The 576,716-nt window shown below is 40.2% G+C and overlaps 1 protein-coding gene across 1 annotated transcript; it reads left to right on the top strand.

Annotated features, from left to right (window-relative positions):
* The first annotated feature begins 140,643 nt into the window (after positions 1–140,643).
* PARD3B (par-3 family cell polarity regulator beta) lies at positions 140,644–556,768 on the top strand. The gene is made up of 23 exons (XM_030485475.1): positions 140,644–141,240; positions 169,157–169,258; positions 272,520–272,691; positions 290,329–290,438; positions 318,506–318,597; positions 328,827–328,913; positions 332,433–332,558; positions 336,897–337,255; positions 338,874–339,013; positions 339,874–340,002; positions 352,275–352,460; positions 357,998–358,168; positions 361,138–361,267; positions 366,682–366,781; positions 368,502–368,617; positions 380,268–380,312; positions 411,244–411,450; positions 412,416–412,650; positions 455,872–455,982; positions 473,468–473,764; positions 504,326–504,461; positions 525,041–525,120; positions 552,108–556,768. The coding sequence occupies exons 1-23, from the start codon at positions 141,121–141,123 to the stop codon at positions 552,460–552,462; spliced, it is 3,606 nt and encodes a 1,201-aa protein (XP_030341335.1). The 5' UTR covers positions 140,644–141,120; the 3' UTR covers positions 552,463–556,768.
* The last annotated feature ends 19,948 nt before the right edge of the window (positions 556,769–576,716 follow it).

Below are 576,716 nucleotides of genomic sequence, written 5' to 3'. Positions count from 1 at the left end.
CTCAAATAACAGCAATAGCAAACTTGAAAGTTTGCAGATTTTGCCAGTTCAAGCTTATGCCCAGATATCTTCATAGACTGAATTTTTTAGAAAACCTTAAAACTACTACACTTCTAAATACCTGCAGATTTGGGCAAGAGCATTGTTATTAAAACAAACTATGCTTACTAGACAAAACAGTCTAGGAAAAAAAAAAATCAATCAATATACATCACTACTTACTAGAAAACTCTCACTGAACACATTTGTAATTTGAATGATCTGAACAATGAGGGAGTCAAAAGAATGAAAATCATGGTGGGGTGAAAACTTGAAGCATTTCTATTCATGTCACTTAATTTTTGAGTACTTTTATTTACATTAATGTAACTGGAACATTATTAATTTCCACTTAATGTTTAAAATCTATTCTACCATAAGCTTCTTAGAGCAGTCAGTTAAAATCCAGGGTGCTGTATGCATCCAGCAGTCTGCTTACTGCCTATGCTGTCTTTTTTAAATTCAAACAAGAGTTTCACCTCTTCACAGTTCATTGCATTTTCTCATTCTCTTGCACTAGCATAGTATGTTGCAAACTGAAATGCAGGATTTTTAGGATCATTTAAATGGAAAATATAACTAAAAACACACATTAAAAAATCTCCTGTGCATCTTTAGATTTGGATCACCTGGCACTGTCTTTTACATTCCTTTATTCCCTAACTCCAATCCATACCCCCAAATTACTTGACAGTGTACTCTGAAATATCTAGCAAGACTTTGTATAAAGTGGGTGTTTGTGGCATTTATTAGTTAACAGGAAATAATTTCTGCTAAATTCATTCTGGGGATATGCATTAGATTGCTGCTACGTGGTACCTGTTGTGGGTTCATACGCCATATAATCTGTGTGCTTTACAACCTATAAAAGATTAATCATAAAGGCAAGCTGTAACTTCATCGCAATCAAGGGAAAAAACCTGCTTTTATGGTTGCTTGTATTTTATTACCTACAGATTTTATAGTAACTATTAGATCTAAGTTATAAAACTTAATTTATGTATGTTCAAAAAGTTTAAATGCTGTCTGGAAAAACTTTGCAGCCACAAGAACACACACAATAAATGCAAGTAGGCATCAGTGTATAGGCAACATTACTCAACACAGAAGACAAGCTGAGAATGTGCTTTTTAGGACTGACTTTTTTGGACTGTGGGTGCTAGAAAATAAGTTTTGGGTTTGCATTTGGGGTTAATTTGCTTAGTTCATTATGCTGATCTTACCACCAGGGTAGACTGTTTCACAGCAAAAAACTCTACCTTGTCCAAAAGCTGTTTGGGTACATTTAACCTACTGCTCTGCCAACAGGATCTAATAATTAGTAGATTTCTCAGGAATGGAGGTGAAACCAGAAATGTTCTGAAAAATGAGCAGTAGAGGAAGGCCTCATATGCTTTTAATTATATGCAAAGATGTTTAAGTAGTTGTTTGTCTTAGGGTGTTTGCAATGTGAGCAGTATCAATCCTATTTTTGCTTGAGAGGAGATGGATAAGAAGTGAGCCTCTTGGAAACCCTGTGTAGAGAAGGAACTCTCAACCAATAAGCAAAAGAAGGGTACTAACAAACAATTGATTTATCAAGGAGCTTTTTTTGGTATGTTACTAGGCTATTGGGGTAGACAAAATGCACAGTGATGTAGCTTTGTGTTCTTTCTTATGATATAAAAGGGTCTGAAAAATGTTTGCTTTCTCTAAAGAGTAACCCTACTTCCAACCACAGTTTTTCCATATGTTAGAATTTCAGGTACCTTCATCCCAGGAAAATTATACAATTACTAAGGTTACCAAAATCATCACAGTATAAAAACCACAAGGCTTTTATACTGTGATGGGCAATCTGCAGGTGATGAGGTTTATCCTCAGCTTGTTTAAAACTATTTGCCATTTGTTTTTTCCTCATAAAAACACTGACTTTTAGTGCTAAAGATTCAGTACAGATGCAATGATCAACATCCTGAAGGGCTTTCTACAAAACTACAGAAGAGAGCTGCCAGTCCTGATACTTCTCATTTAAAAACCAAGTTGAAATAATTTAATTCTTAAAAATATATACAATGTTTCAGGCTTTCATTATAGAAAAGAAGCAAAGCAGAAACATAGCTTTTAAAAATCATGCCTGTGTTTCTTGTTAACTTGTACTAAATTTCCCTTTGCTGTTTTTTGGATGTTGGTCGTGCTTGTTGTAACGCCACCATACCACAAATGTTTTTTCTGCACAAACCTCTCAAGAAAAGCAAGGCAAGAGCAGAATCTTCCAAACAGATACCCCATTTCAGTAATTTTCAAGTGGCATTCATTATGAAAAGGAGAACTGTATAGAAAAAGAGGAGTGTTTCCAGTAATATCTTTGAAGGTGAATACAGAAGATCTTTTTAATAATTCCTCCAATACCCATCCTTTCTTTGCTAACCAAGTATTTCTGTATTCAGTTGATTCCACCTCTCCATGATCAGTTGGATGTTCCTATCCCTCCATGGTTATCACTAAGAGATTTGATTCTGGGCAAGCTGACAGAAATACACCATGGCAGCAGCATCTTCAAATTATGAACGGTACAGGATTTCTGTGTAAACATCAATTTTTCCAGATTGCTACTGCCTGAAAGCTTTAGAAACTATGCTCACAACTTGTATCTAGGCTAATAAATCTTGTGAATGTTTACCAGCAAAAATGTAGCTAGTGCTGATTGTAACAGCTCTGCTAGGGCAGGCTAGAACCCGAAGCTTGACAAACCTGAGTAATGCTGAAGTGTTGGCAACTATTCGCCTTAACGCTAATGAATTCTTACATCCTTAGGCCATCACAGAGTATACACTCATACTGCTGCAAAAATCTTCCTGAGCATTGGAGATAACTATGCCACTGTTGGAAAATAGGCACTAAATAGCCTGCATTAAGACTGTCAAACTGGCAATCCACCTCCATCTGGATCCTGAATGATTTTCCATCATCATATAACAGTATACAGTTCATTTGCCATCTGGCTCCTGAATCAACTGCTGTCATCCAAGCAGCACCCAGCTGGTCCAGGGTCATGATTAATTTGTTATTTGAGGTATCTCCATTTTTAGGTGCCGGGCTTGAGTAATTTTCCTTGCTGACTGGTTATCAAAGGTGGTTGCAAGCACTTGTTGTTACTGGGATACTAGGAAACTTTAGCAAACCCTCTGACAGTACTCACTGGGGTCAGTGTTGCAGCAAGAGTCAGAAGAGAGCTGGAGCAGGCATTGTTGCAGTAACTAGGCCTGGGATGTCTGCATACCTTTATAGTTCATGGGCTTATTTGGAGCTCAAGCGCTTCTGTCTTTCTTAGTGGTTTTGGCTGGTGGCATTAGGAGCAAGAAATACTAAACTGAAAAAAAGGACCATCTTTAAATGCATTACATTTGAGACCCAACTGTTAAAGTACTGAAATCTGATCATTGCTTTTGAAAACTTTTGCCTATTTGCTTTAACCTTTTGGTGGTCATCAATCCTTTCACATTCTCAGTTGTTTAACCTTTTCCCTGAACATATCTGGTTCAAAGGTATAATGAGGGCAACTCATTCAATGAAGGAGTCTCCTTGCCCCAAGGAAACTGTGAGGTGGAGCAGTACTTTGCCATAAGCACTCCATGAACAAGTGCTAAAAGAGCCATTGGTTGTGGAGATCTCTAGCTACTGGAACACTTCATTTCTCATTTTTCATTCTTATTTCTTTTAAAACCATTTGTAATAAAGCTACAGCCTGAAGTGGAAGAACTCACCTTAGCTGTGAAGCTTCATTGCAAGGCAGCAAATTGCACTGTATCATAATATCAACCTTATCTAAGATTCATGGAATGAATTATACATATTGCATTGCCTTAAAAATGAAACCTGGTGAAATATTACTGTAATTTAAAAATCTAAGTGGATTTGTACAGTGAGATTTAAAATTTAAACCTGTTTAAATATTGAGCTGATTAGGAAAAACACTTTTGAGAAATGGTATTCTATAGGAAAAGAACCTCCATTCAGAGAAAAGACAGCCCCAAACTAATTTTATCATAAGAACCAACCATAAAGAAACATATTCACTGGGCAACTTCCATCTCGGAAAGCACATAAAATCACAGTCACCTGAACGTGTTAATGTCCCTTAGTGCAAATTTATGCTGAATTAGGAATTTGAGGGAATGGAAGGTAATTTACCCTGCAGGATGACAACAGAGACATTTTGGGCAATATGGATTGTGCTAACTTTATTTTATTGATTTATTTTGATCAAATAACAGCAAACAATTACTACTGGTAGCTGATGCAACTTTTTGTATGTCTTTTTGAGAGCACAGTCCTTAGTGGCAACCACATCCCAGCCTCTTGATTGCTGATACCTGTTCTCAAGTGAAGTAGAGTTTTAGTCCACATCCTCCAGCAATCATTACCTCTTGTCATAGCAAAAGGGACACCTCTGCGAGAGCAAGGTGTCAGATTCTGTGACCAGATCAAGGAACAAACTAGCAAGATGATCTTTCATCTTATTAACACAGTGCTGCCCGAGTGTCATTTTACCTCTTCCTCTGTGAGGAAGTATTGAAGGATTTTATTGGTACCATTTTCCTGCTTAATAATGGTTGAGCATCCTGCTGCTTACATACCAGCATTGTTTTGCTCTAATAAGGGTGGCGGTAGAACGGTTTTAGCTAGCAGAACGGAGAAATTTGCCCAAACACTGTAGCACAAATGCACTTACATTAGTGAGGTCATCTTGAAACTGATCTGAAATCAGGCATGAGTTTTAACCTCAGCATTACTTGGTATGCTTCATACACCATGTGTCCTCTAAACAATTATGCAATAAAGCAGGCTGGTAAAGTTAACCAGACAGATGGCTGAACTCCTACATGTGAGATGGATTGGTAAACGGATAGGTAAGGACACGGATGGGTGTTTCAAAAGGCAGAGAAAAGGGTAGTTGATTACAAGGCTAGATAGAAAATGGAAGGTATTATAAAAAGAAATATGGGATAATATAAACAGAACCCTAATCCAGTTGACTGTAAATCCCTTTTTCTTAATTGGTTTAGAAACTGTGGGCTGTAATGTGAGACAGAGGGCTTTCAGCTGCTTTTCTTCTTTGCTGTCTGGAATCACATTAAGTGGGAAACAATAGCAGAGCTGACAGCTCCTTGTCTGTAGGGGCACTTGGAGCTAATCTGCTATTGAGACTAATACAATTATATGGGATTATAGGATTGCCTCTGATATACAGATTAGCGAACTCCCAGAGGGAGTTTCATATCAGGGTATTACAAAGGGGGAAAATATACAAGGGTCCTGATTATCGAGAAGTAAAGGGGGAAAGCTACAAAGACATATTTGGGTTTTACCCCCCCCGACCCTTACAAAATACCACTTGCACCCATACACAAGGATGTTGGCACACCAGTAGGAGAATAATGCAATAGACATTAATATACATTGTTTACTCCATACACAATGCTCCAGTGTTGTCAAAAGCAATCTGAGGTCAGAGACAAAAACGCTCATTTCAAATTGCTCTCTTGCAAGGGTCCCACTTCAGTGTAGTAATTTGAAATGAAGGCACAACCTAGATCCAGATTTCATATAGCAGCTAGCTGTCCTTGCGTTCTCCCTTCCTGTGCATGCACAGCACAAAGACACCGGCCCCTAAACAGAATGATGTAAAGTCACTTGGGTGAGTTTTGAATACCAATAAATACCACAGTTGTGACCCCGGTCCTTGCCTCCTCTTACAGCTTTACTCCATACTCCCAGAAGAATGAGCACAGAGCTGGGTTATCACAGCACACTATGAATGCTATAGGCATTGAGCTGACATTCCTGCTATCAGCTTCTGGGTTCCTCAAGCCTTCAGTGAATTACACTCTTAACAGCACCATAAGGTGCATAATTACAAATGTCTTAATTTTAAACCTTATTAACCAGCTCACTACAAGTCACATAAGAAGTCTGCATTAGTGTAGTTAATCAACTGTAGCTATCCCAAGTCTCAAGTTAGTAGGCCATGTTTCACACATATCCATTTAAATTCATATATTTCATACACATTCTTTTTCCCTGGTCAGTTGGCAGCAAAATGTAAATATGCTGTTCCAATTACTCTTATTCCCAACTCCAGGACAAACAGCTGTGATGCTGTTTAACAGCATTTGCTCATATGGCAATAGCAAGTAGAGATTTTCAACAAAGCTTCCCGCCTCCTATTCTAAGTTTCATGCAGGCATCTAATAAGAGATATTCCCAGCTCCTGTGTTCTAGAGCAGGAAGCAAAACAGAAACATAAAAATGAATCACGATTATCTCACAGCAATGACTCATGGTAAAGGTAGGAATAAAATTTGATTGACAACAAAGCCCGGTACTCACTGGACCACACTACTGTAATTCAGATCTGGCAGTTACTAACTGCAGTGAAGAAGAGGACTGGTTTTCTCATTCCAAACTTTAAAAGATCTTTCCATGCATACAGGATGAAATTGCAACAGAACTGATGCATTTTTTTAACCTAGTGTGGTTTTTATAATAGTAGACTCCCAAAATAGTAGTCTCTACTCCCTAATAATCTTCCCAAAACCCACATTCTTTAAAACCTGACCTGGAGGACCCTTGGCCTTCAAAGATCATAATCAAGAGTTACAAACAGGCCTAAGCATTCTTGGGAATTCATCCTTCATTTTCTTTTAGCCAAAGCATAAAATAAAGCAGCCTTCAGATCTTGAACCTGCATCAGACGCTACTCAAGTGCAAAGACAGTTTTAAGATTAAAGGAATTGGGTGGGTTTTCGGCCTCCAGCTTCATCCATCTCTTGGTTCTTGAGTAGAGCATGAGATCTGGTCTTCCTTGGTGGTGCCTGAGGGTAGGTTTCCAGAATTGGGCTCCTATTGTCTAGCATCATCCTTTAACAAACAAAAGCCTCTTCCTGAACCCGAACCAAACTGCACACACTGAGCATTGTGTTATACATGGATCTGGAGCCTGAAGCACTGCCTGGGGGGCTGACATGAATTACTTTCCTAGAGAGAACATACTGCTTCCAATTTTAGTTGTCTTCTGAGAAACATCCAGCTACTACAAGATGAAGAAGAGTAGTCAGGAGATGATTCTGAGAAGCAGTTCATTGATGAAGAAGGAAAGAGGACAAATTCCCTGAAGCAATTTGATTCTAGCCATGGTCCCTGCGTGAATAAATCAAGGGCTCTCTAATTCCTACAGACCTTCTCTTATATTGACAGGAAGTGTTCAACAAGATGAAAGTTGGCCTTTCTGTAGCAATTCTAGTATTTATTAGTTGAATTGGTCACCAGACTACTGACTTAGAAGGAAAACAGCTTCCCCTGGCCAGACTGCTGAGGTTGGGCCCAATAATTGCTCCATCCTCTATTGCTTTTCCCTCCGATCTGAATTTTTCTCTCTTTGCAACAACTTCCAGCAGCTAAAATGAACCAGTTCCTGCTGAGGCTAATAGACTATTGTGAAGCTGGAGAATTAGCACCTTGACATACTCAATGCAGACAGAATTTGAGCTCAAATATAGGTCAGGCTGTGTGCATATTTGGAAAAAGCTTTTGCATCCAAAGCCTTGCCTATTTTTTTTTCCTTGCTACATTACGTGACTCATTACAAAATAATACCTCTCCCTCTAGATCCAGGCTTGGAAACATGGTATATTCATAACTTTTCCTTTTTTTCTTTTGTTTTTTTTCCAGCAACCATGGAGCTATAATTTATTTTTATTTGTAAGAAAGCTCAGGTTCTGAAAGCACTCTCTCTAGGAGATGGATTGTCCAAGCTTATTCAGCAGGCTAAGAGTCTGTACCCAAAAATTAGATTAAACTGAGATTAGCTTCAATCAGTCTTTATTTTTGTCTAGAGTACCAAATTTGAAAAAGGGGACTGAGTGGGTGAAAACAGAGAGCATGGGTCTGCCAAACCCCTTGGATGTAATATCTAACCTCACTTACAGCCAAGAGCTTTGTGGTGGAACTATCTGATAATAAGACCAGACTCTGCATGCAGGTTCCTGTGTGTGTGATAGAGATGGATAGAGCTTCCCATCTGGCTGGGCACTGGGGGCAGACAGGAAGAGAGAGACGCAGGTGCAGCCGGGAATGGAAAAGGCAGTTAATGTGCAGTATGAAACAAGAGCACTACATAAAGCACTTTAAAGTGGGACAAGTGACAAAGTGTCTTGTTTTTTAGGTGAAAAGCATCTTGTTAGGGATTTGAAGAGGTTCAGAGAATAAACCTTACTGAGGAATTTATGTGAGGGAAAGTGCAGTTTGGAAGGAGAGAACTAGAGAGTGAGCAGCCCCAGGAAACTAAGTCAGAGAAAGCAGACTGCCATGCAGAGAGCTGCTGATGCAAACTCTCAAAAGAGGACTGTCTGGAAATGAGGCCACCAGTTACGCATGTATGTGAAGCCTGGATGGCTGCCGCAGACCTATTTACTTAAAATTCACAACCTGTATGGATGAAGTACTTAAAACAAACAACGATCAGAGAGCTTTGCTCCTGAAGCCCTGCAGAGTGTTAGATCCAGTGCCTCTCTTCCAGGGCTGCCACAAGGATCCGTGCTGTAACCTAGTTGGTTGTCAGCATAATAGACAACTATTAAGTTGGTTGTCAACATGATAGAGCCCACAGCAAACCTTGTGAGAGGGTCCATGGCTTTGATTCCACCCCTTCCCACAGGACCTGAAGTAGCAATGAGTGCTGCAGCCAGCAATAGCCTTGAAAACATGTGGGCAGATGAGATAAGTTTATCCTTAGTTAGCAATGCTGTGCTTTCAAGTGATGATCAGGGAGTTCGAACGCAGCAGCCGTTACAGCACATCCATGCATCACCTGCAGTAAGTAAATCCACATATTTGCCTGGGCAGACCTGTGGGATCCACCACAAAGCTGAACACAGCTGTGTGTGTAGGAGTATGTGTGGGATTCAGAAAACAAATGAGCTTGAAGTAGTACAGTGCAGATTAGATTATTATATACCTAAGCAAAAGATCACAGATACTATACAGTATACCATGGTGGGAAGTTGACTCAATGGCCTTTCTTTCCACATGGTCTATTGTACAACTTCTAATTGTAACACAAGTGAAAGAGAATTACTTTTAATAACATGGAAGCAATCAGCAGCTACGTTTGTTCACAGACATAACCTGGGTTTCTCAGGTATTCAAGTACAATAGCCAGCTGCCGGGAAAAAAAAAAAATAGTTGTTGCAGTTTTGGTTTACATATTTATGCGGGGGTTTTAAAAGTGAAAATTATGAATTATTGTTCAGTCATTACTGAAGAAATATATTTACAACTCTAAAGTGGGCAAAAATACCACTTCGCTGCCAGATTTATATACACAGCTTTAATCTTGGTTATATATGAGAAGGGCTGAATATTTATGGTTATCTAACCAAGGGACTATAAACTTTGAGAATAGATGGAGACAGAAAAATAATATAATTCAAATGAGTATAGAGGGTCAATCAGAATTAAGAGAAAAGAGAGGAGAGAAACTGATTTAATTTAAGCAGCATTAGGGGGCTAGATATTCAAAATGTTATTTCCCTGGTGCTTGACTGAAAACCGCCTTGTAGACATTCCAGGCTATTTCTCATAATCACAGAAGATGTTAACGTGCATGGAATGGCAATTAAAATTCACTAGGACCAAGATTTCTAAGAGTAAACTGTAATTTTGGGGTGTTTCTACCATGGGGTGTTCAGCTTAGGACCCACAAAGGGCTCAGCAGTCTCTCTTTGAATGACTCTTCAAATGTCTCTTTGGTGAAAAGTTGGATGTTAGAAATCAGAGACCCCCAACATCATTAGTCATGTATTGATAGCCTTGTACTGTAACAAGAGAGGAGAACCCAGCATTTTCTGTATAAAACTCTCACAGAGTGCTTTGGGATCTTAAACATCGAAGATATATTAAGGAATAATCCCAAAACATTTTACAAGACAGTATATCTGTCAAGAAGCATCACCACAGATGAGTGCATTCTGAAATTCAGCAACTGCACAGAAGTGTTCAACACCACAACACAGTAGTGCAGAACGGGAAGTAGAACTGTGGGGATAAAGTTTGGATCGCAGAAAGTAATATAGCACATTGCAGCCTGATTAGACCAGTGTTTTGGGACTCACCAAGAGCTCACTGGAATTTTTAATGACCAAAAACTTTTCATTAATACAGGCATCCACTGCCAGTTCACATGGCTCTGGCTATTCTATCTAGTTTCCAGCTACAGCTCCAGAAGACTAAGGTTAGAGACCCACACCTTTCACAGCAACAGTGAAGTCCAGGCAGGATGTTCAAGAGCATCTGAGATAGTACTAGATGCCTGTGTTCCGGCACCTGAATCCCAGCCCACATCTCACCTAAAAGAAAGTAAAAGCATATACACTGTGAAGAGACAAACAGGAATTATCACAAGGCAGGCTGTTATTTTAATGAAACAGAACAGACTAGGAAGCAGTAGACCACAGTTTTGCCACATCCATGAGTGCTGGAGTAGTCACAGAACGCTTCAAGCAATCAAAAGTAGAGGCATCTCAGTGTGATGAACCCCTGTTTACCCCAGACATGTCACTTCTTTGACATTACCCAAAAGAAGGAAGGAAAGATGCAGAAGAAAATTTTCAACCACCCACCCAAGAGCTGAAGCAAAGAGCATGTGGGGGAATACACAGTCAATGTTTGCCTGAAGATTATTTTTTGGTTTAGTGAGATATGGGAATCAATGTGTTAAAAACAAAGCATGTTCATGTTTTACACTTGCATGCTTCTAAACAATATTAACAAGATTAATTCAGACCCTTTACAGCATAGAATCAAAGAGTATTTAGAAACTTCTAAAGCTGCACACTGAGAACCTAACAGTCTGTAACTGCTTTGTTAAAATATAAAACTTTTCAAGCTCACATAATGGATTCATGGATAGTAAGGTCTGGAGGGATGGATCATTATGCTCATCAACTCTGACCTCCTGCATATGACACAGTCCAGAGCATTTCACCCAGCAATACCACCATCAAGCCCAATAATTTATAGCTAAACGTGCCATCTTTTTCAGAAGGAAGGACATCCAATCTTGATTTAAAGACTCTAGGCGATTAATTTACCACATCCCTTTACCATCTGTTCCAGTGGTTAATTATCTTCAGTTAAATGCGTATCCTATTTGCAGTCTGATCTTCAACGACTTTAGACTTTTATCTGCCTATCTGTGTGGACATGATGGCTCATAATACTTTGTTACTTCCCATGCATTAGGACTGAAATGTGATGCCTAGACTGGAAATTTCAGGTTTGGAGTTTTGTTTTGGTTTCTTTTGTTGAAACCTTAACATAAAGACTTTCAAGGCATTGGCACAACACACTGTAATATTTCATTTTGGAGCAATTTCAATGACTGAGTGTTAATGGCATATAGTATTCCAGATTTTGAGGAGTAAAAATATTATGTGCACTTCATCTGTTTGTTTAAAGTGTTTTTTCCTAATGAAGGCTGTACTGTGCTGAAGCTTGGAAGCAGGAGTTTGATCTAGTGGCAAGAATAAGAAGTATTGAGAGTTTTAATTCTTCTGCCCTTATCCCAGTTCTGCCAGTGCAATTTGATTTGTGGGCCAGGGGAATTCACCTTACTCAATTGTAAATGGTTATGGAGGCTGTGCTACAAAGTGCACAGAGATTTTTGGAGCTGGGCTGATTGAACCACATTAAAAAACAGTGTCTGCCTTACACTGTAATTTTGAAAGCTTTGTAACTTTAATTAAAAGTGATTTCAAAATCCAGTCCCTACCCCAAACTTTTGAGTTTTAGGTGTGTCATACCACTATGAAAAGTATTTTATCTACCAATATATAAATACATTTTCATGAGCAACCAGACACATACTCCTTTTGTACCTGCCATGTGCAGATGTAAAAGCTGATTTTGGTGCTAACATTGTTTTATTGTTTAACCTCAGTTACTGTTATTGCCATGTCTCCTTTATAACGTTATTCTATATCAAGTTTACTTGAATAACCCCACTGTCTTTTAAACCCAAAACTGCATTCATTCTCCGATATTGTACTTTGACTGTTTTTCCTTAAAATGCTTTCCTCTTGCTGAATAGTCTAAGTTCCTGGAGGATGACCATTTCAGATTACTCATTTCTCAGAAACATTATTACCTCTATGAAATGCAGCTGTAAGGCCTTAGTCTTGTTTCTGACAATACAGAATTCAACCTTTTTCCTCTCTCTACAAAAAATTAAATAAGGCTTTTTCAGGTTACTGATTTCTTAGCAGATTTGATCATCTGAATATAGAGAGTTCCTCAAATATGTGGTATTTTCACTACCCAAATCTCTCTCTTCCCCGTGCCACCAAAGTCTTCAAATTTTTCTGTTCATGAAGCAATTGGCAATGAATTCTGGCAGGGTACCATAGACAGCCAGAAAATCAGAACCTAGGGAGTTAATTCCTTTCTAATCCTCCTCTTTTTCAACAATCATGGAATGCTCCTAGATCTTCTTCAATCAGGAGCCCTAATTAAGAGAATCCTTTCTTGAGCCTAATTAAAACCTAAGAGCCAAAGCCCAATCAGGTAGCTTTAGAGAGATGCTCCCAAGATGACAGGAAGAATTTTTTGACAGAAAAGGACCTTCAAGCAACCGCAAAATTATTACTCTAGTGTAAATGCAAATGGACACTTCAAGGAAGTCCACAAAATTCCTCTCGATTTTAATCCTCCTCTCCTTTGAACTGGTATAATCTCAAGCTTTATTTCCCTGACCTTAGCTTTTCTCAAACCAGTTGGCATGTTCTGGATACTAGTCATGTTAGCTGAATCAAGATAAACAACTGGAGGCAACGGCCACACAGAGCTACACAGATTATCTGAAGGGGCAGCAGTTCTGCTAAGTCATGAAATAAGTGAGAGATGCAACTATTAAGAATTTTTCCTCTCTTTTACCTCTGTTTTACTCTTGATGGATAATGAATTCCCAAGATACACAAGGCATTGTGATCCTCAGCAGTATTTGTGCTTACATTGTTCAGACAATAACAAAAGGTGAAAAATGCATTGGTCTCTCTACATGAAACACAACATGAAAAAGCACTTCCCTGGAAAGATCTATTTACTCAACTGAGGTTGGCAACTACTAGCTCAGACACATTGAGAGGGCTAGAAACCTACGTCTAGGGAAGCACGCTGTGAACCTAACAAGGAGTGACACTGCAAAGTAGGATTATCTGCAGCAGAGTTAATGGAAAACGAAGTACTTCTGTAACAGAGTGGTCAGCAAGGGCTCAGTCCTGGGCAATATGAGCACACTGGCCACCCAAATGACCCTTTTAGTTTGTACTCTGATGTTTTGCGGCAGGAGACCTGGCTCAGGACACAGAGCAATGGTCTTCTTATCAGAAAGGAGCAGAAATAGCTTAGAAATAGCACTGTACTTCTGTGTTGCATTGAATTGTGTGAAGCTCACAGAAGTCAGGCCAAGATATCTGGCTGTTATGCTGTACTGAGAATAAAATTTCCTTTGATCCATATTAAATTTGTGCCTTTTTATTTCATCAAGAGCTGACTTGTGTTTAGGCCATGGGACAGAAGGAAATTCATTATCTCTTGTCTCTTATCTTCTCTATTACTTTGCACTTCTCAAATTAAGTCATCCTAGTCTTTTTTTAAACTTCATCTGGCATAGGCTCTCCCATTCCTCCATGCTGTGTCTTTAATAATTTTGTTGCGCTCTTGTCTGGCTTCATCTCTGCAGTGGCCATTTGGAAATGAAGCAACCAGAACTGAGTGCAGTAGTTTAGCTGGAGCTATAAAACCAATCGATGTAATCCTACTTTAATACATTCTACATTATTCATCTTCCCTCTTTCATACAATCTGTCATTTTTGCTGTTGTGTTGGTTTTTTTCCCCACCAGCTCTGCACATAGAGATGATGCCTTCATTGACATGTTTTTTTTCCCCCAAAGAGGTTGCAGCCAAGTAAAACATAATCCCCACATGTACATACAACATTGTTGTGTGTAGTTTAAGTAGTTCTTTCCAAAGTGCGTTGCTTTGCGGTGCTAAATCCTCAGACCTCATATCAGCAATTTACTCTGGAACTTGGGACTTAAAGGAGGTCTCTTGTCACTTTCTTCCACTTCTGCTTTCCTTCTCTCCCTTACCTTTTTGCAAAATTTGATACTAGGGATTTGTCTAACCTAGGATTCCCAGTCCCTCCCTCAATCCCAGCTCCCAGCCAGGCAGTATCAGCAAGAGGCCAAGAAAAATGTGGCCCAATTGTTCTGTTCCAAAGCAGAGTGGTGAGAATAAGCAGAGAGCTGGCATATATGGGCACAAGGGAAAAGCAAAGGGATTGCCATTATTAGGTAAGCATAAAAATAAGCTGAAGGTAGTCAAGATAATAAAATAGTTATAAAGGAACAAAAAAAAGTATGTAGATATGACATGCACTAATGGCTCAACTTGAAGTAAGGGCAAGTTAAAGTAGTATCGTTTTCTAACATTAGAAATGGTGGAGCAGTCAGATGGATTAAATGGATAGGTCTGGGAGTCCCTCTAATAGGGTATTCACTGTCCAAGGCGCAGATGGTTCTGACTCTTGCTCACCTGCTTGGTGACACTAATAGATGGATCTTCTCCTTCCTCTGTCCCCTGCCAACCGCTGTTTACACTGCAGAGTGAGGACTGTCTCTGCAGCACTAACTATAACAAGGTTTCTATCTTACTTCAGTCTGGTAAGTATTAGCATAGCACAACTAATAGGCAGGAATCAACACTGAGAGGCAGGTAGTAACATTGAGAATTACTTCTGACTGCATATTGATGTCGAAAGGAACAGCAGAATGTTACTTCTGCACCACAGTAACATCTTTAAGTATAGTAGTATCCGTAAGTATCTTTTACATGTGAAGTAACTCATGCTTTAGAATTTACACATATACATTTATATCTAAAATAGATATTAAATATATAAATATGAGTATAGAAGTATATCAGTATATGTGAAGTATAGGTCTTCTGAGAGAAAAAATAAACTCAGTCAAGTGACTGGTAATGGCTATCATCAGGATTAATGATTTAGGTGTGGATGCCAGAGACCTACACTGAAACCAAAGCCCTGGAAGCAGACAGATCTGGACACAACCTTCCTTTTAACCTTAATTCAAGGCTGGGTCTACCAGGAACAGATTAATACAAGGCAGATAGTCTTGTTATGTATACTAGCAAAGCTCTTCCAAGTCTGTAGCCAAGCCTATATAGAGACATATCAGCCACTTCTATTAAACACACAGTGTAGGATGTGATAAAACCTTGTTTCAGTGCTCATGAAAGAAATCTAAAAAATGCTTTAGAAGCAAATTTTTTGTTGCCCACTTTCAAGGCTTCTTTAGCTCCTTATCCTCAGCCAGCTACCCACTGTCTCCACCTCAGAGGCCTATGCCACATCCTCACCTGAAAAGTGCAGATCCCACTGCTGTTGTGCAAACTACTGAGCCTGAGTGCCCTGTATGTGCGCTACGTGTATCAGCTATTCAGGAGTAACAGCCTGTGTGCAAGATCTTAACATTCAGTAATTGTAGTGCCATTCAAGGTCACATACTCTACTCTGAAAGAAGAGTAAATTACCTCAGCTCAATCATAGGGGAACAAGGCACAGCCTGAGAACAGTCATGGTGGAGCTGCTGACCTGAGGTAATCTGATGCAAGGAAAGCTCTAAGCCCAAGGAACCTGTTATTAGGTTCTGCCGATACAAAGCAAACTAGGAAAAGGTAAATGAAGCAAGTGTTGTTAATTAAAAACATTCATGACTAAACACATGTTTGAGTTCCAAAGCTTCCTGGGATCTATTAGTTTTTTGAGCTGTTAGAGTCTTGTAAACCTTGATTACAATCCCTCATGAAGAAATTCACCTACAGCTCCTCACAGAAAGGTGGGAAAACAGCTTTGATGGAACAAAAGAGAATGTGCTATTCTGCATTTACTATGCAGATATTCTCTTCTAATAATTCCTGTTTCATTTCAGAATTCTAACTCAAATCCCACTGATTCTGAGATTTTCCAAGTAGTAGCTGTAATATTCCCTGATAAACACAGCAAAACCAGTTCACAGGAGCGTATTTCAGGAGTTAGGGGATTATGACATCTGCATGATCTTTCTCAAAGGAATATAAATTGGGGATAAAAATGGTAACACAACACACTTGGTTACTGCCTCCTCCACTTCTTCTAAAAAGCAGCCAAAAAAAAAAAAAAAAGAAATATCACACAGGCGATAACCCATTTAATGACATAGAAACAATTCCTTCAGTGATGGATTCAATCAACAATGAGCACACAGAGATGGTTCCTGCTGTGCAAAGCCTATCCAAAGGTATGGATGTTTCAGGGGTTTCTTGATAGACTATTGTTCTTAGGCCATACACTCTCTTTTGCCATGCTGTTTATTAGGAAGACTGCCCGATATTCACAGTGGTGTGCTGATACGCTTTTCAGTATATGACGATCTACTTGGGAGTACAACTAATCATTGGAATTGTTTGCTCGTGGAATTGTAGGGCATTCAAGTTTCTCAGTGCTTAAATCTACGCAGATTGCTCTGGAGATCCCAAAGAATTGGCTGCTGTTTACACATGTACAGTTAAAATCCCTTTAAAAGAAGTGAGCCTCTGAGTTGGGAACTGCCTTGCCAGGCATGAGATTCCCAAGAAGACAGATCGTCTCACATATTGATACAACATCACAATGCAAATATCATATTGCAGTGTCGGGACAACAAGCAACAAGTGTTTTGTGGCTCTCTCAAAATCCATTTGATGTGATCCATCCCTCCCCTCATTCCTTCTGTCTGTGCACAGAAAATGTGGTTTGTTTCTTCTCTCTGGCTGGATGCTTGGAAAAATAAGAGATGAAGGCTTGAAAAACATGCCGCATACCAGCTACATTAGCTGCCCTCAAGAGCCACAAATAGCCCTATTATTCTTCCAGAATATTTATATTACAGTAGTGCCTGGAGGCTCCAGATAACAGCAGGGCTGTACAAAACCAGGCTGTGTGCCAGCCACGGTATAAATGCATGTTAACACACAGCCCGTTCTCTCACTGCAACCTCTCATATATACCACAAAATTAAAGATGTTTTCCCCTCGAGTGCTCCTGTGAGACAGGGAGGCTCTAAATACCTGCAGGTCCCTCACTCATACTCTTTCTTGAAATAGATGTTTTCTATAGATGTGTATATTTTGCAGAAGCAGGCTGTTTTGATAATTAGCTCAGGTCATGTTGGAAGTGGACGTGTGTTTACAATATATACTAAAATTATTATGTATTTCAAGCTAAGGTGTTAGCAAGAAATCAGGGGGTTTTCTGCAGCTGTGAAGATTAGGTATACAAGTGGGGATGACTTGTACTAACAAACCCACCTCTCAACATCAGTAGTTTGAAGAATCTCTTCATGTGACAGACCAAGAATCAGGAATGCAAAGTGCAGCGTTGCTGAAATGTTGCAATAAAGGCTACTCACTTCAGCTGATACACCATCCTTTTATGAGATAAAAAACCCCATGTCAACTGAACAGCAGCTTGCATTGCATTCCTCACAAGGTACCCTGCCAGCAGTAACAACCTCTTCACATACTGCAGGGTCTAAAGGTCTCAGGATCAGATGAATAAGGTCAATGCTAATTAATGCTTTAACTAATCGCACAGTAAGTGCTTCCAGCCACAGGCAACATACTATAGTGGCTTAATCTGCCATATATATGGTTTAGAACTACTGTGATTGTAGTAATTTTTCAAAATTATATGTGTGTATATATTTGTGCATAGAATAGTGAACTCGATATTAAACTTCCAAGTCAGGTGTGTTTTTTAGGACTGATCTTCAGTGCTGGATATTGCCATTTAATCAGTTTATACAGACAAGCACCTAAATGCCCCCAGCATCCCAAGTTTACAGTTTGCTGCCTGCTCAGTGCCTAAACAAGTACAGCACTACAACAAGCTGGCACTCAAAAGGAGTGACCACTGGTTTGCTACTGGGTACACAGAAAGCTGCATCCATAACTCAAGGCCTTTCTCTTGCTGGACAGTGTGTGGGCCAGAGGTATAGCAACAGAGTTAGTAGAAGTGCTGGGATAAGACCAACAGAGCAAAACCAAAACCTCAAAAGAAACAGCAAAAAACGGGAGGATGCAAAGAACAAGAAAAGTGAAACCCTTTCACCTCCAAGTCATAAACATCTCTTTTGATCTCTATATCTCCTATTTCTGATCTGACAAGTATTACAAATGCCAAGCCCACACCCCGATTCCCTCCAGTGATTAATGCACTACGGTCTTTCTGAAAGCTTAAAGAGCTCTCCCTCCAGGCCACAACATTTGATAAAGAAATGAAGCTTGGCGATTAATAATTCCTTGGGCTGAGTTTTTGTTTAATAACTATTCTGTCAGTGATAGATCTAAAGGGCGAGGGTGTGGATGTGCATGCATGCAGAGGGAGTAATTTGATTGTGGCCAGGAGATTTGGCAGGCTGGCATTACAAAGCAGCTCTTTAGCAATGGCTGGAAAACCAGCATGACAAATCACTCCGTTCTCTGCTTCCCCAGCCTACCCCCTCTGCAGCAGAGCTATCTCATTAGGCTCAAGCCAGCCAATCCAAGCCTATGATTTGGGAAATATTTCCTTTTTGACATTCAAGAGAACAATTCCTTACCCAGGGAAAATTACATTTAAAAATAAATGGAAAAGCATCAATCAGCTAGGAAAATATATTCAGCTTTCTGGATCTCTGGAGAGAAAGTGATTTTTTTATTTTATTACATTTAAATAGGACTGAAGGCCATGGTTTGATTTTTTACGAAACTGAGATAACTAAAAAGATAGCACTGTAACATTTGCATATAAACTGTTACCTTTTCTTTATATAGAGACAGTCTTTTCATTCAAGCTAAATCTTGAATATTTACAGACCTGTAGAGATATGCTAGCACATACCTGTTAGTAGAGACATATGCTACATAGTATGAGAAACTGCAAGGCCTATTCTGGAGTGATTTGTATGTGTTTTTTTAAACCAGCAAGCCAACTGTGTTTCCAGGTGAGCTCTTTTAGAATTCTCAAGCCTCCTTTCAAGATTATAAAGATCAAATTAAAACAGGTTTCCTTTTAAAGCAGTTGTCTCTGCTGAACAGTATCTTGTTTGCTTTTGCTTCCTTAGTCCAGAAGAACATGAGAGTCAGCCAAGCCACTAAAGAGTAATTTTTTCATGTGTAGTAGCTCCAAAATTGGCCCATGCAGGCCATTCTTCTTTATAACATCTCAACTTACGCACTGAGCCAAAAGAATAGAACAATCACATTAGTGACAGCTTTCCTGGAGCATCCATAAATCCTTGCTGAGTTCAGGGATGGATCCTGCACATGTAACACTCTGTCTCAAGGAGCTGCTATTTACACCTCTGGACATCTGCCCTTTCCTAACCATAGCTACTACTACTGAGGCTTCTACACAGCCATGCATCACCAGTCCCACTGAAGATTACCTCCCTGTCAGACAGGCTAAATGGCTCCAACACATTTCACCCAGAAGGAGCTGGGTTGGCTTAGGCAGCTTAAGTGAGTCCTTACTACACCAACTGACCTGTGACAGATGGAATCGGAAGATTCACAGGAAAGAGTCTCAGCAGCCATGGGGGCTCACCAAGCATCGTACAGCAGCAGAATCAGGAATAAGTGCCAGGTATTCTGGCTCCTAGTCCAGCTTCCCTGTTGATGAAGCTCACTGCCTTTACAACTCCAACAAAAAATACATTCAGCAAAACCTTCTAATGAGATTCCCCACAAATGTATCTAAGGAGATATTTTCATATTATGAAAGAGATTATGAATTTTATCCAGGGGGTAAATAACCCAGCAAATTAAATGTCACTGCTAGGCCAGGAAAGAAGAATTCATTACATCCCCTTTTCCTAATGGGACATTATAACTGATCGTGTTTTATTTCTGCAGTCCTGCAAGCTCTACCATGTCCCATAATTCACTGCAGTGCTGGAATTCAGGCTTTGCCCATATCATTTCATGAAGATGAAGCGCTGGTGCTGCTCTGAATTACATTTCTATTCATTTTACTCATTTTTTTTTTTTTTTTAAGTATTTGCTGCCTATACATAAATTGTTACTGTTATATAAAGCTTCGCTAAGGCGCCTTGCTGACAATTTTTCCTGTCTTTTCCCCTGAATTAATAACAAAATGCAAATCAGTAGCAGTGGGTTTTTTTTCCTTCCACTTAATACAATGCTTGAATAACAGAGCATTTAAAGATTTACAATACATATTAATGGCATTTAAGCACCCTTCACAGTAAATGCACCTTTAGTTTTCATCTTCTTCTATATTCACCTTTTCCTGTATTATGCCTGCTCTCTGCACCTAAAACAAGGCCACCTTATCACATTTTTTCTTCTCTGCCCCTGCATTTTCAGTTGGCAGCAAAAACTCTCTCACTACTTAAAAATGACCACTCATCCCCTCCACCACCCCCCACACTGCAGAGTGAGAGCTCAATATATCTGGTCACCTCGATAAATCCAGGCAGCATTGTCAAGGCTGAATGTCAGGACGCAGTCACAAAGGCTGCTGCTCTATTAAATTCTTTAGCTGATAAAACACTGGTGTGGCAGATTTAGTCTGTGTCATTACAATCCAAACAACTGACTGTTGGTTATAGATGAACAGCAGCTTCTAAGACTGTGCCAGATTTTTACCTCCTTTACTCAATTAAAGCTCTCAGTTGTAGATACAGTTTCTGCTTTGTCAGTGTCACTACTTAGTTATTACTTTTTATGCAATAGTGAAATGATAGACATCTAAAAAAATCCCAAAGAAAACTAAACACTTTAAAAAAAAAAAAAAAAAATCAAAACAATTGCCAAAATTATCTACCTCAGATTTTATGTGAAAAGAATATAATAAAATATATTTTAACTGTCATGGTTTAAGCCATGACTGCTACAGCTGAACCCAGGACATTAACAAAACAGCATCTTTTCTCCCAGCAGCAGTTTAGCCTTGTAATAGAAGGATTGTTTTGTGGACATCATGAGTCATTTGAATGACAACTGTCATTTGCACCGCCATCTTCCACCATCTCCCCGGAACAGCCCAGCTTCACACCACTGTTAACCATTCTTGCTTTCCCAAGAAAATATTCCTTCCTCCCCTTCACCTTGGGGGTTCAAGCAGTTTTGTGGTACCTTTAGCAACTGTCACCTCTCCCTAGCTGTTAGCTGTTTGTTACAAAGATGATACACACTGATCCCAGTTAGAAAACTATTGCCAACTTTAGCATCATTTTGTGGATGTATTTGGTTTGGATCCACCACCATGCTGAGAGATTGTGCAGCTCTGATCATTCCTAAGCTGTTCTGAAAAAACAAAAGCAGAAATAATAGCCTTCCTTCTTGCTTAAGGCTCACTAAACCCAGAAGCTAGACCAGTCTGTCACCTGCTGAGTGTGCAACACCCAAGAGCCATTGCCTGTTCTCTGATCCCACAGTACTCAAGAAGGAATCTGAAGTTGTCACACGTTTCTCCAAAGGCAGCCCATTTTAAAACATTGCTTATTTCTAACAGGACCTGAATATCTGTTTCAGTAACTCAGAGGAAGGAATATTCCAACAGGGTCCAGGGAGAACCAGTCCAGGACATGCCGGGTACCAGCTGCATTGCTGGAGCACATTAGCCTCTCTGAGTGCCAGAAACCAGCACTGGGTGGCAGGCTAGGACAGCTCTTAGTAGTGACTCCCAGTCCTGGTGCATCACTCCTTAGCTTCCTTCATTGTCACCTGCAAAAATTCTACAAACCTTTAGTAGGGTGGTAGAGCAGGAGAAGCTCATGCACCCAGCACTGGCAACTGTCTTGCTCTATTAGGTGTACCTAAGAAACCAGGCAGAGCTCTCCCTCTCCCTGAAGCCACAGGAGGCTGCATATATTGGCTCCCTCTTTTCTCTGTTTAAACCTGAAATACAAACAACAACGCCTTTGAGAGGGAAAAGTGCGACTGGAATTTGTCCAGGCAACTAATCTTGTGGGTGTAATTTTAGAATGGAGCAGTCTGGTAGTCATACATTAACAAGCATATCTTTCACTGCATTCCTGTGTGATGTAAAAACAACTTGGGAGCCGGCAGCCTTTTTCCCCATGAAAGCTGCCACTAAAATGTTCCCCCATCACCACTAGTAAGGGCAGGATTAACTTGCAAGGTGATCCCTGGCCACAGATCAGCCCTCCTCCATCCCTAGGAAAAGAAATAAGTCTGTGGAGCATATGTGCAAATGCCTTGGAGACAAAGTCAGCTGATGGGAACAGAGACATTTCTGTTCCCCACAACAAGCTACTGATGCTTCTCGTGCACTATTGCAATCTCTGTTGCACTGTTGCAGCCTTATTAGTACACTACTGCAATCTCCTTTCTATGTGTTTGGGTGCTGTGTTACAGACCAGTCTCCTCCTAGACCTACTATGATTCATACCAAGCATCTGCAAAACATTCAAACACCCAGGCTCTGTCTGAATGCATAAAATGCTAATCTCATTAGATTTCTCATTTTCAGTGTAATATTGTCACACTGCTATGCACCACTGCCACAGATTAGCAGGCTTGCCAGAACTGAGCCCCACTAATGAGTTAATCCAACTAACACTCAAATCCCAAATCAGATTTAAAGCCATCTAGACAGAGGACCCAGCAATGGTGGCTGATGGGTAGGAAGGGAGAGGGTCAGCCTTGTTTTTAGAGAAGTAGTTGTTGATTAAGTGAGAGGTGGGTATAAGGGAGAAGCAAGTATGCATTTTTTTTAAGTAGGAGAGGCTCAGTCAAACTCCAAGTTGCCAGGCATGGCCAATAGCCCAAATGGACTTGAGAAATAATTTGCAGTAACACGTATCTGTATGGACTGTCAGCTTCTGACTGAGAGACACTTAGCTATAAAAATCAGGAGCTAACAAAGCTTCTATTGCCATTATTTAAGCTACAGTGCTTGGAAGGTCTAAGCAGCTTATAGATCTGAGCTGATTCCTTCCAGCCAGGAACCTGGAGATGAGAGGAAGGTTTTCATGTATTACTTTCTTATTCTGCCAGTAACCCAACATGCTGAAGAGATGCACAGAGGCTCAAAGGAAAGGCACTGAGGGGAACACACATCTCTTATTGTCCACATTCCAAATAGGTTCTTAAAACATAGCTGCAGTCTGAAGGGGAGAGCTGGCAGGGACCTCTTTTTTTCTTTTCCCCCTTATCCTTTTAGATGAAATTGCTCTTTTAGTGGGAAAGTACTGAATTACTGAAGCTGAACATTTTCACAGGTACATACTGGCTACATTAGGCCTCCAGTAAGATATAGTTCACCTTAGATCTCAGAGAATCTAGCCAGAGCACAAAGCACCACCTCAGAACAGCCTGGCCAGCAGAATACTGTCCCAGAACAGGGGAAACCAAGGACACAACAGGGTCACTCACACCCCCAACAAGGGTCTAAACACTAGCTCTTCAGAATAACACTTTCATTTCTCTTTAATATTTTCCATAAAATACCCCTTGAAAGGCCTCAGCTTTGCTTCATGGACCACAAAACTTTTCGTGCAATGTCAGTGTATTTCCCTGGTCAGAAATATCATTTCCTGTCCAACAATTTACCAAAGAGTGCCCAGAAAACAGCAAGCACTGGTTTGCCAGTGCACTTATTTCCTCCTTGTGGATCCAGTTCTGTGTGTTTTACTCAGGAAAGTAGTCCACTGCCCACAATATGATTTTGGGGTTTTTTTGCCAATGGTAGGGTATAACTCTTCTATCCTTTAATGACAATCCAACAGCTTAGCATCAGAACCACACAGCTGCAGAGGATTGAAGTGAACTGCATTTTATGTTGTTGTGCATCATCAACAAATTTGCCTGCAAAGTTTTAATTCCTCAATCTGTCATTTGACTATTGATGGATAGAGCTAGAAAGAAGGTTTGACTCTCAGATGTGGAATTCAGATAAGCAAAGGTGCTGAAGGTATCCTATTTTGACCAGTAAATGTAGTCAATTTGTTATGGATCTCTCTCCCCCTCTCTCTAGGAACTTTTATGGAACAAGTGCTGTGTTAAGAAAACCTTTCTTCCCAGAAGCCATGCTTCTCAGCACATTTCTTACTGTTGCACCTTTTAACTATTGTGTCAAGCCCATTGGTCTGAGCCAGAATCCAGAGAAGTCAATGTGAATCTGTCTGTTGATTTCACAACATCTCGATCGAGGCTTTAAACTGCATTGCATGCAAACAGGATAGCTTGACTATGACCCTTTCCACCTCTCACTAAGCAAACAGATAAGTAGTAAGCAGTGCATTCAAAGAAAGAGGGTCCATTTTTGTTTATTGTGTTGTAACTCCATTAAATTGTCCTGCTGATAAAGCACACCAATACGCTGCCAATTTTTAAGCATAAGATGAATTTTCCAAATCCTTCATATCCTTTTGACCAGCAACAAATAGATCCCAATGTAAAGGACGTGAAATAGCCAGTAGCCCCAAACTTTCCAAATGTAGCGAAGCTGCCATGAACGTGCTTTTTGTGAGCCCAGATCCCGCCCCTTCCAGAGACAACTGCCCACAACAATCTCCTGCTCCATGCTAACAAGGTACTAACAACAATAGTAATCACAGTTTGCCTGCTCAGCTCACCCCAGGAGCATGGCAGCAAATTGATGATCATTTCTCATTGTGAATTATGACACAGGCACATCACCTCACCCCTGGAATAAAGCAGCACCTGCCAATCCCGTTAAAACAGCAAGGGGAAAAATGAAAGCCCTGCCGTAGCCAATCTGATTCCCTGCTGACTCTAATTACCCAGACGGGAATTTACAATTGCTTCCTCCACCAACTCCTGCTCTGCAGTCTGCAGACTTTGGCTAGTTCTTTCTTTTGTATGCCTACTGCCACTGAGTAGATTGGGTTCCTAATGAGTCTTGACACTAATGGTACAAGGAGACAGCAGAATTACATATCACCCTCCCATTCAGAGCAAACCTGGCAGGAAATGACCTGAGACCTCACACCCTTCTACCCCAAAGAATCCAGTTATAATGCCTCAGGAGCAGGGCCAGCTGGTGCACACTCCCCCCTCCAGCAGCCCTCACTTCACTTCCCTTTTCCATTGTTCAGGTGGCTGGAAACAGTTCTTTATGGCCTAATCCATGACTAGTGGGTTGAGGCTAATACAGAAGCCGGAGAAGCTTAAGCACATTTCAAGCTGAAGCCCATCAAGAAAGGAAAGGAAAAAAACCCCAACATTGTTTCACACATGTGCTGGAGAGCTCTAACACACAGTTGTTGTGTATTAGGTGTTTAACAACATGTGTAACTCAGACTGCTTTAAAGTAGAGAAGGGAGACATGTGCTGCTATGATTTCCATGTTGATTATTGTCCAGGTGTAAAAGAGACTGGAGCTACCTATTGAACTGTGAGCTAATTACAAGAAGAAACAGATGCTGTGTGCTAATGAGGCTGCAGATCCATGAGGAGCATCTTTGCTGAGGAGGAATAAATGTCTTCCACTCCTCAAGTCAGCAGTAGTCTACAAAAGCTGTCTTCTGTCTATGACCCCTGTTGCCACATCATTTGAACAACTTACAAACAATAGTATGTTTGCCTCTGTCAAAAGCCCTGCAAAAGAAGAAAGCACTAGCTCCAGCATACAGGTGGGAAGATGAGGCAGAAGACCAAGGACACACACAGAGTCTGATCAAAGTAGAAAACAGGCCTAAATCAGCTTATTCCAACTCAAGTGTTTTATATACAGATCTATTGTTTGCCTCATGCTAATAACTCTGAACCCAGCATTTCATGTATCCACCTCTTTTACTGCTTTACTGTGATAGCATAATCTACTTCTATCAACCTCACTACTCCTTCTCTTTCCCCTTGGGCCTGCAAGTCTTTTGCTTCACAGCTGTTTATCATGATGTATGGGACATTTCTCTCAGCCCTCAAAGAGTTCATCTGGCCTTCGAGATTCTTTGTCTTCCTTTTCACACACAGGTAGCCAGGACCTGCTGTAGTTCTCAGCTGCTCACCAACTTTTGTCTTGTTACCCTCCCCACACATATCCTGCCAATTTCTCTGTACAGCACGTACTTTCTCTCCTGGACAGCATGATCTGTGGTACTCTAAGGTTGCCATCAATGAGCGAAACCTTTAACTGCAATGCTTATGGAGTATTAGAGTTTAACACCAGGGGAAAAGATTTGAAAAATTGCCTCCAGTCTAGCTCCACTGGCAGCAGTTACAGCATGGATCATTTCAAGGATCACTTCTACCCTTTGCATCCACTTCTACTCCAAAATTTGGCCTAAAATGTATGTAATTTTAAGAAATTAAACAACTAATTTTAATCCCACTCATTGCTCTTTTCCTTATTGACAGGGGTGCTCCGAACCACATCATAGCCTGAGAAGTTTTGGGGAACAAGCTGTGCAGAGAAAGCATCACAATTATGCAGGTGTTGCTATTCTATAACTGCACAAAGCATTCCATACTTTCAAAACATGAAAAAGGATCAGTAATTTCAAGTGGCTCATGGAACTCCTAATGGAGTTTCTTTTTATTTTCCTCTCCAGTTTTAAAGCATTATTTATTATAGTATTCTATTAAGAACAAGAGTTCACTATAGCAACCACAGCACTGAGAGGTACTATTCACACACAGTCTCTGAAATACAAGCTTTTAAGCACCTTCTTAGAAACACTTTTTAATAAACCTATGGCATAGGAGAGTGCTATGTGGTTTATAAGGAGTGACTTGCACACTAAATGAAGTCTGCAGGAACGGTATTGCTTAAGGTCTTCCCCTTCCTCTGTGACTTTAACGTCTTAAAATTAGCACACTTGTTACTAGAGAACATCACTAAAAAACACCAAGACATCACCTTTGGACAAGGACTACAAAGATCTGTCATATGGCAGCTTTTCTCTCTGCCACTATGTGGCAGCAAAAGTTGCTTGTGATTCACTGCATCAGTATCTTCGTAGGCATTCCAGCTGTGACCTTGCCATCACTCATTCTGGGGACCCTCTCTCATTCAGCATCTGCCAGCTGCCAGCATGGGACTCCAGGGAAAATTATAGAAGATTTCTGGAAAATTACAAGGGGCAGCATAAGGCAGGATTTGATTTGTTTCCATTTTCTCCCTATAAGGGAGTTTGGGTGCCTGCAGTTTGCCAGCTTCCTGACTTTCACCTGGGTGTCTCTCCATTTTTCTGTAGTCTTCCACTTCACCACTTTAGTTTTTCTTGTGTTGCTCCATTTCACACACTTCCTCTTCCCATGATGTCATTTGCCTGCTCAAATCCATTCCACAAGAATGGGAGAGCAACAAAGAATCCTCTCCCCTTCTAATGTGGAGACTGGATGTTATTTAGACATATCAATGAGTATTGATCATTATCTTCATTGACAAGTTTTCCTTCCTTAATTGGCAGTTCCTTTACAAAGGCACCTTCCAGGCCCAGCAAAGCTGCAAATGGATGTGCACTGGGAAAACCCACAATTAACAACTGTGGTTAACCACAAACAGATACAACCATTTCAAACATGCCTGTCTTTGTCTAGACTAGATGCTAAGTGGTGTTTGAAGTACACTCGCTTTAGACGCTATGAGTAATTCTGTTTTCACATTCCCACCTGCTTCCTCTACTGGTTTTGAACATCATAACAAATATATTCATGGTTCATGTGGATTTGGTATTCAGGATTCTCACTCTTTATCGATTGAGGTACCATCGAATTCGAGCTGGCAGTGTTCCAAACTGCAGGACAGAAGTGCTGATCAGTGATCACTGCATCCTCATTTCTTATCTCACTATGGGCTACATTTTTAGGTAATGTTCTCTGTTGCGTTTTCCACTTCCTTCAAAAAATCCAGCTGCTGGCATGGTCAGATAAACACTTCACTACAAGGTAGCTATACTGATGCAGTAGCTGAAGCAGCTATTTTGTATTATTAGTAAAATGTGTTGGAGTTAAGACTGATACATGCACATAAAGTATTACTGTTCTTTCCAGAAAGCTATCTGCAAACATGTTCAAAACTACATTCTACCATGAATTTAGCAAAGAATATTTGATTTATATAAAAGCCAACCACTCCTTTAGATGGCAGCTCCTGGTTGTATCATTATCTAGGCTATGGCTGTAGAAAGCATGTGAGCACATGCACTCAATGACCTGATTGTCTGGAACATGGGGCTGCTGATTACAGCTGTTATTTCAAGAAGACTTAAGGGAAACACAGATGCACACCCAAGACTTGGCAGAAACAAACAGCTCTGAGCAGTGTGGTAAGTTGATCTACCCCTCCTCCCATCACAATTAGAACAACAGAAATTCCCCATAATCATTCCACTCTCTAGCGATGTTCAGTCCATGGTTTGCCCATCACCTCTCCCAGTTACTATCCTTATCTCAAAATCCTCATGCCCCAAGTTGGGCAGAATGTCATGGTTTAACCCCAGGCAGCAGCTAAGCCCCACACAGTGCTTGCTCACTCCTCCCCACTGTGACAGGGGAGAGAAACAGAAGAATAAAAATGAGAAAACTCATGGGTTAAGATAAAGACAGTTTAACAGGTAAAGCAAAACAAGGAATTCATTCACCACTTCTCACCAACAGGTGGTTGTTCAGCCATCTCAAGGAAAGCACGAGTCCATCATACATACAATTGCTTGATAAGACAAATGCCATCACTCCAAACATCCCTCCCTTCCTTCTTCTTCCTACAGCTTTATATGCTGAGCATGACATCACATGGTATGGAATATCCCTTTGGTCAGTTGGGGTCAGCTATCCTGGCTGTGTCCCCTCCCAACTCCTTGTGCCTCCCAGTCTACTCACTGATGTGGTGGTGTGAGAGGCAGAAAAGGCCTTGATGCTGCATAAGCACTGCTCAGCAAAAGCTAAAACATCCCTGTGTTATCAACACTGTTTCCAGTACAAATAATAAACACAGCCCCATACTAGCTACTGTGAAGAAAATTAACACTATCCCAGCTAAAACCAGCACAAGCACTCACACAATTGCAGCTGGAGAAATAGAACCTCTATGAACTATCGAACTGCTCATTAACTTCTGCTGCCAAGGTTAACACCTATATTTTAGCCCTATCACAGATGCACTATAAAATTCCCTTTATCAGCTTTGTTCCTCCTGCTGTAGGACCCAAATCAGGCCCTCATTAGACTGTTTTCAATCTCCCTTAAAAAGCCGTGGACAATTTTAAGTGAAATGATGTTGCACAAATTGTTTTAATTAAAAGAACCCTATTTTCTCCTTGACTAGAATCATACCCCAGGTAGCAACGACACTGATAAGAAAATCAACAGGTGGCCTGTTTGCAAATTACCTGAGCATCACAGCTGCTTTATTCAGCACATTGTCAGTAGGAGATGGTTACATTCACCCAGACTTTTGTAGCCCGATTTATTAATGACTCTCTTAATCCAGAAGTTAGAAATTTCACTGAATCACTTCAAAAAGATGTAAAGACAAGTTATACTCTTTGGCAGGCCAATGCCAAACAAGAAATATAGCCAGGGTCTCATTCATTAAGAATCACGCTATTCAGCTCCAGCATGTCCATTGGTTTTCTATCCTGGAAGGCATATTTTTATGCTGATACTTTCCCAAGTCCCACATTGCTACATATTTTGAATATTTTGTCCCAGTATGGTCTGATTATTGCTAAGTGGGAAACCACTGCCAAGAAATTTCATGCAGGCTGGATTTAATCTCAGAAAAGAGTGGGGGATTAATATTACCAAAGGCCTTCTACTGTGCCACCCTTCAGCTCAAACTATTTAGCAAGCCACAGGCAGACTTCGTACCCATGCTAAGATCCTTGTTGCTCTTATCACCAAGAAAGCTCTCTTCAGCATAAATTCAAAGCTCTGCTTCCCTAGCTGGGAGCTGTTCATTCCCTGTGGACTATGAAAGAAAATCCCCCAGGCTTAGACTCCCAAACAGACTCCTTGCACTGACTGAGCACTTGAACTCCCTTTGTGTTAGTGTCCCTAAGCTCTTGGTACTCCATTTTCAGGCACCCCCTGTAGCACCTTAGGGTTCTCCAATGCATTACTACAGGACTAGCTCTACAGAAAATGCAGCTTTAAGGTGCCTTCCTTTTATAGGGGAGAAAAATAAATTGTTTCCTCAGTGTTCAAAGCACTGACACAGGTTGCGGGGGCTCTGGATTCAGCTCCCTTCCTTGTTTGAGAGGTGTCAGGCTCTTGGCTCTCTAGTGGAATAGACTTAACCATCAGGCTAATTCCAGGAAAAGACTTTCACTGAAACTACAGGACTGCTGTGAGAGATGAGGAATGTGATCAGAAGGATAGTGAAGTCCTTTGAGATAGCAGATATGGGTTCTAGTTCTTTCCCCAAAGACTTTGTATTAAGACTTCCTATTAAGACATTGGTGGAAAAAAACCCCCACAACTAACAGCCTCAAATAGAGCTGAATCCAGGTCTCCCACTTATTCTTCAGGTAAGCCTCTTGTCCCCCAGTGCTTTCTTTGGCAGCTCCCACAGAAGGAACAAAAACCTCTCAGTAACATACATCTTCACTGTTAGAACCCACTCTGCATTTGAGGTATAGGTTCAAATCTCCTCAGAAAGCTGGTTGTTGGTGGGGGAATATGATCAGTCTAGATAAGATGTGTTTCGGAAGTAGGGTATCCTGAAAAAGAAAAGCTTATGCCCCAACTTTCAGGAAAGAGCAGTTGTTTCCAAAGCCTAAGTGGGCAGATGTCTTATTTGACAGTTCTGAATGTGGTAGCTCAGTTCTAGAAAAGGGCACAACTTTAAACATACACCTATCTTCAGCTTGCTGGCTTTTGTGAATCACCACGATGCTTATTTCTCCCTGGATACTGCAGAGAGAATCTAGGAACCTCAATCAGGTTTGTGATACTACAAGCTGTAAACATATATGTCTTTGTGGCTTTGTGTCCTAGGTGTTACAGGAGTTCATAGATTTTATGCTATTACATTCCTCAGCCACACTCTGATGGCTCCTACTCCACATGCTCAGGTTTGGAAAGCAGCTCCTGAGGAAGAGATGATGCCAGCCAAACTACCAGTGCTAGACATAACTGTGCTTTCAGCAGGGCAAAAAAAATAGGAAATCCAGGTTCATAATAGTCTAAAACTGACTAAGCTGGGAGACTACGATGCGTGGTCTGTCATAAACCCTCTAGATTATCAGCAGAGATGAGTTAAGTCACCTCTACTCTGCCTCACTGATGACTAGGCCAGAACAGCTCTGCAGAGCTGCAAGCAGAGAAGAGAAGACACTTTTGCTGTGGCACGATCAGCTCTAAGACCACCAGTAGGAAGAGGAATTGGAGTAACCACTTGGCACAAATCTAGTGGGACAGCCAGTGGTTTTCAAGGGCTTGCAAATAGTGATTTTTCAGCTCAGCAGCTGAACCAGAAAGAAAAGCATAAATATTTTATTTGGATTGAACCAAAGCCTTTGTTTTTAAACCCATATTCCTTCCATTGTGTTAAACAACTGCTCCATCTGAGCCAAAATAGGATATCTTGTTTTCAAGGACTCGTAAGAAAAGCAAAAGAAATGAAGGATTAGATTCACAGAGGTGGTAGAAAAGGCTGTCTCCAGCGTAACAGTCCCTCAGCAACGGTTGGTGAACTCACCTCAGATTTGGGAGGTCATCCCTTAAAAACTAATAATAGTGGCAGGGATTAAAACCGAGCTCCCTGCTGAGTGTTCTGTATGTTAGATTAGGAAGTTGTCTCTCTGAACCCACAAACACACAATCCCTTGAAGAGGATCCAAAGGCATCACACCTCTAGCTACCCCATTGCCTATAGCCAAGGCACACTTCTCTGTGAGGGCTCACTGGGGGAAGAGAGCAAATCCTCAGGCTGAGAAGTAATTGATCTGGATTCTGTCATGTATGAGAAGTTTTCACCATCTACTCCTCTCACATCCTGTTCTGCTGAAGTTACACAGTAAATTAGACTGACATCTACCAGTAATGAGGTAGTTACAGCAAATCCTGCCCTAGGATGACAGATGGCCTTCCCAGCATCCCTTCCAGCTCTCTCTTTCTATGATCCTGTGATCCTGATTGATGAAGAGTTCTTGGATAAAACAACCTCCTATTTACTGTTTGCTTTTGTAGCAAAACAAGTTACCTAACGGTGAGCAAAACAGGATAATGGCTAGCTCAGTAAATTGCAGAAATGGGTTTTCCTTGGAAAATCTCTAGCCATGCTGAATGTCCTACCATTATCCAGCAAATTGTCTGGGGCCAAAACAGAAGCAGCAAACAAAGGAACTGGGACAGGGTTTATTAGAAACTCCCTGGCTTTGAGAATTATTTTTGTTTATTGAAATATTCAGCAGAGTCAGTGTCAATTTTCCCTCTTTACTCAGAGGTTTTTTCTGCTCATATCCAACGGCAGTCCTCTTCCAAGCATTCACTCTCAGGATGGAAGCTCATTCCAGTAATTCTGATCCTTTCTCCTGCCGCAGTGACAGTCTGTGGCATAGCTTTGCTTCCCAATAGACTTCCTGAGGAAAGCCAACACTAATGCCAGGTTTGGAGACAATACTGTCCCTCCATGGACTGTAATATGAGGCTGCAAAGCAAACTTTGCTTTCAAACAGCCACAACAAAATAACAAATCCGCCCCTTCATTTTCTACACTCTATTTTCCTAATTAGGTGGGTGGGAGAACAAATGTCCACATGCAGAAAGTAGGTGGGCATAGGCTGGATAAATCCCATGCTCCCAATTCTTGGCATGGAACAGCGCAGCCATTATCCCTTCTAAATGTCAGGGAACTAGCTCCAACTCTATGAGGTGCCAGACACCTGCTCCCACTACTCCCAGCTTTGCCTTCTGCTGTTGCATCTCTCACTCACAGGCCTTGGTGTAATTCCACTCTGCACAAATTGAGCCATAAGTGCCAGGAAAGTAGGATTCTGAAAGCATTTCATAGAAAGGCACAGACCAGGGCAGCAACAGACCCACAAGGAGGGACACAGCTGCCACTTCCATGAAGAGGAACCACTCAGTACTGAGACTGCACATTGATAAAAAGCCAACAGAGGGTTAAAGCAAGATGCTTTCCCACAGGCAGATGAAGTGAAATGGATTTAGGGATGTTTTCACAACAAAAAGAGGTGGAAGAGCTACAAAAGGCTATTGAGAGAAGATACTGAGCTCTCCTAAGTGACACATGTTGACACAGAAGCAGTGGCAAGAGAACAAGGCTGTCGTGTTGAAAAAGCAGCTCTTCCAGCCACAGGCTGGCCTGCAGGGTAAATCATTTGCAGTGAAGTCCTCAAATACAGGGAAACCTATCCAACTTAGTGCAAGCAGATAGCAAGATGGGCAATGCCTGCCTCAGGAGATCATCACTTCTTGCTTATGATCAGGGCTCCCTGCACACTCCTATCTAACAGTTAAAGATGGGCAGAGCCAGTGGATCCATCAGCAACCATGATGTGTAGTAGAAGATAGAGCTGCAAGGAGGTGGGGTGGAGGATAAGGAGGTGAGAGTGCTTCTTGGTTTCTTTCCCTAGCTTCATGGAGGGGCTCACACTGCTCGTCTGGGGCAAGTGATCCCTAAAGGGCCATTCAGCAGCAACCCTAACACCCTTCCCATCCGCACCATACAGTGAAGTAGACCAATGGCCAGAAGAGGTGTCTGCTGCAGATCATTGCAGCATTCCAACATGATACAGCAAACCTATCACCATGCTTTGCAAGATGGAAGCATTTAACGCCCCAGGCAGCTGTCAGCCTTGTTGGAGAGGCACTGACAGCCCTGCCACAAGGACTGTGTGGTTCCTCACTCCCTGATCTGCACAGAATGTGCCATGGTGTTCACACAACTCATCAGCTGACCTGAGCAAAACCAGCTGGCTTAGTCTGGAACCAGTTGGAGATCATGCATGCAAGTGTGCTGCTCTGCCAGCACATTTGGGGGAAGGCAATGCCAACAGGCAAAGGGAGTAGCTTTTCCACTGGAGGTTTGGAAGCAAAGAGACATACCTTACCACACCAGAAGTACAGGATACATGGGTGGGAAGGAGGAGGAACATGTGCCACAGCCCAGGATGTAAACAATTGCCAACATCCCCACCTGAGTTAGACCACTATATACAGCATACATTTTTCTGTGACTGAAGGTGGATCAGTTCTAGATTCTTTGGCAAATAAGAACGCGGGGTGCCACTCCTGATGTACTCCTGCATGTTACACAAATTACTGATATGGGCAGGGTTATTTATCTGCTGACTGCTCCACATCACTTCACCACTCTACTTAGCTTGAGCCTTTTTGAGCAAACCTGCAGACTGCAGCCATGGCACCGCAAATCAAGCTAGCCGTTCAGCAGCAAACAAATGAAATGGGTAAGAAAGCAAGCTGGTAACTTGCTTCCTAGTTCATCATATGGCTTCACCATTTTCATGGAAATAGCAGAGCTGTATGGTGTTTGTGGCAGTAGCAATACTGTCACCATGACTTTCAGGCACTTCGAATTACTTGTTTTGTGAAAACCCTATGCACTGTTAACACATACTTAATGCACAATCCCAGGAACAGTGGTGCCACCTGAAAACAAAACATGTCTTGCATTTGAGGAATGTCTATTATCAAAAAAAAGTGTGACACTTTCCAGTGACACAACTCTTTCTGCCACACCATGATGCTCTGGCTCTGGGGGCTGCCCACTAAAGACACCACATAACACACCAAGCAAAATATTACTCTTCCTGTGACTACTGGGTGGTTTCTCTGGCAAAGAGCAGCGCTGCTCTCCCAGTACAAATCATTTGTCAGCCTAATGCTTCCACAAATGACGGACCAGTTCTCCCCACGAATCACCCTCAGAAAAGGGTCCTAATGCAGAGGAGGAAATGTATCGATTGGCATAGAAACAGAAGAATCTTCCCAGACTACTTTCCACCTCATTTCCAAACTCATATGACTCCCCCATATGTCAGCTCGAGTAGCAGTGTTAACTACTCCATTTTCTGTGGAATTGGTGAGAATCAGCTTGAAAGCTCTTATGTGGGAATTTAGTCTTTCCCTCTGAGAATCATAAACATTAATCAAACAATATACTGCAAGATAATAATTTTAATTGATATTGCATAGCACCTAGCAATTCCCAACCAACATACAGAAGTTTGAACAATGTTCAGATAAGGCAAATATAACATCCTTCAGGAAACAAGAGGCAAACAGGTGGAGAGGGAGCACAAGAAACTGAGAAATGATGTAGCTAGAAGTCACATTCTGAGTCTCATTTACTAGGGAACAAGTTGCTTTACAGTAGAGCATTTCTGTAGGGTTTTTTTTAAAGGAAAATCATTTGAAACTGCAAGATATGTGCCAAACATTTTTCTTACTGAATTTCTTATTTTCTAACCTCATGTAGTACTTCAAAATATATTGCTATGGGCAAATATCCTTCTAAAGGAAAACCTCTGAAAATCACTATTGAGAAGATTAACATCTAGCATATAAAATAAAACAAAAAGCAGCTGTACATGGAAAGGAGGAGAAATACTTGCCTACCCAGATGTCAGTAGGTCAAATTTTGATCCCATATAACCAGTCTGAAATAAATTCATTTACATGAGCACTAACCTGATGTCAGTGAGTTAAATGAGCTCAAAATCTGCCAGCCAAACACACAGCACACTTGAAATCTTGTTGTTTGGCTGATACGAGTCTCATTGTTGGAAGCCATGTGGATTTCCACTTCTGGAGTATTAACTTCTTTTCAGCCAGCAAAATCCACAGGATCTGTTTGTCTTGGAATCAGAAAGTGCCAGCTGTCTACTTCACCCACGATGAATAAATGCAGATTTACTGTTTCAAAAGACTTATAAAGAATAGTGGTTGTCTGAAGCCAGGAACAACCTTTTTAATCTCCACAGGCAATCTTCAGACATATTTTCCTTTTAAGCTACCTGTAGCCTAAACCCTGAAAACTGCATATGAAGATCCCTAAAGACCAGCCTTCAGAGAGAGAGAGATAGAGTCAGATTCTAGCTGGGGCTATTGAAAAAGTTTCTAGGTTATGTTTGCACTACATGCTGTCTTGGAGAAATGCCCAGTTTCAGCTTATACAGGAAGCGTTAGCATGGCCAATTGTGCTATAAACATCAGAAATAACACATGGTCCTTCCTGAGTTTGTGGCACAGCATCTAGCTTGAGAGAAGGCAAGAAGAGGGAAATCAGGGCAATGGAGAAGGAAGAGGAAGAGTCAGTGAGTTGTAAGGGGAAGGAAAGCGGATTACTACCTTCATTTTCAGGGAGGAAGCAAGACGGAGATGAGAGCATCTAAGTTCCATTAATGTTGTCTATTTCTCTTCCCACCTGTGCAAACCAATTCATGGAATTCAGCAGGCTAGTAGGTCTGTCTCACTCATAGCGCAAGTGCAAAACCAGCAACTATGGTTGCTATTGCAAGAGAAAAGCAAATATCTGAGAGGAGGGAAGGGAGAAAGAAGTATAATCTAGCTGTTTTTCTCCTCTCTTAAGTGCAATCCAATGCTAAAAATCTCAGCTTGCACTTGTTGTCCCTGACACAGAGGGCCAACACAACAACCACAAATCCTGACCCTATTCACATCATGGCAGGTTAAAAAACAAAAGGACTTAATTACCCCTGTTTGAAAACAACCTCAGATTTGGATACAAAGCCAGAAAGGCTCTAAACTTTTTGCCCAAAATAATCTAAAAGCCTTCCAAAAAGCTTGTTTTAAAAGCAAGATTCCGGCTCAAAAGACCCACCCATTCAAGATGGCACAAATATCACAAAAGACTGTGACTGGGATAGAAATCTCAAGAACATCTTGGACCGCTGCAGACCTGAACCGCACAGATCCATCAGTTCTCACACATGAAATACAGCATCTATTCCTGAGTCATATCCCAGCACTCTTCTCGCTCTGGGACCCTTCAGGGCCTTTGATTTTCCAGACTGCTGTATCTGGCAGGTACAGGTGTGCTGGGTTGGTCTGAACCCCAAGAATAGCTGCAAACACAGGTCAACATTTAAATCAGCCTGAATACCTTGACCTAGCTATAAATGTGCACCATCCAGACATCATTGTAGGAACAGTACTCAGAGGGACTCAGACAAACCTTGTTGCTCCACAGATCTCTCCTCTACACCTTAAAAACCACACTGTCAGTGTTCGGAAATGTTATTTTTTCACCTGTTTAAACTAATTTCACTTCTGCAAAGGCATTTTCTCTGTTCATTAGCAGGACTTTAACAGAAATAGCTTTGCTTCAGCTTATGTATTTTTATAATTTACTCAACCAGCATGTACTTGCTCATATCCCTTTCAACTAGCAGCACAACCATGAGAGTGAAATTCAGTGGATGAAGCAACTATGAAAAATTGTTTAACTGTGACCTTATGCAGCCTAGTTACGGCAGAAACCCTCTCCCATTAATCAGTTGCACTTTGACTATAGTATTGACTTTGTTCTCTTTATGGAGCCTTTCATTGCAGAAAAGCTGATGGATAGCTCAAGAATGTCAAAATCACATTCAGATTTCAGAGCACCAAAAAAGTAAACAGGAGGAGGAAAAAAAAGAATCTTGACAAAATTCTTCTGCAGCTTCCAGATGCTGCAACACATACTTTTGGATATGTGGTGTGGCATTTTCCCCGAGTTATTTGAGAAAGTGTGTAATCACCCAGTTGTTGGGCTTATCATACAAGAATTTGCCAGCAAATAACTGTTATCTCTCAACTAGGAGATTTGTGTGCCTGGCTGACATTGCTGATTAAAGAGCTCCTGTGGCGAGCGAGTGTGGAAAGGCAGCCATTTTAGCTGGCGGTATATTCCCATTCATATTATTTAAAGAAAAGGATGGTGCTTACACAAAGGACAAACAGCATCATAGCTGGAAAGGCAGAAGCAACCATAAGTCTATAGAAAAACAAGTTATAATTCAGCACCAACGCAAGATTGTTGATGAGATGTTACAGTGAGGCTGGTGGGCCACATTTTGTTTGATAGGTATGATATTCTTACTTATGCAGCTGCCTGCCAGAAGCTGTAGGGATCATCCTGACTAGAAAAAGGCAGTTCCAGGAACTTTTCTGTCCTCAATAATGTTCCACTCGTGAATCCTGAAAATTCCTGCAAGTCCTGGTCAGAAGGATACATGCAGCAGAGTACATGTCTACATGTCTCTTATTTCTCAACAAGCACTCCGGGGGTAGCCAAGATCCACAGGAGCATGAGATACCTGGATTTCTGCAAAGACATATTGAACAGTTAGACAGCAATCCTCCTGGGGGCAAAGACTGGCTTTGGAATCAGTGCCTGCGCAGCACCCAGTGCTGTTGTCTTAGTGGTAAATGGTTTAATAGAAAGAGACAACTCTGAAGTCAACATCACACATAGTTAGGGCTCGTAATCTGAACAGCCGTATCTGACCTTTCTCTTAGCTGTCAGGGAAGAAGAGTATCTTCTTTTTATACAGGCAAACCCCAGAAATAACATATGGAAATTGAACAAGGGAGACTGTGCACATGAAATGGAAGGGTTAACACATTTTTGCCTGAAAAAGGGTGTTACTCCCTCCATAATTGATACCAAAGCAGCTCTGGGCACAGTGAATCCCAACGAGAGAGCATGTGGCCTAATTTGGCATTTCTTCGACCAGCAGGAGGCTCTTCTGCAGGCTATTCACCATCCAACTGAGGTTGGCATCCTTGCCTGGTTGAAGCAGACATGCTGTGCCACATTATGAGTGGGAACAGGACCATCCTAACAGATTAGCATGAGCACAGGCTTGCCAGAATACCAGTATGTGGATAATACTTAAGTGTTAAAGGGGGTTTCTCTGTCCAAAAATGATGAAATGACAGTCTGTCTTCAGCTTGCCCAGCTACAGTTAGGAAATCTGTCAGAGTACCACAGCTGAGCTCGGCACACCTCAAAGACATGTCTGCAGCCCATGTCAAAGAAGAAACTCCATTTCAAGAATCAGGTTCTCTACAGGATATAGGTATGGGCAAGTCTTCAGAAATAAAGTGTAAGAGCCTCAGTAGAGTGGTTATTTTTCTTGCTGGTGTGTCTTGTTTGGCAGGGAAGCCCAATTAAGAATTTCTTCTGTTTTTTCCAGGGTAATTTATATACCTCTGTGCTTCATGGTAAATTTTGTAGTGAGGGAGAAAAGCTAGATTCAGACTGTGATGAAGCCTATGCAGATAGACAAAGTGGGGTTAAAGCAGGAGAAGCCTCTCCCTATTTCTTACTGCCTTGTGGGGTTAAAGCAATGCTAAGTGCACTAGCTCCATTTGCTCCTTGGAGAAGTACTCTGGCCATGTCAGCTGGCATGCTGCTGTGTCTCAGCAAGGATTGAGGCTGGGGACCTTCAAAGATGGCAGAATATGAAGTGAATTTCTGCAAGAAATTCTACTTATTACACAAAACCAGGAGCTGTGGTGTATAAGGCAAAGAAGAGTCACATGTGGTAGATCAGCATCAGCACAGTCCACTTGGCATCCTCCTTTACCTCTCAAAATTAAGGTTTTTCCTATCTGTAGAAGAGGGACCTACCATTTATGCTGAAGAGGTGATTTATGCAAAAAGTATACTTCAACACCCTTCACAAGCAATTAATGTCGCCTCTGAATACTCTTTTCAGAAGGTCTTCACAATAGAAGAGGGAAAAACCAACTATATTTGTGCAAACTGTGGCTAAAGTGTTTGACACTTTTCAAAGGTGTGTGTTGAAACACAGAAATACTTTTAACCCCAGATAAGATCTTGAGGAAATATTTACTGGGCCTCAGAGAAAATGTAAATCAAAACTGCCAAAATTGTGTCAAATTGTAGGTTTCATTACAGTTTACTTATTTAAATGGAGAATGAAAACAAGCAGAGTTCTGGGCAAGTTTATACTCCTCTATCTATTTTAGATCTCTCTGTTTACATTTTACAGTGTTTTAGGAATGGCACAAAAGTGGCAAGCTGCTGAATTCTAAATGTCCTTCAGTAGCTGGAGCAGAAAGCAAGGAAGGGAGAAAGGCCCTCTAAACCTGTGCAGTCTCCAAATCCTTTTAATATCAAACACAAAAGCTTTAGAGAGCAAAATCATCACTTCCCAGTGCACTGTCTTCCTGCTCCTGAGCAGGAACCTTGGTTGAGGGATATTTGGCCTCTCTGATCTATGCTTTCTCCCTTAACCCAAGGGCAGAGGAGGAACAGCAGCCAGCATTTGAATAGGCTGCTTAGCAGAGATGTGAAGAGCCTATGGATGCTTTATCAGGGCCACTGGGGACCCATTTTAGAAGGAACGAGAAAGCTGAAAGCGTTGCCAGCATTATGCTGAGCTGTTGTTCTCTGGAGTCCAGTCTTCAGCCAGATTGCGAAATCAGAGGTCTTGGAATTGAGACAAGGATAAACTCAAATGCAAAATAAGGTTTCTGCTCTATCACCTTGTTTTGCTAGTCTCCCTAGTGCATGGACACCACAACAGGTCATTGCCAGGTTCGTTATTCTAAAACATCTTTTCCTCAGCATTTTTTGAAGAGAAAAGTAGCATTCTGCTATGATAGCCAAAAATTAGCCCTGGTTATCTCAAACAGTATATCCAAGCCTCTCCTGCCTGACAGCTAAGACACAAGTCTGTTGCCATTGTGATGGATTAGCACTGTGGCAGCCTCTTCCTTCTCAGGTTAGTCCTAGTGATTACCCCAGCCATTGAGAGCCAAATCCTGCCATGGTTTCAGGCACTTAAACACCACATGGCAGTATAAACTCACCCTATACAGCGGTAATCTAGCCAAGAACAAGTTGACTTACCAGGCAGCATAGAAAGTAAAGAAACCTAGATCTTTTTTCCAGTACCTAAATAGCCGTGAAGTCAGATGAAATTTGGAGCGAACAAACTCATTCAAGCTTTTCTCACCATTTTTGCTCTTGGGCTATGAAGGAAGCAGTAGCAGCATTGATACTTTTCTAGCTAGGACAGACCTCAGAAGCCCAGAAGACTTTTTCTTGAAATAGATGGCATGACTCCCACTGCCCAGCCAGGGGATCATTCCTTCCAAGAGATAGCTTTAGGCCACTCATCTGTCTGGTCTTCCGTAATCTCATCTAATCCTTATCCCTATCTCGGAGGGGGAAGCCTTTCCCACACCAAAGCATTAGGAAGGTCTTGAGCATTGCCTCTGTGCTGTGCCCCACTCACAGGCATGGCTAAGCAGTTGACTGCCCTGGGAATGGGGGTAGGTCCTCTGCCTTTTGGTAGAAGGAATGGTGCTTCCTCCCTCAGGAGCCAACTCCTGGCTGTGCAGGCTTGTTATATACAGTGTGGAGAGGTGCATCTTGTGGTAGCCAGGCTAGTGAAGGGGGTTGTTTTGTTTAAGTAAGGGAAATATCTTATTGAGATATGGTGCTTTCAAATCTGTCCTCTGAGAAACTGAGATCACTGCAGCCTGGAGACCAGCCAGGACTCAAGGGAATTACAGTCCTAGACTAATAAATTTAGTCTGACCTAGAGCAACCATAAATCCGAAATAACCCTTCTTACTTCACTTATGTTACTCTAAGCTCACCATGGTGTTTCAGACTCTGAACATTGCCCATGCCCTCTTTTCCTGAGAGGAAAGTTTGATAAAAAAAAATTTGTGTCTAATGAAGCATTCCTGCTAACCTAAATCCTTCCTATTAATTCAAAATACAATCCAAAAAAATAGTTAGTCTCTTGTACTCTGGAGAAGATGACCAATCTTAATACATTCTGTTGTCTCCCCAAGCCTTTCAGCTTGAAAGCAAAAGTCCTTCTCATCTTTTCTTTGCTGGCCTAATCTCAGCAGCTCTGTCAGAAAACTGATGAAATCAAAGTGTAACCTGGGATCTCCAGCAGAACTTGAGCATGTCCATTTAAAGGCCGCCTACCTCCTGATAAAAGAATGACTCAGTGTCACACAAAAGTGTTCTGTTGTCCCCCAGCTCCCACCAAGCTTGGTAGAAATCACTGCAGCAAGAATGAATCCATTTACAGCAGTTAACCCTCAGCACTCCAGGGAAGCCAGGATTTTGAGCCAGGTAGGAGAAACTGGATACAGCACCTGAAGTACTTTACAGCATAGGCTGATTTGTACAGAAACGCTGGCACATAGTACACAAGGATGTTTAACCGATTCTGAAAATCTGATCCCAAAACTTAAAATCAGGTTTGAACCACAGGTAAAACAAAGACTTGATGCATTTTGTCCCTAGTCCTGCAGAACAAGCAGAACTAACTTTCAGTTCTTAAGGCTTCCAAAGGCAATTCTCCACTCTAAACCCACATTGACCTCCTACATTCAAAGAGGCTGTTTGTCCATTGCTAACACGCACTCACTTGTGATTCACACAAACCACTCCATGGCTTGCATCATCATCAAGGCACACTTGAGCATCAAAATCAAAACTTCGACTCCTGCATTCCCACATATGCCATGATTGCTTGCCTACCAGGAGAGCCCTGATATTCTCATCTACCTTCATGAAGGATCACCTGTCACATCAAGCCCTCTAGCCACCTGGAACATGGAAATTCCATTTACTAAATTCGGGTTGTCTCTCAGAAGAGGAGGAAATGCATTCTTCAGTCTGATGCAGAACACCAGGTTAAACATGCAGAATAAACCTAAGGGATTCGGTACAATCAGAGAGGTTTTAGAGAGACAATAAGCTACTCTGAAAATAACTTGGCACGCAAATTGATAGCTAGTTTTTCCTCTCTTTGATACAGACTTTCACAAAAGTCCCCCCTACCCAAGAGTCAAGCTCTTTAAAACCACTGGCACCTTAGGGAACTTCCTAGCTGCCTTCTACCACGGAATGGATTACTTAAGGATTCCAGCCTCGGATTACACTCCTTGGGCATTTTCAAATATTGCATTTCCACACCAAACAGCATCCAAATCAGTTGTTGGCATAAACAACAGTCAAGCTGCCTTCTCTTTTTGCCAGAAGAGCTAGGTCCAATGGGACTTAGTAATCATAATTTTTTCTGCCATAGCTTCTTTTGTGGGTTCCAGCTCTAGAATGATCTCCAAGAGGCTCAGGCAGGCAAGGGTATGGGTCCAATTCCAGTCTGGAACATGGCAGACAATTCTCAGAAATCTGCAGGAATTCTGTTTGTTTAAACCAGAGCTGGATTTGACCCTTATCAAATTCTAATGCAACTGGCAGAACTTGCACATTACAGCCTTCTTCTCTTCATTTAGTTCATAGTTCAAAAACTAATATTCCCCATCTATCCACATTTCACGATGAGTTATTTGTTTAGTAGCAAAGAAAAGTGATTAAAATATACAACATGGTGAAAATCACATTCTCATCCTCTGCACTGCTGTATAATTCATGCTGAAGAACAAATGAGATTACAGCCCTGGGACTGTCTCCAGAATGAGTTACATTTGTCCTGTTTCCCATTCTTGTTATAATCTTTGTCAAGACAGTAGAATGATACGTCCCATTTGCGGTCCCCTTCACAATATTTGTCATAGTACTGCAATAATAGAGTTGTTGGTTGCCCATATACACATCATGAATTATTTGTTGATGTAAAGGAAGTTTTGTTGCATTCTATTCGAGTAATTCATCCTTCCCTTTAAATCCAGAAGCAGGTCCTGATTATTATTATTCCTTTTTTGGCTTTTAGGATGAGATCTGCTACTCTCCACCTTTTGTTTAGAAGGGGTGGAGGAGGAGGGGTGAGCAGCAGAATGACAGACACAGTGTATCACTTTGCTAATTGCAAAGAGAGATCCAGGTGTTGGCAGAGATCAAACCTACTAATATAATACCATCAGCCCTAAAGGGCAAATAATTGCAACAGATCAATCACCGTTCAATAAACACACCATTAGAGCAGCCATCTACCCTTAAGCAAACAGCTTCGAGAAAACTTATCTTCTTATGCAAGCATTTGTGCAGGATTGATAGTCATCAAGTAGCAACATTTATTTAAGCTAACTTCAAAAATGGGTACGATCTGGTTGCTGCTGAGTAAATGCAAATAGGAAAAGGAAAAAAAAATGATGAATACATGGTAAGTGAATGCAATACTTCAAAATTAATGGAAAAGGAGGAAACGAATATTACTCTGTTTTGCTCACGCTACTGTGAATGCCTCACACAGCAGAATACTGAAAGAGGGTCAAGTGATTATCCAAAGCCAGCAATTCCCTCTTGTTTTAGAGGTTCATTTTAAAGACTTACCTGCCCCTCCTTGGTTGGAAACTGTGAGTCCAGCCCAGAGGTCCATCAAAAGCAGTTCAGTCAGACCCAGCCTTGTCAGTACTAGCAGCAGACATGCAGATCATACTGGAGCTAGCAACGGGCATAGACCACATAGCAATGCAACCATGCAGAGCGAGCACAAGAACATGCTGCCCCCTTAACAGCAGGAAAAAGTGAAATGACCTGCCTTCACTGGAGAGGAGAGGTAAATGTTCCAGCTGCAAGCCCACTAGGAGAAGACAATCTCTCAATGAGCACCAATTAGATCCATGAGCATCAATTAGATACACCTGCTTGTGAAGAGGGTGAAGGAAGAGAATTTACCACTGATACGTCCTGAATAGCAAAAGCATTTGTTCTTCCCAAGTCAGAGCCAGGGGGCTCACTGTAGTGTATATTTCTGTAAACAAGCAATTAATATCACATGACAGATAGAAATTAACAACAGAAACTTTCCCCTCCTCAGAGGGAGACAGAGGCAGCTAACAGCATGGTGGCCAGGGCAGCCACAGAGGCAGAATGGGTTGTGGACCTGATGTGACCTACACACATAGCAACTCAAGTGCTTATGCTCTGACGTAAATGATCCAGACTCATTTAACTTTGTCCTAAACTGGATGTCATGAGCCAGCTGTGCAGTCGCTGCATCTTTCTTTAGGTTTGCAAGCTTAAGAATCCTAAATGACAAAGAAATCAAAATAGGGAGGCTGCCATTCACGCCACTTACACAAAAAACCGAACTTTTCTCAACATAGAAACAGAAGCAGCAATATGGCAGTCAGTTTTGTATTTAGAAATGAAATTAGCAAGAATGTTGTCAGGTTTTTTTAGAGATGATACATTCTTCGTGGATACTTTTCATTTGACTGTTTGAAATACGCATTTCCAAATGTGAAATAGAGGTGTGAACATTATGTACCAGTTAAAAAAAAAAAAAACCAAAAGCTAAAACAACAAAACCAACCAACAAAATACATAAAACTGTGGCAGTGAATAGATGCCTAGAGAGAATGGGAACAGAGAAAGCATAAGTACACTCCTTCATCCCACTAATACCACTCTCCCAGCATCCAGCTTTTTTCAGCTCAAGATATGTGCTCCCTATGCTAACATTTTCCTTCCCTTACTCATAAGATTTCAGTCAGCTTGTTCAGGTGAGAGCAAGATTATAGTCAGCTGTCAATGGTTTTCAGCAATGATCTAGAAGGATTTCTGGTTTTAGACTAAGATGGGATATTTCACACTGGTTAAACTTGCCATGAACTAAAACGAAAAACAACAAAACACACACACTCCAAAAAAAACCCCAAACATGTCAGTCTTATCAGAGGCAAAATGCTACCTCAGTTTTCACACACATCAGTCAACCAACAAAGTGGGAGAAGGAAACAGTGACCATAGATTCCCCAGTGAGAGCCAGTTTTGCATTTGCTGCTGTTTACAAAAGGTGTGTAGGCTCAAGTCCCTTTCATACACCCTGAAAGCAAGACATTTTATATATATATAATTGTCAGATCTTTATTTTTGGGTATATATTGCATTCGCCTCAATAATTTATTATCCCTTTTTAACTACAGCAGTTATGTTTATGCTGAACCAGAAGAAGGTATGAATACTCGGGAACCATCATGGGGTTTCACAATGTACTGTAGAAGGGAAGCAAGCAGTTGCGTAATTATTCCAGCATGACATGTTCATGCATAAAATTAGGCCTTCTCTCCAAGCACTGTCTGTCAATAAGCCCTGTAAATCTATAGGAGAGCTGTTCATAATGCATTCAATTTTGCCTATCAGTATGATGTCCAATTACTTGGGAAAGGGTGAAAGACTTTATGCCACATCTAAACATGACAGACATAACCTTTAAGAACTGGCAAATGCCAAGATGTTGCTGGCAGTAGCCATTCCGAACATGTTTGTGTTTTCCTTTGTACATGCTTTTCCCCTTTTTTTATATAAATGCAAATTGTTAAGTATTTTAAAACCCTGCATTATTGCACCCCCAAGGAGCAAGTTTGGAAAGTGGAAGGAAGTTTTACACTACCTAACCTTCCCTACTACATTTAACATAATGTAGCGTTTGTTACTGCCACAGGTACTAAAGTAGCAATTCCCTGACCGCTGGTTTCAGCATACAAGTATCAAGTTGTAAGTTCAGCATTAGGACCAATCACTGACCCCTGCACAAAAGCAAAAAAAAGTAAAATAATTTTGTTGTATTGTCCAAAGTAAAATACATCAAAAGCCTCTGCTCCATCTCCAAATGGTAAAGCTGATCTGTACCTCAAAGCCTTTTGAAAGGCCAGCATGTTTTTCTTCTTAATACCTCCCAGCAGGGAGCACAACAGCAGGTCTAGTTTATCTTAATTATCTCTCTTTATCTCCACAGGAGGAAGAGATTACTGCTAGTGTGTTGCTGGCTAGAACAGAAGTTGAAGAGCACAAGTTATCTCCATTTCTCCACAACTACTCCCATGGCTCAGGTAAGTGCAATAGGAAAACCTGAGGAACAGAGCGGAGACCAAGGGAATGGTATTTCCATTGTTCTGGGTTACATGTTATAACTGGAAGTGGACAGTCAGAGGCACAGTGAATGTAGAACAGAGAAAGAATGTTTCTTTGGGTAAAGGAGGATGTGTTTTATCCTTACTTGCTACGCAGGAAAACAACAAAGAGAAAGCTGCTTGCAATGACTGAGACAGCATGCTCTAGTACAGATAGAACTTTAGGAAACACAGTCTCTGAATTAACCAGAAAACAAAGATAGTGAATACTAGGCATACTTACAATGCTGAGTGCCCTTAAGTCAAAAAGAGACTGTCAGAGTTTCTGTTTTATAGGACAGCATGTGTATGGTTGCCCATTATGCGTAAGTGAAGTTACCTTCTTGTCAGTTCTTGGCTCCTTGTGCAGAACTATTGCTGCTTCTCTTTTGGCTAGCTTAAGGTGCAGGTATCTTGGGGTTTATATTCCTGACAAGATGTCATGGTCTTTCATTTGAAGCCTATGGCTTACTGGAAATCGTGTTTTCATTGCTTTGTGGCAATTTTGGCTGCATCTTTAATAGTGTCATGACTGATTTTAATGTGTCCTTGCTTTTGGCTCTTTGTTATCAGAGGAGTCCCATTGTGTTTTCAGCAGGGTATCATAAGGATGCTCTGCCTTAGGATTCTGATACACTGCCCAGAGAAGTTGATGGGGACTAGAACAAGATTCTCATGTCTGTCTTAGGGCCTCATTAATGAAGCAAAATTAAGATTTTAACATAAATCTGAGCTACCACTTTCTCATGTGCTTTGTTCATCTGTGGTGATCTTTCCAAGACTGCCTTTGTCTTAACTTTTTGGGACCCTGAGAAACAAACTTTTTGCATCATTTACATCCTAATTGGAACTAATAATTTAGCAGTAATTTCCAGAAATGTTAATGAAAATATTTAGCATATAAGTCTCAGCAGAACCACTTTGCAGAGGTAAAACAGAAAATTATAAGTCTGCCAGTTCATACCAAAAACTTTGACTGACCTTGTATCTGCTCTACATGTCGAATAACCATAAACACAAAATCACTGCCTTACTGACCTAAGCTAGGTTATTATTATGAACCTTCCTCTGTTGAATATTGTGTATGAGATACTAAAACTCAGTTCAATCACCTTTTGTTCCTATTCCACTGATAGCTACTGATGGTGAATAATTTTTCTTTGATGTTAAGAGCTGGATTATTTGCTGGTGAATGGCAAAGTCCGTCAGATCAGCTTCAGGGATTGTAGCAACCTGCAGGTCTCTGTTATATGGTAGGTTATGGATAGGGCTTTTTGCCCTCATTTTAACGCTTATGTAAAGGCACAGTCAGCAGGCTAGGTCATCACTAAAAAGGAAGCTCTGGGTGTAAGATTCCCCAGTTCAAAGGGAAATCTTAAGCAGACCATAAAGCTAAATAGATGTTGATGAGTAGCCTCTCCTTTATCTTCATGCAGCGAAGGGTGGATTTACAGGACTGAAGTCAGCAGGAAATCCTTTCAAGCAGCTTTGAAAATTTTAGCCAAGAAACCTTTTCTAGCAGACTTTTGGCAGCATATGTGCACCCTTCTGGTTTTCTTTTTGATGAGGATCATGCTATTCACATAGTGAAGGATTAAAAATCGAAATACAAGTAATAATACTATATTAATTTTAAAAGCTGGCAAGTTTTCTTCCTCCAGATCAGGAAGCGCCCTTGAGCCAGCTGGACAGACTGAATACTGGCTATCAATGCTATTTTCTGAGACACAAGTCATTTGATAACCTCTTTCAAGCATAAATCTTTATCTCTTTGAAACATGATCTGCATCTTCTGGCTGTCTATAAAAAATTAAGACCCTGATTCTGACAGGGGCCTTTAGGACAATACAGCTGATAAATCCAAGTGATGATGAAGATGGTGACTGCTTTAATAAGTTGTAAAACTCCTACTGTTGGTCTGTAGCCAGCAAGTGAATTGGTTGCCTGTTTTACTGTTCTGAGAATCTCACAACAGTCTGACAAATCTAAACCTTATTCCAAGGCCTGTATTTGAAGTTACAGCCATACAGGCCTCCAGGACTAGCAGCCCAGTGTCTGAGCATGGCTTTTATGTCAGAAAGCATAGGGAGGCTTCATAGCAGCAACAATAATGAAAGCTTCTGACTCGAAAAATATCCATATCCAAAATACTTACCCACCTGCAGTTTACCAGTGATTGGCCAAACAAATTACGGCTTGCTGAGCTTTTCTCCTACGAAAAATGCAAAACCATGGTAGAAAAGACTGGCTCAAGCATTGGCGGCACTTTTATTGTGGAGAAATGGGATGGGGATAGCATATGTACATATCTGTTCGGCAAACCTGGGCTGATGTGGGGATCTGTGCTTGGTGAATTGTAGAAAAGGAAAGACTCCATTTTGTACTATGCTTGTGCAGCCCCTTGTTCTGTAAAAAGACAAACCATGTCTCACTTGTGTACATGCTTCATGCTCAAGACTGTTAGATAACTGTTTATGTTTGTGCCATATTCACTTTTGTTGCTGACAGTCCTTTGTTATTATAGATACTGCAATGAGATTGTTTTAATTTTTACTAAGAGCTGGAGACATCCACCTAGACATAACCATCAAGAACCATTTCCTCAGCCTACTCTCCTACAAACGGGAACCATTTTACAATCCAGGAGAAAAAACTATCCATGCTTTACAGTTCTTCCTTTTCTCTCCCTGGAAGGCCTGTTTTCTTCCATAACTGGCTCGGTGGCATTACCAAACAGCCGAATGTTTTCACCCTTTCGAGATAGATTTTTCTAAGCAATCGGAACTCTGCTGCAGCATTACATTAAAAATAAATAAATAAATAGAACGAGCATTTCAACTACAAGCAGTCTTTGCTCTTTCACTGCAGCATGGCTCCCATCCAAAGCCAATTATGTAAAACAACAGCACCTCAGCACCATTACCACCAGCCATCTAAAGGGAAGAATTGCACCTACTCAAAGCTGAAAACATTTTCAAGAAATTTAATTATTTTCTTACTTTCTCACCTCAAGCGTGCTTTTTACCTTACTTCACTCTAAAACGCCTTGGGTGTTATTCATCTAGAACATATGGAGCACTATATAAATCCAAGTTGTTGCTAATTTTACTTAAAAGTCAGGTTTTATTTTCTGTTTTTGCTTCTGCCTGTTTACACCCCTTGAAACATCTTTTGCATTGCCCCAGATGTCGCTTCTCACAGTGCTTCATCTTTTGTACATGTTAATCTTACCTCCTTAGCACTTGTGATATTTTTGCTTCATACAGTGACGGAGAGAAATGTAATGCCAAAAACTAATTGTCAAAGAAAATGGCAAAATGATTTGAGTTCGTGCCTTTAAATTCAGTATCAATTAAGTTTAATGGTCAGAATCCTTTCATCGATTTATGGAGCTATGTAGATCATGATTTCTAAAGGAAGAAGTGACTCTGAGACAGGTCTATCTAATAGAGAGATTTCTCTTTATTTTACAGCTTACTGCCTTAACTTTAACATACTGTGGAAGTAATTTGTAGCCTTTGTTCTCATATTGGGCTTTTGATGATCTTGGTCAAGAATTCCAAGTATGCTGATAACAGCTGCTGGCAAAGCATGTTCCCTGTGCTGCAGTGAGCTATAAGATGGAATAATCGAAGCATGATTTACTTTCAAATATGGCACCAGTGGGCTCTCTACATCAGCTGTCAGTTATACCCTGGAGGTACAGCGAGTTGTTAAACATTGGCCAATGTTGTGATGGTCTTCTAGCACGTTTTTCATTTAACAACTGGAATGCCCAGCAGGCTGTACTCATTTCCAGAAAGAGTTCTTCAAAAGGAAGTCATCTTAATTAAGATGTATAATGTTTCACATATAAACAACACATATCTTAACATATTGATGCTGGTTCATGTATGCATTCATCATACTTCCTAAATGAAAAATTATTAGAATGTTTTGTCCATGACACTAATTGGCAAGTGATCTCTCCCTGTCCTTATCTCAACCCATGAGCCTTTTGTTACATTTTCTTCCCACTGTCCAGCTGAGGAGGGCAGTGACAGAGTGGCTTTGGTGGTACCTGGTGTCCAGCCAGGGTCAACCTCATCACAGGCATAAAAAGTTCCATGTGGCTCTGTTGTGGGGAACTTCAGAAAGCTCAGTAAGATCCTGTGTCAGTGTAGTATTATGCTCAGCAGTACCTGTTGTTGCAGGTAATATGCTGTTTGCTTGCTGTCCCTGTTTGAAGATCTGTGTGTGCAATGCTGTTAAGGCCCTGGAGAGCTCCACCAAGGAAAAGAGCAGTTCCTTAGCTTAAAAAACCCTGAGAAGCCTTAAGAAATCTTGTTGGTTCTGCACAAACACAGCAGCATTAAATTATAACCCAAGATTTTTACCAGGCTCACTCAAGTACAGCAAATACCAGCTGGAGGGTAAGGAGGGATTTGCTTTCCAAACAGCTAGGAGAGGCATTCATTTCACTAAATTAAACAAATATTAGCCAGTTGATGACAGTAAAAGTCAGCTGGACATCATGACCTGTAACTTGTACTGTGGGCTGTTCAGGACTTGGCTTCCAAGGAGGAGCTGAAGGGAGTATAGTAAAGCTACAGAAAATTGCAGGAGATTGGTGGGTTATGGGTCAGCAAGATCCAGGCACCATGCCGTGAAGATGGAGGGCAGGTTTCTTCCATGCACCAAAACCAACGTTGATAGTGCTGCTCTGTTCGTTCCTGGTCTCCTGGGAGACCATCTGCCTGCAGAAGAAATGCAACATACACTGAGATTCTGCCCAGGAGAAAACAATCTCTATTCCACCTTTACTTGAGGTTGTTGAAATGATTGGGGACACCAGAAGAGAACAGTCCCTGGGCCACAGAGAAATAGGAAAGGAAGAAAGAGGGAGGCTGCATTTAGAGGAGAAAGACTTTCTGCATCCTCTCTGCAACATGCTTTTTAAAGTCCCAGGAAGGGCTGCTTACAGTCTGGCCAGAAGTGGGCAGGTATCATTCCCAATACAGTTTGGACTCCCTTCAGCCCCAGTGGTATCAAAATTCCTAGAGAGGCAGCCTTTCTTCCCTGCAAATATACTGGCTTAGTCTCGGTTAAGAGTGCTGCCCAATGCCTGACCACAGGCACAGAAACTGCCCCACTAGAAAAGAGGAACCGGGACCAGTTCATCCCCTGTGTGTAGGGATGCAAAGAGCACTCATACCATCCTAAGAGAACTCATACCGTACTTTCCGTAAGCCTGCAGCACTGTGTATATCACTAACCCCTATCAGTCTTCTTACTCCTTATTGTCTAGATGACGGCTGCAGGTGATCTTGAATCTCTCTGTCATGCAACTTCACAGGGACACCAGTTATCCATAATACAAGAAAAGGGAACCCCAACACACTGAGTGATAACGAGGATTTCCAGCAATTATTTCCATCAACTAGTTATTCTTAATGAGGCCTGAGTTTGGGCATTTTGTTGCCAGCCACTCAAATACTGAATATTCAGTCAACCTGCAGAATGATACTGTGACCCTCTTCGCTGTGAGCAATCTAGGAGGCAATAGGGCATTCTATCCCAAAGATCAAGTGGGAAGGTCCCCCTTGATTTGTCATCTCCAACTGATTTCAGGGGGGCTGGATTCCCCCCCCCAACTCTTTTGCCCTGTATTCTTACATTCCCTGCTTTCCAGTACTAACACATGCTTTTTGTGGAATTTAAGGCCTTGTTAAATTTTTTTTTTTTTTTTTTTTTTTTTTTTTTTTTTTTTTTTAAGTTTAGCTGTCCTTTGTGAAAATGCAGACAGCCTTGAAAATACAAATCAGAACACACATACCACCAGGAACAAGATAAACTTTCTGATTAAAGAATTGTTGCTCCAGGCTTGTATTCTTCAGTGAATTCAGACCTTAAAGAAACCTTACCTGAGGTTTGCAGGAAGTCTCTGGTAAGGGCAGCATTTCAGTACTGCTCTTGAATCCCAGCCTGGTGGTTCTTTCTGAGGACTTTCATTTTGCCGGTGGCATTAATGCTTGTGTGGTTGTGAGAGAGAAATGGGAGTGAACTGGCCAATGCTAATATCAGTACACACACATGCAGACTTCCAAAAAAATAAAAGAAATTTGACTTACCTAACAGTACCTCAGAAAATCTGATTTCTTATTTGTTCCAATGATGAGAGGCATTTTCTTTGTCTCAATCTATTTCTCAGCAGGAGTCCTACACTGATGAAGTATCATCAAATTGTCAGCTCCCACTGAGAGAGACACCCACACCGCTCACTGATTGGAGAGATGAGAACAGTGACAGGTGTTTCTAAAAACTGTTGGGTTTTAAAATTAAAGGGGAAAAAAATTCCCTTTGTGGAAGACATTTCTAAAATAGAACTACTCCTGAAGTTAGGCCATGAAAATTACGTTGGGATAGACTGAAGAAGACAAATGAGACTAGTTAGTGTAGCGAGGAACTAGGTGACAAATGTTTAGGGAAGTCAACCTCGGTGCAAAGGACTTCATTCTAGGTTAGCTGAAGTCCTGAGTAAAGTGAGGCTGCTGTTTGGGTTCATCAGTTGATGGGATTCCGAAAATGGGTTAATTATTCTTATGAATAGTGAGGGTACCTGCACTTACATGAGCTAGGATGAAAATGCAGAATTTACGCAGTACCGGTAGCGCCACTTATTATTAAAACTGAACAGCTCTCTTCATGGCAAAAAACATTTCATTTGCTCAATTAACAATTTCAGAGAGAGCAATGGAAATTCTCATAGAAATTGTTCCTCGGCAATCTCCTCAGCTAAATGGGGGTAATGCCAAGCCCTCCTTTTACACAGATGAAAACAGTGGTTTAATTTATGTGAGGTCCACAGCTGCTGAAGTCAGGAATGTGACAAGAATGTCTGTGATAAGATGAGCAATCCTACCTTCAGCATGAAGTGGATAGTGTTCAGTAAATAAGCCTGGGACCACACAAACAGAGAGGAGAAAGGAAAATACAGAACAGCTTCTTGTGTAGTGGATCTTGTCTGTCCCCTGCATTGTGAAACTCAGGCCCTCTGGGGAGAAATAATATATGCTCATGCAATTAGTGCGTGCAGACAGGAGGGTTAATTAAGGTCACACGATTCTGACATCTCCTAACTGTGTGTTTGAGTTTGCAGTCTTGGCATTGTGGTGTTTTTCAAGTGATTGTTTTTAACTTTTGTGTTTGTCCAACAGAATATAAACAGTATTTGCGTTCTAACACCAACCATTCAGTGCCCCGTCTTGCCTAACCACATTGAAGCCCCCTCTTCCCATCAATGCAGCATCCCTCTTACAGATTAGATCATGATCAAATCTCTTTAGCATCAGTTTATAGGAGAATGAACAACAATAAATAAATATTTTCTATTTCTTTCTGCCACTCTCCTGAAAAACAACAGTAAAGCTGAGCAGCCATAGAAAAACTCAAAATCAAGTTTTACCTTTCAGGTAGGGATACACTCAAAACAGGACTGATGTGAGAAGGCAATTGAGTGAGAAGGAATTAATTTATGTGGGCATAGAAAGCGTTCATAGTAGGCTACTGTGCAGTTCTTTTGTGTAGAACACAACTGAAAGGTCCCATATACATTGGATAGATGCATGCCAACTGAGCAACGATGTCTGATCCCTTCTGTGCTCAAAATATTTCACCTTGTCTGTCATGTAAGGACCAGATGCTTCCTCTGAACCCCCTGGGTAAAAGGGCTTTTCACAGGCTATGAAGAGCACCAGTCTGGCAACTCCACCAACTGTCTGGTTGGTTGCTGCCACTGCTGCAGCTGAGGGGGCTACTGCTGTAACCAGGGACTTTGTACTCCACCCATCACTATTAGGCAGATAAAGGAGTTTAATTGCATATCTGCTGGGCACTGTTCTGTTGTTTCTCTGTTTTTATCCCCATTAGCCTTCTTTTGAACACACCTGACCCCTTTATCATGGAGCTGAATAGTTCCACTATGTTTAAGCCTCTCAAGACAGCTTTCAGTAGTAAATTTAGGCCAGGCATTTTCCTGTCTCTCTCCGGTAATTTTTCCTCCCACCATTCTTCTCATCTCATGTGCAAACCCCCCTGGGAAAGTCCTGCAGAAGTTAAGAGAGATAAAGCCCGTAAAAGTCTATAGAAGTGTAACAGTCCTCTATTCTGGAATTGAAATAGAATGCTGTCTTCTGCAACCTTTTTGAGCCATCCTACCGGATTATATTATTTGACAAAGATGTTAATTGTATTCTATTCTATGGGATCTTCAAAATGTAAGGAAAGGTTATCATTGTCTCTTAAATTCTACAGGGTTTTACCACAGAAAACGACATCACAGACTGTATAATGCAGTCGCCACATGAAGTATGCCCATGTCTCTTTTGTTAGGTGTCTTTTTTATTTTTCGTATGAATTATTTATTACTCATTAATACTGGGGGAAGTGAAATGTGCTCCTGTAGATGACCAAGAGAATGACAGAGGCAACGTGGAAACAATTACAGGAGTGTCTGAGTTCTCTAAATGTCTGTAAAAATGATTTAGTTGGTTGTAGAGGAAAAAGGGGGATGCTTAATGTCTGGTTTTGTAGGAAGCTCAAATACCTTGGTGATGAGTGCTGTATAAGTACCATGACACAGTATGTAAACCTCATTTTGTGTACTCATAATGAGTAATACACAAACAGCACTGTAGTCTGCCATAGTGACATCTAGTCTTAGATGTCTAAGAATTTGGTGGGATGAAATAATTGTGGCATCTGTATGTGAGGATCTGAGCACAGAGCAGCACAGCTGCCCACCTGCTCACCAGTAAATCCACTGTGAAATGAGGAAGGGATCTCAAGGCACCAGATTCTTGCTCCAGGCTGTGCTCCCCCTGCAGAATATTTGAGCACCATCCCATAGGCAGGACCTTAAAATTTACTTTGCTTTTGTGGTTCTCATAGTTTTTTGTAGTTTTAATCTGTCTTGGGCACTGCTACAATACTTAGACCTAGCTGATTTTCATGCATCAGGGATACAATGCACTCAGCACACCCCTCGTAATTATCTTGACCTTTTCTGGCAGGTGACCCCCACAGGCTAGCACCAATGAATTTAGTAGTGAACTCTCTCCTTTTAAGATAACCCAGTGTCTTCATTTCCCTTCTGTAAGCAGTTTTACATTTTTTGGCCCTATCTTTGAAGGGCTGTTAGTATAATTAGTTGCTAAAATAAGTCATTCTTATAAATGCAGGAGTAAAACAACAGAGCAGTAGAAAATAGGTGCATCTTGAGGAGCTGTCACTGAAGAGAGGATGTGGCTGATCATCTGAGTGACATGAACAGACAAAAGGGTTATGGGGGGTTATTTTCAATAGAAAAAGAGCAAATGTCTTTGCACTCTAAATAGCTCCTGGTTTGGATTAAAGGAAGCAGAGAAAGAGGGTGAAGGGGAGTTTGAACCAAGTAGGTGGAGCTACGAAGCAATCACGCTTGACTTCCTATGGGGCTTATAGAGGGCTCCTCCCACTTTGTTCATGTCATGGTTAGCTCTGCATTGTAAAGCACCAATAGATATCAGTAGAGAGCTACTGGTGCTACTGGCAGCAATGGGAAGTAGAAAAATGAAGAGAGCTGTGTGTGTAAGCGCACATGTGTGCACAGATGATTTGTGCTGTGACAATGACTGTGATGGACTTAGCTCAGAAGGAGCATTCCCTGAGGAATGGCTGCAGGATCGCTTTAAGCTTTAATGGCACAGTATGTAAAAAAGCCCCACAAACCGCAGACAGAGATTTACATATTTAGCCTGTACCATTAAAGGCACAAACAGCCAGTGTCAGCAGCAGAAATGGGGAGAGAGGAGATGGGAGACTGGAAGATTATGTCAGTAATGCTTAAACCTCCCAAGCGGCCACAGAAAAAAAAACCTCTGTGCTACTTCCCCTACAGCCCTGTGCTCATCTCTGCACAGGCACCATCTGATCTTGAAATAGTTCTAAAATGTCTGATGAGCAGATTCAGTGAAGAGATTGCTGGTGCGGCTTCAATGGGAGACCAGTTCCTATTGCATACAATACTGTATAGGTTTGTCACTGAGTGCAGAGAAAACTAATACCTCACTATTAACACGAGGTTCTGAATTCTTTTGCTAAAAACAAAAGCAAGGTGGACTCCTCACACTCTTCCCCTGCTCCAGTGTGGGGTCCCTCCCACAGGAGACAGTCCTCCATAAACATCTCCAACGTGAGAGTTTTCCAGAGGCTAGTGGTTTTCATGAACTGCTCCAGTGTGGGTCCATTCCCCAGCATGCAGCCCTTCAGGAACAGTCTGCTCCAGCGTGGGTCTTCCATGGGGTCACAAGTCCTGCCAGCAAACCTGCTCCAGCCTGGGCTCCTCTCAGCATGGGGCCACAGATCCTGCCAGAAGCCTGCTCCAGTGCGGGCTTCCCATGGGATCACAGTCTCTACTGAGTATCCACTTGCTCCAATGTGGGGTCATCCATATGGGCTGCAGGTGGATATCTGCTCCCCCATTGACCTCCATGGGCTGCAGGGACACAGCCTGCCTCACGATGGGCTGCACCATGGGCTGCAGGGGAATCTGCTCCAGTGTCTGGAGCACCTCCTCCCCTCCTTCTGCACTGATCTGGGTGCCTGCAAGGCTGTTGCTCTCACATACTCTCACTCCTCTCTCCAGCTGCAAAATGCACAGGTTTTTTCCCCCCTTCTCAAATATGTTATCCCAGAGGTGCTACCACCATCACTGATGGTGTCCCTTGGCCAGCCTTGCTGACTGGCATGGGCTCTGTCAGATATAGTGGAAGCTTCTAGCAGCTTCTTACAAAAGCCAGCCCTGTAGCTTCCCTTCCCCCCAAAACCTTGCCGTGCAAACCCAATACAGGCACTTAAAACAGCAGATGTGTAACAGGAACGCACACTTAAGTTTCTTTTTTTTGGGTTTGTAATTTTTCAGTTCTGTTGGATGACAGGTTTTCAGGCTTTCTACCCCACCAAAAGATGCAGACAGCATTTTTTTAAGAGAAAGCTAAGATTCCCACAGACCCAGAGTTTGGAGCTTCTAGAAAAAATCACCAAATATGGCAAGAAACCATGAGCTGGAGATGTTGAAACACTATTATTATTATCTGTTCTCATCTTGTCTTTCCCAACAGGCTTCACACCAAAAAGAGAACAGAGAAAATGCTCTCACCTGAGATGGGATGAATAAGCTGGTTACATTTTAAGAAGTGCCAGGCACCCGCAGCTCTGCTATCAGTGGGAAATGCAGGTGCTCTGAGAATAAGATCTGGTTGTCAGTTTTTTCCTGCTGTTGACTTGCCTTCTTGTTCTCTCTTCAGGCAGGACACAGTCCTGTTGCTTTTCTGTGTCATAATAATGGAGATATGAGGCTGTTCTCTTCCAGCTTTATCTACGGGCTTAGACAGGGTCATTCAGCCTCTTGGGCAAGACATAAACTGTGCATTCTATGCTTGTGGTCTGAAAGATAGCGGTCAGGTTTAAACACCTTTTTACTTACTTTTACCAGTTTATTTCCCCTCAACAACCAGGGTGTAGGAGGATGTGTATGCTTGCGTCTTGCCCCAGCACAGAGTTGGGATTTTCCTGGGTGAATGTACTGAGCAGTAAAGCATTACTTTCAGTTTTTTGTGATGATCTTACTGGAAACAGCAGTCTGTGTTATGAGGTTTGGGTTCAGTGGTGGGGTGCCAGACTGTGCAGTTGGTTGCCTAAGCAGTTCTCTGAATTGTACCCCACAAAAAGCTCTTTGGTCCCTCAGAGGAGTGTGCCATGGTCTGACTGAAGCTGGCTGTGGCAGAGCTAATGGCACTAGTTCTCTGACTGACCTGCCTGAAAGCTTTCCTTCACTGCCAAATGCTAAGCAAGGATTCCTGCTACTCTGTGATGGAACAAAAATGAGTCATCTGATAGAAGGCAATAGTACCACAAATGTACCCCTGGTGGATACAAAAAGAGGCTTGAGGAAAGAGCATAGAGTAAGCAATAGGATCACTGTGATCAACAGTGATCACTGACAGAGGCGCACGTATTTCCATGCTAGAAAGGGGGATGGAGAGACCATGCCTTCTCCTTTGCTAGACCTGCCCTGTTAATATATCCTCAGTAGTTTCACAACTTGCCAACACCTGTGAACTAGCAAAAGCTGAAAAGAAACATGGATTTCTCTCCCTGCTGGTCTTGCATTGATTGCAATTAAGGAGGAGGAACTGAAAGTAAGGCTTGTATGAATGCATATCCCCCCCAGTCCAGATGAGTTCTTGCTATCTGATATTTTTTTTCCTTCCTTGTCACTTCACTCTGCTTGTTAAAGGTGCCAATTGTATAATTTTGCGCTACGATGTGAGAATACTATTCACACCCATGGTAACGATGTTCCATTTTGCTGGGCTGCAGAGCTTTTAATTTCAAGTTAATACAGTATAGAGGTTTTGTGTCCAATGTTCTAAATGCCACAGCATGTTGATGAAAAGAAATTACATTGATGAAACAGTTAGGCAGTGACTAATATGATCCATAACTCAGAGTGATGTAACGGCCCAAGCTTTCTATCCTACACAAAATGATGTCCAGTTACTTGCTATTGATCAGATATTGCATTGCACCAAACGGGATGCCAGCATCAATTCATTTCATCATATTGAATTTTGGCCAATATCAATGGATATTTGGCACATGTTTTGCTGAAACATTTGTCTGCCATCACAGAGCTGATGAACAGGTTGGCAGGTTTTGTTTGCAAAAGGGGTGGGGAGGGGATAGGGAAGAAAAAGAAAAGAAATGTGCTAAATCCTGCTTGTGAATTTGTCCTCATACCTGGCACTGACAGGACAGGAACAGCTCCATGCATATGCACATTTGTTTCACGCAAGTGGCTGCATGCCTCTTTCAGATATGTTAACATTCTGTACCGCTCACTGCTTATTTTTTATTGATAATCAAGTGAATAATTAAAGCCCAACAGCTACATAAAAAACACATAAATCATCTTCAATATGTGAGTAATGCACCTCTGCTCAGGCATAGCTCCCATTATAAATGATGGCCTAGAAAACCATGATTCATAACAGTGTGTATCCCTTCCTCACTCTGCATTTGCCTGTAGGAGACATGGGTGCCAGCCAAAGCTCAGGGAAATGGGATGGAGGTAAATAGGGTGGCCTTAAGATGTCTCTTTCAGCCTACTTTCTCATGAAATTATCTTCTTGCTTTTATGCCTCTTCTTGGCTGTTGGTGTGCTGTTTTCCCAGCTGACATGCCATTAGCTCTGAGCTTCCCTTTGCCTTATTTTGATAATTCTTTGGTTGTTTCTGCTGTTATTGGTTCACTTATAACATTTGTTCCACTCTTATTTGAAAGGAAGCCCTCTCATTGGAGTGCCCATCCCTATTAGCCTCTCTGGCTAAGATCACCAGTCGTGTGACTGCCACATGGAGCACTGCTAGGCCAAATGTAACAACATCTGCTGTGCATTCAACAACTTCCTTTTGGATTCTTCACACTCTATTTTCACTTCCAGCTCAGAGCACGAGTGAGATATGTTCTGCTGTCTTTCGGATGCCAAAGTGCTGGGAATGTGCCATCCTTCCACTGCGAACTGGGCGAGTTTCGGAGACATCCAAATTAAGCCAAGCACTAGAATAAAAGTGGAGATGAGCTGTCCTCAGCTTATTTCTGTTGACCCTCCAGGCATCTTCTGCCACAGAACTTCTTTCCAGATCCTTGAAAAATACAGTAGCTGCAAAATTACCAATTATGGAGCTGTAGCTCTGCAAATGTTTACATATCTGCTCAATTTTATGCGCTTCCACGGTCCCTGGGGCTGCTTGAGGGTGTAAAATTAAGCATACATGAAAGTTTTTATAGACTCCAGCTTTCCACCTTACAGAGCAGATGGCATCTCTGTAAGCTTTGTGGAACATTATATTTAGAAACAATTCCATTTGTTATTCTAATTATTTGTTTATTGAGCACTGACAGCATAGTCGGTATGTTGCAGATGTTGAGAATTGGCCCTCTTTTCCAAGAAGCTTGTGACTTCAGTGGAGAGTGACTACAGGGACCTGAGCAGGACAGCCTACCTGAGCTTCTTTCTTGAGAATCTGGTTGGTGTTACCCAATGGCATAATTTTCTTTTCAAGATACTCCACTCGATTACATGGTAAACTACTGTAGTGCCTGTAGCAAGATCAGAATCTATTCTAGCACACAGGCATTCCTTGTGCTTTAGAAGTCTTAGGACAGACCAGCTTGATCATGTTACTCAAACTTGAGATCAAGTATAATGAGAAAAAAATAGATGAGATTACAAAAAAGAAAAAAAGAAAGAAAATTTGAATTTCTTTTCATCCCATGAGCACTTACATTTTTCTTAATCAGTTCTAGTGCATAGCAATAGTTGACTGCTAAGAGTAGAATAATAATCGCAGCTGTCCACCCAGCATTGAACTTCTAAAACCCAAAACATTTTTCATCCTTACCCTCTTTTAGACTATTTTTCCAAGTGCAATTTCAAGTTCATGAGCAATTATAACTCAGTGTGTGTCTGGAAAGAGAAATATTCTTCTGCAATAATTCAGCGGATAAAGGATTTAAGGGACAATTCCCCTGGCAATACTTGCTGTACTGTGGACGCTGGTCTCCACCTGATGCTTGCACTTGTGTTACATCACTCGGAGACAGTTTTTCAGAGGAGTAATCCTCATCATTTCCCCCAAATCAGACCCCTTTGTAGTGTTTCAGAATATGTACAGAGAAAACTGAACTATCCCAAATCAGGAGACACTTCTGATTTTGTAGGTTTATATACTTACTTAATGAAAAGTATCCCCTCTATTTTGACTCAAACGCCCAATACAGGGTTAAGTTCCACAGTTATTCATAACTTGATTATAATACTTGGATATTCATCTCTGTGCACTTCAACATGCTTTCTACCACTTACAAACTCATTAAAAGAGAATCTGTGATGTGAGATAGTCAGCTTTAGTCAAAAAGAATCATAGAGTCAACTAGGTTGGAAAAAACTTTTAAGATCATCAAGTCCAACCATTACCCCAGGACTGCCAAGACCACCACTAAACCATGTCTCAAAGAGCCTCATCTACATGGTTTTGGGCTCTTTAGGCTCTGCCATCCAGCCAGTTTCCAACCCAGTGAAGAATCCATCTATCCAGGCCATGAGCAGCCAGTGTCTCTAGGAGAATGCTGTGGGACACAGTGTCAAATGCTTTATTAAAGTTCAAATAGACAATGTCAACAGCCTTTCCCTCATCAGCCAGGCTGGTCACCTTGTTGTAGAAAGAGATCAGGTTGGTCAAGCAGGACCTGCCCTTCCTTGGCCCTCCTTTTGTTGGTGACATATTTGTAAAAGAATTTTTTAAGATGAAAGTCTGAGGGTTTTGGCAAGAATTCTGTTTGGCTTATTACTACTTTTGAATCTTTGTTTTATACTAGGAAGGTGGGCTTTTTTTAATCTCTGTTGACAGCAAACGGGTGAATGAATGAAGGGGAATAAATATAGCTACTGATTACTCTTAACCAGACTTTCAAAAATGAAATGTAAACCTGTAAAAGCCAATTCACATCTAAAACTCCTAACATCTTCACTCTTCTCCTCTCCTAGGGTCAGTTTCATGTGTGGTGGTTTAAATGAGCAAATATACAAGGCAAGCACTGGAAACTTACCCAGGCACTGTGTATTGCAATGTTGAAGCTTCAGCTTCATCTTTGGTTAAAGTGATGTTCACATCTCACGCATAAGAAGCTATTGTAGGTGATTGTCTAACATGCTGTGCAGTGTATGGCTAGGGCTGGTCCCAGAGCTTGCGTCTACTTAAGGGGGAGGATTTGAGCTCAAGGAATACATAACATAATATTGCCAACGAGGTCCTGAAAAATGATGAAATCAGCTCCCCTCCCAGAATTTTAAATGGCTTTAAAGCTGGAAATTGTCATTTTAAATTGTAATTCTGGTATCCTGCATTGCAGGAGGGCTGAGGTTGGAAGGCATCTCTGGAGATTGCCCAGTCCCACCCCCTGCTGAAGGCAGGGTCAGCTGGAGCAGGCAGCTCCAGGCCCTGTCTAGTCAGGTGTTTGAGCATCTCTAAGGATGCAGGCTCCAGAGCCTCTCTGGGCAGCCTGTGCCAGTGCTCAGCCACCCTCATGGGGAGGGGGGGGGGAGGGAGGAGAAGGGGGGAGGAAGATTAAAAAAACCCAGATATTTTTTATGTTCAAATGAAATTTCCTGTATTTCAGTTTGTGCCCACTGGCTCTTCTGCTGCTACTGGGCACCGCTGGGAAGAGTCAGGACCTATACTCCCTGCCCCCCTCAGGAGTTTATCCACAGTGACAAGGTCTCTCTGAGCCTTCTGTTCTCCAGGCTAAATAATCCCAGCTCTCTCAGGCATTTCTCATAGGGCAGATGTTCTGATTCCTCTGCCATCTTTCTGTCCTTTTGCTGGGCTCATTCCAGTATGTCTATGTCTCTTTGTACTGGGGAGCCTAGAACTGGGCACAGCTGTTCTTTCACTGGTGCTGTGGAGAGGGAGGTCACCTCTTTCTGTCTGCTGGGGAGATCTTCTTCCTAATATTAATGAGCCTTTTGTTTTCAAACTAGGTCCGTTTAGTTCTTGTTTTCAAGCTTTCTTCCATAACTATGAAGAATAAATGAGGGCAAAAGGCAAGCAAGCAGAGAATGTCAGACAAGCCCTTGGATCCCGAGGCCAGAGCTCTAAGAGTAAATGTCACACTGCCACAAGACTTGTAATAACTTAGAGAGCTGGCACTGCAGACATTGTCATTCAGCCACCCTGGCTTTGGTTGCGCCATTTCTCCTGTGGGGAAGCATCAGGCATTTGAGACACAGCTGGCACCAGCTATGCTGGTTCCTGGTTTCTCTCTGCACTCCAAACTTTCCCTTAGCCTACAAAAGTCCAGAGTCAGTTCTTTGGCTCCTAAGGTATTTGAGCCTGTAGCATTTGCTCTAGGTTGGCATAAGGTAATCTGAGAAAAAGAAGTTGGCCTTAAGCTGTAGGTGGAAAGCTGTATGTCTGTGTGTGTGTGTGTCGTGGAGAAATTGAAGGATAGATGTTGCAATGCCTTGATCGCTTCATACAGGGAACTAATCAAATAAGGAAGTGTTGTGGGGAAAAAATGCTTTAGCCAACGCATGATCGACTATGGCAAGAAAAACTTCACAATTTCAAGAGACTTTCCAGTATTTATAAAAATGCAATAATAGGCTTAAGTGAAGAAAGGCATGAGGGTAGGCATCATGTGATGTCTGTGATAAGAGAAATGTGTAATTGAGCTGGAGTGAAGGTGAAGGTTCTCCCTGCACGTACAGTGATATTACATTCTTTTCCACTTGGATACCCTCTCCAAGCACACTAATCCATGGATCTGGAGAAGGATAATCTACTGACATCCAATTTTCTGAGATTTTTTTTTTCCTGGATGAGCCAATTTGTTCACTGAGAGGTGTGGGTGTTAACTCTTCCCTGGCTAAATGGACCTCAAGGATTAAAGGTGGGTTTGTTCACAAGCAATAAGCAAGCTTTTGCTTCCATCTGTCCTTCTGATGACATGAATAGGTTCCCCAAGCTAGGGAGGACATTAAAGACATTAGAGTTTAGGTCACCACTGCTGTTAGCATATTGGTAAGGGAAGAAGTGTAGGCCCTCAAAATTGCCTGAAGCAAAGAGAGAGGAGTAAGCTAAAATATTTTGACTGTGATCCATGTTCAGCTCTGTTCCCTGGAGGTCAAACACAGAATGCTGGGCAAAGCCCAATTCTATCATAGATATTCCTTGCTCTTACGAGATGAATGCATTTCTTTTTCCAACCACAAATGCCTTGAAGCTAGGATGAAAAAGGCTATTGTGCTTTGCTAGTGCTCACTCCTCCTAGTGCTGACAAAGCCCCATTGTTCTCCCCAGGAGGAGGAGGAGGAAAGCTAGGGAGCAGGGTGTGGTAAGCACAGCCTCACAGGGAGCTCTGCGGGTTGTTGCATCCCATCACTTCTTTGCAAGCCACAAGGAAAATTCTGCAGCTGCTATTGTAGTGGAGAGAGTTTGGATGGTAGCTGGTGTATTAGTACATTCTGCATCCTTACAAAGGGTACTGGAAAACAACTTTGTCATTGAAAATGGCTTGATGTATTTAGTGGAGGGATCTGTGTGGTGGTGTTGCCCAGCAAGCAGGGGCTTGGATCAGTGACTTGGTTCTTTGAGGCCCTGCTCAGTTCTTGGCAGGTCTCCTTTCTCAAGTAAGCCCCCTGTGGACATCCTACTGCACTGCCTTCTAGAAGGGACATGTAAATGCAGCCTGAGGGAAAGGGTGGGTTCTCCCTCTTCTGCAAAGTCAGTTATGTGCAGATGGCATACCCTTGACACACAGAAAAAGCCCAAGAAGCCTTCCTGCCTCTGGTCAGGCCTGATGAAGGACTGCTCAAGGTCAGCGGGGAAGTCTGTCAGGTGATGTGCATGGCAATGTTTTGCCTATCTTCCTCAGAAACTTCACACCTCTGTGTCAAAGATTAGTATGTGTAGACAAGGTTTCTCCCCCAGTGAATCTCCACAGGAAGAAAGGCATTTTTAAGGGGAGGAGAAGCAAAAAGAGTGATGAGATAAAGGAAGGCAAGGGTATGGTGGAGGCTTTTTGTTACAAGTACAGAGGAACTTATTTTGGCACTGGCTGATCTGATGACCTCTGGGCTCTGGACATCCTTAGCCACACTGGTCTTCAGGCATTGCATGGACATGACCATCCCCACCAGGGAAGGGCAGTGCTTGTGGAGGAGACTTCTCTTTTGACCTCTATCTCTAGCAGTGCTGGGTTAATTTTGTATAGAGGGACAGTCTCCAAGAACCTAATTACTCATTAAAATCTCATGTAGCAAGTTTTTCCCCAAGGGAAAGTAGCATTTTTATAACTCTCTCTCTCTTCCCATGCAAACACATGCACATACCTCCTGTTTTGTTAATGTCTGGCTGGGTGTTCCCCTTGTAGGTTGACCCTGGTCACTAGATAAAAGGCAATGTCAGATGAGAATTAATGAGTCCCGCTTCCTTGCACTGAATCCAGGCACAGCAATTCCAGTAATGGTTTGCAAAATGGTTGTTATTTTAATTTGTAGACTAAGGACACTGACTTGCATTGCCAAAGGGCCTGTATCTCACCCCCTTGGGATGTACTTTTCCCTTCCATTTCGGAGCGGCCCAAATCCCAGTATAGACAACCATAACAGGACAAACTGCACCCCCACCTCCTGGCTTCCTGTGCAGAGATTGGGCTGGATTTTTCTGTTGCTAGTTGGTTTATAATCTCTTTCCTGTCTCTCAGAAGACCTGTCCTCCCTCTAGCCATAGCAGAGCCAAACCCATGGTTTTTCTCCAGCTCTTGGATCATGATTTTATGATGGATCACTCTTGGGCCCTGGAGATTCTCCCCATTTCAGTTCACACCACTTCCTGCTTGAGGTCCCTAGGCCAAAGACACAGTCATCTCATTCCTGAAGATCCGCTGCCTCAGAGGCTGATCAATTTGTGCCGAGAGCAGATAAAAGTCATAAAAGATACAAGCATTGGTGCTTCACCTAGCATTTGGAGTCATCAAGAGTCAAAAAAGGGGCAAATGGGGGAAAGGGGCAAGTCATGTTTGTGGAGTTTTTTTCTTTGCCACGAGGAGTGGACGCAGCCCTTTGTGGCGTGTCTGCTTTCTCTTGACCAGGGAGTGAAAGAGAAGGCTGAAATTTTAATGCCAAGTCCATCCCATGACTTAAGCTGTGCTAGCTCTTGCTGGGGGAGTGACTCATAATTCTTACCAGCCCAGAGTTCCTCGTTCTGCTCGTTTTAAATTAAATGCCTCATTTCCCAGCATGCTTACATGATGGCTTTGTGTCCCACAGAGCTTACTGCTCATTCCCTACCTCCAGCCCTGCACAGGAGACACATACACATTGGTTTGCTTAACATAAAATCCTAGCTAGAGAAATTGCTGTCAGATCAGGCAGATGGACACAAGAAAGCATTTGCTGCTCTTTGCTGCTTCCCCTGTCTGTCTGTGTGCTACCCTGCCTGGCTTGGGAGGGCAGAGGCAGCTGCTGGTGGAAAGAATGAGATGGATGTTCTTTATTATTCCATTAAGGCAGGAGACAGAGAAGCACTTGACACAAGAGAGCATCCCTTGAGGTGGCCGAGACCTGTCTGGGCTGTCACGGTCATGCTTTCCATGAGGGTGCCTATTGCCTTGCTGAGGGAGCATCCCCAGTGAGCAGGGAAGCACAGAGTGGAGCAGTAATAGGGTTGGTGGCTGTTGTAGCAGTTGATGAAGTAAAAGGCTTAGCCTGCTGTTTCCTTTCTCATCATTTCCATACTCATTTGTTAAGGTGGATGGCAACATGTCAATTTGCCTCCAGTCGCTACAGGGTTTCTTGTATTCCAAGAGCAGCCATGTCCAGCAGCATCTGGAAAGACACGGTGGCTGCAGTTGTGATTCTTTGTCTTTACGTGGCAGAGTTTTCAGGGAAAGGAGCTGGGGTCAGGAACCTGACATCAGATATGTCCGTTGCAAAAAATCGGTATTGAAATCAAAGGAGCTATGCCAGATTTGTGCTGCTTATCTGAGATCAAAATACGGACATTCATTCTGAATAGAAAAAAAAAAATCAGACTCTCTTTCTGGTAAGCCAGCCAGCTGGTCAAAATTGCATAAACACATTGCAATCAAAACATACCTCAATAGCTGTGATTTCCGTCCCTGTGGCCATGACTGGATGTCACCTCTAAGGGGCAGTGTGTGTGTGTGCATTACACGTCAGGGATCAGGCGGGCAGAGATAACATACTGCTGAGATCATGCTGCAGTGGCAAGTTGTTTTTCTGGCTGCGAAACAAGACATAATATATAAAGTTGCTTTAAGGACAAGAATAACAAACATGCTGCATAAGTAATGTAAAGTAAGAAGAAAATCCAGCGTTGTTTAGAATATTTTATGAGGAATTTATTGCTGTTAATTGAAGGCGAGAGATTGATCACTAAGGAATCTAGCTCATTACTTAACAAAACCTGGATAAATGGTGTGTCATTTCTCTGTTCTGCCTAGCATTATCCTTCTGAAGCCTTTCTGTTTATGGAAAAAAAACAGTATTTCAAACCAGATACAAAGTGATGGCCCAGGTTCCCCCCTCCCACTATTCTCACATAAACTCATTATAAAATAGACACAGGCAGGATATCATTCTCTCTCTTTCCTTTCCTTTCCTCCTCCCCGACATTTTGAAATGCCTGTTGAACCTCAGCATATACAAACAAGAGGGACCAGAAATGGAGGGAGAGAGGAATCCAGTGTGCTTCGCCCTATATTCCCCTCTCTGGGGGCTTCCCATGGCTGCATGTGGCAGAGAATTAGGATGCTGAGTGTTCCAAGTGGCAGGTTGCAATGCCACTGTCAGCTTCTTTGCCGAGGAGCCCTGCCAGCTATCGATCCGGCGGTGGGAGTCACCTCAATGCAACCGTGCTCAGGGCCTCATTCTTACGAGCAAGACAGTTTAGATAACAAGGGTGCCTATGTGAGGTGCTTTAAAAGGTCTTTGCTGTTAATTTGATAGGGAAAGAGGCAGGGGGAGGTGAAAAGCCAGCACATTATGCTCTTTTTTTTTTTCTGCGTTCATTTTGGATGTAGTCTGCAGCCTTTGAATAGACGCCCATAATGAGCTGGCTTTAAACAGAAATATTACCAGAATTAAAATAAGACAAGACTAACTTGGACATGCATGGGGATGCTGATTATATCAAACCCACTGCAGCCATCCTCTGCTGCCTGGGTAATATTCATTTTCCAATTATCAGCACCAGGCGAGTGAAATTAAAGGGCACCGGGTAGGTATTAGAGTCTAACCTGCATTTTTCATGCTGAAGTTGAGGGAGTTGCTCAGCTGAGAACTGCTGAATCCAGTCTCAGCAGTCACAGAAACATGCGGGAGGGTCCCATCACCCAGCAAACCATCTGCAAGCCATTCAAACAACACTGTGATTGCAGTGAGCAGGACCTGGGCAGGACCAAAATGGATGGATACATCAGCCCTGGACTGGACCACACATGTCCCTGGGTGACCATTACATGACCTGATCTCATAGAAGCAAGATAATTTTGAAATAAATCTTGGTTTTAACAGCTGTGTTAAAAAAAAAAAAAAAAAAAGTATCCCTAAAACACAAACTATCATCATTTGGTCATTTTTTCTAATGAAACATTTTGTTTTTCAATTGTCAGCATGACATTTCTATTTTTGAACTTGTTTACACAATGTACAGATCAGCAAAACTGCTTGAATCCAGATTTTCATTCAACCTAAAGCAAAATATCTTGCACTCCTCAGTTCACCAATGCTTTATATATGATGCCAGACTGAATATATTTTCACCCCATTTTTTCCCCTGTAACTGCTAATACATCAAAGTTTAGCTAAAGTTTCAGTGAACCCTTCCCTCTAGTCACTGAAGCAGAGCTAATGTTTTGCAGGGTTCAGGTTTTATAAGATCCTTAGGACAGACCCTCTCTGGACATCTAGCACCAGGGGCTCCCAGCACTAGGCAGGGCACCACACAAAAAGGAGAATTGTGATTTCTTTTTAAACAGCATTGAATCATCGTTCTTTAGATTTGTCAGTGCTCTGCAATGTAGTCCATTAACTGCTTGCTAAAACATTTGAGAGGCGACTGCCTATTTGTGTGGATAATAATGTGTGAAGTTTAGTTATGGGCAGATTTTTGAGGTTCTAGCTTTCTTGTCTATTCTTTCTTTCTTTTTTGAATTTCTATAGGGCTTTAATGAAAATCAGGCCTAATGAAGTGTGAGATTTTTTTGTCTGTGCCTTGGTCACTTCACAGTTGGCTCTTTGAATCCAGCCCCAGTTGACTCGTGATGGCACCATAGCACTGACATTTTATTCTGTTTTTTAGAAATAGGTTTAGTCAAATGGTCACAAATAATTGTGAAACTTTGGAAACTGTGAACTTTGGAAAGCAAAATCCCTTTTTTCTGTGGGCCCACTGCAAGAGAAAGCAAGTGATTCATGATATGACATTATACTCTTCATTTGCTGAGTGCTGCAAAGATTAGATTAAGCTGCTTGTGTACAGTATGTGTGGCTGAGCCAAAGTGCTGCCATGGAAAATCTGGTCCCTTCTGCTGCAGTAATGAGCACACAGCTCCTTACTTTGGCAACCCTAATGGTGCCGAGGGTCAAGCCAGTCACTGGTAGTCAGCTATGGGTCAGTGTTCATGACTCTCTATTTGCAGGTCTCTGTGTATCCCTTGGGTGCATTAATCTTACGTCTAATAGGATGGTCCTTCTGTGTCCTCGTATGTTTGCAGACAGTGACACAGAGCTGTGATATTCCCTTCCTCCACCTCCACTCAGTACTGAAATTGAGAGAATTGTAACAGAGTGGTTTCCAGCAGAGAACAGGAATCAAGAGCAAGGGACTGAACCCTCACATGTATTCATGACCACGCACACTTTTATGGACCCAATAGTACTGTCAAGCATTTCATGGGGTTTTCTATCAAGGCCACTATATAACAATAAGTTGTATTGTGCTGCACTTTCAGTGAATATATGAGGTAATTGGTGTGCAGTTCCCTGGACTAATACTCCAAGACAGGCACCTGTAGACAGGGAAAATGAAGTTTAAAAATCTCTTCGCTGACTGAGTTCCCCCAGCTGGGAGAGCAAAGCACAGCCAGTAGCAGTCTTAGGCCACTTGTTCTTAACCCCCTCCAAGCCTGGGTTACATCTCTCTGCTACCTCCCTGTCTTACTAGGATGGAGCTGGGGGTTGGTTTCATTCAGCAGTGGAGGGAGGTTTGTATGCTTGCACCCCCTGCCCCTTTCTAAGCCCAGGAAGAAGAGGCTTGCCCCCTTTCCACAGTGCTGAGCTGAGACCTAAGCCTCAGGGCACTAGGTGTTTAGCACGCAGAAGCTAACCACCTGCAGTCATGGTCCAGGCTGCTGTGAAACGCTGGCTGCTCCCAAGCAGGTTGTCCCCCCATAGCTCTCAAGGGCTGTGTAAGATGCACTGTCATGGCAGCCAAGAGCCTCAAGGACAGAAAAAGCCAAACCTGCAGCTCTCCTCCGAGCAGCTTCCACCATGGGTAACGCAGGAAATATGGCCTGCAGGCAGAGAGCCACCCCCTGCTTTCTCTGTAGCTGCATTCAAAGAAGATGGTCATCATAGAAGCCATAAATGATCTCTCTTCCCATTCAAGGCCTGATCTGTTGATGGCCACAGTCACCTGGACTGTCCAGGTTAGCTCTTCTGGGCACGGTGTAAGTTCTTCTTGAACCAGCCCTGGCGCACTGATTCTCAAACGTCAGGAATGTGATTAGGTTGAGTCATCCTTTCATATAGATTTCTTTATTATTATTCCTAACATTTACCCACTTAACCGTGAAAAATAATATGTATGGGGAGCATGTCCGGCCATACATAAATATTGCTGGTGATATGCTCAGAGACAACTACTTGCTAGGCAGCAGGACATTAAAAATATAGGCAGTGTTTTAAAGCCTGCACATGGTGATTTATCTCCTGGCTTAATCTCCAGAGGAGGAGGCCACGCTGGCAGTTCTGCCATGCTCACAGTGGCCAAAGACCAGCTTACAGTGTTAGTAGCGCTGTGTACTGTGGTAAAACTGCGCTCAAGGCAATCTGCCACCCATTGTTGCCAGGGCTAGTTATGGATTCAGATCACCTACCCATCCATGGGAATGTCAACTTGCACATCACTGGAGACACCAGGGCTTTATTTCCACCACATTTCCACCACTGTGTATGCAAGCCAGTCAGAGAATGTCATCCTCTGACCAAGAGGCAGAGCAAGTGCAAAGCACAAAGGAAAGTGACTTGGAAAAGGAGACCTGTGACTCTCAGAGATTTGTCCCTCATAATGCAACAATGAAAAACGCAGCAGCAGGATTTTCAAAGAAACATGCTGAGAAAAAATGAAAAAGTTCTGTGGACATCCCCCATCAGATGTAGCACTTCATGGCAGAGCAAGAAAAGACATCAGACTGTAAACTCTCTGAAGGCAAGGGCAGTCTTTGTAGTCTGTGTTTGTGTAGCACCTTGCAAAATAGAGAGCCAGTCCACGACCCAACTCCCTGGGTGCTACTCTAAAGCAAATGCTACTAATAGGTTAGGTAAATAGTAAGCAGAAGAAAATATGTTTGTCAGTCTGCCTCCCTATAACAAGGTTGTATAGTTGCCCACTAGCAATATAGCAACTGTGTCGTGATTTAAAAAAAAATATATACACAATATTTGGCATCAAAACTTTTTTTAACGTAGCTGCAGTATTACAGTCTGAATCTCTCTTTACACCGTATTGACTATCATGCTCTTCCATGGTACTGTTTAACCGTGTCTGAAGACAAATGTTTTATATTAATTCTAATTTCCCTTAAATTGTCTTATTTCATGGTATCAAGCAAATTAATCCACTGAATCAAGGTCAATTCTTTCTGTTGGGCAGCTCATCTTGCTCATTATTCATTTCTGAAGGAGTGAAACCCCTTTATGTTAACTTCATGCTTCTCTTGTTTGCAGTACTCTCTGTAAATACAAGGAGCTGTTTTCCTTCAGACATATGCAATTGGGTTGGGAGCTGGCTGGAAACTGCCAGTTTAACAAAGGAAGAGAGAGATGTGTTTAACCGAAATCCAGAAGGAATCTAAAGCCCGTTTTGCAGGGAAGTTTGCTCTAGGATTGCTTTGGGCCTGGGGAAGCCAGCGCATACGCTTCTTGTGTATGCCCAGGAGCTATGCTCTGTCTGCCTTGAACTTTGTGAACCTTTTCTCAACAGAGTATAACCTAATTCAAAATCTGCTGCTGGGCAGAATGTCCTGAGTAAAGCTGCAATGTTTGGTGAGGACTGGCTGGTTCCCTGGGAATCTGGAAGTCCAATTGCAGCAGGATTGAATCTTTTTCACCTTGATTTTTTTAGAAATAATAATCTTGAACACCAGGTTCCAAACTCTCAAGGATTATTATTAGGTATTACAATATCTAATATAGTATGCACTTTCTAGATAATTTTTGGGGTCCCAGTGTAAGTCATTCCCAATGTACCCACTGTTTTCTCCCAGTGCACGTGTTTAAGAGGCAGGCTTAGCACTGCTCAGGTGTTGGGGTTGCAAAGTGGATTCAGCCCTGCAGACGGAATGGATTACAGGCAGAGAGGCCAGAAGCTTGGCTAGCCCTTATCCCACACATCCACTAATGCACAGCAGATGATGGCACAAGGAAGAAAGGCTTTTGTGCCACCATCCAACTGATTTCAAAAGCACTCAGAGGCGGTGGATTGTCTGTGGATGCTGCAACCACACAGACATCTATGCATGGTTTTGTCTGATGTGGAGGCTTTTGGTGCGGTGGATGACAGAAGGTGCCCTCCTGAGTGGGGAGTGAGTGACAGGCAGAATGAAGCCTTATTGCTTCTCCTAGAGATAGAAAAACTTTCGAAGAGCCAACCTAATTTCTTATCTTTTTATTTGTTTTAACGAGACGTAGTTGCATTTTCATCCTTGTAGACTGATCTTGATCATTCAAAATTGTTCATTCAACAGGAAAGTAAACAGCTCTTTGAGCTATACTTCTCTCCCCCACTTCCTTGGCAAGAGAGATCTGTAAAAGAAGAAGACAAATAACGTGTCAAACATGGTCTGGAGAGGATTCAGCTGAGCAATTTCTGGCTTCCCCTGCCTGTCCTCCAGCTGTTGTGCCCCTAATAACTTCAATGGCTGTGCACAAGCTTGGCCTGGCTGCAGTTTCATTCAGTTGGAGCTATGCTTCTAAATATTTTTCCAATGTAACAATCTCAGTCTGGCCAGGGCCTCAATCCTCTCCCTATGTGGACTGGGAAAAATGTATAGTAACTAGTTATGCACTCTGCTATGAACAGACACTCAATACCTGTAAGGAAAAGATTTCAGTTAGGCACTGGGTCAGCAAACTGCTTCTGTGGGTACTGGAGTCCTGTGTATCGGGTTCATATGTACCTCATCCCATGGTATGGGTTCCCCAGGTAGGGAGATATTATGCTCTAACAGCATCAATCAAATCTTTATGTGGTGGCTGCCAGAGCTGCTCCACAAAGCTACGCTGAAAACGCCTTTATGAAAGAAAATGCCATTCAAACAAAGCTGAAATGTGTCTGCTTTCAACAGAAATTTCCTGTTATTTGTCAAAAAGAAGTATAAAAGCAAATCACAACTGTCTTGATTCTAAAATTCTGATGTGATGTCCCACACCAAACCTGATGTTCTCTAGCTCACCCTGGGCTGGGATCATGCTTGTAACAGCAGCAGCGCCATGTCCCCACAGCAGAACCAGCAGGAAAGATGGCAGCAGAACACCATGAGACCTGGGACATAGCCATGGTGCCATAGGGAAGAGAAGAACAGAGTGGGAGATATTTAAACCACAAATGCCAAAGAGGTATTTTAGAATGCAAATACTAAAGGGTTGATTTTTTTTGCCAAAAACTTGAAACTTCTCTGAAAAAGAAAAAGGGGAAGGTTCTTAAAATCTTCTATGGGAAAAAGATTAATTCCAGTCGTCTTTACTGGCTATATATATATAAATGATGAGTATGTTCTGTTCACCTAATTACAATTTAGAAAATGGATTGCACGTTCTGATCAGTTGCTTTGCTATGTACACCTCAAGCACAAAATACTAAAGATCACCTGCATTTTCCAAACTACTAGGGAGTAATAGGCACTCTGTGTGTGTGGTAGAAGATATGGGACCTTAGCTGGAGCTCTGAGTAAATCTGGTGATCTGTGATTTTCCAAAGCTGTTTACTCATTCATGTTAACCTGTATTTAGTGACTCTCCCTGTCTTTTGCACAAGAAATCTCCTCCCTATAAATCCAGTGACTAAAGATTTGAGGTCAGTTATAAGCGTGGCACAAGAGATGTGGCTTCTCCATAAACTCCACAATAACAATAAATAATGCTTGATGCGTGAAATCTGTAGGACGCCGGTTAACATCCTCCTCTCAGCTATTTAGTGAATGTCATCAGTTATAATATTCTACTCTCAGGATAAGCAGATAACACCATTCACATCAGCTGAAGATCGTACGTGCACAGAAAGCAAAATATCAGAACCAGCATTAGCTGGGAGCAGAGATGTTGCCAAAACTTAGAAATGTCCATTTCAACGAGGGAGCTAAGCAGGACAGTTACAGCAGATTGTGTCATGAATGACAATCAGACATTTAAAGGGAAGACAAGGTAGCTTTTTGGTTTTGTTTTTTTTTTTAGATGCAAAGTAGAATCTGTTTCTCTCTAGCTGGCACTCTTGAGGGAGAAAGACATTTTTTTTTTTTTTTAAACTCATGTTGATTAAATTAAAAGCTTAATTTTTGGAGAAGCATTTGATGTGAAACCACTTGCACTTGGAGAATTTTCCATTTCATAAGGACAAAACACAATCCTTTCCACAACTGTTTTATGGATTGATTACAGTACATCAAAAAAGGCAACTAGATTGATTTATAGCTGTTTGCATGCTTGTGCTTACAAGCCACATACTGCATTTGCTGTTAATATGATTTATAATAATATGTTGATAGTATTAACTGATGCAAGAAGCTTTGCAACACACGGACCTGACTCAAACAGTTTAGAGAATAGCCAGGCACTGATTGAAGAGTGGATGTGGTACACTGTGATGTGCTGTGGCTGACTAGGGCAGTTTTCCATGTGTTTCCCTTAAATGGTAATTTTTGGGATTTCTTTTTTAATGGGTGTTCTTCAATCTTGTGATTTGCTTGCACTGCTCTGGAGGCAGACTCGGTGCTTTTGGGAAATTGGTGCTTCAGAGTTGTGGTTTACAAAGCTAAAGATTTAAGAGCAGAGGAGGCAAGGTTGAAAGCTTGGAGGCAAATGCAAAAGAAGTTACAGCTGAGGTGGAAGAAGGTGGCACTGCTGGTAAACTTTGCAGATTAAATAAACATCTCTGGCATGATAAGTGATGCTAATAAGGACAGAGTATTCCTACGGCAAGATATGGATTGCTTGGTAAGCTGGATTCTTTTAGAAAGCTGTTGTATACATACAGCCGCTGGGAAGGTCACATATACACAAACCAAGAATGCAGGTTGTATTTTCAGTTTCAGACTGAGAACAAGAAAGTGGAAATTCTGAAAACGATGTAGGGTCTATTTTGGATGGACATATAAATGTGAATTTCCAGTGTGAAACTGGTGCTACAGGGGCTGATGCAATCCTTGGGCAAGTAAACAAAAGGATTTAGTGGGGTGAGGAGGGAGTAATGTCACTTTTTGATATGGGATTGCTGAGGGATCTGCTGAATTCTGTGTCCAGTGCTCATGCTCAGACATCCAGAAAGGATGCAGAAAACTGGAAAAGTAGTACATAAACAACCGAAAGCATGATTCCTGGCCCTGGAAATTCTTCCTTGCAATGAGAGACATAAAAAGCTCTTGCAAGTCTTTTCTAGCTTATCCAAAAGAAGGTTAAGAAGTAATTTGACTGAGATGTATAACCATCAATATCACAAGAAAATTTCTGATGCTAATCTTCCATCTGGGAAAGAAACTGCAGCAGAAAGGAAGACATATAGACAAGGTACCAGGAAAAATAGATTACCTTATACAGCTGCTCTGCAGTAGCAGTTTGTCCCCTCTCCACAAGTGCATGTTTACCCTTCTTACTCAGGGAGACAGGCTGCCCTAATAAATCATCTTACCATTATTGTAGTTTGCTGTAGGTAAGAACATGAATAGGGGCGATTATCACAGGGAAGCTGACCCACAGTAATTTTTTCCCTTGAGGTGAACTGTTCAAATGCTAAAGTCCATGAAAGGTCCAAGGGCTGTCAGCTGAGGCTAGCCACATTTGGATGAAAGATATGATGCATTTACTTTTAACAGGGAGGGTTAAATCTTTAGGTCAAGCTATCTAGGGATGTAGTGAGTTCTCCATTAGTTGCAGTCTTTTAATCAAGACTAGATGCCTTTGTAAAAGACATACAAATCGTTCAAACAGACGTTACAGGTTCAACACAGAAATTCCTGGATGAAATTCTGTGGCCTGTTAGGCTAAATGGTCATAATGAACCTTTCCTAGCCTTTCACTCTATTAATCTGGGAAAAAATGAGCAGGGAACTGAGCAGTAACCAGGAGCTATGCAGTTCAGATTGTGGATAGCAAGGACAAGGAGATTAAATCTGATGGAAAAAGTAAAAGGAAGTTAAAGAGAAACGTGCCAGTGAAATGAGCAGAGAGTTGGGTTTGGCTGCAGTAACTCAGGGTGCACTGGAAGCCCTTGTGGGACGATCTGGGATGTTCAAACAAACAGGAGCAAGCAAGGGAGGTATAGGTGATGCAAGTGGCAGAGACTGTGCAATGTAGAGACAGGCAGCTCTTGAAAGAGGAAAATAGACCCGCAGTGGAGGAAGTGTCACTGCCGATTTAGGAGGTTAGAGTGGGAAATGTTTTACCAGCTCTGACAGAGGAGGAAGGAAAGAGTGATTTGGGCAGAAAGGTGAGACAGCCTCGGGGAGAGAGGGTGCAGAGACAAAAAGTCTGGACACTGCAGAGAAGAAATGAGACAGACAGGACTGAAGATGCTTGCTTTGGAGAGATACAGAAGTCAGCAGAGCATGTGCCTTCATTCGTATAGCACACAAGTGACTCTCATAGCAGGATTACCTGATGGCATTACACCCATGCTACAGAGGGAAAAACTAGGCCCCTTATATGGTATAAAAGTAGTGCATTCAATTTTAACCACTCCATGGCCAAAAATAAATTGTACAGTCATTCTATTCCAGAATACCAGATTGATGGCTGAATAGTTAGAACTCAGCAAGTTAGGTAATTTTGCACTGAATATAAATGAGAGTTGCAAGATAAATGACATTTAGTGACATTAATTAACTGATTAAATTAAACCTGATATTTTAATCAGAATTTGTTTATGCAAAGCTCTGGATAAAAAGAAATTGAGTTTAACCTAGTTACTTTTAAAATTTCAGTTACCATAACAACTTCTTGTGAGATTAATTAAAGGTGGTCTTTTTTTACATTATTTTTAGAACTTGAGTTACCATAACAACAGAACGCTGATTCATTTGCAAAGAGTTAAAACACGTTGTTGTTCTTTGAGAAACAATCAAAATACAAGTGGCATGCCAGGAATTAATACTCCAGCATGGCTGCACAAACAGCATTTTTCAAACACCTCACTTGTGGCACAAGAGACTGATGGATCTTCTCCAGTGTGACAGGCTCAAGATGTTCCTTGGTTGCTCAAATCAGAAAGAGATTATTCATCAATTGGAGAAGAGTGGGGCTGTCAGGCACCAGAGGTATTATGGGCTGTCAGATCTGCAAGGAAAAATGATGCAATAGCAGATAAATTCACCTGGCCCTCAAGCGCTTCCGGAGGGCAGGCAGGAGAGTGTCTCTCAGAGGCAAGGCAGTAACCCCAAGTCTTCTCCCCAGAGATCTCTGGTGGTAAGAGAAAAATGCTGACAGATCATTTCAAGGACTTGCTCTCGACTGTGCTGGGCCCCCTTGGAGGTCAGTGTTAGCATCCTTCTGTTCTACCCGTGGCTGTTCGTCTCCTGCGAGGGGTTTTCCCATGCGCAGGGGCAACACCTGCTGAAAGAGAGCAGCTTTGATATGAACTGTCTACAGAGAGGACTGGATGAACTTAGTCTCTTGGCTCAGCTCCACAAGAACCTCCATGAGGCAAAAGCATGGGTAAGATTACAAGCCAGATATGTCACAGTGGCCAAGATGCATAAAGGGCACCACAAACATGCACACACACGTGTTTGTGTATATTCACCACAAAATTAGCTAAGGTCTAACACTTGTATCACTGTGGTCCAGGCCTGATTTTAACATAACTACTGCTCTAACTTACCTCCAAAGGGGAGGTAAATGACAGCTTTTGGGGTGTACCCTCTGCAGGTTCTCTACAGATGGAGCTTTCTTCTTTTTGTAGAGGTGGATATTATGGATCCCATTTACTTGTGTGTAGAGCAAGATGTGGTCTTTACATGTTTAGAGGCTCTTGAACCAACATGGAACATACCTTGAAGCAAACAGCAGCCCATGAAGTGCTCGAGTAAGATGCTTCTTGCAGCCATCTACAGTCCAGATCTAGTCTAGGAAAGATAAGTGAGGTGAACATCAACTTCTGGACTTGCTGCACTGCTAGGCATTGCTATTCATTAGAGGACACTGCAATACAAATGCAGTCCTTCTTACTTTAGCTGCGGCTTCTAGTGGATCTGTGGGATCAGAGATACTTTAGGCTGTTATCAAACTTGAGAAGAAAGTGGCATGTCTGAAAGCACAAACTACTTTCCCCCCTCCCTGTTTGCTCACTTTTCCCCACACACACTTGCACATTGACTGCAGAGGATAAGGAAACTCATATTGGATTTCTGTTGTTGCCTTTTGAGACAAAAGGCAGCCATAGCCATCTTGCATTGTTCTGCAGTGACCTTTTGTCCAGTCAAAGATGTGCAGATGACAGCATACAAGTAGGAGAGGTAACCCTGCATTCCTGGTTTGATTGTGGCCCTCTTACTTAATGAATTTTTAAAAGGGAGAGGAGGAGGAGGGTACACAGGGGAATTTGCAAGTGCTCTTGTGTCTGAGGCTTATTTAATGAAAAGGCAATAAAAATGTCAGCTGCTGCAGGTTGCAGCCAGGACCCCCCTTCCACCACCCTCATCTCCCTTCCTCTTTCTTCTTTCAAAGCAAATAGATAAGTGATGTGGAGGAGTGAGGTCGAAGGGGTAGAATGGCTGCAAAATTACAGCTTTTACTGAGTTATGCTGGGCTAGCTGTGAGAGGGCTCAAGGCAGAATCCTTCTCCTCTCAGCAGCAGCTCCAAAGTCACAGCATGTTTGTCTCTTGCAGCAGTCCACTAGATGTGATTTTGGGGCAGCTTCCTTCCCAGGAGGGACGGCTCAAAAACAGTCTCTTCTAGTGGCATCCACCCTGGAGTCAACTCCAGCTGCTTTTCATAACTGCTCTGACACAGTCTACCTCCTTGCATCTGCTGGTGGCTGTCTTCTGTGAATGCTCCTTGCCCATTTAGGCCAAAATGGGCTGTCTTGGTAAAGGCTTTAACATGTGTGACATTGGGAACAGCTCATTTTTCAATGTACACTAAGGTATGCTCACACAGAAAGCTCATCTGGCCAGACTTTGTGTGCTGGTCATCAGCAGAAGGGAGAGAGCCAGAAAGAACTGGGATTGAGATGGATCCAACGTGGTGCAGGGGGACAAGGCAGCATGAACTTGCCAGAGAGGTTGCCTTTAACCTTCTGAATTTATAGAAGAGTAGAGGAAAGCTTTATATCCACCTCCCATTGCTCAAGACCATCGTGTGTTAGCCCCCTTACCCAGCTGAGCCACACTGAACCTGTGATTCTACATGCAATTTTATTACTTGAAGAGAAACAGAAGCATTGTCTCAGGTTTCTTTTACCAGTCAGTTATCCTTCACTCAGCAAGCCTATGTTCTGTGTAGTTTGTGCTGGGGGGCAGACAGTGCTTTGAGAAAGGCTAAGTGCGGGTGTAAGTTCCAGAAGTGACTAGCTTGTATCCCTGCACTCATCCAACATGCTTGGAGTCCCAGAGAGCTGCCTATGATCCAGAGGCCCCCCCTTTTTGTCTGAATACACTGTTCCTATTTGAATGGCAGCCACCCTGCCTGGGGCAAGTCAGGGTTTGCACATGCTGAAGCTGGTGCACTCTTTTCCTTGTGGTGATGTGTCGTGGTTCAGAGCTGGCTGGCTGGGAATCCTAGCAGGGAGCAGGGGTACCCTCAGAGGGACTGAGCATGCAGCCTCTGCTGAGTCCTTTCCCAGCCTCCGTGCAGAGCTGGATGCTCAGAGATCCCAGCTCCCCGAAACTGACTTAGTTGTCATGGTGGTGTTAGCAATAGTGCTCGTAATATTAATTTGTATGACATCCATTCTGAATAGGATCTCGCAATGTGCTAATCTCCACAGCTCCTGAGTAACTTTCCTTTTGCATCCTCTCATCAGCTCCTCGGAAAGCTAGCTGTATGGAGAGTGCATTGTTTTACTACTGCAAAAAGGAAAAGTGTAAGAAAATGGAAATAAATGTATTGACAAGTGAGACAAATAAATGTTCCTCTTGCCTGCACTATATAGAGGTGTTTGACATACCAAATTATGACATAACTGTAGGAGTAATGGTTGCAGCTGTTGCCTTTGTAAAATGATCTGCAATACCACATGCTAATAAGTAAGACAACATGTCTAAGTCATTTTATACAGTGCCAGAAGACTAATCCCATGCCATGCATGCACAGTGCCAAAAGTGGTCATATCACAGCAGTAGGATCAGTCCTGGAATAATCACATCCTTATGAAAAAATCCTCTGTGTAATACAATGAAATCCCACTTAAACAAGTCAACCTTGTGAATCTATTAGAGCAGCATCCCCGGAGTACTGCTACTGTAGCATGCTTCTAGCACAAAGTGGAACACTCATGTGTAAAAATGAAGACAGGAGCAGAATATTTACTCAGGTAAAAATAGGCTTCTTTGGGGAATCCTAATGGGGAGAGAGGCAGAAGACCTGCAGTTGCCGTAAGGAGGATAGCAAAACTTAAACTCTTGTATGCAACCAACCTGTCAGCACGGTTCTGCGCCCCTAATCCACACAGAGCTCCCCTTGTCTTCTGCAGGAATCTTCTTTGAGCTAAGATGGGGGATCATCCCCCTAATCTAAAGAAGTTCAAGCCCTTGCTGCATTTTACAATTCATACATTCATCCTGAATAGGAACAAGATGTCAGAAAGGCCTGAGACCGCTTTGCAAATCTCATCCTTTAGACCTACAAAATCTGGATTATTTTTTCCCCTGCGTACTTTGTATTAGCTCTAAACACCACCTTTGAAAAAAATGCTTTTGACAACTTGGTTCTAAGTATCATCACAAGTATATATCTGAGAAATACCTAAAAGCTGCCTATTTATTGGATAATGAGACCACGCTAGCTAATTCAGCTGTGCAACACAGACAGATATGATATCCCTAATACCTGGGGCTTAATACTTGCAGTATGTTAAGGCACATCTAAGCTTCCAAATCACAGCAGGTTTTTGAATACCCATGCAGAGCATTATCCAAGTGTATCTATTCCTTGCTTTTCTTTCACAGAATGGTATTTGTTACATCTATTTTCTGTCACAAAGCATAGGAGGAAGTTTATAAATAAGCATGTTGGTCCGACATCCTCAGGGTCTCTTATTTAAAGAGCTGCTGTGCTTTCCACTTCTAAGGAAAGCTGGGGGATTTGAACAGGCTGGAGCCAGAACACTCGTGAGACTCCTCTGCTTTCCTGGCAGGGGGAAAACATGACCTTGTATAGTTTCCTAGGCACAGATGAGCATGCATCCACCAACACTTGGAAACCCATCCTCTACTGCTGGCTGCTGCCAGCCCGTTGCTTGGCAGTTGGTGGTTTGTAGTTCAGCCTTGGGGCAGTAGCAGTGGGAGAAGGTACTGCCACCAAAAGACAGCTGAATTCTTCTCTCATTCCAATCTAGTTTCAGGCTGGGCAATGAACAGTGTGCTGTTGTGGAATATACACACTTAGGGACTTTGAAAATATCATAGGATCAGCACTTGGACTGATGGTCCTACCCTTGGCTTTCCTTTCCTCTGGTGCTCTCAAGTCCTGGTTGATTGCCATATAAACCATGCAGATCTGGACAGATCTCTGAGGCAGGAACCTTATTAGGTCTGGCCATTTTTCCTACTTTGAGAAGTACAGCCTCTGTATCTATGGTCTGTCTGCAGGGATTTCACAGGAGATTCATCCCAGTTCAGTGAACAGTTGATGGACAAACACATTCTCTCTTTTTCCCCCAGTACGCTTACTGATCACAAGAACCTGCCAGCCTGTCCTAGTAGGGTTGCGCAGGGTATGAAGGCAGGTGAGGCAGGTTTCCAAGGAAAGAAGCATGGAAGGCAAATGCATCCCTACAGAGCTTCAGCACATGCTGTTTCCAGAAAGGGTTTGGTAACATGCTCTAAAGTAACAGGTGATTTAGGACAAGAGGTTTAGGAAAGTTCCCTATGTAGGCAGCGATGACATGTTTGCCCACTGAGTTGCACAAAATCTTTTTTGCCCAAGCAGCTCTCAAATCATCTATACAGCTGTACGTAGAGTATGATGGAGAATTCAGGCCTCTTGGTAGTCCTACTGCAGAGATGACACTGCTATTCCAGAAATTCCCCATAACAGATGGCCTCTACAGACCAGAAGTCCTATAAATGCATTGGAAGTATGTTAATCGGTTTTGCATGCAGTAAATAAGAATTTTTTCAGGATGGAACATTTTGAGGCTTAGTCACTGAAAACAGCTTGAAATTATTTATTGGAGAAGATTTTTGTTTGGGGGCCAGGACAATGGCTGAGAAAGATCGGATCATTTTCAAAAGCAAATAAATCTACCCATACGGATTTTCTTTCTTCCTATCCCTCTTTCCCTCATTACTCATTTTGCTGTCACTTTGTCTGTTGTCTTGATTTACCATAGCTTTTCCCAAAGCAAATTTCCTAAGAGAATGTCAGCTAATTAATTATTGTTTCAACATCATTTTTATTCCAGACCTTTGACCTCTTGGCAGCTCTGCAAAGCATTCTGATGTATTTCACATTAGCTTAGTAAATATTTCTTTCAAACAATAAATTAAGAAATAAGAGAAAGAATGTACTGTCTTAAAAAAAAGAAAAAATAAACAGTAGAGGGTGTATAGATAGATAGATAGATAGAAAACACAAGCTAAAATCACTAATAAGAGACTTGGAGGCTAAACACAGATCACTGCATTAGGTCCCATGAAAAAATGAAGTGGCAGGATCTGTACCTAGTACAGGGTAGAAAGAAACATGTCAAGTAATATTACTCAACCATTTTTTTTATAACTCACTTTATTTTATTGGCTTTTATGCCTTGATTCCCCATGTGAGTGTACACGCTTTCTCTGGAGCGGCATCATTTATCTTTACCCTCCTGAGGAGGGGATCACTCCTTGCTGAGGCTGACACGCCAGTGAAGCACTGCAAATTACTGGTAACTGCTATTCACCAAGTGATGCACCTGACACTTCCCTTTGGAGGCCTGATCAGCATCCCTCTGCCTGCTTGCCTCTCTGCCTGCCTTCAAGCCCTGGCCAGAGAGTGCAAACTCCCAGCACAGAGCTCTCTTCTTGCGGAATGCAAAGGGAATCAGCTCTCTGCAGTCATGGCAACATCAGTGCCAGGAAAGAGGGGAGAATCCAGCTACAGGCCTGGGGACTATATTCTGGTTTCTGAGCATCGCTTTATGTCCTTGACCCACTTTGATGAGAGAGTGAGACACTTCTCAAAAGCCTCTAGTGATGGCCGCACGCAAAGAGTTGTGGTAAATGGCTCGATGTCCAGTTGGAAACCTGTAACGAGTGGTGTCCCTCAGGGATCGGTGTTGGGACCGGTCCTGTTCAACATCTTTGTCGGTGACATGGACAGTGGGATTGAGTGCGCCCTCAGCAAGTTTGCCGATGACACCAAGCTGTGTGGTTCGGTTGATACGCTGGAGGGAAGGGATGCCATCCAGAGGGACCTTGACACGCTTGTGAGGTGGGCCGATGCCAACCTTATGAAATTTAACCAAGGCAAGTGCAAGGTCCTACATCTGGGTCGGGGCAACCCCAGGCACTGCTACAGGCTGGGCAGAGAAGAGATTCAGAGCAGCCCTGCAGAAAAGGACTTGGGGGTGTTGGTTGACGAGAAGCTTAACATGAGCCGGCAGTGTGCGCTTGCAGCCCAGAAAGCCAACCGTATCCTGGGCTGCATCAAAAGAAGCGTGGCCAGCAGGTCGAAGGAGGTGATCCTGCCCCTCTACTCTGCTCTTGTGAGACCCCACTTGGAGTACTGCGTACAGTTCTGGTGTCCTCAACATAAAAAGGACATGGAGCTGTTGGAGCGAGTCCAGAGGAGGGCCACGAGGATGATAAGAGGGCTGGAGCACCTCCCATATGAAGACAGGCTGAGAAAGTTGGGGCTGTTCAGCCTGGAGAAGAGAAGGCTGCGTGGTGACCTCATAGCAGCCTTCCAGTATCTGAAGGGGGTCTACAAGGATGCTGGGGAGGGACTCTTCCTTAGGGACTGTAGTGGTAGGACAAGGGGTAATGGGTTCAAACTTAAACAGAGGAAGTTTAGATTAGATATAAGGAAGAAGTTCTTTACAGTGAGGGTGGTGAAGCACTGGAATGGGTTGCCCAGGGAGGTTGTGGATGCTCCATCCCTGGCGGTGTTCAAGGCCAGGTTGGACAGAGCCTTGAGCCACATGGTTTAGGGCAAGGTGTCCCTGCCCATGGCAGGGGGGTTGGAACTAGATGATCTTAAGGTCCTTTCCAACCCTTACGATTCTATGATTCTATGTGAGTAAGGCACTGTGTGATAGGGAGCAGGAGGCATCAAGTCAGGACACTGGCATCTGTCTGAATGCAGCCCTGAAGGCAAAGTCCCAATTTCTTTGTGAAGATGAATGTACTGCCTTGGCTGCATTTTATCCAGATTAAGGGCTTGGTGCCACTCCAGCTTTCCTCCAGCTGCTGGTCCCATACTCATCCTCATACCCACCAAGCAGGTGTCTGGCCTTGTTCTGTCAGACCATCCCAGATCAGTGTGATTGTTTCTTCAGAGAGAATATTTACTTCTGATTTTAGAAGTTCCTTAGAAACCCGCTGAGACTGGGGCTATCTACCTTGCCTTATTGCTATAGGCCCTGGTTTCCCATGCCCTTGAATTGGATCCAGCACCCCTCTGGCAAGCTGCAGACATCTTTAGCTTTATATTTTTTCTGGAAACTGTGGGGAGGGGGGAAGGCATGAGAAGACAAGGCAAGGTTTCACAAGCTGTGGTCACAGTGGTCAGGCAGTATGCAGAAAATAATCTCTCAGCCAAAGCACAGGGCCCTGAGCCAAGCTTTCTGGATCCTTTTTGTGAGTTCTCCTACACATTTCCTGGAGGATTTTGAAGGAATCATTTAAGCTAAATTGGGCATTTGCATCCAAAAGAGCAACTAAAGTAGCTTGATTTTCAGAGGTGCTGAAAGCTTACAGCTTCTGTTCAAAAGAAGAGAGGTTATGAGTTTTTCTAGAGGGCACGAAGTGCCTGCCCTTAGAGCCCCAGTTTCCTCATATGGTCTTCATCTTTCTTTGCCTTTGCTTTCCACATCTGTAGACTAAGGAGAGCAACAGCTACCTCGGAGAGAGTTAATTCAGTAATGCTTGCAAAGTGCTCTGAGATCTCAGATGGAAGGCACTATATAAATGCAAAGTATTATTTTATGAAGATCAGTTAGTAGCACTTCATCATTTCAAATGGCACCAATTATACACAATGTACATTGATATATACACTCTATTTTCATAAAGTGCTGCTGCATTTGATTCAAACTTATTTGCAGCCTGATAACTACACAGATATTAATAATGGCAGGAAGAAAAGAGGTTTGCATAGTCATTTGTAAAATTTTTTCTAAGCATTATTTTGTAAGCACTGAATGCCAGATTCACTGGCCTGTGCACAGGGCCCCTGTGCTGTTCTGGTGACACAAAGCCACCATAAACTCTTGTATCTGTTTTGTGTCACCAAAGTAGGGGTGTAATAGCTAAAATGTGTTTGCCAGTGAAGCTGGCTCTGGACAGGTTCAGTCTGTGAGTAGTGATAGCTGAGATCTTCTTATGTCTTTTTAAACATGCCAATTTTTCCTTAAAGAAGAAACTTAAAGCTTTCTGTAAATACAAATCCTCAACAGATACTTCAAGTTAAGACCATGTGTATTATCTCCTGTCCATTTTGAGTACACAATAACGTAATTTTCTCAGGTCCAATAAAAATACCTAGGGATGCCTCCCCACCCCCACCCACCAAAAAAAAAATTATCACTGTTTCTGTAGCTTTGCCAGTCCTTTCTTTTTCAGACTGTGCATATGGCATCACTAAAAAAAGCTACCAAATCATATGGCTAAACTCAGAAGCAGTGTGCAGTTTTGAATGTCCAACATTAATTTCTCTAACAAAACACTGGAAGGCAAACCATGAGTTTTCTTTCATCCCCTCACCTCTGTCTCTGTGGGTTGCATCTATATTCCCCCATTGTATTCTCAGCCTCTGTGATCTTTTTAGAAGACTTATAGTATTTGGTGCTCTTTCTTTTTGTCCCTTGGTTGGCACACTGCAGAGAGAAAAACCCTCAGGCATCATGGATGCTGAACAGCTTGAGAACTTGAGCTGATGTGTCCCAGCGGCTTCTGAGTGGACATAGGTAGGAAACATTAATCTGCAGTTAACCATGCAGACACATGTGGTGTGGTCTCTGCTGTGCTCACAGCCTTTAAACCAGAGACAAATGGCACCTGAGAACAGAGGTGAGCCAGCCCTGCCCATCACCTGTCAGAATTTTCTTATGGTTAAGAGCCATTAGACCTACCCCCTGTCCTTAAAAAGCAGGGAGATGCTCAGGATGGGGCTTACGGAAGTGTTCAAGTCCTACTATTCCTTCACATACCTCTCAGTTCTTTGCTCGCCTAGCAATGGCTTCTGGCCAATTTCTTCCCAGACCAGGGCTTCAAGCAACCCAGCACATTGTGGTCTCACCGCAGGTGAGAGCTGCCCCTCAACTCCCACAAGATACGTTTAGCTGCAGAACCACAGTGCAGCCCCTCTGCCTGGTGCGTGCTGACAGTACTGTGCATCGGGGCCATGGAGGAGAGAGGTGAGGTGCCTGGAGAGGGTCCTGTGGAGTCATGCACAGGTTTTGCAACTAGGCACTATCCCTTGCTAGTGTAGAAGGCAGTGAGAAGATGATGTGCATATGTCTCTGCTGGAAGTCTTTGACTCTGTGTTCTTAAAGACACAGACAGCAAGCACAGAGGGCACTGGCACCCTGCTGATTCGAATTTGCAGTTCACTTGAGCTCAGTTTCAAAAAAGCTTTTCATTTGAGTACATAACATATCAACTTCCCCACTACCTTGCATGCAATATAAGAAAAAATATTCACAGCTCTGTAACCTCTCACAGTCGTTCAGATGGTTCTAGGCTTCAGAAAATATCTGGAAACATACACAGAAATTATATTTTCAAATGAATGTATTTTCATCAGGTTCTCTCTGCATCTGAGAGCTGTGCTGTTTGTGAGCCCGAGCTATTTGAGGACAGCTGCATAATTTAAGTTATTGATGGAAGTATCTATAGGATAAAGATTTTGGGGTTTCCCATTTTTTTCTCAGCCATATTTCACTCCTCCTACTGAGTCCATGCCAACACAATGGGTTTAAATATTTGATTTCATTTAGTTTATAGTTGAGCATTAGACTTTTCTAGCAAGAGAACTACAAAAATCATCTTAACGCAAGATCTAGAGGACAAGGGGTTTATGTGCAATCGCACAACATGACAGAATGTTGAGATCATAGAAGTGAAGGGTCGCTGTTGACACAGCGGCAGCAAAGTGAAGTTCAAGGCATAAACCAAGAGCAAATTGCAGCATGGCAGATGCAGGCTGTGCATGAGAAGGGGGTGGGTTGTGTGTTGAAACGGACACCTCTGAAAGCCTGACAAATTCATCTGTGATTTCACATCTACAAGAAAATCTGCCGTAGTTCCTAGGAATGGCACAGGGTTCTTGCAGCTTTTTCAAAGTGGGACACCCTGACTTGCTTCAGGCTGAGGTGCTGGAGATGCTCCTGGCCCTAAGGTGCCCGCGCAAAAGCAGTGTGGTTTTCCAAAGGTCTGGGTGGCCACAGTGGTATTTGCAGATCTTCAGCATTTTTTTATTCCTTGTTATGGAGAAGAGAGTACCCAGACCAGGTGTGATATTGTTTCAGTACTCATGTGCACAGATACCGTCTTGCACCATATTTTATTTTATTATTTTATTTTATCATAGAATCATAGAATCGTAAGGGTTGGAAAGGACCTTAAGATCATCTAGTTCCAACCCCCCTGCCATGGGCAGGGACACCTTGCCCTAAACCATGTGGCTCAAGGCTCTGTCCAACCTGGCCTTGAACACCGCCAGGGATGGAGCATCCACAACCTCCCTGGGCAACCCATTCCAGTGCTTCACCACCCTCACTGTAAAGAACTTCTTCCTTATATCTAATCTAAACTTCCTCTGTTTAAGTTTGAACCTATTACCCCTTGTCCTACCACTACAGTCCCTAAGGAAGAGTCCCTCCCCAGCATCCTTGTAGACCCCCTTCAGATACTGGAAGGCTGCTATGAGGTCACCACGCAGCCTTCTCTTCTCCAGGCTGAACAGCCCCAACTCTCTCAGCCTGTCTTCATATGGGAGGTGCTCCAGCCCTCTTATCATCCTCGTGGCCCTCCTCTGGACTCGCTCCAACAGCTCCATGTCCTTTTTATGTTGAGGACACCAGAACTGTACGCAGTACTCCAAGTGGGGTCTCACAAGAGCAGAGAAGAGGGGCAGGATCACCTCCTTCGACCTGCTGGTGACGCTTCTTTTGATGCAGCCCAGGATACGGTTGGCTTTCTGGGCTGCAAGCGCACACTGCCGGCTCATGTTAAGCTTCTCGTCAACCAACACCCCCAAGTCCTTTTCTGCAGGGCTGCTCTGAATCTCTTCTCTGCCCAGCCTGTAGCAGTGCCTGGGGTTGCCCCGACCCAGGTGTAGGACCTTGCACTTGCCTTGGTTAAACTTCATAAGGTTGGCATCGGCCCACCTCACAAGCGTGTCAAGGTCCCTCTGGATGGCATCCCTTCCCTCCAGCGTATCAACCAAACCACACAGCTTGGTGTCGTCGGCAAACTTGCTGAGGGCGCACTCAATCCCACTGTCCATGTTGCCGACAAAGATGTTGAACAGGACCGGTCCCAACACCGATCCCTGAGGGACACCACTCGTTACAGGTTTCCAACTGGACATCGAGCCATTTACCACAACTCTTTGCGTGCGGCCATCGAGCCAGTTTTTTATCCACCGAGTGGTCCATCTATCAAATTGATGTCTCTCCAATTTAGAGACAAGGATGTCATGTGGGACAGTGTCAAATGCTTTGCACAAGTCCAGGTAGATGACATCAACTGCTCTGCCGCTGTCCATCAGTTCCGTGGCTCCATCATAGAAGGCCACCAAATTGGTCAGGCAGGATTTCCCCTTAGTGAAGCCATGTTGGCTGTCACCAACCACCTCGTTGTTTTTCATGTGCCTTAGCATGTTTTCCAGGAGAAACTGTTCCAAGATTTTGCCAGGCACAGAGGTGAGACTGACTGGTCTGTAGTTCCCCGGGTCTTCCACCTTCCCCTTCTTGAAAATGGGGGTTATATTACCCTTCTTCCAGTCATCGGGAACTTCACCTGACTGCCAGGATTTTTCGAATATGATGGACAGTGGCTTAGCAACTTCATTCGCCAGCTCCTTCTTTATTTTATTTTATTTATTCTGGATGTACTACAATTCTAAACACTATAATCTAGCATCTTCTGAATAAAAGTGTTCCAGAAAAGGGAAAAAACAGTGTGCAAAGTTCATTTCTCAGGCCTTCCCCTCTGCTCACCTAAGATATAACTCATGGGTAGACAACAAATGTATAACTTAAGCTTAGATTTTAATGGGTACACCTCTACACAGAAAAATTTACCATGCAGAACACTTGCTTACTTAAAAGAGGCCCAATGTAGAATACTGGGATAGGGCAACACACAAATTAACGGAATAAAAATGCCTTTTGCCATGTTTGCTTATTACACACTTTGATCAAGCCAATCCTATTAGTTTGCTTCCAATCTTTTAATGAAGCTACTGTGTGTAAAGCTTTAGCAGGAGGTACTTGATGCATTTCAAAATAGAGATCTTTTGGTTGGGCAGAGCCCAGAAGCAGGGGCCTGTCACGCTGAGTTAAGGCAGTAATTCCCAATGGGAAGCACAGAAGCAAGAACTCATAATTTTTTTCTCTAGCTGGCATTGGCTGCTAGAGAAAAGGCAAAGGATGCAGGCACAGGGGCAGCTGCAAACAGCTGTGGCACTTGAAGATGTAAGTACATTCCAGCTGCTTGTTACTGCCCTTCAGCTGGAGGTTAGCAAGCAGGACAGAGAACTGGAGGCAGGGCAGAAGCACGTCATCCCCTGCTCTATACTTAACAGTCAGCAAGCTCAGTTTGTCTTAATTCCACCCCTGCAACAGCAATTTTGGCAGCAGAGTTATGACAATTGTTTGGTGACTATGCAAAATGAGAAAAACTTAACAGCCTTGATGTGAAGAAACCCCTGATTCATATCTAAAAACTTGACCATGGAACTTGGAATTGAGTATGTGCAAGCTGGGTTGCCAGGGTCAGTGGTATGGCCTCAAACAGCATGCCTTTGGGTCCTCAGCCGGTGTGTGCAGCATCTTCAGCAGCTGTGGAGATGACCTCACCAGAAGTTTCCACCTCTGTTCAGGTGAAAGCTTGGTCTTCCAGGCTGAACTACTGAGTGAACAGGAATCAGAGGGAACAATTCCCTTATTTGTTTAAAGGAACTTCAAATCATAGAAATGTCATGAATCATGGCAAGACCCAGATCAGAATTCGAATGCACACAGCCCATTTCTCAGGCTTTAAATGCTTTTCTTCTTTAATTGTACTTACTGTGGTTTCAGTTTATTTGAATAAAGATGTGTTTGGATTTATTCTAGCTTGAATAATGCCATGTGATATTCCTGGGATTCAGAGAGAACTGTGGAATTCTCATAGGTATTTTAAGCTGAGTTTAATGGGAAAGGTGACATGGATTGTCACACAAACGGAAATTGCCATGGCTACCAATAATACTAATCCAGTGCCTTGACTGACTAATCCTGACCTCATTGTGCTCAATAAAGAACTAAGCAAAGATTTCTGCAGGTTGGTTCATTTTCCAGCTATACCAGCAGCTATCTAACCCGATACAGCTTGAGGAATTTGCATGGATAATGGGCACGGATTGAACAGTATCCCAGAAAGCTACTTTTATAAATAATGCCTTTTGAAGATCACTAACAGAGTGCTGCATAAGGCTAGAGCTCATCTGAGCTCTGGGATAAAATGGAGATCTCATGCTCCCCTCTTTCATACAAGAGCACAGGGACAAGATCAACATATCAATTACTGCAGGAGGTATTGCATCAACTCTCAAGTTAATGAAATTAAACAAGTCCCTGGAGCCAGCTGATTTTACTGCTTCATTAGTGGACCTTTTGTTCAGATTGTTCTCCCATAGCTCCATAAGATCCTGAACTCAGGAGCTACCAGCCATGGAGCCACCTTAGCACAGCGATTTGGAGTAGCTGCAGGTCAGGCCTAAAATCCAAGCAGCTGAGGGGCTTTGCGGGTTACATGGCTAGATGCTGTACAGTGCTCTGTGTGCGCAAGTGCAGAGAAGGAAATGATGAGCAGGGCAGGGAATTCAGCAAGCAGCAATGAAACCACTGCTGTGCGGAGGCCAAGCAGCTTGTCCTTAGCAGCAGGAGTAAGGCCAAAGCTGGGTCTGCAGGGCTCAGAAGTTCATTTGCATTCTGCCAATCCACTTAAAAGCTGTTGCCTCTTCAGGGAGACAGTCCCTGCAACTGTATTCCCCTGGACTCCGGGTTGTGAAAGAAGGCCAGAACAAGCCCTACATGCTCCCAGAGTCCCTTGAGGCTTGCAGGAAGGCTCTTGCAAAAGCATTTGCCTGGTTGCCTTGGCCCTTCGCACAGGGATTAATTTCACAAGGACCTTGAGACTTCTTTAGTTTCAGCTCTTGGAGTTATGCCTACTGGTGAGTGCTGGCTCTGCTCAGAGATGGCCTCTGCTCTCCTCGCAGTCTCTGAATTTGTGCAATTTCCATTTCTCTCTTTCACTTTAAAACACAGTACCAGTTTGCAGGCTGCAAATGAACCGGAACACATCAACGTCACAGGCAGAGAGTGCTCCCATACAAAATAAAATCTTTCACTTTGAGTAAGCTTTAAACATAGTTCTGTAAAACACATCTCTTACAAAAACGCTCCCTATTTTTACCAGCCATTTCTCTAATACCGCTTCTTGCACAGCAAATGTGGAAAGGTGTCAGGCAGCTGCACAATATTCAGGGGCTCTCTGAGTTCTAGTAGGATTTGAAGGGAAAATGAAACCCAAAGGTTTTCCTCTCATTCCTGGTTCCTAGTGTAGCCTTTCACTTGCTCTCTTCCTCTATACACCAAAGCTGCTAATACTCTTACACTGAAAGAGAGTGCCCAAGTGTCACTGTAAACACACCCTACATGCTTTAAGACATCAGTAAAAAAGAAAGTGTGGGATCCTCATGTGCTGTTGGCTGATTCCTAATCAACACATCAAGGCTCTTCCCAAGTCCACAGAGGATCTTTTCTCTTTGTGACTCCTAAAATAGCCACAAAAATAATTAATGAAATTGTCTGCTGTCTCTGTTTCTTAAGCCCAGTCCAGCATGTTAATCCCAGAGCCATCTTTAACCTACACCACCTTCCTTCATTTTCATTCATCTCCTTTGGCTGCTACCATGCTGGCTGGAAAATGATCTGACCCTGAACAAAGCTGATTTGGGTTATTGCCATATGGAAGAATATGGGGACTTGCCCCTGGAAGCCATTCTCATCTTTTTTGTAAATATCCAGCATTTCCATGCAGAAAGATAATGATGTATTTAAATTATGGGTTTGGGGTTTTATTTTTCCAGAGCACAAGGACAATGGAATTATCCTGAGGCTGTCTACACAAGTCAGGCAGGGCCAGTGGGCCAGTGGACAGACATCTGAGCTACTGAAATAACGCTCAAGAGGTAAGTGTTGAGCATCTGTCCAGGTGTGGAGCTGACACAGGCAGTCTCTCAGTCCAACACATTTCTCAATGGCACTTTCATTCCTCTATATTTTTTTTTCCTGCTAGCCTGAGGAGAGCCATCTCTGTGCTCAACTCTTGTCAGAAAAGATGAGCTACACTGCTGATTATTTGCTGCTGGGAAAGTCATTCTAGTGAACTGTAAGAGAAATCATCTGCCCAGGAGTGCTGTCGACTGCAGAAATGCATAGATCTAAACCAAAGACACACACACACCTTGACCAAACCTGCTGGTGTGGGATAGTGGATGATTTCCAAGGGATGTAGGGGTGGGCGTTCCAGTAGCCATGGAAGATATATTGGAATTAGGTGCCTAATTATAACATCTTTTATGAAAATCCCAGCCAGCATCTGGAGTTCTGTGCTTGTTCAGAATTATGCCACCAATATACTTGTCTTTTGATGCATAAAATACTTGAACATAGCTGCCAAGACTATTCCTCTTACCTACCTCCTATGCAGCTCCCTGGAAATCAATCAGTGCCCAGGCCAGGCTGTGTGAAAGATGGAGTAATCAGTCAAAGAAGACCTCTCTGTTCAGGCGCTTGGATCTCAGCCTGTTTGGTGGAAATGTGCTGCTTGGTCATGCCTGTGAAATGCCACTTGTTGTGGGGGAATAATTGGCTCATTGAAAGGGGACTTGGATGACACTTTAATAAGGTGGCAGGAGGGTTTGCCCAGAGGTGTTGAATAGTGCTTTTAACTCAGAACAGGGACTGTATCATCTGTTCTGAGCATGAGATGCAAGAGCTCTTTTAAAGCCAAGGGGGGAAAGCAAAGGGAGAATATGAAAAGGGATAGTAAGCAAGAAATCAACCCATGAGGCCAGAACAGATGGAGACCCATCCACAAACATGAACTAACAGTTTGTGGTGGCTCAGGGAGGCAGTCAACCACAGCCTGCAGGTGATACCTAGGGTTCCCAGTGACAATGTGAAGCACAAATAGTTTAGGAAGTCCCACTTTAAAGCAGTCATCCTCCCTTTTTGCAGTGGTTCTCTGCAGACATTGGAATCAACATGGGCTTGATTTCAACATCTGTTTGGTTTCTTTTGTGTGCCTTTCCTGAGACTATAGCTCAGACCTTTCAAAGTGAGGACTTGATTTTTCTGAGTGCTCATCTCTTCCGAAGATCAGGTCCATCTTGTGTAAGCATGTGGTTCTTTTTATTTGTCGCGAAACTAAAAAGAAGTTTTGATGGAAAACAAGTTTTCTATCTTCTCTTTCATACAGACAACATGTAGAACTCCCCTTGGGGCTTTGAATACATTTACATCCTTTCACAATTAACCCTAATGGGACAAATGTGGCTTTTTTATTTTTTCTTCTCTGAGCAGATACACTGAAAGCTGCAAAACACCCAGTGTTTAAATAGATCTCATTATATCAGCTACACCAAATCTCTCCTCTTTATATACAGAGGATTAGACTTCTTTTCACTGTCATGCAACATTAAAATAGGAAGGCATACACAAGGCTGACATGGATTTGACAAAAAATTAATGATTTGTACATCACTTTAATGTTTTAAATCTGCAATTCATGTATGCTAATTAGGTCATAATGGGGCTGTTTGAGAACAGAACTGTCATCAGGCTGCTCTGGCGGCTTCTGGGAGCCGAGATAGAGCCCTGCCTCCCCCTGGTTGGCTCCTAGAGTCTGTGCTGTAACCTGGCAGATCTATGACACCATTTTTTCTTGCACAATTGTTTCCTGGATGTGGTGCTTTAATCCATCAGAGTTATGATGGCATATCTCAAATAGCGAGCTCCTGGATCCTGCAATACATCCTGGTGGAAATGGCATCCAGACGCTATATCTCAGTGATTGATTCCTTGATTTTAAACTGTCACACTCTATCTCATAGGGCAGCTGTCAGCTTCCCAGATGCATGAAGTTGTATTTATGCAGTGTGCTATGAAAAAAAAATATATATGATGATTTTATTTACAGATAAGTAAGGTTGTAAAACTTAGGAAAAACAAAAGGGGATTCAAAAACATGTCTATTTTTTTTTTTTTTTTTAAAGCTTGGCATATCTCTCTGTTGCAGGAGAACAAAACTGCTCCCTTGTTCAGAGATCTCTTTAGTTTTGCACCAGTGGTGCAAAGACAAAAGCTGTCACAACAGAGAGGGAGAAAGCCAGAAAGCACCTTCACAAATGGGACAATGGGAAGCAGCACATCTTGCAAAATGATAACAGTGCAGAGCATTGTGCTGTGTGATAGCATGAGCTGCTGTCTTTGCTGACAGCTGTTCTTTACAGGTTCTACCAAAGCCCAAAGCTGCTTTACAGTCTGAAAAAGGATACTTTGTATGGGAATTCCACAAAGGAGATGCAGTAACAGAGGACAAAGCGATGCCTTCCTGGAAGTTTCTTCAGAGAGTGTTATAGATAGGTGTCATGGAGCTGATCTGAACTGCCTAAGGACAAATCGATCTTTCATTCTGATCATAAAGAAGTATTTACAGGAGATGCACCACATTCCTTGTTAAGTATAGGTGACTGATTAAAGATTATTTGATTTTAACAATGGTTCTGAAAGGGAAGATGTATTTTGACAATCTGGGATGCAACAGGCCCAGGTAGCAACTGGGTTCTTCTGCCTGTGGGATCACTCCTGACTTGTCTTTTGGCACGTTGTCTTTGGTCTTATTTTCTCTCTTCTTTCTTCTCTGTCTATACACACATGTGCACACAGAGATATCCGTTCATTCACATTTGTGGTCAGAACCATACTTGTGGTGAGTGTGCATCTTCTACAGCCAATGAAACCGCATCCCATCAGGATATCTTCGGTCAGGTTTTTCCTTGCAGGTATGGAGTGTTTTCATCACATTAACAGTAATAACACTGTTCCTTATCCATTTGTTAACTGTCATTTTTAAGAAATATGGTCATAAAAGTTCATTTTCTTTGGCACTTTGAATGGTCATGTGTAGAAGAAGCAGCCTTCTTATGGAATGTCTGTTCTTTTTCAGAAAAGCACATTCAAAGTGTATGTTCAAGCCAAGCAGCCCCTTTCATAATCTGACTTTTCATGTACAGTCAACAATCAAAATGAAAATATAGCAGGTCTGCTAGGCAGCATGTCTTGCCTACTCTGTAGACAGAGTGCTAGGGTGCATGCTGGATGATCTGAGAAATGCTGACATCACAAATATTGAAGTAGTAGCCCATTTTGACCACTCTGCAAGACTTTTGTGCAAAGTGGTAATGTAGACATTATGGACTACAGAATAGCTGTAGGTTTTGTACCGTGCCTCTGGGTCCTAACAGAGATTAAAGCTCTCCTGTGGTTGGTGCTGCATACTCATCGTAAGAGACGATCCCCCTCCCAAAGCTTGCAGTCAAACAGACAAGACAGATGAAAGACAGGAAGTAGAAGAGGCGCACAGAAGTGAAGTGATTTGCCTGAGGTCACACAGCAGGTCAGTGACAGAGCCAAGAATAAGAAGCCTTGCTACTTCTTGCCAGCATGATGTCCGTTGCCTAAAGCTATGTACAGAATTTCTCTGAGGCTGAAATGCTTTGTCTTCTGGAGAGCTGCTGCCAGCAGCAGAATGCAGCTGCACTGTGGAATGATGGGGTTTACTTTCTGCAAGGGAGCACTGTGCACGGCCTTTGTGGGGCTTGAGCACAGGGCACTGCAGTGTTACTTTGTGCGGCTGCCCCCGCTCTGGCTCTTCTCTGGTCTGGCAGCATAATTGTAACACCGTGGGGTAAGCACAGTCCTGCTGCGAGACATAGTCCATGTGCACAAGAGATGTTCTTCAAGTCATCACTACTAAACACAGTATTTGCCAACAGTGAGATGTGATGAGCTCCTTTCTCCTTCCCCCTTATCTGGACTAGCTGTGTTTTATTCATTGGCAAAATTCTTTCTTGTGTTGTTCTTCCGTACTTATTCATGATGCAAAGAGTATCTTTCCTTTCCACAGGGAGGCCAGAGACCACATGTGAACTTGAAATATGTTTGTGTAGGACCATCTTTCAAGACCTTATAGTTAAGATGCTCTGCCACTGCTAATCCAGGCCAGAACTGGACTTCCTGTTGGAGTAAAATAAGCAAAGCCAAATGCCTCTGTAGCCTCACAAATATAATTCATCAGAACACTGAGCAGGACAGAGACAACCTGTCTAATGACTTCTCCAGCTTTTGCTGGCTTATCTGAACGAAGTCTGCTCCTGACAGGACAAGCAGCTGGAGCCAGGCCAAAGGAAGCAACAGGGAATCCAGACAGAAAGCATTTATCATAAACATAGTTCAGATTGCCTTTGACTAGTATGCTGAGATTTTATACATATCATAATTGATTTAAGCCCTGGACCTTCTTGTCCTCGCTTAGAAGTTGCATGTCATGTTGTACACTAGACCACTGCAGGAGTACGTAATGACTACATGGAAAGTACAACGTGTAAAGTGAGAGCAGATAACAATATTAAGGTGTGACAGCATGTGATTAGTAATAGTCCTAACCCGAGAAAATAGGGTAAATGCAATCTTTAGTGTGTGTTTTGTTTTCTTTAGGTAGAAATTGCCTCCTGATTCTCTGGATACAGCAGATTTGTCAGCAAGCACATTAATGCCAGATCGATTTTTCCAGCAGTCTTTGTCCCACTCATCATTTCATGTATAAACATAGTGAGAGAGAAAATCCCCACCTTTCCAGTGAAAGGCATCAGCTCTTTCTGAAGAGACTTGTGGTACTTGCTGAAGTTCGCCATGCAGGACAGGAAATCCATTGCTGAGGAGGCAGGGTGCAAAAATACTGGCCCAGTTTCCGTTCGGTTGTCCTCAGCATCATCACTGGTGTCCTCAGAGTCAGCAGTGTTGCATTCCTTGTGGCAAAAGGTGAACTCGCCTTCTCCCAGAATTACTCAGGTGCTTGGTATCCAACTGGAGGCACCCTGGGTCTGAGTCCCATAGGCAGCAAACACCCATAGCCGAAGGAGCTGTGCCACAGCAAATGCTGTGGCAAATGACACTGCGTGTCAGGAGCAGCTGCCCAGCACCTGAGACACCCACACTGAGTAGCACTTCCACCTGAGCTCCTGAACCTTCTGTGCGCCCAATTCCAGCTTTTTTAGAGCTGCCTTTCCCTGCTCAAGGAAACCAAGGTCCTTTTAAAACATGTCTGGCACTCCGCTTTCTCCTTCCCTTCAGCTGACTCCCATTTCTGCACCTCTGTCAAGCAGCTTCCTCCATATGCATGTTGCCTGTCATATTACTCAGAAAATGCAACTATAAAGCATAATTAGTATTAATGATGTGAGAGACTGAGTTTCTTATTTGTATTAATTGCTGATTAATGCTTTAAATGTCTCTAGCACTTACAAGGATTTTAAATTAGAAGTATTTCTTTCTGTAGTGTCTTCTCGGAGGGGGGCTCTCACTGACTGGCACTGACTAACCCAGAGTGTGCCATGAGGTTGTTTATATGTTCAGGTCTGTTACCACAAAACAGGGAAAACACTGACAGAGCTTGCTTAAGGGGAAGAATTATTTCACAGCTAGTGCTGCACTGAGCTGCGTGTTTGGATTTCAAATAAAAATCATTGCTGCCCAGCTGGAGGGGCTTTAATTGAGCCCCTTCATACCATTGCCAGTCCTACAGGTGGAGGAGGGTCTCAGCTTTTGTTTTACCTCTGTGTGTGGGTAAGGAAGTTGGTGCCCTTTTCTCTGTTAAGGGAACCTCTGTAAATCAGTCCCAAGGGCTACCAGAGAGGAGTGCTTAGCTCTGCTTTGACAGTTGAAGGCTGGGACAGCTTTCCTATACATAGTATTGACATATAGTTTAAGCATTTAACTTTGTCATGTGTGTCAATGTATCATCTTGGAAAAAGTGTCCCTAGTTCTCAGCCCAGCCCTGTGAACAGCAATGACTGCTAAGGAGTCCAGCCAGTGACCTCTTTAGGAGGCAGAAGTGGTCACAGAGACCAGCACAAGCAATGCCCATGTTCTCAAAACCTGGCCCGTACATGTGAATTAGATATGTAGGATAAGGAAGGATTCTGGCTGAGGGAGTATGTGGGTATGTCGATGTACCCATTCCACAGGAACGCTTTCCTAAAGAGATAGGGGAATATACTGCCTGTGAAAGGTACCTCTGAATTGTATGAATTCATCCATCAGAGGTGTTATATTGACTTCACTATTTCAGAAAAGCAATCAACGTGAAAGCTCTTAGACTGGCTGGGCCTGCACCTAGAAACAGTCGCGCCGTATTCTGTGTAGGCATTGCTTTGGTACTGCTGCTTTGCAGTTTAATTCAGTTTCTGCACTCTGCTGTCAATGTGCAGATCTCAGCCAGAAGAAGTGAATGCTGTGACTCACGTTGGTGGGCTGGGCTGGTTTAAGAGGTGATCATCTTTCATTTTTTCTTATTACACCGCAGCAGTTGACAGCTGGGTTGGCAGAAGGGAACATGTGCTGTCAGAGCAGCAGGGGCAGGGCTGTGTGACACTGCTGAGTCAAAGAATGAAATGGTGAGGCAGAGGCTGGTGCTCCTTTCCAGGTATTCCAGAGCTTCTTGTGAGCCAGGCATCCTGACTTCAATTGCAGTTCTCCACTGAGGTCAGGAAAGTAAGTTTAAACTTTCCATCCTGTAGGTCCTAGGGTGAGACTGCATTTGCTGAACGTACCCCAGAGAGAGGGTGACAGCCTACAGGAAGGAGCAATCTCTCACTCTTTGCCCTCAGCTGGGATGAGAGGTTTGCAGGACTGTGGAGGTGGCTGCAGGCAGCCACCATCCACGTAACTTTCTGTTATCCACATAAGACGAGCTGTGGCCTGCAGGGGTGGACCTTCCCCAGAGGGGTTGGGTTTATATGCATGTCTTTCTGCAGGCAAAGGCTTCCCATTTTGGTGAGAGGACAGCCTGGCTGTTATTGCATGCTAATGTTGCTACCATGAAACTGCCCTTCCACACCCTCTGTAATAACTCCAAGAGGAGCAGGGTAAGGGGTGAGTTTCACTCTGAGGGTGCAAAGTGTACTGGAGTGCCTCACCCCTCTGCTTGTCCTAAGCAGTGTGCTTTCATTGGCAACAAGTGGGCTCATGAGCTTTCATATGAAAGATACTACATTAAACCAAAATATTTATCCTGAGGTTTTGTTTTGGAAGCTTGTACGGCCTTTAACTTAGCTCCTCAGTGACATCTCAGTCTCTGTTTCAGATTTGTGGACTTTCTGGGAAGATTCTAAACTCTGGTTTCAACTTACCTAAGAAGAGTTTCTTCTTTTTGATCTGATTCAGGCCACTCATGTAGAAAGAGATGTCCCTTTTACCAGAAGTTGTGGCACATTTATTTCAGCTCTACAAAAATATGGTTCTGACAGGCCCACAGTGGAGAAGGCATCCTGGGAGTGCAAAGTGAGACAGTGGTCAGGTGGTGGGCTGCCTGAGTGGTTATAGGTTAGACAGCACTTTGGTCGCCTGTGCTCCTCAGCCCCTGCTCCCAGCTCTCAGAGATGCAATGTAGCCCTTCTTGCTTATATGATTCCTCACAAAAACTAAAATGACACATTTTCCAACCCATTTAACTTTTTACTTCACAGAATGTTTTAAAATAGTAAGGTTTTGGCAAGCTCACAGATTTTAAGTTCAATAAATAAATCTTCCTTTTTTTTAAGGCTTTCGTAAAGGTGACAAATGGACCAGAAACCATAGGCAGTTAAGAGGGGTCTCAGATCTACAGTGTGCATGATATTTAACTACAGGAGCAACACAGTGTACACAGATGTGTTTTAAGACGGAGTTAAGATCCCAGAGTTCCTTATGCTGAGTTGCATCTGGTCTTTCTCTCGCAGTCCTGGGACAGTGGCTGTCCCCTGCTTCCTACATGGGGATGGACCCAAGATCACCACTAAACCCTGCACCAGAAATGATGCAGCCACACTCCTTCTCTACGTGGCCAGAGTACTTCAGCCCCTCTGGGTGGGCTTTTGTCTGCACATGGCAGTCTGTGGCCCTGGGCACACGCAGCACATCCTCCCCCAGAGCTAGTCATGGTCCTCTAGGAGCTATTAGAGAACACTGGAGAACCACTCCACAATACCGCAAGTCCAGCCTTTCATTGTGCAATGCTGATATCACCGGTGTAAGGAAAGCAGGAAATTCCACACCCAACACTGGGGGAAAAAAAAGGAAGAAGTTGGATGACAATTTTCAGGCTATTTAACAACAGATTTATGACCTATTTTTTCTCAAACAGTGGCTGGTAGGTGGGGGGTTGCTTTTGTTTGCCATTACAACTATTCAGGAGTTTCTTTCTTTTCATTGAGCATGTGTATATGTGTTAGTGTTTTAGAGATCCACTAAGGCTTTCCATGGGCCCATTTTTTCAGTCCCTCCCTTTTGCATGGTGGCTAGAATTCTAATTCTGCAATGAATTGCTGAAAACCCAGACATGCCTACCCAGTGCTGACTCCATCGGTATTCTGTATTTCCATTGGTAAGCCCAGTGCAGCCTGCCCACAATTTTAGCCCGGCTACTACAAAGGAAGAGGAGAGGAAATGCCAGCCAGTCCAAATACAGAATATTGAAAAGGTCAACATAGTAGAGCATGCTGCTATGATTCATAGAGACTTTAAGAGTCTAATATTTCATCTCATGACAAAGATTGTAATGAGAACTGAAAATGGCACAACATTAATTCATCTTTGTGACAAACACCATAATGAGAGTGGAAGTGTACAAGCTTTAAATATTCGTGTTACTGATCTGTGGTCCTCATTCTGTAACAGGACACAAACCCCAACTGCTCACTTAGAAACAGAAATCTAAAATCAACAACTTCTACAGCTACTCTGAACAGCCTATTACATGTTCTGATGCTAATGCAAGCAGAGAGCAGCACAAGCCTGCCAAAGTCAACCAAATATGCCGTGTGCTGCCCAAGCACATTAGCACACAGTCTGGCTGCCATGGCATGACCACGCTGAACTGCCTACGTGCATGTGTATTTGTACAGTTGTAAAACAAACATGCTGTTTGCATAGACTTATGTCCACAATGGTAGAAACTCCCTGTAGATTCTGAGAGTTGGCTGGGGGCAAAGACGTTAGGCAGGATAGCAGCAAGAAGTCCCTCACTTTCTGCCTCTGACTAGTCCTTACATAAATGAAGGGAGAGAAGGTACGTGTGCATAGAAAGTTCTTTCACTTACCACATTTTTAGTTGGCATTTTCCATGTTATCCTCAGGGTCACAGCAACCTAAGCAGAACATGAATTGCAAGTCTAATTTTATTTTCTGTGGATTTGCTATAAAAGAAGAGGAAAAAGAGAAAGGGAGAGAGAGAGAAAAGACATGGCATATGGACTGTGGCAGCAGTTCTTGGAAATGCTCAGATTCATTAAACGAACAGACATATATTCTTAACTATTGTGATGCAAGAGGCTGCAATATCATACTTCACTTTCTGGCCACTGGGCAGAGCCTCTGGCTTCAGCTCCACAAGCTGCTCTAAGAAGGCAAGTCGTCTGCCCTCATAAAGTGTTACTGTTGATCCACCCCATCCGGAGGTATCCAGGAGACCTATCACTTTGTGTACCTCAGTCGATGGCTAATGATCTTGATCCCTTCCCCTGAAGAGACTTAATTATGATTATGTGCCAAGCATCCCGAAAAGCTTTGGATGTCTGATACAAAGCAAAGAACCGGCACTTTTCAGAGGTCTGGTCCAAAACGCAGCTTTCACTAGCGGGACCCAGCCATTAACAGCACCTAAAACACTGCTAGGAAAGTAAGGCTTTCTTACTACCTTACCTTCTTACTACCCTTCAAGCAGGGTAGTTTTTCTGTCTGAGAGCAGGAATTTGCTATGGCATGGATCACATTAACTAGAGGGATCACATTAACCAGAGAGATCACATTAACCAGAGATTCTCGTTGATCCTCCTTTCCCTTCCTTTTCCCCCTTGCTTGCAATTGCAGAATTTCCTTCAGGCAATGGAAGCAATTTACTTGCTTAAGTAACATCATGAAGGTATTTAACGTATATTTAACCAGTGTCACAGTGCAATTTAGCAGCTGGAAACAAGTATCAAATGAGCACCATGTGACATACCAGCTCGTAATGTGCCATCTACAAGCACTCCGTGGAGCGTGGTTTAAGAATCCAGTGTCTTATCCCATGTTTTGAAGAAATCCATATTAATAAAATACACCGTCTCTCCGACACACATATACAGACACACAGAGATGTATGTGTCACATTGCAAACTATATAGACAGAAGATGTGCTAGCCACTAATGAAATGGAGCTCTGGGGAAGACTGCAGCTGTTTAAAAGCACACAGTCACACTACACAGCATGCTGGAGAGGGAAGTGAAGAGAAATATTGTATCAGGTTGTAAGTACAGGAGGAATTTAGATAAGCAGAAGGCATTTAGAAAAGCAGAATGTGATCACCCACACTGAAATTTAATTAGACCTCCAGAGCTTCCACCCTCTTACAAAAGGTGTCATAGGATTGCCAGCAAAGGCGAGCAGTTGCTATTCTTGTGCTTGGCAATGTACAAACACGCAAGATGATATAATTTATATCCTGAAGACTTAACAGTTTAAAGCCCCCAATTAGAGTGTCAGGAAGGAAAGTGGAGTGGAGACAAGTGGGGAGAGGTGGGTTGGGAGGAGGGAAGAGCATGTTTGGTTAAACGATGGTTTTGGCCTTAGTGATACTAGCTGCAATGCGTAAGGTGTAAATGTGTGTCTGTGTTTTCAGGGTCAGAGCTTCCCTGAAACAAGCTTGATGAGCTAAAATGGGGAGGGAAAGGATGGTCAGAGGATGTTGGAGAAGAAATATGTATACATGAAGCGTAGGTTTTCTGTAATTTTGAGATTTTAATTCATCTGAAAAAAAAGTTTAATGTTAAAGAGGCAACAGTCCCATGATTGCTGAATCCTCTCCTAAGGAAAGAGGTAGAAATGCAGAAGGGTAGAAGCAGAACTCTGGTGTCTCACTGAAATGAGCTGGAGGTGAGTGGAGATCTGCAGTCACATATTCACTTATTCGCAGTTTTCATAATGTGTTACACTGGAAAGGTGGATTATACTCCTTAACACTGTGCTGAAGCACCAGTAGCTCCAAGATTTTGCTTTCCTTAGAGGTCTGCTGTCCAAGCTGGGGAAAACATACTATGAAGTCAAAGTATTTTTGGTTGAAAACCTGGCCCTAACTGAAGCCGGTTTTAAAGATCTCTTTGACTTCATTGAAGGCCAAGTTTCACCACTGGTGCTTTTATGAGCCATTTTAAACTTCTCTGACATTTTAAACTGATTATTTTGCAATTGGTTCCCAAGCATCTCTTTCCTGCTGGAATGTCACATTAATTTATACTTAATTGATCCATACACTCCAAATTTTCCAAATCCAAACAAGTCTAAAACTCGAGTAGTCAAGATAATATCTTAAAGTTGATAACCAGAGATATAGTTGCTATGGTTTAGTTTCCCTTGCAGAGGTAAGAAGCAGCAGCTTTTTGTTCAAAAAAAAAAAAAAAAAAAAAAAGAAAGAAAAAAGTAAAAAAGCCTTGAAAGAAAGGTATGTTCCCTGAATTGTACTATTTTTCCTAAGAAAGTTCTCTTAACCGTGGTTATTCACTGCATTTGATCTCAGAGGGTGTAAAGATGACTAAATACTGTGGTTACTTGATTTCTGCAAGCTGTAGTTGCTTACAAAAATATAGCTGGAAGGACTGCTATTTAGTAAGACTGTTGTTAGATGTTAGAACAATGTGAAATATCATAGAATCATAGAATGGTTTGGGTCGGAAAGGACCTTAAGATTATCTAGTTCCAACCCCCCTGCCATGGGCAGGGACACCTCACCCTAGACCATGTCGCCCAAGGCTCTGTCCAACCTGGCCTTGAACACCGCCAGGGATGGAGCATTTATCACTTCTTTGGGCAACCTGTTCCAGTGCCTCACCACCCTCACAGTAAAGAACTTCATTATATCTAACCTGAACTTCCCCTGTCTAAGTTTAAACCCATTACCCCTTGTCACTACAGTCCCTGATGAAGAGTCCCTCCCCAGCATCCTTGTAGGCCTCCTTCAGATACTGGAAGGCTGCTATGAGGTCTCCATGCAGCCTTCTCTTCTCCAGGCTGAACAGCCCCAGCCACCTCCTTATTTTTCATGTGCCTTAGCATGGTTTCCAGGAGAATCTGCTCCATGATCCTGCCAGGCACAGAGGTGAGACTGACTGGTCAGTCATCTGTCAGGATGCAACGCTGCCCATATGATTATGTTCGTACTGATTAAATATATACAAGCTAATACTGCACAGCAGATATAAATTATAATTTATATTCTCATTTGAAATTAAGTTTTAGTGGAAAATGCCTATCAGTCTTACTTATGGAAAAGAAAGATTCTTTCTACAGCTTTGTAACTGTAACAATATGCAGATACATTTTACTTCTCATTCTAGGGAAATGGGGCTTAAAATGTAGAGGGTGTTTTGAATTTGCAGAGTCTGAAAGGATAAGCTCTTGGCTTATTTTGTGTCAGTAATGAACAGAAAAAATTGCTTCTCATACTTCCATTTGGCACTTATTTTGTATTTTCTGCAATTAAAGTGGGGTTATAGTCAAAGCGACTCTAAAAATGACACATTTATCCTCTCACAGTGACTCCTGTATCAAATTTCCTCTGATTATACATCAAGAGATGATTTCTCTAGCTGTCAGCACTGCAAATTCATCCTGGGATCTCAAACTGCAAGCTGCATTCTTTATGCTTATTACAACATCATTGGTAACAAAGACTCAGGAAAGTGGATGTGATTGACTCTGCAAGTTGTAGAGAATAATCCAGCTCATTCCCCCATGGCATAGCTGGGAGCACAGCGACACAAGGGAAATGGCCTGACACAGCTCTGAGCTTACATGCTCACCCATATTACTCTTTTCTAAGTGTGTCGGTGTAACGCCCTCACTTGGACTTTCTAGCCCAGAATAAACTGTCCAGGCTGGACAGCACCAAAGTCGTATGAATATCCCTTCCCATACCAAATAACCTGCTGTGACTCAGGTGCAGTCCTACTCTGCAAAATGCAGATCTTCATCAAAACAGAGATGCCCAAGCTTTCAGTTCAGTTCAGCTCTGTTTTATCTTTAACCAGAATGAAGAGATCCCAGTGTCTGTTTTGCCAGTTCTCATGTCTCTAAATACTTGCCCAGCTTTTCATTTTGACTTTTTTCTGTCAGACCAACCTTCTGTTGCTCAGCTTTACCCAGCAAAACAAAGCTGCAGCTGTAGATGCTGGAGGCACAATCATGATGCAGGCAGTATTATGGCATGGTGCAGCAGCCCAGAAATGTTCACAAGTGCAGAAAGTGGGGTATTCCCTTTGCTAGCAAGATCTTTGCTAGCAGAGGCATACCTCTCTTGCTATTAGCCGTCTTTCTTTTTATACCTTCATTTTCCAGTATCATGAGCACCACAGGGACTCTGGTACATTTGGCTCCAGAGGGCAGGGCAGTTATTCCCCCAGTCACCTGTCCCACCATGAGGTGGCAATCTATGTGGCAGGTTTAGCAACATGAAGTGGTCCCCAGGCTGCCACTGCTCCCTCCAGCCTCTTACCTTGAATCATCAGCAAAAGGAGATATGCTCTCGCTTGCCAAACTCTAAGCTGGAATTGCTGAAGACCTTGTGTCTGCTCCACTCTTCTGAATCTGCTACGGGGAAAGGAAGCACCTTGTATCAAAGATTTGGGGATCACTGACATCTTTACAGGCTCCTGTCGTTGATTAAGAAACTCTGCCCACAGGCGCAGGAGTTGGAGCACCTACACTGCTTCTCCCAAATTCCAGTCCATAGCCAGTGAACTCAAACTGAACTCAAAATGTTAAGAGATGAGCAACTGTATTGTGTCAAGCTTATTTATCACCAGCTCCAGGTGTGGCAGTCATTTAGCTTCACATTTTACGTAGCAATTTAGCGTGCTGCCACCTCACCAGCCTGCTGAGACATCTTCTAGCTAATTATGCTCATTCATTAAGTGCACGCTGCCATGAATGTCATCTCTGTGCTAGAGCGAGTGTAGTGCAAACTTAGCTGGCAAGTGAAATACAAAAATGGTTGTTGTTGCAGTAGTGCTGGCACAAGAGAGAGATGTTAACTTGCATACAGACTCAGTAATAAATGAAACGTTTGACAGAGAAAAATGAATTGGCGACATTCCTCCATCTTTCTAAGGAACTGACAGTGTATCCTACAGCCATGGGGTCCACATGCTGACAGTTACAAAGAGGTTTTGTGAACAAACTAATATAGACTGTCTCAGCCTGCCATTAATTCTAGAGTTCTTTTTCTGGGCAGTTTTTAAAATCTAATCAATGGGACATTTTTCAAAAATCTATGAAAATTGTGAGCCTGTAATTGTGCCTTCCTAAAATAATAACAGGGAATCTGGCAAAGGAAGGTGAAAGCTACACAATGTGCCTTTCTTCCTGGCTGCTGCTGGAATGTGTCCTGCAAGCACAAGCTTTTCCCATTATGCAATAGTCTGATGCAAAATCTTCAGTGATATAATGCTACTTGGAGCAATCAGAAACTTCAGATCTACTTTCCCTTCTCTATCCTGCAATATATATGGTGTTAGTATAAAGTTAATATCATGGCTTTCCCCTTGCTTTTCCCCCCATAGTTTAACTGTTTATTTATACTTTTTCCTTTTATCTCAAATTGTATCCAGGCTCTACACATCTGAAGATGGGCTGGTTCCAGCCTCCCCATGCTTGAACTGCCTCTTGAACTTTCTCTGATTACATCATTATATATAATGATACATTATTAGTGCCATTAAGGCATGCAGAGTTGGTCACAGTGGTTACACTCTAAATCTGACAGAAGCGAAAAAGAGGGCAATAGTTTAAATAAAAGGGGAAGTGGATATGACATTGAGGAGGAAATTGATTGCAGAAAGCTTTATAAAATGAGCACTTAGATGAAAGAGGGCTCTGAAGGAGAGAAAAGGGCCTGTTGGACTAAAAGTTGGGGCTGTTCCAAAATGAGGCCCCTACTCAAGAAAGCATTTCTTTTCAGGATAGTGTTTAGGCATGAAGTCAGGCAATTGTTGGACTGGGGCACATAGAGCTTAGGGAAACATATATAAAGACATGATGAGAAGGAAGAATGAGTAGGAATGTAAGTACAGGAGAGCAAGGAGGCCTCATAACTTGTGTTCAACAGGGTCAAAGTCAGCAAGGTAATGAAATGTGGGGGGAGTTATATCATAAGTTCATATCAGAGGTTCAGGAGAAATTGGGTACTTGAGTGAGAAGACTTCCAGGGAGAAGTGCTGTCTTCTACTAAATAAAGCAGTATGCTGATGGGGAGGGGGCAGATGAACTTTTGATTGCACAAACTTTTCTTCAGGGCTTTAGTAGCACTGTTTGGAGACCTGGCCAAAAAGAAAAACAAATAAATAGGGTTTCTACTCTCATAGGCTTTGAACTCTTCACTTCCTTACATAAATGGCTTACTGCTTGCACCGAAGTTGTAGAGCATGGACTTGAACATGAGGTTTTGCACTCCAGAGGAATGTTGAAGCTCTGTTTAGAAAGAGGAGAGTGATAGTGGCAGACATGTCTTTATCTACAAACACCACCACAAGTTTAAGAGATCTTGAAAACCCAAGCCTCTCATTTGATTTTGCTTATTTCTGCTTAACTGAATTGGGGCTTTCCAGTGAGCCTTATTGTGTTGTACAGCTACACAAAGAAGAGGAACAAAACCGGGATAAAAACACAAGACCACAAGGCTGACTATTAGGAGGAAGAAGGCAGTGTTGATAGGAATAAAAGAGCAGAGAACAGAGATCACCTGATGGGCATACAGCTAATTTAACATAAAGGAGACAATCTGCTTTAGATTCTTTTACCATACGCTTATAGGTTGACGGTGGAGTTTGAATACACAACATCTGCTATACTAGCATTAACTGTTATATTTTTATCTGTCTTCTGACTGCTGTATAATATCAGGATTATTTGATTTTTAAAAAGATGGATGATACAGAAGTAGAGTGTTGTAGGCCATGGAATAGACACAGGACTCTGTTGGTGGCTATGGCCTCGATACTCTTAGCATGTAACAGATAGTGCCTGTTTCGAGGGCATTGTAGAATAAATATGTAGGGAAAATAGCTCTGAGTACCGCCTTTCCTCCCCAGAAAACAAACAAACAAACAAACAAAAAAACAAAACTAAAAACCAACTCAGCCTTTAAAACTTCTGACAAGCTGTCATTTACCTCAGGGCATAGTCAGAGAAAACATCTCCTCTTGTCCCAGTCTGGCCCAATCAGAGTATATTGCACACACACAGATGTGTGTGCTTCCTATGGTATATCTGTTCTCCACTTGCTCAAGGTGCAGTGACATGATTGAGCACCCTCTATATTCAGTATGAACAATTATTTTATCTTAATATTCCACTGAATAAATGCAAATAAGGGATAGTCTCATCACATAAAAATCAGCTCCTGTAAAGTTGACTTTGATCCCCAGCTGAGTAACGGCACCTACACCTGCAGCTGCTAAACTGCGGCATGGTTGGGTGTGCACGTCTAGCCCTGCCCGTGCAGAAGGATCCTAAGTTGGCCTACACTGTGCAAAGCAATGCAAATTAGTGTACTCGTTTCAGTTCAAACCACCATTGTGCACACTGATGGCTGGTAGGCGGTAACATATAGCACCACATTTTAACCTTTCCGCTTGAAAGCAACCTTGCAATAAAGTTTTACTGAAAAATAGAAGTTGCCTCAGTAACAGTGGGAGGTAGAAGAGAGTTTAACAAAAGAAACAGTAGGCTAGCGAATAAAGTGTTAGTGGAGGTGTGAGTTACTGTGTCTTCGCCTGCACTGTTTGAATCATCTGGCTTTCTTAAAATAAAATGGCTATTTATTTCAGGCTGCGTCTTAGAGCTACCTTAGCTGTCAGAAGTCATACATTAAAATATCCTTTCCTCTAGAGAGAGCCATTCATCACTCAACCAGTAAATATTACTCACTCCATTGATTATACTGTGATTATATTTTCTCTTTAAATGGCGGTTGGAATTGGGTATAAAAGACCCATTTGTTTCTACTATAGATAGTTTCTGTCTTTAAATGCTTCATTGTTTTGAATTCGTCATTGCAGTTTGCACAGCAGAAATGCCAAATGTGATGCCTTTCTGGGTAAAGTCTGGGAGCTGTCTCAGCTTTTCTCCTCTTCCTTTTTGGCCCTTCCAAGGGAACCTCCAAATCCTACACAATCAGTTTAGAAGTTGTTACTGCCACCCTCTAGTACAGAGGTGGAACTCGACTTTCTGTAGCACCAGAAGTTCTGAAATAATTCTCCACAACAAAAGGGCCTCAGCTCAATTTTTATCAGGTAAATAGGGTGTCACAAGACCTGAGTCCCACATACAACTCTTCCCTGCCTTGCTTTCTTCCAGCATTTCATGTGCTGTCAGATGAGGGTGGTGAAACCCAACATAAAGTGCTTTAAAATTTGCAGGTGGCAGTAAAAACTCCCTCTAATCTAGCTTGTTCCTCCAGGTCTCTGTACTCTCTCTAGATACAAACTGCCAGGCAAAACCTCCTTATGAACATTGTGCAGCCCATGCACATTATCAACCCACAGACTACCTGGCATGTGGTTAATTAATTAGAATGAACCCTAATTAATTAAGGGGCATCCTCAGTGATTCTGCCCAAAGCCAGCTCAGATGGAGCCTGGCTCGGCAGCACTTGCACAGCCCAAGGCCTAAGCTTGCTGCCTGCCTTCACACAACACTGAGACAACATGCAAGGAAGCCATCAAAACGCCGGGAGCAATCCTGAGTGTGCTATATAGGGCTTTTTAACACTACTCTGTAGAGCAGAGTGCTGGCTGAGTGTAGGTCTGGCAGCCCAGCACAAAGACTATGGACTTCTTTGTTCATTGGCCACCTCTGTTGTTCCCAGACCCCTCTCTCTTTCCCTCCCCTACTCCTCTAACACTACAAAGCTCTCCCACCAGCCAGCTGAAGTTTTACTGATTCCTTTGAGGATGCTCTCAATATCCTGCAGACCAGCAGGGGACTTTCCAGCTGCAGGCAGCCTCAGAGACCCTTGCTGTACACCAGCCTTCCCATCACTACGCTCATCATCTGCAGCACAGAGGCTTTTGACGGAACTGGAGCTTGTCTTGCAAATGGCCGGTCCATGTGGGAAGAGGTTGTTCAGGCCACATAAGGGTAGGAGACTGTCCTCATGTCTTTCCTTTCAAAGACACTTCTTAGGCTCATTGCTGTGTGAGAAGGCAATTCTAGCAAGTCTGTCTTTGGAAATTCAAGTTTCTTTGGCCTGGAGAGGAGGAGGAAATGTTTAACACTTTCCAAATGTCCAAGTTCTTATCTGCTGTTATGTGTGTGAGTGAACAATAGTCCTATGGTCACAACAAAATGCAGCACGTTACAGGTTAACCAGTGAGCTAATTTTAAGCAGTTTTAATGGCTCTGAAATTGATCTGTGTCATTTATTAAAAGACAAACACGCACTGCGTTCTGTTATAGATACGCTACGTCATGGCTGCAAGAGAAAAACTACACTGAGCTTAAAATAAAATCTTCAGAGGTACAAGAAAAACATTAAATGAGATAATCTGAGGCTCTGAAGTTATACTGAGATTCACTTACCCATTATCTTCAAATTAGGAACCACCTGTTCTTCATAACCGTCTGTTTGTATGAATGAGGAACTCTGAGTTTAATTAAGTAGCATGTGTGGGTGGAACTGGCTTCCTGACAGCAGTGAGATTATTAATGGACATCTATATTGAAGTTCTTTGCATTTTTGAAAGGCTAATTACAATGTAAATTTAGTTTTAAATTATTGCTTTGCTGTGGGATGGGAGTTGTCATTTATTATTAAGCTTTTTTTTTTTTTCAGATCCCAGGAAAACATTGGTTTGACTGTATAAGCACTCTGTAGTCTCTATTTTTCCCTAATTTACACTTTTTGCTCATGGTTCAGTGTGCTGTAAAATATGCCCCCATCTCTAGTTTCATTATTTTTATAGGTTTTTGTTTTGTTTCTGCCCTGCAACATTCTAAGGTTTTGAGGAAATGAAAGCCAAGCTTTTCAAAAGCAGGCCTGAAGCTGAAATCTGGAAAAGGTGAACTTGCCTGAAGAAAAAAGCCTCCACTGACTTCCTGGTACCCTAACGTTAGAACTGCTGGTTTATTACATGTACTTAGTGATGTTTGCAACATAAACTCAAATATGCTGGTTGCTAGACCATGTTCTGTTGTAGTGAACCCAGAATAATTCATATATAGTTTGTCAGTGCCCACAAGGAAAAACAAGCTTTAGCTGGTAGATAAGCCTGCACTATGTCCAGCTCATGCCCTGCTGTCCAAACTATGTGAAAGACAGTTTTGGCCCATGCTTTGAGCCAAGGTAATGCATGATTTAAGTTCTCCCTATTTCCTTGCTGGGGAAGTTAGAACAGGTTTGAGGTGTGAGCCTGAGAGGAGCAGGCAGTGTAGTGAGTACAGACTCTCACAGACAGCAGAGGGTCTCTTGCGTCAAGCAAGCTGTGCCCACACAGTGTTTACAGGTAGAGGGAAGAGAAAGGGAGTGTAGTAGCACACCTCAGGAGATATTACTTGACCTGTTTCTGCAGTAACATGGGAAAGCAGTTGGCAGAACATCAGCAATGCTTTAGTTTGGTATTTTGTGTGATGGGGGTTATTAGATGAAAGAGTGTTCTCCGGAGTGAGCTGCAGCCTGCCTGGCATTGGCCACAGGGTCACTTTGAGGCTAGTAGGAAATAGAAACATCTGATTGCACACAGACTACATTAAAGCCCTATCTGCTTTGGCACTGATGGATAACCTAAAGTTTACAGATGGGAACAACAGGAAAAGATACAATATCTGGTCACATCTGAAAGACCTGCAGAGCTTGGTAACTCAATTGTACACAGTAAGCGCTTCGTTCGCATTGCCACTGATAGAATTCAATTAAAAGCTATTAGCATAACAAGCCATACAAGGGTTGCCAAAGTGCAAGGAAACCATAAAGCATCTGCCTGGGACTAGGAGGGTACTGATTTGACAATTTTGGTCTTTCCTGCTCCTTCCTCATTAAATAGTGGAGCAGCAACAAAGTGCTGATCTGCCCAGTGGCATTTTTAATTTACCTATTTCTTAAGAACTACCTCGTAGAGATTTCTGAGGCCTACATCCATAATCTGTCTGCCTTAAGGCTCTCTTGAAAGAAAAGCAGCACTATATAGCTCTTGTTATGAAAGTTGCACAGTTCATGTATTGCTGGGGGAAGGTACCCACAGCAGGAACTGTTTGATTGTTGTGGGAGGTCAAATTAGGTATTTGTTGAAGTCTCCTTGGCCTTATACTGTGTGACTGACTACAATTTCTTTTCAGAGCATTGAAAATAAAACACGGCTGTGAATTAGAGTCAATTCCTACCTTCTCTAGTACTCCCTGAAGCAAAATTCTTGTGGATATTGAGGAACCCTTCTAAGAGCCCTGATGATGCATGAAATACAGGAGCAGTGTGTCTCCAAAGGACTTGCCACTCCCTGTGTGTTGCCCTCATTTTGGCTCACTCACTCTTACTCCAGGTGTGGGGAGGTTTCCTGTAAAGCTGCGTGCCCCAGTGCAGAGCTCCTTCCCTCTGGCTATGGGCCTGTGCTGTCACAGGCTACAGGGGTGAAAAGAGTCTGTGCTAGTGCTGTGTCTGCCCACATCCATTACTGTGACTGGAGTTTTTTAAGAAGACTCAAGGAAGTGATAATTAGATATCTTTAAATTATTAGAAAAATAATAAATTACAGCTAAATGGCTAAAAGCTTAAACAAAACTGATGTAAAAATAACCTATCACTTGAAAACTATGACTACCCCAGGGTGGGACTATTATTACTATTGTTATTACTACTATTGGATTTGTTGGGGGTTTTGTACGGCTGATTAAGTGTTCTCATTTTGCCATAAATTGGAAGGCAGTGGCTAGACATGGGAAAGCGCTTTTGCAGCTGAGTCTCTGGACTCTCCCAGCAGGTCGAGGGAGGTGATTTCCCCCCTCTATTCAGCTTTTGTGAGACCCCACTTGCAGCACTGCATTCAGCTCTGGGGCCCCCAACATAAGAAGGTCATGGACCTGTTGGAGCAAGTCCAGAGGAGGGCCATGAAGATGATCAGAGGACAGGAGCATCTCTCCTATGAAGCCAGGCTGAGAGAGTTGGGCTTGTTCAGCCTGGAGAAGAGAAGGCTCAAGGGAGATCTTAGAGCAACTTCCAGTGCCTAAAGAGGGCCTGAAAGAAATCTGGAGAGGGACTTTTTACAAGGGCATTAGTGACAGGACAAGGGGGCATGGCTTTAAACTGCAAGAGGGAAGATTTAGATTAGAAATTCTTCACTGAGGTGAGGCACTGGCACAGGTTGCCCAGAGAAGTTGTGGCTGCCCCATCCCTGGCAGTGTTCAAGGCCAGGTTGGACTAGGCTTGGAGCTATGTGGTGTAGCTGCGTCCCTGCCCGTGGCAACATAAACTTGATCCTTTCCAACCCAAACCATTCTATGATGACATGGGCATTTCAATACAGGAGAGATGCTTTGCTTCACGTTGTTTCCCAAGGTGACCCTCTGCCTCTTGGGGACAATAATGCTTATCAATGCCACAAAGACATTGTGTCACTGCCAAACTTCTTTATGAGTTCCTGAGATGAAAGCTTGTATAATAATACAAAATAAGATTCATGTTTATTTTATTCCATAATCCAGCTAAGGGCATGTTTTGTGAAACGGCAGAACACAGTATGAGCTTTTTATTTTGACTAGTTCTTTCTTAAAGTATCCTTTGTCTGTTTTTCATATGTACAATAAGGTTTCCTTCTTTGCTCAGTAGCTGTGTAGTCATTCCTTTTTGTGTTATTAAAACTGAGAAAGAATGCCTCCAGGTAAAAAGAGACTTATCAGTGTGTTAGGTCTTGCTCTCAGGAATAGATCCTGATTTATGTATTACAATTTGGGAATTATATTAACTGAAATTTCCTTTGTAGGATAAGAAGGCATATGTAAATTACAGAAAAATAACTGTGATTTAACAAAATAAAGCTATTTTGTTTTATCTACACTCTCTCTGAAGTAGAAATAGCAGTAATATTATTAAATTATCCCAAACCCATAGATTAATATAAACTGTTCACTGGCTGCAGCATTTTGGAGAGAATTACTAAAAAAGCAATTGGTGTTATTCTAACTGAGTTCATCCAGCTTTGTGTTCACGTGTCTCAATCCAATACAATGCCATAGTTTATTTAGGGACAACTTTACAGACTCACTTTGCAGTCTTAAGGTTTGCCCACAGAGAGCTCAAAATGTCCCAGTTATTCTCATTTTGCTGGGCTACACATTTGTGTGCAGGTCAGGGGTGGGTAGCATTATTTCATGTGTGATACTGCAAGAGGATGTGTATCACATTTTCTAATGCTTTTGGATTTGAAGTTTTGATTTGATTATCTTGTTGTGGGGTGGAGTCAAATGAATGTTTTCAATTTCGCAGTGAATTGTTACAATCTGAAATGGCTTTTGTGAGCTTCTTGGCATCGATAAGTGTAAGCGATTGTGGTTTTGAACCCAAGACTCATAACGATGGCCATAACATAGCAATTCTTCCCTCTCCGCACATTCCCTCCCAGGTTCTGACGGTGGAATATTCTGAGTTAGCCAAAAGATGCACATGGAAAAATTGCTTTGTTTTGAATAAATGTGCAAAGAGACACACAAATGCAGTTTTTCTTCCTGTAGGCTAATTTTTTCAGGCTTAGTTACATACTTGGATTCACGTATTTTAGTTCCTGAATCTAATCCAGTTTTCCAATGAAGTTACAACATTCTCAGCAGCTCTGTAGGCATGACAAAGGATCAGGATGCTGATTTAGACAGTTAAATTTGCACCTGTAAATTTATTAGAACACTGTAACTTTAGAAAATGATGAGTTCAAAAAATGTCTTCGTGATGAGGGCCAAATGAATAATTGATTTTTGGTTTAATTTTATCTTCCATTTTTTTAATTGGTTTAGATCAGACTTACTGTCTGCTTAACAGAATTACTTCTTCTCCCTTCCCCAAATTTTTGCTTAATTCAATTAAAAGAAAAAAAAAAAAAATCTGTAAAAGGAGGAGACAAAGGCTGAGATGCAGGAAACTGTTTGAGGATGCAGTGCTGCTGTTATTCTCCTCTTGTTCAGTAGCTCAGTGTGTAAGAACACTTCTCTGAATGTCAAGAGACTGGTTCAAATTCCACTCAGAACTGGTAAACTTTAAACAGGAACCTCTTTTAGGTGAGTTTTCTAACCAGGCTATAAGCACTCGGAACATGAACTCACTCCCTTCTTATGGGATTGCATCTGTATTTTGTACTTGGGGCTGCTGAAGTATTTCATGTAGAGGATGATTCCAGAGTCTCTTGATTAGAGCTTGCCCCAGAGAGTATTTGTTCCACTGAATGTAATAAAAAAATATCAGTGGAAAAGGGACTATGCAGACAAATTATCTCCTCCAACGGCAGTTGCTTCCTTGGGACATGAGGCTTGTGGTGTCCAAGCTTTTCTGGCAAAGAAGGGAATACATTGCGCATAACTTACATCCTTTTGGAAAAGGGAACAAAACTGCGTTCCTTCCTCACCCGGGCTTCCCCTTCTCTTCCCCTTCTCTCATCAGGTATTATTTGTGGCACATTTTATGTTAACTTGCAAAACTAAAAATAAATGGAGGATGTGAAGGTGAAGTTATACTTTCAGCTGCTTTACGATTTGTTAGCAGAATTGTAAAACCCCTCTGTTCTGTTACTCTCTGCTGCTCTTTTCTCAACTTGACTAACAGATCACCCTTTTTGCCAAAACACACCCTGCAGCCAATTGTCACACCAGTGTATATCTGGTAGCTATCTTAGTGCACCCTTGGAGAGATGAGCAATGGGTATAGCATATTTTGGCATGAATATTAGCTGTTTAGATTTTCACATGTAGTGTTTGGGGAATGTGTAAAGGCTCCTACCCACACCTTGAAACAGTTAAGAAATGGCATAAGGCCAGGTAAGAAGTCTAATTGATATATCACATGAAGGAAAAGAATTTGGAGCACAGCGGTATCACTACATAACAAGTCCACTGGATAACTGTGGAAAATAGTCAGAAGGAATATAAGGTGAGAGGAAGAAGTATTTAGTTCAAGGAACAAACTGAATGTAAAATACTCAGATTCAATTCTGTGTTTATAGTAAGGCAACAGCACAGAGCTAACCCTCCTCCAGTTCTTGTGGTTGACAATTCAGTCTAGCACAGTTGTCTAAAACTGCAGGAAACGTGACAAAGCTGGGGACTCCACGGTTGTAAGGAGCAAGCTGCCACACAAAGACGATGCTGTGCTGTCCCTTCATCCTGCTGCTGTCTAGGGATGAGGAATCACACGAGACAGGCTGAAGCCTTCAACATTGCATGCTGCTCTAACAGGGATTTTTAAAAGCCAAACAAAAAAAAAATGCTGGCTACGTCAGATGTACATTTTGAGTAGCTAAGCAGCAACCAAGAGAATCCCTAGATGAATGTGCACCTTGTTGACAAGCCTGGTGTGACGTACACAGCTACTTCAAATGCAGGCAATCATTCCTTCATCAGTAACAAAACTGTTTGATGTGGGCCTGATCTGAGAAAGCCATTAAGCCCATCTTTAAATACATGCATAACAATCTGAAACAAAGAGGCTTTCTGAATCTGGGTCACCCATGGAGATGCATCTAACAGGAATTATTAAACACAGCCTAGAAACCAGTGCTTGCAAAAATAGAGCGCCAAAGCTGGGCTCCCAGGAGCCTCAGGCTTCAAAATGGCTGAGTTGCTTAGTGCTGGAGGAAGCTGCTTGGGGGCACATACCTTTACACTTAAAGCTGCTCAGCACAAGTATTTCTGCATTGGTCTTTTGGGAGGGGCAGGAAGGGGGGAATGTGTTTTTTCTTGAAGTGTTAGTTTTGTGTAACATTTAATCTGTGCAGGCATCAGGGCACAGAAAGGAAGGCAGGACTCACTGTAAGAAATGCACCAGTTTAGCAGTGACAAATCCAAGGCTGCTGGGCTCAATTTGGACAGTGTGAGTAGCTCATCTGCTGCCCTGGAGCCCACTATATGTTCTTTCTTTTCTAGACACAACCAAACCAGCAGGCAATAGGGTATATGAACTACTCCAGCTGCTCACAGCCTACCTTCTCCCCTCACTGTCTAGATTGAAAGCTGCCAGGTATACCCCTGTGGCTCTACCTGCATCCCGATGCATGCCATGCCGAGGCTGGGCAGGACACATCTCAACCTTTGCTCACCAGGGCAGAAGTTAACAATACTCTAATTGGTTACAGAGTCAATTATGGCCCTGAGAGAAAGGCAGGGCATTGCCATGTTGGGCAAAATAAGCATGCCTGGAAACAACCTTCTTTCAGGGCTGCATGCCCTGCACAAGGTCACTTATCTTGTGAGGGAACCGTACCCAGTTGTTCTGAGCTCACCCCACAAGCTATTTGTTTCAGTTAGGCATTTTCTCCTTGAATAAGCAGGACAAAAGGGATGTGATATGCTGAATCACTTAAGGAAAAAATCACCCTGTCAAGTGGATTACCATCAGCTAAGCAAGGCTCTGGAGGCCAAAACCTTAGCCTCTAAATTATACATGCTGGATGCCTATTTTTTTACTGTATTGTTGAGGCAAAGCCTGCATTGTGTGTTTCTGGGATGGTAAAGCATGAAAGTGAAGTTATATTACAGGTTGTATTTGCCCAGCGATTCTACTTTATCCTTGGGAACAGTAGACACACCGAGGCTCTAGCAGGGAGGGAGGGGATGCCCAGTGCCTTGTTTTGTAATTGTTGTCAGAAATGCCTCTGGGTCACTCGGCTGCTAAAACATTAAAGCATATAAAAGCAGGATATGGGAACTGCAAATCTCTGAGAAGAATGCACATGGGAGGGAACAGATGCATTTTTGGGAGGTGGGTGTCACTCTTGCTCGTGCTACTCACTTCTCTGATGTATCCTCTGTTTACTGTCTACCTTTTTCTCTTGATTTCACGACCTGCGCACATTAGCAGATGGTCGACTTTCTGGCTATATTCTCTTTCTGGGAGGTGTTCAGAATCAAGTTTTAAGTGAAAACACCCCTTCATTTGGCTTACCACCTGACATTGTCTGGTTTACTTCAGGTTTGAACGTGATACTAGCCAAATTGCACAAATACTTTTCATATTGGAAATTGCCCACTGCAATTGCATTTCACTCACAGGGATTATATCCCAAGCCAGCTATTTTCCATTGAATTATGTTACTCTAACCCAAAACTTTGGATATTAAATTAACAGTTTCTTATACAGGCATTTTAGAGGAGTGGGGATATGAGATTCTGGTGTGCATTTCAGGAAAAAAACTGTAGCTTTCCCCTTCTCACTAGGCACAGCTGGCTATCTAAGATCATCTGTGCAGACTGCTCTGATCTCCCTGGACTTTTTCTGCAATGAGTTTCTTTGCTTTTCCCATGGAAATGCTGCTTTTGTGACCATTTCTGTGGCAATTACTGTCTACAGTGGTAACCACCATTCACTGCGCATTAATACAGTCTCTGAATAGAGCATTTTGTTACATGCCATTCAGAGGAAATGCTCTCACCTGAAGAAACATTTGGAAAATTACCTGTGAAGCATAGGGGAGGGAGCAGGGCCTTCATCCTGCATTTCCTTCCTTGCAGCTTGGTCACATGGTGCTTTGCATGGATACACTGGGAAGCACAAAGCCGCATCAGTCGTGAGCATCACTTTCCTGGACTGCAGGTAGCAGCATAGCGGGAAAAGCTGCACCCAAGCAATGCTACATCCTCTTTTTGTTTGTGAGCATGTACTCAACTGGGTGAGCTATATCAAATAAAGCCTTACATCCTACACCCAAGACAGGTAAAAGGTTCCTGTACTCTGCCCCTTAGGACTACACTGTAAATAGATAGGCTTATGATATTGAGCTTTTACTCAAATAGAAGAAGGCCAGTGTAGGCCTGAGTGTGCATGCACAAGATGCACGCGTGAGCATGACATGCATGAGTTTTACACCTCTAGGTAATAACTGGCATTAGGATCTCTACAGCAACTCCGATCTGCTCCAGGACTGTGATAATAAGCTGTCCCCTTACTCTGAGCAATAATATGATTGAGTCCCCATTTAAAAACTGTATTGATTTTGATGGGAGTTGTGATAGAGTATGGGTGTTGAAGGGCTGCCAGATTTGGCTGTTAATCTTCAGGATTGCTTCTTTCTGCTTGGTTGAGCATATACCTCATGTTTGCTGTCCCCATTGTGAAGGATTTAGAAGCTGTCAATATCTCTGTTGATATATGAAGCACTAAACACAGCAAGAGACACGTTTGGGTCACCCCTGCTAAGGCCTCGCATTTATACTGGAGGAATTTAACAAGTCCCCACCTCCTGTCCCCCTGTAAGAGCCTATTGCCCCAGGAATGCAAGCTGTCAAATCTTTTGGGTGCCTACTCCTTTGTTGGCAGTGCTGCAGCTCCACACTCAAGCAGAGTGTGAGAGGTAGGGTGGTTTCAGTTCATACACACTCACCACTTTATCTCCTGCCTTTGCTGTGTGGGGTGGTCCCCATGCCGGTCCCACTGTCCCTGACCTGGAGCTGCTCTTAGAGGTGCTCTGCAGAGTGGTGGTTGCTTGAGCCCATATCGGGTAGGCAGCAGCAAGGTGAGGTCTGAATTTCAGTGGCGCTGAGGACCCACCTTTGCTATCAGTCCTTCTGGAGCGCTCCCCGCTCCTGAAAGCTAACTCCCGTACACTGTAAGGCCAGGCAACCTGCACGGGAGCGTTCATTGGAAACTGTGTTGCATGTGCCTATCATCATAAATTTACCACAGATGCCCTATTTCAGTGAGAATGAGTCACTTCTGAAATGGCCTGGTGCTTAGACTGCAATGGATTCTGCTAGATGTCTGTAAAGACTGCAAAGTGTTGTGGCTAAAGTAACAGGTTCATCAGAAATATGAAGCATATATGAATATGAGGCAAGCAAGACTTTTAGAGGGTGTGGCTCCTTTTTATTTATTTTGGCATCTTGTCACAACCTACGGCTGACAAAGCATTTTCTGGTCATGTTGCCTCAAGACAGCACAGAAGATTAATGTTTGGAATACGCTAAGCTCTCGAAAAAAATGTAAAGATAATATCAGAAAAGTAATTCAACATGTCCCTGAAGCTCTTAACCACAAATGATGACATTCTAATCTTTGGGGAAATGCAGGACAAGCGCTGTCAGCCTTTCAAAGCGGAGTGTGTCGCAGTGCAGAGGGTGCAAATCCAAGGCTGAATTTGGAAAAGGATCAATGTGCTTGCATGGAGTTCTCAAAAAAGCAGAAAATCCATCAGCACACCAAAGAAAGTTCTTCTTTTGGCTAAGCCTGTGGGTGTCAGCTGGGTGTGGGAAGCGTTCCTAACTGTTCCTTAGAAGTTTCCATATCACCTTGGGGCATAAACATCCTGTTCTTACATCATATAAATGGGCACGTGAGCAATCTTTTCTACTTGTGGACTGTTTCGTTTGTTGGCTCTGAGGGAGCCTGGAAGTGTGCCCCACAGACAGAAGCAGAGAGAGACTCTGAATTTGTATAAATGCTAATTTGTATGAATGCTGGGCTCACACTTAGGTGCTCTACCCTCATCTGTATGCAAACACACAGGAAAACAACATGTGCAAATGCAGTTCATTTGGCAAGTTGGGAGAGTGGGCACAGTTCAGTCACAGCCCTTACTGTGTGGCTGGTTACCACCTTGTACAGTGGCCTTGGTGCTCCCACTGCTGCATAGCCATGAACCGAGAACCACGCAGACAGCGCTGAAGTCAATAATGGGAGAAACTCGCTTTTCTTTCTTTTAAACCCACATGTGCTATAGAGGGGAAACAGCTGTAACAATTAACTGCAAAGTCAAGAGGCCTCAAAAAACAAAGCTGGTGATTTGTGTTACAGCAGAGCAGTTTCTGATATCCTTGCTGAAGCTAATGAGAACTTGGCTACAGCAAAGCCTGTAGGAGGATCAGGCCCAGAGTCTGTGTTCTTTAGAGTTGAGGCAGGAAAGCTAAGCAAGGCCAGGACAGCAGAGGTGGGAAGGTCCTTGCCCACAGGAGTGTCATCCCCTATAGATGCAACCCTTCTGGAAACTGCTGATCTGCACTGGGTTGGTGGAAAGGGGGTGGCAGGTTTTGTTTCATTTCTGACAAACTGAGCCTTATTTATGTTACAGTGAAAGAGAAGTGGCTCTCACTGACTTTAACTTTAGGACCAAAGCCGCAGAAGGATGAGAAGGTCCATGTAGCTTGGCACAGGTTGATTTCGACTATTGGCAGAGAGGAGGCAGATGCTGGTGCACTGCTGCTAGTGTTGTTCCATTATGCTGTTCCACAACAAAGCCTTTAGCTGTCATCTAGGCATGCATAAATAGATTGGTTTATTTATAAATCTCCACTTTCTATAGTAACTCATTATTTTGTCTGACTTTCTTGACATGATGACTCTCTTGAAACAAATGAATAAGTTTAAAAAAGAAAAAAAGAAGGAAAAAAGCAAGCCAAAAAGGCCCCTGCCAAGCAAAAGAATGCTACAGTTCTAAAGTTGAGTAAGCTAATCCTGAGAAATGGAAAATGTCCTAAAATTCAAATTTAAAAAAGGAAATATATTCTTTTGGATCCTGAGCCCATACTGCACAGTAAAAACAGATGACTTAAGAAGTTTTTGGCCTTAATACTTGCAAGTCTTGCTTTCTAGCTTCTTTAACCAATGAAAACTGAAATGTTTGTGTGTAAGTTGACTCCATCTGCTGGGCTTTACACATGATATTAAGTATCATGAGATTCAATTTTGCCCATTTGCAGTTTTATCTTAAGTTGAGCTTGCCAGCCAACAAGGGAGAAGTTTACATTAGCTGTGAGCTTAGGACCATAAAACCGTGACTAACTCAAGGAAAGAAAATAACCTGACAACATTTGAAATATACCCACTGGGTCAGGAATACTGTATACCATCAATCACAAAAGAATACTTCAGTTTCAAAGCTATCCCTGTGGTTTCATAAGCAGTTGCCTCTACCAGAAATGCAAGAAGTAATAAAAGAAGACATGGTTCTAAATGCTATAATGGATCCAAAGGGAGCGCAGATCGGGTAGATGATTATGGCACTGAACTCCCCGCTATGGAAATGGACATATCTGAATAGAAATTTCCCTTCAAAACTTTACAATGAGGTTGCAGCCCTTGAGACTGCATAGTGCTGACCAGTACTACTTTTCTGGCACCGTTTTCTTTAGTAACTTCAATAAATGTAGTACCTTTCTTTCCGAGACTCTCTAGGCTTCAGGCTCCAAGTTGTTCACAGTTGTCCCCATGTATGTCAGGACAACTTTGTGGTTAAGCCCTTCTTCTAAGGATCTCTTGAGATCCGAGCATCCTATGAGGAAGAGCGCTAAGGAGTCTGTTAAAGCTTGGAGTGCGTCAGCCATTAATGTGGAAATTCTTTCTGCAAAGAGAGTAGCCTGATTGAAAATCTTCAAGTGGGTGGTTTTAAATTATTCAAAATATTTTATTACAATTCCAGCTGAGTCAATTCAAATTTCAACAAAAAATTCAAAGGACCATCAATTATCTGCCTGGCATTACATAAATTACCAAAATCTTACTGACTAAAAAAACCCATGTTTCTCTGTAAAACTGTCAGATAAATTAGAAAAAGCTAAGCCTCTTCCATAGCATGTTTCAACTGTTGCAGGAGACATTAAAAGCCTCAAAAATATGATAGAGTTCTTCATCTTTCACATTTTGCGGCACCCGAAATGTAAAATGTCTCTTCTTGTTCTTTTTATGTATTGCTTCTAAATCTCTAATCATTACATTCTGACTCTTTGTGTGCTTAATCACTGCTCATTAACACCCTTTTTCTACGCAGCTCTGCTAAAAATGTTTGTTTGCAGATGCCCTTGTGCACTGAACTGTGCTGTTTCCCACGCATAACTTCCTATGCAGAGAGGCACAGCATTAGTACCCTGCTCAGGTAATTCGGAGAACACAGTGACACACTGGCATAATTAAATAAAGTCATCAGTCTCTGAAGTGTACTCCCTACGGTGATGCACCGCATGAGAAACCTCCTAATATGACACCTATGGATTTCTTACACAAAACTGACTTTACTGTAATGTATTCCATTAGGAGAGCTGAGGTTTAATGGAGAAATCATTATTTTATTTTATTGGTATTTCATGGGTAACGTGGTATGAAGCTTCTGCCCACTGGATCCTGTCAGACTTTTTTGCAGCTCAATGAAAGAGCTGTCTCTTCTGTCTTTGCCACGCAGGTGCTAGACCACAATGGTCCAGCCTCTTGAGTGTAATGAGTTTAGGTCGCCTCTGACTACAATGCAAGTTTTGCGCTGCAGAAGTTCTTCTGAGCTCTCTTCTAAAGCCTTCACTGTGTTTAACAGCTGTTTTGAAGTGTGGGCATACCAAACATGACACAGTGTTCAAGTCACACTGTCCTCTAACATTAAATTGTACCTGTCTCTGATACGTCCGTCCCATAGCTGTAAGCATTTCTCCCATCACAGCCACCAGGCAATATGAGATCCCAGTTCTGAGGAAAATGGTTGGGAGAGGGGTCTCTGCAGCATTGCAGCTACTCCAACATTGGGTAATGGGCAGTATGTACCACACTAGTTGTGACAGCAGGGCCAAGGCTTCAGCTCTAACATCCATTGCCCTTGTCATGTGCTCCTGCTGTCTCAGAAAATGAGGGGAAATGCAGAGAAAGCTGGGATATGGGACCATTGCCCCAGGGTGTCATATGCAGCTTCACTTAGCAACTTCTCTGGGCTTTCATTTCTTGCCAAGCTTTCTGCCCGCTTTCTGACCTCCATGTCTCCTGCTCTTCCTGTTCCTGCTGTGTTATACAGGAGCTTTTGCTTTCCTACCTTATATCACCTCTTGCAGTCAGGCGTGCTCTGTTCTACCCATTCCTCACTCTGACTCCTTGCCTCTCCTGCACTATTTATTTATCTATTTAACACTGTTCTCATAATTATGGAATTTGGGCTCCAAGCAACTCAAATAAACTGTCTATTTCATTGGCTCAAACTGTTCTCATTTATGTGGGTTGCCTGGTAACAGCTGTTGTAACTGAAGTTACAACATTTTCAGTGAAAAAAGAATCCTGTGCTCCCAAACAGCCTGAACGTGAATAAAACTGCAAACAACGGAGCTGGAATTTTCCATGCTTTGGGGCTCTTCCAAGCTGATCTCTTGCTGTCAGCTTGGAAAACTTCAAACACCAGCAAGTCAGTATCCTTAAAGTCCTGTGGGGCAAGTGCAGAAAGCCCCGCTTGTGGCCCTGCTGCCTTCACTCCAGTTCTTGCTGTGCTCACATGAATGCAAATCATTACCTGAGCCCTGCAGCTGGCTGAAGGCTGCCAGAAAAGCTCACTCTTGGCTGGAGGGTGTTCCTGACTTGTGAAATAGCAACAGAGGGTTTGTCTCTGTTCGTCTCCGCCAGTGGTTTCCACCCTGCAGGATTCAGTTTTGAAGCTAAAAGATGTTTCTAATTACAAGCATTGCAGAGGCAGCCTGGGAGCTGGGAGGCTGTGTGATTTTAGCTGTGCTGAAGAGAGCAGTCAGAGGGTGTTGGCAGTCAGGAATGTACCCCACTTGCTACAGGGGATGAAACCTTTGCAGCTATGTGCTGCAGATATGGATAGTGCAGGTAGCACTGCCTCCTACATGGCCTGCCCGTGGCCCAGGGCCTGTAGCACACTTTGCCTTCATGGATTGGGAAATCAGAGTGAGGACAGAGTGATAAGAGGGTAATTCTACTGCTGGAAGAAGCAGCTTCAGTTCAAAGCCCTTTGAGTAGTAGCAGGGCACTGCAAAGACAGCAGCAACTCTTGGGTGCACCCTTCTTTGTCGGCTCCTACCAGCCCCTGCCCACCAGCGGTGCTGGGATGCCTTCCCTTGGAGCTGCCACAAAACACTGTTAAATCTTCTCCCCAAATTACTCCAAAATTCTACAGTATCTTGTAAAAGCCCTAAAATCCTCCTGCTAAGCAGGGAGGTGTTCAGCCCCTTGCCGAAAGCACCTAGACCATAGAATCATAGAATCATAGAATCACAGAATGGTTTGGGTTGGAAGGGACCTTCAAAGGACATCTAGTCCAACCCCCCTGCAATGAGCAGGGACATCCTAGCTCAGGTTGCCCAGAACCACATCCAGCCTGGCCTTGAATCTCTCCAGGGATGGCACATCCACCACCTCCCTGGGCAACCTGTGCCAGGATTTTACCATCGTCATTGTAAAGAATTTCTTCCTTACATCCAGCCGGAATCTCCCCTCTTTTAGTTTAAAACAATATCACCCCTCATCCTGTCACAAAAAGCCCTGCTAAAAAGTCTCTCCCTATTTTTCTCATAGGCCCTTTTTAAGCACTGAAAGGCTGCAATAAGGTCTCCTAGAGTCTTCTCCAGGCTGAACAACTCCAACTCGCTCAGCCTTTCTTCATAGGAACCATCCCTCTGGTCATTTTGGTGGCATGCCTCTGGACCACAGAGGAACCTTGTGGGAACAGACTTTCATGTGACCATAAAGTAAACTTCAGGGCCAAAATTGTAACAGCTGCAGGAAACTGTGTGGAAACAGATTAAAAACTGTTAACCTTATAATGAAAAATCCATACTACAGACATCACGGAGAAAGAGCAAAAGATTTCATGGGCCAGTTACAGTAAAAATAAGAAATTTCATGCTTTGTTGCATTAATTGAAAAGCATCTGAAACCACCAACAACATTACTTCATCGTATTAATAATGATTATTTGGTGTTCAAAGTTATTTAATGATGAATTCAAATACAAACAAAATTAATATGACCAGAACATAATCTATTTTTAGAAATACGAATGAGCTGTTGAAACAGCAAGCAAAAGAAATCAGCATGTGTTTGTTTGTTTGTTTGCTTTTTTCCTTATGGAATTAGTGGGTGTATTTCATTCCCAAAGCCTAGCAGAGGGCAAAAAGAGCGTTTTGCCATCCATTTAATTCGAGTTCTGGAGGGGTGAGAAGCTGCTCTTAATGCCAATATGAAAACTTCCCCTCTGTGTTTGTAAATATGTGCACAGATAACAGCAAAGGATAGTGTGTGTAGTATTTAACTGCTGAGTTTTTCAGGGTAATTTTCTCATCACAGGGAGAAATCACAGAGATTTTCAAGCCTCAAGGAAAACCAAATTTAGCTGCTTTGGGGAAGCGGCAGATACGCACTGGTGCTTCCCAAACTTTGTCCATGGTAACTGGCTTTGAGGTTTCTGAAAACTAGGCTCCTCCCATGTGGATTAAAGAAGAGAAGCTAAGGAGCATGATGTTAGTGGATAACACAAACCATATTTGCTTAAACTGTCATGTCCCTTAATTACTGCTTAAATATAATAAAACTGTATCATGTGTAAGATTTTATTTTTGATCCTTATTGATCTCTGCAATGTGCATAAACATGTTGGGGCAAAATAATTTCAGCTGAAAAATATTATTTATTATTAAAGAGTGTGTCTTATTTTAAATATCAATATTATGGCCTCCAGCATTAGCTTTGCATTGACTAGAACTATAAAGGTTGGTTTTTCCTATTTTTCAGACAGATCTAGTACTCAGTAAATACTTAACATTGTCTAAACAGATAAAATCTTGGTTTATTTTCTGAAAATCGCTTTGGCTTTGCATGTAACTAATGAGAACATTACTTGCACTTTACCCCCAAATTTCAGATTCCTCTTTCTCATCCTGATTAAATGACTGCAAAGGTAAAATTTTGTTTCCCTCAAATGTAACATGTAATAGAATGGAATGGAAAGTAGGTTTGCTTTGTGGAGTACTGCTGTTCTCTTTTCTTTTATTATTTTTTTTCCCTCTCTTCCCAAGTGTCTGGCTTTGCTCGCTTGCCTGCTCTGTTGTGTGGCAGCACCTGAGCTGGCTGCCTTAGGCCTTGCAGAAGCTGATTTGGCTCAGGTGTTTCCCCAGCAGACATGTGGTGAGCCAGCAGCATGGGAACCTCTGCAATGGAAGTTTTGGAAAAGTCCAAGACAAACCAAATTCCCATTTGAAGCCAGTGATTTCAATACGAAACAATTTTCTTCCCTAGCAAAGGAAAGATCAGTTTGTTACTGGAACAAGAGGAGAAGCTCTCTGTAGAAGTATTTATGTCTTGGTTCTATTTATTTACAGCTGTGGGATTACGTAGCTATTATGTACATATATTATGCAGGTGTATTAGGTACTTGCTTGTCCTATGGGTGTGATAACTCAAGAAAGCCCTGAGTGCGCAGCTACAGATAGATGTCAGACTATGGACTGTGCCTGTCCTGGGTTCAGCTACAGCAGTCATTTTTCTCCTTCTTAGTAGCTGGTGCAGTGCTGTGTTTTTGACATTCAGCCTGGGAACAACGCTGATAACACCGATGTTTTTAGTTGTTGCTAAGTAATGTTTACTCTGACCAAGGACTTTCTCAGTCTCATGCTCTGCCAGGGAGGAGGGGAAGCCGGGAGGAAGCAGAGACAGGACACCTGACCCAAACTGGCCAAAGGGGTATTCCATACCACAGCACATCATGCCCAGTATATAAACCAGGGGGAGTTACCCAGAAGGCCCAGATCACTGCTCGGGTCGGGCTGGGTATTGGTCACTGGGTGGTGAGCAATTGTATCCTCTCCCCTTGTTATTTCCCTTATCATTATTATCATTGGTAGTAGCAGTAGTGGTTTTGTATTATATCTTAGTTACTGGACTGCTCTTATGTCAACCTGTGGGAGTTACATTCTTTTGACTCTCCTCCCCATCCCTCCGGGAGTGGGGGGGAGGAAGAAGGGGGAGAGTGAGCGGGTGGCTGCATGGTTCTGAGCTACCAGCTGGGCTTAAACCCAACAGTGCCCCATAGGTCAGAAAAATGAACTATTTATTTAGGTCCCAAGAAGTCCTTAGGTACCTACCAGACATGGCTGAGGTTTATCCTCTTTTCTCCACACTTACTAATCAGCAGAAATATAGTACTACTGTGCAGCCATCTGATTAATGAAGGGTTAATTTCTTCTGTCCAGCTCAGAACCTTCAAAGAACCAGCATTCCTCCCTACATGGTCTGTGTTGCAGGTTTAAATCAAGCCCTGGGCACTGCATGTCTCATAAGCACAGTGTAACCCCTGGTGATGGGATACTACACAGTGTCCCTGCATTCCTGGTATCTTCCATAAACCGCGTGGCTATTCAAGGATGTGGCTGGCTTGGGTGGCCTCTTCAGCGTTGTATGTACTAGCTGCCAGCTCTTGCTGAAAGGCCTGGGAGATGGGGAGGTGGATGGTTAGAGTGGATGTAACCAAGGAGAGGCTGAATGTAAACTGTTGAGCAGATGAGGGAGTTTGCCTTGCCTGCTAGCTCCGTGTTCACACGGGGGGAGTAGGAGCTGGGCTCGCAGCAGGCACTAGTGGCAGGGAGAAGCTGCAGCAGTAAGTGGCAGGCAGAGGAAACTCGGGGCACAGCGCCAGGCACTCTGAGAGGAGCTGGAAAATCTTTTCCTGTTTGCCACACAGCTAAGCTTAGGCGGACTGAGTTTGTTGCTGCAGCCTGTGGAAAGCTGAGAAATCCCCTAGGAGGAAGGGTGTGATAAAATGACTGAGGGTTTTACACAAAGGCTGGCAAGGTGTGACCAGAATGAGAGGGAAGTCAAATTCTCGTCTGTTCCACCTCCGAATCCCCACTGAAGTCAGTATGGGAAGGTCTAAATGACAGGAATATCTGAAAACCGCTTGCAGTTTAATTATTGTCAGAAGGCTCTAAGAAAAATTTGAGTGGCTGAGTTACTCAGTCTGAATATTTATCATGAGAGTAAAATCCCATTAGAAGCAGATGAAACTACGAGAAGGTGATAGCTGGGCTACAGAATAAAACCCTATTCAAAGACTGATGTAATGCATTTTTCCACTATAGAGCAAGAGTGAAACTTCGAGCTGTTGTTTGAAGAGAGAAAGAAACTCTGGCCCTCGAGGCTGCAGTAGGAAAGATACTTAAAAAAAACATCATTAAAGAAAAATCGCTCTTGAAGACTTTGATGTCTATTGATGCAAGTTGCTATTTGTTCTCCTACTAAAGACAGATCTGAAAGACTCTGCAATTACTAATAAATCACTTGCAATATTGTGCAATTACCAACAATGCAATCATAAAGCAGTGCAATAACTAAATAATTATACGCTTGTTAGGAGAATACGTTATTGGGCACCGTAGAAAGAGAGGGGAAGGAGGTGAGAACACAAAAGACAGGATATTGGATACCACACAAATAGCAACAAAATATGCTTTGCAGCCAGAATGCTAAGAAGTTGTACATGCTCAGGGCCAAACCCTAGCCCTAGAGGAAATAAGGGGAGGTTTTAACTATTGATAGGAAATGTTTTAATAGGAAGATTAATCCATCATTCAAAGCACTGAATATGATAGCTGGAAAAGACCTCTTCTGCCTGCTGGCCATGTTCCATTCAAAACCAGTCCTGAGAGCACCAGCTATCTCAGTAGTACTTGTTTTATTACTCATCCTAATGATAATACGCTGCCACCTCAACCGGGGCCCCAGCTGAGGGCGAGGAGCTCAGAGGAGAGTACTGCACTGCAGAGTCAGAAAGGCATGTCCGTGCTGGTTACCATGACCCAGCTGGAGCCAGAGGAAGCAGATTCCCACACTTTAGAGGCAGCTGAAATCCCTGTTGATGCATGGAGGCCACCCTTTCCATACCTGGCAGTGAAGGGATTGAGAGTGCTTGGGCTGGAGGAGTTCTGCACTGGTATCAAGCAAAAAGGTGGGATAAGTAAAAAAATGGTGAATGGGAAGCTGAGGTTTCATCAGTAAAGCTGATTATGATGGTAGGGAGTGAGAACATTGCTGTTGCTCAGATTTCCTCCTCAATGAATTTGGAATTATTCCAGAAACATCTGCAGAAAACATCTGCATGAATGAACTGCTTCTTGGAAGGAAAGGTGTGTATCGGTTGCCACAAATCAGACTGATAAGCAGTTGGCTTGGCTCACTGTTCAGCTGTTGCCTTGGGTGTGAAAGCTGGAATATAGTGGAAAAGAATGAAGATTTTGAAATACTGTTGGGAAATACTATGAAGTGGTGTAGAAGAAGAATGTACACAATGTGTGGTATACACTAAAGAAAAATACCTGTCATTGAGGAGATCAAGAAATCATAGCTGGAGGATTTTGGATATGTACAAGGATTAGGGACCATCTGGAAAAAAGATCATGTGAGGGAGCGTCCGTGGTAAAATATTAAAGGAAAGGCGAGGTGCTTAACATGCCTGACCCAGATAGCTTTGTAGGCATCGTCTGCATAAGCAGAGTACAATTTATGGGGCAGTCTGGAGACTTTGATATTCCTGCAAAGCACAAAGCCATCCCTGGAGCATCAAGCAAACCTTTTCAATAGTGATGGCAAAGTACGAGGGGAAGGCAAATAGGAGTAGATTGGGACTAGTGGGTGAGCCCAGACCCCTGTAGCCAAGGGTTTATGCTCCCTTCCTCCTCCTGAAGAGAGGAGAGGAGGGAGGGCTCTGCTCTAATCATCATTCTGGCATCCATTTTAAGTAAATCCTTTGTGGTCAAGGGAGGGGAACAGCCACTTATACACCCTCCTTCTGCAGCTGCTGAAGGTAATGCAGCTGGCAGCAACTCTTTCCACTGAGTCTACTCCCCTCCCTGCCTTGTTGCTAGAGAGGTTGATTTGTGATCTCTGGGGCCGAAATTTACTCTCTGAGTTCCCCCCAGGCTGCTCTGGCCTGGGAGCCCGCAGCTTTTCCATGTTTAGAGCAAATCCTTCAGCTTTGGGGAATGAATGGGTAAAAACTTTTAGCATCAGTAGCTTATATTACTGGACAGTATAAAATATCCTGGAAGGATAAAAGGGAGAAGGCAAACAAAAGCAAACAGAAAACTGGGAATTGGTGAGAAGGTTTTTAAAAACCTTCAGCTGTGATGTAGATGGTCTTTTCATGGGTTTTGTGCTAAAAAAGACATTTGAAAATCATGTATATTAATTAAAATTATATATACTGGCCTGGTTATAGCAAACATAGATGTTGCTGTTAGCCACAAACAACGGCTGCAAACAGACCATCTAATGAAACTCAAAGTAAAAGAAATCAGTGCTAAAAGCTAGAAGTAAACAGAATCTGGAAATGACATACTATAAAACAGAAACCAGTGATGGCCCTTGAAAACTTGCCTTGTTCTCTGAAATAATCAAAGGCCATATTGTACCTCTAGGCAGAGCTTTGTGCAAGGAGAGATGAATAAATTGCATTGCCACAGGAGTAGCCCTAGGGTGGGAAGAACAGAGAGTCAGTTTAAGATCCCAGTTGCTCAGATCAGTAGGCAAATGTAGGGCTCTGCTGTGCAGGAGCTGTCGGCTGTCCTTGGGAGCCCTCCTGAGGAAGGGGGTCAATGTCTGGCCTCATGGTCAGGAGAGCAAATCACCACTGCAAAGCTGTCATGTGGCATGAGAGCATCCCGTGGACGTGGGCTCTGAAATATTAATTTAACACACACTGCACTGCATCAGAACTAATTTGACAGACGCCAGCATCTTAACTTGAATCTCCTTGGGCAGTGGTGTAGTAAAAAGGCAGGACCTTCATTTTCCTCTCAAGAGGAGGGTTCCTCATGTACAACCGCTAAAGATTTTTGTCCAAAAATCCCTGTGAGGTAAAAGTTAAGCTTGACTGATTTTCAAGGCAGCCTGTGTGCTTCTGCGTAACCTCAATTTACTATTTACGCTGTTTGTACATTGAGCTACCTGGAGATGAGCAAGATCACCATGGAGGGGTGGCTCAGACCAAATCCCAGGCGATAATACACAGCTGACATTATCACATAGTTTATAAAGAAACCTCCAGTTCATAGTTTAGCCTTACTATGGACAATCAGGGAGAGCCCAGGGCTGGACAGGCTTTCTACCATCTCACTACCTGATAATGTTCACTAACACAAGACACCTCTTCCACAAAGTGCTGCATCTTTCTGTGCTGTTGCAGAGCAGAAGAGTACCTTGTTCCCTTCCTGGATGTCTTGGGGAAACATCCTGCCATCCTGGCACAGAGGTTGATCCTGGCCAAGGTTGACCACAGACGGAACAAGAATGAAACTCTGACAAAGTGATAAATGGGACCTTAGTGTTGGTCATGGACCAGAAAATCACCCTTCATACAGAATGAGGTTGAGATTGGAGTGAAGCAGACTTCAGTAGTCAAAGTGAAAACAACAGCAAGTAAGAATTATTGAGATATGTGTACAGAAAGAAGAAAGAAATCTGGGGTTGTATCCACCTATGCTTCTAAGTTAGCTTCAAAAGGCTTTTCTTTCTCTCTCTTTCTGTAAGTCCTAGTAATTGTATCACTAAGGTATTTATATAACTTTGTGGCTGAGGACCATTTTAAAGGTATCTTTAAACATGTAACTTTTATACATAAATCTCCCCTGAGGCTCGATTTAGATTTTCCTTCCCGTCTGGATTTCTCTGAACATACCTTTGGTGGTTGTATTGGGGTTTTTTTTGAGGGTCCAATTTCTGCACCTGCCAAACTTTTAAGAACATTAATATCCTTTGGACCTATTTAGACAGAGCAGTCTCCTGCCCACACTGCAAACAGAGCTTGTTATCAACAGCTCTTATGCTTAATTAACTGTAAACAAATCATTATCCGATTGTGAGCAAAACATTCCTTCCCACACGGCAGGGTGGGGTTTGGCCCTCAGTGTTCAGCTCTTGTGCACTCAGCCTTTTCTTTCACAGGCATGCACACATTGACAGGTATACCTGGTGCCAGTAGAACCTGGAAGGTTGCATAGGTTGTTAGTGAATGGGTTATTGCAGCCTGGCTGGCTGCTGAGAGAGCTCTACCAGCCTTCCCTTACATTTCGGGCAGAAGGGAGAAGGGACACTTGCTTATCTGAAGGGGGAAGGAGAGGTATGATTCCACCTAGACTAAGTGAAACTGGATTTCTCCCAGCTGGTTCCACACTTCTATTTTGATATTACAGGGGGTATAGTACCAGCTATTCAAGACCATTCTTCTTTCAGATCCTTATAGAATACAGATATTTAAAACCCCCCAAAAATCCTTTGTTGAGATAAATCAATATAGTTATATGAGCAGAAAGAGGATCCAAAGTGAACTAAGGATGGCGTCATGAATGGAAAATGAGAACCATCTTGCTTTGCAAGTCTATCTCGCAATTTCTTTATTTTTTATTTCAACTTTAAATTAGGTTCCAATTAAACTTTTGCAGGAATTGGATTTCATATTGATTGTAAGCAGATTTTTTTAATATTGTATTTTTTAAAATTCTACTGCAGTTCCCAAGAATGTTTGTTAGTTTGCTTTCCCTTTATTCACCAACACTGTACCACTGAGACTTGGCAGGGAAAGTGGTTTTATTGATTTTCATTATCCGAGCTGGGAGAAATGCAAAATACAAACAGCAGGAATTATGACCTTTTTTGCCTTTAGTAATTGAAGGTTTTACTGGTAACAACATTCAGTAAGTAGCAAACAAATACATTTTACTGTGTTAACAGGAAAAAAGTTTGAAAAAAAACACAAATCAGATCTCCAGGGATTATGAGATTGATTCAAACTATAATGTCTGTTCTTTTCTTTTTATCTGGTTCAACTTTATTCCCAAATCCATTCCAGTCTGAAGCCCAGGACAAAACATACCTGTACTAATAACTTCATTATGCTTTTTTAGGACTTTTGGAAGGAACCTGAACTCAGACTGTATTCCTTTTACATGGCTCATTAATGGTAGAAAAGAGGCTGAGCTTTAAGAGCATCTTCTTTGGCAGCCGTGGCTACTGATGGCAAATAGTTAAATGCCTAACAGGTGATAGTGTAGGAAAGAGGCACTGCTCAGAGCCAAAAACTAAAGGTCAAAACTTGTGTTGTCTTGTTAGCAGCAAAACCAGGAAAAACTCCTTTGTGTTTTCAGGCAAGTTGCTTAACCAGTCCATGTCTGCTGGCACAATACTTGTGAATTTTCACTGACATTTGCTGACTATTTTGGGATCTTTAGATAAAGCCTCATAGGTATAAAAGCAAAGTGCTGATTATCCTTATTGCAGATTCCAGTTATAACAAAGAAACTGTAAGAGCCACTCAACTTAGAAAAAGATTAATTCAGAAGTCTTAAATTCCTCTGGCTGGTGCTGTGCTAACGCAATACCACTGTGGGAAAGGCCAGGAGAGAGGGCTGGGATGCCAGTGGGGCTGCATTACTGGTACAACATCTGTGCAGCAGGAGACTCCCAGCAGTACCAGTGTGACCTGGGTAAGGCACAGAGGTGACACCACATCACTGCCCTGTGAAACAGTGCAGACAAGTGATGATGGTGGTGTAAAATGAGCTTATACCTGGTCAGCACCTTGTGTTGTGGATGTAGCTTTCTGATTTGGTTCACAGGAGCTCAGGAACGGACCAGATGGTCCTGACAGCCACCGCCTATGTGGAGAGGAGCCAGAGGAGGCAACAGTCAAGTCAGTTGTAGTACAAAGTGACATGGAAAGTGCAGTAGATTAGCTAAGGCAGACATTTGGGCAAATGACTTATTGCAATTGATGAAAGTGGGGGTCTGGTCCATTCCCCTTCCTGCTCCCAGGCCCTGCCTTCACGATCCAGCCTGCTCTGGGATGTGTCAGACCCTTCCCCAGCGGCCTTAACTTGCCAACAAAGCAGAAAGCAATCCTTTTCTTTTTGGAGTGTCCATTTTCTACCAGACTGATGAGCTGAAATCGCTTATGGAGATATCCAAGAAGCATCAGGTGGGAAAGGGCAATGGGAGGGCAGGATGGCAACAGTAGTAACCTTCAGTGAAAATGAGCTGTCAAATCTGCTCACCCCCTCTCATAAAACTGATACATAAATGTTATTAATATTATCTCATGGATATGTATTTGTGTCTGAAATTCTCTATAACTAGGCTGCCTGCAATGCACTGTAAGCTGGTATAAACCAAAAAAGGCTGCTGTCCTGCTGTGCCATGCCCTCCCTTGGGCCAGCACAGGCTTTAAACCCCATTACAGAACTGAGCTCTGATTTCTCCTGATTTTCTGGTTTTTGCAGAACAGATTTGGCTGAAAGCTAATCTGGCAAAAAAACTAATTTCCACAGTATCTCATTGCACAGACCTACAACTGTGCATGCTGGCACACGAAAGGGAATGGATGGGAACAAACAGCTGGGGCAAGGAGGGAGCAGAAGTCTTCCTCTAGGGGGCAAAGCCAGTTTATGCTGCTTACAGCATTAACTGGATGATCTTCTTAAAATGAAATATGGTTTAGATTTCTGTGAAGAAACCAAGCAGGCAGCCCCTCTTCAATGCACAGTGGTATAGTAAAATGAAATCTCATTCTTAATCAGTTTTAAAAGCTGTCGTATTCTACTCTGAGTAAGTTTAAAGTGGGCGTACGGATGACAATGACAACCCTATTCTTGGAAGTTTTGCGTGCCCAACAAGAAGAGGTGTATGTGACTCTGCAGCTGCTTTGGGGGTTAGAAGCCTTCGGCTCTCAAAGGTTCTTGGGGTATTTTTTTTCCAGGAAATTATTTTTGGGTCACCATTCATGATGATCCCATGCAGAAGCAAATGATGTAGAAATCTGATGAGTAAAACTTACCTTCAGCTCTCTTTCACCCTATTGCAACACAGGCTGTAAGTTTCTTAAGAAGTATTTTATGGGGATTCCACTTCAACCATCTTGGTCCTCCCATACTTGGCTTCTCAGCCATGCCAATATGAGAGCTTTTCTTGCTGCACTTTTAGCTGCATTGGAAGAACTTACTTTTGGAAAAAAGTGCTGTGTCTGTCTCACTCCCCACCCCAAGAAGACAAACATCATGGCCAGGTCTTTGATAAAGGAAAGGATTTCTATTCAGAAAGTTGCGCAGACTGAAGCTTCAGAGATAGTTACCGGTAAAACCCTGATATGTAGGTGTTAATTGTTACCAGCTGGCTTCAAAGGCTTTCAGACTGTTCCAGCATAAACAAACATGTAGTGCACCCAGAACACAGTAATGTCTTATTTGCAATACCGTGCATAACTTTCAAACAAACACCACCAGACAGTAAACACACTGGTGATTCCTCTGCAACCTTTCCTCCCTCCCCCTTGTTGACGTGTGATAATGAAATACAATCTCAGTCTCTGTAAGATAAGAATGTGCATGTAAGATAAGCATGCATATTTAAATAAAACCTTTTCTTTCTGTAAGTCCTTATAGTGTAACCATTGGCACTGCATTGAATCTGCTGCTTATGCTTCAGGTATGGCGCTGGGGCCAAAACTGTTATAACTTTTCCCAGACGCATCAGTTGGTCTAACACAAGACACCATCTCCACCAACAAGCTCCACCCAGCTCCAGTTACAGTGCACATCACCTGCGCTTTCAGAACTTGAGAAAAAAATAATAATCATACCACATGTTTTCCCAAATGTGTCAGACCTTGCCCATAAACAGAGAGAGAGGGGGAAAGGGAGGGGAAAACAGAGAGAAAGAGAGAGCGAAGCCTTTATGTTCACAGTCAATTATTAACCTAAATCCCCCGCACGCTGTAGCCAAAGCCATATGAGCACAGGGAGCCAGGCTTCCCACCAGCACATCAGCAGCTGAGACAGAGGAGAGCCTTTGAACTCCTCCTGCCTCCTGCTCCCACTGACTCAGCTCTGAGCCTGCTGCGTGGGACTGCTCCCCCTCACCATTTCTCAAGAGTAAAGAAAGGTGTGAGGAGCTGTTGCCTCCCTGCCCCAGGTCCCGCTGCTGCTCCCTCCTCACAAACCCAGCTTACAGAATCACTAGGAGCTATACCAAGTCTTTCCTTTTCCCCCTCTTTGGTTATTTTTCATGTGAATCATTTCCATAGCCCAGCTGACCTGCTGGTCCCTCCGGCAGTGGGGAGGAATAATTACGTAGCGTGATGAATGCCTTACAGTGGCGCTGACCCACAAAAAACCACTGGGCCCTGCTCTGCTGTTGGGAGCCAGCAGTGAGCTGGCTTGGGGCTGAGCCAGCATGGACCCAGCAGTGGGTTGGGATGGCCACATGTGTTGACTCCAGGGAACCTTTTAGTTGCCCTTAGCACATCCAGCACTGCCCTGCCTGCCCTGGAGGTGTTTCTGGCCTGCTACCTTACTCACCGTGTTTCCTGAAGAAACAGAATATTCCTATTCCTTTGCATTGCTGCTTTGCTTTGGAGAGAAAAAGTAGTCTTTTTTTTTCTGGTTCAAAGCATATGGGATGCACATTTGTGCACTTGCACATGCAAGCACAAGTACATACCCAGGGAAAGCAGTTCTATATATGGTTTAATAGACGATTTCTCTGTGATTTGCTCTGAAATGCTGTGGGCTGGTGGCAGACACGTCCAGATTTGAAAAGGCAAGGAAGAATTGTTCACCACTGCAGCAGTTCCACACTCTGCCTGTGCCTGCTCCTGAGGAACCAGCATAAACTTTCTGCTTGCTGGAGTTTACGTGGCGTTATCCACATCTCATTCCGAAAGTTCACTATTCACTTTAACCACCAGTTTAGGCATTACACTATAACTCTCTGGTACTATCATTTAGTTGTGTTTTACACAGCCCAGGGCCTGAATGGCCTTTTTGAATGCTAATCTGAGTTGTTGGGGCATTTATTTTTACTGCAGCAATTCTCCTTGTGCTGTATGATGTCATGCTGTGGTTTCGAGGTTTTCATACAGCCTTTTCTTTGCTTTGTGGTGATTTTCAGTTGTACACATCTCCATGTGCACATTGACCTGTCATCACTGTAATGGGGTAGGGCTGCCTCATGTATTTGCACTATGTTGTATGTGATCTGGTGGTAAGTGAGATGCAGGGGGCACTACTCAGTACCACATGGTACAGAAAGATGTACTCTGGGGAGTGCTGCAGAGCCCCTCATCTTATTGTGCAGCTTGTGTGGCTTTACCATACCACATGTTGAAGGGTATGGGCTGTCACTGTCTTGGGCTGATGCATTTCTATGCGTGTTGCTATATGCTGCAGGGTAGTTGTGGTGCTTGGGAGTGCCTACAAGTTGTGTGGTGCGGCAAGGCATGCGTGAGGTCTTGTATTACTGTCTCAGTAGATCAGGGGTGGGCAGCACACAGCGTCCTGTGGCCCTGGTCATCGCACTACAGCGTGGGTCACTGTGCATCACTTCTCTCTAGCTGTGTTGTGCACGACCAAGGGCCTGCTCTGTGTGTGCATGCCCTGCGCTGTGTCAGGAGGCCACGCAGCGAGGGCTGTGCTGTGCCTGCAGTGGCACAACCCGGTGCTGTGCAAACAGGGAGGGCTGTAGGGCACTTGAGGGGTCATTCCCTCCCAGGGCTGTGTGTTACAGCGCGATGCCTCTGTAAAGGGCTGTTACAGGTCACTGCCCGCAAGGACTGGACAGAGCGCTCTTGCAGTGTTGGTGCCCCGCTCTGCACAGCGGGTGCGGCGGGCACCTGTGCCCAGGCTGCACCGGGAGGGCGCGGGCTCTGCGAGGCAGCGGCTCCTTTAAGCGCGGCGCGGCTCGGCACGACCTGCCCCGAGCCACCGGCGCTGCCGCCGCTACGGGCCGCTCCCCCCGCCGCGCGGGGCCGCCCCGCCCGGTCCGTCCCGTCCCGCGCCTCCCCGGAGAGCCGGGCGGGGAGGGGCGGGCACAGCGGCCCGCGCGGCGGAAGGAGGCCGCGGCCTCGCTCCCGGCGCTGCCCGCGCACGGTGAGGCGCAGGCTCCGCGCGCACCTGCCGGCCCGCCCCCGCCGCGCCGCGGGGCCGGGGACAGGGACAGGCACCTGCCGGCGCCGCTGGGCCGGACGCACCTGCGCCGCCGTGCACCCCGCGCACACACACGCATACACAGCGCCGGCCGGGCCGCGCAGCGCCGCGGCGGAGGGCGCCGTTTCTGGGCGGGCAGGGCAGGGCAGGGCATGGCGGTCCGCTGAGATGAAAGTGACCGTGTGCTTCGGGAGGACGGGCATCGTGGTGCCCTGCAAGGACGGGCAGCTCCGCGTGCGGGACCTGACCCAGCAGGCCCTGCAGCGCTACCGCAAGGCCCAAGAAAAGGTGAGGGCGCGGGGCCGGCCTCCCGGGTGAGGGGCGGCGGGTAACGGCCGGCGAGAGGGGGTGGCCTGAGGGAAGGCCCGGGGCCGGTGCGGGGCGCGGCCGGGGGTCGGTTACCGGGCAGCAGGAGGGCTGGTCTGGAAGGGGTCCGGCGGCTCCGAGGGGCGGGCTGGTGGGCCCCGCGGCCCCACGGGGGGTGGTCCTGGTGGCGCCTGTCTCTCGTGGGCCCGTGCTGTGGATCCCCCCGCCACATACTTGGTGTGAGCAGCTGATGCTGGCGGGCCGAGAGCGCGTTCCGCTCAGTTAACAAGCTAGCGTGGCTGATTTTACGTGTTTTGAGGTTTCTTACGTTGTTGCTGTGTGTGTTGACTAACAAACTTCATACAGACACAAGTGTAACTTGGTGAAAGCTTGTGTTTTCTGGCATTAACTGATCGTTGTGGTGCTGTCTGCATGGGTAGATGACTTCCTTTATATGAAAGGAACTTGAGTTTTTCTTAGGTTGTGCCTAATTGAGCATAAAAATACTTTTTTCTGTTTCCTCCAAGAGGCAGGTGCTGGAGGCTAATGGGATGCTGTTTAATATTGATGAAAGGCCTGATGTTGCAAATACTGCATTGTGAAAAAGATGCTGGTTACAAGCCCTGAAGTAGGGGCTTGCAGGATTGTCCATCCTCATAAGACATCTGAATAAAAAGTACAGCCGTCAGCTTACGAGATCTGTTCTGTGGCCTGTGCTGGTTTCTTCTGTGCCACATCAGTTCTGTGATATCCTGAGTGCAAAACTGGAAGTAAAATTCTTGTTCTTGCAGGTTTGTTTCGAGAGAAACTTGCTACTGTTACGTGAAATCCATCATGAACAGCCAGGACTGCTCTGTGGTAGAGGTTATCACGGTCACTGTGTTAGTCTTTCTGAGCAAATGTCCTGCTTTGACCTGTCTTAAGAGTCATAGAGCTTGACAAATATTTTGCATGAAAAATCTTTTTCCTAATGAGTATTGTGCGTGTGTCACAACTGCAAAATACTTGTAAAATTCGTGGTGTTGTTACAGCCAACAGTCAGTGAGATCTTTTGCACTGAAGTGCGGTTCAGAGGACTAAAATATGCTTAAGGTCTTTGTTCAAGAGTGGGGTTTGTCAGAAACAGAGTTAACTCTCAGGTTGACTTGAACTTAGAGATTTTAAATTTGATTTCAGCTTTGATTTGTGGTTGTGAAGATGTTGGAGTTAGTGTCATGATGATGGCTGAAAGATGGCCTACTTTGTATAAACACTTCAAATGCCTTTCCTTCTTTCCTTTTTTTTGGGGGGGGGGGATTCCTTTAGAAAGGAGAAGGATGTCTGCATTTCTAGGTAGGCCGCTGACTGTTCTAGAAGACTCAATAAGCAATTTATAGGAGGGCAGTTACAGCATGAGAAGGGTTCAGATAAATGCCAGACTTTTAAGATGTGCTACAGTCCAATAGTTTCTCATTTTATACCCGATTTGCTATTTAGGTAATAGTTGAAGAAAATTGTTTTTAGGCTAAGCAGTCATCTTCTATGCCCCCTTCAGTGTGAGGTCAGAATCATCCACCCTATTCTATGGGACAGCCAGAGGTCAGAGTTCACATTTCTGACCATGTTGTTTCTCTTGCGTTTGTAAACAAAACTTTTCTCTATTTCCTTATAGAAGTCTCGAGTTCCCTATTCTGCATAGTAGATGGACAAAGTGGATACGGGCCTCTTTGATAAAGATTTGCTGGTCACCTTGAGGAATGGTGATTCAGTGCTTGTGCAAGGACATGTGAAGAGGCAGGGTGGGGGAAGCAACCAGAGGACTTGAAAAATAGAGAAGAGGTTTTCATTCAGGTCACTGAAGAAAGTTTTATGACTTCTGCACCTCTCTCCCCCCTGTTCACTGGAAATTTAAACAGTTCCCTTGCAGTGCTTTGATTAATTAGAGTTCAGTCTACATGATTTGCAGTGGAACTAGCCAAAAAGAGGGATGAATTTCCTCTTATCTTGACAAGCATCATTCAGAGTTAGTGCTCTTTCGCGAGGGAAAGTTTGGGGTAGTAAAGTAAATCATACAGAAGTCACAAACAACTAATTTTATTACCTTGCAGAGAGTTTTTGTCCAATCTAACAAGGATGGATGGGGTGTTTTGCCATTTTCCTTCTATGGGCTCTTTCTAAAATTAACTTTCTTTACAGAAGTGCAGAATCTTATAGAGAATGGGCTGATTATCTCAAGATAATCAGCACCTAAAATCTGCTGTGAGGTGTGGGCACGTAAACAGATTTGTTTTAACTGAAGATTTGTTTTTCTTTTCAGAATATCTAGAATGCTTGGAATACTTCCTGTGGCAGAATGCTAATGCTGCAGTGTCTGTTGGCATGTCAAGTGTTCTTTAATTTTGTTTCAAGTGTTAAAAGCTTTTAAAAGAAGGAAGTGGAGAATGGGATTGTTACAAGTGCCTGAAGTATTTATAGAAGGGAGGAAAGTTCATGCGAGGAATATCATCCATAGTTGCAGAATGGAAACTGAGAAAGGTATCTAGAATACAAGTTTTAGGAAATTTGTATTCATTATGGTACCGCCAAATACCACAAAAGTGTGTGCAAGAGGCTCTCTGTTCTGGGGGTTGTTCTGGAAGCCTATTTTGCTATTATACTGCAGCCACTTGTCTGATAAAGTGGAAGATATGAGGTTAGAATATTAATCAGTATACATGCATACTGTAAAATATTTGAACTTGTGTACAAAATCAGCACATTTTAAAATTGGTTTAAAGTACTCAGCAATGCTTTATACTTGTAACGAGAGAAAAGTTGATGCAGTAAATGACTAAGTCTGACATTTCTATGAGACTTTTGGTAAATAGCTGAGAATTCAGTTGCTGATTGTAGCCTGCTGTGTTTTCTTAGCAAGTTTGATTTGGTTTCTTGGCTGGGCTGTGTTGGCAAGGTTTGGTCATGAAGGCTCAATCGCTCTGTTAACTGAAACAAAATGTTGGGCCAGTTTCAGCTGAAAAATCAAGACAGTGATTATTTTTTGATGCTGTTGAGTTTAGCAGTGGGTTTTAGAGGTACTGTTGCAGTTCTGAAAGGGCAGATCTTGTCTGATTCACTGGAGGATACAAGTCACTGTCTGGACTTAACTATTTTCTGTATTACAGTATCAATTAGGAGATTTCTGTGTTCTGGGATTTTGTGATATGAATAGTCTTACATGTTTAAGAAAACATTTTATTGATCAGGTGTGAGAATTGTAAATAAATGTTCAGGGAAGTGACTGTCATCTCAGAAAGTAACTTGTGTTTCAGTGGTACAGTGGATGCTTGGTGGTACTTTGCTGTGGCACAGGATCTGCTTTTGTTGTAGTTTAGTACTGTTGTGTGTTAAGGCTTCCTGCTGACAGGTGGATGCAGTAGGATTAATGATTCCTTATTGTCAGCCCAGTCCCTTAGTAGTACTTGTAACTCGTGGTTTTGGTGCCGTGGGGAGCACTTGCGTGTCATCTGTTGTATTTAGGATTCTTTGCTTGAGTGAGAGCAGATGTACTGCAAAATACTTGGGTTGCTGTGCCTGTTGCTGCATTTGCTTCTCTGTGGCCATAAGGCATAGCCCATGGATGCAAGACAAGGTACCTTGTTGGTTGTTTTCCAGTGAGTTCTGAGAGACCTTTTGTTTGTTTGTTTGCTTTTCCCTGAGTATGTGGATGAGAGAGGGAGAAATTGGGGTTCTAGGTCAGCACTGAGGGGTTCCATGTGCTCTTTAGTGCTTGGGTCTGCGTGGTCCTCTTGAAAGCAATTCCTCAACGCATATGGGGCTAAATGGATTCATGCTAAATGCACCATTTGGCTCATACTTCTGCCCTTTGAAATGTGGCTTCCCCCAATTAGGAGGCAATATTTGGATTTCTAGCTTTGTAGCGAAGCCGTTGGTTCAGCTGGAGGTGCTAGTTTGCTGACTGAAAAGTCTTTAATGCTGGTGGTACAGAAAGTGATGTATGCCCAGGGAGAAGAATGGCTGAGACTAGCAAGTGAAGTCCCCAATGACTTTTCTTTAAGCAGCAGTGAAACTTTTCCCAGGATAATACATAAAACATCTTGCTGCTCCTAGATGTTCTTTATCTCTCTGCAGGAGCCAGAGATGCAGAAGTGTTATCATCTGTGTATTATTTTACTCATGTTTGCATGCATGGCACTTAACCTAGATAACTTGTCTGAAATGAGTACTTTGGCCGTCTGAAGTCTTGTTCATAGAAGCCAGTTGAGTTGATGGGACATGGAAGCCACGTAGCAAAGTTAATGAGCACTGCAATTTCTTGGTTTAATAGCAGCTTTAAATTCGTCATTTTAAGCACAGTTGATTTCTTGAGTGGCTCACTTAGCCTTTGTGGGCTTCTCTTTGGGAATGCTGACACACACGATCAAATATTAGTTAACTATCTTACAGGGACTTGATCTCCAGTTGTTACGGGCTTTAGAGTGTGTGTTTCTGCTGATGTGAATGTACAGAAACCAGCAGTTGATTCTGGAATGGTAATGGTAATTTTGATTGGCAGTCAGACAGAGTATGACGCAATAATATAGTGACTAAGTTGATTCAAGAATGGTGCATATTTGATTAGAGCAAAAACAGTGGGTTGTTTTGGGTGTATTGGCGATCTTTCCCGAGCTAGATGCCTTTAAAGAGCAAATGCTGCAGATTGCCTGTATATAATTTTATATATATATTTATATAATTCCTACTAATAAAATACTTTTTCCTTTTCTTTCTGTTCTTGCCTGCCCCACAACATGACAGTTAGTTTTCTGGAATTCTGTATTGCTATTGTAAATCAGCCAGCAAGCAGAAGGAGTACTGAATGTTCTTGTAGTTTCTCTAAAAACACTGGGGGTAGGGAAGATGACAATTTACTTTGACTCCAAAATCTATGCTTATAAAAAAAATATTTGTAAAAACATAACAGATATCTTCAGAAGATGCATGTGGAAGTTTTGAAAGAAATCCTTTGTTATAAACATTTTTCCATTTTGGGCAAATTGTAAGTATTAAGCCCTTATAAAGGCAGAGTAATACAGTTGTGTTTGTGTGGCACTTTTGTCTTGGACCAGGTTTCTAGGCTTTTTTGTGTGGGTTTTTTCTTTTCTTGTCTTTTTTTGCCTATCCCAGTTTGTTTTAGAATGTTGGGGTTTTTTTAACCCCTCCCCAGTAGAGCGTAAGATAATCCATAAGCTTTGTTTTGCCAGGAGAATTCTGAGCTCTGTTTTTATGTGCTGTTTTTCTAGGAAATATTTTAACTATTCATTCTCATATTTGTCTTAGTATTACTCAATCAGCTACAGCATGTTAGTGAGCTTTTACATTGTCTAGGAAACTGGTGTATTTCAATGAACAGCTTGGTTATCACTTTGCATTCAGCCTTCAGATTTGTCCACTATGATATCATACTAAAAAAGGAGAATATAGCTTCATACACTGCTTTTCCATTACTGTCATATGAGTTTATGGGTAACTGACTCATATATAGAAAGATAGGCTGTGTTAGGGAGTAAAGAAAAGGGAAGGAGACAATTGATTTAAAAAAATCTGTATAAAACAAACTCTGTTCTGACTTAATAACACTCGTGGTGATATTTCATGGAGACTGGAAATAGCTTTTCAAGTGGCAGAGTTTTGTGTCTCTTACAGAATTTTCAGTGTCACTTTTGCAGTTAAGAAGTGCCTGCCTTTTTATCGCTTTTGCATAAAATGTCTGTAGCCACTAGTGATATGTAATGAGATTTTTGGTAGATTTCCAGTCTCCTTTTCTCTAACAGGTGTTTATAATCCAAAGAGAAAAACTGTCATTGGACTTTGTCAGACTTGTCATACAAAATGTCTTACAGGACATTATGTCCTTATATAACCTGAAAAAGAATGTTTTGGATCCTTTTGTTCTTTTTAAGAAGTAGTCTAATGCCAGTAACTTGGGCTTTTGGCTGAATATTGAGTTGCCTGATGTTAATGTGTTTCAGTTGAAGGGTAGAGCTGGATAAAACTGGTGGAAATTCAGTAGGCAAAATGAGGAGAATGATCTTGGAAATACTGCAGCTCAGACTTGAGTGTTTGTGTTGTGCTAATACAGTTTTCATTTTTGCTTCCCAGATCATATTTATCAAGTTCCGAGTACTACTCAGTTGTCATTACAAAATCTTTGCTGTCTCTCAAGTAATAACTGAGTGTTAAGATAGTCATAGAAGGGAACCATTGAAGAGCAGTACAGAGTTCTCAGTAGTGACTGCTTCCTGTTGCTCTTTGCCCTGTTGAAGACAAGCCCTGAGTAGTCTTGTATGAATTTGTGAAGAAGGAATTTAAACCCCAAATGGTATTTTTTTGTGTGTTTATTTCCAATTTGGGAAGCAGCATGTAGTATGGGAGTCTTAATGTAAAAAAAAAAACAACCATATAAATTCCTTCTGGAACCAGGAGGTGCTTTTTCTTGCTGCATAAAATGCAGCTTTAATATTTTTTTTCCCCTAAGTATTTCAAAAAGGAGGATTGTGTTGAATTGGTATTTTCTTAAAAACTTAATGTTTTTAACAGATACAGCTATTTGGAAATAATGGTTCATGTTATGTGATGATACTTTCCTCCTTACTTGTTCAGCATGATAGGTCAGTTGAATTGCACCACGCTGTGCATCCTGCTACTGAAACAGCATATTTCCTCCCCCATTGAGCAGAACATTCTTTAGGCTTTTGTAATGATGCTAATGTCATAACTGCAGCTTTTCTAGGCATGAAGACCTATTGCTTCATTATTGAAAACTCCCTCTAGCCCTGTATTAAGATGCCTGTGTTTTATCCTTAATGAATATGATAACGCTAAACATCTTGAGCAATTAGTATTTTTGAAAACAGATTCTGCTTTGTATTTTTATATGTTATTCTGGAGTCTTGCTTATGCATAAAGATATACCCGTTTTATGTCATGGAACTGACTAAACAGAAATGATGGGCTCATGTGAATGACTTGTCAGTAGAAGTAGACTTGTGAATTCCACTGACCTGGATACATTGGTAAAGTGAGAAAGCTGCTTCATATGAAGAATTTGGAAAATTGGCATGTTACAAGAACTTTTGGAAAAAAAAGTCCATGCAGTACTTCCATAGCGTCTTCCTCAATATAAGCATTCTTTGTTCCGCTCAGGGTATATATTGGTGTGGTAGTTCTGTAAGTCTTATCAATACTTTTATTTCTTACATATTACTTCAGTACCTTACATGTAAAGAAAACTGTGTGGTAAGAAATTACTGATTCTACAGCATAGGACTTTTTTGGGACCGCTGTCCTCACTTTAAAGAGGAAATATGTAAGACCTGATTCTGTAAATGTTTTTTTCTTGTGCCTAGTGATTGTGCTATAGACACCTCCATTAAATGAACTGTTGTAATGTTTTAATGTCGTCAACATCTGTCTTGCTTTCTAGTGTAAACCTGTAATTTTTATGCCACCAGTACCTCCATTCAGAACTAATGACTTTGCTTTGTTGTGGCAGGTGCCACAGCACTACTCCAGTGCTTAAATTTGCTCTTGGGAATGCTTCCGAATTGGGAGGTTTAGACAAGTTGCTCGTTGGTTTCATGAGGATGCACTGGCAGCATTTATTGCCAGTGAGACCTCTTACTTCAGTGCTTTTCTTTATTGGTTGATATATGCATGAAAAAGAAAACCACAGAATGCTTGAATGAACATGCTTCTTAGAGCTGATAATAAGGGTAGCATTTGTATGAATGGTAGATAGGAAGATGAATGATTGTAGTCTAACAAAGACTGATATTTGGAATCACAGAATTCAGTCTGTTGGGTAGAGGCTAACAGCTGGCTCTGTTGGGGCTCTTATTTTGTTTTTTCCATTTTCTGGCTAGTGATTCAACTTCAAAGATAAGACTCCATTGAGCCAAATGGTTTTGCAGTACAGCTTATCTGATAGAATGTTTTCCAGATTCCCAATAAAATACTAGCTATTGGCGAATTTTAGCATGCACCCTCCCTATAATTTTCCTTCAGAAAAATGCAGTAATTTCTCAATCAGTAGAAGAAATGGAGTGCTCAGACTAAAGGGGAATTTGACACAATTGGAAGAAGATCTGAGACTTGTATTCCTGGAAAATTGTCCAGCTTTATTTTTCCTTTGAGTAATCAGTTTTTCCGTTCATCTCTCTTCCCTAAAACCTTAGAAGACAGTCAGATTGTTAGAGAAGATACTATCTCATTCTCCTCAATCTGTCAACAGTTGAGCTGATTTTTATTGGCAAATTCAAGTACCTTGAGTTATAGATTTTTCTGAGAGGAGGAAAAAAAAAAGCATATAATCATTTCATGTTTCTTTTAATTTGGGTGTCAGTGTACAGGTCAACTAAGAGTAGTTTAGAATAATCTTTTAGCTCCAAAGAGTTTAGAATCCAGTATGTCTCTGTTTGGACCTTTGAAGGAGAGACATGTTGTAAATCCTTATATAACCCCCTGTTTATGGTGGATTTGTCCTTTATCCAAACTTTGGAATGCACCTTGAGCACCCACCTGTAGACCATCATACAGTTGAGGGTTATTTCTTCTAGTTTGGGTATGGATTCATGCCTTCCTGTTATCTGTGAAAGGTAGTGGTAAAGTAGTGTTTTCACACTTCCCTGAAAGTTACCATTGCAGGGTTCTTTCCTTCCTATAAGTAGATGGGTGATCTTCAGCTGCTGTAAAGGTGACTGGTCGAAAAGATGCATGTACTCCTCTGCAGCTGTTCTCTTGGCTGGTGTGCCTGTGGGGCAGGCAGAATTAAACATATCTTTATACATTTTGGTGATGTTCATATAGAAGTAGCTTCTTATTTATATTTTTCCTCAAATTAGAAGTTTTGAGGGCATATAGTCTTTCCTGGCCTTTTTTCTTTCTTTCTTTTTTTTGTTACTCTTGCAGTGCTGCATGTCATTAGTGGGATAAGGCCAGAATTTCATGTAAAGGGTTTGGGATATAATTGTGCCATTTTTCTATGTTTTAAGGAGTCCAACTACTACTGAATGTAGATACCATTCACTTCAGTCCCTGTAGGTGGCATTTTTTGTTGAATGCAGTTCTCAGTGCACAGTTTGCCTGCTGTGACTTTTGCCTAAACTGACTGTGATAATTTTTTTAATAATCCCCTATGATACTCATTTGGTGCTGAATTTGATGGATGGTATTTTGAGTGTTACAAAGCTTTCCACTAACATTCTCTGCTTGCCAACTTTTTCTTTCTGAGCACCGGCCAGAATTGAAAGCAGACTGCAAACTTAAGACTTTGGTGTTAGTGGCGGTGTTGTCTATAGACTGATTTGAATACAGACCTTCTGTAAGTGATGGGTTTTATGAATAAGGAAGATAGTATGTGGCCTGCATAACTTAACTAACTTGTTCCTCCATAGCTTGTTGTAAGTGCATTTGCTGCCAAACCCTGCAACTCCTGCCTGGAGGTCAGTTGCAAAATGTCTTTCCTGCGGATCCCTGGTTGAGCAGCTTTTGAAATTATCATTCTGCCGGCTGTAACCTTTTCTATAAGGCTTTCTTAACTAGTTCAGGAAGGATTTTGATGGAGGATTCTCATCTCGGAAGTTTTGTTGGATTTATCCTAGATGCTAAACATCACAAAGGTGGGACAGAAATACAGTAGTGCACAATTAGAAGAAGCAATAAACAAGGCTACTTATGAGAGTGTGTTTGTAGCTCTTCCAAAAATAGAAGTAATTTGGGGGTTCTACAAATCTGATCAAGGTGAGGTTGCTGTTTTGCAGCAGTTTAAGCCTTGAAAGGCTTAGTCAGACCTCTTCTTTTTCATGGGTAGTAAGGCCTGTGTAGTTGTGTAGTGAAAACTGTTCCTCAGTCTATCCAGGGCAAAACCAAGTAGGTAACTTCCTCTGTTGATACTCTGGCCTGTGTCATACTTTGTTATCAGTAAGTTGGGGGATCATACTGCATCTTGCCTGCACATTTTTTAACTGAAACAAGCTTCTGCTTTGAAAATAAATAATCTTGAAGTCTTCCATTCACTACTTGGGTTATTTCTTTAAAGAAGTTCTTAATTAATTATCTTGCTTTTTGCTTGAACTACTTGAACTGTGAGTTAGTCTACATGAAAGCCTGTATGGAAATCAGAAGTCGTACAGGAAGTTGTTTTTTTTCCTTAGTAAAGACTCTTGCATTTAGGAAAAAAATATCAGTATTTGTTAACCTTGCAGGAAGAAAGAGGCAAATACGTTATTGCATCAATCAAATGTCTCTGTATTGTGAATACTATGAAAATACAGTTTACCTCCAACCATATTCCTTTCACTCACATTAAGTCAAAAATTTGTTGTCTATTACAAGGAATTTTATTAAGGTACAATTTTTTTCCCTAATAAATAAAATAATTGGCTACAGTAAGGGTTTGTCAGCAATCTCTTGGATTGTTTTTTACAAGCTGGTTTATTTCATACTGAATAAGGACTTCTGAATTTGAGGAAATATCTGGTTTGCTCTAGCGTACCAAAAATGTGGCATACTTTGCTTTGACTCATTGTCTTCAATTGTATTTTCTTTAGGTTACTCAATCTACTGAGATTTTATACAGAAATTGCCTTTGTCTTTTCTGCTAGGTTGTTCCCTCCCTGTTCCCATTCAGTAGGATAGGGTACAACAGCATGCTAATATCAAATTCACTTTATTGGCATGTTTTTCAGAAGTCTGTTTCTAGCAGTTGCCTTATTTAACAAATATGGCATATGTTTGGGCTTTTTTTTTTCCCTAGCGGATGTTGGAAATTTGGCTGTCATCTTCTGCTTCTGGCACCTCCCAACCTGTTCTTTCTCTGCCCAAAGAATAGAAACTCAGAAAGGAGATTGCTCCCTTGAATTGAATCATCCCCTGTCTTGTGTGGGGTAGAAAGACTTGTTGAAAATTTTGAAGGACTGAAGAGAGTTCACATGTTCAGCTCCCACAGAATGAGGCTCATTTGAAAAACCTAGCTGCTGCCAATTCACAATTAATTTTCCCCTGCTGGCTGTAATGAATGTATTCTGAACAAATGTTCCAGGAGTTCTGGCATTATAAGCTACAAAAAGAAAACTCCCTGAAGAGCTGGAAACCTGAAATAGTTGTGTTGGGCAACAAAAAGGAGAAGGTTCATTGACATTTTGACATTGTGTGTAGAGAAAGACCAACGTTTGCATAGTAGTGCAGCAGTCATGGTGCAGGCGTTGTTTAGACTGCTGTGAAGAAAGAAGATAGATTATGTTTTGGAGGGGGGAAGTAGATGTGTGTGTGTGGGGAAAAAAAATATAATCTAACATTAGGGTCTGTCCTGGCAAATGATAAATGATGGCTCCTTTATGTTAGGCAAGAAGATTAGCACTCAAAATCCAGAATATCTTCTGTATTAATGTTTTGGGAACAGTTACTTGGATAGCTCTCATTCAGCTGCTGACTGATGGCAGGTCCTAACTGTACCTGAAAAATCCTAATAGAAACCACTCCACTGGCTTAACAAATAGCAAAATTAAGGATGATTTTTTTTGCTCAAAATACTCAGAAATGCTTAAAAGAACACTCATGGCCTGTGCATTTTAAGTATATTACTTTGGAGTTTTTTTTTCCTCCTTATGATTACTGTTGTATTCAATCCACTTATTGTTCAAAACTGTCAACAGAGCAAAATTGCTCTAAACTCTTACCCTTTTCACATACTTCCACTTGAAGTAAGATGGATCACATGGGAGTGTGCCAGTGTTGACCCCTTAATCCTTGAGTCTGGAAGAATGTTGGTTTAGGCCATCTTCCATTTAAAGCAGATTTTGTGTGTTGTGGGGGAGTAATTGCAGCAAGTCAGAAACTGAAAGGAGTAGATGGTTTGCTTTTGTACACGCAATGTGCTTTTCCTTACTAGACCTTTCAAGAAGTATTAAAAATGTAGTGTTAAAGTTGGACTGTCATCCTTCTCACTTTTCTCATCCCACATCTCTGCTAGCTGTACTTGCAATGTGTTTGTTTTGCAGCAACGTTCATTACCGTTTAACTCTGAATAGAGGCTGAATACCTTCTTTGGTTGTGGTTTTTCATATATCATGACTTTTGCAGTTACGTATATTGCCATCATATTCTCTCTTGTCTTGAAGAATAAAATATACATTTGCTGCTATCATCATTTTATTAAATAAGCCATATTCGAAGACACTAGGACACCACCAGGTCTTTTTTGGTAACTTCAGATGTTTCAAATGTAACATACATCTGGCAGTATACACATATTGTTTATCTGACACAACCACCTCTTGAATTCGATGAAAGTGGAGGAGTCTGGCTTATTGTTCATACTGCAGTTCATTAATGGCTGTATATATGAGATGAGCATCTCGCTAAATGGAAGTCTTGGTCAACCTCTGACTCTTGCCTTAAGGGTTTGAGAATAGACAATATGAAAAAAATACCAGCTTCTTTCCAGATGGCTAAATGCTTGATGTGTCTTTATGTTTAGCTGTCATTCAAATGTGAATGCTGTGGTGATTATAAGTGTCTTCCATTTTTCTGGTTTGAAATGATCCCTTTTATGCATTGTGTGTTTAGAGATTAACAGTTTGGCTTATCAATAGGGGGTTTAGAGAAAAGAAAAGAAAAAACAAAACCCAAAACAACAAACCCAACTTGATGGTATAGCAAAATCCAGGATGTTAGTGTTCATAAGCAGACTTGACAGTGCAGGTCTTAGCTCCTTGTACTATACTGCAGACAGTAACTGTTTTGAAACGGGGTATAGTGGACTATTAACATTCTGCAAAGATGTTTTTATTTCAGTTTTGAAACATTTTGTGTGTGATAAGTTTCATACAATTGTTTTTTCTTAGTGAAAATTGTTCTGCAATCTAGGGGGTGGGGATGTTCGATAGAGGAGGCTTTATGGGAAGGAGTTTCTTTTAATTGGGAAGAAAAAAGTTACCATTAGTTTTTAGACTGAGTGTGAATCATACTTTTTACGTGATGCTTTTAGATAAACATGAGTTAATACTCAAAGATGCAAGCTACAATTTAATGATCAAACTGTTTAATACTGTTTGTAATCTTGCTAAGGCTTACTTCATGAATTTTGAAGTTTCTTGTTGGTTTTTGTTTTGGGGCCTAACTTCATAGTCACTTTAAGAGATACCTCTAATAATGCAGCCAAAGCTGTTGCAGGTTCTGTAGGAGGCCAAATTGCTTACCTTATGTGACCATTATACCAGCAAATTCTGATGTTATCATTTTTCTATTAACTGACAATGGCTGTTTCCTTTCTTAGTAGCCATTTAAAGAAGAGAATCAACTGCTTCATTGCGTGTGCTGGTTTCCTTTTTCAGGCACCGCAGAGAGCGATAAAATTTAGTGAAAGCAGATCCAATTACTTTGTTGAAAAGCCTTCAGCATCTCGTGGCTGAACTCATCAGTGAATGGCTCTTTACCGGTGTTTGTGTATGTGAGTTGGGAAACTGAGATCTAATCACCTATGTTAATGGGAAGGTAACATTAGACTGGAAGTCCTATTGACAGCGCATTGTGATAAAGCATTCCTGTAACCTGGTTAGCCTTGGGCATTCTTGTGAATAACAGCTATGTTATGTTGTGTTTGCTGTAGGCATTTCCAATAGGTTTTTGTTTAATTTTACAGTGAAATCTTCTGTCAGTGCTCGTGCCTGGCATAATATGGAGCCAATGTATATGGATACAGTTGTGGAGCCTGAGGAGAATGAATGAGGTAGCTGAGTGAAAAGTAAATGATGAGTGATGGATGGCATCAAACTGCAAATGAAGAGGAAGGTTGTAATGGCATCTCGAGACTGTTGCAAAATGTATGCAAATACAGCATTTAATCAAGTTTGCTTACCAGCTGTTGTTTTTCATTTGAAGCGGCTTGTGGGGTTGTACTGACTGGATTAAAATTGTGTGAGGAAAGTTTCCATGTAGCCCTCCTGCAAGCTCTGGAAAGAAATTCCTGGTCAGAGGGTTGGAGGAAGTTGCCACTAAACAGTAACTGGTACATGTTCCGCAGATGTCATTTTCCGTATTTGAGCAGAATGCTCTACTTGCCTGTCTGTTAGCTGTTTTGCAGTGACTTTCATTTGTTTTGCCGCCTTCTCTTTTCCTTTAAATCTCTGAAGCTGTTCCTTCCTAACTTTTTTTGTGAATCTGTTTTCCTGAAGACACTTGGAGTAGCAGGAGAAAGCAGATTTGTGCTTTGGGATAAGGGGCAGGGTGGGGTGAACCCTTCTGCTCATTAGTGGTATTGAATTTCAGTGAAAAAGTGAATAACCTCATTCTCCTCTTTGTTGTCTTCTATCTGGCCAAAATCCAATTCATGAGATGTGGTTAGGCATACGGCATAAAGTTTTGATGATGTGTTAATTCGGACATGTTCTGTATTATCAGTCAGGAGAAGAATTGTCTTTGGGTTTCTTCCAGTCCATCATTTGGCTCTGCCAATATGATTACAGGTAGAGGTTGTTTGGGCTATTCACGGGTGTATTGCTGTATCTCAAAAGTCAAATACTAAAACTTAACAATGTAGTACTGTGATCGTATAAATTTTATTAATACAACACAAAATGTGAGAGAGAGATTATATAATAATTCCCATGGTGTAATATTATGTTGGTAAATGTTTTTATTACCTTTTAAACTTCCTGCTCATTTTCTTTCAAACAGTAGCCAGAACCAGTGAAGCAGACTCATGTTTATGGCATTAGGCAGTGCTTGCTTGTTAGTTGTGCCTTCAGAAGGCTTTAACCCATGCTCAATGCAATTCTAAAGAGAGCAATGAGCAGTAACTGCTACTAGGTTGTTGGAGGGCGTGGAAAGAACTGATTAGGGTTGATGTGGGAAGTGGAACTGGTGCCATTGGTGCGTGGTGCAATTACTGCAACACAGCAGCCTTGGAACTGTGAGAAGACAGTGGTGATCTGGGGTCTGACTGGTCTTGATGATACAAGTCTGCCCACCTTCTGGCAATATTCCTCCCCAACCTCTGCCTGGGGGTTGATCCATACAGGAAGTAGATGGTACTGCACCAGAAAAGTCTGACTTCTCTGTGAAATAAGTGAAATACTTTCATGTGATTGAGGGAGGGGATTGGGTTTTTTTCTTTCAAAAAATATGTAATGGTTTTCTGTGTGGAAATATAGGATATACCTCTGTAATTTACTACTGTTCTTTCTTACTTGAGCTTTGTCTAAAGCTCAGTTTTGTTACAAGGATTTTTTTACAGGATTTCAGCATACCTGATCTGCATGATCTTACAGGCATTTGTGTTCTGTTTTGTGGGAATTCTGAGTCTGCTGTTACTCAGTCACATGTTTGAACCTCTCAGCTGCTTCTGATAAGCAGTCCTGTGTCAGCTGCAAATACATGAATCACTTTGTCAAAGGAAGGACCAAACAGTTGTAAATAGAATATCTTAGTTTCTAGATGCAGGACTGAAGTAGTGGCTGTTCTTACTGTAGATGCTGAGGCATTTATCATGTTTTTGTTCAAGGTCTGGTGTACTTCAGTGCTAAGTTTGCTACAAACTGCATTGTGTGGATTTACAGCTAGTCTGTGTTTTTGTTAATGTAGCTGTATTGAATGGTTTGAATTTAAGGTACCTTCAATTTTAATTGGCAAAATAAATGTGGTGTTCACTCAACCTGGACTTTGCTTTTGAAATACAGTAGTCCTGTGCGACTGTGTGAAAACAGTTTCTGTGTGAAAACCAGGTGGAAATTTGAAGGAGTAGCTTTATAGTTCTGTGTGCTTACTTTAAGTTGGATTTTAAGAAATCATGACTGTGGTCCCTTGACCCCCCAGTGTTACCTTCAGATACCAAGCAAAAATCCAGACTCAATGCTAATTAGTTATTTGCCAGCTGTGCAGCAGTTTTCTTATTAGCATAACAATACTACTCTGAATATTGTAGCTAGTATTTGGCATGGAGAACGTGGGATATGGAAGTTAAAGCTTAAAATGTTGTGGGTTTACTTAGAGATGTTTTGTTCTGTAGCTATTGTGTTCACTTACAAAGGGGTAGTTTAGTGTTTCTACATTATTTGAAGCCATCTAGTCTAATAGGCTTGATGAGCTAAAGGATATTCTTAGTTTATAACCGAAGATCAGTTTATGCTTGCTTTCTTGCATTTATGTAGTTACCTTGGATTCAGAGCCTGGCATACAGTGCACTCCAGTTTCAATTGAGGCTTCAAGGGAGTTTGCTTTGTAGGTGTTACAACTGCAGTGTGGACCTCTTTGCCTCATGTGTGTCTCCAGCTATCTTTGCCTGTTCTGGTTTTAGATACTTGTTCTTCTCTGGAATATTCTTCTTAAATGTCCAATGTTGGAGTATAATGATGGGCTATGTGATCCCTCTCCTGCTGTTTTCTCTACACTGTATTTTATTCAGGTAATATTCAGATAGTGGGCCATATTTGGAGGGCAGTTCTCACTCATTCACATTCAATACAAAATCCCAATGCTCTTATTTTTGAAGGGTTCCAGTGCTGCAAATCGAAGCCACACTGAGTGTAATTTTAAATATTCTGGGTCATTTTGGGTTTACATATTTCTGCTCTGACTATTGGAAAATCCATGCTAGGGATATCTCAGCAGTTTTCTCTGTTTTCCTCCTCAGACCTGTGGGAGATGTGGGAGATGACTATTTTTTCCCCTGCATATTCAATATATTATTGAATAATTACCACAATAAGCCAACTTTCTCTTCTTTCTCTTCTCTAGTAATAGTAGAGTTCACTAGGTGAGATGAATAACTATCTTCCCTTTCCTTGTGAAAAATGGAAAGACTTGCTATTTATTAGTACATAGTCCATTAGTACATACTAATTTCTCAAAACGTAATCATTTAAAGATGGCTAAAGAACAAGAAATATTATAGTCTCTTTGCAAACACTGTCTCTGAGGGACAGAAGAGATTGCACTGTCTTTCTGTTCTGCTGTGGCCTACAGTATGTAGGTGTCAAGTGACTCTAGTGGAGGAAACCTATTCACCACACGTCCTTCGCTATACCTTATAACCTATCTGAAGGACTGTCAGTGTGTTTGTGTTCCATTGTTTGTCTTCCAGGAGCTCAGAGCAGGATCATTATCCTAAAATGCGAACTGGGACATTTTTAAAAGAATTAAACTGGTGGTGTGTATATGACCTGTATGTCAGGTTGCTTGTAGAAAGCATTTTCCTTCACCTTGAGAGACCGCCCAGGATGGAAGCTCTCTGATGTCTAAGCCTGTCTTGCTGTAAGGAGGTGGCTATTATAGCTTGTGGATGCTTGTTTTTCCATCTACTCAAGAAAAACGATATGTTAATTGTACGTGAAAATAAATAGGGGTAGGAAAGAGGAGGAAAGAGTAGGAGAAGGATGAGTTTCATTCATCCAAAATGAAGTTTGATATATGGTGGTGTGAAAAGGGTAGGTGAAGGAGAGAGAAAGAGGTGATTATCAGTCGTTGCTGTTGTGTTTGACTCATAGTCATAGTAGTAATTAGTCCTATTTTCTCAGAGCATAATAATTTGGAAGTGGCTAATGGTCAAGAAATATTTTAGGCTCTCTGGTGACCAGTGTTTGGTCTGGATTGACTAGTGTGTTTTTTGGCCATTTAGCATGTTGAATATAAAGCTGTTAGTGAGCTGTGCTTATGCTGTGTTTGTCTCATTCCAAACACTAAAAAGAAACTCTGCTTTGTGGTGGTTGTCTCTGTCTGCCTTCACTCAATAGTCCCCTTGACTTCAAAGAAAAACAAGGGAAGATTTTTCTGCCCTTTCCCAGATGGGTAACAGTTTTTCTGTCACAAGTCTGTGGTACTCCACAGGCCTTATGCATTAATTTTTTGGTTGCCTTTGTTTGTTTTGCTCTTTCCACTCCCATCCTTAAAAGCCAGCAAGGCAAACAGCACGAGCAGACTTCACAAAAACTGCAGATGTGCTGAGATAAAACCCACCTTAGTGACAAAGATAAATCTGTTTCTGTACTGACCTGATCTGATTAGAGTCCCCGTTTTGACACCACGTTTTTAGCACTTTCAAAGACAGAAACTTATCGCGTCTTCAAAGTGACCTTATGCAAAATATTATCTTTTTTTCCAGGACTTCTTTCCTACTTTGTAGTTGCACCATTTGGCTATATCACATCCAATGATGACTAAACACCACCACCCCCTATCCCCCCCCAAACTGGGGAAGGTTAAGTTTTCACAACTAGCCTTAAAAGATGAAGTGGATGAATCTAAACAAAAATTTTGTATGTGTGAAAATAAATAAAATGAGATAACTTTTTTTACAGTAGTTTGCTTCACTCGAATAGTTTCCCCTGCTATAGTCTGAAAGGAGATCTGCCAAAAGACAGGGCAAATGGTGGTGTTCCTGAAAAAAGAAATCTTTGGTTCAGCTCATATTTGAATGTTTAATTTTTTTTGTTAGGAGGAATAAAAATTCTTCTCTGTTGTCTTACTGTATGAAGAAAACTTCTTAACTTCTCTGAAAATCAAAATGTGTGCTCTGGCCAGAAGCAAGCATCATGGATGTGTTATTTAGACTGGCTTTACTTCTGCGACCTCTCATTCTATTTGCTGTATCGAAATCAGGACACATAAGCTGACATAAACCAGGCACAAACAGATCAGATGTGTCTTTACCCAGTAAGCATCCATGTTAACACGTACTTTCATCTTTGGAGAGATTCAATTTTTTTGTGGTCGATGTGTTTTTAATCCTTGTGAGAAGGTGGTCCTTGATACTCATTTGCAGGTAACGTTTTTCTTCTTTTAAAGCATGTGCTGATTTAAGGATTCTTCAGTTACCTTATTTCCTATATGTTCCTCATGCATGAAGATACTTACAGTTTTTGTTCGTTTTGAGTCTAACTTGAACTTGGAAACAGTTCAGTATACTGTAACTTTCGTGTGTGAATTAATAAGGGAAGCTTACTAAGGAGAAGTTTTAGATAGGAGTTGGCTGCTAGTGTTTTTAGGATGATACCATGCTCAATAGTTACATTGTAATCTAGTATTGTTTTAATTTTCTGGAGGTAGTTTGTCTAAGATTGCTTAAATTACTATTGGGGAAAAATCATTTTAAGAAGCCCTCTTGTAGCAGCCAGGGTTATTCTATCTTAACCTGATGGAATGTGCAAGATCTTTGCGATTGCTTAAGCTACATACTTAAATATGTTGCGGTTGTGATATAGCCTATAATATCTAAGGCCTTTGCTCAAGTAGTTTGTTTAGTTGGACCTCTTGCAGAAAGGGAAACATGAGAGATCAGCTCTTGTTGAGTCACAAGTGTTAAAACTGTGAGGTAGGTCTCTTCATTGGCAGATGCCTTCCTAGTAGGAAGCTGACAGATACAAACACTGCTCAAAGTGATGTCACTGTCAATATGGTTGGCTTTTATTTTTGTTTGTGTGGGGTTTTTTGTGTTGTTGTGGTTTTTTGTGTGTCTGTCTGTTTGTTGTTGTGTTGGTTTTGGTTTGGTTTATTTTTGTGTGGGTGTTTTTGTTGTGGGGTTCACTTTATGCCTACGGTAAAGAACACTTCAGGGCTACGTGCCTGTAGCTGCATCAGCTGAACTGAAAACACCCATGCTATTTGCAAATACGATGGAAAGGGAGGCAAAGTTGTGTTTTGGTACAGGGGTTGGAAGCTTGTTAGTTAGCCCTGCTAAATTTACTGTTAAAAGTGAAGAACTTTGTCTTGTCAAAGACAAACTTGTCAAACTCAGGAGTTTGATTGTTTGGATTTTTTCCTGTTCTCCATCACTCCCTGGTTAAGGCAGAAAACAGCTTTCTTGGGTGGCTTTGTTTTTAGAGTACTTCTCTTTATAGCCACCTTTCCAGGACTATTTCTACTGTGTGGCTTTCTCTGTTTTCCATAGTTTTATTGCTGGGTGCTTAAAAGCAGTTTCTTTCTGAGCACTCTTCCTGCTGTCCTTTGCCCTCATCTCACCTTTAATTCCTGTCTTTGAGCTCAAGCAGTATAGAATACTACTGACTTGAGAGAATGTGTCACTTCACCTGGTAGAAGGATATAAAGAAGCTTTATCTCCTCTCTAGCATCTTAAAGCATATTCATTTCTAATGCAAGAAGATGCAGTGTTTTGGTAGAGAAGAACAAATACTAAAGGATACATGAGGAATTTTTTTTTTGTTGTCTCACTGTGCTGTAACATGTTTCTAGTCCTTCTATGATCTTGAAGGCTTCTGCTGCTTTTGAATTTCTAGCTAGAAATGATTCAAAATGTCTTGTTTGATTTTATGCAGTTGAACTACAGAGCTATAAAGATAATATAGTTAATTCCAGGTAAGAATTTGTTTTCAATAATGAGATCTAAAAATGTGGGTTTATAACTTTATTGTACTGTAATACAAACTAAACTCTGGAAGCTTCATGAGCAGTGAAACCTAAATGTTGCGTCTTCTCTATTTTTGGAAGTTTCTGAAAAGAAGACCTAATTTATACTCAGTTGGTCTTTATACACAGAGGCTTATTTAGGTCTGGTCAGTGCTGAACTCAGTAAATGTCTGGAAATCTGTTGTGCAGAAAGCTGTTCATCTTCGATTTTTACATAAGCTTCTTGTGTTTGCTTTTATTCCGTAAAACTGTAATCTCTACAACATAAACATTGTTACAGAAATGTTACAGTTCTGCTACTGTAGCTGGCTTCACATGTATGGATGTAGTTCTTTGCCTGCTGGGAGGACAGGGTATGACACATTTTTATTTGGGTTTCTCTTGGGTTCTATAAGTGCATGTACCTTGTGCTGTGATTGAGGAATATTTAACAACCAACAGTGACAATATGTAGTATTACAAACATTTGCTTCCTATCAGCTGTTGATTTGGGGAACTTAATGTTCATACTCCCATAAAACCAGAGCCCCCCCTCTACTACAGCTGATGATGGCAGCCCAGTTGCTGGCAGTTGAAACGCAGTCTGAGTGGAAGTACCGCTTCAGGCTTGCTTGGAGGTGGTTATGGTAAACAAACCAAAAATGCTGGAGTCCGTTCTAATTTAGTGATAAATTTTGGGAAGGATTTAGAGATAGATTTTGAGGCTGTGACCAATCTCATCCATCTGTTCCTTTCCAACTCTCTTTTTGTGCTCCACTCCACAAGCTGTGGTTTGAGAGTAACTAATACTTTTAGTGCTATTTGGTGTTGGGTAGTGATATATCATTATGCTTTGAATGCTTAGAGAAATCATTAAACATTGCTTCTATATTGGGATGTAATGGATCACACTGTAATATACAATCGAAAAATAATTAAGTGGTAGAATCTCTCCCTTACTGACTTTAACCTAAAATATCCCCACAGCTCCGAGTGAGCCTTTATTCTGTTGCTGCAGATGTGGGACAGGCATATGTGATTTCTGTCTTTTAAATACATCATTTTTCATGCTGTATTTCATTGAAGTCTGTCTGCTCTAGTGTAGCAATCATGTGGAGGTGCTCGTAAAATACCAGCCTGAGAAGTAATGTGGGAGGTGTCTTACTAAGTCATTCCTACTCTGAATGTTTCAATGTATCCTATCTTTACTATATTTAAATGAAAATTTCCAGGATAGGGATTGCTATTGATCTTACGCATTCTGCACAGCAGAACAAACAACAGCACCAAACAGTAATTAATTCTGAAATCATTAAACGGTGGTGTTTATTTTGTTGACGGGTCAGCTGAAGTATGTTTAAATATGTTAGAATGTTGGGGTTCTCTTGCTCACTAACAGTCTGAAATACACTATGTGAATTGTAACATTTATGAAGTATGTTTCTTCAGTTTTCAGAAAAGTAGATTGATACTTTCCTATTTGAGTTTGGAACTAAAGCAATCAAGATCATGCTCTAAGTTTTTGATACATTAAAAATGTTTAAATATATATAAAATAATAAATGGGAATGTTTTTAAATTATAGACTGATTGGTCTTTCACTTGAATTTGTTTGACTGGAAATAAATGCATAGAAGAAGTCTTGAACCTATTTTAGACTATTTGAACACTGAAGGTGTTTCATTAGGTGGTGACAGTTAGGTTAGGATTCTGTGACAACATGAAGGAGGGCAAGAAGGAGGACTCTGGTGGGAACCACAGGCCAGTCAGCCTCACCTCAGGCCCTGGAAAGGTGATGGAGTGGCTCATCTTGGAGGCCATCTCTAAGCATTTGGAAGATAAGTAGGCGATCAGGAGTAGTAAGCATGGATTCACCAAGGGGAAATCATGCTTAACCAACCTGATTGCCTTCTACGATGAGACAACTTGCTGGATAGATGAGGGGAGAGCAGTGGATGTTGTCTGCCTGCTCTTCAGCAAGGCTTTTGGTACTGTCTCCAATGACATCCTCATAGGCAAGCTCAGAAATGTGAGCTGGACAAGTGGACAGTGATGAAAGACTGAGGGAGCTAGGTCTGTTGGGCCTACAGAAGAGAAGGCTCAGGGGATATCTGATCAATGCGTGTAAGTACCTGAAGGGAGGGTGTCACGAAGATGGAGCCAGACTTCTTGGTGGTGCCAGCAGATAGGATGAGAGGCAATAGGCATTAACTAAAACCAGAGGAAGTTCCACCTAAACACAAGGAGGAACGAACTGCTTTACTGTGAGGGTGACTGAGCATTGGGATAGGTTGCCCAGAGAGGTTGTGAAGTCTCCTTCCCTGGAGACAATCAAGAGCCATCTGGATGCAGTTCAGAGTAATGTGCCCTTCGGTGACGCTGCTTGATCGGGGGGTTGAACTGGGTGACCCCCAGTGGTCCCTTCCAACCTCAACCATTCTGTGATTCTGTGCACGTCAAACCACTTTAAATTTATGACACTTCTCTGCCTACGTCGCACTTGTGCATTCATGTGACCTGGCTTTAATTTAACATTTGGTAAATATTTGCATAGTAATTCCTAAAGTGTTCTCCCACATATAAAGGAAATGATGATAAACAGTTTTTAAGTGGCTTGATGTTAAACACAAACATGACTTGCAGCCCTAAGGTAAAGTGCACATTAGAGTAACTGTTCAATATTCATTTGGGAAGTGCTGGTATGCATTATACCAGGTAACTTATTTGTACTTTTTCTTTACATATTTAGATGTTTGTTATGTATACCTCAGCTAAACTTCTGCACAAGGGTTATATGCCATGCTGTAAGAGAACTTCTCCCCACTTGTGCTGTTAGGATATTTTGGAACTGTTTCGAAGAAAGCCTGTAGATGTATTTTCTCCTAAATAAACCTGCTACCAGGAGAGCATTTAGGAGCGCAGATAGACAGTAGCCAAACTTGAAAGCTGCCCGGAGCTTCTAGGCTGCTGTTAGTGTTTTATTTTTACAAGAGACTAATTTTGTTTTTCAAAACGAGTTCTTTCTTCTTGGGTATGTGAACTTCCAGTGATGATGGTTGAGAAGATACTGGGAGGAATCATTCTAGACACTGTCACTCATTGGAAGAGGACTTTAATCTCAAACTAGAATATCTGCATTTCAGTATACAGTTCTTAGACTTTTTTGCTTTATATTTCATAGTTTCTCAGCAAGTGCCTTCTGGAGTAAATATGTCCTTAATCAATGTGTTCCCTGAGTGAAAATGGGATCTCGTCTTCTTTTATATTGTTTATAAACTTAGACATTCAGCATTTTCTGCTTTCAACAGGGAAGCAGCGTTGTTTCATTGAAGCAAGCATATGCTGGGATCAACCCTTCACATGTGGAACACTGCAACAACCTATGACCTCTGTTACTGGGTTCCAACTTTCAGACCTTTCAGGACGCACTGTAGAAGCAGAAAAGCTGTCTGTTTTGCGAGGACTCCAGTGATAATACTTTGATAAAGTTACCCTGTTACTTTGGAAATGCAGTCTCCTGCCTGGCAGTTTTATAATATATGGAAAGCTGAAGTGTTCTGGAAGTTGTTGTGATTGTTGTATCTTACTAAAACATAAGAAACTTAAATGAAGACCATTTCTTTTTAAAGAAAGGTTTGATTTCTCTGATGATTATTCTACCTTTATGTACCACAGTTATTTTTCAGACCTGTTCTACTCCTTTTGAGCTTTAAATAACATCTAAAACAGAGTGTGTGTTTGTACATGTGCATACACATTCATTTTTCCTCTTATTATTGTCCATCCCCTACTCATCATGGGATGAAAATGCTACCTGGGACTTAAGATATTCAGCTCTTATTTCTGTTATTTCTGCTGGTAGTTAATGGCTTGTTTCATATGGCAAGTTAGCAAAAATATTGGTGTTTTATTTAGTGGAGCTGTTTGGTCTCTTGGTGGGAGTAAAGAAGCACAGAAGAAATTGCTATATAGATTTTTAGGGTTTTTTTATGTGTAGACACTTTGTATCCTGTGCATGGAAGTGTTTGGAGTTCATCCAAAGAACAGAAAATGTTCTTTGACTTTGAAATCACATTGGAATGGGTGAGTGATTTTTGCTGGTCAGATGAACTGTTGTTACTTCTGTGACTGTGCAGGGGGAATTTCCTCCACCTAGGCTATCTAGCAGTAGTTACTATTTGCTTCATCAAACAAGTGTATAAAAAGAAGCATATCTCTCTCTCTGCTTAGAAGCTGGGGCTTTTTTAACTTCCAGGGATGAAGTTCTGGTGAAGTTAATAGAAGCCAGTTTCACATTTGTATCTCTGACGCAGCAGATGTTCAGTCTTGTAGTCTTTGGTGGTTACTGTAATTGGGAAGTGTTGAGATCAAAAGGTCATAGTGGCTTCACACTGTGTGTACCTGAGTCATATTGTTTGTGGGAGCGGTATCTAAACTGTTAGGAAGTATTTTTCTGCTAAGGAAACTATGTGAATCCTGTTCTGCTTTAATTCTTGTATTTCAGTGTGAATTGTCATTCCTTTCTTTTAAAGTTAACATCGGCTCCACTTGCTGCAAAAGATTGGTGAGGAAAGGCATCTTCTGCTCTTTCAGACTGATTTAGAAACTACTTTCTCTTGATATGGCCACTGACAAACCCTTTAAATTACTGTATTTGTCATGGCCCAGAGTAAAAAGAAGGCTAGGAATTTAAGCTTCATGTAGTTTAGGGTGGCTGTGTGTCTTGATCTTGTCTCCTGCCAACTTGCTGCATTCAGCTGGGACAGTAGAGCTTTTACACTCCTTTTTTTCTTTGTTTCTTTTTCCATGACACATCTGGGTTGGTGCAGCTACTGAATCACAAATAGAAGGGAACATTGAAAGCAAAATATTCCCATCAGCTGTTCATTTTTTTTCACATCAACTTTATTCTGTCAACAGGACGCTTAAACAGCATGATAAGTGTAACAGGTTTTAATATATCTTCAGGCAAAACTCTGTTAGCTGCAGAAGTTTGTCTAATTAAGAGGAGTGGTTTTCAAATATGCTGTTTTAATGTCACTAACTCTGAAAACCTTTTGTGATGGCATTAGTTAAAAGGTTCAGGAGGAACGTTTGTAGCTACTGACGCATTCCAGTTTGAGAGAATCATATTTTGCAAGTTTATTGGTAGGGTCAAACGACACTCTTTCACAAGGTTTCTGCGTTAGGTAAATTGTTTGAGCTAAGTTAACATGCTTGCTTGTTGCACAGAGGTTCATTTCTTCTCTTCCTTTTCATCTTAGAATTTTGTGGTTGTGGTAAAAATGCTTAAACCAGCAGCTTTAAACTAGAGCTTTGAGCTGTAATAGTTATCTGCACTTCAGCACTTTGCAGGGACAAAAGCATGTTCGTTGATTTTCTTAAACTTTGTAATTTTGAACACCTGAAACTTACAACAAACAAACATTTGCTATTTTACATATGGGTGGTTTTGGTGCAAGATGAAATAACTGTAGGTAGAGGTAAATTACAGATTAAATAGGTATGTTACAAATAGAGATACTTCTATGTGCTTGCTTGGGTGGTTGTCATTAAACTGTAGTGTGCTTTAGATATACTTAATCTTTAGAGAAGTGTAAGGGGGTAAAAAGACTGCGGGTTAAGCTAAGGCAGCTAAGCCCCACAAAGCTGCTTGCTCACTCCTTGCCCAGTGGGTTGGGGAGGAGAATCGTAAGGGTACAAGTGGGAAAACTCGTGGGCTGAGATAAAGACAGTTTAGTAAGTAAAACAAAATTCCGTGGTATGGAGCATGCCTTTGGCCGGTTGGGTCAGCTGTTGTGGCTGTGCTCCCTCCCAACTGCTCATGCACCACCAGCCTACTCAACTGGTGGAGTGGTGTGAGAGGCAGACAAGGCCTTGACTCTGTGTAAGCACTGCTCAGCAATAGCTAAAACGTCCCTGTGTTATCAACACTGTTCCCAGCACAAATCTGAAACTAGCTGCTATGAGGAAAATTAACTTTATCCCAGCCAAAACCAGTACGTGTCAGTGGAGAAACTGAAACTGAACTGTTGAAGCTGGATGGGCCAGAACAGGAAAAACATTTTGTTTAGAGTTCATGCAGCAAAGTTGCTAGTGGCATGATGGGCTGACCTGTTGGTAATGCCAGGGTTGTTGTGGTGTGAGGCTTTTAGGTTTGTTTTTTGACTGCTGCCTATTGATGACATAACCCAATTGATCCACCTGTGATGGAATTATCCTGATTTATCTGCTCTCTGCATCACTTAATGGCTACAGCTATAGAATGCCCATAAATAAATATGAAGTGGAATATCTGTGCTTCTCAGGGACGTCATTACGTGGGGAATATCCAAATCTAGTGAAAAGGGATTTGCTAGTCTATACAGTGTTTCTGTTGTGCTTCACTTTGTTTCTGAGAACTGGGATCTATTTAGACTTGACAAGGAAGAAGAAATTGGAGATACAGATGTAATATAAACAGGAATTATTGGGATTGCGTATTGCACATCAGCAGTGCTCTTCTTTGTCCATTTCTGAAACCCTTCTCAAAGCTACATGTGTGCATGCCACTCTCATGACCATTAATTTTATCATATTCTGGCCAGTCTCCACAATATTTGTTGGAACACTAAAATACGCTTTGGAGTCTTAACTAAGCATGTTTTCTTTCTTCAGCGTGCTGTCAAAAATGTGCCAATTCAACACTTAACAGTGCTGATATCATGGAGTACTCAAACTTGTTGCTATGACTGGATGAGCTGCCACGTGCTTGTTAAACCTCAATAGCTGGCCCTAATAGGAGAAATGTTCAAGTGTTAACTAAGGCAATTCAAACATAACTACTACTTAGCCTGCCCCCCTCGGAAGTTGGTATACACAGGTAGGTGGTATGGTTTGTGGGCAGTGGTTACAGATGCTGTGTCTGCTCCCTGATTTGTATTTCATGTCAGGGAGAATTTGCTGCTGACCATTGTATTTTGAGCCTTTTTGCTTCAGGGTCAGTGGAACGATGGCTAAGCTCCCGTTATTGAAGTGAAGTAACTAATAATATATGAGGAAAACATTAGTTTGGAAAACTAACTTGATTACTGTTTGTATGGTACACAATGTTGTATTAGAATTTGAGAGCATTTATTTGTGAAAACAAATTGTGATTTATTCTATTCATTTATATTTTGCCACAGTAGCCTGACCTACTTCCTCAGAGAAATAAATGATGGGAGTTTTAAATACATATAAATACAGGCATACACTCCTCCCTCCATAAGCTGTCAGGAGTAGTGCATTTCCATACATATATGTATTTACATTAACTGTTTAATTTAAATAAAGAATGATAAGGAAATATACATTTTTAAGATCTTTTGCATAGTATTCTATAGGTAGTGTCTTGTTATGTGTCTGTAGTTTTTGTTCTGTTTGCATTTTGGGTAGTGGCTCCAAGCTTCTACCCCACGATTAAAGAGGGAAATAGGTGGGAAGCAGATAGGATACAAAGCTGCTTTGTCTGACAACATTAAAACCATGCAAGGTTAGATTAAGAAGTCTTGTGTCTGTCTTACAGGATCCAGCTTCCTGGGTAAATATTCACCACCTGGAGTATACAGATGGAGGAATTCTGGACCCAGATGATGTGCTGGCAGATGTTGTGGAAGACAAAGATAAGGTAGAGCTTGGATGAAAATACTGCTTTTGTTTTTTGGTGTGTCTCTTCAAAGAACTAATGCTACTTTCTTGTTTCTCAGACATCTGGCAAGTGAAGTGGGTGTTAAATATTCCTAAATGAAACACATCTGCCCATAGGTGCTATAGCTCTCTGTTTCAGGAGTACAACTGGGTGGGGGGGGGTGGGAAGAGACAGACACGGAATGGGGGACACACCTTTTCAAGCAGTTCTGTGTTTCTTGCTGTATGAAAACAGAGTGGTAGAGGAATGTGAGTTTTGTAAGACATCTTTTTTTAATGCCACTTAAAATATCTTTTATAGTCTTTTTCCTTTGCTTAGAATTGTTTTTGAGAATCATTCAAATGTCATGGTTAAACATGTGACAAAATAAACAGACAAATCCTGTGATGACAAGAACAGCTGCCTCAACTGTGTTGAATTTCAGGAGCAATTCCTGTGATTTGCTACTGAAAGTCTAAGCAGGCCAGTTATAAATTTTAGAAGCTATGAGCCTCTAACTTTCAATTCAGATAAGATAGATGTCCCTTCTGGGTAGAGAAGTAGCAGCTGCAAAGAGGTCGCTTTTACATTTTTTATAATTATCAGGAAAATTTCATTTTGGGAAACTAATTGGTGAGTTATTTCAGCATGGAGGTGGAGGGGTATTATGTGTAATACTTTGCTGCTTTTTTTCTCCTCGTCTTTTTTTGTCGTAAAATCAGAGGGGGAAAAATATATTTCAGTTTCAAATATATCAAAAATATATTTGAAACTGAAGATCTAAACATGGGATATGCCTGTACTTTCAGGCAAATCACTGTATTCACAGTGCCATATGCTTGGTGACTTAAAATAATTTTGTATATTGCAAACAGAGATGCTAGTTCTGTATGCTGTTGATTCTTCAGTGACTTAATAGTAAGTGAGTCATTTTGCTTATGAGTAATGGGATACTGCTCAGTACCTTAGAAAATTGTCTAAAGTGTACTTCAGTGTCATTTTATGGTGGCTTGTGTGGGAATTCTTAAAAACAATGGAGCTCTGTTTGGCATATGTTCTTTTGATCAAACTTGTGCTTCTTGCTTGTCCATATTTACTGAAAGTGTACTTAAAACACCCTAAGACTTTTTCCAGTAGTGTTTGGAAACTAAATATTGGATTCTGAGGATTGACACAGCTGTATAAAAAGGATAAGACCGTAAGATGTCATAAGACCTTAAGCATAAGATGTCATAAAAGGAGATATTGCATCAAAGGGAAATGCATTCCTGGTCTCATCAGTTAATAAAAGCTAACACGTCCACCCAGGATTCCTCTGTTTGAAGTGCTGATACAGGAATACTTATGCAAATACGAGTAGTAGTTTGCAGAATATTTGACATACCATCTAGTTTTTAACTTGTTGTCAGACCCTTTGCTATACTGGGTGTCACTGGTTGAGTATATGTTGCTGATGAAGTTTCTAGTTCACATACAACTGTAGGCTTAAGCATCTTCTGCTGTAACGGTGCTAGGTGGGACTCTGGTTCTGAGGCTACCTTGAGATAAAAACACTGGAAAACCAGTATCTTACTTGCTGAAGTAGTCTGGGTTGGTTCAGGAATATGGCAAATTCCTCTTACTGTGATGTCTAAATTACATGCAAGGCATCACCGCCATCTTTTCTTCAGAAGGCCTTGGTGAAACAATTATAAGACTTACTGAACAGCAGCATCTGCAGTGACAGATCAGGTTTTTTGATTTAAACTAGGAGATGATCATGTAATCATGTAAGGGGACTGGTAGTTGACACATCAAACAATTGTTGAGAGCAGAATTAGGCCATAGCATGTGTGAGGAGCTACCTACTATGTCCTACCTACTTAAAATGTTTGGTGTGGTGTGATTAACAAAGACTCAGCCCTATAAAAGGCTTACAAATATTTTAAATAGTTCTGTTGTGGCCTGTCAGCCTTTGAGCCTTTGCAGGTGCTGTTTCACACTGACAATATTGGCTAGGGGGTCTTTCAGCTTTGCAAAAAAGCAGAGGAGATACTTGGATCTAATTGACCTGGTATCTAATTTGGTATTTAAAGTCCCTAAACAGTGAAAAGAATTTTTGGTATATGTATCTGTGCACCAATTCGCTTTGGCTGTGATTATCTGTATACATGATAAATGAATAGGCCGCAGCTTTGCGGTTCTCTTGTCCTTCTGTGCTTCCAAGTCAGTAATGCAGTCTCCCATGAAATCAGTCACTCTATATAAAAATAAGTGTTGCAATTAACCTCAGTGCCTTTAACCAAAGGTGTGTTTGGCATTGGTGACCATCAAGCTGCTCTTTAGTGACAGAGGAAACTAGCTGATGCTTTTTTAAGGGTTTAATCTGCTCTAGATAGTACTTTGATAGCAGTAAATTAGCACAGTTTCTTGAAAGGAAAACGTGCTTGCTAAGCTATTGAAATTCTTTAACTGTAGCAACAAAACAGTGACTCTGAGAGAGCTATCAGGTACAGTTTACTTGGAATTTCAAAAGCTTTTGACAATCCTTAACAATAGACTGTTAAGGAGGCAAAACTACTGATGAAGTAAGTAGCAAGTGCTGTCTTGGGTCGGTGAATGATTGGAAGGGAACAAAAAATGGAATAAATGGTCCATTTCCAACACTGAAATGGTGGCACTGGGATACATAATGCACTTTATTGGGAGTGCCAGTGTTTTTGAGCTCTGCTTATGTTAACTTCATGGTTTTCTCTTGAACTCAAAATTAGTCAAAATTCAGCAAATGGGCATAACTAGATGATATTAATAGCTGTCAACTGCACGGTTATGCATGTTGTAGAAGGTGGCTTGTTATATTTGCATGTAACACAGGTCTAAATTAGTATTATATGTGTTTGGTAGCATCATGAAAATGCTCTGGAAATTCTTTTTGGTGAGACCCCCTCTTGTTGCTGCCATTTCAACAGTTCAGAACAGTTCTGTTCCCTGAATGCGTGTAAAAGTCTACAGGGAAGATACAGTTTCTATCCAATATGTTCATAGTTTGACACGTTTAAGTAGAAGTGAAACATGCTTATGGGTATGCTTTTATCAGCAGAGCCCTTCTGAAGGAGGGGGTGATGGTCTGCTGTGGGGGTGCTGGGTTTTTTTGTTTGATTGGGGTTTTTTGGTAAGACACTGCTTGCAAGGCAGTAACTGCAGTATCTATAACTTGGCCAACAAAGCTGTTGAACGTTTATGTAATACAATTTCCTGGTCAGTGCTGCTGGCAAATGATCGAGGCTTGTCACCCTAGAAGGTGGTGTAGGTTAATCTCTCCAGAGGCTTGTTAGCAGTTCCACTGCTTTAAGTATATGGTGGGAGTGTTTCGTGGGTGTTCGGTGGTTTGGGTTGTGTGGTGGGTTTTGTTTTTCAGGAGTGGAAGGAAACAAGGGGTATGTGATTGTGATGGACATGGTGCTGATAATGAACTAGCAGAATGCCGATGTGGTCTTAGAAATAGTTTCTGCTTGGATATCTCCTTTGTTAAATATAGGTGACTTGTGTTTTTTAACAGCAGCAGAAGCTTTAGAAGGACATAAAGCAATATCACTAAAATGCTGAAACAGTGACATTGTTTCAAGATTTGTAGAGACTGTAACTGTCATTGAAGTGTTTTTAATGATGCTAACAAGTAGATGGTATGAATTAAGTGTAGTTCAGATACTTATTTTAGCTAAGTATTTAATGAAATATTAAATAGTAAAGTCAATGAATTCTTCCTTCTCTGTTCACTACCAGCAGAAGTGCAATATCGAGAAAACATGTCTCCTGGAATGTCTCCAAATGCTAGAGAAATTATCTGCTGGATGTTCAGAATGGTTATTGGGCCCGCGCATGCTCCTCATAAGAAGCTGAAGATCTGGCTGAAGTGGTTTTATTTTGTAAAGGATGCTATGTAACTCTCCTAAACCTTACTTCAGGCAGAGGTCTTTGCATGTGCCTGTAGTTTCAGTGACAGAGTTGTGAGTGTGAGGCTGGCTTGGAAGAGTTGTCTCAGCAAAATGACAAAAACATTTGGATTCAGAAGTGGATATAAACTTCAAGATTGATGTAATTATACAAAGGAGATGTCTCTCCAAGTACTTGACAGGCATGTTTTCTGTCAGTGGATTCTGAACTTTTTCCATTGTTTCCAGGCAGGTTTAGTCACTGCGAGTGCTGCTGGCTGGGTATAGTACTTGTACAGCAGTTATTTTCTGTTCTGGATTTGACTCTGTAGGCCTTTAGGGCTGTCATTCCAGCTGTGAAATTGACGGCACACTCTAATGTGCAATGTGTATTTAAATTAAGTTATAATGAAGTAATTCCACCTTTGAACAGTTTCTGTTCACTCCAACCGTTGAATTCCTCATGAAATGTAGAATGAAATCGGAGCTAAAGTCACCTTTAGGTAAGAAGAGAAGGTATGGCTGAAGGGTATGAGGTGGTAAGGAAAATCATTTCTACAGGCAGGTCGAAAAGCAGTAAAATGAAGTCAAAATAACAAAGCAAGTGGGCAAGAGTTTAAAAAAGAAAGGGCTGTGGAATTCTGAGGGCATTTCTCTTAATGGGGAGATACAGTATCGCTGCTTTAAAATCTTCCCCTGTAAATCAGTAGCAGAGGCCTCTCTGCTGGCTTGTTTCAGTTACCTTCCAATGGGTCAGCAGAGCCTGAAAATGTCACGCTTTACAGATCTTTCTGTCATGTGGTTTGATTCTGAAATATACAATTCATGCCAGTAATGCATACTGAAGTTAGAGAAATGTGGTTCAAACTCTAGAATTCTGTGTAATTGAGCTTCCTAGTATTTTCTCTAGGGTTTTGTAACTTTCTGATAACTGGAATGGAGAGTAGAGTTTTTTATTCTTCAGTTTGTTGTACAACAGTAGATTACACTTGTTCAGGAAAAACAAAGCAAGATGTGTAAAACTTAGTTATAGCGGAGATTTTTTTACTTCTTGAAGTATATGCTGCAGTGGTTTATTGTGTAGGCTGCTCTACAAGTTGTTGCATATTGGTCAACTTTTCCCTGGAGAAATTGAAAAAAACCCCATAAAAATCACTTTGATGTAAAGCATAAGCAATGTAAGAGATGTTTGGTAGCACAGAAAGCAATTTAATGATGTTAGTTTCATATAACATGGAGGTATCATTTTAAGTGTGCCATAGACATAGGATAGTTCATGCTGGTATATTATAACTTGGATGCTCTGTGTCTTTCATAAAATCTGCACCAAAAAAGGCATTCATCAAAGAAAAAAATACTTTAGCTTCCCCTGGCCTCTCCCCCTCCCAAGGTGGTGAATGTTGCTCTGGACTAGGGTTTTGACACTCAATGTTTTATGACATCTAGTTGATTAGTACCATGGTCAAGTTACTGGTTTAATGTGTGTGCTTTTACTGACTATTAAACTGGTTGCAGCAAATACATGCTTCAGACTTTTGATACTTAGTGCTTCTGGCAGAGTGTTGGTTACACTTCTGTAAGTTTGAATGCCTTGTGTGAGAGGACTGTTGTCCCAAGGCAGGCAGTTCTTATGTTTAGTTCCTTGCTGTTAATGAGGTAAAATGGGGACTAGTAGATCAAAAAGCCTGGTATGCTCAACATGGATAAATGAAGTTGAAGAAATTTGGCAAAACTGGTATGTAAGGGCTGTTGTTCTTTTGATTTGGATTTAGTGTTTGGGGTTTTTTTCCCTAAGTATAATTTTTAGGCTGTGGTTAGTATTTCTGCCAGATTATGTGTAGGTATTTGTCTCTGTGACTCTTCCTTATTGCTTCTGGTTTTGCATTTATATTTTGTGGTTTCAGTAATGAGATCTTGCAGATGAGTGGAAATCTTAACATTTGATAAGCAAAAAGGTTAACTAATAATTCATTCTTCTTTCAAATGCTAAATTCATAAACATTAAAATGGCTGTAACTTTTATTTTGAATAACATGTTTACATCCATAACATCCAAAAGCATGATAGTGTTCTCATCTTTGTTATATTCAGAGTACTCTGTTTCTTCCTTGTACAAATGATTTGTAGTATGTTTCAGCTGTAATTTCCCATAATCAAAGTTATTGGGATATGAAATTGTTACTGCTGACAGTATTTGTTTACTTAAATATTCATAGCTACTTCTGGGCAATGAAGATATAAATATACAACACTACTGTGAATAAAACCTTTGTGTAACTTCTGTTCTATGAAGGAAGTCCCAGTATAAATATTCTTCAGGTGTCTGATAATTAGCTGTGCATCGTGTGTCTACAAGCAGGGAAGTATTAAAAAGAGCATGTCTTAAATATTACCTTTATCCTTTTCAACACCTTGAAATGTGGAGAAGGGATGTGAGACACAAGAAAATGGAGTATCTATCCTTTTGCATTGACTGATGGTGGCTTTTCTCCTCATCTTGAGTCACAGGCTTTTGAACTTGTTGAAAAGGACAGTGCCAGTGCTTGCTAAAAACCTCTGTGGAGTTTATCTGGGCTCTACCTGTAGTTTAAAAACAAACAGAGAAAGCTTTGAAGATGGGAGACATGGTTACAGAAAAACTGTAGGCCTTGATTTGCTGGCCCTTTGATGAGCGAAGATGGAGTTTTGGTTTTGCTGTTGCTGAAATAGTATGCAAGCCAGTCAAGCTGCAGCCTATTTTAAAAAAATAGGTTTTCACACTTTTCAGGAAGAAAAGGTTTTATGCCATTTTGAGCCAGTGCTTGTTTAGGAAACAGATGTCTGATTTCACTCTTGTGTAGTAGGGTATGCTGTGAGCCACCATATATATATATATATAAAAAGATATTTTGATAGGAGTTAGTCTGTTTATTTTTGAAGTGGGATCTGAACTGTGAGTACCAGAGGGAGGGGGAGGAAAAAAATCCCCATCATTAGTACTTACTAAGCAACACTTTATTTCAGTAATGCAGTTTCTTTTAGAATACAGATTATGAAGCTTTGCATTTTTATGAAATTTGTTTTAATTTCGTGCTGTAGAGGTGCCATGCATTATTCAAGATTATAAAATGATTTGGATTTCAGGAGCATTTGGATTTGCTGATGAGGATTTCAAGCTGTGTAATTATGAAACTGTATGCACATAGGTTGGAAGTTCAGAACTCATTAGCGTAATCATTAAAATAACCATTTTTAAAGTGTGGTATTACATTCTGGGGTGTGCAATTACACTATCATGTGCTTCTGGTTACTGGAAACATTCTCGTAATAAACTTCAGGTCTAGCAATGTGCTTCGAGATAAGTTCATAGCTGTAAGAAGAGACACGTGGTCAAATGTTGCTTAGCTTATTAAAGAAAATCCAGTTTTATAGATTTAGAGCCATAACACAGTGCCTGTATGCATAAATTAACCTATTTATTCTAGAAGAAAAATAAGCTTTTACATACTTAGTGCTGCGTAATGTAATTTTTCATAAAATAGATATTGTCTTGGAACATATTGCAAGGGTTACTTATTTCACCTCTACCTTCTTTAAAAGTAAAAATCTGGTTATAAAGGTTCTTACCAGATGGACTCCAAACTTGTCATTTTTCCAGCGTGGTGTTTGTGTTTGAACATTCTGAACTGTGAACTCTTTCTCTGAACATCTGTAACCACCAGAGTTTTCCATTTATGATAATAAATACTCCATTACTTTCTTCAGAGGGAAAAAAAAAATTAAAAATTGACTGTGACTGTGGATCTGTGACACTAATAAAATTCCTGATAGTTTTGGAATAAGATTGCCTATTTAAATGCAGAAAGGGGGATTTTAAAGTTAAAATCCTTTTCATGTAAGATAGATAAAAGTCTGAAATTTGTGCTTTTCTAATTTGATCTTCTGTTGATCCCTCTATGTAATTTGTATTGGGCATTTTAAGGAGTATTAAAAACATGCAGCAGGTAGAAGCTTTGGAACCTGGGTTACTTGGGTTTTGGGGAGTATTCAGCTTTACAACCATAACACTTCCTCTCAACCTGAAAACGTGTTTTGTCATCTGGGCACTAATTGGTGGTCTGACAGCTGAAGCTGTTCGAGTTGCTGTTCCTTAAACAATGAGAAGGATGGAGGGAGGGAGGTCATTCTAAGTACATCTGGTTACAAGTGGTGGGTTGAATGAGCATTCAAATGTCCTGATGAAAAGGAGCTTAACATCCCATTGTGTAAGCATAACCTGGTGGAAGACTTATTCCTTCTTAAGGATTTTCCTTGATGTAACAAATACTTGGAATTCTATGTACACATGTGGATGCTTAAGTGCATATAAGCACGCACGTTAATGTTTACCAAGGGAGTGATATGCATTGTGAAAATAATGTAACCCTGTTGTGTAAAGATAATTTGTTGGGTTGTCTTGCTATAAAGTAAGCCAAGCTTTTAAATACTTCCACATAATGGTTTATTTGTAATATGCCTTGGAGCCTGAGAGAGTTGGGGTTGTTTAGCCTGGAGAAGAGAGGGCTTTGGGGTGACCTATTGCAGCCTTTCAGTACTTTAAGGGGGCTTATGAGGAAGACGGGGACAAACTTTCTAACAGGGCTTGTTGCAATAGGATGAGGGGTAATGGTTTTGAGCATACTGTCTTTGTTTGACTAGATATGAGGAAGAAATTTTTTTTATGAGAGTGGTGAAACACTGGACCAGGTTGCCCAGGTACACCTGTCATACACTAAATATCTTTTGACAATGTGTATGAACATGCCTTCATCTTTTTTTGTGAGTTTAGAAGTATCTTCTGCCAGGATCTAGAAAGGGTGACTGTTTTCATAACCTGCCTACAAGTCTTGTGGTGAGTTGCTTAGCCTGGAGAAAAGGAGGCTCAGGAGAGACCTCATCACTCGCTATAACTTGGTGGGGTGGGTTTCTGCCTCTTTTCCGAAGTAACAAGCAATAGGAAAAGAGCAAGCAGCTTCAAGTTGGGCCAGGGGAGGTTTAGGCTGGATATCAGGAAAAATTTCTTCATCAAAAGGGTTGTCAAGTGCTGGAACAGGCTGCTTAGGGAAGTGGTTGAGTTGCCATCCCTAGAGGTATTTAAAAGATGTGTAGATGTGGCACCTGGGGACATGTTTAGTGATGGACTTGGTAGTGTTAGGTTAAGAGTGGGACTCAATGAGCTTAAGGGTCTTTTCCAACCTAAATGATTCTATAACTGTTCAGTATTAATGCTTTCCTGTTGTTCATTCTGTTATCATTCTGAAAAGATGGCATTAATACTAAAATTCAGTTACAGTAATTTGAAGACTCAGGTCTTGAGGACTGTCAGTTTTCCTCCCTTTCTTCAAAGGCAGATGGAACAATAGTTCAACAACTTTGGTAAAAAACAAACAAACAAAAACAAACACAAAAAACTACCTCACATTCAATAAATGCACATTTGAAGGTCAGGCTGCAGTGCTGCTTCTGTGTATTTTAAGTTAGCTAATTAGCCAAGCAAGAATGAAGCTTTAAAAAATCCTTCACTGAAAATGTGCAATTGGGAAAATGTTATAATGACCTCCAGGACTAAGTAGTCTATCTGAAAAAAATGAAATCATGTTAAAATATTCTGAATTTTCTAGCATGAGAATGTATTTGCTGTGCTGCTGCCTTCTACAAGCCCTTGACTGAATCCATTCAATGCTGACTCCGTATGCAGCAGTTCCTTTGTGTGTGGGTTTTTTTGGTTGGTTGATTTTTGTGTGTGTGGTTTTTGTTTATTTGTTTTAATCATGATGAAGCTGTTAGAGTTGTTTCTTGCTGTTATAGTGCTAGTAATCTGATTCTTGCTCCTATACCCCAAACTCCATTCAGGCTCTTAATTGCACCGTTGTTCGTAAAGATTCCTTCCCTGTTAGGAGATAAGCAAGGTAATCCAGAAGTCAAAGCTGAGGAAGAATAGCTGACAGTAAGGAGGGGAAGATGAGTGACACTAGAATTGATTATTGACTTGTGTTGCTTATTGGTACTTTTGCAATAGTAGGTACTACTTTTTTCAAATAAAATAAAAGCTAACTTTCTGATGAACTCAAATTCTACTTTTTATATGATTATTTAGCAGGCTAGAGTGATTAGTGTGGCTTTTTAAAAGTGGTACACTTTTTCCAGTGCATTTTTAATTTTAAGGTATAGTTCTCAAGAGGATAATAAAATACACTATGGTAGATCATGCAATCAAGTTAGTGTAATCAAGTTGCTAATCATTTTCTTGGAAGAACCTCCATTAAAGAAGTTGAAGACTTGCTTTTCTTTTGCTGAAGAAACGTCCTCATTTGCTGTTGATTAAGGTCCTTCCTAAGCTTAAACTGCTAGGTTTAGCTTGACCCAGGTCATATTAGTGGCACTTTCAAGTTATGATTGCGTGTCTTCCTGGGAGTACACAGAGACTGATAAGAAATCAAAGAGCTGAATTTCAGAGTACTAAGATTTTTCCCGATCTTAATGTTTTACGTGCTTAAAATCTGAGGATTCTTTCATATGGGTCTAATGCATTTTATATTAACGCTTCTGAAAAGTTTTTCCTTAGATGGCATGTTTCTTACATCATTTTATGTTCAGCTTTTAAGGAAGATTTTCCTAAACTTTCACTTATATCTAATATCTACCTCATAGCAGTCAAAGCTGTAAGGATAAAACCTGTATGATCAAGAAGTTCCCACAGGTCAGTATAGAATAATGATAGTGAAATGAACAAACAATACAGCAACAGGAACTAAGTGTACTTTATGTTTGTGACATTGAAGCTAAACTGCTGAGGGTAGGTATGAAACGTATTATGTGAGGGGCATTGATCACCATGTGTGGTGTATTTAGTTTCAACTTATCAGATCTATATGAAGCTAGAACTACCCACTGGCTTTATTTATAATCCTTGTATGGAACTATAGTTCTTACTTTTGGCCCCCATCCCTGCAAACTGGTTGTAGTAACTGATGAATAAAGGGATGAAGAATTTTAATTTTTCCTCCTAGATGAGAGCTTATATTTTGTTATTATGTATAGCAGCGTTCACTTAATGGAAATTCAAGTAACATCTTCATAGCTAGACTTCTATTGAGTCTCGTGTGTAAACACGAAGCGGAAAGGTAAGTTCATTTGGACACAGTAGCAGTTAATCTGAGAAATCGAATATAAAGTGCACTTCAACAAAGGCTTTTTCTTTTTTTCACCTGCTAAAAGGTATTTTTTTTTTTTTTTTTTTTTGCTTTTGTGAAGATGAAAGCTGACAAAGATACAACATTTTCATGTTCAGAATCCCTTCTTCAGAAACCTTCCCTGCGCCTTCCAGCCCCAGTGAGGCTGGCTTGACAATACAGCAAAGGATGTGTAACTATGTGTGGTCTTTTTACCGTCTTATATGAGTTATTCACATTCCCATTTCCCTAAAACTATTTTAGAATGCTGTCCTGGTCTTCCTGTGTGAAAGGGAAAATGGTAGCAGTTGCGTACAACTGTATTTATATAGCATAATAGGTTGCCCATGTCTCTGGAAGAGGGGCTTCTACTTAAGTGTATGAAGGTCCTGCTTCCAGTCTCTTAGGGCCACTAAAAGACAATAAATGTTTTTCAGACTTAGTTTTGCCTTGGTTGTGGTTTCTGGTTTCCTGGCAGCCTTGAGCTGGCCTAAGTGTGCAATTGCTTTCAAAAGAGGGTGGTGTCTGCCTCCACCCAGTCCTGCTGCTCTTGCCCTTTGAACTGTACAGGAACTGATCTGTGTTTAAGCTAGTCTGACACAAATAAAAAACACTGTTTTTACCAAAGTAATTCCGTTTGTGGGTTCTGTGCCTGTCAAAAGAGGTAAGAAGCAGCAGCTGTTCTGGGTAGGGGGGAGGCGGTGCTGCCAGTGTTCATGTGGTATAAAAGGAGTTGAGGCTCCTGTTCTTTGTTGGCAACCACTACATGAATAACATTAGTTTCAAATTCTGTTACTAGGCAATAGTACACCAGAATGGGACCAAAAAATGTCCTTAGGAAATTAGGACCATCATTCACTGCACTGCTTTGTTGAACTGGACACTCTCTGTTGTGTAGTAGTTCACAAGATTCAGAGATTTTCCTGCCATTTCGAAGTCTAATTTTTGTCACTGTCCTGTGTTCAAAGAGATTCTATTTGTTTGTTGCTGGTAGGGAATATGGGAATAAATACTTACAACATCTTTAGTTAAGATCCCTAAGAACTGTCCTATACCACTTCATGCACCTTCCTACTCTGGGGTGTTATTCTTGTACCCAACTTGCTCGTGTTGGAGTCCTCTCTGCTCCCCTGGGAGAATGTGACTGTTGGACAGTTCCTCTTGTCCTGTCTCACCGGTACAGCTCTTGAAGCAGGTTTTAGGATGGGGGGGGGGGGGTGTGTGTGTGTGTGTGTTTATTTTTTTTTTTTGTGTTTATACTCTGCTTCATCTAAATGCAGATTGGCAACCAACAGGCTATTTTTCATGAAGTACAAAATATTGCAGAAGAGTTGGTTTTCACCTCCTTAGACAAAAAAAAAATAATTGTGTGGAAAAGGATTATGGTGCAGCATAAAGGGTTTTGTAGCTACACTGATTAGCCGTGCCACTTCAAAGTTTAGAAAACTTGATGATTGGCCACATGCAGGAGAGGAAAACCTGATAATTGCAGCATTTGGAACCCCAGCCTTTCTTCATTAAAACTAATGAGGATATGAATAATTCTGCAGTTTGGAGGTTTTAAAACTAGTATAAAAGCTGAAAATTGAGATTGTAGGCTGACTGTAGAGAATATCCTTGTGCTGTGATACTTAATTGATCAATGGCTGTTTCAAAAACCAAAATCGTACATAACTCAGCAGGCACTAGGAGAGTTATGTCAAAAGGTTCAGAATGATCTGGATCATTACAAAGATTAGCTATAAGGTGTTTGTGGGTTTCTTGCTTGTCTGCTTTAACTATATTCTGGTAGTAGAACAGGGCTTGGAAGTTAATGTGCACAAACGTTGTAGCAGACCTACCTGGCTGGTAACCTTAGCAGAAGAGGAGAGGTGAGTATTACCATGTTCAGCTTCCTGGTAGCCAAAGTATGGCACATAATTTAGTTCTAGATGTAATCCTCTATCCTTGTATTAATAGAGATAGCAGCATATGCTATTAAACTCTTCTGGAGATTAAAGAAGTGGGATTTTTTTCTCGCTTATTACTTTAAAAGTAAAAATTAAAAGGGGTAAGTCGGTCCCTTTTGAAATTGTCCCAAATCTGTAGAGCGCGTGAATAAATGCTCCCAACTCTTCCTTTTTCTGATGTCTGTGTAATTAGTAACGCTAGCCACTCTGTGGGGGATAGCTGAGAATATAAACATGCTTTAAATATCTTCAAATCCATATGAGGTAGAACTGAGGAAGAATCACAAGCAGCTTTTGAAGTAGCTTTATCTTGTGTTAACGTTTGGTTGCCTTGTAAATGGTGGGTGTGATTGGGACTTCCAGTACTTGGCTTTTTCCCCAGTTATGTTCCTTACTCTTAAGAAATGAAAAAAACCCCAACAACCCAGAATTGTACTGGGAACACGTTATAAACACTGTCATAGTTGCCTGGTGAATGTATTCTGCAGTACAATTTAAAGTAGTGGAAAATAGTTTTATCCAGTTAATAGAAGACACATTATTGACTGTATCTGATACAGAGAAAATCAAACTATCTGTTAAAGGCGGTGAACTATTTCCAATATATTGTTCTGAAAGTGTAAACATTTGAAAACCGCTAGACTGCTCATCTCCTAAGAAAAACCAAAGCATCTTTTAGCCCTCTGTGATCTTCATGTGCCGTTGCCTGTTGTCCCTAATTGTCAAGGCTGCATGTTACCGTTCCTGTCTGACCTAGCTCCCATTCCTTCTTTTTAATTTGTATTTTAATCTGAATTGCTTAGGTATGATCTTCTGAATCAGATGAACTGGTTTATTTAAAAAATATATATAAAAAATCACCTGGAGATGCATTTAAATATTTAAAAAATCCCAAAACCCCCAAAATGCAACAGCCCACTACACACAAAACCCCCAAGCACTTGTCCCAAGCAGTTGAAACCTGTCAAAGAAATATGCAACTGTTCTTAATGGTATTTTGTTTTTTTTTTTTAATCTGTGAGGTTTCAGGCAGCCTTAATAGTTGGCAGTGCTGTGACTTCCACTTGCTACCCATCCAGTGGATAGTCTAGAGTATATGGACTACTTCTATACAGAGTATATAGCCTGCTAGAAGTCCTTCCACTTGATAGAAGGTGTAATTTTAAAATGTCTAGCAAATATTTTTAGATCCGGGATGATCATCTTCATATGTTTAAACCTGTTCTCAAGGACTAGATTTAATGTGTAATTGGGATCTATGGTTTTCAGTTTAAGGAAGTAGCGATGCTAATGTACTGCAGTGTGACCTGGCAGCCTGGTACAGTGAACCCTGGGGTCTTGATCAGAATTAGACCTGTAGTTCTAATGGGGGCCACTTACAAGCCAGGCGAAATACTACTCATTCTGGCACATAGCTGAACAATTTACTGTACTTTCTATGGGAAATTAGTAACAAGATACAGAACTTTGCCTTGTATGGAGAGGGTAGTGCATAGAATATTTTCCACTCACTACCCTCTATTTATCTATTTATCCCTACTATTTAGGGATGAAAGCAGATCTTCTCTTTGTCTCTTATTTCTTCTTTGGTTAGACAGAGGAATCTGTTTTTTCTCATGAGGGATGACTTGGAATTTGAAAAGTGATTGACACAAGTGCACACAGTATAAGATCTAGGAAAGCTACGGTGTAATGAAACAGGGTGCTCTTCACTGGCAATAAGTTTTGAGAATTTAGCAAAAAGCTGTTTGAGGCAATAGGTAAAAAGATGTGTTTAAGGTGAAGGAGAAAGAGTAAGCAACTTCCTGACCCTTTTAAAACCAACCAAATAAAAAACCCCACCAAACCCCCTAAAAAAACTGGAACAAACCTACCAAAACCCAACCAACCAAAAAAAAAAAAAAAAACCCAACAGACAAGCTGCTTCTTTTTTTGTCCATACCTAGAAACCAGACAATGTACTGACAGCACACAGCTGGCTTCTCCAATGTCCTGTCTCCTCACCAAATTACTAATTCTTGATCTGTCTTTCTCTGGCCCTGGCTAGGCTTGCCTCTTATGAGAAGCTACATCTTGCTGGCTTTGTTGTAACATCTGTGGTCTCACTTTTTGGAGAGAGGGGAAAAAACAAACCACCAACAAAAACCCCAAGCAAAAACCCCAAACCACTGCTGCATTATGTAAGTAGTAGTAATACTTATTTAGCTGGCCTAGGGAACAATGGCTTGCAGATTTTCTGCATCATAATCTTATGATCCCCAAAACTTTCCCCCCTGTATTCTGCTACGTATGCAAGTACCAGACAATTCTTATGGTTTGGAATTTGGAAAAGGATGTGTTAATCTCAGCAAAGGACAGGTTACTGTCACTTTTCAAAACAGGTTACTTCACCTAGAGTTTGAATGTGTCCAGGGTCAGCTTTCAGTGTTGATTCTTGTTTGGTAAGCGTTTCTTAGTGTTATCAGCTCTGAACTTTTGGAGAAGCCGAACAGGCTAAACTCCTCAGATCACTCACTGGAAAGCTTCCCTCTATTCTGGCCTGTGACTGTTTTCTGTTTCTCTCTTCATTCTGTGTGTGCATGCATTTATATTCAGACTTACCCTTACACAGTTTAGTATGACATTCAGAACTGTATGCGTTGTACTTATCTTACTGACACTATAAATTAGATTAATTGCATCATATACTGATTTTCTACTCTTTTATGCAGCCAAAGACTAAAAGATTAGATGGTCCTTATGATATGAACTACAAGTACGGAGAAGCTGTAGTCTCTTTTAACTGGTCTGTTACCATAGCTAAATCCCTTTGAATCATGCTTTCCAGAGAACTCCCAAATGTGCAAACAACATTCCTTATTCCTGTTCATTTTTTCGTTTTGATTTCCTTGTTTCCAGCTGCTGTCTTGCCAGGAAAAATACGTACAGGATAGTTGGTTGGATGAACATATTGCAGACAAGACAATTTCTTTAATAAAGTCTAACACAAAGTCTGAGAGGCTCTGTCAGTGTGGCAAACAACTACTTATCCAAGCTGAGATTGCCAAGTTTTAGAGGAGATTGCTTTATTTTGGCAAAGTACTGAAGCACATAAGGAACATCTTAAATATCTTTTTTTTTGGCACTTCACAAACAACAGATTTATTAAACTTTGTCACCTGTGCTTTATGGAAGACTGTAGGTGTAGGGCTGAATGAAGTGCAAGAGGCAGACAGTGTTTGAAAATGGCTACAGCCAGTTCAGAAGTGTTTGTAATAGTAGAATTTACGGTGATTGGAGAAGGTAAGCCAGAAATACGGCTGCAGGACTGTGGGTCTGTATGCCAGAGTCCTCTTTCATTATGCAGGCGGGCACTGCTGATAGTAAAGGGAGGCTCCAGATGAATGTGCTGCTAACAAGTGTTTAGTGTTTGTGTTCTTGCTGATGGTGCTTTTCACAGGTTTGTTTCTGACTTTGGGAACTTGGCACTGTAATCGGTAGGTGCTCAAGAAATAACGGCAGATCTAAACATCAGGTGTCAATTGTCTTGGAGTGGCCAAGTTGCTGACCTGGTAAAACTGGAAGCAAAATCTCCATAGGACAGAAGCCACAAGACAGACAGGGTGCCTTGCAGAGAGCTGAGGAGAGAGGAGTGGTTTACAGGAAGGAGACTGTGGATGGTACTGTTCTTCCCATCCCTCGGTAGCGTGCAGTAGGACCTGTTGTTGGTAATGACATTGTACTGTCATTAGCAGTGGGTGATTAGCAATGGCAATACTGTGGCAAGGTTTTGTCATCTTCTAAATCCAGAGTACAGATTTCACTGGCGTACACTGGTCCATCATTGTAAGTCTTTGAACTACATCAGCTCTGCTGCTGATTATGTGATGAAGTCTCCTTGTAAAAAGTGTGTGTATGGGCTTGTGCTGTTGCTTTGTGTGTCTTATGAACGGTTGGGGCCATCATTTCTTCTTTTCCAGCTGGTTGCTGGTCCCATGTTCTCTTCCCTCTCTTTTGTAAAGTAGTGTGGCATTTGTGTGCTAGTGAACTCATAGTTCTTGCCCCCTTAGTCATTAGCTCACTGTGTTAGTGATAATATAGTACTCCTGGCAGAAGCCTGGTGCATTGTATTTTAAAATGGTTTTGTACATGTAGTGTATCCAAAAGGAAATTTTTGTGAAAGGTGGCTTGGAAACCCAGTTAAGTGGTAGAATAATAATGAGCATATTGAATGCACTGACATTTTAAGCAATTAAACATTTCCAGGAGAAGAAAGAAAAGCTATTGGTTTCAAGTCATCTAACACTTTTTATTATTTCTAATAGCTGGGGTTTTGTTAGCTTTTTAGTACTGAGAAATTTGTAACAAAGTTCTTTTTTTTATAGTAAGTCTGAGACATGTCTTGTACAGAAATTCCCTTTGCTATTAATTAGGTATTGATCTCTTCTTCCCAGTTCTTAATTGCAGAAGATTTTTAAAGTATTTGTATTTAGTTCAGTTGTTTGTTACTGCATGCATTGGCTTGCAGCAGTGCAAAATGTAAATAGACTTAACAGTTAAGTAGTGTGATCACATACCTCTTATTTTTTTAGATAGTGTTGTCTTTTGGGGGGTTTTTGATCAGATTTTGTAGCAAGATTGTCTCCAGTGTTTTTCAGTTGTTGAACTTCAGTGTTTTGGAGAAAGATGCTGAGTCTGCAGTGTAATTATATAGTTTGTGCTATATATTTTGATTGAAGGCTTTGCTTCAGCTAAGAATGGAACTGAATTTACACAGCTAAGAGAGCTTTTTTAAAGACACGTGGATAGATCATTTGTATTTCAAAAATACAGAATCATGTGGAGGAGAAGTAAGTCAGTGAATGGTTCTTTTGAAAAGTGAAATTTTTTTAAGGTGAATTGAAATCTTTTGTTTGCTAGATGTGATAAGATTTGAACACTGAATCAGTCAGTCCTTGTTTGTCATGCCTTTAGACAATGTCTGTGGATTATTTGTTTTTGGAAAGCTGCTTGTGCTGGATGTTTTACTTCAGCACGTGTTCTTTTTCCCATAGATTTTAAATATACTATTGTTGAATACACATTGTTAATTCTTATGTTCTGGAGCAAATTGTAGGTTTGAAAGAAGTTGTATAACAACATAACTTTCAAAGCTTTTAAGGGCTGTATGTAACTGAATGGCTGCACTAATAAAGGCTCCTGAAACATTTTTGATGGTGGAGTAAGAAAGGATGAGGGCAGATTTGAACGAAATACGAGTTTCTGTTATAGAATCATAGAATGGTTCGGGTTGGAAAGGACCTTAAGATCATCTAGTTCCAACCCCCTGCTATGGGCAGGCACACCACACACTAAACTGTGTTGCCCAAGGCTCCATCCAGCCTGGCCTTTAACACTGCCAGGGATGGAGCATTCACAACTTCCTTGGGCAACCTGTTCCAGTGCCTCACCACCCTCACTGTAAAGAACTTCTTTGTTATATCTAACCTAAATTTCCCCTGTTTAAATTTGAACCCGTTACCCCTTGTCCTGCCACTACAGTCCCTAATGAAGAGTCCGTCCCCAGCATCCTTATAGGACCTCTTCAGATACTGGAAGGCTGCTCTGAGGTCTCCATGCAGCCTTCTGTTCTCCAGGCTGAACAGCCCCAACTTTCCCAGCCTGTCTTCATACGGGAAGTGCTCCGGCCCCTGTATCATACTCATGGCCTCCTCTGGACTTGTTCCAACAGCTCCATGTCCTTTTTATGGACACCTTTGAGGACACCAGAACTGTACACAATACTCCAAGTGAGGTCTCACAAGAGCAGAGTAGAGGGGCAGGATCACCTCCTTCGACCTGCTGGTGACACTTCTTTTGATGCAGCCCAGGATGCGGTTGGCTTTCTGGGCTACAAGCGCACACTGCCGGCTCATGTAAAGTTTCTCATCAACTGGCACCCCCAAGTCCTTCTCTGCAGGGCTGCTCTGAATCTCTTCTCTGCCCAACCTGTAGCAGTGCCTGGGATTGCCCTGACCCAGGTGTAGGACCTTACACTTGGCTTGGTTAAACTTCATAAAGTTGTCATCGGCTCACCTTTCCAGTGTGTCAGGGTCCCTCTGGATGGCATCCCTTCCCTCCAGCGTATCAACCGAACCACACAGCTTGGTGTCGTCGGCAAACTTGCTGAGGGCGCACTCAATCCCACTGTCCATGTCGCCGACAAAGATGTTGAACAGGACCGGTCCCAACACCGATCCCTGAGGGACACCACTTGTTACTGGTTTCCAACTGGACATTGAGCCGTTGATCGCAACTCTTTGCATGTGGCCATCCAGCCAGTTCTTTCTCCACCGAGTGGTCCATCCATTGAATTGATGTTTCTCCAACTTAGAGACAAGGATGTCATGCGGGACAGTCTCGAATGCTTTGCACAAGTCCAGGTACATGATGTCAACTGCTCTGCCCCTCGTCCATCAGTTCCGTAGCCCCATCATAGAAGGCCACCAAATTGGTCAGACAATTATCTTGATGCATGGCTGAAGAGTGGCCTCCCAAGTGCTATTGCTCCCAGTTCCTAGTAATTTAAACCTGTTAAATTAAGTGTTAAACAGCTGTTAAGGTGCTCTTTCCCTTTTGTATGATGTTGAAGCAACTTCAGAAGATTGCATGGGTTTATGTGTAGAAGAATACATGACATGTATATTCTGATTGTGGGAAAATGGATAATTAAACTGGTAAGGCTTGTGGGGAGTTCTCCAGATATGAATAACATACAAATTTTGATATTCACAGGTTTGGCTTCATATGAAATCTAAAGTATGGATGCATAGCCTTTAAATCACAGTTTGCAGGTCTCTGGCTCAGTAAACCTTGTTTAAAAGTACTGTTTTTTTTTCTCTTTGAGCTTGGCTATCTTCTCCTTCCTCTTGCTTCTCTTTTCCTTATTCCTTTCCCAGAACAAAACCAGTGAAAAGTCCCAACTTTCTGTTGAATGATTCTAAAGTTGGCAGATTTTAAGTCTTCTGTCATCAACTTTCTGAATGAGCAATGCTGCGTTAGGTGCTGTGAGTGTTGGTTGGAGCAAAACTTAAGTAAGTGGAAAAAACGGTCTTTGAATGCTTTTGTAAATGCATGGGTTTGATCTGTTTTGTTGGATTTGGAAGAAGCAATGAGGTTTCTGTGCATCCTTTAGCTCAGACTCCTCTGCTGTATTCCTTTAGCCGGGTCTCTGTGGGCTGTGGAATGGCTGTCCATGTGGCATGGCGAGGGTCAAACTGAGGTACGGCTATCTCAAGGACAGTGTGTGTTTGTGTCTTACTTGTTCTTGGGAGAAGGAAAAGGACAGAAGGAAAGAGGAAAGAGACTTTCAGTGTGTATAAAATTCCTTAGAGCTTTACAGTGTCCTCATGATAAGCGCAGAAGTGAACAATTTTGAGTATGTTTTGTGGTTTTCTTTAAAAATCTGTTGAAAAATGAAATAAACGTTTTAAGAAGCTAATTTTTAATTTGATATCCACTTGATAGGTCTGTACTGTACTGCTCCTGTCATTGATTTTACATTTTAAAACACTGTTTTACAGCCTACTTAAAAATGATTTTCCTACATGTGGGAAATAGTGAAGTAATTAAACACATTTGGGTCTGTGCATAAATTTTCTAAAATTAACTGTCTCTTTCACACTAATCTTTCTTGTCTTTAATTGGGTTGAAATGTGTGAAAGGAAAAAAGGTTTGATAGGGAACTATTTCTCAGAGAGTAGTTTAACTACAGAGCACGTAAAGGAGTTGTTAGATATGCTTGGGCCAGGGAGGCAAGAACCTCCGGTTACAAGGGGAAATATTTTTGTATTGGTTTCTGCTGTGTTGTTTTTTGAGTAAGTCACCTGCTGTTTCTATGCTTTTATACCTTTGGCTCTGGTGGAGAAATTCAGGTGTGCTGCAGTTAGGAACAAAATATCCTATCACTTCAAGAATTAAAAATCCTAAATCGTGAAATTGTACTTGTCACTTACCACATTATTATGGGTACGTTAATGTTAATTAGTTTGCATTTTCCTTTTGTTCTGTTTCCCCAGCACAGTTTGCTAACATACCCACTAACAGCAGCGCTGGCTTAAACTTTTCAGTCTTCAAACATGTCTAATAAGTAAACAAATGCATGACCCACTTGCACAAAAACTAAGAAATCATTCTGAAAGGTGCCTAATGGTAGGATGCATTTCAGTGAGAAATGGAAATGGAGGTGAAAAATATTTAGGTGTGTATCCTGCTGTAGTAGAATTGATGTAAAATAGTGGAATAAAAAGTTGAAATACTTTGATTGTAGCTGTGACACCCTTATTTTTTTTGGCTTTATTTACAGCTGAATTCTTACTTCCTCCTTTCTTCTCAGTAGAAATGTTTCCTGTTTGGAAATTCTTTTCCAGTGCTGAGTAGGAAGCTAACTCGCTTTAGGCATATGTATATAAATTCTAACCCCAAAGCAAACATTTCTGCCCTAGGGAACTTTTTACCTTCAACTTTGTCATCTTTGTTTTCAAAGTACATTTGCTGTTATAATAAACTAATCTGTAAGTTAACTGGAATTTATGAGGCATATCTTGAGATCAGCATTCAGTCTTTCACCTGCTATAACAAATTTGAGACACATGGTTATGTGTTTTGTATTCAACTTTTCACTTTTGAGTAAGTGACTAATCTTTCTCCTTGTCATGTTTTGTGTCACAGTAGCACTGTCATTTTCTCCCTGTGACAGCCTGACACTGTTTAAACATCAGTCTAATTTTGTGCATAAGCCAGTTTAAGAGAAGGGAGGGGAAAAAAAATCACGTGAGGCATGTCACAACTTATTTTCAGAAGCAGCAGGCTTGCAGAAGGCACAACTTGCTCTGTTCTGTCTTGATTTCTGCTGACAGCAGGCTGTGGTGTTAAGCACATAGAACAATCGGGAGTATTTCAGACAACAGAAGTATGGGAGAGGACATATCTTACTGTGAAATGAAAAGGCAAAGCTGGTTGGAGGGAGAAGGTGGTGGAGCCCATATATGATTGATTTGTACTGGTATATATTTTTTTAGAGAAAACATCTGCTTTATGCCATGTGGTGTAAGAATTATGGTTTTGATAATATGCTATAGTTCTTGATACAAGTCTTGCCCCTCACCTTCAACATTTGAGTCTTCACCTTTAGAATGACATTTAAATATGCTGATTTTATCCTGTTTTGTAGTTCACAGTGAGTCATGTGGAGGTCATGTCTAAAACAGGAATAAGTGATCAGTTATGAATGGCTTCTGTCTTACATGTTTGAAATCGTTTATGTGCTTTTCCTATTTTGTCATCTTAGGTACATTTGTATGGCAAATTCTTCCTTTTTTTTTTTTCTGTCCCCCAAGAACCAGCATTTCATGACAAAATGGGAATCTACTAATGTCTTATTTCCTTTTTAAACAAGTTGCACAAGAATCTGTGCAACATCTGTGATGGGTCAAACCCGTAACTTGTATTTCAACTTGATAACAGTTTTCATATGTAACTGTGTATAACCTCAGTATTCCTGAAAGTGTGTAAGCATGCCTAGAAGAATGGTATACAACCAATACATACGGTATGTTGTGCTGCTGTAATGAGAGAGCAGTTTAAGAAATACCATTGTATCTGGATGTTTCCGTCAGGGTCTTCATGAGAACAAGAGAAGACAGAAAAAGCAGAAAGCCTTTCAGGTAACTTTTGGCCATGCAGGGTGTTAAATGTTGTTGTTCTGTATATTTTGTACAAGTTATGCTCCTCTTGAACAGTTGTCTGTCTTCACTAGAAAGCAGTGGGTTAAACAACCTCTTCCTGCTTTCTTGAATTCAAATAAAGGGGGGAAAAAAGAAAATCACTTGGGTGTCTTCACCAGGGTGACATATAGGATAGGAAGTGTTCGTTACATCAGGGTCTTATCAGTTTGCCATAGATGTTTGTATCTGTTTGTCAGATAATCGCTTTCAGGCTTCTATGATTTTTATTTTTCTCTCAGTAGTGGCACAAGTGTACGCTTACTATGGAAATTACTTACCCTATCCCGTGTTAAGCAGCAATACCATTAAGGTCTGAGAATTGGGTTTCAGGGATAATTATTGCTGTGTCTACCTGAAAGACTCTCCCTGCACAAAGCTCATGATCTCAAATTTTATTTTGGGTTTTGGTTGTACCAAACAACATCTCTGGAACTTTGAAATATTTTCACCTCTCTGTCACTCCTCCCCTAAACAAGGAAATCAACTGATCAGACAGAAGTACTAAAGTTGTATTGAAATATTAACTGAAGCACTTCAGTTAAAAATAGCACCTCTGTTTTGCTCTGTCTTCTGAGGACGCAGAAAGTTTCTTGTGCTGTTCCCAGAGCACTGTGATGCACCCGGTTGTGCACTTCTCTGTGTGGCCTGTGCTGGCCTTACACTGTGTCCCCTTGTCCCCTCATTTGTTATAGTTGGCCTTTCACAACATGTGTGGTGGCGTAAACATCACTGCCTACAAGATCAGAATGTGCAAAACTGTTTTTATTGCACAGACTTAATGGAATGTCTATATAAAATGAATAGTATTCAGTCACTGAGAATAGCTTTTTCACTCTTGCCTTTATCCTCAAGGAATGCAAATTTCAGTGGGCAAAGATCACCCAGGGAGCAAAATTCTGAGAACTTGAAAACATTCTGCTAACTATGAGGAACAGAGAGCTGTCTCATGGGGCTATACCTCAACGTCTGTGTAGTCAAGGTCAGCAAAATGAAATAGCTTTTCCAGTTCTCTGCCCTCTTTTGACAGGTGAGAATTTAATGGAAACTTGAAAATCAAATGGTAACTTTACCTAGAGCACGTCTTCCTGTACTGCATGAAATGAGCTGGGCAATTACCTGGAAGCAAATATTAATACTTATTTTGCTATTAATTTATAGACCAAGTACTATCAGTATTGGTACTGTCAGCTGCAAATGATGATGTAGTGTCAAAGTTTAAGTCATTTGGCTGCAGGACATGCTTTCTGTGCTTTCAGAGACTTCTAAGGTGGTTTATTGCAGTCTTGACAATCATCAGGGAGACAATGGGTTTTTCTCCCGTTAGCTGTGCAGCAGGGAGATAAGTACGTGTTCCCATTGTTTTAAGGCATCAGGGGGCAAAGAGGGAAAAGCTACTTTAACAAGGTGTGTTTTACCAATTGCTGTGTCACTGGCAGTGTAGGAAGCCTTTGTCCTTCTAGGGTACATCACAGGAGTCTTGCCTGAACTGAAAAATAAAAACCAAACGCAAACCCCCAAACCCAATCAACAACGTTAATTTCTCTGGGCTGAAGTGGAGCACTGCTATGCTGTCATGAGCAGATTAAGCTTTTCTTCTGAGTTTGATCTAGTATTTTTTCCTTTCTCATCTGCCAGAATGAGCACTTTTTTTTTTAGTGTCACTCTTGTATGTTGCCAAGCTTGGAGCCTGGAGTAATTTCTTGCAGGATCATCTAATTCAAGTAAATGCTTAAGGATGCTTAAAGAAAATTGCTTATGTGGATTCAGGTGTGGGTGGTTTTTTTTCTCCCTTCCTTCTGGATTTTCCTTCCTTCCATCTATACACTCTTCTTTCATCTGCAGATCAGAGGAATAAAGTGTTGCCACTGAAAAGAGGGGCACATACATCTCCTTTGAATCAGAAATAAGACTTTCCTTCTTCCTTCTCTGAGACTCTTCAGTATTAGTTGATCTCTCTGCTTCCTACTTCTTTGGGTTGGCCTGATCCAGTCTGTTACTTTGTCCACTCAGCACTTGTAGCCCTAACTGAAAGTGTTGTCATGAGGAACTTTTGACCCTTAACTGGAGTTTGTTACTAAAGCGGGTTTGTATTATGCTGAACTTGGGTTATTTGCCAGAAAGATTTCTTACGAACTTTCAAGGAAAATGCATGAGCTAATGAATGTCTTTGATCTCTTCTGTACAGAAGCTAACTGATGTTTGGGTTGCTCATAATTAATTTCATCCTTCCAATTAATTTTCACGAGCTTTAGAAATTACTAGTGTAGTAGTAGTTCATAACTCTGGCCTTTCTAGTGAGCACTGATCTTAATTATAGCTTTGGGAAATTCTGTTTATGATAGAGGGCTGCATACTGCCATTGAGTGGAAGAGTCCGCTGGCTTGCTACTGTTACCTGTTTAGTGTCCCTATCTGGTGGTGACTTCATTGAGCAGCTAGCTCTTCTCATGTCCACTCTCAAAGATACTATCTAGCTTATCACAGCATGTATGCAAATACATGTCTAAAGAACACTTGCTTAAAAAAGGTTGTTTTTTTTGGCTTATACGGCCTTCGCTGATTCATTTTATAGGCTTAAAACACTTTCGCAGTGACAGGATGACAAGAGCATCGGGCTCACTTACCTTTAAGACTATTATTACTATGCTACAAGTGAGCAGTCTATTCCCGTGAGTTCCAGATCTACCTCTTTTGCAAGAAAAAGAGGTGTCAGATTTCATGAAAGTAGAAATAGATGTTTAACTGAATTTCAATGTAGGTACTTTATAAAATCCAAAGATTTAATCCTTGGATCATATTTTAAATAAAAAGATGAAATGAGTTTTAAAAGCTCTTCTGTTATATTATTCTCATGTGAACTCTCCTACTTGTCTTGAGTTAGCACCTTAGGATGTTGGGCAGAGTTATTTGGTGGGGTTTTTTTGCTGTTTCTGAGGAGTTTTTTTTCATGATTTTTGATCCTACCTGTGCTGAACTGTGAATTATGATCTTCTTTGTTTAGTATACCTGTGTGTGTGTCTGTGTGTGTGTGTGTGTGTGTGCACTCTATAAAGAGAGTCATTTGGATTGCTCACAATTAATGAAATTTATTATAAGGGAAAGCCTGGTAGGAACCCGTTTTAGATCAAGTGGACTAATGAGTCAGCACTTGTGTAACTAATGCTTAAAAATAGTATTGTTACAATATCTCCTTTTTCAATTAAATAGTTCTGTGAGACACAGCAGTTGACTGCTTCTGTGTTGCGTGGAGCATTTCTCCAACTTTGAAAAATCTGTTGAAATACTTGGAAATGTTCCCTATTGTATTTGTATTTAAAAAATATTAATGTGGTAGAAAGGACTTTTACTGTTAGATAACTTGGAGCTGTGGGTTCAGTTGCACTGATATCACATCGTTCTCTAATTCCTTGTGGAGAAAATGTGGAGTTTGTCTGTTGTACCAAGTGGAAATATTTCCTATTGAATGAGACAGCTAACTATTCCATAGGAAACTTCCTTTTATATGTAGGGCTTTGAAGTACAATGTTAGTGAAGGAAGAATAGGAAAAAGGGAGATTTGTTTTGTCTTTTGTAATGCAGTGAGTATCTTACACTAGTTACAGACCAGAAAGCCATGCTGTACATGGTCTCATCTTCTCTACCCCATCCGCTCCTGGGATGCTTCAAAATGACAGTAGTGATCTTCTACTTTTATATTTTTTTCCCCATTTTTCATAGACTCCCATTTCTGTTGAAAATAAAAGCACTGAAAAGTTGTATTTACTTCTAGAAGAAGCGAGAGCTTCTTGACAGTTGTCCCGAGGCAGCAGTGAAACTAATAATGAAAGAAATAGTTCAATGTCTGTAAAATATCTGGTCTAAAATGAATACATCTCTCTGCCCTTCTTGGAGGTATGCTGGTTAATAGCATTTCAACAGGCTGGTAAGTATTGTGGATCACATCTGTTATGTAAGAATACTAGATATTACTGCAGTGTGAACAATTTAATATTGGTGTTATCCCTAGGCATCATTTACATGTACAGTAAGTAATGAACTCAGGAGCAAAAAGACAAAGTAGCTCAAGTGATTCACATATTTTCCTTTGCTTTGTATAAAACGCAATAAATCTGCTCTTGCAGAGTGACCCAGAACTTTCAGGTTGCTTGATGACACCAGATCTTTTCTCAGAAGAACTTAAAATGTGACTTAAGCTGATGGAAAAGACAATTTAGGTGTAACAATGCAGCAGGACAGAGATCGCAGAGAGGTAGAAGTTACTGGAGTTTAGAATTGCTCTCATATTGTTTTATGAAAGACTTCTGATTTGTTCCTCTCTCCAAACTAGCAAGCTAGAAATAATTTATTGGATTGTGTTTCGATAGCCAATGTTTGCTTGATGTACATCTTCAGACAATAGTAAAAGAGAAGGCAGGCTCATCTTCAAAACAAGCATGTTAATGTTAGAAACAAAGCTATCTAGAGCTGTCTGAGAGTAGTGTATTCTCAATGTAATCAGGCAATAAAAAATGTGGGCTTGATGTCTAATTCCACAGACTGTAGCTTGCATTCAATAATTTATACCTTTTTTTGTCATTATTAATCTGTAGAACAAAAAAGTAAAGACTAATGAGGCAGGTAAACTTCCGAGAACAGGTTGAGAATTTTTTAAGCTTCATGATGCATCAGACTATGTTATGATGATAAAACACCAGCAGACATTGGATGACACGGTTGATTATTACACAGAGGGGGAAGGCTGAATTTTGGTAGGAGCTGGGTGAACCTCTGTTCCAATCAAAGGGTAGGTTGTTTGCAGATAGCTGTCTACAGCTCCAGCCTTGGATGACTGATGATGCATGTAATTTAGAAAGCCTGGAGTTTACTGAAATATTTATGCTTTCCTCGACTGCCTTGTTCCATGTGTACAAGGAAACTTCAAGGTTAGTCTGAGAAGCTGGCCAAACTACATGTGTGTTAGCTGAAACGCTTACTTTCTACAGGGGAGTGAGACAAGGGGCTGCTACTTTAATATCCTTGAAATAAGACTGTAGTAGTTAGGAAAATTCCATGTATATGTACAAGATTGTCTGTATTTGGGTTTATTTAATGCTTATTTTATGGCTATCAGATGCTCGGTCCTCCAACTTTTTCCTGAAGTAGTGAATATAATGGTGTCTTTAACACAATCTGCTATGAGAAACAGTGGATGATGATTTTCCACTTCTTGAACCATGCTAATTAAAGCAAACACACATCACAGAAAACATGAGAATTCTAGTTTAAAAAAAGCTAATTTACAACTTTTGGCACTGTATGATTTTTTGCACTTTATTAAAGATGTGAATTGTAATGTTTTCGTTGGGGAGTAGGGGGAGAAAACCTACGATAGAGGTAGGAAATGAAATAATGTAAAATAAATCAATTCTTAAATAAATGACTAGAATTAGGTAGGATTTGTAGATGAGAGCAGCCATAGTGCTCACAAGGAATATCAGAGTTGTGTCTGCATGCGTGAGAAAACCCAACCACAGTTACATGTCTTTGCTGCAATGGCTGTTGAAATAGCTACAGTATTTTATAGATCTCTTTAATTTCAAAATGATCTGCTTTCCCTCATCTCGTGTGTTGATTTCACTGTGTTTGCTACCAAGCTTTGGAGTATCTGTGTCCCTTTTGGCTAGGTGCAGCATGTGCTTTTTTTGGAAGCGGGAGAAAGGACTGTGCCAGCATTGCTGCCAGGAGACTAGCCCCGTGATAAGAGGGTTGTTCTCTTATTACACTTAAGTGTGGCTTGCTGGTTAATTACAGTTTGTTACAGGACCATTAATTATTGCTGCTTGATTTGAAAGGATACTATTTCAAGGTTGTTGGGTTTTGGGGTTTTTTTTATACCTCTCCACAGCTGTGGGTTTCTGCTGTTATCCTTTAGTGCTGTTTGTGAGAGCAACGCCATTTAATGTGCAGAGCTATTTGGATGGACCTTTCTGGTGACAACATAATTTCAAAACAATTTCACTTAGAAATTGTGTTAATGCTATTTTGCCTTTAGCAAGTTAGCATAAAAAGTGTTTGTGTCATGTGTTCCTTGTCGCCCCTCACCTCCTGCTCCACCTTTTAGATGAAATACGTGACCATTTTGGCATTGTTCTTCCCCTCCCTCACTATTTCGTAAAACAATTTTTTTTTAACAATGATTGTAAAGCAGATGTAATAATGTATTTATGGCTATGTTCTAGAAAAACAAAACCAACAAAACAAACCCCCCCAAAAAACCCACACAAACAAAAAACCCCCAAAACCCCCCAACCAAAAACCAAACAAAAACCTAAAACAAAATCCCCCCAAAAAACCCAAACAAAACCCCCTTTGTGAATGTGTTGTAATTTATGGGGGGGGGGGGAGGAATCAACTTCTCTGCAGGATTTGGCATCATGAGTCTTTTCTTCTGAAACTGCATGAAATGTGGATCTGTACTTTTCTTTGTTGTGTAAATGCCAGTAGTGCTTTGTTTTCTTCAGGCTTTTCTGTTGCATTTTGAGGGTTAAATAACTTTTTCTATTTTTTTCTTGCTCTATTGCTGTAACCACAGTAACCATTTTAACTGTGTTTGATTTAGTCCCAGTAGGCAAGCAAAAAAATTAATATTTAGAGCAATTCATAGGTAAAGCAGACTTATCTCTTCATCCCAGAGGATTTAAGAAATGAATTAATTAATTATTGTTGGCTTCAAAATTGGTGTAGTATTGACAGGTTAAAAGTTGTTTTGTTGTGTTTTCAGTTTTTTAACTGGCTTTTTATTCTTTCAGCCTAAGAAATAGAAAAACCAGAAAACTTCCAAAACCTAAACCAACCCAACGAAACCCAAACAAAAAGCCCCTAATTCCCCTACTCTCCACTCACAAGAGTTCACTTGGCCTTGGCTTGATTGCATTGCTGGAGATGTGAGAAGCCAAAATATGATAATATCCAGCAACAGGTAAATGTAGCGTCACTGCAGTTAGCATTCCTTTTTAAACCTGCAAGTTCTGAATTTTGACTATTAGGCACGTATTTGAGCTCTTGCATGTATTTGTATGTTGTTTGCAGCTCTATAATTTCATTTCTAGGATCAAAACACAAACATGAAAGCATGCTTCTCTTCCTGCAATTCCTCTAAGCTATATAATATTGTATTAGATATAAATACATATATAATGTAGAAATATACATTGTCACTAATATATATCTTTATATAAACATATATAGTTATATAATAAATATTAGTTATACATTATAGCTCTGTATAGCACAGATATATTAGACAATCTTATCAGAGATATATCTGATGTACTAAGTATGATTATATATTATCATATAATACATTCTATATCTCAGGGTATATATATTCAAATAAGTACATATTTCTCTGTGCATATCTGTATCATATCTCCAGCGGTCAGATTGATCCACATGCAGGCAGAAGTTTGGCATGTGTAAGAGTAAAGCCCTTTAAGTGGGGTGGAAGTTCTTAGCTTTTAAACTTCTACCTTCTTAAATGTTTTCTACAACATTTCCTTCCTAAGCAAATATCAACATGTAATATTTGGAAGTGGTTAATGGTAATTACCTTTCTGTACTGTGTTGTGCAGTTAAGAGCAGAATAAAGAAAAACGTAAGAAAGAAATTGAAAATCAAAATGCCAACGGGAGAGCAGCAATTCAGAGAGGTACAAGTGCATTGTATTTTGTTTTAATATGTTAGATCTTTTAACAGATACTGTCACATGCTTTGGTCTGCTGATATATTTTGATTTCTACCTAGTCTAGCAGTTAGTTGCTAAGTGCTCTGCACAGTACAGATACTGCTTTGGTTTGCCATCTTCAGTGAACTTCACAGCAAGGCTAATGCAAACTCACACGCATTTGGGAGGAGTCAGAGAGGAAAGGTGGGAGAAAAAAGAGGTACCTCCAAAGTGTCATCACCCGACCTGGTGGTGCCATGGTGGGAACTCTGCCATGCCGGTTGCTGCTGTGGGCTGTGGCTAGCTGGGCAGCCACAGATTGGCGTGGTTCTCCTACCAGAATGCAAAGATACAACCTGAATTCACAGTTTAATCTGAAAATCTGAAGTTGTTTTGTTTGCTGTTTCAATAGGTAACGGGTGTAGTGTGGGATCCTGTGCTTTACCAGGAACTTGGTCTTAACCTAATTAGTCATTAAAGGTTGTCAGCATACTGTGGTGGAGCTTATTGTGAGAGACTGCACAGAGCTCTGACCCTTTCATGAGTAACTATAGAAACCTCAGCAACAGTAGTTATTATCTTAAATTACGGAGTTCATATTTTTAAAGCATGTTGGCCAGAGTCAATGGCTAATAATTTGGTGTCTAAAATGATGAAGAAAGATTGTAAAACTAAAATTCTGGTTATTTGAGTAACAATGTGCTAAATGGACTAGGAGTTTTCACCAGGTCTCTCCCATACTTTTCAAGAATTACAGAATACTTATAACAGCAAAAACCAACAACCACCCAAACAAATAACTTTTCTGACATTATTGTACACAAAACATTTTATGTTCATGCCCTTTCTATCAGATTCACAATCTAAGAGTGAAATTTGCTGAAATAGAAAATAAAATGTCTTCTGGATTTTTGTTCTATTTTCAGTATACTTCTAATATATATTATTTCTTAATATTAGACTTGATTTACACTGATAAATGAGGTTCCGAATGAAATTCTGTCTCAGTTTGCAAAACAGCGTTAGGTGCAAGTGTCTGGTGAAACAGAAGGGAAAAAGAAGAAATGTAAAATGTGAATGTTACTGCAGAACATTAAAGCCTGTAGGTATAGCAGGTTTGAAATTGAGTATTTGTACAGCTAAGGAGATAATTGAGTTGATGCCAGCCTGTGTTGTGGAAGAGAGTTTGAACTTAGTCCTTTGTGAATTCAATTGTTTTATAATTTTTTTGAAGAATAGAAGGAAACCTGATTAAAGAGTGAGAGTATTGAAAGATCCTTTTACCATTTCATGTTACATATGGCATAGGCCAGTGTGGGGAGATATGTTATTGGATTATATGAACAGAGCAAATGCAGTATGGAAATCCTGATGTTTTCTGTGCTGCTAGAGCTTTGAAATGAGAATGTACCATAAGGTACTAATAAGAAATAAAGATGCTGCTCAAATGTGTTAGGATGGATTTTGGCCTTCTTGAGAGAAGGAGAAGCCACTTCAGCAGTGGTGCTGTTTTTAAAGAAATAAATTGCAAGCTGTTGTGTTCTGGACCAGATCAATGGAGTTGAGCAAGACCATCCTCTCTGTGAGTAACTAGGATACAAAGAGCAAGCCAGTGGGTAGAAATGAAACTTGTTTTGATGACAGGATCAAAAAGTTGAAATTAGCCACTGTGAAGAAATGCCAATGTTAAGTTGGCATAAATGTTGTCCCAGTTTTGAGTCATTGAGCTGTTCAAGTAATTAATGCTGTCATTGTTCTGTTTTTCTGCTCTTCTCTCTGTGTATATTGTGTATTACATTGTGGATGTTCGGTCTGCAGGTGTTTTTCTGGCAGGATGCCTCTGGCTTACTGAGACAGGACTGTCTGCTGACACACCAGTCCCTTTAGCTGGTGTGTGTCTGATGTGCAGTCTCCAGGGTACCTTCACATAAATACTTTGTATAAAATGGTTACCTCCTTGAACTAATGTCGAGGGAGACAAACTTAATTATTATGCATATATTAATCTCATAGTGATGTTTTAATGACTGGGACCTCTATAAATGTGCGATGGGATGTTGAGTTGGACAAAGCTTGCAGGTAATAATATTTTTCATCACTGACAGCATTTTACGGGGAATCTGTCTATCAGAACTGTGGATCTTGAAATCTGTGCTTTTATTGTAATGGAAACTAGAATAGCGAAGGTGCTTAAAAGGAATAAATATAAATACGGAGTGTGGAACAATGTGGAGAGGGCTGGTAGAGCAGTTCCCCAAACCCCCTTCTGCTGTGCCCAGCTCTTGGGTTTGTTTTCAGTTCAACAGCCCTTAATGGCTTCTTGGGTAACACCAAATACTCTGGAATCTTACTGATATCAAAGAAAAGTTTTCATGCCACCTTCAAGGCCTGTTTGTGTATGTCCTCCCTGCTTTCCTTGGGAAGGCTCAGCTTCTGGACCGTAGCAGAGACTGTGTGGGGGCAGGGGGAGAGGGGAGAAGGGCAGTTCCTGTGTCAGCTGCTTGCCCTCTCCTGTGTTCTGCACAGCTCACCTGCAGCTCGGTATGCTCAGAGGCTCCCAAAACCAAAATGTATTGGCTGTGAGAGGCCACCTGGGAGCCTTTCATCCTGCTGACCTGTCATACCCTTCTGAAGGATAATGATGTATAGTAATTGCAAATCTCTAGGTATTATCTATTATAATGTGCATGGATGCTTTATTTTGTGTGTGCTTACTTGTGAAATCATGTGACTGATTTCTTACGTACCTTTTAACTCTTGAATCTGCCCTTATGAAAATCCACATACTCAAACCACCAAGTTTTCAGACATTGTTGCTGCTTATTTTGCAAATGTTTATGTCCTTGAGTCCTGGGGTTGAAGATGGCATCAGTTGATTAGCACTTGTGTGTATGTTAAATGTTCCATAGCATTTAGGCATTGGACTGCTGTTAGAATTGTGCAAAAATTTATTATGTTGTGACTCTCTTTAAAAGGTGCCTTAAAAAAACAAACAAAAAACCCCAAATGCCAACAGTACCTTCTCTTTATTATAGCATATGCTGTGCTCTCAGTTCAGCCTTTGGATCATCAGGTTGATTGACAAAACAGTCATAATCTGATGTCTGAAAACTTGAATCCAGTACGTATTTTACATACAGCATTAGTAATAAATATATTTTCCTGTAAATATACTTTCTAAGTAACAGAAACAAGACATTAAAGATTTTGGCACTCACCGTTTGTGAGTCTCTTGGAGAACCACACTTGAGGAGCTTGACCCAAATCCAAACTATGCAAAAGCCTGTGCAGTGCTTGGGAAACGAATGGTGCAGAAACAAGAACTGGTTTTCTTGAGTTGAAGTAGGCTTATTAGTTGTTTATGTCGCTTGTTAGTTATTTGCAGTGGTCTGTTAATGGAATAACCATATCCTAAGCTTTTTAAAAAGATTTTAGATATTGAGGTAAGTGTTAAATCTTGTTCTCTGAAGACTACAATATAAATCTGTGAAACCTGATCTGTGTTTTTATGTGCCCTTTTTTTTTTTCCAAAGAGATATTGAGGGGTAGTTACCGTATGTAAGTGATCAGTAGTCCTCAAAATAATCTCACGAGTGAGTTCATCAATCCTATTCAGAATGTGGTGGTGTGGGGAGACAAAAAAATAGCACTGAAGAATAATTAGCAGAATGAAATTGAGTTAGTAGGTGTGACATCCAATTATTTTCTGCCCTGGAGATAAATCTCAAGTGAAGGTTGGATATTACAGCTTCAGTGTAGCACCTCTGCTTCTGAATCAGGCGGAGTGAGAAGTAGCCATGTTGTGTGAAGAAGAAAGATCATGTCTTAGACTGTTGTGGCTAGCACATGGTTTGGTTCAGGAATGGTTTAGCCTCTTGTGATCGCTGCTTTAAAGAGGACTTTTCTTCAAAAAAAAAAAAAAAAAAAAGCATTGGTTTGTGGCTTGCTACGTGGTAAGTTTAATTTTGATCGTCTTCTGCAGAATAAATAAAAACCATTCTGGGTAGTGGTTAATGCAGAACAGTTGAATGCTGTGCTTGTGGAGCTTTTTGAAAGACTTTTGTATTCTGGCATGGCATCTTTGAGGGCTGAGACTAAAGCACAGGATTGCTCACACACCTCGAGGATTTCTTCTAGGATTCCCTACTAAGAAGGCAGCTTTAAATAGTTGCACTTCATGTTGGGACTGACTGAGCTAATATGACTGTTTGATAACTGGATCCCCAATCCATTGAAGGGTTGACATGGGGTGAAAAAGCTGGACATGACAGACTATATCAGATTAGCCATAACATTATAATGGAAACTAGAATAAGTTTAGTAAGTGCTTAATAGACCTTACCCCATGAATTGCAACCAAATGCAGTCTTCTGCAATGCTTTAGGCTGTTGTGGACATGGTTTCACCTGTGAAATGTGAGAGCTTTTCTTTCCCCTTCATTAAAAAAGAAGAAAAAAGTGTATTTTAAAACCCTGTTGAACTTTAATTGAACCTTGTTTGGAAATACTCTATCACTGCCTCAAGTTGATACCACACTTACATTGCATCCTTGCAGCATTGTTTTAATTTCACTGTTACCTTGAGGTGTATTTGATACATTTAGTTTTTGCTAGGAAAGAGCGCACACGGTTTTAGTTGTTTTTTTCCCCCATGAGACTACAGGTATATATTTTTTTTTTTCTACCTTCTTGGTTGCTTAGTGCAGTCCAATTCATTCTCGGACTTCTGACAAAAGAAGCTCATAGTCCACTAAGAAAAACTCAACTGTTTAGATAGTTGTCAAAACCAATGTCACAAGTACTTTTATGTCCACGTAAATTACGGTATATGGAAAACTTAGGTATTGTTGGAGAAAAGTTTTATTAATAAACTGATGTATAACTGAGTTAGGAATTGTGTATAGGTTGTATAATTATCTGATGGAAATGAACAAATATTGCTGTTAAGAGGTTTTTATATCATGTGAAAATAGCCTATTTCTCAGAAGCTGGTTATTTTTCCGCTCCGTGTTTTAACTTCATGTTGAATTTACCGTTTTCCCCATCTATTTTTATTTGAACTTCTACAGTATATAACTTACATAGCCAGCACCTTTTTGCATCAGAGAGTGGTATATTGGTGTGTTTGTATAGCTGTAAGATTTTAATGATACTGATGAGATGCTTATATCTGTTTCTTAATGTAGTTCAGGTATTCCTTCTAATAAAGTACTCCACTGCTCAGGCTCGGTCCTCAAATTGTATTGCATTAAATGCAGATGTGTGATGCAGACAAATGTTTTTTGGAATGAGATTGGAGATGATGGTAGTATCATAGAAACGTTTAGGTTGGAGAAGTCCTTCAAGATCATCAAAAGTCCAGTCGTTAACCTAACACTGCCAAGTCTACCACTAAACCATGTCCTCAGGTGCCACATATACACATCTTTTAAATACCTTCAGGGATGGCAACTCAGCCACTTCCCTGAGCAGCCTGTTCTAGCACTTGACAACTCTTCTAGTGAAGAAATTTTTCCTGACATCCAATCTAAACCTCCCCTGGTGCAATTATTTGAGGCTATTTCCTCTTGTCCTATTACTTCTTACTTGGGAAAAGAGATGGAGACCCACCTCACTACATCCTCGTTTCAGGTAGTTGTAGAGAGTGATGAGGTCTCTCCCGAGCCTTTTTTCTCCAGGCTAAGCAACCCCAGTTCCGTGCAGCTGCACCTCCTAAGACTTGTGTTCTAGACCCTTTACCAGCTTTGTTACCCTTCTTTGGGCTTGCTCCAACACCTCAATGAAACATAGTTCACTTGATTAGGGTGTAGCACAGTCATTCAGATCTGAACAACAAAGAGACTTGATTCTAAGCAGTAAAACTGTAGAGGTGAAGGGGCACTGATATGGTGGTGAGAAACCTGGCATAATTTATTTGAAGGAGAAAAGCTTCTAGATAAATGGAAAAAAAACCAAAGCAACCTCCCCACATAAGCAATCTTGACAATGTGTGGATGCTTTAATGAAATTTAAGGGGATGGATTTCATATTTGGTTGGTTTGGGTGCAATTTTCAGTTCTTATAGCTTTCATTTTCCATATATTTGGGTCATTAGTTTTACTAGTAAGTATCTTAAGTGGTTGGAAATAAACACAAGTTTAAAGAAGTAATTCTGTGGGACTTTAATAAATGTGAACGAAGCAATGATCCATGCTTAGTGTTGTTGAAATGTTACTGTATCTATAACTAATGCAAGCAGTCTGACATTAATGGTGTCTTGGAATATTTTTTCAGGCTTCTCTGTGTAGTTGGAATGAACACAGGGAGTGTGGGAAATTCAGTAAGTGCTCACTGTTGTGCAGGAAATGAGGTTACTATACACTTGTTTGTCTGTGCAAATGAAATGCCATGCATGTTTTCAAGCTGAGTGTTGTAAAATCCTGTTCTGTAGTGTATACATTTTTATATGGAGAATTGACATGTAGGTGAGAATTGACTTTTTTAACTTATTGGCAGGGGGTAAAAGACAGTTCTGATGAATGTTAATATTTCTCCTCACTGTAAAATGTTGTGGGTAATCACATGCATTTGAATTTTTTCATAACAGGGTGTATGGCACTCAGTTGTGTACAAGTACCTCTAGAGACAGTGGAGTTCTTTCTGGTCAAAATGGGTGTGTATATTATCTTGAGAATATAAAGACTTCACTGTATGACACTTTTATTTGGTAGATTATAAATGACTCATCACAGATGATTTTTACTTGAGAATGACCCATTTTTTTGCAGTTTCAGCAGACTTCATGGCCAGATACTTTCAAGTGTTTCAGTGTATAATTTCAAATTTCATTGTACCTGTATTTTTAAGAAAGTCAACAATAAACATTTTTAAGGGCTTTGCTTTGTTTAAAATGCATTACGTAAGTGTGACTGGTGCTAAAGATTTCTTTTGTTATATGATCACGCGGTGTTTTTCAAAAACTGAGAACAGTGCATTTTGGAGTATATCTTGAATATAGAAAAGCTTTAAAAATGTGTCTTTGGCTAGCCTTGTAGCTTCCTTGCTTTTCCACCTACCGTGAATGGGAACTTGAGGAAGTGGCTTTCCACCTTTATACTGTCTGCTATGTTGTCAGTCCAGCTATGTAGCCACTCACACAGCCAAGCAGGGTCTCTTAAAGGTGATCCGAATGCTGATCTTTGTAAGACAACGGTCAGTTTATACCTGCCATTATATTTATATCTGTAAGAGTAATTTTTAGCTGTCTTTTTTCAGCTAATCAGCTACAGAATTTGTGGTAGATGTACTACTCTGCTTTTAAGCCCTCTAAACTATGGCTCCTGTCTTTCAGTGAGAACATTGGATTTCATTGTGTTTGCACAGATAGCATTCTGAGTAGATCGTAAGCCTATTGGTAGGGGCTGGCCAGAGTAAGGATTTTGGGATGGTCCCATAAATAGCTGGAGTCTTCTCGACAGGGCTGCTGTTTTAACAACAGAGGAGATAGCTATTTGCTTTTTCTGGGAGGGTACAAGCTCTCTGACACTCTATAATTACAGTGAGTCTCATCCCATTCTGTGTAGTTTGTTTGGGTTTTTTGGTTTGGTTTTTTTTTGTTTTTGTTTTTGGGGGCTTTTTTTGGATTTTGGGGTTGTTGGGGTTTTTTTTGTTTGTTTGGGTTTTTTGTTTGTTTGGTTGGTTGGTTTTTTACAAAGGCCAAGAAAAAAAAGAGCAATTGCCTTAAGATGACAAATCAGCCAGAAGTAAAGGCCCAATGACGTATAATACTCTAGTGTGAGGTGTCCATGCCCATGGCCGGGGGTTGAAACTAGGTGATCTTAAGGTCTTTTCCAACCCAAACCATTCTCATGATTTTCTGAAACCTTGAGTAGACCTTTAGTTGTGGAAGAAGGACATACTGTTCTTTCTACATTTTCACACTCACCCAGTGCAGTAAGCACTAATCAGCAGTTGCAGGAAAGACTAATTCATTAGTAATATAGTTTTTATGTCCAGTCATGTTTTTGCCTGAGACAACATGAATTCAGGGTCATGCTTACTTGCTGTTTAAACACAGCTCCTTGGTGTTAATGCTCTGCATGTAGAAAAATTTTCTCCTTGAAGTAAATCTACAGTGTGAAGAAAGGGGGGAGGATGGCTGAGTGGGCCCTTATCACATTTCATACAGTTTAATGTTTAAAGTATAATCCACCCTAACATTTAAAAATATTAAGACTATTGACTAAAAATTTAATTATAGTGTAACATGCATGTATTGTGTAAGTATTGGCATAAGAATACTGACAAGTCAGTATGGAGTCATTTAAATAATTACTAAATACTGTATTGTCAAGAACTTGGAAGGGTTTTGAAAAGAACTTCCCAGTTTAGACAAGAGACGTTTTTCTTTCTGGATTTAAGCAGATGTGGCAGGTCTCAGTATTGAGACTTCATAGAGAAAGCAGAGTAAAGAGCAGCGTGAAGACTTAAGAAGAAGGAGGGAGTATGGCAGTAAAGTGAGACAGATGTCTAAAACAAGCCAACAGCACTGGTGTGTTGTGTCCACCACCTCTCAGAACACCCAAATTAAAGGTCTCGCCTCTAGCCTGTTAGCTAATAGAGTTTAGAAATGCAGTGTTCTTTCACTTCCAGTAAAACCAGAAATCTGTAATCTGGCACTCGGTTTTACAGATTTTTGGCACCCTTTCTACACAGGGAACATGACTTTTCCGAATTAAAGCAATCTTAAATCCTGCAGCACGTAAGAACACATGAATCCTGAGACAAGGAATTTTCTAGCTCTGAAGTTGTCATCCTCCAAAAGGAACTCGCCTCTTATTTTTCTTTAATTCTGAAATTATTGCTGAGAATATTATTACCTCTTTTAAAAGGTTAGGAGATCTATGTCATGTTGACCAAATAAGCCTATAGTCAGCATAAGAAGAGGTTCATTCTAGTAGCTGGTAGTCTCATAATTGGAATCAACCTTAATAGTGGCACATTTTTCCTCATAGGCAATTTCATGTGTATCTTCAAGCCACAGGAAAAGCGGCAGCATAGGAACTAAGGAAAACTTGGAAACAAGTGGTGATTGTTCTTCTATTTATAACTTGGAATTTCTGACGAGACTTTGTTGGCATTCCTTTGCCTCTCAGTTGTCTTTAAAGATTCATCTTAGAAGAATCCAGCTTAGTTCTTGCCTTCTGGGTTGAAAATCATGCTCTTTTCCCCTATATTCCTTTTAATTAAGTTGATACAAAGTAGTTCTACTAGATTTTTAGTATTATTAGTGTTGATAGACTTTAAATGCATAACCTTAGCTCAAAAATATCATTTTACCAATAACTTGTTACCAGACCCCAGCCTGTTCAATATCATAGCTGGGGTATGTAAAATGCAGTGGTGGTTAAATGCTTTGTCCAATTGCTCAAAGGCTCACCATCCTTTCACAGAGTAGCAAAATACTGTTGGGTTAGGAAATGAAACAGCAGTTTCTTGTCTTTATTAAATTTTATCTTAGTTTTTTTTCTTTAGCTCTTCTTCCCAGTTGTAGATAATCATGTGGTTAGTCCTTAACATGTGCAGATGTTATCGCTAAAACATTGTTGTAATAGGTGGGGAGAAAGCATAACAGATAGTGTGCTTTGATAAAAGGGGAAAAGCACGATGTACAGATACATTGTAATTTATTGTTTGGCTCTTTGCTGGTTTTTAATATTCTGGCTTTTTATGCAGTATGCATCAGTCTTAGCAAGGGAGCTACTTTAGGCTGTCAGTTTGACAAATGATACAGTTTAGTTTTTAAAGCTTATTTGTAGCTTTATACTGCCTTTGAATATATATATATATATTTTTCTGCAGTGTGCCTAAGGTACTCAACATCACTTGAAATCTTTGAATATTCACAAATATTTTTTATTAGTTCAGGTAATTTCAGTGTAATGCTCTTAAACATCTTTAGAGAAAAAGCTAACATGACAGAGCACTATAGGCTCTTTTTCTTCCCTAAGGGTTAGGTTTTAATACATTCTTACAGAATTTTGAAAATCTGTACTTTTAGTGCACTATTCTTTGGCTTCTCACTATGGTTGGTTATTAAAACGCAAGTAACTATTCAGATTGATCTTAGAGGTATCTGCTTTAGTAGATGAAAGGACTCTGCTCCCCTATGGGGAATTAGTTTCTAAAATCAGCTTAAAAGAAAAAAGTGTCCATCTTTAAACTATGTTCTTTTATGTTTTAGCAGTCACCAGGCCCTTCTTCCTGATCTTGTTCGTTGCAGAACCTGTAGCCTGTTAACACTGAAAACAGTTGTGATGGAGTGCCAGTTTCCAAATACCCATCTTGCCCAGTGGCTTCTGTGGTTCTGTGATCACAATATGAAAGGAAATCAGTTGAAATTAAGTCACTCCCAAAGTTTAGCATGGGAAGGGGCTGTAAAAATTCAGATATGGTGAATGCCAGACATGGTTTATTTTATGATTTATGGAATGTTCCTGAAAATAGTTCCCCCAGCCCCCACCCCATCTGATGCGTTTGGATCCTGTTTTGGGATTTTTTTGTTGAACCATTATAGAGAGAATATTTAGTTTGTATATTCCTCCCCTAGTAATACAGGGGAATAATTAAAAATATTATTTTTGCATGGTTATAATTGCCTTTGTAGTTCATCTCTATTATTGCACCTTCTTTGCCTTTTTCTGGTAACATCCGTGAGTATCAGGTTATGGCTGTGTATATCTGACAGCACGTGAGAAGCTGGTGTGTGTTCGTTTCCAGCTGTTGAGGGCTCTGCTGAGTTTCTTTCTAATGCTTCTTAGCATGTATGATGTTTCCTATAAAGCCAGTCACCTCTTGCTGTGCCTGTGCACTTCCAGATCAGGACTAACTTGTGCTCTGATGGATCAGAGCATATGGAGAATTGATAGGTGCTTCTCAACCTCTGGCTTCTTAAACTTCAGCTGAGGAGTTTGCAAATGCAGGTATCCAAAGGATACTGTTTTTGTAAAAACAAGCAAGCAAACCACCAAAACATCTGGGGAAGAGGAGGGGGAAGGAGTTGTCTTAAACTTTTTTAACATTTGAGGCTGCTTTCTTGCCACTTCCCGGCTGCTACACTCTGGTTTCCTAAGAGGGCAGCGCTGAAGATCCTGGTTGGTTGATGTCCTGCAGGATGGCTGAGTTAATAAGGGTGTGATGTATTTCACATCATCAGCTCCTGTGGAAACAGAAGCTTGCAAGTACACTTAATCATCCTCCTTATTGCTGATGGAGGCTTTTTTTTGTTACATTGTTTAATTATCACATTTTTCTTTATCAAAATACGAAAGCCATATTAAAGTATTGTTAACAAGAAATACTTGGGTAATCTCATCAGCCTGTGCTGCTTCTAGTTCAGGATCCTGGTCATGAATTTAATGTGTATCTCGTATCTGCAAGAAAAACTTGAAGCAGTATTTTTATGAGTGTTCTCAGATTGGAAGGCCAGATAGCGTGTTATCTACTCATACCAACAGTGTGCTTTTTTATTTTTACACCTTTACAAATTTTCTTCAAGAGTTGAAATACTGTGTTCCACTCTATAGCATTAAAATATCATCACAGAATCATGAAATGGTTTGGGTTGGAAGGGACCTTAAAGATCATCTAGTTTCAACCCCCCTGCCAGTGGCAGGATCACCTTCCACTAGACCAGATAGCTCAAAGCTCCATCCAGCCTAGCCTTGAACACTTCCAGGGATGGGGCAGCCCCAGCTTCCCTGAGCTCTTCATGAGGTTAGCATTGGCTGACCTCTTGAGCCTGTCCAGGTCCCTCTGGACGGCATCCCTTCCCTCCCGTGTGTCAACCCCACCACAGAGCTTGGAGTCATCGGCGAACTTGCTGAGGGCGCACTTGATCCCACTGTCCATATTGCCAACAAAGATGTTGAACAGGATCTGCCCCAACACCGACCCCTGAGGGACACCACTCGTCATTGACCTTCAGTTGGACATTGAGCCATTAACCACAACTCTTTGAATGTGACCATCCATCCAATTCTTTATCCACCGAGTGGTCCATCCATCAAACTCACACCTCTCTAGTTTAAAGACAAGGATGTCGTGTAGGACAGTGTCAAATGCTTTGCACGAGCCCGAGTAGATGTCATCAGTTGCTTTTCCCTTATCCACCAATGCTGTAACCCTGTCATAGGCAGCCCCCAGATTTGTCAGGCACAATTTGCCCTTAGTGAAGCCGTGCTGGCTGTCACCAATCACCTCCTTATTGTCCATCTGCCTTAACGTCGTTTCCAGGAGGATCTGCCCCATGATCTTGCTGGCACCTAAGTGAGACTGACTGGCCTGTAGTTCCCTGGGTCTTCCTCTTTTCCCTTCTTTAAAATGGGGTTAGTTATGTTTCCCCTTTTCCAGTCAGTGGGAACTTCGTTGGACTGCCACGACTTCTCAGGTATAATGGATAGCAGCATAGCTACTTCATCCAACAGTTCCCTTGGGACCTGCAGATGCGTCTCATCAGGTCTTGTGCATCTTCAGGTTCCTTAGATGGTCTCAAACCTTATCTTCTACAGTGGGCAGTATCCTGAGTTTTAATTGCCAAGAACATGGGAATTTTTATGCTATATTATGTCATCTCAAATGATACTGCTCCAAGGACAAAGGCAAAAAAACTGAATGAGGAAAAATAATATATCCCTTTCATTAGATGGTAGGAAAGCTTTGCAATCTGTCAGAATCCATGTGCCTATCTTCTGTGTATGTTTGAAGTATAGGGAGAATACAAAGAAAAGAGTTTTTTAAGAACTTCAGTGAACTTTCTTGTGTTACAAGCTCTTTTCATTTCTTCTTCTAATAGTAAGTAATCTGATGCTTTCCCAGTGATACTTTTCCCTTCCCCAGCTGCCTCACTCCCTCTAGATCAGAGTTAACGCTTGCATTGAATTAAATGCTTCAGTGAAGAGCATGAGTTTAAGACTTGGTGAGTGATAAAAATTGATTTAGAAAGACCAGCAATGCTGCACAGGAGGCAGCTGGATTGGAGTTCTGATGGGTCAGTCTTTACTGCTACACAAGGGACTAAATGAAATTCAATAGTGGACATTTTGGTGAGATCCGCCTCTAGGTCTGTGTAACGTTCATAACCTGCAAAGTTCTTTTCTGTTTTTCCACTCATACATTAAATAGATAAATAGTTTTCCAGTTAATTTGGTTAAGAATTGTTAAATACCTTTCAAGCAAGCTTGGCAAGGAAGAAGTAAACTCTGATTTCAAAATGTATCGGTTGTGCTTTCAAAAGCGATGGAAGATCAAAAAGTCACTTCTGTTAAACTTACCTGTGTTTCTGTATATACTGTGAACATCTTATGGAAGCAATTACATTAATTTTTGGGTAAACTCAATGCTCATGCTACAGAACAGACAACTATAAAAAATAGTGCAAAACCGAATGGTGAAGTGCTGTTTGGGTAAGATTAAGTAAACCTTGTGTGTTTTTCTAGCAGCTTCAAAACTCATTCTAAAACTTACTCAAATTCTAACTTCAGTCTTTATCCAGCAGACACGTTTGTACAGCATTAAGCATGAATTAAGCCACATTTATTTCAGCGAGAGCACTCTTGAGCTTGCAGTTCTTTTGCTCCTGAATTTGTTATCTTGTTTTAGCTTTTGCTCATTAGATTTTGCTCTGATGCTTCTGCTTGAAAGACTTGTGCTCAGAATTGGATATTGTCAATATGGATGATTTTAAGATATGATGGCATTATAACTTTTACCTTGGGAAATTTAAGCAGGTTTCACAGTACTGTTGTGTTTCCAGGATGCCACTAATATTAGCAGTAGCCTCAACATGTACGTGCAATTTGTATGTGCTAGTCAGTGGTAGTACTATGGCAGGTATCAGTAACATAGCTGCACTAATGAATTTTCCAATGTTGTTTGTATGAACACTTGGGAGGGGTGATATTTCTCTTCATTAATGTTTTTGGGGGGTTGGGTTTTTTTGTTAGTGTTAAGGGGCCTACTGGGAATGAATACTTCCATGCAAATAGATTTCTGAAGATATTATGACTGTGAAGCCAGGTGTGCGTAGGTGACCTCTTAACTTTTTAGCACATCTGAGGGGATGTGTTTGACCATGGCTCCAATCTGTTGTAATAGAATTGTGTGGAGTTACTTGCCTGATAGCACCTGGCTTCAGACGGGCATCCTCTCCCGCCTTTCAAAGGCTGCCAGACTAGTTAAAGGCCCAACCTTAGGTTGTCGTTATCAGTTTCAGTCCATTCAGAGAGTTAGAATGCTGTACAGAGAACCTTATTTCCACTTAAATTCCTTTGATTTTAGTGGAGCAACATTAATAATAAAATACAGTAATTTTAGAAATTAACTTCCTAATATTCTGAAGTTATTAGGAATAATGCATAAAGCACAGTGAGGTATGTGGAATTTAAATAAGTGAAGTAATATAATTTAAGATGCTGCATTTCCAGAGGTCATGTTAATTTCATAGGAAATTTAATATCTGAATAACTCACTATGAAGACTGAAAATATGTAGAAATTATTACTTCAGAAAGTTTTATGGTATAGTGTGAGGGTTGCAGAGAGATTCCTTGCCACGATCATCATAATTCAGAAATGTAAATAATAGAGTATTTATTTTTCTAAAGGCCTTTTAAACTTTGCCTCTAGAGTTATAAAACAGGAGTCAGAACCTCTGGGTGGCTACTTAATTTTTTACATTAACAATGTCAGCACAGAAAGAAGAGGCCTGAAAGCTTATATCTATCTGATTTATATGCTGTGGAATTAAATGTAGATCTAGTTGTTTTGCCTTTTTTCCTTTAAAAACAAACTGAAGCAATATTCTTCTAAGTGGACAAAATTGAATTATAATGCTTGAGAGAGTGCAGTTTATTGACAGCTTGTGTAGAAAGCTATTTCAAATTGTATGATGGATTGCTGATGGAAGATTTTTAGGAGAAAGCAAAAAAAAAATCCAGCTACCAAGTTCAAGATCTCAAGAGCAGGTAAAGAATGCAACGCTAGGGGCTGCTCTTTTGTTCTTGCTATTCATTTGGTTAATATGAAAGAGAATAATCGTTCACCAAATGAATAAATCCTTGCTGTGAAAAATGCCTTTTGTTATTATTGTTGCCGTATTGAGGAGAACACAACCACATGATACTGGGATTTACCTGAGTAATTTAGCAGTGCTGTGTGTACAGGCCACTTGGTTTGATGCTGCTTTTAGTTCTAGACTGTCCAAAAAGAAAAACAAACCAACCAACCCAGGGTAAGCCTGTGGTGTTCTGGTGTGGAGAAACTACTAAGCTAAAGTAGTAGAAATGTCAGAAAAAAAATAAGATGGCAATAAGATGCTTTAGAAGCTCGGGAGTAAGAGTGCTGAAGACACTTTTCAGTGGCAGACATTACTGTTCTTGTTTTACACGTGGGAAGATGAGACCAGGTTAGTGATCTGCATATGGTAGGACATGGTGTGAAGTGGTTACATGTTTGTTAGATGTCATGACTTTCTGGCTGTTTCAGTGCCTCTTGTCTCTGGCTAAATTCTGGGCTGTCTAAGATAGAGTATTGAGGATCTTCAGCATAGTGAAGCTTAAAACTATGAAAAGGAACTTTGTAATGATGGAAACCTTCACCAGTTTTAGGTTAATAGAGTGAGTCCTTTCTTAGCTGGGACAAGCAAATACTTTTAATATTTTTGGCAGATCTGAAAGGATCAATGTTGGATATTGTAATTTACGGTTTGGTTTTGTTTTTTATTTTAAAAAGTAATTAAAGATATAATAAGGGTTCTTGAAACTCTTCAAGAAGGACTTTTACACATTTAGGCCTCAAGAAGAATTTTTTCTAATGTTATTGGCTTATTAACTGAGTAGTTGGTTAAAGACAAGTAGTATTTGCATAAAGGATTTTGCTTCCGGGATTTGTGGCTCAGAACAGTGTTGTGTGTGTGGATATGGGCGAGTTTCTTACTATTACTTCTGTATGAAACCAGACAGAAGGCTGGCTCAGGGACAGCTGGCATAGCAAGGGTCTCTTGGGACTATGTATAAGTCGTGGTTCCTTGGCTCGAGAGCAGTTCATTCAGCATGCCGTCCCTTTGCAGCACACACTAAAAGCCTGAGCTGCCGAATTGCTGTGGAGGCAAGCTGGGTTAAAAAGGGGAGGCAAGTTTTTGAGCATCATGACAATTTTTCTAATCTAACTCTAATTATGCTTTTAGCCTGATATAATCACTCTGCAGCTTCTAAAATGTCCTGTGTATAATTCAGATCTACTCAGCACAAAATTTGAAGCACATTTCAGTGCCAACTGAATTTTAAGACGGAACTTAAAAAGTGCAGTATCAGTTAACTCAATAAAATGTGATGCTGTGGTGCAGTGAGACAAGATGTGTCCAGCACCTTTCAACTATCTTTCTACATCTCATTTTCCAACTCCAAACTCCACTTGCAAGTCAGAAAGGCAAGTTATCAGTAAGATTTAAGATGGCTTTTGTGACCTTGGGTCATGAAGAGATAGTACATTTCCATAAAGGCTTTGTTGCCAAGTGATCCCCATTATTTGTACCATACAGACACTGGAAAGAGAGAAATTATGAAACGATTTGGTTAATTTTTAATTATGTCATGTTGAAAAGTTGGAATAGAACCTGCAATCTTAAAATGTAGCACTAGGCTCAGTTTTGAAACAGTTTTTGATTAGGCTGACTTTGAATAATAGGATTCCTGTGTGAAATGAATTGGAAATTTCAATTCAGTTGTTCCTATGTAAGCATTCCCGGTGTGCTTTCTGTCTTCCATTACATTTGACATGCTTTTTGACAGTCTTAGAGAAACGCAGCTCAGTAGACAGAGAACCTGAACTAGATTTCTTTATTCTTCTAATGAGTGATAAACCAGGGTGATTATGAAAATAATAAGCTGGCAACAGTGAAGAAAAACACAGCACTCAAAATTGCAACTGCGTGGAAGCAGTGAACTTCTGTGCATTCTGTTCAACTGGCTTTCTGAAACTTAAAGCGGGGTCTCTCCTTTGGCATTAGTGCTGTTTTTAGTTGACATCACTGTCCCTACATAGAGGGTTTACATAGGGTTTCTAGTCAGTTGTGCAAAGCCTCACTAAAACTGGGCCATTAATTTTTATAATTGCAATTCTTAAAAAGTAAAAGCAAAAGAGCTTTACTGCAGAAGGTACCACACACAGTTTGTGAGAGAGCAGCTGAAGTGCCATAAAAAGTCATTGTTAGTCTGAAATTGTTTGAACCTGGCAAATCTTTGTAGCACTCTGACCCACACACATTGTTTTAAAAACTGAAATCTTGAAAATTAACTCGTTATCAAAGAGTGGTAAGAGCAGAAGAGAGAAAGGTGAAGCTGGAGCAGAACCTCTTTTCAAGAATAAGGAATTAATGAACGACAATTGACTTAACGATCCCCAGAAATTCTCTGCTTAGGGTTACATTTCCCAGAAGGCAAAGTCAATTTGCCTTTGGCTTGTGCCTTAATGTAGCAGGGACAAGTAGTAATTTTGCAGACAGACAGTCCCCTAGAGGATCCTAATTCTTAATTGTATCAAAGTTCTAATTGTTCCATTTTTAAGTGCTAAGTTACTTAAGTTGTGCATATAACTTAATTGCGGTGTGAACATCCTGGATGAATTTAAGTGAAGCAAGTAAGTCTCACTAATATTACTTTAAAAATTAAGGACATGTTAAGAAAGCATGGGATGAAGGGTTTCGTATGCTGAATTTTTTTAAATAGTCCTGTTACCACAATGTTTACAAGTTCCTTCAGCAGTTGTACTATGCTTTTCCTCCTGAGATTGCATCAGCAGTCACTTAACAAGGCTTCAATTTGATAAATTCTCCAAGGAACATTAGCGCAAAGTTGTTAAGCTAAGTGATGCTCTTCATTATTGAAAACGATGCCCCAGCAAGGTATTCAGATACATCATCTAGCTGATGATGGCTGGTCAGAGACTGTCATACTGCAAGTCCAGGAATAAAAGATTGAAAAGTAACATGAAAGCTGAGGCCAAAGGAGATGCCGTGGTTTCAAGCTTGTATTCTTTTCACATCTGCTCTTGTGTGATTCTTTGTAGAAAGCTGGTTTAGGCAGAGCGGCCTGTGTTTTGGGCCTCCTTACGTATGCTTTAGAACTGGTGTTCTGTGGAGTGCTGACTTGCTGGGAAGGATAATGCTCTGGTTTAGATTGTCCCATATCTCTGCAAGATAAGTCCTTCAATTGGAAAACATTTGTTACTTCATGTTAATGAAAATGGTGGCTTTTAAGGTCTATTGACAATGCCTGGTAGTAAGGGTGAAGCACTGTGGGCTTTTGGCAGAATGATTGGAGGATTATTGTTTCAAGCTGTTTGCTGGATTCTGTACCACTTAAATCCCCGAACTAGTTTTTAACAGCGCTTTTGAGCAAAGAAATATCTTGTGCTCTCTTGTTTTATGTTTGTAATGGAGGCTAAGTGGTGAATTCCCAGCAATCATAGTCTGTCTTACAGTCTAATTTCTTCAACTACTAACTGAAAAAATGTATCTGTTTCTAAATTAAGTATCAGAAGCAGAAGAAAGAAGTGTCGAGCAGAGGGTCTGCATGTCTGGGGAAATAGGAACCTGCCTGGAAAAATCTTACCTTGAGTAAAACCAGCAATGAAAGACTGATAAAACACATGCCTTGCCTTTCCTTCAAACTGTGGGAAAATACTCATTCTATCAGCTTTTCCACTCGTGCCTACCTCCAACTGGAGTCCAGAGTCTTTGAGGTTGTTTTGAAAATGATTGCTTTTTTATGTTTGTCACATGGTGTGAGCGAGTAGAAGAGAGTGTCCTTTTCTGTGAGAAGTTACTCTTCTGCATAGATCTGCAAAATTCATGAGGCAATATATGAGGAAGAGAGATGAAATGCGTATGGTAATCACCTTTTGTAGGGTTTCTTCCACACTATCTCCCTTCCCGAGTGTCAGGAATATACTTTCATTTTGATGGTAGAAGAACTACAGATGCATGTTTCTTACATGCTTTATTTTTCTTGAGAAGATAGCAAAGCTTTATGTAGTATCAAAACTGCTTCAGAAATTCAGAACTTGGAATTGATGTAGAAGCTTACAAAGACTCAAAGCAGGGAAATCCGAAGGTTTTCTGACACCTGCTTATGATGATGTTAATGTTATTGAGAGAAAAGCAGCATTTATTAATAGCTTTTGTTGTTGTTACTAACTGTAGATTATATGTTTAGCTTAAAGGGATATTGAAAATGTTTTCTCACAGTGTATTCTTCGTAACTGCTTCCCAGTGGAACAGACACACTGTAAGAATTAAACAGCTTGGTTAAGACCATTTAATCAACAGCTTAACATGGAAGGTACCTAAAAAAAAGTAGTGTTGAATGAGGAATGAGTGATAACTACTTAGACATGTCTTAAATTGAATAGAATTTCCAAAATCACTAGAAATAGAAGTATTAAGGGAATAACCACCATTTAAAACATAAAGAAGTGTTCTCCCTGTTGTTATTCCAGGAAGAAAACACTAACTTTGAATTAAAAAAAAGAAAAAAGAAAGAAACAAGTAGAAGAAATATTAACAGTTCATTCAAACAGAAAAACACACATGTTAGTAGAATATATTTGCAGTTTGGTCTATGCTTTGGTGATGTTGATAACTTTCTTGACACACTGTTAGTCTTACTAAATAATGGATATATACAACTCCTGATGATTCTTTGGTTTTGATCGGATTATAGATGAACTACACATTGTCTACAAATAGTGAATTCTTTGGGGTGATTCCAAACACACATTGGTTAACACTGTATTTACTAGGCAAGAAGAAAGAAGAAAAAAACTTGATCAGCGTATCTGGACTACTCTTACAGCGTGGAAAATGTCCCATTTCATTGCAGTTATTGATTTCTAATTGGAAAAGATATACTTCCAAATAGTGAAACAACTGCAAGATATTTCATCTCCTGGATAAATTTAGTATAATTTTAGCGTATCCAAAGCCAGCTTATAACATGTTTTGTGTATCTTAATAGCCCTGATGCAAAATTGGTTTTGAAATGGGTTTCAGTGCACAACTTGAACACCTTATAGGAAATTTACACAACTAAGTAATTAAGGCCAGTGGTCTCTAGTAGCGAGTTCATTGTATTAGGAACAAAATTCTAATATCACTGTTCTATTATTGCTTTCAGAAGAAAAAAACATGGCCAAGTTTTTAGCATAGCCAGCATGATTTTGTTCCTGGGGGGAAAAAATAGAAGAAAAATGCAAAGTCTAGTATAGATTGTATTGCTTGAATGACTAACGATCTAGCAGGTTTTTTTTATCACAACCCAAGCTATGTCACAACCCAAGCTCTTTAATGTAAGACAGACCGAACCAATTAGGCATGGGAAGTCACAAATGCACTGTTTAGTTAAACCAAACCAAAAAAAAAATCCCCCAAACAACAACAACGCTCCCCTCCACCTCCCCCAGGCTATTTATTATGCTAGGCAGGTGACTGAAAGCTGGCTCCCATCCCTAGATGCAGGGAACTGTTCAGCTGAGCTTCAGAAACATCACTTAGTAGAAGGATTTGTGGACACCAATTTCTCTCCTTCGCAGCACTTCAACAACCATTCCTTTGTTTGAAGTAGTTATAAACATCCTCTCTGGATGGCAGGACAAGACAAGACAATTACTAATCTTGGGTTCGCTAAATTGGACCTCTTAAAATAACTTTAATTGCTCACTAAGATGTCTCCACAGTCTGGCTGTGCTCAGTTGTTTTATTTACAGGCTTTTGAGATCCCTCTGTGGTTGCTCTGCAGTTTGCCAATAACGCTACTGAAATGAATTATATGGGACCCCTGTTTTCAGTAACTCTAAGATTCAGACAGTGACCTGAGCAATTGGAAAAAAAAAATAGTTATGTTTAGTTTTATTTAGTAGTAAACTCATACATTATTTTTCAGGTTCATTTAGAGTTGCATAGCTATAGCAACTTGTTTGATTAAAATTCCAAATGTTACAGTTGTGATACAGAAGAAGCATTAGAGAAAGAAATGCAAAAGATTGTGGTTAAGGAAGATGAACCTGATTTGCTCCTACCCTTTCAGACTCAGGAAATGTGCTAGTGCATTAACTGTGTGTAGACACAGTTATCATGGATCCATTACAACAGATTACCACTTTTTTTCTAAGGGCTTCAGTTATGCTCTTGAGTATCTGGAATTTAGACAGATAAAACTGTTATTTCTCACAAATGAGTCAGATGCTTGACAGTCACTTAAAACTTAATTCGTGTGGGGGATATAGAGAGTGAACGTGACAGAATTCCAGATTTTACTGTTAACTTACTCTGTGACTCTTGATGAGCATCTCAGCTGATGAGCCCCACAAAAGGAGACGGGCTGCTGATGCAGACATGAGATAAAGTCATTGTCTTATGGGAGCTAAAACAAACTGCCCTAGAGCATAATCCACAGCAAAGCCAAAAATTTCCTTGCTTTAAGGAGTTTCCTAGTAGCCTTAGGGAGGATATTAGCAGAACTTCTCAAGCTTAACCTTGTTGCAAGCCTGTAATGTGGCCATTGTTTGTTCTTAAAAGTCAGGAATTTTAAGCAGGTTAATGTGAAGGCTAATGCAGCCCAGCCTGAATCAGGATTTATGCTGGTGTCAGTGTCTAGTTAATTCTTATGTAAAAGTTGTTTGTTTTGGTAAAAGGTACATTAAACCTCACCAGTAGTTTTAGTCAAATACTTGTCCTTATGCAAAAAAACCAAACAACCGAACAACAACAACAAAGAAAAAAAAACCCCAAAGCTCTGGCAAAATAAAGCTGTATAAATTCTTTTGAGATCTTTGGCATTATAAAAAACTTACAGGCTTTCAGTGAACATTGTCTCTATTCATTGTGATGGTTTGGTTTTTTCTTTTGAACTCAGAAATAACAACTCTGCTGTTTGATCTGGGCAGTGTTTGAACATTGTTCTCACCTCTGCAGGGTTTTTAGGGTGCACAGAGGTGGAGGAGAGGGGCAGCATGGTCTCAGGGTGAAGAGAACTGCGAAATACGGACTAGCAGACAGCATTGAGGGAAGGGAACACTGCTGCAAGATGCCACAGGCTGTTGGACAAGAAGTTGCTGCATGACCTGTTGAAGAAATGGACTGATTCTATTGAAGCACGTAGCTTGTGCTCTTGCAGTGCACAGGACTTGCAAAGAGTCATGAGAATAGAAACTGAAATTAAGGAAGTTGTAGCAGGGGAAAATGTTTATTTTAGATCTTGAATATAAATGTTGTTTATAAATAAAAAGTAATGATAATAAAAATAGTTACTCAACATTATTGGGTAATGTTGTTGCATCATTTTTTTTTTTTTTATTTTTTATTTTTTTTCTCCCAATTGTGATGTTGGGGAAGGGGAAGACTTAACTTTTGTGGTGCTTTTGGAGTGGTTATATACAGTTAGCCAACAGTGAATCTCTTCTGCGTGGGAATGTTCTTACATGACTTGCTCTCTGCCACTATTGCTTTGGTCATTGCAATGTAAACCCAGCTGAAGTGTAAGAAGGCTTTAGCAAATAAGGGATTGTTTTTGATAGTGACTCTGTCATTCAAAGCACTTTCCTAGGGAGTAAGAAAACAATATGATTCTCTGTATGTCTTCTCTTATTTATCTTGTGTATTTTCTAGCTGGGTCCCATTAGGTTTTGCTATACAGCAGATCCACACTGATATTTTATATTACTGCTGGCGACATGTGTTCTTTTTTCTGTGCTAACAGATAAGAAAAAACTAACTTAAGATATCAGATATGAAGTGGAATAAATATTGACATTTTAATCGATGTATGATGTTTAACATTCTAATGCTAAGCAGAAACACACAGTGCTTAAAGCACTCGGGCATTTTTCTAGTACCTTCAGCTGCATATGGTGACAAGCAGTAGCTTAGCTGAGACAGGTGAAATCTTGCAAGTGAAGAAGGCTGAAAGTCTACTCTGTAGGTGTCTTTCTAGAGTCGCGGGAAAAAAAGAGATTATAAAGTATGGAAAGATTTTTTTCACTCTGCAAGGTGAGAATATATATATGATTGTCTTTGAGGTAGGTTCTTGTGTCTTTCAGAAACTATATATGGAAGATTAAAAGGAAAGTTGTATTCATGTTTGCAGTATTGATGACTGTGGAAAAATGAAATTTAACCAGAGCACTGTAATTTATTAAAACGTTTGTAACTGTGTGTGGAACTGGATGAACTGGGCTATGAAGATGTTGTGGGAGAGGCTTTCTGTAACTGGGTCTGGGATATATGGTCAGAGATCAGAAACTTTTGGATAACAGATTTCGGTTTCCTTCCTTTTCTGCTTTTGTTCCAAAGGGTACAAATAGTAACGTGGTCAGGCTTCCCTGTTCCTCATCCGTGACTGAGAAACAGCATCAGTAGCAGTATCTTATTCTAGAAGCCTGGTTACAGTTCTGGGTATAAAACAGACTGTATTTTCAGTAAATATTTTTTTGTTTCCTCAGTTTTGCTTGGACTGGTGATGTGGAAGAAGTTGTTCTCATCTGCGTAAAGAATTTCTGAAAAATGAGACAAAGATGAACTGATCACCTCTAGGTGCTTATGAGATCCCGCTGGGACACTAGAATGTTTCAGTGTGTTTCCTGTAGGACTTAAAGTGGTTCTGTGCAGGCAGTGGCCTTGTGATGGTCAAGTTGCTGTTGTTTAGCCCAGTCTGTCTTGATAAAGATGCTGGCTCCTTGGATGTTGAAGAATTCTCATCCAGGCATCTGTTGTGAGCTTTACAGTGCAATTAATTTCAGTGGTGTCAGCTCATTCTCAGAATTTTTAAAGATTGGTATTTCTTTTATTGGGCTCAGCCAAACTGCAATCTTGAAGTGTTTTTCTTGTCATGAGAGCATTTCATGAAGATACTGTAGAGATCTGTTAAGTTTCCATTGCCCATGCAAGAAGGAGGTTTATTTTTTCACTGATTTTCAGGCAGAGTTCCTTTCCTGGTGCCAGAGGGTAAGGCGCAAAGCTGTATTGGCTCAAGAGGGATCCCACTTCTTCCACATCCTGAAATTGTCCTGTAGTCTGTGTTTCTGCTGACATGTTGTGTTCTTAGCGTGTGTGTTTTTCAAAAAAACCCTGTACAAAACCAACCAAAACACAACCAACCAACCAACCACAACAAAAAGAAAACAATAGAAAACCTCACCAAAAAAGCCTCACCAAAACCGGCAAACACCACTATGAAAAAGCAACAGCGGGAAAGAACTCTCCCCCAAACAACATCTACACAAAACCACAATAAAACAAACAGGGAAAATCCCAACCCCACACCAGAACAACCAGAAAACCCCCACAAGAGCAGTGTAGTTCAGCAGATTGTGCTGCTGCTCTGCAGCGAGCCTCATGACGCTCGGTAGAATCACCTTCCCCAGGTGAGCTTCCTTCGTCAGTGTGGCTGTCTCCTGATGAAGGTGATGGTTCTGTCTGCACCTTGCTACAAAATACTTCAGAGAATAGCTGTGATGCTGAAAACTGAGGTGGAAGTTCAGTGAAAAATCTTTACATTTTTAGAAAGTGAGCACTTAGATATTGAAGACTGACACTAGTTAATAAGGATGTTAATAGCAGGCTCAGTTATTGATGGAAACTTTGGCCATCCCTTTGTGTGGTGGCCTTGAAAAGGCAAGTAAAATTCTGTCTTGGGCTTGAATGTTCATAGAATCATAGAATAGTTAGAGTTGGAAAGGACCTTAAGATCATCCAGTTCCAAACCTCCTGCCATGGGCAGGGACACCTCGCACTAAACCATTTCACCCAAGACTCTGTCCAGCCTGGCCTTGAACATTGCCGGGGATGGAGCATTCACAGGTTCCGTGGGCAACTCACTCCAGTGCCTCACCACCCTCACAGTAAAGAAGTTCCTGCCTAGCAATTGTTTTTCTTTTAGCCACAGCATCTTGGAAGCATGAGAAATATCAAAATCATAAGTACTGTACAAAAGAGCCTAATTACATACTAAAAAGACTTTTCTTTGTTTAACAATGTGAAGATTACTGATTTTCAGTGTATTCCTCTTAAGATTTTATGTGTAATTCTGTCACAGTTGTCAGATATCATCAGTTTAATCTGTAACGAAAACCTTTTGACAAATAGGGATTGTATTGGTATTGTAACATGTAAGGTTGTTACTCCAGTTATGAGAAAATAAGCTGTAGATTTGGGGTAGTTACGTGAAATTCAGAATAGTGCTGGAGATTTTCTTTTTTAAAAGGGACTGAACTTCCTAAATAAAATTGGCAACATGTTACTGTCTGCTGCTGCTTTGTGATCATTCAGCAATCTGTTGCACAAAAGGAGGAGCAGGATGAATATCGGCATGTGCTACTGATGGAGAATCCTAAAGAAATTGTAGTTATAAGATGCCATAGAAACTCATTCTGGTAATCTGAAAAAATCACAAGAGTTGTCGTGGAAGCTGTTGGTTTCTTCTTTCTAAGTTACGTTTCTTCTTCTTTTGTTAAGATTTAATAGCAGTTATGAAGCAGGATACTTTATGAAGATTTGCTCAAAACCACACAGCTTGCTCTTTTTGAAAAGAATTGAAACTATGCATATCAATAAATGAAGAAGAGATTTAGTTTTGTGTATGTATAGTCTCTGAAGCTGTTGTATTGTTTTGAGGCATAGTTGGGAAAAGTCCAGTTACCTGCAATGTGTCCTACTGAAAATTAGCAGAGTTCTATTCCTTTTTTAAACCAAGCTAATCTTTTGTAGTATTTTATTCTGATCTCAAATTGGAGTTCTGGATTTATGATGGATATAGTTTTTCCTGTGGCAAGAGAATCGGATAGAAGTACATACTGTGATGACTTGTTGAAGAATCTTTAATGGAAAACCAGTCAAATTTATGCTGTTAATTAAATAAGCATCAACATAAATTGAGGAAAAATATTGACAGAATCTATTTTATAAATATTCTTATTTAAGTGTTCAAATGTTGCATGTGTTTTCAGTCCAGCGTCAAAATGATAGTACTTTAGATGAGGCACAGAAGGTGTGAATTACTTTAGCCATAAAAGAGTTAACCTTCTTTCACAGAGGGATGGGATTAATGACCTGGTCTTTGCCTTACTATTCTTTTGTCCCGATATAAATGAGTATATACCCCTTTGTTTAACAGTATTGAGCAGGTATCTACTGAAATTGTGTATTACCCCCCGCAAGTGATGCTCTTCGTAGGACCTGTTTGAATCTCTTCCTGCTGTTGGAGGCTGCAGCTGCTTTGAAAGATGTCTCATGAGCTGTAGGACAGAGCCTGTGATCAGCCAGGTGCATCTGTTTCCATGTCACTGGGATCTCTGGGGAAATCTAGATCACTTATATCTGGTGACAACCTATAATGTCTACTGTAAAGTAGTGTGGCCATGGGAGGTGTGTTAGGTCCAACAACAGGCAGTCTACAACAACAGGCAGTCTACAACCCCTTTGTTTCATTTGTTGACAGTGCACTCATTCCACTAAATGAACTACATAGCTGAGGAGAGGGTGGTCACAGTGGAGAATAGATAGGTCTACACAAAATTGGTTAAATAATTTACCTTTAAAAATTATCAGAACTGTGCATGTTAAGAACTGGAATATCTGCAGCTAGTATTATCCACCACCACAAAGGTGTATCTGGTGGCTGAGATTTCTTGGGTTTAGGTTGCAGTTTCTTAGATGTCCCAGTGATTTCCATCGTGCAGAGCTAGATGGAGCTATAAGATCTTCTGTAAATAGGTACAGTGCTAGGGACTCCTATTCCAAGTTCTGTTCTTTCTGTATTTCACTTTCGGCTGACTTTGTCCATTGTAGAATTATGATGAGTAAGCATGTGTTATAACCCAGAAATGCTGGATTAGTGAAGAGGCACTGTTTAACCAAGTCTTGGTAAGTAAGCATGCCATAGCCAACAGGCACTATTTGGAGGGCACAAAGTTTTATTTGCCTCTTTTGAGAATGAAGGTGGTATTAAAGTTGACAGCTGAGGTATCGTGAAGGCATTGTGCATAAGCCTGTCAATGATACTGGAATGGATTGTAAACGCAACTGACCTGGCAAATCTGCTGAAGATCTTGCAATCATACAAGGGTTGGGGTAGCCTGCATGATTATCCTGAATAAGTGTAGGAATGCGATAGCTAGTTTTTAGTAGTACCTGAGTGTGTTAATATGTAAGTATGCTGTCCCCATTATCTCCTCTTCTTGTCATAGCTGTGTTGTTGTTTTGTGATGCCAAAGAATGAAATAAGAAAATAACATGAGATGCTAAATGTTTTGTTTATTGCTTAAATAAGAATCCTGTGTATTGGTAAGATAGCTTAATAAAGGTCACCTTTGAAGTAGTTAATTGCAGTAAATTACTGTGTTGGATACTTTAACTGGATTGCTCAGGTCCTTAGCTGTTAACGTATGCAGGTAATCACGATGGTGAGCACCACAATTAGTTAAGTTTTCAAACACCACTGAAATCGATTAGATATTTTGCAGACTGCTTAAGCTCTCAAAATATTCTTATTTCTCCTTATTTTAATTTTTTCTTTTATCTAGCTGTCATTTTGACTTTGGGGCGGGGAGGGGGGGGACGATGGCAGGCATGTGGACTGCACGTCCTTTGCAAAGGAATAGAAAAAATACCTTCTTCATTCCAAATTTATGTGGTTTGAATATTGCAAAAGATGCTGTCTTGGCAGGCCCAGAGGCTGACTTTCTGTAGAAAACAGACAGCACCCTAGGGAATGGTAGTGCAAAGTTTTATCTTTGTCGCATCATGCTCGTCAGCCCTGGAAGTGACCATCTTGAAAGAGGTAGCTCAGTCTCCAGGAGGTCTACTGGCAGTAGACCATCCGCATTGACATCCTTATGTGTATACTCATCTGGAACACTAAATTGGCATCATTAGTTGCTCAGGAAGATTGGAATTGCTCTCTCCTGGATCAGCTGTCTTGTTTCTGTCTTAATTTTTGGACAGTGTTCACATGAGTACAGCATCTAATGGTTTTTTTCCTGATGCTGCTGCACTGTGGCAACATACTGCTCATATTTTACAGGCACAAAATACTGTTGAGCAGGTGATGTTTGGAGTTGCATAAGACGTCACGTAACAGAATGCTGAAAAAAAGCCAGCATTCTGGGATCCTGTTTTATATCCTGATCCTAATCAAGCAATTCTTTCTTCCTAGTTTTAGATTAAAGTGTTTGTAATATTATGCAGATAGTGGTTGGCTTGTGTCATAACTTACAAAGTATTTATTACATGTTTTAATTCTTCAATGGAGCAACAGATTTTATATCCCACTTTAAAGTTCCACTGCAATTTTGTACATATGAGAAGTGTCAGCTACTCTCATGTTTTCTGTTGTGTGAATAAAAGCCATCCAAGAAGCTCAGGTGTGAATTTCAACATGGCAGTATATACCAGCGTGTTTTGAAAGATCTTTTGTAGTGGATACTTGAATCCATAACCACAAATAAAATTTGAATTTTCTGTGGTTGAAGTGTCAGAAACCTGAGCACTGTTCTAGGTTGTTGGAGATTGAGGTGGCTGTCTCTGTGCTTCAGAGGCGTGTGTTGAGTTGTGCTCGGGTGTACTGATTCTGTCGCTTTTTAGATGAGGTTTTAGTTGGTCTGTGTAGTTCTGTCTGGCTGATCAAGTACCTGGGTAAGAACCAGGCCTGCGGAGTACCTTGTCAGGTATATACGTCTTGACCTGTAGACAAAAGCTGGGACCTCTGATATGAATGGACACCATTTGCTGTTATTTAAAGTATGTAACTGCTTCAAAATGCATTTACAGTGGTGTCTCATAGGAACAAGTGTTTGTGTTCACGGAAGAATGAGCAGTTTTCTAAGTGCCTGTAAGAAGCCTAGTAAATTAGGTACTCAGAAAAGGTCACTGGAATAGTTGGTTACTTTTGTCAGAGATCTTAACCTTAGTGATTAAAATGTGATAAATTATGAAGTATATAACTTGATTTTTTACCTTTGAAGTACTCAGAAAAGTGCATCTTCCTCAATAAGATTGGCCAAGCCCTTAGAATATGGCTAGCTCAAGTTAACCACCAGATTCCCTATTTAAGCACCTAAATATGATTTTATATTTTTGTAAAGGGAGGGAGCAGCAGTGGGGCTTGTGGGTTTTTTTCAGGCGCTTGAGTCTTTTGAGCTCTGAGGATTTGCCAGGTGTGGTTACAGGTAACTGACTTTAGCCCCAGATTATTTCAAAAGCTTGACATAGTCATTAAGACTCATCTTATGACCTCTCGTTCTTACCTATTGAAGGTGGTTGTGTGATCCCTTTCTGTGATAGGAAAGATATTATAAGGAAGTTTTCAAAGAAATGTACAGTGGGATGAGGGTTTTTAGAAAAGAAAAACATTTATAGTCCTTCTTCCTTTATAATAAATGGGCACTCTAATCTGAGTAGAAAACAGTAATTGGTGGGTGCTGACTGTGTCTTCTGTTGTTCCTGCCCTGTTCACATCTGTGTGTAAGAATACAGGAGTAGAAGGTTTACAGCATGCAATTTTCATTGCACCAAAAAATGTAATTTAGTTGTTTGTAAAGAAGGAGAGGAAGTGGAATCTGATAGCACTACACAATCATGTTCTCTCAAGTGTAAAAATAGCAAAATTTAGCAAATTTGAGTAAGATTTTTCATACATTGCTTAGAAAAGAGAATCTGTACACACCCATACAGATAATTTTGAGTTCTAGAGTTTGTCATCAGAGTTTTCAGAAGTACAGCTCTACAGTAAAGAGGTTTTGCCAGGATGATTGTTTAGTAGCTTCTAGTGGGCTTCAGTGTGTTTGGGCTTTAGCCCCAGACTTCTTTTTTGAGCTTTACAGTCATGATGAATGGGCTTCTCTTTGTGCTTAAAAGACAAGTTAGATTAAAACAAAACCAGCCAATCAAAAATAATTTGTAAACTGCCTCGACTTTACTAGCTACACTGGATGTTGAAAGGGATCTTAAATGTTGTCCAGGCAGAAGTCTTCCAAAATATCTTTTACTTGGCTTTTTCTTAGCTTCCTATCATTAAAATTGAGATATCTCAAGTATAAAAGTTAGCTTAATGGGCCCATGGGGCTCTGCTTGTTTGCTTACTTGTCATCCACACCATAATGATATTTTCTGGTTTCCTTTCTGTACTAAACCAGAATTCTTGTGCTTTTATTTTGACACTCCACCCCCAATTCTTAAATGATTCATTGCTTCAAAATCCACTTTGGATAGTTTAGAGATGAAAAGCTGCAATTTAGGAAGATTCTCTTGTGAAGGATGGCTGTGTGTGGAGCAGAGCACCAGCAGAAGAACTGCCTCTGGAGCGGCAGCAGCTATGGGTGATAATGAAGCCCCAGCTGCTTTGTTTCCTAACAGCAGAATCTGGGCAGATGTGTGGTTTGGGCACAAAATACAGAAGGATATAAGATGATGTAAAGCTGTGTTTCCTCACTTCTTTATTGATATCCTAAGTGGCACTTGTCTGAGAAAGGTAGAACATTAAGCCTGGCATTTTAGACATTTTCTGTCTGTGTATCCTGAAGTTTGGTTTTTTGCAAGTTTTCTTCATGCTGGAGCAAAATTTCTGATATGATGTCACATAGTTTTCCAAGGTTTCTTAGAGGAGCACAGCTGGTCACTGCACTGTCTGAAAAAGCAAGAAGATCGAGATGCTGGTAGGGACTTGGGGGTAGGGTGGTGTATATGTGCAGAGTGGAAGTGTGTAGTGGGTCTTTTAATGTCTATTAATGAAGGAAATTCGTTGTATCATTTTTAGCAAGACACTTAAGCTTGTTTTTCTTTAAACACTGAGGCTAGAAAAGAAGAAAATTGGAACTTGTTTGTTGGCTATTTGTTTCCATTATGGAAGAGAAATCATAAAGAACTGATAAAAATAGATAATGAGCAAAGTGATTTACTGTTGCATGAGTACTCCTAGATTAATGTAGTGATAATGTGCTGTGTAGAGCTGGGAAGATGCTCAGAGGAAGAGTTAATGATACTTTATTAATAGTTAGCTTTTATTCTGTATACTTCCACTGTCAAGCTTCATTGTCACCATGATTATTTGTGCTATATATTTCTTTCAGAGTTGGGGAAATCTGCTCATCTGCTGAAGTCTTTCTAGTGCATATGTGTGTGTACACATACCTCTGCGTCCCTCTGTCACTCAGTCTTAACTTCCATCCTCATAAAATATTCTGTCATCTACTCTTAAAGTTTTCTGTTTCCAGCAATGGATCCCTCCATTGATCATGAGATTGACTTGCCTTTAAATGATATTTGAAGAAGAAGAAAGCAGTGTCTTTATTTGCTTTGGAATTTTGCTGATTGATGGGGTGTAGCTTCATGATTTGAAGCATTTCTCCAGACTGCAAAAAGTGACAAACTTCGTTCAAGTCAAAGCTGAAATTTTTATCTCCTAAAACGTGTCCCACAGCTGCAGTTTGAAGATAAGATCAATAATTGTGAGATATGCACTAGTGTGTTTTGAGAGCTGGCAACTCCTTGAATAAAAGACTCCCTTCTGCCTCTTATGACAGTTTTCTGGGGGAGGGAGGAACTGGGTGGGAATCTAAAAAACTTCCTATCTTTGGTGAAGCATCCTAAAATGGAAAATAAAAACTCTTAAATTACATAGAGTTTTTAAAATCTCAAATGTTGTCGCTGCTTATTGGGCTCTGTTTTTCTGGTATTTGAATATTAGCCATATTAGATCTGACACTGCATATTGTTCAAATGCATACAAGAAATTGTCTCTGTTATGGTTTCATAATTTGGTTAAAATCATCTTTTATAAAGGCATTCAAGAGAGGCAAGTGAACAGAGATTTGTTGGAATGGATCAACCAACTTGTTTTAGGTAAGGAAACAGGTTTGTTTCTCCCTGCACTGTGTGTATCTCCAGAAGGGAGGATTGCTGGCTTGTAAAAAGGCTGGAAAGACCATCTGATGGGTATCCAGGTGTACCAGTAGGTTCTCATTGATGAAATCTTGATAGAATCTATAATGTGCTTCTGATTATCTGATTATCTCTGCACTGAAGAGCTTTCTCTATGAATTTTTAAGGATGGAAGACAAGAAATCTGCCTGGAGACTGCTGCGCGTTGTGAGATTTGGGAACCTGAGTTCTAGAGCATGGCTGTCACCGGGCTGCTTGGTTGCCAGTACCAGATGAATTAGAGAAGAATCTCTGCCAGCCATATACAAAGGCCAGGCATGATGCATGTTTAATTGGACACATACTGATGTTGAGCAGGGATTTTGGTTTGCAGAGGGAGTGACAAGTCTATGTGCTTAGAACAACTGGTTAAACTGCAGTGTTTTCTTTGCCTTAATAGGAAAAGATGTGGTGATTGTGTAACTATTTGGATGTGTTTCACTTCTTATGTGCAGTAGAAAATCCCAGCTGGAGATAAATTCTTCTCTCTGCAGAAAGGAAGGGTGTGGACTATTACCTCCCTTTACCAAGCTGCTAGCTGCCTTTCCTCTCTGCATAACTTCCAGCTGAGGCTTTTTTTTTTTCCTGAATGCTCCCCTGCTACTTTAGTGCAGGGCATTGAGTGGTGTAAAAATGAAAGCTGGTGGTGTTATTGTGAGGTAGAGACTTAGAAAAGATTTTAAGATGCTTAATGTAGCTATAAGACACCAATGTAGTTGAATGTGCCTCTGTCTTCTTCAACTAGTTGCCTGAGTGTTCCATGCAACGTTTTTGGGAGAGAGCAAAATGCATTATTTTTCAGCAACTGATAGCCAGTGAGTGACTGCACACCAGTTACTTTTCCATGGGCAAGTTATCTTTAAAAATAAATAAATAATTTTGCCTAACTCTGTAGGGAGTAGGATAACCCATGTAATAATTACTTAGGAGCAGAGCCAGCATCCTGCAATTACTTTAAAGCACATGTCTGCAATGTCTCTCTGTATTGATATGTTTCTTGTGACATCCTTCTTCTGACACATTCAATTAATGTTTTATTATCTTCTTCCTATTTAAAAAAAAAAAAGAAAAAATCAAACCCTGTGACTGAGCTAGAAGCAAAATAGGCTGTTCACTTACTTAACAAGAATGGTTAAGTGGTTTTTTGAACCACACTGGAAGTATCTTTGCCGCATGAGTTGACCTCGTATCATTGCAAGTTATTGATTATACATATGCCTGTGCTTGGCTGAGAGCAAACAGGTTGTAGCGTTTCCTTCAGTGAGGAAGACATAACGAGATGGATGTGGTATTGATCAGAATTTTCAAATCTGTCGAGTACCATCATCTGCATTCCCCACGCAGCGCATGTGGCAACTGAGAGCCCACGGCAGGGGCGTTCCTTGTCTTCCTCTTGAACTTGTTTTGTTTGAAATACTCTAAACAGATGACAGTGCAAAACGCTGCTACGTTAATAGAATCTATATTTCCATCTGTATTGCATCTCTTGCTGATTTCCTGTAATTTATGATCTGCTCTAAAGATGCCATTTCCTTCATTGTTTAAATTGTTGCATTTGTTTTAGTCACTTTTAAAGAGCTATCTGTCACGAAGGAAGAAGATGATGAAGCTGTAAAACTATGGCATGAGCCAGTTTCCACTGGGTTTAGAACTATGGTGTGTATAAAAAGTTAGCGGCTTTCCCAAAACATCTGTTGTAGGGGGATCATGAACTGTTCCTGAGCTCCGGCTGCTGCACTAGCTGTTGAGGTCCGTAACCCCTTGAAAACTGCCTTCACACTCTTCGAAGCTATATAGTATCTTGAAGCAATGTACAGATGAGAAACTGTAGCCAGATGGCTTGTATGTGTAACTATCTTCATGACTGCAGCCAGAAATGAACCCAGTGTGCTGCACACATGTACACATGTGAGTGTGCTCAGAACGATACCCAACAGTACGGCTGGGAAGGTGCCACGCGGAGCATGTTGGGCGGACGTGTTCATGTGGCTGTGTAGAAGGTGCTCACCTCAGCTTGGTGTGTAGAACTTTATTCGGCTTGTTCAAGGAGCGGAGTTTACAATAAGAGCAGTATGACAATTCCAGTTCTGTGTTGTAGTTGTGGTAATTAATATTTAGCATGGTATCTAGTAATTTTCAGCTTCAGTGCACTTTACAAACATTAATTAATTGTCACAGCACCCCTGTGCAGTAGGTAAATGCTTTCTTTACTGCCATTTTATAGAGCAGCCTGGAGCCCTGAGACGTGCAGGCTCACTGGGTCTCACTTGGTGATCTGTAGCTTAATTTTTTGAAAAGTTCTTTACGAAATTAAGATAATTTGTTATTAATTCTGGGTAAAAACAAGGTTGTCGTTAGATTATTATTGCATCAACTTCTGCAATACTATGTCTGCTCTAGACCCCACAAATTACATTAGATAGTAAAAAATTCAGAGCCTAATTATTTCAACTGTATTTCACCTATTCTTTGGATGCTATGCCACCTTTATCTTCTGGCTTTTGAAACAGGTTGCCCGTTGCCATGTCCTGCGGAACTTGTAAGTGGCAGTGTAGGTGATCTGTATGGACGAAGGCAGGCGTGCTTGCTGCATTGGTTTTGTAAATGCTCTCCCAGTTTATACAGGGAATAAAGCCATTCATGCCTAAGCGTTGCTTCTGTGTAAATCTTGGCATGCAGACCGTTATGGCTGTGCTTCTAGCTGTTACCTTTTCCTTTCCACTGTATTGGTCTCAAGTAGAACATTTGACTGAAAACTTTCAGCTGCTGCTGCAAGACTTTACCCTAGTAACTGTTTCTACTTAGAGCTGCTGACAACTCATGAAAGCATTGAAAAACATTTTGCTTACAGGAACAATTCTGCTGACATATTTTTTCTTCCTATCTTTTTATTACTAGTAAAATTTGCATGAAAACAGGTCTCTGTTTATTAAGAGTTCACAATCCTCAGCTTGACAGTGTAATTAGAGCAGCGTTCAACTTGCACAATGGAGTTAGAAGAAATTCGCTTGATTTCCCTGTGAACCTGAAACTTCAGGCCCTGTTTAATGATTAAAACAAATTTGGCTTAATCCGTGCTTTGCAGTGTAACTGAGGCAAGATTCAAAATGAAGTGAGGTGGTCACTGAAAGGTTTTGTATGCAGCATGGCAAAACTAAGAATCACATGAGAGGACCTTCCCCGCGTCTCCCCCCATCCTAATGGAAAATGTCAGGTTGTGCCCAGTTCTAATCCTAATGACTGTGAACCTAATCATCTCCGTGGCCCTAATTATGATGCCGTGATAGGCTGAGATATTAGGTGAGGAATAAGCAGCAGGAGTAGATCAGCACTTCAGCAGCAAATGTCTCATTATGCTCAAGTGATTGGTATTAAAAATAAAGGGGAGAGAAGAAGCTAAAATATAATCCAGAGTAGTAGAATTTTCCTGCATTTATATTTATTTCTTATTCATTGTGTGAAGCATGCAGCTACCTTGGCAGTGCAGCATTTTCATCATTCCTTCCTCCTCTACAGGCTTTTTCGCAGCACATCTGTCCAGTTGTTTACCTGGGAATGAGGTGTGTGAGGCTGGGCTCTGGAGTTCACAGCAGACCTATGGCCCTTCTCTTTTTACAAAACAGATATTTAACAGTGTGCAACTGGGTTTCATCAGCTCTTTACTGAAAGGATTTATGAATTCAGGCATATATATTGTCTTCACTTGAACAGTTTCTCTATGTTACTGCTCTTCTGAGGTCTGTCAGTTTTTTTGCTTCTCTAGGCCAAATGAATAGCGGCTGGCTGTAGTTTGTTTACTGCTCCAGCAATTTGGAAGCATTTATGTAGAAAATTAAGAACACAGTCTAATTTTTTTATATTAAAAGTTTCTGTTGACATGTTTTAAGGTTAACTTTTATAGCTTCTGAATAATCTTCTGGATTTTTATAATCATATTGTATTTAACTTAAGCAGTAGTGAACCCAAACAGACTTTACTAAGTTTTAGTTTTGCTTAGAGGGTTGTTTTTTTTTTTGAGAGGATGATTCAGATGGAGTAAGTTAAGTGCTTTGAAATCAGTAATACTACTTCTGTAACAGCACTAGCGTATACATCTAAAAAATAGTCATATGTTATTTTCTTGAACAGTATCAAGTATATTCAGTAAACATGTTAAATATTTATGGCTGTGTCTATGGATGCTATGGTAGGGTTTTTTAAGCAATGTTCTAGAATATTTTTCCTCTCCTTGCTATGTTTTCATTTAAAGCAGCAGCTTTTGTAACATATACAGAACACCTGCTGTACTCACTTTGCAGTAAATCAGCCAAGTGGAATCTGGTCCACCAAAACAAGTCATTTGCCATACGGTTTGTTTCCTGCTTTCCCAGGACTTGCAGGAGCTGCTGGCCAGGCGAGTTATGCTGGCCAGCAACTCCCTTCTGCTTGTTTTGATATGGTCACCATAGCCCTTTCCTAAATTACCTTCTTACGCGATGGGGTTTGCTGCCAGCTCTGGTCAAGCAGTAGACGTATGCTGGTCATCAGATCAGAGGGGACTGAAATGTGTGCCATCAGTACAGAGCAACCTGTCTCAGCCAACTTGGTCAAAAAGGTGCCCTGCTTGAGGAGGCTCATCTGCATGCACGGTAGCTGGGATGGTAACTCCATATGAAAAACATCCATTGATCCAGGTGTTATCTTCGTGAAAGTTGTTTGACCTAGACATGGAATAACCTATTTCTATGCCGTTATGGGCTGATAGACTGAGTCCTCCGTGACTTGCACTGCTGGACCGTTCAGAGAGTACTAATGGTTAGAATTCACCCCTTTCTCATTTTGTGGAGTCTCAAAGAAGTGTGCATGCGGAGGTCCGGAGAAAATGCTGTGTAAATGTTGATTTCGTTACAAAGAACTCTCTTCGAGTGAAAGAAAGAAAATATCTTTGAAAAGAATAATCTATTAAAAAATTTTGTTAATTGATATTTTCAGGCAGAGAATTAAAAATTAAAGCTAGATCAGAGAGTGTTCAAAACCAATTTTAAATTTACATTTTCTGCTATCTTTATCAGTCCGTTTTGGGACAAGGAAAAGAAATTTTCTTAGGCTAGTTTTTAGCACTATATATTAAGATGGAGTATGACTTCATTAAATAATAGACCTATAAATGAGCTGGAATGCTTTTAACAGCTCTGTAATATATAAAGTATTCTTCAGTGATAGATACAGTTTATATCTTGGTTTACTAGCTGTAAATGAGATTAATAGAGCTTTAGAAATAATGTTAGTTGCTTGTGGAGATGAAAGAGAATTCAAAAAGATAATGACTACTTAAAGTTAAATTTCTTTGTACAGGAATACTACAGTAGACAGTGATTAACTGTGAAAGAGTCTTACTGTAATAAAATTTGCAGAGCTCTAATGTTTACAAAGACGTTTTTTAATTGCAAAGTTATCTGTATGTCTTTTAAGAAAGTTCTGTAAGGATTGACCAGGCAAATGTCTGTTACTCAGTGTCCTGCTGTTACCCTGAGGCACTCTTGGGGTGTTCTCAGATAGTATGCTCTAATTGCCTCTTAGAAGTGAAGCAAGACCACTAGCCTCATTTCTCATTCAAGGTTGTTCTTGTGCTATCCTGGATTGAATTCTTACTTGATGGCCTTTAACAAAACTATGCAGTGCTCCTTGTGTATTGCTTGTGATTTGCTGGCAGTTCTGTTATTTCCTGTGGCAGCGGTGCCCATGAGTATTTAAAAAAGGGGGAAAGGGAGAAAAAGCAGTATTAAATACCTATATATCAGCTTCATCTCCCTGCAGCTCCATTTGTTTGATTTAGTATTACGGTGGGCATGACAGGGCAATATATCAGAAGTAATCGATCTGATTAGTATGGAGATGATACAAACACAGATTGTATTGATGTTTAATAGTATGAGCACCCAGGTTCTGTAAACATAGATTTTGCATAGGCTATGTGAAAGGTCTCTATAATGAAAACAGCAAATACAGCAGATTTTTGAGTTATTTTTCTGCCAAATTTCACAGCAAGTTACGGATAGTTTGGCTTTGCAGTGTTGGAGATGGCGGTCAGATGGGCTGGCACAAATTGTTTTAATTGTTTTTTGAAATACGCAATTTTCCCCCTAAGGCAGATACAAATCCTAGTTTCTTAGACTGCCTTATGTTAAGTCAATTACAACACTGTGTTAAATATTACAATATTATTAGACATGAAAACAAACACTTTTTTTGTGTTTCTGTTTTTGATAATAAGGTTATCTACATCTATTATTAAAATGTTGATCTCTGGGTAGTTGGACCTGATACAGAATTATTCATTTTCAGTAACTTAACGCGAGAAGAAAAATGAATAAGTAGCAGTAGAAAGTGCATTTTTGCCTACTACTCGAATGGCTGGAAGAAAACTACCATGAATGAGGGAGCAGAATGCAGTATGGCAGCCACATAAGGAAGAAAGTAATTATGTCAAGCTTCCTGCATTTCAGAAATGACCATTATGCTGTATCTGTTTCAGTGCAAGCCCCTGGATTGCTTAAGGTCTGTCTCGAGGAGATCTCCAAGCCTCAAACCTTGTAAGAGGTTAGGTGTCAGTGCTCAGCCATGGTGCTCCCTCAGCTGGGAGGGTGGCTGGGGCTGGGCTGTGCCTCTGGACAAGGTGAGCTGCTGCTGCATCTCTAGAGCTTCCTGGGCAATGCTGGGTTGTGGGGCTCAGTGTCATCCTGCCTATCCTGCAGCCTTTTGGAGCGGGCACTTAATTTGGAAATAAAAATATTGAAAGACAAATATTGAAAATACTGAAAATATTGAAAGACAGAAGTTGCATCTTGAAAGCAAAACCCAACATGTCCACCACTTTCTTGGTTCAAGTCCTGAGCTTGTCACAACTAACAAGGTTCTGGCAGTGCCTTCCTCCAGTGGCTTGCCTGGATCTATGAGAGTAGCTTGTTATCTGCTGCATGGAGCTCATCTTGCTTTACTCCAGCTGGTATCACCAGCAAATGAGTAACCCAAACAAGTTATGTAGACTAAGACTTCACTCTTAAAGTGCTACAGCAGAGAGGATGGGTAGGGGGAAAAAGCAGCTGGTCATAAGCTGTAGAACTAGCCCTAGAACCTGGATGAGGTTTTCTAAATTGATGGTTATGTGGAAGACAAAGAAAAAAGTGATGGTTGAGTCCAATGCTTCAGACCTTTGTGAATGTAACATGGTTTCAGATTAAATAAGCTTTCTTTCTAATGATTGGTCTTCCTGTGTTCAAGGTCAAGAACCAGAGCTTCTTAATTGTGGATTTTCCTCATTTTGTGTGTTGTGTGATAGAGCAAAAAGGAATAGCTGTTTCTCTTCTCATGGTATTATTTCCAGACTGAATTTGCTTGTTTAATTTGATCAGTTAAACAGAAAAGCATTCTTCCCTGTCTGCATGGTGTAGTTCAGTTACACAAAAAATGAAGTACTGTTGAGAATTTTCCTTTTTTAATATGAAACATTTTGGATCAGATCACAACCTGATTTGTGCCAGCCGTCTGGTATCAAATTCAATTTGTGATGGAGGAGAAGAGTTTGATTTACCCACCTGCCTTAATATCATGGAATGTATTTCATAAAATATGGAAAAATATGCACTGCCTTGCACCTGTTTACACATGCAGCAGTAACTGCTGATGGTGGGTATTGCTGGGGATTAACAACGTGACAGAATTGAATTTTCAGTTCACAGCAAGAATACGAAACAAAGTGTATGCATGCAAAGGAGTTGGTCATTCCTATGAACAGAAAATGTTCTATTTCTAAGATGTATACCCCGGTAGAAGAGCCTGTTCCGTTGACGACTGCTTCATTTCTTTGGCCTTACAGAAGGAAAAATACATTTTGAGATGCTCTGTGTCTACATGGTTTTCCTGATACTGATGCAGCTCAGTGCTGTATTCCTCAGATGCCTACTGCAGTTCTTACATGTTGTCTTGGGACCCCATCTTTACTAGAAAAACTGCCTTTAGTAAAAAACTTTGGAAATTGATATGTCCAATTTCTGTATTCACTTCAGTTACGTTTGTGACCATTTCCATTTTAAAATATTATTTATAACATGTCAAAAGAAAGGTTCAAAGGGGGTTTTGAAAATCTAGGTTCTGCTTCTGTTTTCTGCTTTCGTCATAGGCTGGAATACAGGCTCAGATTCCAAAATTGTTGCTTGCTTGCATTTAGGTTTTCTAATCTCTGAACTCTTCAGTAATACTAGTAGCTACTGCAGTGGTGTCCCTCTTGTCTTTGGCAGTCAGTGTGGCTCGGCTCACGTGACATGAAAGCCACCTGTTGAAATTGACAAATCTGTGTAAAGCTCTAGTCAGTGGGGTTCTTCTCAAATTGGTCTCCAGTAACCGTCTTCAAAGACAATTGACAGTGCTGGGTTTTGTAATGTCAAAAGCTTGAAGGAGAGTGGGGTGTATTTGTAATCTGCACATATTGGTTCAGTATTTACTAGTACAATACATAGTAGTTAAGCAGCTTATGTCCCCATTCAGTCATGGTTCTGCAGGATTTTCACAAGTGTCTTTTTCCCATTTTCTTCACCTAAAGCAACTTGTTAAAACTTAGTTACAGAGTGTTCAGGAAGGTGATTACATTATTAAAAGTGTGTTTTGGGTTTTTTCATTTGGTTGGTTGGGTTTTTTTTTAAATCTACCTTCAAGAATCAGTGCCATAAAACTTGTGATTTCCCAAACAGTATTTAAAGGGGTGATTACAACACAGAAAGTAAAAATTAAACTGAGAAGGACTGTTAGAAATCTAAATGTTAAATTTTATGAATGAGAAATAATTGCTTTTAGTGTGGCTTGTAAGTTTAGATATGTAAAGCTGTCTCCTAAGCTTAACAACATCATGAATATTTTTAAAGGCTAGTGGTACCATGCTGTGCCACCTTGCAGTGGAAGTGTCTCCTGGCTGTGCTGTAATCACTCTTCAACACCCTCATGTTGGTTCTGGTGTTAAAAGTCAAGAGACTTGTACTGACGCTGCCCAGAAAGCCATGTAAGCGAGTGTTCAGCATTGTGAGTTGTCTCCAGACCAAAGGGATTTTGTTCATATGCCTGAAGCTGAGCATGTGTTTAGATGCCCTGGCAGTGATAAGTAACTCATGAGTCTGACTCCAGGTTTTTTCACAGATCTCAGTAAATTGTTGTAAAACTGTGTGTGTGTCTGAGTGCGTTTCCAATTTAGTAATTCTTGTAGCATTTGGCTGAGCGTGAAGACTGCAGCCGTGCTTCTTGCATACTTCCCCCCCCCCCCCCCCCCGACTAAATGCTAGACTTGTGGTGCTGGAAGTGTGTAATTGTTCAGCACTTACTTCCTCCTCCTTTCTTTAATTTGAGGATTTGTTTTGACAGCTAAAATTCTGGTGGTTTTCTGGTTCTCTGCTGCAGTAGAACCTACGAACAGATGTCGTAGCAGAATGTTTGTGTCCCCTTTTAAATAGTGAAAATTCAGTTTCTCCATTAACTCACAGTTTTCCCACCCAGATATTGTACATTTTTTTTTTGGGGTTGTGTATCATCTCCTGTCACAAATCTTAGTCCTGTGGTTTAATGGTTTACTTAAAGCTCAAATTCTTAATATATTTTTAGTTGCTTAACAATTATTTTCATTATTAAACAGATAGTTACGATGATTGATCTAATACATATTTTGTATGTCTCGGGTAGATTTTTTTTTTTTTTTGAGTTGGTATGATTAGTCTTTGTTTCAGAGCAGATTGTTTTCCTGTACAAAGAACTAATAAAATACTCTGTACTTGAAATACTGGGTGCACCTTGCTTGTCATAGTCTGTCACAGTTATTGTTCTCTGGGTAGCTTCTGAACCCACATTTTCTTTGTGTCTTTGGTTTTAAATAATTCTGCTTGACCCTATTCATGGGCTAAAATGAAAATCTGAGCAAGGGATAACTTTTCTGTGGATTTGCTGCTGGCTCTATTTAACCAGGTTTTCATGCTGCCAGCACCTTTCTCACTGAACTTTACACTGGTGTGCAAATTTTTAATGTAAAATAAAGTTGAGATGATGTTCTTCCTGGGGTGAATGTGGGTGAGATGCCATATTTTGTGGAAGCTAGCATGGTGATTAGGCTTTATTTAGCTATTTAGGTTTTAAAACCCAAATTCCTTAAAGCTGTAAATTAAAATCCCGTGGCTTGTGTTAATTCTTAATGGGCTGCCTTAAATGGTTTGTTGTGATTCCGGCTTACAGGGCCGGTGCTGGCAGGTTGTTTAATGAGCTCTCTTGCTGCTGCTGGGCTGTTGGCTGGTTCTCGCCGGGCTGCACAGATGTGAGGTCTCAACTGGTGTGTCTGGGAGTCTTGGCTGCTTTTGGTCCTCTCCTCCGCTCGCCTTGCTCCACACTGCAGAGTGGGAAGGGGGAGTTGGGGAAGAGGGATTTGGGGAAGGCGGTTTGTGATCACATGTGATTTATGTTCTTGTGTGGTCTTCCAACAGGCTCTTGAAGTATTAGGTGCATCTAATCGTTATTGGCAGTAAAGGGCAGAGAAATCATTGTCAATGCTGTAGGATAAATCCTACAAACTGGGCTTTCATTATTTTATTTGGCTCGGGTTCCTAGTTTTGGTTTTTGTTTGTTTGGTTGTTATTTTTTTAAATCTGAGGCCAGTCAAGCTGCTTTTATTTACTATATAAACTGGTGTTACTATAAAAAAAATTGGGGTTTTTTATCTAAAGGTGCCTATGGTTAGTTTTTTAAGTTTCAGTGGAAGGCAAAATAAACTACTTGGATTTTGGGTTCTGTTTTGAGAAGTGCTGATGTTTAGGACCCTGTTAACAGAATTCTCACAGTCCAGTAAGCAAAAAATCTCACCTTGTTACTGCAGGTTCAGTATTTGTTTCTGAAGAAACAGCTGTTGACAGATATATTTAAAAAGAAAAAAACAGAAAAAACCCTCAATTTCTCAGATCTCCAGTGAGTTTAAAAAGAACAATTTCCTGAAACCCTTGACATCACTAACCTGTGACAAAACAGAAATGCATAGCTTTACCTAAGCAGCTCAGATTGTGAGGATGTTAAGTGATTGAGAATTGGAATTATATTTGCTCAGAATATATAAGCAAAACTTCCTTAGATATTGAAGTGATTCATCTGCGTTACAATATGTTGAGTGTTCTTCAGCAGTTTGTAACTGGCAGAAGGCTGTTAGAGTACCAGTGTGGGTTTTTTGACAATTTAAACATCCCAGGTATTTCATGTGATTTCTCAGGTACATCTTAGCTGTCTTCTAAGTTTCTATCTAAAACTGAAAGTGTGTTTTGGCCAATGTTTTCTCTTGATAAATTATAATAAAGCTTTTGAAAGAGTACATAGGTAGCTTTAAGGATTTCTACAAGAATGGCTCCATTTTTATAAATAACCAGTATTATCCTTTAGGACAACATATGTTTTACAAGATGTTTTAGCTCATTGCAGTGAGTGCAATAAGTAGTGTTGGAAACCAGCTTATCCAAAGTTTGCAGGTGCCCACTGTGTTCTCAGGAGCGACTGATCTACAGTTACATTCACAAGCTAATAGTTGTTCATGAATTGTTCACATTGGTATTTTGACTGCTGCAATGGAATAATGGGATAGTGTAAGTAATACAATAGAGTCTGTCCTTGACTTCAGTAGCAGCAAGTAATGCTATTGCACAACTTAAGGCTGGGAGTTTTAAGGGATAGACAGATGGGCGTTGCGTCCTTCATGGCATCTGATTGCTATAAGGATGTTCATCTCTCCCTCATTCTTTTCTTGTAGATGAGATTGATTATATAGGACTTGTTAATGGACTAATTGTACAGGAACCCATGGCAGACAAAACCATGTGCTTGTGCTGAGAGCATTTTCCAATGTACTTTGTTTCTGGCATGCTGTTTATCATCAATCTAAACCCCAGTATGAATTTAATCTGTCTGATTGCTGTTGGCCAAGATGATTTGACTTTTGAGAACACTACTGTTAGAAGCAGTAATATTCCTTCTTCTGGGGAGACGGGTGGGGAAATGTGTAGTGTTTTCTCTGGGTTTTTATTTTTAAACAAGTATTCTGAATGTCTCTGTATTAGGCACTGGAAGAAGTTACTTAAATACGTTTTATGACATATATATTTGTGTTAAAGATAACTTTTGATAGACTTACCATTTAAAGGATTTTTATCTGAAGTATCTGATTGTGCCTGGGAAATACTTCTGTATTCCAGATTTGTGAAGTGGAATTACTAAGTTAGTTATTTTAAGTTATATATTGGATGATTATAGTTATGAAGGCACTTTGTCTCTGGTTCTGTATCTGCTCAATTGCTCCAAGCAGGTAAAAAACCCAAACAGTTAAGAATACTGCTTTCTATAGAATAAAGAGATTACTTAGCTTATTTTCTGAAAAATGCATCGAGTTTTTATTTGTGTTTTTGGAGTATTCAAATGTAATTTAAAAACAGTTATGTTTGGCTTTCTCTGTATTTGTCTGATACTGCTGCTTTAACCTCTGTGGAACACTGCTGTTTTCAGTTGTCTTAATTGCTTCTCAAGAGACAGGACCTTTTTCTTCACTCAGAAGACTCAGGGAAGATGCTGTCCCATGGTACAGGGAGATTGGAAAGCATAAACCTTGCCAATTAATAGCGAAGTTATGCTGCTGTTTGGATCTAAGCTGACAAAAGCAGAGAAATCAAAAGGTATTGCTGGCACTCTGCTCACAGTTCTGTTTTGCCTAACTTATTTTGCATGCTTATTGTAGTGGAGAGTGGTGCAACATCACTTTCTGTTTGAAGTTTAGATATAACATGAAAAGTGAAGATAGAAAGCTTTAACTTAGAATTTCCTTGCTTTTTTTTTATTTTGTCAGCTAATGTTTCACTTTTAATGCTAAATATTTGTTTTGGCTGCCATTTTGTCTGTCAGTTTGTCTGAAACATGTGCTTTCAATGACAAATACTCCATGGCAGTCATTAGTTAGCTAATACTTTATGTAAAGAGATGTTTGCAAAAGAAATGAGAGAAACAATTTCTTTGTCATTAATTTTGTATTTGTGCATTTTTTAAAAGAACTGTCATGTTGCCTTCGGGAGAATAAATTCTGAATTCTTCTGCTGGAAGTGCCTAAGAGTTTTAAGGCGTTTGCATTGAAGGCAAAATGATTAATCTATGCAGGTCACCTTTGAGATCATAATGCTAGACCTATAGGAAGTAAATAAGTTGGGGAAAATGGGAAAAATGAGATATTTAGTACTTGGGGAAGCTTTATGCATTCAGTAAGCACCTCCTTACTGAGTGTTTTTGTGTCATTTCTCTTACTGCGCTGGGCCAGCTGCAGTATTTTCTGGGAATGAGGAGCAGGGGATAAAGGGAGTAGCTCCAGCTACAGCAAAATGTAGGAGACTGTTTGAGGCAAGCTTCATAGCTACCAGTTTTTTTTACTTATTTACTTACTTTCTTGCTCATGTCATCGTGCCTCTTGGTGTGAAACAGCACAGTTACACATGAGCTTCCTTTAGGCTCGCTGATATGGGAAATAACTTTGGTGAAGGTGTAGCAGCAGGCAGCTGGCACACTTTGCATGGAGGCTTAGAGGCCTTATTTGGCCAGGGTAGGGTGCTGGTCCCAGCCATTCCTGGTCCCTTGTGACCTGCACCTGCGCTGGCTGGGTTAGAGGAGGATGAGTGTACTGGCCTCTACCACACTTCATCGTCCTTTGCAGGGCAGACCTGCCTGAAGCGACCCCATGAGGAAGAAGCTAATACTTTGTAATTTTATTTCTGAGATGTTTTTCTTGCTGTTTGGTGCTTTGGAATTTGGCTGCTATCAGATACCAAAGCGTCCTGGACACTGGGCTTAAACCACAACACAAAGGATAAAATCATTGTTCTGTACCTTAAGTGTGAGTTCTTAAAAAAAGACATGGTGCCGTGTTCATACCCCCCTGAGGCCACGTTACATCTTTAACTTCTAGAGTACCAGGGACTTATTAGCCTCCAAACTTGCCTGAAGCTGGGATGATTTGGGTCTCTTTATCTTTTACATAATCAGTGGGGGTTATGCTGAGTTTTGGTTTCAGATACACACGTAGTTTCCCTGCTTGCTTTTCCCCAACTATCACTAATGGCATCTATTTAATATCATTGCCACTTGAAGTGCTGAAGAAATGTGAGGGAAGATAGTGGGTGCTCTCAGTGATGGGTAATGGTGGGTAAGTAGTGGCTCTTATGGTGAATATAGAGAAATTTATTTTTGAGTTGGCCCTGAGAGAAGGTTAAAACAGTTTGGGATCCTACTGTTGCCATTAGTCCTTTCTGCCCTCAATGAGCTTCAAATTCATGTTGCAACTCAAGCCTGGGTGCACTTGGGTGAGCATTTATGGCACTTGGATGCTGTACATGCCTTCTTACGGCATCAGTGAGCAGCACTAGCAGCCTGCTCTGCTTTGCTTCCTGGGCGAGCAGCAAGGGTCTAGTGTCCTCTCCAGAAAGTCACGTGCCAATATGCTTTTACTTGTCTTCATCTACGCTGGCAGGTGTGAGATCTGCTTTGTTAGGCAATCGGCTAAGCTGTGCTGCACTGTTACTGTGAATTACACTGGTCTTTTTGCTAGGGTGGCATTGGCAGCACCCTGCAAAGCTTTAGTTCCCAGCAGTTTTTGATGGAGCCCTTAGGGCAATTCCCCAAATTTAATTGAATAGGCGAAATACTGCAGGTCTGAGCCCTAGTCTGTGCCTAGCTGGACTTATATAGAAATTTTTGATTTTATGACATTTTTGGATTTAGATATTTAAATATTTCTGCAGTTACTTGAACTTGTGGATTAGGAATGAAAATAAAGTACCTGGACTGCAATTCTGCACTTGTTTGCAGCTGAGTTTAATCAGTGCCTCTCCTGAAGTTTGAAAAAAGGATGAAGAGCTCAGAACAGTTTCTTAACAAGTGAGATGTACCAGACAAGTACAGAGTGAAACAGATTAAAGGGATAAAAGGAGAAAGGAAGTAAAGAATGGTTAATTTAATTCTCATCTTACCTGTTCCTAAGTGCTTGTTCCAGCATTACTGTATTATCTATGATCTGCTCCTTGTCTCAGCCCTGTGGGCTAAAGTTACTCTCTTACAATAGTGCAGATGAAAAGATAATAGGGAAATGTTTTACAAAACTGTATTTTAATTGAGCACCAAATGCTCAATCAAGATATTACAGCTGGTCGTGCTTTTTATCCTGGCCAGTTGTGAAATTCTCAGTGACAGTGGGACTGTGCAGTTATCTGGCTCATGCCTTCTTGTGATAGTAGCTGTAGGTGTTTTAAGAAAAGGCGTTTTTTTTTAACATACCTGTTCAGTTAGATGTTTCGTTTTCTTTAGCTATGTGCCTTAAAAGTAACAAAACCGCAGAAACTGCTCCAGGGTACAGTACAACAGGTTTAATCGTAAGCCAGGCTTTTATGGCATAGTTGTGGGCTGTAATACAGCATTTCCGTAGTGTAGCAGGTAGTTTAAAATGAAAAGGTATTTATGCTGAAGAGCGTACTTCTAACATGCTTTAAAAGGCCAGTTAAGTGGTGTGAAGTAGCTTATCATTAGCAGGCATTATCCTGTATGGGGATTTAGTGAGGCACTAAGTATTTCCTATAACTTTCATGTCACCCGGTTGCATCAGGCTTTTTATTTTTATCTCCCTGTTATGATTATACTCTGAGTTCACGCAGGCCACGCAAACTTGTATATATGCACGTTTTACTTAAGGCTTGAAATTGGCTGAAAAGTTGGAATTAGATTTTAAGATTTTAGATATAGAGGTCATTTAATAATGATTTTTTCTTCCCTCTGGTTGTATTGCCACTGATGCATACTATGCAGCCTTTTAAATTGCCTCTCTCAAAGCTTTGTAAAAATCAGATATGAAAGAATTAAAAATTCATTTGAAGTTATGGTTGTGAATTGGACCGATTAAACGTTGAGTGGTCGGTTCATAAATGTTCTTCGACATCCTGACCTTGTGGCTTCCCCAGAGTCGCTTGTGCCCTCTTCTGGGCATCAGGTGTTGGTATCATAAAGTGCATGAAGATTGTCTTCAATCAAAAGGTTGGGTAAAATTCAATGATGGAAAAGCGAAGCAGGCTGAAAACTGGCAGAGAACCTGGAGTAATGGCTAATCCTAAAACCTTACTACTTGCACTTCTGTATTGTTAAAAAAAAATCCAACCAACCAACCAAAAACCAGAAAAAGATGTTATTTCTAGATGATAATGTAGCGAATATTCCACTGTGGGAATGTTACAGGATTGATTTGATTGTGTTCTGAAGATGCAGGACACTAGGAAAAGCACACTGTATTTCCATAACATGTAATTTTTCAGTAGGATTCCATATACGAACAGGTAGGAGATCAATCATGCCAGTAGTACTGCTTACCTATCTTTCTCGGAGGTGTTTAAGCAATGGCCATCTTTGGCTATCTTCCTGCATAGCCAGCAAGATGCCTGGATTTGAAAGGGCTGGCTCCACAAGCATAAGGGTGGCGTACTTAAGTTTAGATGGGGGAAGAGAACCAGAAAGAATCTTGCAGAAATTCGCAAGTAAGCCCCAGCTGGCCTTGCCACATTTATAATCTGTGGATTTGCAACAGAAGGTGTTAAACAGGACGTATGTGTGCGTTGAATTGTGTATATTAAATTGGATACAAAATACTTAATTTGTAGACCAAAAAGAAAATATTTTAGTTAAAATAATGCATATTAAAAAACATCTAATGGTAAGAGGTATGTGACAAAGGTACAAATTCAAGCCAGGGCAGGGGCGTTGGGGCTAGATGATCCTAAGATCCTTTCCAGCCCTAGCCATTCTATGATTCAGGGCTAATAGTTTTCTGAAAATAGGTTTATTGCAATTGCTTCTCCAACGTGAACTAAAAGCTGTCTATTCTAAAGTATCTCACAGATTTCAAACCAGTTAGAGGTGAGGCTTTCCTTCTTCATGCTTTCTTCACCACTCCACACAAGTGCTGTCTGGAGACAGAGGAGGGTGGTTTTGGAGAAGCCATCAGTCCTGGTCTTAAATGGTCTGGACTAAGTTTGCAGCTCTGACACAAAACATGTTCTGCCACAGGCTTCTTGCATGCTTGTCAGCAAGATGCCTCATCTCTGTCACTCTTGTATAAACCGTAGCAAATGGTGGGAGAATGCTGCTAGTGACTGGCTTTTATTTTGATGCTAGCTTTCTGGAGTAGGCATCAACTTTTAACCTATTTCTGGGGCACGATGGCCACCTGATCTCCTGGAGTCATTTTAGGCTGCTATAGTGTAAACATGTAACAAGTGGTGGGACCAGCTCTTTTCACTGGGTTTTGGGACAGCCTGTCCAGTATTCAGGACTGCATGTGAACGGACTGTACCCTAAGCACTTTATGGCCAAGGTACGTATCTAAGGATAAATGAGATTTTAATAGATCTGCAGTGGTCAGTCAAAATGTAGAATGCCAGAAGGTGAAAATCCAGCCTCTGTGCTGGTGCTGACGGTTGTCTTTGCTGCTGCTCATGGACATTTACAATTTCATGGTGGTGTTCCATGCCTTTTTATTAAGATATGCATCACTTTTTTCTTTCAGTACCAGGAAATTCATTATTTTCTGGTCTGATCTCACCTATTGGCAATTGCCAAACATGGCGATCATTGCACTGTTTTTCTGAAAGGCCGATATTTCTCTCATCTCCTTATTATAACAGTGATCTCAGTTGAGCAAATTACTGTAGCCATATTGCTATTGAACTGTTAGCTGCTGGCTCTACATGGTGATTCAGGAAGAACATCTTGGAAAGCACTGCAGACTGAACTGCAGGATGTTGCAGAGCTCATTTACCCTGAAAAGGATTTCCAAGGCAGACTGCTGTTAATGGCCACACCTGTGGCAGCTATTATGTGAACATCTCCCCATTCTAGAGCCTGTTCTTGCCCCAGGGATTGGGCCCTTCGAATTTACTTCCACTTCCCCTGTCCCCCTCCCGTAACTCTTCCTGGCATCCTTTTCATAGACATAGTAATAGCATCTCTTGCATGTGAGATTTTCATTTTGTTTTATATGGCTTCTGAGCGTTTGATCTCAACCTTCCTGTTGTTTTAACATTGTGTGTCTTTAGTAAACACAGTAACTACTACTATAATGTATCCTTGCATTAATCACTCTTATCAAAGGCTCGATCCAGTGTGTGATTTCATGTAAGAAATTATTCTGTTAGATTAAATGCAAAAATCTGTTTTTTCTTTTCCCTCTCTTTTGTTTCTTTTTCTTCCTTCCCACTGTGCATTGTATAGGCTTTTTATTTACTCTGCCAGATTGACAAGATTATAAATGAGAGCTGCGTGTGGAAGCCTCTAATTTTTCATAAGTAAATGAATTAATTTATCATAGCTGTTGTGTTTTATTGCTGTCTCCATGCCAGACTGGCCAGCTTCTTTATTCCCCCTTTTACCTTCTAAATACTGAGTCCATGTCATTGTGTTTGACAGCTTTCTGATTCCCCTGTCAGATGCAATTTGGTGCTAATCACATTTTCTTTGCTTAGTGTCAATGATACAGGCCATGCATAATATTCCTGTATGTCCACTTATTTACTTGAAACACAGCCGAAATGTCTTGGGCATTAATCTGATGGAGCTACTATATTGAATGCAAAAATAATGCTTGAGTAGGAAGATAATGCGGTGTGGCAGATGTGCAGTAGATAACATTGAGGCTAAACTACTGATCTTTAGCAAGCTCTGATGCATTTTATTTGCTGGTTTTGCATACCTTTTCATAAAATAAAGATTGTAATCAGTTCTGGTTCATTAGAATGGTGTCACTTGTAATTTAATTCATTCTCTGTGATCAAAATATGAGAAAGTACATTATTTCTCTCTCTCCCCATTTTAAAATACAGGCTATATGTGTTTTTAAAGTTGTGGGCCACATTTTATGTATGCCTACTTTTAATGTGAGTAATCATGTCTTTCGGTTACTTATGGTCTGGAATTCTTTAACTTCTTGGTTTTTCTTTCATATGTCTCTGCAGTTTCCAGAGCTGCTGTTAAGCGAGTCCTGATTATTTAAAATTTCTCTAAGTTCAGTAGTCTCCATTACTGAAAGCAAGAGCATGCTCTAGGTGTTCATCTCTCAATTCCTACAAAGGTTGTTTGCAGCACTTTTACCTAAACTGTATTGCAACTATATTTCATCGTCTGTGTTTTCTCCAGTTACCCTTTTAATGGTTTGTGTTTCAAAATCCCTCTTTCACAGCAAAGAAAAAGGAATGTTTCTAGAGGATGTAAAGTCCTTGAAACTTAGGTCTCTATAGCGTATATCAAGAATTTGATCATATGTTTTTGTTAGTACTTACCTGCTTTGGTTCCTGCCTGTTTTTGTCTACTCTGAAATACTGCTATCTACTCTTCCACTACTTACAGAAACAGTGATGATGGCTTGCAAAAGACCAAACTGCTTTATAGGCTGTTGAAATTTATTCCCTCTTTGTAAAAGTGCACTTAAGTGAGAGATTTGGGAAAGGATGTAGTGTATATCTGTCACAAAACGGATGAATTTTGAGAAATGCATATTTTTATGAAGAAATTCACGCTTACGTGCTTGTCAGCCACAAAGACAATTAAGGATTTATTCTCCTCCAACCCCCAACAGCACTTTCTACATACAAGTGTTGCAGCTGAGTGTCTTTGTTTTAGAGTATATGCTGATGTTAGGTGTAAGAGCTTCTGCAGCGTGAATCAGCAGTTCTAAACTTCCCATCTCTTGGTTTGGGAATTATGTTCCCACACAAAGAGATCCCAAGCTGGAAAACATGCTTTATGGGAGAGCACATGGTTTCTGCTTAATGATATTTGCATGTCTCTGCAGATATGACTATAAACGCTCCCAATAAAGCATTTCAACAAGTAATTAAAGTGCGAGTAATTACATGGTGGGGTTTCTAATGATGTTATTTCTTACAAAGGTGCTGTTTTGTGTATTCCGTGAGAGCTCGGGGCTCTTGAAAAACCAAGGTTCACCTGAAACCCTGAATAAAGACTTCTAATTTCAAATGCCTTTCTGTTTATGTGGATGCTGCTCACTTGTGCTTGAAACAAACTGGATCTGTGACGCTGAAGTTCTTTTTCCTTTTAAAAAGAACAGGTTAAAATTGTGTACAGCTCTTTGCAGCAGGGGTGCTCACATTGACCCACAGGGCTGTTGTGGCCTAATATGCACACGGAGCAGACCTTTGGTTCTGAGATGTTTCATTGGTTTTGTGGGCAGTCATGGGTAAGTGATTTGACATAGCACGTCAGTTCTCCTGGATGTAAAATTAAGATCAAGATTTTGTAAAGCATGTTAACTATTGACAAAAAATGTTGGTAAGGGGGGGGAAAAAAAGGTAGTTTCATGGTTGTAGTTTGGGACTTGAGGAAAAGTAGGCTTAACTCCAGGTTTGTCATGGATATCCTGTACTATCTTGGATAAGTCAGCTTCATTGTGCCTTTATGTCTGTTTGTGAAGATATGTCTGTGTGATAGTTCTGCCGTGCTTCACAAGTGTTCATTAAATATATATGTACACATACAGAGAGTATGCTCTTTGTACTTGGTTTTTAGCGTGACCTTCCATTGTCAGTGCATTAGCTATGTTGTGTGCTGCTGGCATCAAATATGCTTAATGAAACCAATGCAGTTTGTCTGCTGGAGATGTAGGATTTAGGTAATTTACCTAAAATTAAGGAATTGGAATGTAGCTGTTACGTACTTTTTATTTGTTGAAATATTAAATGTTTAACTAATGACATTAATGTATTTTCACTAAGAATATGAAGAAATTCTTCATATTGTCTGAATACACTGTTTATAGTAAAATTTAAGAAAGTGTTTGATTAAAAAAATAATCAAATGCTTTGTAATTCTTGTTTAGTAGCAGAGCTGCTAATTTTTAGTTCATGTTTCTTTATGATACTTTAACAATATTTGTATATGCTTTAAATTTTATAGATTATCAGTTTACCTTGTTAAAGGCATCAGAATCTATATAACGGCAGTGGAGCTGGAACTGGGATTTTGTGATACCTTAAAATCAATTTACCTTGCTGTTACAGGGAATTTGTAGTGTGGACAAAAATGCTTTAATTTTTCACTTGTATTTTGTTTTTGGTTTAGAAGAAATTGAAAGGGTTCCAAAGTAAGATTGAAGTGAGTATATTCAACCCTTAGCCTCTGTGCTGAGACTCCCTGTGGTGGTGATTAATTGGTAATGTGAACATCTGTGAGGGAATAGTGGAACAGTGGAAGTGCCAGACTTTTCAGAGGGGCTATGGTTGGTAGGCTTCATTTCATAAGATGTGGAAAAAAATACCTGCCATATAGATAAATCTCCCTCTATTGGCGACTCAGATGATACAACTTGTGAGGTTTTTTTAACAATACCAGAGGAAATACTGACTGACTTATTAAATATTGGTGAGCCTATGAACTAGGTGGATGTACGGTACATATTAGCGCAATTCTAATAATGTTTTGGGTAATCTTCTTTTGGGGAGATTTGTAGACTAATCAAGTTGGTCAACAGATGTCCAAGATGAGGCACAATAATGGTAGACTTGTGCAGGGGGTAGCGGGAATATGACTACAACAGTGATGTGCTGTGAATTTACGTGGTTCCTGTTTACATGGTACTGAATTGAGAGTCTTGGGCTTGTGGATTTGGAAAAGAAAGAATGCAAGTCGTGTTGAAAATCTATTTATACAGGATTTACCTTTCACCCATGTTCATCTAGGAATGAAGTTGCTTCTCAGGTGGGAAGCGCAGCTTGTATGCCTGTAACTGAAGTGTAGCTGTTTGCTTGGGATCCTCCTTCCTGTATGAAATGGCGAGCTACTTTGTTCCCACTAACAGGATGACATACCATTATATGCAGTACAGGAAAGTTTTCATGGTACAGGGTACACTGGGGCAGGTAGTGGAAGATGTTCCAAGCACCCACTTGAGATAGGCTCTTCCATCTGCTATTAGGCTCATGGCTGGCTGCTGGCGCATTGGTGTGGTTGAAACTGAGACATGCTCCTTATACAAAAATGCTGTTATTCTTCTCCCCAAAAATGCCACACGATGGCTTTAAAAAACCTTAAAGGAGACCATCTAGAGACTTGGCAAAAATGACTGCTTGGTTTTCAAAGCTTGCTAAAAGTACTGAGATGGGGCAGACCCTGTCATGGTTGTCTTTCAATAACATGTACTTACGTACCTGATGGGAAATGAAAGTTGAAGCAGTGTGTGTGTGGTGCTCTTGCATACAGAAATTTTCAGGAAGGGTTAGGTGCATAATCACATCAGCAGTTGTTGCCTCTTTTGTTCACTTTTAATGCAGCTGCTAATGGATTTGTTCTTCTCTTTTTTTTTTTTTTTAATTTAACAAAACATGGGTTAATGTGAGAATTAATATCTGATAATGGGGACCAAGAAATCTTTGAATGTTAATGGTATTATGCGTGCTCTCTCTCCCCTTTATATTTGCGTTCTAATAGGATCGGAATATTTTAGTGGCATTTAAAAAACTCCTGTAAAGAGATTGAGTGTGGGTAAACCCACCGTGATGTACTTTTGGATGAGAAATTTGGGTTGCCAGTTGATTTCAGAGTCAGCATAACAACTGTGTTGATTGCAGAAGGGAAAGATGCTTTAGTCGTTACTGGGGTTATGTCCTGAGATCCTGTTTCCTAACCAGAGAATGAGTGAACTGACTGCAGTCTTAAGTGATTGAAAGTAAACAAAAATGTATTTAAAGTAATTGGATTTGAATTAAATATATTTCTACATCTATTTAAAAGGATCATTGATTTTCAGTGATTGATCACCACTAAAATGTTGATGTACAATTAAATGTCTTAAATTTAAACACTTTTTATAAGGAGGAAAATGCATTATATGCATATTTATGCAATGATACTTGGCACACATTTATTCAGAGTCTTAATTTTTACATTTAGCCTAGAAAATGCTGAGTGACAGTTCTTATTTAGTAGAATATTAATTTCTTCTTCATGGCTTGTGTCAAGCTAGTTTTAGTAATTGAAGTTCAATTAAAGCTGTGGAGAACTAAAATGAATTCCAGTTAAGAAAAAATGAGAAACATTCTGGATGTGTATTGGGAAGTGTTTGTATTTAAAGATGATACATTGAACAGAAGCAGTTTGCAGATGATGCATGATAGACTATGCAGCTGATAAAGCAAATGAGACCAGGAGTCATCTTTCGGGGTCTTGAACTTAATAGTGCTCAGCTCTTGCATTTAGTTTTTATTCAGAGGCTGTAAGAAAGGAAGACTAGAAAGCTTTCCCTGCTTTTCAGTTCTCAGCTGTGTTTTCATTTTGAATGAACTTCTTGTTCATTCAGTTGCCTGGATAAACGAGAATATACTTTTTGCCAAGAAGTGGCAGCTATGGCTGTCAGGAGCTTGTTATTTTATCTCTCCAGGAAGCTCTAGCTCCATGTGGTTAGCTCTAGGTTTTCCCCTCTTCAGTAGTTTGAGTTTCCTTAAAATGTAGCACAGGAACATGCTACTTGTGAGCAATCCTGTGGAGGGTAGGATTTGGCTGTGGAATCCTGCTGCTTCTTTTAGTCTAATTTACCTCACAGATTACACAGCAGCCTACCTCACTCCATGTTGCCAAGTTGCGGTTGAAGAGTAGATCAGAATCTATTAGTATAAATGATTATAATTCCTGGTGGAGTGGGATGACGTGTCCAAAGACTAAGAGCTCTGCTGGGTCAACAGAGGCTCTAAAGTCTCTTCATAGAGTCTGAAAGCACGTAAGGAGAGAAGTAGCAAGCAGAAGCCTTCTAGTGATTATTGCAATGACTTTGGACTAGAAGAGGGAAGAAGATCGGATCAGCTTATGGATAGGAATCAAGGAGTCTCGGTTGGTGCGATATTGCCGCCGGTGCACTGTTGTGGTCGCAATTGGCACTTGTTGTTCTTCGGCCTTCAGCAACCCCACAACAGAAGGATCCTCCGAGAGACCGGGTAAGGTGGACAGCTGCTTAATTTCCTCTGTCTCCAAGGCAGCGATACCAAAAGCCCATCTATACCCTTTTGAGTCTTTGAAGTACCCTCTCCTGAGATAGTCTATGCCAAGGATGCATGGAGCCCCTGGACCAGTTACAATGGGGTGCTTTTGCCACTTCCTCCCAGTCAGGCTGATTTCAGCTTCCAGCATAGTTAACGCTTGGGATCCTCTTGTCACTCCAGAAATATAAATGGGTTTCACCCCTTGATACCTTGATGGCATCAGAGTACACTGTGCACCGGTATCTACTAGAGCCTTATACTTCTGTGGGACTGATGTGCCAGGCCATCTGATCCACACAGAAGTATAAGGCCCTGGGAAGAGGATGGAGCAGTCTTTCTTGTCTCTTCCCTGTCTAAAGCCTTGAAGGTTGACAGGCCAAGGACTAATTAGTTATTAGTGGACTACTGACATAGGGAAGGATCAGCAGACTGGAAGCACAGCTCTGCAAACTTCATTTTGATTAAAAACCTATGTATTTTACCCAGGTAACCTGAACAGCATGTATAGGAGAAGACAAAGAAAAAAAAATTACTACAAACTTGGCCAGAACTGCCGTTTAGAGTGCATACCCCTTGTCACATTTCTATAATGTCTTTGTGTTTGACTTGTGTTAGCCTAGTTCATTTAAAATTATTTTTAAGTTCAAATGCAACTATGAAGAAACAACCCCAGTCTTTTATTGACCCACAATGACCAATTCTGGTTTGATATCCTGTACAATAGATATTTGGTAGGTTCTCCTCTTAATGTCTCTGAAGAGTAGATGAAATTTGGTTGTTTTCTGTTCCTCAGATTTTCTGAAATCCCTGAAGCTCTGTGCAGGGAAAAGCTGGAGGGTGCACTTCTGAGCACTGACCTTCTGGAGGCTGATGGAAATGCCATTCTGGCATGGTGTTGGTGTTAGATCACATTGCTCCCAGTAAGAGCAGCCAAACTGGCCCTGGCCTTTAGGCATCAGTCTGCAGCCTCAGACTGTGCGGTACCCTGATTTAACTTCTAGATTAAAGTTAAAACTGAGAGAAGTGAGACAGGACTGGCATTTTTTGCCTCTTAAACATACATCTCCTCAGTTTGTGTCTAAGTAGATAGTGGGCATCTTTGGGTTTGCTTTGCCACCTGTGGCTCCCATTTATCACTACAGAGTGTGTGTTGTTTTGTGTTTGATTCTTGATTTGGTTTTGTTTTGGTGGGTTTGTTTTGTTTTGTTTTTTCTTAAGTAGTTTTGGCACCCAGATCTTTAAATCAGGAGTGCAGTTATTTCTGGGGACCTTCCTCTAAACCAGCATCAAGACACCACATGCAGTGTGTGTGTCTGCTGAATTACTAGTAAAAGTTATTTAACTTACACTGGATAGGAACCCCTGAGACGATTTCAGCTAAGTGTGAAGAAACACTCTTAGCCTCTTGGAAGGAAAATGATTTGACTGGAAGATTAGTATTCAAGGCAGCATGAATCTGTTTGTTACCTCTTCTGTTTTTTTTTTTTGTGGATTCCTACCTATCCTCCTCTTGGGTTTTATAAAGCCTAGAAAGCCTCAAAAAGCAGTGTGCCATTATGAATGTGGCTTACCTGGAGGGGACTGAGCACTTGGTGTGGTGTAGCCACAGAATGGAAAGCTGTGTGTGTGGAGCAACTGGTTCAGAGGAGCAAGAATGTCACTCTCATAAATAGAGTGGTATTGGTGGTACTATTATTATTAGTAATAGTATAAAAACATGTTAAAAAAATCTTCCATAAAAGAACTGAATCAATGTTGTTAGCATGTTCTACCAACTTACAATAATGTCAGGTAAGAAGGTGATGTGGCAGTGAAGAAGGCAAATATGGTTCTACTGTGAATCCATTCAGGTACTAATAGTAAAGCTGCGAAAACACGAATTCCCTTCTACAGGGTCTGGTGAGTCCTCAGTGCAGATAGGTCGAGGAATAGCCGTGTGCATTTTTCTGGAGGAGGCTAAAATACTTAGCTAGGTGTGTGGCTTCATTTTTGATGACTCTTGCTCATACTCAAGATACTCGAAGATTCATGACAACTGAAACATTTTGGGAGAATTTTCTATTAGCTGAAGGTATTTTACTCCTCTCGCATTGCATGGTTTATTGAGTAGTTTAGCCTACTTCTGAAAGCGGAGCCTGGTATATCATTCACTTTGAGTTGTTTTTATTAAAAATGCTTTGCTTTATGAATAGGTCCCTTTTTAAATTGAAATGAGGAGTGGAAAATGAATGAACAAGCTTCTCTCTGAAAAAATCACATTTGAAATTTCTGAGTAATGATCTGAATGGTCTGAAGTCATTTATTCCCAAGACATATCGCTGTTTTGCAGAATATTAAAATACTGTAACCAAAATTAAAGTATGCCCTAAGTGCGAAGATTTGTTTTCTTTTTCCAAAAAGAAAGCTTCAGATCGAATTAAAACAATATTTCAGAGCAATAGGAACCTGTTAGTTGAATTCAACTTTTTGGTTAAGTATATTCTTAAGTGGTTTTTATTACCTAATAAAAAGCATTAGTTGAATTAGTGTAGGTAAGAAACCATGCTCAGTATGTTGCAGTACATTCAATACAACAGAGAAGCTTCCTTTATTTCAATTATTACAGAAGATAGTCTTCCTAAGAAATGTTAAGATATTTTTAATCTTTATTCAGAGGTCAAACTTGTAGTTTTTATAGCTACATGTTGTGAAATTCTACATCAAGTAAATGTTCAACACGGTGCTTAATAGGGCATTGAAATTCAGCCTTGAAAATGAGGTTCCTGACAAAATCCATCTAATGAGCACTTACAGTATCACGGTAAACGTACTTTGGTTTTATTTTTTGGAAGGACAAGAACATTCCTAGTGTTGTAATGTTTTGAATGGCGGTTATATTGTGTCTTCTGCTTTAATACGATGTGTTCACATTCGAATAACATGTACCAATGCGTGGGTAGCAGAAGGTACATGTGAGATCTTGTTTGCTTGCAAACACATTCATGTCCAACGGTGCCTAACTTACATATATACATACATACATAGCTGCTACTAACTTTGCAAATACCATTTTCTCAGTTGTATTCTGAATTCTGAGTCTTAAAATAGTATGTTTATTTTTACTGTGGATCTTGAACATGATGTCAGCATTTAATTTGTTTACTAAGAAATTAAGAAACTTAACTATGCAATTATACTGTGGGCAGCTAATGTGAGGGTAAAAAATGACTGAAATTTATAACTTGTAGATCATTCTTTTAAGGAGTGTAATGAGCAAGGCAGCAGTAGGATGTCTGTTATGAACTGATTGCTGAAATGAGTAATTGTCACTGAAGGGTTTTTTGTTATTGCCAGAGCTGTGACTATCTCTGGAAATTTTACTTTTAGTTTCATTGTTTTCACAGTAATGGTGCATTAAGATGTCAAGTCAAAATATTTTTTTTTCTAGTCCTTCTGTTCTGGTAGTTCATTTGGGAATGTATATTTCTGGAACTGCAGCGCTTGGAACAACCACACTTCTTTTAAAGTTTCTGAATGTTTGTGTATTCCTGATCTTCTGAGAGCATAACTTTACAGGTTTCTTCTTTAGTTGTTGTAGGCTTCTTAAACTGGTTTGCCTTTAAAAAAACACAACATAGTTCTTCTGCGGGTGACGATGACTTTGTAGTCTTCTATTAATGAGTATGATAAAATAAGCCATGTGAAACTAGCCAATCACTAAATACATTCTGAGAATTTGGGTGACATTCCCATTCCATTTCTGTTAAACTTCTCTCCCATCTTCTTCTGTTCTTTTCTGTCTCAAATTTATGCATAAAAGGATCATTACATTTAGGTGCTTTCTTTAGGGACATGGTTGCTCAATGTCAGCTGACTTATGGCGCTGCAGCACATAGGGTCATGGCTCTAGTGAAAATGAGGTCACTGTGTGAAAGGCAATGTCTTTATTTTCAATTTTTTTCAAAGGGGTATATATGCTTTATTATAATGCACTGGAAACTCCCTGGGAATACTGTTTATTGACAGAATTAATAACAAACTAGTAGAGACTGATAGCATTAGTTTATCATTAGGGACAGACCTTTCCTCATCAAGGTGACAACCAGTTTTCTAAGCTTACTCTTGCCTTTCTAGAGCCTGACATATAAACTGTCAGAGACAGGGCAAATAATGCAGTCTCACTAAGCTAGGCATCAGTAAGAATAGGACTCTTGGCAGTTATAAATACTGAAATGTTTTTCTGCACAGACAGAAACACAGTGTGAGAACTGTATGACGTGTGGCAACATCCCAAGATTTATCAAGCCTGTCTGTACTAATGAAAGTTGTTGTGTATGTTATGGTGTGCAGATGGCTTTACACTTTCTGATGGGTTTTACAATTCAAGTATTTTTGTGCTGCCTTTTTTTTTACTTCTGAAGTTCCATTCTCCATCCAATAATGTCCTCAAAGCCATTTAAAACCAAATAAACAGCTAATTCATATGCTGTCATTGAGTAATTGTGGCCAAAGCAAAAACTTAGTTTTGCACATGATACATACTGTCAAATCAATGAGAGGGAAAAACAATAGAGCGACTTGAGAGAAGTTGATCTGGGTTTGTTTTAGCTTTCCAGCTAAGAAGGCTAAATGCACATTCAGGTGGTTAGCAGGAGTGTAGCTGTCAAGTCACCGGAAGCAATTCCTCCCCTCTATTTAGCACTTGTGAGGCCACAGATAGACTATTGTGTCCGGTTTGCTCTCCTTGTGTGCAAGAAAGATACTGACATAGTTGGACCAAGCTCAGCACAGAGTCACCAACATGATTGAACATGACATAGGGTGTGAAGGGTGAGTGAACTTCATAGAATAAGGGGAGTCTTATTGCTGTCTGCAACTACTTAATGACGGTGTGTAGAGGAGACAACACCCTACTTTCCCGAAAGACTGCAGTGAGAAGACGAGAGTTAATGGACATTAAGTGGTCATGAGGAAGACTCTAATAAGATATGAGAGGCTTTTTTTTTTTAGCACCATGAAGGTGCGAAGTGAAGCACTGAAACGGGTGCCCAGAGACTTGTGAAATCTTTATCCTTGGAGATGCAGGAAACTGGGTTGGATTCTGAGCAACCTGACCCAACTTCAAAGTTTGAGTTAAGTGCCAGTGTGTTCCTACTTTGAGTGAAGGGCTGGACCAATGACTTCCAGAGGTCCCTTCCGACCTAAGTTGTTCTGTGGGCCCTACTCGTTAAACTGGAATCTGGAAAAGATAGGAAAGTTGAAGTGCTTAATTACAAAGTTCTTTTTAACATCATAAATGATTGCCTAGAGTATGAAAAGCCATTCAAATTCCTAAGATTTTCTTTTATACCCTCTGATCTTACTGAAATGGTATAAGATCTCTTCAGCACAGTTTACTTTGATTTAAATTTCTGCAAATTTTTGCATGTCTATATAATCTGAAGGTTAACAAGCTGCCTTGGAGGACTGCTTTCTTAAATTGAAACACTAGAAAAGAGTGAACAAGTAAAAATTGTTGGTACTGCAAGTACATTTGGCAATGTAGTGAAGGCCAGTGTTTTCTTCAAGCATTTGTAGCTGAGGAGGCTCAGAAGCAGAGCAGAAGTGGTGACGAGCTCTTTAAATTCATTTTTCTCAGCTCCCTTTCAGCCCTATGAGCTTCCTATATCCAGATCAGATGTGACAGAAATGGGGAAGGCTAGCAGGGAGCAGCTTCTGCCCATTTAGTGCAAAGCTGTGCAATGTTTCAGCCACTTGATCAGACGGTTAATGTGGGTTTGTGAGAGTCCACAAACATGCACGTGGATGGGCTGAAAAGTAGCACAGGGTATGAGTGCAGTGGGAAGCAAACTACTGGAAAGGAGGGCTGAGGGTACTGTGGGTGCTGCAGGTATACCCGCTACCACATTGCACATGACTTTGTCCTGGCTGGACTGGTGCTTGTTTGTTCCCGCTTTGGGTTCCTCAGGATCACTGTTAAAAAGCCCTGGCAATGAGAAGCTTGCGAGTCCAAGAATTGCTCGGTTTCTTCTTGCAGTTCCGTCTGTAGCTAAGTGCTCAGCAGCAGTCCACTTAAACATTTCTTAAATCAGGACTGCTCATCAGTCTGGATGTTTTGCAACCCATCAGCTTTTCCAGGACTTCAAAAGCATCCAGAAAGGGGTGAGAAGGTAGGGAGAAGACATCAATGCGATTTGCTTGTGCCTGCTAAAGTAGGAGTGGGCTGCAGGAATGCCTTGTGCTACGGTAGGAATTGCGAGCAGCTTGAACTCTCCTTGCCTGACTTTCTCTCTTTGCTTCTGCCTCACTTCACCATTTGTGGCTCAGGGTGTCCTGCGTTCTCTGACAAAGATGCTCATTCTGTCAGGTGGGTTTTGTGTTACTGGCTTGTTTTATTGTGTGTTCCGTAGGAGACTTGCCAATGGAATTGCATGAAACTGTTAATTTAGCATTAAACTAGTATTTTAAGATAAGATAATTCATATTATGGAATCAGTATAATTCATATTATGAAAATGAACGTTTTTTTGATGCTCACCTACAATACAATAACTAAGATGTTACTTTCATTTCCGAGGATAAACTGTCTTATTTCAGATACCCATTGCACAATGAATTTTTCCTTTTCAATGGCTGATTACAGTAAGTGCATTTGACAAGCACAGTTCTAGTAAGTAATACAGTCTTTGATATTAGAATCTACATATTTTATAGTGCCATTTTAAATGGACTCTCCAAAATTAGCTTATCTTCTGTAAAGCCCATACGGGTGAAGGTACTCAGTTTCAAGGTAAATAGAAAGGAAATAATCAGTCTTTCATTTTACAGTCCTCCTTTCATTTGTTTTTTCACTTGGATAGAGGAAGAATAAAAACAAAGGGCATTTGTTATCTAGCAAAACTCAGAAGCTATTTCACATGAAAACATAATGAGTGTGACAGGCTACAAATAGCATTGGGCATGAATCTCTTACAGAAGAAAGGAGGAATGTCCTTTGGTATATTTACTTCAATCAGCCCTAATAAGGCTTGCTTTACGTGTTTTATGCATCCGCCATCATAATTATAAATCCTTGACATTTTAGCACTGGCATTTATATCTGCCAGGGAAGCTACCCAGAGTCAACCCTCAAGGAATATCTGTATTGTTACTATGGATCTCCATAACAGCTCTCAAGTAGTTACTAAGTGGCTTAAAAAATTACATATCAGTCATGCTTGAAGGGCTCATCAAACTTTGCCACAAATATCAATGTTAAGTACCCAATCAGCTGCATTGTTTGAAGTACAGTCACGTGCGCCCATGAAGGAATAGGTTGGACAGGAAGAAGTATATGAGGTCTCATCAATCAAGTAGTTTTGTGGGGTTTTCTTGCCATGGCCTTTCAAAAAAGATAAAACCCCAACCCCAAAACCTGCCAGTTTAGCTACAGGGGAAGTAAGCTACAGGGAAGGTAAGGATATCTTTTTATTTTGATCGCACACAAAAACAACAGTTAGACTTTCTGAAAAGCATGCACAAAAGGGTTTTCTCAGGCACGATTTCCTAGTAATATTTTAAAAATTTAGGTTTTTTTAAATTTATTTTTAACCTAGAGTAGTTAGAATAGTAGAATGGTTGAGGACCTTCCCAAAATAGCAGTTAAAAAAACCCCAAAACAAGAAGAACCACCACAACCCCCCAAGCCCTTAACAAACGAACACCGCAAGAAAAGCCACAAGAGAAATTACAGCAGGCTGTAAGGAACTCTGGTTCATAAATTTAGCTAGTTACCCAAATTCAGTGACAAGAAGAGAGCTAAATGCAAGACTCGTAGTAACAAAGCAGTCTGGAAGTTTTGATCTCCCAGAAGTAATGGAGAGTTCAAACCCCTTCCCATGGCTGTTGATGTCAGTAATGACAAACGTAGTAAATCCCGGGAAGCGCAGTCAGCATAGGTCTTCAGCAAACAAAAACTCTGTTGGGTGCCTGGTAATGCCACAGCACAGGCACAGCAGGAGGGCTGGGGAAGAAGCTCCAGAGGTTTAACATGCAGCCCTTTTCTTTACATACTGCTGTCTCTAACTAATTCTCTCTTAGATATAGTAAGTGATAGGCAAGGAGAGGAACTCCAAATTTCTTGGGAAGTAGATGTGCTGATTAAAATGCGAAGACTGGAAACAATTCATATCTCATCGTTTGGATAAGCTTTTACAGCTTACTGATAGTTTGAAAATCTCAGCTTAATTTATGAAGGAAATTAGTATTTGAAGTATTACCTACTTGCCATGGTGTCCATTTACAGTGAAATACAAATGTTTGAAGCATTTGGCAGTATTGAGGACCTTCAGTGGCCCTGTGCATTTAAACCAAAATAAACCCTGCAGGGCTCTACCGGTATGGGCCTCATATTCCACCCTCCGTTCTTCATTTTGTTCCCTGCTCTGTCGCTTGGGTTGTGCCAGAACAGCTGCACTGTCACTTGGGTAAGGATCCCTCCCTGCCCCTGGCACACTCCTTTCCCTTCCTCCATAAATAGCTGGGACTTGGCCTGGGTCTGGTCTCTCTTTTTTGGGCATGCTGGTTCTCTTCCTGTGTGATATTTTCCTTGTATCCTTGAAAAGTTCTGAGAGCAGAGGCTTCCAGTGTTTATACTGTGTGCAGTAGGATTCTGTTCTTGGCTAGTTTTAGACAGTACCAAAATAAATCTGAATCATAAGGGTAGGAAAAGTGTCAGGTGGTCTTTGGGAAAGATACTTTGGTGTATGTAATTTTGGCATGTAGGTAAACAAGATGATCTAATCACCATAGCTTTCATGTAATGTATCTGTAATTTGTTTTCATATGTAGGTGTGAAGGAAGGCTGCCATATGGTGTGTATATTGGTATTTTTCCTTGACAGCCTTTATTTTAAGTTAAAGGAATTCCAAGGCAAACTATTATGCAAGAATACCATTTCAAATACTTATCAGTATATACCAGAAGAATACCTTGAAAGAATATTGAAGAAAGGTTGTAGAGCTCCAGGAAGGTTTTAAATTGAAAAATTAAAGAACACTTTCATCCATTTTTGAGGTACCCTAATTACCTTAGTTCTGTCTATGTTGCACTGTTACCAGTCTTTCATCTTTTAACCATTTGAACAGGAGTCTTTCATAAGTAATATATGAAATCTTATTTTACATTAATGAGTTTGTGGAGTTCTGAGACAACTTCCACAGTGGCTTTATGAAGTGAGTTTTTTTGCTCAATGTATGATACACTTTACTCTTGGTCTTCTTGCCTCGATCTAAAGTGTTTTTGTCTCCTTGTGGGAATAATTTAAAATTATACCCTATCCCTGTAGAAGAGTTTCTGTTAGAAAGATGAACTCCTTGAAAGAAGTGCAGAAGCGCTCTTGCTGTTTTGTTCAGACTTCATGACACGTGCACAGCACTCTAGTGTGCTGCCACCGGAGGAAGGGAACAAACATTGGTCCACCTTCATTAAAAGAGACAGAGATATGTCACTACTGCAAGATTACCAACAATAGCAGTCTTAAGGAGATGTCAGCTGAGTGATGTGTTGAGAGAAATTTGCTTTGAGTGGTTCACAGAGCTGAGCAGCTGGAGGATGGAGAGTTGCTTTTCTTCCTGGGTTAGTTCCCTGAACTGACCCACCATGGATCCAGCAAGTTGTAGCACTTGCGCGAAGGAGCAGTAGAAACTAGTGGTTGGGGAAAGAGGAAAGTCAGACCACAGTAGCCTCAAAGTAAACATCAGATTTTGAACTTAAGATAGCCTGGTGCAAACTGCTGGCTAAAGAGGTAACTTTACCTTTATCTTGTGTTAGCGCTAGTGCTCAAGTGTCTGAGATGGCTGGAGTAAAGAACTGATCTGGCCAAACACGTAATCTTGCTGAAAGAAACAGGGAAAAGAAGAAAGGATCCGTTTTACCTTTTTTTATTGGTCATATATGGGTTGCTGTCAGCTGCGGTCTTTCTCCTGTGTCTGGTTGTGTGCAGGTACAAGCACCTGGGGAGAATTGATGATTTTTTTCTTTTCTTACTTTGATCTTTGGTGTATTCTGGTATCAGTCACGTGTGTCTTTCTACATCTGTTATGTATGTGTACATACATAAATACAACATTAATCCTACAGATCCCAAATTGGGGGATCAGAGAGCAAGGTAATGTGATGCTATGATGAACATAATTTTCTGCTGTAGCTTGGGCCATTGCTTCTCCTTATGACACAAAGTTCAGTGGAATAGTCGCTAAGCTATTTATTCACCCCTCCTGACAGCTCTTTGTTAAGATGCGAGCACTTTATATGCAAAGTCTCTACTAATTGACCCAAAAAAGAGAGAATTTTTTTGCTGTGTCATTTTTTAAGTAACTAATAATCACTCCCACAGGAGCACGGGCAGTCAGAAGTATAGAAATGGTTAAAAAAAAAACCCCAAAACAAATAGGCTTTTGCTTAAATGAGCATTTGAAGTCACATACAGGGAGCATCCGAACAGGATACAAACATGTATTGAAAAAAAGGGTAATTTTGCTACGTTTCATTGTCCATAGTGAGAGAAGAATGTAAATAAAGTTTTGAATGTGAAAGAATTAAAAGGAAGAATATCCATCCAGCTTGGATGAAAAATGTAATATAAGTTGAGCATTTAATTCCTTTTTGTGATTTTGAATATATCATTCCAGCTGTTGAAAATTGCATCTTTTCAATCACATACTGATGTTAGCCTATGACTGAGAACTTCTCTTAGTGATTTTACCCTGACAGTAATTGAAAGCTGATTAATCTAATTGCAAGCAAGCTTTTATTTTGCCATTTCTTCCTTAGTACCTTGTGTACATGCCTGGTGTTTGGGGTCAGAAAGGAAATAGTGGTGTCTATTTTCTAATTCAGTGCAAAAATGCTACTAAAATATACAGGTTTTAACCTTATTAACAGTAATTTAGTTGTCACAAGTGTAGTTTGAAGAGAGAAATAATTATGAAACCTTTTATTTAAAATGGTGTGTAGGGTAATGGAAAGTCAGCGGTTTCTGGTTTAACAGACAAGTGCCTTACAGCAAGATCTGTAAAGTTCTGCTATTTGTTCAAAGGTGAGGATGTTTTTGTTTGAAATTCTGAAGTGGAACAAAATTGTTTATATTTAATTGAGCTTAATTAGCAAGCGCTAAACCAAAACCGATGCAATTGTAATTTGGAAGGCCTTCTTTTTACTGCTGCTTGTGTGTGTAGTGTATATGCCAGTACACAGTGAAGGATGGCTGCAGTGTACATGTATGAGCCGTGAGCTTGAACATGGCTCTGCAGCCCCCTGCAAACAGAGCGACAAGAAAGCTGCTGCAGCTTGGCTTTACAGAGTCGAGTGCTATTCGTTTTGAAAGGACTGAGCCCCTGGAAAATGTAACGTTTCACAGGGCAACAGGACTAGGGGAACACTTAGTCTTGTGTGTGTTTTTAAATGAAACATTGCATCAGTTTTCTGTATCTTGGTGGCCAGTAGTTCCCTGGGGTAAAACGTGCTGCTGCTTTGTACTGGGTCCCTTTCAATCAGTCACATCATTGTCTACTATTGGTATTTAACCACCTTTTCGTATATGAGGGTTGATGTTAATCAAATGTGTATGTTGCTGTGTTTGGGAATATAGTAATATAATTTTTTGCATAATCTTGTTTTACTTCTCTGCAAGTTTTGCAATTTAAATGTCAGTAAACTATTGAAAGAGCTGTGCCGTAGGACATCATACAAAGATTTTGAATTAAATTTGGCCATACTACGTTGCTTTGTTTTTGAGTTTGCCACTTACAATCCACAAAAATGCTAATAAAATAGAACTGTTCGTTATTGTTGCCTTCTGTTGTGACTATGTCAGTATCAGTAGGGGGGAGTTTAGTCATCAAAAATTGTAGAAAAGCGCTAAATCTTGATAATTTATTGATTGCCAAGGTAACTGGTAGGTTGTTAATAGAGATTACAGTAATACTGATGTAGAACCATTTTACCTGTACAGAACTACATAGATATCTTTCACAGTAAATATTCAGGTTCTTTAAATAACCTTTAAAAAAATGAGATGCTTAAGTACAGCAAAGCGTACAAAACCACAACAGAGCACTAGCGTAACTTCTCCAGCTTACAAGTGTCTGGAGCAATATTTTTGGTGTGTTGGAAAAAAAATCTGCTGACCTACTGAACTCTCAATATTTATAAATATTGAACTGGGAAAGAATAAACCAGTTTTGCAAACAGTGTTGTTGTTTTCGTGATATGTTTGTGGAGGATTTCTTAATACATGCTGAAGTTCTTTTCTGTCAGAAGAGGTTGGCAGTCTGTTCCAATTAAAGAATTTTCCATACTGGAAATGAGAAGTCAATTATTTTTTAATAGTTAATTTACATAATCTTAATTGTATTCATTCCATTTGAAAGGCTGAAGCAGATATTTATAATACTTTGATTAGCAGTGTATTTATCATGTTAGGGTTGCTACCAATAAGGTACTTCTGCAGTCGTGAAGGAGTTCTCTCCCATATAAACATTATAGAAAACAAATGGCTGTTTATTTCACTGGTGAGGAGAGGCACTGCATCTTTGCTACCTCCACATGCAGTACTGAGGTATCTCCTTTCCACACCTTTCAAAAAAAAAAGGGGGGGGGGAGGGAATTTAACTCTAGATCATGTTAATTTGTTAATGGTGTTTTCCATACTGTAAAGAAATATGTTTTGCTCTTTAAAAAACCAAAACTGTCAAAATAGTGCGAGGGTGTAGATTGTGAACTGCGGGCTTTTCAGTGAAGTTGTTCAAAGTTGCTTTTCACTGAAGTCGTCATAATTACATCATCAATGTACTTCTGGTTTGTCTTTCTGGGGTTTGGGGACTTTTGAGTCTGAGGTAGTGCTTGCATGTTTCCACTTAACAGTTCCCACTGGTTTTCTCCATCAGTTTGTCTTAACTTTTTGGAGCCACTTTTCTTACTTTCAGCTGTAATAAACTTCCCCACTGACAGCAGGGCGTGAGGCCTTTGTGGTTTAGCTCAGATGAAATCATCTTCCTGCCATTTGCTGGGCTGTATCGCAGGTGTTTGCCTGCTGTTGGCCTGCACCATGGTGCCCTGCCTGCTCCAGCGCCGAGTATGGAAGTGGAGTGATGGCATGGATACGGTTGGGAAGCAGGGTGGTGGCAGAGGCGTCTTTTTTCTCCTGACTCTGCTGCGGGAGTTGGGAGGAGCTGATGTGTCTCCATCTGCTGAGCCTTCTTGGTAGGTAAATGAAAGCGGCAGCCACCCTAAGATACAGAACTGATATAATCATCAAGCCATTTGCAATCCTTCCATATAATTAAGTGGGTGAAGACCTGGGGGGTTTATCCACTGTGTTTTCTGTATGTCACTTTGCCTGAACCCAACCCATTTCTGACGAGTTGTCAAGGCAGTTGTTTGAATTGTAACCTGTTAGCTCTTGGGAAGTGTCACACAACACTAGGGCAGGTGCTTAAGGGTCCTCAATGGACCAACACCACAAAAAAGTTGTTGTTACAATCAAAACTTTATTTTAACCTGGACCCTCTGCAGGTCGGGTCCTCTTACAAAACTAACACCCAAACCCCTGTGCAGATGGGGTTGTTCGCTGATGTCCTAGAGCCGGTCCTTTGGACACCTCAGCCATAACCCGAGCTGTGGGCGCTCACACTGAGCCCCTCAGCCGGCCAGGTGGTGGCACGGGCAGGGCCCGCCTGCCCTCAGCTGTTCCTGTGCTGCCTGATGGGCCCGGGACCCCGTTAAGAGGAGCAGCGGTAGGGGACTGGCTGGCGGCGGATCATGGCCGCCTGCCCCAGGAGATGGCGCACCGGCGGTGGGAGCGGGAGCGCCGGTCCCGGGAAGGCAGTGGAATTGCTGTGGTAAAAACTGTAGTTGTAACGCAGTTTGCCTTCCTGGGCTGACTGGTAGGTAAGCTACCATATATTATAGCTGTCAGAGTCTGCCCGTGACCTTATTTGTCTGTTAAAATAACTTTAGTAGAAATGGTAATATAAAATTTCATTTGAACTTCAGGGGAATAAAGGAAACGTGTAGTGTTTAGAAACCTGAGTATGTGATAATACCAATGTGTGTGAGCCTGCAAGAGTGGGCAGTGCAGGGCCAGACTGTGGCTCTGGGCTCTGCTAATGACCACTGGAAAATACTTGAAGAAAGTATATAGAAATAGGGTAATTACAACATCAGTGTCCTCCTGGTTTGTCTGTCTGGGTTTTACTACTGTATGTTTGGGAGGCTTTTGAGTCTGAAGTAGTGCTTGCATGGTTCCACTTAACAGTTCCTGCTGGTCTCCTCCGTCGGTTTGTCTGATTTTTTGGAGCCACTTCTACTTACAGCCTTCACAATACCCTGGAGCAGTAAGTGTAGAGTATTACAGCATGATAAGACATTTAATATGCTAGGGTGTGAAAACATGGAGAAACTCATCTTGGCCCATTTGAGGAATTTGCTTGTTTATTCCCATCAGATCACATCTGAGCTCCATTTGCTCTATGGCAGGGGGATTGGAACTAGATGATCTTAAGGTCCTTTCCAACCCTAACTATTTTATGATTGTATATTGCAAATGCTCAAGTGAACTTCATATCCTACTACTGCCTACAGTGTTTTCAGTGCCATGGTCCTACACAATCTCCAATTTTCTCTTCATCAGTAACAGCCTCTTTCTTAGAAATCAAGTTTCCACAGCAAAAGTGAGATTGAGAAAGCAAATCTTCAGTGGGCAACAGTGGAACTTCCCCATGATGAACTTCCATAATAACATGAACATGAATGGTCATTTTAGAAACAAAAGAAACACACCGTAGGTTTGTGGGGTTTTTTCTTGGTACTGGAGAAAATTGCCATAATCTTTTGATGTATGGCTCTAAGGCAGCCTTTTTGGCTGTATGTAGTTGAGGGGCATAGTGATGAATGCAGTGTGAACACCTTTGTGGTTTCCCTAAAACACAGGAGTAAGGTACAGAGTTGTCTTTGTTACTGGAATGAATCCTCCCTATATATTTTGGTCAAATATAAATTTTATGTTGTAAAAGCTGGTTGTATGGCTGTGGAAAGGAAATATGCTCCGTGTGGAAAAGGAGAGCAAATTTTCTACATAATTATTTAAGGTGTTTTGTGTGTTGCTGAAATGCGCATTGGTAAATGTGAGCTGACACGTTTCTAGCAACCAAATTATAAATGAGTGGAAGACCTGAAAATGTCAGTTTCTTCCTTAGAAGCACTTCAGGATTTCTCTTTTAATTTCTTTTTTCCTTTTCTCTCTTGTGCATTCACTTCTTCCCATAGGCAAATGAGCTCCTTTAAATGTTTGTGTTCTGTTTATCATAGGATGTAATTTTTGACACTTACTGGAGGTGTAGGAGGAGATTCAATGTACTAACATTTTTATAAAGAGAATGTGTATGTATACCTTAAAATAAGAGAGAGAAAGTAATAAATCAATCCTTTAAACTTGTTTCTTTGTATATCTTGATGCTGCCTAGCCAGTTGTGTGTGTTGTGGTCTTTTTCAGGATTAGTTAGGAAAATCTTCAGGGTAGTCCTAAGGAGTTCAGGAAAAAGTGAAATAAATTAACACCTTAAGATATCTTGTACGATGCTTATTAGACAAAGCATGGCATGAGAACTATGCAATGTCAGGTAGTGGGGCAGGAAGAGTGCTTGCACTGCTGCCCTTACCTCCTCTGCTTTTGGAGAGGGCTCTGGGGTGTCAAGCATCCTGTTGGTTGAGAACAGTGAATCTTCTGATTTGCTTAGGTTCATTGGGAATTATGTGGGTTTGGGTTTGTTTTCCCAGAACTGTAACATAGGTAACTTTTCCTGAAACTGTAACACAGTTTACACTCAGCCACATGCATCTGGGTCACTTGATGAAGCTGTATACACCTTGTCTGACTACTTTGTGTTTGTAGGGACCTAAAGGTTTTTTCTGGTGATTTCGTTTTTGGATCATGTCAACATTAATGTGAGTTTGTAGTCTGTTGTTTGTTAATCTTGACCTTCCTGTACGCCTGAATCAATGTATGTGGTATAAGCTTGCAGGAGGAGGTTATAGGTACATGGTAGGTAGAGGTGTGTGTATGTGTACCTGCTGGAGTAAGAAACTTTGATCTGTACAGAGGCATAGGTTGTGCAACTAAGGGAACTTCACACTCTTGTCACTGTGCCAGATGTATCTTGTCCTTATAATGTAATTATTATGTACTTATAAATAAAACATGTGTCTGCTTGCTCAGTACATCTTCCATGGTTGTGTTACCTTGGTGTGTAGTGTGTCAGTCAGTAGCACGAAATTTTTTAAATATAATAACACCCTCCACCCCCAAGAATTAAATGTTGTTCTGTGTTTATAAGCATGTTCAGCCCTAAATGTTTTGGAGCAATGTAAAATGCTCACTAATGGTAGCCTGCTAACTCTGAGAAAAACATGTCAGCACAGGGCAGTGCTGAAGCGTGTGTTGAAGTCATATTGAACTTGATGTATTTAAACACAAATATATGCATTTTCCTGAATCTGTGTATTTATTACTGGCTTTTCTGAAATAAGATTGATATTATTGTAATCCCAATGAAGAATAAGTTTTATTTAAGAAAATAAAAATAACAGGGCGGGGGGGGAGCGATGTTTGGGAATACTTTAAATATACAAATTGTGTTATCTTTTGTTTTGATAGTTGATCGCTGTTTACGATGAGCAAGAAACTCACCATAAGACTGATGGCACCAATGGCAATTTGACAGACAGAAATAGCCCAGACTCTTTCGAAACAGAGGTAGCGGCTCAGCTGGCTGCCTTTCAGCCAATTGGTGGTGAGATTGAAGTGACTCCTTCTGCCCTAAAACTGGGTACGTATATCCTGTATGTTTGTTTGTTTAGGGGAGGGGGGACGGTTGGTTTAGTTTGCTTGGGTTTTTATATTTAGTTTTTACCAATATATAGTACTGCTTTATTTCTTTTCTGGGTATGTCTATAGTCTGATTTTGTGTATTTGAAGATTTTTTTAATTGTTTGCAATTTGCAGTTCAGTGAAGACAATTGTAATGACAAAAGTTGGGCTTTTGAACAATTGGTACTGAAGACTGCAACTGAGCATGGCAAATTTGCACCTGAGCCTTGTACCCTGCTGTATGTTGTACCCATCAGTACAGCTGATATCTATGTTTTTCTCCTTTCTTTGAGGGGATGTGTTTCTTGCAATCCTTCATTGTATTATTCGAAGAGCAGAAGAGATGAAACCTAAGCAAAGTATTTTCAAATTACAAAGTCGTCGAGGAACGTGGTTCAATGAGTAAAACTGCTGTGTGCAAATAGTTTTATTGATTATCTGAGCTAGTGCCCTGGTTTGGGTTGGAAGGTGGAATGAAGGAGATTCTGGCTACAAACAGTTCAGCTCTTTGCCTTTGAAGAAGTTGCACAGCAGGGTCTGTCTGTCTGTTTGACTTTCAGGTGAGCAAACTGTGATTAGGAGAGGCTTCTGCTTAATTCCCTCTTATATCAGAGAGTACTACGTGAAGTGCTGCAACTCTGGTCCCCTGTGTTGTTTCAGCGTGCCTGGAAGGCCAGGAGCTCAGAGACTGGTTTCCAATTAGAAAGAGATAGTCTTGTACGTTGAACACAAAGCAGTTTGAAGTATTTCCTTGGATTGAGAGCAGGCTCAGCTGTCACCTAGATACTAGATATAGAAGCTTTCAAAAACAGATTGAAGGTGAATCCTCTTACTGTCTGTCTGTAAAGCTGAAGTACACTGATAGCGTTTAGCAAATGAATAATGCTCAGGAGAGACTTCTCTGAATTCCACCCAAGCTCATTGCCCAATTCACCCTGTGTTCTTGAGTACTGCTGCCAGTCTCCTAATGGTGTGCAGTAAAATTTCAGAGTGTAAGCAGGAGGAGTAAGGATAGAAATAGTACCTTTAGTTGTACTAGAGCAGTACTAGTACTGCTAGTACTCGCGGAGCAGTCTGATTACATCTTCAGAAATTGAATGTTTACTTGTATGTTTATTTTAATCACTTTTTTAAAGGAAAAGGCTGGTAAACAAAACCAGTGAGCTAAAATAAAATTTCTAATACAGCTCACTGGATGAAATCTGTGCTGGTTTTTGTGCTTGATGTAGGAAAATATTGAAATTCAAGCTATTTTCTAGAACACAGAAAAATCTTTATTTAATGACACTCAGGAATTTCTCATGCCTAAAAATCTTGGGAAAAGGCTTATTCTTGCCATAACTTGTATGTATTTGAGCTGTGGTTTTGGTAAGCATGAGATACAGTAAAATTTGTAGCTAAAGGTTCAGTGATTGAATGGTTTGCCTCTTCATTTATTGCACATTTTTAAATAATACCATGTAAACACATTTAAGCATGTTTCAGAAAGCAGAGATTGTTCTCCATATCATTCTGAGCTATATTAAAAAAAAATAATCATTTTGAGTGGTTTTTCTAGCATACTATTGTATGTAAGTTGAGGGTTGGAGAGAAGAGCATTTCAGCCTCATACAATTTTATGTAAAACACTTAACGCTGGAGCTCTTGAGCTCTCCAGTAAGCTACCAGGTAGTTCAGCTATCATAGCATTTATAGAATCCTTCTACTATAGAGTATAAAGGAGATGAAATATAACATGTTCATAACAAGCCAGTTAGGGTTCCATTTGGTATTCAATGGCAACTAATACATATTTGAAGTTAAAATATATGCTTGCTTCTTAAAACAAGAGAACCTAAATATAATGTGTCTGTCTCAATGGTAAATGAAAGATTTTCTACCTGTCAGTCCTATAAACTCAGTCTACACTCTGAAATGCAATTGTTTCCTCTTCTGTTTTTTGTATCATGGATTACAGTTCTTTAGACTTAATTTTTGCTTGTATCTTTCATGTAGAAGTCCTTGGACCTTAAATTATGTCCCTATTTCCACTACAGGCAAATTGAAAAGTAAATGAAGAAATAGAAGGACATTTTGGTTGCATCAATACCATTGATGCGTGAACCACAGTAGTCTGGTTCCTTGTCCAATTAGTGAATTGACTCACATTTTCTAGCAGAAATAAACAGAAATCATTTTTAAAAGCTGGTTTTATTTTGAGAGCAAGAACGTGATGAAATATATATTTAGCAAGCAAGTGCTGCTTTCCGTGGTAGAGCCCTGCTTCAGGAACAGTCATGTACTAACCTTTTGGAGTATTTTTGCAGAATGGCTTTAGGGGTGAACTGCAGGGAATTCATTGTTCTATCAATTGTCGGGTTGTGGAACAATTTTGCCTGTTCATTTCTGTTGGATGTTTTGTGTTCTGTGAAACCAGATCCATGGTTTTAGATAGAAACAATGTCCATTTAGTGATCTGCTGAAAGAATTGTTAAGAGCTTGGTGCTTAATAAGCAGGTGAAACTAAACACTGCTGCTCCAGTTCCCTTTCTATTTTTTATCTATAATTCAAGTATAGTGCAAAAGAATATCAAGGCTGGCAGGGGTTTGTTAACTTTTGTTAACTGTACACAGTTTCTTCTTTCAAAATATAAAAGAACGTTTAATATAGAAAATCTTGGTGTACATCTTTCAGTTGACAATGAAATAAATATAGATCTGTTGTAAAAAAAAAAATAAAATCCCCATTTGACAGAAAATGTGGTTGGGTAGAGAACATATTTCATGCTACAATACAAATGGTAATAAAGCAGCTGTTAATATATATTACAAGATTTAAAGAAACACAACCATTTAATGTGTTCAGTCAGCTGTTTGAAACGGTGAAGAAATGATCTACAGATTTTGGTATTTCTGTGGGTAAGTAGAGAACATTGGGACACTGTTGCTGAACTGGCTGCAGAGAGAGCTTGTCTGGTGAGACTGTTCCTTGTGAGCAGAAATTCCCAAAGTACACTGGTGGTTTGGACATTACAGCAATTTTCAAAGAATGATACAGGCAACTGAATGCCTACATAGATGATTTACATTTGAAAAATTAGATGGAGGTAAACTTCAGCATCTCTAACCCTAAATGCGTCATAAATTCTTTATTACCTTCTTTTCCCTTGCTCCTTAGGTATAAAACTGTGGATAGACAAAACCTTACAACGAATAGTGAATTTGCAGTAGGTTGAATACTTTTTAGCTGCATGACTTTAGCCATGGTGAATGTAAGGCAAGATTTACGACAGTAAAAGAGTTTGATCTAAAGTTCTGTGTCAGAGATGGTCTTCTGGCTGTTTGACTCCTCAGCCCTTCTGCCTGGCGTGAATGCTGCTGTATATTAAGCATCACTTTTGAACTTGTGTACCCTTAGAAGACTAAACATAGTCATTTCACGGGAGCAGGACCGTGACTGACAATTAGTTGTTTTCCCATTGTTTCCACAAGCTCTTGATGCTGTCTGGGAGTAGATGTCATCTCTATCAGTGTTTCATTTCTGTATTGTTCTTGCATCTCTTTTGGTCTGAGCTTACATGATCAGACAATTATTTTGAACGGATAATTGAAAGTTAGGATGCAGTAATATTTCTTTAAAATTGGTATATCAAAGTCATTTAAGAAACACATTTCCTTTATTCTGCACAGATGGTGGGTTTTGCTTTCTACAAATGCTGCTTAGATGAATACATTTTACCTAGTCACTGTTGTTGATCATTGATCTTTGTAGCAGGAAAAGGTATTATGTTGGATTTTTGGCAAATTGTGTATAAGTCTATTCATTGATGCAACAACTAGTAAGCTAACAAGTGTTTAGGATGATGAAACATTTGGAGATCCTTGTATGTAGGTGGTAGAGTAATTACTGGGTTAACTAGCACTGTTTTTTGTTGGCATTGGGTTTGGGTGTGTGTTTTGTTTGGTTTTTTGCATATATCATGTTTTAATATTTCTCTTTGACCAGAGATCGTAGCTGAGAAAGCTTTGCAGAGGGGGGACTTACCTTTGCAGACCTTGTTGACTGATTGCCTTTATTCCCTGTTCCAAACTGCTGTTTGTTGCTGATGTATGATTAAAAAGTCATTCTCTCATCTTCAGGATAGCTTTTCTGGGGTAGTGGATGACATTCTTGTGCAGTGTGTTAAGATCTTTAGAGAGCCCATGATGGATGGGGTTATGTATATTAGGGGTACTAACAGAATGTGAAAATAGCTCTGTCTGGGGTTCTCTAATAGTTTGAGGGTTTTTGATACATACATGTTTATTGTTAGAATTATTAAATGTGAACTAGCCATGTAGAGTGTTGAAACACAACTTCATGGTAGCAACTAATGGGCTATGTGTAAATTGATGTGATCTTATAGAATCATAGAATAGTTAGGGTTGGAAAGGACCTTAAGATCATCTAGTTCCAATCCCCCTGCCATGAGCAGGGACACCTCACACTAAACCATGTCACCCAAGGCTCTGTCCAACCTGGCCTTGAACACCACCAGGGATGGAGCATTCACAACTTCCTTGGGCAACCCATTCCAGTGCCTCACCACCCTCACAGTAAAGAACTTCCTCCTTGTATCTAATCCAAACTTCCCCTGTTTCAATTTGAACCCATTACACCTTGTCCTACCACTACAGTCCCTAACGGAGAGTCCCTCCCCAGCATCCTTATAGACCCCCTTCAGATACTGGAAGGCTGCTATGAGGTCTCCACGCAGCCTTCTCTTCTCCAGGCTGAACAGCCCCAACTCTCTCAACCTGTCTTCATACGGGAGGTGCTCCAGCCCCCTTATCATCCTCGTGGCCCTCCTCTGGACTCGCTCCAACAGCTGCATGTCCTTTTTATGTTGAGGACACCAGAACTGTACACAATACTCCAAGTGGGTCTCACGAGTGCAGAGTAGAGGGGCAGGATCACCTCCTTTGACCTGCTGGTGATGCTGCTTTTGATGCAGCCCAGGATGCGGTTGGCTTTGTGGGCTGTGAGCACACATTGGCGGCTCATGTTAAACTTCTCATCAACCAACACCCCCAGGTCCTTCTCCTCAGGGCTGCTCTGAATCTCTTCTCTGCCCAACCTATCTTCCCTCTGATTCTGTGATTCCTAAAATATTTTCATAATGTTTTTTTGTAGATGTTTACAAACTTTGGACTAGAGGTTTTTAATAAATCTTTCCCAGAGAAATGGTTACCCCCCAGTAATCTTCTGTGCATGAAAGTGGTGTGGCCATGATATTTTAAGCAGTGACCTGTCTATAAGGAATGCTTTGTGTGATCATTAGTTCCAACTGCAAACTTCAACTACTATTCCTGTAGAGCATGAGACATAGTCACTTCAGAAATGTTTGGTTTTGTTTTCTGTTAAAGCACTAGCGTGTCATTATAACATTTCAAGCGTGTAGCATGCCAGTAGAGGCACTTTGATTTGAGTAGGAGAGCCTTCAAATTCCTAGAAGGCTTTTCACTTAAACTAGCTGAACCGTCTTCAGTTTTTAATGTTTGTAGTTCTCAATTTAATGTTTGTTGGCCCTCATAAGAAGCCATCTTGTAATTTTCTGTGCACCCATGAGCACACTACTGGCCCTTCTGGTTTTCTTTTGTGCCTAATAGTTTTGTGTTCTTTTTCTAGTGGTTTTCCCTGCATGGTAGCTAGTAGAACAGGAAAGGGGGAGTAGGAGGTTTAGCCTTTTGGGGTTTTTTCCATGATAGCAGTTTGTTTTTACCTTTTCAGCCCATACAGGCAGGAAGGACTGCACTGATTTATTCATGGAGGATCTATTTTATGGACACATTACTCTGAGCTGAAAATGCTTTCATGACTGGCTCAGTGTTCTGTTTGCTTTATTTGATAGATGATGGCTGAGTGCACATAACCTTAGTTGTTGCTTTTCTCTTGCTCCTTTCCTTGGTGTTAAGTAGTCAAGTTTTTGCCTGGAGGAAGACAGACAGTATTTGGTGATACTTGTCACTTCTGAATGCTAAGGTAGGGGAGAAGAGTGAGGTGTGTGTAGGTATCTCCGTGATGGCTTTTGTTTTGTTTTAATTATTCTTTCCTCTTTTTCCTTTTCTTTGGGAATCAAGTTGAAGATTCCCGAAGCTGCTTTCTGAGTACAAGTATCACAGGAAGCAGATACAATTATGTTACTTTGGCTATTACACTAAAATATAGCTTCTTAATGAGTTTCTATCTTTACTAGTGGTTAGGTAAAATTGAGGTTAGATGAATAAATAATTGCTTGTAACAGTTATTGATAGCAGGTTATAAAACTGTCTTGTAAACTACAGTTTAACTCCACTCTTTGGAAGCTTTCACTGCTAAGTAGGGCAGGTGTCTTGCTTTTCTCACTGAAAGTTCTTACTTTGGTATTTCAAAATTTGCATGTCTTTGCTTTATTTATTTATTTATTTTCTTCTTTTATATATGTATATAACCCTCAGCCCCCCAGTCTGATCAATGTTCTAGGCAAGTGGAAGACTTCGGTGCAGATGATGGTTGGAATGGCTGATTATAGTCTCTCTCATAAAATAAACTTACAAATGGCAATGGTAGCTGAAGTTCAAGTGATATTGAGGCAATTGTGCTTTTGAACAGTCAGTTATTTCAGTTCTGCTTATTTTATGTAGTGCCTTTGCAGTGGACACTTGTTTCCTGAAAACAGTGATTACTGTCTGGTAATGCTCCAACCCCTCCATAGGTCTAGTACACGATAATAACAGTCCTAGCCTGGAAAGTTTTGATTTTCCATTTTGATGGAGTTTTTGGTGTTGTGGCCGTGTCTTTTTTAACATTTGTGAAAGGTTACTTGCACTCTTCTGGAATTTCCTTGAAGGTGTTTTGGGGGTTTCAGATATAGAATATACTTAATCAGCTTAATATATTCCTGTGGGTTTGGGCTTGCTCTAGCTTAAATTGTGCTTCATGGGATTGTTCAAAACACTTGTTTAGTTTGAATGGCCCTCTGTGTTTGGGTTGCTAAGTCAGTCAACAAAGATGTTTCCATTGGCAGTGTCTTAGTTTGAAGTCCAAGGGAACTAAAGGCGAGTTTTCTTCTAGGGGTTTTTGAAAGTTTCTCCCTTGATAGGCCTGACAGGGCTTAAATTGTTACCTCCAGGGTACAGATGTTGTCCATTTCTGTGTGACTTTAGAGCTTGGAAAGAATTCCTTCTCTTTCTCGTGCACTTTGAAGTGGAAGTATTGTAAGTAGGCTTGCGGGCATTTTAAAGAGCATATATTTGGTTAGTTCTCTTTCAAGTTGGTGTTGAGATACACAGCATATTTTTAAAGGCAGAGGAAGCCACATGATTATGCTTTCTAAAACATTACAAAAACATATAAACTGAAACAATTTGACGAACAAAAATGTTGCTAATGCTTGTATACAGCATACATGCTGCATCAGAGTAAGTCGGAAAGACACTTTTTTCTTATGTAAAAGCTGTCCTGTTCATCTTAACTTTGCAATGTCAGTTTATTGGCTGAGTGTTACAATGTCTGTCAGTACACCGAGTGTACTACATGCATATAACAAGTCTCTCCTGTATGATTCAGGGAAAATTAACATTTTGAAATTGGTAAGTTTCAAAAGAAATGCATTATTAGAAGCAGATGCTGCCTTCTGAGATTTGAGGCAATACTGCTTATTTCCTTAAGCAAATATAACTTTATTCTCTTTCTCTGAACTGGAAGGCTGCCCTTACAGTGATATCAAATATTGTTCTGTGCTGTTTGTCATAGGTGTTGTGAGAATGGCACTGTTGATAGATTTTTCTCCTCTGCAGCATTCAGTTTAATCTGCTTTTAAAGAAATGTGATGATGAATTAAAGTCTACTTGTGCTCCTAAAACAAATGGTTTCTGTTCTCAGGCAAGCTAAAGGTTTGAAGATAACTTTTCATTTCAGTCAGAGTGCAAGCTTGGCATATTTTGACCCTATGACTTAAGCTTGGTATTATTTAGTTGTCCTTGATTCATGGAAATAAGCTTTGCACCAGCATAGCTAAAGTTTATCTTTATATTGCAGCAAAAGAATACAGTAATGCTTTCTGTAAATATATACACACACACATATATAAAAAAATTCCATGTGTTTCTTTGGGTTGCTCATTTGGGAAACAAGCCAGTCTTTCCTTCCTTTCCCAGTACCCAAGAATTTAGCAGTAATATAGGTAATAAATTTATGGACATAGTTGGTTACCAAAGAACCGCTTTTCTTTTTAACAGCCCCTTTGCCTCTGATTTCCCCCAAGATTCTTTCTCATCAGTTATTCCCCTTGTCCCTATTCCCATTGCACTTGATTTAATAAGCCTTACTTTGGGGCAGGTGGTATCTCCATGAAAATATGTTAAGTAAGAAGAAAAATATTTTTCCATCACAAGTTACACATTTTTCTGCAGTAGCTTTCTAGCTGAGATGTTAATTTCCAGCCTTTTATTGCCTCAGGGAAGGTTCTGGGGAAGGTGATGAATGGGACTTAGAATGATGGAATAAATTTTATAATAAAAGTCTCTGCTGCTTTTTGACACACTTTTCTTGATATCAGTGTTTTTCCTCAGATTTTTGTCCGTACTACTAATTTTGTGATGTTGCTGGGTTTTGTGAGTATTTGTATATTGTTATGATGCATAGCTAGTTTCAAAGCTAGTAGCTCTTAAAAAGAAACAGACCAACCCATTTAGTAAGCTAAATGTTTGCAACTGAAGGTTTTGGAAGGCTATAGTATAATATCATACTGGAAGGGTATAGTGCAGTCTCTGTCAGTAAGTACGCTCTAGTGCTAGGTGAGACAAAGGAGTGTGTACATGCGTTTATAAATCTCTATGTGCTGTTTAGCTCTGAGCCAATATGGCAAAATGTGTATTTCAGTTTGAGCCTGCTAAGCTTGGCTGATTGGTAGTTTGACATTTTTTTATTTAACTTGAAGAAACACCTCATCTAAAGGTCTTGAGGTAGTAGATTTCCCTTCTTCTTAAGAACCAAACTACTAGTTTTACACTTTTTTTTGCAGTGTTTGTTTGGTAATGATTGTTTACCGTTTGCTGCCATATGAACGTGTTCCAGTATATAGATGAACCCATCCTTACAAAAGTCATCATTAGAGAGTCACAAGTAGCAGATAAATGATTCGGTTTGCCTGTTGCTATTTAGTTCTTCTCATCACTTACTGTTTAATACACCTTTTCAAGAGCCGTAGTTGATAGTTATTTTTTTGTCTCTTTACTTCGAAGTGCCACTTCAGATTTTGATTGTTTCTTACAATAGATATCTAGAATCCCAGCCAAGTTAAATGGAGAGTTGTGTATTTGCTGCACCTGAACATAGTTGGCAAAAGATGCACCTCCCTCCCAGTATGTTGCACAATTTTCTCACACACTGGCTGTTGATTTATGTTTTGCTTTCTTCCTAACTCATTACTTCATTAGAGGAAAGTCTGTTTACTGTAGACATTTAAGTAGAAGCAGGATGTACTATGTTCAGTAGAGAGATGAATCCCACAGAATATTTTGGTCATCTCTTCGAAACCCTTCCACAGAAAAGAACAAATGACCCTCTGTGAGTCCTTTAAAACTTTCCTACAAAAATAGTCATCTTGCCATTTAAACATTCAGAGACATTAGCAGAGAATGATTATTTGCTTCCCTCACCACATAAAAAGTAGGAGTATCAAGCAAGATTATGTTCAACAGACTAGAAAGCAAAACAACCTAAAACTAACTTTTTCATGAAGCATTCAACTACACTGTGTAACTTGGTGTTACAGGCCAAAAATGGATGAGTTATAATAGAATTAAACAAACTCATAGGAAATGAGTCATCAGTAACTGTTAAAATAAGGTGGTCTAGATGCTACTCTGATTTGGAAATCTTTCAAACATTAGTTTTTCCAAGCTGGTAGGATATAACACTTTGTTGTGCCTTCTCCCTGAGTAATTGCTGCCACTTATAGATGCAGGATAACAGGTGAGGTGGATCCAATATAGCTGCTCTTGTGATCTTGTTCCTTGAAACCTCACAGAAGGTTTCAAGTTCAGGAGGTTTCACTGTTTTATCTTAATGTCTTATAAAATTAGCAGGAAGAAGTTTGAAGTTTGAGACTAGAACTAGTTCACCATGACCAGAATAGAAAATAATCGTAATAGGATTTCTTTTGTAAGGAAAGGTCAAACCAGAAAAGGTTTTTAATTTAGATCAGATATATAAATACGTAGGTCATTTAAATATTACAAACCCCTATACTAATGCCTTAATTTATGATACTCCTTTAAAATACCATTAAAATATATTAAAAAATATAATTTACTATTCTACTAGTAGTAATAAAATGCTACCAAAGTGATATTCAAGCTGCACAGTTTAGCTGCCAAAGTTTTAAAGAAAATGGAACCGTTGAACTGTGGAAAAGTGACTGCATAAGCACCTGTAACTGATGTTAGCTGAAGTGCTAAACAAGCTTTTGGCAGTCTGGCCTCTTTTGCAGGTGCACAGACTGTTGAGGTTTTTTTCTGTCAGTTTATTCAACTAGTACAGTTGGTTAAGTATTTCATTTGAAGTTGAGAAATGGGCTGGGAATTGAAATAGCAGAAATACTTATTTTCACCTTTCAATCCGTGAATAAAAATGAGGTGCGAGAGTCTGAGATCTATTAGTTTTAAAATCTTATAGGATATATTAGCCTAAAATGATTGATTTAAATTCAGTAACTACAGATAATATGCTGCTTAAAAAACCCCAGTCTAATAAGATGTATGTGTTTTGCTGTCTCCAGCAAGTTGGATGACTAAGATGACTGGTGTTTTTACGTATATCTAAAGTTTAGTTTCCATTGACATCTGAATGCCATTTGAATGAGATTACATTAAAGGAAAAAACACTAAAAACCCCCCTAAACACCAGGAAAAAACCCCAAACACCCCCTTTGCTCCAACCAAAAAACTTCACGTGTGTAAGGAAATTCTAATACAACACAAATTAAATTTTTTTTCTAAATGATAGTTTAAAACCAAAATGTTTGAAGCTGCTGTAATTTTTAATCCTGTGTCTGAAGCTGGAGTTTGGAGGTTTTGCACCCACTGACTGATTCACAAAGATGGTTCACTTGGACAAGAATAAGAGAAAGCCTAGCCTGTAATCACAAGTGCTGATTTTTGTTGGTAATAGCCAAATAGTTCTCACAAAGCTCCTCATCAGTCTGCCCAGCAAGGATCAGAGTTGTACATTTTGCTAGAGCTCAGGTTGGGGAAAAAAAAATCACAGCTCCCTGTTGTGAGGTGATTAATCCTCTCACCAGGAGGATTGTGCTGCAGCTCCTTCACCTCTGCTGGGTCTCTTCCACATTGTACCTGCAGTCAAGACTGCAGAATTGTGGTGCTCCCAGCACTCCAGTAACTTTGTGTGCTCCATGGCTGTCTTATGAGGAGCTGAAAATAGGAGCATTGTGTTGATAGAGGTGAGAAGATTCTGAAATTACTCAAGATCTGATGTGTGCTATGACCTTAAGTGTAAGAAGACAATACTCAGTTAAGATCCAATCTAAAGTCTTGTCCTACGGCTGGAAACTTCCTTGAGAGAAATTTTGAAACTGGGAGAAAGTAGCAGCATTACTTGTACATTTTCTGTAGGTACGTATGTATCCTAATGCCTTAAGATGAGAATGATTAACTTCTTTTCATATGGATGTGGATTTTGATCCTGAAAATGGGATCTAGATTAACTTCATTATTGAGAAAAATGTACATAGGTGATTCCTACATGTCCATCCATCTTTGAAACTCCTGAAGCTATAAATGTAAATATTACGTGATTGCTTCGTTAGGCAATGACTACACCAAAGATATTTCATTCTGGTCATAAAAATGGTGAGAACAGTTCCTGTGTTTTGTAACTGAAACCTGACTTAATATGAGAGAAAATAATTCTTTTGAAATTTATGGCTCCAAAGAACACCACCCCAAAACAATCTCTGTTTAAAGCCTTCACTGGGTTTTACTTGTAGGCAATTGCTTTTATTTGTCATTGTAAGAAACATTACTCCTCATTTAGAGCAATAGGGAAATACTTTATTCTGCACAGGGCCAATATATAAAAGAGAGAGCTTGTTGGAAATCTATTTCCATCTGTTTATAGATTTAAGTCAATTGTATTAACTATTGCATCATCCTGGTTTATTAATTTAATCTTGTATCCATGGGAGTTTTAAAATTGCAGTACTCACTTTTGAAAGAACAGATAGCTACAGATCTGAAATTGTATTGATAGGTGCTATTATGAACAATTTGAGTTAGCTTAAACATAAAAGTCACATCGTCAGAGCATTACATATAAAAAAAAAATAAAGAATTGGCACAATCCTGTCATGAGGTAGAACATACAAGCTAATGTCAGCTACATTTTAAGTACATGGCAGAACCATTATGTGATGCCTCAGGTGGTGGTAAGCAATAAATCTGAGGGTGACCAAATTTACCCGCCCTGATTGCTTTGTGCTCTCAAAAAGTGCTGACCAGCAGAACTGTCTGTATGCCTGTTAACGTGGAAATTCTTTGATAGAAGAAGAAAAATAGGCATATATTAATGACCTTTCCTATATTTAAATAGAAATTAATGTCCTGCTTGTCCCCTCCTGATCGGAAATGCTCATTTTTTGATCTGCCAAAGGGCTAAAGTGAAGAAAGGCTGAGTGCACTCCTATTTAGGGTATGTGTTAATGGCTCTCTACAGCTTTTTAGTGAAATTTAAAAAACAAAACAAGAAGATGGGATTACATCTGGCATGGAGATGTTTCTTTTGCCATTGCGTTGATGCAAGTTTTCAGTTTTTAATTGTGCAGAAATAGCAGAGTTCTTTTTTTTTTTTAATAGATTTTTCCCCCCCTAATGTAACCAATTTAAATCTAAGTGTGGTTTCTTCCATATGCTTGTTTCAACCATATTTGCAGCTAAAAAAAAAATGTTTCCAAAACATGAGTTCAGGGAAAATACACTGTTAACCATGAATCTGTATAAATACTAATTTTTGAGGGTGATGCTAGCAAAAGGGAAAGATTGATGTACATGGCTTGAAACCAAATGATACAGAGTTTACTTAAAGGAAGGGAAAACTGCAGGAATTCTTGTAATTGTCTTTGTCATAGATTTTGTAGTGTGAATAAGGCTGATTCATCCCCTTGTGCTTAGGAGGTGCTATGGTACCGTAATAGAAGGTACGCTGCAAATTTTGAAAGAAGGGGAAATACACCCTGAAGCAACTGAGGGTAAAAGCTGTCACCATGAGAAGAATTTTAGTCTTGGGCATGTGTTTGAATTTTCGTTGTCTGTAGATTACCAACGCAGTGCAGCAAGATGAGGATAACTAGTTTTTTAAACTGAGTTCCAAAGTTACAAAGTGCTACTCTGTCACAAAACAGTAGTGCTAGTAAATGACATGTTTGTCCTGGTATGCAAAAAGGAACTCTTCTGTATATCATCATTTGAGGGAAAAGGTGAATTTTCTGTTTGAGCTTATGCTGTTACGAATGTTCAGCATGAACGTAAGAGCATGAGTACAATAACATGAAAACCACAGCACGACAAAAGGAAAGCAGCAAGGAAAAAGGCAACTTCCTGTTTCCTGGCAGAAGAAAATCGATGACAATCTCTTTAAGTAAATGTGTATAACTGTCTATAGTATGTCTGTAGTAAATGGAATCAGTGATGGTTTTTCATTACATTTTATCCATGTCTAAGGAAGACAGTGATGGACAAATTTAAGGTATGTGTGTATAATAGACATGGTCTGAATCACAAGTCAGATTGAGTCCTGCACAGTGGGATTCGGGGATGTTTCTCTCTTCCAGAGTGCAAGGGGGCATGCTTGGTTTTCAAGATCTCTGTGTGTACAGTACAGAAGAGGCAGGGAGAGGCTGAAAAAAGAAAGGAGCCTGCAGGAGAAACTTGGGCTGGGATGCAGTGAGTGGCAGAGAAGGTGTTCTTATGGCAGGAAGCAGCCTGAGCCTTAGAAAGGATGAGGGGAAATGGAGGAGAGTTGGTTAGCTCAGGGAGCTGCTGAGAATTGCTATCTCCTGAAAGAGAATAAGGTGTTCTCCCTGCAAAAAGGGACCTTCTTGCTTCTTCTCAAGTCTTTAATCTTCTTGCTTACTATTTGTTTTGCCCTACTAGAGAGGGCATTTTGGTTCAATTTACTTTTGTCTAATAAAAAGTTGTTTTCGTGCTCCTAGTGTCTTTGTGGTGTACGCATGGAAAACCATAAAGGCCAGAGGGACTGTTTTGGATTATTTCAGCTAAAGACTGCAGCTGACTTGGTTCACAGAGATGTTATGTTTTGTGATATCTCTGTATGAGAAATGGTATTATATGTTCATAAATATATTTTTAAAAAATTAAGAAAATAGACTCTAGTTTTCTCTTCAACAAGAAAATGATCTGTAGGACCTTAAAATTTTCAACAAGTTGGGAGAAAAGAGAAAGCCTTGTAGACAATGGTCAAAAAGTCCAGTTGTTTCTGTGCAAGGAGGGAAGCATTCCAGATGAGCACCATAAATTTCATAGCCTCATGGCAATGAGCAAAACTTTGCAGGAATAGAAAGAAAACAAATAGCTGCAAGGCCATCTTCGCAAATTGGAAAACAGTATTTTCTCTAATCCCGCTGCTCCTGCAAACTTTGGTTTCAGAGTTTAGACAGCTGTAAACCAAGAATTGGATCATGTAATTTTGCTTCAGGTTTTCTGGAAAACAGTGGCAGAAAGCAAGTGAAAGGAGGTCTTCAAAATTGAGAAGGGGATGTGGTAAAAACAGCACCTTGCACCTGACAATACAGGGAGCAGGCAGAAGTGCTGAAGTACGGTCCTGTCTTACTAGACAAGCCTTATGTGAATGGTGCGGCACAGGAGACATCTTCTTTCAACTGCTGTGGGAGCTGGAAGGCCTTGGAACGAAGAGGGTCCTGCCTCCCAGCAGTCACAGTGATGGGAGATTTCATCTTTCTCTCAGCCGGAGGAATGAGAGAGAAATGAGGAGTTGGTTGTAGAAGACAGGAAAAGGAGAAATCTAATTTCAGAGTGTTGACTTTGGGAGGAGAAGCACGTGTGGATTTTTGGGATGTGGTGTCATCCCTGCCCACATGCCCCCCGCCATCTTTGGCTTCTTTAGTTGACTGGGGGGTATTTTTTTTTTACCTTCTTTGAATTACTGGTGATTTTCCCCTGTGGAAAAAGGAGTACAGAAATGAGAAAAGGGGCTGGGATAATGGCCTTGAAGAATACAAGCAGCAGTATGTTTTATTTTGAAATTGGGCTATGGCTCACTAAGTTACAGAGGTTTTACAGATAAACATACCAATGTAAAGCACTTTCTGGTAGTTTAGCAAGAGTATTTCTGTGTGCTGTTCATGTTTCTGTCAAAGGAGTTGGAGACTAAATTAGGCTGAATTACACAATAGTGTCTCAAGCATCTGTTTTCAAACTGTTGTGTTGAAGAGAGACTGAAAATTGGATACAGGTCACTGGAAACACTTTGGTCATTCACAATAAACACAGGAAAAATTATTTTAAGGAATAATTATTTACCTTACAGAAGGGAATAACTTTAAAAATCCAACACTTTGGCTTCAGCTTGTACACACCTTCTTATCAAATGTGCTTAGAGAGAGAAAATTTCTCTTCAACACCATGTGAAGAGCAGGAATATTTTAGTGGAGAGATTCAGTTCCTTTTGACCTACTGCCCCCGTTTGAAAATCACACAAAATAGATAAAGTTGGTGATCGATCCGTTTCTTCAGAATCTCCTTATAAAAACATGCATAGCTCTTGGCATCAGGATGATAATCACTTGGAACAAAACCCAGTATTCACCTTTTGATATTTGAACATTCCCTCAATACCAGGACACAAATTTAAGTCTTACTTTTGCTTTTCTTATTGATTTTCTGTATAAGTGGACATAGAAGGGATTAGCTGCATATAAAAACTGTTGCTCACTATGAGGAGGGGTAAGAGCATTAGATTCTCTGGTTGTTCCTCAGCATCAGGTGCTGGTATTTATCCCAGCTATAATTAGGAAGTTGTGCTGAGAGTGAATGTGGTACAGTGACTCCAGCTTTGTTAGCACATCTCTAATGAGGAAACTGTTGCACATTCAAACTTCTATTATAGATCTAGTAATTATGGCTGCCGTCGGTCCCAGCCACTATAATTAATATTATAACTGACAGTTATAATCTTATTTTCACTCGCAACATTTGAAAAACGACTGTCTCAGACCAATGTTCTCTTCATTTTTTTGTGTTTGCCTGTGCATAAATTATTTTGAAAAGACTAGGGAAAGTCGTTTGTGTTCAGTTCTGTTTTGGATAATGTGAGAAATTCCTTTCTCATATTACTGAAGATGTTTTCCCTCTCACTCCACCTGGAAGTTCTGCAGGGAGTGTTCTGTAGCGTATTCTGCTAACTGGACGGCTGTGTTGCTAGAAGTTGCTGAGTGGGCTTTGAGGGTGTTCCCAGACAGCGTGTGAATAGACGTGAATAGCTGGTGAGTCTAATTGCAGATGCCTGCAAGAGAAAGCTGTTTAGTCTACAGCTTCTCTGAAACAACTGCAACTGCCTATGTCTCTTCTTTGGGAATCTTGAGAGTTGGTAGTGGGAGGCAGATCTGCTGTGAATAAAATCTTTTCCCTCTCTTCTCCTTATCTCCTTATTTAGGCTCTCTCTGCAGAGCCAGCCCAAGGCATGTTAGATACTAAATACAGGGAGTTGTCCAGGTACCCTTCAACTGCCTGTACCCAAAAACCTGAGGTATATAAATAACAGATTATTTATATATTATATAAATATTTATATACCTCAGGTTGGGACAGTACAGGAGTACTGGTGGTAGACTGCTGCATCTTGGGAGCTTATGGAAATAAGATTTATAACTGTACATATGTCATGCCATCATCTTCAGAGCAACCTTCCATACAGTTTAAGTGTGGGCTTGTGTAATTGATTGGTATGGGAGAGACAAGCAGTTACTCAGTAAGCTTTTGGGCACACACTAGGAGAAAGTAAGGAACAGTTAAAGATGAGATTGTGAGATCCCAGTTTGGTGGGTTAATGCAGAACAGCACAGTGAGACCTGTCCTTAGTGTGGAACGAAAGGCTTTAGACCGTTTAGTTTGGTTTAGTTAAGTAACCACTACCAGCTGCTGGAACAAACAGTAGCAGTCCAGTTCTTCCTGTGTTTACAGTTATTCCTTAGACCAAGCATATGATTTCTCTGTCAGAACTTGATGGTGCATATGGTCACAGATACATGCAAATACTCACTTGTTTTTCTGAGAAGGTGCCTTTTACTACTGTTCGGCAGCAGTTTTCACCTAATTTAGCAAGTCATCGATGAAAGTCTGTATAACGGCTTAAAATATTCTCATTTCTTTAGCTTAGTAAATAATAAATGGAACAATCTCACTAGATCTAGTGATTTACCGAGTGGATATTGCCACAGATACTTATATTTAATCACTGTATGTGTCTTAGTTAAACCACATGAAGCTTTGCCTTGTGTTCCTGTAGCACCCTTGAACCATTGCTTTTCATTTTGTCTCTTAGGTACACCACTTCTAGTTCGAAGGAGCAGTGATCCAGCTTTGGGCCCACCTGCTGACTTCCACCCCGGTGCTTCTCATCCCAGCGACCACAGTCTCAAGCATGTTGTGGCAGTAGGTGTCATGTAACTCACCTTTTTCTTGAGGGCAAAACATGTTCTTACCTTTTGGTATATAACAGTTTTATAAGTGATATCTGTATCTGAACCAGGTGCATCATACTCATTTTCTGTAAAGGAGAGAATTTCTTCTGGACAAATGGCTGTTTTAGATGATACGGTCAATTAATAGTGGTTCTCTTTTTTTAAAGTAAGACATTCACATTGATGACGTAAGGCAGTAGAATATGAACTGAGCTTTTAGCTATCATATATTTGTTCAGTATCATTTTGTCCAGTTTACCATTGCTTAGTGGAAAAAATGTACTTCCCTGTTAATATGCTTCATCAGTCTTGCACCCTTTTCCACTTCCCTTGTTTTCTCACAGTATTTCTATCTTCCTTTAGCACCCTGCTACTATTCTCCATGGTCTCTTCTTTCTCTCGCTCTTCTAGTTTGCAACCTGACTCTTCCTTTTGGAGGAGAAATTTGTTTTGAACATAGTTATCACTAAGTATTAGTGCAAAGATACCATTAGTGAGGATGTAGTAACTCTTAATCAGATGTTATTGCAAGCTTCATTAAATATTCTAAAAGTCATAATGTCTTGGTCACACTTGGGGCACATTTTTTATTTGTCAGTTTTAAGGCCTGAGGCTTTGTGTGTGGGGAAGGTGTTGCTACATTACTTATAAAAAGATGAAATTCTTTAGACTCTCTTAATGTCAGCTGGGATACATAAGTGCATCAAGCAGAATAGAGCGTTATCATAGACCTGGTGTTCGCCTAGAAAGCTCTGCGGGCTGCTTCTGCGCTAGATCACAACTAGTTTATAGCAAGATTCCGCAGATGGCTGTGTTGGCGCATTAGGGAGCAGGAGGAAAAAACTGGGGATCAGCAATACATGCTGGAGGTGGAAACCTTTTCAGCTGAAGATATATTAAGGATCATCCTTCCGGTTAAGTTCGTGTAAGTGAAGTAAGTAAATAGAATGTCAGATTGTATATAAATGATGTTCTATGGATCTCAGTCTTAACTGTTCTTCTGAAGGCCAACACAGAATTTTAGTTGACTGTCATTTCTGTTTACATGGCCAAATATATGTGCATCTAAATATTTAGTGTGCCTCTTATTTTACAATGGCTTTTGTTATTTGCTAAGTGGTGTAATTTTAAAACTGCTAGTGACTCTCACAGTACATTATGGTGTTACAGGGGGCTGAACTTTATCCAAGTCCCATGTCATTTGTCAGACCTGTTTGAGCTGAGAGGTTTTTCTTGATGTTTGCTGAAAGCACTTACATATTAATGAAATACTGACTTAGTCTGATAAATGAAAGTACAAAGAAGAATTCAGACCTTACACTCTTTGCAGAGTTGAGATGTGTAAAGTGAGTATGTCAGTGTGTAATGCTGACCTCTGGTATATTATAACCATAAAAAAAAATGGAAAAATCGGTGAAATTTGTTGCGTTCCAGGACGCGTTTCGAATGTTTTATTTTTGGCCATCAAGGAGAAGAAGATAGGTTTTTGTTGGTTTGTTGGGTTTTCTTTAAATATAATATTAGTGGTGACAAGTGCATTTTATGCCATTATATGAAGATTGCAATTAGACTTGGAGGCTAAACCCTCACCATGCTTCACTGACTTGCATCAGTACACAGGATTCCTCTAGGCTGAAAGGAATTCTCTATGCCTAAAATACAGAGTATCCTTTTGTCAGCTGCAGGGTAACAGTCAAAGCTGGACAGGTAACAGTGGACAGGTAACAGTGGAGAAGGCTCTCAGGTCTTTTTAAAATGCCATGTAAGGGCTGGGGGGAAGGCCCAGAATGTTGAAAGTTTTCATTGTTAAAGTGAAAATCTGTTACAGCAAAATATATTACACCAGCTCTTATTTTTGCGACAGTACCATTTATAAAACCTCATTGTCAATCATGCTGAAATATGCTTTGGCATAATGTTTTGGGAAACGTAGAAAGCTTAAACAACGTAGGTTAAATTAGGTACAGATTGTTTTAAAACACAGGGAAAAACCGATATCTGACAAATGAAAAAACATGGCACAAACAACTGAGCACTGCATTTTGAATATAGCTATGCTCTTTCATGCAATTGTTAAAGCAATATTTAGAAAGAATTAGTTTGTTCCATATATTGCTGCTGAAAATGTAAAATTAATACTGCATTTCCTTTGCCACAAACATGGGGTTTCTTTCACATTAAACTGCTTCCTTGCAGTCACATGCAAGTTGGAAAAACCAGAGCTGTTGGTAGACGAAACAATTTTCAGTGTGTGTAGTAAAAATGAAGTCTCTGTATTTATGCCCCAATTATCTTAGCAATCATTTTGTAATTGAAATTGACTTCCATAGTTGCCTTAATTGTTTTGGCACTTCTGGCATTTTGGTGTTTGGCACATGTAGAACTGGCAGTTTGGTTCTATGTAGAAATACTCGCAGTTAGGTTGTATGCTGTCTTATACGGTATGTACTGGTATTCCAGTAGTTGATCAGATTTTTGAGAGGTGATTATCATCTGAATCTCTGAAGACAGCACTGATTTATTTCTATGAGAGTATGATAAGTAATGCCTGAAATAGAACAGCAAACATGCAGTAATACAAGACCATTGCTATACAGTTCGGGTGAACAGGGTGAACCTGATGAACCATTTGAACCATTCACAGTATTTATAGAATCTAAGCAGAGCACATACTCTGTTTTTAAAATGTTGTCCCATTCATTCAAAGGAAAATTTTGTTATTTTTTTTTCATGCCATGTAATGATTACCAAAATTACAAAATCTTTTCTGAATGACCAGGTAGCTTGAGAAGAATTTCAGCTATTCCTTCCTGTCTTCTCTGATGCTTATTTTGTCTTAGCTGTAGTTTTTAGCCCCAATTAACAAAATACTTCTAGATCAATCAAAAACTGATAGTGAAGTCCAGCATCTGTTCTCTCAGATTGAAAGTCATTTAACAGATGGTACAAAATTGGAGTCTCTTTTTTCTTCCAAACCTCTCTTTCTTACCATGATAGCTGCTGCTGAAAAACTTAGAGACTATAATCAAAGAAAAATAGGGATAACAAATATCTGAATTTGTTATTGAAGAAAAGGTATTTGTTAGTGAATTTATTAATTTATGAAGGCAACTGTTAAGCTCTTCTGTCTACTTATAATCACAGAGCCCTGGCCAGGCTTTCAAAGCAGAAACTTCCCTCCCTGGGCCTCCAGAGAGGACCTCAGGGAAGCATGACTAGTTTAAAACGCTTTGAAATGTTGGGTGGCCATGGCTTTGCTATGGCAATAGCCAAGTGCTGGCCCAGCTGCTTTTTGGCTGTGAATGGCCTGGCTTCAGAAAGTGGGGTTAGCAATAGGCATGAAGTCTTCAACTGGGGATCTCCCCTGGAGCGAGGCCGTGCTTCGTGGTTGAAAGGGTCAAAGCCTTTCAGGGGAAAAAAGCATTCTTTGGCCACTTAACACTTGCTTGGCCCTTGTCCCCAGCTTGCTGAGAGGAGCTGCAGTTTCAGGTTTTCAGCACCGACTCAGAAGTTTCTAGCTGGATCCCTCTACCCGGGCTCTAAACTGATAAAGATGAGATATGCAGCAAAGCAGAAAGTCTGAATTGTGAGGTTCTGTTGGTTTGTTTTTTGAACTTTTTAGGGAGCAGAGTACATTTTGCTGCTTTTGCTTAAGCCAGTTCATCCAGGTAGTAATCGCTAAGCTAGAATAAAAACATCTGAACTTTCTTTCTGGAGATGATTCTTCTGCTTCTCTCTCTTTGCCCAGGGACAGACTTCCCTACTATCATAAGACATGATCAGATGTTTTAGATGGAGAGTTGTGGTTGATGGGAGTTTTGCATTAATTCTGCCGGGACTAAGGTTTTACCCCCTCTTGTTAACTTGCTGATTATTATGGGGATGCTATGTTCTGCATGACTTTCTTTTCTAGTTGCATCTTTTCTGGATAAATACTTAGTTTAACTTGGAGTTAATCAATGGTAATGCCTCATCGAATTGAATTTATCCATGTTTAAGATACAATGAGATGCTGGATCAATTGAAGAGCTGCTCCAGTGGCTCAATATGGTTTCAATTTTTACCTAGATGTGTCTTGAAATTGACTGTGTTTTATGCATTGTGGACATATAATTTGCAATTTTGGATAAGGTTCATATATAATCAGAACATTTTTATGCTTCAAGCCCTTGTTAAAAAAGGTTGAAACCTCCTCTGGTTCTTCTGGCTGTTAATTGTGTTTGTAATGTATTAGCCTTCCTGATTAAGTGTCTGCAGATTAGCATAATGTGAGCGTGTGCGAGGATGCAGCTTCATGGTTTGTTCCTTCCACATGGTATTCTATGTACATATGTAAACATAAATGCTACAATCAGAGCTTGGTTTTGAGAGAAAGATTATCAGTTGGACTTTCAAAGTGTGTGGGTTTTTATTACATGAAAAAGGCAGAAATATTAATTCATCTAATGAGGCTATTTAAAAGCAGGACAGAGCACAAAAGGTCTTTTTTGATACAGTGATAGGATAATGCTGTAGAGTCTATAATTTGTGTTGATCCGGTAGGTTTCTGCTAAGGCTTGAGCTAAGAGACTGCACTGCCGTGAGGGTTGTATTGTCTGTCTGATTTTAGAAGCTAAAACTTTCGTCCAGTACTGTTTACTCACCCTGACTAGGTCAGGTAGTTCTAATTTCTGGTCCCTTTGCATGTGTTAGAATTTCAACATAAAATTCTCCCAAGGTAATGTGATAGAATCACAAAATAGTTTGGGTTGGAAGGGACCTTTAAAGGTCATGTAGTCTAACCTCACTGCAATGACCAGGAACATCTTCACAATGATCAACTAGATCAGGTTGCCCAGGAGCACACTGAACCTGGCCTTGAATGTCTCCAAGGATGGGGCATCTGCCACCTCTCTGGGCAACCTGTGCGAGTGTTTTACTACCCTCATTGTAAAGAATTTCTTCTTCATGTCCAGCCTGAATCTACCCTTTTTTAATTTAAAACCATTACCCTTCATCCTGTCGCAACAGACCCTGCTCAAAAGTCTCTCCCCGTCTTTTTTATAAGCCCCCTTTGAGTATTCCAGGAGGTGGGGTATGAGAAGGAAACCAGAATTTGAGAGAAATGCAGTAACTCTTCAGGAACTAGCAGTGCTGGAAGGACATAAAATATAAATAATATATAAACATAAATGTAATATAAATAAAGTAGAGATGGAAACTCATCTTGGGTATTACAATGTGTGTTGCAGGGTAGAGGCAAGAATGCTCCCCTGAGGTCGTGTGGTCACAGACTGTCATTCAGAATAGCAAGCTTTTTAAATTCTGAAAGACATTTATTTATTTCTGGTTAAAGTTTTCCTATTAATAATTTAACTCCTGCTCTTGAAATACTGCTGTGTGGAACTGAGCAGAAGATCTGGGGAGACTTAAAAGAGTTTTCTGTCATTCAGATGGGGAGTTCCAAGCAGTTTGAGTTTTTTAAAAGGGAATTCTTATGTGGGTGAATCCATTTTTAAAGCAACTACTCTGTGTCTGTTTACGCTGTGGAACATATATAGAACACTCTTAATCAGTGCAGGAGCTTGTCAGTGTATTGCTTTTGATGTCTGATTAGATGATCATAGGGACATCTGCAGTGAGTTAGTTTTGAAGTTGTTGGTGTGAGGCACTGCAGGAACCAGAGCTGTGTGGCACTCTTACACCATGAAAAACTGCTGCTCTTAAAGAGCCTTTTATAAATCCAACTATGCAGCTAGCTGAGGGCTGTCAAATTAACAAAAGCCATTCCTTCTTGATTCTTTCTGTTGCTTTTCAACCCTGCACTGCTTTTTTCCTCTTCCTTGTACTGTGTGCTGTGGCATTCTGTGTCAAAAAGAAATTACTTTATATTGTAGAGGAAAAGCTAAGAAATGTAAATGAAATATTTGTAATACTTCAGAATACTGAATTGATCATCTGAAAAGGGACAGAAGTGCCCTGTAGTAATTTCCTCTTTTGAGGGTGCAAAGAGGTACGGGGGGGTGAGGAGGAGGAAGTCCTCTTTGTGTTCCTTGCACAGCCTACATTTCAGGACGAGTGTATTGTTTTACCTGTATTGTTTAAGATGAGCAGTGAGTGCAATTTACATATTTTTATTTGAGAAGGATAAATAGACTTTTTGTGATTTATTTGAATAAGAGCTAATAATGAATGTTCCTGATGATAATATATAAATTATTAGTAAAAAGGCTACAGTCAGTAAAAATAATTAAAAAAAAAAAAAAAAAAAAATTTTTTTAATGTGTTGCTTTCTAAAGCCTGTTTCCAGTGAGAGAAGTGCAGGCTTTTTACTAACTATTCATGAGAGAAAGTATCTATTATGAAACCATTGAAGTTCTCCACCATTCTGGAACTTATGTTAGTAGGGGGCTGGGTTTTGTTTCCTCTTTAGAGTAGATTTTGGGCCTTGGCTGTCATTTTGAAGACTCTTGATTGTTTTTAGACCTTCCTCCTTTGTCCTCTGCCTTGTTTAGTCAGGTAGATGTGATTGCAGGTGATGGAAGATGGCCAAGAGACTTAAAACTCTTGCTTTTTCCCATGTGGCCTATATTTTAAAGAACATGGAAAAATTATAGGGTGGAAATAAGAACTGCAGTCAAAAAAATAGGAAAAAAAAGGGAAAAGGTCATGCTTTCAATGCTGTTGACACGTTCCTCTCTTAGCTACATCTTTGGGGTCCTACAAAATACTGTCATTCCATCTGGAACAGCTTTTTGCAGGCAGCTTACGCAACAGGCTCATGGCACTGAAATTGGAATGAAACATTAGCAAGTTACTTTACTTGTATGTCTGACAGTCAAATTAAAAGTGGAAGATGACAGTCAACATGGCTCATGCATATCATTTACTGTCAAGCTCTAGAAACATTTAGCTAAAATAAAATAGGTTTTCAGTCAGTGTCCTACTGAAATGCCTACTGCTAAATAAATAACATTTTGCATAACACAGAGCAATCCAGTGAACAACTGGGGATAATGGCAGAGCTATTGGATACTTACTTACATCCAGATGTTGCTGTGACGTTAGGAAAAAACTCACTTTAGATTTTTTTAAGATGTCATCTCGCAGAGACTCTGCTCTTGTTCTGGTTAATATTTCTGTGTCTGTGAAAGTGAGACGTGTGGCTTTGTTTCTCTTGCAGGTTTGACAGGGAGGTTTGATTTTTTTATTACGAGAGGCCCCTTAGATACTAAACTACCCATCTCATTGGAGACACTTTATCTGGGGATTTGTTCTTTTCCTGTGTAGTTGGTGTCTCAGCTAATCTGGATTTACAGGTTTTTGAGTTGTAATAATAACACAGTGCTCTTTGAAACTTACACATTCAAGTTTTTTTTATGGCAGCACGTCCTGATTACTGTGAAGCAATTTCTTACAATGACACCTGGAATAAAGGGAGGAATATTTTATTGTTTCTATGTTACTACGTGCTTTTGCTGTTACATGTGTTTGACATAGAATCATAGAATAGTTAGGATTGGAAAGGACATGTTGGTGTTGGGAATAATAAAGTGAGACCACTGTGAATATAGACTAAAATGGTAAGTGAGACTCAAGATATTGACTAAACATCTCACCTTTTGTTTTTTGTTAGTAATTGCAATGGTTTCTTCTGGCCTGTAAGTGTAATATAACCTTTTGTCATAACCCAGCAAGTAGAAATTCTCTGAAATAACTTTAAATAAATAAAACCTAATAAATAAACAATTTGGTAAATAAGTAAATCTTCAGTTAAAAGGAAGTTATTAGACTCTAACTGAGCTGATGCAAGAGCAAATTGTTGTCACTGTTCCTCTGTGCTATGAGGGACAATAATTACCTGTTTGTGAGGCACCCTGGTTTTCCTGCCCTGATCACCCGAAAACAGACGTACCTGTGGTCTGATCTGGCACAGTTGTTCTTAGGATGTATTTCAGATTCTAAAGAAGTATATTTGCCAAAGTTTTACACATCCCAAGCAGTATCATAAAAAAGAAAAACCAAAACACTAAACCAATCAAACCAACAAACCACACACACACAAAAAAAAAGGCAAAACCAAACAACAAGAACAACCCAAAACCCAAAAAAACACCCATACAATCAACCAAACAAAACCAAACCACAGACTTTGGCCCCAAGAGAGATCTTACAGGAACAGTTGCTCCTGTAAGATTTTTTTAACTTTTTTTTTTTCCTTGACAATCGAGTTTTGTGGCTTGTGCTTTTAAAAATTACTTGTCTATTTTTGAAATATTAGTAACAATAAGTTTTGCCTTCAATTCATCTTGGTTTAAGCCTTGGTTTACTGTAGGTTTCAGTTAGAACATACAGATTCTCGAGCTCCTTTCTAAAATACAAGTAAGACAGGTTTCTTCTTTGCATCAGTCCCAAGGGATGCTCACTGTGCCATACTAATTGTATTTGAACTGCAGCATGTAGCATGGCTGGGCTGAGATCATATCACTGTATCTTAGAGCTAGCAGAATTACTTTCTGTGTTGACGTTCATGTTGTTGAGACATATTTAGCAGCTGGCTTAGAGTGACATGAACTTGGACCTTAAATAAAAGAGCTGCTGTGTTTCTTGTAGCATGGTTGCTCCATTGACCTAATAGTGGTGCATCCGAGATGATTATACATTTAACACATGAGGAGATAAAGTGGCCTCCTCTTTTTCTGTTCTTCTTTTTTTGGAATTACCAAGTACAATAAATTTCATGGTGTATCTGTCAGCTTTACAGAAAGAAAAGGAAACCCCTTCTTTTCAGCTGGCCATATCAGTCTAAGAAATATGGTGAAAGATCCTCAGATCTGGAGTTCACTTCTAGGCCCACACCTCCCTTTAATGATCTGCATAAATCTTTCTGTCCTTCAAGCAGCAGAATGGGAATCAGAAATACATTGTTTTGTAAAGTAAGTTCTGTGAGCAGCACTACTGAGCATGGGCCAGTTATTCTTCATCTCCTCATCTTTTTGACACTTTCCATAAGAGCCCTGATGAATTCCGTTTCTGATGCAGGAGAGACATATTCCAAGGGGAATTTTATGAAACACTCACATGAGGAGTTGCAAGCACTCTAAAAGGAGGAGAGGCCAGGAAACAAAAAATCACCGATTAAATGGATTTCAAATCACAAAGAGGAAAAAATCCTATTTATCATCAGGAAGAAAAACATCCCCTTCAATTTGCTTTCAAAGGATGCAGCGAAATTGGGGATGTTTCATCTTAAAAATAAATCAAGTCTGTAAAAAGCTGCAGTTCTTAGTGACAAGCTTTGTTTTTCAGAAGTTCCTGTAGTTACAGTCTCTTTAGCCAGAGAATTAATGCCTGAACTATATTTTTGGTTTAAAAGAACATAGGAAGATTTTCATCAGATCTGAGGCATCCACCATAGCTGCCTCTGCAGCTCAGGTGTTCCGGTGTGCTTCTGCAAAGATGTGGTGAAAATCTTGTGACACAAAGACCAGGTACAAGACTAGTATGGCAAACGTATGCTGCCTGGATAAATATATCCACATTTCCTCCATGCGTAGCATCTGCTGCCTTGGATGCTCTCAGATTTCCGTTTGAGAGGATGAATTCAGTAATGTTATATATCTGTGGGAATAATGTTCTACAAAAGATATCCTGAAAATATTGATGACTGGAGTGGTCTGTTGTACAGTGGTAAGAATAGCTAGAATCAGAAAGTTTTGCTCCTTGTGGAAAAAAGGCAAAAGGCTATTATTAACCTTATATTACAAGTCCTCCTCTTATTACTACCAGGGTGGCTCAGAGGAGTAGAGAGTCAGAATGGGCTAGAAAAGTTTTTACACAATATTTTTATTATTTAGAAATTACCCTGTAAACTTTTAAATAGCAGAATTAACTCTTGGGGTAGAAGAAGTCAGTTCCACCTCAGTCATCAGGCTATCTGGTCCATCCTTGATTCCCTGTTGTTAAGCATGGGAAAATGCTCCATCCTGTCATGCAGAAGAGAAGAAGGGAAATTGTCTGGATTGCTGTTTATAGATAGATTCAAATATTGCTAGCCGGAATGCTTTGAGATGGATACTGCATTATGGTCAAATTGATAGTCCAGTTAATACACAAAAGAGTATCTCTGGTGTTTGGTTTTGGTTTTTTTTTCTTTAAAGCACCTGAGAACTAGAAATTTTCAAGAGTAGAAATACTTTTAGATTAGGGATTACCATTTTAATAATAACAAAGCTATCCTTGGGTTTACAAAACACTGAACCAAATGATTGCTTAATGCCCGTTGTGATTTTCTGCCTTTTTACTTTTCAATGTCTCGTTGGTGTGTAGTTGTCATTTTCAAATTGCTGTTTTGAGAGGCAAGTTGATGATGCTATTGTGTTAATGTCATCAATCAGACAAACACTGATATTACCAGGTAAAGTTAGTTCATTAGAACCAGATGTGTGTACTCCTAAATAAAATTATTATTTTAAATATTATTGACATGATGCCAAAAGATTATAACACTTTCGGGAAATTAGTCTGCCAATTATATGTATTTATAATGCTATACGAGTGTATAAAGCATAAAATTATTGATGTGAGTTCTGTTAAAATTACTTTTATATAGTGTCTGGTGCCGGTTACCTATTAAGCACAGGTCTAACATCAGGCTCTAGGTTTATAGTGATTTAATTTTTGTTAAAATGATTCAGTATTTAAATTCATTGCATATTATGTATTCATAAGATTATGATGATGTCTACCACAGAAATACTTGTTTTTTCATTTATTTAATAAATAAGATTATTTTAGGTCTAGCTTTCTGTCTACTGCTGCTAGTATTTCACTCTGTAATGACAAACATGCACATTTAGTGCTGGTTGGCAACTCTTTAGTTTGCACCTCAAAAATCAAATGGAAAATATACTCTCTGATTTATATATACAAATCATAAGCTGTTTATTTTGCTTTTGAAATAGCTGCAATAATCAATCTAGGCTTTTGATAAATGTAAGTAAAATGTAGTACGTAAAATGGTACAAGTTAAAGTTAGAAAGCAAGTTTGTGGCATTCACCAGCTTTTCAAGGGGGGGAATAAAGCCCTACTTTTTTTGAGCTGAAGACCAAAGTGTCTCTGAGCCTACAAAAAGGTCTTTTTAGCAGGAAAGAATGTCTTTGGAAAGTAACAGAAAGTAATGCTACCCACTTATTGACATATATCGCATATATGTTCATGTGTTGCCCTTTGTGAACAAGGAGTTTTAAGAGAATTGAGATTGCGCCTCAGATACGTTGTTATGAAAAGAACAGGAACTAGGTAAATATTGTAGTTCACAGATAATGAAAGGTTGTTTGTGCAAAGGAGTCTGAGAATACAACTCACCAGAGTAATATTTATTTTCCAGAAACATTGAAATTTGAGAAGGACTCGACTACTTACCACTGATTTTTACTGGTACTGTTGGGATCAGACCCTTAACCCTCTCTAACTTCCCACTTAAATGGGACCATATTTAGTAACGTGCTTGTCTTGCCATGACATCTGGGCTTTTCTGAATTGGGGAATTGGGAGCCACTTGGCAGGCTTGGAGTCCTCCTGTGCACGGGGCTGTTTCCCCTGCTATAGGGAGGCCACCCTGTTCCTGCAAGGGACTGAGGGTTATTGAGGATGGGCTAGCCCTGCCACTTGGACCTTTCTGGCAGCCTCATGTGTTTGCAGTTGCTCCTGCTCCCCAGGACTGTGCCTGGATGGGCTACCCTGGTTCATGCTGGGGCAGGTGGATCGTGTGCCCTGGGCTGGTGGGAGTCCCCCTGTGGGGCTCCCATTGCTGGGGTGGCTTTCTTCCTTCCTGCCCAACCAGTGGCAGGCCGCAGGCAGGGGACATCTCCTGCAGGCTCAGCTTTGCTCTGTGATGTAGTTTTTCTAATTTGGACTTTAAGTAGCTTCAAGTCAAATAAGAAATGCTAGCCAACAGAATTGTGGGGATTCTTATTGATAATTTTCCTGTGCTTTTGGAGTCAGGCTTGACTGTACACCGCAACTGGGAAACAAGAGACTCCTACTGAAGAAGACAAATTGTGTCAGAAGTGCTCAGCCTCCAGTTGAATATATATTTCCTACTGCAGATAGCACTTCTGGGTTCATTATAGCTTGCTCTCATAAGTCGTCATTTTTGTCTCAAGGCTGTTGTGCTTTCCAATGTAAAGCAGATTGATGCTGGCACATTTTTTCTATTTTAATTCTACAAAGTTGTCACACTGAAACTGTGCCTCATATTGGAAGTGCTTTGAAGTGAAGAGATAAACAAAGAGCTAAAATAAAATTAAAAAGAAGCACGAACAACATTTCATCTTGGTTTGTCTTTTTAAAAAATAAGCTGAATGGATGTAGTACTCTCGTGCCACTGTAGTAAGTCTGCAAATATAAGGAGATCAATCTAAATTGAGTTAGTGTATATGCAGTAAGCAGAAACAGGTGAAAATTAGGTTATCTGTGCCCAACTCTTTCTATTCGGTACGAACAGTGAGATATAAACTAGGTTTTAGACCTGATTAGTTTTGTTTATTTTCAGAGAGGGGCAGAGGCAGAACATGTGCTGTATCTACCATAGTTATTAAACCAAGAAACTGTATGAAGTCACTAGCTCAGTTGTGACATTTGCAGATAAAGGTAGAAAGCCCTGCTATAAATAAATCTGAAGTGAATCCAGGAGGAAAACCAGCAGCAATCGTTAGTACATCTCAGTTTTATCTTCATGAAAAACAAAAAAACCCATGAACTTTCTGTCCTTTCACTAGCAAAAAAAGAGAGAAGTGATTGTCTCTGCCAGTGTCAGAAATGCCAACCAATTTATAATCTGAAGTATGGTTTATAACTTCACTTTTTCTGGTTTGTGGACTCCCAGAAGTTTTCCAATGAAGACTGTAAGCTAGATCTTCGTAGTTACCTTTTATGAAGTTGTAAAAGTAGTCAAGGAATTTAGAAGTCTGTTGACCACAGATTGAAGCTATTGTCTGCACCAATAAAATGAGGAAGTACTAGTGGCAGATGTGTTCTCACTGGTACAATTATTGGGTGCACCATTACTATCAGTCTTTGATTTAAAGGCGAATGACAAGTCCCTAGACCAGCTTTGAAAACATATAGTATATAACAGCTTTTACACCTGTAGAAGCCTTTTCTGCACATTTATGCACCCTTCCTTACTGTTGAGAAGCAGCAATTGCACATAAAAGCCATGATTTCTCCCAAGTGGCAAGGTGAGGTCCTTTCCTGGGATCGCAGTCTTACCTGTGCAGCAGTGGTTCGTATTCCTCTTTCTCAGCAGAAAGGTAATTGCCATTTTCTTTTTCCTGTGCCAAGAGGTATCCCCACCACTGTAGAATGTAAGTAAAGACCCAGGAGAGCTGGCTGTGGGCTTCCAGTTCCATTGTTAATCCAACTTGAGAAACTACTTGCTCCTAGAACCCAGCATTTATTTTCAAGACAGTACCTCAACTGTGTCCTGAATTGTGTTGTAGGGCTCTGCAAATCAAGCCAAACACGGAACTGGAAATCCAGTGTTGGTCTTTCCACTACTTTGAAACGGGCTTGTAAGTAGTAATCTTCTCGTACTGATACCTTAAAACTTCTATGCCTGTTCAGCCAGGATGCTGAAGAATCAAAGGTATCCTCTGAATAAAGACAGCTCATGTTTTCTTTGACAGAGGTTCCTTGTCACTCATGTTTACTAGAGAATTGTTTTAAAAAATGGAAGTTAATTAGTTCACAAAATATTAACAGCTTCTGCAAGCTAATTGAGAATCCACAAGAGTCATTCCCAGTGCTATTTGCCAGAGCTCTGAGCCCTTCTGAACTGAACTGCTGATAGCCTTTGCTTTTTCCCTAGAGGAGGTTGTAAGAAGAGGGTTTTACTGTTAGGTTTTTCTGGCATTTAGCACCACCAATGATCAAATGTGCCTGTTCTGCCTTCAAGAGGCTTGTGAGGATGAATGAAATATACTCTGAAGTGTTCAGGACCAAACTTCAAGGTCTACAACTGTTTCTGTGTCATCTCTCACTTCAAAGGTATCTGCCCTTTGACTTTTAAGTTGAGCTGTTATTGTTGGGGCCCCTTCGGGTTGCCTTAGGCTATCAGATGTCCAAATAGCCATAACAACAGAAATAATATTTGCTTTCATATGGTAAACAGTTCCTGTTTGACTGTTAAAAAGATGTAAGGCAGTTCAGGCTTGAAAGAAAAAAATCCTCAGCAAACACAAATAACCACCACCACCCCAAAAAACCCAAACCAAACAAAAACAAAACCAAACCATCCACAAACAAACCCAGACAAACACCCCCCCCCAAGCCAAACAAACAAAACACAAAACCAAAAAACCCCAACTGTTCAAAATTTATTTCAGTTTGTATTCAGCTCCCTCCATCCTTGTATTTGTCTTTTCCAGGCTTGATGATGCTTGTAGCTGTTGGAATTGGATACAGCAGTGGGCATTCTTGCACAAGGAAAATAAGTTATTATTCCTGAAGCTATCCTGGTTTATCCTGGTTGGGTTCCCATTTAAGTTCCAGTGAAGATTTGCTAACTAAGCTTGTTGTTATTGACGTTTATAACCATTTAAACAGGAAAGGGTTATTTGCTGGGAGAGGACATAGCAGATAGAAAGCCTTATTCCTGTTCCTCTTCAAACCTGGACTCCTTCAGTGCTCAAAACACTGTGCTGTAGGCAGTTCACGCTTGAGGGAAACGAACTGTTCAGACTGTTTTTGAGTTGGAGTTCAGCTCTCCAGGCCCTTGCATTTCTGATCTCTGGGCTTCTTTGCTCCATTACTGCTGTACAAGAGTTGAATGTGTATTGGGGAAGTTCTGAGTAGCTTAAAATGCAGCAGTGCATTGGTTTAGCAACACAGATCAGTATTATCTTGTTATTCCACTGTTTTGTTTCATGTATCCAGTACTTCCTATTAAAATACTAAGCCCAATTCAGCATGCTTTTTTTGTTGAGATTTAAAGCCCTGCATGAGATTATGCACAGATACTTGAAAAAATCCCATTCCCTCCATGATCCTTTTGTCTGCTGGGAGCTACTTTTGTCTAGGATGTATTGCTTGTGCCTGCAGGATGTACCAGGTCCTAGACTAAGCTCATTTTCAGAAGAAAGCACTGAATGCTTCTGTCAGTTGCTTTTGAATTTGGTAAAGTTCATCTCTGAATGAGAAGCCTTTCTTTAGGAAGTCTACCTTGTTCTTTCCTTCACAAAGTAACTCACTGATGCTTTTTCTTCCTACCTTTTCTATCTAGAAGAAAAGATCCTGTCTTTTTGAATACCTAGAACACATTACAGTGATATGGAGCCATTAAATATGCAGATTAGTAGTGCTGAAAATGGGAAAGATGCAAGCAAAGTCTAGGAGCTTGCAGCGATTTGGACTTTTAGAATACAATTATAAAGTCTTCAGAAAAAGCTTTGCTTTTCTGTGTGATAGCATAAGAAACATCACTATATAAAATACTTATAAATTTGCTTTTCTAAATAATATATTTCAGGCACAGGTAATCTTTCCTTAAAGAGTCAAACAAGAAAAACCCTACAGAAAACAACTACCCCTTCACCCCTGACATTCTGCCAGTCTTGCAGCATTTCTGGTTGTGAAGTATTTCTAATTATAATCTGACCTGGATAATTCATATTGGGCTTATTCATAAGTAATAATATTTGAAATATTTAACTGGTAAATAAAAGTGCACTGTGCTTTGAATCTAAGCATATTGTACTGAAGTTTTATAGCTTAAATAATGCACAAACATCAAAAAGCTTTTTAACTTACTGTTAAGGTCACTCAAATTTTCTGTCAACACATTTCTTAAAATCAAGGAAATTGTAGATTAAGGCAATGCTGGTGTTTAAATCAATCTCACTTCACATACCTTAGCTCAGAAGCACCAGAAAGTACTCGGACATACTGAACCTTGTCACTCTTTTGTTTTGGTTTGGGGTCTTCTTTTGTGTGTGTGGTTGGTTGGTTGGTTTTGAATAGGCTACTTTTGCTTTACATGTAAAACAGATCTGTTAGCTGCCTTATTTCCAAGAACACCTTCTCTGTGTTGCTTCTGGGTCGGCTCATGAAACAGCTTTTCACTACAATTTGCTTCACCTTCATCTGTTTTGTACCATTGTCTGAGAAACAGACTCAAATCGGTAACAAAGAGCAAACAGAGAATTATTTGCTCGTGTCACCTGTCATGCTCACCTAAGCAACAGTAATGTGTTCTCTGACCGTTGTTCTTGCAATTAAAGATGCTGCTATTCACCAACAACTGTAGTGCAATGAAGTCCACCTGTAACCTTAAAAAAGCAGTTTCTGTTGATAAATGTAACTTTGTAGCATGCAAATGAAGTAACTCCTCTGATTTCCTGTGTTAATTTTTCTATAAATGGTTTTAAAACAATCCATGGATGTGAGAGTTCTAACTAAGATTGTTCCCCTCATAATCTGATCAGTAGGTAAAATTGTGCTTGTTATAATATCTTGTGCTTAATTCATCTATATGGCTTTATTATTTCTGTTCTATTTTATTCCCAACAAATATGCTGATACATGTTTGCTTAAGATACTTCGTTCACCCCGCTTTCTTTCAACCATGTGATAAATTCTGTTTTCTTCCACTGCAATTTTTAGTGCTGTCAAATTATTTACTAGCCGGTGCTGTTATTTCAAGATGTAGTTAATAATTAACATGAAACCAGATCATTTTCTGAAAGGTTATTTTCTGATGACTTTTAAAAATCTTAGGAGAGATTGAAAATACCATTATGATTCATAAGGATTTGTTGGAAATAACAATATACTCTCAGGTGATCAGTCTCTAGTTTAAATTGCCTGCTAGCTTTAAGATAAGCCAGTGATAGTAATGTGTTGGCTCACAGGAGTCAACTCAGGTTTATTAATAATACCTACTTATAAGTTCAGGGTAACACTGTGCCTGTACTTTCAGATCCTAAAATAAGGTTTTGTATACAGTTCAACAGAATTAAAATGCTACCCAGTTGCCTTAATTTCCATTGAGAATTGGGATCAAGATCAAGGGCTTTATGTAGGGCAGTGTGTTTTCTTCCATTTTGAGGCAGGCAACTAAATTCCTTGAAGAGATTCAGACAAAATTTTAACCCTTATTTACTTGTTTGATACTGTCTAGGTTAAGATGTTCTCATGGGCCCTTAGAGACATCTTCAAGTCTGATGGCCTGTTTTTCCTCTGACAAGTTCTTTCTTAGAGTTAGGTTTAAAGTATGCCAACAGAGACATTTAGGAGTGTCTCTAGTTCAGGGTTTACCTGTCCAATAGAGGCCTGGCAAGACCAACTTGTGTTAGGCCATCATGATGGCTCCCCGGCCACACTGTTGGGGGATTTTGTTAAGAAATTAGGTTGCCAGTTTAGTTTGGAGAATGCTAAGAGCCAAGGAGAGAGTAGAATTTCTAAGAGAAGTAGAGAAGAGAACAGACTGGTGTCTGCTGGAGTGATGGAAGATGCTTCACTGCTCACCTGACACCGGCTGCTCCCAACCTGAGCAACACAAACAGGTTATGGGAGCACTCTTCAAGTGCATCACTACAAAGTTGGCCACAGCAGCTAAAATCACCCTTTTTCACAGCTCAGGAGCCATGAATGTGTCCTTCTTGATGGGTAGTCTGGAGGTAAGACTGGTGAGGGCTCCTTGGTGGGAACCTTTTGTTCTAGTGAACAGGAAGGTTTTGGTGGAACTAAACCATGAGGGGACAGTGTCTGGTGTGAATGAGCCTTGCCCATCTGGGAAATGGGAGAACTGCTGGGGGAAGTGAATATCTTCCTGTACTGAGATACGTTGCGAGACTTCCATAGTATCTTTGTGACCAGATATGATTTTGGAAGAACTTCACCTGCAACTTACAGATGCACACACATATTTATGATGTATATATATATGTATAAAAAAAAATTACAAAAATTTAACATCTCTTAAAAGTTTGGAGAAAATGGTTAAATATTAGATGTCTACAGGATGGTGCTCAGACTATTACCAATAAGCCCCTTAGACTGAAGTCAGCTGATAAGTCTTTCATTAACTCATTGCCTGAATCTTCTGAAAAGTAAGCAAATTTGCAGCCCACAAAGTTAAGGGGGAATTCTTCACTCCCAGCAAAAATGAAGGTGCCTTTAATCTGAATAGGCAATGCAATTTTTAGTACCTTGCCTTCAAGGGCTGCATTCTAAGCTGAGGGAGCTGTACACTAATAAACTGTGGTTCCCCAAGATGTTGCAGAAGCATCTCGGGAAGGGAAAACACTGGGTGAGTGTGGGTGTCTGAGAGCATTCAAGTCCTTGTCATGCCATAGATTGGGTCTCTCATGGGACCCTGCTCTTTGATTTATGTGAAGATTTCTGATTTCATGGAATATTCCGGGCATATTTTCTACCGTTAATTTTTACCAAATCATTTTCTCTGTAACCTTTTACATTCTTGTTTAGCCTTTATCCTTTCAAACAGAATGCAGCAGAAGCTATATTTCAGTACCTCCTGACTGCACCATATTTTCAAGAAATTAATTCTTGTCTCGTCTCTTGATATCCATATGCATTACTGGCTAGTCTGTATACCACCATTAGACAGAAGAAGGGGTCTTTGGCTATTGCATTAGTGGCTAAAGGGGGTCGTATATTGAAACACGAGATGTGTCTGGCAGTTTGGTATTCATGTTTTTTAATTGCTGATGTCAGTTCAGTATTCGACCTTTGACAAGGGCAAGCAGTGAAGGATGTGCACCTCAGACATCTGGAGAAAGAGCTTCTGTGCATACTGGACTACAGGAAATGATGTAGCTGTTCTACAAACCTGTTTAAAGCTAAAATATTCATCTAGCTGCACCATCTGTCTTGTGTTCACTCCCCTCTACACATTCTTCAGGCTTCTGCATCGCTTGCACGCAAGCATAAAGTCACATTCTGATTGTTGTCTCTGAGGATATTCTAAATATTTTAATGTTATGTATCTATCATGCTAGGTGGCTGTGCATTATTAGAAATCCTGGGCTTTAAGCACACTGTCATCCATTGTTCAGTAAACACAATTACATTGCCCTGTCTTTCATCTCTTCTCTAATGAATCCATGCTAATAGATTAATCAGTGCTGTTGCTTCACTATGATAATCCCATATGAGGAATAGTATAACATAGCTAGCAATTACTAACATATGCTGTACTCTGCGGAAAAAACACTGCAAGTGGCAACCCGGATCAGGAGGAGCGCAGTGGTGCCTCAGCCAGGCCTTGTGTTCCACGGCACAGCTCTGTCTGCTGGAAGGAGAGGTGGGCCTGATTCTAGGTGGTCTTTGGATGTGAGCAGGGTCCAGGGATCACTGCTACAAGGAATCTTCCAGGCTATCACTGACTAATGTTGTGCTACAAAAAGGCATATCTGAGAAGATGTGGGCAATAATGATCACTGAAAGGCTTTTTCAAAGTTTCATCTGCTGTTGGTTACTGAAGTGACTGTCTTGATTTAAATGTGGCTATGACAGTGACTTCTAAAGCTAGATAGAGCATTCTTACACCATTACAGCATATTACTGATGTTACTGTTAATTTCCAAAGCAATGAATAGAGATCTCTGATCTAAGACAAAGCTTAAAGTTGGCTCTGGCAGGCTGTGAGCAGTCCTTAGCAGGCTGATGTAACAATTTGGTTTTCCTTGCTGTTACGGAAACAACAAAACTATGGATTCCTGTTGACCAGCCTAGCTTGTTTAAGGCATCACATTATATGCTCCATTCATAAAGAGAATTAGCAGTAAAATATTAAATATAATCTTTAGTGAATTCTGGTTTTGTAACCTTGAAAATGGGTGTGTGTTTTAAATTTTAGAAACTACCGTTGTTCACTCGCACTGTCACTGGTGGCAATGGTGAAGATACACAATAATTTTCATATGGATGAAGGAGACAGCTAAACTCGATTAAGGGATTTTGGCAGTTTTGGTTTGGTAGTGCAATTACATATGAAAAGGATTGGGTTGTTGGGGTTTTTTTTTCCTCTTTTCTGTATTGTGCATTAGTGTGTGTCTTGGGTTTGGTGGTGGTTTGGGGTTTTTATTTGTTTGGGGGTTTTGTTGTTGTTGTTTTGGGTTTGGGTTTGTTAAGGTTTTTTAAGTGCCCAGAATTAGAAGAAGATCCAAGTTCTATTTTTGGGGACGCGGTGATGTGACATCATACCTGAGACTGTCTAGATAAGATTTAGATGTTCACTAAGTAATACTTTCATGAAGAAATTATCCTGATGTAATGTATATTGGTTTCAGAGATTTTTCATTTAGTTTTAAAAAGGAATACAACCAGTTCCTCTTTACACAAATGAGAAAGAAGTCAAACCACAGATTTGTAGTTTGCAAATCTCTTGTAAAAGATTTTGTCAACTAAAGATCCTGGAAGTTTTAAAGAACTGAGTCAAGCTGGGAAAGATAATGCTGATTTTCTGCTGAGAAAATTTGGTGGATATTCTTGTAGGAATACTAACTTCTTTCCTATCTTTGCAGTATTACTTGCCCAGTGGCAGTTTCCAGACAAGAGAAGGGATTAGTGCTGCATTTGTAGAGCTAGTGATAGTGCACTTCTTAAATAATGCTTGTTGCCATGGGAATGCTAACAAGTAGTTTATATAGTAACTCAAATGTCCAAAGGTGGTGCGCTTTCTTTAAGCACAGACTTTTGTCTCCAAGTGAACGATGCAGAAGAAGTCCTAGCTTGGAAACACCTGCTTCTTCACTGTCTTGTGTTGCTGATCGCACTGGTAAATACTCTCTATAAATAAGAGAGCAGTCATGGATTTCTGGACAGTAAATTTAGCAATAGTCCTTAAAATATAATTAAAAACTTAAAAGGTAAATAAAATATATTAATATCCTAGCAGAATCTCAGGATCTATATACATTACCTCTAATACCTACACATAAGAGTTGCCATGCTTCAAATCAGGCAGAATCTTTTTAAATGCTCTTAGCATGGGTGATCTTAAATTAATAATCTTACTGAGATGCAAACTACTGGCTCAGACACACTGACCTCATAATATTGCTTCGTAGTGTCCACTTGGCTTGCAGTGCAAGCAGAGGACTCGAAGGCAATTAAATCAGCATGATAAATGGGGGAGAGGGCTAATAAATATAGCCTCTGTTGTAAAAAAGATGCCAATGGTTATATGGCTGGGCCACGTACTCCATCCTTTCAGTAATTATTCCAGTAGTGACAGCTTCTAAAAGTTGCAAACACTTAGCGTATTACTTATGTTTCCAGTAGGTTTTTGGTTGGTGTTGGTGTGTGGTTTTTGGTGGGTGGTTTGTTTTTTTTCTTCCCCCTACTGAAACATTTCCTTTTACTTCAAAAATTGGTTCTTGGCCAGTAGAGGTGCTAAATGCAAATATTTATCAATATGCTATCAATGCTTTTAAAAGCAGCTTTCTAGTGCTTTGGAAAAGACATTGCTCACACCTCACCCTGGAAATTCTTAAAATGTTGGGCTGAAGTCCAGAGTTTTATGTGCAGGAAAGCTGCTTCTGGAGATTTTAAACTGAGACAACTTTTCCATTTTTCTTTTCCTCTGAGCCGTTCACTAAGGGAAGTACTTAAGCACTCAAGCTGCACCTCTTCATTCCCTTCACCCATGCAAAACAACTGCCAAGAAAGGTGCGAACTCTAGTACTCGTGGAATTTGGGGGGGAGTTTTCCCCCTTTCTCGGTGCTTGAGATCTGAGGACTCCTGGAAAGTTTCATGACCAAAATTATATGTAACAATTTTTATATTTGGGCCTAAAATAACCCTTGCTGCTCTTAAAAATAAAGAACTTACTGTGTGCATAGGACTTCAAGAAACAGAGCATGGCTGTTTCCATGCAGAGAACGCTCCTTAGGTAGATTTTTGAATAGTTAGCAGTGGAAATAAATTGGGATTAGGTAAAGCAGGGAGCATTGAGGAGAACATTTTGAAGGTTGGTATTGGCAAGGTGTAGAAGTTGAGCGTTTCCAGGAGAGCTCAGTGGGAGTTAAGAGGTAAGAAACTGGCTGGTGTAACTTATGTCTTTGAAGAACTGAAGCTCCTCTGGTTTTGGTTCCAGCTGACTCCTGTTCTCCATGGGAGCTGTGTTTGATATTTAGCAGTATCTTACCTGTGTAGAAAGCAGGGGCTTCAACAGGCTTGCTGACTTTGGACCAGTGCTAATTAGGAGGGAGAAGACATTTTCTCCTGTGCTTAACCCCACAATGTACTGTTCCTCCCCCGGCTTCTCTGTGAGCGCACCCTGTTTACTACTGAGACTTTGCCCTCGTATCCTTCTGTCAGAAGTTGTTGACCACTGAGCTAAGGCGTAAGCAATTATTTTGAAAATACATGTGTGTGTATAAGATGTTCCTAACCCACTTTTCATGATGATACTGAGTGCTTCAGTTGAATTGCGTGTGAGATACAGTTGTTTCTAATCTGCTTCAGCGCAAAGTTGCCCAGAGTAGTTGGACCTGCCAGGGAAGGGGTTTTCAGCCAGCTTGATTTTTGCATTGAACAGCGCAGTGTATCTATCCAGCAGTGCAGTTCAGCTGTGATGATAACCCTCAACAGAGTGTTGTTTAGCAAACAATTTGGGGGAATAATTTCTTACTAAAGATTGATTCCCAGGAGAGTGTCTATTTATGCCCTTGGTTTTAAAATACCTTTTTAAGTGCTGAGACCACAGCTCACTACAGTACTCAAGAAATCCATCGGTAGTTGAGAGGGAGAAAATGTTGCTATTGTGGTTTCTGAAAATGTCATGTAATTGCTAAAAGCCATACTATATTATGGCTTTTCTTTGTGCTGTGCTAATTAAACATGAATCCACTTACATATTATTAAAAGTATCTGAAGATGTACAGCTATTCATACATTGAAAAATATCTTTTGCCAGTCCAGTAGAATTTGTCCATTTCAATTGACAACCTTGAGAGGAGGTGCATAGTTCTTATTTTTGTATTTATTACCTGCCTAAAAATCATCTTTAACAAATGATTAATTGCATTTGTGGATAATGCACAATTGCATCAATTATCCATTTCAAATGGATTTCATTCTGAATAGTTGAGAGGATGATGTAGTTTAATAAGTAAGTGAAATGAAGTGTTGTAAGCTGTTTAAAATTACTTATCACGTTTTCTGGAGGCAGAGTGATTTAAATCAAGCAGACTGCTGGAAAAATAAGAAATACGCAGTAACAAACACTAATATTTTTTTCTTTCAGTTTAGCAGCATTTTATTAGCCTGTTTTGCATTGGCTTTCATCCTTGATATATTGGTGATAGCAATACTGTGGGCATGTTAGATGGTTAGGAATTTTTTAATTGAGATAAATAAGTTGTGGTTATAAATACACTTGTTTAAGTATGTCAGCTTGCATGTCTGTTGATCAGCATCTTCTCTTTCGGACATGCTCTGTAATGTTTAGAAGCATACTGAGCAACTTACTCCATTTTCTATTATTAGTTGGTTTTAAAAGGATATTTGATACTTAGCCTATTTTGAATAATAAAAAAAGGAAAGTTGTTAAATTAAGATTAATCTGGACATTTTTTGAGGCATTATTATGCATGCTTTTGCAATACTAAAGCATTCTGAAATATGTTTCAGGAAGTGGTAAAGCTGTGTGGGCAGGAAGATAGTCTTGTATTAGCTTGGTAATGAAAGGTTAGCTAAGCAGATGAAACCATATATTGACACCAACTTTGTTTTCATACCTAATATTTTAATGACTTTGACTTTTGTGTTGGTATTTCACAATGTGTAATGCTTAACTTATTCAGAGCCTCTGCTTTTAACACTTTTCCTCAGAAAATTATTTCTTCTGCAGAGGTGTTCTAAGAACAGGTTTTGGCTAACTGATTACTTGTTATATATTTCACTTGTCAGAGTGTTCTCTGGCCTTGCGATAGCCTGACTCTGTAAGTAATAACAATAAAATAACTGTTTTCCTAGTGTAGGATTTTAGGGCCACACCTTTGATAAGGTCCATTGCAGATTTAAGGCCAAATGGGGGAATCTAGGAACCAGTTTTTAGTCTAAAACCTTGTCATTTGCTGCATTCTTCTTTTTACAGTTTGAGGGTGACAGGAGTATCATAATGAAGGGCACTGGTTATTGTGGTCAAACAAAGTTTCTTAGCCATTTCAGAAACACACACACACAGGCAACTTATCTTTTGTCCCAGCAGGCTGAAGTAACCCATGGAGAAGCCTTTCTGAGGCACAGTCAAGTACAACAGTCTAGAACTTGGGAACAGCACCCTATCCAACTGCTGGATGTTACATCAAGATGTATATAACTGATTCAAATAGGGCTATCATATGTTTACCCATGCTTGGTTATATTATTATTGAATGAAAAAGGGCCGTTATGTGCATTCCTTGAGCTATATGGTCCTGTATGCAGTGACAGCTGTTGCATTTGTTACTGTAACTACAGGTAAACGCCTTTACTTTGTAACATGGACTAATTGGTTTGAGAATATTTATGAAAGTGCTGAATTTTAAAGCTGAAAATAGTACTATGGCTTTTTAAGCTCGCGCTGACTGTCAGAAATGCTCACATGATCCTGAAAGTGTTGCTAAAAATGTTCAATTTTAAAATATGGTAATTAAAATTGTCTGTTGTGAGAGCAAGATGAGACATTTCCTGCATTTGTAAACGAAGTATTCCTTTCCCCCCCAGGTTTCCTTGCATCTGACTGTTTGTTATGTTGGTAGGATCTGAACTCCTACTGAACCTTCTTGGAAGAAGGTTTACTGTTGGCCAAGTAGGGGAGCGAGCTCTGCAGCCTGCCACCCTGCTCTGTGACCTTCTGCTTTAGGGTTTGGATGCCTTTCCTTTGTTTTAAAAAGCTGATGCCCTCGGGGAATACAATACTGTAAACTGGAACTTCAGACATATATTTTCACTTTTAACTTTGTCATTAAAAGAAAGTTTCAGATAGAGATACTTTCCCTTGGGTGTACTGGACTGCCCCATTCCTAATTTGAATAGATTCCATGTGTATTCCTTCTATTAATAGATCTTATTTATTTCCTTCAAGTTTATTGTTAGTGTTTGACCATTTTATACTCCAAGTATACCTTGCACTCAGGATTTTCTCCAGTTTATGTCGACTTCCTTTTCTGTAAATCTGTCTGAGGTTTGTCTTATGTTATTGTTCAATAAGAATTCTTCTTCCAAGTAGAAGAGGATTTTTTTTTGCAACATAGCTTTTCTAAGAAGTGATATATTTGCAGTTTTGTACTTCCTGCAAACTTACAAGAAGTAAGTCTTATGAATAGTATTCTGAGCCTACAAGGGAGAAGTGAGGTGATTTAGAGCCGTTTTAGGGCCCCTGGTGTCCTGTGAATATTTCTAAAGGTCTCTTACTGGACTAGGTGGTATTGTCCACTCTTGGGTGAACATGCAAAATTTTGCTGTGGAACCACCTCAACAAAAGATTTCTTTTTAGCTAAAATGTAATGTAAAACTACACTAGAACCAGAGCTTAGTTAGAAAACAGATCTGGTGCAGGGTTTGGGTTTTTTTTTCTTCTTAATGTGAAAATCCAGGTTTTCTGGGTTTTGATGATAGTGAGAAAACAGAGCAAGGGGCTGGTCAGTAGCTGGTCAGTAGCCTGGGTGTCAGGGCAGCCATATGCTGTGTTACCTGCTCAAGGCTGTGCCCTTTGTTTCAAATAAGAACAGTTGGTTTGACCATTTTCAGCCCTTTCTCTCCCTGTCTCTTTTTCTAGACAGAAACTTTCATAGTCTTGGGGTAACAGTTGGACTTGATGATCTTACAGGTTTTGTCCAACCTAGTTGATTCTGTGATTCTATTCTATGCTTCTGTGCATTTGTTCAAAGTGCCACTATTGCTTCCCAGCCTATCTCCCCCTGACATTTGGGGGTTTTTTATGAAATAAGCATTTTCAAAAATTAAGTAAGAAATGAGAATTTCCCTAACCACAATAAGACCCATGACTGAATCCAGCATATTTATTGTGGGGGCTAATATAGATCCATACTGGCTGTTGAACTGAGAAGACTCTGCATGTTCACAGGGTAGAAAATGTGACTGGTATGTACTCTTCACTCATTCCACTGTCACATGCACACGTTTACCTAATTTAAGAGCTGTCACATAATGAATGTAAGACTATTCCAAGCATTTGGTTTACAGTTGTTTGCAGAGGGCTGTTACTTAATGGGATCCCTCTCTTTTGCTTCAGTCCTAATTTGAAGAACGTGCTTTTTGCAGCACCAAGAAAAGTTGCCTAATTCAAAATATCCCTATGTAAATAAACTTTAAAACTTCCCGTGTTCTTAGATGCATATGCTTTATTGGCTTTTGTTTTTACCACACCATTTTGCTTTTTATTCTTATTTCTTAAGTAAAAACTGCAATACTGTTGCTATAAATCTATTACACTGTCAGCTGAATTTGAGGCAAGTTTTGGGAGTCAGGGTCATTAATCCTGCTGCTATTGAAAAACTGACAATCAGCCTGTAAAATATGAACAAGAGATTGAGGTTTCTACTTGAGGTTGAGTTCCTGATTTATGAGGTTAGTATGGAACATGCTTCATGTAACAAGAATTGTTCCTTGACATGTGGTTCCACTGTGAAAAGTGATTGGAAGAGATGGCACATGCTCAGTATACATTTCTTAGAATAGCTCTTCCATTAGTGACAGCAGTTCGCTTTCAATGAGCTATATTTGGCTTGCAGTGGAAGCCAAGTCTGTTGGCTTGTGCTCTGATTAACACACAAAGAGAACCACTACCAATATTGTGGGTTCAAAAGCAGTGTGTGAACCAAAGGGGGATCCAGCTTGATTTATATTGTAAGGGTTTCCTTGCAAGGTTGGTCATGATTCTTTTTTTAAAACACAAAGCAACCCACTCTTGCCCACAACTCTCTTGGTACTTATAAACTGAAAACAAGTTCTGCAGGTCTTTGAAGGACTGAAAGCACCAAACCTTTAAAGCCATCTTTCTGAGTAGAGCCACCTTTTGAGAGACATTGGAAGTTTTAATATACGGTGTAGAACTTTTATTGAAAATTAAATTACCTATCTAGCTGGCTTTGTTCTTTGGAATTAATCTATAACATTGCTACCTTTTGCCTTGAGACAACGTGATATGGCAAGTATATACACTGGAAAACTGTACCACTGCAACAACAAAAAAATAATTATTAACTTTAGGCTTTATCTGGTTAAGATCAAGCTCTGAATTGAATTCTCTTAGTGTGTTGACAGCTGAAGATTTATGTCTTCCAGCTATACTCCTGTTGTGGAGTTGACAGAAGTGACCTCTCCGAAGAAGGTCTTTGTTACGGATTTTGCTCTGTTTACATTATTGCCATAAGGGTTGTAACGAAGTACAGTACGTTAAAGCTAATATATCACCTGCTGACAGTGGTCTTATCTCATTGGTACCTCTTTCCCTCTCCCAGTATGAAAAAAAGTGCGAACATTGAGAGTCTAAGGATTACAAAAAGCCAGAAAATAGTTTTCAAGAGCTTTAGCGTTAATGCCTAATAGCGTTCCTGTGTGCACTGTATTTTTGTGTCTGGCCAACTTGTTACGTAATTTCTTTTTCTGTGAAGTAACTGTGAAAATATGTCTTTGCCAGATAAATGCTTCTAAGGGATAGAATGAGGAGGAAAAAAAGCCATTGGGTTTATCTACGGTCTGTGGAATCTGTTGCAGAAAGAAGGTGGCTCAGGATGGGAAAGAATGACATTCAGGTTAGATAGACAAGGAAGCAGTACGGTGAGCTTCTGCAGTGGAAGCATGGTGGGGCTCTGGTGTGAAGAGCAGGATTTTAGATCCCCTCCTGTTTCTCCGAATGCTGTGTCACATACATTGCATACAGAATGGGTCTTTCAGTCCTCACTGTCAGTGAGATGATGTTACTTGTGACTTGTTTTCTCTCCCAAATATTGCCTCCAAAATATGTATTCATAAATATATAAATAGACTAAAAATATGCTTTGGAATCTCTCAACAGGGTGCTTCCCAGGTATCATTTCAGGATGGGGAGATGAACCTCACTGGACCCACAGAACTGTTGTTGGCTCAGAGGGGCCGGCTCCCTGTCAGGTAGGAGCATCTTCTGTTCAGTGCTAACTCAAATGTGGTTTGTCAACACGCATGATAAGACAGACTTCTCATTCCAGCTGCATCTGTGAATCTGCATTGTTCTCATCATCGTCATGATCTCTTCCTCCTTGTCCCTTTCCCATCCTAAAAATGCACTCAATTCACATACTGAAGCACATATTTGAGCATGAGTCTTTTACCTTATTGATGAATATGAATTATTTTCTTGTGTTCTTTGTAGTATAAGGCTAAGGGGGAAATATGCTGCTACTGTGTACTCTGGTTTTGCTTTCTACTCAGTCCTGCAAGTATTAATGTCAAGATAGAGGATATTCCTAGGTAATATATCTTAATAAATAACAACTCAGCTGAACCATATAATCCTAAAGTGATCTTTTTCAGTTAAAATGTCACCTCTGTTTTTGAGTGGTAAGGTTATTACTTTGCTATATCCTGTAGTAGATTTTATATCTATGTTTATACACTGTGAAAACTATAGCCAATATTTGCAATATTTCCCTGTGCATTGCCTCACTAGAGTAGTCAGATAGAATGCATCCTTTTTCTCTCTTCATTTATAATAAAACAGAGATGGCCATTGCTGTGAAAACTGAAGGTGGTAGTGGTTGCATTGGTAGTTTGAGGAATAACTTATTTTGATGAGTCTAAATTGTGAGTGAAACTTAGGCAAATATAATCTGCATTGGAAGCTAATACAGTAAAATTTGAGAGCTGCATAGCTGAAACAAGAGGAAACTGGGTTTCCCAAGAGGTTTAATAGTGAGCTTTGGTCTTTATTGTTCCTGAAATCACAGGGAGAACTCTAAATGGCGCTTGGCCTTGTTGAACCTCATACCATTTGCCACAGCCCATTGATCCAGCCTGTCCAGATCCCTCTGCAGAGCCTCCCTATCCTCCAGCAGATCAGCACTCCCAGCCAACTTGGTGTTATCTGCAAATTTACTGAGGGTGCACTTGATCCTCTCATCCAGATCATCAATGAAGTTGTTAAACAACACTGGCCCTAACACCAAGCCCTGAGGGACACCACTAATGACTGGTCGCCAACTAGATGTCACGCCATTTACCACCGCTCTTTGGGCTCTGCCATCCCACCAGTTTCCAACACGGCGAAGAAAACACCTATCCAGGTCATGAGCAGACAGTGTCTCCAGGAGAGCGCTGTGGGAGACAGTGTCAAATGCTTTACTAAAGTCCAAATAGACAATGTCCACAGCCTTTCCCTTGTCAACCGGGCAGGTCACCTTATCGTATCATGTTGGTCCAGATCAGGTTGGTCCAGCAGGACCTGCCCTTCATGAAGCCGTGCTGACTGGGCATGATCCCCCCATTTCCCCCACACGTGTTTTGTGATCTCACTTAGGATGATCTGCTCTATGACTTTCCCCAGCACTGAGGTCAGGGTGACAGGCTGTAGTTTCTGGGGTATTCCTTCCCGCCTTTTTTGTAGAGAGGTGTCATGTTGGCCTCCAATCCTCAGGGACCTGCCCACTAGGCCAGGACTGCTGATAGATGATGGAGAGTGACTTGGCAAGCTCCTCCGCCAGCTCCTTCAGCACTCTTGGGTAGAAAAATGAAATAAGCAGCATCTGCATGCCGTAATCTTCGAGCATTTATCCTCACAAACACCTGATTTAAGAACAGATATTGATATTCCCATTTTACCTGGATGAAGTCTGGGAAGGAGGCATGAAGTCACATACCCAAAGCCTGTGGGGAAGTTCACAACAGCAGGGACTCCAACCCTGGTGGTCTTCTGGGCCATACCAGGACTTCGGTAGAAGGATCACCTTTCCTGTTAGAACATGTTAAAAATTAATCTTTTTCATGCGAGGGAGCTAATGTCTTAGTTGTTCTTTGAGTTATCGTTTCTTTTATGTGAGACTCTTTTGTCTTGGTATGGTTGTGCTTTTCAACTCATCTGTCTGTATTTTTCTTCCCATTTGGAGGCCTCCTTGTCACCTCCTTTATATGCCATTTTGTAGTTTCTTCTCTTGCCTGCTGGTACTGATACATATTTTTAGCATGGTCTCATAATGAAAAGGAATTGGAATGCTCTTCCAGATTTCTCTGCACCTGCCAGACCTCTAAGTTACACACTGGCTGATTAGTGTTCATCATGCAGGTATAGAACTTTGTCGGCTTAGTTGCTAATGCTTATTTTCTCTTTATGGAATGTCGCTAAAGACTTCTACAGCTTGTTTCACCTGAGGTAATTATTATGCATCACCAAATATATGCACTCATTTGTCTCTTGATCCGTTAATTTGTAATGGGGATTAATCAAGCTCTGCGCATGCTATGCTCATATTTACTGTTGTCTTTATGCTTTTACTGGGGTATTTTAGATCATCTAAGTCCTCTTGGGAATTTTCTGAGAACGTATTATTGTTTATTGAGTTAAACAAGTCATTGCTTGCATGTGGGATTCTTCAGAAGAAGGTTGTGATGCTCATTTGCTTTTAATCTTCATAACCTGATTTTGGTGGCTGTTGGAAGCATTGACAATGAAAAAGACCGCTGTGATACTCTTCAGAGGTATTCAGTTTTCTGAAATGGCCATTTTGCTGGCATGTCACAAAACAGTCAATAATAAGCATGGATTTCTGTAAATCTTTTGGGATTTTTGCAGAATATCTGCAAACTGTCTTGACACAGGAGCATGGAAGGAAAAGTGATGAAGAATATAGGTCAGGGTCCACTCAGTTGATGCCTGAGCATCAAAGTGTTGAACAGACAGGGAGCAGAAGGAAAACTGGCCAGAACAAGATATTCCTAAGAACCTTTCTGCATAGTTTATAAATATATATTTTAGGTAAAATTAATTGCCTTAACCTAGTGCATTGTCTTAATCTTACTGCATTGAAACTGATGCATTAAGGAGAAACATTAGCAAAAAAACCCCAACAAAACAAGTACACACCTCTCCCCCCACCCCTCAAAATGAAGAAAAAGAGAAGGGAGCAGTGTTTCTTTAAATGTAGAGTCCCAATAAAACAATTCTACCAAAATACGTCTTGGTTGTGTTTCCTGTGTCCTAAGGAGATTTTTAAAAATGTTATTTTGCCTGCAAGCGTTGAGATGGGGAGTATGAGGATTTTTTTTTCCCCTCAAAATTATGAATTCTATTCAAGTATTTATATTATAGTCCAATTTCTTCAAACAGTCAACTTAAAAGGAATTTGAAATACATTATTTTGTAAAGCAAAGTTAATATTTTTTTGAAATTCACTGGAATTTCAAAAGTCGAAGAATTTAAATTAAGGCAATTATTTTGATTTTTGTTTGGCTTTTTCCTTAAATGTGAAGAGGTGTTTTGAGGTTTTTTAAACTATTTTCCCAAAACTTTTTTCTTCAAGAGTAATAGGTTTATAAAGAAAAATAATGAGTCACTAGAGACCATTTATCTATCTTACTGATACCTTAGTTTGATTGAATATAAGGAAGTTATATTAATAAAATAGTATTAAATAATAAAACATCTTTTTTCCACAAGTAGTAAATCTGGCATCTTAATATCTAATTTGACTCCTTTTACATTGCTCTCTCTGAAAGAAAGTATTATTTATATGAATAAATTCTGATTTGTGCAGGTGTCTGTCTTGTGGTATTTCAAAGATGAAATACCATGGGCCATGAAGAACCACCAAATCATGATAAGCCTTCATTTAAATAAGCCTTGTTAAGTGATGTTAATAAGGCTAATATTTCAGCCTAATTGTGAGCCACTCCATAATATCGAAGAAAGAAATCTGCTATTGTCCTTGCTCCCTTCACTAGAATATATTCCTTCCTGTCTCTGAGTTTGGTAATCATTATGACCTTAGAGCACTTAGGCAGAACGGTAGCTAGTCACCCAAAAAAATTATCTGAGCCTTCTCATCAGAGCACCAAACTGTTTGAGGTCAATGTCCCTTCTCTAACTACAGCCAATTTCACAAGGAAGCAGAAAAAAAGAATACCATGATTAATATTTTATGATTCTGAAGCCTAGTCACTTGAAGTTAAAGGCTTCAGACTTGGCTTGTTTTATATTTCTCACTCAAGTAGGAAAACTGTTCCATTTGAAAAAAATCAGTTCACTGATTTAAGCAGGTAAAATTAGTTGCACATTTGGTAAATGAAATGAATGGCAGCATGGAGGAGTTTCAGCTTCTCTATTCAGAGCCAATAGGAAGGAAATTCTTTGCCTGGATTCTCTGAAAACATTTCACTGTAAAAGTACTGGGAAACTTTTCAAGACTGTGTCCCTCAGGATATTTTAATTTTAATTTGACCTTTTGAGAATTGAACTTTGGTAGAAGAGAGACTTGAAACATTGGGTCATTGGCACAGTTTTTAATGGAATAAATAAAGACAGGACTAATGACAATCCTCTTGTAATTTCTGAAGGTGGTTTTTTTTTATTTGGTAGTAAAGATGATGCTGAGAGCAAGGGAAGACTAGCTAATGCCATCAGTGTATAAAAGTCAGTGTTTTTTCCTTGCTTCCCTTCATGTTCTGGACTAGGAGTGAAAGATTTTTAAAGTAACAGCAGGATCTGGATACTGTATAGAAGTCAGATAGAAATTTGTCACAACCTTTAACGTTGAATCCCTTCGCACTCTATACATAGAAATATTGGTGTTGAAAACCTTGCTTTTCCTCATAAAAATGACTGTTAAGGAATAGTAAACATGAGTCTGCTTGGACGTGGATGTTTAGTTTAATAGCAGTGGATTAGTTGGAACTCAAAGGGTAATTTATGCATAGATAATTCATGTGTTTTCATTATGTTCCATTTTGCTGTCTTCCCACTTCTTTTTAGCAAAGGTCAGGGTCAGTTCCTTGGTTTAAGCACTGTAGATACATAATTAAAGCATAACTGCAGCGTTTCTTTTCCTTCTCAGTATTTTTTTTTTTTTTTTAACCTGCTGTGTCTTTCATTAGTCTAATAACACACAATTGGAACAACTGGATTTAGAGACAAAAAGACACAAAAAGCTGGTGCATGCAGGCTGTCTGGTTTCTCTCTAAACCTTTAGACAGTTAATCTCATGGGAACTAACTAATATTAGTGGGGGAAAAAATCTGGATTACAGTACATCTTTACTAGATTAACACATTTTAGTTAGGAGACGGTGATTGATTACCTCCTCAAACCTGAAACTGGAAGATTCTGACATTATTTCATAGCAAATATTTAAGCTTTGTGGATAGTTTTTTCAGGTTTGTGTAGAATGGAGCAGCTGAAATGTGCCTGTCTCTTCTAAAAGAAAGTGAGCAGTTTCCTTAAGTGTGCCTGGAAAGCTTCTCCTTGACTCTGCATGCTCAGTTGCTTTCTTCTCTCCTTGTAGGGTGCTCTCCATCCCTATATAGATATTGCTCAGATTTTCATCATTTGAGTGCGTTCACGCCATTTAACATCTTGAGCTCCAGTTTCTTCTGTAGGGCTTTCAAGATATTTTCATCAGAGCTTTGAGCATCTAGTTTAAAAGAGGGAAGTTAAAATGTGGAAAAGGGTTAGGAGGTGGGTGGAAATTTGCTATCTGACAGCTTGAGTTGAGCTGGCTACTCTGGAAGCTTCTCTGAAAGAATGGGTACAGATACTTTAGTACCATCAACTACTGTACTGTTTTATATGCAGAAGTAGTAGTACATGGACAGAGCCACCACCCTCTTTCTTTGGATAAACCTGTGCATGCTTCCTCTTTAAAATTCCATTTAGTATCTTGGAATAGATACAGGTGATTAGAAATCTTGGAATAGATACAGGTGATTAGAAATCAATCATTTATTAATGGATGCTCTCCCCCGCCCCGGAATGGCAGCATTGGCTTGGGGTCTGAAGTGCAAGTGAAGAACAAGCAAGGAAGTGCAGCTTCATAACTTCATCTGTGAGCACTCTGCATCTGAGTGACATTTCCTTTTTCTTTTACTTGGCTGTGGTCAGCACCACCACAAAGCACATTGACAATATCAACTGTGCTTTTCTGATTACAAGGGAAATGTTGACATCCTGAACTAAGAGATTTTTTTCTTTTCAGAGGCAGCAGCTTAATAATGTGTACCTTTTCTTAACGCATATGAGGAGTTCAATGATCTATGCAAAGGTTTTCACTTTGCCATGTTGTGCCTGGGTTGAAGACTTATGTGCAAGTGTTGAATAAGCCTGAAATGGCAAAAGCATATGCCATTGGAATGATAGATGCTTGATTTGTGTTTACTCAGGCAGTAGATTCTTGTGACATGCCTATGACGACAAGTTTTGCCCAGTAACCCATGCAGAATGCAGCTTTTCCCAAGGTACTGTCTTCAGTACGTTGCAAAACAGTTAATCTGCTCTAGGCTGCATCTACTGTATTCTCCAAGAGAAATCCTACAAAGATTTTCCTCATGTTTGTCATTGGGGAAGGTCAGAGTGCCTTAGCAAACGAGGTCCTGTTGCAGAGCTGCAAAACGTTTATTTCTGGAGAGAGGTCTTTCCACATCTGTGTGCTCAGTGGTTGAGATCAGTTCTTCAGTATTATTGGATAGTGCAGAGAAGGTTTCAGCTAACAGATCTTTTCCCATTGCATAACTGACAAACTGCTAATTCTGGATACAGTTTTCAGGAGAGGGAGCTACAGTATTCAACAGCAAGGGCACTGCCAATTGGAACATCAGACTGATTCACCACTGGATATGTGCAGCACTCCATTTAAGTTTTGCTTTCCACGTTACAAATGGACTTCTGTGCATGCTCACTATGCACATACGTACATCTCTTTGCTAAACTGTACGCATCAACATGTTTAATAATATGCATGGCAAGCCTTCCTGACAAATGTGATAGACTGCAAAGAATCTGGCAGAAATCAATAAACATCAAGCAATGAAGAATTTAAATAGTAAATGATGACAGTTTCTTCAGGTTAAAAATCAATAGTACAATATTGAATGTGGTCTTGGATGCCACAGTCAGGTCATGCTAGGCAGGTGTTCTCCCTTTGCTGAGGCCTCTGGGGCACCTCTAGTGCAGTGAGGGGAAGGGAGATGTCAGCATGCATATGAAAAAGCCTGAATGCGATGTTTCTAGTTTGGGTGAACCCTGCAGTTCTGATAAATTTCACTGAGATAAATGATTTTTAAAAGTTCACTTATTTTGATTGCTGTAAGAATATATCTGTATGTATTATCCTCTTTGTTGTTAGTATCACAGCTATCAGCCAGCAGTGGAAAGCCATTCTGCATTCTGCCACCCCCTTCTTTCAGTTTTTGAACTTGCCTGTGTCAAACTGAAGAGTCCCAGCATTTTGCTGTCCCTTGTGCCTGTGGTGTTTAGTAATTAGAATTCTTAACAGCTCACCCTGTTTATGATCTCCTTCAGCCATGCCCTATTCCTGCATACTTTCTCCAGTGTAGTGTAAACTGCAACCAGTGTGGAATAGTACGCTGCTGGAATTAGCTGTTCTTGTGGGCAGATTAAACCTGCTGAAAGATGGACAGCATGAGTGAATAATCTCAAATTTTTCCAAGTCTCTGATCTTTGAGGTTCCTAAAAAACAAATAGTTATAAAAACAATGTGTCCTCAAAGATCTATTAAAGCTATGTAGGACAGTTTTCTCTCAGATGCAACTAAGAATCATGTTTGTCCTGAGAAGTCATCCTGACTTATAGATATTTTTAAATTAAAATATAATTCTAAAGTATCTTTTATATATGTATATATACATAGTGTGCTTTTATTTTGGTTATATAGTGCTTTCTTACATCCATAACTTTTAGGTTGTGCTGCAATGTTTTTAAAACTAATACACAATGTGCATGTGGGCTATTTGCTTTCACAAAGAAACCGATCTTTCTTAGTGTGTAGATTTCATGTTAGATTTAAAACTAAACTTGCATGTTGTATTTGGCTTTGAGCCTTTTTATAGCTGCAAGTGCATTGATTTAATATGACAGCTAACCTGTCTGTCTTGATAGCCCTCAAAAAAATTCCCAGCTCTATTTTACAGTTATTTAGGAAGACAACTTCCCTGAAGTACTTAGGCAACATGGGGTTATGTGGGGAGAAGAGTAACTTACTTAGATTTTTCCTGTTCAGATGAAAGCCCATTCACTACTTCTGATTATTTTCTGGATCTATAGGATTTGACTACTTAATTTGCTTGTATGTTTTAATTCTGTAGAAGTTCAAAAGGCAATAAAAGTAGCTTTTTAACATTTTTTTTGTCTTTTAAGAGAATTGGAGGAAGTAGAAGATGGCACTGAAAGAAGATTTCATTTCCTATGCATGCATTTTTGAGTTTTTGGTAACAACCCTCATTAGCTTTTCTGACCAGTTTCACTAGAAAACAAATGTCTTCTAAAAAAAACTTACAGGAAGGTTTTGTCAGGATTTCCTTTTTTGATTTATGAAGAGGGGGAAATACAGGAAAAAAGAAGATCAGCAAATAGAAATGCCTGTTGATTGTGCCTGATATAAATACAGCAACATGAAAATCTGTTATGTTGGCATCAGTGGTAGCTTCTTGTTCAGGGTCTGTCCATTTCAATTTTATGGAAAATCATTTCATTCCAGTGTCAGACTTCTGGGAAGAATAATGAACCAAAAAAAAAAAAAGCAGCCCCTCCCCAAAACAAGCCCCACACCTCCCCAAACTCCAAAACCAGAAGAAAATCATATAAATTTATTTTACAGTCTTATTCCACATTAAGCTAATTATTGTATCTGGGGCAAGTTACTTCTCAATAATCATTATGAAACTGGCTAAAGATTCATTACAAAAAAATAAAAAAAAATTCTTGCATTATGAGGGAGCAGTGCCAGAATTTGTCTAAGATCATTTGCAGTAATTGTTCTCCTTGTCAGAGGGCTGAGCTCTGCCATGTGTGTTTATGTTGTAGCTAATCCAGTGTAACTGTGTGTTGCCACTTCCAAGGCTGGTCACAGATTCCTCCCTTCTAATGTAGGTTTCTGCTGATTTTTGCATCACATCCAACAATCATAAGCCCATGGGTCAGTGAGATCAGTCAGCTGATCCCAGAGGAAGTTGTACTAGGAAAAAACATCATCTGGGGGGAAGGGTGGGGTGATGCAGAAGAGTCAGCTTGGTCATCTTTCTCATCTTGCAAATGTGGGCTCTCTAGATCTGTTGCATGGTTTTTGGAGAAAGGTCAGAAGTCGTCTTTTCAACAGCAGCCTACACTTATATCAGACTGAGTCTTTAACTCGTGGCAGGATATAAAGTGGCTGTTTGGTTCAATTTTACGTGTTCTGTAAAGAACTGGTGTACAAGCATAGAGCTTCTTACAGCTTGAGGTTGTTAGGGTGTTCTAATGGCAATGCAAAACCCCAGTAGTTTTCCACTGGTCGCTAATCCTGAGTGTTGATGGTGTTCAGTACAATTTGAGGGGAGGGGATTTTAAAGAGGATGTAGAGTAGTATAGAAAGAAGGAACATGACCTGCTTGAATACAGACCTTACACCCATTTCTTTCCTTTTTTTTTTTTTCAGTGTTCTAGCTAATTCAGGTACCTTCCTTTTCAAGTTATAATCACCCAGAATAGAGTTAAGGTCACTGGAAGGCTCGCAGTGTAAAATACTCAATGGGAAATGAAACGGCACATAGCCATGAAACAGCAAAAGTCTGTCAGAGACAATACAGAAGTTTCTGATAATGGCGTTTGAGGAAGGAAACTTCCTGATAAAATGAGCTGAATTGCACTTTGGATTTCAGTTTGTTTTGCTTTTTGTCAGTGAGGCTTTTTGCAACTGGTAGCAGAAATCAAGGTATTTAAATATGATTTGACTAATTTGCTTATTGGCTTGATGTCTATAATGTGTGATCTTTGTGTTTATAATGTATCCCTATGGGGAAACTGCCTGAAGCAGCTCACATGGAGCTTAAATTAAGAACATGTAGAATAACCCTTGGTTTTTTTTTAATGATGAAGTCTCTCCTGACTTAAAAGCTTATTCTTTAATATTCTGGTTAATCTAATTAAGGGTTGACTTAGGAAAATGTCTAATACTTGGTGTCTTTCAAAGTACACAAATGCTAATCTAAAAAGTTAAAGAATTTGGTAGCCATTTTACATTTCATCATAGTTTTACATATTTGAGACCTCAGAGTTGAATATTTTTTCTATCCTTTCCCCTATCTAAATAATCAGGAGTTTATTTTTAACATAGAGAATTCTGTGAAGAAGCATATGAGATATGTTTCCCTGTGCTCTTTTTTAGTGAAATGACAAAAACAGTGGAGATTTCTGGGGAAGGTGGACCCTTGGGAATACATGTAGTACCCTTTTTTTCATCATTGAGTGGAAGGTAAGGTATTTTCTGCATTACTTAGAAGTATATTAAAGGATTTAAGCTGTGGTTCTCTTAAAATACCTATGATTTAACCATAAGGAAAATAAATGGTCAGAGAAAACTGGTCTATGACACACCAAAATATTTACTAGTCTAAGTTATGTGTAAGCCAATACCAACCCCTATGTTCCTATATGTCATTTTACTTGCCTCTGGTTTTATTCTCTGAATGGTAAACTAGAGTCTCTGTAGAATAATGTAATACAAAAGGTGGAGGGCTAGGGAGTTAGTTGTTTTCTCTGGTATTGGGTTGGTTTTGTGGGTGTGCGGTTTGAGTTTAGTTGTGTGGGGGTTTTTTAGGGTGGAGGGAGAGGTTGGTTTCCTTTTTATTGTTTGTTCCCATCCCCAGTTGGGTTTCTCTGCATAGGCCCTTCCTTAGTGACATATCAGACAAGAAAAATAAAAAAAACCTTTTCTTGTCTGGTCGTGCCTTATATTTTTCAAGCCACCTTTCAGATCTGGTTGTATAGCATTTATAGAATGTGCACTATACCATGAACTTTTCTTTGTCACAATACAATTACTTTAATTATAAATGATTTAACATAGTCTGTTGAGATCACAAAAGCCTATTATAGCAGCATGCTCTTATTGATGCACTGTAGTTAAGACAGTGTCAGCATTTTATTCTAACTGTTTTCCAAGCTATGTTACTCAGATGTTAAGAAAAAAATATATAAAAAATTCTAGGCTGAAATTTGACATGCAGAGGCTTAACCAGAGAGTTAATTTGACACTTGCAACCCTGAATAAGAGATGAAAAATTGCCAGAGCCGTAAATGACACTACCTGATAGCAAAATGGCTGCCTGTAACACAAAGACAATTATTGCAAAAGTAAAAATTGTCTAATTCTTAAGTGTTTCTTTACTTGTCAACTTTCATGTAGGACAGAGAATGTGAAAGACTAAATTGCCTTGAAAAAGTCTGTGTGTGTAAATGTTTTCTTGGCAAGACCTGAGTCTGTAAGTGGACCCAAATTCATTCGGAACGTTTTCTTTAACAAAAGGGAAAATAGACATCCACCTGCTGCCTGTAAAAATGTCATCACTGTCTCAAGAAGAAAGTTGGTCTTCAATGGGAACTGCAGGAAATCTGAGTTGCGTCCTTGGCTGTGCAGCCTGCCTGTTTGTCTTGAAAGGCACTTGTGTTTGTTACCCCTTCATGAAATGCAGACAATAGTTCTTTGTAATAGGTATGCCGTAAAGGTTGTAGTGGTTACGCTGTTACTTCAAGATCATTAGGTAAAAATGTGATGAAATTGCAAGCTGTTACAATCAGTAATTATTATGACTGTAATACAATTCTGTACTGAAGTGCCAGTGTGTTAAGGTCCGCTTTTAAAGACCTCCATGAAGAAAAAATGGAGTTCCTTGGTCTACGTTGCATGCGTGCTAATATGTCCTTATTCACAAATGCTTTTGGGGATCCCCTGGAGCAAAGGGGTTTTTGACAGATGGACTACTGGTTTAGACAGTTGTCTTGAAATCTTAATGACCTTTGGCAGAAGCATACCGATATCTTTCTAAAAGCACTAGAGTGACTTAAATTGCTTGTCCCTATTATTTAATCAAGCCTGAGACTAGTGTATTAATTTTAACTCATCATAACAGGAGAAAGTACAGAAGAGCATCTTTTATTTCTGTTAATCACAAGATACAATTTATGGGGGCACACTGGCCATGACTAGCTTGGTCTGGTGTTTCAATTGTAGAGTTATCTTCTATTAAGGTAATGCTGGCTTTAGCCTAGTGCTGCTGCAGAGCAAACTTCTTCTAGAGGTTGTTAAAACATTGTATTAATTTAGAAAGTCTTAGTTTCTACAGGAACTACAAAACTAATGGAAATAATTTTTTTCCCTTTCTTTTGCACTTAGATATCATTAAAAAAAGGAAATTAAAATTTAATGGTGTATTAGAATAATGCTAAAATTGAGGCTGTGGAAAAAGGTAATGGAATAATGAATTTAAGCTGCCACAGCATATGTAACTCAAGCTACTTGCACACATGAGTTTTAGATAAGTGGGCAATCCTATTGCATTGTATGGGTGCAGTATCTAAGCACCACACGATTAGTGAGCATCTGACTTAATGTGTAATTTCTTTTATTTCTCTACTTTTGCTGGTTTACATCTTAACATAATTATATTTTATTAGTTCCTAGGGTTTCGGTGGTTGATTGTCACTACTTGGATGTTTGTCATCAATAGGGCTGCGGCCCCTTTGCCACCACTGCCCCTTTAAGTCCTTTAGTGAAGGGTAACACTGGTTGCAAGAGAATCTTTATGCGGTAGATTGAATCTCTTTTTGTGTGTTAGATGTTTTGAAGAAGTAATACTAGGAACAAAGTTTTTACTTAAAGTACATTGATGTGATATAAATTCTTAAATCTTCATACAGTAAATCTAAAATCAGGTGTACAGTGAATATAATAGCATCATTTGAAATAGTTAATGGCATCTGTTGAATAGACTTAAATATGAGGGGCAGTCATGAGAAGTCTGAGAAAAAAATACAAGACTTCCATTTTGTGGTTGGAGTGCTGGCATGTTGGAAATTGCACATTAATATTTTATGGAGTATAACCAGTAGAAAATGGTCTCTAAAGGTCATCTCCCTTCAATGCTCATGTGGTATGGAAATTTAGTGGATAAAACTTTATTATAAAAGGTGTTCACAAACATGCAGTTGTCGGGTTTTTTGGACATTATGCTGGTATCACTGGATAAATCTATGTTGAGTTGTAGTCCGCAGTACAGAGATGCTCCAGGTAGGACAGAAAGAGCCTAGTGTTCCGAGCAGTTAGCCACACTGGAATTTTGCACCAACCCATACTTGTTCGTTTACCACATTATCAGAAGTTTCCGTACGGCACCTCAGTTTTCAAATTGCAAGTAACTTGGTAACAAACAACATAGGTTTTGATGTTCTGTTGCTCTCCTGCCCCACAAATAAATAGTATTGCTGTCATGTATCAAAACAAGTGAATTTGGTAACTAAAAAGTTTCAGAGATAGAAATAGTGGTTATTTTTTTATCTTATTCTGATGCCCATTTAGTTTATTGTAGTTGAGTTAGAAAATTTCTTTTTATCTGGTTGCTTTTCTTTGGAGCATTTTAATCTTTCCTAGTTGCAGTAGAATATTGCTTAAGCTATGTTCAAGTTTTTAACTGGATAGGGAGATCTAGGTGTTTTCCTCTGTTTCTCCAAGTATGACTTACAGGACTATGTTTCCTGAAGTTCTAGCAAGCAGCAGAGCATTAGTGTCCAGCAGTTTTTCTTGGTGTTTCTTGAAATCCCCTGCCTTTTAGGTAAAGAGCAAGCTGGAAATCATTTCTCTAGGTTAAGCACTTCATAATGGTCGACTCTTATCTCATCTGATACACAGTAGAGATTAAGATCTATTTTTAGTTGCTATAAATTCATAGAATCAGAATAAGAATAGTTTTTACCTTTTTTTTTTTTTGTCTTTTAGGATGCTGGGACTCTTCATCCGTGGTATTGAAGAAAACAGCAGATCCAGGCGTGATGGTCTTTTCCATGAAAATGAATGCATTGTGAAGATTAACCATGTGGACCTTACAGATAAAACCTTTGCACAGTAAGTGCTAGTTTGCAGATACTTTTAACTAGCCAGGATTTTATATGATGCTGTGTTTATTAAGTGATTCATGCAAAGGGATTAATATTTATTTCAGATAAAATGCCTGTAAAATTGATACCTGGCAGAGACTTTGTAATTTTCTTTCTGAAACCTTCAAATAAGGTGAAATCTGAGGAGAGGATTCTACTTGGAGTCTTAGTGAACCTCTTGTGCTTACTTAATTTAAGTAGCTCTAAGTTCTTAATAGTTATCTTTGCTTTCTTCTGTTATTTCTTTCCATATTTTCTTTGTAATTTTTTCCTCATAAGACTTTCAGAATGAGTCAACATTGCAGCGTGTTTCTTACGTGCTTTTGCAAATGAAATAAGATTTATTTTGGGTTTTTTTGGTGCTGCAGCTTTTTGAGCATTTAATTTTTTAAAAATACTTCAACTGTCAAACTATGCTTAGTTGAGCTAAATGGGAAGTCTCGCCTCTTATGACTTTTATTACAAATCTGTTGACATTTATTATCTATCTCAAATTAAGTAACAGGTTGTTTTGATTGGCTGTGAATTAATGTGACATTGTTGCACAAAAGAATAGCCTCTCAAATTTCACAGATATTTGCTGTAGTAATTAAACAGTAATTTGTTTTTACTTTTAATCCATATGTTTAGACAGCTGAGTGATTGTTTATAATATAGCAAAAACCTATTGAGATGTCAAGGGAGTTGAAGCTTAACTTTCTAAACAGTTCAAGGTTTCTAGACTGAAATCCAATAAGTAATTTCACTGTTAGGGATAAATATTTGCAAAGTAGGTTTTCATAAAACAAGCATAGTTCTGTAGCGTGAGTATTTACCTTGGTTTTCAGGCTGTGCTTTTTGCTGCTTAATAGCTTAAGTTACTGCTTTCTGCATATTTGGTGGTAAACGTATTGTGCTGCAGTACAGTACTTGCCATTCTCTTCCACCCATGAAAATTCCTACATGAGATACCAACTTTATCAGACCATAAATGTTGGTATGCTATTAAAATGTTTATTGCCTCGCCTGTGCAGTTGTGTAATGAAGTTTTATCCTTCTCAAGTGAGATTTTGCCTGAATCAAAACCTCTTTTCAAAATTTTATGTAATCTTTTCTTTACAAATTTGTTGTCTCCTTTGTGTTCTCTTCAGAATGTATCTAGATCTCCAGAGACTTTACACCCGTGGAGAAGTATGTGGAGCGAAGGACTCCATATATTTTTCTCTAAGGTTCCTAGATTTTGGGACAGTTAGAAATACTGCAGTAAACTTTCCAGTTCTCCATCAGGCATTTCCTTCAAAATGAGAAATGCAGGACACTTAGTTTTCTCCAAGTTGTAAAGTTTTGGGAGTTGGAAAAGATATTTACAAAGACAGTTGCTAGTTTAGAGAGGCCAGTATTGTTGGACAATCTCTCTCTCTCTGTGATGAGGAGAGTTAGAAAAGTAACTAAAAGGTGATTCAGAGCAGAATGTAATTTAATTGGTCTAAATCACCTTGTGTTACAGTAACAAGTACTGTGGTTACAGTGGCATTGAATCTAAGGAGGAAAAACTGGGGGCAGTGAGGACTCAACATCCTTTAGGGGCTGGGAGGAGTATTTTGGACAAGGTTTAGCCTGGTCCCATGTGCTGTAATGTTGTTCTGCTGAATTGCTTTCCCAGAACGGCCTTCTGGCATCATCTGTCTTCCCTGGCTGTTGAGAATGGCTAAGAATGCAGCTTTCCAGGTTGAAACTCTCAGTGAATACATCTTCTAGTTTTCATCTGGCATGACATAGCTGTACTAACCTGACAGAAGTCCAAGACACAGAAATGCAGTAACTGTAATGGATGTGACGAGTATTGTCCCAATGATTATTGACCCAGAAACAGTCATCAGATTCTCCTTTGAGAGGAAAATCTGTTTGCTAGTTTCAAATTGACATTTCATCGTAACCCCTGTAAAAGCTGTTTTAACACTTAGCAGAGACTGTTACATACTGTCTCTTTCCGTTTTCAGCAGAGACTTTCTAGTATTGCTCCTGATGATTGCTGCTTCTGCAGCTGTAATAGCAGCCTACTTTCTGTATTCCCATGTTTATAATAGTTTTATTTATTGGGACTCTTGGGTCTGCTTTTTCATTTGCTGTTAATCCATTCAATTACATTCTGTTGTGTTGCGGAGTTTCTAGCACCTCTTTTAATTGACTCCCTTATTTCTTTTAAAGTATGCATTTGGGGTCTCAAGAAATGTAAATTCCTCCATACATTATTTTTTCTCTTTGAAGTACAGCCAGTTATTTTGCCCCTCCAGAGCTTTCCCACAGGATGTCTAGTGTTATTTCCACTATTTTTTGTTTGAAGATCATCTTATATTTTCTCTTTCATATATTTAAAATATTCATCTCCTGAAACCGAGTTATTAAATTACCTTACAACATATGACCAAGTGGCTACTTGCAAGGATGAAGTTGGGGTGTGAAAGAAACCCGGTTATGACTTTATATCCTTGTGCTGGGAGCATGTCTTAGTTTCTACTATTAGAGTAAGGTCTGTCCTTGGAAACCTTCACAGGCCACAGATGAGCAGGTAACCTATAACCTCTGCAGGCACACTGAGGGACAGAGCTGTTCACAAACCTAACCCTTGAGAGTGATGCTTGAAGAATACCTTCCTACAGCACTCTCTGTGCTACCTTTCTTTTCCAAGTTTGAGGTTTCTCTTCTGGCAGCTTCCTGTCAATGAATTATTCTGACTCTTGGTGCCCATACACTCAGTATAGACAAGATGGTACTTTCCCACAGCAGTATCCATTGGGACTGCCCCTTGACTGCAAAAAACCTTCTTGAAACAAACTCTTCCTTCCACTACCTATAGCTGCAAGGTGGAGATACCATGCGGCTTTGTTCACCTGGGAAAGCAATAGGTGTATATTCAAGATGTTAACATTTGCAGTGGCTTCTTTTCTGTATCAGTGTAAAAAACTGTTTATTTTGGAAGTACTTTCAAGATTAACTCCTGTTGCATAATGGAGTGTAAATCTGTAGTGAAGAGTTCAGTGAAATACTGACTTTGACTGACAGACATGCTACAGAAAGGTGGGAGATATGTAAATTGTTTTCAAAAGGACGCCATGATTTATTTAAAAATTAATGTGGCCATTACTTCCTCTCTTGAGCTAGTTGTGCTAAGCAGGAGTACATGATTTTTCATTCTCAAAATGTACTTCAGCTACTACTTCTGTTTATACTTGAGTTGTCTTATGCAATATGGAAGAAAATCAGTGCTCTTCATCAGAAGGTAGGAGAGGAAAGCATAGAGAGAGAGAATTTTCTTTTGTTCCTTTAGAACAAATTCTTTGTTCCTTTAGAATCCAGGGTTTGTAAAATGTCTTGATTGTCCGGATCTATGGGTTACTCAAAATCCAGGGAAGTCTTTATGAACAGTTGCTTTGGCTGACTTGTCTTAATTGCCTTGAAATGCATGGGAACCTGAAGTCTGTATTGTTACCATGTCACCAGTTCAAGGGGAGTAGTTTCATTAAATGCTCTGACACAGTTTCTGATGTTGCAATTGAGCACATCTATAAAGGCATTGATTAAGTCTATATACTCACCTTAGCAAGAGGTTACTGCTTGGAAGATGTGAGTAATATTTACCTATTTATTTATCCATTTATGTAGAGCCACACAAATAGTTGCACCTTTTTGGTCACCAGTTTTTTTTATGATGTTTATATATCCCATACCATCATCCTTTTGTATTGCAACATTTACGGTCTCAATATTTCTTTTGAAATATATCCCATATATCCCATACCCTCATCCTTTTTTATTGCTGTAGAATCAGCCAGCATTAGGTGAAGATGAAAAGATGAAGGAATCTGAGGGGCAGTAAGGCTGTAGTCGGAATAAATGGAGTCTTGAGCTTGCTCAGAGTAGTTGTATCCACCAGAGCAATTGGTCATAAGTGCTCAGTGTGCTTCTATGCCAACAAGAAAATATGTAACAGACAAACACTTAAAAAAAGTAGCAACCTATGACTGCAGGAGTCTTTTGGTGAGTTTTTGCCATCAGAGCTCCCACTGCTGATGCTCTGCATGAAGAATTGTGTTCATTAGTTTATTCTGGCTGATGTCAGGAATTCTGACAGATGTGTTGTTCCTACTTGAAAAGTAAAGTAGTTTAGAAATATTATTTCATGCATACTTAAAAAAAAAGGTAGATGTGAAGATAAGTTATTTCTTCATGTTGAAGATAAATTGTTGTCTTATTATCTGTAAACAGCTTCAAACTTTGCCCAAGGTTTCCAGTTTGTGATGTGAATTTTCGTACCTTTCATTTAAAGGGCTCAGGACGTCTTCCGTCAGGCAATGAAGTTTCAAAGTGTCATCTTAGAAATCCTTCCTCCATATAATCGAGAACAATATGAGAAGTCTGCTATTGCTCCTCTTTGTTTTCTGGATAATGAAGAAGGAGTTCCAAAAACAAAGATTCCACCTCCTGTTCATCCAAAACCTGCTCTGAAAACAGTTAATCTTTCTGGAGCAAACAGCTTTGAGGCAGGTGTACAGGCAACACTACAACAAGTGAAGAGCCCCAATCTCCCACGTCTGGGTAGAAAGTCATCTTCTCCCTCCCTGTCTCCCCTTATGGGCTTTGGCAATAAAAAAAATGCAAAGAAAATAAAGATAGACCTGAAAAAAGGTAAGTCTTTGGAGATGATATGATTAATTCTACATCATGTTCTCTATAGTGATATCTTTTAACTAAACTAGCAACATTAAAAGTATAAGCAAGTTATTTGCAGTTAAAAAGTTCCAAAACTTCCGAAAGGTAGAGGTCTGTTAACAATAATTTTCTTACCAGACAGCTTTCTCATAAATTTCGGGTGCATGTTAACTAGAATTACTGATCTTTAGAACATCAGATATAATTATGTGGAAGGTATTTCATTAGCAACATGCAGTATTAAGAGATGCTTCAGACTTTTCACAAGTACAGAATAAAAATGTGAACTGTCTGCTGATGACTTGTTATTTTTCTTCATACCTGCTGATTGACCACAGCACTGTTACAAGATTCTTTTAAAGATCTGTTTAAAAATATATTCTGCTCTGTTTCGTGTTATCCAAGGAGCTGATCATAGGTTTACCTGTCTTTCCCTTTTTTTCTGCAGTTTCTTCCCATCTGTATTTATTCAGCTGTCAGCAGGCTGAATTTTGCGTTTATGTCTTTAATTGCTGCTCAATGCAGATGTCTTCCTTTGCATGGAGTAACAAGTTTATGCACATGTAGTAAAATGTGCTTAAGCAGATCCCAATTAGCATTTATATTTTCTGTTTAATTTCTGTCTCTGATTTGGCTGAGAGTTAAATTTGATGCCAGAAGTGGCCCTTTTAAAAACTGTCTGTAACTTTATTCTTTTAACGTGTAATGAATGTAATCAAGCTGTCATTTCTTAATTTTTGTTATTTCTTAACTTAAATCACTCATTTTCACTTCTGAACTCTTCAGCTTTTCGTTAACAAAACCTGCTTCAGTATTTTCCTTATTTTAGATGTAATGCTTTTGATTTTGTAACAGTAATTTGTATTTTTAGAAATTATAGGAATGAGATACTGAGATGATGTTATCTCTGGGTAGCAATCCTGCCCAATATAAAAAGATTTTTGTGGACCCTGCTATTCCTGGGTGATTTTGGTGGCTTATAAGCAGTACGCTAATATTGATTTTTTACTCCCTAATTATTTGTTAAAACATTTATCTGTGAATGCCTGAGGTTGTTTATTTCCAAGCAGCAAACAACTCCACTAATGGAAGCTTTGAAACACTACTTTGTCTTTTCTTAACAGCATGTTTTCAGCAGTTTTTGCATTCGAATCATGTGACATTTTCCACTTCTCACGGAGTTTCAATAAAACCTGCTAAGTTATATTTATGCTCATAAATAAACGATTCTGATTGCTCTGATTTATTTCAAAGACTTGACATTAATGTGAAGGTTGATACTAAAACCACCTAGAGAAAATGTAAACACTTTAAAATGAAAGTTCTCGCTTGTTTTGTATGATCATGGAGTATCCAAAAGTATTTGGATTTGTAGTTTCTGCAGGAGGATTTGAGTGTGTGTTCTGACATTGATAGAATTCTTCTATAGATTGTGCAGAAAATACTCATGTTTACAGCTTTTTGTTTGCTTTCTTTTTTCAGAGCTAACCTGAATGAGTGCCTGTGATATGTTGCTGACATTGTTGACTTACTTTTAATGATCATCGTTTTGTTGTTGAATTTTATGTTGAGAGTTTTTTATCTGACCTCCTAGGTCCAGAAGGACTTGGTTTCACTGTGGTTACCAGAGACTCTTCAGTGCATGGTCCTGGTCCGATTTTTGTGAAGAATATTTTACCAAAAGGTGCAGCGGTAAAAGATGGTCGTTTGCAGTCAGGAGACAGAATCCTGGAGGTTAGGATAGACATCCATTGTATTTGCATTGCTATGTATTGGTTGCTGGTTTGGGCATAAATGTTTTATTTCCTTATACGTGCTACTGATGTATGGCATTACAATTCTTGACCTTGACTTAAAAAAATGTCTCATGGCTTTTGTATTGTTTGTCAACAAGTATTTGACACTGTGATTTGGAAAAAGGTGCTTTTCACAAGGATCAGTGGCTGCTTGAACAGGGGGATATTAATAGCATCATGGTTCTTCAAGCAAATAAATGTATCAGTTTAGAACCAAACATGTCTTGTTTTGCTTTTCACAAGGATCTGTGGCTGTTTGAACAAGGGGAAATTAATAACATCATGGTTCTTAGAGCAGATAAATGTATCAGTTTAGAAACAAAACATGGTCTTCAGCCATGTCCAAAAATCTCAGATTAATATCAAGGTGGTTAAGTGCTCATTTGAAAGCAGTTTTGCTCAAATCTCTCTGTTTAACATTTTTAGATACCTTGTGACTTACAGTCTCCTCTAATGGGTTGTTTTACTTACTAACCTCAAAAAGCTCTTAAAGTAAACAGTTTCAATATTCAGGTCTTGTTTCTGTACTTTTCATCTTCAAAGTGCTTTACAAACTAATTAAGCCTCACAAACCCCCTGCAAGGTGGGTAAGTACTACAGAGCTGCTTTAACAGATGGTGAAAATGAGGGGGAAAAAGGTTAAGTGATTTGTGCAGGGCCAGAGAGGGAGAGAGTGTGGGAGCTGTTGCTAATTCTTCTTTGCTCTCAGTCACTGAATGACACCTGTGTTAGGTGAGGGGCAAATGATGGAAGACAGTCATACAGATATGACATCCTCTATTCTTTTGTGTCTGGTAGGTGAATGGACAGGACATCACTGGCAGGACCCAAGAAGAGCTTGTGGCTATGCTGAGGAGCACAAAGCAAGGGGAAACTGTCTGTCTAATGGTGGCTCGTCAGGAGGAGGCCTTTCTACCTCGTGAGCTGGTAAACTTGTTATTTTTTCCTGACATGTGATATTGAAACAATTACATGTTTTAAAACTAGACCAAGAAACAGAAATTAACTGTTGTTGGCTAAGAAAAGGGTAGCTGGTTATCCAGCTAGTTACCTAGCAAAGGATAACTGTGTAAAGCTTGTATTTGAGAAGTATTTACACTTATATTTGATTTTGAGGGATATTTAATTTTATCTGCTTTAGATGCATTTCCATGCAAGCTGATTTTTCATCCCCAAAATGACATCATAAGCATAACTCACAGGGGAATATTGTAAACTAATTTTGTAACTGTGAGGTCAAGCATGACTGAAAATGGATAATTCTCTTTCAAAAGACTTTAAACCAGAAGTAAAACAAAGTTTAAACTTGAATTTTAAAGTGCATGCAATAAGTCTTGCAGCTTATCAGTAACAAACTAGTGAGGGTGGCTGCCCTCAGCAGATGCATCTTCTAAGCCTGTTGGCAAACTGCAGGAACGGTGACAAATAGAACTCCATTGCATTCCTCACAGATTTTGGAAGCAAGCTTTTACTTGGCTGCTGGTCTTTGACTTAATAGGCTCTTGCATGTCTGATTTTGTTCTATCTCAAGTGGTTAATTTTTACTTCTTTTTTTAACGCCAGCATGAAACTGTTCTCTTTTCTCTCACATACAACAGAGGAGGACTACATCAGTATAAGAGTGCTATCTGATACATACGTGTTTCCTCTCAAAGAAGGTCATCTCTTTGGTTGCCTCTTCCTTATCTTGATTGATGGCTGTACTTGACCTTTCATTAAGAAGTTCTCAGGATAAGGGAAGGACAGCATTTCCTGCTTTTGTCTCACTTTATCTCCTTTAAAGGACACAAACCGCCTTCGTCCTTCTCTTAAGATGCTGCCTTCTTGCCTTTCCTTTTGCTTTAGACCGTTAGCAGGATCTTCTACAGAAGTCCTTTATGATATTTCCTCACAAAACATTGCTGACAGTTTTTCTCTTTTTCCTTGTTACCAGTTGGACCTTGTTGAGGTAAGGGTGTCTGTTGCCTATGGTAGGATAAGAAGCTGGAGGGGAGTTCAGATTCTCTCATGTGAGCCTTTCCTCTTGTGCTACTGGTGCCCAGTTTTTTCTGTAGTACAGCAATTCTGAAGTGTCCTAACCAAACTGGTTTTGTTTTCATTTTGCTTTTTTATAATGGCAAAATATTTTCTGCCCTTTAATTGGACATTCATTGTCAGATTCCCAAAGCACCGAAGCTGGTCATTGTAATACTTTGTTTAGTAAGCCCCAAGCTGGAGATTCAGTATCTATGTGGAGGGAAATTTCTTAGTCTGAAAGTACTAAATTATCTATTATATTTGAGGTTTTTTCCTTCCACCAGCTCTTCTAAACAAGAGATTAGTTTTTGAAAAGGCTACCCATCAACAGTTTTTTCTTGCAGATTTAACTTATAAAACACCTTACTTGGAAAACATACTTTTAAAAAAAGTATGTATTCTTCTTTTCTCTCTCCTATCCCCCAACATTATATGTTATTCTTTATTGTCATAGTACAAATTCTCTTAGAAATTACTGTACCAGTGCGTGGGTATAGAAGACTGGAGGAATCTGAAAGATATTTATAATTTTTACCTGCCACAATTGTATTACCTGCTATTACCTGCTATTAAATTCTAGCCCCTACAGCAAGGATTAACTACCTTTCAAAAGGTGACTTACTTATGACTGGCATGATTGAAATCCAGAAAGTAGCCACATTTATCCTGCTGGCTTGACCTTCGCTTAGATTGCTTTCTCTGCAAAAGAATGATGCATAAGTGATGGCCCTCACTGTAAGGGAGATGACGTGTGAATTCTAATACTGTTCTGTGTTCCTTGTTATCCCAATCAAGAACAATATAGTACAAATGTGAGTTACTGAAATATGCTAGGTAATTTTATGGAACCAGCCCTTTAAAATTAAAGCGCCTTTCAGCAACATCTGTTTGGTAGCTCACAGTAAAAGTGTGGATTACCATACCCCTAAGCTACCAGATGTTGATAATAACGTGATGCTTGTTAGAATTCATGAGATGTCTGAGAATAGTCTCAACAAAGATTAAAAAAAATAGATTAAAATTGGTTTAGCTTTTTTGTTTGTGTTTAGCTTTAGCCATGATACTCATTGGACTAATCCTCTACTACCTCAGAAGTTACAGTGCTGTTTTGATCAAAGAGGAGAAAAAAGCCAGCACTTTAAATGTTTGGTTTTGGGGGGAAAGGCAGTGGATAATCCAATATTTTTCAAGGACAGCTGTAACTGAATGCTCTGGCTATGTAACATGCATGCAGAGTTTACCTAAACACTTGGGGGTTTTGTTAATGCCTGGCAATAAGAGAGTAATTGCTTTATATCAGAATTCTTGTTAGTTTGAGCAGTTCTCCAGGGTCTGCAACCTGAGAAGATATTTTCTTTAGGTTCCCTGTTACCTGTTATAAGGGAAAGGAGAAGGACTGCCTAGTAAAAGTGCTCATTCCCCACAGCTTCCTGGGACAAAGATGCCTCTGGAAGTTGGACCTGCTAGAGGCCGTGCACAAAACCACTCTGAACATGTTGCTCCACGAGAACTGGATTCCTAGATTAATTTCTGGAGGGGATTTGATAGTTGCATGGGCACAAAGCAAATAATGTAACAGAGTAAGTGGTGGCATTTGGTTGCCTTGGTCTCTAATAATACAATTTGACTTTTCCGTGTAACAAAGCTGTGGTTTGGAGAAAGCTTGGTCCCACGAATATTTTCTCTTCAGCAAACTGGATGGGAGCGGAGTTGGCGGGTTTTGTTACTGTGACCTATGCTGATGAGTTGCTAGCACGTAGGAAAATATACTCGGAGTAGCAAACCTTTACCACAGCAGCCAAGAGAAATGTATGTGGGTGAGGATGAATCAGTGTTGCAAACAGGCATTATTAAATTGTAGGCAATTGGGCCTTCAGTTACACTAGCCTATGCAACGTCTGAGAGTTGTACAGTTACATTGCTTGTGCGTAATGAGGGAATAAAATAGAAAACCCAATCTTTGTAGTGTTGTTACTGCTTTAAATAAAGAAAAGGGGGATCTAATGAGGTTTGGAGGTTTTTGGTTGTTTTTGAGATTTTTTTTTTGTAATTGAAACAGACCAGTGAAGTAGAATTTGGACCAACCACAGGCTGTTGTCCTTATTATCCAGTTAGCCAAATGTTCCCAGTAATTCGTGCCAGCTGTTGACAGTGTAGCAGCTGAGTAAGGAGCTGATTTCAAAACTCAGGGGAAGATCCTGATTCACTTAATTACCGCACTCTACAGAGTGGCCGGTGATTAGTGCATTCTTTAAGGTGCATTTGGGCTTTAAACTATGTAACACTGATTGTTTTCTGAAGGATGGTGAATATTACAGAGAGAAACTGGCTTAACTGGACAGATTTGGATTTTCCAGCTCTTATCAAAGAAAATGAAATACACATAAAACTGGCTATCATCCTATTGTGTTTTGAAAATACAATGTTTTGATCATGTGTATTTGTTGCATCATGTGTTTTCTCCAGGGAAACTGTGTGATCTGAAGGTGCCATTTTTTTTAAATAATGATGTAAAGATCACTTACTCCCCTTGTGTGTCTTTATCCCTGTGTTGGTAAAACAGGCAAAGCTACTTGAATGAGAACAGCTCTGGTGTAACCCATTCCACACCATGACCCTATGCAATTCTTTTTTGTTATTTTTCATGAGCCTTCAGGATAGAGGATATGATGCACATAAGCAGAGGAATGTGCCTGTTCTGCAGTTGCTAGAAATAGTATAGCACTGACAATGTTTCAGTGCATTTTGCTTTAAGTTAGAGCACATATATAGTACATGTTTTGCATATATTTCTTTTTTTTTTTTTTTTAAGATAGCTTTGACAGTCTCAAATGTAATCACTATTTCTATGGTTTTTGGCATATTCTTGATCCCTGAAGAATGGAGGAAAAGGAGCAAACCAGCATTTTTACAACAAAAACTAATAGAACAACAGCAATGTATATAATGTAGTAGTTGATCTTTACCTCTGAGTCTTTTTTGGCTTTGTAGTACACATGTACTATACAGGATAGAAGGAAGCAGGATGAGTGGCAAGTTCAATTAAACATTTTTTTCTGCTTTACCATGTGATTAACTTTTATGTTTCAGTCTTCCCCTAGTTAAACTTGTTTGCCTGAAGTGTTGTCCTTTTTGGTTTTAATATTCAAAGCTTAATTTCTGTTGCTTCCTTTTGATTGTTTCTTGCCTTTTTATGTGCAGGAAATGGTAGGTGGAATTTCAACCTAGACTTAACCTTTTTTGCACCTGTTTTGGTAGGTCAAACCAGTGATTATAGTGCTCAATTGAGCAGAAACAGTCAAATAATTTCAGTCAGAAAGTGATTCCAGCAGGTACTAATTCTCTATTAGTACTTGCTGGATAACACTAGATATACTGGATGACACTTGCTGGATAACACTAATTTTGTTATCTCTATTCAAATGCAGGAGAATCTGATGGGGGTGAGGGTGAAGGTCAATATACATGTTGGATTTCAATAACACATACAAGATTAAGTTCTTGAATTGTTCTGCATGATGAACAGAAGGAAATTGTGAACACACATGACATGTTTCATCTTGAATAATTTTATGAACTGTGTAGACTTTAAGGAGTCCTGGGGTTCTTGTTTGTTGTGGGGTTTTTTTTCAAGAACTTTTGAAGGAGAGTGTTTAATTTGGGGTAGGTTCTCTTCATCTGGAATAGTCGAGAAATTAGTGTAGGTTGTATCTACACAAATGTATCTTTGTAGAGTGAAAACATTGTGTAGTACAGCTCCTTCAAAGGTTTTCGGCTTTCATTACGTTTTTCAGAAGATGGTTACTAGTTGATTATAGCTTAGAGTACTGGAAACTGTGCACTGAGGTTTGTTGTTTAGTTACTGTGCTCGTTATGAAAGTCAGTGAAAGATCACTGTCTGGAAGGAATGTGACAGTCCTTCTTGTCACAGCTAACAGAAAGCGTGACATAGAGTATCCCTTTGTCCCAGGTTTTGGTGGGACTCCCTAACTTACCAAAGAGGAATAAATCACTTAATTCATGCATCTTTAAAAAGTGACCTTTTTTTTTTTTTTTTTAATTTGAACTAAATCCAACACTTTTGAAATGCAGAATGAGCTCTCATGTGCTGTGAAGTGCCAATATAGCTACCAATACAGCAAACACGTTTAACGTGCTTTTCTGTGTGACAGTGGTAGTCAACCTTTTCAAGGTTGCAGAGATCTTGCTGCATCTGGTCTGCTATTGCTTTCGCTGTCAAGCTCATCATTGTTACGATCTAGCAATGATTTGTCTTTCACACCTCACTCTTCCTATTTTCCAGCCAATACAATGAACCTTAAAAGGATAGTTTAAAAGTTCTGGTCATAGCACTTATTGCCTGCAAGAACTTCTAATGGTGCTCTGCCTGCTGGTAAAGAAAAAGAGTGGAGACAAGTAAGGAGAAAGCGTAATGTTACTCGTACCATGAGATACTGTATTTGCTTACAGGATTATTGCCAAAACCTCCTAATTTGAGGAATCCTACCTCAGAGCATTGCGAAATGAAAACTGTTTACTTGATAGCATCAGTCTCAGCTCCGTTATTGTCCAAAATTTTTTGGCAGCGCACTTTATGAAATCAGAAGTATGTATACATTAGAATGGAGGCATATAAAACCCGTCTCTTAACAGAAATTGCGTCTCCATACATTTCAGATGCGTTATCCAGATTTACAGTATTTACGTTCAATAAAACCAAAGTATTTGGGCAATTCTTAAATCTTACTGGCAACTCTAGTATCTTGCCATTTACAAGGGTCACCAGCTTTATTCCGTATACCATATGAATATTATTTAAAGTCTCTCTGCCTTAGAATCCATGAAAAAGGTTTTCTTAGGCTGACTTAATGTGAAATGTGTGCTTGTGATGTTTGAAGTAGACATAAAAGAATTAAACACTGCTTATTGCTTTGTTTGCTCTCCCTTTAAAATAGTAACCAGTAAATCAACTAGAGTTGGATTTGTACATCAGTATTGTGACATGCTTGCCAGAAATATATTCTGAAAGTATACAGTAACAGCAATCCTAAATTCATCCTGAAAATACCATGCAGTCTTCCATCTTCATGAGTGATAAGACTTTAGGAGCTAAGTGGCAAGGTATATTAACTGCATAAGGCTCCAGCTCAGTAGGGTGCTTAAGCACATAGTTAACCCCACACATGGGATGAAAATGGGTGTTTTCACAGTAGGGCATACCTCGATTGGGGACTGAACAAGTTAACTGTTCTTCCTCTGTTTCCTACAGTTATGTAAATTAAAAGGTTAAGTGAGACTGCATTTTATAAGTTGAAGAGCAGTGCCACATCAAATTACAAAACACTTTTGCAAAGACACACCATTTCCGTGGGTAAAACTTGCTATGGGATCTCAAATAGGCATGTCAAGCAAACTTGAGAATCTCCGTTTTTGAAGTGTCCTGTGACATCGAATAGTAAACAGTGAAATGTAATGTATCTGTCTTGGATGAAGTGCTATATATAGTCTTGTCAGTTTTCAAAGGTGTAATTCCAGGGAGTCTACATAATTCAAACCAGAACCATTCTATCTAATATGACACAAATCTGTAGTGTACTGTGTTAATGTAAAAAGTATCCAAGTACAGTATAATATATCTCCATGGATTTGCTGTTGGCTTTTTTGTCTTAGCAGGGTGTGCCATTACTGACGATTTAGTTTTTCTTGCAGTATGGAATACAGATGATTTTAAAGAAGCCAATATGAAAGCATCTGTCAGAAATGCTAAAGATGGATACATGCAGCAATGACTTCGGTTATTTACTAGATTGTGACAAGATTACAGCAGTACATTACCTTTGAGTATTATTTCCAAGAGCATTGATATATATCTGTTGCAAATACAGTGTAGATTTTATAGTGAGTAAATGACTGAGCTGTCAGCAAAGTATTTCTTAATTGTGGCTAAGATCTTGGAAAGAGCATAGAGAATAGTGCAGGTAAGGATGTATCATCTTTTCTGCTTTTCTGCAGAAAAAACTTCTTTTTCAAGCTTTTCTGCCAGTAATTGTTATGTGGTGCCGCAATTTAAATGCTGCTCTCTAACTTTTACAGATACTTTTTTCTTTTTTTTTTTTTTTTTATTTTCAGAAATAATTGCAAAAGCATGTAAATGTCTTATTTCCTTCATAAGCCTTTGAAAATAACCCTCTTGGGTCTCTTGCCTTTTGCTCTTGGCTCTGAATGGCACTCCAGGGAGTTGGCATCTCTTATCAGAAATGAGCAGCCAGGCAAGGGGCAGCCAGCATATTGAGACACCATAATAGTGTGTTGGTCAAGGGCAGCAGACAGGTACTGAAAGGTCTCTTGTTGTGTTAAACAAATGCTATTTCCTTCCTGCCTTAAGTGAGAGGTAATTTTTTTGTAAGCTTCTCTTTTGGCAAAAGAACAATGGGGATAAATAAGGCAACCTTTCCAGTGAGAGATATGCATTAGATTATCATAAATCCACAGATCAAAAGTACCGTGGTCAATGAGAACAGGCGTTGTAAGATTAAATAAAAGGACTAATTGAAAGTGGTGTCCCAGGGTAGACAGAGGATTGACACAATATGGAGTAGATATAACCAGGGACTAAGTAGAAAGGGAAAGAAAACAATGCACAGTACTTTTTTCAAAGGTTACAATTCTGTTTGTACTGGTGACTGAGCAGTTTTTGTGTGCTGTGGGAATAAGAGAAGGCTAAAAGTATTTTATGACTGTTCTTTAAAATACTGAGAATTTGTTGGTGAAACTTAATTATATACCAGTAAAATTTTAGGTTGTTTTAAGAATCTTTTATTATAGCCTTTTAATTAAGAAATTGGAGACCTGAGGTCTAGATGTGTGTCTAAAAGTTAAATAAAATCATTGGCAGAACATCAATTAATCGAATGTATCCTGAGGCCCATGAATAAAGACTGAATAAATTCAGTCTGCGTTGCTGAATGTTATTTAGCACATATCGTAGGGCTTTCTGTTCCCAAATCTAGCAAACTCTGTATTCTTTCACCTTCATATAAACTCTTCTGAGCTTTTCTGTCTGGTTTGTGGTGATTCAGTAAACATCAGAATTGATGTTACTGAAGTACCATGCAGGTATCTTGGTAGATGAAAACATTCCTGTCCTGATTTTCTTTGTGAGGAATGGTGCCTGTTTGGTTGTTTGCTCCATTCTGTTTATCAGCTGAGTCTGGACGGCAAGCAGGCAGATTGCCTCTGACTTCTTCTGACTGCTGCATTTGGACCAGGAGAAACTGCCTGGAGAAAAAGAGGAGATTGTCTTCCGCAAGCAGTTGAAGGAGCGCAGGAACTATCTAGATAGAATGCTGGATGGTGCATCCAGGAGGGAGCTTTGCAGCAGGAGCTGGGGCTGGCAGACCCCTATAAATAGTAGGGAACAAACATCACTAAGTTGCAGAGGCAACTGTGAAGAGAAACATGCATATCTAGAGGGGACTCTTCAGAGCTTGTTGCAGCTGAGGAAGCCACTGAAAGATGACAGGCTAAGATTAGTAAAGCTGAAGGAAGAACCTACCCAACAAGGACAAAGTGAGCAGTAGCAAGGACTGATTTTTCAAGTGTTTGGTGTGGGTTTGTGGGGAGGATTTGGTTTTGTGTGTGTGTGGTTTTGTTCTTTTTTTGGTTTGGTTTTTTCTTCACCTGTTTTGCTGTTAAGTATGTTTTATTAATACTTAAGGGTTTAAAATCCATTTTGCTGTCTTCAGTGTACCCATCTTAAAGTAGAAGTACAGGCCAGGCCATCTCAAAATTCTAACCATCTCAAGGTCTTACCACTTGGCTGTCTGGACTTTGTTTTATGCCAAGATTTCTCATTCAGTATAGCACCATTGAGTTACTTACCTATGTCTGCAGTAGGGAATAACTTCAGTGATAGACTGTCATTTAATTCCTGAAGTGCTGAAATGTGATACATTTGTCACAGAAAATACACAATGTGGTTGTTGACTGGATAATTTACAACATTAAACTGTGTTTCCTGAGCTAGAAACATATTTTTGTTGCAGCTGCTTTCATTCATTCTGTGTTTGAGTGAATTCAGATTCTAGGGCAATCTTGGGGTAAGAAATATTTCTAATAGAATTCAAGCATTAGTGCGTTGGAGAGGACTTCCCTTTACCAGACAATAATTCAGCTGATGATGGTTTCTCTATTGTAAAGTATTGATGTCTTGGGATAATGTTTTAACAAAGTCAGGGAAATAGAGACAGTGGGAATCCAGTTGTATGAGTCACTGGCAGCATTTAATATTCATACCTGCATATTCTAGGAACAGGGACCATCACTCATTAAATTAGTTGCCCAAATGAAGCAGTTAATTGATGAGCTGTTAACTTAAGGATGTCTGGAGCTCTTTTGGCCATCAGTAAAAAGGCTTTCCTTGGGAAGAGCACTATCATCAGGATAATAATTTGAAACCATTTAGCAAGTATAGGATGAAATTAAGCTTTTCTAGGTTCTGTTCATCCCTTTTTATTTCTCATCTGGTTTTCTTCCTTTCTGCTGCGTCTCCCATACTCCCATAAAGAAAAGTTTTCAATCTTGTGTTTGCACCAGTGAGTCTTGATGTTGTAGACTGACTACCAGGCATTTGCTATCAGATGCCATATAATGAGTAGCAAATGAAAATGTTGAGGGAATAAAGACAGAGTTTACTTGGTCTGATAATGAATTCATCAATGATTTGTAGATGTGCGTCTCCTTTCCTTTTACCCATCCCTGCGAAATCATTAAAACGTCATTCACCTCCCTCACGGGTAACAATTTTTTTTAAGTACTATTCATCATTATTTTTAAATGAGCTTTTTCTGAATCTTATGGTAAGGTTTGAATATAAAGAAAAAAAAAGACTTTTAGGGTAATTGGACTATGTTGAACTACATGTATGTCCTGTGATAATAAGCCTTATCACTGCTTTCCTTGTAGTACTGGGAAAGACAAAACCACAATATTGGCATACAGAAGGGGCAAGAGTCTGGTGCAGGTGTCATGGATTAAAGTGGAAAAATAGTAGCAGCGCACAGGAACTGCTTGCCTAGGGCACCAGAAAAGTAATACAAACTAGACTGTCCTGAAGGGCTGCAGGAGACATTGCATGTTGGGGACACTGAGAAAAACTTCTGTCCAAATCTGGACAGGATGTTCCATTTGAGTAGAGTTCTGATCTAAGAGTTGTGAATTGGCTGTCAAGGATATGTCTGTTTTGATAAACAGAAGATCGGGCAGAAAATCTTTCTTCTAAAACCTTGAGAAAGTTAAATGCAAAGTGCTTTCGTTAGAAGGCCAGTAAATAGTGAGGTTTTTTTCCTTACACTGATTCTTTTGAAGGAAGTCAGAGCAGGAGTGTTTACAAATTATCATTCTGTATTGTTCACAGTAGTTATGAATTTGTAGGTTTTGGGGGGATTGTGTTCAGGATGTCTCTATATCCACAGCTAAGAAATAAAAGTGACAGATTTGTAACTGAGAATTGTCTACTTCTGGTGAACAAAGACAAAAGCACAAATGAATAACAGATACTGGAGACAAGTGCTGGCATCAAGACAATTGTCAGTGTTGGTGCTATGTCATTTTTATATTTCACAGTTAGGCGAATTGTGTTGACTTAATATGCAGTTACATTCCAGGAAGAATGTGAGCATGATGTGAATTGGGATTGAGGTTTTATAGTCCTAGCACTCTGGCTCACGCGATTCCTATTGTCAGTGGCTGCTTCTCATCAGTGAAAGGGCATCTGAAATAAATGAAAGTTTACTTAGTGGTTACTGTTTCTATTTTTTTTTTTTTTTGTTGCTTCAGGACATTAATTTCTGCTTTCAGTTCTGTGATCTTATTTCTTGTTGATCAGACCACATAATAGATGAACATAGGGGGCTACTCTGGCTACTGAGAAAATATCTGAACTGCTGGCACCTTTGCTGACAATTGCATTGATACTGTATGTACTGCAGCTTAGGCCCTGGAAACAATCCTTCATTAGGTAAAAGGAGGATTGGCCCAGCTACCTCGCTCCTCCTTGTGTGTGGCCTCTACCTTGATAATTTAACATAAGACTTTGATGCCTTTTCAAGCAGCCCCCAGTCGTCATCTTCAGCTTGCACTTGTCTCTGTATTTCCGTTTCATGTTGTTTTTTCCTGTTAATCTTTTAACACTCCTGTTACAAAGAATAAAAAATATCCAAATGACAGGAAACATAAACTAATTAATTGTCTTCAATTTATATGGACAAGGAAGAGCGCAGTAAAACTGGGTGTGATGCATAAGGTTTCTTTCTAGTAATACCTTCCGTGAGCACTTTACTCCATAGTAGGTCTCCTGTCCTAGTTTTTTCTGTAGAGTGCCAGTATGAATATTTCAGGCAAGAATTTGATTTTGTTTATTTTCATTATTCCAGCCTGTTTTAAAAAAACAAAACAGGCAAACCTCCACGCCCTCAACAACGTACAACCCTACAAAACTGCAGATATAGGGTACAGTAAGAGAAAGCTCTTTCTGATCTTCCCTAGCTACGGATACTTGACTTGGCAGTCTTGTAAACAGCAATCTAATCTAGGAAAAATTGTGGGATCGGCCTATACCAGGAGGAAAAAAACCCCAAGAAACCTCTATGGATTAAAAGTATGTACGAAGGGAATTAGTGCAGAATAAGTTACTGCGTTTTCAATTCTCGTCCTCGCTTTTGTTACACCAGCTTCCCTCTGTAGACAGGTTTCAGGGAAGGATAATTTTTTAAGGATGAATCTCAATTTTCAGAGGGGAGTGGGATTTAACAGTACAACTATCGTTACAGTTTGTGAGCTGCATGTAAAGATGTTGAGATTTTTATAGCTTACATTTTTAATGCAGCTGTGTTTAAAATAAATATCTTTTCTATATTCTGCTGCAACATCAGTTTTATATCATGTGGAGCTAAGCTATTTTACCTTCTCTTTAGCCATACTTGTAGGTATCATTAAAAATAACAGTTTAAGACAGATCGTGACAAAACGTCAGCTAAATGCGTTGGTTTTTATAAGGCCGTTTCTTCAAGCTACTTTCTGAAAAAGAGGACTATTTCTTGTCTTAGGAACCTATAGATACAACTCATTTATCCATTGTCTCTGCCCACTTTAACACATGTTTTCATCCTTGTTTTCTCCAACAGAAAGGAGAGCCAAACTGCAGTATTCTTTCTCCAGAAACCACAGAGCAGCTGACCTTTGAGATTCCTCTGAATGATTCTGGATCTGCTGGACTTGGTGTGAGCTTGAAAGGCAACAAATCACGGGAGACTGGAGCTGATCTTGGGATTTTCATCAAATCAGTTATTCATGGAGGTGCTGCTTTTAAGGTATGGAAGAAACCCATCAGATGATGACTGCATTGGATTTCTGATGTTTCTATATTGAGTACTGAATGTCACTTGATCCTAGGAATTAATAACTTTCTTCACTCATTCCTTTAGGTGAACTGCAAATCTACTATTTTGTCCCAAGATTCTGGTGGTGTGCGTGGTAGGGTTTGCCCCAAGGAAAGTGAATTGGTGGAAATTTTGCAGGGCGTTTGGATGCTCTAGGAAATGGGGAAGGGGTGAAGGATAAGGGGGTGAGTGTATGAGGAAAGGCTGCCTCCCAGCTTCCCCACAGCTTTCAGAGGCGCATGGGAAAGTTTGTGTGCTGTGAGGCTCAATGGCAGATATCTACATTTATTGTCTATCTGCACTGGTTTTAGCCCTCCCAAAGTGATACAGACAGACCCACAAAAAACAATCAAAAGATAAACTTCTTCACAAAAATTAGAAATTGACAATTCTGTGAGGTTAAGGAACATGAATTTAATTTGTGCTGTAAATTAAAAGCTAGCTCATCATTTTCTTGCTTTTTTATTCGAAATATTTTTCACCACTGTGGTAAAAATGTGACTTGGCTGAGCCTGGCATCCATTATGCAGGTTACCAATTGTTCCTGAGGTGGATTGAATTGGTAATATTAAATCGGTAAATGAAAGTGTTTGAATTGTTCTGCTGCCTCTAAGGACTATACAAGGACTGTTGTGCATTTTTATGATTTAAAAAGTATTTGAATTATTTTCTAATTTTTAGGAAAAACCATTGACTGTGGGTTTTTTCCCAAATAATACTTGAAAAAGGGAACTTTCTTGAAATTAGAAACAAGAGTGTTAATCTTTCAGGGCTAGTATGTTTAACTTTTGTGGATCATAGTGTAATTTTTTTTCTCTTGTGTTATCTCAGCAATTCCTCACTGTTCTCTTTTCTGTAAAAATACCTTTTAATTCATTGTATTGTAAATTCCTCTACTGACATCAGCCTGCTGAGTAAGACAGTTCACAGCATTAAAACTTTCATGATCATCTATTTACAGCAGCTAGTAAATAGCAGTAATCAAGATTTAGCTTTGATATGAATGTTTAATACTTCCCTGCCTCTATTATTTACCTGTCCTAGTCCCACAGTTATTTCAAAGCTCAGATCTTCTCAAGTATAACTGAGCTTAGTACATGCAGTTCAGAATACTGGCTGTGGTTAACTCAGGGCTAAAAGACAACTGAAATAAGCTCATCTACTTGGTGTCTATCAGAAATTAGGGCTGGATAAACTCAATTTATGTGCATGTCTGCTATGGACTGCAACTCATTTTACTGTGAAAATGTGACTGCCCTCCTTGCTTTCCCAGGTTTGTGTTTCCTGAGCGATTGTCCACACCAGTTGCTGTGACAATCTGTATTGCCACAGATAAACTTATTGTTTTGAATAGCAAAGCTTGTGGAGCCATATTCTGACAGCACTAGTGGGCTGGCTTCCTAACGTGTTACATCATAGACATATAAAACAACCTTTTCTAGCTCTGTATGTTTACTATTCTCTGTTCTTCCATAGTTACTCACTCCAAAGCTTGGCTTGAGGGATCTGCATACTAATAAAGCAAGATTTCTGTGCTCACACCAAAGTAAACAGGCAACTGGCACAGATAGTCACCATGTCCAGAAGATTATTTTGTCTTGTGATAACCTGTGGTCCTGTGACCTATTCTCTGTTCTACCTTGTTATAACCCTTTCACCTCTTACAGCTATGTAGCAATAGATCTGAATGTAGGCTCCAGAGCAAATGAGGTAGTAGCTGAGGCTCTAGCTTCAGCCAGAACTGCTGAGAGAATCTTTCTGATGTGTTTTATACAAGTACTCACAGAATACAGTCATTCTGGCAATGTCTTAAGAACCACAGTTAACTGTTGCATATGGATGGAGAACAGCTGTCTTTGTCCTGTCTAATGACCTTTATATAGAACATAATCAGTGAGTATTAACAACTAATAAAATTTCTTGTATCAAGTTAAAAAATGTGCACATATTTGTGCATAAATATTTAAAGATGTCCTTACTGTCCTTATTTTAAATATGTTCTTCTAGCAAGTTGTTTGTTTTTTTTAAAAAAGCCTTTCTTTCCAGCTGGTAGTTGTCCAGAGCATTTTCCCATGCTGTTCATTGTAACTCTTTGAAATAGGGTATTATGGATTTAGACATGTGCATTTGCTTTTCAATGTACATAGTTTTCTTGGGAAACTATCACAGGAGGAAATCATAATGGTCACTGACATGAGAATTCTCTCACTTTTTCTCACTTCTGCATTTAGAGTTTGCTGATTGAACCATTATGTCCCTTTTTAACCTCTTTTTGCAATTTTGAAGTGTCTATTTTTTTAACATCCCTAAGATAAAGAGGTTACTAGAATACTTTATATTTATAATTATGCAGAGCCTTTCATGTGAAGAAAACAAACATTTGACTGAGTTTAAATGCATCGTCTTTCCCCATAACTTTAGGGATTTCAGCCTTCATGTTCATCTTGAGACATCTTGGCTTTTCACTTGTGATGCATTCCTGATGATGAGGTACTTGGTGCCTACTGCAGCTGAAATGCAGCAGGGCATTTATTAGAAAAAATAATGGAATATTTTGTGTGTGCATTTGTTCAAATCAAACATGGTGTAGCTTGAACCTCCTTGGGGCTTTTGAGTGCTGTTGCTTGTTGTGTGCAGTGTGTGGGGAATTGGATGATTCCAATAAATGCCATCAAGGAATTTCTTCTAAGAGAAACATCATTGATGTGATGAGGGAAATAACTAGGTGCGCTTCAATTAAAAACAGAAGTCCACAAGGAATGCGGCATTATATCTCCCTGCTCTACTGTAAAAAGTGAGAGTCTTGTGACTGACTGCCTGAATATGGTAGCCACGTGGTGTATGGTTCTACCCATTGCTGTGAGTCTCCATTAAAATAATGATTCTTTTGAATAAGCAGGGGGAACAGTAACTTCACCCTTTAATAGATTAGCTCACTTGCAGTGTCAAAGATGGCATTTGAAAACTGTTTTGCTGAAGTGCCAAATGTTTTTCTACTTGGAAGCCACAAAGAAACCTACCTTTCAGAGACGAAAGAAAAAAACATGTTAAAACAACATTTACTTTGTTTTGAGCCAAGCAGATTGTCTTACAGTTCAGGCTTCTAAACCAGGCCGTAACACCAGTGATGTGAAAATCTGTGAGTGGAAACTGTCTAGACATTAGGATTATTTTTTCTTTTCAGTCTTTAAAATATCATGTGTGAGCATGCATGCAAACAGTGTTCAACTGTCTTCCAACCTACCTCGTACAGGTGACTTGGCCAGTGTAGCTGATCAGCATTTATAAAGCATGCATCCTTTTTTTTTTTTAACTCCGATCATAGCTGAAGTGTTGAATTCCAGTTGAATTTTGCATTAAAATGAAGCATGTAATAGAGTGGGAAGAAGGGAGATGCATCTAAAGAAGTTCTTCAAGAACTGACATTGTTTAAATATAAATAAACACGAAGTCTTGTACAAAAGTATTCCAAGGCTAATTAAAAGTCAGGCCAGTTCTGAGCTTTCTGAGACTGCAGTGATTCATTTAAAAACACATATTGTGTTCAGGACAGTTGCGTTGTCAATAGAGGTAGTCATGGCAAGATGCATTTGACATTGTATTTATATATACTTTAGTAAGAAGCTTTAACGTATATTCATACATGGGAGTTCATCCATAGAAAGGAAAAAAAGTAATCTGATAACCTGTGAGACTGTAGGAGGAGGATATGAGGACCTGTAAAATTTTGAAAGTCTTACAGAAACTCACAAAGAATAAATTCTTTTTTCCTTAAACTCCTGTTGCCATGAATGGCTCCATTCATTTCAGCAAATTTTGATAGAACACAAAGGAATTGCAACATGTGCAAATAATAAAACTCCCTGTTCAACAATGTTAACTCTACTCTCCTTAAACTTTAGCATGTGTGATGGCATCATTTTGTATGTAGAGAAAGGGTGGGGTTAACCTATTGACTTTGGCTGTGTGTAAATTTAAGTTGGCATGAAATATTCAGCAAAGAGATGGGAGAGGTTTCAGTATCTTTTCCAAATGGCATTGCTGTTTCCTATCCTCCATTCCCATACCCTCCTGAGAAAAGTTTTATTTCTCTTCATTTTCCTTCCCTTACTGACTCATCTTCCAGTTCTGTCTTTCCATCTTCTTGTCCCTCACAGTTTATTTTGGATTCTGGTATATGCTGTTCTTCTTCAGCTCTGTGGCTGTTCATACTCTGCCATAGTAATGATGATATCCAGTTCCAACAAAAATATCACTTACTAAAGCTGGGTTTGTCACTGCTGCCGTAACTTACTTGAGCACAAATGACTTAGACTTGGCAGCAATAGCCGAAGAGATAATTGAACATCTTAGTGATAGAAAAAATAAAAATCAAAAAGTATATGTGGTTTTGATTACTTAGCTGCATGAAATATGTAAATAGTTCAGACAAATACTTTATGAAGAGTATGTAGTGAACTTATGAGCGAATCAGATTCGTTTTAACTAAGCAATATATTTCTGTCCAAGTTCTTTCCCTGCCATTCTTTCTTTACTGCCCTTCTGTACTAGATATCTCCAGTTTCTTACTCTTTCTCTTCCTTCTTTGTCTTATGCCAACCTTATAATTGTGAACTTGACTAGCCTTAAAAAGAAATTCTTGTCTCTTAATTAAATAGACCTTATCCTCTTGTTAAAGAGAGAGAAGTCCATGGCACATGCATTTATGAAAAGAAACAAATCACAGATAATAATGGCAACAGCAGTAGGATTCCTAAATCACAAAATAGCAGTGCCCACAATTTTATTACACCCACAAATGTCAGTTAACCTTGGCAATGAAACTGAATGACTTTTTTTCAAAGCATAGGCTACTTGATATGGCTCAACCGCAATTTTGTTATTGACAGCAGGTTTAGATGTTAAAATACTTGGATGGCATTAATTAAAATAAGGATGCTTAAGCCTTAACCATTCTGAACTGAGAACACTACCCCATATGGTGGCATGGTGATTGTGACAAGATAGGCACTAGTGAGACTATAAGACAAAATTTTTGGAGCTGATTCTTGCCAGACCCTAATAGCAGATAATAATGCATGGAAAATAACATTGCAGTACTCCTTCGTGTTTGCGCTGGAGATACTAACAGGTACCATGTGGGTCCTTTTAACTAACTAAATGCTTCTTTTCCTGTTTTATTTTTAGAACTGACACAAATTAAATTGTACATGCAAGAAAAACAGCAGTGTGTGCATGCACTTCTGTGTTTGTAATTGCCCTATGAACTCTTCCTGAAGTAGAGTAGAAGAAGGAAAAAAAAAAAAGGCCAATTAATGGCCACAGGTTTTTCTGGTACTATGCAGTCTCTTGTTTCTTAAGTTTTAGAAAGTAATGTCTGATTGCCTGCATCTTGCTTTCCTGTACATAACTCCTCTGCCTAATAATGTATAATTTTTTAACATTTTGGTTTTGTTTTTTGCTTGTAGGATGGTCGTTTGCGAGTAAATGATCAGCTTGTTGCAGTAAATGGGGAGTCACTTCTGGGCAAGTCAAATCATGAGGCTATGGAAACACTGAGGCGCTCCATGTCCATGGAGGGGAACATTCGTGGGAGGATCCAGCTGGTAGTTCTCAGGAGACTAGAGGTGCAGACAGAGGTGAAGCAGTAAATGCATTTATTAGATAAATGTCTTTCCTGGTGCCAGTGTTTCTTCGTACAAGAGATGATGGCTAAATCTTGGTCACACAGAGCTCATCCTGTGTGATTCACTCCGCAGAGTGAATTCTTGACTTCCTGGTCTTGCTGTTTCTGTTGAGATCAGGCTAAAAGTTGCCTGTTATTTTTGTGTGTATGTGTGTTCTTCTGGTCCTGTCCCCCCACCTTTTTTCCATTTTTTTGGGTTTGTTTTTTTTTCTTTTTTCTTTTGACCATCAAGGAATTCATATTTTACTTTCTCTGGTCAGGTAAAGTCACCCCTTCAGGATGGGTTTCTGAGTTGATTAACATAAAACTTGCGTAAGTTAGGTAACAAAATAAGAGAAGAAAGAAATTTTAATGGTTATGTTTTCTAGACCTCATAGAAATGTGCACACTCTTCGTCTCACATAGACATATGTGTGTAAATATAATGACTGCCCCACCCCAGTTTTAATTTTGACCCTAGCATAAAATTTTAGTAGTTTTTCAACATCTGTGCAGTTCCTTAAAATAAAAATACATGAGAGTGGATTTGGATTTTTAAAAGGTTGTAATAAATCCCTTTATAGAATTCCAAGAGATGATTTCAAGATTCTTATTTAATAAGCATAGCTGGAACATTTTAAGATATTAAGAACAATCATGTTTGTGGGTACATCTGCATAAAATATCAGACAGGAAAAAAGAATGTAGGTCTATTTTGGTATCATTAACTTTTAATATTTTCCTGGTAATTTTCTATTTGATTTCCTACCATCATCTATTGATTGACTGAGAAATAAATTTAGAAGTATATTACTTTCCAAACTTTGGGAGGACACTCTGCAAAGGCCTCACTGATGTCAATCATGCCAGGAAAATATGAAAAATATTCATTAGGAATTTTGGAATCTGTTAGAGGAAGATACATTTTTGCTTTCCTTTTCTATGTGACATAGCATTATGCTGTAAGGAAAAATTATGAGGTGTATGTTATATTTATTGTGCAGTCTTGTGACATAAGAAAGATCGCTCACCTTCAAATAAAGCTCACTCCTGCAGGTTTTCTTCATTTAACAAAAGCCAAAATTTAAAAAAGAGAAACTTGCTCTCAAACATCAGATTGACCTTATGAAAGTTGAGACTGCTTTTTATAGTTAAGTGTATAGTTTTGTATATTATCCAGATATATGAAAAAGGTAAATAATCTTGACTCATGCCCCATGAAGAATGCGTAATGAAGTCTTGATTGAATAGAATTCATTTAATTTTTATAGGGTAGTCTTTAGGTTCAATTGTAATTCCATTTGAGTCTGGAGACCATAGCAGAAATGGATTGTTGCCCATTCTTCCCTTTCCCCAAAACAGCTTCCTGAGTACTGCATCTCAGCTTGGTAGAAGGAGAATATGTTTAGAAATGCATTATTGTTTTTATTGGTCAGGACACTAATGGAGGTTTTCCATGACAGTTGTGTTTTATAAGCTGAACACTCTAATTAGGCTGGTTACTGATCAGTTGTTAGGATATTGATTGTGTCATTTATCAAAGAGCTGGAAAAGCAGATTTGTTGTTGATGTTAATTTAAGGCTCCCTATCCCACTGGGTACAAGTCTTCAGTGTAGTAGTGGTTGAGATGTGGCAAGGCTTAATTTAGCTATCAGTATCTTATGTAAACTACAGAATTTCCAGTAACGAGAAGAAACATGATTGTCAGTGGCTGTGTGGTGTGTGTGTGTTTCTCTACGGAAGTTCAAAATAGTTTTTTCAAATACCTCATGCTGCACTGAAAAGGAGGAGAAAATGTTGCATGTGCTCTGTCCACTAGGACTACATTTGTAGCCATATTGTCACCATGAGTATCGCAGCATTAATTTGTGTTCTGAGGTGCATTTTTTGCCCATTTTATTATTATTTTCAGTTGTTCTTATCCCATTATTATTATTGTTGTTTCTATTATTATTATTATTCAGCTTAAAAGGCAGGTTGCAAGGTGATGTAACACACTGTCCTTATGCGTTGGTTTGCAGGCCATCACTTGCTAAAAGATTAAACCATTTGTATCATTTTACAAAGAAATTGTAAGGGTTAGATACGTGCATTTCTTCTGGAGATGTGACTGAGATTTAAGGAATTATATATTTAGCATAACTTTGCTGGCATAATGAACGTGCAGTTTAAAAATAGAAGCCAGTTGGAGGCCCCTTCAAAAAGCAGATACAAAATCACAGAAATTACAAAGGTTATTTTGAAAACTAGCCACAATATTCCCCTCTGTGGGTTTTCTGTTTTTCCCGAATAACAAGTACAGAAACATCTTTCTGGGTCTGTCCCAGTTTTAGAATCTGTGATTTTTCCCCCCCTCCTTTTTTCTTTTGAGCAACTGCTCAGGAGAATAAATTAGGCGATATGGCATGTATTGGGGGTGGGAAATGTCTCAAAAGAAAAGCTGACTAGAGGTGTGACAGGAGTTTGTTTAGCTGCTAGCCAGAAGACCTGCGTTTGGGAGTTTGGTGTAACTTTACTTGCAAAACTGCTCTAGTGTGTGATCATCAGAACATATGCACTCAGTCTCTGAGAGAAGGGAACCAGCTGGCTGGCAGAAAAATACCATTGGCATTGCCCGTATTCTTGTGTTGACAATGTCACAAGCTGCCCTCCCAGATGGAGAATTTGAATGAAGCCAGTTGTGGGTCATAAAAAAAAACCAATCCAGTCTTCATTTTTGTACATCATCCTTAATGATTGTTATTGCTTAGATATTGTCTTATTTCATGGTCAGCAAAACAGTAATTTTGAAGATATCTTTCAAGTTTCTCATTTGAAAGGAAGCAGTGTACAGTGAACACATTACAGTGTGTATCTGCACTGTCTGTAGTGATGGCTGATCTTCTGCATTGTTGAACATTTAGGTATTTTTGTTACAATGTGTGGTTCTGTTTTTCCCTTAGGAACGCTCAGACCAGGGAGTCTTTCAAAAATCAGCCTTTGATGGGAGTCATAACTTCACAGCTGCTTCCCGACGCAATGATACTATTCTTCAGCCGTTTGTAACATGCAGTCCTCAGGAAAGAATAAAAGGTAGTCTCTAGATATCCTTCTCTGCGCTAAAAGAAAGTGCTTTGTGGTTTTGGTTTTTGAAATCCACAGCCTCTAGAAAAGCAGTTAATTAGAGTTAAGTGCATGCTATGTTACTTTGAGGCTTGAAGATCCAGTGAGGGTGGGAGAGCTGACTCAGAAGTTGTGAATTAGATTCCTGGCACAAATTCCAGTTTAAGTAACAGTTTCTAGCTCGTTGCCCCAACACGTAAGGTTGGATAAAAAACAAATGATGAGTGCAAAATATATGTTGTCAAAATGTTTATTTTCTATATATCTTTAATGAGCGCAGTGATTTTTGCATTGAATTCTTAGATTATGTCCCAGGTTATTATAAGCTAAATGAATTTATACAAAGGCGTGATGATCATAAAGTACACTTGCTTATTTTAGACTTAAGGTAAAATTTGTTCAAAGGTTAGAAACATTTCCTTAATTTACAAATTGGAATTATATTAATGAACTCATTAAGAAAAATTAGGTAGATGTGTACATTGTGCAAAGAAAACCTGCATGTATGAGCATATGCAAACATATAAATAAGAGCTTTTAATACCACTTATTTTCCTGTCATCTTTCATTTCTGATGGTGTACTGTACTATCTGTCCAGTTTGCACCTGACTCAGCAAGGTACTAGTTATCTGAAAAGTCAAGTATTTGAGATGGTCTTGACCCCTTTCCTTTTAAGCGTGCTCTTATCCTTCAAGCCAAGCACATACTTAAATACCTTCCAGTAAGAAAAAAAAATACTCTCTTTGATGTAGTTGAATTAATGCATGATTTTTCCCACTTCTCTAGACAACTGTGGAATCTGGGTGGCCTGCAAAAAGTAATTTCATAGGCTGCTGCGATGACTGTGTGGGGTACTTTTAACCAAAACCAAAGAGCCTGTATCTGTAAAGCTCAAGAGAAACACCCATATAATTTAGGAGTAAATAATTTGTGTTGACTTAGGTATTTTTGACGGTGTGACTCCAGGCAAAGAATTAGATATAGGCATTGTATTAGAGATAGATATTAGATATAGGTATTGTAAATATCCACAGATCAGATCCTTCTGTTTAGATCTACCTTATATTTATTTTATACGGAATTTACACTGATTCTGTAGTTATAGGAGAAAAGGGACATCCTCAGAGCTAGCCTGCCCTGTAGAATTAGTCATTGCCAAAGGATCAGAAAGCAGCAAACACCTTTAACTGCTTCCTTAAAAAACATATAATCAACTGCTCTGGAGCCTTTGATTCAGCTGAATGGCAACAGGTAACCTATCAAATAAAGTTCAAAACAAAATACATGGAAGAGCTGTGCATTCAGATGACTATTCTCCAACTGCAATCCGAAAATCGGGATGACTACTTTGCAGCTCATTTGTGAAATCGTTTGCTGGAGACATCTTTTTAACTAAAAAATGATGGTAAGATGGCATTATAGCAAAAAAATATGATGGCCTCAGAAGAGAATGTGCATTGGATGTTGAAAGCACATTTTGGAGTGCTGCTGAGGGCTGTTGTCAGGGAGGATTGAGCTAATACTCGTTCTAGTTTCCGTATGAGTTTGTTACTTATTTCCATTTGCGGGTTCAAGTATTTTTTTGCATTGTTTCTTATTGTCCTCAGGCTTTCAAGACACCTGTAAAGGCAAAACACTACACCTGTGCACTACCCTCACTCAACTCAGTTATGAACTTTAGATTGTGTCTCTAGTTAAGGATGTGAGTCACAGTTACAGTGAGCTTCTTGTGACAGGCAGGAACATTCCCTTGTACATTCTTATGGTATATTATGCAGATCTTGTATGTAGAAGTATGGTTGATGTATTTTTACAAAGAATAATGAAAGATACAAGAGATTTTTAACATAATACAGGATCTAATGTAAGAATTTAATGACAGGAGCTGTATGATATTTAATAAAATGTCACTTTCTCAATTAATGTTTTCTAATAAGTTATTTCCTGTATCATTTACTGCTCCTACCAATAAAATTCTTATGAAAAAGCTCAGCAAAAAACACACTGAAGCTTGGCCTGCTAATATTGCTGTCTAAGAGTCTTTTTTATTATACATGAGCAAGAACAAATGTCTGGGGAAAAGTGCTTATAGCCAAAACATTACATTTTGTCTTGCCTGTGGATATTTAAATAAAGGGGGAGGGGATACTGATCTGATATTGAAATGCCAGTGGTTGTTCTATTTTTGCATGAATAATACTTGCTGCCTTCAGGTCCTCACTTCTTTTGCTGCCAAGCTGTTGCACAGATTCAGTGGTTTTTAGAACAACCTCTTTGAGAATTGATACTTCAGTGCCAACAGCTTTACGTTTCTGGTGTTGAAAGATTACTGGAATGTGTTTCATTAGACGTTCTTATATATCTCTTATAACCCTACATTTTAAATGGTTATAGGGGAAATGCTGTCATGTCTCTGGTTAAGTAGTAGAATAATCATAAACTCTCTCTAGTACCATAGACTGCCAAGCCTTCATCGTTGTGCAGGCATCTTTGTTTTCATACATGTGTAGTAATGCCAAGATAGAAAATTAAGAAGTGAAATTTTAAATTAATGTTTAAATTTTGCATGTTAACATTACATTATCTTATACAGAGATTCAACTGTTTACTCTCCTAAACTGTTTAATCTGAAAATTCAGTACATTTTGTTTAGTAGCTTAGCTGTTTCTCTGATCTCTCTGGATCCATTAAGATAATTTCCTAAGGCCTTGAACATGGAGCCAGTGACTGCCTCTTAGGTTAAATTCATTCTTCTGCTCCTGCTCCCATTTTGCTGGAAGCTGTAGTCCTTGTGATCACTTCCAATTCACTCAGGAAGTCCAACATTCCTCTGTGTGTCCCATTTGTGTACTGCAAGAAAAATGCCAGTGGTAACCCATCACCAGGCAGCCTTTGTGAAATGATGTGTCAGTTACTGTGAATCAGAGTGCATGTAACTATGTGCCATGCTCAATCTCTTGCTATGGCTATCGGAGGCTGCTCAAAGAGGGTACAGCACAGGGGTGGGTAGGATGCGGTGTGACGATGTGTGATTTTTTTCTTTTACCTCTTCTCCTTCCATCAGGCATGTTTCCTACTCTGGGTAGTCAGTGGTTTAGGAACTCCCTAAATCAGAGGTTCTGTCTGGACCATTGTGCCATTGTTAGCTCTCCAACTTTCATTCCATTTCTTAATATTTTTTAAAAATTTGGTTTCCAAAACATCATCTTGGCAATCTGTTCCCTGATTTAATTACACAGGAAAAAATACTACGTTGTGTTTGTCCACGCTACTTGATATTTTCGGTGGGTGCCATCTAGTTACTGTGTTACCGTGTTATACTCTCAGTCAATGAGAGCTTCCTTTTCACCTTCTGCATAGCTTTTACAATTTCATTGACCCCTCTTGTATCCCTTTTTATTGCTTCTTACTCTAATCCAAAGAATTCTAGTCTGTGTTCCTTGTTTCTACATGTGTCCAACTGCCCTTGACACCTTTTCAATACATTTCTGAATTATATTACATCTTTTTTTCAGATAGGAAGAATGAAACCTTAGATGCTGTTTAAAAATGAGGCACACCTTTAACTCTTGAGTTCTACATGAGTGCTTGGACTTTTCTCTAAATGCCCATTTCCTTTTGACTTCACGAAGTATATATTCAAAGAATGATCCCATGCACTTCTAGTGTATTGTTCCAGAGTGGTAGTCACTAAAGTAATAGCCTTTGTGTATGTGTCAAGAGTTTTCCCCTGCTCCCATGTGCATCACCTTGCAGTCACTGACAGGGAATTTCACCTGCATTTCCTGTTTAGTTAATGTCCTGCAATCTTTTTGCAGAGCTTCATAGTCTGCTTGGTTTTGGTAGTTCTGAGTGTTTTTACGTGAGTAAGTCTTTTCATCTTCTGATTCATCTTTCAAATCAGTTAATTACATTGAATTCTTTTTACTGTGGGAACTTCCCATTTACTCCTCGTCTCCATTTATTTATTTATTTTATTTATTTTATTATTTTATTTATTTTATTATTTTATTTATTTTATTATTTTATTTATTTATTTATTTATTTATTTGTAGTTAAACTTCAACCTGAAAGAATGTGATCATAATGCACGAAACCAGTGTGCATGTATGTCAGGTTCCATACCTGTTTTCTGCATCTGACTGCAATTAATATTTTCTTAAGGTCTTGTTTGAATTTTTCTCCTCATCTGCTTACCTTCACTTACTTCTTCTGACGTTCTCACTTTTCCTGAGATACAGGGTTTGGACTGTTTCTTACCTTTCACCCAAACTATTCTATGGTTCTTTGATCTTCAGGAGGTTTTTCAGCCAATAGGGGCTTTATAGGATTCCTGAGCTAATAGTGTGGTTTTCTTTGGGGTATTTTGTTTGCTTTTTGGCAACTACGTCAGTGCTCTTACCTAATAAATATAATCTATTGCTGTCTGCCTTGATCCCCTCCTTGTATACCCTTTTTGTCTCAAGTTAGATTAATACTTTCATGTGCAAAAAAGACTAGCAACATTCAGTGCAAGGGAACAGGTCACATGAAAGTGTGGTACATCAGTATTGTTACATTGCTTACCTGCCATTGAAAGCCAAGAACTGTTGAGTGCCTGTGTTTCTCGTTAAGTTTCAGAGAGGTGAAGACATGTTCTACATTTCAAAATGTGGTGACTTTTTATAAGATTAGACCTTAGATTGAGAGATGAATTTACAGGACAATAACAAACTGGTCCTCAGCAGGCACAGCAGTTATATTAAATACTGCAGGTATGTTAATGTTGCTTAGCAAACCACTGAACGGTTTAACTGAGTAGTTCATGTTTCTCTTGGTCCAAAGTACTTTTCTGGTGTGAGCTGAATGCCTTTTGTAAAGGTAAAGAAGGAATTAGCATAATGGTAGGAAAATGAAGACCGTAATTCAGAAATGCCTCTTTATTCTCTTGCCATGGGGTAACAGAAATTTTTTTCTTTTGAACTGTTTGCTGAGAATGTGGTTCTTTTCTGTACAGGAAAAGTGGTAAATGCTCCCCATCAGAGTGAATAAAGGCATGAACCTACAATCAGTTAGGATGCAGCTATGTATAAGTGAAAATCCGCTCAAATGGAGTAAAGCAATTTGTGCCTTATACTCAACTTCACTATAAGCACAAAGTTTCCCTATATTTACCTTTAATTATGCATATGCAAATCAGAAAATCAGCTCTTCAGGAAATCCCAAGGGGTATATTTTCTGCTTCGTGTGATTTTAATTCTAGTTTAGTTAGTTTAGGGATTTGAATAATTTGTGACTCACTTCAGCATTGCTTGAGGCCTTCTAGTCCAGTCATTGATCAGTGAAATGGTGTAATGTACTTGTTTCTGCAGCTTATTTAACCCTTTTTTATATTTTATTTCAGAGTTGCCAGTGTCTGATCGTGGCAGTGGTGAAAACGAAATCCCCCCACCTCTCCCACCACATCCCAGTGAGGATCTTCTGAATGAGGATTATAATCATAGGTTGGACTTTGGCTATACTTAGTAGTTACAGTACTAATTGGTCATTAATGGTTGTGATAGTAGTTCTAATTTATTCTAAAATCACTTTTTATTTTGTAAAAATTTGTGCCACTGCTTTTAGTGGGAATTTTACTTTAGCATTTAATGCATGGTTCATTTCAGTTGTCCATAAGCTGTGGTATGCCCGCTGTCCACGTTACATGGATCACACCAGTGGGTGTCATGTGTAGATGCAGTTCCTGAAGTCTCTTAAAAGTCCTAGCCAAATCGAATTTTCTTATGCAGATTGTTGGCCAAAGACATTGTTGAGGTTACAAAATGGAGCTTTAGGAATTTTAAACGTTGAAATGTGTAGGGGAAAAACTAATGGATGCATTACCAGTTGGAAACACATTGGGTAGATTTTTCAGATATTTTAGGAATACCTTTTGTAAAGGCTGGTGTGCTTGATGGCAGCTACAAGCTTTAATTTCCTTAGTGAATACAGAAGTTTGCAAGTGCAGAAAAAAAGTGTAAACATGTTGAAGTTCATAGAATTACAGAATGATTTGGGTTGGAAAGGACCTTAAGATCATCTAGTTCCAACCCCCTTGCCATGGGCAGGGACACCTCCCACTGGACCAGGTTGCTCAAGGCCCTGTCCAACCTGGCCTTGAACACTGCCATGAATGGAGCATTCACCACTTCTTTGGGCATCCTGTTCCAGTGCCTCCCCACCCAAACAGTAAAGAATTTCTTCCTAATGTCTAATATAAATCTACCCTGTTTAAGTTTAAACCCATTACCCCTTGTCCTATCGCTACAGTCACTGGTAGGCCCCCTTCAGATACTGGAAGGCTGCTCTGAGGTCTCCACGCAGCCTTCTCTTCTCCAGGCTGAACAGCCCCATCTTTCTCAGCTTGTCTTCATATGGGAGGTGCTCCAGCCCTCTTATCATCCTCGTGGCCCTCCTCTGGACTTGCTCCAACAGCTCCATGTCCTTCTTATGTTGGGGACACCAGAACTGTATGCAGTACTCCAAGTGGGGTATCATGAGAGCAGATGATGACATATACTGTGTCATGATGACATAAACTTTGTCTGTCTCAAGTAGCATAGGGTTCAAAGCAAAGCATCATTTCAACCTGTCAAAATTCTGATGCTGAAAATTCAATCCTAGAATGGTTTGGGTTGGAAAACGAAAAAAAACAAAACACCCCAAACACAATTCCTTGGAATTCTTCAGAATGTTATGGCACCTTTAAGACGTCCAGCCTCTGCACCCTGCAGAAGTGGTGCAAGGCTGTAAAATAACTTTATATTAGCAGATGAAGTAGAATTGAGCCAGGTACATTGACAGTATTTTTCCAACTTTCTGTAGCATGTTATTTGGAAATGCAGTGGTTAAATAGATTAGCAAAGGGGAGGGGGACACCAAGCCAAAAACAACGAGTGAGCAGGCAGTGGTATGTTCCTCTTCTTCTGCTAAATAAAAGGTGAATTGTTTAAAACCTATTAAGCATTTATATTTGTATTTGCATCTGTGATAAAAAACTAGGGACTGGAGGTGTTATGTCTCAGAAAAGAAAGTTGAGGATCAATAACTGATTTTAAAATGCATGGCTGTAAACAACTGGAAGAAGAAACACATGTTTATCTGCACATGCTTTAATTAGTTCACTTGTGTTCTGAACTGGTGCCTAAATATCTTACATGTCCTTTTCTTATTTTTCTCCCACAGCCCTATCATAAATTCAGCAATGCATTTAACAGATCAGCACATCAGCTTCAGATCCTTGACACCAGCCAAGCAGTCCGAATCAATTAATCTGAAAGCCTCAAAAAGCATGGATCTTGGTAAGAAGGGGTGGGGTGACATACAGGTCAGCTTTTTAGCCTTAGCCCATCTGCACCATCTCTGTTTCTTGCTTTTGTTTCTTAAACACAAACATCAGGGAGTAAGTTCTGCAGAGGAGCTACAGTGATGGAGACAGTGGTCAGCCTCCTATAGCATGTTAATTGCAAATACCCTTTTTCTTGACGTTGAAGAAAGGGTTTGGTTTTTTCCTTCCTTAGAGGCCATTCTATCCTATGTATTGAAATCTAAGCTGAAAAAAGAGCTTGTAAAAATGAGCAGAAAGAATTGCTGTAGAAGTTTTATGTGTCTGAAAAATATAGCAAAACAGCAATAACGAAAGCCATTTCCATATAGAATATAAATGGTTGCAAAACTACACTGGACAAAGGCTATAACTTTCCTAAGATAAATTGTGTATTCATTCACAATGACAAACACAGGCAGTCGAAGTGTTGTAGTAGATCTTTATAAATGCTTGAAGAGTGGTAAGGTTATGGTCAACGTTGTGCAGAAAAGCTTGCAGGGTGGGTGAAGCAGGAAAGTAAGGGGTTCTTTCAATATTGGGAAGGCATTTGCAGGTGGAAGATTGAAGTTGCTGTGGTTGAAAACAGAGTCATGTTTTAATGAGAGCTCAAGGAAAAATTCACGAAGTTCTTAAGCTTTGAAGAAAACCGAATAAGCTTTTCTTTTTCTTTTTATTTCTTCTTTTTGGCACTCGTTATCTGGTTTTTTTTCAAATTCAAGTGTTGATAGAGTAACTTTGAGACCTCCCATTAGGATGTCTTTAACCATAGATTTGTGTGTTTTGTTGGATCAAATTTTGTACACCAGCAACAGAAAATTCTTTAATTTCATGTATAGTGTCAAGGTAGGTTTTTGGTGGCGCTGATTTTTCCCTCCCTCTACAAAATGTTCTAGATTGGTCTTAGATTTTGTATTGTTAATTTCTGTTGTCATCTTAATGTAATATTTTAATGTAACCTAATATATGTGTAATCTAATGGACTGTAAGAAAAATAAAACAGTTCTTAATGCAGGATAAGAATGGATGAGAATTCATTTAGGGTAGTTCTTAAGGCAGAATTTTAAAGCTGCTGCATGACCAGACCAGATACTCATTCTTTTGCAGTTCTGTTCCGCTATTTTGACAGAGACTAACATATTTTTTTAAGAAAGGAAATGCTCCTCAACAAAGGAATGAGTTTTACAGACTTCAGTCAAAATGTATATTGTATGTGGTCTACTGGAAAAAATAATGTTCAACTTTACTGAGTCTTCTTTTAGAAAGATTTCTCTACAGTTCTTAAAGAAGTCACTAGAAAGAATGCTCACAAGCACCAATGTAAAATTAGGCAAAGGGAATGAGCTTGAGAGCATATCCATAGCTACCAGGTAATTTGTACTTCCTTTTGTCCTGGTCTGTATTCATTTATTTTTTGAGATTCAAGTTTGTATAAGCAAACTGATCTTGACACTCAGAAACAATGCTTTAAGAATGTATATGAGTCACTAAATCATAGTGGTTTAAAACTAAAATGAAATTATGTGCAAAAAAAATAAGTAAGAATTGGGTACAAAGATGTTTTTAAGAGCTTTCAAAAATTCTTGCTAATAGAAGGTAGCTGTCGAAAATGCCCCTTCTACTATGAAAGTAAAAAACAAAAGGGATAATAATCAGTCTGATTGGAAGCATTGATGTTTTATCCCTGTCATAGGTAGTGATGTGAAGGTATATCTATTACCTGAGATAGTCATGTAAAGAACTGGAGGGACTATGAACAAACTGCAATCATCCTGTCTTACAGAAATAACAATAGATGAAGTAAAATTGCTTGCACGTAGCTTGGCAAATAAAGAAACTGAGGAAGATGAAAGTTACAACCTTTTGCAGTCATTTTCTAGCAAGCAGTGAAGTACCATGTTTAACTTTCCACATTTTGAAAGATTTTAAGCAGAAGCTTCTGACTAGAAAAGGAAAAGGAACATGAAAATCTTATGTGAAGTAACTGCAATATAAAATGCTTCTAATGCAAATAAAAATCCCAATAACTTGGTATATAAAACTGTGCTTCCACATAGAACATTCATGTAGTGCACACTCCAAAATGAATTTTTGGGGAAGGAAAGTTATTTCGTTGTTTGTTTTTATATTTTGCTTATTACTTAACTGCAGTCAAGACCCATAGTAACTTCACATCCCAACATGAAGCTGTGTATCCATTATTGATTTGGTGCATTGTTTGCCACCAAAATAAGAAAAGTGCAGCTGTCTTCATGTTCCAAACGCAGAGTTGAGCTTGTCAGAGAGATTTGTTCAGCATCACAGAGGATCTGTGGAGCATATTTGGTAACAAAGAGGAGGTGAACACCATCTAAAAATGCTTGTATAACTGCTAGGCCCTCTTTTTCCAGTCCTCACAGGATGCTGTCCTCTTACTACTTTTTTATTGTTCTCAAGTTATGCCGATGCCTTCCAAAATAAATCTAACATCATGAACAGAAAAATCAAGGAATTGGAGTTCAGGAGGAGAGCTGTGAGGCTTACAAATGTGGTTTAGGTGCAGTTTCTTTTCCTTTTAAAGCAGATTGTCTCTGAACCAGGTGTGATACAGAATTAGTGTGATACAGGGCATCAGTGTGAAATCTGTACTGCTGTTTGCTTTACGAAACATTTTACTTCACCTTGAAATGTATATAATGCATCTATTGCCTAATTATATGATTTCAAAGGCATGGATTACATAATGGCATCATCATCAGAAGGGTCATCAAAGGTAGGTAACAGAAAATTTTAAACACTAGAGACCCCAGAATCCAAACAATTTCTACAAATTTGGAACCTTATGAGTAAATAGTAAATTCATTAAATTAGGGAGCTAACGAAATCGTATAGTAAGGGTCTTTCTGGCTTTAATGAGGGTTAATGTATACACAAGAAGCAAAACTCTTAAGTAAAGACTAGTCTATAATTACATAGGTTCACAGTGGAAACCCATGTAACATTGATGTTTATCTTTTCAGATTTTTTTATAATCTAGGCCCAGAAACCTTTGAATGCCTAATCTGTTTTCCAGTCATATTTACTGGAAAATTTACATATTTATTTACAAAATAATTATTCTAAATTAATATCCTCAGTGAATAATATCAGGAAATAAGGCTGGGTGATCAAAAAGTATTCAGCACTGCTTACATGTTGCATCAATTTGTCATTGTCAGTCTCCAGAGCAAATCTTGCAATGAGAGGAACTTGGCACATGCAGCAAAGTCTGTAGGTTACTTGCCAGTAGGGCAGATATGGTTTAATTTATTAACTTTTGGTGCATTTCTGGATTGTTGATTGGACAGCTGGACAGGAGCAACAGGCGTGAACCACTGCCAACTGGTTGTTTAGGCAGGGCTCTATGCTACTGTGCACGTGCCATGAGTCATATGAACTGACACAAGTTTTAACTGCAAAGTCCACAAATAGCATGAATCTAAAAGTACCATTGTCTAGAGGTGGTGTATTTGAAGAACTCAAGTTATTTGCAGATGAGGTAGGTTTTGCTTGAATTTACTTTAAAATAAATTAAATACATAATCTGTGGCAAGTGTGAGTTACTGAGTTACAATTGTAGAAATAAACACTAAAACACCCCAAACATCAAAAAGGCAAATATAGTGATAGTGATGATGTTCTTGTGCAAAGCATATGGAGATAGGGTGGTCAGTTCCCTGCTTTAGCATCCATGATTTCCACAGTGGTCAAAGGCTTCTCAAAATTTACAGCTTCATTCAGAGTAATAGGGTACAGATCAGTTCCATATCAGCTATAAGTCTAATGTTCTTTCCTGCTGCTGTATTGAGGTAATGACAGCACTTTCAGGATCACTGGTAGAGTTCGTATCCTGTGTCATACAGTATATTTTTCTTTGTCTTGCCTACTTTTATTTTGAACTGGTGGTGATAAAAGAGCACAGCCACCCCGCTCCTTCTGCTGATCCTGGCACCTGACATGTCCACTCAGTTGCATATTTTTTTTCGTTATGGATTGATGATGTTTGAATGTGTTAGCAAAGATTCTCCTTGTACTGTAATTTCAAGAATTTGTGCAGGGCCAAACGAAGTCTGACTTAGAGTGCATGCCTGTACTGACCAGTTGAGATTGTATGCCAAGTTTGGACTTGTGCTTATAGCATAGTGTTAAAAATAAGAAAAATTCAGAAATGCTACAAATATATGTCGTGTTGTCCCTTCCCAATGAAGCGGTACACTTTTTCTCAAACTTAATGACGGATTGAAAATGAAGAAGAAATCAGTGGCTTCTATACAAGTCATTGGAAGGATGATTTTCCATTTACCAACGTGCTATACGCACACATTTTCCTATACATTACCACAGTTGTCTAGAGAAGAATTTCTGTATAATAATTCATCAGAATACATTTTCAGTAGTGTTTGTTCTTTTTTTTAACTATTAAAAAGGTAATTTTCGTGGAGAGTGAATGGCAATATGGATTTATTTTTTTTTTAAATGTTGTATTGAAAGGTGAAAATCAGTGTGCTATTAAGAAAAAGAAAGGAAAGAAGGTGTTTTATTATTTATCTCCAACACCCCTATTTTCCATAAATCTTTATGCACAGGAGTGGTTTAGGCTGTGCGTTAATGTACTGTAAAAACCACAGCCATGGAAATTGTATGCAAACACGTGAAAGTGTGGCTTGTTTTAACCTGAAGCAATGTGAAATCGAATCGTATGAGTATATAGTAATTTTGTTGTGTATCAATTCAGGCAAAGTACTGTGTACATTTATATTTGTGGATGTTGGTATAATAATCCATGGCCGCTATCCCAAGGTACTGCTCAACTTCCCTTCCTTTCCTGATAAAAAGCAAAAACCCATAGATCTTAACTGATTAAGCTCTACAGCCTGAAGAAATTGAAATATCCTTTACTTGGTTTTGAATGTGGATAAAATATTATTTGCTGAAACCTCATTAGGTGTAGAGTCCTCTAACCTTAGGGCTTATTTATGAAAGATATTGGCTAACTTATTTATGTATTTAGGAATAATTAGCAAATGAATGTGCAAGATTCAAGGTATGGAGTATTCTGCAAGGAAGCCAATATTTAACTAAATGCTAATTTCTTTGTTAGTGAAGAGATGTATTTGATTACAGTTTATACTTTTAGAACACCTTAAAACAAAGAGAAACCAGGGTTTCACATCCAGAAGTATGTGGAAAATGCAATTAAGATGCTATTAGCTACTTTGTGGTTTGCCTTGAGCCGAGTTATTCTTATTCTGAGTGTAATTTTCAATATTGAAATAAAATATCTCAAAACGTAACCAAATGAGGGCCAGGCAGAACTGATTGAGATTAATCTAATCAATATTTTGATTCAGATACAATTAAAAGAATACATTTTGGAGAGTCCCTAATGAGAATTATGGTATTAGTGGAACAGAAAGTCATTTGGTATTTTAAAATCATTATTTTGTTAAACATGTTGTATGTATGGAATATTTATCACATTGCTTTGGGTTGAAATCAATTTCAGAACTGCATTTAGGAGCCAGTTAAGCTCACTAGAACATTAATAAGGAAGTGGAGAAGATGGCTCCAAGTTCTAACAGACTTTTCAATTTTACTGGCTTATAACAGTAATTTAACAAATCATCTCTTGAAGAGAAGGACTTTTCAAAACCAAAACTGTCACGGGTTTAGGAAAATCTCTATTGCTTGTAGCTGTGATTGTCTTTGGGATCAAGGGCCAAGAGAGATTTCAAAATCATTATAGCTTATCTCATGAGTAACTTTCTAGTACTTCAGATTAGATGTATATTTTCTGAGGCCACTCTGCAGAATAAATTTTCATAAATGAACACAACATAGTTTTCTTAGTTAAAGTGACTTTCAAATTCTTGTTTGTAGGATCCATAAGTAGGGAATGAAACAATCATTTATTAAGTGATAGAGACACTGTGAATTGAATTGAAATGAGACTAAAATCAGGTTTATTCTCTGTGAAAAGGAAGACTTTTAGCAAGGTCGGTTCTATTACTCAGGTTTACCCCAAGCCTGCGTTGATGCAACTGGGGGCAAGGTGAGCTGTGCCATGAAGACAGAGTGGGCAGGAAGGAATATCAGCTTTCTGGACTGGTTTTGTAGAAAAGGAAGCTTGCTGTGAAGCAGGCTTGGAGCATCACGTGAGCTATGATCATAGAGCTGAGAAAATGGTAACACATGGTTGAGGTGGTATTTTCTTACGTTGCTTTAGTGTAAGTTTTAAGTGAGTTAATCTGCAGTTAGATTAATGGAGTGGTGGGGAGAAAGGGCAATTAAGTCAATGTATAGCTACTATAAGAACGAAAATACAGATGATAATGAAGTAACATTTAAAAACAAATTTATATATTTGTTACCTACACTATGTCTTAAATCTCTTCCCTATCAGTATTTTCAGCCAGTGAATGACAGATTAGATTAGGAATTTGTGGTTTAACCCTAAGAGGTGGGAAGAAGTGTTAATGACATGCAGGAGATGTGTAGCGGAGGAGTTAGATCAGTTTTAGCCTGGTACAGTTCCTCTGGAACAGAGGTGAAAGAGGATTAGAGAAGACAACAGAAGTGTAAAAGAAGCTGTGATGGCCTCAATTAGCAATGTAACCTTCAAGAATGAGTAGTTGTGCCACTAAAAGAAAGTGAAGAAATTTATACCACACTGGCTGGGAAATTGTAAAACAATGTTATTTTCTGCTGGGAGAAAACCCTTCCAGTGGACAGCATCAACTGTACTACTGGTTCTTCAACAACGAGTAGTAGTAATAGTGAATGCAAGCTTAGGCATTTTCATTCTCATGTGCTGACACAGAAGATGTATCCCTCGGGGATCTTCTCTGAGTACAATTGAATTGAAGTACTAAATCAATTCTAACAAAATTCCTGTGAAAAATCTAATTAGAGAAAACCTTGTACAGGTGAAAAACAAATCCAGAATCTTTAGTTTGGATGTGATTTATTCGTGTCTTTGTGCTGAGCAGGGTATCCCAAATGTTGCGATACGTGCCATTTTGGAAAAGGTTTGTCTTTTTTTACCACCAAAGTATAATTTATCCTTGGTCCTTGGGCAAGCTTTTTGTTAGTCTCACTGCTTTTCAATATTAAAGTGAACAGGAATCTGTCAAGGACTCAGTCTTTCAAGACTGAGTAGCTAATGGATAACCAGGTGACCCCACAAAAGGAGAGACAGGCCCTTACATGAAGTTTCACTGTTGCTGGAGAGGAGGGGAAATTACTGAAAGAGATACTTCAAGACAGTGCAAGTTTACCCTTCCTAATACATTTTATTGCTTATGTAGATTTTAGTGTAAAAGCCTGTGGTCTTCATATGCAGTACTACAGGGCAAACCTAGAATGGCAAGCAGCATTTTCTAAGTGATGGTTGTGAGCCAACATTTGACAGAATTTCTCCGAGTGATTTATGCTGCTTGTAGATGGGGAAATGCTTCACCAAGAAAATAAAAATAGCAGAATTATGTCATTGGCACTATCATTGACTAAAATTAATTGATGATACTGTGCCTTCATTATAATGAAAGGGCTGAGTAAGGATACAGTTAATCAGAAAAAACAGTGATCAATTTGTAGCTTTATTTTCATGTGTTTATACCATAGAGACTGGATTATAAAAAGCACAGAAGCATCATTTATATATGTGGTTTGGAAATACAGCCCTTGTTAATTGATTAATGTAGAATAAAAAAATTTATATTGGGCTTCTTATAGACTAATAAAAAGGTATCAGGAAATTTGTTTTCTAGGTAATTCTTTGATGTTTCAGTGTTTCTTTTTATTATTTCTCATTAATTGTAATTTTAATCCTTTTTACTTCTTTCCTGAGTGCAGAACTGCAGCTGGTCTTCAAAGGTACGTGTCATTTTGTCCAGCAGAAATATAAGTAACTTTCATACATTTAGAAGATTTTAAGTAGCTGTTAGTCCATGTGCAAAACTGACTCTTCGGAAAAGAGGTGCTATGTTGAATAGTAGTACCCTGCGTCTTGTGAATAGTGGTAACTCCTTGTTTGGGGAAAAATAATATAATGGTACAGTGATTGAACTGGGCATAATTGCCCGCAGCATAGATTCGAGCTTTTGTAAATCGTAGTTAGGAAGTAGTTTGACCTTTAAGTAAACTTCGAGGCAGTACAGAAGGCTTGTTGTATACTGAACCATTGAAAATCATACGATTCAAATAAAATGGCTACGTTGGTTATCCTGAGTAGGGTACAGAAATGGCAATCAAAGATTATGTGGAAGCACATGGATGCATTGCAGGGTGCTTCTACTGTTTTCTTAAAGCAGAACAGCACTCCAGAATATTACCATAGGAAATTCTAATACATCTGATTATTCATGGCGTAGAGGGTTGGGTTTTTTTACCATTTGTTGTGGTTGTTGAAAAAAAATAACTACCGGTTGGTTGCTATCAGCGGGAGAGATTTGTTTGTTCTAGTAATATTCCACCTTCCCTAATCTGCGGTCTTGCTAGTCCCCCAAATGTCCATGCTTTTATTAAATAGCTGTAGAACTTCTGCTACTTTTATTTCAGCAATTACTTTGAGACATGACAGTGAATATGTAACTGACTTCTGTGGTGAAAATGCAGTTTCTAAATTACAGAGGTTTCTTTAAAAGAGCTAGGGTGTTTTATACTGACAGACATTAATAACTTCATGAACTACCATCCCCGGGAGTTCCAGGGACGTTTCAAAATGTGAAGTATTTATCCAATTTACAACTTAAGAAGTATCTTCTTGTTTGTGAATGTATTTACTCCCTTTCATTGATCCTTGCCAGAATTCTGTCTGAGGTTTGTGTCTTTAGTCCCCAGATTAGGTGGTTTCCTTTTTCTCTTTTTTTTAATGTTTTGGATTTAACAATTCTAGGTCAAGAATATATCATGTTTCTAGTGTCTGCATAAAAATAGTTGATTGAAGTTTTTTTTATAAATGTTTTCCTGATATATTCCGTATATGAGCTGAAGTTTTCATAGGTGCAATGTAATTACTTTTTGATGTTGCAATATAAAAATAATTAGAATTTTTTTTTTACTTTAGTTTTAAGAGTAGAGAGTATTTTTTCCCAGTTTAAAATCTTTTAGGGGCCTTTCTGCAAAGATAGAGAACAGTAGCAGAATCTTAGAAAATAAATTTACACTTAGCTTATGCTTTTTTCAGAAGCTGAGGAAGATAGCCAGAGAAATACTATTTTTGTCGTAACTGAATGATTGCATGAATTTTTAACACCATGCAGAGCAGTGTTTTCAAATGCTATTTTGTGAAACAGGACATCCTATATGCTTCCTAAATGAGATTTTCAGCTACAAAGTTTTCAACTTTAGCATATAAAGTATTTATCTCGCGTTAGCCTTTCTGTTCTTTACTGTCATCTTCTTGTTCCCAGAGGAAACAAGAGAAGGAATGGGATTTTCATCCACTGGACTTGTCTGTGCCACTCCTGTTCAGTCTAATGAAAGATGGCCAGCCTAGAAGTTACTGCCCAAGCATAATGTCCCATGAAATGAAAATTACCCCTTGGAGGAGCACACATATTTTGCTCAAACTTTGATATAAAACTTTAAGTTTTGCATTTCCCAGTTTTTCTCTGTGTGTACTTAAGCTCATAATGCTGACTTTGTATTCTGGTAAGATTATTTTTCATTTTCTAATCATTTTAGTCTTGCTTTTTTCCCTCCAGTATTAAAATCTAATTTTTGTGTGTGAAGCTGGTGTGTAAAGTATGATTAAGTTAAATGGATTTATTCCTTTTAATAATGTAAAACTTAGTTTCAGGCAAACCAAGTCATCAGCATAGTTTTAAAAAAATGCTGTGAACCTTGGTATCTATTTTTTTAAAGCTTGTATGTACTGTAACATAACCTACTCTAAGTAATTATCATATATTATTATCATATATTAACAGTGGTTGCCATTAGTGACTGCTATAATTAAGGTTGCAAATCAGCTTCCATTATAATCCCTTGTTTTCACACAATCATAACTTGTCAAAACACTAACCTTTGGGACTAAAGTTTTCCGTGGTTGTTATGCTTAGAGGTAAATTTGGGAGGAGAGAGGAGGAAAAGGAGTTTGAACTATCCTTCTAGCAAAAGTCTGGTCTTTTTATGTTACAGGATTGAGCTGCATAGCAAGGAGCTTTATAGTTGTATCCAGGGACTAGAAAAACCTAGAAGAGAGGTTAAAGGATAAGGAGTACAGAACCGCCTTGAATTTTAATTGCACTTCTAATTTTGACTAGCCCCACTGTTATTTTGTTTTGCAGTATTTCTGCATAATGCTGCAAACAGTATGAGTCTTCCTTGATTAGCATTGATGTCCCACAACAAAACTACTCTATGTCAATTCTACCAATAATCGGATGACAATCAGATTACAAAGGTAGAGAAGAGATACCATGGGCAGTTGTGGATTCAGGATTCTAGTTGTGAATCCCCGTCCTCAATCTGATGCTGGTTTGGGGCGGGAACAGCTTCCCAAAAAGTGGGTAGACAATATAAGAAAATATTTACTGTGATTATTTTTCTAGCAGCAACTCCTAAATGTCAATAACCACTGCACTGCTTTCTTCTGGGTAGAAAATCACACATTCCTGTATCATTGCAGGTAACCCTGTGTGTAAACTTTTTATGGTGACCACTATTCAAAGCTTGTCTAAGTTCTCATTTATAGTATTTCTGGTATGACTTGACAATTTTATTTTATCGTATAAAGAGATCACATTTTAAGGCACGGTATAAGGGAGTGCTTGGGCAGGCAGAGTTGAAGAATAAGCTTTCAACCCTAACATTCATTTCCTGTGCTTGTTTTATCATCCCTAACATTACATTAGCACCGGTTTTTTGCATGGAATTCATTGTAAGAAATGGTGATTGGTTCTTCCCTCAGCCCTCTGGGAGAGTATTTTAATTAGTTTCTTGAGATATATGATAATAAACTGAAGTACAGTTGCTAAAGAAAAATTACAATTTTTGTTACATTCAGAATTTGCTCCTCCACTCGTCTGTCTGCAAACTGTTGCTAATGTAAACATCTTCCTTTATAAGATGTTGTGAAATACTACAAAGGTACAATTTACAGGTAAAATAAATTGTAACATGGACGAAAGTGTGAACCTTCCAAAGGATCAGGTTTTGGGAGACCTCATTGTCTGGAGAGGGTCCTGTGAGTCAGTGAGATGTCTTGCAGATGGTTTTCACATCTGGATTCTTTTTACGGTTGAGGTCTTTGATCTGAAAATGTTACAACTCTCCTATGCCCTGTGATTTGTCTGGCAAGATGAGTTATTTACAAATGCAATTGCTCTTCTGACAACTCAGTTTTGAGTGTGTAACTGCTGAGGTCCTGATCTGTAACCCACGAGGACTGGTGGTAGTCCTTTTATTGGTTTCAGTGGGCTTCGATTCAGATATTTGGACTTTGAAGAAACCCCCAGGTGGTTTAGGTAAAAAAAGGCTTTTTACAAACAATTATAAGTTAAAGATTTAGGATGTGGTGTGTCTGAAATAATTTGACAGTATTTCAAAGGCTTTTGAATTTAAATAAGTCTCTGATCTTTGTGTCTTTTCTTTTATTCCTCCAGTGGCAGATGAAAGCAAAGTTGGTTTGTTGGCCGGACACAAATTGGGTAAGCACTTCTCCTATTTTGGAGGAAAAGTCAGCAACTTGGAGATAGTACGGGCAGTAAATTAAATCAGCTTACAGAAACTGTGGTGACCGAAAGAGTTGCAAATTAAGGCATTACTTTGTATGCACTGACTCTGAGTTGTACAGTGATGAATTAGGGATTGTTCTTTGCCAGCCAAACAGTGCATGTAGCTGAGTCATTTGCAGGAAGAGCTGTAACTTTATTTTTCAGTGCAGGTGTTGTAAACTGAAGAAGATGCCTTTTCAAATAAGTGCAAGTGCAATGTGTCTTATGGAGTGTGGAGACAAACAATATACATTTTGAAAAATATAAATATTTCTTGCTTTTTCTTCTTACTCTGAGTTCCACTTCCATTACCAGGAATATTGAAGATAACATTAAAAAAAACTACAGTTTGCAAAAAAGAATGTCAAAGCTTTTCCTTTCATCATACTTGTGCAGTAGAAATAACTTGTTTCTTCTTAAACTTTTCAGGCCATAGTAATAAAAAAAAATTAGTCTATACTGCTGTCATTACTGTACCTACATATTAAATAAGGTCTGCAAACCACACCATGGTACTGTTCAACTTGCAGTTTGTGTATTAAAAGAACTTTCAAGGAAGTGTCACTTAAGATTGTAATTTTTCACAAGCCACAGATAAGGTGACATAAGAAACCTTAAACTTTCTAGACAACTCAAGTTATTCAGCAGTCTCTTCTGATGCTTGAAAACCGTGAAGTTTCAGGCTGCCCCTTTGTAGCGTGATTGCACATTGCCTTTTTCCACTCCTTTGATAGAACTAAAAAGGTGAATTCATGTAAAGGAAGGTCAACTGTAAGATTCCTGAATGTTTATGGTATTCCTTCTCTGTGCAACTGGGTGTACTTCTTTAGTTCTCTGGTGTGGATTTTCCTTATCTGAAGACCTTTTCATGAACTTAGCAGACAAATTCTTTCTTTCTGGCATCTTTCTACGTCAGTGAACTTCTTGGGTTTTCTTTCTGAATCGGGGGTAGTGCAGATGTCTTGTAACATTATCACTGCTGGGGAGAAAAAGTTAATTCAACCTTTTGTTTTGAGAATGTAAAAACTTCAGATGATCTTGTCAACTTGAAGAAGCTACAGGATGGCCCTTGGTTTTCTCCTGTGCAGAAAAATTACTGCAAACATTGCAATATCATGAAGTTTTCTAAAGATCAGTAGAATTCACTGCTATCAAAGAATATTGTAGGGAAACCTGGTGAGATCATAACTCTTTGGCAATCGCTTGTTATGGGTACATTAAGCTTTATAATAGCACTTTTAGGTTCATTTGATCTTTCTTCTGCACGCTTTTCCAGGTTCTTGAAAACCATGGCTTTGAAAGTTTTCTATTTGAAGACAACTACAAATTTTATGTGAAAATATGGATCCATGCTTATTGAACTTTCGCTTGTTTCCTTTACTTACCCTTCATAGACCTCTTACATGTACCTAGGATCTTTTTTCATTGACGAAATTCAGTGGTCAATAGATCACCTAAGGAATAGATACAAAGATCCTACAGGTTGGATTCTTTTCCCCCCTTCAGAATAAAAAGAGTTAGCTAACTTCTGAGAAGGTTGGATTGTAAATGATTTTTCTTGGTTCTGTCCACTTTAAATGCTGTTCAGTTACTTTTGAAAAATGTTCTCCCCTCTCTGTGTTCCATTTCCTAACCCTTCATAAAGAGAAATCAAACTGCAGCTTCAGCTCTCTCATTGTTCCATTCAAATGTTTATTTTAAAGGTTTGTTCAAGAACATGATATTCTTTTTCTCTGGTCCCTTTTTACTGTATGTTTTTTGGAATTACATATCATATACGCATTTTGCTGGCATTCAGTCACATCACAGAACCCGTGTTTTAACATTGTTCATTGTGCTGCCTTCCTATAGGTACCTTTTCCAAGAACACTCTAAGGGAGACATTGCAGCTTCTAGTGCTGGGAGCAAAACACCACTAATTTCTCATTATAGAACAGAGAGTTTCCACCCTATCCTAGACTTCAGGAAATTAAACTTATTTCTCTACAGAATTAATTATCACCTACCAACAATCAATGCAATTATCCCTTCTCTCCTTCAACATGACTTGTTCTATGAAATACGCAGTTGAGTAGTTCTCTCTAGGGAAATATCCTTTCTGTTCCTTCTGGGACAGTGGCTTTTCAAGCATATAGTCTCAGCTTTTGGTATAGCTACTGTATCCCTCGTATATTACATGTTATTCAGCAGCAGCAGGAGTTAGTAGTGTGTATTCATTTCAAAAAGTGTTATCACAATACTGCAGAAGACTAAGGCATTTGAAGGATCTATAGCTGAAGCCCCATCTATCTTCTTATGTATTGCACTCACAATCGCAGGAGGATTTATTTTTTTTGTTCCTTAAAAGGTTAATTTGATCTTTAGAAACATGTCTGGACACATCCTGAGCTTGTAAGCATGTTCTGTGGGAAGACGGCTGGAGACTTGTTCCTGTATTTTACCCTCACAGAAATGCATCTCTGACTTCTGGTTCTCCTAGCTGCCCTGTCCTTCATCCTGCTGGGTGGCAAACTCCAGCAGTGCTTACAGGTGTTCTTAGTGTAGCAAATGTTTTCCACAATCATAGAATCATAGAGTAGTTGGGGTTGGAAAGGACGTTAAGATCATTTAGTTCCAACCCCCCCGCCATGAGCAGGGATACCACACACTAAACCATGTCACCCAAGGCTCTGTCCAACCTGGCCTTTAACACTGCCAGGGATAGAGCATTCACAACTTCCTTGGGCAACCCATTCCAGTGCCTCACCACCCTCACAGTAAAGAACTTCTTCGCTATATCTAACCTAAACTTCCCCTGTTTAAGTTTGAAGCCATTACCCCTTGTCCTATCACTACAGTCCCTAATGAAGAGTCCCTCCCCAGCATCCTTGTAGGCCCCCTTCAGATACTGGAAGGCTGCTATGAGGTCACCACGCAGCCTTCTCTTCTCCAGGCTGAACAGCCCCAACTCTCTCAGCCTGTCTTCATACGGGAGGTGCTCCAGCCCTCTTATCATCCTCGTGGCCCTCCTCTGGACTTGCTCCAACAGCTCCATGTCCTTTTTATGTTGAGGACACCAGAACTGTATGCAGTACTCCAAGTGGGGTCTCACGAGAGCAGAGTAGAGGGGCAGGATCACCTCCTTCGACCTTCTGATCACGTTCCTTTTGATGCAGCCCAGGATAAGGTTGGCTTTCTGGACTGCAATACCACTGACAAAAGCACTGGAGTGCTGTATTGATGTAGCCTAGATGGCTGTTTCTGGAAAAGACCAGAGTTCAAGTATTTATGTGCAAGGCATCTTCTCCGAATCCTCTGAGGAGGGCTTTGTCCTCTGCAAACCTTCCTGTGTGCTCAGCAGTGGTGTTTCTGCATTCCCTAAACTCAGTTCCTGATATGAGAATTAGGAGCAGACAAATGGTGCCTCTATCATGAAGCAAAGAAGATCCCTGAAAATTCACAAAGGTGAAAAATCAGCAAACTTTAACTTAGTTTCTCAGGAACTCTTAGCTTTTTAGAAAAGCAGTTCAGGGCAGCTAGGAAGATATCATCAATAAGGAAGGGCAAGACTGTCTTAACTTAAATATAACCCGATTTGTATCAAATACTGAAATCAAGTACTGAATTCTTTGTGGCTATTTTTAATTTTTTTTTCCCTGAAAATCTTTTTTTGTGTTCTGATTTACTGCTTAGAATGCTTTTAGTATGTATTGACTGTCTGCTGAGGTCTCTGCTGACCCAGCTCTTTCAGATGATGCAGTGCTGGAGAAAAGCTGATGAGTCTTTCTTTATGAGCTCTGACATATTAATTAGCAAAATGGGCAAAAAAAGCTTTCCTATTTTTATTTTAATGTCACTAGACCATGCTTTTGGCTGGGGTTATGTTTCGAGACAGTTTTGAGACAAGATGAGTTGAAGATCTTATTTTCTTGCTGGCTGCTCCATGAGGAACATGTGACGGGGCTATGGATTAGTACTTCAAGATTGAATGATACAGGGGTACCTCTGTTACCAAGCTGAATTTGAATTAATGCTATATGGCAAGAGATAGGCTTAGGACCAGAGCAGGAAAAAAGCCCACTGGGATAGCTTGAAGGATGCTTCTGGTCAAGTTCTGCCCCTTACTGTTAATTTTGCTGACAGTGTGGTTACCAGGTTAATGTCCAGCCTGTGGGTAGCTTTAGTGTTCTGAGAAAGCTTGAAAGGTAGGTGTACAGCTAAAGCCTGCAAAGGTAAGGGCTTTGATGAGGTCTGAGTGCTGACATATCTGGTAGGCCTCAAGTCTGTACTGCTTCATGTATGGATAACTGAATTGTGGTTAAGGTGGGATTCAGATTGGGACTGGAGATATTTTGAATAAGGTAAGTTAAAGCTCTTGGTGTATCTCTGCATCATTTAATACCAGGATGTATTCTGCGTTAAATAAATTTTACTGAGGTTTTGTTAAGGCTAGGATGAGATTAAGATGATGTCTTAGGACCCAGGAGTGTTTGAAAAATTAGGGTTATTGGTAGATTTTTTTCTATGACCCACTGGAACAGGATATGGAAAATTCAACAGATAAAGCTTTATCATTACCTTCAGGAAGGGCTCTCCAGCTTATTGCAAGAGCCATAGTTGCAATGTAAGTCTGAGACGTTAAGGCTGCACTTACACAAGTGTAAGCTGAATGTCCCTTTTGGCTTTAAAATTGAGTGGCACAGGATGATCCTCATCTGTGCTCTGAGCCTCTATTGTAAGATGACTTCAGGCTGCCTCTGGAAGCTGTGTCTGCTACATCCTAACTCTTGAACCATTTCTAGGAAGTGTTTGTGAGAGCAGAATAGCTCTTATAATGCTTTTATAGTGCAGATGATTACATTCTAGTAAATTCAGGTGTACCCAGACGCTGCTAAATTTGCAAATATAAACATAACCAGGGAGGTTGGAACTAGATGACCTTAAGGTTCTTTCCAACTATTCTATGATTTTAAGAACTCCAGCTTAATTTTTGTGGGGACAGAGTAGGGTCTGGTGCAGGCAGAATCCAGCATGTTAAAGTTTGTTCTGGTAAAAGAGCAGACAGCAGACAAAACTGAAGAACTTTTTTTGTCCTTTTTTTTTTTTTTAGGTTTGTGGGGTTTTTTTGGGTTTTTTTTTTTGTCTTTTTTTTTAGCTGGAGGAATCGTGCAAATGTTGAGCTATTGGAACATCAGCAAAATCCAGTGGCTTATGTGTGCTTATGTAGCACAAAAGGCTCTTTTAATGAAGGATTTTGTTGGGGATTAATAGTTGGGTTAGGAAGGACTACAGAAAGCTTAGTGGATGCTGCTAGGCTTGTTTGAGACCAGTGCCATTATAGCAAGTTTGACTTCTGTTTTGCTTTTGATTTGCAGGTAGCACAATTACATTGAAGAGGTGTGTAGGGAAGTGGTGTTCTCCTCTCCTCATGCCAGATCTCATAATTTTGTTAAACAAGCCTTCTCACTGCTGTAGATGTCATTAAAGCTGAGCTTTCCAAAGGGGGCATTGGATTTAGTACTGAGTTCATAAGGATTTACATAGTGACTAGATCCACAGTAGAAAAGACTCCTGTAAATGGCTGAGCTGCCTGGCGTATGCAGGTGAAGTGCCTGTCCAAACAAGGACCTTGAACTGAAAGCATGTACTGTAGAGAACCTGACACTTATCTTTGCACTTCTGAGAGGAGAAAAAAGGTTGATTTTTAGTTCATTTCTCTTTGATGATAAGAGTGTAATACTTGGCTGCATCAGTCATTCTTGCAAGTGTGAAGAGGAATTGCCTACCTTACAGACTGCAGCATATGTTAGCAATACCCGTGTAGCCTAACCTAACCTATGTCTTGGGTTAGGTACTGGAAGCAGGCAAACTGGCGGCACTGGAAGCTGTGCTTGAGATTTTCCCTTAGTTCAGCCAATGTGGTGCTCAGTGCTATTTCAGTTTGACACAAAAACAAGTGCAAGTATCTTTCTGTGATGCTGCAATACCCCATATTATCCATAATTCATGACTCTTTAAGCTTTGAATCATTAAGCTATGGGTTAAGTTTGATGCTTGATTGCTGGGAATATTTTTGCAAGATTTTTCATCTTTTACTGTTACCTTCACTTTAGGCTTCTCTCCCTGGATTATTCTTTTCTTGTGATGGAGGTGGTGGTATTATTATTATTGATATTATCATAATCATCATCAACAACTTTGGTTGTCCAAGCAAAGTGTTTCTTTGAGCATATAGTTCCAAATAAATTGCTGTCATCTGAGAATCTGTATTGACCCACACAGCAAGAGTCCTTTTTTTCTGCAGGTCACTTACAGAGTTAATGTTTTCTTCTATACTTATGTCTGGTAAGGTCTAAAGTCAAAGATGTTACATTCAATCTATTATTTTATTGTGGCTTGTAAGGATTTCTATTCCAAAAGTTAAAATGCTTAACTTTCATTGAATCTCTGCCTTCTGTTGTACATTTTCTTATCTTCAAACACAGCTTGTTTAGTGAAATTAGGATGATACGTTAATTTACTTAGTACTCTATGCCAGTATGGCTTTACTACCTTGTTTTTAGTGCACTTTTTATTTTTTAATGTGTTAATAGTTTTCATGTTATAGATTGTTCTAACCATCTACATTGGTTAGAGGTGGGGGTGGCAAGGGGCCTCGTTTAACATTGCCTACTTGCACAAGAACCAAAACTGTGTTTTGACCAAGCCTGTGGGACAGGACAGCACAATACTGAACTGCTGGGCTGCAGGATTTTTTCATGTCCGAATGGTCAAAGTCTGGAAGTCTGTAGGAATAAATCCTGAGCCTCAGCTTTCATGAGCTGCCTCTTAAGAATTAGTGTTGAGATAAATGGTCTTTTGATTTTTCTAGTATTTAGAGTGCTAAATATAATGTATGAATGTTTAGTTGGAAAACCTAAAAAAGTATGAATGTTTAGTTGGAAAACCTTTCATTTTTCTGTTGGAACTTCATGTATTTTAACCTGTCAGAGATAGGAAAGTGTATTGAAACAAGATGAAAACAAAATTAGAACTTGAGCAAGAGAAGCTCAAACTGGACATCCTGGATATTGATTATTTTTAAGAGGCTATTAAAAATGGGACTGATGCAGCAATCATATCCCGCCCCCACTGTCAAATGATGTGTATTTCTGCATGTGTAGTTTGATGTTACACCGCCTCAGGAAAAGGAAGGCTGGACACTTCAGCTCCTATGCTTCAAACAATTATTCTGAATTAACAGAACTTGCTGTATTGTTGAATTTGAGGAAAGAGCAGTTTGTTGATCAAAATCTCTTCTGAATGCCAGGCTAGTGGTCTTTACAGACCCCCTTGCCTGCCAGGCCTGTGTGGTTGATAAACAACTCTCATGGATAAACCTAGTTAGATAGTTCTCCTCTATGGAGAGAAACAAGCTCTCAGTTTTACTCTGAGAAGAATCGCTTTATGCCCCCACTAACTCGCCAGCTGTAACTACTCTTTTGACGGCTTTTTTTCCCTTGTTTTTGAAGACTTTATTAGCTGTGTGATGATGATTGTTGTGACCCCTTTTTTGTTAGGTCCTGAGAAAGTCATGTGTTGATAAAAATCCCTCACTTGAGGGTGCAGTTTGATGTTACTATGTTGATCTAAATCAGCTTGCTGCTGCCGAAAAAAGCAGTCTTAGTCACCATACCTCCTACCCACAGCTGCCTGGTTCCCATTACTTCTGTTATTCCAGTCCCACAGCTTAGCTGGTGAGGCGGTTGAGAGAGCTAAAGCAGCCAAACACTAAAACAAGACAGACAAAAGTGAATAGTGCTGGGCTTACCTCCTGGAACCACTCATTTGAGAGAGGCAAGCTTCTGTGCCAGTATTGGAGAAACTCAGCAAGTGGATGGATGGACATGAGAACTATGGCTTTTAGGGGCAGCTGTCTATTAAACCACTTTATCTGCTATGTCAAACCATACCCTTATTAAATTCAAATGCCAAACTTACACTGATTTTATTTGGTTTTTTTAAAGACTTTTAGTTGCCATGGATAAAATTACTTCCCAGTGGCAGGAGCAGGGAATAAAAAAAAGGCAATAAATTCTGCAAACTGAAGAAGAGCATCCCTGCTGTCTCATCCTCAAATTGCAAGAATCTTTTCTTAAATCACTTATTCACTTTGATTTTATGAACTCTTTGTGTTCTGTGACTGACTCTTAGTGTGCATTGTATTAAGTGATGGCAGAGCAGTGCCCATTGATCCTTCTTTGAACTACAGTTAAAGTGAATAGATCTGATCTGCTGAGAACAATAACAAACTTGCAGAAGAAACCTATTTCCCTCAAATGTTCTTGTGTGAGATTTAAGATCTAGAGCAGATCTGAACATAGACCAACTGCAGTACGGATGCAAATTCAAGGGTCTGTGGTTGAGATTTTATAACATAGCATAGTTGATTTAATGTTTTCCTGTCTCCTGAAGAAGATCCTATGACTCCCTTGTATTCACAAATGCCTAGCCACATGTTTCTGCCTCCTTTCTGTCTATGCCAGCATTATTATTGTTATAATTCTGAGATGAGCTGTTAGGGGGAGCTAACCTAGCAGGAAAATAATTCTGAAAAAAAGAATAGTATTCTTCTGGTTTAACCAAGGGAGCAAGAAAAAGGAAGTTCAGGAGAAGAGAAAAATGATTTTGTAACTGGCAGTTTTTGATCCTGGGATCAGCCTGAGCTGAAGGAAGTTCGCCAGGGTGGAGGGGGTAGAGAGACACATCTGAGGAAGAAAGCGTGGATGAAAGAAGATTTGCAGATCTTCAGAGATGTCTTTGTGCTGAAAGAAAGGAAGTGGGGGAGCAAGTTTGAGTGTCTCTTTCTTATCCTGAAGACTAAACTGAAAGTGAGTTTCTGAGAGGTCTATTTAATGGCCAGTGAAACTTGGGTTTGTATTTTTGACTGTGTGGTATTACTTGCTGTTAAAGGGCTATGGCTATCTTTTAGCTTTTCTGAGGCTGCAAAACACTGGGTCTGGTCCTGTCCTAAGGAATGAGGAAAGATTGAGAGCAGTCCTTGGGAGCAGCTGAGTCTGACAAGCAGGGTGAAGTTTTCATAAGTGCCAGATTGAGTGAACAGGCAGCTATGACAGAAAGGACAATTTTCCTGAAGAACCACAGGGACTGGCTAAGGTTTCTTTCAGTCCAGCTGATCATGGAAAGCTGCTCAACCAGAGAACAAATGATCTTGTAAAAGCATAAGTTGAGTAGAAGCTTTTATTTCATTCTGCGTCACCCAGCAAATGTGAATTTTCTGTGCTACCCAAGTGTGGTAAAACAACCGACAGGGGCTTCAACAGGAAAACCCTTCCCATATTCCCACTCAAAAGTGCATGTACATCTACCCAGAAGTCCTGAACGATTTGGACTTCTCTGTGAAGGAGGCTTGTGCCCTAAAAGTGTACCAAAGATTGATATTTCAGTTTGACCCTCCTGAAATAAAAATTAAGAATTCCTGCAGATGGGAAGTATACAGAGCGCTCCTGTGAATGCATAGCTACAGAAATGGCTGCTAAAGCTGTGACATTAAGATTATTACAGCAAGATGCTGGAGAGTGATTCTGGGTGTCAGGGATGCCTCATTTTTACGTGTGGGTAAACTTGGAGTGGAAAGTCTGGATGGCAGTAATGATGGCCTTTTCTCGGAGGAGAAGGCCTGGTCTGGCAGATATCCAATCTGAAGTCTTCAAAAATAAACAACAGAGGTGAAAGATTTACTTCTTTTCCATCACATCCCAGCAATATGGGAATTATGCATTATCCAGTATGAGTTGTTGGCATCCAGGGATTGCAAATCAACAGCCTTTTTCCTTGGGGAGTATTCTTTGCTCCAGGAGCAGAGAAAGGGGCAGGAACTTTGTTTAATGTGACCTGGGAAATGTCATGCTCAGCACTTACCCAGTGTTACAGCTTCCTTATGATGGAGAAGTGACTAGGAAAAAAAAAAAAAATCCAACACAAGGTTTTTTCCCAGCCACGATACTCATACATTCATATTTCTTCCACCTCCTGTTTTTTTTTTTCTCTTTAATTTCCTGAAGTGATTCTGGGAATTTTTTTATATTAGCTGAGGTGTGGGGGTGAGGGGTGTTAATGCTCACACTTCATAGTTGCTGTTTATCCCCCTGGTCAGTATTGCTGAATATTGCTCTGTGCAGAATTCAGTGAAGCAAGTCAAGAGAGTATTAAAAACCCTAGAATGTTCAAGTAGTATGAAATGAAAAAGTGCAGACTTCTAATAGTTACAATGAATGCATCCACTTACCATAAGGCCTTCTAGTATTTGAAATAAGTGGTCATCTTTCTGTGGTAAATAACTTTGTGTCTGCAGAAGTCTGTATCTATTGCATGCTGACATACTCTCTCTAGTAAATGGTGTGGTGCTGGCATGAGTTATCAGTTGTAGGCTGTTTGGGGCATGCATTCTCTTCCTGAGACCTGGTGATGCTTTTGGCTGTGCAAAAAGCGAAATTCTACTTTGAGTCTGCCACGTTTCTTGTCTTTGCTGAAAGTTTCTGCTTTGAGCTGGAGCTTCCTCCTGCCTCGTATTCCAGGTTGTTCCTGACATGAGGGTAGGAGAACTTGTAAATATAGTGGATGTGTCTATATGAGGAGTACAGTATTGGGCAGAAATAAGGCTTTCTCTTTCTTCTGCAGAAGTGGTTATTAGGATGTGAGATCTTGGCATCTCTGGGTCCTGGAATGCCCAATAAGAATCCTTACTAAATTTGATTGGAGATGGCAAAAAAAAAAAAAACACAACTAGAAAGCTGGCATTAACCCTAATGAAAGCATAAGAAACAGTAAGTTTGAAGAATGTAAAGAATTTGGTTTGCTTTTTATTGAAACTGTGGAGATTCAAACTAAGGCACAGAAACCAGGAAAAGAAGTTTAATGTTTAAAATCCTGGGGGCTTCTTGCTGAAAGGTGATCTTTATATCAGAGAGCTTCTCTGGTGATGGTGCCTGAACAGATGGCTCATGAAAGTGCCTGCATGACTGATAGTAAGCTGGTTTCCCTCATGGAACATCCCCTTTGGCCCGAAGAAGAAAGCTGAAAACAGCAAGTGGATCCATTCGGTCTCCTGCTTGTCTAAGGCTCTTTAGTCATCAGCCCTTTAGCTGGTGACAGCCAGACTGCATCCATTTCAGAAAGCAAAATGAGTTGCCTCAGACTGCATCTTCTATAATTGAGGAGAAACTGCTGGTGTGACCCTAATGCCCCTGGGTAACATTTACCTCCCTCTGCAGTTGGAACTGGAGTCACAGCCTTCCTGCCAGTCTTTTCTCTGACTATTGGTTTCATGTTCCTTCAAATAGTACCTGTGTATTTTTTAAGGTTTGTAGTGAATGATCTGCAGATGTTCAGGAAAGGCCTTCAGAGTACTAGGTACTAAAAAGTTGGCTGTGATCAGTGTTGGCAGCTACTGTGGTTCTTTTAGTTGCTTGTTGTGATCAAAGAGACCAACAGCCACTGCCGAATGCTTCATTTTATTAATCCTTTCCCTCCAGGAGCTGGGTTTTTGCTGAACTTAATATTCAGTGCTGGCAGTGGGTATCCTGAAGTCATTGGTGCCAAGGAGTTAATGAATTTGGAAAACTTCCCAGATAATACATCTGGCTGAGTAACTTACATTTTGGAGTATGAAGTATGAGGTGTAGAAAGAAGAGCACTGAGCTAAATGAGCTACTGGCTGAAGAGGGGAAAGGGACACTTTTTTTTAAACTAGTTGACTGAAAGTTAAAAATGACGAAGCACCACAGATATAACTGTCATGGTTTGGGGTTTTTTTGTTTTGTGTGTGTTTATGGGGGTTTTACATTTTGTAACGCTGTGTATTTGCCAGTTGCATTACCTTCTGAGGCTTGGATATAGACAGGGAAGCATTTGTAATTCTCCACTTTGAGTGATTCTTCTTCATTTTTTTATTTTGAAGTCTCATCATGTTGCCATGTCAATAAGAAGGATTTTGAAGGTAGCTACCAGTAATTGCTATTTCTAGTCCAGCTCACTTCTGGAATAGTACCTTGTACAGTGTTTGCCTTCCATAACATATGAAATCAGGTTTTATTATATAAAGTGGGTTGCTGGCGCTATTTATTAATACACATCTTTGTGTAATAAAAGCTGTGCAGAGCAATATGGTTCAGAAATTAACTTTGAAGAAAAGAATTGCATTGCTATTTGTATATCTTATGAAACAGCATTATTTTTAGTGGGTCTTTCAATACAGCAATGCTACTTAGCACTTACCTACATAGCACTCAGAAAGTATCCAGAATATCATCCCTAATTAAGTGTCCTACTGAAATGCTTTTTTCTGACCTAAGAGCAGAGCGGGAGAGTGTTTCTGTACATAGCAGTGGCAACCCAAATGGAAAGCATTTCATAGAAGAATAGAAAGCACTTCTTGAGTTAGCTCTGACTACTAGCAGGTACTTCCCTCATATCTCAGGGAATGGCACCATGCTGCCCTTTCAAAATATATCAGCTTTTTGCAGTGTTTACCCCGTTTTTTTCTGCCTAATAGTCTGTCTTGGTAAATAAGATTTCTGATTGGCTTTAATTTAGTCTTGCATGGAGTGATGTAATGTCCAATAATTTTGTTTTGCCTTCAAGTAATAAGCATAATGATTGGTATCTTAACCCTATGAGTGCACAGAAGATCCCTATTGAACGAAGAACAAACTTATTTATGTTTGAGTTTTTTAAAGAAACTTAAATGCTGATTTTTTTATTTTCTTTTTCCCCAAGTAATCTGACACCTCTACTGAGGCTAATCTGTATCTGACTCCTGGCCTTTGGTTATTCACCTTCTGTTGTGAAAATTTTTTCTTTAATCCTTCCCTCCTCTTCAAGCTGGCTCTTACATCTAGAAGAAACCTTTGTGGATTGGGTATCTGTTTGGTAGGGGAGCAAATCTGTGACCTGAAAGCTTCACCTCCAGATTTTCAAGGACATTAACAGACTTCGCCCCATTATATCTTCATAATCTGTATTTAATCGCGTTCTTTTGGACGTTGTGATACTAGTTCACACAGAGCCTTCTGCCTACTGTTCTGCTTATGATTCTCTTCTGTCCTCCAGGACCAGGAGAGCACACAGGGCATAGTCTTCTGCTGGGGACAGTTGCTTGCACAGTATGTTTTAGTATTAGCATTGAGTTTTTTTCTGTGAGACCATCTCCTTCTCCTGTTCTGTTGTTGCTTGCTTGCTAAGTTCACAGACTGAAGGGAGTAGGAAGGAGCCATTCTACCTAGTGTGAATAGCAGGCTCAGGGCAAAGCAGTGAATTCACAGGAGAGAGGCAGACTCTAATTCTACAATTTGCCCTATTTCAAATGCTGGTTTCCTTAGTTCCATGATAGCAGCGACACCCTGACTGCCACACTGAAAGCTTAAACAGGGATCAACTCCCTTCTAGTGCCATGGTCAGGACCTGGCAAACAGAGGAACAAACAGAACAGGACTAGAATTTGGCGCTAGAAGCTTACATCCATTACAGAAGGGTAATTTCTGTTACATAGGTTGCAAACAAAAACCTCAGTTAACTTGCTGTGGCAGTTTTCAAGCCTCTCAGTGCAATAGGACCAGAACAGAGGATCTGGCATTGATTTGTTTGGGTTTTTCATGTAATTACAATTTTTGTTGCTATCTGCACTTGGCAGAAATTCCTGTGTTCAAAAAAGGGGTTGGTTTTTTTTTTTTGGTTGCCAGTTGTAATACTGCTGTTGACAAACAGAGATGTTATGAAAGAGAAATCCAATATAGTGTGGTTATTCAGATGCCTCTTTTTTATTGCTTTATAATTGGCTCAGATGCCTAATTCTGAAAACAAAATAACAAAATTGTTCAATCGAAGCTTCTAGAGTTTCATTCTTTTCTAAAAAATAGCACATGGGCTTTAATTTTAAAGGTACAAAAAAGAATGAGCATTACAATCAGGACTAGATTTTGTTAGCTGTTGCATCAAATAGCTCACTGCTTGTTACCGAAATGTGCATCATAAAATAGCTACAAAGAATAATTCTCAGTCTGAGTTTATACCCAAAGAGCAAACACATTAAAAAAAAAAAATGCAGGAGAAAAATTATTTCTTCCAGTAATTTGTTTTCTGCCATCCTGTAGGAAATACCGGTAAATCATTAAGACTTAGGAAAAACCTTTACTCTCCTTCGCATGGTTTGCTTTTTCTTTTCTCTTTTTGTGTATAAAGTACGGGTGTAGTGTGCAATAGTCACTATGTTATCACCTGTTAAGTGTCATGCATGACACATCCCATTACAGATCCTGTGAAATTGGAGCTGTTTGAAGTAAAACTTTCCATTCAAGTGTCAATTGAAGCCTGGGTTTTATTTGCTTTTTTTTTTGACAGAGGTTGTTCTTTTACTGTCTCCTAAAATAACTCTGGTATTTGTTTTTGTTTAGGAGAGGAAAAAGTAAGAATACATGGCTAGAGGCTGGGAAGATAGCAAGTAAGTGGGGGTTGGAGGGGAGCTAGAAAAGGATGCTGGGGATAGGGGAAAAGGGAGATTGGGCGTGTGGCTAGGTGAGAAGATTCAGTGTGGGATGTAGTATGGGATGCAGTGTGGCTGGCAACAGAGGGAGGGGGAGGCTGGCTTGTTCTGATCTAGCAGAGTGGATCTGAAAACCACAAGGGAAAGAAAAGGGTGGCAGCCAGCCTTGCAATAAAGAAAATTGCCTTTTCTTTTTTTTTTTTTTTTTAAACAAACAAAACCAGACAATAAAAATAATCTAGGAAACTATCAAACTCTATTAAAAGAATATAAGTTTGAAGGTTTAAGGTGTCAGAAGTAGGCAAACACTGGCTGTAAGGATGTCTTCTCCAAAGGCAAACCAGACCCTTTTTGTGAATGCTGATTGTGTGAGCCTACATAACCAAAACCTAATTCTTCCCAAAGACTATACTTTCAGCGCACAAGAGAAATCTGCTTAAGGGTAATGAAGGCTGTCGTATAAGGCCCAACCCTTGCCTTATTTATTGTTGGTGGTCAAAGTGTTGCGTTTACTATGGTTGGAGGATGTGATGTTAGTGGTGTAGATTATCTCAGGGGAAAAGAAACATTGTTTCTGTTTTCTAGCCATTAATGCTGCTCAAATTATTTTCTAGCTCTGCCTGTACCTCAGAATTACTGGAGGCCCTGAGGTGTCTTCAAACCACACACAACGAGATAGTCAGTCTGTTCTTCACCTTACTGGTGCTTGACCTGCATGTGTGCTGATCTGCAGAAGTGCTTTATGCATTCAGGCTGCAACCAAGGCACATGACAATAGTACTGTGAGCCCAGGAAATGCTACATGTTAAGTATTCAGAAGAGGGAGTGGAGGACAGGAGAATCAGGCCTTGAGAGTCTTAAAATCCTTCTGTTTCAATTCATTGTCTCTGAGATGCAGACAGTATATGTTTGTCTTAAAATGATCTCATTAGTTTTTTAAACAAAGCTTACTACCCTCTGAGGTGTTTCAGAGAAAGACACATGTAGGACTGCTTAATGCTGATGTCAGGGCAGATATTAAAGCATGTGTTAACTAAGAAATGGCAGTAATTGCTGTACATGTGGAAGAAGATATTTGTAGGTCTTTCCTGAAAGAAGGAAGCTGGAGTTTTGTAAATAAAATTGTCATAATGTGTTTAGGACATAATTAAAGTCTCTTACAGTCACTTAGAGGTAAGTTAACCATGGGCATCTCTGCTGCGGCATTCTCCAAGCCGAAGCACTTTTCTTTGCAATGTTAATAGTACTCTTTTAAGGTCATTTTTTGTATATAATTTTAATACATAGTCTGTTGCTTTAACCACTTTCATTAAAATTTTATGAGCCTTTTCAGAAAATCAGACAGGAAAATGCAAATAAATTATGCATTTTATTTAGTATGTAGTAGATACAGTAATACTGTATGTGTAAACAAATAAAAATGTTTCTTTATTAATATAGCAAACACTATGTAGAAAGATCCTGCTGTAGTCTAAACCACATATGCTTTAAAGAATCACTTTGAATTTAAGTAGCTAGTGCTGGCTGGGCCTAAACCTCAGGATTTGGAACAATATAGAGTGATAGTATAAAAAGATTAAGTATCTTAGCTATTATAAATAAAGTGGGGGGAGTTGTGAGTTATAGGGCACAAGATCGAAGCTGAAACCTCACAGCATTCATTTTCTGAGAGCAAGTACTTAATATTTTATAAAATCCTATCCCTATATAGACTCTCTGCTTGTCTGGTTTCTTTTTTCCTTTTCTACTTTATTTTTCCTGTTGTGGAAGTAGTCTTTTAAAATTCTGACCTGAGCACTCACCCATCAGCTCACTGGTATTTGTCTGTGATTAGCTTACCTGTCTTTTATAATGCTCCTTCACCCTGCAAGGTGCCAAAGCAACAGGGTATGTGTAGGTAGTGAATGTTATTAGTGGTAAGAGATGTGAATATATACTTGATTGCTTCAAGCCAAAATAGCATGTTCATTTAACTTCTATTTGATAAGAAAAACCCCCAGCTTCCTAGCACCATATATACAAATCACCACAACCATTTTTCCATCTCTTTGTTTGGGGATTTTGGGTTTGGTATTTTTTTGGTTACTTAGTTGGGGTTTTTTGTAAGGTATTTTTTGGTTGGTGGTGTTTGGTTGGGGTTGGGGGTTTTTTTTGATGTTTTGCTTTTTTTAGGGGAATCTTGGCCAGGTTCTGAGACCCTTTTTTATGTTTAGTACTTCATGTCAACTGGGGATGCAAGAATCTCCTGATACTCACCTAGAGAAAAAGAAGCAATAAAATGATCAAATGTAGAGCAAATTCTGCCCTTGTTTGTTCTGAGAAGTTAATTACCTTGTTAGGTAGTCCTGCTCATTTCAGTGTTCCTCAAACCTCAGCAACAATAAATGCTTCTGCAACACTAACTCCTTTCAGACCTACGTGAATTGGCATTAAAAGCTCCTCCTCTTTCCTTTTATCTTCTATCTTGTTACAGCAAATACTTTAAGATCCAAACTGGAGGAAGGAAACTTAGACATTTTTAAGGAAGTTTTTATAGCTAAAGAAGCAGAGGCAGTAATTCTTCTCTCAGTTTAATGATGAGTTACACTTACAGTGTATGAAGAGTCTTCACTTGCACTGTAATTTGCATTAGCAGAACAGAGTGCCCATTTTGTTAGTGATTTTTAGAAAATGGAAACCAGGAATGACTGCTCGAGTAAGTAGAATCAATAAACAGCAAAAGAGCCAACAATACTAGAACGACTAATACTGAAATATGCTTTTGCATTTTGAGCTTTCATGTGTTGTTATCTTTGGTAGGGAACTGTACTTAAACTTCAAGTAGAATTTCTTAGTACCTTCATATAAATCAATTGCCTGTAGTTTTCAGTTAAGCAGTTTAATTGCTTAATCAGACTAAGAAAACCTAGTGATTAAAATTTAACAGTCATATGGTGTAAGGCAATTTCAGTATTAGTTCTTACTCTGGGTAGCTGGTTTAGCTCAAACTGAATGAACTAGAAAGTGGTATGCCTGTAATGTGCTTTAGCATACAGGAATATCATTTAAGTCTTCTCTGAGGGTTAAGAGCACAGACATAGAAGAATGACAGAGTCAGCAATAAGACCATATTAAAGCTGCCACAAAACACCAACTCCAAATCAGAGGGCTTCTGCACTAAAACAGATGTAAGGGTGGTTTGGGGTTTTTTATAATCTATTTTGAAAAAAATTAACCCATTCTGTGAACAGCATCTAAGCAAGAAGGGACCGTACTGTCAGAACTGACTTAAACAAATATCAAAAACAGTTCAAGAAAACATAAGGAAATTCTGTGTTCAGCTCTTCTATATTGGTGTTCAGAAGAAATGAACCACTAACGTTGTCTTTAAAAGATTGGAAGGAACTTGTATTAGCTCTGTTACGGGCTGCTGCTTGCAACATTCATCTGAAATACTGTACTTACCTTAACAATTCAGGTTCAATATGAATGTGAAATTTGAGTAAATTAATATTGTGCCAAAACATCTGTTTTTTCTGTTTAAAATGGAAAACATCTGAGGCATAGGAGCATAAAGGGAATGTAGCAGGAGATAAACTGTACTTTACAAAGTGTTTACAAATTGTAAGGAAATCAGTGCAGAAACAGAGATCCAAGGCATGGCCACTCAAAATTTCAGGTGGTATTGCAGAAATACAGGTTGTATTGATCAAAAACTATTAGAGGTACTGAATAGAATTCTGTTTTCAGTTGATGTAATACCAAGTGCAGTGAGGTTTTGGCCCATGATTAGAGAGGTTCTGTGTGCTTTCATAATGCAGGTAATGAAGAATTGATAAGAACAGGAAGCAATGTCATCTTTATTTTGGAGGGGGTTTTGTTTGTTGTTCTGGACACTTTTCATTAGTTTCACATCACAAGAAGATAACAGTGGTCATGCTGGATCAGACAAAAAGTCTATATAGCCCTTGTCCTCTTTCTGATACCACCAAATGCCAATGCGCAATGAGAAATATAAAGATATGATAAGTTTATATCTTATTTCTCCAAGAGCTCTCCTTGCCTTCAAATATTCAGACTTAAAGATTGAAGGTAAGAATAGTTTGTATTCATCTGCTAAGCTTCGACAGATTTTGCTTCTCCTGAGTTTTCTTGCTTCCCTTTGAAAACTGTAAACTCTTAGTATCCACACAAAAAAAAAAAAAAACCCTAAATAAAATTATTCACATGACTGTTTATCAGGGTTGTTGCTGTGAATAGAAATTATGATTGATTATCCCTTACTTGCTTTTTCTCTTACGGCAAGATATGAGCACAACTAGTAGATTCCTGCTTCTTCCTGTGGGACTGCTTTTTCGCAGGGAGGCCAATTAAGCATATAGTAGAAGAACCATTAATTTTTTTATTCTAATAACATTAACCTCAGTGTTTCAAATTCTCATTTTTAGTTTTACACTCTGAAGTAAATTCCATAGTATGTATCACAATCCAATATGAGGATTGACATACTCATTAAAGGTTGAGGGAAGAAGCTGCCGGGCAGCTCCGATTAACCATGTGATAATATGCGTGAAGTTTGAAGAATTATATAAATATTGAAGTAATTGATTGCCATAAGTCTATACTCAGCCACATTGACTTGTTTTGCATTATCTTGAGGAAATGGAATGGCATGCGTTTCACAGATTAACCAAATTTCCCTCTTAATGTGGAGAAAATACTGGCCTGCAGTCAGAGAAGGAATAAATAAGGCAAAAATATTTGGCAAAAAATAAGATACGGGGCAGAATACAGATGTAAGTGTTCACTCTTGATACAGAGGAAAGAAGAAGTTAGAATACTCGTATAGATGCTAGAAGTTTTTTATATAAGGTAATCACTGAACATGAGAACTATTTTCTTATGCAGTTAGTCAACTTGAAAAAGTTAAACTGCAGCACTAGCCACTGTAAAAAGGCAAATGAAGATGTTCTGATATTGCTAGAGAAATCTGACAGTTACTTAATATCCTCGAAATTGTTCAACATGTTTTTGTGCATTTGTTCTTAATGCATATGAGACTGGCTTTTATTGTAGTTGGAGCAAAAGTTTATAATTTCAAGAATATTAGTGGTAGTCATTATTTACTTTTATATCTACTAAAGGGCTAGTAACACAAATAGTCGTATCTAATTTTTATATTGTCAGAGCATTTAGAAATGCAACTAGGAAGCAACATGATTGCAAAGACTGAAGTTTTATACGTTTATGTGGTATGACTGTGTATATATAGCCAAATATATTTGCCTTCATGTGTAAGTAAACTGTGTTTATGGGCAATATGTGGATTTTGAAGGCAAAGAGAGATCGATGTGCCTTCCTTTTAGTATTAAATAAGCCAAATATAAAATTCAAAATGAGATTACTAGAAAGAAAGACATTTATTGTTGCAAATGATTCAGGGTATTGAATAGCAACGTTATTCGCAATATCACATTAGCTTGAAAATTTTATACCGGCTAACTCTCAAATTGACATAACATAAAAAGGTTACAAAAATAAATTTTCTTTTTATTTATTTATTAGTGCTATATATCTGACAGCATTTCTTTGTACACAGGTTTATTTCCTGGTTGGCTGATGATCAACAGTAACTCCTGCTTTGCACATTAATCCAATTACTTTGTCTCCACAAAGGTGTTCTGACTACAGGTCAGGCCCTCCTAAAGTTAGCCATCAATCTCAAGCAAAACCAAAGCTGTAATTAAGTATCTGCAGATTAGTATTTCAGAAGTTAGCATTGTCCAGCATATTTTGGGTGGATTCCACCAATCTTCATGAAAGACCCAGCAAAACATCAACAGAGGAGGAAACCGTTACTTAAAATAAGAAAAAGAACAACATAAAACACGTTACTTGGAAAATGTTCTTTTAAAAATATGTAAATACTTGTTATTTTTTCTAAATGCTGTAGAACTATAAAAAGAATGCAGTGAGAACTGCCTGTTCCTGTAGAACAGTTGCCTTTGCAATACCAGATTTTGAAATTTCATCTAAGAATCCTACCACCGTATAGCTGAAGTAGATCAAATTTGGCACTGAGTTTTGTACCTGATTTATGGTAATGTATCAGTTTTCTGATACAGTTGATTAAAAGTCTGATTATCCAAGAGCATCCTGATCTAACTAGACTTTGGTTCATGCTTCAAGAGTGCATGGAGGCACTGAGCAGAATGACGTGTTTCCCGGTAATATTGAGTCCCTGCTTAGAGGAAACCTTTGTTTTTCTAAGATAAGCCATCTTGGATTTGTCTGTATTAAAATGTAATTTAATTGTGCTTAACCTGTATCAAGTTATCTTGGTTGCAGTATCACTGTGGCTGCTGCTTACCATCCTGTTAAACCTGGAGAATTTTGGAATTTTTTTATCATAACTTGGGATAGTGCTTTGACTAACCAGAAATGTCCCCATTGCTTGATAAGGGATGTTGCCAAGAAGAATTGGAATGACGCTTCCTTCTCTTGGCTCTACGTTTCTGCAGTCTGGTACTGTATTTGAAACATATTTGTATATACTTTTCATTTATTGGGCAAATGAAAGGGAACAAGGTAGTGTGATTTATACATAGGCAAGAAAAATGGATAAGAAAAATCTAAAGAAAAGTTTGTATTCATTTGCTACATTTAAATCATTTTCTAAGTTATTCCATGCAGCAATTCCATTTGCTTTTCTAATTTGCCATTTGAACACATTGTAGCAATGCAAAACTGCATATTGAAAAGGTTCTAAATACGTAACTCAGTAATTAATAGAGCAACATCTTTAGTATACTAAAATTTGCTGCAGGAGAAACAGAATTTAGAGATTTGGAGAGGTTCCCTTTTCTATGGGGAATATTAAAGGCTAAGTGCACTTTTGCTAAACATCTAAGAATGTAATGAGGTTTTAAAAAAATACGTATTTGCAAAACCAGTTTTATTTGATATCTTATTCATATCCTTGCCTTTTTTTTTTTTTTTCTTTTTAATAACCTTTTCATTAAAATGACACATGATGATGCATCTAGCAAGGGAGCTGCAGACCTCTCAAGGAAGGGTTGTACTATTCATGGCCAAACAAACGTAAAGCAGTAAATCATACAGACTAGGTCTCAAACCAGTAAAACTAAAGTAGTATTTTGATTTTATTCTTAAGCAAGGCTGGGATTGTAATCCACTTGTGAATCGTGTATGTTAAAAACCCAGAAGACAGCCAGATGTCATTGAGTGCGAGTCTGTGTCTTTGCACACTACAGAACAGTTTTGCAAAATCCTTTGCTGCAGCTGTTCAGAAGGAACGTTCCTTGCTATTTGTTCCATGAATTGGACATGATTTTTCTAAGAATTCAGTTTTGTGGCAGAAAGCCCTGATAATACTTTTCATGTTTTAAGACCTTCTCAGTACTAAAGTTTTTATCTTACTTATATGCTCTGCTCACATGACCCTCTGCCTTCTTGGGTTTCTTACTAAGCTTTGCAACTTATTTAAACACATAGGCTAAGGAGCATGTCTGAATATTCCTTTCTAGCTTCTGGTGTGTCAGTAGATGGAATCATTGTCGTTGCTGAAAATGTGCACATGGAGTATCATTCTATGCTCATGTACCTGTGGGAGTGCATATGTATTTCTGCTTACCCAGATCCAACTAATGTTGGACATGTTAAAATTAAACTTTCCTTCCGTAAATGCTGAGGGAAGGCCCTAGTTCACAGCATATTTGCACGCAAAGTTTGAAAGGTTTCCTTTCAGTCCTTTTTGAATTATTGGTGAATAGGGGAAAAAAAAAAAAAGTATTACCCTGCTGGAAGAATATAGTTTTCCCACTCCTCAGTTATTCAGATATGGGAAGAGGGATGTATATTTTTTGGGGTTTTTTGTTTTTCTAAAAACAATCATCATCTCTAGAATGTGAGACCAAGTGAAGAAGTTTCAGTACAAAACATAGTTTAGGGGAAGGTAAGAAAAAATAAACAGTTGAACCATGTTAAATAAAGCTCGGTTAAAGACCTGATCTCACTACGACTATGGATTCAGGTGTGAGGGATCTATAATAAAATAATGTTATTAAATTCTTAAGCATTCAAATGATCTTAAAAAAATCTCACTACGAAATAAAAAGGAACCTTTGCTGAGGACTTTTGCTGAAAACCTACATAATCCTTTCAAATTCTGTAGGGATTTTGAGTCAGAGCTGAGCCGGATAACTGTTTCTCTTAGTTACTAGTACGTTTGATAAAATGCTGCATATCCCCATTAAGAGTTGGATTTTGACAGCAGCTTTTCAAAACTTTTCAAGACAAATATTATTAAACTTGCAAACAAAGCGATTTCAAAAATATGAGTGCCTTTGGGAATGGCCTCTGTGTGTGTGTGTATGTAGCTAGATTGATTGCAGGTGTATATGTGCCTTTTTTGTAGGTTATCTGCTGACAACTTCAAGCAAAATGTGCATTAATTTCTTAAACTCAAAATTAACTTATGCACTTTCTATTTAAATATGTACAAATAAACTGAAGAAAATAGGTTTTCATAACTTCTTCTGGAAATCAATCTCTAAACTCAACCAAATGTAAATTAGGAGCAAAAGATGGGAGTTCACTACTTCTTTTGGACTGCTTTATTTTAAAGTGCTCTAAGGAACAAGAGATATTACATTTCTGTGCTAATAGGACACACTAATCACTGGAAAAGGTGATTCTGGTTTTGTTCAGGGTTTATGAAGAAAGGATTATTATTGGAAATGGCTCATTTACTCTGTGCCTGAGACAGAAAGTCTGAGTCCTCTGAAGCTTTTGTAAATACACGTAGCAGAATCTTCCCAGACTGAGATGTTTGCCTGTTTGTAGTTGGCTCATCCAGAAGTGTTTGCCTGATAAGGTTAATGCCCAGTTAATTGCTCCTAGCCTTGACATACAGTTTAATTGCTACTTGGCCAACATATGTTTGTTGCTTGCTCTGTGTAGAATTCTAGTGGATGTAGTGATGCAAACCACGGACTGGTGGAGGGCAAACAAAATAAATACAGTATTTTATGTTCTTTTAATTCAGGGCCAAGTGGATTTGGATGAAGTGTTTATTTAGTTTGCTGGCTGCTTCAGATGCTGTGGCATATTGATTCCTTTTATTACTAGCAGCCATTTAACCTGACCTCTCTCAGATCCAGTATTTTAAAAGCCATAAATTTCAACTTTACTTATGAGCAAGGACTGAAATGCTCTGAAAGCCTTTTTATTAGCAGAGCTTTGCCTTGCTCCATGTTCATGTGTCACCCATGGCAACAATATTTAGAGCATCTTAAATTAGAGCGGCTGTTGGGCAGTTTGGTGGTGGTGGGGTTAGCAATAAAGATAGCTCATAAATATCTCAAGCATGTAAGATACATTGATCAGAGTGTGGGCAGGTGTACAAAAGCAATGCCATTATTAGCAAAAGGTATCCTTTTTCCAGGTCATTCTATTAAAAATCTAACCTTTTTTCTTAGTCTTAATATTCACAGATAAGGAAAAACACACATAGTGGAAGTGACTTATATAATTTAATTTTTAAGTGCAAGTTGGATTGGCAAAACAAATGCATTTTTCTTTGTTGCCTTGGTTTAACTTTTCTTTTACAGTAATCATCTTCCTTGTTGTTGCAATAGCCTAAAATAATCCCTGAATGATGCTCAAAACAATTTTTAACATGCAGCTTATATGAGTGTTTGTAAAAATGTGTTCAGGCCAAAACCTGATGCATAAAAATGACAGGCCACTTTAAAAGAATGCAAAAAAGAACTTTGTGTTAACAAAGAAAACAGAAAGCTTAATAGGAATTTTTTGCATCCTTTTAATTTGTTACTTCTGATTTAAATAAGTCATTTTTTAAAAATATTATTTCAGGCTTGATGTCTAACATTGAGTAATTATTCAGCAGCCTATTTCAGAATAAGCTTAAGGCTTAACAAAACAGATAGATCATAACCATGAATGTAGTGTAAGTATTGGCTTGCTTTTTTCTGTTCTGCTACTGAAGAAGTTTCCTCTTTTGTCCCACAGGTCAAAGGTAATGCTCTAGATGTTAGCCTCATACCATTAAATTGACTTTGTTTAAATATTAGTGCAGGGACTCTCACTTCGTGTTAAACTTTGGCCTGGGAACAAAAATGTTGGTTCAGTTTGAGAAGTGTAATTTATATCAATTAATCTCACAAAGTGTCACATTTCCCAATCTTTTAAAGCCAGATTGAAATGTTTGACCTTATCAGAGGGTGGGTGTGGAAGTAAAAGTAAAGCAATCACAGGGCTCTGGAATTTTTTACTACAACTCAATTCCAGACTGATCAATTTACAAGGTGCCTGAAATGTCTGGGGAATCATATTTTTTAAAAAGTGGACTTTTTCCTGTCTGCATTGCTTTTCCTATAGCTGTTTTCCTCTAGCAGGTTGTAACTGCTATATCTAAAATCAATTTGATATATATAAATATCCTTGAGGAGAAAGCTCTTGCTTTGTAGAAGGTCAGGTAGCTTAATTTATACTGGGACCTGTTCGAAGGGCAAGTGCTTCAGCTTGCACCAACTAGAGAGAGAACACTAGCCTGCTGGAGGGAGGAGGAGGGATTCAAATGCCTAGGAAAACTTTTCACTAAATGCAGAGCTGTACTGTGAAGTGAAAGGTTATGCGAGAGGTTAAACCTGTGTAACTAAATGAAGAAAGCTAATTATTTTAACAGATACCATCAGACATTCTTCTATGCAAAGACAGACTTGGTTGCGTTTTGTCCAGTATTCAGTATTAACCTAGCAATGTGTGTTCCATTTCTGAGTGCTTTTGCTTGAACATCTTTCTTCTTTTGCTCCTAATTCTTAGGTTTTATACTGTTGCACTGTGAAAGCTATTAGTATTTTGAGACCCTTAATGCTTTACATACTATTCTTTTTGAAATATTAACATGTTGTTTTGCAGTGTTGTTGTTTGTTAGTGATAAAACTATAGAAAACAGTGACACCAGCATACATTTCTAAGACAACAGTAGTGCATTTTTACCTCTTGTCTAATGACTGCCTTATTCCAAGCATTTCCTCCTCATCTGGCTAAAGCTCAGCATACCTTCTGGGCTACAAATTGTGAACTACCATTATTCATAGTTGAAATTGCAGTCTGTGCAAATATGGGCTAAATTGCAATCATTATATGTGGTAAAATAGATTGAAATATCTGTAAATCTGAAGATGGTAAATCTGTAGCTGGTTCTTTTAATCAGGGAACTTGTTACATTCTCCCATGCTTTGATTTCTCTTTCTTAGATTTTTTTATTTTTTTCCTGTCAGGTGTGGGGTTGTTCTGTGTTCAGTGTTCCTGCTTCTAATTTGGGATGCTTAGTTTGATGTATAAAATGAGCAAAACGATACATGTTGTCTTTAATATGTGAGTGCAAGATAGTGATTTTTCTCTTGCTTTTTATCAAGCCCCTTCATAATCTTTTCTAGGCTACCTGTATAAACTAGTGTTGACGAAAAGGCTACAGTATGATCTAAGGTTATTCTACAGAATTGTCCTATTAAAGCTCTTCATTTGAAAATCACAAGCTAAATGATGTAATGACTTTCAAATTCCTCCTTACTAAACCATTCTCTGCGTTGAATTGATTGATTATTGAGGAAATATCTGGATATAAAAAACATAAGCTATTTGCATATCTCACTCTGAGTCCTACCACAAAAGTAGTCAGCCTTGGTGTTTCATGAACAAATAGTTGTTTGCCTGCTAAAAGCACTTGAGTGCTATCTCCAGCATCCCAGTATCCACAGGGTAGAAGATGCATTGTTTTCATAACTGTTTTTCTTCCCTAGCAACACATGCACCTCCATCATGTGCAGTGCAGTAGGAACCAGGAATGTGAGTGTTTAGGGCTCCAGTAAATACAGAGCCAGACTATTTATAATCTGTTGCAACTTTGTGTTTATTCTAGTTTCTCAGTCTCAGTGACACTTTCCCTTCTTTTTTTCTTCATAACTGGTTTTTACCTCACTGTATTTTTCAATAAGTAGATAGTAAATTAGTCTAGCTCACACAAATATGTGCCTCTAAATATTATCCTTTAGGTATATTCCTATAGTTTTGGTTTTCAAGAAGAATCATTATCTAAAAGTAAAATTAATGATAAATATATAAAATGTTTACTCTGTAGGGTGTCTTAGGAGTAGTATTTCATTTAGAGTGGCAGTGATTCATGGCTTCTCTTCAATTTCACTCTCTCTACACGTGCCTTTGGGGTGGCTTGCATTGCCCACAATGCTGTGTCATTTGTTTCCCTTTGATTTTCATGACTGACAGCTTGCTTTTAGCATGTTTCCTTCTGCTGGGCTAAAAAAAAAAGAAGAAAGGAATGTGCAGATGTGGGAAAAGAGAAGCCTAGAAAGTCTTGAAACTAATAATAATAGTAATAAAAGAACAGAAAGAAGGTTTACTTTTACTAATACATAAAGAAAAAACATCTGTGGTAGCCATATTGGCATTGAGCAAAAAATTAAGGTATGTGTAATACGCATCGTACAGTTAAAGGATGATCAGTCACACGTATCATCTAGGAACCAGCAAGTTGGTTTCAGCCAGTTGTAGGCAGGTACTGATGTCAGTTGTTGTTTTCTGTCCTAAATTCAGTAGAGATGCTTAAAGTAATTTATAAAGCATTTATGAAAAAAAAAAAAAGATAAAGTAGATACTTCATACTTCAGTTGACTTTTTATTATTGTACTACAAAGAAGCACTAAAATGAGGGCTCAAGAATTTAAAATCCATGGAAGGAAACTTTTTTACAAGTGAACAATTAAATTTCTCATTGCCAAACTATATTCTTGTATTCAAAATATGGGGAGGGCTAGATATGTACGCACACACATGCACACACCACGCACTTCCAGAAATACCTGTTAATAATTTGTAAAAGATGAGAGGGGGGTTTTGTGGTTTATTTGGTGGGGGAGTTGGTTTGTTGGGGGTTCTTTTTAACCCATGAGGAAAAATTCATGTTTTCAGGCTTGGTGCAGTCCTAAAGGTCTGCAGAAATGGAACTGAAGCGGAGGGGGGATTTCCCTATTTGGGGTCTGGTAGTTTTTCATTGTGGGGTCTTGTGCATTTCTCTATAAAGCATCCAGTAATAGATGCTGGCTGTGAAAGGAAGGGGACTGGTCTCCCTGCTTAGGAAAGCTCCTCAGGTCCGCTCCTGAATCTTTAGTTGTGCATTCATATGTGATTGCTACAGCCTTACAATGTAAGAAAAAAGGAATAAAACCTGAATTGCAAGAATATGAAGTTCTCACTGGTTAGAACGTACAAGGATGTAAAGTCCTAGACTTAATGTTCCCTTCTTAACAAGGTTGCATTGCTACTACTGTAACACCAATAAGAAAAAAGAATAAACTATTTTTCACCTGGGTTCAGCTGCTTCTTCACAGGTGGATTTTGATGGTAACAGTAAGAAACTTCCAATGTTGCCAGTGAAATTTCAGACTAAATTATTACAGTCTTAGAAAGAGGCAGCTAAATGCTTAATACTAATCTGTCACTAAAGGCTCTCATAAGATTTTTGAATAAATTAGGCCACTTTTTAAATGGTAGAACACAGATAAAATTTAACTTTCTTTGCTAGTGAGGGAGAAATGCGGTTAATCTTTGCCATTTTATACTGTCCTTTAAGGTAACACAATATGCTTCGATGTTAGGCAATGAAGTGACCATAAGCCAGTTACTTCTTTTGGGAGCATTAGAAAAAAATAAATCAGTTTTCCAAGGTAGTGGGGTTCTGAATTTACTTGGAAGCTGAAAAGTGCCCCATTTAGTTTCCTTTTTCCTCTTCTTAGTAGCAAACTGAAAATATGACATGAAAGTCATTCTAAGTGTTCTCTTTAAAATAGCAAAAAGCAAGAACTTATTGCTAGTTATTACTGAAATTAATCCCTCAGGTGGACTTTCATGTTAGGACAAAATAGTAAAATAAAGACTATTTATACAGAAAGAAACATACTTTCCCAATACTCTCAAGTTTCCCATCCAAGTGTTTAAGGCAAGTACTGGACAAAGAACTTTCTCTTGGTGAAATTGGCTAAACTAGTTCATATATGACCAGGTGCCTAAAAACTGCCTCACTGCGTGTGCAGGGGAAACTGTAGTGAGGCTGGGCAGACAGCTTGCTTCCTGGCACATGTGCCATTTGAGTGTGTCACGCCAAACCACTTTAGGTGTTGGCTTGGATTTTCTTAGGAATGGCCTTCACATATTAAGAGTAGTCTTCCAGTCTGAGTAATTGGCTTAGCTTTATGTAAGACAGACTCTAACTGGCATTTAACCTGAGACCTTTTTCTTTTTTTCCCCAGGTAATACAGCTCAGGGCACTATTTTAATGTAGTACAGCTTGTTCTGGGATGTGTATATAAACTTCTTTGCACTGCCTTTTGACACAGTTGTTTCAGGTAGCTGAGTAGTTGGAAATGAGCATTGGCTGCAAAACCTCCCGAGCCATGGGTACTAGCAGATCCCTGCACCCCGCAGTCCCTGGCTGTGCAGGGCCATGGCCCTTTGCACTGTCTGCTTACAGATATGGGGCTGTGGCCGTTGCTTCCTTGCAGATGCTGTAGTTGCCTTTACACCATTGCCCACGGGACACCACTCCTCAGAGGCTCCGCAGGCAGCACACTGCATGTCTTTGCCCACGTCGGCCCAGAGCTCAGCTTTGCCTGGGCCGCTGCAGCCTGCTGTGCTCTGCCAGGTTTACCACTGTGCCCTATCTCCTGCAAAAGCAACCCATCAGTGCTGTTTTCTGACTGAAACACAAGAAAGCTTTTTCTCTGCTGATGAGAGCGGCTTTCACTTTGCTGCTTTTCATGGTGATTATGCTTCCCTTGGTTTTGCTCCTCAGCTTGAGATAGGCACCACAGTGCCTTTCACTAAAGCACAAGTTCTTAGTGATTTTAAGCACCTTTATGTGTATGCAAGTCATTGCTCTAACTCTGGTTTAGCACTTGCTAATTTGGCAATAATGGTAGTCTCCAGAATGGCAATTAGTGAACAAAGAAGGTTGCAGTGTGTGACCTAGCAACGAGGCTTCCCTTAAATTTGTTTGTCTCCACACCACACACACATATCTAACATTCAGTCTGCAGGTAGTGGAAGTGTAAATTGCTTTATGTAGACACTACTGATGAGTCTATATTTGGTGCCAATTCTTAGCGTTTTTCCTTTTAAGAATTCACTGATGACACTGGTTTAGTTCAGAAATACCTGCACTCTAGGATTGCTAGAATCACAGCATATGGTATTAACATAGCCATCTTTCTGTGATCCTCGAATCCCTTCAGGTGTGAAAGTATATGGACATGTATATGAAGGTCTTCTGTTCTCATATTATCCTGTTGCTTGCATTAGTATCACTTAAAAAGTTGTCTCAAAGACAGAAGGCATACTGTAAGGCAAAGTCACTTCCTCGGTGTCTGTCACATTCGCTGTTCTGCCATATAAAAAATAAGCAGATACTGCAAAGGCTTTTAAATTAAGCTGTGAATTTCTTCACTGATTGGTATGCATTGAACTTTTTTGTTTACCTATTCTTCTGTCATTATATTAATACTCATTAACACTACTGCTGCCACAAAGTAATGCGTTTCGAAGGTCAGATAGTCAAGCATTTGACCAGAGGAAAGATTTGGGAGTCTTGAGATGTTATTTGCTCTTTTTTGTATGAAGTGCTTTCTTATACCTATACACAAGGAAACAGGCAGCAGCAACATTTATGTTAAGCAGTACTTTGCTGGAAATACTTGTTTCTTGAAAAACCTGCTGTGTATGTTGATATCATAGCACTAGTTTTAGCTTCAAGAAAAAGGTTGGATCAGACTGGGAGAGAACTAATAATATCTTCACACAGGAGAAATGTGTTTGAAAATATCAACTGTTCATACAGCATGATTCATTCTAAAACCCAAAACTCTTGTTGTGTAGCAGTGTTTGGTTTTGTGAGTCTAAGGATAATGTTCTCCTTGAGGCTGTTGGCAGTGTCCAGTTGGACACTGCTGTCAAAGGGGGAAGAAGTAACCCTATCCTTATCACTGGTGAAGGCTTCAAAGTAATGCAGAGCGAGCCACCTATTACCCGTCACTGTTGTCAGGTCTGTAAATTATGTGCCATTCCCTCCAAGTCTGAACAGGGATATCTACTGAGCTAGGTATAACTTGATGTATCTTTAGAACAAATTACATTGATTGCATACTATTTCAAAGGCCCCAAGTAATAAAGTACACAGTTAAATGTATCTGTCTGACTAGTTTCATTTCTCTGTGTGATTTTGGTATAAAAACTTAACTATTTGTTTTCCAGACTCTTCTGGCAGAGATTTTGGTCCTACTCTGGGATTGAAGAAGTCCAGTTCTCTTGAGAGTCTTCAGACTGCTGTGGCTGAAGTTAGGAAGAATGAACTCCCTTTTCACAGACCCAGGCCTCACGTGGTCCGTGGTCGGGGGTGTAACGAGAGTTTCCGAGCTGCCATTGACAAGTCTTATGATGCACCTGAAGATGGAGAAGAGGGTATGTTGCTAATGGCACTTATTGAGGGGGAGCCACCTTCACTTAGCACTGCTGACTTTGTAAAGCACATAAGCAAGTGATTTAGTCCAATTGAAGTTGATTATATTTTAAAAGCTGTTCATGTCTTGCACTGGATAGAGCTGTCTTTGCAGTACCCCATCCAACCTTGACAGGGTTTAGTGTGAAGTCTTTCACTGATCTCCTTCGGGGCAGGGGTGGGTTGGAGGATTTAGAACTCAATCCTTAAATAATTATATTTTTCAACTTCAAGGAGCAGCTGCCTTCTTCAGATTACATTAAAAATTATCTAGCTTGTTTTACAGAGCTGTCTACAATTCCCCCTTCTCCAACCAGGAAATTTGTTTCCTGTTATAGACAAGGCAGAGTGTATTGATAGCACCCTGCTGCTCATTCTGTCACCATGGGCTTACAGACCCCAGCCTGGAAATATGTCTCCTTTAACATGGAGCATAAAACCGTGCTTGGATCCTGAGCCCCCCAAATAGAAACAACACAGCTTTTCTCCAACCAGACAGAACAGTTATCTATTTCTTTTTCAGCCATTAAAATAGAAAGATTTTGTTACGTAGGTTGGTTATGTCAGTTGCCAGAATCTCGTGTTGAAGTAAGCTCTCAGTGTTTGCATCCCAGAATGTCAGTTTTCTCAAGCTGATGGAGGTTAACAAGCTAGATTTCAAACAGAATAGTGTTTTACCATGTCAGGATTTTTTGTCTCAGGAATAGTAACTAGAAAACAAGTCAGTAAAATAACTCTGTGTTTAATTTACAATAGAAATCTGCTTGAATTCACTAAATATGTTTAGTCTGCTTTTTAAATTATTTAATTAGATGAGTAAGTGTTGTGAGTCATTTGAGCACTTTGTAGACACTCATGCCTGTATTCCACGTGTTTGCATTTTGGTGACCCCTAGCCATCCTCACTGCTTCTTTTTCATCCTGTGCAGATGGTTTCTCTGATAAGAGCTCTCACTCTGGTCAAGAAGTTCAAAACATGGAATCTGCCCCTCCAGAGAACCCTGAAACAGAAGATACGGAAGGCAAAGCAAAAAAAGACAAAAAAATTAGAGAGAAAGAGAAGAAAAAGGAAAAGGGCAAATCTAAAATCAAAGAGAAAAAGAGGAAGGAAGAAAATGAAGATCCAGAAAAGAAAAAGAAGAAAGGCTTTGGTGTCATGTTGAGGTACAGCATTTTACAAAGCAGAACAGCCACCCATTCTCATTGTAATGTAGGGAACAACTGATACTCTCATAAAGTGGAAAAATTATTTCACTTGGACTCAAAGTAATGTTTATGTTATTTAAAAAGAAAGCAGTTTATACTTTTACACCAAACTTGTAGCTGAGGCAAAAGACGTTTGGCAGACAAAATGTCTTTTTGTGCCTTTGAAATTCATTCCCATATGTCAGAAAAGATTCAAGGTTTCAGTCTAAAAACTATCGTGTGTCGGTGAGGAAGGCTTTGTGGGGAATATTTCTGAGTAATACGTGACCCACTCGCATGTTCAGACCTTCGCCTTCTCTTTCTTTGCTTATTTGCTTCCTTCACAAGCTTTGGAGAGAGCAGGATCGCTCATGTGGCTGTGAACAGTCCAGTAACATTTGCAGATGCTGAAAAGCACTAGCTATGATAAAATCTTTGCTTCACAGCTTTAGCCATTGCCTGCAGTGGACAAAAGCTTTCCGTCCTGCCTGCCCAGCATGCAAATGTTTGGATTTCTTCTGTGGCTATTGGTTGGGTTTGCATCTCTGGAGTTATTAGATATTAGACAAAGTTCTCCAAGTCATTTTCTTGCTATTGCTGGAGCCTTTGGTGCTCTAGGGACGCTGGTTGCTGTTATCTCTGCCTCTGGTACCTGTTTGCTCTATTGAGGATTAAAGTGTTTCCATTTAAATAGATCTTTGCAATTAATATATGGTATTTGAATGAAATTTAATGGTCACCTGGAGATTAGTCTGTATGACCATGTGGTTACTTCTGGGACTGAACACTTAATGTTAGCTTTAGGAGGCTATTGGTGTTTCTTAGCATGTTGTATTGTAGACAAGCCAGAAACATACAAAACCAGAATCATTGCTTAGGCAAAGATACATTTAACTAGTCAACTAAGAAATTCACTTGCAAGATTATTCACTTACAATGACATTCATTAGGACAGTGATATATGAACTTGCATTGTAGCTTTTGGTTGATATGTCCTCTGCAGTCAAATGGCTTGTGTTACATTAACATGAAAGGTTTTACCTGACTTTCTTCCATGTATCATCAAGAGGAATCCTCAAAGTTGTCCTATCAGCTTCTGAACACTGTAGAGGTACTGGCAAAGCCATACAGGCATGCTTATGTGCCATATTTGCATGTTTTCAGCAGTCATTAGTGTTCATAATATGAAGGTGCATGTGTATACCAGTCTGCATTTAAATGGGGCTCTTTAGGAATGCTGGAGGCACACACTCACACCTGTGCATTGCACGTGCATTTGTGTTCATACCGTTTAAAGAAATAGGGCTTAACATGGAAGAGTAGTCAAAACACTGAATAATTAGGAGGGTGACTTCAACAAGTCTCATGTATCTTAAGCTTTATGTCTATTTTCATTATTCTTTTTAACTCTGTGGCATGAATAGGGCTGTTGGAAGAGAAGGGGAGTGACACAGAGGTCTGACAAAAGGATAAGTATTCTGTTTCATGTATCACTAGCAGATTCGAAGTTTGAAGTGCAAAGTCTTTACTTGTGGGGGCGTGATGCCTGAGCCAGAAAGAACATGGGATGACATCAGAATCCAAAAAAGGCAATTGTAGTCGACAAAGAAAAATCTGATGATGATCAATATGCAAAGCTGTGAACAATAGGTTACCATTCTTAGTGATTCCCTTTTCAGAATGTATCTCGCATTTTGGTTGTACACGAGCTTTATACATCTGTTCTTTTCATAAGCTTGCTTTTTGTTTAGATTGATAGTCTTCCCAGCAGACAGCAATTGTTAATAATATTTATTTATCTGTATGGCAGCACAGAATGGGAATTTCTATCCCACACCACTGAAAATCTCTCCAAAGCCACAAAGATGGAAGCAACAGGTTATAATAATCAGAGGAGTTGTTTGTAGGAGCTAACAGTTCAGCTGGGAGGTTTTTAGAGGTTGTGTGTTCTCATCAGTGTTTCTTCCTAGAATTTATAAAATTGTTCTTGAAAAGAAATTCTTTCCTGAGAAAGTGAGAGTCCTAGGGAATCCCAGCCATGATAGAAGTGAAAGAAGGGTGATGACCTGTAAAGATTGAACAAGAGTAAACTGTGTGAGTTTACAAAAGAACTGGGGACCATATGTCCTCCTCAGGATGAACAAAACCAGTCTGGTATGTTTTCGGGGAGAAACTGTGCTTAACATGAAAAACAAAACCAATTAATCTGAATGTTTTTAAGAAGAATAATAGGAAACTAATGGGGGAACTTAGGAGGGATCAAATACTGATTAAATACTAGATTTAAGAGGTATTTTTGAAACCAGAATTCTGCTTTGATGTGAACAGAGAGGAGTGAATGTCAGGAGGGCTAGGGAGGAGGAGACTGCAGTAAGAAGGTTTGAATGATCAAGTATTTCAGCAACACAGATGGAAAGAAACAGCCAGACTTTTTATGACATTGTGGAGATGAAACTGGCATGTTTTATTGGTAGAATATCTGTGAAAGGAAAGAGAGAATCTGAAGATGACAAAGTTGTGAGCTTCTGCAGCACTCAAGGTGACTATTAATTCTTGGTAGCTTAAGAGAAAGAAGTAGAGAAAAGTATTTTAGAAACAGAGATGAGTTCAGCTTTTGACATGTGTTTAAATTCAAAAGGGAACCTGCCACAGGAGTCATTAGAAATGTAAACACCATAAGGGAACAGAAAGCTGGATGGAGAAGGAAATCTGTGGTGTGCCTTTTGTGGATATGGTGGTGGTTGTACTATGATCCTCCATGCGGGAGACCACCAAAATGAAGAACAAAGAACAGAGCACCTGCTAGACTGACAGGAGAGAAAGACCCAAGAGTAATGAAGTTAAGAAAGCAACTGGCAGGAGTGGGAAGAGGATATATCTGCCTGCGTCTGGCCAATGCCATGTATTTTTTAAACTAGTCCAGTCACTGCAGCCATGTAACTAACTGATCCTGCCAAGAGCTGGAACACCACACTGATATGTTCATAGTGTTTGTAATTTGTGGGCTGCTTTGTTCAGAGTTATTTCAGCTGTGCCTGCATAGTTCTGCTGTGTAGATGCATCCGAACAGGGACACAAACTTGCTGAACTCATGTCAGGATTGAGTTGAGATAAGGAGGAAATGATCGTCTGTGGTTAAAGCTCCAGGACCACAAGGACAATGAAAATATTTCTAAGATCTTGCCAGAAAGCTCAGTGCTAATTCAGACACATGCACTTTCTGGTGAATGACTAGAGCTCAGGTGTAAAGGACAGAGGAAAGTAGAATTTGAGGCTAAAGCAGCTGCTGGGAAAGTCGCACTTACCTACGGTGGGATTTTTGTGCTGTACTTGCTGGGTCACTTATGCAGCTATAGCAAGTTTTATCTTAATAGTATGTCCATGTGAATTGGCTTGTTTCTGCCTTATAATCAATAACAAAGCATTTCAAGATATTAAAACCAAACCCAAGTATTTATCTGTAATACAAGAAGCATTGAGCTTTAGTCTTTTGCATCTGAGATTTTTGAACATATTGGAATTGCTACTGCATTGGGTTTTTACTTACTTTTTTTTTTTTTTTTTTAATTTAACAACAGAAAATAGCAAAGCTGTTAGCAGTTGCTAACAGATTTCACTTAGTGCCTCATCTGTTGCTCAGCTGCTATTTACTTGTAGTTCCTGGTCTTTTTTTACACCTATCAAAAAAAAAAAAAGAGAATGATTGCTTTCCTGCTAAGCTTTTCCTGGATTGAAACTTTATTTATGTGAGTGTGATTCAGGGAGACCATCAAGAATTATACTTTTATTTTTGTAATCATTGTTTTAAAAAAAGTCCTGCTGTTTCACCCAGTATTAACTGGAACTCTTGGCTGCAGCATTTTAAGGGCTGTGGCACTTGGTGCAAAGTAGGTTGCTTCTACTGGAGATTTGAAATGCAAATGACACTGGTTATTACTGATCAGTTAAATTTTTATAATCCCAAGTACTATTTTACTGTGGTGCAGACTGCACAGTGTTTGTTTTCTTGTTTGGTTGGTTCTGATGCATCTGTTGCCAGCCTCAGTACTGGATATGTGTATGTGCTGCCCAAAGAACAGCAGAAGTTCACTGTGTTAACTGTTTGTACGTAACACCAGCTAAAGAGCATTATATTTTACTTCTTTATGTTTTCTGGCACATTACAGCATCATAGCTCACTAAATAACCCAGTGCTAGATGACAATGAAGTAAATTGATACTGTATATCAGGAAAACAACTACAATAAATATTTTTATTATTGTGCCTACGTATATACTGCAGTCTTAGGAAAAAGCCAGTGTCTAGCATCTATGCTGAAGCTCTTTTGGAACAGAAATAATACTCAGCTCTCTGTAGATACATAACAGCTGCCAGATTACACAATGCCACATTCAATTCTTGGTTCATCCCTTTTCTTACATTGAGCTGACTGATTCTTTCATGGCACGGTGAGTCTTGAGGACACTTCTGGACCTCAAATTAGCTTCCGTGCACTCCTTTTTGAAGGTGTTTTGTATTTTCATGAGAAACACTGTAGAGAAACAGCATATTTGTGCCTTTGAATAAAGGTAGTGTGTAATGTCATTGCTTTAGAACTGTCAAAAGCCTTGTGAGGTGGCTCTGTAGGCTGTTTGGAAGGGTTAATTAACCTGTTGGTGCGGGGTGTTAGAAATCCTTGATGCCAAGCACTAATGCAAAATGCATTATCACTTAGCACTGAGAATGCAAAGCTGATCTAAGCAAGAGGTTAATTAAAAAAAAAAAGTATTCCTCAGTTTGCTAGGTGATGAACTGCAGATTTTGAATTTGTGATCTATAGTTATTGCCATGGTTTGAAATACTATCAAAATGTTATTTTCTTACAAAGGTAGGCTTTGTGTTGGTTTCTAAATTAAGTTAGAGAAAGACTGAACCTTTAAATCACCAGGGAAATGTGACCTCTGCTGTGTGGTGCTGCTCTGTATCCTAATCCCATAGCAGTTGTTACAGTCCTGGCATATAATAAACATAAGTCTATGGTACTCTCACTACCTTTTCCAGACAGTGACTGTTAAAAATTCTGGGCAGCCCTTCCAGCTTTATGGGTATGAAGGTAAGTTAGCTAATGGCCTGCAGCCACACGAATGGCATTTTAATAGGTAGCTCCCCCAGGCAGAGACCAGTAGGCTGAAGTCATAATTTTTTTTTGTGGTATAAAAATCCAAGAGCAAGTATGTAATTGGTGACTCAGAGTAGAGAGTTTTGCCGAACTGGAGTGTGGTGGGAGAGCAACCTCTCAATCAGTCCTTATTTCTAGGCTGAATTCAGGAAAAAAACCACCCCAACCTTCTTTGTGTAAGGCAGCTCTTGTCAAGTTGACTTCACTAGTTCACTAGCAAATATTTCAAAATTAGTATAGGTGAGAAAATGTCTGTTACTCACAAATATCGCACATCAACCATGACTTGTATATTTGAGTGTATATACCTGCAACTGCAAGCCCAGGAAGCAGGAACATATATGTGTGTATTAGTTACATTTGCTTTTTCCTCTTCAGAAAGATTGCACTTTCTCACATAATAGTTCATCTTAAATTATTTACCTTCCATTTCACAATATGAGCCATGAATATTTTATTTTTGTCCCCTTAATTTGCCAATTTTCCTTTGAGCTAAGTGCCTTAGTGATTTTAATTTTTCATTCTTGTTGGAAGACAGAAACGACCCTTTTTTCATTATTGCTATTACAGGCCTTGTGCTCAGAATGATACTTTTTACAACCAGAACTGTTGAGCCTGTAATGGTATTGCAGAGTAGATAGCATAATATACAGATATTGACTTCCATTAAGTATAGCACTATGATAACTTATGCAGAGATTTTTTTTCTGGTCTGTGTTGCCCTTTGAAGTTGAGCATGTGGAAGGAAAGTTAGCAGTATAATGAGGAATGAACAAATAGTAAAGATGTGATTTGCTGGAGAGAGGCAGTGTGTTGAAGTTGTTAATGTATTTTTGTGTACATATATACGATGCTGGAAATCAGTATGGCCATGGATAGATTAAAAAAAAGACTAGATTAAATTCTATTTTAACTCTCTGTCCTCAATGACAAAATGATCTGAAATCATGCCTGTGTCTTTGATAGACAGCACCAGTTAAGGAGGCAGATGAGTTATTTAGAGGCCTTGATTTCCTTTTGCTTAATGAAATTACCACTTTCAAATAGATAAATTAGTAAATAAAACTCCTGTTTCCTTTAAAGACCACAAGAGCACGAGGGAGAGGAGATACTTAATCAATTTAGTGTATCTTGAGTTTGTTAAGTATTTTAAACTAAAAAAGACAAACATTTCAGTTTACATGTATGACTTTTTCTTTTCCTCCACTGCATTGCTTCCTCCTTGGCTGCATTCATAGTCACACTAAAACAGAGAAAATAAGGGGGTTTTGTACAAAAAATGATCATGTGGACTGCCTACTAAAGGCTTATTTGTTTAATTAAGCATCTGTTCTCCTCTTAATATGCATGCATAAATCTCATTAACGTTAGATGTATGCAAGTGCAATGAAGAATAGACCCCTCACTCTCATTACTGAACTTGGATAACAAGATTTATATTTACTTAACAGATCAGAGCAGGAAGTTCCCTCTGACTATTTAAAAGGACTGGAAATTACAAACTGTTTGCAAGGATCATGCTTTTTGTGAAATAGTTGCATGCTCATTTCAAGTTGAAATATCATTCAAGCCATTACTAAGCAAAAAGAAAAAAAAAAGCCAGTGTGCTTTGTCTGTAAGGATTAACTTTGTGCACTAAGTTCTATGACATGTCCACTTAAATGCATACTTGCCTGTTTCATGCTGACCCTCTGTGTATGCCACACCTGCTAAAATAAAAAGTAAACTCCAGGTCTTTTCTGGAGGTGGCATATTTCTTCTAAGTAAGTATCTGTTTCCTCTCGCCCAAGAAATGCCTTCTGCAAGAAAAAGTCCTAGAAAGCGAAGTGTATTCTTGATGAATACTGAACACTGTGGTGGTGTATTTAGCCTTCATTCACTGTAGCTGGCTGTTGTTCTAAACCCCACCTCTTATCTGAGGGGTAAAACTTGAATTCAAGACATTCCGTATAAGTTATGGTACATTGGGTGTTTCTGTGTTAATTATTATGAGCAGAGATCCTTGAGGGTTTGAAGTCATGCCCGCAAGAATTTGATTACAGCTTCCTGAGCTGCATTTTAACCAATAAATACATATTTTGCTCAGGCATACGGTGCAGAGTACAAGTTCTACCTTGAGACAAAAAAAAGGCAGCTTTGCAGATTTTCTATTTCAGCAGTTCTTGTAACATGAACTTGGTAAATGGGGAGGGGGGGTAAGGGGAGAGACAACAATTAACAGAGAAATCATACAGAGGGGGGCTCCTGACAGATTCCTTAACTACAAAGTGCTGGCAGGTGCCAGTTTAATAGGTATTGCCATTAACAGCCATCTGTAGAGAAAATGAAATGTACTCATCTCACTGAATTATGATTTATGCCAGACAAAGCAGTCAGACCAAAGTAATATTTATATTATAATGCAGAGTCATTGATTAAATGCACATGGCATCTCAAATCCAGTTGACATTTTAAGTTGAAATGATTGCAGACATGTAGCCATTTATTTAACTATTACTTTAAAAAATGTGTCTCTACTTGTTATTAATAGAAGAAAGTCAGACCTGACCAATATTTCAATAGGCTGACCTTTTGTTTTGCTGACATATAAAAGGAACAAAGCTCCTTTTGGGGTAGTCACAATTTCAGAGCATATGAAGTATGTTAGCTTCAGAAAAACTGACCCCATTGAACCACTCTGTCTCTTTCTTCCCTCTTCTTTTCCGCACAGGGTTTTTGAAAGAAAATGGACAATAAATGGTTTAGGAGATGGGAAAATAGTCTGAGAGAGGATTTGTTCAGGTGCCTGCTCTGCTACTATTTTCTTGGGTGACATTGGTATAACTCACTTCGCTCCTCTGAGCCACACTTGTCCTTATGCAAAAGTTATCCTCCGTGCTTATAAAAAATAAAAATAACAGCATTTCCCTGTTCTATATGATCATTGTTCAGATAAATCTGTTAAAAAACCCAAACATCTAAAACCTAGTATGGCTACTCCTGTAAAAGTGTAGCCGGCAAATAGGTTTATTTTGAAGAAAATGAAAGTTAAAAAGTAGTAAGCTTTTGTGTGATTTTCTCAAAATAATTTTCCTCTCATCTCTAGGATTTTTTCCTTCTGTCTCTGAGGACTTCTTACTGTCTTTTACTTTTTTACCAGCTACTCCAATTTTTCTCATTTGTTAATCTCCTGTTGCCCATTGTCTTTGTAACCTTGTCCATTATTGCTTACCTTCCCATCCATTTTTAGCAAATTTTGATATGTCCTCTCTTTGGAAAAATAAAAATAGGAAGCAAGCCTAGCCCAGTTTGCAAGCTCAACCTTCTGCTGTTGCACTGTTATTGAAAACTGGCAGAAAATACTGGGTTGAAATACTGGGTTGCTCGCCCTTACTATAGGGTTACTAAGGGTTGCTTACCCTTCTTGCTACGGCTAGTGCATGAAGTGACAAGATGGGGCTTCTTCCTCCTCCTCTCTGTACTACCTCCTAGGTACAGATACTCTTACGTTCAGAAATGTGGTTTGGAATATCATGCCTCAGAATTATAGTTGACCTTCTATCTTTTTCTCTGATTTATGCCTTCTTGATAGAAAAAAAAAAAAAAAACGAAAAAATGATTTGTCATTTCAAATTTAACATGGGCAAACTAATTTTTTCTCTGCAGATTGTTCCTCTTTGTCTTTTTCTGTCATCGTGGAAACTAGCAGCATGTTCCCCCTTTTACAAAAGCACATACACAGGATATCATCATTTGGTAAACCTTAAACCCACTCAGTGGGGCAGTGTCTAAGCTTTGCTCACTTCTTACACAACACGCTCAAGATCTGACCACACCAGTTTCTTCCTTTTTGGCTTGGATTCCTGTTGCTTCCAGATTATGCCAGGCTTTCTTATGGATCACACTGCTGGGTTGTTGTTCTGACTACTCTTGTCTGCCCTTGTCCGCGCAGCACCAAGTTTGTCTCCTTCCCAGTTTGCTCTGCGTTAACAGGCCAGTGTGGTAACATTGCTCTGAGCAGCCATGAACGCTTGACAGCCAGCCTGTCTCAGCAGCACGCTTTCTACTGCAACGTGTTGCAGCATGTCTGGGCAGTAAGTATTTTATATAGCCCTTCCCTAAGATTTGCCTCTGCTGCAAAACTTCCATGATATGTATGAACGTTGGCAGGACTAAAGGAGTGATGAAGTAAGGCTTTATATCCTTTCCACCCCAGCTCCTGCTTTTTATCTCTGTCCATCAGTAGTAAGAAAGAAAAGCTCTTTACAGCTTCCTGCTCTGCACCACATTTGGCTGTGTCCCGTTTCAGCTCCACCGCTCCTCATTTTGATAGGAATCTGTTAGGATGTGAAGGCAAAGGTGCAGGATTGATCCTTCCCCAGCAGTTCCTGCTTGTTCAGCAGTTAACTCCACTAACCGGAGTTAACTCCATCTTCTTATCACATCCAGCCCTCCATCCTCTGGTGGTGCTTTTTTGTCACCAGGTTTCTGCCATTGTTACTTTCTCCTCTTTTCTCTACCCCACTCTGGTGCTCCCCCCCTGTCTCCTAGGTGCTCTCTTGTCCTAGCTGTCACCCAGCTTATGCAGACCCTTGACAAACAAGCCTAGTAGAGATTGGCTTCTGCCCTCTTGTGTGTGTAGCTTCTACTATGCACCTTGTCAAGAGGAACAAAAGCTCCGATTTCTCAGTGGTCATGATGCTGCATGGCATTTCCCATAGAAGTTAATAATGCTATTGAGTGCTTCCCTCACAGAAATATTTAAATTCAAAAAACCTTCACCTGCTTGTTTCCTTCATTGAGTGGAAATGATGTCTCTCGGGTCTTGGCTTGGACCTGGTGCATTTGAGAGAATTTGATCTTACTCTTTAGAAAAGTTTCTGAATAAGTGTTAGTGGTGAAAATGAAGATGTCTTCTTCTTTTTCCCTTTGTGTTCCTGCAACTCCATTTCTGACCTATTTCATTTTTTTTTTTTTTTTTTTTAATTGTTGAGAAGAAGCAGTAAAGAATTAATAAAAAGGAACCTGGGCAAATACAAGTGTTAGCCCAGCACTGACATGAAAAGAAAGCATAATCCTCTGTGTGCGTGTACGTATTACATGGACTATGAAGTATGTGTCACCACTGGTTAGGAATTTAAAAAAAAAATAAATTCAAGTCTTAAAAATTGTCTGTGTTTGTGTGTATATGTAGCACAAGATACACAGGCCACTAAGAATCTGCTATAGATCTTTAACTTCAGTATTAGGTTTGAAGTGATGAACTGTATGCCTGTGCCATTCATTGTCCCTTATTTGAAAGTAGTGAATACCTGGCCTCACACTAACCCCAGATTATCAGATTGGTTGGTAACAGTGTGTAAATAGAATCGTAAAGCTATTTTCTGGTGACGGAAGGCCACAACTCTTGTCTGCTATTTTCTTTCTAGCCAAAGAACCCTAGTGAGAAATGAGTCAGGCACTGTTCATTCTACCTCTGTTGTCTTTTTGTTTAGCTTTTTATCCTTAGTACGGTAGCTTAGTATAACAGACATCCTAATGTCCTGGTTTTAATTAAAATTAGATTGAGGAAATAAACAATTCAAAGAAGTTAGCTTTCCTTTTCTTTCCTCTCCCTCCACCCTAAATGTGCTTTCCATATCCTCTTCTGCATTTGGAAGGGTTTGTTTCTATTCGCATGCTTTTGAATCGTTCAGCCTCCCTAACATATAGCAAGGAAGAGCTGTCAAGAAAGCTCACTTTCTTTCATTTAGTCTCCTTAGCAATACATGGTTTTAAATTATTGATTTGTCTGTTTTGATGCCGTCTGCACTGTAAACTGTAAAATACAATTTTTAATATAAAAACTTGGACAAAATGTGAAGATTTCACGAAGGCAAACTGCATAGCCCTTGAGAAAAAATTTTCCACTATACAGCTGCAGATCATTTTTGCTATGACTAGAATACATACATACACACTGGAGAGTAAGTGACTTGATCTAAATTACTCAGAAATTAGCAATTATTTCTTTCTTTTAAAAAGGCAGATTATTATGGGTAGTACTGCAATAGGTTAATGTGCCTCTTCATCTCTGCAGACCTCAGCCCCATCTTTTTCTTAATGAATTCGTATTTAGGCTATTTTAGCTTGGTTGTCATTTGTTGCTTCCCAAACCATCAGTCATCTGCAGCAATGGAGAGTGGTGTAGGCAGGCTCCAGGAGCTCTGGGCTGAAATGGTTTGAGAGGATATGTAGAGAAATTTCTAGGTGTAGATCAGCTTTGAATTCTCTCTGCTTGTAGCAGTAGTGATAGCTGCTTTGTTGCTACATGTGAGATGTTTGCTAATTTCAGTAATGACAAAGTGGAAGTTGTATTTATGTAGCTGTAGTATGAATGCTGACGATGTTCTGTAAGACCACAATGAGACCTGTAAATCCTATGGTGCTGGTTCTTTCTAAACTGCATAATTTGTTGATTTGCTTGTGAAGTATGTTGCATCCAGTGAGTGGTGAAAACTGATTTGGCATGCAAGCGTGCTAATTCCAAGTGGATAACTGGCTTTAGTCCCCAGTGCTGTAATAAAGCAAATTTGCCTTTATTGTATTTCCTGCATGGAAATTACTATTAAAGATCTGTGTTGTAGAGATATTTCAGAGTTTTACAAAGATGTACGTGTTTCTGCATGCTTGAAGGGAAGGAAGGAAGCCACAATCGTACAAAAATATGTGCTCTAGTGGTCTAATTAGAAGCACACCAAGTTTTAGGCAGTATGGAGTGTGCTAACGAAAGTATTCCAATAGCAGTATATTTATTTAATCCATCCTTAACATTTATTCTGGCTTAAATACCAGTTTCCTCTATCTTGTGGGGGTATTCACATTGGAGAGAATGAGTTTAATCTTTTTTGGTTTTAGGCTAGATTTTAAAGAAATTGAAATATGATGTTCCTGCCATAGTGGGAAGAAAGATCACTGTTGGCCCTAGACCTGCTGCAAAAAACTTACATTTTACCATAAACTGCTGTCCATGCACTTGTATGCAATTTAGAGTGGAGCACACACAAGATAATCTTTCACTGGGGAAGATTTAAAAAAAAAGAGAAAGAAAAGTGAAGTAACCAACAATCCTAGAATAGAGGGGGGAAAAAGTGAGGCTCTAGGTACAGAATAACTAAATAGTTAAGATTTACCTCAGCAATTTAATAACTTCTTGAGGCCTCAATTCAGCAGAACAAAGCAATAAACTACAGCTATATTATATATGCTTCTGTCTTCTTTGCTCTAGACCTTTATTAAAACAATGCATTCACACCATAGTAAAAGGCTACAGTGGAGCTAAAATTAAAATAGGTAACTTTTGAGAAGTGTGTTGATTATGTGTATAAATTGTGTATGTATAATTCACACATCACACACAGGAACTCAGGTTTTTCTGCCTTTGATATTTTAACCTGTTACCTGTATTCTTCTATTTTTATGGAACTGGTGGGATTAGCACATAAATCTTTTGAAGTATTGTATGACTAATTTCCAGAATATCAAGTTGAGGCTCGGTCTCTTTTCTCTGACAGGCTATTTCTGTCTCTATAATGAGAACAGCAAAAGGTTAGGAGAGGAGGTGGTGGGTTTACATGTTTGAGCACTATAAATACTCTAAGGAAGGGAAGCAAGGAGGTGCTTAAGGGCTACATAAGCTAAAAGGAGCTTCTTTACAGTAGAGTAGTCTCGTCACATAACTATATATTTCACTTGTCTTCTCAAGGACACAGAGGCCCTCAAACATGTTGAAACAGCCCACGTCTGGAGAAAAGCATGTTTAATAGAGTATTGTATTAATGGCTTCATGGGATACCAAGACCATTTGTTGATCTTGGCTGTCAGTTTATTGTCTTTCTCAGTCTTTGTTTATTTTGTGTACATCAGCCATTCACTGAGTACCTTGGGACACAAATTGCCTATAATAGATCAAATTTACTGGTCAAAGGTTAAGTCACTCTCATGAGGCTGCTTGCATGTGATAGCATTCGTTTCTACTGGCTTTGATACCATATTCATTGCAGCAATATTGTAATGTCTTTGTAGAATCGTTATAGCTCAACAGCAAGTTCTAGTGTGGCTGTTCCAGGTAGACGACAGATTGGTGAATCTGGGCTGTCATTAACTCAGGCACATTTCTTTGTGAGGAATCTTATGTGTTGTATTTAGAAAATGCCAGTCAGATTGAAATGGGGACCCATCTCTTCTGCAGAGAGAAATCCTTGTCTAGAGGAACAAATATTTTATGTTGTCTAGCAGGGTTTAGATGAGCTCCACTATTACATTTCCACAAAGCTAAATGGAAAATTATGTTTAACATTTAGCTTTTTGTTTAATAACCACCGTGCAAGGCAGATACAACCTGAAAGAAGCCTACAAATTTAAAGGTTGATATGGAAATCTGTAATATAAATCAGAGAAAAATTCGTATACAGTAGCGATCAGAGGAGGAGGAAAAATAGAAAATTAAATTGCTTGCAATAAATGTCATGCTAATTTATAAGCTAAAAGGAGAAGATTGTAAATGAAGCACTGAAGTATGAGGTTTTCACTGTGTTTGTAAATATTGACTCAAAATGAGCTTTAAAAAACAATTTAAAAAAAATAAACCCAAATTATGGTAGGTAGCCTTCTCAAGGACCCAGTTTCAAAGGCTGACCAAGCAGAAGAGAGGGAGACCAAAATGAAATATCAGAGAGGAGGAAAAAAACCAACCCAAAAGGCAACTTAAATTGATATAGTGTCTACATACAGATAATTGAAGCCATGAGATTTAATTAAAATTACCAAGTGGATGCTGCTATCAGGAATGAGACAGTGAGGCTTAAACAGAATTTCTCTGAATGTATATGGGGAATTTTGGAAGCAAGATAAGAAAAGGAACAATTTTACTATCAGCTATAGAGAAGGGTATTCACTGAAGAACAGCTCAAGCTGTGGGCATTTTCCAGGACCCCTGGATGCCAAATTTCAAGGATAACCAAATGCTCTATAAAAGCATCTTGTGATCAATTGTATTGAATGGCACAGACAAGTTGCATTGAATCAACACAGATAACAATCCATTTGCCTGAGCAGAAAAAGATCGTTATAGAGCTTTAATACGGAAGTTTCGGTTCAGGATCTGTCCATTTTGGAACTTGGACTTGTAATAATTGCATCGGTCTCTTGAAAAAACAGAACTTCATTAAAGTCAATATACTGTAGCAGTTCTGAAACACAGAATAAAGCAAGCGGGGAGACTACGGTAACAGGCAGGTTTTATAACCTGTTTCTTTTGAAGCACAGCTAACATTTGTGCATTTAAATGACAACAGAAAAATTCCAGAAGCTCAGACTGAATTTGCATGACCAGCAATGAGGTTGAGGGTAAAAATGTTTATTGTTTCATCGCAAAAGTGGAAGGAATAGGGATCAGCTGCACAAGTGGTCAGATCTGATTGCAGAAAATGAAATAGAAATACCAACTGAGGCAGAGCAGAGTGATCAGAGGGAAGGCTTTGAGGAACCTAAATAACTAACAGTTGTTTGAAAATAGTGGAGAGCATCCTGAAGCCTTTCAGTTTTCCTGAACTAAAAAATAGCGGATGTTGGATTGATCTTAAACCACTGAAATACAAACATGTAGTGGCTTTGTGGCAAAATTTTCCAGGCCTGAGCCAAAGCTTGCTGAAATTCGTGGAAGTCTTGTACTGGATGAGACCCACAGAGTGTTTCCTGGGTGCGTAGGCCTGTGAGATTGAAGTAAGTCCCTGTGATGTTGTGACTAATGCTTTTTTTCTTTTGGGATGTAAGGGTGGAGGAGAATTAATTCCCAGTTCTGCTTAGACTTCAGTGATTAATGTTTTTTCAGACTTGCTGGGGAGATCCTAGCTTGAAATTGAGAGCTTATAAGGTCCATCTCCTCCCTGAATAGTGAACTTAAAAATGGTATGTTGAGGTTCTGTGTTTCTTTCAGTGACTCAATATCAGGTTATTTTTTTCCCCTAGAAATACCTTTTAATTGATTATCCTGAAAACTGCAGCCTAAAGTTGAAGATATTTCTGATACTAGTTTATTTTCACTGGTATACAAAGATTTCTGAGACCAAATTCTTCCTTTTGCTGCATCTTTGCAATCTCATTCTTTGATTTGTGTTTCACAGGAATAATTGCAGATGGAATTTCGCCTTGTAATTAATTTTTGTCTGTTAGCTTTGTTGGTTGTTCAGGGCTAAAAGGAGTAAAAAGTGGGAGAAACTAATTTTATTTACTTAATAATACATAGCAGAGGAAGCAGATCTGTGAAGTACATTTTCTGCCATGTAGCACTCAGTACTGGGGAGGGGAGGAAACAGATTTTTTATCTCTGAGAACTTTTAGATTTTCATACAATATCTTGCCTGGGCTGAGACAATGGTTCCAAGACTCAAATGTTTCTCACAAGATAATTAAGAAAAAGGTTGGGTCAGTTAAAAATACTTATTTTTATTCTCACTTTTTAATTTTAGGGCCTTTTAATAAGGACTAAGATGGGTTTTAATCTGAGAGTTGCTTTGTTTAAAATCCCTAATAGCTTATTGTGAAAATACAAGAAAACTTGACAATTTAAAAACTTGCGACAGGATTTGACACTATGTCACCGTGTGTCATAGTGTCATTCAGAGAAAAATTGCTTGCCAAACAAAAACCTGATAACCTTTTACAGCCTGCTTGCTTAGTAAAATCTGCCATCCTGGAAAATGGAAATGGGCTTCTATAGTACTTTAGGAAAAGGACCATAGTGATCACTGAACCCAAGGTTTAACATCATAAAAAAGTGTGCACGATGTGACTGAAAAAAATTTTTTTATACTTTTGTATAGTCATTACTGCTATTAATTCTAGAAATCTGGCTTGAGTGATTACTAAAACATGGAGCAGAGCTAAAAAGAATTCTTAAGTGAAATCAACTCATGATCCAAAAATGTATGTGGTAGCAATAACAAACTTCTGATAAGGCACTGACTGTGAGGAACAGATGGTGATGGCCCAGGAGGTTCTGGTAGGATTTAGTGTGACACTGAAAATATTCTGAGGAAGGTAAGAAGCCTGCTCAAAACAAACCCAGGTATCATGGACTAATAGAGAGACTCATAAGAAAGCCACTCGGCAGATTCAGCTGAAAGGTTATAGTATGAAAATGAGTAATAAAGAATAATGGCAACTCTCCAGGAATGGAGAGGGAATATTAAACGTGAAAATCATGGCATATCGTTGCCGTTCTTTATGCCTCTTATTTTGTTAAAAGTGGACCTGACACTGTGTGTCTTCTTCCTTTAGACAGAAGAATGCTGATTTAAGACCTTCCCTAGTAGTGCTCTTCTCTCTGGACCCCCTTGGTCCCATCCTGTGTTCAGAATGGTAACAATGCTCTATCATGTTGGGTAAGGGACAGGGAGAAAAGTGTAGCCACCCTAAAGTAGCCCTTGCCAGTCACTACAAAGAAGTCCACCATATAATGTGGATGAATGAACAAAGTAAATACAGTTAGAGATAAAATAATCACCTTTGATTTCCCTTCTTTGAGCCCTGTAGCAGTTACTTTCCAGATTTCCCCCACCTGTGCCAGCCAAAACTGTCCTTTCTTCGCAGTCTGCTCCATAAGAAGTCCTGATGCAGGACTTCCCTTTGTCTGAACTGGTTATGATTTGCGTCCACATACAGATGCCCTTCGCAGCTTGTTTCCAAAATGAAAGTTGGCATTATGCTTGTTATTGTTCAGCTATACATAAAGTGAAACAGATTTTCAAAAATCATTTACAGAAGATTTGCTGTGACTATTGACGTTTTCCAACAATGTAATTTTTCTTGTAGACCTTCCCCTCTCCTCCTACTTCTCCCCTCCTCCCAATTCCTACCCTGCAAACAGCAGAAATGTATTTGGGAAAATGAAAAGGTTATGAATCAAACTTTCAAGGTATTTTTTAATTGACCCCAGGTAGACACTTAGATGGAGCTGATAGAAAGGTTGCAGGTGTTTTATATTATGAAGTCCCTTTATATTAGATGATGCTGTGCCCTGCATCTAATGATTGAGTAGTCTCCTGTGGAAATGTGCATTTAGCCATACTACATAGAGAGCAGTTTCAGTTATGTACATATTTCATCTGTCACTGAATTAACCTGAAAAGTCTATGGGTAACCAGATCCCTTGGATGGAAGAGCTTGGTGCTTGTTTGATAAAGAACTTTTTTTTTAGTACTAAAGCTTAACAGGTTTGTTCTGAAATGAAACCACTGGTGTTTAACATGGAATTGTAGGCTGCATAGACTTAAAAGCTCAGCATGTAATGCAGAGACTTTGTTCCAGTTACATTTTTCGTGGCATGCACCATGCAATGTAGTCTGGTTTGGGGCAGGGGTGTTCCTGGGTGGGTTTTTTGTGTGTTTTTTATTTAAATCCTGACCAAGAATGATATTAAGCAAAATCAACTATAGGCATTTGCAGTTTTATTAAAATGGGCAATGCTGTCAGAGACAAATAGCAAGAAATTCTAGCGACTCCTGTTAAATAATACTGATATTTTCAGCATTTGGAGTAAACCAGTATGAACTGGGATTGAGTTGCAGGCTAGAGAAGTGCTAAGTTTAAATCTAACTCAATTTGAGAGCTTCATCACAAGCTGACCCTTACAGTATAGCAGAGAATCAATAATACTGTATATTGTTTCACTCACATTATATGAAAACATGATCATTTGCCTTTAAAAAAAAAACCAAACACCAAACCTACCTTCATTTTTAATGTTGTAATCTTTTAATAATGACTGGCTGAATTATCTCTGTAATTCATTACTCTCTCAGATGAATGGGGTAAGTTATGGTTTGACATTATTCTCCATGGTGGCAAGGAGAACAGGCTGGGGATTTAAATCGCCTTCCACTGCATGGGCTATAGACATGCTGATGACTTGCTGTGAGATTGCATTTAGTTCCAGGATCTCTGGTGCTCCAGAGTGTAATGCATTCAGTTGCCATGAAGAACAAAAGCTTCCAATGGTTTATGTAGGCATACTAGAAGTAAAATGAAAGAGAAAGAGCAAAGAATAAAAGTAAAACGTTGCTGTCTTTTACAAGCAACTAGTTGAATACAGAAGAAAAAGTAATAAATTTGTCGGGAGGGAAACAAATATGGTAGTTGAAATATTATACAGACATCTCTACATGACTCTGTGTATAGATATATGATGTGAAATAGATACAATCTTAACGTCGTTATGTACATACTTATGACTGCACTGGCTCATTACCCATTGCATCAAGGATGCTCAAGTGTTTATTATGCTATTTACCAAATTATAGCTATTTCCTGAACAGCCGGCCTCTGCTGAATATTCTTGTATTCTGTCCATCTTTAATAATGAAGCCTGCACTTTGGGGCAGAAACACAGTCTGGCAATGAGCAGCAGGAAATAAGAGATAAATTGGTAATCTCTTTAGCTTTACTGTTTTATGTTGTTTATTTGCCTCTCCCAAGTATTCGTTTAGGGAACTTGGGCAGCACAGGTCAGGCAGCTGAGTTTCTTAGTGTATATTAGGAAGTGGGATGAAGAGCAAACAAATCTCTAGTAAGTTTTATAAACTATTTTGGTTTTCAACCACATCTATGATTTAGCTAATCTATCTTGGGGAGAGTGTTGTAATAATTTTAATGAAAAATATCAGTATACCGTTTTATAAACAGCAGTTACTTATTTCAATGTCTGAGTAAAAACGTAAGATGGATTATCTAAAAATAAAACAGTGCTAGGAGGTAGACGAATTCAAAGGAGTTTTTGAATATTCAGGCTGTTCGATACCAAGTGGCCTGGGAGCAGTTTTGGCCTGGTATTTTAGCAAGGAAATCTTCCCCCAGGGATAGGGCGATTACCTTTTGAGGATAGACTCTGCCATTGCCACCTTATAGAATCAAAGAATCATTAGGGTTGGAAAGGACCTTAAGATCATCTAGTTCCAACCCCCCTGCCATGGGCAGGGACATCTCACACTAAACCATGTCACCCAAGACTCCGTCCAACCTGGCCTTGAACACTGCCAGGGATGGAGCATTCACAACTTCCTTGGGCAACCCATTCCAGTGCCTCACCACTCTCACAGTAAAGAACTTCTTCCTTATATCTAACCTAAACTTCCCCTGTGTGAGTTTGAACCCATTACCCCTTGTCCTACCACTACAGTCCCTAAGGAAGAGTCCCTCCCCAGCATCCTTGTAGGCCCCTTGTTGACCTTGAGGGTAGCTTGGATGATAGTGTATGTCCATGTTCTTGTCTGGGACTAACATTTTCCCCATGTAAGGACCAGGGCAGATGGGTGCTGCCCATCTCTTGCTAAGGTAAGAGGCAAACCTGCCTAAGGTAGCAAGGGAGATGTAGTTGTGCAGTTCAGAAGAGGTCAGGACAGATAGCTGTGCTGATGGTTGATTCATTCTAGCTGCCAGTGTTATGGGTTTTGGGGTTGGTTTTTTTTGTGGTGGTGTGGTTTAGAGTTTTTTTGGTCTGTTTTTTTGTTAACTTTCTGCAGACCGGGGGAATTAAATACAGGGGGGGAGGAAGAGCCAGTCATGGTGTCTACATCTGCAGTTGCTTTCCAAAAGCAGCCTGATAGGGATAAGTACCTCATCTTAGCGACAGGAATTTATTAGTCAGTGGATTTAAGAGACCTTGAGCTGTGGGAAGATAGAGACCTGCGACCAAGTTAAAACATGTAGGTTCCTGGTTGTATGTTCCATCACAGGTTATTTTACACAGAAAAGATTTTTGGTCCCCCTTTTAGTAAATAAGGCTTGAGTAATTGGTGAGATTCCTGAAAAAAAACACTATGTGGTCATTGCATCTCTCTCTGTCAATCATGTTTAAAAAAATAAGAAGAATTATCTGGGTTTCTAAAAATACATTACAATAATACTCAACATGTTAAAATATTCAAAAAAAGCCAAAACCACATTTACTTTTTACCATTTAAAGTAGTGTAATTTTTACCTTTTTCCAAATACACAAGTCAATTGCTCATACTGTTCCTCTTGATTTGTAGCATTGCTCCAAAGTTTGACTTACTCCCTAAAGCAGTGCTTAATCATAAATCTGATTTTATTTCATTTTAACATTCAGAAAAATATCCTCAATAAGGTTTAGGAAAACTATTTGGAATATAAATGTTGGCATATAATCCCTTCAATTATTGAAAAAAAATAGTCCAATCAATCTCTAAGTTGGCTTTGTAGCTCAAAATGCCTTAATGTGACAGGAATGCACTATAATCTATGAAAGGAACGTCTTAATTTATCACAGAGCCCATTACTTCTTGAGTTATGTTTCGTGCTCTGAGTAGCTGTGCTTAATTCTTCACAGATAACATAAAATGAAGTCTTGCCCACGATGTGTTTTAGGAAATGGAGCTTATTGTTTTCTTTTCCAAAGAAAATAATGGTTTTTTCTTAGTATGGGGGTACATGCAGTGCCTTGTAACTTTTTGGAACATGCTTGTAGTTCTACAAAATGAATGTTCTCAAGATCTTAAGTCAGCTGTGGAAGCTGAGCATTTCTTTGCAGGTAAAATGCAGCTGGATCCTCTTCAACTTTTGCATTTCCCCCTCCAGCACTAAGGTCAGTACTTCATACTCATTTCTCATGTATGAGAGAATACAAGGCTGGATTAGTTTGTTAAATACTTGAGTTTGAGTTAAAAGTACGCTGAAGACAGACATGTGTTCAACATTATTCTGTGTGTTTGGACTTTGAAGAAGCTCCAAATCTATTTAGGATTTTGTATGATGAAGAGTTGAATTCTGTTTTAAGGTACCAAGTCTTACTGCCAATTTTTGTGGCAAACAGAGATGCTCTCGAGCTTCTAACTTAGTGCATCTGTATTTGATAAGATTGGCAGATGGCTTTGATTAGAGTGTTTTTTTGGAGTGGCCACTCAGAGGCAACCTTCTTCTATACTCTACTGTGTCTCATAAAGAAAGGTTTTCACATTAGTGAAGCACTTAATTACATCAGAGCAGCATAGTTGCGTTGCGTTTTAGACTTATTTGGACTGTGAAAGTGAAACATAACGAATGTTACCACATCTGCTTTTCTCATCCCCCCTCCCATCCGTTCTTTCCCTCTCTCTGCCCCAACAGACTTTCTTCCTCCGTTTCATCCTTATTGTCTGATGCAAAATCTTGTCAGGGTACTTAAGGCATGTAGTAGCTTGAAGGCATGAAGCAGGAGATCAGCTTTTCCCAGACAAGATTCCACACTTGTTCTGTGAATTGAGGGTTTCTATAAAGGTTAGCCAGAGCTATAACGGTACCTTTTTTTCTCCCTGGAAAGTAAACTTGACACATCTATCACGTCTGAGGACTGGAAATTTCTGGCTTCATAGAAGAAAATGTGTCACTGTGGTGTATGTCATCTGACCTAACTATCCTAGAGATTTTTGTTCCATTTATCTCCTACACGCTTTATATAATGAAGGAAGTCTCCCTAGGCATGATCAACCACAGAGAGTGAGTGAAACACAATGGTTTCAATCAAGGTTTCTGCTAACCCAAGTTAGTTGTTACTCTTCAGTCAAAGGTGCTAGCTCTCACCTTGGAAACCAGTAATAATTATTCTATTCACAGACATTTTGTAGATTTTCACTAGCCACTGGTCACAACCTTGTCCTTAAATTTGTAAGATGCTTTTTTAAATTTCGAATCCTAATATTTTATCCCTTTCAGAAAAATAACCTTCCTGTGACCTGAATTTCTGGAGTTCCATGATGATCTCTGATGTGAATATCTTGATAGGAAATGCTGCAATTTCTTCATATTAGCCAGAATGTTTTTCAAGCATGCACGCGACTCAGTTCGAGCAAACTGGGGTTACTGCTTTTCCTGTAAGAAATCTGTTCATGGCATGAAAAAGCTACCAAAAGAATTGAAGCAGAAAGCCTTAAAACTCCTGTGTTGCCTGGTTTATTATTACTAAATTATGTTCAAGAGGCCTTCATTTCATCTTCAGGCAGGATACAAGAATTGGAACCCAACTAAAGGTATTTCAGGGAGGGATGAGGAAGGTACTCAAAAGCATTAGTGGTTTTTTTGAAAGCTCAGTTTAGTTTCCCTGAACACCCAGTCTTGACACTGAGATTGTTTTCTAGAGAGCCCAGAGTACTCCAAGTGGTCAGCTGCTGCGGAGGTAAGGAACCTGGGAGCCCTGGCTTGTGCCAGCAGGCTGCAGCTCCTGCAGAGAAACAGCAGTGCTGCTAGCAGTGGAGCAGAGTGAAAGGAGGATTGTTGGGTTTCCTCCCAGCTCCCTTGGGCAGCTCCCCAAGCAGACTGCTCAGGGGCTGCTCTGGATGGCTACTTCCAAGGCTCCGGGACCCAGGAGAGCAGAAATGCTGGGCTGCCCTGGAGCTACAGATAGTAAGGTCAGGCTTCTTCACAGGAAGTCGGGTGAGCTCCTGAGAGGCATAGAGGAGGCCTTTCTTATTGATGTTAGATTGATGTCAGCCAGGATTTTTCACTACAAGGTGTTTATTCTCTTACAAAACTTTGTTAGAATCTTTTTTCCCTCTAGTTTTATGTGGGGCTGCATACCCTATCTTACCTTCATCATGAAAGTTGCCAAGCAATAACCAACCACACCATAAAAACTGATCACTTAAAGCATATCTTTGCCCAGTGTACGATCATTGCAAGCATTTTTGATTTTTAGTGTCTTGCATCTCTGTAAACAAGTTTCATGTGGTTGAGGCATGACCCTGAAGGTAATTACCTTTGCAGTTTTAGTTGGATTGCTACTACTGACAGAAAAAGAAATGCATTGTGTCTCATCTAAGCAGGTAGGAATAGGTACTTCTGCAGAGTTTTGTCTTCCTTTGCCTGCTTCTGGTAGTAGTAATTTGGCAATTATCTGGATGGTCCAGGAGCCCCGCATAAAACTAGAAGGGAAACAACAGGGGTGAAGAGAACCTAATTTTCTCCTGGGACTTTTTCATCCTGCATCTACCTTTCTCAGACTGGAATATCATTATAGAAATTTGTTGTAGATGCACATTTAGCTGTACTTATTTAGCTAAGCATAAAGTGTAAGACCGATTTTTCCCTATCTTTGTGAGGAGAGCAAGTGAGAGGGTATACTACTATATGCTACATGATTGTTATTCTTTGGTAAAGAACTGATAATAAATGCACTGCTCGTTAAAGAGGATTCACAGTAGTGCAGGCCTGCAGCATTGGTCTGGTCAAAGATTCTGCTTTGCAAACAAAACTTGTGTTATCTGTCATAGATTACAAGCTGCTTTTGTATCTTCATGTTGGCAATAAACATGTGAAACATCTTCCTTCTTACTTGAATACTTTTACTTTTCTTTGCTCCTTCAGTGATGAAAGGGACTTGAAATCAAATAGTGTCTAAATATTTCACTCTGGAAAATCTTACTTTTTTACATATATAGAGGTAAGAGCTACTAGCACAAAAGAGGATAAATAAGCAAAGGTAAAAATGTGCATTTTATAAACCTAGAACAGCAAGGCCTACAAAGTAAGAGCTGTGATTATGAGAATCTCAACAAATATACAGATGTTTTATAATATGGCTCTTACCGGATGACAGTGTAACCCAGCTGACTTTTTAGAGATGAACTGTAAATTCTTCCATTCTTTCTCCTGCTTAGTCTGCTCCATCCCACACATGCAGGTTTTACAGTATTACTTTGAAACTATCTTTAGAGATGACCGTAGTTCATCTCCCGGGGGCTGTGTAAAACCCATATAAACAGAATGGGAAAGTGTTAGAGGCATTAATAATCATTCTCTGAGAGGACTAGGACTCAGTGTGGAGATGGAGAATATGTCTAAGGTATGAAAAGCTTAATTGATGGCCTTAAAAAAAAACAGCAACGAGTAACGTGATAAATGGCACAGATTGTTAATTAGATGTCTAAATTTACCAATTGTGTCAGGAAAATTAGGACAGTGGGAACAATATGTCCCTAAGCTGCTCACTAAACAACTGCCATACTACTTATTTATGTTTATCTGATGAAAAAGTACGTGCTGAAAGGAGCACAGGAGGAAATCTCTCTCTCACTAACTTGAAGTTCCCAGACCTCTCTTCTCACAAGACCTCTGTGTCCTGATATTCCCTTGTCTGAACTAATCATTGTAATATCTGGCTTCAGGAAGTATAAAGCCGTTAGAGAATTTTGATAGTGTCTGTACAGGGGGGAGCTGGGGGGCATTTCTGATGCTCAGTGAAGATGATTTACAAATTCCTATTTGTATTTTCAGGAATTGGGTTGGGCGCACATTGATGAGAGAAAGACAGAAGTTAGTCTCTTACTCAGGAGTCTCATTTAAGTATGTATATCTTTAAGTAAGTGTGTATTGCAAAAAGGGGGGTATTTACCTGTGGGTATGATTATGTGCATATTTAAATATAGCTAAGTAGGCAAACATTTACATAGGTACCTGAGAAAAGTGCCAGATCCTCCCCACAGAGGACCCTGGTTCCCAGACAGCTGGCTGCCCTGTGCTGTGGTGGTGGGAGCCTGGCTGGGAAAAGGTCAGGAGGTACTTCCTGCAGCACCTCTAGCCAGCGAGCAGCTCCCAGCCATGGGGAACACCACGGCTCACTTCCCATTCCTCCTGCTTCTGTTGCCTTATGGTGTTCTGCATCTGTGAAGGTCAGGGGAGATTATAATTTGAGTAGTCACTAACTGACTCTTCATTAGACAGGCAGAAGTGACTAACTCTTTAATAAACCACCCTTTACCATCCTTCCCTGTGTACTTGATACTAGGCAGGGCTAACTAACCGAGAGATAATAATGGTGTTTTGAAAGATAGCTGTTTTGTTTCTGACACTTGATAACTTGTATTCTCTCCAGAGCCTGCTTTGGGCTAGTTGGTTTGGTTTTAATTCAGAACGGATTTGAGAGGGATGCATTTGCAGCTGGGCTGTGTGGGTCCTGCTTGGTTTGAGGTGCCTGTATATGCACTGCTGTTGGTTGGAGCTGATAGAGCTGGTCACTGGCTGTAGCCACACTGTGTGTGCTTGGCTGGCAGCCATGCTCTCCTGTGCTTGCTCATGCAAGTGCTACTGTGCTAGTCCCGATTTCTGGAGTGCTGAGCCATGTTTTGGCTGAAGCTGTGCAGAATGGCTTGATGTATGTGTCAGGCAGGTGGTCATTTGAATCCTTTGAGGGGAAGGTCAAGTACTTGATGCAAGCTTCAATAATAATTAGAGGAACTCGCAAGTGTTACTGGCTGCAGAGCTGAGATGTAAAGGGAAGATACTGGGATTATAGTAATGGAAGATCTGGATGGGTTTGGGGTTTTTTTGCAACTGTGGCAGTGGCAAAGCGCAGTGATATCTGAGGTAGCTGCAAGGAATATGTTCCTAGGACAGCACTGGTACAGAGATCCCCAGCAGTGGCTACTGCTGATCCCCTTTATCCAACTGCAGCTGATTCTCTGCAGCTCTTGAAAAATCTACACCATCAGTGAGTTAGTAACAGGAGAAAATACTAGCTAGATTTATAGAACATAGTCAAGTCTGCCTGCCCTGCTTCATTATCAGACAGATCATTATGAACTTCTAGATTTGTATAGGGACAATTTTGGCATTGCATATAAGTGGAGTGATTCCACTGTGTTTCCACTGTGAACACATTCTGCCTAGGAGAGGGTTGCTGAAAAGAAACCTGGGCAGCAGCCTTGCAGCATCCTTTTTTCAATGTGTTAATGTACAAGATATGGTCTTGCATGTGTGGTTGGGGTTTTATTTAAGAGTTCAGATGAGAAGTTCTAAGGATTTCATGAAGTAAAAGTAAGTGGGAACAAAAAGGTTATGACTATATTATATTCACTTTTCAACTTTGGCATGCACAATTTGCTCATTGCACAAAACAACCTCTACTGTACAATTAATAGTAGATCAGAATAGTCTTGTTTATTCTGATCTTAGTTTCACTTGTTCAAATACTGATTTATACAGAGCTCTAGGCTTGCCTCTCCTAACCCTGTGGGCTGTCACATTCTTCTCATGGTGAGGGAGCTAGCTGAACCTTGTTGTGCAAGCAACAGTGCTGAGTTTTCTTTTTGTTTTTAATTTGTTCTGGGAGAGGATGATGGGTAGAAACAGGAGGAAGTCAGAATCACAACTGTGAGAATCCAGGCAGCTAAATATGTTTCTGCCATCGGTTCTTGTCTTTTTTGCTGCTTTGCTGATGAGGCTTCTTCCCAAGTGCAGAAGAATCTGTTGCTATAGGGTTTTATCCATTCCAGTTCAGAAGTGCCACTGTTTTCTTAATAATTGCTTTTCTAAGACTTTGCAGGAGAAAATTCATTCTTGCTTTGGTGCAAAAGCTTAAGAGGCATGTAGGGCAGCAGGGGAGAACTTTTGCAGCTTTGGGGAGGCCAAACTTTGTGCATTTGGGAATCACCCTATACAAGCAAAATTAAGAAGGATTGCGGGGAAGAGCATGTTTCACACTGGTAGCAAAAGCCTGTTGAAAGTATTGGTTTTTCCTAGTTTTGCAGGCTTTAGTGAGCTTCAGAGAGTCATAGAAATTGATACAGTAACTTATTCACGAGGATTAAACTTTTGGTCTGTTGGCAGAGTGAGATCACACAGTTTACATGATGGTGAATTCCTGAGAGAAGCCAGACTGGTTCTTATTCAACAGTGAGTTACCCACTGAGTTCATCCTTCTTTTCTGTCTTAGTGTTTGATGACTTTCCAGGAAATAAGGAGCTTGCACTTTTAAAATTAGTGCTGTTTTAAAGCACTTACCTTGTTATACAGTTCGTCTTAGAAATTTTACAAAGCTTTGAACCTCTTTATAGTTGTTATCATGTGCTTTCTGACTGTAATATCAATCTGCATCAGCTCCCTTTTCTCTCCCCTCTCTATCTCCTACCACGTACACAAAAATGCAAAGGCAAATGTTGAAGAAAATACTCTTTTCTGAACGTAACTCAACTCTGGGTCTGATAGTTCTCCAAGTTCAGTGCGTTTCACAGATGTTGGTCCTCAAGTAAGAAAATGTTCCAGTCAGTCCCAAAGTGGAGGATCCCAGCTGTTCTTAGCGTGATGAACACGTATGAAGTGAAGAGCGTTCTAGTTGGACAGCCATGATTCCAGCCTGAAACAGTTGCCAGTGGCCTGAAGGGTACATGTGAGAATAGGGGTGAGCAAACTGTATGCCAGCTGACTGTTATAGATGCTGTGCAAGGACAAGAATGCGTTGCAGTGACATGGCTTAGACATGGCAAAGGTTTAGGTGAGAGAATTTTAATATTAGATTATGGTTTGAATCTGAAAGGGAGAGCTCAGAGAACAGCACTGCTTGCTGGCTATCGAAGGGCCCAGAGGCTAATGGTTAAGGATAGTAAGCAAAGGAATTTAAGTAGGACTTTAGACATCTTGTGAATATGGGTTGCTGAGTTATTTTGCAGTCCTGATTTGGGGTTAGGTATAAGGTTCAGAAAAGGAGGACTGTGTCAGTTTCTTGCAAAGGGCTATGATTCAGGAGAGAAGGGGTCTACTAAGAGCTTGCTTTATTTCAGGAGATATGATAAAGATGGGTTAAAAAATTAGGTCATTAATAGCATAAATGATCTGGCTAAGTTTAATCCTGTGCTTAAGTTATTATTTAATGATGATAAGAGAAGCCTTTCCTGATTTATCTCAATGGATTTCCTTTTAGAAAGACTTCTCCATGTCTTGATAAAGTTGCAATGAGATTATTTTCAACCAGTTTTCTCTATGTGTTTGCTATTTGGGAAGACAATGCATCTGAGAAATATCTTGTTGAAAGGAGACACGGAGTTTCTCGGGCACAATAGCTTGAATACCACAAGACATACACAGTGTTTGCATTTGGTTGGAGCAGCTGTTCTGTAAAATGGTAAACACTGCATCTACTGGGGGAATTAAAAAGATGGGTTAGAATGAAATAGACCTTTCTCTGTTGCTTCTACCTCAGGGAAATGACCATTCCTTAGCACGTGCTGTGATTGGAATCACAAGGACATGGAAAGCCTGTGCTTTGTCTCCTAGGCAATGCTCAAATTCAGGACAGTAACTACTGGAAAGAGGAGAAGAAATTTCCCGGGTGGGGTGTTGTTCAAGCCTCGGTGTATTCTCTTTTTTTTTGACTAGTTGTGCTGATAAGACGAACTGGAATGTGGTGTCCACTAAAGAGGCTTTTAAGAAGTGTAGCTAACAGAAAAAAAATTAACTTGCAGATGAAGATACTTAATGCACAGACGTTAGTGATATTGGACATTTAGCTCAATTCTAGTGATTTCTCTTCCCTAGCAATCTTCCTCCGCAGCAGAAGTCAAACAGATATTTGGTGTTTGTTCATCCCATATGTATATTTATGTTGTCTTTTTTTCCATAAGCCTAAATAAATCTGAGTTCTTTTTTATTCAAATCAACAAAAAGCAAATATTTTGCACCTTAGTGCGGTTAAATCTATTGTCTACTTTCTTCCCTTTGCAGGCATTCTGCTTCTCAGACTCCATTCCACCTTCTGCATATTTCTTGAGCAAGATGAGAACCATTAGGTATCTCCATTTCTTTACCTTTCCCTTTTCATTTCAGTTTCAAACAGTATTAGCCACATTATAAGAGACAAAATTCTCTCTGTCCTCTGGAACTAAATTTCAACGAGTCTGCTAAATGCTAGTGATTTTTGTTAAAGATTTCCAATAGCGGCACTGGGGCATTAACTGGTTTTCACTACTCTGCTTATTTAGAGAATATGCCAAGTAATTGCTAGAGGAAGTATGTCTAATAGCACGAAAGATGTAGTTCTTAATTCCAGCTATTGCGGGGACTTTGGGAATGCTTTTTCCAGGTGTACAGCTTTCCAGTTATTGAAATTGGACCTTGGATTTGACCATGATTTTTGCTTTACATTCTCATATCCTGTTATTTCTTTTTTCCAAGGATCAGTGGACTATATTTGTAGTGATACTCATGTATTCAGCAGCAGCAGCTGGAAAAGAGACCGTGGTACAAGTGAATAGCTATGTACAAGTGAGGCAGAAGATGGCAGGAAATTTTGTGACCAGAGGGAATGGGGTAAAAGGGTTTCATTTACCCACATGAGAAGAAAAGCAAAATTGAAGCCAGGCAACTAGGCTTTTTAGTTATAAGACCATGACCAAATAACAGCATCATGGCACTGTAAATCAATAATGCAGCTTCATCTAGAACTATGTACATCTTTGGTCCCATTGTCTAGATGCACAACAATAACACAAGAGTTCAGAGACAACTCAATTATCATGACAAAAAATCTGTTCTAAATGTTCTATCTAATAAATTGAAAGTAGTAGTGGTATAAAAAGATCAAATAATAAGTGGTATATAGTTGATAAATTAGGCATTCTTTCCACTCTTTCCCATGATACAAGACCAAGGATACAGCCAGAGAAATTGAAATGCAGATGCTTAAGTTGTTTCACAGTCAGGTCTCTAGTTTGTTTTACAGATGAAATACTTTCAGCTAAATGTAATTCATCAACTGTGAGCACTTGTGTGGTGAAGTTTGTGTTCATACAGCTGTGGGGGTTTTTTATGCAGTAAATTTTTGGGCCTGTGGCCAAAACATGTTTTTCAAGAAGTGCAGAGTGGCTTCTCCTCCCCTCTGCTTGTGAAGGTAGTTTTTAAACAATGAGTTATCAAGTTAAGAAATAGAAACAATATGTGAGATCAGTTGCAGTTAATGACAAATAAGCAGAATGTTCTTTGTAATGAATAATGATTGTGTTCAGTTCATGGGATAGCCTGTGAGCCAGGGTTTTTTTCCCTACAAATTATTTAATGGATGATGGCTAATACCTAATACATTCAGGAAAAACTGTGATTGAATCAGGCACAGTTTGGAAACAAAAAAAAGAGTTAATTGACTGACTGCACACCCTGGAGTAGTTTTTTATCAACACCATTTAGTTTTTATTCATGCAGTGGTACTGTTTTCTCCTGCCAGCTCCTGTGGCAGAAGTTTTAATGAAATGAGTGACAGTCTTCATCTGTGTTCTTCAGCCTTCTATGCTGCTGTGGGCTTTGAATTTAGCATTTGTTTTATCACCCCCATAATTAAGTTCCTTTTCAGACTAACTTTTTTATGCTGAGATGGTAACATGCAGAATTCGTAAGATATCTGTGCTCATTTTGGTCACTAGGTAAAATTAGTGCCAGTGGCTTAGTATTGCAAATAGTTGAATAAGTGAATATAACCTTAGGACATGGAGCTCTGGGGGTAGTGGGAAGAGAAATCAAAGCCTTTGTGTGATGAGCAAAGCATTGCTGTACAAGAAAGTGGAGAGATTTTCCCCTGCGTTGTCACATGAAAATTAACAGGCTGGCAATATGAACACCAATACCAGATAATTCTTCTAAATGTAGTGCATAAATATCTGTGGTAGGGAGTCAATTGTGAAAGGCAAGAAATATGTAAGGAGGAAAAAGTTTGGGAATCTGGGCTGTTTATGTTGTTTGTGCAACTTTAAGCTATGTGGTTGTAATAGCCAGTAAAATAAAATTACTTCATGGTTTGAAGCACTATTCTGGCAATTTTCTCTGGCCTTATCCAGTAAAATGTATTTCTCTATCTGATTGCACCAGAATTACTGCTTTTAAGATTCAAGAAACAGAAGTGGTTGCCAGGTCTTCATTGAAACCTTATAAAGTAAGTTTCTGGCACATAGTTCATGAGCAATACTATCGAAAGCAGATATGACAGAGCTGTGTAGTTCATGTAATTGGCTAAAAATTTCGGTCAGTTCTGATATTTATTCTTTATTTATAAAGTGGTACTGAGGAAAGGTTTCTAATATGTTCAGTCTAGTCTCCTAGCCTGATGAGAGAGTCTGTCGTGTAGCAACTGGGTGAAATCTTCCTCATGCTGAAATCTTGTCCTTCAGCTGCCAGAGCCACATTTTGTGAGTATAGTGGAGTCTTTTACTTTTTCTTGTATTGGTTAGTCACTTTCTTGGCATGAAATTAGCAGCAGAGTCCTGGAGGGTTTAGCAGTCTTGCTGACTTGTTTTTATACATGCCATCTTAGATTACTTCTACTGAAAATAACCAGTAACCAAAAACCACAATATATGAGTTGAAAATACTTTCTTAAATCATTCTTAAAGCTTAAACTCAGCTATAACTAATCAATTTTATTTCTAATAGCTATTTACAAAACCCACAAATCCTGGTGGTAAAAGATCCTAGCAAAGGCAGGCTAAAGTTCATCTGCCCTCAACATCGCCACTTCCCAGCTCCTGCTCCTGACATTTTGCTTTGTGTCAGTTTTGCTCTTCCAGGAAGAACAGGGAAGAGCTTCCTCTTGAGATTTGTGGCAGAGGTTTTTGCTTAATTAACTGGCAGAGAGGCTGCCTGAGTGACAGACAGTGCCTCCTTCAGTCCCCGAGTGAGTGGTGTTAATTTCCTGCAAAATATGGGGAATATATTCCCATCAGTATGTCCACACAACTCTTACTGATGCTAATGAGAGCTGGGTGCTTGTATCAAAGGGGAAATTGCTTTCTGTGTGCCAGGGCTGCATCCCGAATCAGTGAACAGTGGAATTGCATCGTCTCACTAGTTCTTTTTTGATGCATCATGTCTTTCAGCAACTTCATTTTTTTTTCTCCTGTTGCTATAACTATCTTAAGCCAAGTTTTCCTAAGAAAATCACAGAATAATCTAGTACCAGTTTTGTCAGCATGCCACATAAAATGCCCTATAGCTGGGATTCTGGAAGAATAACAGAGGGAATTTTGGCAGGTCAAGTTGCTTCTTCCGGATTTGCTCAAAAATAGTGGTGAATTTGTTTCATGTGGACAGCTGTTTGCTTGAAAGCTTCCTTGAGTACAATATGAAAGTGATTCAGCTCCCTAATCCATCACTGGAAATCTCTGCTACCATCCAAGACACTTAAAGGAATCACATTTACAGTTCTAATTGATAGCCACTGTTTTGACAGGCAAACAGATTTCTCCTCCCCGTGGCTTCATGCAGTTGGCCTCCAGCAGACCTTACCATTAGCACAATTCTACTGAAAACAATATACAAGCTAATAATAAATCTGTAGGGAAGGATGTTAACCACAAACTGCTGTGTCTAATTAGTAATGTACAATAGCCAAGGCCAGGGAAGGAAGGTATTATTTATCTGAAGGACTGATTTTGATGGTTTAAAAATGCAAAACCATCTCTTATTTATTATGTAGAAACACATCTTTCAAAATACTTTACATATAACTCAACTCTTACTTTGGCAATGTTTTGAATGTTACTGCTTTGTAAATATGTCAGCTGTAGTACAGGTGCAGAAGTTGAATTTGTGATGCTTTAACCTTAGAAGTTTGTTGGGAAAAACAAGTCATCCTAGGCTTTGTCTTTGCCTTTACAACCTCCCTTTCCTGTTCAAGAACCATGTCTCTCCCGAAGTCTCCCTTCGAAAGAGTCTCTTCACCGTGTACTGTCTCTTAGTTCAGTTTCTCAAGCACTCTGAGCAGCGCAGAGCTCAAATACAGGCCGATGCATCCTGCTGAGAGCGGAGGCTGGTTTTGGTAGCTCAGCAGCTGTAGAGATCTCTGCATGTCTCTACTGCGTATTTCTGCATAGCATCTCGAGGCAAGAGTGCTGGTTCCCAAGCCACATTCCTTTTGTGCAGTCTCCAGCAGAAATACCCAGGAAGAGGTATTTCTGTAGCGGTGCAGCAGCAGAGCATACGAAAGGAGTATGGAGCAAGGAGGGGGAGAGTGTGTTAGGAGAGGAGGAAGAAATGAATGAGGAGACAACTTAAAGGAGATGGTGGGGAAATAGTCAAGGGGAAAAAGCATCATAGCAAACTGCCTGGAAAATGAGGCAAGTAGATATGCAGTGATAATGTAATCATAGCACTGAAGTGATCAGAGAAAGAGAACAGGACCTTTCAAACTATGCAGGAAATTTTTACCCTTCATGCCTCAGTTTCTTCATTTGGAGAGTCGATATGATGATATATGCTCAACATTAATTGGTCGTTAAAGAATCACTACATTGCCACGGAGAATGGAGCTGCTTGTCTCAACTGAAACATCGTGGAGTCCTCTGTATTCCTGCTATTTTTTGAGGGCCATGTTTTTCCTGGAGATCTCACTGGAACCTGCAGTAAGCAGTTTGACTTCATGAAAGTCAGATAAGCCCAAACAAATCCCCACTGCAGCATGTAAGGAGAGGAAGGCATGTGGTTTGGTTAAGAAGGTGAATACTGCAGTGGTGAGATGATTAGCAAGTCTGACACCTCAGCGTATCATGGCTCTGGTGCAAATGTAGCAGGTTTTCAGGGTTTTTTTGCAAATGTCATGTATGTAATTTGCTCCATGAGTTTCGTATCTGCAGTTCTGATAATGTCACAGTTGCACGTTGTTTTTCCATAGCCAAGAGGGCTATGGAAAGTTTTGTAGCATGACTGGAGATTCTCATATAGTGCCTTGGTAGCTGAAATGCTAAGAAAAGCACAAAATAGCATGAGAGTTACGAGATGAGAAAAATGAAAAGTCTTTCCCGTTATAAACATGCATAATACAGACATACATAACATGTAGCTGATACTTCAGTGAATTCTAGGGTCATGTGGCTAGTAATAGGGGAAAGAGACACACAACAGATGAGGAGAAAGCCTGAAATAGAAAAGAAAAAACTCATCAGCCTGTTCTTGACAAGTTTGGCACCCAAAGAGCTATCTTTTAGCTTTCAGTTGGTCTTTTCCCTGTCCCACCTTCAGGTGGCTCTCGGTTACCTGCAGAGGGCTGGAGGTGCAGGTGGGACACCAGGGCATGCTGACTCTCACTTGACTGCAGAATTTCCAAACCCACACCTGAGAAAACCACAAAGTCAGCAGGTAGTTCTGGAGGGGCAGCTGGCAACATCCACAGACTGCACAGGGAGTCTGTGCCTCCTACTTTGTCTTACTGACTGAACCTTAGAGGAAATCCTGCCTGACCAATTTGGTGGCCTTCTATGATGGAGCCACGGAACTGATGGACAGCGGCAGAGCAGTTGATGTCATCTACCTGGACTTGTGCAAAGCATTCGACACTGTCCCACATGACATCCTTGTCTCTAAATTGGAGAGACATCAATTTGATAGATGGACCACTCGGTGGATAAAAAACTGGCTCGATGGCCGCACGCAAAGAGTTGTGGTAAATGGCTCGATGTCCAGTTGGAAACCTGTAACGAGTGGTGTTCCTCAGGGATCGGTGTTGGGACCGGTCCTGTTCAACATCTTTGTCGGTGACATGGACAGTGGGATTGAGTGCGCCCTCAGCAAGTTTGCCGACGACACCAAGCTGTGTGGTTCGGTTGATACGCTGGAGGGAAGGGATGCCATCCAGAGGGACCTTGACACGCTTGTGAGGTGGGCCAATGCCAACCTTATGAAGTTTAACCAAGGCAAGTGCAAGGTCCTACACCTGGGTCGGGGCAACCCCAGGCACTGCTACAGGCTGGGCAGAGAAGAGATTCAGAGCAGCCCTGCAGAAAAGGACTTGGGGGTGTTGGTTGACGAGAAGCTTAACATGAGCCGGCAGTGTGCGCTTGCAGCCCAGAAAGCCAACCGTATCCTGGGCTGCATCAAAAGAAGCGTGACCAGCAGGTCGAAGGAGGTGATCCTGCCCCTCTACTCTGCTCTTGTGAGACCCCACTTGGAGTACTGCGTACAGTTCTGGTGTCCTCAACATAAAAAGGACATGGAGCTGTTGGAGCGAGTCCAGAGGAGGGCCACGAGGATGATAAGAGGGCTGGAGCACCTCCCATATGAAGACAGGCTGAGAAAGTTGGGGCTGTTCAGCCTGGAGAAGAGAAGGCTGCGTGGTGACCTCATAGCAGCCTTCCAGTATCTGAAGGGGGTCTACAAGGATGCTGGGGAGGGACTCTTCCTTAGGGACTGTAGTAGTAGGACAAGGGGTAATGGCTTCAAACTTAAACAGAGGAAGTTTAGATTAGATATAAGGAAGAAGTTCTTTACAGTGAGGGTGGTGAAGCACTGGAATGGGTTGCCCAGGGAGGTTGTGGATGCTCCATCCCTGGCGGTGTTCAAGGCCAGGTTGGACAGAGCCTTGAGCCACATGGTTTAGGGCAAGGTGTCCCTGCCCATGGCAGGGGGGTTGGAACTAGATGATCTTAAGGTCCTTTCCAACCCTTACGATTCTATGATTCTATGATTCTATGAATAGGTTCAGTCAGAAACTGCATTTGTTGTTTTCCTGCATGACAGGGAATAGCATTCCTGGAAAAATTAGTAGCTAGCCTAACTGCCTGCTTCTCTCTTTTCTTTTCATGGAGCTGAGAAAATGGATGACTTTGATATGGGAATTAAGAAAGCAGTGTCAAGGGCTTAATACTCTGGTCCTTTTCCTTTGCTTTGCGTATGGAGTTACCATGCCACAGGTGTGATTGTCATGTTCCCATGGGGTTGGCAGGTTGGCATTTGCAGACTCCATGCAGAGTAGGCATAGCTGTTCCTATGCACTGGCTGGGACAGGATTAGTATTCACCTCAGCAGAAATTACTTGCCTGTAAGGTGGAACCAAGAGGGCGAAATGGCTGATGCTGTATGAAGTAGGGAAAAATAAGAATTTATGGGAATAATTCCTTACTTGGGTGGAGGGTAATTCCACAGTCTGGTGGACAAGATGGCAGGGCTTGTTGTATTGTACAGACTATAAATCAATTTTTTCCTTCTAATGAAGCTGTAAATCACAGCTGTGCTCTATTACAGCAGTTTTTTCTTTCCTGATGCATGTGATGTGGAATGCAGAATTCTTGTACTGGTGACTGAAGACTAGCAACACAGTCATCAGATGATTGAAGAATCATTTCATGGAAATAGATACATAGCTGCCATTCAACACCATCATTTTCCTGATCAGATAATAGTAGTGGTGACCCCTCTTCCTGAATGCTATCTCCAACACTCAGACTACCTCAGCATGTTTCTCAAAAATAAGTTCCTTGAAGCATGAAGGATGATGACTCTTCATAGCTGCCTTCTGTTGTCTGTCTGTATATAGTAGCTGATGAGAGTTATTCCATTGGTTCAGTAGATGGACTTCTTGGGTTTACAGCAACCACTTCAGGTGGCCCAAGACTTAGGGTACCATCACAGTCCTTGGGTTTTTTTCTTTGCTCATATGCCTCAGAAGTAAGATTTGACATATGGTACAGATTAACAGAACTGCCCCATTGGTAAGGATTTCCTAATACCTAATTACCAGTATGATTTACAATGACTCACGTCTATCTAAATTAAGACCAACTTCTATATTTTTTTAAAAGGGTATGAGGCTTAAAGGCTTTGGGAAGATGATGGGTGAAAATATTTTGGGGTGATTACTTAGCTTGCCTGTGGTCTGCAATTTCTAGGCACAAGAGCAACATCTCACATTTCACATGGTAAACATTTTTCTGATACTGAAACAGAGATAACATCCAATACAATGATACCAGCAATGAAGATTTCCTTTTATTGCTGCCCACATGGTTGATACTCTCAGAGTAAACTTCACTCTGTAATTTAGGGCTTCTGTTTGACATTTCGTTTCTGCATGTGACCCTCTCCACTGAAGATTATAGATTATTTACCTGCGAGGTGTTACAGCAAGCAGCTTCTCAGATTTCGTGCTGGGAATTCTTTCATTAGCCATAAGTCTGGGAACAATGTGATGATCCAAGCATTAATACAAATGTGATTAACTGTCTTTTCTCAGCTTTGTTTGCTTTGTTCTACTGATGCCTACAAGTTACATAATGAGTAGCATGTACAGGGTATGCTTTAAAGGCAGTTCTCCATTGTAGCAGGCTTTATGGCAAATTTATTTTCCTTTTAGCAAAACTTCAGTGAGGAAAAAAACTGCGCTGTTGATTTATTCTGAATGAACTCCTGGAAGGCTTACTAAGTATGCCATGTGGAAAGCTCCTTGAAGTGCTGAGGGTTAATACTCTCTGCTCTTAATTTCAAATTCCAGATAAATATGGTTTCAGCTTTGATCTTATCTGGACTAATTCTTTGTCACTGTACTAATTAATTCAGCATGCTGCAGAAAAGATGCTAATTTGGGCATCAAAGAAATAAACGGGTGGGGGGAGGTTGTGTTTAATCAGAGTTGTTAAAAAGATAAGTTTTACTCCCATTAGGCTGGATCTGGAAGCGCAGTCATTTTAGCCTAGCTCCAGCAGCCTGATACAGTAATTAAAATAAAATGAAAAGAAAAAAAGGCACTTGTTCACTTAATGTTGACATAACAGGAGCAACATATATTGGTGTTAGTAATGTGCATTTCTTTATATTTGCATTTTCTACATAACCTTCTCTTTTCCTGCTGACCATAACCAGTTTAACCCTGATCGCAGCATTAGAATAATGTGGATTATCCTCCAAAATAATTTGAAGATGGCTAAATATGAGGATACTCACATTCATTAAATTTAGCTACATTTGTGACACACAAATAATAGTTGTAGCACAGGATGTTTTAATACATTCTTGTGTTACCTCCATTGATACAATAAATCAGAGGTTAGATCATCTTTCCCTCTTCATGGGAGCTATCTTTGCCTAAACTGCCCGTTGTTCACTATGGAAAGCTGCTGCTCTTGCTGCCTGCCTTTCACTTGGTGCTGCCCTGGGAGTGAGCCTCAGCAGGTGGGCAAGCAGGGAGGCACCAGGCTGGCCATGTAGATTTTTCCTGCAAGCAAACCTCAGGAGGAGCAGGAAGAGAGCAGAAGGGGCTGAAATGGCCGTTTCCTGTGTTTATCATCTTATCTGGGTTTTTTTTCTCACCTTGCCAAAGCAGGGAGGCTCCTGGGCAAGGCTTTGTCATGAGGAGGCCTTGCTGCAATACGTGGTGTACACTGGGGCATCTCCATGTTGCTGGGGCTTAATCCCTCCACAGAGGGAATGGGATCAACTCACTGGGAGCAGGGGGCTGGCAGTGAGGCAAGGAAAAGAGATGCTCACCCTACCTGGCTCACAGGCCTCCGTGCAGAGCTGCATGGAAGTACTTTCACCTTTTTGGATACTGGGGAAGATTCGAATAGTGTTGCCCAGCCCTTGCTGTGTGTGCTACATTCTTAAATTCTCAAAACATGTTTTACTGCAGCATGTTCTCTTCTTTCTTTTCCTCTTTCAGCTGTTGAAAAGCTCTTGGTCCCATTGGTAATAGCATGCTCAGTGGTAAAACTCAATGGCATACTTTGGCCCAATAAGTAAACATTCAGTAACAAACCTTTTAGGTATTTAAAGAGACACTAAAAATGTGAAAGACGTATTTCATTAATGCTTCTATTAACATAAATGTACAATGAGCCTGGCCTGTAATCACCAACAAGTCTGACTCACTAAAGATCTTTACAGCAATGTTTAATACTCTGTAAAAGTGTATGTATAAAAGTGATTAATCAAAGCACAGTACTGCTTCTAGAGTATTTCTTCTGCTGTAAAGCTGAGTGATAAAATAACTTAAAACACACGGCAATAGTGGCAGTTAATAAGCTTTTTATAGTCCCTGTGTGGACTTGAAAATCATACCTTATTAGTATCTTTATCTTTCTTGCTCACTCATTCATTCTTACCCACATTTAAATTTAATTTTAAGGGTTATTTCTAGTCTTTCATAAGGGACCTGCTTTAATAATCTTGGCATTTTTCCCCATTTGCTGTGAAATGACTAGGAGTCAGAGCTTTTGTTATATGTACTTTACAAATCACTCTTTTTTTACAGATCATTTCTGGAGATGTCAAGATTTTATGACATTGTTAGGCTTCGTATCTTGTTTGACTGTGTCATAGGCCCTCTGGAATTATTTCCCTGCAGATGTTTGCAATTCCATTGTGTACCCTGTCAGCTGCAGTGGCACCTATTGATCTAGGGCAACTGAATTGACTAAGAAATCCAAATTGCTGAATTTAGTCAGCTAGCTGCTTGGGATTCCATCCACCAGATGTTTTGCCTCCTTAGAAGTCTGGGACTTTATAGACCTGCCTGCTTTTTTAATCCTTGAAGCAAATATCAACACGTTTGAGATCTGGAAGCTCACGGCTCCACATGGAAACGAAGTGTTGCCATGACCACAGCTTTAGGTCTTGCATATAAGACGTTTATCCCAAGTATAACAGAGCAGGTCTATAGGAGGTTTGTTTTAATTTTTATCTCTTGGAAGCCTTGCAAAGAAGCGTACATATGCCAATAGAATGGTAATAAATACTGCACAAAGACGACACACATTTGGTATTCAAACTTCATTTAATGCTTCTAAGAGGAAAAATTTTAGTTATTTGCAGGGCATCCTTTGAAATTAATAGAAATAGAATAGCTCCTCACTCTTGCACAGCATGTTGTCAGCTGTTGCATATGGACTTCTCCCATAAGGATGAAGCACTCAGAGATCCAATCACATAAAGAAAATCCCTTTATGCTTTTGTTTACAGGAGGACTATGCTCTGAGTAGTTGGAATATTAATTTTCTCAACTGAAAAGTATACTGAGGTTATTAGGGCTTTAACTTCTTTAACAGTACTTCCCAGGCATTTACAGTGGATAATCAAAGAGCTGGAGCAGATACGGTTTTATTTCCTTACTGTCATTATGATTACAAGTGGCTTCATTTGACATAAATTGATTATAGATGGATATAGAATGAGAGGATACAGCTGATGCATTTATTTTCAGGTTTTCTAGTTATATTTCTCCATTTGCTACTTAGGGTTTTTAGAGTAACAATTCCATCAGATATTAAGTTGAAGAGAATTTTGCTGTGCACAGTATGGCAAAACAGACCTTTAAAAAATCTGTGTGCCATACATTTTTTCATTAATATTTTTATTCTCCTGGTGATAGTATTATTGTGGAAGGGAGGTTTTACCACAATCCAATTATTTGTTGCCTGAAGAATTGGAAATTCAAATCCTAAAGCCGTTCAGTTTTCATAGAATTTTATATGGATTTGGTTAATTCCATAAGATAATTTTGACAATAGATTTTTATCCTGTCCTTGTTGAAAGCACTGGAGGGCCTCACACTGATATCAGTGAGAACATGATCAAAGCCAGTTGGGCAGCAAGTACTTCTATTTTTTTAATTCTTTTTTCTCAGTAGAGAACCATTAAGCCTGTAGTGCACAAACCCATGCAAAATTACAATGGGCAGAAGTTATATCATTGGAAGCCCATGGCAATTAGAATGCGTCAGTGAACAGACCATAAATTTTTTAGGACAGGGTGTAAATTCAGAGAGAGATGATACTGGATCTTCTGGTTTAATACTGTCTACTCTGTATTGCCTTTAACAGTGTTAAATTTTTTGCTGCTTTTACTTTTTAATGTTTGTGCAAGATTTTGGTTAAGCTGAAAGACATATTACAGTAATAATAAAATAGAATGGATTTTCATGGTATAGCAATGTGCAAAAAAGGCCAAAAATCTGAACACTTCCCTAGCCTTGGGCTATATGCTGTATACTTAGTGTAACAGGTAAAATTGTAAGCCTGCACAAATCCCATCTGAAGCAAAAAATAGCAAAAAAACCAAAAGCTGTTTTCATCAAAACCAACTCACTATTCCCGATTTATAATTACACTGGAACTTGCCAATTTTATGGCAAGAGCAGCTCTACTAGCAAACAGCACTATTTTTGCTGAGTGTTGTCATTGGCAGTTATTACAATCAAAATTGTCACTTTATTTTATTTAAAATGTATTTCCCCAGTAAGCAAGAAATAATACCTTGACTTGAAAGGGATGTATGTTAAAGTTGGTTTTTTTTCTTTACTTTTCTCTTGAGTATGCAACATATCCAACTTCAACTCCCTGCAGCAATACAAAATGCTCAAGAATAATGTTTTCAAAATCAATACATACTGCAGTCAAATATGAGACTCCACAAACCCGTAATTGAAACTGTGGCAGAAAAGTAGGCAGCCTGAATATAAACAAAGTACCAGAGTTGGATTATGACCAAGATGCAAGTGCTAATACACCCTCTCTTGAGAAAACTGTCATGAGACCTTCCCAGCATGTGCGAGTGTTAGAAAGCAGGGGTGTTTCAGGTGCAGCCTGCTGGTGCTCATCCTCAGGCAATTTATTGTTTGGCTGCCTGACATCTCTGTAGAGAGCAATATATACAGAGTTTCATCTAGCTTTTCCTTTTCACTTGGGTTGTCTCTAAATCTGTGAGCCCTTCTCACTTTGTATCTTCTCACTCTGTATGTACAACCTCTGTCTCTGTTGCGTTTCCCAACTGCTGCTTTCACTGCCACCACCATTCTCTGATGGCGTTTGTGGCTCCACGGTCTTGGGACTGCTAGAACTCAAAAAGCTGCAGTGGAATCAGCGTGCTGCTCTATACTCAGGAAAACTAAAGCATGGAAAGTATCTGCTGTCTTTCTGCAGGCACTGAAATGGGTAGGGACCATGAAAAAGAACTGAAGATTGTTTATAGATGAGGCGTATGTATAGCTTCATCAAAGGATCCCTCAAAGAATGTAAGACACAATCTATCTCATTGCCACGCAGAAGAAAAACAAAGAGAAAACCATACACTGAGATATGACTCTTCCTACTCCCCAGCACAGCCCATGGCAGAGCCAGGATAAAGCATTTCATGTTATTACTTGTAGTATTTTCTCTTCTTCTCATTAGCACCACATGCTACATGTCTGTCTCTCGCAGCCATCATTCTCTTTCTAACCAAGTTCTCATTGACTGGAAGACTTGCTGCAGAGTCCCCAAGAACTTCATTCGACCACAAACTCAGAATTACTGATTAAAGTAACAAAAAATTTAGATCATTAACTTATGAGCCTGACAGAGTATTTGCAAGATTTCTGCTTTTTTCTGCTTTTGTCTGAGGAGAAACCTAAAGTCAGTGATTTACAGTTTAAGTATATGCATAGTAGTTCAGCTATTCCTACTTGAGTCAGTTTGGCCTGACACGAAAAATAAAAAGGGTAAAAGAAAAATCACCGAGGTAGTGCTGCAGACTTTCACAGGAGAGTTTGCAGCTTGGAATCAGAGTACGTAGTTTGCAATGTGGTATATTTAATGAAGAAATCAGTATTTTTCTATACATTGTTGTCATGCTTGCAAGGACACGTTAATTTGTGTGGGAAGACACAGATTGATCATTTACTTGCGGAACTGAAAATTTCAAATTGGAGAAGAAAGGGGATGGTTTTATACTTTTTGGCCCATAATTCATGAGCATATTTGACATGCTTGACCCCAGTATTCTGTCTAGCTCTGTCAGAAATGAAATGCAGCTCCCCAGTTCAGTCACCTTTTATAGGCTGCATAAAGCAGACTTACTTTATGCATATTTGTACAGGGTATAGAACAGTGGGACCCCCGAACTGATTGGGGGGGTCTGGAGGACTTTCACAGCATAAATATTAAATGATAGTATATTACTAGGCAGAAAGAAAAATCCAGAAGTACTTTTAAAAAGCGCTCTTATGAACTAGCTAGTTTTGTACTGTCAGAACATAGTAAGATTTTATTCTTTCAAATTGCATCCTTATTTAAACAAAGATTAAATCCTTAAATTAAGGCCACACATGAATGAGAGGCAATAGTTACAGATAAGAGCAGAACACATAGTCCAGTCTGGGTGCTGACACCACAGCCACTGCGGGCTGCTTTCACGTAGCTGTCCTGACATAAGAAGAACCTTCAGCCACTTTAAAATGTGCCATATTAATAGTCCAGCCGTACAGTGCCTTACATTTCAGGTTTGGTGGGGCTTTTCAACTTTGTTTCAAGCAATAGCTTTTGAAAGTATGGGGTCCGAATCAATTTGTAACCAGTCCTTTCTATTGCATATAATCCATTTTATACTGTTATTTTGCAATGTGGGAAATTGATGAATGACTAAGATTAAAACTCACAGTGTTCTGATTGCCTAAAATTTCTGTGTTTTATGATAGATAAGTACTGTTTTTTTCTTCTAGTAATTTATTTCCTCCCAACTCCTTCCTTGATATCTTAAACAGATTTGGAAAGAAAAAAGAAGATAAAAGTGGGAAAACAGATCAGAAGGGGAATCCAAAGCAAGGCATGCTTAAAGAGGAGGAGCTGGAGAAAATGAAAGATGAACGCGAAAGGTGGGTAAATGGTGGCAGCATCTTTGTTCATCAGATGAAAAAACTTCAAAGCAGGGGATTCCTTGAGGACAGCCTGGCTGGAGAAGTCCCAGTCCATGCCTGCTGGCAGTCAGGTCCAGGCAACGCAGAGCTTTAGGCTGGTCTGCTGGTGGAGTCATGGCTGCTGTATGACAGGAGCTTGTCTGTCTCCTGCAGTTTCTGTGCGCTTCACTATGGTAGCTACTATTCAGATCCCAACTTCTGCTAATCTGGTGAACATCAGTTCCTTCAAAACCTGTTTCACCTCTGCCTATTCCCAAGACCAGGTGACTTAGTAATTTTTTCCTCTACTTCTCTAAAGCAAGAACCTCCTCCCTTCTCTCGTGACAGCCTCTGCTGTGTTTTCCAACACTTCAGACTTCTTCAATTAAGCTGGCTCTGCCATTGACTGGTAGTATTTGTATTTAGGTATGTTCTTTTCTGTTTGCTCATTAGCCACTTGTTGCAGAAATATCTACACAACAAATGCTGAGTATGCCAAGAGACACCAGGAATAAAGCAAGTTCAAATGGTTAAAATCAGTCTGATGAGGCGGTAGGGTGGGTGAGATGGGCAAGGCGAGAAGCTAGCTCTGTGCCAGCTGTGAGTTGCCATATTTCTGAGGTAAGGCTCTGAGACTGAAATGAAAGGAACCACTGATGTAAGTCCAGTTCTCTGTCCCATTCATAAGATACTCCTTTTTTTCATGCCCAATCTTAGCAACTTCATTATCTTTGCAGACAAAGAGAAATCATAGTTTTGCGATTTCTCACATGTCTGCCCTTAAGGAACTGGGGACAGTTTGTAAGTGCTGACAAGTCTCAGAGAACTCCTTTCTCCCTTTCACCAACTCATCCAGATGTACTTCATGAAATGCTGAAGAAGGTCTTTGTTTCCCTCTGATGGCTACTATCAGAAAAGTAAAAGAGCCCATACTTGCTGGTTCTCAAGAGGCGTCTGCAGTTGCTGTAAAACTTTCCAAGTTGTAATAATATGGGTCGTCAGGGCATTCGGAAAGCTTTCAGAGGTCTTTTTCCTTCACTGGAGTATCCTGCTCCTGGGAGACAGAATGAGAGCAGGTATGGTTCCTTTTGGGCAGGCAGGGTCTTTCCGTATGGGCCAGCCTTTGTGGTGCTGGTCAGTCCCCGGGGAAAAAAACACCCCGCTTTCATTGGAGTCATGCAGTGTGTGGTCAGCTGTATAAGTAGTAGCTAACGGGTTTGACGGGGGAAAAAATAAACCCAAACCCCAACTCCTGAAGTCTGCTGCTTATATTTACTGTTTTAATAGCTCGTAAGGTATCCAGTTGCTACGGTGCTGCTACTGGATATGCTTAGCTAGTGTTTAAGTATTTAGTTCATCTAAGTTAAGTAGTGTCAGGAGAAACTTTGTACCATTTGTTTTAAAATTTCTGTGCCGTGTCCTTGATTTTGCCAGATTGATGAGTGCCTTTATTTTAAACTGCTGACTCCCAATTTGGATACTGGCAATTTGAGAGGTATGTGTCCTTCATTTTAAAGAAGCCAGTGTCTTTTATTAGGATCCTGGCAAGCTAAGAAGCATGTATCCCATCTGTTAAAGGGCCAGTGTCATTTACTAAAATGTTGGCAGGCTGCAAGGAATGAACCCTTCTGTCTAGAGGTCTAACGTTCCAATTGGACACAAGATAATTGTTGTTAATATTTCTTTAGTATTGTATGCTATTTTTTCTTAAATCACAGTTGCTGATTGACAGTAACTTGGTAAGGCTGCATTAGAAACTGGCAGCTCAATGTCTTCATCATTCTGGTTTCTCTAGTAATGATTTCAGTTTTGACCTGGAAGAGTTTGCAACTGAAATGGAGAACAGCAGGTGTGTTGAGAAGTGGATGAACCAAGATGATATTTTTAACTTACTTATTTGATTCTTCTTCCATAATGCACAAGAATAGAAATATCACACTTTTTCATCAGGTAATACATCTTATGTGTTTGGGGAATTAAAATTATAAAATAAAAAATTAACAAACCAGGAGTGAAATAAATTTTCCCTAATGTTACCCCCAAAGCCATGCAACACATGCTGTAAAAACCATTGAACTTTCCAAACATGTAAGAACATGGCTGTATATGTTTGCCTACATAAGACACATAAGACTCATGTGTCTTATGTGTCTTGTGTCTTATGTAGTCGGACTACAGGCTGACTACTGAACTCTTCTTGAGTTGATCATAAAATAGAAGAGACTTCATCTTTTCCAGAGTAAAAATGTATAAGGAAGCCAGTTCTCAAATATGGGTAAGAAAGAACTGTTTGGGAAATTGATTAAAATCAGTAGGAAGAAACATTACCTGACCTGAAGGTAATTCAGGCTTTTTGCTTAGTTGCTGACTGTTCACCTAGTGATGATACTCAGTAAGACAGTAAAGACAAGTTTTATAGCTCTGTCCCAAGATTTAGTAATTCTATAATGTAATTCAAGTCCAAGATTTTAATGCATATATTGGCAAAGAAAACCTTGTAGCACATCCACACCATAGATCTTCTGCTTCTATGACTTCACTAGCTGCAATCCTGCGTACTTGGTCTCATTTTTATAAAACCAGGCTTCACTGAAATTTACTAGAACATAGGTATATTTTTTTCCAACCTCTTCTTCTTGAGAGCGAAATAAATATATGTTAAAATGACTAATGATGTAGTAGTAGAACAGACTATAGAACTATTGTTAAATCTAGCATGGTTTATTCCCTGATACCTGTGAACAAATCCCGTATTTAACAGCTTTAACAAAATAAAAATTGCTTTTCCAACATTTAACCTATCTGGAATTAACTAAACACTCACCTAATTTTACCTTTCCAAGATTAGCTATACAAGTAATTCTTGTTCAGATCCTCAATCCCATTATTACAGTATTAAAGTCAGGGGGTTTTGCTTAAATATCAGTTTTCTTTAATGCTGACTGCCTAAATATTTCAGGATCTGTCATACTAACTGATACTATGATTTTTCATCTGACAGGCTTTTTTCAGAGGCTGAGCTGTCCATTTTGGATGCTAGTGGAAGAGGTCAGAGTAGTTGATTTTTGCGCTGGGTGTGACAGGATTAATGATCAAGTGCTTTTCAGCATCTTAGCAGCTGTGGACCTTGCATGGTTTTGGATGTTGGTTTTGCATGCAATATATGCTTGGCAGCTCTCCAAAAAACCAGAATTCTGTTCCAAGATCTCAGCTGAGAAATATTTTTCAGTAGGAAGTATATTTCCAGTTTACAGGAGCAGGGCATCTCTCAAGAGTTTTGCAGAGTATTTTGGTTGGTATTGGATGAGTGCAAATATTTCATGAAATTCCAGGGGTAGGCTTTCTTTAAAGGATGTAGCCTTCTTACAGAAATTTTGGCAGGTTTAACAGATGTGCAGAGATGTCAGATGTGTCCTCTGCACGATTATGGGTTGGCTGTGCAGTGACTCTGGCTCTGAGAAGAAACATCAGCTCTTACGTAGGTGTGCTGCATGAGCTTAAGTCCATCATGCTCAGAATAGGTTGGATTTCCTGCTTGCACAGAGAAGGAATTGTACAGTGCATGTGCAACAAGTCTGGCACATCCAGAATGTGTTACAGCTAGTAGGCGTATGCAGACAGAGTATATACCACTCATTCTGTAGTGCAGATGCTTCGCAAAAGGATTGCATTTGCTTGCACATTGGTCCTCAGCATAGATTTGCCTGGCAACTCCTTTTATGGGCTGCCAAGTTTCAGATTTGAACCTCAAAGAGCGAAAATAAATTTAGTATTTCTCTAGCCTAGTAATTTCTATTTCCATTCCACATTGTTCTAGTCTCAGTTTTCAGTACAACACTCTGTGCTGCCTTGTAGCTGCAGTTCTCTGAGGCAGCTCCACATCCTGCACTGAAATGCTGACATCATTATTTTTTTACTGCTCGTATTCCCTAGCAGTCCCCACCAAGATCAAGGTTTCGGTGTGCTTGTTGCTGTTAGGGGAAGCTTGGGCCTGACCCCAAGCACTTGCAGTTGAGGTAGAAGAGAGAAGAAAATCTGGCAGGAAAAAAATGCATCCTGTGGGTGTGAATCTGACATGCAGGCAGTGCAGCTGCTTGTCCAGGTTCCTAAAAAGTCTCTGTCAGGCTTGGAATTTGTTCCAGACCCTCAGCCCCAGGCCTCCTTCCTTTTCAAAGCCAGTGCTTTATTATACAACTACTACTTCTGCAAGCTTCAAGTGGTTAACAGGAACTTAGGATGTTAGGCATTATTTCTTTAGTAACAGCCTTCACGTGTGTCCAGTTGAATACGAATTTGACACCTCCTCATAATTTCACTGTTTTCTTCTTCTGACCTTACCTCCCTTAGCTTTCCTTGTGCCACAGCGATGCAATGTCGCTGAAACCTGACTGGAGAAAGCCAGAAGTTCATGGCACAGTTCAGGAGGACAGATTTAACTAGTGATATAGTTCTGAGGTAGTGGTTTGTCCTTCCTGACACAAGGCAAGTGGTTCATTGGACTGAGGCCCTATTTTAAATAAACTCATCATTTTGTTCATGCTTCAAAGAGTTTGGCTGTAATAAAGCATGTGCTCCAAAGGTCTAGGATCTGCCCATAAAAGGAAAAAGCAAATGCTATGTCTGAGGTTTATTTTGATCAAGCTGACTCAAATCTGTATTTTTAGTGTGTTCTGTGTAAATTACTCAGAATTTATCATTTTAACAACAAGATGTTCACTACGTTATTAAATACTGGAAGAGATCCTCTCATCTTCTTTCTTTCCCTTAAAACAAGATTTCTCTTCCTCCCTTTCTCCATTTTTTTTCCCACTTATTTGGGATTGTCTTTTAATTTTCTAACATTTGAAACAAAATTGGGTAAGTTGTGAAACAAAACTGAATAAGTATATTAGGCACTTGAGTTTTACACATAATAATTTGTTTGCCTTTCAAATGTAAATAAAGTGACTATCACTTGAAATAAAACTATTTTTCCTGTTTGTTTAGGATTATTTTGTTGGAATATTCCTGCTGAAACCAAAGTCTCTCTTCCAACAGAGTTGAACATTTCCTTGATATTTGAATGAATTTCACAAAAGGAAGCACCTTGTTGAAAATTGGGTGATTTTTAAAAGTAGCTTGAGTTGCTGGAAAAGGAGGCACTCTATGTAAAAAACTAATGCTCTGCACTTGTTCATAGAAGCAGCTTGTTCTTTTGTTAAAACAGTCTCGGTTTTGTAGTTCTTGTTGGAAAATAATTGAGGACTTTTTTAAAATAATATAGAGTATTTGAGTAGAGTGTTACAGAAGCAGAAGGAATATCTGGCCCTTGGTTTCTGAACGTCTGAACTGAATGCTTAAGTTACAGTAAATCACAAATTTGGGTAAAATCAAATTGTTTCAGTTTCTATATTAAAGACTGAATTTCCTTTACTTTTGAGGAACCTTCCAGCAACTGAAGAGCATTTCTCTCTTGTCTTAGCAGCTCTGATGCTTGTTGTCTATTCCCATAGTTAAAAAATCAATACATATGTTTTTGATATTTGGCAAACAGAGGTTTAATTTTGCAGCTGCAAGATCCCTGTACGAAGGGAATGCATTTTACAGAAATAAAAACATTTAGATACCACTTATATGAGGGAATACTTGTGTATGAAACTCCATTCCATTTCTGTCAGCATTTGTTTCGTTATATTTAATTACAAAAGATTTGTATGTTACTGGAAATCAAAATGAAAACAAGAATAGCTTCATGCATGGCAGTATGGTAGAAAAGCCAAATTGTTTTGAATCAAAAGTTGAAACTCAGATTGTTACAGAAATCAAAGTATTATATTTTCAGATGCGTAGTACATCTTAGAGTGTGCTCATACGCACACATTGTTGCCGACCCCATGTAGCTTTTTTGCCTGTTTTATCCACTTGCTAAGACTAAAAGCATTATTATGGCTGTTTATAGTTCATATTGATCTCTGATAAAATGTTGGTAACTGCTCTTCTCACCATTAAGCTCTTTGCTGAACCACATGGTTTTCTGGGACTCCTGAGCTTGAGCATCATTATTTCTTAAGGGTTAATCCAACATGGTATATCTGTTCATTGAATATTCCTGACTTTGCAGCACAGCTAGGTCCTGTGGTTTAGACAAAATAAAGTGTTGGATGTGATCCCAGTTTTAATACTCCCAATTTATTATAACCATTGAACCCTGATCAGATCACGTATTGGATTAGATCCCAGTTTTTTAAATGTCCCAATTTATTGCTGGCTTGCAACCCTGATAAGAATACATATTTGATTAAGGCTTCAGTTTTCAAAAATTCCAGTTAATTACTTTTAGATTCTTATTAGATCATAGCTGTGTAGTATGCTATGTTGAAGTTATGAAAAAATTACAGGATGATGTTGCACAGGTCAAGGTCATAGTTTCATTTTGTGCTGACAGTATGAAGTTATCAGATTTCTGTTTATTACTGTGGCAGCACTTGCACTGGACAGGGGGACAGATGAATCCCAACCCATTGATTCTGAATGATTCTCATTTTAGATCTGCTGCTGCTCTGCATACCAGAACATGTAATAAAAGCCTACCATGGAACACTGAGAGATTGATGTTTGGTTATGAATAGCTGAGGTAGATGGGCCTCACCTACCTTTTGCAGGTTGCGTTATGGCATTTAGAGCCAAATAGCAATTTTTGAGCTGCTTCACATGGCTAATCCACCGCTGGAGGACATTTTTAAGACAACATTAGGCTGAGAGTTGATCCGAGATCATCCTAGCTCAAGAACATTAAGAATTCAGGATAACAGTGGCACATGGCATTGGCCTTTAACTATCACAGTACTATTCTAGGTATTGGAGACTGATGGAAATAGTGCTTTCCAGGTATCACAGCTGTGCCCTCAAAATTTAAGCACCCCAATTCTCATCTAAGCCATTGGTTTCATTGAGGCACTGATTTCACTTTGCTCTGGAGACAAGTTTCCCCAGGCTGTGCCACTGGCCCACCTAAAAGGTCACAGCAGATCAGGTGCAATAGCCTGGCTCTTTCTTGCATAAATGGGCCAATGTGTGTTGTTCTTTTCTGTATATATTGGAGTTTTATAACTTGATGGTTTTTTAAAATGACACTGTAAAGCAGAAATACTGCTGTTAGAAACTTTTACAGGCCAAACTAACAAATTGAAACTGGTTGATGTACTCAACAACATGGGTAATAGAGTGCTTTCTAGGAGACAGGCTAATCTGGCCTAGAGATTTCTTTGATGCAGTACTGAATGTAGGTCAGCTCTTGCCTACCCCAAAATCAATAAGGGCATAAGAATGACTTGGAAGCTGCATTTCATTCCTTGCCCTTCCATATGTGATTTATGACAGTCTATCATTAATCTTTGGCATGCACTTTGCAGTAGTGCCACGGCACAGAATTCCTGTTCTCAGATTCGTTTACCTACAGGATCAAAATGAGAATACAACTCATGGGGATAGGCAGGCAGGAAATCAGTTTGCCTGTGTAATTCGCAATAGTGGTCTTAAACCAAAATACCTGAAAGTGTTAAAGCTTTATCTGCACAAAGCTGAGTTTTGCTTTCTAATTCAGGACTGTTAATTAGAAAAAACCTGTGAATCCCAGGCTGGAAGATGGATGGAGCCTCTTCCTGATCTTGAAAAGAGGGATTCTGTTCAATAGGTGCCACGTTCAGTGTCGTATGTGTAGAATAAAGAAATATGCATGGAATATCATATCACACTGAGCTAGCTTGCTCCTTCCACTCCTGGGATTCCATTCAAATGAAAGCATAATGTTTATGCAGTTGCAGAGTTGGTTGTGTGAACTCATGAGGTCTCACTAGTTAAGTGGAACTGTGAGATGTTCCAAGAATACCCACTTACTGAAGGAGGAGGCCCTGGGGACTCGGTAGCTGTCAGCCTTTCTGGGTCTCTTCTGAGGCATTACCTCATGTGTTTGTGGATGTTGGGTTTTCATGAGGTGTCAGATCAATGTTGTGTCTTCCCATGGTCATTACAGTGTCTCTGGTATTTTTCTTCAGTGTTAGAATCCTCAGTGGTTTTGACTGATACCTACTACAGCAGTTGCTGGAGCCGAATTGGTCAGTGGCAATGAATAGACTGAAGTCTCCGTCTCCCCATAGTATTTCTGCAGGTATACTGCAATTACTTTGTACTTGTTCACTGTTTATCTGATGAACTTCTCTGACTGATGTTTCGGTTGGAGAGGTGAATCTGTGGCTTTGGACGACAATTGGTATTGTTTCCATTCCTGACATTAAGTTCCCAATGACTAAAATATAAGCAAAGTTAAATCTTGCTTTCTAGAAGTATTCTGTTATTTTGATTCTCTTTTCGTGATTACTTATTGCAGAATGAGCTAATGTTAGCAAAAGGGACTCCTTGGGTATGATGTGCACAGCACCTTACTTTTTAATGGAAAAGTACAAATTACAGGAGCCTGAGAATTCCTTTAAGTCAGTGTTGAGAACTAGGCCTGCAACTTATCTATGGTCTGCAAAGTTCTTGCAGACTCATGGCCATTTGAATGGAGGAGCTTGGGGCTTTAAAGGCATTGGAATATCTCAGGTGTAAGATGCCAAAGTAATTTTGACAAACCTGGAATGATTCCACTGCCAATCCACATTGTCACAAAACAAGGAACATCCTGTTGACAGGAGACTGAGCAACTTGATCTGTGCAGTCAGCCTTGCTTTCAGCAGGAGATTGAGCAGAGTGACCTTCAGAGGGTTCCTTCCAATTTTTCTGATACTGTCATTTCAAAAAATAATTCAGTGAGTAAAGAAAATTACATAATGTAGCAAAATACTTGGCTTTTCCAATAGGTATATTCTGCTGCATTTCACTCAGTGTACAACTAATGTGGACAAAAGAGACAGAAAAACTTCCTCAGATTTAACAAAAAAGGTAAAATCCTGTTCTCACTGAAGTTTACAGTGTGGGAAAAAATGCACTGACCTCATTAGAGCCAGGATTTTCTTCAGAGGGCAGGATCCTGTGTAAGGTGTAATCACTCCCTGTCACCTTTGAAATAAATGGAAGAACATTAGGACCTCAGTCTTGTATGTCCAAAGCTCATGCTCCTTATTTTATGGTATGAAAAGGCTATGTTTCATCTCCAGTTTGTCACAATCTTAAATTTTAAGGTCACTGTAGTTCTGTCTCCTTCTTAGGTTTTTCCTTCCTCTGTTTCTTTACTTACAACCCTCCAAAGGCAGCTTCCTTGGTCACTTCAGTATTACAAGGGTATGGGCTAGTTATCTAGAACAGGCAATATTTTATGTTTAGCCCCAGTGGTTTTTATTGTTGGGCTGGTTAATGCTGTTTCAAGATCTGTTGTGTTTAGCCCGACTTACGGTCTCTTACTGCCTTGAATTTGTGGCTTTGCCTTATTTCTGAGACTGTTTCTGTTCTTGTTTACAATTACAGATACTAATTATGTGGGAGATGATGTTCAAATCCAGCACAATAGAATGAGCTGGAATGAAGAAACGCTTGCATAGCTTATGGGGAAGATATTTGACAAATATGCTTCCAGCAGAATACCCTGAAAGATAATACTAAATTAGATATTGTTTGAGTCTTGATGAGTCCATATCAGATGTCCTCAATTTACTGGCAAGAGGTGGATTTTTCTTTCTTTATTTATTTATTTAGCTATGAGACTTGCCTGCCTCTAGAGTTTTCCTACGTGATGGTTGAAAAAATACGAATCAATCTTTTCCTGAGAAAAGATGCAAGTTTGAATAACATTGTTAATGTCATTACAGACCATGTGTGTCTGAAAAATGATAATGAAATAAATAAATAAATAAAAGCACTGTACTGAAATTATCTCCTCAGATATTCAAGCGAAATATACCCATTCCCATCAGTGATTATGGCTTATGAATATCTGAAGGCAGGATGTATTCAGTCCACTATTATGTAAATGAATGAAAAGACAAGATTTTAGTTACCAAAATATATTTTGCTAGCAGCTAGAAAGGAATTAAAACATTAAACCCAATGGAAATCTAAGTGACCTCCTGCAGAAATAGGCTGCTTTCCTCTAGACAACCCGTTACTCAATGTGTGTACGAATTAGGTAAATGAGAGACAAAAGCAGAAATGTTATGTAAAATCACAGTTGAAGTATTAAGATACTAAATCAGATGTAAATTGAGTAATCATTGCAGTATGTAGATCTTGGGGAGAGTCACATGAGTGGGGAAAAAAGCAGTGCAGCAGCTTTTATTCTGCTGTTCACAAGGAACAACCAAATGAGTGGAAGAATGTTTAGCATCTCAGTGATCTCAAAAGACTTAAAGGATCAAGTCCTTTTTCAGAGCATAGGTAGACCTCAAACTGAGTGTACACGCACTTGTTTACCTGCTCTTATTCTGCTCCTCTTTCTGTGAACAGAATGGAAATTATCCCAACAGACCTATGGCTCGGTTTCTGTTACACATTTTGTCTTTGCTTGTTATTCATATGTCTTCCCTGGGAACATCTCTCACTGACTTAGCCAGCATCTTGCTCATTTATGTACCTGTTTGTGCTTCCACAAAGACTGTCGCCTTCAATCTGCCATACAAGAGATGTTGCTCTATTCATGTGAAGTATAAACAAGGTCCCTTCGTGAAATGCGCTGTTTTGGTTAGCCACTGCAGTTTCTGTCCAGTGTTTGACTACTCAATAGGCACCTTATGGCTCAAATCGTGTTGTTCTTTGTGCTCTGCTCAGTACTAAGCACATGGTCAATAAAAAAACATTGCATTGCTTTTACACTTTCCCTGGAAAGTCAGAAGAAACATGATGGACCAAAGCTCATGGTGGGAGTGCAAGGGAGGAGGAGTTTATACACCTCAGGAAAGGTTATACTTTTTTGTTGTGGGCCTATTTTGGTCAATTTTCCCGATCCAAAACAGTTCTGCAGCTCTCCGAGTAAGACAGCCCACAGTCTCTCCTGGGCCAAGCTTGCCACCTGTAGTTTTTGCACTGTGGCCAGATATAGTGTCCATTGGTGCCACTGAGTTGCTTCTCACATCTCACGTTGGGCAGCAGATGCCCCATCCCTCGCTTGGGGGTGGCAGAGCATGAGGACATGCTACTTGGAGTTTGTCCTGATCCAAGGTGATGGCTTATTAGACTGTGTTTTTTCTGTGCAGAGCTCCTTTTGAGCTGATGCTGGGCTTCCAGAACTGCAGGCTGGGCTGCATCCAGTGTCTTGCTGTTTGTTCCCCATTGAAGGCAGTCTTTCCATGGCTTTTGATGACCCTGGCCGCCCTTGGGCTACTGTGCTGGTAAAATTAAGTCCTTTGTTTTAATTTTCAGAAAGGCTTAGAGGACTGGTTTTGGAAGCTTCACCGATTTCTTGTTCTCCACTTGCAACCCAGACTCCCACTCAGCTTCTGCCTGTGGACCAAGAGATGATGAGTCTCTCTTGCTGCTTTTCCTAGTGCTCCCATTTCCAAAAGCATTTCTGGGTCTGCTCCAAAAGTCACTTCTGCTCAGCTCTTCTGGAGTTTTCTTGAGGTGGTCCACATCCCTTCCTGCAGCTGCCTCACAATGTGTTTGCTACAGTCTTCTAATCCAGCTTTTGCCTGTCAGTGTCTCTGTCACTGATATCAGGCTAAAGTGTTTTACATTGTGTTTGTCACAGGTGGCGAATACATATGTGGTCATTGACAGTAGCTCAGCAGAAAGACAATAACTTGTTAAGCCACAGTAACTCAATCCTGTGTCTGAGCTGCAGCTGGAAGGAGCTGTTTGGGCTGTTAACCCCTTTATGGCTGCTGCACTCTAGCTTTGTGCATCCTTTCATGTGTTAGTACATGAAAAATCACCATATATGATTTGTGTGGAGACGTCAGGTAGAAAGATTGTTTGAAGGATAAATGAGAGCATTTCCTTGATTTATAACTCGTGGGGTGTGCTACTGAGCAGCATGTGAGGTGTAGTGAAGCATTTTCAAAATATACCACATCCCACTTCCAGCAGTACATTAGGTATATAGGATCCTGTCTTCATTTGACTTCTACAAATAGGATGTATTGGAAAATGTTACCTATAGTTTATTGAGGTTATATATTTTATCAAACTGTATTTCTTTTTCTGAAATTATTTGTTGTAGAGGAAGGTTCTAGTGATAGCTAGCAGGGATAGAGAAGATAAGGGTAGAATAGGTGTTTGCGTGCTATTGAGAGAAAGACTGGTTACAGGAGGCGAAAAAAAGGGCATTGCTTGATGCTACACTTCTGTTGCCTGTCCTCTGGCTGCTTGTGTGTAAAGGTTGTGTTTTTACAGAAACATAGCTAAGGGAAGTTGATGTAATTGTTGTGCAGTGATTTAACTGGAGAGCATGGTGTTCAGGTGGTGGAAGAGAGCAAGCAGGATTGATATGGGATACCCAAAAGGAAATATATCTAACTTCCCTTCATTCACTGTGAGTTTTTCTTTTCCCTTTCCCTCATCAGGAAGTTTGTAGAAACTTTAGTGCTACACTAAATTGTTCAGATGGTGACCTGTGCCTCTCCTCATCTCTGATTTCACTGCCAGCATTGTGGTGCTGAGTGACATTTTATCTTTTGTCACAAATTTGCACCAGTTGTTTAACCAGACCCATCCTGTGCTGTGAGCTTGGGTCTCTCTTGTTTGTTCAATAAGCTGGTTGCTGTGTTAGTTGTGTTGATTTGGAAGATTGGGGGTTTTCTTATTTTTTTTATATTATTTTTTGAGATTGGGAGTAAAGATACTGCTGTTTCAGACAGGGAGAAAAGCAGAGGGAGGTGCAGAAATGGTAAATTACTAGAGTGGGTTGTAGCAGAAGCAGCCTGCTTAGCAGGGTTGGCAGAGTGTTATATGAGTGATGTAAGGAACAGCACATTCATTTTTTGTACCTTGGTAAAGAATTCCTGGGCACCTGCTGGGATATGCTATGGAAAAGATTGCTTTAAAACTTGGTGAAAACCTGATCCTGAAATACAGTGAAGATATTTAAAACTTCACAAAAATATGTGAGGAACCTTCAAAGGTGAAAAACATAAGTGAAAGCATGGAAGGACAGGTAAATAGAAAGAAAGAAGGAAGGGAGGGAGGAAGGAAGAAAGGAAAGAAGAAAGAAAGAAGGAAGGAAAGAAGGGAGGGAGGGAGGAAGGAAGAAAGGAAAGAAGAAAGAAAGAAACCACCAGCCATCTGATAGTATGCTTCCCTATATTTGGACATTTGGATTGAAATGAAAAAGAGATCACTGAGCAGATTTTATAGATTTATGTGGAAGAGTAAAAACGAAACAAGAAATATTAATGCAATTATAATAGCTGTATTGAAAAGATGAAACATTGATCATGAAGAATTTCACATAACCTGGTATTGACTGGTCTGTGAAATATAGAACGGGAATAATTGTTCTTGAGCAGGTTCGACTTATAATAGTGACAGCAATTGAAGATTGCATTCAGAAGGAGAAGTTGAAGAAGCTAGGCTTATTCACAGGAACAAAAGAAATTTGTGGTGACCTAATTCCAGCTTTTGTTGTGCAGAATATACCAGTTATTGATAGCAGGACAAATTACTCTCACTGTCAGACTTGAAAGCAAGATTCACGTGATGCTGCTGTGCTGCACTACTGTTGCTTTCGAATAGGTTTTAAATACCTATGGGGTAGGTGATGTATTGGTCCAGAGAACGTTATGGCTCATCATTTTCTGAGAAACTGCTGTGACTCTTCTTGGGACTATGTGCCATGCCTTCTACACTACCATGTGATAAGACCATTCCTTGAAATACAGTGTCCTCCCATTTTTCTGCTTGTATCATCTCATAGGGACCTGCGTGTGCCATGAAACTGGTACCTCATATGATGTATTCCTGCACTAAATTCTGTGTTTAGGCTTTTTCAGTCACTAATTGAGGGTAAAACCCTCCACAGTTCTCAGGTTAAGAACATTTGGTGCTTTTTCAGACTTGATCTGGAAGACAGCGACAGTCTCAAAGTGCGTTATGCATTTTAGTGCAGGATAATCAGAGGCAAAGTCTACTACCAGATTGACAGTTATTTGGTGCAGGAGCTAACGGTTACTTATGTGATTATACTTTTTTTTATTATTATTATTTTCTTAAATAACAGTAATGCCTTCATTTTTATATTTCTGACGTAATCCCATGTGGGACGTGAAATATTAATTGTTCTGCAAGAGGGTTTCTCTTGAAGTGCCTGTATGTATAAAAGATGGAAAACAGCAGCATAGACCTCCCTCCCTGCTTCATTGATGTTGGAAGCCTTATTTGCAATGGAAATCCACCCCTCTCCTTGCAGTAGGACAAGTGCTTTCGGACGATGAGCTACCTGAAAAGGCTGGGTTTTACGTGAATGAACCAAGTAATAACTTTCCTCCGAATTCCTTTAAGCGAATGATGACTGTGGTTCATTCATGGACACAGGCAGACTGTCTCCCTTCACCACTCCCTGCTGCATAATCTCTCTTTTATCTCTATTCACAAACCCTTGGGAAGATTTTGCATACTTCCAGGTGCTATCCAGTTATTACTTATTTGCTAGCAATGCTTTGTGGTTTAGATAGAAATGCAAGCTGACCACTCCTTTTTAGTATCTGTTTTCGTATACATCTCAGTGTTGACTTTCTCCCCATGCCATTGTCCATTGCTTTATGAATAAAAGCATGACTTTTACCAAGGTCTATACCAATGTCACCACCAGTTTTACAAAGAATAAGTTGTATGTCCCATAGTTCTGCAAATGCCATTCAACTCTCACTATCCCAAGAAGCCATCAGCCACCTAAGCTAGTGCAATTGGCAGTAAAATCAGAGAATATGTGCCTTACTAACTAACTTCTCACATACTGACACCAGATTATGCCCTCCATAAGATTCTCCAATAAAATCTCCCTTGTGCATAGAGTCAGAATTGTGCAGAATCAAAGGCTTGTTTTGAAGTGTGCAACTTCTTCAAGACACTGCCCTACCTTGGCTGAGGTTGCATTTGAGGATAGTGCCTATCCTGAGCCAGGCTGCCGTTTCAGTTCAAAATAGGAGTGTGTGTGGTATTAAATCTGAAGCAAAAGAGAAACGGAGTGGAGGTTACAGGAGGAGGAGATGATTGTGCAGGGAAGAGAAGCTCCATGAAGAAAATAAGGGTTGTAGCTTATTTCTTCTCATCATCCTTTCATCTCTAAGAAATACTGTAGTAAATTACACTAAGGCTGTGAGTGCATTTAATTATATCTTTAAAAAAATTAAAGAAAATGAACTAGCAGGGCTGGAATCAGGACCTTGAGGAAATGTAGAAATAGTGTGTTAGGAAGATGTTATTCCCTTACATGGTCTTTATAGTAAAATATTTCACAGAATTTCTCAAGTTGGAAGACACCCATACAGATCATCAAGTCTACTTCCCTGCTTCTCAAAGGACTACCTAAAACTAAACCAACTAAGAATGTTGTCAAGATGCTGCTTGAACTCTGGCAGGCTTGGTGCCATGACCACTTCCCTGGGGAGCCTGTTCCAGTGACCGACCACCCTCTCAGTGAAGAACCTTTCCTTACTGTCCAATCTGAACGTCCCCTGACACAGCTTCTTTCTGTTTCCTTGTGTCCTGTCACTAGTCAACAGAGAAGTCATCTACACCTCCCTCTCCGCTGTCCTCCTTGAGGAAGCTGTAGGCTGCAATGTCACCCCTTGGCCTTCTCTTCGCCAAGCTGAACAAACCAAGTGACCTCACCATTCCTCCTAAGTCTTGCTTTCGAGGCCTTTCACCATCTTGGTCACTTTCCTCTGGACACACTCTAATAGTTCGATGTCCTTATATTGAGGCACTCAAAACTTCACACGGTACTCAAGGTGAGGCACACAGTACGAGGGAGGAGAAAGGTCATCTCCTTCACTGTGGGAAGACAGAATGGATAGTGGGCATCACCCCAACCATCAAGGACTGTATTGTATGCAAGGCTCATCCAGCTGTAAAGTATGGCTACATTTTAAATGTTAAAAACTAGCATCTTAAGTATGTTCTAACACAGTTAATGGAGAGGTGGAACTGGAAAGCATGTGTGATACACATTGACGTACTCAAGTTTATGGGTAGAAAGGCATGTTGTTCTCATCATTTTTGAGCCTTTTTAGTTACAAATTATTTGTAAAGTGTTAGCATTTATTTTCATAGTATCATAGAATCAACTAGTTTGGAAAAGACCTTTAAGATCATCAAGTCCAACCGTTTCCTCAGGACTGCCAAGTTCACCACTAAACCATGTCATTAAAGGCCTCGTCTACATGGTTTTTTAATATTTGCAGGGATTTTTCAGAGTGCAGTGTCCTGAGGCCATTATGCTTTACTCGGGTAACCAGGTCTGCTAGACCCTTTTTACTTATTCTCCTGTGGTACAAATTATGCTGTTCTTTCTATGCTGCTGCTGTACTTCAGATACAGTCAACAGCAAATGTTGATTTCTTCTGTCAGGCATTGTATTTCTGTATCTGTTCTGTGTTTCTTCCTCCATGCTACCTTATTTTCTGTAAATGCTATTTATTACATACTGTGGTCAGCATTCTGCCAGATCCATCTCACTGCATTTAATTACACTGTGTTGAAGAGTAGCTGAACAGAAGTTGCATTCTCGCAGAGCCTTGCTATAGTTTTTTTATTCTTCAGGATGAATGTTGAACCATTGAACATCAGCTGAGTTTGAAATTTACCTGAATATGTTTTACTATTGCAAAGAGATTACACAATGGCCCTGATTAGCAGCAACATTTTGTAATACCACTTAAAAAGCTTTATCACAGTGGAGTACTGCCAGTAATAGTCTTTAATTCACTTATATGTACCAATTCATCTCTGTCAGGTTTCTATTAATTTCTTTGCTGTTTTACTTTGTCCCTATCCCCTATATAATAAGGCATGATTTCCACATTTATGTAGCCAAAATAAAATAAAATAATTAAATCTTCACCAAATTAATTGTGATCCTTTGATTTGAGACAACTGTGCCATCTTTCCATTTACGTTCACATTTAATCCACTTTTCACAAGTTAATGTATTTAGGAGAATCTGGGTGGGTAAAGTGACGAAGGAGCAGTAACAATTTTACTGGCTAATTTAGATAAAAAGTTTCAGGATTGGGTTAGGTATATTAACTGCAAAGTGGAGGGTAAGTGTGGAATTAAAACTGTACTTGTTCATGCATACACATACTTGTGAAAAGCCACGCTATGTTCAGCATTAATGTTTTTTATTTTGTAAGCAACCTTGGTTACAAAGCTGATTGCCAGAGATAAACAACAGAATTGCTGCATGCACCATTTTGTTTTATCTGGCACCAGTTTCACAGTGTACTGGAAGATCTAAACAGTTGGGCTTGGGGTTGGTGCTCCAGATTTGTATGACGAATTGGTGTCTGTGGTTACTGTTGAACCAACTGTATATTTGTGCTTTCTTTTTCATCATTAGGATTGGTGCAAAGCATCAGGAGTTACGGCAAAAGCAACTGAGGGGTCTGAGTGATTATTCTATGGGTCCTGGAGGACCTGACATTGATGACGATGAGGTGGATCCAAATTATGCCAGAGTAAACCACTTCCGCGAGGCTTACCCAGCAGCAAGCTTCTACAGGCCATCATCACCAGCAGTAGGAGAAACCTTTGTATATCCACGTGATTCTCCTTCAACACCAATGGAGAGGGAGCATTTGGAAGGACTGTATGCAAAAATAAACAAGCAGCACTACCCACAGATTCCTGGTGACAGGTAATATTGCCATCTGGCATTGCAAACTATGATACCCTGGGGGGCGGGAGCCCGGGGCTAAGTTGGGGGGCTGTTCAGATGCCCCAAACCCCTGTATTTACTGAACAGAAAGCCATGGATTTCGTCTTCACCAAAACCATGATTTGCTGCAGCACTACCCCCAAAGCATCTGAGCAAGGCAGCAGTCAAACAGAAATCATTAAAGAAAAGTCCATATTTCACAAACAGAATGAATGAACTGACGCTAGTCCAATTCCAGCACTGCTGAGAGAGTGTTTTTTCCCTCTTTCAATCGGGAAAAGTTCTTACCCTGTAGCAAAAATAATCTCTGTTTTCAGATCCCTTTCGATTCTGCTGATCATCAAGTGCCTATTAGTAACAGGTTTTGTATGATAGCATGATATATTGCATATGTTTATGGTTCAGTTTTCCCCAGCTGTGTGGTATTACGCACTTTCATTAGGTTGTGGAAAGGACTGGGAATCATGGCATTTTTATGCAGACTGTGAAGTGTGGCTTCACAAGACTGATTGACTTTCACAGCCTTTCCAATAACCAACTGGGAAGGAAAGAGCAATTTTTAATCCTTACTGTCAAGCTTCCAGGTTGATAGCATTAAAGAAAGATGGTCAAGTTTTTCCCTGGGTTAAAAGGAAAACAGAAATTCCTTTGAGTTGATGGTGTACCCACCATTGTGATGATTTTAAAACTGGTTGTTTCTGGACTTTGGAGCTAAAAGAATGTAAGACTTCATTACTATCATGGAGTTAATAAATCCATGTTGGGTTTTTCAGACCAATCTATTAGTGTCTAGGAAAGATACACAAGTCTATGTGAAAAGAAGAGCTGACAGAGTAAGCCATGAGGGACTTGAGGAATTGTTCACGCTTTGAGTTCATATTGCAATCTGTAGTGTCTCCCCATAGCCTCAGACTGTGCTATGTGATACCACACTTGTTAATTTTGGAGAAATATGTGAGCACAGATATAGGAGTGTTTTCAGTTTGTGGCATCACAGCACTTTAAAAACATCTACTGAGTCATTGTTATAAATAGCAATAAAACACTTCTGACATAAAGCTAAGTTCGTAGCAGAGAATGGGCCAAGTATCTCTTTTTCACCTAAATACAGTATGGTAGAGATCTTCCCAAACATAATGATATTGCTAATGTTTTTCTTGCATATTTTTAACTCTTTCCCTAATGCATAAGCGTGAAGAGGGTGAAATTAGAGGTAGTGATCGCAGCTTTTTGCCATCTAACAGGTTTTGCTTTACTAGAAAAGTCTTGAGGGTATTATCACTGAATTCATACAAACATGTAACGAAGGGATCAGAAATAGAGCTCATGCTAACTCAATATACCAAGATCTGAGAATTCCCAGCATGGAGGAGTCTAAATTCAGGTTTATCTATTTTTCAAATATAAATATATACAGATGTAACTCAGTTGGAGTAAGACGTTGTAAAGGTTGCTTTGTAATTTCAGTTTTGACAGGACTTCATAGCTTTACATTTTAAAAATGCAATCTGTTTTGAAGTGAGGTCTATACATCGTTTTTCTATGCAGCAAAAAGAAATGCTCAAGTCTTTCCCTCTGGCCTCTTTTATTTGATTGCTTGTATTGTAGTTGTAACTACACTGAATGAACTCTTGACTTACTATGTGGACAAGATTGAAGTCGCAATCAGGTTTGGATTTGGTGTTGGCATCATGGATTTCAGTGTGGATTTAGTTGTAATTGCATGATAGCTCAGTGAAAAGCTAAAACCAAAACATCTAACAGGCAAGAAAAGTTACCTCATATCTGAGCCAGTGATCAGAAGTCACGCTGAGAGGCTGTTCTGTCTGTGTTGATTCTGTACTGAAAGACAAAGAGTCCACAACAACTTTGCTTTGTTGGATTTCTCAGGGTTGTAGAGGCTGTTTAACCAGATTAGGGAAAAATAGGAAATGTAGGATTCTTATTAGGCTGCCTTTGTTCTTTTTCTCAATCTTTCTTTCCTTTGTCTGAGACAAAAAGGTTATTGTTATTCACCAGCAGAAATGTGCCAAACATGAATAATTTTATGTGAATTTATGCAATGGGTTGTGAGGTCTCAGCCAGCAGTTGTTGGATGTAATGGCAACTTCAGGCAAGGAAATGTTTCTGTGCTAGAGGGAGAGTATTGAAAGAAGAAAGAGATGGGGAAAGAAAAATCCCTTGATAACATGTTAATTACAAAAACAAATCTGCTTTCAAGGGTCAAGTATGAAAACTACCTTGTCTGCCTCAAAACGATGGGAAAGGGATATAATGGATGCTTATTAGCCAAACCAAAGTTATTTTGTGTTTTCAGGGCTGAACATTTATCAACACATTTGTCATGTAATAGCTCATGCATGGTCTTGCTAACGCATACAAGCTCTCTCTCAAAGTTTTGCTATTAATTTTACTTTAGATGAATGGCTTTTACTCCCACCTCTGACTCTCAACTTGTAATATAGTGTGTGGAGGCTTGGTCAGTGCCTAAATTAAATGGGGTTTGGAGTAGAAGGGGGACTTGGGCACAGAGAGAATAGATGATTTCATTTTGGTCTGGGAATTCCAGTTATGTGTCCTTATGATGGAGAATTAAAACTCATCATTTGGAAAAAGAAGCTTTTTTTTTTTCTTCCCCCATGAAGAATGTATTAACACAGCTAATGCCTTTTAAAATTTGGAGGCCATTTTTAAAGTAAGAAGCTTAGTGGTAAGATAAGTGCTCTTCACAATTTGCAAACACGTGTCTTCCCTTTTCTCATCACCAGAATTCATGGAGGGTTCCTGGTTCATTCTTCTCAGCAGAAGAATGTTTAAACTGATAGTCTCCCTCAGTATGCAGAAAAGCAGTAGGCTGCACATGTATGAAGTCTCTTGCTTTAATCTTTATGAAGTATGTTTGCTGCCTCCACACACTGCTCCTCAGGGCACACACAGGCCTGCTTCACATTGCTGTTTGCATACTAACACCCCTTTTACCTACACTTGCATCTGGCATCTCAGGGTTTTTTTGCTTTGGGTTTTTGGGGGGTTTGCTTTGTGTCTTATTTGCAACTGTTGTGTAATGTTCTTCTGCACTGCTTCACAATTGTTGATTTTCATTCCAATGATGACTATATTCAGTGAAATAGATGTAATTTTTTGTGTATATTTTGCTGAAAGCTTTGGAATTTTTAACTAAGAGAGGTGCTATATAAATGTAAATTGTCCTTATTAATGAATATAGCGAAAGCATTAGCATGATCAATGTATTCTGTGAATGTTAAGTTAAAGAGAGTGAAAAAAAAAAAAGCTGGCAAAATCACACATTTCTTTGTAAATCAAGCATTTTTCTGTTTATTTCTAATTAGCCACAATTTTCTGTAATGCAAATGGCATCCCGAAGGATGGTGCAGCCTGCACAGCCACCTTCTGCAGCTGGGGAACTTTCAGGGTCTTTGCCTGAGACGCTGTACATTTCCCCAGCCTGCGGCAGAGGCTGGTGATCTGTGGCCCATATGTTCCTGAAACAAGTGGTAAGTCACATATCTCCAAGTTTAGTCATCAAGGCTGTACCTTGACAGTGCTAAGTTGCACCATGGCAGAGCCGAGGTGTCAGACCAAAGCCAAAAGAGCATATGCACAACACTATTATCACTTAAATGTCAGGCATGTCACATGGTGCAACCCTTTCTCACGTTTCAATAAGCAATTTCCTCTTTTTTCCTCCCTTGAACATGGTGCTGTCAAGTATATCCAAACACCCTGAGTACATCTCCAGAAAGGTTCTAGAGACTTTGCTCAACTTATTTCCTCAGCCCAAAACTATGAAACGTTTAAGGTCTGATGCCAAACTCATTGCCAAGTATAATTCTTCATTTATTTATATGTCTTGTCTTGGGGAATTTCAAAGTGCTGGTCTCACAAAAATGAATACAACTTTCCTTTGTTTAGTGAGAATAAATTCAGAGCTGTATCTTGTTGCAGTTTTAAAAAAATACTAATAAAAAACCCAACACTGTTTTATTACATAGGAGTAGAGTCCAAAGCCCCAGTCTGATTCAGCTTTCCATTTTTGGAGATGCTATGTTGGGACCCACTGTGCAAGATCTTATACTCTGCAAAGTTAATTAATTAATTGAAAAATGGATCTTCCTTATTTCAGAGCGAAAGTTTCCTTTATGGAAACTTCTACTTTTCCTGACTCTTTTATCTAGCAGCATGCAAAGTTGAAAATGGGGAAATGAAACCCATACCTCTGCACAACCCTAACTCTGCCCCTGGCATCCTGCCCTCAGAGCTGGCCAGAGTCATGAGAGTGAGGGGCAAGACGCTGAGCAATCTGCCTCTCCCTGGAAAAGATCAAAGGAAGAAGTTGCTGTGTGTGTCCTGAGAAACCAAATGGCAAATGTAAGCTATGTGTCAGCCTGAGAGGAGAGTAAAAAGGGTCTGGAGCTTTGACGTTTAGCAAAGGGAACTTTTTCAATTAAAAAGCAGGCTAAATGCTTGTCTGTTGGGCAGGTGTAGGTCGTTCCTATCCTGCTCAATTCAAGGCCATAGGTATCCAGAGCTGCACAGGGAAGGCTTTGCTCAAAAAGGGCAAGTTAGGATTGTCCAGGTATGTTACTTGGCCCTGTGTGTCTCCTAAGCCAGAAACTGAAGTTTTCTTGTTCTCAGTTCGAAGTACTGTGGGCACTGCTCATTGTGCATCCATTTACAACACCTTTTATCACTGACTACCAAAAAAGCAATCCACTGCTGTAGGAGTAGATGGTCCTTTACTCAGGAATGATCATTTTCTAAGATGAATATCATGGAGGCAAGGTAGAAACTGAAATAAGGCTGTGTAATATCCTTTGCCTTGGATATGTATGCCTTCTTACAGTGGAAAGAGAACGATGATCATGCATTGGAATATTTTGATTTACAAAGTGACAAGTACAAGTAAGGCATTTACTCTCCCTTACCATATAGCCTCTTATGCTTGGTGTCCTGAAATCATCTATGCTGTTTCCCTGTCCTGTACTAGCCTACATCCCTGAGACTCTCCTCTGATTCCTCTGGCATTTATTCTTCCTGAAGCATACCACACAGCCTTCTGAACCTTTGTCTGGACACTGTTCTCCATAATGTTAAAACTAGAAACTAAATGTTTGGCAACTTACTGTCCTTCTTGACTGATAGATTTCTGACAACAGTTAATTCAAAGTGGCATTGGCAGGTACAGCAGAAGCTCAGTAGAGTTGTCCTGCTCGTGGAAGCAGCGCAGTCCAGAAACCCCTTTGGCCACCAGTTGCATGGGGGGGGGGATGTGCCATGGAAGTTACACTTGTACTGTGTTTTTTGGCCCCCTGATACTATTTGTGATTTTCTTCCTCAGAAAGGACAAATGGGTGCTGCATACTCCCTGTGCCAGCTAGGGAAAATGTTGAGTAACAGGACCTCCTGGGGCACGTTTTAATGAGCCTTGGTTTTATTTCCCACTTATATGGGAAAAATAAATCTACTTGTAGCATTCAAGAAAAACTACTTTTCAGAGTTCAAAGTGTTATTTCCCAGGAATGCCTCATCCAGATAGATCCCTCCAATTTTGGGACCCTAGCCCAATCTTTCACTTCCATGGAAACCCCAGATTTCATGGAACGTGGGTGACCCTGGGCGTTTTAGAGCGTGTCTAAACAGAAGGAAGTTGTCAAACTTTAGCCCCAGAGCAGAGCTGCTGCTGCCATGTGATGTGTGGATGCTTGTTCAAGGCCATGCATTCTTCAGCAGAAATAACTTCTGTCAGGAATTGTCACAAATGTGCCTGCATGCATCCTGACTGCTAGGGTTTGCATTTGGATCACCTCACATATTGACAGATGTGTAAAATTTTATATACTGCACTCCCACAACTCCCTTGTGACCGTGCTGCTGCAGATGCTGGTGAGCCTGAGTTATGGCAGCTGTGTTAAGCATTCAGATTTGGATTAGGTTTTTTCTCCTCCAGCCCTGTCTTTTCGTGTGATATATTGTTGCATGGAATTATTTTATGTTAATTCTGACTATTTATTGGTAACGTCCCATTCTTTCAGTCGTTTGGATGCAAATGCAAGAGCTAGGTCCCCAGAGAAAGAGCAGGTCTGTTACTGAAAGATGAGACCATACCAGAGGATACAGAGTGAAGTGCAGATGGTGGTGTCAGCTTCTTAAATGTACAAATAAAGACAAAATGAGATCGTTCTTGCAGCTGGAATGAAATCATATGGCCTTGCATGTGTTCCTGCCATTGCGTATTTCCTGGTGTGAGCAAGAGATGCTGAATTCTGTCTTATGCAGGATGCTGTTTGACCAAAAGCTCATACTTGCTCCTTGAATCAGCAGCAGAATGTGTCTATGTATTAACTTCTCTCTGCACAATGTTTTTTTAACAAAACACCATTTAAATGCTAATATGTGAGTGTGGTTAATTAAGAAGCCAGAATTGACTATAAGCTTGTAGGCTTCAAGAAAGAGAGAGGAAGATCATTACACTTCTGCTCATAGATAGCTATTTGTGAACCAGCTGATAATGTGCAAAATTAAGATTTTGTAAGTGGCATTTTAAATGAATGGTTAATGGCTGAAGATTAATTAAACAGAGTTGTTCAAAAGAGAAGCTGTTAAAATCTTGTTTATAGACCAGTCACTTCCATATTTAAAGTGCAAACCTTAATAGAATGTGGTATTTCCATTTAGCAGGCAAGCAATGTAACTAGGATATTTTCCTTGAACAAGAAAGTCTACCTTACTGGATATGTAGGATGGATGTAGCATTGTGTACTGTGTTTTCTTCTTCCCAATTAATAGTTGTCTGGTAGCAGTACAGGCAAAGAAATGCATTTCCTTTGAGAATTTGGTCAACTTAAAATTGCGAAATCTTATTTTAAATAAACTGTAAGGGACATGGTTAAGTCTGATGTGATTCTGTTTTCCCGCTACTCTCCAGTATACTGTCCTATTTCATAGACTTCAGGGTTTTCAAAATGCCCAGCTTTTCGCTGCTCCAGGTTGTCTTCTGTCAAAATGAGTCTCTTTGGCCCCATCATTAGCCTTGCAGAGTTGTTCTAGCTAAGTATGTTTTCAGTCAGGTTTGTTCTGTACTGCAGTTCTGGTTAAGTGACAAATGTTAACCTAGTCCCATTTCCCTGATTGAAGAGAAACAACAAGCAGAAGGTTATTATGCTGTTCACAGTTGTGAGGCTTATTCTTCCAGCAAGTCCTTTGCCAAGAAACTGTTTGTTTTTCTTTTGTTTTCCCTTCCAGTCCAGTTCCCAATTTTTTTGTTAACTATCTGCTGTTTTTTTCCCCAGCTTCTTGACACAGTCATTTTTGCCTTACAGTCTCCTGGTTTCTGGATATGCAAGTAGTTCCAGAGAAAGCCCTAGTGACTTGGCCTTGTGCAAGCTTTGCTGTGTAGCCCAGTGTAAGATGAATCTACATTGCTGACCTCAGGGAGCTCACACTCTATCCACAACCATGACTTTCAAAAAAATCCTCTTCTAAGTTTTTTGCTAGCTGCTACTAGTTAAATGGAAGAAAGGGATTCTTTCTTTCATTGTAGAGATAATCTTTGTTTAGTAAAACTGACCAGTAGATGAGGGTATGGGATTTTGTTGTGCTAGGCTTTTAACTCTGCATACTACAAATCTGTCTCTTTTGGAGGTGGAAGAGGATGGACATGAGGAGCACAGACCAGCTCATGTGTATGAGCATCTGTATGTTCAGACTCCAGGTGATGACGTGAGCTCACAGCAAGCTAAAAAACAGTCAAAGTTTAGTGGGAGACAAAAAATCATTTCCTAGAAGTCTTAAAGTAGTGGACAAAGGGTTAAGTTTGGAGGAAGGGGAAGAAGGGCCATCACTGGACTGCTGCAAAAAGTTGAGCAGTTGCAGTTAAGAGAGCAGTGATACATGTCTAGTAAGGATGGAGAAGTAACTCTTGCATGTGACAGGGAAAATGGACATAGACTGACTGGAGCCATAAGAAATATTTTCAGTGTCTTCACTTCTGTTTGAGGTTATCAAGGTCAGTGGGATCTGTGCTAGCAGATTCCTCTGAGCTACAGGTAAAGCAATCCCCAGCCCTCCTCATTAAGCAGTGAGAAGCATAACTGAGTCCTGAGAGTCTTCAAGCAGTATCCCGCTATTTCTCATACATTCTCAAAATAAACCACTCAGTTTTCTCGGTTCACCAGGAAAAGCTCTTACACCTGTTGAGATGACTGCAGCACAGGGAACCATGTGGCACACCTCAGACCTACCAGCATTGCCAGGTGATGCTGTCACCAGGAACAGCACAGTAACTATGATAGGATTTTCCAGCGTGACTGCTCATTTCTAGGCACAGTGCTTAGATCTGAATGGTACTCATATAGCTCAACTATGTAGTGGAAACCTTACAGCACAAACTGTTATCTCTAAGCATCCATGAGATGTAGGGAATTCTTGCCGTACACTGATTTTTCTGCAGTCCCAGTTTACCTGGGGTTTACAGTGGCAGATCTTTAAGATTTCTCTGCTAATCTTAATTCTTCTGTTCCACTGAGTGACTTAGCTCTCCACATAACAAGATATAAAAGATCTAACAGGGCCACAGATCCAACCTCAGAGTGAGTTGATGGGGACCTTCTTATGCAGAGTTCAAGCATCTGATAGCAGGATAAAACAACAGCTCCAGCCTACACTCCTAAGAAGAGTCCAGAACTTTGCTCCCTGCTTCTGTCAAGATACCAGTGGTGAAGTACCACCACTTCACATTTAGTAAGCAGCTATTGCTTGAAACAAGTATAGGCAGACTCATGAACCAGATCTTTGGGTTAGAAGAAAACTGTAAAAATTGATGATATTTGAAAAGCTGAAAATCACTCAATATTGTGCTTGCAAAAATATTGGGAAGACTGAAGAAATGTGATGAAAATGGCTTAATAGACAACAGAATGCTGAATAAAAAGAGAATAATTGCAATTATTGTCTGACAGCTGTGCAGAGCATACAGTCGATGACAAACTCTAAAACGTTCTATTTTTCAGTCCATGATCACAAGTCCACTGTCACGGACAGTAATCCAAGGGGTCATAGTAAGCCAAGAAATATCTGATTGTTTCATCAGCTCGGGTTTTCTGATGTAGTTAACTTGGTATATACTCTGAACCTCTGTGACTGTCCTTACATTCCCTCAAGGAGACCTGACACCATATCGAGTCCATGTGTACTGTGGCTAAAGAGCAGTTTCTCTGGCAGGTCATGCAGCAGTAGAGCATTTGTTGACATTGATCAAGGTATCAGTATTGATCTTGGGATGGTCTAAGAGAATTGTGACTATTTTGTGGAGAGCGATGTTAGACTGTCATAGTAAATGAAAGAAATAGCTTGTCTTAAACTACATTGTGGCCTGCATCTGAGAGAAAGTGAGGTCTTTCATTAGGACAGAGGGATGTGAGAAAATGGTGTTGCTTCAGATAACCGCACTGGTTATCTTTTATCACTAACTTGTCCTTGATGTCTGGAGGCCGTTTTTAGAAAGCAGTGGAGAGTGGTTGCGTGAAAGATGCTATACTCTTCAGTTGCCTGCAAAGCAGATTGTAGCCTTCATCTTTTCATTCCACCATGCTGAAGTGGAGGAAAACAAAACACAACTCATGATAAAAAAGGTGAAAGAGGAGTGAGTGCGAGATACCTCTAGAAAGTGCTAAAAATGAAATGAATGTAACATTCTTGTAGAGCAATAAATGTCCTCTTTATTTTTTCCTCCTTCTTGTTTCACTGGAGTTTTCTACTTGTGTAGCTGTAGGTCAGTGTCACAGCTTTTCAGTCTCACAGTCCTCTGTTGGATCTGCACTCTGGGAGGCTGTTGGCTCTTTCCCTCCAGTGACTTGGAAGCTGTAAAGAGAAGCGAGAAAGAACCTACTGATGTTTTAACATTTCAAACAACATCTTATCATTCAGTCTTTGACCCATATTTATGGTTTAATTTCTTCACTTAATTTTAATCTTAAATAATTTTTTTCAGTATAATAGTATCTTAGAGGCATTTCTTCTCAAACCAGTATTAGCTAGAACATGTCATTCAGCAGTGGAGTTTTATCTTGTATAAACACTTCTGCCTTTAGGCTTTGATGTCTACTTAGTTCCGAATATGGTTATTACCTTGTAAATGGGAATCAACTGCAAATGATCATTATGTTATTTACATAAAATCCATGGAAAGCAATTACTTTGAGACTGGCCTGTGAGTTTAAGCATAGAACATGTTTCTAATGCAAGTGTCGTACATGGCCTGGCAACTGAAAAGTAAGCAACAACGCATCTTCAGAGGTATGAAAACATGTTCAAAATGTGGTACATCTTGCAGGAAGGTGGGGAGAGGGCTACTATTTTCTATCCCTGAGTCACCGTAATGCTCCGTAATTGTCCGAACTGACTCCTTTAGTTGAGCACTTGTATGCTGTAAGCGTACTGCTAACCAAGGGACCTGGATTGCTTCTGCTCTGCTCTCGAGTAATGACAGAGGCAGCCTTCTGCGGCTGGAGTCCCTGCTTTACCTGTCAGCGGGTACTTCCATAACTGACAAAGGGGTGTGAGGTTGTGGAGGCGGGTTGGGGGACACCATCAGAGCAATAAACCTGCTCCTAATTGTTAGTGATTGTTAGTACACAAATTACAGACAGACAGTCTGCAGCCCTTCGCCTGAATAAGGTGTTGTTTTCTTCCTGTAACATATTTTGCTGTGCCTGCCCTGATTTGGGGGAAAAAAAAAAATCAGAAAAAAAGAAAAAACAAAACCCAAAACCAAAACAGGAGGCAATTATTTTGTGCTTCTTTATACAATGGCAATGTTTAAGCAGCAGCTGCCTCAGAGAGGGGAGAGTAAAGGGGACTGGGGGGAAGGGATTGATCTTTTCCTCCTTTTCTCTGTAAATACCAGTCTTCATCAGTGGTGATGCTTTGACCTCTTTGCTACAGAGCTTGAAAAGTCTCTTGCACTTAGTGACATGTTCTGGCTCCAAAACTGAATAGGCAGGAGTCTAATTCTCTTTCTTTGAGTGTTGCTGCAAATAGATTATCAGTCTGAATATGGTAAGCACTTGAGAATTCCTCCCAAAATTTAGACTCATTAGTCTGAGTAGTGGTATTTTTTTACATGGCTGTGTGGCTTCTGAAATGATTAACAGTATCCATTCATACCTTTTCACCTTTAATCTGCTCTCTGCCCACTATCTCATTACTATTAGCTATGGCAAATATACCAGATGTCTGAGCAGCTCCATTGTTCTGTTGTTTTTTTTCTTTTCAAGGCTCTAGTGCATAGATAGATGTTAAATTCTCTTTTGTGTGAAAACCTGCCTCTGACGAATAAGATTATCGGTGTTCAGTCTTGGGCCAGTAGAGATACTGAGGTCTCATATCTTCTGAGTGCTTCGTGTCAGTTAGCATTTCTGCTAGCTTGGTGCATTTATAGTGGAGGTCTGTTCTGTAATGCCCATGGAACCTTAAATTAATGTCTTCTGACTCTAGGAAAACAATTTTAACATGTTTTCTAAATGTTTTCTTTATTCCCAGGGTTGAGAAATGATACACAAAGACACCTGCTCTTCCAAGTGGGTGGAAATTGAAAATTGTGCCAAGAAAAATGCTGTTTCTCAGAAAAGATTCAAAGTATGCATTGTTTAAAGTGTAGCATGAACAAAATAGGTTATGTAAGGTTCGTGGGCCCTTGTTTGGGATGAGATCACTCACTCGTGGGTCTGTAGCTTCTCTACTAACAAAACTTTGTGCTTACACCTAAAAAGCAATGCACGAGCTACTGGTTTCCCCATTGACTTTGAAAAAGATAGGTAGGAAGCTACTGGCATTGAATCAGCACAGCTCCCTTCAGTCCTATATGAGAGCCACTGTTGTGCTTGAGTAGCACAGTGGTGGCTCCAGACCTCTAAGAAAACACATTTCTTTAAAATGGGTCAGGAAGCAACTGACTGATTTACAGGTAACAAATGTGAATGTGTGTTTACTGGGAAGAAAAGTGACAGTTCACATCTGAATTTTTATATAAACACATAAATTTGGTAATGGATGCTTCATTTCTGTAGACGAAGGTAGTAACGTGATAGTCACTGTATGTAATAAGATCGCAGCAGATGCCACAGTACATAAAAGGATGCAAGAATAGATGAAGTCATTAATGCTTTTATACTGTATCCTGTCTTATTTCCAGTAACATAGTATGCCTGGTACTTAATGGGGCATATCTTTGAAAGAATCAGCAGGTATGATGTTCTGGAAAACGTGAAAATCTGCAGCCTTGCTTCAGAGGCCAGATCAGTATCTCAACAGTATAAATTGTATCATTGCTATAGTTACATAAACTAGAAAATATAAGTGTTGCACGATCTGCAGAGCAAACCGTAGCATGTGGATTTGTATCTGCTGCTCAGAAGGAAGACTGATGTGCAAGTCCTGTTGCCATCAAAGTGGCAAAATTTCTGTTGATTGAGGTGAGAAATTGGAACAGATTCCCCTGCCTGATTCTCCCTGAAAGAATGATGAAGTGATGTTTGCTTTTCTGTTTTATACTTATTAGTTTCACAGCCAGATTACTGTAACTTGAGCTTTTTTGCCATACTTCTGCATGACTGTTTTTGTTAACCACTTTTATTACATTTTGGCCTGTTCTTTGCATCATGCTATTGACAAAAATGACTTTTACATTTTATTTTTTTTTTCACCCCAAACTTTAGAGCATAGAATACGGAAGAAATCCATACAAAAAAAGTCTGAAACATTAATTGGACTAGACTACAGCATTTAAAGTAACCTATTCTATCGTCCATTTACCTCCCACATGAAATGAAAACTCTATTTTGATCTGAACTGTCACAGATAATTTCTGCACATAAAACACATCCTGAGACAGCTTTCAAATGGAGTTGTCATGTCTTATTTAGCAGGCTGGGGACTCTCTATTGTTGTCAAACCCTCTTCGCAAAAGCATCACTAACACACTGATTTGCACAGTTCTATGCAAGAGGAGGAATGGTTGCACAGCCTCCATCAAACAAAAAATGGTATGTAGATGCTGGAGTTCTCTGCAACTGAACTTACCTACTGCTTAGGAGAAAATTGCCTTTTTTAATACTATTTTTAAGCAGATTTTCGTACTGTGTGCTGGGGAGCGGGAGGGGTTGTTTTTAGTGTAACAAGGTTTTAGTGTGAATGGTGATGATTAACATTTAAAAGCTAGTAACCAACATTCTGTTATTTTCCCTGACCTCTATGGGGCTAGAAGTTTGGCTTTAATCTCTTCACAAATTTCAGGAATTCTTAAGCAAGTGCACTGGGAATATCTCTGAACTACAAGTACAGAACTGCTGTTTCAGAGTGTATTCTAGCCAAGATGCTGAGGCAAGGCTGTAGGGCACTTGTTTCCAGACTGCTATTCCGGTGGTGGCCAACATGGCCATCTGGTGAGGCTGGCTGGAAGACCCAGCTATGGCATCGCAGAAGACAGCAGCTTAAAAGTTGAGACTTTATTTTTGTAACATTAAATTTTCCCTTGAACATGATATATTTTCATAAAATAAACTTGCCTTCAGGTCTCAGTTGTATTCTCATAAATTTATGCTATTGAAATATGCAGTTAAGTAGTAGTAGTGTATGATTTTTATTTCGTTTTCCTCTCAAGGTTGGAAAATTGACCAGGATTAGAGGTTGAAGAATTTGGTTAGTGTGATGAGTTGTCCTTTATTGCTGTCTCCACGACTACTCTACGCAGGATTAAAAAGCAAAACACAAGCTGGAAGAGTGCTTTTCTGACCTAATTCTGCACCACAACACAGATAGCAGACTATCTGCTGATCTACCTGATAAGCATGACTTTGTCAAATCCAGATGTATGTGAAAGGAGTGAAACACAGATGAGGCCTGGGAGCCAGGGTCTTGCATTTTCTCCAGCTGCCTAAATCCTTTAGATATCTTCACTGCTGCAGCTGGGGTTGGGGGCAGGACTGGAGGAAGCGGCCTGTTGCAGCATAGAGTCCAAAGAAAAAACTAAAAGCTAGAGCCTGAAACATTACTGGTCATTGCCTATTTTAAGGCCCATATCTTCTTCAATGAAGCAAGAGATGCAGACTGGAAATGACATTCTGATTTCTAAGCTGTATGACAGAAGATTTGAGGGTTCTTTGTTCAATGAGTCTCAAACTCCCTACTGGAGAGGGACATGATGGGGAGGGGGTTTCTCTTTTCCCACTTTTGCCTGTAAATGTAGTGTATTCATGAATCAATTTTAATGGCTATCCCATGGGGAACAGTGAATTAGATGGGGGGAAGGTAATTTTGTGCATTAATGGAGTATGTTCTTGAACGGAGAAAAATGAGGGAAGGAAAAAAATGTTATGGTCACTGTGATGAAATCAGTGATAATGCACGTCCATGGGGTTTTAAACCTTGGCCATTGCATAGAAAATACAGCAGATAAAAGTGATCTTTTCTCCTCCTTCTCCCAAATATTGGTGGGCTGGCTTGCTCTACAGATGGGATAAGCGTACAGAGCTGGACTGGATACAGCATATCCATCTCTCTCCTGTTCCAGGAGTGGAGGACGTGGTCCACGTTTGTGCTCAGTTGGCAAGCTTTTAAGTTGAGGCATCCTGTGGACCAGTATTGTTTCCATATTATCTTGTGCCCCTAAACCTGCTTTTACTGTTTCCATCGTTCTGCTGGCGGGCGGAACAGGACTGTCTTTTTATTACACATCTGTGCAGAGGCTATTGCTTGGAGAGTTGTATCTGATGGAGATGTTGCAGTGGTGTTTTGTGTGCAGGTGTTTCTGTGGCAGTATTGAAAGATTTGGAGGCCATCTCAAAACTATGCGGAGGTAAGGAGGATACCTGTCAGAAGGGCCACTCCAGCTTACATTGTCTAGCCCGGCCCTCACCACAGAAGCTGGGTAGGTCTGTACTCTCATGTGTTTGCCTGACCTTTCAGAGGCAGCATATGCATGTTCCTCACCTGTGCTCCAAACCAGCTAGCAAATGGCCTGCTCCAGTCCAAAGGTGATATGCTAAGGTCAATATTGGTGTGTCCTTCCGAGAGCATGGTACCATCCAAAAAAAAAACCTCAAAGCTTGCTTTTCTGCAGGTCTGCCTTCAAAACATGAAGCAAACACATCCTGCAGCAATGCCTGTTACTGACTTTTGAGAATATCCCTAAGTAATGGTCACACCCTCATTTCAAAGGCAATATATGGGGCCATTATCTGAGCAAATACAGTGCATGTCACTGAAAATCCATTGATGATGATGAATTCTGGTTCCCATTGACTGCAGCCAGATACAGGACAGTGAGTAAGGGGTAAAACATTAGCCCTTGAGCTCTGTGGGTTTTTCTCTGTAAACAGGTCAGGGTTTCGTAAGAGCTCAAGCAAAATAAAAAAGAAAAGCTGGAGGAGACAAGTCTCAGGAAGAGATGGGGAAATAAGGAGTCGAGGAAAGAAGGAATAACAAGACTAAAAAAGCATCCTTTGGGGGAAGGGGGAAATTGGAGAAAAGATTTTTTAGAAGGGAAAAAAAATAAGGATTTGAACAGTGCCAGGAGCGTCTCTTTGCAGACTGGCAAAATGATGTTTGTGTATTGAAGAGTTAATTCAGGTTTGAAAAAGTCCCAAGAGTTACAGGGAAAGCTGAATTGCTTGATTATTTTGAAACCTTCAAGGAGAAACATATAGAAAAACCATGGAAAAAAAAACACTGCTAGAAATATTCTTGATTTGCTCTGGGATGAGTGTGTTTGTGTCTGAAAACACTATCATGGCAATATTGGTTTAGTGTCCTGAATTTCATTGTGAAGTGGGGTTAACTTGTATGAACCTGAAACATTTAGAGATTTGTATTTTTAAAGTAACTTCTGTTCGTGTGATGTGACGCTGCTGTATGCCTCCTTCCAGTAAAAAATGTAGAATTCCAGAGGTGTGCTGTCTGTAGATCAAGCTTTGATAAAGTTACCCTTCACTAATACGGATACCCCTTTTTGGAAATAGAGGCAGTTTCAGCTCCTCTCATTTCCATAAATTGGTGTTAGCATGATGTATTTTTTATACTTACAGTAGAAACCTAACACTAGAAGCAGAACACATTTTGATTTGCAGGATGCGAATGGGAGGTATTTCCCTTATCTGTTTCCCTGCTTGGTAGTACCAAATGAGAGATTATCCCTTGCTAGTGTGTGCCGTCACTGACCACAGTGAGTAGAGCTAGCACCCTTCAATAGTCAAAAGAGGCCCCTGCAGTGGGCGTGCAGGGGGGCTGCAGTTGGGGTCCTGCCTTGCGCTGCCTGCTGGTGCAGTGCCTCCCTCCGCTGTCACCAGTAGGCCTGGTGACTGGAACCTTGGCCAACATCCTCCCAACAGGGAATTTCAGGAGTGATCTGGGGCCATGGTATGCAAATATAAATAAAAGATCCCATCACCATCCTCAGCGTTGGTGATGGGATCTTTTATTTATTCATCCTCTTCATGTTACGAAATAGAGGCAATGGAATTGTTTTCTTGCTCTTGACTCAGAATACTTTGCCATTCACTTCTCTTCCCCAACCTTTTCTGTAGTATTCAGTTGTCAGCTTTGTCCATGTTCCCCAGGGTGAGATTTCTCCTTGTTTTATAATGAGCAGCAGGACTTTCAGGTTTTAATGTGTTGCCACCAAACCCAATGTTACAGCTGGACTCAGGAGCAACAATGGCAACATGCAATAATAACCATCCCACATGAGATTTAGATTAAGTGCTTTTCTATTTAGTTCATATAATGCCTCAACAGCATGATGTGATTTGCTGTTTTCATGTAATCTATCACTAACTGTCTGAGCTAGGAAACTAGGTCTTTCTGTAGCAGATAGAGAGAGATGGGCTCCCCTACATTCAGAGTGGAACTTCACTTTCTCTGGCTGCAGCTATGTCACTTTAGCCATCTGGTTTGTATTTTAAACGTGGTTTGCTTTTTCAGGCATGAGGATTTGTGGGAGCAGTAATGCTTCTATTAGAAGTGTTGCCTTTGAGACTGCTTTTAAGCATAGGGGGAAATAAGTAGTAGTCAGTGGCTGCAAACCCCCAGCACTGGTGGTGAAGGGGGAGAGGAGGAGTGGGTGTTCCGACAGCATGCACAGACTGTCTCCTCCTCCATCTGAGGAAGCTGCTGTTCTGGCTGCCAGAGGAAGCTTTTGGGCTTGTAGGGGACAGCTGTGACACCCACATGTCTCCTGTCAGTGGTGGCAGCAACAGGAATAGGAGCCATATTCTCAGCACTCTCCTTCCCCAGGGAGTGCAGGAGAGCAAGTAGGGGCAGCTCTCTGGGGAGGCAGAATTGTTTCCAGGGCTTGTGGAAGGGAGTAGAGGGCTAGGGAGCTGCACAGAGGCAGGGAAGGCTGGCTGTCTCCCTCCATTCCCATGCATGAAAGGTGCAGGAGCTCTGTACCGCCTCTTTCCCAATCTGTCAGTCCTTTGCTTATGGTTTTCCCACACCTAAAACTTTCTGGTCCTTTGCTGCGCACAACCTACTGAAATCTTTCCTGCCTCCCCCTAAACCTTGCTCTGCCATTGCGGAATCGCATTTTACCACCCTAAAATGAGAACAAAATAAACTACTTTATCTCAATCATTTGGGTAGCAAAATGCAATTTGCTTATGTTGCTGTATATCTTTGAGCCAACTCTAGACTGGGCATTTTTATCACTTTGCAATCTAATCTGCTGAATATCTCAGATCTCTTGCATTGGAAGAAAAAAAATTTTAAGACAAATATTTTTTTAAAAGCCAGCTGTGTGCTTATGCATGCACAAACCCACAGTGATATACATGTCCTCATATATCTTTGTATGTGTGTATGTATATGTATAATAAATAAGGAATACATATAACACTTTGAAAGTCTACACCTAACTTGCTAATGTCAGCTACAGTTGATAGACAGCTAAGTCAGACTCTTTTTATAGTCCATTTCTAAAATGAAACCATAAATTTTAAAGCAAGGCTTCATCATTGCAGAGAAAAAAGCTTTTCCAACCTATTGATGAAATATAACATTTGATAGGATTTATGGGGCCCAGATTCAGGAGGATAATTTGCAGAGCACTTAAAGCTCCTTTTTCCTGCCCTTTGCCTTCCCTCCTCCCAAATACACATACCAAAAAAAGCCATTAGTAATGAAAAATTATTAAGGAAGATTTTTCTTTATTCCATACAAATGCCAATTTGAGAGACAAGAAGAGGAAGAAAACAGTTACAGGAGTCCTTACAGTAAAGGGGTCTGAGAAGAGCCAGGCTGATTATATGAGTGGAATACTGACTTTTACTAATAAATACACACTGATTATTTGCTGAAATACAGTAATTTGCAATGTGTGTATATGTATTTTTAATAGTACCAGGTGGAATGTATTTTTTGATCACATTGAGATATTCACAAACCAGCCACATAAAGTTAAAAATAAAAATGATAACCAGCTTCTTGGTATCTTGATAAAGTTTCCTTCTGGCTTGTATTACCAGAGTGATAATTTCAGAGGAAAAACATCTTCTGTAACTTGCGATCACAGTATCTGTCAAATGGTAGGAAATGAAGAAAACTGCCAGACAGTGTTAGATTTATTAACAGCTCTAAGAAAACCAAAATTAATGTATTTTCTCGTCTTTGATGAGTTTAAATGTCCATGTGCTGTACTTACCTTAATGGACAAGTGAAGGAAGTAGCACTCATCAATTAAGTCTGTTATTAAGCTGACTACAGCTTAATTTGGAGCACATGCAGGAGTACTATGTGCTTACCAGGCTGTACCTCAAAGGTGTTGCAGTTGTTAAGGAGCGCTCATCCCACAGATGCCAGGAGCAAACCAGCCTTACGCTGCCTTCAGGAACATGCAGCCAGGTGCTGGACCAAGGAGCATGAAGTTCTAGAGGGCAGAGAGGGGGACAGCCATACAAACTCCAACTGCACCAGTTGCGTGAGGGAGGTTGCTGGCCTGACTTCCATTGGAAAAGTGTGTTTTCACCTGTTAATAACCAGTCTTCAACCATTTGGGTTGAAAATGCCTATGTAGGAGGTGTGCTGAATCTTAATTTTTATGGAACACAGTGACAGCTGGTTTTGGGGGGCCTGAAGGGACAAGGGGTTGTTTTGTCTGTGGAAAAGTAAAAATAAGCATATGATTTGTTCAATAAGAAGCTGTAGTCTTTCCATACTCTGCATGGGGGCTTTATATTTAGGACAGGAACACAGCCTAGTCTTATACCAGACTGTGCCTTTTGCCACCCCTTGAACATTGACAATTTGACTAAATTGTAAGATTTAGAGTACTTCCCACACACATGATAGAAACTTGGCTGCTCACTTCATCAAAAGTGCTTGTCCTGAACTGCCAGAGCTTAGACATGTTTTTCCATTAGTAGGTTCTCCTGGCTGCAGGAACCAGAGAGGTTCCTGGTGGACGAATGAAGGATGAGGTGAATGGGGTGTGATCCATGTCCTTTGCCCTTATGCCCCACCTTCCAGGGGGAAAGGGTGAGCTGATTTGAATGTAAAATCCTAAGAAATGCCATGGAGGGGCAGGACAAGAACAGGAACAGAGAAGAGGCAGAATTGCTGGAACAGCTCGAGGATGGGGAGAATAAAGGAGGGGTTCTGGGTCAGGGAAGAATTGTGGACAGTAAGGTGCTTAGAGAGCAGAGAGAAGTTTACCAGTACTGCAAGTTTAATGCTCTCTTAATGTGTTAGACATGACACTCATTTGAACCAGTGCAGAAGGGAAGAAATGCCATTGGGTGTCCCACATCAACTGCAGCCTCATCATTACTGGCAGGCTGCTTTGTGAAATGATTCTGGGAGATGGGTCTCAAGGAGTGCTGGCAGGAGAGTTGCTGACCTAGGTGCATCAGGAGTGATGTTTGTGTGCTGAAGTAGCCTGTGAAACAGGGCTGTGCTTGTATGGAAAACCAATAAATGGGTGGAAGAAATTAGCACCCTTGGCTGAAAGGTATGAAGGGCAAGACTTCTGAATATGAATGGAGCAAGAGAAAAACAGATGTGAAATGGTTTTTAAGGTGTGTCTCTAAACAAGAATGACAAGAGTCATTCTGTAGAGATAGAGATGGGCCTGAAGCAAAACACTTGTTTTGGTATTTCTGGGACGTCCCAGCTATATGCTGAAAGATAGGCTTGGTCTTCCTCTTCCGGGTGAGATACACCAGGAAATGACTGTGTGTAGTTTGAAGTATCCATTACTTCGTTCTTTACACTTTAGCTTAACATTTTGCAAAACGATTACCAAAAAGAAGTAGTGGTTACCTTTGATCTTAAACACTTGAAATTCAGCTCTGACTTCTCCAAGTGGGGAAGTGGGAGTAATTTCAGAGGTGCAGTGGAGCCGAAGCCTTAAGAAGGAGGAGTTAGAAAGGCGGTGCGTGTCTGGAAGTCCAGGAGCGTCTATTGCCTGCCATAATAAAAAGTAATAAAGTTACACTGCTAACTTTAGGGCCCTGAGTTCAGAAATATTTCTTCAAAATCCAGTTCAGCTTATAACGTGTTTAATTCTGTTGATGGGGAGCTTGTGGTGGAGGAATGTGCACTCCCTGGTCTTTGTGAATGCGAGCAAAATAACTATGCTCCAAGGAGCCCAGCTGCACAGCGGAGAGGTGCCCAGGGAGGGAGGCTGCTGGAAGGATAGGCAGGGTGGCCTTGAAGGCAGCAGAACTTTGCAAAATCCATCAACTGCTCCAGCATCTGGCAGGGTTTCTGTTGAGCGATAACCACAAGCTAAATTTGCCATATATAATTCCTGAGAGAAGCTAGTGGTAACTGATGTTTTGACTTTCGAGCGTGTTCCTGTGAAACTGTTCCGATCTCAGTTGTACTTTGGAAATGCTGCCCTCTCAGAGAACTAAACTGAATTTACTTTCAGGGGTTGTCACCATGTTAAGATTGTCATAAAATTTTTTGCCCCTTGCACTCTTACACAGTGTAGAAAGTATAATTAAGCCTGTTTTTTCCTGCACATCTGTTAAATGCTTCGTGTGTCATTTTACTATATATTCAGAAGAAGTGAACTTCGGATCATTACATTGGAGTTAGGATATTCCAGAGAGCGTGTATGGATTATACACCCCTTTGTGAGAAGCTCCATGTGTTGTAAGAGTCACTCGAGCGTGCTCAGCGGTGCTTTCATGTTGCTGTGCGTTGTACTCGCAGCTAGTAAAATCCGTTAGAAATAATTTCATTTGTTGTCTTTGCTTTTCTTTGGCTTGTAGTTGGAACGCTAAATGCTTTCCTTATAAGGCTTACATGCTTCACCTTGCATGTGCCAGTGGCTTAATAAGAACATCTGCTGTCTTTCTGTAGCAAATCTGATGATTTTTCTGTGCACGTATATTTAGTTGTACATATAAATAGAATCCAGGCACTGTTAGATGCGTATGAAAGTGTACGTCAGATTGAAATGGTAACATATGAGGTTTTCTGCAGTTCCATTTATGAAGTATCAAGTTAAAAACGAAGCTGTGAAGTAGCCAGAAAACTTTTTATTTCTGCAGCCAAAGGCATATGCTTGTGCAGCCTAACCTAATTAGGGCTCTGATATATTCTTAGAATGGTCAGTATTTCGTGTGTTGTATCTTAGTCTGCGAGTTGCTTTTTCATTATAGTTGGGCTTTTAGGGAGCAGAATGTAGGAGAACATTGCTCCAGATGTCTGGCTCCTTTCACCGATTTTGTTGCTGTCTACAGCAAAATTTAAGTTTTAACTCTACGGTGCAAATTCTCTTTGAATCTTTGGATGCTCTTAAACAGCGTAGTGCTGGAATCTGTGTAAATGTCTACAAAAGTATGGTGATTGGAGTGGCTGGTTTAAGAGGAGTTATAAAACGGTTCCAGCTGGAGTACATTCTTGAGGTAAGCTCAAAATACACTCCAAATTGTCAGCACACTACTCAGGAAAAGCACAAGAAACAAATCATCTTTAGCGTGCATTGCTTCCCTTAATGCACATAAGGATAGTGTAAATGGAAGCTGGTCAATTTTCAACAGTTTGTGTAAAATTGTCCCTAGGTTTTGCTTCTGTACTTCAGCTTTTGTGAATAAATGCATCACACTGAGTTTTAAGTATATCTGTGTGTATTTCTGTGGACATAAAGCCATCTATATTTCAATAAGTATTGTGTATCTGTCCATTAATATTTATATGGAACTCAGAGCTTTGGTTCTTGCAATTTTTAATAAACATTGATGGTGTTACTAGTTTATAGAGAGCATTCAATATGCTCCATCAAAATGGCAGCTCTAATTAGGTTCCTTGAATTAGCTAATGGATTTTGAGAAAGATAGCTTACAAAGCTCTTACAGCTGTCCAAGATATTCCTGCCATGGCAGAAAGACAAAAGGTCGCTGGAAGCTTCAGACTTTAAAGCTTTAGAAATGCAGCTGACAGTTTAAAAAGATAAATTACATTTGTATTTTTTTCCCGTAAAAGTCCTAATGCTAGATTAATGTAATCCTTGGAGTGACCATTCATTAAAAACACCCAAAAAAAGCCAACTTTATAGTAAGGATGCCTTTTGGCTATGAGATCTGTGCTTATCCCTGATGCTTTGCACATGGTATAAATTAGTATTTTTTTTAATGTAAACTACATCTGTAACAGGATTACAGACACAGATACTTCTCTTTTTTTTGAGTTGAGGTTGAGATTTCTACCTCATTTCTGCCTAGGCCAGGTGTTATAAAAACAAACCACACAGAAGATTAGTTGCTGCCACTCTGCCAGTGGCATGCATATAACGAAGAGCAGGTTGTAGTCTCTAGTGTGAAACCTGGAGAGGTAATTTCAGGGAAAAAGCAGATAGTTACTCCGGGCTTTGTACTTTTCAATAAAGTATGTTTTAGAACATGGGCAGCAGCATCTACTGTGAGTGAATTCTTAGATCCTCGATTCTTCCCTCACAAAGGAGCACAGAAATTAAGACTGCGCTGAATTGTCACCTTTTCTCCCTCCTGCCTTTGCGTTGTGTGTGCTAAAGGGAATTCCTGAGGGACTCTTGAATGGCCAATTCATTGGAAGTCTGTAAAGTACTTATTATTTCAGCTTTAGTGATAAGTTTAATAAACTGTAGTGCAAAAAGCAATAGTCTGCAAGTGAAAAAACTAGCTGCCAGTCGCAGGCAGCTGTGATAGCCATTAAGAAATAGAGCTACATTTCCACACAAGAGTTTAGCATTCAGCATTTGCTTTGTTGAATTGTTAAAGCTGCTGTAAATGGAGTTTGGAGGGCTGAAAATCTGCTTTGTGTTGATGTGACCTATCAATTGTAAATATGCCAGCTGCTTTACATCAGTAAAGTAAAATACCCCCTCCCAAACCATGTTGTAATACTAAGTGCCAAAAAAGGCAATTTAAGTACTTTGCCATGTAAATCCAGAAGAAATTACCTTGGAGAGAAGGCCCTCAATTATGCCTCACACGTGACTTCTGCATGACGGATAAAAGGCATAATTGATATCATCTTTAGTGAAGAAACCAGAAACTGTTGCATTGTCTAGAGGCTACTGAAAATACCAGGAAAATCTGTTTTTCATTATTTCCATTGTGTATTGTTTATAGAGAGTTTGGTTGTTGTCAGCAGCCGAGTCCCTAATCTTTCTGCTTTCCTAGCCCCTTGGAGACACGTGCACATCTCGGATCAACAAGACAGCAGTAAACTGGTCACATGCCAGAAACAGATATTGCCATTAACCAGCCTGAACTGTAAGGCATCTTTTTTCTACTATTAGTTAAAATCTGGTGGTTGCCTTCCTTGATGAGGCACAATACATTGGGTAGAAAAAAGGAAAAAAAGTCTTTTTTTTTTTGAAGTAAAGATGACAAGCTGGCTACAAAAGAAAATGTTGCCTTTTTTTATTGTCTTCCTAACTGATTGCAAATAACCTGTTTCTGTTAGAGTAGCACATGTCATATCTGCTGTTACAGTGAAGTTAAACCTCAGTGTGCCAATTTTGTTTCCATAAAGCAACAAATTAAGCTGTACCTCCCAGTATTTCTGGCCAGCTGTAGTCAACTGTAAGTTATAAAGGAGACTAATGGAGATGAGAAGTGGCCTCGATTGAAAAGATGATGCTCATCTGAATGTCTAGGCCATCTGCCGTGATAAACAGGAAAAGGTGTTGTATGTCATGTGAAAGGAGGGAAGCATAAAAGGACACTTTATGTCAAGCCACTGAGAGATTTTATAAACAGTTTGGAAAAACTGAAAGTGATACAAATCTGTTGGTCTCAATCTTCAAATCATTCTTTTGAGGCTTCTGTAAACATATTATGAGCTATTTGGGGAAAGAAAAGGTTAATGACACTGCTAATTCATATCGTGCAAGGTTCTCTTTCCTTCTTTCTTCCTAATGAGTCTGTAGGAACCTGAGAATATCATCTTCTCTCTTTCTGCTAAGCTCCTAATGTCAAGAGGTCAGTAGTGATGTTATGGGGTCAATAGGTCTCAATTTACATCCAGACAAATGGTAGTCATGTGCTGCCCTAGGAGTCTTTGACCTTTTGGACAGAAGTGGTTGTACTGCTTTTATGTTAGCCTAAAGAATTGAAAGGTGACAGTGTGTGTTCCATTGAAATGCGGTTATGACTTTTTTAAATATTGTAAAGCAGATTAAGACTCGGTGACTTTAGTATAAGAGTTCAAATAAGCATAAATAGCTTCTTCAGTGTAGTTTGTTTTCCTGCAGTTTATTTATGATTCTTGACTTTATACGTATTTATGTACATATGGATAGAAAGAAACATATCCATCTAAAGCTTCTCATGCCAGCCCATCTATACAAATCCTTTCAGGATTTCCTGACTAAATGGAACTGGGCTCAAAATCTTCCTCCTGGTCACTTTGCACAGGTTTCCAAATCAAGTGTCCTATTGGGGCCCCTCTCCATTGATAAAGATGGTAATTGTGTATACATAAGGTATAGTCGTACCCAGAGCAAGAAAGCAAATGCCATAGAGACCAATAAAACCATTTGCATGGATCTAGTAGCTAGGAAGACATCGTGCTCAAGTTAGGTCCTCAGCATAGGGTGTGTATAGCTAGAACCCAGGCTGGCTTTGGCTGCACATCAAAGATGATTCCTGAGCCTGCAAGGCAGTTATCAGTGATGTCAGCAAGGTATTTCTGACAAGTCTTTCATAGCAACATTGTTCATTTACTCAAGTGCATATGAAAACAACAAATGTTCCTTTCTCTCTAAACACTCTTGGTGGTTGACAAAAGTGAAAGCTGAAATATTGTAAAATGATGTTCTTATCATTGATTTTCTTTTTATCTCTTCTCACCATTCTTTTTATTTCCTCTCACTATTGAGGCTGCAGAAATATCTTCATAAGCAGTGTAATACTTCAGGGTAGAAAGACAAGGGCTGGAGTAATGTACTCACGTATTTATTTGTTATAGCTTCAAAATGAAAGTTTTATCCTAAGTGAAAGATACTCTTACATGCTCTGTTGGACTCCCTTATACTGTATATCTTTGCAGACCACTATGTTCTTTTCAGTCTGTAAAATTAGTTCTGTTTATAGCAGATTGTAAATGAAAGATTGTCCATTCTCTTGACTCTGTGGATCATGTTTTGTCTTGGATTTGTTTGTTAATAGAAAATTCACCAGAAGAATCACTTTTTCTTTTCTTTTGTTTTCTCTTTTTTATTTTTTTTTCACTTGGAAGCACCAGTTTGTTGAGAGGCTGACAGTCAGCTGGGTAAAATCAGTGTTTGAAAGAAGTGGTTGGCAAAAAAGCTCTGTGCAATATTAATGTGTCTAGGAAAACCACTGGAAACAAAATGTTTATTGCCTCTTTAAATGCATGTTTATATACAGCTTGAAGTGGTTCATCTTACTGTGTACGTGCAGCACTTGTTTTTAATTTTGTATTATCTGGAGAGCTGCAGTAAGAAGTCACTAATTTAAAAAATGGCATTTGTAACCTGAAGGATTGAAATCCAGATTAGCAACTCAGAGGAAGAACAGAGGGGAGATTTTATTGCAAAAAAACCTGAGCCATATGTATTAAATACTGATGATGATGTTTTGATTCTTTGAAAAAAATAACTTGTCTGTCATATTGGGTATATAATGTTATTGCTATGACGCTTGTTCATCTATCTCTTCAGAGATGGTGGGACCAAATTTCACAGTCATATTCTACATACTGTTAGAGATAGCTTGAAGGTAAGTCTGTGCCAAATAATGGTTTCCTTTTTGGTTTGGGATGCCTGTTCCAACTGTATTGATTGAGCGGCTGTTTCATAGCAGGTCCCTTTACAGTTGCAGTGGGCAAGGTGGAACCTGTCAGGTGCCTCTGACAGATTCAGGCACAGGACAGAAGATGGTGGTTTCTGGTGTTTATCTAGTAGTAGAACAGCCCCAGGAGCATGGCTTAGAACAATCACCCAGACTTTTTTTTGTCTTTCTCTCAGGCCAGGAGAAAGCTTTGGGTTGTAAGAATTGTATCTAGCAAAGCTGCAGAAAGGCTGATGGGAATCTGCTCATTTTACCTCTTTTGAATGTTACGTAAGATTATTATTTATTTTTTTCCATTTCCCTGAAAAATCCTTGCAATATGTGCAGCTTATTCAAAGAACTGTTAAACTTCTCTTAAGATGATTTTTGGCTTGGGATTTTGGACAGGTTTTGTTACTGTTTTTTGCAATCAGCATCTGAGTCTTCACTAAACTCTTTGTAAAGTTTTTTGGAGATTTTTCCCTCGTCTAGACATTATTTGAAAACTTCAGGTTCTATTCAAGTATCTGCTGCTTCTGAATCACTCTGCTTACATGTAGCACAACTTTAGGAAATTGGTGTGAAATTAATTGCAAAATGCAGAGTGGATGGTTCTCTTAGCCTTGTGACAACGGACAAGTCCATGGTTAGATTAAATGTTAGAGCCCAGGAATACGTGCTGGTGGAGGGGAATGGTTGCACAGTTCTCTGAAGAGCATAGAGTGCAGGAAGCCGTGTCAGGGAACTGAGTTGTGCACAAAATTGTAGATATGATGAGGACCATAATATATCTCCTTAAGGAGGGAGCACTACATTAAATGTAAAGCTACTGTAGAAAAATCTATCTGCTTACTTACTAGGCTTGGTGAAAAGCTCCAGTAAGTCTCCTAATATAAATTGACTTTGATTGGAGTATTGTTTTTGTATTTCTTCTGTAAGTTCAGGTTCCTTTTCAGTATAAATAGTCCTGCAGCCAAAATATTTGAACTGGTATTCATCTGCTGTTTCCCTGTCTGAGAACTGCTATCTGATCAAACCTATATTTTTTAATTATGTACTTACAGGCAGATGGGAGAATAGTTTACAGTCAATGTATGATCTTCCCTGCAAATCTTGGAAAATTGTGTTGTTTTTTTTAATATTGCCTTATCAGTTTCTTTTTTTTATTACTGATGACTTCATTCTGTTTGAATTCAATGCTTCAGTTTCTTTGGGGTAAACTAATAGATTATGTATGCGATATTTGCACAGTGCTGATTGAATTCATCTGGTGAGTTTGAATGTGGTTCATATATTCACATAATTGTCAGGAGCCAACTTGAAATTCAGAACTGTTTCATGAGCATTGCACAGGGCATCATATTCATCTCGCATTGCTCAGGAGTGGGTAAAACTTTCATGGTAAGCTAGAATGCAGCTTTCAAAAGCCAATGTCTTTTACATTTGTGCCTATAAACAGTGATGGAGGGGGGAAAAAAAGATAAAAGAGCTGTGGAGCTTTAATTGTTTCCTGAAGAAATGAAGGTGATGTACTGACTGACCCTCTTTCAACCTGTTCTCCACACCTTTCTTACAATTCTGAACCTGCTGGCCATTTCTGACCTGACTTGACAGGTGATTCAATGTTCCAAAGATACTTGATCACTAAGTTTCAAGAAAATAAGCAGTCTGCTAGAGACGCCCAGATGAATGCCCTTCTTGGAGAGAAACACTGCAGTGTGAACTCAGTCCCTTATCGGACACCAGAGAACCCACAGGAGAGAAGAACAGGAAATCAGACTTCACGGAGCTGCTTGTTTCCACAGAGATTATGCTTGTGTTTTCACACTAATCCAGATGGATAGCTTCCCATGTGCTGCTATCTTTCATTCAAACGTTCCTACTCATTCTCATGGTTAGGATTTGTATTTTAATATGGTGTGGCAGAGGTTTGCTAAAGAAAAAGCTGTCAGGCCCAGTCTTTTAATGTATATATAATAATCCTTTTCTCTGCAACACCTTCTTCTACTTGCTGTCTAGATGAGTTTAAGCAGAAGGAAGTTCATTATGGAAGATCTGCAATAAATGGAGCACAGGCTGCTGTTGCTGCCTTTTATGATACATCGGTATCAGATTCCATTTTTAAAAGGGGGGGAAAAAAAGAATACATAGTATTTTCAGATCACCTCTTCAGCCAGAATACCTGGAGGTGGAAACTGTGTATGTGGCCATTAGGGCACTGGTGACAGGTGCTAACACAGTTTGCAGAGAGCTGTAGGGAGCCAGAAGGGCTGGAATCAAACCAGACCTGTTGCCTGTATTTCCACATTTTCCTGTCTTAGCTAGTGCTGCTTTGGGTAATGATGTTTGCAAAGCAACAGGGACAATGCTTTGGACCTTATCTGTATGTTAGCAGCCCTAATTAGACTCTTTATCTGTACTCACAAGTAAAGTCAGGGGATTTCACAGGTGGTGTATTGCTCATGGACCAAGCTTCACTGTTCTAATTGATAGCACCCATTAGCTAGTCCTCAATTCCAGAGTTTTGCAAACTGGAAATGGTTCTCTCCTATTTGACAAGAATTCATGCAAGGAACAGGGTATTTATCTGTGGAAGGAATCAAGGGGAAAAGGGAGTGTACTTTTTTTTTCCTTAACAGTCCACTGTGTTTATGCAAGCTTTCTGTACTGCCTTGGCAGATCATGAGAAAAATTGTGTATGCTCTGGAAGAGTTCAGTAAGTCAGCCAGAGAAGCCTGAAACCTCTGGGACTTCGTAAGAGTAGAGGGGCTGGATAATTTAGGATCCAGGGAAGGCAAGTGATTTAAGTGTTTGATTTTTCATGGAAACATACCAATACTGCAAGTAAACATTTCCAATCCTAACTGCATATTCAGTTGCATTTGCACTCTATATGGAATTTGCCTTAATTGGTAATTAATTTCCAACTAATCTAGATTGGTATTAGATACTAGAAAGTACTTCTTATTGAACTATTAGGTTTATGTCCAATCTTTTGTATGTATTCTCCAAATTCTTTTTTCTATGCAAGTCCTATAAAATGCTTCCCCAGATTCTGGCATACCTGTGTTGGAGGGGAGTGTGACAAGCTGCACCACAGAGTCTGTGCTCATGTGAATAAATCTGTATTTCTCTAGCCCATTGTTGATGAGGCAGAGTTAAGGTTGCAGATTAAGAGAATATATGACGATGCTCTGCAATAACGATTGTGTGAGTTTAGGAATGGCCACAAATAAATTGTATGACAATTCCCTGTGAATGCCAGTAAATGCTGCTGAGCCATACAGTCAGTATTCACCCCAGTGCTAACTACAACAGGGCTGAAATAGCTGCAGGAAACTTTTAATTTATCAATTTTAAATGTGGCTGTATTTATTTTTTTTTTAATTCTTAGTCATTTTCATGATTCTTTTTTTAATCCTTCCATGTGTACCTTGAGCTTCCACAGTTGTCCAAGTCCAGCTGTAAGGTTTTGGAAGGCTCACCAGGGTCAAAATCTGCAAAGACTGATACGTGTTTAACTTGATAAACTAAGCAACTCCACTAGCATTACCATGGCAGTTTGCAGTGTATGCAGTTCAGCATACAAGTGAGTCTTTGTGGATTACTAAGTGGATTACTGTTTAATTACCACTTTGAAAAATGGTGTCAAGATTTGGTAGTCTGCTTTCCCATCTCTCTTCTCCCTTGTATTTTCATGGCTGATGTTTTAGTTCTTCATATAATTGGGAGGAAGATTGGTTTTTGTAAGATAAAACTTCTTTTTGTGCTTCTCTGTGAATATAGCTTATTCTTTACCTTGAACAAATGTAATTTTAGGGAAATACCACATTTAGCGTGGGAGCAAAAGGAAACATTTTTTTGGCAGCTTATCATCATCATCATCATTATTATTAAAATATGATAGCCATTTATAGCTGCTCATAGGAATGTTAAAAGTTTCCTTGTGCTCCCCCATCTGTCTGCATCCATCTGTTGTCTCTTGTCTTGTACTGGAATTGTTAAGTTCTTTGGACAGGGACAGCTTTTTAAAAAATGGGGCTCAAGTTCACAATTAGCAGCTTTATTAATATAAGAAAGCAAAAATAAGGGTGATGTGGGCCAGCGGGCACTGCGCAAGTCAGGACAATTCAAAATCCATTTGTCCCAGGTGAGGCAACTCCATGGGTGTGCTCTTATGGGTACCTGGTGTTAGATACGTCTGTACATCTGAGTTTTATTTAGCATTTTTATTTTCTCTCAGTGGCTGCACAGGTGGTGGGAATGCTGATCGTATCCAGAAGTTACGGAAGGAGTACCACCAGGCCAGGCGAGAAGGCTTGCCTTTCTATGAGGATGACGAAGGAAGAACGCAACCCTCTGATTACGACCAGCGTTGGGTAGGTCCAGAATGTGATGCAAAGTGCTTTTGCAGGGTTCAGGATTAGCAGAAGGTGCTGATTGGTTTGTGATTTCCCGAAATCCTGTGTCATCTTAACATGAATTTTGGGAGGGTGTAGAAATGGAGAAATCCTTAATGCCAGCCCATCAAAGAAAATATGAGTAACATGAAAACTTGGCTAAAAATAACTTGTCTGTTCACCGTGTTTGATTTAGGCCCAGGTTTCCTCTCTTTAGGCCCGAGATATGAAGTCATTGCCAAATGTTGTCACATGTGGTAGAATCAAGGCTTTTCAGCAGGATTTATGGTACTCTGGCAGTTCATCCAGTGATTCCCTGGGTTAACAAGAGCGTTAGAAAAGCAGACTCTCACTGTGCTTATCTGCAAAGTGAGAGGAGGAAACAGAGGCATGTCTGCTCCTGCCTTTCTTTCTGCACACTGGACAGTAGCAATCTGGCCACAATACATCCTCAGTAACATTTATAAAGTAAAATATGGAATAATTCACTCCTCTCCCACCAAAAGATGTAAAATATTATGCCAGCACTATAGAAGTGTTACAGACATGCTGTATTCCCTGTTCTACACCACACAGAGACGTATTATCTACCCCACTACCAAAGGTTCTTTGGTAGAACCAGAGATTAAATCAACAGTGCTGGATTTTCAAATGTGTTAAATAAATGCAACAGCTATAGTCTATAGGATCACAACTGTGGTACTCAAGAGCTCCACCTGAGCAGGTTTCAGAGTTGGACTCCGTCTCTTTAAAAGTAATTATAATCAACCAGCATTCACAAATGTAACTTTGATAAGATGCAGTTTATGCTAAATTTAAAATTTTAGTTTAAAAAGAGACAGAATTATGTTAAAATCTTAAGAATCTATATACACCTGAAGTTTGAACTAATGTTGGTTTTAATGTCGTAGAATCATAAAATAGTTAGGATGTCCCCCAAACTATCAGTGTGAATTTTTTGTAGTCCAAAAAAATCCTGTGAGACTAGACTATTGCAGTCACAGAATGGTTAGTAAAAACGGTGTTTTTACGTAAGTTATCGTACATATTTGTTCATTAACCCCCCAAATGTTGTTGTATGTAGTATTCTCATTCAGTTGCCAAAAGTGCTGCCTTCAGCAAAATAATTCTTTCCTTAGAGCAGTTAACTTTTATCTACTGCCTTATATTTTGTGACCCAAATTTGGGAATATATGTAGCTGCCATTCTTCTTCTGAATAGCTTTTGTAAACTAAAATTAGAATATGCATCAAATGTGTCTTTCTCTTGAAATTGTGTGGCGTGATAAGCCTGACAGAAGCCCCAGACTGGGCCAGTGGTACCTCTTCAGCAGCCTGAGGTTTTCTACTTCTTATCTGAAACTGATAAAGCTTTATTAATCCTCAGAGGAGGTTGAGATTTATGGTCCAGTGTAGTTTCCTGAGATTCACAAAGGTTTCTTCTAGGTAATCCTTTCTAAGCCTTTCCTATTAGGTATAATGCCCAGAGATTACTGATTTCCAAAGCTTTGCTTTTCCTGTGAGGCAAGTTGTCCTTGATCAGAGCACCTGAAAAGGAGCTTTAAGTATCTCAATCTTGAACTGATTCACGATAGTGGCACCAGGATTTTTATTTTTGTCCTTCCAATGCAGAATATTTTAAATGTTTCTGTTGTGAGGAATGGCAGTCCAATCAAAAATCAGAGTTTACCTTAAGGGCTTTAATACTCTGAAGTTTGTTGCTGCAACAGTTCCTTTTGTTGAAGTGGTTTACAAATTTCAAAGATTTCTGGTCTCTTCACTGCAACAATATAATCCATTGATCCATCCAGCCTTACTTTCATAAGCGCTGTCTTTCAGTCTGGAAAATACTGTGGCCACAGCTTGCTCCCTTTGGACTCTTGGCTGAAATTTCTACTCTTACATGTAGTTTTACCTGTAAAATACATACATTACATCAGTCCAGACAGAAAAGAAGGAACAAAAATAGAATCAAAAATGTTAGCAATAAAACAAATGTCTCAAAGAATCTTGCCAGGAGAGTCCTCAAGATATTTTTTCAGCGATGTCACCTTTCCCACCTCGAACTGCTGACCCTCAGCAGTACTGTGGTAACACAGATTGAACAACAGCTGATGTTTTCCACCTTTACTCATCAGTGAAGAGACATGCTGATGACTAATTGCATAATTATAAATAAATAAAAACTTACTCTAATCTTCAGGATGTCGGGTCTTTATTTAAAGACAGGCAGCTGAGGAAGAGGAAAACCTTCTGGTATAAGTTTTCTTCTTTCCCACAGGAGGTTATGGCACCAGGGAAGCTGCAGCTGGAAAGGAGATCTCCCTATGTATTTTTAATACTCGATTAGTTTTTTCTGTGCTTTTGTCAGTCAGCTGTTTTACCTAAGCCAGCTTTCCTATAAGATATCTTTCTAATGTACAGCAGCTGCTGTAATCACTTCCCACCATCTCATGAAACATGCAGATAAGTTGGGAAATAACAGAGGATAGTTTGAGAAGACACTATCCATCACAAATCAACAGCTTCAGAAACGGACTCTGGGTCTTGTCCTCCCCAAAAAGTATCTGAGAACTCATGAGGCAAATTTCTATCTGATAAAGCTGACATTGACAAGTGGCCTTTAGCTGACACTGTAGTGGGGCAGAATTTCTAATAGGAGGGGTATTTCTAACAATCTACTTTTTTTTTAAAGTGGGATAAATCAAGTTAAAGTGCAGAGCCGGCTGAAAAGCTAGCATTGTAAGAGAAAATGATCTCATGACAGGCAATTGGGATCCATAAATGTTTTAAAAATAAGGTCAAAAATTCATTTTAAATAGGCCTGCTATTCTCTCATCATCCATTTCCCACACACACCCCCCCGCATCCATTTTCCAATTTTCCTCTGTTCTTCTCATCTGTTGCAGGATTAATTTTTTGCTCTCTTGCGCCTTCATTCTGCTCTCCCTTCCCCACAGTCTGTTCTTTTTCTTTTTGTAAGTAACTGAATAATTCAGTTTAGTGTGTCTCTATAAACAGACACATGTATATAGCACTGTCTGTGCTATAGAGCCAGATCCTTTGAAATTTTCCAGTTCCTTTGTGCTTTGGTTTGTTGTTGAGTTTTGCATCCTTTGGACTCATCCCCACCCCTGCCAACCCTCTTTCAGGGATAAATGATAAGCCAAATGCTATAGGGTGGATCACAAGGCTGAAAGTAAACCTCAGCTAGTTAACCAAAGGACAGGCTGGTGATAAGTGTAAATATTGTCTAGGAAAATGAATGCCTGTTGTCAGTGTAATGTGAGATTACTCTGAAATTTTCTGACACCTAGGGTATATCGGGAAGTCTCAGCTCAAGACAGAGTTTAGGCATGTGCATACATACTCATGTCTTAGTGGGACATGAGATAGTGAAAGCGCTCATGAACTTATCCTGTACAAGCGTAATCCAAGTCTACGGAAAGAGGTATAATATGTTTATATAGTATTATCATATACTGCAGTATCAGTCAGGCCCTGAGAGAACTATGTAAGCAGTAAGCTGCAAGAACTTAGTCTCCCTAGGAGTTGGAGGGCTTTTTCATGGGGCACATTTTTTCAGGGCTTTATAGTCACAGACTAATAGCAAATCATGAGAAATAGCAAAGGAGCTGTCGAGGCAAAGCTGTGAAGTTAGCATCTGCACTTGTATTTAAGGGCATTTAAATAACGAGGAATTAATCATCTATTTGAGGATTTACTTGGATTGTCTTACAGACTTTGTACAAATCCAGTTACTTAAAACATCAATTCTTTCCTTCAGAGTGGCAGTAAATCCTTGAAACTTTATCTTTTTAATGTACGTCCAAGGACTGCATGTAACACCAGCCAAATTGCAAATAGATCTTCACCTGTTAGTGATCACATCAGCTTCACTTTATGAAACCTTGTGTTAACTGGGTCTAAAAGCTATTTCCTTATTTGCAGATCAGATTTGCAAGCTGATAAATAACCTAAAGATATAAGAAAAGCTGTCTCTGGATACTAGCTGTGAACATTTAGATTGAAACAAATCTGTAATGTACTGAGTTTTGTCAGTTCCCAGTTGAGAGTATGAAAGAAGAATCATGCCTGTCTGTGTTAAAGGCCAAGTACTTTATTGTGTGCCTGGCAGGGATCCAAGCCTAAAAATCAACCAGAACAAAAAAAGGAGCGTTAAGAACTGCATTATTTTTCCATAATGTGTCAAAGGGTTCTACACTTGCTTCAGGATGAATAAGGAGCTGTTTATACTTTTCATGATCAATTAATTCCAGGTTCAGGATGTTGCATTTCAAATAGCTTAGGTTCCCAAAATGCACAGACGTTTGTGTTGGACCACGGTTAGAAACCAGAATTCCAGTTTCTAGAATAATAACATTCCTGTCTTCTAGCGCAATGGGAGAAGCTGACAATTTTATGTACTATGTGAAACCATATAGCAGAAACCGCTGTGAATTCCAGACTTTCTGAGCCCACATACTAATAGTAGAAAACATTGAATTAAAAATATATATATATTAATGTACTTAAAGTATAGGTGCTTTAAAAACCATGGATCAAAAGTATTTGTATAGATGTTATTAAAATAGTAATTAAGATAGTATGTAGAACATTTTATTAGGATGTATGATTAACTTGCCAATCAAGGACTTTTTATGGTCACTTCTTATCTCTATATAATGAAGGTTTCAGATCGGGATGTATTCTAAAAAGCCGTTCAAACTAAGCAGAGGGATTTTGAAATTTACAGGCTGGCTTTTGGGGGTAAGTTTTGGGGGAAATTATTTTGGAGAAATCCCTGCCAAACCTCATGTGAAAAATAAACTATTCCAAATGGCACATGCAAGGAGAGCCAAATTCAATTCCATTAATTCTAGTAATAAAGAGTGACTCTTAAAACTCATTTGGAGTCATTCCTACTTACACAAAGGTTGAATTTGGCATAGGTTATCTGAACCAGAGGGGAGCCTGAAATGCTCATGTCTTCCTGCTTAACAGTATGTACACGCTCTTATTTACCAAGGGAAATAGTTCTGGTGCCGTATGTCATCTTATCAAAGCCCACTGATACTGTTTATACCCTACAATAATATGTGAGTTCCAGAATTACATTGTGCCATCTATGCCACAAGGTACCTCGTCATACAACTGCTTTTTGTTGTATTTGAACACAGGGGGATAATTCTGAGGAGGACAAACACTAAGCGTTTCTCTTACTTCATCTAAGTAGTTGAAGGAAATCAGACAGAAACATGTGGTGGTGCTGGGCTGTGGCCATCTTTGCAGGTTCACAGCACTGAGAGGTTCCACATTAACACTTGTGCCAGTGGTCATGTCCCTTGCAGTTAGGAGAGGTTCTTCTGACATTGCCCAAGTGGAGAACTTGAGTGGGGAGATCACGGAGATCATGACAGCTGCCACAGATCATGTTGATATGATATGCAGGGCCCTAGAGGTTTTCTGTTGTATGTATTTTTCCTATTTTCCCACTATGGTTAGGGAGGCAAGAAGCAAACCTCCAGCTGGTAATTATATTGATGAGGGGAGGTTGTGGACATGTAATCCATTCTATATAGTATGCTGAACAGTTACTATATTTGTGCACACAGAGAGGCCACAGCTCTGCAGCTTTTATCCTTTGGAGCACAGTTGCATGGGCACAGATATAGTTTTTTCCGAGCTAGGCTGTAATCTGGTTTCACTGCAGTTCTGAGTAGCATGGTAGCTGGATCTTCACAATTTACTTCATTTTTGGCAAGCTTCTGCCAGTATAGTCTTTAACAGTTTTCTGTCTACTTGTTGATCACTCCATAGATAGGTGGCTGTGTGGCCACTTTCTCTGAGCATGTGTGCACGCACACTCTGTTAAATCTCATCCCAGCATCACATGCAGAAGGTGAAAGAGGATTGAGATTTTAACATGGAGCCTGCACATGTGGGGTTGCTGAAGCTAATACTTTACACTTTGAACCTTCGTTACCCTCAGTGATATGTACTACTCCATGACAGCTTGGTCCCGACCCCTAGCAAGTCAGTGCCCCACATACCTTAGAATCAAATACAGCTGCTCATGGGCCGGACAAGGTGGAGAGCCTGACTTACAAGGTGGGGGGGGGGGGGGGGGGGGAAGTAGGTTTCCTTTTAAAATTGACCTCCTCTTCCTCAGGCCATTAGTAAGAGGTATGCTTCACCTTCTGGGAAAGGGCCCTGGTTACAACAACGCTCATTGTTTAGTCACAAGACAAGACTGTAATGCCATTGAAATTCATGTCTGAAGCTAAGCGTGCGCTTCAGTATTTTTTAGACCAGCCTGAAATCAGGCCTCAAACTTGACCCCTTCTTAGGCACAAGCTTTTGCCTTTACTACCAGCTATCTGGTGCATTTATCAAATAGATGCTGACACGAATGACTTCTTTTTGAATTCTCACAGCTTAATCTCCCTAGGTTTTGTTCTTGTTCAGTGTGTTGCTGATTAAAAAGAAATCTCTTCCCTAAAAAATACTGATGATCCACAGAGTTGCCTAGCTACTGTTGTCCCAGACAGCACCCTGTTTCCTAGAGGTGCTGGTCACTGTTCAGCTTTGCCTGCTAGGGATAACATCCCACTAAAGCAGATGGCAGTTTTGACAAAGGACTGCAAAATTTGTCCATTTAACATAATGGAAAGCAGAATGACCTCAGTGAGGCAAACGGCAATGGTTGCCCAGCATGTGCAGAACAGGGTCAAGCTTGAAAGAAGCTGGGTCAAGCAATACAACTATGTCATTGAGGCTGTTACAGAGTACAGATCCTTTATTTGTTAAAGTTAAGTATGTGACTGAAGCCAACTGAAATAATGGACTTTTGATTACTTTTGATTTCTGGATTAAGTTCTTCTATTGTATATCTATGCAACACTTTTCATTATTGCAGCACAAGATCTGAGGTGGAGGCCTTGGGGCTTCTTCAGTTTTGCTGAAGTTCCTCACTGCAAAATGCATTAGCAGAGCTGCTTGTTAAATTTCATCCTAGGCGTGGTTTCAGCAGTCAGGGTGTCAGTGCTCTGGCTATATTGTCTTGCAGTTAAAAAACACTAAAAAGTTCAAGATTTCTTCACAGCCAAGGTGTGAAAAGTAATTAGAATGTATCACTGGATGCTGGGTATGGCAATTATCTGTGAATATATAAAGGCTCTATTTTTCTCAACAAACAGGCGACATTGTTATAATTATTTAAAATGAAAAAGAAAGTCACTGACTCAGACATGGAGAGATTGGGCGGATAACTTTATTAGTTCCCAGTCTAAGGTCTGCAGTGCAGATGCTAATCTAATATCAAGACTGCATTAAAATAAAGTGCAAAATATGGGAAAAGAGAACTCCATTTACCCTGTAAGTCTGGTGCTATACATGATTTTGGCTTTTCTGCTCAAGTCCAGCTCTTTTCAACTTTCAACCTCAACTCTAGCTGTTAAAGAACAATGGGAAAAAGGAGTGCTAGCCCCTTCTTGCTTGCTCAGTATGGGATCCAACTGAACACATTCCTTCTATTGAATGTGCTGAGATTTGAGAAGTTCTGCAAAAGTTAGTATCAATTTCATTTTTGTTTGCAATTGTTTTTTTAAACCTTCTTTAAGTTTCTTGCTTTGTTTAGTAAAATGGAACTTGCAAGCAGGAATTTCCCAATGCAAAAGGGAGTCTGATAAAATACTGGCACTGTGCAACCTGATCTGAAGGGTTGATTTTGATTTGATTTGTTTTTAACAATAAGAAAGCAAGAGGGACAAATACTGCTGTCTGTGGTTTTGCTGCTTTTTCCTCATCAAATGTCCTGGCTGCTGTGTTAAGTGTCATGTTGCCCAATATTAAGTAGAGCCATTCCAGCTGAACTGTATGTTGTAAGTCTTGCATGATAGGGGATATTGAGTCTTTTGTAATCCAGGTGATATTGGGATGTCTGCCTTCCAAGCAGAAATATGAGTTCTGGCCTTGCTGTGCCTCCAAGGGGGTCATGCTATTCAAGGCAGATAATATGTGAATAATCCAGGGTCCCAGAGTAGCATAGATTTCATAAAGCAGCATATCGAATTCAGCATGTATGTTGGAATGCATACAACTAAACAAGAGGACAGATAGCGGTCTCTCTTCTAAAATGCAGTCTGGTCACCAGTTATAAGATTTTTCTGATTTTCTTGGTAGGCTGGAAGTAATGATTGTCAAAATTACTATTGCAAAGAATGCACTCTTGTGTTAGGAAGACCAGTGCTGCACATGACAACAAATAACAGCAGTGGAATAACGGCAGTGGCTCTCAAGGAACATGGATTCTGGGGAGGCCCAGCCCGGGTGCTTTTATACCATCAGGTATTCCAAGAAAAGTTAGAGTAGGAGATACCTAGAGTGATATTGTGACTTTGAAGTTATGGTATGACTCAAAACAAAGTGAACAAATTGGGATTCTGAGGAGATCCAAAAGTTTCTTGTATTGTAGTAAGTGTGGTTGTATTAAATTATATCCTGTATAATTTGATGGTAACTCCTTCAAGTTAAGATAAAAATTTATAATTTGAAATACATTCCTGTGCCTTCCATCCCTGGTCTGTCATCATCAAAACAAAGTAATTCTGACAATCTAAATTCAATCTTTCCTGTGGAATCATCATAGGGGAATTTAGCAAAATATTATCTAGTGGTCCCCACCAGTGGATCAGTATGAACATTTACATTTGCATTTGAAGCTGATTTTCAAAGTATTTCTCTTAATTTGCTGGGAAGATACCTGTCAAGTTAGCAATTAAACTGTAATTCGGTCACTGGGGTGTTTACACAGATTAATAGATCTCTCTCTTAAGCGTATGCTCCTGGGTTTGAAATAATAGCTATACTGCGTGGTAGCATGACCCCACTTGAGTTTCACACACACATGCACAAAATCAAATTCCATCACATTTTAATGCAAATTTTACCTTTGCAAATGATGGCCTGAAAAGAATGAGTTTCCATGGTAACCTTAGGGAACACATAACCTGTTTATCATAACTTCTCCATGAAGCAAGACAGGGGGTGGGGAACATGCTTTGATGTCAGCTATATTTTTCTGTAGACAGCATTCTCCTCCAGCACATATAGAGAATTTGCCAAAATGCTCCCGTTCTGTCCTAAATGAACTTTTTTTCCTTTCTTAGAAACAGAAGCAGTCATATGGAATAACATAGGAGGGAACTGCAATAAGCACTGTTCAAAACCATTAACTGACCTTTCAGCTCCTGTCTGTATTTTGACAACTAGGTCAACATTTTGAAAGACCAATCACAAATTAATACTTGACAGATCTCTTCCATCACTTTCTCTCTCCTTGCTTTCCCTCCATGCCTTGCATTTGGCCTTCAGGTATGCCTGCTGCCTTTCAAAGGCACTTTTTTTGTTTTCTTGTTCTTCCACTTCACTGCTGAAAGTAGTTTGAAAAATGCCTTGATATGTCTCTGAACTCCTACATTGTGGAGCTACCACAGAAAAAAAATATATTGATTATACTTCACATTCAGGGCTGACTTTCAGAGTTGAGGTGGTGGCTTCTGGAGCTGCCATTAGCAAGGAGTGAGTTTGATGGCTGCAAGCATCTGCAAGGTTGTACTGTGCAGATGCACAGTAACTCCTGGCTGAAGGAAAGTATGTCTGCATCATTTTTTTAAGGTCATTAGGAGTAAGGAACAGATGTTGAAGTTTTTCAGAATGGTGCTTTGAAGTGCTTTTTAGGAGTCAACTGACAAGACTGGCCCTATAGGCAGTGATTTTTGGGACTGGAACACAGAGGAACCATTGCCCACAGTTACCCATCTGGTATCCATCTGGTACCAGCAAACAACAGACAGTACCAAATCACAAAGAAACTGTACCAACTGCTAAATTGGTATCAGCAAGCAAAGAAGGTCGCCACCCAACAGCAGTTGCAAGCAGGAGAAACAATGTCTGTAACATTTACAGACTGGTATCTGAAGATCCGGAGGAACCTGATGCCACAGCATATGGAAAGCAATTCCTCTCTCTAAGCCTGCTTATGCTGATGTTGTTTGTTCAGTATTAATCCAGGTTTGGGACTTTTCTTTTGCTGCTTTTTTTTTTCCTTAGCCATATTGAATTTGCAGTGTGAAGAGCTTTTGTCATGATGCCATTGAAAGAGCGCCTCTCTTTAGTGGCATCTATGTTTAACAGGATTAAGGTGGATTTAATACCCTGTGCTACAGACTAACCATTCAAATTCTAGGAGTACTGTTCCACAGTGGTGTCAGATCACAATGGAAGGAGTTGAGGTTAACTTCTAACTCCGTGACGACTTGCTTTTTGCTGTTTTTCTTTGATGTGAAGTATTCTTGGGGAGAGCTGTGGTAGGGGGTTGCTTCCCAATTTTATTGCCATCTTCCTCTTCTTCCTTTTGTTCATTTTCTCCCTTCTTCCTCCTTTTCTTCTCTTGAAGCAGTGTGCTAGTTTGTACAGTAGCTAAGTGTTTAGAATGTAATAATACAACAGTGAGAGATTTACTGCCTCTAGGCGCTACCCCTTCTACTCTTGAGGACCTCCAGCAAGGCATGATTTTATAGACAATGAAAGGCTCGCTCTCCCCTGTGAAGCTGCCTGCCTGCAGGAAGCTTTTCACTGTCTATTTCCACTACTTGCTCTGCAATTTAGTTCCATGCCCTGCTATTTCCCCCTTCCCTCCCTCTTTTCTTCTCTGACATAGACATGCACATACCCCCCGTGTACACATTCAGCATCAACACCAGATGTAGGTAGATACAGAGAAATAGCATTATCGCAATGTGTGTGTTAAAAACCTTGAAAATACCACAAACATTTTTGTTTCGCCATCCTCATCATAAATGGAAATATTGATCTGTTCCCTATTTGCTTTCCAGGTACTGACACTGTCATTTCATTTTCCCTAAAAAGAACACAAACTCATAGCTGGGCTGCAAAGCATGGCCATTACATCCTGGCATTGGTGCCAAGAACTCTGCTGACTTAGCTAGAGAAAGATGCTGAAAGCCCCTGACTTTGAGAGAAAATTCAATTCAATTTAGTTCATACAGTGTCTCTCACGAAGTATTTCAAAATGCCTTATATCAGGAGATAACATAATGAGAAAACGCTTTAGAGAACTGGGTATTCAGATAGCAAGACAAAATGATACACAACAATGAACTGGAGTAAAAGAAAAGACGACTGTCATTTAAAAGCAGTAATCATCTGGATAAGTAGTCTTGTAAACTAATTACAGTGAGAAGAGAAGAATGCAAGACTGGGAAGAACAAGAAGCAGCATAGTTTCAAACAGGCTAAGGCAGAAGTCTGGTTTCGGGGGGGAGGAATTGTGCACAGTACTGTGGAACAACTACAGATCTGCTTTAGAAATGTATTCACATGTGTGCATTATGTATGCTGTATATTGCATCACAAGTGTATCTCAGTGACAAGTTAAGTTATTCTCTCTAGTGGCAGGGAAGAGATTAATTACATTGGCCTGGTTCACTGGAAGAGCAATTGAAATGGCCCCTTGTAGTTGGAAAGAATCAGTGCTGATGGGTGCTGAGGGTTTTTTGTTTTGCTGCTTTTAAGTTTTGCTCTCAGCTCAAGGGCCTTTATTTGCCTCTACTCAGAGAATAGGTTTGCAAGTGAGGGTGTCACAAATCTGGTGCTCATTAAAGACAATTAAGAGGTAGAATTAACCAAAACATATTATATGACTAATGGAAAAAGAAGCCACCCACAGAGACAGACACAGGCCAGGAAATGATCTCATTTTGCATGGTCACAGGAAACCATAGTCCTCCAGCACCAGGGATCGGGGGATCTCAGAGCTGGGGTTCAGAAAGCAGAATATTATCTTTGTGGGGCTGTGCAAAAACACTTTGCAGTTTTGGCTTCACCTCCATCTTCACTATTTTCTCTCTTCTTAGTGTTGCAAGATACAGCAAATGCTGAAAGCTTGTTTTCTACTAAGCTAAGGCAATTGCCATGTTTTTAAACTGTTATGGGAACAGCCTGTTTCCCTTTTAAAGTTCCCATCTGTGTTTGTATTTCCCTCAGTCTATTGCCTTTATAGAGAATTTTCTGCTCTCTCTATATCTAAACCATTAGTTTCACCTCCTTGAACAAGAGGTAGGGCATTACTGAGGAGGAAAAGTAAATCCTGAGATAATCAGCCCTGCTTAATTCCAGCATGGGAGCACTGCCATCATCAGTGTTCTTGGTGTTCACTGCAAAGGGAGAAGGGACAATGACTGTAAGTATGTACATTTGTGTGTGTGTATGTGTACATATGTGTATATATGTGTCGAGAGAGGCAGGCAGAAGGGGAGCATATAATTGCCTAGCAGTCTGACCAACCAAGTAGTGTTCTGATTGCATACAGCTGATTTTCTACGTGAAAATGTTCAAAACTACTCACCAGCAAAACCAAGATCATCAGTGACACTGGAGTGTGTGTCTGTTTCTTACAGGGAAGAGGAAGAATGGTTTGATTACTATCTCTTTTTTCCTTAAGACAAGGATGTTTTTCTCACCCAAGGGAAATGCATTCTAGCAGCATGAACATAACTATTAATCAACACTTAAGCAATAATCAGTGAATGAAAAGTGATGACCAGAAACTGAAAATGTACTTGCATCGCTACTTCGGTGCTTTTCCTTTGAGATCATGCCCTTGCATTTTAATACGAACAATTCTTATGAAATTAGTGCTGATATATTCCAAAAGGCAGTGATTTAAAAAGCCGGCACTTATTTTTCACTTAAAAAAAAAACCTAACAGTGAATGATACATTAAGATCTGCATAAGTAATGTTATAAAGCTACCTCAGTAGTTTCTGAGATAGATCCTCAGTTGATGTGAACCAGTAATATCTTATGGGGTTACTTCAGAAATGGAGATGCCAAGATCATCATCACTAGAATGCTGCGTTCAAATGTGTGAAGACGTGTTCAGGATACAGAGATATAAATGTTTTTCCTGTGTATTTTCACCCAAAAAGGAGATACAGCCACTGAGAGATGCAGGTGTATGTCAGCTTTGGGAATGCCTCCAAGAGGAATCAAATGCTATTGAAATTAAAACAAACCACCCTCATCAGTATTTAGCGTGCTTTCCTGAATCAGGGCCAAGGTATGTGGTAGCACCCATCAGAAACCAAGGCTGTGAGACTCTACTAGGAGTGCAGCAATACCTTCCTTTAGTTCTTCAAGATGTTTTTTGACAAACTTAATCACGGTTCTAATAGCATGAGTGTTCTTTGGAATAACCTCAAAACCAGACTAGTATAAAATGCTGAAAGTGAGCGCGTACTGAACAGAAGGAAGGCTCAATGTTCCCTGTGTCTGAGCCTAGAACTTCAAGAGTCTATGAGATCGCGACTTTGTCATGATTAGGCTGTGAGCAGGCACCTGTAGCCATTTGTTGATTCACCTTTCCAAATTATCTACCCTGTATATTCTGTTGACAAGAAAATACAGAAGTTTATGTTAGTTGCCACACTACCCAAAACAAACTTTGAAGGCGTTAGCCCCTGATTTGAGAACCTCTAACAATTACCGTGCCAAGATGTCTGTAAAATGGAATGGGAGCAGAACTGAAAGGTATCTCAGGACCTGCTGGGAAGATACTTCTTCCTTCCTTGTTCTTGAGAACTATCCTACAAGCAAGTTTGTAATAGGGAAGTTGAAAGTGTTCTCTTTCCAGTGGTGGAAGTGGTTTTGAGAGTTCCCACGGAATATCATCTTGGTTTGCTATTGCAGCCATTTAGCGAAGAAAAGCACTACTACAATTATCAAAAAGAAGTATTAAAGGTGCTGTCTTATATCTAAACAATGGTAAAGAAGTACTGATGGGCTCATATAACATTAGACTCTTCTTTGAGGACTGCTTCTGTCGTTAAAATCAATGCAACTTAATTAAAGCAAATTATAGATAGATACATCTATAAATAAGATATTAAAGTGCGCTGCTGAATATGATAATTGCTGCATATTTAGCAATCAGCATGTGTGTTCTGCTTTTGCCAGGAGGGATTTCTTTCAGTGGAATCAATGGAGCTTTATTAAAAACCATCCAAATTAGAGGGAGAAATGATGAGTGTTATAATAACGCAAAATCACTGTTTCAACTTTCATTGCAAAACCAGGAAAGCAAAATACATCCCTCTTTGTGTATGTAAGGAAAACATCAGGAAAATTCTTTTGAATTGTGGACACTGGTAGAATTTTTAATTTTTACTCTTTGATGCAAAACATTAAAAAGCTGGATGGAGGAAAACATGTTTTCTGTGGAAATGCTGGAGGTCTTGGAGGGTGGGATAATTAGGATATCACAGCAGTAAACGCTTAAGAAGACCTCTTCTATCAACTTCCTCCATTTCACATGGAGCATCCAGTTCACTGCCTTACATAACCCACCTCTGTTTAAACAGCTAAAGAAAGTGTTGGTGAGTCAAATCGTGCTCTTAAATTGCACTTGCAGTCCCTACAACCAGGCAGACTGTTGAAATGCAAAAAAAATGAAATGGGTGAATTTTGGTGCTTCACCTGTGCATGAAACACTGAGGCTGGGATGGGGAACAAATCCACTTTTACCTTGCTCAGTTTTTCTTCAGTTTTCACTTAATTGAAAACAAAAACCAACTGTGTCTCAGCAGAGGGGAGACCTGAAGGTTAAAGGGCAAATTCCGTTATACCACAGCTCTTTTTGGCATGCTGAATCTCAACCCATGTGATTAGAAACGCTCACAGACAAAAGAAGAGCTTTGAGAACAGAGGTCAAACCAGCATCTGAATCAAGTCCTTTTGCAGATGATCACAAGACTATTGAAAAATGTACTAAGCAATGCAGCAGTTCTGTCTGCCGTGTTTATACACAGACTTTCAGGCAAAAATTAGAACTGGGTGGCATTTTCAAAACACTTGGGTGATGGCAGAGCACATGCCTCACTCTGCAGACTCTTGTCTTTTAGTGCATGTCAGTTACGTAAAATACAACGGTAGAATCACACCATTTTTTATGGTGAGAAAACCACAATGCACAAGCTCAAGCGTCTCTTCTATGTGTACACAGTGAAAAAGTGAAAGTTAGGGGTCCCAGGACTTCCGTCTTCATAAGCTCTTCCTGATCTCCCATAGTTTTAAGTCAGGTATGACTCAAGTGGAGTCAGCAGTAGTTTGCACGGGGTCTACAAATGCATAGCTAAAATCACATCAGTCTTGATGAAGTTAAGCTGTTGCTACTTACCTCACTTTCCTTCTGATCTTAATGGTAATTGAAATGCTGGAGGAGGCTTATTGTTCAGAAGTGAGGAAAACAAAGGTTTAGAAGGAAAAATTAAAAGGGCAAAGGAGATGTTTAGCCTGTAAGTGAAAAATGAATAACCCTGAATGCAACACCCACTCTGTATTATTCCTTTTTAAGAGTGTGAAACTTTTGACTCTGAGCTGTGGTTTTTCTATAGCTAGTTAAGAAGCTTTAAACAATTTTTTTTAACAAACTGATCTCTGCAAAGATGATTGAAATTTTCTATGTGCAGCTTTAAATAAAATAGCTGCAGGAGAGGGAACGGTGACTGCAGCTTTCTGAGACAGCCACCCTGGAAATGGCTCTGCATTGCTTTCCTTATGAGCAGTATCCATGGTCTTGGGTCTTCAGTGCCAACTTCACTTGGGATGGATCTGGAGCAGGGAGCTCCAGTGGTTCAGGTTGGAATTTGTGGCAGGAGGTAGGGTGAAAGCACACTGTTACAGAATCATAGAATCATAGAATAGTTAGAGTTGGAAAGGACCTTAAGGTCATCTAGTTCCAACCCCTCTGCCATGGGCAGGGACACCTGTCCTTGCCGAGTGTGTCTCCACTACTAGGGGTAAGGAGTTGCTACTGGCTTCCATTTGCAGTGGGGTAGCTCTCACCTTGAGCTATGTGCAATTGCACAAGAAAAAGTTGATTCTGGCTTCATGAAGCTAAAACTTCAAAAAAGATCACTGTAGTTGTTACTGTTCATACTGCAATGGCTGCTCGACCCCAGACACCTTGATCCATATGAAAGGGGCAAGGGAGGCTTTCCTGCTAGCAGCTAGTCTTTTAGCTTTTAACAAATGCTCCAGGAGGAAGGCAGTATAAGGCAGGTGAGGAGGAATGAGATGCAGAGTCTCCCGGGGAAAAAACACGGCCTCTTGCACTGTTCTGCAGTTTTCAGGGTAGTCTCAAGCTTCAGGATGAAGTAAATCCCTTCTCTGCTCTTAAGGAATTGTTCTTCTGCAGCCCCAGAATTTTCCTCTAGGCAAATCTTAGACTTATTTCAAGATACCTGCTTGCAGGTATGCTCCACTTAAGCCTTATAATTTACTTGCAAATATTTGAACGCTCTAAGATACTTACTTGGTCTGGCTTGAACTACAAGTGCATGTTCACATCACCTGCTTTTTTTTTTTTCCTGGGAAATTTTCCTAGGGAGAATTGGCAGGATAGAGATATTTGCTGCTAGCTTATCACTTCTGTGTATTAGAAAACTCCTCAAAGTGCCCTGCAGTTGCTGTGTTTGTCAGGGACATAGCTTGCACTGGCACCCGCACAGCTTTTGTGTTCTCTTTTTCTTTATAGTTGCTTTCCCTTTCTGTATGTTTCGGATCTGCATGTGAAATGTGACACTATGAATCCTTCTGTGGTTTTCTGTCATGAAACAAATGTGGATTCCATTCCATTTGTCCAGGGAAGAGGAGGGAGCTCAGCCTCAACTCGTTTTTCTCTGTCTTTTGACCTGTCACATTGGTCCCCTGCTGAAGGCTGTGGAGTTGGAGAGCAGCACACAGTGCCCATGCCACAATTCAATCTGTGCTTCCCCCAGCCTGGTCCTGCCACTGGGGACTGGCAGGGGGTTCATTAAAGATGCAGAGGTGTCATAGGGTTTTTTCTGAAGTGATATATTTCTATCACAGAAATCTTGTTTGCTAATGGAAATTATTGGTTTTTAACAAAAGAGACTTGAACAATAAAAATGTTACTAGCTATGTTGAAAAAATGCCTTTCTGGCACACAGAAAATCCTGACCCTGAAGACATTGAGTTATGTGGATGCAGTGTCTTGCCTGTTTGTCTTGTGTGACCGCTGCTGCGTGCTTCAGAAAACTCATCGGGATTCCCAAAGGGGCGATTAGGAGAGTGACTTGCTGGTACAGAGGTTTCTGCCTGCTCTCCCTTTCAGGGCATGGCTGACTCTTCGAGGCTTTACCTCTCTTCTGCTTGTCAAAGGCTTTACTGTCTTCTGCTAACCTGATGCTAGTTGTTTTGATTCATACGTGTGTCCAGTTTATTAATTTCCTATTCTACAGAAGGCTTGGCCATACCGACACTTTGCAACAGTTAAGTTTCATGAATTGTTGTTGGTTTTTGATAAAGATAACATTTCCTTTCCTCAGTTTAAGCATGCTGCTCTTTTAATTGCACTGATGGGATGATGGCTGTTTCTCTGTTTATCTCTACCCCATTATTTTTGCATATTCATGTTTTGCTTGTTAGTTGAGGCCGCTTTAGACTGAGATGATCTCTTCATAATGATGGCTCATATTTAAGTTGATGTCGTTAATTTAAACCCTAAAAATACAGGAGCAGGTTTTGGATCATTCTTTCTGTTGTGCATTACCATACATGAAACGTGTATTTCATCTGCTGTCATGTCTTCTCTTTACTGATTGGGGTGTTGGTCTCAAAAGCTTTTCCAGCCACCTCCATTATGGACTCAGATAAGTAATGCACCTTCCATCAGCTCCCATGCCTTGATGGTCACCTCATGGTCAGTGTCCATTTGGCTTTGATAGGACTTCCAGGTTTTAATCCTTTTTTATTAAGATTACTGTGTGCTTGTCTACATATTTTGTGATTATTAGCTATGTGGTTAAGACCTCTACACCTGGACTGAGGGCCAGCTGCAGACACCCTGTTTCAGGGAAGGAGGAGAATTTTGATCTTGTTAATTAGTACCTTTCACACTGGTTTTCAGTTTAGTTTGTTGTAAAAGACAGCAAGGAACCCTTTGCTTTGACTCTTCTGAAACATAAATAACTTGTATGAAGGAGGTATTTCCATTCTCACAATTTCTCCTTTCATCGGGGTAGTATTTTATTCTGGGCACCATTTTGTTGGTGGTTGAGTGATGATACATTTGTACTGTCGCATGGACAGATGGAGAAGGGAAAGGAGAAGAAATGGCGGAGTCTTTAATTAGCTGTGCAGCGCCAGAGCATGCTTTTCCAGTGCGTCTGGGGTTTTATATAGGGTGTGGAGACTCAGCCGCTCGATGGATCCAAATTAGCAAAATTGTGTATCCACCGCCAGGGCGTTTCTATGGTAACTGTCTCTCAAATCATATATACAAACAGACCTGGCAGGGGGTATCACCATCTATTTGGTCTGTAGGAAGCCATCGGAAAAGAGGTGTTTTCAGGCTGCAAAAAGGGCTTGCGATGTAAATATTTTTTACTTTCTGGTAACTGGTGTAAGTTTTGGGATCAGTGCTGGGTGCTGGCTCAGTTCCGAATCTGTTTGTGTTTCTGCACATTGACTGGCAGCTGTTACTCCTGATAGGTGTGAGAGTGATCACCAGGAAACTCGCACGAGTTGCAAGTGCACAGTTAGCAGGCGCATCCTTTAGCTCAGAAACATCTTGCCGCTGCACATCATTAACACAGCCTATCTACAGCCGTGCAGGTAGACTGTATGCTACGTGGCTTTTGTGCTGAGCAAACCAAATTATGTGTTCATTTCTTTTCCGCTCATTCTTCTTCATAAAACAGCAGAAATCTGGAGGGTCTTCTCTCACTGGTGTACCTGGTGAATTAAGGGAAATCATCAACCTGATCAAATTATCAGCGTAAGAACAGCCGAAGTGGCTGTGACTCTTCACCTAGGTGACTCTATCTTTATAAATTCTCTCTACATGTCGCTTTTTCTGGTGAAAAAAAAGTGAATGAATGATCCATTTAGCTTACTGCCCTCTTTTTGAAATGTGGGGCAATTATCGTTATTTTTTGCTTGTCCAAAGTCAGGCACTGCTGAAGCATGGGTCATTTCAAATGGGAGGTGGTTAGTTCTTGGGGCCATCAGTTCCATGAGAGCTCCTTTCTGGTTTGAGTCTGATAAAGGGGAGTTAGCAAGAGGCCTGCACTAAATAATCTTTTTCACTTACAAGTATCTTAGATATTGCATGGTGTTGGTTGAGTGGCAAGGTGTACAATGGTGCTTGACTAGAATAATTCCTCAGCTTGCTTAGTAGCTTCAAGGGGTAGTGCCTCTCTTTGCAGTGGACCTTGGCTTATGTAATGGGTCTACAAGAGATTGTACACAGAAATGCTATGTGAAGGTAGGTAAGACTATGCCTGAGTGCACAACCTTTTCCATTGTAGAAGCTTATACATATCTTCAGTGAAAATGGAGTATTGTGCATAAATTACAGGACTGACAGGAATGTACTCTAACCTGTAGAATGTGAAAAACATGTTAATTTTTGTTTGTTTTCTCTTTTTACAGCCAGGCATTTGCCGAAAGCTTTGTGTGATTTATTCTTTTCTTTTTAATGAATTGTTAAAAATGTTTGAAAAGGCATTAAATCTTCCTTTCTGCTATTAATCTGTAAAAGGGGAAGGGGATTTTAAATGGCCTCTTAGTATATTGCTTTATAAAACTGCTGATTCTAGCAGCACCGGAATAGGAATACATACTAATGTAGGAAACACTGAAGGCAGTCAGAGCCCTCTGCATTTATGGAGGAAAAGACTAATAGCTCCATTTTAACAAGGCTCTTAACACTTTGGGCCATCAGCAGGCATTGAGTGAGTGAAATTGGGAGAGCTCCTGTGTGCTAAAAGCATTGAAGTTCACCATTTTGTACCCCAGTTGGAGCCTTCCTGATAGAATTGCACTCTCCAGCCAACTCCAGTTGCCATCTTGAAAACAAACCAAGCAGCAAGCTGGCATTTTGACTGAGTGCACTAATGCTTCACTTTTGAAATGGCACCAGAGCATGATAAATGCACTTAACTCCCAGCTGGATACTTAGCTTTGCAGTGGCGTTAGGGAAAGTTTCTACATGTGTGTTAAGAATGAAAGCAAAGCCTGTTTATATAACGTTTTATATTTGAGCAAAACACAGAAGAGGGGAAAAATCTGCAAAGATACTAAGATGCTAGCTTTGATTCAAGTAATTACACCACAGAAATCAGAAGGGGTGTGCTTAATTAGATTATGTCCTCATGTTACTGAATTCTAAGAGGAAGGCCAGCCAGGGAAGGAGTATCCCAGCTAGGACACAGACGAGGAAAAGGCTCTTAAGATTGTACCTGTTCTAAATAGCTCTTTGATAGGGAAGCCATTCTTGTTAGCAGTTATAAGATTATGTATGGGATTTGGATCTTCTTTGAGCCCCTGCCTTTCTTTTGTTGATTTTGGCGTGTCGCGGCATCATGTGTTCTCTGCTTATCATTTTGAGATGCATTGTTAGTAGCCGGGCTGCATAATTGATCTTCATCTCTAATTACTCTCCTCTCCACAGGTGCCTGGAAAAGGTCCAGATGGGAGCTCATACAATCTCCACTTCGAGGGGATGGAAAGGCAGTATGCATCCTTACCCAGGTACGGCACCGAGCCTCATACGCAGACTCTGATTCACCCTCCCTCCAGTGGGTGGGGAAATCAGCCCACAGCTATATCTGGCTCCAACATGAGAGATTATTTTGCAGTTTTGTCTTGCCACCTTATGCTGCTGATTTAGTGCCATCTTTATAACTGTACTCTTAATTTGGACTTTTGAATTCTTTTTTTTTTTTTTTAAAGGTTTTTCATTGAACATGTCAGCAAGAGTCATGATCCGCAGGTAGAGAACATGACATTGAGGAAGCTGGCTTTGCAGGAGTTATAACAGGTCATAGCAGCGCATAAATGACTGAGTTTAAATGCTCCATCCCTGGCAGTGTTCAAGGCCAGGTTGGATAGAGCCTTGGGTGACAAGGTTTAGTGTGAGGTGTCCCTGCCCATGGCAGGGGGGTTGGAACTAGATGATCTTAAGGTCCTTTCCAACCCAGACCATTCTATGATTCTGTGATGCAATCCTAGCTGCCATTGACAGAGTACTGCTGTGGAAAGCCTCCGCTACAGCAGCCGCAGGACTGAAGTCCCACTGCTGCTGCAAGGACTGACTAACTAGCAGTCCTGTTCCAGTAGAGCATCTCTGTGCTTTAACTGAACACTGTGGAAATGAGAGAGAATTCTCTGAGGGCTTTTTTTAATTTTTAATCCTTATCAACTCGATGAAGAGTAATTCTAGTCTGAAACCAGTGGGGCATAACAGAAAGGAAGCATTTCAGAGATTTCAGTCCCGTTTCTATGGAAGTTCTAATAGCCGAGTGTAAGATTTAGCAAGCCAGAAAGGGGAGCAAGAGAATGCTAGAAAATATAGTGGGAGGAAAACAAAAATAGAAAAATACTCCCCCTTTAGAATTAGAGGCCTGTAGAAGACCTTAGAGGGGTTGCCCAGTCCACTTCCTGAGCCTACAAACAAGGTAATTTGTAAAAGCTAAGCAAAAATAGCTATTTACAAGCAAGAAGAGATTCTTCATTGTGAAATAGTGCTGGCATTTAGGAAATCAGTGAATAGTTCCTTTTTCCTTCATTTTCCACTGTTTGCATTCGAAGGTGTCGCTGAAGAGATTGCTTGATAACTGTGTAATGCTGTGTCCAATTCCAGATGAAAATACAAAGATGTTTTTGGAAACCAATATATAGAGGCTGTCTCACAAGGCATCATTGGATGTTTGTAGGTATTTTTTAATGTATGTGGTTTCTAAACTAAAGGACGTGTCTGTAGTTTAGTTACTGCCTTCAAACAATGTTTGTGTCAGCCATTATTTTGGAAATTCATCCTGTGCAGTAGCTGGCTTTTCTAATAGAAGCCTGCTTTCAGGCAGTGTCTTGTACATATTTTCTAACTGACTGTGGGTATTCTTGCTCTCCTGGGTAAATAGCCATCTTTTTTCATAGTTCTCCAGTACTCAGGCCTCCTCTCATGTTTTTAGCAGTGATTTTTTCAGGTTAGTTAGGTGTAGTTTAATTATGCACACTCTTTTTTATCTATTTTAAATTTCAATTTTATCGAGTACTTCCTTGTGAATTACAGGAATAAATTAGCAATTGGTGCCCAGTGTAACTCTCTACAGCAATTTTCATATTCCTGTATCATGTCTCTTTTTATTCGTTTTCCCTTCAAGCTAATCAACCTTATTTTTTCAGTCTTTATAGAATGGAAATTTTCCAGTGAAGTCTTAACTCCCATCACCCGGAATACTTTTTATTTCACTGGTAGTCCTTTCAAGGATGACCAGAAGTGAGCACAACAATGCAGACGTAGATGTGTCCTTGCTTTACACAGCAGTGTTCTCTGTATTCCTTCTATCCTGTTCCTTTTCAAACCTCTGCATTCTTGGCATGTCTCCTAGGTGTGTGTACCTAGGGGGTACTCTGCACCCTGTGTTTTCACTGGGGGGGGGTTAGGTTTGTTTGGGATTTTGAGGCTTTTGTTTCAAATAGGTCTGTCTGAATCAGATCGTGAATTTCAGAGCGTTCTTCCCAAAACCAAGACTTGCTGGAAACATGACTCTAGCTTTTCTAACAGGTTTGAGTATTTAGCTGTCTGGGTCTCACCCTTTAGGAAGTCATCCAAACATTCAATAAGCTTTTGAAGATTGGTGTGAAAAGTGTCATTTCTCTCAGTGCCAAAGAAGATCATGCTGGAGAGTGAGGGCCTGCACGTCAGCAGGGCTGTGTGTGCTTTCTGACCTGAGCACTTGCACTGCTGCGCACAGGCCATGCATTGCTGGGTCTCCAGAGGGTTTCCTCCCTGGTAGGAGCAGAGCTTTTGGACAGTGCACCCTCGGGTGTGCCTGCAGTCCAGCAATCCACTGCTGCCTTTTATACTTAGGTTTTGTAAGTTTTGCAGTTTCATGTTACTGCAGTAATTAAGCCCTGGCAGTCACAAATGACTAGATTGCTACAGTGAAGTCTAAATCCAGAAGAAGAGGATGTAGTCTCATTGCCAGCCACTAATGGAAATGAGTGATTTCTTTTCTTCTGATGGCTGACTGCCCAGGAGTAGTAAAGGAATACAGGTAAAAACTACCCATTTTCCAACTTATTCTCAGTGGAGGATCCATGAATACTACTCTAATGGGCAGCATTATAAAAATAAGAGAAAGAAATAGGAAGTTAGAAAGAAACACAGAGGTAATAGTTCCTCGAAGAGCTGCTTTCTTCTCCCCAGCATTGTCCTATTAGCTCATGGTTTCCTGCCCGTGGGTTTATTCCTCTCCTTGTCTTGTCCTGTCCTGTCCTTATCTTGATCATAGAGTCATAGAATAGTTAGGGTTGGAAAGGACCTTAAGATCATCTAGTTCCAACCCCCCTGCTATGGGCAAGCATGCCTCACACTAGACCATGTTGCCCAAGGCTCTGTCCAACCTGGCACAAGTCAGGTAGATGATGTCAACTGCTCTGCCCCATCCATCAGTTCCGTAGGCCCATCATAGAAGGCCACCAAATTGGTCAGGCAGGATTTCTCCTTAGTGAAGCCATGTTGGCTATCACCAACCACCTCATTGTTTTTCATGTGCCTTAGCATGCTTTCCAGGAGAATCTGCTCCATGATCCTGCCAGGCACAGAGGTGAGACTGACTCCTCTGTAGTTCCCTGGGTCTTCCATTTTCCCTTTCTTGAAAAAGGGAGTTATATTACCCTTTTTCCAGGCACCGGAAACTTCACCTGACTGCCATGATTTTTCAAATATGATGGACAGTGGTTTAGCAACTGCATCTGTCCGCTCCCTCAGGACCCGTGGATGGATTTCATCAGGTCCCGAAAACCACTGAGCTACATTTGATGTGGACGTGGTATATAATTGTCTGCATACTTAGCCATTTAAGTCCAGTTTAATAAGAGGTACTTAAAGAGGCTTCAGATCAGAGTTGTAGATGCTGGGAGACAGATTCTTATTGCAATACTGTGTTGAGTCCAAGAGAATAGGACCTTTGCCTGCTGCTCTGGTGTGGCACACACAAGGAAAGAGAGGCAAGCGTTTGGACTGCAGCCAGGTTTCGCTGGATGAGGAAGGAGGAGGGGATCTGTGCTATGTCAGGAGTAGCCGGGACCTACACAGCAAAACTGTTCTGCTTACCTGGAAGCCAGCAGGAGATATGTCGGTGCGTGGATATGGACAAATTGAGTATGAGAGCTTTGGTTTTCCTCCCCACTGGGCAAGAAGGAGGAATGATCACCTGCCAAATAGCTTTATGAATGTCTGGTGCCGTTAAGGCACTACCCTGTTCCTGTGCGGAGGCACACCTCCTGCATGAGGGGGGATTGCCAGCAGCATCCAAACATATCTGCTCATAGGTTGTAAAAATCTAAGCTTTGAAACATCATTGCTGCTTTGCCCTTTCCCTTTTGTTTTGTATTCTGTTTTTCTCTGAAGCTGCTAATTTAAGCCTAGATATTAGGGGACAGATTCAGGTAATGTGTCTGTATTAACTGTGTCAAGTGTGCTTGCCTTTTCAGTAGATGCAGCAGCAAATCCACTGTCCCAGTCTCATTGAGCTCAGTGACACCCTTTTTGCCTCTCAGTGCAGGATCTACTCCTGTGTAAGGCTACATTTTTAATTAAAAGCTGAAAACAGGAGGCAGCAGCCTTTGGAGGAAGGCTTTGTATGTGACTGGCTTAATGAGTGGACAGCTGAGTTATGTAGTTAGGTTTCTGGGTAAAATAAAGCCAGTCTGTAGACTTCGTTTGGAAATGTCTAGAGAGGCAAACATCTGAATTAGATGATAAGTGGCTGTGGCAGGAGAGTGGCAGGTCTTCATCTCACACTGCATTGTGCTGCTCTGTCTGCAGAAAAGCAGCTAAGTGGGAAAGACAGAATGGAAGGCTTTGCAAGAGAGATATACTTCTCTGCACTCAATACTTACGTGTTGCCCTGGGGCTACGGCTAAGTACTGCTGAGTAGTAGTATTAAGCAATGTTAAATCCTCCTGCTTAGGAGAATGGCTTGATTCTTATATCTCTTAGCCTCTTCTTTTGGGAAGAGGAGCAGGGCAAGGGTATGAGAGACAAAAAAAATTTGTATTTTTTAAACTATTTTTAATGCCTGTTTTCTTGATGTAATACAGAATATTTTCCTGATGGAGCCATGGAACAGATATGATGCTGAAGCTGCTCTGTTTGTTCATAGTTTTATTTTTGAGCTTGCTTTTATGGAAGTCTGTCTTAATGTAAATCACAGTCTTGCCAATGGCAGCCTTGTTTGGAGAAATGTCGCGTTCGAGGACACGTTCTTTTCTGCGTTGATGGAAAAGCTGGCTGTGACCAAAAGCAGGCTGTCAGACACTGAGACAGGACACTGGTGACATGACGAGTGTAGATGAGAAAGCTCAGCCATCTTCCTGGTAAGAAATGCTGATTCCAAGGGAAAGCTAATGCTCCAGACTTTCTCTGGAATCCTCCTGTTATTGAAAAACATGCATCTTTGTCAAGAAAAGGGGTGGGGCTGGAAGGGCAGTAAGAGCATTAGAAAATAACTGCTAGCATGGAAAAATGAGTTCAGGCTGTGTAGATGAGTTCAGCTCTATTGCTGTGGCTGGGAGGAGACCACTAAGCAAACTGGTAATTGGTTCACAGGAATATGCTTCTTAAACATAACACGCATCGTAAAACTGGGAAATTTGCAAATGTATTAAGGAACTAGCCTTGCAGGACAGTGGCAGCACATAGTCTTGCCATGCTGGAAGCTTCTCTTCAGATTGACCATGCAACTTGCGCTTCTTAAGGCAGCAGCTAAATGCAGCGCATCCTCCATTCCTAGGTATGAAGCCAGAAAGGACAATTTTGATCACCTTATCTGAGCCCCTCAAGACCTTAATTTCTGCATCAATTTCTGTATTTTTGCATCAGACTAAATTTCAATTTTGATCTACAACATTACTTTCGTAAATGTATTTACAAAAGCATCTAACCTAGAGTTGAAATATCACATTGTGGAGAATTCATTGCATTCTACAGCAGTTAATTATTTTACTGTTTAAAAAGATTATGTTGGGTTTTTTTTCCCCAAGTCTGAAATAACCCAATTTCAGTTTCTAGATATTATGGTAAATATTTTCCTGCTAGGTTTTAAGAGCCAAGCCTGCAAAATGCCTCCCTTTCAGTATTTCTATGCAGAGGTCATTTATGTTATCTCTTAACCTCCCTTTCAATAAATTAAACAGATTGAGCACTTAGGTCTTACCCTATAAAGCATGAAAGCAGCATTGACTCAAGGGGCTGGAGTCCCCATGCAGTCAATTTATGAGGTCGCCTCTAGAGCTGAGTCAAAAATATTTCCAACTCTTTGGATCAAAAGCAAAGTTTCTGTAACATCTATTTCATGAAAAGATAAGGCTCCTCAAACAGAAGGAATGAATTGCTTAGCAAGTTTCATCAGCTATTTTTTGCATTTGAGTGCTTTTATTTTACTAACCAAGTTTATTTCAAAATGCAGGATTTCTGTAATTTAATTGAATCCCCAAAATGTCATCAGAAAGTGACTTGACACAAATCACAAGGAATTGTCTATTAAATAAGTCATCATTCACCATTGTCTAGCAGAATCTGAAATTAATATACTGACATTACTTAAATATGTATATAGTGTATTCTCCTGGTTAACAAAAAGATATCACAATTTTAGCACAGACTATAATTAGCTGTAAATCAACTTGTCAGAGCATTCCCAACCTATGGGAATTGACTAGGTGAAAAAGCAAGGTTTAAAATCAATTATTTAAATGAAAATTCCCTGCTTGTTGCTTTAAATCACAATTAATTTTTTTGCTGTAAATCCCTTTGATTTAACTTACTCCATCCCATATTGCAAAAAAAATCTATTCATTTTCTCATTTTGTATATTTGATTTACATTCCTCCTTGACATCCAACAGTATGTTACACAGCATTGACCCAGCAGTGCAGTCATGGTTATTGCCATCTGCTGAGGGATGTGATATCCTGATTGTTTTTTGATGTTGACCCTTCTGCACTGACAAGTGCCATGTGGTGGCACAGTGGTTCTCAGTAATGGTGACAGTGTTGCTCTGCCCCATAATACTGCTGCTGTTCTGCCAAGTTATCTTCCAGGGACCATCTTGGTGTTCAAACACTTAGTAACAGACTGCCACTCAGTTTTCCACTGTTCCTCCCTTCAGTTGACTTCATTACATGGCTCTACTAAATTTGGGGGGTTTTTTTCCTTTTTTTAGCCCAAAACTGTGCTTTATGTCAGGCAGAGAGTGGCGAGTGGCAATGCTGACACAGACTGCAGGTATCACAGGGAATGACATTGCTGCCTGTAGCACTGTTTAAATTGGAGATTCATTCACCTGGTTAAAAAGAGCATCTGCAGATATATTTTCATAAAGGGAGAGGGGAGAGATTGCCAAAACTCTAATGGCAGTGAAATAATTTATCATCCCAGTCCAGAATCACCAAAGTCATAGTCTGTCAGTGAAACCATGTTATTAGACATATATTATACAGTTACAAGGCAAACCTATTAACTTTTGATGCATAATATAATATACAGTATTTTTAGTAATGCCCAGATTTTCCCTCCAAAGTGGTGGAAAACAGTGAAGGGCAGGGTGATGGGAAAATGTTTTGTAATTCAGGTACCTAAAAAAAGCCTGTATTTTCCCCATTCCTCATATTGATTAAAATTAAGAGAAGAGGCTCAAGAGAAAGATTTACGAACCAATTGTAAGTGGTCTTTTTTTTTCATTTTCAATGTAATTTTTTTTTTTTTTTTAATATTCCCATGACATAACTGCAAAACTAAAAAGACTTGATAATTTGGAGTCTTAAATAGGATTAGAACTAAGTATGGTGCAAAAATGAATGGCTCACCTTATTTCATCATCCTAGTTGTGAAATATAAGTAATATTCCAACAGTATATTCTATGGTATACTTGATTATTAACTTTCTTTTCTGTTTTAATCATCTGAAGTAATATCAGTAACTCAGGGATATTTTTAAAATATTATTGACAGCTGTACTTTCATTGAAAATGCAGCAAAACCCATGTCTGTCTGTATCTTCCAATGTGGTCTCATTTTAAACGAAATATGTGTATGGTTTTAATTGGGTTTTAAGTCCAGGCAGATGAATTTAGAATCAGTTTTAATGGAAATACTGGTCCTACTCAAGGACCTCCAAAATATGTTGCAATAAACCAGGCAAGATGAAATACAAAGAAAAAAGAGGATTCTTATGTCCTAGAGCACAAGCTTGGGAACCAAGCTGATGGGCTCATTAAAAGATTAGCTTAAATCCAATATCAAACAGTTTAAGATTTGCTTAACTAACTTTACTTAACTCTGAAAGATAATAAAACTGATTGCTGTGGAAACTGCCCAGGGTCTCTGAGATGTCAGGGAAGTCATTGTCCTACAAGGACAGAGTCCAAATCCATAGCAGGACACCAGATTTGTGATACGTACGTGCAGCTGAAAGCTGGAAGTGCTCTATTGCAGCTTGTTCTGTTTCAGTTTCAGTTACGCTGCTGCAGTATGCCATGGTGTAAATATCACCCCCGTGTCATATGTGAACTCTGAAGGCTGTTTTTGTGTATGGTGTCAAGACGTGTTTGTCCAAAAATGTGCAGAGGTCATAAATAACCCGTGTATACCTTCTACAGAAAAAGTCTCAGGCACTAAAAGCAGAGCAAGTAAGAGAGGGTCAGTGTACTGAAGATGTTTCAAAAAATAGTCTTAGTGTCTTTCCCTAAGAATTAGCTGAAAGGAGGAAAGAAAACTGTAAACGGGATCACAATTACAGAAATCTCTACGGTGAATTCAAAAGGGAGGAGATGTGGTTGTAAAACATATGTCCAGCTTTCTAATAAAATAGAAATATCACTTGAAATGAACAGGATGCCTCTATCCAAGCCAAATTAAGTCTGAATACTGAAAAAGTATACTTCAGAAAGTCAGAAAGGTCAAGGTTCATGGCTGGCGGGCCACCTCTATAATTTCCATGGGAATACCTAAAGAAAATTTTCCAAAGAAAATGTCTGCAACAACTGGGACATAGCTTGAAAAAAACCACTAAAAGCCAGATGTCCCAGAAGAATACTTTGAGAGTGTAGAAGGAGGCAGACAGGGATGGGTTTTGTCAATTTTTCTAATAAGTCAGTCAACTCCTCATAGCGAAAAGCCAGTCAATGAAATATGGAATAGTTTAAAAGTCAATTAATATTTTGAAACTAAACAGCCAGCCTTTTGCAAGGAGATACTGCTGGAGAAAATAAAAACACTTTCAAGTGTCACATTTACAAAAAACATGGATCTGGTGTGGATTTTAGTGTATAACCAGGCATAAGGACATACCACTCAAACTGAGGGCACCAAATTCAGCTTAAAAATACAGGAGATGGAGAAAAATACTGCCTTTGAATAAAAGGGCTTGAATTAATATTATAAAATTTAATGAAGTCTTGGAGACATTGCTTCAGAAAAGAAAGCTGTATTAGCTATGCCTCCAGTGAGTAAAAGAACAAAACAACTGTTAGGGAAGAAAATATTAATGAAAGAAAGAAGTGTCAGTACAAAATGGTTAGGTTGAGATGGAGGATCTGCGGAAAAAAGATAAGTGAATGCAAATTAAAAAGAAGCTGATCAAATTCAAAACCAAAAGCATATAGCCCATAGAATGCATCAACAGAGTGATGTGCTGAGTGAAACCTGGGGAATAAGATGCGTGCTACAAAATGCAAATACGTCCATTGCATTGTTGAGATGGATATTGAAACTGCTCAGGAGACCAACAGGCAGGGAAGCTCAGTTGGCTGCTTTATAGGTATGAATATTTGGAATAAAAATGTTGCTGCTTATGTTAGGTTATAATTCAGAATTGATCAAAAAGTGTGAACTCTAGGCTGCAAAGGTGAGGAAATAAGATTTTCTTTCTGTGAGAAAGTGCACTGTAAAATAAGACAACTTCACTGCAGTTCTTGACTTCGGCTTTCCCTTGATAAATAGGCCTGGAAGTGTGGCTGAAAGACATTTGTCAGGGAACATGCTTTCAAAACAGCTAACAAAGGAGAAATGTAGGAAGCCAACAGCATCAGGCATAAATATGTATGTTTTTTGAGGATGTTGGATCAGGATTATCAGGATTTTTTGAGTGAGCTTCCTGCAGTGCTTATAGCATTGTGCATGCACCTCCTGTATGTCCTATCACTGCTCAGCTAGCCTCCTGTAAGCAAACAGCAGCTTTGAGATCACACCAATCACTCAGAGGCAGGCTGCAGTTAGTTCTTCACAATCCAGCCAATTCCTTTGTCTCCATCCAATCTTTGCAAAGCAGGCTCAGAAGAGAAACAAACAAACAAACAAACAAAACCAAACGAACAGGAAAGATGTTAAAAAGAACAAGGAAGTTGCACTATCACAATAGCAAGTTTCAAGTTTCTAATAACAAACCATTTGAAGGGAGTCAGTTATAGGAAACAGGAAAGGAGATAATGATGGTAAAGTAGGAAAGTGAATTGTATGTGGACAGTCTGCATGCTGCAAGGTAATGGCACGCTGTGAAATCTTAAGACCTCAAATATAGTTCTGGGTTCTTTAACAAACACACAGGGACAGGGTTGTGAGCACTCAGTGTGCCACCCACCAAGGAATAAGAAACAGGGCGGGAGAGACGGGAGCCATACAGGAACACAAGGGCAGTGCTTTAAGCAGACCTGCTGTTGTTTGTTATCCTTGGTGAAACCCTGCCTTGTGAGGAGAGAGCTTGTATATAACTTGGTGATTAGAGGAAAGAGGTATCTAATTTGGGATTAAGAGAATCACTGAAGAATTTAATAGTAAAAACAGTTGCTAGAACAGCTGTTTCAACACAGCTCATACAATTGGCAGCCAAACTGCTTCCATTTTTTAAGTAGGTGACATATTTAATTTCTCCGCACAGAAGTTTCTTAAACATGTATCAAGAGAATATTCTAAATTCTAAAAGGTTTTGTCCAGCTTTCTGTGCCCATATATTCACCTAAGGCTTTTATGTTGCTTTTCAACTGTAACACTTTAGAAAGTCGTGCTTTGTCTATGTTAATCCATGTTGAGTAAGACCTTACTCTGCAAATACAAGCTACTACGAGTCTGATCCATGGAGCAATCCATGGTTGTCTTCCTACCAACTGTAATCAGCAGTAGCTTTAGACTGAAATGCAATCACTGTTAAAGGATATTCCTTAATTTCTTTCCTGTCTGTGTCAGTCTGATAGTAATTTCGTAAACTATGATTAGGACTTCTTCCCCCCAGGAACTCTACCCACCAATGTTAGCAGTCTCTCCATATTTTGGAGATCCTAGAAAAAGGAATATATGCTCTATATGTTCTCCAGCCCATCTCATCTTACCACAGATATAAGTGAAATAAAAGTAGGACTTTAAAATGAGTGTAATTCAAGGCTGTTGAAGAATTGCAAATGTTCAGATCACTAGCAGTTATGGACCAGTAACTTTAGAGCAAGCATGGAGCTAAAACTGCTGTTGTACCTTATTAGAAAAAATTAAGTCCTGCTTTCTTAAGAATCTTTACCCTCATCTCAGGCTTGGAAAGGTTGCATTGTTCTAGCATTCAATAGTTATGTAAATTAGTGCTAATCTTGTCACTTAGCACCTATTCGAAATTTTCTACTAGAACAGCTCTTTAAAATATGGCATAAACAAAGCACAGGATGCACAGTGATACTATTCTTTTGTTGATGCTTATTTGGGAAAATCTGCATAAGCTACTGAGCGTCTTTACTACAGGTAAAGGTTTTCCTGGATATGCCAGAAACATGCCAGCAAAACTTTGTAGGCATGTGATAGGTGTTAGTGCATAGGCCACTAGTCAGACTTTCAGCAAGTTTTATTTTGAAAATATATTAAATACCCCAGTGCATATGCTAAAAACTTAACCACACCTTTATGGTAATGGTCTTTGCTCTACTCAAAAACTTTGTCTGCCAAATGTAACTTAATCTGGCTACAGAGATATTGATAGAACTCATACCTTCTGCTGGCTTCTGTCTGGTATTGCTGTGGCCTCTGCTAGTTCTGCGCGAGCAGATGGGATCCTACAGCTGTTTGAATAAATATTAGTTTTAAAGAGTTATTCTGCACTGATTAACCATTCAATGAGGGGGGAAATGGCAGGGGAGAGAGTGCCTCAGGAATCTCTCTGTTTCAGGCCTTTTGCCCAACAGGATTCATTTAAACGTTTAAGCGATGATGAGGTGAGGAGCCATGTAAACTGGAAGCTGTTCCTCAACTCACCATCTTTTGTCCATGCACAGAGTAATTGATAGCTTATGCGCCTGCAACAGCTGAAAAAACGGAGCAGAACATGCAAGCACGTCCACTGTATAACATACGTGGGAAGCAAGAGGAGGAGAGTGTTAACTTTAATACAAAGTGAATTATCTGGCATTTTTGTTCCACTCCAGATGTAATTCAGCAAGGAGATTGGATCTGTGCATTAAATAGTCTGAGACAGCACCTTGGAAATTGGCAGCCAGTTCCAGCCATGGAGGATGGTAAATGTGGTGAACAAAACCCAGCCCAGGTTATCAAGTAAAACCCCGAGCCTATAGGGGTCCTCGGGTGCAGAGTAGCTGGCACTTTTCTTCATTTAAAGAAGAAAAATAGTCTTAGTTTTCCAGGTGAAGGGAAGTACTTTGAGAGAGTACACTCTGTTGTAGATCATGACAAAATCTGGCAAGCAGAACCAATCTCAGCAGGATTTCACAGTTGAAAATCCATCTGAATGGCTTTTTGCTTGGATCTAGGTGTTAGCGTATTGTTGTACATACCCATGTGTCACCAGGCTTTGGTCCCTCATTTAGCATTTTTGTTATGAATTTTGGCTCGATCTGAGATGCTGTGTTTACTGAGAACTGAGATGTCTTCGGTATAAAAAGAATGTGTTTTTAGAAGCATGGTATTATCAGTTTTTCCCCTTTGTTTTGCTTTCTTAAAGAGGTAGTAGTGATATGCTTTTGAACTGCAGTCAACCACCCAAAACAATAGCTGGGATAAAGTGAGTGGATTGAAGGACATAATAAATCTTTTTTTCCAAAGATCCTCAAACAACAAACACTCCTTATACGTTCAGCAATTAAAGATTTCCAAAATCAGTTAAAAGCTTTAAGGATTCCAATAGCTGCGCTCAGAAAGCACGACTTTGCCGCGCGTACTGTTTCTTACTGGGTGATTCTGGTAGTCCTCTAATTAGCTTTGTAGGGGTGTCTGAAGGCATCTGGATTTCTCACTGTCTAGGGAATTAGGCTGAATTTCAGCTGCCTGAATACACCCATGCTGGTTTAGAGCATTTTCCATAAGGATCTCTTCACTGTGTGGTGTGCAGCCTCCTCTGGAATGGCGAGTGGAAGCAGCTCGGAAGTGCAGGCTGTGCTGCGGTACTGACTGTGCCATGCTTTGTGGCAGAAAGCACGGAGCAGATTGGTTTGTAACGAAAGGGAATTAAAAAAGCCGAATTCAATTAGTCAGTTGAAATTGAGTTGGGGTTTACAACTTGAATTTTTAGGCCCAGATCCATCAGAGCACTTAAGCACCTGCTTTACCTTGAATACATTTTGCTTTTCAATAGCAGTCATTTGCCTAGCTATCAGAGGCCTCCAGGAAACCTGGACTTCAACATGCAGTGTAAAGCATGGGGGAAGGACGGCAGACAGTCAGTGGTACTTAGAGAAATTTCACTTTTTCACTCACTGCACTTTCTGTGGTTTAAATAATGCCTCTTTCATGCTTCCTTAATGCAATGGTTTTTGTTAAATACCCTGTAAATAATAGCAAGAAAGGTTATTTAATGAATAATCTGACTTTTTCTTTGAAGAGACTTGTTACTGATCTTAACCTGGAATCTCTTTAGTATTACTGAGGGGAATAACAACCTTAATGTCATTTTGGTTTGATTTCTTTGTGTGAAAGGCTGATAGCTATCCCTTCTCTCTCGTCACCAAACATCTGAAAAAAGCTTTGTTATTGAGAGATTACTGCAGTGTTTCTTGGTTTTACAGAGATTTCATCAGAAACATTTCGCTTGTAATGGACAATGGGAAACGTTCAGCTGTCCATTATTACACTTCTTTGTACACAGTCTAAAAATATAAATGGAAATTATAATTACATCTGTAATTCTGGGTCCCAGCTGAAATCACTTTAATCCCAGTGGTGGGGGGGATCAATACAGAACCCTTAACCCTGATCTTTTCCTCCTTAGACATTTCATTTTCAGTTGTACTAGTTCCTACCACAAGTTTTGTAAGTTTTTCAAGGGACTTTAGTATACAGAGACCATTTTGCACCCTCAGAATGGTATTGCTGCTTTGTGCTTTTCTTAGAAACTGTAATGTTCTTCTTGAGTAATGGTTTATATTGTAGGTGTTTGTTATGATATGAAATTTCTCCCTTTTACTTTTTGATCATGAAAAAAGAGCAGGTTTTGAAATGTTACAAAGTTCTTAAAAAGAAGATCCCATTTTCCTGGAAGTAGAATTACACATATTTTTGTTAAAGAGGAACCCAAGTCAGCATTGAAGTTTTAACATTCAGGTTTGTAAAAGACATCTTTCTCAACTAACCACAGGCTCTCTGTACTATATTGTGCTTTTTGCCTATGGGATTCAAATATTAGGCCTGTCAAGGTAAATATTATTGTTGTTGGGGGGTTTTTTTATATCAACATCTTAAGACATGCCATCGAGTGTTTTCTGTTTCTGAAACCTGCACCCTTGTGCAAACCTGGATTTAGACCAATACTCAAATTAGTTTGAGTTAGTTTCTGGGGAGAGGAAAGGAGAGATTGCTTTTATGCTGTAAGGCCTATGCAAACTATTAATTGTCCACTAATTACAGGTTCCTCTGAAGCATCTGGTTCTGGTAGCAGTCAAAGACATGATGCTGCAATTCAGGGCACACTCTGCTACATTGCCCCAGTTGCCACACTATTAGTGAATGTAGATGTGACATCCATGTAGCAGAGGTGTGCTATTCAGCTGGTAGAATGTCTTGTTTCTTAGTAATTGCATATACGTACCCCTCTCTAGATCATGATCACTCAAAAAGTGGCAAACTAACTGCATTTTGGTCAGTCTTTTCTCTGAATACCTGAAAGACACAATTGAAAAGGAATGTTTCCACATGGAGTGAGGCATTTCGGCAATCCACATCTAGTACTCAAGCTATTTATTTGCTCTATAAGGCTGTCAGGCCTTAACTTCCTGACTTCATTCCAGGATACAGATGTCTCATTCTCTCTGTGCCCTCACCTCGCCTTTTGGATACCATTCTCCAATACAAGAGCCTAATCCAAAGCTCATTGAAATGCTTCCATTGACATCCAGAGGCTTTGGCTGAGGCCGGATGAGTCTGGGGCACAAAGTTCCTCACTGCATGGAGTTATTCCCTCTTGTCAGTTTGGTATCTAGGCAGAGCATGAATCTCTTTCCATCTTCATTTCCCTCTGAAAAGTATCTTGATGGTTTTTTATGAACATGCCACTTCAAGTCTATTACACTGCACACTGTGCAAATACTTAGAATGATAGTGTAGTAGTGACCTTTATTGTTCATTAGTGAATCAGCAGCCTAGCTTACTGTGGCTTTACATGAGCTTTATAAATTGGTTGTTATTTTCAATGATGATTCCCTTGATTTGAACATACTAGAGCAAAGATAATTGGTTGATTCATTATGTAAAAGATTGTTTCAAGTTAGAGGGTGTATTTATTTAATTTTTCTTCCCCCGTGAAACAAATTGAGACATGCTGTCTGGAATCTTTGCCAGGTTCTCACCAGGTTCAGATCAGGAAGTGCTATTGCTTCTCTTTTTTCTCAACTGATAGCATGTAGTAGACTTACTAGGCCGAGCAGAGGTACATCTCTGAATGTCCTGGTGTCCATCATAATGTAAGCTGAAGCTACTGACAACATCATGTCTTGCACAAAAGATTCTGCTGCACATGGTAGTCTTTGACACATGATGTATATATGTGTTCAAAAGAAATCAAAGTCTATACTTGGTGGTGCTGTCCAAAGCCTCTCTTTATCTCAGTATTGGCTTGCCCTTATCTTCCTACTGCTGTGCTGTCACCTCTCACAAAGGTATCACTAATTGCCAGCTGTTGGCATTGCTTTCCCATTGCTCAAGGATGCAGTGTTTTGGTGTGTCTTAAAAGCATTCTTTTTTTCTGTCTTCTGCTGTGTGCTCTCTCTTCCAGCTTCAGCATCCTGATATCTTCTGTTCTGGGTACATGACTAAGCTGATATAACTGTGTTGTCACAGGCTGTGCTTGCTCTCTCTAGAAGGTTGGTGTGCTCCAAGAACTTTGCTGTTGCAAATTATATCTTGTCGTCTGGCGTGCAGCATGGTGTGCAGATGGCACAGAAGAAATTTGTTTAGAAGCTACATATCTCCTCTATTACAAGTGTTGGGGGGGATGCACACAGATCTGGGGTATTGATGATTGCATCAGTTCCCAAAGAGCAAAGGACACTGCATGCTCAGTGACCTTGCTAGTAAGTCCTGCTGGATGCATGGCGCTGCCCCTGACCAGAAATGTTTGGAGGAAAATCACATAGATCTGATGGTGATGGTTTTAAACTAAAAGAAGGGAGATTCAGGCTGGACATGAGGAAGAAATTCTTTACAATGAGGGTGGTAAAATACTGGACCAGGTCACCCAGAGAGGTGGTGGATGTGCCATCCCTGGAGACATTCAAGGTCAGGCTGATGTGGTTCTGAGCAACCTGATCTAGTGGAAGATGTCCCTGTTGTTCATTGCAAGGAGGTTGGACTAGATGACTTTGAAGGTCTCTTCCAACCCAAACCATTCTGTAATTCTTTGATGGTGTCTCGTGTCATTTTGGACTCCTTGCAGGCACTGCCAGGGCTGATGCTGCTGGGGAAGAAAGCAAAGAAGAGCCAGGCTAGGTGGGGAAAGTGGCAAAAAAAGTTCTGGGAGCCATGGTCTGCAGGAAACCAAACCTGGGCCTTGTGGAGGGAGGCAAAGGACAGCAGGGGATGTGGCATTTTGCCCCATTGCCATGTCCTTCCATCTGCAGCCTGTTGTCTATCATGAAGTCCACTGACTTCCAGATTTGCTTTTCCTAAGGAAACAAAGTGCAGCAAATGGGAAGGTGAAGAACCAAGCACGGAAGTGTGTGAAAGGCCTTGTTTTCATCTGTGACTGGACCACATAGCTTGTGTGTATACATATAAAGGCATTAAAGTTAGTGCTCTGTGTGAGTAAAATCTCTACCTATATCTGTGAGCCTGGGTTACAGCGGTTGGGAGCTATATTGTGCGTTTGCTCAATGCTGCATGGTTCAGCTCTCAGAGCAAAATTACAGTGACGTATTTGATACCAGTGGTGTGTGTGTGTGTCTCATTCACACACAGCTATTCTGCAGGGCATGTTGAGGGGGTGTTTGAGGAACCGATGAGATTCACGGCTGTGTCTCACTTCCCCAGAATCTGCTTCTGCTACCAGAATCTGGTGCGCTAAACCCTCTTCATCTGAACAAGTCAACAGCCTGTCCCAGGCTGCCGCCTCAGAGAATGGCAGGGACTTTGTAAATAAAGGAAACAATTGAATGATAAGTTCACACTTCAGCACGCTGCTTAACAACCTGATAACAGTTAATTACATACAGTATTTTTAAATGCAGCAACAGGGAGATAACTCATGCAGAGGTGGAGCACAGGCTCTTGGGCCTCATGACTGAAGGTTAACCTCTTACTACCCGTGCCCCTAAAGAGCCCAGTGCCCCTCAGCTCCAAACCTCACCAGCTTTCACCATTTACTGGCTAGCAGTGACTTCAGAGCCATCCACGTAGCATTTCCTCAGCTGCAGGTAGAGGCACAGAGAAGCTGAGCTCAACCCTGCAACTTGCATGGCCCCGCTTTGAAAGAACAACCTGTGTGCTGGCGGGTGGGAGATGCAGGGTGGTGAAACAGGGGTTGTCTCCACCACAGGCAGCAGGTAGAGCATGTCCAGCCGGTGGCCGCTCCGCTTGCTGCAGCTGCACTGATGTTCGTGTAACTGTAGAAGCTCTGAAGGAAGAAGCCAGCATAAACACAGCTGGAACGGGCTGCAGTTGCAGGGCGCTCGCGGCCGTCTGTGAACCACGGCAGCTGCAGTCAGTGCTACTGCTCTCTGGGCACCGGGTGGGACGTTTCCGTCTCTCCCAGCCCGGTGGGATTGAGGGGTTTGACCCTGGTTATTTAAAGCTCAACTTCAGGACATCTGCTGTCAGAGCACCCGCAAAGTTTGTGACTTAATGCAAGTCTGATTAACTGATTTGCCTATCCAAATCTGGAGATTTACACACTTCTGTAGAGGCAGCTGTAAAGTTATAACTTCAGCTGTTTATCATGCCCTGAGCCTTTAAATCTCAATTATTAAAGGTGGTGTTTAATGGCTGGCTGGAAAAGGGGTGGTTACCACAGTGTTAATGGAGTGTGGCAAGCCAGGAAATGTATAATCTAATGCCTGTATAGAAATGAATGGTTCTAACAAAAGAAAATATAGGGGGGAGGACATACTTACAGGCTGTTTGCAGTGTTTAGGAGCAAATCAGTATGTGAGCAGTAGGGGAACAACAGACACTGAAATACTGAAAATGAGCTGCTTGTCTTTAAGATATCCCTTGCTCCCAAAAAACAGCCATCATTTTCCTCTGGATCTTGAGCTTTGCCCTTGTTGCAAAGGGGAAAAAAGGCAATGGCACATTCCCGTGAGTTTAACAGAATGTCTGGACCCAGAAAGAAATTAAATGGAAGGAAAAATAACCAGCTACAATCAGTTTCAAAAATCATTTCCTTTTTTATTGAAGCATGGTTTTACTATCCAGTTTGTGCCATGAGAGGCAGAATTGACAGCCATGCTTCATCATGGCAGGGGGGGAAAATGCTGCAAGGAATACTTTAATTTAAATGAGAGATGCTTTGGAGGACAAAAGAAAAAAAACAAAACCCAAACCTAAAAGCTTGATAATAACATTAATAACCACTTCTCACAGGTTTTTACCAGCACACTAAAGATCAGACAGCATGTCAAGATTGCAGCAGCTGAATAGTAAAGACCTGGGCCTGGGTTGTTACTATTTAGGAAGATTCTTTTAATGATTCCTGTTACTTGTTGAAAACCATTTGAACAGCACAGCTGAATAAGCACCATGCTTTAAGTTCATTCCAGGTGAAAAAATGAGAACAGGATAGAAATTGGGTTTACGTGTTTTTGAAAGCACTTTACAAAACAGCATGGATAGCAGTAGTGCTATGACTGGATAGGCAAAAGGAGGAGGCTTCCTTGCTCGGGAGGAGCTCTCCTGGAGCCTGAGCGGTGTGTTTGTTTCCTTCTGAAGAGGAATTTTGACTATGGCAATGGAATTTCATTTATATCAAATTAAAATCTCCTGAACCACCACAGGACCTTTAATTCATACCCTAATAGCCTCAAAAAAAAGGTAGAGATCTGTAGTAGAGGTTAGGGTGAGGCAAAGAGATGTGGATAGTGTTTCTGGCTTCTGTGCTGGGCCAGCACTGGGGTCTCACCTTCTCTGCATCTCTCTCCCTTCTCATTGCCTGCTCTTGAGGGAAGTAGCTGGCTCTTCTCATGGCAGCAATAGTGGAGTCCTCATGTCCATTGGAGCTACTGCACAGTAATGCAGTACAAATATTACCATAAGGGAGATTTCACTTTAGCATCTTGCCCCAGTGCTGGGAGTTCTGCATGCATTCAGTACTTCTTTATATTAGTTTGAGTCTGCATTGAAATGCAAAGTTCGTCTGAGAAACATAAACATTTGCTTCTCTTGCTGGCTTAAGATGCATACATCCTTTAAAAAGAAGTTTTCTCCCCTCCAATATAACTTGGCCAGCATTGTCTCAGAAATGTGACGCAGGAGAGGAAAGGCCAAGAACTCTTTTAGTCTATAGGAGGAACTTTCAGCCCCTGCTGATCTGCAGAACAAAAGACCAAAGGGACCTTAAAATCTCAGCGAGGTCTCTTCCCAACAGAGCATGGGGCTTCCTGAGCAACAAGCATGACTGCTTAGCATTGAGAGTAGGTTACCAATGCCAAGAGGTTAATGACTCACACGGTATTATGTTGTGTTGAATAATGAGTAACATATGAAATGACACATGTTGTAATGACTCGCTACTTAAAGTACCAATCTACTTAAGATCCCTCTAAGCTTGAAGAGATCACAGAATAGCGATGTCTTGTTCAATAGGTGCTACTTTATTTTATGCCTCCTGGTAGAAGAGATGTACCATGCCTGAGAGCATATGAACAAAACAAGTGAGGAATTGAGTAGGAAGGATTATTGGGCTAGTTGTTTTGAATGCTTAATGGACATTTATAGAGCACCGGCTAGCATATTTGGGGTTTTGTTGCTCTTGCTTTGAGGGTTTTAATCCTGATTATTGTAGTTGGTATATTTGTAGGTTGAATGTAAAGAAGGAAAGAAAGGGGAGCTTTGCCTGCAGGATGGGATTATCAGAAGCTGGTCTGATATCTGCTGTGGAAAATAAACTAATGCTGAGGCAAAGGAGCAACACAATGTTTTATGGCTTTGTTGCTGATGGGAGGGGGTTTAATTAAATAGCACTCTGAATTCTGATGTTAGCCAATCTGTGACATAGTTTGCTCCATTAGGGATTGAGAACAATCAATTTGGTTGTGTGCAAATGAGACTGTTCACGCTGTCATAAGAAATCTTATATAATCTTACAGTAAAGGTTTAAACCTGTCAGACTACTGTTTTCCTATCTTACTATCTTACAGCTGTTTCTGCAGTCTGCTTCTCTGCATGGAAAGCTAGTATCTGACTAAGCTTTATGCTTGGTCCTACATGCCAAAACAAGTGGGACGCCTAAATGTCTCCAACTGCTAAGAACTGCCCAGGCCGAACTGCTGGGGCACAATATCTCTCAATATGTGGCCCTGCACATTTGTTCTCTAGCTGCTTTAAGGCTAGACTTCAACTAGAGCAACATAAACCTGTCTGTGCACTTACCTTCCAGGATTGTGGTGCTTTTGCCGTTTGTTTCTAAATATCCCAAGCCGTAATACTGTAGAGAGAGAAAAACTACACATGTAAGCTCTCATGTACAGGCCAGTCCAGGCCACTGTTAAATTTTGCAAAACTGCTTGCAAGGGAAGAGCATTGGGCCTGCCTGCACTGCATCTGAAATGTACTCTTGCTTGAATTTCAAACAAACTTGTATGGATCCCTCCTTCTCCAAATCCAAAACAAATATGAATTCTTTTAAAAAGGGAAGAGAGAGATTTTTCTGCTCTTTCCTCCCCCTGCCCCAGAAACGCAGGTCATGAAATGATCGTTATTTTTATGGGTCTGCAAAGCCTGTAGAAGTCAAAGCTATGTTATATACATTGCAGAGTGTTCTGCTAATCCAGTCCAACCGCAGTCGTGCCTGGCCCAAGGATGAGGGTCTGGTAACTGGAAACCTGACACTGAAGGAATTCCAAACACAGTCCTCAAACTAAAAACAGCTCTCTCCTCATGGCATGTGCTACGTGAGAGCCAGGGATTGTATTCGTTTACGTTATCTGATTTTTTAGCCTTGTATTGTTGATAAAAGAACAGGAGAAGAAAGCACCTTCACCAGCTCAGCCCATAAATAATCAGTGTGTGGTGTGTTTGAGGTTAGTATGACATTGTTAGACATCTGCCGCCTTCTGAGAGGTACAAGCCTCTCACACAGACAGCAGCCACTGAGCACTTCCTTGTGCTGTAGATTCTTTGCAGCACTGAGATATCAAATTTGATTTCCAGTGGCTTTTTAAGTGCAAAACCCATCGTTGGCTATGGGAAGTATTGGTTTGAAACGGCAAAGAATATTTGTTAAAGGAGTATCTCTCCTATCAAGATACAGAGGCGGACTTTAATGAAGCTCAGAGTCATGCAGTGATTTGTTTTTTAAACCTGCAGTGATTTAATTTTTTGTATTTTTTTTTAGTTATGTGCACACTGAATATTAAGCAACAGAAGTTCTTAGTGCTACTGACTACAAACAGCCCTGCGGTGTCTTTAATACTGTATCTGAAGAGATAAGGACTACATGGTCTTTTCAGTCAGTTGTTTTTAGCATATGTTGAATAAAGCTTTATAAAGACACAATGTAATGTATTTGATACTGTAAGACTGTTTGTTTGCATAATTTAATTCTTACATCAGCTTCTCCTTTCTTCTTTAAAAGTAGATCCTCCTGGCGGAGAACAAACAGCATGCAATCACGATGCATACAATAGAGTTCTTCAGTGAGAATTTGGACACAAGATAGGACCTTATTGCTTTCTCCAGTTCTTTAATCACAGCCTGAGCTGCCTGATGCCATCACCCAGAGTCTCTGTATGTCTTGCTCAGACATGAAAGAGGCTGCAACCAAATGTGGGCTTTCCATTTGCCACTTAGTCTGTAGCTGTCTTTGAAGTTCATTTCAAGAAGTACTCCCTGACAAAATAAGAATGCAGGTTTTCATGTGAGATTATATCAATTGCAAAATGTTCTCTCAGCAGTGAGAAGGAGACAGTGATGTAAGAAGAGAGCATTCCCTTCCTTGCTTTTTACCATGTACTAAGAGGGTGACCTCTGTGATTCTCCCTATAGAACAGAGGCAAGAAAAACTCTTTGTCATGATGAAATCCAAACCCCCAATGTGATGGGGCACAGCGTGAACAACCAGACTGTCATTTTGCTTTCCTTTCAGATAACCCAAGCATGTGTCTCATGGCTGATGTTAAAGGTGACCTGCAAATGGGGGTTAACAATGAAACACAGTAAACCTGAAATGAAATGATTTTTTCTGGTTGTTTTTTGAAGCATCAGGTATTTAGGCCAATCTGCCCTGTGAGATTCTCCACAACTGAAGAATTACTGAAATTGGAGCTTAAAATAAAAAAAAAAAGAGAACTGCAGAAAGCAAAAAGTGGTTTAGTTGGGTTTTTGAAACCTACAGACACTGGTTTAACTTCAATGACTAAATAACATTTTGGGTAAAAGAAGCCTTTCTTAAGTGTTCCGAATCCTTTGGTTCAGTTTTAAATAAACTCAGAAGCTCTTAAAAATTCTGCAGCAAAGCGAGAAAATATTAGATTTTATATTCTTTGTGCTTGGAAGATAAATAAAGCAGGGATAGGAAAGTTTACCTCAACAAATTCAGGCTTTACTTGTCCTAAAGAAAATAACAACACATGTACTGTTAATTGAACATCAGTCGCAAGTTAGGTGCTTTATTTGGACAAGGCTACTTTGTGCTCTTAAAGCTCAAAACCAATCTTACTTGGTGAATCATTTAGAAGATAAGCCAGTAGAGCTGCTAACCAGCAGATGAAATTATGTAGCAAAACACATGTGAGCTGTAATTTCTCTGCAGGGGAAAGTGAGATTTAGCTTCCTCACAATAAAATGAACATTTTAAGGGGCACCCTGCCCATGACGTTTTTGAGGAGTGCGTTTTCACACTGTCCCATCAGTTTCACTCCTTTCTTGAACCTGGTGCTTCTGCCTCCCACCCTTCCATTGCTTCCTTCAGCAGCAGCCTCACTTTTAGCTAGACCCACATCAGTGATGCCTCTTCCAGTGGGAGCCAGCATAACTAACCATCAGCAAAACCGCTTTTTGAGCTCTGAGATCAGTTCCTTCCCAGGATGTTGTGTCAGCTTCCCTACCTTCTGCCTGCCATTAATTTCACTGGGCCCCCAGGTCAGACAACTGGCCAAAATCTGGAAAACAGCTGATGGTCAGAGCAGCTCCTACTCAGCATGTCCTCTCAGAGGGCACGCTCCTGGCCTGGTCCTTTTGAGTGGCTGGACCTGCTTGACCCAATTTGTGGATTTTTGATCACTCCCCTGGGTCACTGATTTTCCACTTGAGGTTATTGGTTTGACCCCCAAACCATGGGTCACTTGGGAGGTGTGATGCAGCCCTGTGAACTCTGAACTCATCAGGAGCCAACAAAAACAGCGAGGGAGGGGAGAAGAATTTCATTAGGCCCTCCTCAGAGGTGGCAATGTCTGCCGAGTGAAAAGGCGAGGGCTGTTTTGCTTCTTGTAGAAACAAGCACAGCATCTACAAGGGGCTGCCAAGTAGAAAGTGTTTGCTTTGAGTTGTTGTGGCAATTTCTTTAAGGATAAACAACAGCATATACTTTTACACCATGAGCTATCAAGCGAAAATGGTGTTGTTTCAGAGCAGCCCTGCTCTTCCTGCCAGGAGCTGCCCCCTATGTCCCAGACTTAACTCCTAATGGTGACAGCATTTCTACAGCCAGAGCTTGGTATCTGTAGGTTTTTCTTCTGCCTTAAAAAGGCTGACTTGCTCGTGGTTAATTTGACTCACCTGGGGAGGGAAGGGCTGTTTTTCCTGTGTTTTAAGACTTGTCAGATGGTGGTTCATGTCAGAGGTTCGTGGAGACTCCCCAGGCTGGTTGGTTGCACTGTGAACAGTTCTCTAAGAACAGACTTCACTGGGTATGGCTGGTAACTCTCTACCAGAGAAGAAGAGTGAATCCTCAGGAAGTAACTTGGCTTGAACATGCAGTGCTGGTCACAAAAGGGAAGAAAAGTGTTGTCACTGTAGCATATGTATCTGCACACATGACACCTGCTGGGATCACCAGGGAAGTGAGCTGGAGAATGTGGTACAGCCACGAGGGTATCTGTCATGAAATTTCCTTTAGTTTTGGGCAGTTACCAGGGTTTCCTGAGGTTTTACTAATGCAGGAGTTGTGGCAATCATTGGTTAGATCACTGCTTGTATTATCGCCAAGATTCCTAAAAACCTCACATACCTTCTGTCTTTCCAGGGCTTTCCTAAAGGATCCATGTAAAGCTGATTCAAGCCTTGTCTCCATGTACAACCTCTCCTCCCAGCTGCTAAGCCCTGACTTAGACACTCAAGAATGATACCACCTATAGGTGTTTCACACTCAGAGAAGGGAAACTGGTGCTGAGAGTCAACAGCTTGAACATATACTTTTTAGAGACAGATTTTGCCCTTCCTGCATGTTCCTCTGCAGTTTATCTACACAATCAAGCGTATTTGCTCTAAGTGAACCAGTGGTGGATTTAGCTTTGTAGCGTAGGTAACGGCAATGAAGATCTGATGGCACAAGCTCAAGCAGCTTGGGTATATGGCTCAGGTCTAGCATGCTTGTGCTCTGATTGCTCAGGTTCATCTTCACTGCACAGTCCTAGGTCAAAGCTGACTGAGTGCGCTGCCCTCTGCACAGTCACAGTGTCTCCTAGAACTGGACCGACTGAGCTTTCCTGGAAACAGCTCTTTTGGCTGGATGGCAAAACACTGCAACGTCCAGACCTCCTCTGTGAGTTGAGGGATGAGCTGTGTGCTGAAGCCTCAGTAGATGATGCTGGTGGCTCAGTCCTATTCTCCAGTCATTTTCGTACCAATTAATCTCGAATTTGTTATTTTAGAGTAATTCAATTTTGCAGTCCAAAAGCTACCTGGCTCTTCAGTGAATTCTGGATCAGGTTCCAAGCTCAGTCCCTTTTTAATGTGATCCACAAGAATTTGATTGACTATAGCTGACAATGAGAACTTCTTATAAAATCTAATATATGGGATTTTGAGCATTATCCTGATATTAAAAGGTGGTGGGTGTAGGTTTGACACTTGTTTCTGTTGGTTTGCTGCTTGACACAAAGCAGTTCCTACCATCGCAGAAGCCTTTTATGATTGGAAGTGCATTTTTGCACACAGAGGAATTAAAAGCTCAGTGTGATGGGACTGAGTAGGGAACAGGTCTTCGTATAGGAATACATGGAGCAACTCTCTGGCCTGCTGTGGAAATTAGGCTTTGTTGCAAGGCGTAGGTGTGTGAGCAGAGACAGCAGTTGTCTCAATACATACGGTTAAGAGTCCTTTTAGTATCTCAGAGGGTGGCTTCAGGCCCTTCAGCACTTTGTCTGGACTGTCTCACCAGGAGGGGGGGGAAGGGGAAGCTGGGAGTGCCTGTCTTTTATAATGTTCTGTTTTTAAAGCAAAAAGTCTCTTGGGAGCATAGGGTCCTAGAAGTCCAAGGCCTGGAATTCTTCCTTTTGCTCTTTCCATTTTAAACAGGAAACATTTGCACTAAGTTATTCCAGGGGGAGAACTGTAGGTTCATTTCAAGGCAGATAATGTTTGTTCATTGCCTATGTCCATGATTTACCCCATGGGCTTAAACGAGTGCAGCAGAAAACCACATGTTTTGTTTTACTTCATGCAAAACAAGTTCCAGTGAGTCTGGGAGCCCAGATTAGGGAAGGGGGAGCATGCTTGTAAAATCTCTGCATGAACAAGAGAGTCATTGATGAACTGTGAACACCTGATCTGCTGGACCAGAATGATGACTTTTATAATAAATCTATGCAAAGAATATTTAAACAGTTGATGAGTTCAGTCTCAAAGCCACAGAGCAGGTGTAATTGATTTATACTTTTAGCTCCGATTTGGGTCAAAACCCTGTTGTCTTCCTTCAGCTCTCACTCAGAGAGAAGCTTCCTCTGCAGTCAGTGGGAGGCTTTGCCCAAAGTGCAAAGACATTTGCAATCAGACTGGCAAAAACTCCTAATTGAGTTGAACTTTTGGGGATGCTCTGGTGACATGTCTGTGAGAACAATTATTTTTGCCATTTCAGAAGTATCGCAAGTTAAGGTGTACTAGGAAAAAATATCAATGCTTCATTAGTGCAAATCATGGAATTAAGATGCAGAAAGATACAAAGAGGGCTCCATGGCACATCCTCAGGGATGGCATGCTCACATGTTGCTTTCCTCGTGAACTAGAGCTTGTCAGATCCACACTGATGCAGACAAGTTACAGGGCTGTTGTAATATCAGGCCTTCTATATCACAGGAGATTTTTTTAAATCCCATTGGCAGCTTGCCCATTAAACACAGGTATTGTAACCTGACATCCCTAGTGTTTCTTCCAGGAGTTCCAGTTTTTCCAACTGTGGTGTTTGGGAAGTTGTACAGTCTGACATGTTAGGAGGAAAAAATAGTGGGAAATGGCTGGGAAAGCGTGAATATTTGTGCATGTAAAGCTTATGGGATTTGCAGACTTGCAGACCCAACTCATCTGTTTATCCTCAGGCTAGATAAGATTCAGTCAAACATGCATTGTTTAAAGGAGCTTTGTTTCCATTATGGCAAATGGATCAGAGGAGGCTGACTTTGGGCGCTGAAGGGCTCCAGTGCTCCCCCATTGTAAAAGGGCTGTGATGTGCGCTGGACCCTTCTCCAGCGTCCTGGGTGTTACAAACTTTCGTAGCATGCAGGTGGGAGGCTTGTTATCCTTCAGAAGTTCTTTTGATTCATCTGGACTTGTCATGCTTGAGGTGGCATTTCCTTTCCCAAAGTAAACATAGATTGCGAGTACAATAATGTGTCGCTGGGCTAGTAGACTGCCTTTTTATGTGCTTTATCATGTTTTCCCTCCTCAGGCGTGGACCTGCAGAGCCACTGGAATATTTAACGGGGCCACGAGTAATATACAAAGAGAGAGATCTTCCTTACTACCAAGGAGGACAGCCTGTCGTCCACCCATCTAAAGGGAACTACATCTGTGCGCCAGACACAAGAGTGGCAGAATTGAGGTACCCCCAGTACTACCCAGCCCAGCCTGTCACAAACCAGCATAAAGGACCCCTCCGGCAGGATGTGCCACCTTCCCCTCCTCAGTCCCACCGAGCACCAGCCTATAATGAAATTGTCCGACACCGTGGGACCAGTCCAGAACAGTACCAGTACAGGCAACAGGATCCCAGGCAGAAGAACCCCATGACTGCAGCTGTATAGCTACACACTGGACTTGCTAGCACAGCTCGGGAGGAATTGCATCGGACATCATATCCTTGTAGAGTTGTTTCTAAGCATAGCTGCCTGTAAGAGTGGCACACGAGACCTGGAGTCGTTCTTACTGAGCTGGGCTCAGCGTAGGTGCTTTCTAACAGGCGAACTTAAGCCACGTGAGGTACGATGTGTTTTGAGTACGTGAGGTACCAGACAGTTGAGTGTTTTTTAATTCCTTTTAAAAATAGACAGTGGCTGCTGGAAATGAAGCGCAACACTTAATACACCTCAGGGCTATTTACTGAATCCAGTTACACCTATACAGTATGCAGCTGTCTGTATAAGGGCAGTGATGTCGCCAGAGTTTACTTCAGAGTGCTGTTGTAGAGCCTTTAAGTGGGAACACAGCATGCAATAAGGACTTTGTGCAAAGCTGGGAATCTTGTGTAATCCAGCATGAGTTGACAAGGGACTGCCACAGAGGTAGTGGCCACATTCCAGGCACATTCAGACCAGCAGCTCTGTGCTAGAAGGATGCTGCAGATTTGTAATCATCTGGCCTGTCTTCCTCTTTCTGTTTGGTGGTGGCAGCATTTATCTTGTAGTCTTCATTTTTTGCAGTTTGCGTAGCAAGATTCTCCCCTTGCAGCTGCTGCATTTAGAGTAAGGCAGAAAGCTTTATCCACCATGCTTGGGCAGGCTCACAGAGGACAGGGCAGCCAGCCACCTGAGAAGCGTGTGCCTGTACATGTGTGTGCTCATGGCTGTTTCTTAGTTATATGGTATGCACTCTTCAAATGTAAACCCTGGAGATCAGATCCTCAGCTGCTGCCAGCAAGTGTTGCTCTTGGGCTTTCAGTGGAGCTGGCCCACAAGAAATGCCTGAGGAGGTGACGGCGGGCATGGGCTCCATGATTCATATTAAGTTAATGCATCAGGCACTGCCTTGGCTCCAGCAGGAGCCCCTCCACAGCCAGGTTACAGCACAGTGCCAGCAGCAAGCATATCCTGGCGCCCCAGGAAGGAGCCTGTCGGTGCGGGGCCACCCTCAGTCCCCCAAGTAGAGCTCAGCCTCAGCCAGTGCCAAGTGCCAAACTACTCCAGTTCCTGCAGCCCGGGGCCATCAGGCCAGCAGGGAGAGTTATGTGCAGCAGTGCATAGGGAGAGAGAAGGTGTGGATGGGAAGAGGGGCCAGCAGCACAGCAGAGCTGGAGGGAGGCACAGGGCAATGGGATTCATGCCAGCTCTTTACCCCACGCAGCCTGAGCTTGCTCTGCAGCCAGCCAGCCTGGGGGGAGGTCAGGAATGCACGTCCCCAGCCACAGGGACCTGTGCGACCCGACCTGACAGGGCCATGGCTGCGCTGAGATTTGTCTCAAGGATCTTGTCACAGGGAAACCATACGGTCTTGTCACCTAGAAATACATTTTGTGAAGTTTCCAAGTGCCCTTAATTGCTCGACTTCTGCCTTGATAGCAAAGTGCTATTAAGCCATTTGGGCTCCTCTCGTCAGGGAGAGACTGTGACCTGGCCACGGATTAAGCACAAGGATTTCTTTGATGTCTTCTTGACACCTTTGGTATGCAACAGATTAAATCACGTAGGTCACTTCCCAGGTATTAAATATCACCAGTAAGGTTTGTCCTGCTAGCATCGTGTCCCTTTCCTAGATACCCCTGGGAAAAGGACTTTAACAAGAGGTCTGGAAGGCCCAGGGCATGGTGGGTCTGTGTGCTCCTGCTTTGCAGGAGCCACCACCAGTATGTGATGGCCCTGATGAGAAGCAGTGTTTAAACCCAGCCAACATTTCTTCTGCACTGCTAATGCTGGTGGGAGACTGGCATAACCCTGAGGCCTGGGGAGTGCTTGCAGCTGCCCAGCAGACTCTGGCATTTGCATTCACACCTATCTCTACCCACCAGCCAGGCTGGGAAGCAGGGGAGAGGAGTCAGCTTTGCAGTGGTGGGAGAACATATCCATGATTCAGATACAGGGCTGGACTCCCTGGGGCAGGGGCAGGCGCAGCTCTAAATCCAGTCAGGAGGAAGCATTGGTGGGAGGGAGGGAGAGAAAGTAATGCAACTGATTATGAAGCAAGTGTTTTCACTTCTTGTTCCATGTCTTTCTGCCCTCTTCCCTAGTAATGTAGGAGGGAAAAACCTCTGGAGGGAGGGTTGAATGTAAGGCTGGATGTCTCTCAGTACCCTCCATAAATGAGGCACACTCTCCAAGGAAACTCTGCCTCTCGTGTACGTGCTGTACACAGCCTTGTTCTTCTCTCTCAGAGTTTTAGATGCTGTAGGATACTGAGCCAGGACTTGGCAGCCACAGGGTAGCCGCTGGTGTTATGAAGGCCCACTGAAAGTGAAGCGAAAACAAATTAAAATACTTTCCTTTCCCTCCTTGAAATACAACCCTTGATACATTTGATCCAGCTGTAAAAAAAATAATAGGTTTGTGACAGTGGCTTTATCAAGCCAGGCCACAATTAAGAACAGCTCTGAATATAAACTACTGCCTTTGTAAATCACTCTCAACTAACCCTTCAAATGGCATCACAGTGAACACTACTTACTTACAGTGTTTCAAGAGCCAGGGCCAAATAAAATCTGGATGGAAACAGCTCCTGGGTTATTTTTAGCCTTTGAAGGACCTGCACAATTGTCTCCCCGTAACCTGAATCTCTCCTTAAGAGCTCCCCTTGACCGCATCAGCTCCACTTGCTTGAGGTGGACAGATCAAACGAACACCACCTGAGCTGTAAATCTTACCCAACAGATTATTAAATGGTGCTTCTGCTGTTAGATCAGTACAGAGCTTCTTCCAAAAAAAGGTGGAAAAAAAAAAAAAGGAAGTGCTACATGTATGATATATGGATGCATCCTACAGGTGAGGAGCGAAGAGCAGTCTGACCTAACTGGGGGAACAAGACCAAAAAGTATTAGAGAGCATCTCATCAATCTCTAGTGCCATTGTTCTGGGAGAAAATTGCCATTTGCTGGTTTAATATCTGGTAGAGGTATGGTATTTTCAAAAGTATAATGTGTAACTACAGTATATATAGTCAGCTTCTCTGCAGTGTAAAATGTATGATTTTAGCACCATATTGTGGAAAAATATGTACCGTGCAGAATTCACGAGGTGCTACAACTGACGGTTGAAAATACACACTTGCAAAATCCAAAAGAGCCGTTAAGTAACAAGTTGTTCTTTTCCCCATATGTCCATATGTTTGGGAAAAATTATGAGTCTGAAATGCTCTTGACACGTAATTGCCTCGCGCTCCCTCATCCAAAATGTGCCAGTCCAGCAGTGAAGTTACTGACGTAGTGGGTGTGAAGGGAGAGTTTGGGTTTGCCCCAGGAGCAGTGTGCAGTAAGCGTGCGTGCGAGCAGGAGTCGGGACAAGGGGAGAGCGGCCTGCTCTCACATGAACCTGCAAGCTTTGGTTTCCTGAGCTGGTGGCGTGCAGCCTGCCTTTCTGGCTCTGGCACGGGGCCAGCCGGGCCCAGCAGTTGAAAGATTAAGAGATAGAAAAAGAGCCTGTGGATTTTCTGAGTGACCACCCACTAGTGAGCCGTGATCTTGGCTTGCAAGCTGACATTACCACTGTGATATATTATGATGCGGAAGTCTCTAGGCACCCCTCGAATGCATAAAGAAATATCAATTGCCCTTTGCGGGGGAAAAAAAAAAGGGGGGGGGGAACTAAGCATTAAACAAAAAATAAAGGCTTCTGCCTTTTAAAAGTGCATGCAGCCCTGAATTCCAATTCACTCCAGCTTCCTGATCTACAAATAGCTTCACGTGCTGCCTAATTTTTTTACAGATGAATTGTGCTACCTCCTCCTCCCAGCCATCACAGATTTGTTTATCAGAGAGTTAGTGCTGTGAGTGAATCCTGCCGGCTGCTCTGCCAGGGCCACATCCTGACACTGCTCTGAGCAGGGGCTGCTTTGCACTTCCAGAAGGCCCTCCACCTTTCCATCACAGTAGTTATGTAGAGTCTCTAAGCCTTAGGTGCAGAATTGGAAGCACTATTCACTATCTGCACAGGAGAGAAGGCTTTTTAAGACATTGTTCTGTTATTGTGAGGGAGAGAGTGGTGTTTGTGATCCTGACAATATCTGTATGTTTAAGTGAAACTGATTTTAAAATCATGTGTGATTGTTTTGGGGGAGAAATTCAACACAAAATTTGAGAGGTTTTTTTCTAGTACCACATCAGAGATTTTAATCTTTTGTTACATATGGCTATATAAATTTTACCTGGTTTATTTTGCATTAAAATAAAGGCTTTAAGACTATGTATGATTTAGTATTTGTGTGTAGAGTCTTTCTCACCTTTGTATCTAAAAAGTCATCCCTACCCCTGGACACGATTTGATACGAGAAGATCACGTGTGATCAGGCTGGATCAGAATTGGTAAGGTGACTTCTTAAAAAAAACATCAAAAACCAGCCATGTAGACTAAAAACATCACTGGGCTTAACCTGATTCCCTCTCAGATCTGCATTGTCTTTAGTCGTAGAGCTGGAGTCCCAAAGTCATAGCCCTTTGAAGGAAAAGCAAGAGAGAAGTCCTCTTCCGCCTTGGTGAATTTCAGCTCAGGAGACTGCATGTTCATGGCTAAAGCTCTTGCTGTCAGTAAGAACCGAGGTGTTCTGTGGCCGTGTAGCAGGTACCAGGTCCAACCAGCTGAAGCTGTATTTCAGCGAGGTGGCTGCAGCACTGTCTTGCCAGAGATTTAGGACTCCTTGAAAGTTTTACACGGGTACTTCACTTGAGGTATGTGGGTCATTTCTCTGAAGCTGATGACACTACTTTTCATACTCCAGATTATGTGCCAGCATAAATCTTTGTAGGAGCACTGAGATTCAGGCAATTATGTTAGATGAAGTAATTTTCAAAGTAGCAAATACTTAGTGAAAAGTCACCAAAATAGGGAGAAGGAAGAATATAGCCCATCTGAGATTAAGTATTTTTTACTACAAAGGGGAAGGGTGAAAGAAGAAAACAGAAGGGCAGAAAAGTGTAGAAGGCTTACAACACAAGATATAGCAGAAATTGCAGTAATGATTCAGTGAAAATATATGTGTCCTGCACTCCAAAACATTTTGAATGCAGATCTTGGTATTTATGGCCAAGTTCATGGGCAACTCTGAGTCAATTTTAGCAGGTATTAAATTATAATCCATATATATGCCAATTTGAAAAGTCACTGCATCATAACTTGCACTCATAGCTAAAAACTGGACAAATCAAACACCTATAGCTCAGTTTCTCCTTCTGCTGAAGTTGTACAAATAGTGGCAAAAGTCAAACAAGGGGTGTATTAAAAGCTGGAAACTCAGCGAGCACAGTTTCAGAAGGTGCTCCTTCTGCCTTAGCGGAGGTCTCCCATGGTTTCTTCACAGCGGCACTCACTTCCCTGGGACCTGGGCTCAAGTTAAGATCTGTTTTGCAGTCACTGCTGTGTCTGCATAAAGAAGTATGTGGGTCCATTTGACTGTTAATTAATTTTAATGAACCATACTACACCCTCATGAGACCTGTGTCCTGCTGTAACAGCACAGGATGTGGTGCCTTTCTGCACAGAGTGTCTCAGAGCTGGGTTACTCACCCTAACAGAAATGCAGTGACCTGCTGCAATGTGGCAGCAGTTGAGCACTACCCAGGGGCAGAGCATAGCAGCCTCTCAGGGGTGAGGAGCTGTGCTACTTGGGAGGCTTTCTGGGAGTAAAATGCCATTACCAAGATTGGACTGGAGCTGGGCTGCTCCTGCAGCCTCCCAGAAGGTATTGATTGAGCTAGAGGCTTCTGGCTCAAAGGCTCTGGAGGCCTTCTGAGGAGGTTGCTCAGGCTCCCTGTGCTTGGTGTGCTCATCCCTCCAGAGCATGTGGAGACGCATTGAGGCATGGCTTGGGAAAGCATGGTAACAAATGAGACTGAGAAGGGATCTTTCTTCCCTGTCACACGATCTGCTCTGGGGAGAGTTGTTCTGCTGCTGGTTTTCCCCGTGGGCTGGAAAGGAGTGCCTGATACAGGCAACCAGAGAGACAGGATTGCTCTGGGAATGGGGAAGGAGAGATAAGGGGGATGAGTGAGAAATGACAGAAACAGGCAACTGGAGCAAAGAAAGAGGGATGAGAAATTAAAAGAGGTTGGGAAGGAGAAGTGGAGAGGGCGAGAGGGGTGTTAGACCTAAGGAGGAAATAAGTGGTGGAGAGAAGAGGGGTTTGTCCCCCGTGTGTGAACTTCGCATACCAACAAGGAAGGTGGCACTTTCTGATACCACTGCTCCCCAATTACCATTTTGCATTCCAGGCTTGTGACACCCCTCCACAGAGGCCAGAGTCAGGACCTGCTTGCAGTGCAGAGCTACCCGTGCCTGAGGGAGGAAGCAGAGGGCAAGTAGGAATTGTGAGGAAACACATCAACTAGCATGGGGAGAGAGGGAGACACCCCTCACTTGTCACCACCCCCTCCCCTAGTTCACATCTTGCCACCCAAATCTCACAGCCCACTCCCCACACACCTCCCTTCACCTCCCTGGGTACCACTGACACCACAAAGTCCACTTCCCTAACTGCCTCTTTCATCCCTGGTTCCCCTGATCTCTGATGTCCCCAAAGCCATGTTGACCTTCAGAAACAACTTTTGCCTTCACTGCTGAGAAGCCTCGAGCCATCTGTGCGGGTAGGTAACCAACACCAGAGTTTTACTGGCACCTGAAAGTGATACAGAGTCAAAGCATGTGGCCTCCAGGGCTGGTGTTCCTGCGCAGTGTGGGCTGGGGCTCTGCCTGGCTCACACAGAGTCCCTGTTACAGACAGGGACAAGTTGCAGCCGCTTTTGAATCAGTTGCTTTGTGGGTATAGATTGCAAGAAAGACACAGATTTTATCTCCACTGTCCTTTTGCTTGTCTAGAACAAGCCTTTGACGTGTGCAAAAGCTGTTTTATTGCTGGCCTGGCACAAAAATCCCAAACTGGTTTCAGGGGCCAAAAAGGTGATGCTAGTCTTTAAAACAGAATTAATTCTCAAACCATTCCTAAAATATGCCTGACAAACTAACCCAAGCCAGACGAGTTGGCTGTGCTCACGGCAAAAAAAAAAAACCACCCTCAGTGCAGAGGAAACAGCCCTGCTTTGCTTTTCCAGAAGAATATCTGCATCTGAAAGAAAATAATTTATTGGGAAATATGTACAGTAGAGTAAAATTGCAAAATAAGACATTCAATGAGGATTCTTTATAAAACCGTGCCCTTTGCCTCCACCAGGTAATGAATAAAAATGATATAAAGGAGCAATGAACATTCAATGTTTTATATTTAAAATACATTTTGTGAGGAAAACAATGTGGCATAGAAACAGGACTGAAAGGGTTCTCCAAGATAATGCCAGAAGCTGCAAGATGTTAGCAGCATTGTCATATAAGTTTCAAGGTGCAGGTTTTTAATTTTCTCTTATGAATCACAGAAACAGTTGTGAAAGCTGTCATTAAAATTCATTACAAGAAAAGTAAACTTGCATTAAAACCTACCCCATTCTTCTCGGAATTCTTGGTACTGGTTAGGAAGCAATGTCTGCTTCTCTGCCAAAACCTTACCTACGTGATGTGATTTAATCTCTAGGCTCAGTTAAATTGGAGTTTTCATACATCACATCCTTCAATCCAGAGTGGGGAAAGAAAAAGAAGATAAAAAATTGCAGCCTAGACTTTCAAATCAGCAAGCTACAATTTTAAGAGACTTCATCTGCCATAATTTCTCTAGGAATGAAAAGAAAATAAAAAAAGGAGCAAATATGAAGCAACTAGTTTATAAGTAAATAAAAGTAAATAAACCAGCCCTCCCTTCCAGCTTCCTTTCCTTTTCCCTTCCCTTCCCCCTAGGTATATATATGCACATACATACGTATATATATACTTAGGTATTGCTGCTTTTGATCTAAAAGCAAGTTTGCTTTCCAAATCATTTCAAGATATTCCCTCTCTCCAAAAGAGAGTCAGTAGTTACAGGAATGTATGCATGTAAAAAAGTGATAAAAACTGTGACGTCCTAGTTCATGAGTGGACGGATGCACAGAGCAACTGGGACTGAGCCACGCACAGCAAAGCGAGGAGGAAGTTTTCAGGCAGAGCAGCATTTCCACATGCTACGTGTCAACCTGCATCTCTGTAAATGATGGTTTCCAGAGGTGGGCTGAGTGTGCAGGGAGGTCCCAGCTCCGGCTGTAGAAAGGATTTGCCACAATGGGTGAGCACTCCGGGATAGGCACCAGGGCCATGGCACAGCAGCAGTGTGCTCCCTGGCCTGGCCGGGATGGGAAGGGCAGGTGACATGTCTAGAGAGATTGAAACCAGAGCATAAATTAGAGCAATTGTGAGGCTGATCTAAGATTATGTTAAGCAGCCTGACAGCCTGCTGGTTATTTCAGCAAGCAGAGGAAATCAAAGACAGTCTTAAAATGTCCAGTTGCTAGCTCTGCATTCGGATTTGGCCAAATCAATCACAACTAACTCACGGGAGTGTTAGGTACAAGAAGGGTGTTTTGGGGTCTGTTCACAGAGGTACATGCACACATCCTTTTTATCATGGAGAATGTGTTTCCATGCTTCCCTCCTTCCTTGTTCCTCCCTCCCCTCTGTTGCAATTAAGCCCTGCAGGCCAGTCATTTTTCTTTATATATAGCAAGAGGACAGTGAAGCCTCAGTGCAATGTGCATGTAACACAAGCAATGTGCTGCAAGTCTCCCCCTCCTGCTCCACATCCCCCCCCGCTACACTTGGTCCCACTCCCTCCCCCATGTCCTTTCTCCTTCCCCAATTCTAGGGATTTTCATTGCTGTGAGAGGACAAAGGTAACTGAGCTGCTATTGAAGAAAAAAGACTTGTTTTTCTTTGCTGGGCTGTTCTTGACATGGATCATTTCCCAACTTAGTCCCCCAAATTGCTTTGATGGCACAACAGAGTGGATAGAGCAGAGATGGGAACAAGGCTGGGGGGTGAGGAAGGGCTGGAGAGTGGTTAGACTGCCGTTGCTACAAAACAGAAAAGGAAAAGAAAGGCAAGAACGCTAAATCACAGCCAAAGTGGAGTGTATTTAGGGGCTTGGATTTGAAAAGCCAAGCACCATCTTCTGCAACGGTTACATTCCTCTGGATGTTTACTTCTAGCCAAGTTTCCTGAGAGCAGAGGCAGCATTCACCACGTTTGAATTCCTGAGGCTCTCGCCTGTGGATTTTCTTCTGTATTTAGCATTAGGAAAAAAGGGGAAATTGTGAGGCTTCACTTAGGTTGTGACTTTTCCCCTTCCTGGGATGACTTATGCATGAAGGCATCAGGGAGACCTTGGAACCCTCTTCCCCTTGCAGACCAGGGGTATCGCACATATCAACTCAATAGCCTGGGGACAAGAGGAGAGGCAGTGTAATTGTGGGCTCAGCTTTGCAGGGCACGCTGAGGTCCCCACCTACCTGGGCTTCCTCAGCGCAGGATGGCTGCTGCCCACGGATTTCTGCATGAGGGGTACAGGGGACAGGGAGGTGGCAACCAGAGCAGCAGGTCCAAAAACATGGCCAGGGTGGTCACTGCCATGGCAGGGCTGTATCGCAGTGGTTTTCCTCTAGGACTTTTTTGTTCCCTTGGCATGAGCTGGCTAAGGGATGCCAGCAAATGATTCAGGTCACCCTGCATCGTGGTTTATATCAGTCACGGGTTTGGCCAGCAGCAGTGACATTTGGCTGGTGCTCCATGGGCCCCAGAGGCGAAAGAGGAGCCTATCTGCCAGCTGAGCTCCGGGTCCTCCCTGGCCCTGAAGACTCTGGGAGAATAATGGGAGCCTTTGGCCGGGCATGAGCAGTGTTTGGGGCAGTGTTTCAAGGAGGGCGGCTCTTGTTTTAGCTGTTTGGTTACACATCTCCTCTTGGATGTTTATGCTGAACAAGAGACACTTGTTCTTTCACTGACTTCAATGAGGTTGAGTCCAGCTGGATCTGTGCTTTAGGTGTAGAGAGCCAACTTTATGCCCATCAGCTGCCCATCCTTGGAGAGCCTGGGTGCAGTGCTGCCCTGGGCACGCACGCTTGTCCTTGTGCTCTCAGGAGCAGCAATGAACACACGCTTTGCAACCAGCCTCACCTGAGCAGCATCTGGGCACCAAGCCCAGAGGGAAGCTCTCAGGGTCCTCTGCTTTGGGGAATGCTTGGATGCTTCATATACCCAGGATGTTCAGGTTTATCCTCTAGCTGCCAAGTTACCTGTTTGTCTGCTTTAATTTGCTAAGCCTTTATATATATATATACATATAGATATATAAAATCCTTTATTGATTTAAAAAAATTAACTTCAAACCAGTTCACTCTGCTCCTTTCACCTCTATCTTGCCCTTCTCCCCACACCTCCTGTAGCCAAAGCCTTGGCTCACAAGCCAGAACACCAATTGGTATGAAAACATAAAATAGGCCAAACAAAGGCCGAGCACAGACAGGCGCATTGCATGTGCCCCCAGGCAGGGCAGGAAGCCTCCAGATATGGTGATTCAGCTACATGCAGTTCCCTGCCGCATCCCAGACAGTCTGTGTACATGGAAAGGTGTTTGGAGTGCCAGGGGCTGTGCGGTACGTCCCTGAGCCCAGGGATCCTGGCCACAGGGCTGCCCTGGTGTTTCAGGCCAGCACAAGCTGATGGTTAAGCAGGGCATGGGCTCAGTTTACTTTTCCCCCTGCTGTGAGGCTTCTTAAGCTAAGATGTTTTAAGTTGTCCTTATCCTCAGATTAATAAATGCTGCACTGTGAGAGTGTAAACACAGGAAAAGAACCGGACAAAAAAAGAAAAACAAAAACAGAAAACACCCAAAGAGCTCAGGCTGGTGCTGTGCAGTCAGGACGTTTCTTTTCCTAACAGGATATGGGATCAGAGGAAAAAAGTGTGCGCTATGTAACGTGTGTTGGGGGGGTCAGCAGACAAGTTAAGCACATTATTGGCTGAGCTGGAGAGCCCGAGAAACAGGACAATTCAGGAGCAGGTCCCTGCAGTGGTGTGTCCCCAGAGCCAGGGCTGCAGGCAGGTGAGGAGGCACCTCAGGGTCTGGTCTTGTTTCAGCACCCGTGGGGCTCACCAGCACTGAAAGGGCAAGCAGCAGCAGAGACAGCTGGTGGGGTGAGAGTCCCAGTCAGAGCTGCTGCCCCACATGCACGGGATGACATGGCTTCTCAGCCTCAGGGGAAAGCTGAATGGGATGGGCTTGCATGTCATGCCCCATGGCCAATGTGTCTGGGCAAGGATGGGAAACACCACGGTTGTGGGCCATCCTCTCCCTCACTCGTGTGTCCCAGTGACACAGCATCTTCTCCAAATGCAAACCTCTTCTTGGGACGTGGGTGGTTTTCTCCCCTGGCAAAGGTTGGTCGTGGAGAGTGAAACCCTGGGGTGGGTGCGTTTTCCCTCCTGACTGCTGGGGTCCCCTCCTTGCAGGCACAACACACACAGGACCAGGCTGCTGAGAGAGCGGCTGGCTGCCCCATGCACCCCCCCACCCCGGCCACACCAGAGGAGAGGTGGGATGCAGGCTGCAGGGCTGCAGACAAAGCCAGGAAGCTGTTGCTGGTCAGGCATTTCAGGGGAGGGCATGATTTCCACAACAATAAACGCATCTGATTATTTGATTAGAGGGAAGATAAGGTCCCCAGGAGGAGGGCCTCACACACAAAAGAGGAATAACTCATGCCCCCGCTGGCAGTGACAGGGCAGGAAGATGAGGGCAATGTCCTATTGAGGCTTTGATCAGCCGGGGTCAAGCATGCGGGCTGCTAACATGGCTGAAAACCAACTAGGAGAAGGAGGCTCCCGCCTGGCCACCTCCCAGCCTTCCACTCCTCTTTTCCACAGCCCTTCACCCCCTGTCTGGGAGCAAGCTGGGAGCCTTCCTGGGCAGGTCCTGCCTCCTGGCCTCTCCTGGCTCCAGCAGGGCCACGTCCACTCCGAGCCCCACAGTGCCAGGAATCACAGCAAATCCCTCTACTCCTGCTGCTTTTCCATCTGCACCTCTTGTGACAAGCCAGGGAAAGGGGTTCCTTGTGTCCCCTTGTGTCCCTCTTGCCCTTGTGTCCACTTGTGTCCTTGTGTCCCTCTTGCGATCGTGCACGTGGAGAGATGCTGGAGTGTTGGCAGCAGTGGGGAGGCAGGGGAGTGATGATCCTCAGGGCAGAGAGGATCATCTTCTAGTTCCACGTCTCCTGGGCACTTGCATAGCCTGATCATAGTCATGTGCACTCTGGAAAAAAACCCAGGACGGGTTTTCCTGTCCACTAGAGGGTTGAGCACGTCTGCAATGAGAGGCCCTGGGGACTTGACTGCATTTCATGGGATGGTTTTCCTCAGCGGTGCCAGCAACTGATGATCCTGTGATTAACTGATGATCCAGAGGGAAGCTGGGTAGTGTTTAGTATAGCTGTTTTACAAATGTTCTGTGCCTTCCAAAGACAGGTGGCCCCAAAGCCTTGGAACTCCAATAGCTTGACCCATGTGAGTCCCACCTGCAGAAGAGTCCCAGAGCACAAAGGCACCCTGTGTGTATAGAAAGTGCTTGGAGATCTGAGCTGCACCTTTATTCTCCCTTGGCCTGAGCTACAGTACGTGTAAAAGTAACTTGTATTTGGCCCACATAATCGTAGTACTTGGAAGTGAGAGCAAGAAAGAGACAACTTGGCACTCAGAGGTTCAAGCTCTCCAAGATCTTTGCAAACGGCACAATTAACCCTTTCAAGGGAGAGAAGCCCTTTCTTGTCTTCTGCACAGAAGGGAGCGCTGGCTGCACACAGAAACCACTGGTACTTCTAAAAGAAAGGTAAGCAAAACACCAAACCAACAAACAAAAAGCAGCTGTTATTTCAAATACAGGTCTCTACAGAGTTGTATTGCATGGGTGCAGTATACAGATTACTACTGTAATCTGTACAGGGCAAGCCCTGAGATTTTCATCCCAGGTTATATCTAAGCATTTATGTAATACCAAAACCAAAATAAAAGTAATAATCTGCTTCTCCCTTCAATGCGTGTATGCTCTGTGAGGGTTCCCGTGTGGACACAGAGTGGAATAGGCTGGGGCAGTGGAAGTTTGTGCTGTGCATGCTTCATAGGCTCTCTCTCTCCCAAGCTCTTTCCAAGCCGACTGAGCAGCCAAAGCCACAAGGAAAAGTTTGCCACAGTCTGTTTGTCATCTCACACCCTCAGTAAATCATCCCAGTATCATCTGCCCCAGAGCTCCTAGGAATGTGGACAACCTTGACAGAAAATGTGGCTAATGGACTGGGAAATCCAGCGGAAGGGTTTTGGGGAACATGAGACGGTAAGATACGACTCTTCCCTGATCTGCCTCAAGACCTTAGGTCTCTGCCTAAGAGTGCAGCTAGAAAGCAGCCCTTTAAATGGGCACTACTTCAGAGATATTGACTTACCAGTGGCCTGGGTACAATTCCCCATGAAACTTCAACCTGGGATATGCATGTCGCTAAGAGACAAACAATACCATCTGCAGCCTGCCCCTTCGAGATGTCATCTCTGTTTATAGAAAAGAAGGGGGTGGCGAGCGTCTGTTAAAACTTACTACTTCCCAACGTCATCTTTGAGGAGTCATATATTTTAGTGGGACTAGTCAGTCAAAACTCTCTGATGGCACAACGGTCAGTGCTTCTTAGCTTCATCCTTGCTGTGGCTGCGGCAGAGGAACAGGGATGCTAAAAGCAACATTTCTGTCCCTAAATATCTCTAACTTATTTGAGGGAGGGTGTATGTGTAGAGGGAGCACTAATATTTCACCTGGCTGGTGCCCTATGACCTGTGCATCCCTGGGGAAGCAGAGCTCTCTGGAGATCTGCAGAGAGAGAAGATGAGTGACACCACAAGCTCAGGAAACAGGGAAAGTTCTGCGTAGCAAAAAGAGATGTTTATGTCACCTTCCCATAACTATAGGCTCTGAGGCGATTACTGAAAGAATCAATAAGTTCAGCTTAAGCTAATGAAAAAAACCCAGGAAAGAAAGGTGCCCTCCCCAGCCTGCACCCACATTCTCATTTACCTTGGGCAAAAAGCAAAATAAAACATGCCTAGATATGAATTCTGTACCAGAAACAGTATTTTATACCCACTCACAGAGAGTAAGTGACTTCATGTGGTAGAGAGCAGTGGGAATTCAGGCATGTAATGTAATAACAAGAAAGGATTTTTAGGTTTGTCTCAGGAACCCTGTTAGCTCAGACGTTATAAAAAATAATCCCAAACCTTCATGTCCATTTACATCTTAAAAAGAGTGAAATACATCCTCAGTTTGAGCCTACTTCTTTATTTTGACAAATTGCTGCAGGAAACATGGGCAAACAGCACCTCACATCTGAACGGCACATTACCATCCCTCAGCTCTTTACTAGTGTAATTAAATGCTACAGAGCAACTGCTTAACCAGCTTCTCTGCTGAGTAAATCTTGCACTAGTCTTTTGCATGGGATGTGGCAGCCCCAGATCCATGCCTGGATCAGGGCTTCCAAGCAAATCTACAAGGCCGTAATAAGGAGAAGTCTTCTAGTGCTGCTTCTGGGGGTGAAACAGCAACACAATGCAGCAGACCAGGACAGGACATGAAAAATACAGTATGCACTTAGAGCTAACAGCCATAATGTAATGTGACCCCAGTCACATTGGTATTTGATTAGCGAACACGAAGGGATTGGGAAACAGCCCTGCTCTTAGGAGAAAGAAATCTTTCATATCCCCTATAGTCAAGCCCTCGGCTTTGTTTTATCTGGGAGATGGTATCTGAATGCTTTAGCAGAACAGACTGTTCTACCGCAGCGCGTTAGTCCCTGTATGTGCCCATGCACAGGACTTTCCCTCGGGGGGTCTCAGCTGAAGAAGTGGCTTGTCTGTGAGGCGGTCTGTGGCAGGCTCCGTGGTGGTTTGTGAGCCTCTCTCGTGCCCACTGTGAGCAAGGCTGTGGCTGTCACGGTGCGGGTATGGAGAGCTTGTGAATTTGTGTGAGATGCTTTTAAGTTCGGTTACTAGGAGCTGCCTGGGGGGGTGAGAGGGAGGCCAACTTTGTATGCTGCAGCAGGGTTACAGGCTCGAGGCATGAGTGTCTGCCTGCCTCTGTGGGATCTTGCAGATGGGTAGCTAACAAGTCCTCCTCCAGCTCCTCCTCCCAAGGCTGAAGGTGTCTGGGTTCATCCTGCACATGAGCTTGGGCAGCTGCTGGCCTCTCCAGAGAAGAGCTGAGCACAGCCAACCATCATGAAAGAACCTTTCAAAGGGGTAAAATCAGAGGCTCCAGCTTTCCTCTTCCCCCTTCTGACCCCTCTCCCCACACTGCACCGCATGTCTGTGATATTTTATTTCAGTCAGCTCAGTGTTGCTCCTGAAACCTGCCTCCCTCTGTCTCAACATTTCATTTCCCTTGGAGCAAGGTAAAGAAGTAAATAACGGTAGACAAAACCCTGTGTGTGTACTGAAGCCTGGAGTGCCAGGAAGCAACTGGTGTGCCTGATTTTCCACTGAAAGTCCAGGTGCAATCTCGGCAGTGAGGCTACTGTCTGCCTTTCAAGCAGATGTCTTCATCTAAAGCTCCCGCCGCCACCCCACTCCCTTTGTGTATCGGTGCAGGGAGGATGAGAGCGGGAGACAATATAAATTAATATCCATTGGAATGACAGCAGCTGGTGCCTTGCATAGCTGCGAACACGTGTCTTAGAAGTAGAGTGATTAGTGGTAAAACTGTAGAGCTGAATGTTTATGCTTGATCAATTACAGGAAAACAATAGATGGGTTTTTTTTGAAGTAGGAGGAGTGAGGGGAGGGAGGCTTCAGCCCTGAGATGATTTTCTCTTTTTTTTTTGGTAATGATAGCTGCAAAGAACATGGTGCCTCTATACCAAAGGGACTGGCAAACACAGCTTCTGGAAAACCCACTGGTTGCTGGCTCTTGGCAGCACTTCTGACAAACAAGAACTGTGAGGGGTTTAGACTGCAAACTTCTTAACATTTAAGAGGGATGGACTCAACTGCCCAAAGCGAGGAGCATGTGGAAATGAATGAGGCAAATCTTTCTAGTTTATGAGCATGCATGTTTTATGGGTAGAGGCTTTCAGCTTTAAGAAGTCATTTTGGTTTGCTTCATTACCTAGAACCTCTCCTACTTCTCTGGTTAAGCAAAAGTGGTCCTGTCAGAGGAGCGTCCCATTAGTGGCTGCAGTGTGGCACAAGAGTGTGCCTACAGTTTCAGTTCCAATTCCTTAGCAGCTCTAATTGCAAACACAGCCTGTGTCCCTCTCCACATCCGCCAAGGAAAAAAAAGAGAGAAATTGAGTTACATTTTGCAATAATTCTAATGGAAATGCTAATGGGATGAACAGCGATACGAAGCCAGTGAATGACCCAGCAATTTCATCTGTGCTGGCAACAGATGACCATCTAAACCATGTTCGGGTAATTCTTCCTCTCATTAGCAGCACAATAACTCATACGCACAAATCCATAGGCATTTGCTATAATTTTTTAACATGGTTGGAAATAGAAATAAGCACATGCAGTATGTGAGCATTACAGCATGTGTTAGCTGTAAATCTGTCTGGAAGTGGCCTGATCCTGTTCCTGGTTAAACTAGTGGGAATTTTGCCATTGACTTCAATGGAAGCAGGATGGGATTTTTTTGGACTTATTTTAAAGCGGGACTTTGTTTCTCTGGAACAAAGCTTTCAGATTCGCAGCTATGTTTCAGTACTTGGCTTGAACTCCTGTCAATTCACCTTTCATGTGTTTAACAGATGGGGCTTCTTTGCTGCTCACCTTCTGTTTGGCGTCAGCACTGTAACCAGTCTCTTCTGGGTGACAGCCACCCAGGACTGGCACATATGGGACCCATGGCTGTGCTGTGGGACTGAGCCGAAAGCAGGAGGGAGCTCACATTGCCTTCCCTGGGTACCTTCTGTCCAAATGTGTTAGAGCACTTGGAAGAGAAAGCCACTGCCTCCATGTTTTTCAGGAGGTGAAAGGCCAAAATGTTTCTTAGAGCAGAGAGGAGAGAGGTGAGTGGTGGTGTGGGGCACAGGGACCTCTGCTCTGCCCAGAATGGGTCTCATAACTCTGTGTTGTGTCATGTCAACCAGAGGTAATTGCAGTCACTTTCCTAAACTACCTGAAGCACTTTGGGATAGCACTGAGTTGCAAGTATTGAGATATACATACATACTTGTAGCTTAAGTTTGTAGGGAAAAGAAGAGGCTTATGTACGGTGTACAACGGTGTGTTTCTCTGCTGCTGCCACAGTAACTTTTGAAGTACTGGGCAATTTAATCAAGAAACACAAATCTCCTGCAAGATTTGTAAAAACAGCTGGGGAGGCAGGGCTAAGAGACCATGATAGTGTCATCACAACAGGAAAAACCTGAGCTTAACCTTTATCATACGCTGGTGGATCCAACCACATGATAAGCACCTCTAGAAAGCAGTGCTCATTTGTCCCATTGGTCACAGAGCTAATTGCTTCATTGATATTCATTTTTAGTGGCTGCAGTATGATGAATCCAGCTCTTTTTTTCTCTCCAAAGAGTATGCTCTCACGCTGCTCCTTTCTAGCATTGTCCCTGCTCCCACCTGGCTTCCTTGCTGAGCATTTTCAGATCCCCCTTCCCAGCTCTCCCTCTGCCCTGCTCCCCCAAAGAGCCCCCAGCTCCTCTGCCAATTGTCTTTTCACTTTCCAGGGGGACGTACCTTCTCCTTCACACTCTGCTAGCAGTATGCCATCTAAGCCCCCTCTCTCATTACTCACTCAGGGCACACCCTCTCAGCTGTTGATTCTTTACAGCTCGTCCTTCCACACACCCCCCATCCGAAATTTCCACCACAACAAAAAATTCAGGAATGAGGCAATTAATATGTATTATTTCAATAGGAGGCTTAAAAACAAAAAGCTTTTGCAACAACTTCCCAGTCAGAACCACGGAGGCTATTGTAAGGCAGAAAAACGTAAGAAACGGCAGCTGTAAAATATATTTAAAAGCCTTTATTCTTTCCTATCACAATGTGGCAAAAGAGACTAAATACAGCTTTCCATTTGTTTAACTAAAAGCTGCCATTCCTCAGTCTCTTTGATGATAATGATACCCACAGTTACAATCAAACTCCAGCACACACATGGAAAACTTTGAGCTCTGTACCAACTTTGCACAATGTATTATTAATAGCAAGATTTGCGAACCCAAATGCTCTGAGGTGCTGAGAACAAGGGAAAGCCTGACTGTGCTGGCCTCATGGTTGCTGCTGATAAACGTAGCACACTGAGGAAGAAAACGAAAAACCTTCAACTGATGTTTGTTTGTATCGCAGTAGCTGCCGGACCCACTGTGCTGCGCTTGGGGAGAGACCATTCAGGAGCTCAAAACAGAGGGGAGGAGTCAGGCAAGGGGTGGGAGAGAAAAGGTATTGGTAGTTCCGTTTTGCTAATGTGAAAATGAAACAAAGTATGGTGAAGGTCCAGTACTGCCCACAGGCTTACACTGGGTTGGGTCCTGGGTCACTTGCACAGCTCAGGAAGACCAAAAGATCCTAATGATTCTGCTAATCTGTGGCTATATGGCCGCAAAACCACCCCTCATTTCACAGTGTCTGATAGTCACTATTCTAGCACATCTCTCTACTTTCTCAGATTCTTGGTGCTAAGCTGGAGGTTTGAATTTCTGAGCAGCACAGCCTGAATCTGCGAAGGGCCACAGGCTTCTAATGTCCTGTGAAGGCAGCTGAGCACAAGAGTGAAAACACTGCTCTGCCGAAGGAGCTGCCCAGAAAATGGGCAGCTTTCTGACTACTGGTCTGCAGGTCCCAAGTTCCCTGGAGGACCATCCAGCATAGTTATTTGAGGCATGGGCCTCAGTGCCATCCTATTGACTGTGAAGCAGCCTTAGCACTATTGATTTCCACAAGAAGTTACACTAAAAAATCAATGGGGTCTCTTTGCAGGATCCTGAGAAGAGAGGAAAGACACCTCTTGGGAAAAATGCTACTCTGCAATGATAAGGAAACAGCCCCATGCCCAGAGGGAACAGGTGATGACTGTGACTCAAAATGTTCACAGAAAGGGAAAGGAAGCAGGGTAGAGCTCCTCTGAGATTATGGATTTCTTGTCTAGGAAGCAGCGTAAATGTGAGGTCTGACTTGAGATGTGCACATACGTCAAAGGGAGGATTACGAAGACGGTCTTCAGCCTGGTACATCCAGCATAACTGTCTCCAGCAGGATCACAGCATCACTATGAAATTTTTAGGAAGGTAAGCATGTGCTTAAGTTCTGTGCCAAACATGCTTTGAAATGTTCTCAAAACACAGGAGTGTTTGGCTATGATGAAAACACAGTTCAGCCTTGCTTCCAGCTATCAGCTGGAATCCTCTAGATCTGTTCCCTTTCCTGTCCTCATCTGTCTTTCATTAGTAGAATATACACGTCCTTTTCTGTTATGAGATTGATTTTTGGGGTCACTGATACATGCTTGGTGACGTCAGGTGAAAAGCAATGGTTCCCTTAGGAATCACTGACTTTCTGGGACATCTTCACCCAAGTGCTCCGTGTTGAAAACCCATCTCCAAACAACTGGCTATCCAGCAGCATCAGAAGAAAGCTCCTACCTCTGATATTGCACAGGCATAGTTAAATGGCAATCTCTCCCTCAACAGTTTACAACTTAACTAAATGCAAAAGTAATCCACAGGCTTGTCATCTATGTTGTATCTGGCTCTTGGTTTTTGTCTGCTTTGTCTCTTCAGATTGTAAACTGTTTGAGGCAAGAACCGTCTTTGACTCTGTGTTTGGACAGCAGAAGGGTCCCAGTCCTTGCAGAGCCAGGTACCGTAATACAAATAAGGCACAATAATTTATTTTAAAATGAACATCAAAGAAAATTAAAGATTAAAAGGGAAAGAAAACCTTCCACAGCTCAAGGCTTCCCCCCATGACAGTGCTGCAGAAGAATGTGCTATCTGCTGGAGGGAGTGTCTAACCCCAGCTGCTGGGAGGGCTGTACCACCACGGGAGCCAATGCCGGAATGTGCCTGGGCACGGGGGGAGAGGAGAGAGGTCAAAAGCTAAAGCATGATAAGCAAAGGAGAAAGCCCTTTAAAATATACACATGCATTTTCTTGCCAGGACCTATCAAGCCAGGAACCAAAAGCATGGTAATTGCATTTTGTTTATAAGGAAAAAGAAGTCACTTCTGGCCTAAGAATTCGTTTGCCAAGTTTCAGGCGAGGGGGGCTCTAAATGACTTGTTGGTTTAAGAATTTGTGTATTTTTAAGGAGGTGTTTTAATAAGATTGCTGGCTTGGCCCTTTATAACACCAAGCACACAGCCCTGTAAGCACTTACTACAGAGCATGACACTTACACCGTGGAAGCCAGCCTGGCGGAAGTCGATGGCCGTACTCACAGTTAAAGACGTCATGCTGGCTTTGCAGGGCTCAGCCACTTGGGTCACATCCAGATGTCTGTGAAGTTGATGGATGAACTCCCACCAGCCTCAGCACACTTTAAATGAGGCTCTTGGTTTGTGACTGTAACTGGGTAGGGGTCCACAAATGTGCCCCTCTAATTCAGTCTGTGGAAAATTTACTGCTGAGCCTACCCGGAGTGAGGTCCAACTGGAGCTTCTCCAGCGTGCAGCTGACCAGATGCTGCTCTGTGAGTAGGGAACTGCAGAGACCGTGGTCAGTGGGCCATTTTGGGTGCTTTTAGCAGATGAACATGCAGAGCTTGGGTCATCTCACACTAGCAAGAGGCTATTTGATTTTTCAAGAGCCTGAACTGCACCCCACAGTTACAGTGGGGTAAGAAACTCAAGCCCAGTTCAAAGCCCTCCGTAGCAAAGCCAACAGAATTGCCAGGGTCTGTCGGAGGGACAGATGGCCTTTACAGCTCTGTGGATGACTCTTTGCAGGTGAGAAGCTGTGGGAGATCGGCGCCTTCCTCGCAAGCTGGGGGCCAGCACAAGTGGCTGCATGAAGAAGGAGAATACCAAAGCAAAGCAGGAACCAAGCAGGTTATTGGCAGAGATGGGGTTGGGAGGGGTGGCTCCCTGCAGGCCGGGGGTTTTGCTGCAGTGGCTTCTGCTGCCGTTAGCAAAGGGCCAGGCCCATGGGCATGCTACAGTCACTCAGGATCTGTCCTCTCCAGCCTCGGTTGCTGTGTGACCCCCCTCCCCTCCTCCATTTCCCCTTCCAGGTCCATTCACTGTGCCAAACAACGGCATGCAATCATCTTGTGGGGGTTATTTCTGCCTAAGGTACCCACCCACTGGGATTTCAACGAACATTAAAGAGGTAGATGGAGCCTTTAATGAAGTTAACCTGCTGAAACCAGGAGAGCGTTTGGTTGAAGTACACCTGAAAGCCCTGGATTACACAGCAGCTGCTTCAAAAGAAACCCATTGCCTCCTTTCATACCGCTGCCGTATTGAGAAATAATACAGCGCCTTTATATTCAGCCTAATTTAGTCAGCCTGCTGAAGTCTGAAAGCTTTTTTTTATTAACTCTGAAGATGCAGGGGCTTTCCTCCCGCAGCCGGCACCACCGACCCCCCCGCAGAGGCTGCTGCTGGAGCAGCCCCCAGCAGCACGCCTGCGCCCCTCCCGCGGCTGAGCACCTCCCCAGCCGAGCCGGCAGGAACCGCTCTCCTTCTCCTGCTAATCCGATGATGGATTTTAACTCCATTAGTTTGCTTCCTCTGTTCTCTTCCCTGTTTTCTGCTCTTTATTCATTTCCCCCATCCCCTTGTTCTGCCTCTTTGTTTCTTTCGCCACCTCCCTTCTCTGCTCTTCTCTTCTTTTTCCTCTTGTTTTTAACTCCCTTCTTTTCATTTCTCCTTTCCACACTGCCTCAGCGCTCCCCTTGTTTCCCCTGCAGTGGTGCTGCTCCCCAGCTCTCCCCGCAGCCCTCTGCCAGCTCCTGGCACCACGGCAAGGCAGTACTGGCCCAGGGCCCACCATGGCCACTTAAACTCCAGGCCACACTGCAGTTGGGCAGTGTGAACGCTGGAGAATCTGTTGCATGCCAGCAATGCTCCTCCTGTACATAATACCTGTGAGCAGCAGAGGCATGGGGAGAACGCAGCTTCCTGCTGCCCTGCAGTGGGGCTGGCAGCTGGAAAAATGGGAGGGGGAACATGTTAGGAGGAGGTGAGCAGTAACGGGGTGGGCAGGAAAGGGATGGGTGGGCAAGCACTGACCTGCTACAGCAACCACTGGGCCAAAGGGGTAGCCCCTGGGCTCGCCCTGCAGCCGCGGCTTCCAACCGCAGATTAGCAGCCATGGTACTCCTCATGAAAGATTAACTGGGCAGCTTGCTAATTAAGCCACCTCTACCCTGGAAGTTTATGGACTTGAATGCAACGTGCCAAACCACTTTCTGCAAGTTGGGGTATTGGCCTGCTTTTTATATGGGCGAACTCCAGAGCAAACAGTCTGGCTGAAGACTAGGGCTAATGGGATGCTAAGGTAATTATTGGCTATTTGTAGCTATAAAATGAGATCTCATAATCATGCACCTGATAGACTAATAAAAACATTTTATGTGATGCACTTAGAGCTTTTTAGCTGAGGATCTCAAAGCACTGTCTGGAGGAGGAAAACTGCAGCAAGAAGTCTGTCCTCCTGTGCGGAGTTGGGGAAACAACTCATGCCGTCTGCCCTCATGCCCCACACTCCCACTCCTCGGGTATCCTGCCAAAAATGTTTGAGTCCCTGCTCTCCTGCTGACTGACAATTCTTATGGTTTTATCTAGGCCGGGTATCATTTTTCCCCGCTCTCATTCCTAACTGTGTTTCAGCCCTGCCGTGTTGTTTTCTCTGGAAGGCTGTCAAGTTCTGCGTTGGAAGTAGTGCGTTTTGACATAAATCTGGGGGAGAGACCCTGTTTGTCCAGCTCCTCTGGAGTCCAGAGAAGGTTACAGGAGTACATGATGCCTTGGTTTTAATCTTATTTTCTTTTAAATCAGGATTGAGAAAGGCCCTAAGGAAAAGCTGGGAGGTTTCCTGCTTTACAGACACCTCCTGACGGTCAGTTCATGTGGTGAGAACGACTCATTTAGAAAAAGGAAGCTGTGATTGAAAATAAATGAGTCTGTATGATCAATGTTGAAAAGGAGCTGCAATTAGAAGGAAGAGCAGGGAAAACCCTAAGTACACGGGCCCTCGGGTCAGCAGCAGGGAACTAGGCAGTGTTTGAGAAGAAGGCTTTCTGCTTGAGGGGAGGAGAGAGATGGGGGAAATTTCACTGCATCACAGCTCTGACTAACGCTTGGGCTGCAAAATTCCTTCAAGCAAATTCAATGCAGATGGTATGTTAAATATTACAGTACCATTAAATTACATATTGTCTCATTTTCAGTGAGGTTTTGTGGATGTTTCTGACATACAGATATGGAAAAATGCTGCAGTTCCCGATGGGTTTGGCAAGTGCTTACTCTTGGGTTTTAAATACCCACAGGAGGACTGAACAGAGACCAAGAGCACCGAGCCCTTTTGCAGAAGCGGCAGTTCCTTGGCATGGAAAGACGATGAGGTCCAGCCTTGTATGGGGTGTGGAGCAACACCCACAGCAGCAGCAGCAGCTGCCCCTGGAAACAGGCAGAGGTAAGTTCAAGGTGCATAGCATCACCTTGTGCTCAGTTCCTTCAAACCTGAGAGAGGATCTGAGTCTTAAATGCTCCCAAAATAAGTATTTTTGACACTTTTGTACCTGAGCTGGACTAGCAGCTGTTACTGGCTCGGCTGTCATGCTGTCCTGAACACAGGCAGTGGTAGAAGTTACAGTAGCACTGCTTGGTCTTTTAGTTGTGCTTTCCTTTCCTGACAGTGGTATGTTGTGGAGAGGAGACTTGAGATCTGACACGAAACACAGGTCTGGATTTGTGGAGAGCTATTGAAACGCAGCTGAGAGAAACCTCTGTGGAGCAGCAGGTAACTCTATTTCCCATCACCATTTTCTTTCCTAGGGTTATCTTCTTTTCACTCAGTAGCAGATCAGAGCTGGCATCAGTTCAAGATCATGTTTGCACTCTTCTATTGACCCTAACTAGGGGAAATTCTGACTGAATGTAGTGTAAGGAAAATTGCCCCTGAGCTGTATGGTGGGTGAGATGGGGCTGTCTCTGATTAGGGCTTGGTAACCTCTTCCTTTCCCATGCACATCTCAAGAGAGGAATGATTCATGCTGTGGGCTTATATTAC

This window comes from Strigops habroptila, chromosome 5 (assembly GCF_004027225.2).
Source record: "Strigops habroptila isolate Jane chromosome 5, bStrHab1.2.pri, whole genome shotgun sequence".
Lineage (NCBI taxonomy): Eukaryota > Metazoa > Chordata > Aves > Psittaciformes > Psittacidae > Strigops > Strigops habroptila.
Note: the sequence above shows the minus strand (reverse complement) of the source record. Positions and strands in the feature narration are given on the sequence as shown.

Bases quoted from the DNA above. Each gene is read 5' to 3' on its own strand.
- PARD3B (XM_030485475.1), top strand. From the start codon at position 141,121: ATGAAAGTGACCGTGTGCTTCGGGAGGACGGGCATCGTGGTGCCCTGC. The intron at 337,256-338,873 runs GTAAGTCTTTGG...CTGACCTCCTAG, and splicing joins AAAGATAGACCTGAAAAAAG to GTCCAGAAGGACTTGGTTTC. The intron at 361,268-366,681 runs GTAGTCTCTAGA...ATTTTATTTCAG, and splicing joins TCCTCAGGAAAGAATAAAAG to AGTTGCCAGTGTCTGATCGT.